This window comes from Lepus europaeus, chromosome 2 (genome assembly GCF_033115175.1).
Source record: "Lepus europaeus isolate LE1 chromosome 2, mLepTim1.pri, whole genome shotgun sequence".
Taxonomy (NCBI): Eukaryota; Metazoa; Chordata; class Mammalia; order Lagomorpha; family Leporidae; genus Lepus; species Lepus europaeus.
In genome coordinates this window covers 52,302,274-52,867,043 of record NC_084828.1, presented here as the reverse complement: position 1 = coordinate 52,867,043, position 564,770 = coordinate 52,302,274, and the positions used below count along the sequence as shown (strand labels likewise).

General features: G+C 39.2%; 15 protein-coding genes across 22 annotated transcripts; 2 read left to right on the top strand and 13 right to left on the bottom strand.

Annotated features, from left to right (window-relative positions):
* Window positions 1-16,839: 16,839 nt before the first annotated feature.
* On the bottom strand, window positions 16,840-17,766 carry LOC133747837 (olfactory receptor 5K1). Its single transcript, XM_062176254.1, has one exon. It carries the CDS (start codon window positions 17,764-17,766, stop codon window positions 16,840-16,842), a length of 927 nt encoding a protein of 308 aa, XP_062032238.1.
* An 8,978-nt stretch (window positions 17,767-26,744) lies between these two features.
* LOC133747831 (olfactory receptor 5K1-like) lies at window positions 26,745-27,671 on the bottom strand. Its single transcript, XM_062176243.1, has one exon. The coding sequence runs from the start codon at window positions 27,669-27,671 to the stop codon at window positions 26,745-26,747; it is 927 nt and encodes a 308-aa protein (XP_062032227.1).
* Window positions 27,672-59,197: 31,526 nt separating this feature from the next.
* On the bottom strand, window positions 59,198-60,169 carry LOC133750830 (olfactory receptor 5K3). Its single transcript, XM_062180522.1, has one exon. The coding sequence runs from the start codon at window positions 60,167-60,169 to the stop codon at window positions 59,198-59,200; it is 972 nt and encodes a 323-aa protein (XP_062036506.1).
* Window positions 60,170-82,768: 22,599 nt separating this feature from the next.
* LOC133747825 (olfactory receptor 5K4-like) lies at window positions 82,769-83,722 on the bottom strand. Its single transcript, XM_062176229.1, has one exon. It carries the CDS (start codon window positions 83,720-83,722, stop codon window positions 82,769-82,771), a length of 954 nt encoding a protein of 317 aa, XP_062032213.1.
* A 44,875-nt stretch (window positions 83,723-128,597) lies between these two features.
* Window positions 128,598-129,545, bottom strand: LOC133747820 (olfactory receptor 5H8-like). Its single transcript, XM_062176215.1, has one exon. It carries the CDS (start codon window positions 129,525-129,527, stop codon window positions 128,598-128,600), a length of 930 nt encoding a protein of 309 aa, XP_062032199.1. The 5' UTR covers window positions 129,528-129,545.
* A 31,535-nt stretch (window positions 129,546-161,080) lies between these two features.
* LOC133747817 (olfactory receptor 5H8-like) lies at window positions 161,081-162,028 on the bottom strand. Its single transcript, XM_062176200.1, has one exon. It carries the CDS (start codon window positions 162,008-162,010, stop codon window positions 161,081-161,083), a length of 930 nt encoding a protein of 309 aa, XP_062032184.1. The 5' UTR covers window positions 162,011-162,028.
* A 9,322-nt stretch (window positions 162,029-171,350) lies between these two features.
* Window positions 171,351-172,292, bottom strand: LOC133750822 (olfactory receptor 5H2-like). The gene has a single exon (XM_062180512.1). It carries the CDS (start codon window positions 172,281-172,283, stop codon window positions 171,351-171,353), a length of 933 nt encoding a protein of 310 aa, XP_062036496.1. The 5' UTR covers window positions 172,284-172,292.
* Window positions 172,293-182,876: 10,584 nt separating this feature from the next.
* On the bottom strand, window positions 182,877-183,806 carry LOC133747814 (olfactory receptor 5H8-like). The gene has a single exon (XM_062176186.1). It carries the CDS (start codon window positions 183,798-183,800, stop codon window positions 182,877-182,879), a length of 924 nt encoding a protein of 307 aa, XP_062032170.1. The 5' UTR covers window positions 183,801-183,806.
* A 26,851-nt stretch (window positions 183,807-210,657) lies between these two features.
* On the bottom strand, window positions 210,658-211,590 carry LOC133747811 (olfactory receptor 5AC1-like). Its single transcript, XM_062176169.1, has one exon. It carries the CDS (start codon window positions 211,579-211,581, stop codon window positions 210,658-210,660), a length of 924 nt encoding a protein of 307 aa, XP_062032153.1. The 5' UTR covers window positions 211,582-211,590.
* A 13,685-nt stretch (window positions 211,591-225,275) lies between these two features.
* Window positions 225,276-226,208, bottom strand: LOC133747807 (olfactory receptor 5AC1-like). Its single transcript, XM_062176154.1, has one exon. The coding sequence runs from the start codon at window positions 226,197-226,199 to the stop codon at window positions 225,276-225,278; it is 924 nt and encodes a 307-aa protein (XP_062032138.1). The 5' UTR covers window positions 226,200-226,208.
* A 22,725-nt stretch (window positions 226,209-248,933) lies between these two features.
* Window positions 248,934-249,857, bottom strand: LOC133747800 (olfactory receptor 5AC2-like). The gene has a single exon (XM_062176141.1). The coding sequence runs from the start codon at window positions 249,852-249,854 to the stop codon at window positions 248,934-248,936; it is 921 nt and encodes a 306-aa protein (XP_062032125.1). The 5' UTR covers window positions 249,855-249,857.
* Window positions 249,858-263,751: 13,894 nt separating this feature from the next.
* Window positions 263,752-264,672, bottom strand: LOC133747795 (olfactory receptor 5AC1-like). Its single transcript, XM_062176131.1, has one exon. It carries the CDS (start codon window positions 264,670-264,672, stop codon window positions 263,752-263,754), a length of 921 nt encoding a protein of 306 aa, XP_062032115.1.
* A 28,065-nt stretch (window positions 264,673-292,737) lies between these two features.
* GABRR3 (gamma-aminobutyric acid type A receptor subunit rho3) lies at window positions 292,738-365,330 on the top strand. The gene is given in 9 exon segments (XM_062176116.1): window positions 292,738-292,873; window positions 301,732-301,830; window positions 308,700-308,767; window positions 314,445-314,668; window positions 335,990-336,072; window positions 337,107-337,247; window positions 348,631-348,783; window positions 357,549-357,745; window positions 365,028-365,330. Coding segments are annotated over 9 exon segments (1,404 nt in total).
* A 20,273-nt stretch (window positions 365,331-385,603) lies between these two features.
* Window positions 385,604-413,399, top strand: RIOX2 (ribosomal oxygenase 2). 8 transcript variants are annotated; one of them, XM_062206732.1, is made up of 10 exons: window positions 385,604-385,658; window positions 391,545-392,014; window positions 398,320-398,439; window positions 399,505-399,633; window positions 403,304-403,407; window positions 406,578-406,680; window positions 406,860-407,031; window positions 410,461-410,558; window positions 412,518-412,607; window positions 412,859-413,399. In XM_062206732.1, exons 2-10 carry the CDS (start codon window positions 391,583-391,585, stop codon window positions 413,015-413,017), a joined length of 1,407 nt encoding a protein of 468 aa, XP_062062716.1. In that variant the 5' UTR covers window positions 385,604-385,658; window positions 391,545-391,582; the 3' UTR covers window positions 413,018-413,399. The 8 variants fall into 8 exon arrangements, with proteins under 8 accessions (XP_062062716.1, XP_062062723.1, XP_062062746.1 ...); XM_062206739.1 differs by lacking the exon at window positions 385,604-385,658 and adding an exon at window positions 386,102-386,482; XM_062206747.1 differs by lacking the exon at window positions 385,604-385,658 and adding an exon at window positions 390,555-390,757 and having other exon boundaries at window positions 406,863-407,031.
* Window positions 413,400-413,482: 83 nt separating this feature from the next.
* CRYBG3 (crystallin beta-gamma domain containing 3) lies at window positions 413,483-549,216 on the bottom strand. Its single transcript, XM_062206721.1, has 22 exons — window positions 549,046-549,216; window positions 517,320-517,386; window positions 500,717-501,147; window positions 485,896-492,025; window positions 484,305-484,349; window positions 482,972-483,087; window positions 481,884-482,031; window positions 475,664-475,800; window positions 473,658-473,772; window positions 470,046-470,081; window positions 465,280-465,410; window positions 461,772-461,898; window positions 453,895-454,037; window positions 453,680-453,806; window positions 452,814-452,846; window positions 447,248-447,357; window positions 443,090-443,216; window positions 426,570-426,709; window positions 423,059-423,182; window positions 416,948-417,106; window positions 415,781-415,940; window positions 413,483-414,989 (listed from the first exon to the last, which is right to left on the bottom strand). Exons 1-22 carry the CDS (start codon window positions 549,192-549,194, stop codon window positions 414,901-414,903), a joined length of 8,844 nt encoding a protein of 2,947 aa, XP_062062705.1. The 5' UTR covers window positions 549,195-549,216; the 3' UTR covers window positions 413,483-414,900.
* Between the last annotated feature and the right edge of the window lie 15,554 nt (window positions 549,217-564,770).

Here is a 564,770-nt window from a genome sequence, read left to right as displayed (position 1 = left end):
GCATAATCTTCCAGCCATCTTCATGAGTCAATCATCTTAGGGGTCCACCCTCGATGAACCTTCAGGTGACTCCAGTTGTTATCTTAACCTCATAAGAGTCCAATCAAGAATGAACCAGCTGAGCACTGTCAGTCTACAGAACTGTAAGAGATAATAATAAATTGTGGTTTTATGCAACTAAATTTTGGTATCATTTGCTCTGTAATTGTAGTATCTAGAATAATGCTCTTGTTTACCACAGACTTAGAAAAGTTTTTGTTTTAATTTTTCCCTCTTTTCTTGAATGGCTTTATCTGATCTGTATGGTGCCCTTTCACTCATTTTACCCAGATAACTTATTTTTTTCCATATCAAACATAAATATTTAATTCAGTGAAGTTTTCCCCAACTACCTACCTTAGGTTGATTCCTTGTATTTTTTACAGCATTGTGAAGTTCTTGATTGCATAGGGAATTCAATGTAGTGGACAGTAAAGCCCATATATTGAACTGATTCTAATTGTCACTGCTCCTTTAAACTCCATAGATCATTCCTTCCGTGCTTTAATCAAATTCAAGGTAGATACCTGAGTCAATTAATAATTAATGAAGTAGCCATTTTTGGGGGGGCCCTAAAAATCCAGTACAATATAACAATCACACTCCAGTGTAGCTGTTAAATGTAAAAACTATAATGCTGTTCCATTTGAAAACTCTCCCCTCTCGGCTTGTCTTTGGCTGGGAGGACCATAGTGGGGGAGGAGACTTGGTCAGCTGCTTCTCTTCTCAGTTACTTTGTCATACACTTAGAGTGATTGCTTCCGATCCCTCTGTTGTCAAACCAGGGGGAGAACAGCTTAGGGAAATGTATAGTCTAACGTAGCTGGTAGTGTTGTTATCTGACACTGGGTCTGTGAGGGCCCATGCACAATTGCTGGGTCCTTCTCGTTTTAATTTTTATTTATTTATTTATTTATTTTTTGACAGGCAGAGTTAGAGAGACAGAGAGAAAGGTCTTGCTTCCGTTGGTTCACCCTCCAAATGGCCGCTGCGGCCGGTGTGATGTGCCGCTCCAAAGCCAGGAGCCAGGTGCTTCTCCTGGTCTCCCATCGAATGCAGGGCCCAAGCACGTGGGCCATCCTCCACTGCCTTCCCGGGCCACAGCAGAGAGCTGGACTGCAATAGGGGCAACCAGGACAGAATCCGGCGCCCCAACCAGGACTAGAACCCAGGGTGCCAGTGCCGCAGGCAGAGGATTAACGAAGTGAGCTGCGGCACCAGCCCAGGTCCTTCTCTTTTAAGAGATACTTTAGGGGTATCTCAAAAAAAAAAAAAAAAAAAAAGACCCTCCAAAGTGAAATCAGTGTCTCTTTTTCAGCTGCCTGGTTAGCTTACTCCTGGCAGTCTGGTTGCTCTCTTCTGGGGCCACGGTGTCCTCTGGTTATTCAAGAGAACTCTTTTAATAGGGGTCTCCACTTGCCCCTTCTGTGAGGAAGACATTGAGATGTGCAGGATTAACAGATACCTGGACGGGAGGAATGCATCTTGAACAGGGCTTTCACTGCTTTGCTGTGTAAAGCCCATTTCACCAAGCCCTTTCACCATCAGACTCTTCAAAGCTTAGTTATCCGGTCTCCCACAGATTTCCAAAACTCCAGGGGATACAGGGCAAGCTCTCCAAGTAAAGCCTTTTTCTATCATTGTAGCAGAGTGAGGAGCAGGCAGGTAACCTCCTCATCACAATGAATGGGACTGGGAATCTCACCAGAGAATGTCTGTCTCTGAAATTTCCAAATTCTGATTAATCCCCAGTGTGTACAGATCCTTGATAGGGCTGATAGCCAAAAATAACTGGATGGGATTTTAGATCACCCTTTTTGCAAATCCTGCACGGTAACCTAATACCTCAGTGTGGAATATGAAATTTCTAATAAAGCTGAACAAAGGTAACAATATTAAGTTGTAATGGTTCTTGTGTAACATCTTCCTACCAGGACTACTGTGAAACTCATTCACAGCAGAAATCTTACCTGACTTTACTCAGTGCATAGTACCTGGCATATTTAAAAAATACTCAGTAGGTATTTAAAAATAAGAATTACTTATTTTTTTGAAAGGGTGACCCCAAATACCTGCAACAAACAGGGCTAAGCCTGCTGGGTCTTAGTCCACCCGTACAAGGATGGACTGGGTCCGAGGAAAGGTAAGTGTGCCGCTCGCCCGTTCCCCAGCCTCCCGATCCCCGATCCCGGAGACAATCAGACGCAGCGGGGAGCCAAGTCTAGCAAGGACTCATTTACTTCCTGAGAAACAGAACCTTTATAGCACAAAACTGCAGAGTCATTGGGGCAGGGCTAAGGACCAACCAATCACTTAAACGGTCATTTTACGGGGGGGATTTCTATAGGGCTAGCCATATGTCTATACACTTGTTACTAGTTTTGTTACCTCCCCTGATGTTGCGCAGCCGATTAGTTTTAGTGGTAAACAACTTTGGATTCCGCCCACCTTACTTCCTTTGGGCACCATCATGTAACTAATTTCCCCACATAAGCCAGGTTAGAGTCAGGTGCCAGGAACTCCATCTGGGTCTTCTGTGTGGGTGGTAGGGGCCTGAGCACTTGAGTCACCATCCACTGCCTCCTAGGTTCATTAGCAGGGAGCTGGACAATATTTCAGAGTAGTCAGGGCTCAAACCAGCACTCTGATATGGGATGTGGGTGTTCCAAGTGGCAGCTTAACCTGGTGTGCTACAATGCCTGCCCCATAAGTATTATTTATTAATTAATTGAGTTGAGAGAGAGAGAGAAAGAGAGAGAAGAGAGATTTATCTTCCACCTACTGGTTCACTCCCCAAATGCCTGCAACAGCCCGGGTTGGACCAGTAAAAAGTCAGAAGCTTGGAACTCCATCTGAGTCCCCCATGTGGATGCAGGGGCCCAAGAACGTGGGTCATCTTCTATTTTTCCAGGCCTATTAGCAAGGAGCTGGATTGGAAATAGAGAAGCCAGAACTTGAACCAGCCTCCATATGGGATGCTGGCATTACATATGTTTGCTTAATCTGCTGTACCACACTGCTAGCTTTCTCCTCCATAAGTATTTATTGAATGATGAATGAATGAGTGAGTGAATCAATCAGTCAAGTTAGATTATGTAACTGTGTGACTTTTTTGTCCTCTGTGAACTCATCATTTAACTCTTGTTGCCCATAATACTCATTTTTCAAACATGAGTTCATAGATATACATAGAATTATTAAATCTTGAGCTTCATTGTTTCTTGCCATCAGTTCTTAAAAAATTTTCAGGGCCGGTGCTGTGGTACAGCAGGTTAAACTACCATCTGCAGTGCCAGCATCCTATATATGTTCTGGCTCAAGTCCTGGCTATCCCACTTCTGATCCAGCTCATTGCTAATTAACCTGGGAAAGCAACAGAGAATGGCCCAAATACTTGTGCCCCTGTACCCATATGGGAGACCTGGAGGAACCTCTTGGCTCCTGTCTTCGGCCTGGCCCAGCCTTGGCCATTGTGGCCATTTGGGAAGTGAACCAGAAGATAGAAAGGTCTCTGTTTCTTTTCTCTCTCTGTAACTCTGCCTTTCAAATAAATAAGTAAAATAAATGTTTACATTTTTTTCCTTGATGTATATTTCCTCAGGAGGAGAGCAATAATACTTTTTAATCTCAAAAACTAATAGTCCCTAGGTTGGGCATTTGGCACTGTAGTTAAGAGACCACTTGGGATGCTTACCCCCAATATTGGAGTACCTGGGTGATAGTCCCAGCTCTGCCTCACATTCTAGCTTCCTGCTGATGTGTACTCTGGGAGGCAGTGGATGATGACTCAAATAGTTGAGTCCCTGCCACACAGGAGGAAGTCTCAGACTGAGTTCCCAGGTTGTGGCTTTGACCTGGCTCAGTCCAGGCTGTTGTGAACACTCAGGAAGTGAGGCAGAGGATGGACAATCTCTTTTGGTCTCTCTGCCTTTCATGCTAATCAATTAATTAATTAATTAAGAAGATTCTTCTAAAAGATTACTATTCCTAAGAAGAGGCTACATATTTAAATATGAAGTTAGTTAAATAGAAGAAAAACATAAGTGAGGATAAATATGGTAGAGAATGAAGTCCTATTTAGTATGTACCATAAAATGTACTATAAATATACTCTACCATTTTCTTAACTTTCTTAAGAGCCTATATTAAAGAACATACAATAAGCAGAAATTTGGCCTATGTAATTCTTTTTACTATTTCCACACTAAGAGGAACGTACTTTCCTGGTGATGACAGGAAGGAAGATGGCTTTATTGGAGAGGATGAGGGGGACAAAACAGAGAGCAGTGAGGAAATTATGCTGAAGATTGTAGTCTGCCTCGCTACAGGAATTCTCGTCTTGACACATTTCAGCCTTCCATTTGTGTGTGTGTGTGTGTGTGTGTGATAATGTTAAAACTAAGAGAACACTCAAAAGGATGAGTATTTTTGGTGTTAGTCACATTTGTAGTTCAGCCAACGTAAAACTGAGAAGAAAACTTGAGTTTCATGACTCCCCTCCCATCCACTTTTAGGACAGTCTCTTCCTGTGAACCTGGTGTCCTTAACCTGCCCTTTGCCTTCCAGGGACCTCATCTTTGGGGCGTGACCTGGACTTGATTTCTGAAACTTAACAGTTTCCTTGATTATGTCCTCATTCCTCTGTGCTGTTTCTAGTTGAAGAGTCAACAAAGTAGATTGAGGATGTGTGCTACCGAGGTAAGGGGTCACAGCTTCCAGAAAAGTTATTTACATTCTAACACTTGGATTTTCAAGGCCTTAGTCTTGATTTTTTTTTTGTCTGTTTGGTCTTTCTTCCTGCCTGCCTTTTTTCTTTCTTGTTATAGTTTTTGAGCACCTTAACTGGTGCCAAGTGTTATGGAGGACAAAACTGCACCACTGTCCTCAGGAGGAACATAGGCCACTGCTAAAAATAAAATAAATGCATATAAATAATTTTTAATATGGAATCATAACACATTTTATGTCTGAGCCAATGAATGATACCCCTAATCAATCAATTAATTATGCTCTTGCTCACTTAGCAGAAAAGAAAAAATCTATTCACCATGTTTGTCTCAATATTTTAATTGTGGAATATGTAGTTGCTATGCAGATGGAGAAGTATTTTGACTATGATATTGTGAGTGCCCTTACATCATTACTACACTGACATACCAATGGAGAAATTTGTACATTTTGCCTTCCAGGGATGAAGAAATGTAGCTTAAAGTAACTCACTTGATCTGTGTTTATATTTATTACAAACTCCCTCTAACTTTCCCTGTTTCCACACCATTTGGGTTGTATACCATTGAGCTTGGGCATCTGTATTCATATAGAATGCATGTCACAGCCAAAAGACTGCTCTTTATTTTTCCCACATTCATTCTCTGGCTTTATGAAGAACGAATTGTTTTTTAAACGTTATTTATTTATTTGAGATGCAGAGTTATAGACAGAGGGAGAGCCAGAGAGAAAGGTCTTCCATCTGCTGGTTCACTCCCCAAGTGGCTATAATGGTTGGATCTGGGCAAATCTGAAGCCAGGAGCCAAGATCCTCCTTCAGGTCTCCCTTTGCAGTTACAAGGGCCCAAGCACTTGGGCCATCTTCTGCTGCTCTCCCAGGCCATAGGAGAGAGCTGGATTGGAGGAGGAGCTGCTGAGACATGAAGTAGGGCCCAGATGGGATGCTGGTGCCACAGGTGGAGGCCTAACCTATTACACCACAGCACTAATTCCAGGCACATAAGTATCTATATGTAAAATCATTTTTCAAAAATTTCCAGTAGTTTTTTTCTCCCAGTAGAAATATCTTTATCTTTATCTTAATCATTTTCTCCCTTATTTTATGTGTGTTATTTTGTTCTTAACTTCTAAAGTTGCAGTGTACTAGGTATAGCTGCTGCCTGCAATGCCAGCATCCCATATAGGTGCTGGTTCAAGTCCCAGCTGCTGTGCTTCTTGTCCAGGACCCTGCTAATGTATATGGGAAAGCAGCAGAAGATGGCCTAAGTGCTTGGGCCCTGTACCCATGTGGGAGATCTAGATGAAGCTCCTGGCTCCTGGCTTTGGGTGGGTCCAGCTATAGCTGTTGCAGCCATTTGGGGAGTAGACCAGCAGATGGAAGACTTCTCTTTCTCTGTCTTTGCCTCTCTCACTCTGTAACTGTGCTTTTCAAATAAATAAAATAAATCTTTTTTAAAAACTTATTAAGGAAATATCAAACAAGACACATCTGTAAATACTATCAATACAGTATATGACTCATTTCACCAAAATTGTCATGCTAATTTAATAATACATCTTTCTCATATTAATATTTGGCTTTGTTTCCTTTAAGAAAGGGAGGTTCCTTTCTTGCTCACATCTTAAAGAGGGCTAACTAGTTTTTGTTCTAGGATTGATACTAATTCACCAATGAAAATAAAACACAAAATTATAATACATAGAGATGAAAATAATTTAAATAAAGTAAAATAGTGTGTTCATAGTTAATAAAAGGGTGACATATATTTGCTTAAAATGAATTACATAGATTATTGTTCTGTATTTTTTTTAAGATTTATTTATTTATTTAAAAGGCAGAGTTACAGAGAGGCAGAGGTAGAAAGGAAAGAGAGAGAGAGATGGAAAGTCTTCCATCCACTGGTTCACTGCCCAAATGGCAGCAATGGCTAGAGCTGCACTGATCTGAAGCTAGGAGCTGCCTCTGGGCCTCCTAAGTGGGTGCAGGGGCCCAAGGATTTGGGCCATCTACTGCTTTCTCAGGTCATAGCAGGGAGCTGGATTGGAGGTGGAACAGCTGGGACTTGAACTGGCACCCATATGGGATGCTGGCACTGCAGGCCAGGGCTTTACCCACTATGACACAGCAATGGCCCTGTTCTGTATTTCTATCAAGTTTATATCTATACCTTTAATAGTTAATGTCTATTATATGATATTTCCTTTTTAAAATGTGAATTAATATACTTTGTTTACTTATTGGTATTTCCATAACCAGCTGTCAGTGAATTAATAAATTATCTGTTCTTGATGTTTTTGATCATTTCTCTTCTTATTAATGTTTTTACTATAAAAGGTAAGTAGGAAAAATGAAAAAATTGTTCAAATCAATATTTTATAATTGACAATATCAATGTGGTAGATGGTTTTACTGTAAATTATTGAAATAATGAAGTATTTGTAATGCCAGCCTATGCATTCAGATGTTCAGAGGGACTAGGCAAATGGCATAAAAAGAAATAATGGTTGCCAAATCTCCTGATTTTTCAAGAAATGTGAAATTTTTTTTTTTAAATTCTCATTGGGTGTAGGCATTTGACACAGTGGTAGATTAGAGTCTTGGTTCTAGTTCTGATTCCTGCTTCCTGCTAATACATACCCTGGGAGGGACAGATGATGGCTCCAGTAGATGGGTCTCTGCCCACCTATGTGGGAGACCCAGAATGAGTTCTGGGTTCCTGGCTTTTGAGGAGAAAACCAGTGGATGGGAGATTAATCTCTCATCCTCTCTACCACCCTTTTATCAAGAACATTCTCTTGGGCCAGGCATAGCAGGTTAAGTTGCAACTTGCATTCTTTATAGGGACTGGTTCAAGTTCCAGCTGCTCCACTTCCAATCTAGCTTCCTCCTAATGCACCTGGGAAGGCAGCAGAGGATGGCCCAAGTACTTGGGTCCCTGCAACCATGTGGAGACCTGGAAAGAGCTCCTGGCTTCAGCTTGGCCAAGCCTTGACTATTATGGCCCTCTGGGGAGTGAAACAGTGGGTGGAAGGTTCTCTCTCTCTGTCTCTCTCTCTGTCTCTCTCCTTTCTTCACTATAAGTTGGCCTTTCAAATAAATAAAATAGAAATCTTAAGAAAATCTCTTGAATTTTAAATGCTAATTACAAAATCCACATTCTGCTTTATTATACAAGAAATTACAAAATGTTCCCTAAAGCTTACCCAGAAATATTTAGCCCATGTGGGTGACAACTTTTTAAGATAAAATGATTTTTTTTAAACCAGTGCACTGATCTGCACCACACGGACTAAACTAAATATTTCTGGGTAACCTCTAGGGGATATTTTGTTATTTCTTATGTGATAATTAGGATGTGGGTTTTATAGTTGACAGGCTGGCATACAGATCATGCAGAGTACTGTGGGATATGGAATAATTGCCTCAACCACACTGGAGTTCATTTTCTCACCTGCCACTTGCAATAAAAATTGTCCTTCTTGCATAAAATTTTGGAGAGAATTCAATGAGGTAGTTAAATTCATGTATTTCATAGATATAATTCTAAGAGGATAACCATACTTCCCTCCTTTTCTCCCTACTCCCTCCCTCAATCCTTTTTTCTTTCTATCTTGTAATTTTTACCTTTAGTTTACTTTATAATCACATGATTGATGCAGCACTAATCATATTCAACAAGTAGAAGGTAGAAAAACCACTGTTCCATAGGAATATAGACAAGGGCTATAAATAATCAAATCATAAGATGTCAGTTTCATTCTTCTTCTAATTTTTTGTACTCTATATTAGCTACTACAAATAAGAAAAAATACATTGTCTTTTTTAGAGTGGGTTTATTTCACGAAACATAAAGGTATATGATTGTTGCAGTTGATTTCTCAACAATGTTACAGTGGATTCGTTTCTGAGAGGAGGAACGTGGTGGGGGCAAGAGGTGTGGAGTCACCACACAGACCCCGGGAGTTGGGTGAAAGTGGGCTTGAGGCAAGCAGCCCGCAGACTCGTTTATTTCAGTTAGTACAACAGCTTATATAGCCAAGACCAGCCAATCCGGTCAAGGGGCGGTCTATGCCCCAACCAATCACAGCCTGTTGCCAGGCAGGCTCTGTTTGCCCTGTGGTTTCCAAAACCATCCAATCACAGCCTGTTGCCAGGCAGGGTCTGTTGCCAGGTGGGTTTCAAAGTCATTCCTGAGTAACTGACGCTCGCTTGCCAGTGGCCATCTTGGCATGGCCTTCTCATTCCACCACATATGATTACATCCATTTTGTTGTATAAGGATTTACACCTGCAGAAGTATTAAACAAGACACCTACCTTACACCTTACACAAAAATCAACTCAGAATGGATCCAGGATCCAAATTCTCAGCCTGATACTATCAAATTACTAGAGAAAAACATTGGGGAAACTCTTAAGACAGTGGCATAGGCAAAGACTTCTTGAATAAAATCCCAGAAGCACAGGCAATAAAAGCAAAGACAAATGGAATTACATCAAGCTAAGAAGCTTCTGCACAGCAAAGGAAATACTCAACAACATAAAGAGGCAACTGACATAATGAGAGAAAATATTTGCAAACTACGCATGGGATAAAGGATTAATATTCAGAATATATAAGGAGCTCAAGAAACTCAGTAGCAAGAAAACAAATCATCCAGTTAAGAAATGAGCAAGGGACATGATCAGGTATTTTTTCAAAGGATGTAATACAAATGAGCAACAGACATGAAAAAAATGCTTAGGATCACTAACCATCAGGGAAATGCAAATAAAATCACCATTTTTTTTGTTTACAATACCCATCTTACATTTATTCAGGGAACAATATTTTACAAAGAAAAAATGAGTTAAGCAGTGCAGTATTTCTCCTTTAAATCTAGCTCTTGGCCTACCCTAATGCTTGCCCTATCATTTTTCTCAACTTGTCTAGCATTTTGGCAGATTGTATTTACCAGAGATGACCAACGCAGTGTGCCTCATCCCATATTCTCTTATAGTGTGATGTTGACTCTCTTCATCAAAGAATCTCCTCCCCTTGAGTGTAGCTAAAATGTGAACAAATAAATAACAAATGAAGTGAGGTAGAAGTGATGCAATTTGACTTCCAAAACGATCATTAAGATGCCATGCAGTTTTGTCTTGTTCTCTCTTTATATACTCATTCTTGGAACCTGGTAGCCATGTTGTAAGTTAACCCAGTTATATTCATTTCTCAGATTGGCCATAATAATGTACAACTACATGGGATGACTTAACATCCAAGAAACTTATCATTTCATGGTTCTATAAGTTGGAAGTCTAAAAATGAGATGTTTGAAGGGCCATGCTCCCTTTGAACCTGTAGAGAGAGAATCCTTTACCTCTTCCTAGCTTGTAAAAATTGCTGTCAATTTTTGATGTTCCTTGGACATAGATGCATTAATCCGTCCTCCATCCTCACATAGTGTTCTTTTTATATCTTTCTGCATCATTTTCCTTCTGTGCCTATCCCTATGTTTAAATTCCCAATTCATCTTCCCCTTCATCCTTTCCCATCTTCTTTCTTTTTCCATTTACTGTGCACTTGGTAGGCACTTTTGATCTAGCAAGTATATGGCATTATGGGGAAATAGTTATGGATTATTTCTTTATGACTTTCTGCTCTTTATATTCACAATTATTTCTCCATAATTATTATTCGTGTGTTGGTATTCATTAATATAGTCTACTTTCTTTATTTTAATTTTTAATCTTTACATCAAGTTGAGAAGTTTCTATACAGCAAAAAAAAAAAAACAGTCAGGAAATGAAGAGGCAATGGACCGAATGGGAAAAATATATTTGCAAATTATGCAACTGATTAAAGTTTAATAACCAGAATCTACAAAGAGATCAAGAAACTCCACAAAAACAAAACAAACAACCCACTTAAGAGATGGGCCAAGCACCTAAAATACACATTTTTCAAAAGAGAAAATCCAAATGGCCAACAGACACATGAAAAAATGCTCAGGATCACTAGCCATCAGGGAAATGCAAATCAAAACCACAATGAAGTTTCACCTCACCCTGGTTGGAATGGCTCACATTCAGAAATCAACTAACAACAGATGCTGGCGAGGATGTGGGGGAAAAGGGACACTAACCCACTGTTGGTGGGAATGCAAACTGGTAAAGCCACTATGGAAGACAGTTTGGAGATTCCTCAGAAACCTCAATATAGCCCTACGATACAACCCATCCATTCCACTCCTTGGAATTTACCCAAGGAAATTAAATTAGCAAATAAAAGAGCACTGTGCACTGTGTTTATTGCAGCTCAATTCACAATAGCTAAGACCTGGAATCAACCTAAATGCCCATCAACAGAAGACTGGATAAAGAAATTATGGGATATGTACTCTATATGTAACTCTATACAAGAGTTAAAAAAAATGAAATCTGGTCATTTGCAACAAAATGGAGGAATCTGGAAAACATCATGCTGAGTGAAATAAACAAGTCCCAAAAGGACAAATATCATATGATCTCCCTGATCGGTGACAAGTAACTGAGCACCTAAAAGGAAACCTGTTGAAATGAAATGGACATTATGAGAAACAATGACTTGATCAGCCCTTGTCCTGATTGTTGAGGAACAACTTACTATTTTATTCCTTTTAGTATTTTTTTGTTCTACTTAATACCATTGGTTGAACTATTTAATTAACACACAATTATTCTTAGGCATTTAAAATTAACTGAAAAGTGATCTCTGTTAAATATAAGAGTGGGAATAAGAGGGAGGAGATGTACAGTTCGGCACATGCTCACTCGGACTTACCCTTAATGGTAAAGCTAGAAATATGCCAGGGGATTCCAATTCAATCCCATCAAGGTGGCGTGTACCAACGCCATCTTACTAGTTAAAGTGATCAGTTTAAGTTCATAATTGATCAAAAAGATAGGATTAAGTGTCAAAGGGATTACATAAATAAGACCAGTGTCTGCAAATAATAATTGATAGAATTAAAAAGGAGAGAATGATCCTACATGGGAAGCAGGATACACAGCAGACTCATAGAAGGGCAAATGCCTTAAACAGCACTCTGGCCTCAGAATCAGACCTTAAGGCATTTGGATCTGGCTGAAAAGCCCATGAGAGTTTTGCAGGCATGGAAAGCCAAGACACTCTGGCAAAAAAAAAATGACCTAAATGAAAGATCTCTGCAAGTGAGATCCTAGGGGAAAGAATGGGCCATCAAAGAAGGAGGTACCTTTCTCTGAAGGGAGGAGAGAACTTCCACTTTGACTATGGCCTTGTCAAAATAAGATCAGAGTTGGTGAACTCAGGAGGCTTCCATAGCCTTGGCAGCTCATGACAAGAGCCTCGGGTGATCACTGATATCATAAATAAATAAGAGTGTCAGTTGTTAAGTCAACAACGGCAGTCACTGTGCACCTACTCCCCATGTAGGATCTCTGTCCTTAATGTGTTGTACTGTGTGAATTAACAGTAAAACTACTACTCAAACAGTACTCTATACTTTGTGTTTCTGTGTGGGTGCAGTCTGTTAAAATCTTTTCCTAGTATATACTAAATTGTCCTTCTGTATATAAAGATAATTGAAAATGAATCTTGATGAAGAATGGTATGGGAGAGGGAGTGGGAGATGGGATGGTTGCAGGTGGGAGGGAGGTTATGGGGGAAAAACTATTATAATCCAAAAGTTGTACTTTGGAAATTTATATTTATTAAATAAAGTTGAAAAAAAAAGAAAATACATATTATGAAAAAAATAAAAAAAAATTAATCTTTTCCTCTTTACAAATCATTAGGTGAGCTATGTCTCTTTCACAAGTCATAGGGGAGCTTTTTCTCTTTTTTAAACCATAAAATTATCCAACTTTATTATTTTCTCTTTTCATTATATTTCAAGAATACAAATGTACAGAAAAGTATAAAGAGTTCGATGAGCATACATGGATTTAACAATTTTGCCATGTTCACTTCATATGTAAACATAAAATATACAATATTTTTTGAATGCAGAAGTGGATGTTAATATCACATAATGTGAAATTCATGACATTGATCATAAAATGAGGAAATGGAAGGAGTACAATTCAGTGAACATTTACAAATATTTATATTCCAAATAATATGGCAATCACACTTTAATTAATGAAAACTTTAAATCAATACAAATAGCTCATTATGACACAAGTGTTAAAACTTTGAGAGACATACCAGACTCTGGCATGTCCAGAAATGGAGTGAGGTCTTTGATTTCATCTCATGCAAGAACAATTTCATAGTACCAGTGTAGTCCATCTTGATAGATTAAAAATACAACTTAAGAATTAGAGCAAGCAGAATAATGAGTTTTAACAGTGACTATGACTCTAGAGATGAACAGGCTATAGCTATTACATTCTTCTTATGCTTCAGCACATCACTGAGGACCCCACATTTAAAATTATATAGCATGAGGTAGGCATTTGGCACAGTGGTTAAGTCTCATATTGACATGAGTCCCATCCCATGCTTTTGATCCAGGTTTCTAATAATGTGTACTCCAGGAGGCTGAAGTACATTGGGTGTCTGCCACCCACTTGAGTGACCTGTATTGAGCCTCGCTCAGATCATTTAGGGGAATGCATTAGCAAATGCAAGATCTCTTCTTTCTGTCTTCCTGCCTCCTGAATAAAGTGAAAATAAATAATTAAGTAAAATTATGTGGTGAGATAGGCCTGTTGATAAAGTCAACCTGTCCCAACAAGCAATACCAACTTCAGAACATTTCTTTTGTTGGGCTGGAAATGGGTGGGAATCAAAGACAAAAATAATCACAGGAAGAATGATTTTTGAAAGGGACATAATTGGTATGCCTAGTGATGAGTGCATAGAGTCAATATTTTCCAGTCTGTCAAACTCTCAATATCAAGGTAGTTGATAACTCAAGCTGATAGCAAGAAATAGCTTATTAGGACTTGGTAAAATCCCAATAGTTAAAATGTAAATATGAAGTGTTAGAAGCATCAAAAATATCTACAAATTAGCTCAAATGATATATTTTTTATATATGAAGAGTAACTGTGGAATTACTTGATATACCAAATGCACAGATCCTCATAGTTATCATAGAATTCAATATGTAAGTGCCGAAAGTGACACTGCTGTCTAAGGACGAACTGTCGTAACACAATATTTTTGAATGAACAAGTCACTTATAGAATTACTTTCCCTGTAAACATTGCTCAATGAATCATACTAGTGTCTATCTTCACCATTGTTTTATCATCTCACCCACTGATTTTCTGATATAGTAGCAGAAATTTGAAATTTAATGCAAAGTAATCTTGAGATGCAGAAATAAAACATACAGCCCCACTGACAAAAATGGCCTGGAAAGATAAATGATTAAAATGTGAAGAAAATGCAAATGAGATAAAATAGTATAATTTGTATAATAAGGGATTAAGTTGGTACCCTTGGTAAAACTTGTGGAGCCTTTGGATGTTTTTAAAAAAATTAATGAATCAGTTTCATTACTATTCCTTGATATTAAAGTTAATTAAAATTTTTATCAAGTTATATTTTATTTTTCTGAAAAATAATTGACTTGATTCATATATATTTTGAAAAATCTGTGGTTATTCTCTTAGAATGGTATCTATGAAATACATGAAATCTGTTCTCTTTATACTAATAAAAATAAAAATAACTAAAAATGTTATCTCAAAAACAAATTTGTAATCATAACTAATATTTGCTTAAATATTTGATAAAGCATTTATTTCTGTGTATTTTAGTTTTGCTTTTTCAAAAGAGTCCCAAACAAATCTCTGCTTTTCTCTAGTTTTGAAATATTGGTAAAGATTTTAAAAGTATTCATTTTTTTTTTTTTTGACAGGCAGAGTGGACAGTGAGAGAGAGACAGAGAGAAAGGTCTTCCTTTTTGCCGTTGGTTCACCCTCCAATGGCCACTGCGGTAGGCGCGCTGCGGCAGGCGCACAGCGCTGATCCGATGGCAGGAGCCAGGTACTTCTCCTGGTCTCCCATGGGGTGCAGGGCCCAAGCACTTGGGCCATCCTCCACTGCACTCCCTGGCCACAGCAGAGAGCTGGCCTGGAAGAGGGGCAACCAGGATAGAATCCGGCACCCCGACCGGGACTAGAACCCGGTGTGCCGGCGCCAGAAGGTGGAGGATTAACCTGTTAAGCCACGGCACCGGCCAAAAGTATTCATTTTATGAGTTTTTCCCCTCTATGACCAGCAATCCTTAGATAAAGCCTATCTGTAATGCTGTTTTGTCCAATGGCCATTGATACCATTTTAGATAGAAATAGATTTGGGAATCATTTATAACAATGTTAAAGTTTGGACCCATTTTATAAATAAATATTCAGTGAATTACAAATAAGTAACCTCAGAGTGGATAAGTTGTGTCACTGAGATGGAGGTCAGTGATTTAATTTCCTGAGGATTGTCCTAGGAATGGGGGTAGAATGACACTGAAACCCCAAAGAAGTTTGGGGATCTATGTTCCTGTAAAAGCATTCAGTGTCCTGCATTGTACCAGTAATCTATAGCAACGAAATTGCAAAAAGGAATTCTTCTAAATATACCCTGGACCCGAATGGAGGAGATAAAGTTGAATTTACGAAGAAATTAGCAAAGAAAGACTGAAAGAGATTGAGCCAGCAGGTAGCACAGCACAGAAACTAAATGTCGCTGTAGATAAAGTGATGGTGGCAAGAAGGGGTACCCAGAGGCTTAAATGGGTTCAGATATCCCAGACAACCACAGCTTGGACTGAGCTCATCTTTAGCATGACACCTGTACTCAAGAACATGATTTGGGGTAAAGGCTTGCACATTTATGGTGGAGATATGGTTGGCAAATCCTTAATTTGTGGAGTTTAGTTGGAAACAACAAGGAATATCTTGAAATGTGTGAGTGCATTTGAGCTAGGTTAGATTTTCTTGGAGCTTATAAGGAGAAAATGAGTGGTTATATTTTTTGCATTCATGAATTTGGGAGATGGAAATACTATGCCTGTTTTCCAACTGCTTTTTCATAAGAAGCCAGCTTTAGATGGCTGACTAGCCTGGGGCAATGTTGCAACCTGACAGTTGCCTTCTGGGAATTTGAAAGTGAACTCAGAGGATGAAGAGATCTGGTAGAATGGGTGAGTTTTTCTGTTATTTGATACAGCACCTCACTGACCCAGAAGCTAGTATGTAAGTCTTGGCAATGTTCTATAATCTAAGGAGATAAAAAAAAAAAAAAAAAAAAAACCTGGTGTTTTGGCTACTGATAGGCCCTAGAATCTAGAACAGCACTCCCACAAAGGAGAATCTCAATAATTATGAGAGTACTTCAAACATTTTATGAAAAAAGTGGAATTAAAAGTAAGTGTCTATGTTGGTGTAAAATAAATCCTTTAATAGATTTTTCATAATGCAGATTTTCCACATATTATGAAAACATTTTTGAACCCCAAATTATTTTTCTGAAAAAATAAATTCATACTTCTAACTCCATTTTCCTCAATTTTTTGCAGTACTTGATGCATACATCTTGGGTTAATAATTAGAAAGTGATCATTTTATGATACCACAGTAAGATCATTGGAACTCACATTCCACAACTTGATGTTTTTCAATGGTGAAGAGAAAATAAATAGATTTATTTTATATAAGCCCTGTATACTGTTCAACAATCATACTTTTTTTCACCTCCTAACTCATTAGTGTTCCCCCTTCCACCACTAGATACTAATAAAAATGTTAGATTTGTTGTTGTCTTGGGTACTAGTACTTATGGAAACTGACACAGTCCATAAATATGACAATATCATAAGTTATCTCTTAATTGGACTAAAGATTGGTTTTGATTATTATTATTTTGAGTTAATATTTACCAAAGTTTACTTATTGTGCATTTCTCCCTTTTATGAGCTGTGTAACTTGATTGCATTATAGTATGTTTAATTTTTTACTTGCCATTTGTGCATTTTTCCCATGTAATTTCACTGGAAAGTTATTGCTGTATTTAAATTATTAAGTTACAATAAATACCATTTGTTTCAAACTTTCTTGAGATTATTGTTTCTTCAGAACTTTTCTCAAGATACTTATTACTTCCTTATTTCTCAGGCTATAAATGAAAGGATTTAATACAGGAACTACTATTGTAAACAAAATGCCAGCTGGTATATCTTTATCTCCTTCTTCAAGTAAATTTGGTCTAATGTACATGAAGAAAATAGATCCATAGAATAATGAAACAGACAGAAAGTGGGATGCACAAGTAGAAAAGGCTTTGACCCTTCCCTCTTTGGATTTCATTTTAAAAATTGTGAAAAAAATGTGGAGATAAGATATTAAGACACTACCTATAGTGAAGACTTCAATGGAACCTGCAAAGATGAATAATACCAATTCATTGATATAAGGATCAACACAAGAGAGTCTGTATAAGGGAAGAATATCACAATAAAAATGATTAATGTGATTAGAGCCACAGAAAGCTAACCTAAAGAGAAGCCCTACATGAATCATAGAATGCAAGTTTCCAGCTATGAAGGCCCCGAAGATCATCTGAATGCAGAGCTTCTTTGACATCAAGGTGTGGTACTGAAGTGGACTACATATGGCCACATAGCGGTCATAGGCCATTGCTGCCAGCAGAAAGCAATCTGCAGTTTCAACAGTGCAAAGAATATAAAACTGAATAATGCATTCAAAGAGGGAAATCATTCTGTCCTTAGAAAAGAAATTCTCCAACATCTTAGGGGTAATAGCACAGGCACAACAAGAATCCACAAGAGCCAGGCTGCCCAGAAAGATGTACATTGGTGTATTAAGTTGACGCTGTGTAAAAATTAATGCCACCAAACCAAGATTCCCCACCATGGTGATCACATAGATGATAAAGAACACCATAAACAGCAGAGGTGTCAGCTCTGGGTGGTCTGTAAATCCAGTTAGTACAAACTTATTTTTCATGGTATGGTTTTCTTCAGCCATTCCTGACTTTCCTGAACAAAAATTGAGAAGAAATAATTTACAACATATCCTAAACAAATATTGACCTGTCCTTGATCTACAAGCAAGGCAGGGGAGCACTTTCCAGAATGTTTCCAGGTGTTACTTTGCTGCTTGCCTGCTTCTGGGACTGAATCAACCTCCTGAAGCTATTATCTTTTTGGCTATCAATTGAATCATTGTTTCCATCATATTTTGAAAAAAAGCATCAGATTAGGTACACAGAGATGAAACTGAAAGTTTTAAGAGAGATATTCATAGTCAAAAACATCTGAGTAGGGTGAAGTTGATTCATAATTTTAAGTGTCAAATTGGTGTCAGTTTTCTCAAGTTCATTGACTAAGCTGTGAATCCTAATATTTCAGTGACTATTTTTGCACATCAGCATTCATAGTAACATTCTGTGCACTAGCCAGAAGCTGAAAACACCTCAAATCATGCACTGAGGAATGAATAAATAGATATATACACACAATGGTATATTATTTAGCCTTCAGTAGGAGTGAAATTCTGACACAAGTTGGATGCAACTCAAGGACATTGTGCTAACTTAAATATGTTAGACACAAAAGGATAGACAGTGTCTGATGCAGCTTAAACTGGGTAGGTGGAGTGGTCAACTTCGCAGATGCAGAAGGTTAAATGGTACTTGTCAAAGGGAGGACAGGGGTGCAGCTGTTGTTTACTGGTACATATTTCAGGTTGAGAAGACGGCAAAGTTCTGGAGATGAATGATACTGATTGTTGCAGTATTTAATGTCACTGAAGTATGCACATAAGGATAAAATGTTAAATATCCCATATAATTTATTACAATAAAAATTTTAATGGTTTTATTTACATATTTCTAGCAATTTATCATATCCAATAATAGTGGAGCATATACTTAAAAAATAAGGAAGACCTTTCTCTCTCTTTCTCACTGTCTATAACTCTCTCTCTGTCTCTCTGTCACTGTCTAACTCTCCATTGCAAAAAAAAAAGTAGAATAAAATGAAATGTTAAACACAAATTGGGAGATTAGCTGCAATAAACGACATAATGTTCCTATAGTTTTATTCTATAAAAATACTTATACAAAAGAGTAGGAATAACCACTAAAGAATAAGCACAGGTCAAGAAGAGAAAAATCTTAAAAGAAAAAAATTTTTTAAGCAAATCAACAGTGTGTAACTTTATTATTAATAAAACAAATCTAAGTTGAAATAACTATGAGGCTATATTGGAAGATTAAAAAAATATGGTTATATGTAGTATTGTCCAGCATAGAGAGATGGAAACCTAATTGCATTCCTGGTTGATGTATAAAGTGGTACAATCATTGGAAAATACTTTCATAATAGATTAAGGAAATTCCTAAAGATTCACATGTTTTGATCAGTTCAGAAACAAAGAAACAGAACATTAAAAAAATTTACACATAGTGATGTTCATTGTAATGCCAAGAATAATAATGACAAATTCAAAACACCTTAATGGTAACCATTTACTCAAAATGACAGAAAATGTGAATCTTCCATATGATAGTTAATTGTGCAATCAGTAAAAAATGGTGTCTTCTTAGAACATTTCATGTAATGACAGACAAAAGTGTTACATTAAAAAGGAGAAAGTTTATATATTGTATACTTCTGACTTCTAAATTATTACCTACATATGAAAATAATAGAAATATAGCAAGAAAACACACTGAAATTTTAGGTTGATTTTTTTTCCGCTTTATATTTTCTTCTATTTTCTCTACCATAACTGTTACTCTTTTTTTAAAAAAATTTTTGCCAGGCAGAGTTAGACTAAGAGAGACTGAGAGAGAGTTATAGACAGAGAGAGACAGAGAGAAAGGTCTTCCTTCCGTTGGTTCCCTCCCCTAATGGCCGCTACAGCCAGCGCTGTGCTGATCTGAAGCCAGGAGCTGGATGCTTCCTCCTGGTCCCCCATGTGGGTGCAGGGACCCAAGCACTTGGGCCATCCTCCCGGGCCACAGCAGAGAGCTGGACTGGAAGAGGAGCAACCAGGACAGAATCCGGCGCCCCAACTGGGACTAGAACCCAGGGTGCTGGCGCCACAGGCGGAGGATTAGCCAAGTGAGCCATGGCGCCGGCCATAACTATTACTTTTTTAATCAGAAAGCTGTATATTTTGCTAAGCAAGTAAAATTACAAGACCTTAAACTTGCTATGTTTTATATGTTGATAACTCCACACTAGTATTGGGGATCCAGTGTTTCTTACACTTTCCAATTGTGTAGTGGATAATATCACAATGGATATATTGAGTAAATGCTGGCTCCATTAGCATGATGGTGGCATTGACAAGTATAAATATTAATAATTTGCTGACAATCTTGCATGGGTCTCAAGCCATTAAGGCACATACTCAGATGTTATGGTAATGTAATCTTTTTTTTTTTTTTTTTGACAGGCAGAGTGGACAGTGAGAGAGAGAGACAGAGAGAAAGGTCTTCCTTTTGCCGTTGATTCACCCTCCAATGGCCGCCATGGCCGCCACAGCTGGCACACTGCAGCCAGCGCACCGTGCTGACCCGAGGGCAGGAGCCAGGTACTTCTCCTGGTCTTCCATGGGGTGCAGGGCCCAAGCACTTGGGCCATCCTCCACTGCACTTCCAGGCCACAGCAGAGAGCTGGCCTGGAAGAGGGGCAACCGGGACAGAATCCAGCGCCCCGACTGGGACTAGAACCCGGTGTGCTGGTGCCACAGGTGGAGGATTAGCCTGTTGAGCCGCGGCACCGACCATAGTAATGTAATCTTAAGGTTACTTACCTCTACAGAAAGTACTATATCTTTAATTTCAATTTTTATTCTTTTACTTGTCAAGTATTTCCATGATTTTCTAAGGTTCAATGATGCCCATATTTATTAAAATTCAGGATAATTTTCAAATTTTCATTATTGACCCTTTAAGCCTATCCTTATAGACAAACTATTCCAAACTACTAGGGGAATGTTTTAATTTAATATACTTTGATTTACTTTGTTTACTTTGAGAATTATTTATTTATTTATTGAACTGATATTTATGGATGCCTGCTCTGTGCTACATACTTTCTTTAGAAGGTTAGCTGACTATCTTAGACATTTCCAGATTGGTGGTTTCTTAGATTTTCAATGACCATAGTTATACTCTAAATTTCAAGAACACAGCGAAACTGTTTGGATGAAATACAGAAAGAATTCCTTTTTGGCTCCTTGAAAATATTACTGACCTTTAAATTTCAGGTTGCTTAAGAATGATACTTCTAGGAGTAATATTTAAAAATTAACCCTTGAAATCTAAGTATATATTTATACATAATCTATATGAAATCTATATATCTACATATACTATATTATGTATTTTTGATTTTTCCATTAAATGTGTTACTATTATTTTCTTGAAGTCACATAATTACATTTCCTTTAGTTTTCCCAGTTGGTTGTAACTTATCAAGCAGAAATGAGATTTATACTGATATTTTGTTTCTCCACAAATCAAAATGGATAATAGGAAGTTCCCTAAAATTATACTTGGAGTTTAAAAACCTGGCTTCAAGTCATATTCTCTGTAATATGATTTGTTTAACATATAGAGAGTGAACAACATAAATGTTTTAAGCACCATTTCATTATAGAGGTTAATAGTCCATTTCATCTGAATGATAAGTTATATGACAAAGCATGTTATTTTAAAAGGTTTCATATATTTCACTAATACATTCTGTCATGACTACAAACATGCTTTCTTGTTCTTTTTTTTGTTTGTTTGTTTTTGGTAAATTTAGGCTCCAGTTGCATTCAGAAATGATACAAATAAATGACAATCATTTGTCTAGTGCTTACACAATAGACTTTTGATTCATGGGAAGACCTTAAAGATCTTGTAAAATTGAAAAACTGGAATTTTAATGGAAAAAAAACCCTAAAGAATGTAGAGAAACACATGTTTCTAGAGGTTAATATTTCTAGAAAAAAAAAAAAAGCTTAAATTCTTTCTCACCTGGATTGCTTGGTAAAAGTCAATTGCTGTATAAATGTTAGTCTTTTAATGTAGATCCAGTTCTAAACTCTTAAGCATTTATTAAAGTAAATGACAATATTTATGCCATTGGTAGAGAGTACTTCAAATTTTCAAAATAGTTCTAAAGGGATTTACTTGGCATTGACAATAGAGTATAGCCTAAGAGACTCAATCCTCTGAACATCACAAAAGCACTAAAGTAGATTTACTAAATGTATCCTTTGAGACCTAGAGAATAAGGCAAATGCCCATTTCTTAAACTTTTAAGGGTTTTGTTTTGATAATCATTCACTTGAGTTGATACCATTTATGCTTATCACCAGTCTGACATAAAATTCTAAGTGAGGAAAACAATTCCACCGGATATGTCAGCAAAGGCTCATGGAGGAAGTGAAAACTAGGCTAGGATTGATTGCTACAGAGGGGAAAAGGTATGATATGATCAGAGGTTGGAAAGGAGCACCTTTTCCATTTTTTAAATATTTATTTATGTATTTATTTGAGAGATATAGTTACAGAGAAAGGAGAGACATAGAAAAAAGAGAGGGAGAGAGAGAGAGAGATATCGATTGATCTTCCATATCCTGGTTCACTCCTCAGGAAGGAGCCAGGACTGAGTCTCCCACATGGGTGCAGGGGCCCAGGGACTTGGCTGTCTTTGCTACTTTCCCAGGTACGTTAGCAGGGAGTTGTATTGGAAGTGGAGCAGCTGGGACTCAAACTGCTGCTCGTATGGGATGATGGTGCTGCAGGCTGTGGCTTAACCTGCTGTGCCGCAGTGCCAGCCCCCCTTTCCACTATTGTCATTACACTGCACTAGTACATCAACTGAAATGTGTGGAATTTCACTAAATTACTTTTTTGAATCTATTGAGATAATCATATGACTTTTTTTATTTATCACTCTACTATTCTGATGTTCTACATTCGTTGAATTGTATATTTGAATCTTCCTTGCCTCCCAGGAATAAGTCCCACTTGATCATTGTGTATTTTCCTTTCCATGTGAGACTGAATTTAGTTTGCTAGTATTTTGTTGAGGATTTTTGCATCTATGTTCATTGAAGATACCCGTCTAATTTTCTTTTCTTTGTAGTGTCCTAGTGTGGCTGTGTTACTTGGCAATGCTGGCCATATAAAATATACTGGGAAGTATTCCTCTCACTTTAACTTTTTGTAAGAGAGTAGGATTATCATTCATTATTCTTTAAATATTTTATAGAATTCACTACTAAAGTCATCGGGTTCTTGGTTCTCCTCATCAGGAGTTTTTGGTTACTGGCTCAACATCTTCATTCATTATCAGTCTCTTCAGATTTTTTTATTCCCGCATGATTCAGTCTTGGTAGGTTGTATATTTCTAAGAATTTATAAATATCTTCTAGGTTATCCATTTTGGCATGTAATTTTTTTAAAGTCTCATGATTCTAGGTATTTCTGTGATACAGTTGTAGCATCTCTTCTTTCATCTAAGATTTTATTATTTTAGTCTTCTCTTGAATTCTTAGTTATTCTAGCTGAAGTTTTCTATCAGTATTAACCTTGAATGTAAAAGCATTGAATTCTCATGTCAAAAGATATTGGTTGGCCAAATGAATTTTTAAAAGATTTATTTATTTATTTGAGATGCAGTGTTACAGACAGAGAGAGGGAGAGACAGAGAGAGAAGAGAGGTCTTCCATCTGCTGGTTTGCTCCCCAGATATGCTAGAGCTGGGCCAATCTGAACACCAAGAGCCAGGAGCCTCTTCTGGGTCTGCCATGTAGGTACAAGGATCAAGCACTTGGGCCATATTCCACTGCTTTCCCAGGCCATTAGCAGGGAACGGGATAAAAAGTAGAGCAGCTGAGATTCCAACTGGTACCCATATGGGATGCCAGCACCACAGGCAGAGACTGAACTTACAGCGCTGGCACCTGGCCAAATGAATTGAAAAAAAAAAAAAAAAAAAAAAAAGAACAAGACCCAATTATGCTACCTATACTTCACAGATAAAGATACACATAGACTGAAAGTGAAAGGTTAGGAATAAAGCATGCAAATGGAAACCAAAACAAATGGAGTATCTATACTTATGTCAGGTAAAACAGACTTTAAATAAAAAATTGCAGGAACAGACGAGAAGGATATTGTATCTTGATTACAGAATCAACTATGCAAGAAGATAAAGCAGTTGTAAATATATACGCACCTATCATAAGACCAGATTTAAAAAGAATGTATTATTAGACCTAAAGAGAGGGATAGACTCCCCTGAACACAATTCTAATGCAATCTAATCTTGACAAATTAAAAATACAACTTGAGAGTTACATTAAAAGAATTAATGAAAGTCTTAACAATGAGTGTGACTCTAGAGGTTATGGGCTATAGTATTACATTCTGCTTCCTGCTCTTTCAGCAGCTTCACTCTGCTACCCTCTTCCCTGAATTCAAATTAGATATTGAGATAGGCCTGTTGATAGAGACCTGTTCCAACAAGTAAAGCCAACTTCAGAGCACTTTTCATGGGCTGGGAATGGGCAGGAATTGAAGACTAACATTACCCCAAGGACAATTATATGGAGAGTATTTTCTAGTTCACCAAACTCTGGATACTCAGGGAATTGACAATTCACCCTGAGAACAAGAAATAATGTATCAGAATTAGCATAATTAAAACATATGAAGTGTTACACACATAAAAATATCTACAAATCGGCTTAAATGTTAATCGTTTAATGTAAAATGAAGTAATAGTATGATATTGGCTAATATTCCAACACAGAGATTCTCATTAGTTCCTATAGCGTTCAATATGCAATCCTTAAAGTGACAATGTTGTCTGAGGAACTGAGAATTGTCATAAAAGGAGCCAGCAATATGGTGCAGAGGGTTAAGCGCTACTTGTAATGTAGGAATCCATATCAGAATGCTGCTTTGACTACGGGCTGTGCTGCTTCCAGTCCGGTTTCCTGTTAATGTGCCTGGGAAAGCAGCATATGACCTAGGTATTTGGACCTCTGCCACTCATATTGGAGAACAGGATGGCTTCAGCTTGGCCCAGACCTGGCCATTGTGGTCATTTGGAGAGTGAACCAGTAAATTCAAGATCTCTCTTTTCTCTCTCTTTCTCCCTCCCTCCCTCCCTCTCTCTCTCTTTCTCTGTCTCTTCTCTCTGTTGCTTTGTCTCTCAAACCAATAAATGCAAAAATGCTTGCCCTTCAATTTCCTGTGGACCTAGAGAAAAAGAGTTTAGGAGAATTTGCTCAGAAATAGAGGAGAAAGAGCAAGAGGCAGAGCCAGCAGATCTAAGCCTTGTAGGACTTGGACAAGAAGATTCTTTAACTGACAATCACTGTAGCATGGGAACTAAGTAAACAGGGATACAGATACATACAGTGATGGTGCCGTGAAGAGATTACCAGAAACTCAAATAGATTCAAACTTCTCAGAGGACTACAGCTTGGACTAAACTCATTTGCAACACGATATCTGTACTCAGTGTCATGCTATCAGGCAAAGACTTACACATTCACACAGAGTCACAGGAGGAGAGAAATGGAGTTGGGAAGATGCTGAATTAATGGGATTTAACTTGAAATAATCGAGGAAACCACTGAAAGTCTGAGCGTAATTAGAGTGAGTTAGGTTAGATTCTCTTCGAGGTTACAAAGAGAAAGTACCTGGTTATAGTTTTGCATTCATGAGTTGGAAATGTATCTGTGTTCATATTGCTTCTCCTAAGTAGGCTCAACATGTTGACTTTCTAGTGAAGTAAGTCTCGTGTGGCAGTCTAGGTTGGAGTACTGCTGCAACCTCACAGTTGCCTTCTGGGAATTTAGAGGTGACTTCAGAGCAAAGAGAGGAAGCAAAAGGGGGAGTTTTCCTGTTACTTGATATGCACTCTCCTTGATCTAAAAGTAGGTAATTAAAATCATGGCAATTTTCTCTTCTTTAAGAAGATGGCAAAACTGGTATTTTGGCTACTGATGTATACCAGCACCTAGAACAGTTCTTCCACATAGCAGGGGTGCAACAAATAAAGGTTAAGTGAATATTTGGTAAGTAATTCTTTTATAATGTCACATTAAGATCAGAGGTTTTAGTCACTGTTCACAAGTTTAGATCTTGCAATGGTGAAAAGGAAAAAAAAGAAATTATTTTAGATAAGGCGTATCTATAGTTCAACATTGCACTTTTTTCATGTCTCCATATTGTGACCCACATTAGAGTCCCTTTTTCACCTCTCAGGAAGAGCACAGAAGAGGTGTAGCCTAAGGCACTACCAACAATGACTCTTCAGATCCCACATGGGTGACATTGTCTGGAGCTTTATGCTATCATATCTTTATGTAGACATGGGAGTAGTTGAAACTCTGTAGGTAATTTCTTTGGAAAATGGACATTTTGTGTTTGTCATTTAACTCCATAACAATTTCAATTTGAAAATATAATACTCACTGTCATCTGACATTTTCATTCTTCACCACTCCCAACCATAATAATGTCCCTCAAAATTCTTGAGTTACAAATTTTTTATTTTGTTGCTTGTGGTTGTAAGTGGAGTCATTTGTTGGAGATTCACATGAACTTAACCCTTTTCAGCTGATGTGGAGTGCTAATATTCTAACCTGCTGAAGTAGACTGCTAATAAATATGGAGTGGTTCTATTGCTAATTTGGCTGTTGTCTTTTGGTTGCTAATTAGGTCTTATGCTGAAACAGTCCAATGAGTTCAAGATTCACTCCTGATTTTTGTTATTTTGAGTTATGATTTAGCACAGTTGACTCCTCTCAATATGCTCTCCCCCTTATATTATTATTGCCTAAATTGAATGTATTATAATTTATAAATATTTTGCATATAATTTTTGCATTTCCTGTTTGTAATTTCATGTGGAAGTTTTTGCTCCATTCAGATCATTAAGCTGCAGTAAATGTGGTTTGTTCAAAGTTTTTTGAGATTATTTTTTCTTTAAAATTTTTCTCAAGACACTTATTACTTCCTTATTTCTCAGGCTATAAATGAAAGGATTGAGTAAGGGAACAACTATTGTAAACAAAATGCCAGCTGGTATATCTTTATCTCCTTCTTCCAGCAAATTGGGTCGAACATACATGAAGAAAAGAGACCCATAGAATAACGAAACAGACAGAAAGTGGGATGCACAAGTGGAAAAGGCTTTGGCCCTTCCCTCTTTGGATTTCATTTTGAAAATTGTAAAAAGAATGTAGAGATAAGATATTAAGACACTACCTATGGTGAAGACTTGAATTGAACCTGAAAAGATGAACAGTACCAGTTCATTGACATAAGGATCAACACAGGAGAGTCTGTACAAGGGAAGAATATCACAGTAAAAGTGGTGAATGTGGTTTGATGCACAGAATGCTAACCTAAAGAGAAGCCCTACATGAATCATAGAATGCAAGTTTCCAGCTATGAAGGCCCCGATGATCATCTGAATGCAGAGCTTCTTTGACATCATGGTGTGGTACTGAAGTGGACTACATATGGCCACATAGCGGTCATAGGCCATTGCTGCCAGCAGAAAGCAATCTGCAGTTTCAACAGTGCAAAGAAAATAAAACTGCAGCATACATTCGTAGAGGGAAATCATTGTGTCTTTAGAAAGGAAGTTCTCTAACATCTTTGGAGTAATTGCAGAGGCACAGCAAGAATCCACAAGAGCCAAGTTTCCCAGAAACATGTACATTGGTGTATGAAGACAACGCTCTTTTGAAATTAGTATCATCAGACCAAGATTTCCCACGATGGTCACTAGATAAATGACAAAAAATATCACAAAAAACAGAGAGGTTAGCTCTGGTTGATCTGTAAATCCTGTGAGGATAAATTCGTTTTTCATGCTATGATTTTCTTCAGGCATTCTTGATTTCTCTGAAAAATAATTGTGGAGAAATAAAATATTAATTTATAACATGCCCAAATATAATTTCTCTCAGTTTGGCTCAAAGGAATAGAAATATCTTTCACAATGCTTCCACATGTAACCTGAACTTCAGTGCATTCTAAATTCTTGAGAATCATCATTTACCCTAAACTTTTACATTATTGGCTATTTATTGCACATTTTCCAACTTTTTTTTCATTATAAACATCATAACATATGCACATAAAGTCTTTTGAGGTCTTGAGAGAAATATTCAAGGCAAAATATTTCTCTATTTGGATTAGGTAAAGCTGAGTCATAGTTTAAATGTTAACAGTTGGTATCAGTTTTCCTAAACAATTTCAGTGGCTATATACATCATGATTAGTAATATTATTTATAAGACTATTTTCAGGAATAGACGTTTGGCTCAGCAGCTAAGACATCACTTGGGTTGCCCACATCCCATATCAGAGTCTTTGGTTCAAGTCTTGGATCTGCTTCCAAAACAACTTATTTCACATTCTAGGAGGCAGCACATGGTAATTCAAGTACTTGGGTCCCTGCCACCCATATGAGAGACCTGGATTGGGTCTGAGGTTTCTGACTTGGGCCTGGCCCAGTCATGAATGTTGCTGGCATTTGAGGAGTGAACTGGCAAATGGAAGCTCTCTCTCTCTCTCTCTCTCTCCAAGTAAAGTGAAAATAAATTTAAAAACCCACTATTTTCAAACATCAATATTCATACTGTCATTATTCACAGTACCCAAAAGGTGGAAACCACTCAATGTCTACAGACAGACGAATGGATAAATTTAGTGTGGTATATACATGTGAGTATAACATGAATGTTATTTAATGTTGAAAAGAATGAATCTGGAGGCCGGCGCTGTGGCGCAGCGGGTTAACACTCTGGCCTGAAGCGCCAAAATCCCATATGGGTGCTGGTTCTAGTCCCAGCTGCTCCTCTTCTGATCCAGCTCTTTGTTATGGCCTGGGATAGCCTAGAAGATGGCCCAAGTCCTTGGGCCCCTACACCCATGTGGGAGACCTGGAAGAAACTTCTGGCTCCTGGCTTCAGATCAGCGCAGCTGTGGCCATTGTGGCCATCTGGGGAGTGAACCAGCAGATGGAAGACCTCTCTCTCTGTCTCTATCTCTCTCTGTAACTCTGTCTTTCAAATAAATAAAATAAATCTTTAAAAAAAAGAAAAGAATGAATCTGACACCTTACAACATGGATGAACCTATATGCTAAGTGAAATAAGGCAGACATAAAGGGCACAAAAAATTTGAGGTATCCAGAGTATTCAAATTTATATAGAGAGATTATATTTATATGCATGAATTTAAAAAATCTTTTGCATAAAGTCATATTTTAATTCTCTTTTCCATGGACTCTTTGTGGTACTTTTATAGAATGGTGGATGTTAAGGAGAGGTGGGAATGAGGAGCTCTTGTTTAATGGGCACTAAGTTTCAGTTTGGGAAGATGGAAAAAGTCCTAGATATGAATATTCATGAATGTACTTAACGTTTTTGAAGTAATACTACAATATGGCTAATGTAATAATTTTTATGTTATTTATTACATGTTATATATGTTATATATTACAGCACAATAAAAATTTTAGCAGACTTTATTTCCATATTATGAGTAATTTATTATTTCTGATACCATTGTAGTATAGACTTAAAGTGCTTAAGGGAAAAGGGGAATATTTTTAAGATGTTTATATATCTGGGAGCTGGGGAGGGAAAGTGATACTAATGGAAGCAGAGGGCAAAGAGAGAGAAGGAGAAAGAAAAAATGCTCTACTAAAGACCTTCCAAGGGAACCAGCACTGTGGCGTAGTGGGTAAAGCTGCCGCCTGCAGTACCGGCATCCCAAATGGGTGCCAGTTTGAGTCCCAACTGCTCCACTTCTGATACAGCTCTCTGTTATGGCCTGGGAAAACAATGGAGAATGGCCCAAGTCCTTGGGCTCCTGTACCTGTGTGGGAGACCAAAAGGAAATTCCTGGCTCCTGGCTTTGGATTGGCACAGCTCCAGCCATTGCAGCCATCTCAGGATTGAACCAGCAGATGGAAGACCTCTCTCTTTCTACCTCTCTGTAATTCTGCCTTTCAAATAAATAAATAAATCTTTAAAAAAAAATTCCATATTATTTATAATATGAGTTATGCATGCAATGTAAAATTACTCATGTGGGCATATGTATAAAGAAATTCAATGCTATTAAAATGGAGAAAGATCAAGGGCATGACTAGAGCCTAGGGAGATTACTGACGCCATAAACAAGAGTGTCAGATTGCTAACTCAACAACAGGAGTCACTGTGTACTTATGTCTCATGTGGGATCTGTCCTTAATGTGTTGTCCAATGTGAAGTGATGCTATAACTAGTACTAAAACAGTATTTTTACATTTTGTGTGTCTGTGTGGGTGCAAACTGATGAAATCTTTCTTAGCATGTACTGAATCGATCTTCTGTATATAAAGATAATTGAAAATGAAAAAAAAAAAAAACCCTGGTGTTAAATTGGAAATTGCATACAAAATTAATCAATTTTTTAAAAATATCATGTAGGATCTCTGTCTTTAATGTGCTGTACACTGTTATTTAATGCAATAACTAGTACTCCAACAGTATTTTTTCACTTTTTGTTGCTATGTGGGGGCAAACTGTTGAAATCTTTACTTAATATATACTAAACTGATCTTCTGTATATAAAGAGAATTGAAAATGCATCTTGATGTGAATGGAAGGGGAGAGGGAGCGGGAAAGGGGAGGGTTGCGGTTGGGAGGGAAGTTATGGGGGGGGAGCCATTGTAATCCATAAGCTGTACATTGGAAATTTATATTAATTAAATAAAAGTTAAAAAAAATTGACAAATTAACATATATAAGTATATGTCAAAATCATAACTAAATGAGAAGGTTATTTGTGGTAAATACAAACTAGAAGGTTATTTGAGGTAAATAGAATGTTTCCCTAAATTTTTCTATGAAGACCTTATATAAACCAGTAGGAATAATTACTAGAAAGCAGACCAGAAAAACCCAAAAGAAATCCAATTTTTAACCAGTTTAAAGGGTTTGATTTTAAAAAAATATAATTATCTAATTGTATATAATACTAATTTCCAAGTAAATTCTTACATTTAAATATAAAAGAAATGTAGCATGGAAACAGCAAAATATCAATGCTAGCTTTCTCTGTGTATTGAAAATGATAGGTCATTTTTTCTTCTTTATATTTTCCTTTATTTCAGATTCTCTACAGTGATCATTACTTTTAGAAAAAAAGACTTTTTATTAAGTAAGTAAAATGACTTGCTGTTAGATTGCTCTATGCTTTATATATTGAAAGTCCACAATGATCATTGGAGACCCAATTTAAGTTTCTTGAACCTTACATTTCTATAGCAAATAATGTCACAATGATGTGCGAAGGAATGCCTGCTATATTCCTAAGGTAAATGTATCAAGAATTATAAATGATAATAATTTGTTGACATTATTATATACATTCTAAACCATTCGAGTATGTACTCACATTTTGTCATAACTCATTCTTAAAATGTATTCTTTTTTTTAACCTTTTTTTAGTAAATATAAATTTCCAAAGTACAGCTTATGGATTACAATGGCTCCCCCCCCCCATAACTTCCCTCCCATCCACAACCCTCCCAACTCCTAAGATCAGTGGCCTCTGTGGAAAGCAGTATCTCTTTGGGGTCAAATTTTACCTTTCTGTTTTTAAAAATTTTTGTGCTTACTTGAAAGAGAGAGAGAGAGAGCGAGAGAAGAGAGAGAGAGATCTTCCATCTGTTGGTTCACTCACTGGATGGTCCCAATGATCAAGGCTGAGACAAACTCAAGCTGGGAGTTTCATCTGGGTCTCTCACATGGTTGTCAGGGGTACAAGCATTTGGGTCATTTTCCATTGCTTTCCCAGGAGCATTAGCCCAGAGTTTGATTGGAAGTGGAGCAGCCAGGACACAAACTGGAGTCCATATGGAATTGCTGGTGTGGCAAGTGGTGGCTTATCCCATCATACCACAATGCTGGCCCCAACTTTCAATCTTTTGAAGGCCAGTGTTCCAATAATACCCATGTGTTCTATGGTGCTCATATTTATTAAAATTATAATTTTAAAACTTCCTGTATTTATTATTTGGATAGGCCCTTATAGATAAGAATTCTCAGCTATTGGAGAATGCTTCTTCTTCTTTTTTTTTTTTTTAAAGATTTATTTGAAAGACAGACATAGGGAGAAACAGAGAGAGAGAGAGATCTTTTCATCTGCTGATTCACTCCCAAGATGACCTCAATGGCCAGGGCTGGGCCAGGCCAAAGCCAGGAGCCAGGAGTTTCTTCCGGGTCTCCCATGTGGGTACAGGAATCCAAGCTCTTGGGTCCTCCTCTGCTGCTCTATCAGGAGCATCAGCAAGGAGCTAGATCAGAAGTGGAGTAGTTTGGACTCCAACTGGTGCCCATTTGGGATGCCAGCATCACAGGTGGCAGATTTAACTAGAACACCATCTAGGGGAATGTGTCATTTTAGTCTGTCATAGTTCAGTATAGTTATGGTGAGAATGATTTATCGTTGATACATATCTGTAGAATGTGTGCTTTGTGAAGTTTCTTTAGACAATCAGTTGACATTTCCAGATCGACAGTTTTCTGGATATTTATTGACCATACTATACTCCAAATTTCATAAACAGAGAAGTGGTTTAGAGACATAGATACAGGAAGATCTCTTCTCTTTTGGTTTCCTGAAAATATAATTAACTTTTATATCATGGATTACTTGGAGATGACAACTTTAAATACAGTATTTTTTAAATAACATTTGGGGGCTGGCATTTAACTTAGTGGTTAAGACACCCCGGTCCCACAGATGAGTGCTGTTACTCCTGATTCTGTTCTTTAGCTAATGCAGAGTCTGGGAGGCAGTGGTAATGTCTCAAGTAATTGGGTTCCTCCCAATTATTAGAGCCTTGTGTTGAGTTCCTGGCTCCAAGTTTTAACTCTTGTGGGCATTTGGGCTGTGAACCAGTAACTGAGACCTCGCTCTCTCTCTCTCTCTCTCACTCTCTCTCTCTTTCCCTCTCTCCCCCCACTCTCCCTGTCTTAAAGAAAGTAGAGAAGAAAGAAAAAAAGAAAATTTGAAATCTATGTGATTTGTGGTTTTAAAAAATTAAATTTCATATCCTTGCCAGCTTGAAGTTAATTCCCTTCAGTTTCCCAGATGATTATAAATGATCAAACAGCAATAAGATTTACACTGATATTTTGTTTCTTATTTCTCTAAAAATCTAAAGAAAAACTAGAGTGCTATATAAAATCACATCATGGGTTTAAAATATTGGCTTGAAATTATAGTCCTTGCCAATATAATTTGTCTAACACATAGGGAACGCCTAACATAAAAGTTTAAACAGAACTTCATAATAGAGGCTAACAATTTCATTTCATCATTATGTGGCAAACCATACTGTACAAAGAAATTTCAAAAGCTTCATTGATTTAGCCTGTTATGACTACAAAATAGTGTTTTTATTTTTTTTTGTAAACTTAGATTCCTCTTGTTCAGAAGTTATACAAATAAATGATAGTCATATGTCTAGTGCTCATTCAAGAAACTTTAAAGAGGAGAGACTTTAGAGATCTAAAAAAATTGAAAAAGTAGAATTGCAAGGAAAAAAAAATCCTAAATAACTTAGAGAAATAAATATTTTAGGAGATTAGCATTTTTAGTGAAAACAAATTCTAAATTTTTTCTCACCTGGATTTCTCTAGTAAGAGTTTTATAGAGGCCAGTTGATTCCTGGTGTTAATTTTAAAAGGAGATCCAGAAATCAGACCCTATCCTTTGACCATTTAACTGAATACTTCTACAGTTAGATCAGTGTTAATATTTATGTCACTGGTTGAAAATGGTTCATATACTCAAATCAATACTGAGGGGATTTACTTAGCATTGACATCAGAGCACAGCCTGGGGAACTGAATGCTATAAACACTGCAGACATACTAAATTGGAATAATGATGTATATCCTTTGAGACCTAGAGAGTAAGTAAAATTCACATTTTTAAAGAAAATTTAAAGGACATGTTTTGATTTTCATTCATATGAGTTTATACCATTTATCATTATCAGCAATATGAACACAAAATCCTCAATGGGAAGAAAAAAAATCCCACTGGATTGGAAGAAATCTGTAACTTCTGTCATACCATATACAACATTAAAGGGCTCTGAGTTAGGAAGTAACTTAGTGGGATCTTGGAGCTGAAAAGTCAATGTAAATTAGAGAGATAGTAGTGGTAAATGAAGTTGGAGCAAGAGCCAGTGTTCAGATACTGCAGGACCTTGCAGCCCAGGGTCAAGATTCCCAAGTATATCCTAAGAACAATGGGGAGGCATTCAACATCTCCATGCTCAATTCTTCAATACCATCTATGGTACTGCCATTATCCTCACCTCTGTGTATAATAACTGATAAATAACTTCATCAACAAAGGATACTTTTTTTTTTTTTTGACAGGCAGAGTGGACAGTGAGAGAGAGAGAGACAGAGAGAAAGGTCTTCTTTTTGCCGTTGGTTCACCCTCCAATGGCCGCTGGGGCCGGCGCACCGCGCTGATCCGAAGCCAGGAGCCAGGTGCTTCTCCTGGTCTCCCATGGGGTGCAGGGCCCAAGCGCTTGGGCCATCCTCCACTGCACTCCCAGGCCACAGAAGAGAGCTGGACTGGAAGAGGAGCAACCGGGACAGAATCTGGCACCCCGGCAGGGATTAGAACCCGGTGTGCCAGCGCCTCAGGCGGAGGATTAGCCTTTTGAGCCCCGGCGCCAGCGATACTTTTACAAACATTGTCAAATATTATGCTATAGCAGGAATTTCTTTGAAATTGTTGTAATTACTGCTATTGTTTAATGTTTTAGTGTCATCATTTATTTTAGATTATGCTGCTAAAATATCTGATAGTTACAGCATATTTTTAAAAAACATAAAAATATTCAGTCTTGTTTGATTCTCTGATTTCTAGATTTTTACAGCATTTCCTCCTGTGATGGCTCTATATCCATCTTTTTCACATCAATCTTACATATCCTTACAGAGATAACCTCTAATGTCACCCTATTATTTGTCAGATACAGTCTAAGCTCTTTAGATCAACTTTCAAAGTCTGCCACATTCTCTTAATTCCCTTCTCAGCTACACCTGCCTGTCTTCTCGAGGAGTTTCAAATCAAAAGCTTGACTTTTGTCATTGTTCATTTTGCTGCCTTATTGTCTTAAAAGAAAAATTGAACTTTAATATTTTTAATCAGAAGAGGCAATCTCCCTCCAACACTGTTCCTTGAGCTCCCCATTATTCTAAATATTTTATGTTTGTACCCCTGAAAGTCTCTACACATCTAGCTCTTTGCAGGAATGTTCTATAACAGATGAAGTTGTGAGCTACTGGACTAGGCCGTTGGCCTTGTGTGTGTGTGTGTGTGTGTGTGTTTACATTGCAGCCTTTATTTGGGAAGAGAATAATCACATGGTGCTGTTATTCATTCCTTCATTTATTCATCAAACACTTAAGAATCAACCTAAATTGCTGTTGGCCTTCTTATCTCTTCTTTTGATAGTGAACACTCTGCTTCTCATTTCTCTCCTTCTAGAATCTGCCTAAAGTCTAATTGATCATTAACCTTTTTCTTGACTCCATGCTAGTTTTAGGTCCAGTGATCACATACTTGCCCTCAGTGAGGGCCCACCCTGTTCGTCACATGCAGGCCGTTTCTGTACAACCTAAGGCTTTTTGTGCCTCCAACCCTACCTTTGTCTCTCTGATGTTGTTCTGTGGTCATGCTGCATTTCCAAGGATCTTAGAAAATGATCAAATTGAAATCACCAGAAATCTAACACTCTGGAATGATTATCAACCAATGAAATATGGGGGTTGGTGGATAGGTACCTTGACTTTCTCGGTTCTTGGTGAGTCAATTTTTGTATTTGTTTTATACTGTCTTTCAGATGTTCTGTGGTTTCTTGCAGATGTAGTCAATATTCATTATTAGAACATTTATGGACTTTTCTCTCATTCTGACTCTCTTCTCCATAACTCATTCTGCATTTTACAATTACCTCCCATATGACCTTCTTGCACCCATATCCTTGTCTTGGAGTTTGCTTTTGGAGAAATTCAGATGAAGACGGGATCTGACGATATGTTTAGTCCATTGTTCACATTTTCTTATTTAAATCTTACTGTATAAGTATTTGTTCATCACTATCATAAAATACTTGAGATAAGCTACTTCTGAGGAAAAGGATATTTATTCAGTTTACAGTTTTGGAGGTTTGAGTGTAATATTTGGTCACTCCATTAGGTTGTCCTAAGTGTGAATAGATACCAATGGTAGAAGCATGTGGTGAGCCATGAAGCAGTGAGAGAGAAAGAGAGAGAGAGAGAGAGAGAGAGAGAGAGAGAGAGAGAGAAACTGGCCCCACTCAGGTTTTACAATTCTTGTAAGAATTACCTTCTGGAGCCAGCACTGTGGCATAGCAGGTAAAGCTGCCACCTGCATGCCAGCTCCACATATAGGTGCTGGTTCAAAAACCAGCTGCTCCACTTCCAATCCAGCTTCCTGCTAATGCACTTGGGAAGGCAGCAGAGGATGGTCCAAGTATTTGGGCCCCTAAACACATGTGGGAGACCCAGAAGAAGCTCCTAGCTCCTGACTTTGGCCTGGTCCATGCCATTTGGGGAGTGAATTAGTGGATGGAAGATTCTCTCTCTCTCTCTCTCTCTCTCTCTCTCTCTGCTAGCAGCTCTGCCTCTCTGTAACTCTGCCTTTCAAATAAATAAATAAATCTTTAAAAAAAAAAACTAAAAAAAATTACCTTCTTAAGGCATAAGTCCCTAGTGATCCATGGACCTTCCACTAGGCTCACCTAATTCACACCCTAATTGAATTACGTGTCCCCATTGTTAGCATAATTAATTTATGACTTTGGAATTTACATGTCTGCATGAGTTCAGGAGCCAAATCATGATCAAACCACAGCACTCATCCAGCTGGCATACTATCTCCTTGAAGGTGAAACTTAGTGAGATTTTGTTGTCATTAAGTAACACTCGTGAAAGATCCAAGTTTTCCATAACAGCAGTCATTTTTACTGTTGTGAAGTGAGTCTGTAGTTGGAAGCTTGTATGACATTTGCAAGAGAAAGAGGACTAGGAAGATTTAGAGAAATTCAGATCAAAAAGCACATTTCACAGCCCTTCATGGGAGCAGCCACATACATATTTTTTTCTTTTTTTTTTCTTTTTTCTTTTTTTTTTTTTTTTTTTGACAGGCAGAGTGGATAGTGAGAGAGAGAGAGAGAGAGAGAGAAAGCTCTTCCTTTTTGCCGTTGGTTCACCCTCCAATGGCCGCTGCGGATGGCGCATCGTGCTGATCCGAAGCCAGGAGCCAGGTGCTTCTCCTGGTCTCCCATGCGGGTGCAGGGCCCAAGGACTTGAGCCATCCTCCACTGCCTTCCCGGGCCATAGCAGAGAGCTGGCCTGGAAGAGGGGCAACCGAGATAGAATCCGGTGCCCCATCCGGACTAGAACCCGGTGTGCCAGCGCCGCAAGGCGGAGGATTAGCCTGTTAAGCCACGGCGCCGGCCAAGCCACACACATATTAAGGCTGAAGAATGTAGAGGTCTTTTATGAAATAAACCTTTTTTATAGACTGTCTGGGGGCAGGGCTATAAGACAACTTGTCTGACATTGTATTGCTGTACATTTCTTAATTAAAAGGAATCATTTTAAGCTTTCTGGAGAGTTTTTTTAATTAGGAATCTTTGTTTCAAAGCATGAAATTGTGATCCTTAAAGAATGAACATCATCTTTTCCAGCTAATGATGCCTCTGTCCAAAGGGAGTCCTCAACGAAACTACTGTTCTGTGTCACACTAATGTGCCCCTGCCAGAAATCCCTACATATTCCCTAATAATGTCCATTGTGCATTGTTTGCAAACAAAATTATTTGCTGTTATGGAACTTGTCCAAATCCCAGTCTCTAAAGGTGAAACTTTTAATAAAATCTCCAGTGAGGACATTCAAGTTAACTAAGAAGTTCACTGGATATTATTTACTTTGGCAAATCTCCCTAGCTAACCAGGTAAGTTGAATCTACTGATACATAGATTTAATGATTCTCACTGAGTATAATTTCTTTTCCCAAAAGTAGTATTCAAAAGGATCTTCAATATTTTCTCATCTTGAGTAAAAAAAAATAGCAAAAAAACAAGGTCAAGGCACCCCACAGATTGTGTTGTTTAAAGTATTTTAGTGCTTTGTGGAAGAATTTACTTATATTTATATTGATATAAATGTTAATATCAGTACAGATGTCCCAGGACTTATAATGGTTTGGTTTGTAATCTTTCAGCTCTGCCTTGGAGTGAAGGCAGTACACATTCAGTAGAAATTGTACATAAATGTTTAAATTTTGATCTTTTTCCAGGCTGGTGATATTCAATGAGATACTGCCTCTCAAAGCTGGGCAGGGGCAGTGAGCCACAGCTCCCAGTCAGGCACTTGAAGATAAGGTGGAACAACTGAATGCCACTTGATGTGACACTGCAGGGTAAGACTGGTGTTAGAAGAAGTGTCCTGAGCACGTTCAAGGTAGGCTAGGCTAAGCCAGGCTGTTCTGTTGCTTAGGCATATTAAATACATTTATGACTTAACATCACTTTCAGCTTAACAGTGGTTTTGACTGTACATACCAACCTCATTGTTTTTAAGTTGAGAAACTTATTATATGAGGAAAGGTGTCAAGTAATTTTTATTTACAATTTTTTTTTGAACACAGTAGCCGTGATCAATAAGACTCAACTGGAATGATAACAAACTCAGGTCTGTGAACCAAGAGGGGCACAGGGTACGTGAGAGCTGGGGTGCCATCTTTATTTAATTTAATTTATTTTATTTATTTTATTTAATTTTATATTTTATTTATGTGAGAGGTAGAGTTATAGACACAGAGAGGGAGAGACAGAGAGATGGGTCTTCTGTCTGCAGGTTCACTCTCCAGATGGCCGCAATGGCTGGAACTGAGCTGATGCGAAGCCAGGAGCTGGGAGCTTCTTCCAGGTCTCCTATATGGGTGCAGGGACCCAAGCACTTGGGCCATCTTCTGCTGCTTTCCCAGGCCATAGCAGAGAGCTGGACCTAAAGAGGAGCAGCAGGAACATGAGCTGTTTCCCATATGGGATGCTGGTGCTGCAGGCAGAGGCTTAGCCTACTATGCCACCATGCTGACCCCTATTTATAATCTTGATGATAAAGATATGAGCCAAACCTGAAGGAAAAGAAAAAAAAAAAAGAATGGCCATTTGTACTTTTAGGGAGGTTGTAGTTTTTTCTTTCTTCTCCTCCTTCTCCTCCAACTCCTTCTCTTGTTAGTTTTCAGTTTGCTTCCAATTAGTGTGAATGGATTCTCCTTGACCACTCTAATTTTAGGGATCTCTCAGCCCCTCAACCCCTGGCCTCACAGCTACATCTTGATGATTTTTTAAAAAATATTTATTTATTTATTTGAAAGAGTTACAAACAGAGAGAAGGAGAGGCAGAGAGATAGAGAGAGAGAGAGAGAGAGAGAGAGAGAGAGAGATAGGTCTTCCATCCATTGATTCACTCCCCAATTTGCTGCAATGGCCAGAGCCATGCTGATCCGAAGCCAGAAGCCAGGAACTTCTTCCAGGTCTTCCATGTGGGTGCAGGGGCCCAAGGACTTGGGCCACCTTCTACTGCTTTCCCAGACCATAGCAGAGAACTGGATTGGAAGTGGAGCAGCCGGTACTTGAATCAGCGACCATATGAGATGCCAGCACTGTAGGAGGCGGCTTTAAAAATTGAAATGTAATATACATGGAATAGAATATACACATCTTCTGAGTATCAGTGACTTTTACTCATTGATTCATCTATGGGGTATAATTACCACTGAGATCATCCTTGTTGGGGATTCCTCTATAGCACGTTTCTTGCTGTTGTATCTCCCTCTCATTCTCACCTTTATTTTGCCCCATCTTCTAATCCCTGTGTCTTTTTTTTTTCTTTTTTTTTTAACTTTTATTTAATGAATATAAATTTCCAGTGTACAGCTTATGCATTACAATGGCTTCCCCCCCCAATAACTTCCCTCCCACCCGCAACCCTTCCCCCTCCCGCTCCCTCTCCCCTTCCATTTGCATCAAGATTCATTTTCAATTCTCTTTATATACAGAAGATCAATTTAGTATAAAGATTTCAACAGTTTGCACCCACATAGAAACACAAAGTGAAACATACTGTTTGAGTACTAGTTATAGCATTAAATCACAATGTACAGCACATTAAGGACAGAGATCCCACATGAGGAGCAAGTGCACAGTGGCTCCTGTTGTTGACCCAACAAATTGACACTCTAGTTTATGGTGCCAGTAACCATCCTAGGCTGTCGTCATGAGTTGCCAAGGCTATGGAAGCCTTCCAAGTTCACCGACTCTGATCATATTTAGACAAGGTCATAAAAGACAGAGTGAGGATAGTAACCAATGATCCTAAGAGTGGCATTTACCAGGTTTGAACAATTATACAGCATTAAGTGGGGAAGAGGACCATCAGTACACACATGTTGGGAGTAGAGCCATTGGTGGTAGAGTAGAGGTTATGATTACAAAGGAATGAGGCCCAAGTGCACTAGACAGGGCCTAGAACAAAGGACAGAGTCATTATTAGAGGAGCTAAGAAAGGTGCTGTCTAAGCTACAAGTAATTTTTCTGATTGAGAGGCAAATAGAACCTGATAGAAGGGGCTTGATAATAATCTGGTGGGCTTTAGGCCTTGTAAATTCAGAGGCCCAGACCTATCTATCTCTTCACATGGGGTATATCCTAAGGGAGGTGTGAACCTCCTAGGGGAAGGCACTCTGTTGACTTTCATTACTTGGCTGGCCTGGGAGGAGAGCTGGCCAGGTAAAGGCAGGTGGCATCTCTAACAAGAAATTTACAGTTCTGCCTGCAATGTTGCTGACCCTACTTGACCATCCCCTCAGCTGCAGTGGTCACTTTGGAAGTTGGGCTGAGTGAAGGGCTTTTCAGCTTAGAGCCAATAAGATCTGTGGCTCTGACCTGGGCATCCTTCGACTCCAGGGCAGGTCCATTACCAGTGATCCAACTCTTGGCAGAGCTGCCAGGGCTCTTCACAAGCTGACTTCTGCTGAAGCCCAGGCTTACCACATTGAAAGCCACTGCAGTGGACTGGCCTGTTGGGTCTCCTTGAGGGCAGATCACTGTACAGATCAGCCATTAATAGGCCTGCCACCCATTGCTTCTGATGCCGAGCTTTCTTTTCCTCCTGGTTTGTGTTAAAGCAGACCAGAGGATGCAAGTCAAGGGAGTGCCCGTTTCCCATCTCTAATCTTCGGTGGCCTGAACTACAAGTCTATAGTCACAGGCATGTTCTGTAGTAGTTTTTCTAAGGTAGACAATGCCCATGAGGAAAATTATATTCTCACTTTAAAACTTTCTTTCCCTTTGGTCTGAAAGGGAGGTTTTTTCTACTTACTGTATACTTCGCTGATGGCGTAGGGAATCTAGCTATGAGATTATTATTTGAGTTCTTATTTTGGCTCTGCTATTGCAGAAAAATGTTAGCCATCTCTTTTATAAGGTCTAAAGATTAAATTGTGCATCCTACAGATTCCTTCATAATAGAATTAGTTTCCTACCTTGAAGAGAATAGAGAAATGAAAGAACAAGTTGGGCTTAGAATAGAGAAATGAGGGAGCAAGTCCTAGATCGCTTGCTGACAATAGCAATATCACATGAATACTTAGCAAACCGTTTCAACCATTAGATAACAACTTAAGAAAACATTTACCAGAAGGTCCAATGCCTTCTATAAATTTTAAGAATCATGTATTTGAAAACACCTCTTAAATATCTAACATGGTGTAGTTTGTTTAGCCAGTAAACTTAAGCACAACCATCTAAAATGTTTTTAGTTTCTTTCTACCAACAAGTCTAAAACATATGATACACAGATTCAGGTCCCACAAATTAAAATGTATCTTTGATTGATTTTAGCAGCTTAAATTTATGGACAATCTTATCTATAAGCCATTTAAAATAAAACTCTTAATAAAATTTCCCCATGTGGACATACAATATGTACACACATATAATATAGCATAATAGACCAATATAGCAATTTTAATAATAGCTTTTAAAATCTTTAACTCTTTTTGTCGATTGCCAATTGATTTGAATTGCTTTTTCTTTTTAGTAACCTCAGTTAACCATACTTTCTCTCAGTTGGTACTGTTAATACATTATTGGCTTCATCTGTTTACAGAGCCATCCCAAAGTACTGAATACAATAAAAGTGGCTGGAAAAAGTCCATAGGAACCTATAGGAGGACAGCTAAACACAGAACCAACAACGCTTTAGTTTAATGAGCAGCAGATATTCAAATTTTTGAAAAAAGCACATATTTAAATAACCCATAGCTCTTAATAAAAATTCAGCTGTTTTTGAACAATTAGAATTTAACAGACATCAAGAGAACATAATAGATTACTTTAACACATTGCTTTAACAGAGCATCAGAGTTTATTTCTATGTCAAAGAGAAATTGAGCTTCCTGTGATCTTTTGCTGTGAGGTTTCCTTCCTTTACCTTCTTTCATATTGGTGACCATGTTTCTGTGTTTCTGTGTGTAACACATCTTTAAGCATCTTTTGCAGGGCAGGATGAGTGGCAACAAATTCTTTCAGTTTCTGTTTGCTGTGAAAAGTCTTAATTTCACCTTCATTCACAAATGAGAGCTTTGCAGGATATAGTATTCTGGGCTGGCAGTTTTTCTCTCTTAGTACCTGGGCTATGTCTCGCCATTCTCTCCTGGCTTGTAGGGTTTCTGATGAGAAGTCTGCTGTGAGTCTAATTGGAGATCCTCTAAGAGTGATCCGACGTTTCTCTCTTGCACCTTTTAGGATCTTTTCTTTATGTTTCACTGTGGTGAGTTTGATTACAACATGTCGTGGTGAGGATCTCTTTTGGTCATGTTTATTAGGGGTTCTATAAGCTTCCTGTACTAAGATGCCTCTGTCCTTTTCCAAACCTGGGAAATTTTCTGCTAGTATCTCACTGAAAATGCCTTCTAATCCTTTCTCCCTCTCCATGCCTTCAGGAACTCCTAGAACCCGAATGTTGGGTTTTTTAATAGTATCCTGTAGATTCCCGACAATATTTTTTAGATTTCTAATTTCTTCTTCTTTTCTTTGGTTTGCCTGTTTCCTTTCCTTTTCTCTGTCTTCTAAGTCTGATATTCTCTCTTCTGCTTCGCCCATTCTGTTTTTAAGGCTCTCTAATGTGTTTGTCATTTGATCTATTGAACTCTTCATTTCATTATGATTTCTCGTCACTATCAGAGTTTCTTGTTCCACTAGTTGTTTCATTTCATTTTGATTCCTCCTTAATATTTCACTTTCACGAGAGAGATTTTCTATCTTGTCCATGAAGGATTTCTGTAGTTCAAGAATTTGTTTTTGAGAACTTCTTAATATTCTTATCAATTTTTTGAGATCTGCTTCTTGCATTTCTTCGATCTCATCATCTTCATAATCTTGAATTGGGGTGTCTTTTTCATTTGGGGGCGTCATAGTTTCTTCCTTGTTCTTGTTAGCTTGGTTTTTGCGTCTGTTGTTTGGCATGTTGGAGATATTTGGTTTCTTCACTGTGGTGTTTTTTCTTGTTACACTATGGCTCTATATTAAGTGGACTGTCTGCTTTCAGTGGAGCCTTAGAGGCTTGAGATGAGTGTGGACTGAGAGCTGTGTTTGGTTCCTCAGGGTTGAGGGTGTGTCAAGGATGACACTCCCAGGTTAGGTGTGGTAAATCTCTCTTTCTTTTTTTGATTTAAAAGGGAAGTAATTCCGCACAGCTGAACGTAATTGGAGGTAGTTAGCAGGCAAATGATATACCCACAGGAGCCAGAGATCGGAAGCTCTTTCCCAAGGACCACACAGGGAATCTCTGCTGCCCTCAGTGTGGGCTCCAATTCTCCTGCAGTCTCCCACTGGGTTGCCAAGTTAGATGCTAATCTCCTGTTATTTCACCCCTCCCCACAGAGTCAGGTTTTTCTGCTAGGCTCAGGGCTGGTGCAGACCTGAGGTCGCCCTGCTTATGACGTATGTCCAAAATGGCGCCTGCTCTGTCTTGCTCGCCTGTGAGAGGTGAGCGGAGAGAGAGAAACTTGTGTCCGTATCAGTCACTTTTTTTATTTTTTTTCTCTCTCTTCTAGTTAGCCTGGTGAACTTTTCCCCACGGAGTTTCAAGCCTCGTTCCCTCTAGCCTCCTCTTTCCGCTTGCCTGCTGGTATCTCGGGCTATGGAGGTTCGGCTCACCTCGCGTTCCAGCGCTGGTGCGTTGAGTCTGCCGCTGGTGTCCCGAATTTGGGCTCCCACGCTCTCCACGCAGGTCCACTGTGAATCACTAGTTCCGGAAGAGTTTCCTCTGCTGTTTCATCCCCTACTCTTCCTTGACACTGCAGTATCTCCACTTATATTAAACTTTCTCTCCCCCCGGACTAAGTGTGCTTCCTGCCTATTCCGCCATCTTGCCGCCTCCCCCCTGTGTCTTTTTTTTTAATTGATGCCCACTTCTCCACCTTTTCCATATCCATTTCTACTTAGAACATCTGTCTCTTGTTCTATTCTCCCCGTTGTTCCCCTCCCTAGCCTCACTTGTGTAGGTGTATCATAGGTTTCTAGGTTCATTGTAGCTTGTTTTCAACCTTCTGACTCACCACACTAGTTCTGATGAATCTCTCAATGGGCCCTGGATCTAAGCACTTACAGAGAGCACAGATGGGATGGCTATGATTTGCCACTTCAGAGTCACAGTGGTTCTGAGAAAGTCTGGCTCCTCTTTTAACAAATGGGAAACATATTCACTGTATAACATGGATCCAACTTGACTTTCAAACTCAAGGATCAGGTGCTGAATCAAATCAGCCTAACTGGACACTGGTGAAAATCAATATTTAAAGGACTTTATGGATAGAAAAAAATCCAGTATCTATCACCTTCTTACATTTTTTCAAAATGGGAAGGCATTTATCAACCTATCGTAACCAGAAATATATTTAAAAATTCAAATTAAAATCTAGAAAATATCTTGTTGACTACCTAAAAGCTACTATTAGCATTTTAATATTACCTTTCCAGGATTATTTTTCACATTATTTTAAAAAAGTAGAATGGGGTTGGTGTCATGGTCCATATGGTTAAGCTTCCACCTGCGATGCTGGCATCCCATATGAGTACCGGTTTGAGCCTGGTCTGCTCCACATACGATCCAGCTCCCTGTTAATGTGCTTGGGAAAGCAGCAGAAGATGGCCCAAGTTTCTGTGCTCTGCCACCCATGTGGGAAATCCAGGTGGAGTGCAAGCTCCTGGCTTCAGCCTGGCCCAGCACTGGCAATTGCAGTCATTTGGGGAATGAACCAGTGGGTAGAAGATTCTCTCTCTCTCTTTCTCTCTGTTTGTCTCCCTCTCTCTCTGTAATTCTGCATTTCAAATAAATAAAATAAATCTTTTAATAAAAAGTAGAATATTGGGGTTTGGCAGAGTGATTGAGACACCAGCATGTCATATCACAGTGCCCAGTTTGTGTGCCAGCTGTGCTTCCAATTTCAGCTTCCTGTTAGCGCTCACCCTGGGAGGCAGCAGCTACTGGCTCAAGTAGCCAGATTCCCTGCCACCCACATGGGAAGCCTGAATTCTGTTTTGGGCTCCTGACTTTGGCCTGGCCCAGTCTCCTCAGTTACAAAATTTGGGGAGTGAACCAGCATTTGGAGGGCCTCTGTCTGTCTGTCTGTCTACCTTCCAAGTAAAAATAAGTGATTAAAGTTGACATTTAAAAAAGTAGAATGCTGGAGAGTGTTTTAACTACAATGTATTGCAGAAATCTGTCCATGTTAACAAAGAAAAATCTGTAACATAATTAGATATAATCAATTATGTACCTTTCTTTTAACTCATTCTCTTTTGATAGAAATCTGTTTTAAGTCCATTTTACCTTGTTATTAACAAGCTACTAGTTGATGTACATTAAAACACACTTGTTCTCTAGTCCAATAGAAAGGAATGCTTGGATTAAAGTGTATGAGCATTTTAAAGGCTTTGGTCTATTTTGACACAATTTTCTGGAAAGTACTTTGGCAATCTGAGGAAAATCCCTGCTCCGTTATGCAATATGCTTTTTAATATTTGACAAGCTGTTAGCTTTACTCCCTTCATAACTCCAACAAAATTTGCAGCCAAGCAAACCTCAAGCACTGTTACAGAAAACTAAAGCTGCAAAGGGGCCTGAATGTAATTGGTTGTGTATGTAGAACTGTTTATTGCCTGGATAGTGTTAAAAAAATGGCCCAAACAATCACCAACTGGTAAAGCCTAACAGGTAGATGCGATCAAAGAAAGCGATAAAAAAAGCTCAGCCAAAATGCTGGTCATCTGAGGTGAGTGTATGCATGCTGCAAACTAGGCTGCATCTCCTGAAGAACAATGTGAGGATCTTCCGCTGCAATCAAGATAAAGTTCACAAAAATAGTCCAGCCAGTCACCAAACAAATAAAAAACAACAGTAATCCCAAGGGTGTGAATTTAGACTTACTGTATCATCTTCAAATGCCCAGTTATCAGCAACAACAACAACAAAAAAGAAATAGGATAGGAAAAAAGATCATCCATACATGCACACTTAGGAAGGAGATATAAACTGCCTGTGGGAGCAACCAGATATTGGATTTCATAGAAAGAGACTTCAAAATAGCCTTCATCAATATGTTTACTGGATGAATGGAAATCAGGATTAAATAAGCAGATATAATGACAGCATTGTATTGAATAGAGATTATTGATAAATGATGAAAATATAAAAAATGAAAATTCTGAAGTAGAAAAGTACAATAAGTGACATAAAAATTGACTAAAGGAGCTCAAGAATAGATTTGAACTGCTAGAATGAAAAATCAACAAACTTGGAAAGTATTACTAGAGAGTATGCAATTCAAAAAATACCAAGAATAAATGAAGAAAAATGAACATATCATCAGATATTGGGAACACCAGTAAAAACATCACCACATGCATAATATAAGGACCAGGAGGAGAGGAAAGAGGCAAAGAAGCAGTGAAAAATGGGTTGAATAAATAAATGCAGGTAGAGAAGTGCTCAGTGGGAAATTTATAGTTGTAAACATCTATATTAGTTAAAAATGTAATCTGAAAAAGAGGAATTTCCCTTCCAAAGAGGAGCTTGTTAGCAGTGGTTCTGAAGAGGTTGCTGGCAGCAAGAGCAATTCGAAGAAAAAGAAAAAACTCCACAGAGCATCCCAGGAAGTTGAGTATGGAAATTCCCTAGGAGGGGCTACCCCAAGGCACCCGTTCCTGAGCTATGTTTTCACCTCAATAAAAACAAATTCACAAAATGCTGAAAAAATATATATAATCTGAAACAAATAGTCTGAACCTCTTATTTTAAGAAAAAATAGGGGTTGATGTTGTGGCATAGTGGATAAAGCTGAGCCTACAATGCCTGCATCCCGTATGGGTGCTTGTTTGAGTCCCAGCTGCTCCACTTCCAATCCAGCTCCCTGAAAATACACTCGGGAAAGCAAAGAAAAATAGCCCAAGTGCTTGGGCTCCTGGACCCACATAGGAGACCTGAATGAAGCTCCTGTATCCTGGCTTCAGATTGGCCCAGCCTGGGCCATGTGGCCTTTTGGGGAAAGAACTAGCAGATGGAAGATCTGTTTCTCCCTCTCTTTCTCTGTAGCTCTGCCTTTCAAATAAATAAAATAAATATTAAAAAAGAAAAGAATAAAAGCAAAATTAAGTCAAAGCAATATGGAAAAATAATAAATATTAAGGCAGAAACTAATGGAAATAGGAAAGTAGCAGAAAAAAATCTATGAAACAAAATATTGGCACTTTGAAAAGGTCAATAAAATTTGCAAACATTTAGTTGGGCTGACAAGAAAAAATAAGAGAAGACATCAATTGCTAAGTTGAAGAATGAAAGAAGGGACATTACTGTTGATCTTTCAGAAAGGAAAAAGAATATAAGAAATATCATGAACACTTGTATACCAACAAATTATATCATCTTTGAAATGAACAAATTCCTAAAAATATACAAACTTCCAAAATTGATTCCAGATGAAATAGAAACTATTAATGTACTCATAAGTAAACACATTGAATTTCTGGGAATGGGCATTTGGTCTACTGGTAAAGATGATATTTGGGATTCTCACATCCCATATCTCAGTGCCTGGGATTGAGTCCCACCTCCACTCCTCATTCAAGTTTCATACAAATTTGCCCCCTGAGAGGCACAGTTGATGGCTCAAATAGTTGGGTCCCTTCCATTCATGTGGTAGACCTGGACTGATTTTCTGGATCCTGGCCCTGCCCTTATTATAGCCCCAGCCGGTGCGAGAATTGAGGAATAAACCAGCACATGAGACCTCTCTCTCTCTCACTCCCCCTCTCCCTCCCTCATTCTCTATCTCTCCATTTCAAATAAAATAAATAATTTTTAAAAAATGTATTTATAATAAAATAACATTCAAGCAAAAATACTCAGTCCAACAAGGCATCATTGGTGAAATCTATCAAAGTTTTTAAAAGTGTTAAAATCAATTCTTTACAAACTCTTTCAAAAAGTTAATGAGGAAGGAACACTTTCCAACTCATCCCATGAAGCTAGTATTACCTGAATAGGAAAACATGACAAGTATGCCACCAAAGAAGATCAATTTGTGTTTAGAATATTGATGCTAAGTCTTCAAAAAATACTACTAAACTGAGTACAGCAATATATAAAATAATTACACACAACAACCAAGTGAGAAGTATTCTAGGAGTGCAATGCAAGGTTGATTTTACATTTAAAAGGCAATAAATACAGCACACCATATCAATAAAATAAAGGATCAATCCAAAAGTATTTGGCAAAATTCAACATAATCTTATAATAAAAACACTAAGCAACTAGAAATAAGAAAAAAAACTCTACATTACAAAGCATATTTATGAAACGTCCACATCTAACATTGTATCAAATAAAATACTGAAACCTCACTTCTAAGATCAATATTAGGATAAGAATGTCTGCACTTGCCACTTTGACTCACCATTGTACTGAAAGATATTATTAGAGCTATAGGCAATAATATGGAATGTATGGCATACAGAGTGAATAGGAAGAAGTAAATACACCTCTTTTTTGGAGTGGCAATAATCCGCTATATAGGAAATCCTAAGGAGGCTACTCAAAAATTATTAGAACTAATAAAATGTTGGACAAGGTTTTAGGAGACAAATTACATACAAATAAATAAATAATGTTTCATATATTTGCAAGGAGCAACCCGAAAATAAAATTAAGAAGAAACTCATTTTCCATAACCTTAAATTTGCTTTTACTGAAAACTACAATATATTGTTCAAAAAGATTAAAGATAATATAAATAAATGGAAATGTATCTCCTGTTCATGGATCAGGAGACAATATTGTTAAAATTTAAGCATGCCCCAAACTGGTTTACAGATTCAGGGTGATCCTGACTAAACTCCAAGTTTGCTTCTTTGTAGAAATTCACAAGCTGACCCTAAAATTCAAAAGGGTTTGGAAGAATACTTAATATGATGCATAAATTTGTGGATTTGTACTTCTTGATTTTAAGACCTTCTATAAAACTATAATAATCAGGAAAAGTGGTAGTTCCATAAGAATGGATATATAGATCAATAAAAAATAATTGAGAACTGGGAAAATAAACACTTCAAGTACTCAATTGAGTACTTGCCTCCGCTTAGTTGTTGCAGGCATTTGGGGAAAGAATCAATGAATGGAAGATCTGTGTTGGACTCTTTCTGTCTCTCTGCCTTTCAAATAAACAAAACTTTAAAAAAGTAAATTTAAAATAAATGTGGAATACTCAAAAGGATAGCTAAGATTCAATACTATTTAAAATACAAAAAATAGAGCTAGTGCTGTGGTGTAGCGTGTAAAGCGCCCCTTGCAGCCTGTAGAGCCCGCATCCCATATGGATGTAGGATTGAGTCCCAGCTGCTCCACTTCCAGTCCAGCTCTTTGCTATGGCCTGTGAAAGCAGTAAAAGATGACCCAAGTCCATGGGCCCCTGCACCCATGTGGGAGACCCAGAGGAAGCTCCATGCTCTTGGTTTTGGATTGGCGCGGGAGTGAACCTGGGGAGTGAACCAGCAGATGGAAAACCTCTTTCTCCTCTCTCTCTCTGCCCCTGACCTCTGCCTCTCCATAACTCTGTGTTTCCAATAAATAAATAAATCTTTTAAAAAATAAAATAACAAAACAAAAAGCTGATGAAGATGTAGAGCAAGAGAAACACATATATATCTTCAGTCTACAAGTTCAGAGGGCCTAAAAGCAATGACATTGTTGAAGATTAATGAACATATATACAAGCTGTTCTCTCAACATTTGTTTGGGGGGGGTATCTTTATCTCTGTCTTATATATGAAGTATAGCTTTGCTGGATACATTATTTTTGGCTGGCAATTATTTTTTCTTCAGTACATCTCATTTATTCTTCTGTTGTAAAGTTTCTGCCGAGATGTCTGCAGTCAGGTGAATTAGTACCCTTTATAGAGTATTTGCTCCTTTTCTCTTGCAGCTTTGAGAATCCCTTCTTTATCTTTAATTATGAAGAGCTTGATGATATATATCTTGGGGAGACATCATTGGGTTGAATCTAACTGGTGACCTCTGACATTTCTGTACCTGAATATTTCATTAGTTTTAGCAAATTTTCTGTCATTATCTCTTTGAATATGCTTTCTACCCCTTTGGCCTTTTCTTTTTTGTACCGCAATAACTTGGATATTTGCTCTTTTATCCTGTCCTACAGATACTATAAGCTTTCTGTATTCCTCTTGATTCTTTTTTCTTTTTTTCCTCTCTGTATATTACCAAAAGACTTCTGTTTGAGTTCGCTAATTATTTTTTCTTTTTAATCTATTCTGCTATTGATGTCCTGTATCACCTTCTTAATTTCACTAAACAAACTTTTCAGTTGAAGGATTTCTGCTTGATTTTGTTTACTTTCATTTCTCTATGAAGTCTCTATGTTCAAATATTAAATAATTTCTCTGTGTTCTGTTGAATTTTGTTGAGTTTTGAAGTCTTCACCTGAGCATTTGGAAATCTTGATGCCTAGATGTCTAGGTGTCTAGCATCTAATTTTACTTTTTAGGGTAGAATATGATTCCTTAGAAATTCTTGATGCTTGTTAGTATGTGACATTGCCTACACCCTGGAAGTTATTTACAGTATTTGGACTTAATTTGTGGCTGTCATAGACATTCCAGCCAATTTCTTTATTTTTCTCTGAGACTGTATAACTTCTCTTATTACAGTAATACTTTCATAAATAAATATTTGCCCCAGGCTCACTTTTGATATGTTTTTACTGATTCAGTTCTATAATACTACCAAAACTCAAATTTGATCCAAATCTGCACTTGTTGAATTGCTTCAGTATGAACAGGAAAAGTGCCTAAAAATGGGGTAGTTTGCCCCTACAAGTCTCTTCCTGAGTCTGCGGTAGGCTCAAATTCCCTGTCCTTTGTCCAATAAGGCCACTGTGATAGATCATACCTGGAACCCATAGCCCACAAAATCAGTGCAGCCTGGGAGGAGGACAAAATTTGTCCTGCTATGGTCTGTCTGTTGCTAAGAGGACTCATTGCCTGAGACTTCACCTACCAGCCACTGGTGATGCTGGCTTGGATATTAGATTGCTCACCCAGGACCACAGAACTATACTTGACACTGAAATTAGTCCAGTGGCTCTGTCAGCAGGCACGCGTCTTGGGGTAGGGACCTTCAGGATCTGCTCAAGTCTGGCACTGCGTCCCAAAACAGTCCTGTTGTGATGAGCTAGATTTAATTTAAAATTTTCAGGTTCTTGCCTTTACTTAGAGAAGAATTCTAAATACAGGCCCAAACACAGCATGCAGTGTGATAAACTTTACTTACAAACTGAGAAACATACACAGGCCCACGAGGGCTTTATTTAGAGAGAATGGTACCAAAGAAAGGGAATTCTCATACCTTGTTCTACTTGTCCTGAGTCTTCATGGAGGAGAGAGTGAGCTTCCATTCTTCGTAGCTTTTTATGTGCTTAGAAAAATGGAAATGTTTATGAGATACCATCTTATGTCCTAGGTAAGAGGAGGTACTTCCTAAGGAGGGGTCCCCTGATTGACAGGTAGATGAAACTGATAACACAAAGTGAAGGAAGTGCAGCTTCCAACTCATGAACTTAAAATTATCTAATCTTTACCACATCACTATGATTCCTCACTGTCTGCCCAAGGGTGTAGGAAGAGTGATTGATGATGCTCCTTACACAAAGGAAGGCACCCAGTTATGCCACACCTGGGTCTCACAGCCACCAGGCCCTGGGCAGTCATGAGGGTGCACACCACGCCCACATGAAGCTGGTGGTAATACATGCCAAAACCAGGCCGTATCACCAGAGTGTAGGTCTCTGCCTAATACTAGGGCAACTTCAGAGATTCCATTCATCATCAACTGCCTAGGGACAGAAACTATAGGATCTGCTCAGAACTGGGATTTACTAGTCCAACACTGATTCCCAAGAAATGGTCCTGTGTCTGCCCAAGTTTGGAGAACAATGCTAAAGACAGCCCCCTTGCTGTTCAGTCTGCTCCCAGACTGGTCACACTTGGATTCTGTTGTCACCAGGCCATAGGACAGCCTGGAAGTGCCCATCAGGCCTGTCAGATGGTGGCAGAGGCACACACCAAAATGAGTTTGACCCATTAGAATGCAGGTCTCAGCCTGTTTGGGAAGTCTGGAAGCTGTTTGTGCACTGGCCTAGAGGTACAAGACTGGGTTCTATCAGGGCATGGTCCTCAACTCCTCTCATGGCCTTTCTGCATGGTTAGAGTTTTGCTTTCTGCTAGAAATTAGGAGGCATGGCATAAATTGCTTGGCTGTGGAGACTCCCAAGACTCAGTCCACAACAGGCTTAGGGACAGGGGGCAGGAGGTTCAGTCTGACTGAATTTTTTTCAGAGTAGGCCTAGTGCTAGGATTCAGTTTCCTCTCCCTCTTCCTCTTTCTCCACACTGCACTCCTTGGAACTGGAGGAGGAGTGATGTGGCCAACTCTTCCCTTCTTGCTTTTTTCAATGTAACCTTATTATACCAAAACAAGGCTCTCAGGTCTCTCACCTGGTGTTTGTAGCTCTTGTGAAGGTGACTTGATTTGTTAATTGCTGTTCATGTCAGTGTCTCTGGTGGGGAGTGGTCATGGTCAGTGGAACAGCTTATCTAGCCACCACCTTGATTCCATCATCTCCACTAAAATAATTTATGTAAACACTTTGCCTTCAAGAAGTTGATGGACGGCCTTGACTAAACAAGTTCAGAGTCGGTGAACTCAAGGGCCTTCCATAGCCTAGACAGCTCATAGCAAGAGTCTCGAGTGATTGTTGACGTCATAAATAAGAGTGCCAACTGTTAAATCAACAACGGGAGTCACTGGGTACATGCTCCCCACGTAGGATCTCTGTCCTTAATGTGTTTTACTATGAAACTTAAAAACACTACTAGTGGAACAATACAAACTGCCTGACCAGTATTCCTCAAAATTTGCAAGGTCACCCACAAAAAGGAATGGCTAAGAAACTGTCACAGCTAAGAGCAGCCTAAAGAGACTTGAAGATTAATTATCAATATAATTTTGAATCCTAGATGATACTGGAACTAAAGAATAATTCTAGGTAAAAACTTTGGAAAGCTGAGTAAATCATAGGTTTAATTTATAATATAAATTATACATATTACAGATATTATGATGTTTGTATTATATGTATTGCAATTCTTTGTTTTAAAGATTTATTTATTTACTTGGAAGCCAGAGTTATAGAAAGAGGGTAGAGAGACAGAGAGAGAGCTCTTCATTCCTTCCAAATGGCCAGAATGGCCAGAGCTGGGCCAGTCTGAAGCCAGGATCCAGGAGCTTCTTCTAGGTCTCCCACATGGATGTAGGGGCCCAAGCACTTGGATCATCCTCCACTGCTTTCCTAGGCACATTAGCAGGGAGCTGGATCAGAAGTGGAGCAGCAGCTGGAACTTGAACCATTGCCCATAAGGGATCTTGAGACTACAGGTGGTAGCTTTACACAGTGCAGGCTCCATGACTCAATCTCTTAAGAACTTTCCTATCATGCTACTTTAGTCTATGAAAGATATAGTATTAATTAGTGGTTAAGAGAATGGGTTCTGGAGCCAGATAGCCTGGATTCAGTTACTGAGCACCACCATTGAATCTCTGTGGACAAATCGTGAAATATCTCTGTCCTTCAATTTTTAAAGTGAGGTTAGTGGGCATTAAAACATAGTAATGACAGTGAAAGACTTAACTGAAAAGTGCTGAAAAGTGAAATGGGTATCGCTAGAAAGTTAATTATAAGCTAAGACAATGCCTGAAAATTGAGTTTAAGTAGAGTATAAGAGACAAATATGAGAGATAAGAAAGAGACATGAATGTATTAGTGTGTTTCTGTATTAATGTTTATTCAGTTATAAATAAAACATCTTTGCCACATAAACTTAAAAGAAGATTTATTTGATCCTGTGACCAGGAGTGATATTTTATTCTGGTGATTTGGGATCTGTCTCTCTCACTTATGCCCTCATTTGAGTAAGGACCATATTCTCAAGCTGATTTCCCACTTGATGGAGAAATGGAAGTAAGCTGTGCTGGATTTCACATTCACACACCATGAGATTCAGAGAGGGAAAGACCTCTGTGTGTGAGGGAGACTCTTTAAAAATAAAAGAAACTTTGGCCGGCGCCGTGGCTCAACAGGCTAATCCTCTGCCTAGTGGAGCTGGCACACTGGGTTCTAGTCCCAGTCAGGGCACCGGATTCTGTCCCGGTTGCCCCTCTTCCAGGCCAGCTCTCTGCTGTGGCCCGGGAATGCAGTGGAGGATGGCCCAAGTGCTTGGGGCCTGCCGGCCGTGGCGGCCATTGGAGGGTGAACCAACGGCAAAGGAAGACCTTTCTCTCTGTCTCTCTCTCACTGTCCACTCTGCCTGTCAAAAATAAATAAATAGGCCGGCGCCGCGGCTCACTAGGCTAATCCTCCGCCTTGCGGCGCCAACACACCAGGTTCTAGTCCCGGTCGGGGCACCGATCCTGTCCCGGTTGCCCCTCTTCCAGGCCAGCTCTCTGCTGTGGCCAGGGAGTGCAGTGGAGGATGGCCCAAGTCCTTGGGCCCTGCACCCCATGGGAGACCAGGAGAAGCACCTGGCTCCTGCCTTCGGATCAGCGCGGTGCGCCGGCCGCAGCGCGCTACCGCAGCGGCCATTGGAGGGTGAACCAACGGCAAAAGGAAGACCTTTCTCTCTGTCTCTCTCTCACTGTCCACTCTGCCTGTCAATAAATAAATAAATAAAGGAAACTTTGTCATCACTGTTGATGTACAATTTAATACTTTATCCCTTCTAGTATTTTTGTTTGTTCTACTTATTACCATTGGTTGAGCTATGTAATTAACACACAATTATTCTTAGGTGTTTAAAGTTAACTGAAAGTGATCTCTGTTAAATATAAGAGTGGGAATAAGAGAGGGAGGGGATGTACAATTTGGGACATGCTCAAGCTGACTTGCCCCAAGTGGTGGAGTTAGAAATGTGCCAGGGGATTCCAATACAATCCCATCAAGGTGGCATGTACCAATGCCATCTCACTGGTCCAAGTGATCAATTTCAGGTCACAATAGACCATAATGACATGTCTAAGAGTCTAAGAGTCAAATGGATCACATAAACAAGACTAGTGTCTGCTAATACTAACTGATAGAATCAAAAAGGGAGAGAACTGGCCGACGCCATGGCTTAACAGGCTAATGCTCCGCCTTGCGGCACCAGCACACTGGGATCTAGTCCCGGTTGGGGCGCCGGATTCTATCCCGGTTGCCCCTCTTCCAGGCCAGCTCTCTGCTATGGCCCGGGAAGGCAGTGGAGGATGACCCAAGTCCTTGGGCCCTGCACCCGCATGGGAGACCAGGAGAAGCACCTGGCTCCTGGCTTCGGATCAGCGAGATGCGCCGGCTGCAGCTGCCATTGGAGGGTGAACCAATGGCAAAAAGGAAGACCTTTCTCTCTGTCTCTCTCTCTCTCACTATCCACTCTGCCTGTTAAAAAAAAGGGGGGGGGAGAACTATCCAACATGGGGAGCGGGATACACAGCAGACTCATAGAATGGCAGGTGTCCTAAACAGCACTCTGGCTCAGAATCAGCCCTTACGGCATTTGGATCTGGCTGAAGAGCCCATGAGAGTATTTTAGGCGTGGAAAGCCAAGACACTGTGGCAAAAAACAAACAAACAAAAAAACCTAAATGAAAGATCTCTGTGAGTGAGATCCCAGTGGAAAGAACGGGTCATCAAAGAAGGAGGTACCTTTCTCTGAAGGGAGGAGAGAACTTTCACTTTGACTATGGCCTTGTCGAAAAAAGATTGCAGTTTGTGAACTCAGGGGGCTTCCATGGCTTTGGCAACTCATGACTAGAGCCTGGGGAGATTACTGATGCCATAAACAAGAGTGTCAAATTGTTAAGTCAACAACAGGAGTCACTGTGCACTTACTCCCCATGTAGGATCTCTGTCCTTAATGTGTAGTTCAATGTGAATTAATGATATGACTAGTGCCTAAACAGTATTTGGCACTTTGTGTTTCTGTGTGGGTGCAAAGTGATGAAATCTTTACTTAATATATACTAAAGTGGTCTTCTGTATATAAAGATAATTGAAAATGAATCTTGGCCGGCGCCGTGGCTCAATAGGCTAATCCTTCGCCTAGCGGCACTGGCACACCGGGTTCTAGTCCCGGTCGGGACACCGGGTTCTAGTCCCAGTTGGGGCGCCGGATTCTGTCCCGGTTGCCCCTCTTCCAGGCCAGCTCTCTTCTGGGGCCTGGGAGTGCAGTGGAGGATGGCCCAAGTGCTTGGGCCCTGCACCCGCATGGGAGACCAGGAGTAGCACCTGGCTCCTGCCTTCGGATCAGCGCGGTACGCCGGCCGCAGTGCACCGGCCACGGCCATTGAAAGGTGAACCAACGGCAAAGGAAGACCTTTCTGTCTGTCTCTCTCGCTCTCTCACTGTCCACTCAGCCTGTCAAAAAAAGAAAAAAAAAAAAAGAAAATGAATCTTGATGTGAATAGAATGGGAGAAAGAGTGGGAGATGGGAGGGTTGCGGGTTGGAGGGAAGTTATGGGGGGGAAAAGCCATTGTAATCCATAAACTGTACTTTGGAAATTTATATCTACTAAAAGAAAGTTTATCTACTATAAAAGTTAAAAAAAATAAAGGAAACTAATTTCCCAGAAACTTCAAAAAAAATCACTTCTTTGTCTCATTGGCTGCAAATATGTCACACACTCTTCCCTGTACAGCTATCTGGGATACGGTGGTGCTAAGCATTGAGTGTGAGCAATGCAGAAATATTTAACAAAAATCATAGCACTTTTAGAAAAGGGAAAGATTAATGGATGTAATTCTGACAAGCAAAAATGTCCACTGAAATTAAGTACAACACCCATCTACCTTAGAGATTCTCAAACTTTTTGTCTTTTGGATTCTTGTATACTCATAAAGTATTTATACTCTTGTAAGATATTTATAACCACAAGCTATTTATATTTTTATAAGGTAGTTAGTACTTTAAGCAGATTTCATTTATATGTTATGTTTACCAGTACTTATATTCAAAATTTAAAACAAGAAGTTAAAATATATATTTATTAAACATTAAAAAAGAAAGTAATAAACTCATTACATAATTTATTAAAATATTGAAGGAAATACTTACTGAATGCCCAAATTGTCAGGCATTCTTTGAGTACTAGTAATATAAATGTAAATATGACTTGGTCAATAGAGGAAGTAGGTAGACCTTATGTTTATTATCTAACAGTTACAGTTTTCTCTTTGATTTTCTTTAAAATGCCATTCAAATGTGTGTACCTGCTCTTCTTTCTTTAATTGTTCTCAAGCTCCAACTATCATCACTTAGTATATATGAATGATTGAAGATAGTCTCATTTCTTCCAGTCTCTTTCCAGTCAAGTTTTTTCCAGATCAGTTTTTCTGAACAATACAGTCATATTTTTCTGCTCCCAAGAAGACTCCAGTATTTGATGCCTCTAAAGAAATTGAGATTCCTTAGTGTGGCATTTAAAGTTCTAAGGAACTTAATCTACTCCTTGCTTGCTCCCCACACTCACTAAGAGCTCTTTCTAACAGTTTGCTCCCTGTTGATTGTCCCACCGCTCACCTTTATCCTCTCTGTCTCCCACACTCATTTTCCTAAACTTGGGCTTTGGTCATGCTCATTTCTGTTTTTCTCCAACTGTTGATTTTTTCCATATTTTAATACACTGTTTATTTCTGATGGTAATTAATAACTAAACACCACAGGCATTAAGACTTCCATTTATTGAACTGCCAGGCGTGTGGACAAAAACAGCATTAATTCAAACTCTAGTTCTACTCAGCTTACCTGGATCATTTGAGCAAATGACTAGTATTTCTAAAGCATAGTGTTATACCAAAAAAAAAAAAAAAACCCAAAAACAAAAAACAAAGAAGTATACTTAACTAATTATAGTTAATATGCATGAAAATCTAGCTTAGTGCCTACCAGGCAGTATATTTTCAGTAAATAATTTTTATATCATATTTGTGTATTTAATTTATGAATAGATATTTTTGTTAAAATATTTACTATTTTCACCACTTTGCCAATTTATGCTTTAATGATGTGAATATATCAAAAATTTTTATACTCCTAATGATTAAGAAAGGTAATGCCAATGGAGACAAAAACACTTGATTTGTTAGATAGATACATTTTTAGGAATTTCCCTGTCCTCTATAGTGGACAAATAAGCAATCTAATGAAAAAATTAAAATATAAATCACCATTATACCTATACTCTATTTCATAGAACTCGGAATTTCATGAAAGAACTCAAGGAAAGTTGAGAATCAAGTTCAAACAGCTTACTTTTAACAGCTGATGTTGCTTAAAAAAAGACTAATATTTGAGGTCTTGGAATGTGCTGAGGATACAGGATTAAGCTTTGGGATTGCAGAAACTTGCTAATAATGTTAGACGGAGACTATCTTTATATATACTAATTTTAGTCCTAGAATTTGTTGAATTTGCTGCAAACTATAATTACATTCTGACACAATTTTTTACTGCATGAATAATTAGTTCACTCTTGTGTGTTTTCATAATTTAATGTTTTATGTGCAAAGTGGCCTTTTCCCACTTTGTTAGTATCCCTTGGTTTAGGAAAAAACCATTATCAAGCTGAAATCAGTTTTCCAGGGGAGGTGATATTTGTTTCAGATTGTTACAAAATTTTCTTTTCTTCATAATTCTTTTTAAAACATTTATTACTTCTTTATTTCTTAGACTATAAATAAAAGGATTTAATAAAGGAATTACTAGGGTATAAAAAATAGCAACAGGTATATCTTTATCCCCTTCATTAAGTGAACTTGGTCGAGCATACATGAAGAGAAGAGAACCATAGAATATAGACACAGAAAGAAAGTGGGATGCACAAGTAGATAAGGCTTTACCTCTTCCCTCTTTGGATTTCATTGTGAAGATTGTAAAAAGAATGCAGAAATAAGAGATTAGGACTATCGTAATAGTAAAGATTTGGATTGACCCTGCCAAGGTAAGTAATGTCAGTTCATTGATGTAAGGGTTAACACAGGAGAGTCGATATAATGGAAGGACATCACAAAAAAAATGATTGATTTGATGAGCCCCACAGAAGGTTAACCTCAGCAGGAATAATACTTCAATCATGGGATGCAGGTTTCCAGCTATGTAGGCTCCTGTGGTCATCTGAATGCACAGTCTCTTTGACATCCTGGTGTGGTACTGCAGGGGACTGCATATGGCCACATAGCGGTCATAGGCCATTGCTGCCAGCAGAAAGCAGTCCGTAGTTTCAGCAAGGCAGAGAAAATAAAACTGTGCCATGCACTCGTAGAGAGAAATCACTCTGTCCTCAGAAAAGAAGTTCTGTAACACCTTGGGTGTAATGGCACAGGAGCAGCAGGAATCCATCAGGGCCAGGTTGCCCAGAAAGATGTACATTGGGGTGTGAAGCCGACGTTCCATGTAAATCAAGGCCACCAAACCAAGGTTCCCCACCATGGTGATCAGATAGATGGCAAAGAACACCACAAACAGCAGGGTCTTCAGCTCTGGGCGGCCTGTGAATCCTGTGAGGATAAACTCAGCTGTCAAAGAGTGGTTGTCTTCTGTCATTGCCACTTTGTCTGTTGGTTTAGGAATTATGGAAACAAAGGTTCACACTGAGAGCATGTAATTTCCTCAACTTTCCCTTTTTACTGTCAGTAAGGAAACTTCTTCAGGCTTCCCCTGCTTTTTCTGGAATTTAGTCACATGTATTTTTAGGGAGCATTTTTTTCCTTCTGAAATGTCAGTGTCTATGACCACAGCTCTGACCCTCAGATTCACAGTATTGTTTTATTATTCCAAGGAAGATGCTTAAAATGGAAAAGGAGCACATTTATGCATTTATGCAAGCATAACATAAAAATTAGTATACTTATATTTGGTTAATTGCTCTCAAATACCATTGGTGTCAATTTTATATTAAAGAACCTTAAAATATTTTAAAAATCAATTTTCATACATATATATTTCTTTCTGAAAGTAAAATAATTTTATCAGAATGCTTATATAGTGTTTCTTTTAAATAACTTATGTTATTAGATCCTAAAAATTAATAGATTAATAGAGAAACATGTTTCATGTATTTCATAGATACAGCTTTAAGAAAATAATTGTTTATGGTTATTCATGTATATACTTTACTGACACAAATTTTGTATGTTTTCCAGTGGAGTGAATGTGTTAGAAAAGCATAAAAGTTAAATATGTATTTTGAGATTGCATAAAGATCAGTAATAACTACAGAAGGGACTAATTTTTAAACAAAATTATATTGGAAATTTAAATAAATAAACATATATCCATAAATTATCACGTCTTATTTCTTTTCCCAGTGTCATGGCATTTTCATGTACATTGATTCTGTCCATGCCATTAATCCAAATGATTTTTCCCCCAAATATCTAAGTCCTTTCTCCTTTTTGTAAGGCATTGTTCTCATTTTATGCTAATTAGATTTAACAAAATGCTCCACACTATACCCATCTCCATTTTCTGAACTGTAGAGTATGTCTTAAACATAACAATACAATCTAAGATTTGTTGGGTCTATATCTTGTTGCTTTTTTCCCTCATATGTATCTGCATAAATTTTTATTACAATGTGTTTCAAGTTAGTTGTGAGTTATACTTCTATGAAAAGGACTGTAGAGTGTTATGGGGTAAATGCAGTTTTGATGTTAAGCCCAGATCCACCCGGATGATCTGTGATTGGGGAAAATACTTTTAATATTTCAACTCTGATTTTAGCGACCTCTTTGGTCTCTGTCAACACTATTAACTTTGAAGAAATATCTACAAAGAAAAATTTAAAAGTCCTCTCTTTGAAAGCTTTTGTATATTCCTTTTAATTGCATTGACTCTTTTCTTCAAAATTGATTTCCCCAGAAAATCATATGTATAGGAGGGAAATTGATATATTGAGATCCGATGATTATTTACAGCCCTTGTCTGGACTGTTGAGGAACAGTAGTTTTTGTTTTTGTTTTCCTTCATACTATTTGCTGAACTCTTTACTAAGTGTAGGGTTAATCTTATGAGTACAAAGTAAACTGAAAATAGATCTTTTTAAAAATTAAGAGTGGGAATAGGAGAGGGAGAAGGAAGAAGAGTGGGAGTATAGGTAGGAGGGAAGAGAAGGTGGGAAGTATCACTGTGTTCCTGAGTCTGTATATATGAAACCCATGAAATTTGTATACCTTAGATAAAATAAAATGAAATAAATAAAATTTAAAAAAAGATTTTCTGAATTACACACCACACCACAATAGATTTAAAGCTAATAAATTAAAGGAAAGTCAACTTTATATTTTAATTTTCTAACACTTAGAAAAAGAGAAACCTCTATAAATATTAATAGAATTTGGTAATTCAAATTTAGTTGTGCTTTAAGAGGCTATCTCTCCTCATTACTCAGCAATCTATTCAGATATATTGACTAATAATTCCATTTTAAATTCAATGGTCAAAATAGGTATGTTATTCCATAATCAAACACCAAAAGAAAGGCACTGACTGAACATTTTATTATTTTTTTCTAAAATGCTAAATACAAGCCACATAATTAGTTCATCTAGAAATGACGTTAATTGTACATGCTCAAATTATTTAACAAAATTGCTTTGCAAGCTTACCTGTATGTTTGAAATATATCTTATAATCAGGAAGTCAGGTGACTTGCAGTACAGGGTTTGAACCTATTTCCCCATAATGTTCAATTTTGAGGAAGGCTAGAAAGATAAGAAAGAAACTGAATTTAGGAACAATGGAAAATATTAAGGAACTTAGAAGAATAAATATCTATCAATGTTAATATTAAAATAAAAATAGAATGCTTCTCTGGCCTAGATTTCACTGAAACTTTGTAATACCTCATGGTTTCCTTCATAGTATAGATCTCCTAGAATTTGGGAATATAAATGTTGGTATCTAAACATTTGGGATTGAAAGAATGAAAATTTAGGAGACCTCTAATAGGTCAATGTTAATAATTATGCCCATTATATTGCCAAAGTAAAGTTTTCCATCAAATCCTAAAGGGATTCCCATGCATTGACCTCAGTGTGTATCTATGGGGAGATTCCTATATAGACCCTTTGAAATTAATGAAGATGCCCTGTGAGACAATGAGCTTAAAACAAGTGACCTGTACTGAAGTCTGTTTTCATACTCTTCTATTTCAAAATTTTGGATGTAACATTTTTAAGTTAAATTATAATCAAAAGCTTAATGCTACACAAATAAAGAGTTCAACAAATATAGGCAAGGGCTATAAACAATATGAAAAGATGTTTATTTCACTCACATGCAATAAATTTTAAAATAGCCATGGATCACTCAAACTATAGTAGTATATCATTCTTACAATTTGCTTGACAAAGATTGAAATAAAGTTTGACAAAACACCATAATTGCTAGAAAATTGATACACACAGGCATTTCTTTTTCTTTTTTTTGTTTCTACTGTTTCTTCTAATTTTAGCTCCACATGTAAGGGAGAACATATGGTATTTGTCTTTGTGTGTCCAGCTTATTTCACTTAATATGATGTCCTCAAATTGCAATCATTTTGATACCAATAATTGATTTAATTATTTTATAGGTGAATAATATTCTATTGTGCATATATACCACATCTTCTTTATTCATTCACGTGATGTTGGACACCTTGGTTGATTCTATATTTGGGCCATTGTAAATAATATTGCCATAGACATGATAATGTAGGTATCTCTTTGAAATATTGTGTCCTGTCTTTTAGCTATATACTGATGAGTGGGATCGCTGGATCATATGGCAAGTCTATTTCTAGTTTTTCAGAAAAATCTTCATACTGTTTTTCATTGTGACTACACTAATTTCCATTCCTAGCAGAGTTCCCATTTCTCCACATCCTCACCAGCATTTGTTACACTCTGTCTTTTGGATAACAGGAATTCTGACAGGGATGTGGTGATATTCATTGTGGTTTTGATTTGCATTTCCCTGATGGTTGGTGATATTGAGCATTTTTTTTTTCACATACTTATTGGTCATCTGTATTTCCTCTTTTGAGAACTTTGCCCTTTTCTTAACCAGATTTATTGGTTTTTTGTTGTTGAGGTTTTTGAGTTGCTGGTATTTTCTGGATATTTTTACCTTATTGGATAGGTAGCTTCCAAATATTTTCCCCATTTTGTTGGATGTCTTTTCACTCTATTATTTCCTTTGCTGTGTAGAAGATTCTGAGTTTGATATAATCCCATTTGTCTCATTTGGTTTTGTTTCCTGTTCTCTGAGGGTCTTGTACAAGAAGCCATCACCTACAACAATATTTTGATGTGTTTCCTCTATATTTTATTCCAACAACTTCAGTTTCAGGTCTTGGATTTAGGTATTTGGCCCATCTTTATTTGATTTTTGTATATGGTGGCAAGTGAGGATCTATTTTCATTCTTCTATGTATATGTATCCAGTTTTGCTAGCCCAATTTAAGAGATTATCCGTTCTCCAATGTATGGTCTGTAAATCTGTTTGATGATCAGCTTGCTGAGTCATATACAACTGAACTAATTTTTACTATTGTGTTAACCACTCTATGCGTAAAATGTATCTAAGTAGAAAAGAGTTTCAGGTTGGCTTGACCCCATACTGGGTAAGTAAGATTATTATAGTTTATGAAATATAATCACTGTTTGGAGAGGAAAGTAGAAGGTGTGAAAAGTTCAGCCAGAGTCATTAACATCTTCACTCTGTGAGCTGAATTTGTCCTCAGGTCCTACCAATGACCCCAGTGTCAACTTGATATTATTTCCTCCCACATACTGAGATCGTTCTCCTGCTGTTTCTCTTTTTTAAAGGTTTATTTATTTGAAAATCAGAGTTACAGGGAGAGAGAGACAGAGACAGAGACAGAGACAGAAACAGAGACAGAGAAAGATCTCCCATCTGCTAGTTCACTCACCAGATGTCTATAACAGCCAGGACTGGGCTATACTGAAATCAGGTGCGTGGAGCTTCTTCTGGGTCTCCCATGTGGGTGGAAAGGGCCCAAACATTTGGGTCATCTTCTGTGCTTTTCCCAGGCAGTTAGCAGGAAGCTGGATTGGAAGTGGAGCATCTGGGACTCTAACAAGTGCCTATATGGGAACCAGCGCTGCAGGCGATGGCTTTACCCACCATGCCACACAACTAGCCTCTGTTCTTTCTTTTTCTACTGGATGCCTTTTACCTTTCGTTCTCTATGGTCTTTCCTTCTTCACACCACTCATCAATAAACTGTATGCTTATTTATCTGTACATATATAATTGATCATTCTTCCCCATCACCATCATAAGTGTATTGGCTTAGAAGGAAGAAGATGTCTTTGATATGCTCAATCCTGTATTCCCAATGCCTTGAATAGTGTCTGGCATTTTTAAATTGTCAGTAAATAGTTGATAAATGAATCAAAAATAAATGAGACTGCTTTGGTCAAGAATTCATAATAGTCCTTCATTCTTTTTAGACCAAATCAATTTTCCTTATTTTGGAATCCCAAATATTCCATAGTCTGCATGTTATCCCTTTGCTTCCTCTTCTCATCTCAGGGAACTTGGCCATGTGGATGGCTGCAAAGTTCCCTGTATATTTGCTTCAGTTAGTTTGATAGTAATGTTTCGCTCACCTGAACAGTGTTTCCCTCTTTTCCCATCTCAATCCTCTTCATCTGTGAGCTCCACTATGCTCTCCTCCTCAAGGACTGTTCCTAATCTATTAAACCAAGTTTATTTTTTCTCTTCCTGATTTACATGGTACTTGTGTGACTTTAGAACACCCTTGTCACTGAATGAGGTATGACTACCATGACCTTTGATTAAGTCTGGATGAAAGACTTCAAGTCAGGCCGGTGCCGCAGCTCACTAGGCTAATCCTCCGCCTGCGGCGCCAGCACCCCAGGTTCTAGTCCCTGTTGGGGCGCCGGATTCTGTCCCGATAGCTCCTCTTCCAGTCCAATTCTCTGCTGTGGCCTGGGAGTGCAGTGGAGGATGGCCCAGGTCCTTGGGTCCTGCACCTGCATGGGAGACCAAGAGAAAGCACCTGGCTCCTGGCTTCGGATCTGCGCAGCGCGCTGACCGTAGCGGCCCCTTGGGGGGTGAACCAAAGGAAAAAGGAAGACCTTTCTCTCTGTCTCTCTCTCTCTCACTGTCTCACTCTGCCTGTCAAAAAAAAAAAAAAAAAAAAGACTTTAAGTCAGAGATCTTTTGGGCACTTCACAGCAAACTGACGTAAATCCCCAATACATCTTTACCATCTTTATTGCTAAAATTTCATGTTTTTTCTTTTTTAGCCTTTACCAAGTACTTAAAATAAATAAGAAACAGGAAAATACAATAGGCAGAGTGACATAGGAAATGAGAAGGGTGAAATAAGCTTTTGGATTTTAGAAATGGTGCCTGACATGTAACTCATAATTCAGATAGGGAGAAAGACATGTACATGGTTAAATAGCATACCATTCAGGCCAGTCATGGTGTAAAAAAAAATTAAACAAGTTTTATAAAAATACAGAGAAGGAAATGAATGGTGACCTAGAGGTAGAGAGAAATATTTCTCAGTGGATGTGCCATTTGAGACAAATCTTGTAGTGTGAATAGGATTGTAACAGGCAGAGAGCATAGGGAAAAGAAGTAGCTAAGAGAATTTTATCACAGAAGTCTGAAATCATAAAAAGAGGAAGCCCTATTACAAAACTGCATAGTAGGGTAGAAGTTTGGTGCAACAGTTAAGATATGGGAATGCCTAGATTTAAGTCCAGAGTTCACCTCCAAACCCAGCTCCCTGTTAATGTATACCCTAGGAGTTTGCAGGAGAGGACTCAAGTAGTTGGGTCTCTGCCACCCACATGGGAAATAGAGATTGTGTTCCAGGCTCCTGACTTTGGCCTGGCGCACCCCTGGCTGTTGTGTATGGGCATTTGGGAAATAATTCAGCAGATAGAAGCTCTCTCTCTCTCTCTCTCTCTCTCTCTCTCTCTTCCTTTCCTTCAAAAAGAAACTGGTTATGGATAAATGGGTATTGGAGTGGAACAGGGGATTGAGGGAACTGTGGTTATCTTAGAATAGTACCTATGGATTGTATCAAATATTTTCTCTTTATATTAATTTTTTTAAATTGGTGAGTTAACTAGGGTGGCTGAAGCTTGCATGTACATTATATAAAGAGACACAAAAGTAATATAAGGGAAATAGAGTGCTATGGTGGAAATTGCTCTGTTTGTTTCCCTGCTGTTAATCATCTTTGGTCCCATTTCACTAAAATATCTCTTGTAAGGCCACAGCTAATTCTGCATGTAAACTCCAAAAAACACCAATTTTCTTCCTAACCAGCATGGAGTATTTCTTTTTTCTTCTTCTTCTTCTTCTTTTTTTTTTTTTTTTTTTTTTTTTTTTTTTACCATGGAGTATTTCATATACAAAGTCTCTTCTCCTTTGGGTTCTGTGATCTTAGTAGTTTTACCTTCTTTACCACTCTATCTGTCTGCTGCGTTTTGTTTCTGTCTTTACCCTCAGTGATGCTTGTATTTCCACAGGTTCTCTCCTCATCATATATCTTCTTTTATTCTAGAGTTTTCATCCCATGATTCAGTGTCACCCATCTGCACATGACTTTGGTAGAGTGGGGATTTCAACCAGTCTTGAGTACATTTTTCTTTCTTTCTTTCTTTCTTTTTTTTTTTTTTTGACAGGCAGAGTTAGATGGCATGAGAGAGAGAGAGAGACAGAGAGAAAGGTCTTCCTTTTTCCTTTGATTCACCCCCCAAGTGGCTGCTATGGCTGGCGTGTTGTGGCGGGCACGCTGCGCAGATCCGAAGCCAGGAGCCAGGTGCCTCTCCTGGTCTCCCATGCAGGTGCAGGGCCCAAGCACTTGGGCCATCCTCCACTGCACTCCCGGGCCACAGCAGAGAGCTGGACTGGAAGAGGAGCAACTGGGACAGAAACTGGCGCCCCAACTGGGACTACAGCCCGGGGATGCCGGCGCCACAGGCAGAGGATTAGCCTAGTGAGCTGTGGCGCCAGCCTTGTTGTACATTTATATGTATATATTTTAGAATATATAGATATTATATAGAAATAGCAATAAATTAGATAGAAATAACAATATACTAAGATGTTATGTACATTGCAAAACATAAAAATAGAAATGGAAAAGAACAATATGAAATGAAATTGTAAACAAAATTCTATATTGTATGTTACTGTTTCAAAATATTGTTACTATTATTTAAAATTATTAAATGAAATAATGATGTAATATTCAGAAATGATTTATGGATTAAAAAGAAATAAATGGAGTAAAGATATGAAGACCAATTTGAAGCAATTGATATCATTCAAGTGAAAGATGGAACTGGGTGAATATAATGTAAATGGAGGAATTTATTGATACATTAGGATCATCAGGGTCATAGCAGATGCATAATAAGAACTACAGAACAAGTCTCATTAATTCTCATGTTATTGTGATATTAATACAAAGTGAACAGATTCAATGTAGTTCATAAATAAAATTCTTCTTATAATTTTTTAAAAATTTTATTTAAGGCATAAAAATTTCATATATTTCATATATACAAATTTACAAACATATGATACTTCCCTTCCTACTATACCTCCCATCCATGGTCCCACCCTTCTTCCTTCTGCCTCTGCTATCCCCACTCTTAATTTTTACAAAGATCTATTTTCAGTTTGTTTATACTCGCAAGATTAACCCTACTCTTAGTAAAGAATTCAAATAATGTATGAAGAAAACAACACTGTTTCACAACAATAGAGACAAGGTCAGTAAACAATCATCAAATCTCAAAATGTCAATTTCATTCCAAATCATTACATTTTCCATACTCTTTTACTTACCACAGATCAAAGAAAACATATGGTATCTGTCTTTTTGGGACTGGCTTATTTCACAAAATATAAAGGTTTCCAGTTGCATCCATTTTGTTGCAAAAGATAGGATTTCTTTTTTTTTTTAACCACTGAATAATACTTCACAGTGTATATATGCCATAATTTCTTTATCCAATCATCAGTTTGTTGACGGATGTCTGAGTTGATTCCATATCTTAGCTATTGTGAGTTGAGCTACAGTGAACATGGGGGTAATTTCATTTTGTTGGGTAAATTTCCAGGAGTGGGATTGCCGGGTCATATGGTAAATCTATTTTCAGCTTTCTGCAGTATCTCCATACTGTCTTCCACAGTGGCTGCACCAGTTTACATTCTCAACAACAGTGGATTAGGATACCTTCCCCCTTGACATCCTTACCTGTATTTATTGTTTGTTGATTTCTGTATGAGAGGCATTCTAACTGGGGTGAGGTGAAACCTCATTGTGGTTTTGATCTGAATTTCCCTGATGTATAGTGATCCTGAGAATTTTTTTCATTTCTTTTGGCCATTTGAATTCTGTCTTTTGAAAAATGCCTGTTCAAGCCCTTTGCAGATTTATTTTTTAAAAATTTATTTATTTGAAAAGCAGAGTTACAGAGAGCTGGGGGATGAGGGGGAGAGAGAGAGAGAGAGAGAGAGAGAGAGAGAGATGTCTTCCAACTGCTGGTTCACTCTCCAAATAGCTACCACAATGGCTGGAGATGGGCAAATCTGAAGCCAGGAACCAAGAGCTTCTTGTAGGTCTCCCATGTGTGTGCAAGCACCCAAGGCCATCTTCTACTGTTTTCCAAGGTCATAGCAGAGAGCTGGGTTGGAAGTAGAGCAGTTGGTACTTGAACCAGCACTCATATGAGATACTGGCACAGCCGGTGGTGGCTTTAATCTGCTACACCACAGCTACAGCCCCCTTTACCAGTTTCTTAACTGCTTTGTTGTTGTTGAGTTACTTGAGCTTTTACAGACTCTGGATATTAACCCTTTATCACTTTCATAGTTCGTCAATATTTTCTCCCATTCTGTCAGTTGCCTCTTCACTATGCTGAGTGTTTTGCAGTGCAGAAGCTTCTCAGCTTGATATAATCCCATTTGTCAATTTGGCTCTGATTGCTTGTACTTGTGCTTCTGGTGTCTTTTCCAAAGAAGTCTTTGCCTAGCATGTTGCAGACTTTCCCCAATGTTCTCTGGCATTTTGATGGTATTGGGTTGTAAATTGAGGTTCTTGATCCATTTTGAGTGAATTGTTGTGTAAGGTGTAAGGTGGAGGTCTTGTTTCATATTTCTGCATGTGGAGAAGAGTAGGGGGAGGGAGGGAGGAAGGGAGAGAGAGAGAGAGAGTGAATGGAAAAGGGAGGGAAGAAGGGACAGAGGGAAAGAAGAAGGAAGAGAGGATGGAAGGAGAGAAACAGGTGAGCCAAGTAGGAAAAGAAGAAAGATATAAAAAACATACTCTACTATATAGAAAAAATCATTTAAAAACAGCCAAGACTTTTATCCTGAGATTTAATAAAACCTGAGCTTAATAAAAGCTCCTACAATTTCAAAGAGACTACAATGGAACAGCAATCAGAGTAATATGAAATGTCTCAAAGCAGCAAAATTTGTTAGAATGTAAAGGAAGATTGCCCTAAGTATTCAGAAAGAAAAAATTTCAAAATCTGGAAATCCAACAAAAACTAAATTATTAGTCATTTGGGAAGAAAGACTGCTGAAAATGCGTTCAAGTTTTTGTATCCAAATAATAGAATGAATCATGAAGAGGATGAGGGAGAGCTTAAAAACAGAGTACTTAACACAGGAGATCAACAAAGAGAAGTTTCTTCAGGAAAGCTTGGTTCTAGGCTTTGAAAGAAAGCTGTCCAGACTGGAGCAGGAAAACTGAGCTAACCAGGAAAGAGGTCTTCTGGGAGTGGGTAGGGGGCTTTGGGGGGTGAGTGGTGGAGGGAACCAATGATTTAATATAGTTGCATTTGTAAAAAAGATACTTGACAGGCACATAATAGATCTTGCTGGGAAAATAAAGTTTTTAGTAACTTTAAAAAAAAATCAAAGTCATATATTAAACGAAGTTTATGAATATTTGAGCAGGGTGTTTTGCACAGAAGTTTGGATGCCAGTTGGGATATCCACGTCCCATACTAGAGTGCCTGATTCAAGTCTAGTTCGACTTCTGTTCCAGCTTCCTGCTAATGTACACCCTAGGAGATAGCAGATGATGGATCAAGTATTTGGGTTCCTGTTACCTACATGAGAGATCTGGATTTAATTCCAGGCTTCTAAGTTTGGCATGGCCCAGCCCTGGTCCTGTGAACAATTGGAGAGTGAACCAGCAGATAGAAAATCATTCTCTGTCTATTTCTCTGCCTTTCAAACAAGATGAAAATAAAGAAATATAAGTTAATTAAAAATTAAGTGTTTTTCCCTAATAAAAACATCAAATTATCAAAAATCATATTATACTTTCAAGGTGTAATAATGAGGAGATGTTAAATTAATTAATATTACTTCTCTATAACAGGAAGTTGATTAGCTAAAAAATTAGAATATTGTTGCAATTGAAATGCACACAGTTTGTAGAATACATTATTCAGTATTTCTTTTTGAATTGATTTAGGACTTACAAAGGAATAAAGAAGCAAAGGTATAGAGACCAGTTTGAAGCTATTGATATCATTCAAGTGAGAGATGGAATTGGGTGTAGGTAGTGTAAATGGAGAGATTTGGCCCATTTAATGTATTCTCAGAAGTGGAGTTGACAGGTCTTGTGACCTTGGTTGTGATGGGAGAGATAGATAGAGGGTTACTCTTAATTTTTGCCTTGCACACCAAACTAGAGAATGGTACCATCACAATGGAGAAGACTGTGGGAGAATCAAGGAGGAAATCTAAAACTGTTTTCATCATGTTAAATTTGAAATGTTTTCTTTCTTTTTTTTTTTTTTGATAATGATCAACCATGAGTTTATTAAAAAATGCTCGTCAGTAAATTCACACAGTTCTTATAGTCATTTTAGATTGTAAGTACATTTTACAATGATTAGATGGTTTTTTTTATTAAACTTTTATTTAATGAATATAAATTTCCAAAGTATAGCTTATGGGTTACAATGGCTTCCCCCCTCCCATAGCTTCCCTCCCGCCTGCAACCCTCCCCTTTCCTGCTCTCTTTCCCCTTCCATTCATGTAAAGATTCATTTTCAATTCTCTTTGTATACAGAAGATCAGTTTAGTATATATTAGGTAAAGATTTCAACATTTTGCCCATATAGCAACATAAAGTGAAAAAACTACCATTGGATTACTAATTATAGCATTAATTAGCAATGTACAGCACATTAAAGACAGAGATCCTACATATTTTTTTTTCAAATTAATTAATTTTCTATGCCATTTCCATTTTAACACCAGGTTGTTGTTGTTTTTTTTTTTCATTTCCAATTCTCTTTATATATAGAAGATCACTTCAGTATATAATTAGAAAAGACCTCATCAGTCTGTGCCCACACAGAAACGCAAAGTATAAAAATACTGTTTCAGTACCAGTCATAGCATCACTTGGCTTTAGATGACACATTAGGGACAGATCCCACATGGGGTGTAAGTACACAGTGACTCCTGTTGCTGACTTAACAATTTGACACTCCTGTTCATGGCGTCAGTAATCTCCCTAGGCTCTAGTCATGAGTTGCCAGGGCTATGGAAGCCTTTAGAGTTTGCTGACTTTGATCTTATTCCGATAGGGTCATAGTCAAAGTGGAGGTTCTCTCCTCCCTTCGGAGAAGGGTACCTCCTTCTTTGATGGCCCCGTTCTTTCCACTGGGATCTCACTCACAGAGATCATTCATTTAGGTCTTTTTTTTTTTCCATGATATCTTGGCTTTCCATGCCTGCTATACTCTCATGGGCTCTTCAGCCAGATCTGAATGCCTTGAGGGCTGATTCTGAGGCCAGAGTGTTGTTTAGGACCTCTGCCATCCTATGAGTCTGCTGTGTATCCCACTTCCCATGTTGGATCTTTCTCTCCCTTTTTGATTCTATCAGTATTAGCAGATACTTGTCTTGTTTGTGTGATCTCTTTGACTCTTAGACCTATCAGAGCTATCAGTTGTGAGCTGAAATTGATCACTTGGACTAGTGCGATGGCATTGGTACATGTCATCTTGATGGAATTGTGTTGGAATCCCCTGGCACATTTCTAACTCCACCATTTGCGGCCAGTCCGATTGAGCATGTTCCAAATTGTTCATCTCCTCCCTCTCTTTTTCCACTCTTAGATTTAACAGGGATCACTTTTCAGTTAAAATTTAAACACCTAAGAATAATTGTGTGTTAATTACTGAGTTCAACCAATAGTACTAGAACAACAACAACAACAACAAATACTAAAAAGGATAAAGTATTACATTGTACATCTAAAGTCAGGACAGGAGCTGATCAGTTCATTGTTGCTTATAGTGTCCATTTCACTTAACAGGTTTCCCCTTTGGCGCTCAGTTGTCACCGATCAGGGAAAACAAATGATATTTTTCTCTTTGGGACTGGCTTAATTCACTCAGCATGATGTTTTCCAGATTGCTCCATCTTGTTGCAAATGACTGGGTTTCGTTGTTTCTTACTGCTGTATAGTATTCTATGGAGTACATGTCCCATAATTTCTTTATCCAGTCTACTGTTGATGGGCATTTGGGTTGGTTCCAGGTCTTAGCTATTGTGAATTGAGCTGCAATAAACATTAATGTGCAGATGGCTTTTTTATTTGCCAAATTAATTTCCTTTGGGTAAATTCCAAGGAGTGGGATGGCTGGGTTGTATGGTAGGGTTATGTTCAGGTTTCTGAGGAATCTCCAGACAGACTTCCATAGTGGCTTAACCAGTTTGCATTCCCACCAACAGTGGGTTAGTGTCCCTTTTTCCCCACATCCTCTCCAGCATCTGTTGTTGGTAGATTTCTGAATGTGAGCCATTCTCACCGGGGTGAGATGGAACCTCATTGTGGTTTTGATTTGCATTTCTCTGATTGCTAGTGAACTTGAACATTTTTTCATGTGTCTGTTGGCCATTTGGATTTCCTCTTTCGAAAAATGTCTATTGAGGTCCTTGGCCCATCTCTTAAGTGGGTTGTTTGTTTTGTTGTTGTGGATTTTCTTGATTTCTTTGTAGATTCTGGTTATCAATCCTTTATCTGTAGTATAGTTTGCAAATATTTTTTCCCATTCTGTTGGTTGCCTCTTCACTTTCCTGACTGTTTCTTTTGAAGTACAGAAACTTCTCAATTTGATGCAATCCCAAATGTTAATTTTGGTTTTGACTGCCTGTGCTGTTGGAGTATTTTCCAGGAAGTCTTTGCCTGTGCCTATATCTTGCAGGGTTTCTCCCATGCTCTCTAATAATTTGATGGTTTCGGGTCGTAGATTTAAGTCTTTAATCCATGTTGAGTGAATTTTTGTGTAAGGTGATAGGTATGGGTCTTGCTTCAAGCTTCTGCATGTGGAAATCCAATTTTCCCAGCACCATTTATTGAATAGACTGTCCTTATTCCAGGGATTGGATTTGGATCTTTGGTCAAATATAAGTTGGCTGTAGATGTTTGGATTGATTTCTGGTGTTTCTATTCTGTTCCATTGGTCTATCCATCTGTTTCTGTACCAGTACCATGCTGTTTTGATAACAACTGCCCTGTAGTATGTCCTAAAATCAGGTATTGTGATGCCTCCGGCTTTGTTTTTGTTGTACAGGATTGCTTTGGCTATTCGAGGTCTTCTGTGTCTCCATATGAATTTCAGCATCATTTTTTCTAGATCTGAGAAGAAGGTCTTCGGGATCTTGATGGGTATTGCATTGAATGTATAAATTGCTTTTGGGAGAATAGACATTTTGATGATATTGATTCTTCCAATCCATGAGCATGGAAGATTTCTCCATTTTTTGGTATCCTCTTCTATTTCTTTCTGTAAGGTTTTGTAGTTTTCATCGTAGAGATCTTTAACGTCTTTGGTTAAGTTTATTCCAAGGTATTTGATTGTTTTTGTAGCTATTGTGAATGGGATTGATTTTAGAAGTTCTTCCTCAGCCGTGGCATTGCCTGTGTATACAAAGGCTGTTGATTTTTGTGCATTGATTTTATATCCTGCTACTTTGCCAAACTCTTCGATGAGTTCCAGCAGTCTCTTAGTAGAGTTCTTTGGGTCCCCTAAATAAAGAATCATATCATCTGCAAAGAGGGATAGTTTGAGTTCGTCCTTCCCAATTTGTATCCCTTTAATTTCTTTTTCTTGCCTAATAGCTCTGGCCAGAACTTCCAGAACTATATTGAATAGCAGTGGTGAGAGTGGGCATCCCTGTCTGGTACCAGATTTCAGTGGAAATGCTTCCAACTTTTCCCCATTCAATAGGATGTTGGCCGTGGGTTTTTCATATATTGCTTTGATTGTATTGAGGAATGTTCCTTTCATACCCAGTTTGCTTAGAGTTTTCATCATGAAAGGGTGTTGTATTTTATCAAATGCTTTCTCTGCGTCTATTGAGAGAATCATATGGTTTTTCTTCTGCAGTCTGTTAATGTAGTGTATTACGTTGATTGTTTTGCGAACGTTGAACCATCCCTGCATACCGGGGATGAATCCCACTTGGTCTGGGTGGATGATCTTTCTGATGTGTTGTTGCATTCTATTGGCCAGAATTTTATTGAGTATTTTTGCATCTATGTTCATCAGGGATATTGGTCTGTAATTCTCTTTCAATGTTGCGTCTCTTTCTGGCTTAGGAATTAAGGTGATGGTGGCTTCATAGAAAGAATTTGGGAGGATTCCCTCTTTTTTGATTGCTCTGAATAGTTTGAGAGAATTGGAGTTAGTTCTTCTCTAAATGTCTGGTAGAACTCAGCAGTGAATCCATCTGGCCCTGGGCTTTTCTTTGTTGGGAGGGCCTTTATTACTGTTTCAATTTCTGTGTCAGTTATTGGTCTGTTTAGGTTTTCTATGTCTTCCTGGCTCAATTTAGGGAGGTTGTATGTGTCCAAGAATCTGTCCATTTCTGATAGATTTCCCTGTTTGCTGGCATACAAGTCCTTGTAGTAATTTCTGATGATTCTTTTTATTTCTGTGGCGTCTGTTGTTACGTTTCCCATTTCATCTCTGATCCTATTGATTTGGGTCTTTTCTCTTCTTTTTTTAGTTAGTTGGGCCAGTGGGGTGTCAATTTTGTTTATTTTTTCAAAAAACCAGCTCCTCGTTTGGCTGATTTTTTGTAATGTTTTTTTGGATTCAATCCTGTTGATTTCTTCTCTGATTTTAATTATTTCTCTTCTCCTATTGGGTTTGGGTTTGGTTTGCTGCAGATTTTCTAGATCCTTGAGATGACTTGAAAGCTCATCTATTTGGTGCCTTTCCAATTTCTTGATGCAGGCACCTATTGATATAAACTTTCCTCTTAACACTGCTTTTGTTGTATCCCATAGGTTTTGGTATGTTGTGCTGTTATCCTCATTTACTTCCAGAAAATTTTTGATTTCTCTTTTAATTTCTTCTATGACCCATTGTTCATTCAGGAGCATGTTGTTCCATCTCCATGTGTTTGCACGTGCTCTAGGGATTCCTGAGTTGCCAATTTCCAATTTCATTCCTTTGTGGTCTGAGAAGCTGCATGGTATGATTCTAATTCTTTTGAATTTGCTGAGACTTGCTTTATGGCCTAGTATGTGGTCAATCCTAGAGAGGGTTCCATGTACTGCTGAGAAGAATGTAAAGTCCTTAGATATAGGATGAAATATTCTGTAGATATCTGTTAGATCCATTTGGGCTATAGTGTCATTTAAATCTACTGTCTCCTTGTTGATCTTCTGTCCTGTTGATCTGTCTATCTCTGAGAGTGGAGTATTGAAGTCCCCCAGTACTATTGTATTGGGGTCTAAGTCTCCCTTTAAGTCCCTTAACAAGTCTTTTAAATAAGCTGGTGCCCTGTAATTAGGTGCATATACGTTGATAATCGTTATATCTTCCTGTTGAATGGATCCCTTAATCATTATATAGTGCCCCTCTTTGTCTCTCCTAACAGTTTTTGTGGTAAAGTTTATGTTGTCCGATATTAAGATGGCTACGCCTGCTCTCTTTTCATTTCTGTTGGCGTGGTATATCTTTTTCCAGCCTTTCACTCTCAGCTTGTATGGATCATGGTTGGATAGATGGGTTTCTTGTAAGCAGCAAAAGGATGGGTTTTGTTCCTTAACCCAATCAGCCAATCGGTGTCTTTTAACTGGACAGTTCAAGCCATTAACATTCAATGTGACTATTGAGAAGGAGTAACTTTGCCCTGCCATTTGCCAAAGATATTTTCTAATATATGGTTTGAGATTCCTGTGATCTTTTGCTGTGAGGTTTCCTTCCTTTACCTTCTTTCATATTGGTGACCGTGTTTCTGTGTTTCTGTATGTAACACATCTTTAAGCATCTTTTGCAGGGCTGGACGAGTGGCGACAAATTCTTTCAATTTCTGTTTGCTGTGAAAGGTCTTAATTTCACCTTCATTCACAAATGAGAGCTTTGCAGGATATAATATTCTGGGCTGGCAGTTTTTCTCTCTTAGTACCTGGGCTATATCTCGCCATTCTCTCCTGGCTTGTAGGGTTTCTGATGAGAAATCAGCTGTGAGTCTAACTGGAGATCCTCTGAGAGTAATCTGGCGTTTCTCTCTTGCACATTTTAGGATCTTTTCTTTGTGTTTCACTGTGGTGAGTTTGATTACGACGTGTCGTGGTGAGGATCTCTTTTGATCATGTTTATTAGGGGTTCTCTGAGCTTCCTGTACTAGGATGTCTCTGTCCTTCTCCAAACTTGGGAAATTTTCTGCTAGTATCTCACTAAAAAGGCCTTCTAATCCTTTCTCCCTTTCCATGCCTTCAGGAACTCCTAGAACCCGAATGTTGGGTTTTTTAATAGTATCCTGTAGATTCCTGACAGTATTTTTTAGATTTCTGATTTCTTCTTCTTTTCTTTGATTTGACTGTTTCCTTTCCTGTTCTCTGTCTTCTAATTCCGATATTCTCTCTTCTGCTTCACCCATTCTGTTTTTAAGGCTCTCTAATGTGTTTGCCATTTGATCTATTGAGTTCTTCATTTCATTGTGGTTTTTTGTCAGTATCGCAAATTCCTGTTCCACTAGTTTTTTCATTTCATTTTGATTCCTCCTTAATATTTCATTTTCATGGGAGAGATTTTCTATCTTGTCCATTAAGGATTTCTGTAGTTCAAGAATTTTTTTTGAGGACTTCTTAATGTTCTTATCTTTTTTTTGAAATCTGCTTCTTGCATTTCCTCTATTTCTTCATCTTCATAATCTTGCATTGGCGTGTCTTGTTCACTTGGGGGCGTCATAGTGCCTTCCTTGTTCTTGGTACCTCCGCTTCTATGTTTCTTGCTTGGCATGTTAGAGATAATTTGTGGTGTTTTTGTTTTTGTTTTTTTCTCTCGTTATACTATGCCTCTAAGTGAGCTGTCTGCTTTGTTGGAGCTTTAGGGGCTGTGATGGGTGTGGCCAGAGAGGTATGCTTGTTTCTTGAGGTTTAAGGCTGTGTAAAGAGCGACTCTCCCAGATTACTTGCTCCTTGCTGGCTCGCTCTCTCTCTCTCTCTTTTTTTTTTTTTTTTTTTTTTTGACTCAGTTGGGAGTGGAGTTGAGGGTAGTTGAAATCTGGCCTCTGTGAGTATTCGTCTGATCTACCCCTGGGACCATACACAGGGTTTATGCAGCCCTCAATGTGTTCTCCAGTTTCACTAAAGATACTGAGTTTGGCTGAGCTTTACATATGTAAAATTGCGGTGCTCTTTGTTTTGCTTGGTGAGTGAAGGGAGAGGCCTCTGTTCCCCCTCCCCCCAATGTCTCGGACTTCTCAGGTCTTTGTCTCACCCTCCTGGGTTCCCGCGCTGGCGAGATTCTGTGGCTCTGGCTCCTCTCCCGCCGCTGCCGCTCGGCTCGTCCCGGTTGGTTTTCCACGCGGTGGGTTCCCTGTAAGTCCTCTGTGTCTCATCCACAAGATCCGGAAGCGTTTCCTCTGCAGTTTTTTTCTTGAGTCTTTTCCTGAGGCTACAGTAATTCCACTTTTATGAAAGTTTATGTTCCCAAACTAAGGCACACATCCTCACTATCCGCCATCTTGGCTCCGCCCCAATCTGAAATGTTTTCAAGATGTTCAAATAGCTATGCAAACAGTAGGTAGTTGGATACATGAGTTTCAAGATTAGAGATGTCAGAGCTGGAAATATATATTCTGAGCCATATTGATTAAATTAAAAGCCATACAAATAGATGAGGTCACATAGGAGAAAGAACAGATACCATATATCTCAACTTATGCAACATAATAATAGCCTTTGGCTAGAAACACAAGAGTCTTCCTAAATCACATACTATTATGTTTTATTTTTCTGCCTTTTTAATTTTTATTTTTTAAAAATTTATTTTTTAAATTTATTTTTATGAATTACCTTTTCTATATCATCATGACTACTGATTTCACTAAATACACACTTAATATGTTAGAGGTTTTCTGCAAGAATCACGTGCTTCCAATTTTCCCTAATGGCCATAATGCTTGTTTGAACCCTGATTTTCTATTACAGTCTTAAAAGTTTTTGAGGCCAGCCCCGCGGCTCACTAGGCTAATCCTCCGCCTTGTGGCACCAGCACACCAGGTTCTAGTCCCGGTCGGGGCACTGATCCTGTCCCGGTTGCCCCTCTTCCAGGCCAGCTCTCTGCTGTGGCCCGGGAGTGCAGTGAAGGATGGCCCAAGTGCTTGGGCCCTGCACCCCATGGGAGACCAGGAGAAGCACCTGGCTCCTGCCATCGGATCAGCGCGGTGCGCCAGCTGCGGTGGTCATTGGAGGGTGAACCAATGGCAAAGGAAGACCTTTTTCTCTGTTTCTCTCTCTCACTGTCCACTCTGCCTGTCAAAAAAAAAAGTTTTTGAAATAGGAAGAATCATGCTAAACATTTTAATTCTAAAGTGAATACTTTAAGTAATTGGGATAATGTTTGCATCTTGAGAATAGAAATGTATGCTTATGAAATTAAGTTGAAAATTGGTTTTTATTCCCTCTGCTAATGAAATAAGAAAAGTTATATAAAATATTTAGAAAAGTTTTCTTTTTTCATTTTTTTCCTTATCTGCATTTTTTCCTTTTTTAACATAATGAGAATGGATTTTATGCATTTCATAGGTACAGTTCTAAGAAGATAACCATATACCCCTCCTTTCCTCCCTCCTTTCTTCAGTCCCCCTTCTTCCTTCCTTTCTGGTTTTTTTTTTTTTTTTTTTTTAGCTTCTTCAAAAACGTCATTTCAATCCACTCTATAATCACAGGTTTAATGCACCACTAACCCTAATATTAAATAAGCAAAAAGTAGAAAACCATAGTTTCACTGGAGTATGAACAACAATCAGAAGATGTCCATTCATTTGTATACTTTCTTTTTCTATTCTTTTTTTTTCTTTAACATTTATTTAATGAATATAAATTTCCAAAGTACAGCTTATGGGTTACAATGGCTTCCCCCTCCCAAAACTTCCCTCCCACCCACAACCCTCCCCTTTCCCGCTCCCTCTCCCCTTCCAATCACATCATGATTCATTTTCAATTCTCTTTATATACAGAAGATCAGTTTAGTATATATTAGGCAACGATTTCAACAGTTTGCCCCCATATAGCAACACAAAGTGAAAAAAAATACTGTTGGAGTACTAGTTATAGCATTAAATAAGAGTGTACAGCACATATCTTAACTACAACATATCAGAAAAAGCATATGATATTTGTCTTTTTGGGACTAGTTTATTTCAATAAGAATAATGGTTTCCACTTGCATCCATTTTGTTGCAAAAGACATGATTTCATTCTTAGGGCTGGTGTATATATACCACACTTCTTTAGCCGTCAATCAATGGACATCTGGGTTGATTCTGTATCTTAGCTATTGTGAATTGAGCTTTAGTAAACATGGGGGTACAAATAACTCTTTCATATGATGATTTCATTTTGCCAGGAGTGAGGTGGCAAGGTCATATTGTAGGTCTTTTTTTTTTCAAAGCCTTATAGTGAAAAGGACAGAAAGATATCTCTCAAGCTCTTGTTCAATTCCAAAATGCTCCGCAACAGCCTGACCTGGGTGTAGTGGAAGCCAAGAACCTGGAACTTAATTTGGTTTCCTACAAGTGTGGTAGGGAGCCAGTCACTTGAGCCATTATATCTTGTCTCCCAGGGTGCACATTATCAGAAAGCTGGAATGGGACTCACAGGCAGAACTCGAACCCAGGCACTCTGAAATGGGACTCAGGTGTCCCAGGTGAAGTCTTAATCACTATGCCAAATGCCCATCCCTGTTACACTTTTAAATTTCTCTCTTCTCTACTCTTCTATAGAGATTAAAACTGTCTTGTTTTTGCTATAGAAGTAGGCAAGAAATAGACCTCCCCATGCATATGATTATATCTGCATGCATGTAGAAAAAGTAAACACGAGAAATCAGTAAGGCAAAAGTAAATAAATAATTGCTTCTGGAACTATCAGTTAGCCATAAATCAAATTTTCATTCTCAATTCACAATATTCTAAAATGGGTCCCCATTGAGCACTATGTGTTGAAACTAAAGCTATGGAAAAGCAAAAAATACAAATTTTGTATACCAAAATCTCTGAATGTAGATGTAGGAGGGGACTTACAAATTTTAACATAAATTAAAAGGATAAAAATGGCAGAAGACCATAAAACAGCCCTTTCTCTTCTTGATTCTTTGTTCTTTTATATGGGAGTTTAGTTTTTGGTAGTCTGATTTTTTTCTTGATGATACATCTATTGATTCTTGACCTAAAATCAAAATTTTAAATATTGAAACTTTATAATGTATTTTAACATATAATATTTGTTTTATTGATTATTATTTTCACAAAATGATTCTAAAATTTAAGAAAAATTTTACAATAATTTTTCCAAGTTTCCAAAGAAATACTCATTTTTAAAGAAATTAAGTAAACAGGCCCAACAGGATGTTTCATTTTCAATTTATGACCTGTATAAAATAAACTGCAAGAGGTTAAAGAATCAAGCTGTAAAATTTAAACTATACCTACATAAAGGAAGAAGAAAATGAAGAAGAGTAAGCGATGAAGAAGAAATCAAGAGAAAAACATGTTGGCTAATAGTAGACTTCAGATTAAGAAAGAAATTCTAGACAAGAAAGTATGAAGCAGATCACATAAAAAATCTATAAATATGAGATATAAATTAAAATTCTTATATATTATAAATATCAGAAGCAACTATTAAGACTACTGAGATAAATTATTTGTCACAAGTAATCACAACATTTTCATTTGTTTTTTCCATAAATAGCCATTCAAATAAGTAAAGAGAGAAATATAAGACAGCAGAAAAATGAAAGACAATTCATAGAAATAAAAATAACAACCACATAACATACTGGTATGTCTAACTAGTACTCAAAGCCAAAAATGAGCAATGTTTCCATTAATATATTATAAAAATTTTAGGGAGTATTTAATATATAAGCTACCACTCTGTATTCCATAACTTGTAACATGGTTGATTCTTTCAAGAACAGAAAGAATTTTAGTGACACTTCGGTATGAAGTAGACTTTATCCAACTTAGTTTAACTCATTACTAATTATTCTACAAAGTGTGTGCATATGGTATTCCTTCTCATTCCCTTTTTTTTTTCTGTTATTGAAATCTTATCTGAATAAATATTATTTTAAATAAAAATATTTGCAATTAGCTTGCTTCTAGGTGCTCTTCCTCCAAACTAAACTAATGTGTATGTGTTTACCAGGTCAGTTTTCCAAAAGCAAATTATCATTTCGCTTTTCTTCCAGAAAATTTTAAATGTTTTAAAATCTGTACTTAGAGTCAGATACAATCTTTTCTATTAGCTAGATAGCACAAATCAAATAAAACTCTTCTAAATATTTAAACATTTAATTTTGATACTTTGTCAATTTACTGGGGTTTAAAGCCGTACTCTCTGACGCAATCCCATGAGAGTATAATGTCAATTACTATCAAATACCCCTGATTTACTCTGGTTGTGTAATTTGGATTAAGATTCACCAAACAATTTTGAAATGTCATTCATACATCTTTCAACAAATACAGCAAATGATTTAGATTGATATTTCATGTAAAACCACATTTTTCCATTTTCTGTGTTCCTTATTTATGAAATTAATTTAATAAATTCTTAAACTAAATAAATTAGTTTGCTCTAGAGGGTGAAATTTGTTTAAGAATGTTATAGGTCTTCATAATTCTTTTCAGAACATTTATCACCTCCTTATTTCTCAGGCTATAGATAAAGGGGTTTAATAATGGAATGACTACTGTGTAAAATATTGCCACTGGTATGTCTTTATTTCCTTCTTCAAATGGCCGAATATACATAAGAAGACAAATGTAGAATATCGAGACAGAAAGAAAGTGGGATGCACAAGTAGAAAGTGCTTTACCTCTCCCCTCCTTGGATTTCATTTGGAAAACAGTGAAAAGAATGCAGATATAAGAGATTAAAACAGTGGCAATGGTAAAGATCTGAATTGGCATTGAAAAAATATATATCATTAGTTCATTGATAAAAGGGTCAGTACAGGAGAGTCTATACAGTGGAAGAATATCACAAAAAAAGTGGTCAATTTGGTTAGATCTGCAGAAAGTCAGCCTTATTAAAAGCCCTACATGAATCATAGAATGCAGGGCACTAGCTATGAAGGTCCCTACAGTCATCTGAACACAGAGCTTCTTTGACATCCTGGTGTGGTACTGCAGGGGGCTGCATATGGCCACATAGCGGTCATAGGCCATTGCTGCCAGCAGAAAGCAATCTGCAGTTTCAGCAAGGCAGAGAAAATAAAACTGTGCCATGCACTCGTAGAGGGAAATCACTCTGTCCTCAGAAAAGAAGTTCTGTAACATCTTGGGTGTAATGGTACAGGAGCAGCAGGAATCCATCAGGGCCAGGCTGCCCAGAAAGATGTACATTGGGGTGTGAAGCCGACGTTCCATGTAAATCAAGGCCACCAAACCAAGGTTCCCCACCATGGTGATCAGATAGATGGCAAAGAACACCACAAACAGCAGGGTCTTCAGCTCTGGGCGGCCTGTGAATCCTGTGAGGACAAATTCAGCCAGCAGGGAATTATTTGCCTCAGTCATTCGTGGCTTCTCTGTTGAGACATAAATTGAGAAGAAATTGAATTGGACTTTTATAGTAATCTGTAAATTTTCCCCTCTAACTTTACCATGTACAAAATGGGGGAACTTCTCAAATCATCCTATGCTGTCTTCTGAAAACGAGCACTCTCACAGGAGGTCAAGTCATGTGAGAACAAATGTGTCTTGGATTGTGTTCACAAGGATTGTCTGGAGATGTCTCTGAGTTCCCAGGGTGGAAAAGCTTTTTTTCCTGCATGAATTATCCCCTGTAGAAATCCATGGTCAGTATGTATAATTTGGAAATTGTAATTTCCAAAATTAAAAGACATTTTGCTATGGTATCTCTTTTCCAGGAATTAAAAAAACCAAACACGTCCTAAATATTATTTTATATATAGGACCGATGTGATATTTAAAAATGAATTACTCTGTAGACATGTTCAATATCTAAATGTCTAATTCTTAAAATTGGACAGAATCACAGTAAATTTGAAAAATGCTTCTCTAGTAACCCTTCCCATATTAAGAACACCAAAGTTGATTTTAAAGAAAGGTCTGATTATCCATAAAAAAGGGCAAGAATGTAAAACATCTTCATATTTTCTTTATAAATTAATTTGTATATCATTTTATATTTATTTCAGCATATTCTGTATCTTGATCTTAATTGATACACAAATTTTCTTGGGACTTACTACTCTTAATTACCCTTCTTTCCCAATATTTTCTGTCTCCACCTTTAAGTGTCCTACATGCAGATCAAACATTATGAGTCTGGTGATAAAGTATCCACTTCCAATGTGCATATTCCTCGTGATAAATATGTGTATCATACTCTCTCAAACATCCACAGAACTGATGTTTTTATTTTTGATGAGTTCCATGGAGGTTCCCTATTTATTTGATTATTTAAATTGATAAACTTATTATTTAGTCTTACTCTGCTATTTGCTTGTTAGAGTTCAGTAATCATCAAAATATGTTACACATTTATTACAATATGGTAATTACAATAAGACTGAAGTGCAGATACAGCATGAGTTTTCAAGAAAGATGAAATTATCTTTTTTCCTTCTAGAAACTGGTGAGAATCCTTGACCTCAGCATACTTCAGCTAGACAATATTGAAGAACAGTGTAGAGTAGTTATTCAAAATGTGTTGTTTTAAAAACATAGTTTGATGAATTTTTCTCTGCTTTTTATTCTGGTCTACACTGAATTTAGTACATTGCTTTATTCTATTCACTCACATACTATGGTCAGATTTTCTGGAGCTTTACCACCAGAGGCTTATTATCAAATAATAAAATAAATTACCCTTTTGTCTATAATACATGTTAAAATCCTTCAGAATTAATTTTAAAGTATAGCATATAAAATATTGCCTTTCATCCTTACTTCAGTAACATCTAATGGTAAATCAACTGAAAATACGTATCATATGGGCTCTGGAAAAAATAGGTTTAGTTCTCAGTAATTATTATTTCATATAGAAGATCTTGAATCAGATTATATGAGTGAAAGCTTATTTTTCTCTTCTTCAGTGTGAAATGCAATCAGTAAACTGAGTCACTTTGCTATCGATTCTGGAATTGATTTACAGAGTGACTTACAGGCTTACCTGTATATGTGCTGATAAAATTATGGTACTTTACAACTCAGAGTAGCAAGAATGATCCACTTACTGCTCTCATTATGACTTTCTAGAATGTCTTCAATTTAGAGACAAAACAAGAAACTAATTAAGTGGATAAAATACAAAAATAATCAAGTATTTCAGATAAATATACATTTTTGCATTTAATAATATAAAATTAGAAATCAGTCCTCATATTTTGAGTCAACTGACAAAAATTTATAGTAGTAGAATGGTCTCCTGATGTTCTTGTTTTTTAAGCAAGTTATGTTTTTAAATCTTGGTATTTAAATCATTGGGGAACAAATTATGAAAGTCTAGGACATTGTCTCTACCAATAGGTCACTGACAATAATTATGTTACCTCACAGCAAGGTTAATATTTCTCATTGATTCTAAAGGGATTTCCTTGGCATTGGGCATCAGAGTATTTCTGCAGAGACTCCAAACCTAAGAGGCATATGGCTCCCAAAACACTAGGAAACAAAATACAGTCATTTAAAATGTATGTATTTTGAGATTCTTAGGTGAAAAACAAATGACCATCACTAAAGTTGGCTCAAAGATTATCTTGACTTTTTGTATAGTTTTCTCCCTCAAATACTGTCATCTTATTCACTTGAAAACTATAATGGAGAAAAAAAAGAGAGGAGCATGATAATAATCACTTCAAGTGGAAGTTAAAAGAAATGTGAGGTGAGATCTGAATTTCTGAAGAAAAAGTGGAAATGTGGTATGATCAACCAGGAATGCATTCCTATCTTTCATTTCCTGTAATGAATCTGACCAAATCCTATAGATGCATCCTCCAAAACAGCCCTGACATTATGTTCTTAATTTCACTTAATGTGTCACAAGATAACGTTTTTCTTAACTTTATTGAGGTTGGGTTGACATACAAAAGACTGTATATGTATAATATATCTATGTAATGGATTTGGATATAATTATGTATTTATAAAATTATCACAATTGTAATACCATAGTAATATAATAACTCTTTAATTGGTCTCTCCCTCTTCAACTTTTTATAAGTCTGGATATACTGTTACGCTTTGAAATATTTTTTGGCTCCAAATGGGGTCCTTGTCCTTTATTTATTTATTTATTTATTTTTTGACAGGCAGAGTGGACAGTGAGAGAGAGAGAGAGAGAAAGGTCTTCCTTTTGCCGTTGGTTCACCCTCCAATGGCCGCTGCGACCGGCGCGCTACGGCTGGCATACCGCGCAGGTCTGAAGGCAGAAGCCAGGTGCTTCTCCTGGTCTCCCTTGGGGTGCAGGGCCCAAGCACTTGGGCCATCCTCCACTGCACTCCCTGGCCACAGCAGAGAGCTGGCCTGGAAGAAGGGCAACCGGGACAGAATCCGGCACCCCGACCGGGACTAGAACCCGGTGTGCCGGCGCCGCAAGGCGGAGGATTAGCCTGTTGAGCCACGGCGCCGGCCCTTGTCCTTTATTTTTAACCAAAGGTTCCACAAATTAGGCTTTTATTAACTATGAATTTATTTTCTAGCATTCACCTTTAAGAATCCATCATCAAATTGGGCTTTTGGTATAATGGTTACAACTCCAAAAAATTATAAAGAAAAAGAGAACTCCATTTAAAAACAAAAAAACAAAAACAAAAACCCCACTTAGAAGGCTTGCATCCATTGGATTGCCTGGGTCCAGTCCATGCTCTTATCCCTATACCAGTTTTTTGTTAATGTGCACCCTAGGAGACAGCAGATTATGGCTCATGTAGTTGGGTCCCTGAGATTCCCATGGGAGCTTAGACTGAGTCCCGACTCTTGGCTTCAGGTGACCCAGACATGGCTGTTGCAGATATTTGGAGGGTGAGCTAGTGTATGGGGGGACTCTATCTCTCTGTCTCTCTGCTTTTCTAATAAAAAATGAGAAAAAAATAAAAAAAAATCTTCAAAAAAAAAAAAAAAAAAAAGAACCCACTACCAGAGAAACATTCATCACTTTATTTCTTTGGAACTAGAATTCAATTCTAACTTGGAAGATTTACTCAGGATTTACTCCTTATCCAACATGCCCTCGTTGACCTACTCTCTATCCAAATCCTCTTTGATTTTTACATGAGGTCTGATTGCCACCATGAAGATATTCCCAGGTTTCTCATCTGCAAACTGATTACTGTCTTATGATACAAAGAGCTCATAATCACGTGTACTGTCATCCAAATGTTCTTCATGTGCAATTTTTATTTATTCTCAGGTGGATTAATTTTCCTTTTGCTTTCCTCACTGCAAACTTCTCATAGTTCCATCAATGAATGATTGCTAAATTGACTGCAGAAATTTTAATTAAGTTAAATTCACCACTGCTGTAGTGATTATAACTAAACCACTGAGGCAGACATTGGTCAGAGAGGGGCCCATATTACAAGTGACATTGGGAAGGAACATGTATAGATAAAGAATCCTACCTAACTGGAGCTTCCAATATAAAGGGTAAAATTCATTTATTCAGCGATATAAAGGGCAGCTCAGGCTAAGTTAAGTATTAAAAATGGTCCATTTCCTCTCAACTCAGGATCATAATCTGATAGTATGTTGACAAAGTGGCAGAACAGGAGGCACAAGTACTCCTTTCCTGCACAGATACATTGACTCATCAATAATACACAGACTAACTCCTTTTGTAAGAAATTCAGAAACTAAATGAGAAGCTCCTCCATTCCAGACAAGCATAGCATCTGTCATACTGAAACCTGTAGGAAAATTCGAGACACCCTCCTCACATAATTTTACCAAGAGAGCCACAGGAAACTTTTCTCAAGTTTTCCCTGAGAAAAGAAGGTAAGACCTTCATATATTCAGTTTTATTGTTTTTCTTGGAGCTACCTAAGAAAATAAGAGTTGAAAGGATAATGAGATGGGCAGACTTTTAGCTAGAGTAGTCAAGAAAAAGAGAAGACTGAAATAAATGAAATCAGAAAGTAAAGGATGCTATAACTGATTGAAATCAGAAAGTAAAGAGATGCTATAACTATGCTGCAGAAATAATAAAGGAACGTAAGAGACCACTATAAGCAATTATATACCAACAAATTGTATAGCCTAAAAGGAATGCCTACATTCCCCAAAACATACAACCTAATAAGATTGAATCATTAAGAAACAGAAAATTTGAGTAGTTTTATAGCAGTAAGGAGATTGAGTCAGTAATCAAAAATCTCTCGACAAAGAAAAGCCCAAGACCATATGGCCTCACTAATGAATTCAACTAAACATTTAAAGAATAACTAATGCCAATCCTTCTTAATCTCTTCCAAAAAATGGAGGAAGAGGAAGCACTTCGAAATTCATTTTATGAGGCTAGCATTATCCTGATATGAAATCTAGACAAAACAATGCAAGCAAAGAAACTACAGATGTCATTCTAAATAACAACAGAGTGACTCTCAAAAACAGGGATTTTACTTGGGAATAAGCAGAAGATTACCATAGGGAAAATGCATGATATATGGATCATGACATATGTTCCTACTCAGGGAGGCGAAGGGACATAAAACTTTTTACACTTATCTTAGCCAAAAGGCCGAGAAGCAATGGGGACATAAAAGTTTTTAAAAGTAGAACAAGGGAGGCTGGCGCCGTGGCTCACTAGGCTAATCCTCTGCTTGCAGTTGCCGGCACCCCGGGTTCTAGTCCCAGTTGCTCCTCTTCCAGTCCAGCTCTCTGCTGTGGCCTGGGAAGGTAGTGGAGGATGGCCCAAGTGCTTGGGTGCCTGCACCCGCATGGGAGACCAGGAAGAAGCACCTGGCTCCTGGCTTTGGATTGGTGCAGCGCACAGGCCATAGCAGCCATTTGGGGGGTGAACCAACAGAAAAGGAAGACTTTTCTCTCTGTCTCTCTCGCTCTCTCTCAATGTCTAAATCTGCCTGTCAAAAATAAAAAGTAAAAGTAAAAGTAAAACAAGGGAGGTTACACAAGTTTTGCTGAAGCAATTATGCTTGAATACAAGGATCAATAACAATGGTGTTGTCAGTTCAAGATTCAGCCCATAGTAGCTAGGCAGATGTGGCCTTTGTGCAGAATTTGGGTGGCCCCTGGGCAAGGTTGTGGTTCTGACAGAGTGTCTTTTGATGGTTCTTGTCACCAAATATATTTGCTGAGATCTCTTCCTGCTTGAACTCATGGCTCTATTTTCTTTTGAGTCTGATGTAAATGACTCCATCTTGGCATCTGTAAATTTTACATAGACCAATATTTCTGATGAACACAAATGCAAAAATTCATGACAAAATGCTAGCAAACCAAGCTCAACAACATATTTGAAACATCATACTTCATGAACAAATGTGATTTTATTCCTGGGATGCAAAGAACTCTCAACATAAGAAAATCAGTTAATGTGATGAACAATGCTAATATAATGAGAAATACAACAATATAATGAGAAATACAACTCACATTATCACTGTATTAGATACAGGAAAGCATTAGAAAAAAAAAACTCTCAACAAACTTGGGATGGAAGGAAAGTATTTCAACATAATACTTATAAAGGAATATATAAAAAGCTTATAGGTATATAATTTTTATATAAATTTTAAATGGTGAAAACCTGAAAGCTTTTCCTCTAAGATAAGAAGAAAACAAGGATGCCCAGTCTTACTGCTTCTACTTAAAATAGTGCTGGAAGTCCTAGACTGAGAATTTTTTTTAAAGATTTATTTATGTATTTGAAAGGCAGAGTTACAGAGAAGCAGAGGCACAGAGACAGAGACAGAGAGAAAGAGAGAGAGAGAGAAAGTCTTCCATTCATTGGTTCACTCCCCAAATGGCCACAACAGCAGGAGCTGGCCGATCCAAAGCCAGGAGCCTCCTCCAGATCTCCCACATGCATGCAGCAGTCCAAGAACTTGGGCCATCTTTTACTGCCTTTCCAGGTCATAGCAGAGAGCTGGATCAGAAGTGGAGCAGCCAGGACTCGAACCAGCACCCACATGGGATGCCAGCACTACAGGCAGCAGCCCCACCTGCTATACCACAGCAACAACCCCAAGACTGAGAAATTTAACAAGAAAAAAAGACAACCAAATTATAAGTGAAGAACTAAAATAACCTCTGTTTGCAGATGAGATGATATATGGAAAACCTTCAAGGTGCCACCAAAACACTGTTGAGAACTAATAAATGAAATCAGTAAAATGACAGGGTACAAAATAACATATAAAAACATTGTGCCCTATACACTAGCAATAAACAATCCAGAAAGGAAATTAAGAAGATAATTTAATTTATAATATCATAAAACTAATAAGACAATTACAAATAAATACACCAACAAGATAAAGGCATATATGCAAAAAACTATAAAACATTGATGACAGAAGTAAAGACATAAACAAATGGATTCACATCTTGTGTTTATAGATTGAAAAACTCAATACAGTTAAGGTATCCATACTATCCAAGCTATCTGTAGATTCAATAAAATTCCTAAAACGTTCCCGATGGTATCTGTTATAGACCTAGAATAACTAATGTTCAAATTCATTTAAAAGAATAAATCATCAAGAATAATCAGGGAAATCTTGAGACACAAAGAACTGGATACATCATACTACGTAACTTGAAAATATATGCAAAGATACAGCAATTAAAACAATGTGGTTGTTATATTAGCAACAGGAGTCACTGTGGGCTAACTTCCCGTGAAGGACTTTTGTCTGCCAAGAGTCTTATTATGAGACTTAATAGTAAAACTTGTTCTCAAAGAATTTTAATGTATTAAGTGGAGGATATTTTTATGTCTCATAAATTATAGTTATGTCTAAGTGCTTGCAAAAGATGTATCGTTCTCAGACCAGCCTGTGGCACAGTGGGTTAAAGCTCTGGTGTTCAGTGCCAGCTTCCCTTTTGAGTGCTGGTTTGAGTCCCGGTGCTCCACTTCCAATCCAGCTCTCTGCTATGGCCTGAGAAAGCAGTAGAAGATGGCCCAATTTCTTGGGCCCCTGCACTCATGTGGGAGACCTGGAAAAAACTCCTGGATTGTGGCTTGGATCAGCCCAGCTCAGACACTTGCAGTCATTTGGGGAGTGAACCAATGTATAGAAGACCTCTCTCTCTACCTCTGCCTTTCAAATAAATAAATATTAAAAAGATGTATCATTCTTGGGTTCTTCTTTAAAGATAATTAATAATAATAATAATAATAATAATAATAATAAAAGTGAAATTACCTTTGAGATGTAATGACTTTGAACAGCCTTTGGTCTGTTAAAGAAGTTTTACCTCTGTTTTTTTATGGTTTTTTTTTTCTCTTTCTTTTTCTTTTTCTTCCTCATACTAAGTGTTGAACTCTTTACCTAGAATAGAGTTAATCCTCTGTGTATAAAGTTAAATGACAATAGATCTTAGTAAAAACAAGACTGGGAACAGGAGAGGGAAGAGGAAGAGGGATAGGAGTGTGGGTGGTGGGAAGAATTACTATGTTCCTAAAGTTGTATTTATGAAATGCATGCAAATAAATAAAAAATAAATAAAATAATGTGGCACTAGTATGAAGACAGATATATATAGCCACAGAACTGAAGACAGTTTTCAGAAACAACTTACACAGATACAGTCAACAGATCTTCAACAGGGTGCCAAGAATACACTGCAGACAAAGAATAATCTGTTCAACAGATGGTGTCATGAGAACTGGATGTCAACATGCAAAAGAATTGAATTGAATTCTTATTCATGCTATAAACAAAAATCAACTCAAAATGGGTAAAATATTTAAATGGAAAATGGAAAACACCAAGAAAAAAATATAGGAGAAAAGCTTTATGATGCTAGTCTTGACACTCATTTTTGTTATTGTTGTTAAGACACCAAATGTAATCAAAGCAAAAGCAAGCAACATTGCATCATACTAAAGCTTTCCACATAAAAGCAAACAGTTTAACAGAGTGAAAAAGTTGACCTATAGAACAGCATAAAATATCTGTACACTGCACATATGATAAGAGGTTAATGCCTGGAGCATAAAATGTACTCATTCCTTCAACTCAATAACAAAAAATTTCTAAATAGCCCAGTGAAGAAAGAGACAAAGAATTCTAATACACAGTTGTCCAGAAAGGACAAATCAGTGGCCAGTAGGTGTATGGAAAGATGTCCAATATCACCAGTCAAAAAGAAAGTGCCAATTGAAATCACAATGAGATGTTTTTCACATCTGTTAAGATGGTTATTAGATAACTAGATGATCAACAGATAGATAAAAATAAGTGTTGAGGAGGATGTAGACAAAGGGGACCTCTTGAACATCATTGGTGGCAATGTAAAATAATACAAGTATTATAGAAAATAGTGAGAAGTTTTCTCAAAATATTAAAACAAGGGGCCAGAATGCTTGCACAGTGAATTAAGCTACTGCTACTTGCACTGATGACATCCCATGTCAGAGCACTGATTTGAGCTCTGGTGCTTCACTTCTAATCCATCTCCCTGCTAATGTGCTTGAGAAAGTACTTATGGGTGCTGTTTTCCAGAGAGGTTTGGAACCAAGGGTCAAAGGAAGGGCAGGAACTACTATCAGAGCAATAGTTAAGTTTTATTAGTTTTACAAGGGCTTTTATACTCACACAATTACAGTGTGCTTCTTTATCCAGAGGGTTAGTACTAGGAAAACAAGATTAGTTCAAGGAAATACATTTTTTGTTAAAGGAGATATTTGTGTTTCATATAATCTAAATGAACAATTTGCATTCGAAAGGTGGCCAAAATATTGTCCTTCAAGGACAGATATAGCCTGCAGCTGCTTAAGGAGGTTGTGGTATCCAGCCAAGGATCCTTTTCAGATTAGCACTTGATGCATGGTGACTTTTGCTGCTGTTCCCTGAAGTGTCCTTCAGGCTTCTCAGATTCAACTCAGCCCGTTCTCCACACTTGTGTCCCTGCCTTACTGCGGATCTGGACTGAATTCCTGCTCCTAGCTTTAGTCTGACCCAGCCTAAGCTATAGCAGGCATCTGAGGAGAAAAGCAGCAGATGGAGCATTCTTTTTGTCTGTCTTTCTCTCCCCCGTCCCTCTGCCTTTCAGATTAATAAATAAAAATTTAAAAAATATGTATAGAGTGTAGATCATACATTGTCTTCTTACTAAAAGAGCAAAAAGAATGGGAAAGATTTATACAAACTCACTTAGAAAGATGTATGTGGGCACATCAAAATTTCATGAAAATGTTGAATTTTGAAATGCATGCATATACATATATTTCAATACATATATTTTCCATGAACTTTTTGAAAACTTGTATCTTATGCAGTACCATGTAAGTGAGGCAAACTGCCGAATAATATGATATTATATGATACATTTGGGCTTTAAAAATGTGTGTGTGTGTGTGTGTGTGTGATTGACATAAAACTACATGTGCACAAAGATCCCTCAAAGTAAGCTTTTAGTAATTGATGCTATGCAGCAAAATGGGAAATGAGGATCATGGAGGGAGCTTTATTTTTATACTTTACATCATTTATATTGTGAATGTTGTAGATATTTTTCAATAGTCTTTTCTTTAAAAATTTAATCACAATCTGATAATCAGACAGCTGCTGTGAAAAATTCCAGAAGAATCTCTTATTTCTTATAGTGGCAGGGTTAGTATTGCTACGAATCAAACACTAAATATGATGTATGCATTGCTTAGTCATAATATTAATCGAATTTATAGCCTTTTATAGTTTCTTATGTCAAAATTAGTGCTGTTATTGCAGAACATGGGATTCAGAAATTTGGAAAGGGGACATCCATTTGGACTCAGTTGTAATTCTCACCTTGAGTTGCCAAATCAATTAAAGTCTTGTTGCCAGCAAATGTGGCTTGCTCTTCTGTGTCTGAGGAGACTAATAATCATCCTTTGCTTGAAAACTCTATGTGAACTCAACCTGCAGAAGGCTATTTGGGACAAGATTCTTTTATCTCCTCATGATCTACCAAAAATAAGCAAACATTGCCATTCAATTCATAACTAGTGTCAGATCTCAACATATAATTGGGATACATATATACATCATGGTCCAAGAGTAAATAAATAGTTTAAGTATCAAAATAATCGCAAGACTTTGCAGTATTTATCAGCAGAAATCTAGAGAACATGAATTATGAATGTTAGACCAATGAAAGTAGATTATTATTCTAGGTGGATTATCAGAGAACTACTTGGTCTATATAACGTTTTTATAGTGCAAAGATTCTAGGTCTGGATTCAGAAATCCTGATTTGAGTTGCCACAGCAGAGAATAAATCCATGTCACACATTTTCTAGACATGATTCAATATGCAAATTGAAATTTAAGTGATTATGTTTCCCTTTGTGGAAAAACCCTGTAGCTGTGCCACAAGTATATACCATTAAGCATCTTACAAGTCTCTCCACGAGTGACCTGTGGTCACTTACTTGAGTGACTCTGAACTGAAGGAAGACAAGTAACAATGTTTCAGGGATTACTTGACAGTAGATCTGATGTGACATGATTGCTTAGAGATCAAAAATGCCAATGTGGCCCAACAATTAAAGATAATGTTTACAGTAGTTATGTCAAGGATGGTATCTTAGCACAAATCTGACTCATAGTGGCCCAGTTGGTCCATGTCATCACTCAGTGGGCACTTACGCAGTTCTTAAGTGTGGGTACTTACTCAGTTCTTAAATGTAATTTTAATAGATATACTTGACAAGACATTTTTTTCTATGACCTGTAGGAGGTAAGAATCATTATGGCAGGAAAGGCTAAGTCGAAATCTAGAATTTTTCCTTCCTATCAATGCGTCTGCCAGAAGTAATTCTAAATCTGTAGAGCAGTTGTAGAGATTAGTGCCACCATCAATGATTTTCATGAATCAAATATTATGACCTCGATCATATTCCACGTTTTTAATAATCTGTTTGGTCTGTACAGAAATGAAATGGATCTTGGTGAATGACTATAGACCATTGTAAACTTAACTATGTAGTGACTTTAGTTGCAGCTGTTCTAGATGTAGTAATATCAATGGATCAAATCTCTATTATACATGGTGCATGATATGAACCATTGACCCCACTTATGCCTTTTCTCCCTTCCTATAATCAGAGATTCACAGAGGCAGTTTCTTTTTACTTAGAAGGCCCAGCAGTATATCTTCACGTACTTTTCTCAGGACTATGTCAATTCTTGTTTGCCACAATATGGTCTGAAGAAACTTTTAACATTTTAACATTTTACAAATGTCATAGTGGTCTGTTACTTTTGTGATTTTATGCTAACTAGAACTATTAAGTAGGTAGTAGTGATAAAGGAGAATCATCCCCGTGGACAGACTTTGATTGGGATATTTGATTGCTCACTTTGGAGTTAAGGATTCTCAAAAGTATGGATATACAATAATTCATGGGTTAAGGTTGCCAAGTGATGGAATTGAAAAGTATTGAAAGGAATATTGGAGACAAGTAATTATAAGAGGATGTATGTGGATGAATCACTCAAAATGGATATAGACTATTCACATAAGGCAGGGGGAATTCTTAATAATATGACAGACAAAATGACAGGCCCTTTTCATGTTAGTTGTCTTTTTTCTCTAGCTACCTATGGTCTCATTAATATGGTCATGAACAAAGTGTCCGTTTTCCATTGAAAATATGGTAGTAGGGATCAAGCCTATATTGGCCAGAGTAATTGATCCTAATTTCTAGAAAAACGGGGCTGTTACTTTTAAATGGAGACAAAGATAGCTGTTGTTTTACAAAGGAGATTCTCTGCATCTGCTTGTGTTTTATCTATTCTTAAAGTAAATTTTAATGGAATACTGCAACTATCAAAACAAATGCATGCTTATTAAAGGTTCAGACATCCTGAAAAATATTCCAGGGGCTGGTGCTGTGGCACAGCATGTTAATGCCCTGGCCTGAAGCGCCAGCATCCCAAATGGGCACCGATTCTAGACCCAGCTGCTGCACTTCCAATCCAGCTCTCTGCTATGGCCTGGGAAAGCAGTAAAAGATGGCCCAAGTCCTTGGGCCCCTGCACCCGCGTGTGAGACCTGGAAGAAGCTCCTGGCTCCTGGCTTTAGATCGCCGCAGCTCCAGCCATTGTGGCCAATTGGGGAGTGAACCATCGGATGGAAGACCTCTCTCTCTCTCTCTCTCTCTCTCGCTCTCGCTCTCTCTGCCTCTCCTCTCTCTATGTAACTTTGACTCTCAAGTAAATAAATAAATCTTTAAAAAACAGAAAAAAATCCAGCTAGATAAAGTTCTGCTGATGGTAAGGAAGATATAGTATGTATTACTGAAATACAGAGCTCATAGATCTCTGTAGCTTCATGGCAAATTGCAGAAATGAAGACTTTGCAGATCATCTCTGCAATTATATAACTATGTGTTTATTTATATCTGCTGACCATTTCCTTCTGATTGATAGTTAATTTAAAACTTGTTGGAAGATAACTTTACAATTTTGTCTTTAGGCAAGAGACTATTTAATGAGACTGTGACTAAATTTGAGGAATAACTAAGCTAGCAATGGATATGTTGACTTCTGGGGTGAGACGTTTTGTTTTTGAGGAAAGGGTGAGAATATGTTCCATTATCTGAAGGATAGTCATATCTTGTCATTGGGAGCTGCAGAATTGTGTTATTGCTGAACAACAATGAGGTGCATATGGAAGATGAGTAACCAAAAGAAGGAACTAAGCCTCTCAATTCCACTCTCCCTTAATTTCTTGCTTTATGATGCTAGAACTGAATCCTGTGAGTATTTCCTATTCTGGGACACTGGTAAGCTTTATCAAAAGAAGCCGCTTTAGAGACACTCGAGTAGGAAGATTTCTTTTACTGGTTGCCATGAGCTTCCTTTTCTTCTCCTGGTGCAGACTTCCCAGTGGCAAGTGTGACATGGAATGTGGTCCTCACCAGCCAGCAATTTTTGCTGCTAACCTTGGTTTGTGGCTTCTGGCTCATAAGCCATGGTGCTTTGGTCTAATAGTACCTTGGAAACATGTTCCTCCTTGTTGATCACAGCCAAAAATTCCTTATTCACCAGCCTCAATCACTAACTGTGGACAAGCTATGACTTGTACAATCCATAAAACGTCTTCATCATCCAGTAGGAAGCAGATCTGTCCTCTCCAGAGAGGCTTGAATCTCAGTCTTCAGCAGAAGACGCCTTTCCAAGTTTGCTCCTTCCTTGGGAATGTCCCTCAGCCCTTTAGCCTTCTGTTGTTCTTTAGCTTTCTGTTCTATCTCTTCTTAACTCCAGCCTTCTGTGATCAGTATCTTTTTAAAATGAAATTTCTCTTTTCAAATTTTTGTGTGGTTCATATGCCCTGACGGGATTCTGATGAATACAGTAGTACTCCACTGTATGGCTGTATCACAATTTGTTTTTCCCCTTTCCACTTGAAGGATATTTGGATTGTTTTCAATTTTTGGTTGCTATGAACCTAGAATTCTATGTGGAAATGTTTCTATTTCCCTTAGGAACATACCTAAGAGCAGGGTTGTTGATTGGTGTCCTAAATGTATATTCAGTATACATTTTTTTAAAAATACCTAGCTTTACAAAGTGGTTATTCTATATTTACATTCTCAGACATATGTAAACTCTCAGTATCTTCATATTCATATCAACAATTGCCATCATCAAACTTTAATTTCAGCAATTCTAGTGAGTATATAATGAAATACAATGGTGGTTTTAATTTTTAATAGTACTTATGAACAAGGAGTTGAGAATCTACTCATGTGCTTATTGGTCTTTCATATATCTTTTGTGTGTGTGTATGTGTGTGAAGTGCTTGTTAAACTCTTTTGCCATGTGTTGTTGGCTATTTGTAAAGGTTTTCTATATAATCATATTACAAGTCTGTTGTCAGAAATACGTTTTTCAGCTTTTGAATAAGTATGAATTTCAGTAGAAATTATTCATTCTTCCACCTTTAAGTGTGATGTCAGCTGTATATTTTTATAGGTAAGCTTTGTCAGATTGAGAAAGCTCCCTTCTATTCATAGCTTGCCAAAATTTATTATCATAAATGTATGCTGAATTTTGTCACTTTTAATATTTCTTCTCAGATATTCATATTGTTTTTTGACTTTACGCTATTAGTTTGGTATATTATGTTAATTGACTAGATTTTTTTTCAAAATTTTTTGTCTATAATTGACACGTAATGTACATATGTGTGAAGTACAGTGGGAGCATTGATAGACTCATACTGTACAAACACTTAGGCTATATTTGTCCATTCTTTCATCACCTGTAGTATTTCTGTTGAGAATTCTGCTGTTAATATGTTGGGAGTTCATTTAAAGATTATCTGTTGTTTCTGTCATTCAAATTTTAGGATATTCTCTTTATGTTTTACTTTTGAAAGCTTGACCATAATGTGGCATGATAAAAATATTTTCTCATCATGCCTATTTGAGATTCTGTGTGCTTCCTGTATTTGGATGTCCATACCTTTGTCCAAATTAGGGAAGTTTTCTGCTATTCTTTCACTGAATAGATTTTCTAAGCCAGTTTTTAATGTCAGCTGTATGTATAATCAACAGACCCATAACTGAGACAGAAATTGAAGCAGTCATAAAGGCCCTCCCAACAAAGAAAAGCCCAGGACCAGATGGATTCACTGCTGAATTCTACCAGACATTTAAAGAAGAACTAACTCCAACTCTTCTCAAACTATTCAGAACAATCAAAAGAGAGGGAATCCTCCCAAGTTCTTTTTATGAAACCAGCATCACCTTAATTCCTAAGCCAGAAAAAGATGCAGCATTGAAAGAAAATTACAGACCAATATCCTTGATGAACATAGATGCAAAAATACTCAATAAAATTCTGGCCAATAGAATGCAACAGCACATCAGAAAGATCATCCACCCACATCAAGTGGGATCCCCTGGTATGCAGGGATGGTTCAATGTTTGCAAATCAATCAATGTGTTACACCACATTAACAGACTGCAGAAGAAAAACCATATGATTCTCTCAATAGACGCAGAGAAAGCATTTGATAAAATACAACACCCTTTCATGATGAAAACTCTAAGCAAGCTGGGTATAGAAGGAACATTCCTCACTACAATCAAAGCAATTTATGAAAAACCCACGGCCAACATCCTATTGAATGGGGAAAAGTTGGAAGCATTTCAACTGAGATCTGGTACCAGACAGGGATGCCCACTCTCACCACTGCTATTCAATATAGTTCTGGAAGTTTTAGCCAGAGCTATTAGGCAAGAAAAAGAGATTAAAGGGATACAAATTGGGAAGGAAGAAATCAAACTATCCCTCTTTGCAGATGATATGATTCTTTATTTAGGGGCTCCAAAGAACTCTACTAAGAGACTATTGGGGTCTGTTCTGTTATCCCACTGACAAGCCTGAGTGATGTTGATATATGAATTGACAAACAGAAAATTGTTCATCAATGCTGTCAGAATATAGTTGCCCCTTCAATTATGATAGCATTATGTTCTAAAGAATTCACTGTAAATTGAAAATATTGTAAGTCAGCAATACATTTAATATATCTAATCTACTTAATGTTACAGCTTAGTGTATAGTACTCTATAGAGTATCAGCTTTGCACATTAACCAACATTACGTGGGCAGGCTGAGGGTTGTGACTCACTGCTGCTGGCTGGCACTGCAGGAGAGTATTGTATTGCATATCACTAACCTAGGAAAAGGCAAGAAATTCAACATTTTGATTACAGTTTTAGATATATAATTTTTGTAGCATGCTAAAGCCAAAACATTGCAAGTCAAGGAATTGAAAGACAGAGACCATGCATGTATGGCCCAGGTCAAGCAGTTAAGTGCTGAAACCAAAGAATTCATTTTAAAATTTTATTTATCAAGCCTACTAACAGGAAGAGGCCAACTGCCTTGTGTGACTATTTGGAATTTTTTGCACTAGTGTACAGGAATGCTAGGATATGTGAGTTTCTTATTAGTTCAGTTAAAAAAGGGAGTCAAAAGAATCCAGCTTTAAACTAAGTCCCTAACAAAAACATGCTTTAAGGGCTTCAGAGAGATTTGTATCCCATGAACTGACATAATGGCCATTAGATCCTAACACAAAATGATCTTTAAAAAGAAAATATACTAAGACTGTCTCCGAAAAGGTTTTCCTTGATCTCCCACAGGTCCCAGTATTGAGTAGTGTGATTTTTATTCAAATGAATGATCTACCACTGCATTATACACCTTAAGTAGTGTGATTTTTGATTCGTAAGTCTAGAGAAGCTAGAAGTGTTTCAAGACATACTGTCTAGTCTGTTATTGTACCCTGGTGGAGCTAGCTTTCATCACCAAAGGAAATGAAATAATCTTAACTTCCCAAATGCCTAATATATAATAGGTAATGTCAGAGATACAATCCAGTAAAACGACTGAAAAAAAAGCAAAAATGTCATCTGCTGGTGAGCATTTGTATCCATGAGCAGTTTACAATCCAGCCTTTGGGACTGGCAACAGAACCTCTGAAACAGCTGCCAGCACTGACTTATCAATTGTGTGAACATTATAATTCTCTCCTGCTCATGCAAAACTAAGTTGTTAATGAAAGTTTCTAAATTGAGATGAGAAACATCATGCAGTTTAAGTCTATATTTTTTTCTCATGGGTAGTAAAATTGACATAAAACAAAATTTAAAAAGAATATAGAAAAAATATATATGAATGAAATGGACATCTTATAATTTGATTGTTGTTTTTTGCTCTTGTTTATACACCTTGGAGCCATGGTCCTTCTACTTTTTACCTGTTGAATATTATGGTTAGTGGTGCACTAAGCCTGTAATTACAAAGTAGATTGAAATTATGTATTGGCAATTTTTTTTTTAAAAAAGGAGATAAGAAAGGAGGGAGATGAGGGGAGGGAAATATGGTTATTTTTTTAGATTTGTGCCTATGAAGTATATGAAATCTGTTCTCTTAATATTAGTTAAAAATAAAAAATACAGATTCCTCAACACATTTCAAGAAGTTGCCAAAACCCAGATTTTAAGGAAAAATTGCAGGAAGATCTCATTTACAAACATACATACACACAAAAAAGTCCTTAACAAATTAGCAAACCAAACCCTGAATTATATAAAAACTATAATATGAACAAGGTGATTTTTCTTTATTAGAAAGAGTGATAGAGAAAGGGGCAGGGGAGAAAGAGAATGAGATCTTCTATCTGTTCACTCCTCAAATGGCTAAAATGGCCAGAGGCTAGGCCAGGGCAAAGCCAGAAGCCCATAGCTCTATCCAGATCTCCCACCTGGGTAGCAAGGGCCCAAGTAGCATGGGCACATTAGCAAGAAACTGAATCTGAAGTGGGGTAACCAGGACCCAAACTGGCACCCAGACTGATATTGGATGTCAGCCATTGCAGATGGCAGCTGAATTCACTGCACCAGAATGCTGCCTCCCTCCACCAAGCAATTTCTTTTAAGGCTTAAGGTTGTTTTAGTATACAAATATCTATTGTCATTTGCCTCATTAATAGATCACAAAATAATAAGACCAGTTTAACAGATGCACAAAGATTGGGCAAATTTAGAAATGTTTTGTGACAAAACTCTTAACAAAATTGGAATAGAAAATAAAACCATTAAGAAAATAAAGATAAAGCACAAAAACACTTATAGAGAATATCACCTGGTTAGAATAACTTTGAGTGTTTCCCTTTGAAATCAAGAGTGACAAATGGCACCAAATATTCTAGTCAATTAAATAATTTTGAAAGAATGAATAAATGATGTAGGAATCAAAAATGAAGAGAAAAGAAAGTCATTATTGACAGTGAAAGAGAAGATTCTGATAATAACTGAAAATAATTGCAAAGAAAGTTTACAGAGGAATCCCCAATATTGCAATAATATTTAAGATTATTATGCAGTTTTCCCTCTCTAATAATTCCTTAAGCAATGTTTTTTGTTTATGCACTTTAAAATTATATTTATATTTATAATTTGAATTTCATTATTTTTAATTTTTATTTATTTTATTTGAAAGGCAGGCAGACAGAGAGAGCTCTTCCCTCCTCTGATTGACTACTCAAATTCCTGCTATTGCCAGGGCTGGTTCAGGCAAAATCCAGCAACTTGGAACTGAATGGTGATAGGAACCCAAGTCCTCAAGTCAGCCCTTGTTCTCTCCCAGATGTGCTTTGGCAAGAAGCTCGAATTGGAAGTGGAGCCAAGACTCAAACCCAGGCACTTTGACATAGGAAGTAGGACTCCCAATTAGTGTCTTAATCACAGTGCCAAACATCTGTTCCATAATTTTCTTATATATATATTAAAAATAAATATCAAATTTCCCTTTTGAGATCAACCTGGAGATAGTACTATTATAGCCTGTCCATGATGTCTTAAATCTAGAACTCATTAATAATAAATCTATATAGTAAGTGAACAAAATGTCAATCAAGTGTAGAATAATGCCTCGACATTCAATAAAGCCACAAAAGAACCTGCTCATTCATATTTGGAAAATGACCAGAACATTCAAGACTTAAATGTAATTAAATGTCCAAGTACAACTGCTCCTATCATAATCTCTGACCTGGAATAGATGTACGCATTTGATTTCAAGAATATTTTCTGGCCAGCGCCGTGGCTTAACAGGCTAATCCTCTGCCATGCAGCGCCGGCACACCGGATTCTAGTCCCGGTTGGGGCACCGGATCCTATCCCGGTTGCCCCTCTTCCAGGCCAGCTCTCTGCTATGGCCCGGGAAGGCAGTGGAGGATGGCCCAAGTGCTTGGGCCCTGCACCCGCATGGGAGACCAGGAGAAGCACCTGGTTCCTGGCTTCAGATCAGCACCATGCGCTGGCAGTGGCGGCCATTGGAGGGTGAACCAACGGCAAAAAGGAAGACCTTTCTCTCTGTCTCTATCACTATCCACTCTGCCTGTAAAAAAAAAAAAATTTCTGTTATGTAGATATATTAGAACATTTTAATTAGTATTCCTAGGTTTTCTAGGTGTCAGATTATTTGGAAAATATTTTAAAATGATTTGATGTTGTACGGTTTCAAAATAAATTTCTCTCATCCCCAGTCCCAGTTACAAATGAGGAAACTGAGGCATAGAGAGTTTGTGACTTAGCCACAATTGTATGGGTAGTCAGTGCAACAGAGCCAAATCTGAACCCAGACAGTAAGCATTCACCAATCTATTTTGCCATCATTAATAACTGAGGATACTGCTGCCCTGGATCAAACCAAAATCCTTTCTTATATATAACTAGTTCAAGGAGATCAGGCATGGGCAACTCCTGATGCAGTTTTCTGTTAAAGTAATATGTGTTCAATTTTTAATTCAGATTAGAAAAATGATACCACTCCCTAATAGAACCTAGGAACCAGAATTACCAAATTTGAGAGCTCCTTGGGAAGGTACGTGATAGAGTATGGAGATAGATATATAATAACCAAATCAGAATGAACAGAGTGGAGTTAAAAACATTCAGAGAAGAGCCATTACCACTAGTATGTTGCTCTAGTGAGCCAATCTCAACTTGATAGAAGCTGAGAGTTTGAGGATGTACAGTTAGCTTGGCTTAGTGCCAGAGTAGAGAAGCAATCCTCTTGCTTCCATAACAAGGCTGGCTCTTGGGTCTAATCAATATCACATGCACGCTGTTCTTATTTGATGACAGCAAAGTTACTTTTCCTAAGAAATCTCTAGTGATTTTTCTAATAAAGTCCACTGAGCATTGCATACAAATGACATGCCTATTTACAATTGCAGAAGTTATCCAATTCCCAGTCTGTGAGCATCAAACTTCTAATAAAGTCTCAAGTGGAGACTTTCAGACTCACTATTATATTTGTAATAGTGTTAATTTCCTATGTATGTTCCTAGCAAATAAGTCAATAAACAATTACTCTAAGTTGATGAATTATTTTTCAATGACTACTGATAGTCTCAAAATGAAATACTTTGGTCATCTCAATTCCAAGAAATAAATGAAGATGCTCCTCCCCTTCATTTATAATAGCATGAAAAAAGAATCTCTGATATGCCTGTATATCAGATTTTTTGGATTTGTAGAAGCCACTGTTTTGTAGTTATAATACAAGGGAAAATCAGTATTAAATATTGGAGACTAGATACTAGAAAATTTTTTCTTTATATTTCTATTTTTAAAATTTTTCATTTAAAGAAATTTATTAATACATTGGATTCTTAGGGTCACAGAGAATGCATGGTAATTACTACTATATAACTCATCAATTCTCATACTAGTGTGATATTAATACAAAGAACAGATTCCATGTAGTTCCTACAATTCTGAGTATAATACTTCTCATCCTCTCTCCTTGCCCACTCCCTCCCTCCCTCCCTATCTCTCTCTCTTTCCTTTCTTTTCCTCCTTCCCCCTTTCCACCTTTTTTCCTTCCTTCCTTCCTTCCTTCCTTCCTTCCTTCCTTCCTTCCTTCCTTCCTCTTTCTTTCTTTAATTTCTTTCTTTTATTCCTTCCCTCCCTCCCGCCTTTCCTCCCTTCCTTCCTTCTTTTCTCTCTCTCTCTGCCTTTCTTTCCCTCCCTCCCTTCATTCCTTCCTTCCTTTTTTCTGATACAGGGTCTTTTTATTTTACATATGTCAAAAGCTCAATAGTCTACTAAATAAAGAGCTCAGCAAGTAAAAATTTAAAAAAAAAAAAACAAAAAGTTCAGTAGGAATATAGGCAAGGTCTATAAACAAAAATCAAGTGAAAAGATTTCCATTTAATTCACATACAGTAAATTTTAAAATACTCATAGATCTTCAAAACTATAGTCGTGTATTTCTCCTAACTAACCATTGGCTTGGCAAAGGTATAAGACAAAGTTTGAAAAAACTATATTTGCAGCAATGCTGATACACACACACACACACACACAGAGCACACTTTCTTTATCCATTCATCCCATTATGGACACTGGTTGATTGTGTATTTTGGTTGTTGCAGACAGTGCTGCTATAAGCATGGTGATGCAAATATCTGTTTTATTCAGTTTGTTCCTTTGTTTTGGGTATATACCCAGTAGTGGGATTGCCAGACCATACAACAAGTCTATTTCTAGATTTTATAGAGATCTGCATACTGTTTTCCACAGTGGCTGCATTAGTTTACATTCTCACCAACTAACAGTGTCTAAGAGTTCTCCCTTTTCCATATCCTTGCCAGCATTTGTTAGTTTCTGTCTTTTGGATAATAGCCATTCTGACAGGGGTGAGATGGTACCTCATTGTAGTTTTGACTTGTGTTTCCATGATGGCTAATGATGTTGAGCATTTTTCATGGATTTGCTGGCCATTTATATTTCTTCTTTTGATAACTGTAGAGGTCATTTACTCATTTCTTAACTGGATTGGTTGTTTTCTGTTAAGTTTTTTTGAGTTGCTGATTTACCAGGTAGTTTGCAAATACTTTTTCAAATTCTGTTGAATGTCTCTTCACTCTATTGTTTCCTTTGCTATGTGCAGAAGCTTCTGAGTTTGGTATAATCCTGTTTGTTGAGTTTTGCTTTTGTTGCCTGTGTTTGGGGGTCTTATGGAAGAAGTCATCACCTACAGCAATGTCTTAGTGTTTCCCTTATATTTTCTTCTAGTAACTTCATAGTCTCAGGTATTAAACTGAGTTGTTTTATCCATCTTGAGTAGATTTTTTATATGGGGAGATGTAGTGATAGTTTCATTCTGCTACATATAAAAATCCTGTTTTGCCAACATTGTTATTGAAGAGATTATCCCTTATCCAGTGTGTAGTCTGGGAAACTTTGTCAAGAATTGTTCTGCTGCATGTATGTGGAATAATTTCTGAGTTCTCTATTCTGTTTCATTGATCTATGTGTCAGTTTTTATGCCAGTACCATGCAATTCTAACAGCTTTGTAATATGTTTTTAAGTTGGTTATTATCATGCCTCCAGCTTGATTTTTTTTATTCAGTATCATTTTCAATATTCTGTATCTTTTTTTCTATATGAGTTTTAGTATTATTTTTTCTAACTTTTTAAATAATCTCATTGACATTTTGCTAGGGAATGCATTGAATCTATAAATTAATTTAACTAATATAAACATTTAAATGATATTAATCCTTCCAAACCAAGAGCAAAGAATATTTTTCCATTTCTTGTGTGTCCATCATGATTACTTTTCTTCTTTTTTAAGAAAGATTCATTTATTTATTTGAAACTCAGGTTTTTTTTTTGTTTGTTTTGTTTGTTTGTTTGTTTTTCAGAAAAAGAAGGAGAAAGAAAGAGGGGTAGGAGTGAGAGCTCTTCCATCCATGTGATCCATGATCACATTCACAAGTGGCTGCAATGGCCATGGCTGGTCCAGGCCAAAGCCAGGAGCAAGGGGCTTCATCTGGGTCTCCCACATGGGTTGCAGGAGCCTTGTGAATTGGGCCATCCTCTGCGGCTTTCCCCAGCAATTAGCATGGTGCTGGATTAGAAGTGGAGCAGCTAGAACATGAGCCAGCACTAATAATGGATGCTGGCATTGTGGATGGCAGCTTAAACCAGTATGCCACAATGCCAGACCCTTGATGATTTCTTTCATCAATGTTTTATAATTTTAATTATAGAGATATTTCACTTTGTTCAAATTTATTAAAAATATTCTATTTTTTTGTGTGTGGTATTGTGAATGGGATTTCTTTCTTGGCTTCTCTTTCCATGAATTCAAAATAAATGTATAGCAAAGCTACTGCTTTTTGTATGTTTATTTTGTAACCTATAACTTTACTAGATTGGTTTATCAGTTCTGACAGCATTTTGGTCGAGTGTTTAGGTTCTGTGTACAACATCATGTCATTGCAATCATGAATATTTTGACTCCTTCCTTTCCAATTTTGATTTCCTTTATTTTTTTCTCCTCCCTAGTTGCTCTTGCTAATCTAGTACTATATTGAATAAGAGTTATGAAAGTGAACATTCTTGCCTTGAGGATCCAAGGGAAAATGCTTTCAGCTTTTCCCCATTCAGTCTGATATTGGTTGTTGGTTTGCCTTATATACCCCTTATAATTTTGAGGTATGTTCCTTCTATATCTAATTTGTGGAGGGTTTTTTAATCATGAAAGGATGTCAAATCATCAAATGCTTTCTCCACATCTATTGGGGTGATCATATGGTTTTCATGTTTCATTCTGTCATTGTGACTTATGACATTTGTTGATTTGCAAATGTTTTAACACTCTTGCATTTCTGCGATAAATCCCAGTTGATTGTGATATGTGATCTTTTTGATGTAGTTTTGGATTTGGTTTGCTGATTTTTTGTTGAGAATTTTTGCACCTATGTTCATCATGGATATAGGACTATAGTTTTCTTTTTATGTTGTGTCTTTGGTTTTGGTATCAGAATGATGCTGGTTTCATAAAAAGAATTGAGAAGAGTTCAATCCTTTTCAATATTTTGGAATAGTTTGAAATGTATTGGAGTTAGTCTCTCTTTAAATTATCTGTAGAATTAAAATATATTCAGTAGTAAAGCCATCATATCTTCGACTTTTCCTGCATAGAAGATTTTTAATTACTTCCTCAATCTCATGGATACTTATTGGTCTGTTTAGATTTTCTATATGTTCTTGATTTAATCCTTGTAGGTTATATCTATCCAGGAATTTATCTACTTCTTACTGGTTTTCCAGTTTGCTAGCATATAGTTTATCATAGTAGTTTTCTTATAATCTTTTATATTTCAGTGGTATGGGTTGTAATATCTCCTTTTCATCTTTAACTTTACAGATTGAGTTGGTTCTGTTTTTTGTTAGTCTGGTTAAATATTTTTCTATTTTGTTTATATTATCAAAAAAACAGATTTTCATTTTGCTGATCTATTTTTTTTAGCTTCAGTTTCATTTATTTCTGCTCTGTTCCTTGTTATTTCTTGCCTCCAGTTGATTTTTGGGTTGGGTTTGTTCTTTTCTAAGATTTCAAGATACATCATTTGATGATTTATTTGAGATGCTGCTCTCTCTCTCTCTAATGTAAGTATTTAATGCTATATTCTTCCCTTTTAGTACTGCTTTTGCCATAGTCCACAGGTTTTGGTATGTTGTGTTTTCACTTTAATTTGTTTCAAGAAAGCTGTTGATTTTGTTCTAATTTCTTCAATAACCCATTTGGTCGTTCAGTGGCATGTTATTTAATTTCCATGCATTTGTGGATGTTATATTCTTCTTATTATTGATTTCTAGTTTTATTCCTTTGTGGTCTGATAAGATACACAGTATAAACTCAATCTTTGTAAATTTACTGAGGCTTGATTTATGGCCTTATGTACAGTCTATCCTAGGAAACCTTCTGTACTGATGAGAAGAATGTGTATTATGTAGTTATTGGGTGAAATGTACTGTATTTGCTTAATAGTATAGTTCAAATCCAGTGAATCTTTGTTGATTTTCTGTCTGGATAATCTGTCCTTTGAGGAGAGTGGGTGTTGAAGTCATTCACTATTATTGTACTGGCACACATTTTTTCCTTTAGATCTAATAGTATTTGCTTTATATGAGTGGGGGGTCATAATAGTATTTGCTTTATTTGAGTGGGTGGTCATTTTGGTTTCCATTTGCCTAGTATATCTTTTTCCAGATCTTCAATTTCATTCTATGTTTATCTTTATTTGTGAAGTGAGTTCCTTGTAGTCAGTATATACTAGAGGCTTTGTTTTTGATCCATTCAGCCAATCCATTTGGCTGAAGAATTTAATCCTTTTAAATTCAAAGTTAGGATTGACAGATAAGAACTAATACCTGTTGTTTGTTGATTCCTTACTGAGTGAATTCTGCAGTGTCACATACTTTCACTTTCTTCTAAAATAGGACCTTTTTAAGAAGAGACTATTGGAACTCAGTAGAAAGTTTGGTAAAGTTGCAGGATATAAAATCAACACACAAAAAAATAGCCTTTGTATACACAGACATGCAATGGTTGAAAAAGAATATCTAAGATCAGTCCCAATCACAGTAGCTACAAAAAATTTAAGTACCTAAGAATACATTTAACCAAGGAGGTGAAAGATCTCTATGATGAAAACTACAAACATTGAAGAATAGAAGAAAAAATAAAAAGGAAAAAATGTCCCATATTCATGGATTGGAAGAATTAATATCGTCAAAATATCTGTACTACCTAAAGTAATTAACAGATTCAATGTAACCCTAATCAAAATACCAATGATGTTCTTCTCAGATCTAGAAAAAATGATGCTTAAATTCACATGGAAACACAAGAGACTCTAAATAGATAAAGCAATTTTAAACAACAAAAACAAAGCTGGGGGCATCCCAATACCAGATGTCATGACATACTACAGTTATATAATGAATATAATAACCAGGCAGTTATAATTAAAACCGCCTGGTTCTGGCATAAAAATAGACATGCAAACCAATGGAATGGAACATAAACTCCAGAAATGAATCCATGCATCTACAAACAACCAATCTTTGACAAAGGAGCTAAAATCCATCCCTGAGGCAAGGACAGTCTTTCAACAGTGCTAGGAAAACTGGATCTCTATATGCAGAAGTATAAAACAAGACCTCTATGCTACACCCTACACAAAACCACTCGAAATAGATTAAGGATCTAAATATATGACCTGCTACCATCAAATTACTAGAGGAGAACATTGGGGGAAACTCTGCATGATACTAGCATAGGCTAAGACTTCTTGTAAAAGACTCCAGAAGCACAGGAAATCAAAGCCAAAATTGATGAATGAAATTACATCAAGCTGAGAAACTTCTGCCCTGCAAAAGAAAAACTCAGAAAAATGAAGAGGCAATTGACAGAATAGGAAAAAATATTAGCAAACTATGCAACTGATAAAGGACCAATACCCTGAATCTATAAAGAACTCAAGAAACTTAACAACAACAAAACAAAAAATCTAGTTAAGAAATGGGCAAAGGACTTGAACAGGTATTTTGCAGAAGAAGAAATTCAGATTGCCAACAAACACATGGATAAATGCACAGGATCACTAACCATCAGGGAAATGCAAATCAAAACCACAGTGAGGTTTCAACTCACCCCAGATAGAATGGATCTCATACATAAAGCAACAAACAACAAATGCTGGTGAGGTTGTAGGGAAAAAGGTACCTTAATCCACTGTTGATGGGAATGTAAACAAGTATATGAATTGTAGAAGATAGTATGGACATACCTCAGAAGCTGAAAATAGATCTACCATATGACCCAGCAATCCCAACTGGGAATTTATCCAAGAGAAATGAAATTGGTGTATGAAAGAGTGATCTGTACACCCATGTTTATCACAGCTCAATTCACAATAGGTAAGATATGGAATCAACCCAGATGTCCATCAGCTGAAGACTAGATAAAATTATGGGATATATATGTGTGTGTGTGTGTGTGTGTGTGTATATATAAAATATGGAGTATTATAACAAAAAGGATGCAACTGAAAATCATTATTCTTAGTGAAATAAGCCAGTCCCCAAAAGACAAATACCATATGATTTCCCTGATCTGTGGTAACTGACAAAGTATCAAAAATGTAATGTATAGTAGTGAAATTGACATTTTGAGCATCAATGATCATTTATAGCCCTTGTTTCCACTGTTGAGGAACCATGTTTTTTCTTATTATTGCATGTTGAACTCTTATTCAGTGTAGAGTTAATCTTACATGTATAAAGTAAACTGCAAATAGATCATTGTAAAAATTAAGAGAAGGAATAGTAGAGGAAGGAGGAGGAAGTGTGGAAGCATGGACAAGATGGAGGGTAGGACGGGAAAAATCACTATGTTTTTAAATCTTTATATATTTTTTTAATTTTTATTTTTGACAGGCAGAGTGGACAGTGAGAGAGAGAGAGAGACAGAGAGAAAGGTCTTCCTTTTGCCATTGGTTCACCCTCCAATGGCCGCCATGGCCGGTGCACCGCGCTGATCTGAAGGCAGGAGCCAGGTGCTTCTCCTGGTCTCCCATGGGGTGCAGGGCCCAAGCACTTGGGCCATCCTCCACTGCACTCCCGGGCCATAGCAGAGAGCTGGCCTGGAAGAGGGGCAACCAGGATAGAATCCGGCGCCCCAACCGGGACTAGAACCCGGTGTGTTGGCGCCGCAAGGCGGAGGATTAGCCTGTTGAGCCACGGTGCCGGCCTAAATCTTTATATTTGAAATAGATGAAATTTGCTTATCTTAAATAAAATTTTTTAAAAATGCAAAAGGAGAATTTTTTGTAAGGCTGGTCAGGTGATAGTGATTTCTCTGGTTTTGCTTATCTGGGAAATACCTTATTTCTCCTTCACTCCCTTTGCTGGATATAATATTGTTGTTTGGAAGGTTTTTTTTAAAAAAACTTGAACATATAGTGCCACTCTCTTCTGGCCTGTTTCTGATGAAAAGTGTGTTGTTAGTCTAATTTGTTTTCCTCTATATGCAGCATGATGCTTTTCTCCTACTGTAAGGATTCTTTCTTTGTCCTTAAAATTGACTATTTGACTAAAATATTCTTTGGAGAAGATTTTTTAAAGTTGAATCTACTTTGGGTCCTTTGAAGTTTTGGTTTCTGGATGTTCATGTTTCTTTCAAGACCTGAGAAATTTTCAACTATTATTTCATTTAGTAGGTTTTCAATGCCCTTTTCCTTTCTCTTCCTTCAGGAACCCTTATAATATGAATAGTTGCTTATTTAATAGCATCTCATATTTCACATAGGCTTTCTTCATTCTTTTTAATTCTTTTCTTTTTCTTTTTGTCAAATTGGCTTATTTCAAAACTTTTGTCCTCCAGAAATTTTTTTCTTTCACTTGGTCTTTTCTGCTGTTAAAGCTCTCAATCACTTTTTTTCACTAACTGAAGTTTATCTCCAAAATTTCTATTTGATTCTTCACAATGATTCTTATCTCATTAGTGAATTCTTCATTCATGTCACTCTGATCTCCTCACTTCTTTATACTGTTTATCTGTATTCTCCTGTATCACATTTAGCTTTCTTACAGTCATTATTTTGAATTTGATTTCTGGCAATCATAGATTATCCTTTATGTCAGGATCTAATTCTGGAGAATGATTGTGTTCTTTGGAGGTGTCATGCTACCCTGCTTCTTCATGTTTCCTGTGTTCCTATGTTGATGTCTGTGCAAGTGTTTTAATAGTCCGTCTTTAAGGAGTAGGTTTTGTTAGAAATTTATGGTTTATATGGAATGCAGGATACCACTTGGCTTGTTGCTTTGGCCTTGGTTCCAGGTGAGCCCAGATGTTTCTCCTCTAAGTGATTTCTTTTGCTTTAATCGATGTCAGCTGTATGTATAAGTGACACAGTGGTCTGGTGTGCTGCAGTTCATAGGGGTACAAGTGTGACTTCCTGGTGAATGTGGTCTTCATAGAGTGCACATCTTCAGTCTCTAGATAGTTCAATCTCTAGAGATCTTGTGTTAGCAAGCATGGTTCTGGAGCAGGCGAATGCAGGCAGGTTCTTCCCTAATTCCACCTGGTAGATTCAAGTATATTTGAGGAAGTTAGTAATGATTGTTACTTTCTTGGTGTTTAGGGTACAGTGATCTTCCAGGGTGGGAACCAGATATTGGGAATAGTGGTGGCCACCTGTCTGAAGCAGATAAATACAGATATGGCACTCCAGATGCTCCAAGTGGGTGAAAATACTTTAAATATTGCAAAACCAACATTAACAGTTACTGTTCTACAAGTTAAAGATGAAACTGCCCCTGGTTCTCACAAAGCTTGCAAAGGTATTGCTGGGATCTGTGCTTGGGGCTTCCAGCACTGTGAGCTAGGAGACAGTGAACACATGAAGACAAACTGGAAGGATCTAGAATTTTTAACATCATGAATAAAAAACTTAGTTTTATTTCAATTTTAATATATTAGAAAATTTTCACAACTAAAAGATAGTATGGAGTGACTGGAACAACTTTTCTTCTCTTTCCCAATTCCTAGCTTCATCTTTTCCTGAATTAAATATTTTTCTTAGATGTTTTACTTAGAACACCTATGCCTTTTCATCTTTTCAATCACAAGTATGGGAGTGGGTCTAGGAAGGTTCTTGTTTAATCCTGGTGTTCTCAAACCTTTCAGTCCTCATATAGAGGTCCATGCTGGACAGTTTTCCCCACAGCTCCACATTCTGGATTTGTCTTGAGCAAGATTAAATCATCCCCAAAGAGGTTGATCTTATTTAAGTGAGAGAATTTGGAAACTCATTTTTTTCCAAACAATTTATGAGGTGAGGAAAACTGCAGCTACCTTCTTGATTAAAAATTTACAAATCCACCTTGTTGATGAATATACTCAAGCTGCCTGCTTGACATCTTAATGCAAACGTCTAACAAGCATTCTCAATTTTTCATGAGGAAATCTAAGCTTCCCCATTACTGCCACCACCAATTATGTTTCTCATGTATCTTCCTCATTTTGGAAAATGGTGAGCCACTTTTCAAGTTACCCAGGGGGAAAAAACTCCTATCAATCATCAAATAAATGTCATTTTTATTACCAAAATGTTTTTAAAGTCCAACAAATTGTATCCTGTTAGTGCAAACAGCCATCTCTTCTTATCTTTCAATGCAAATTATCTGACAATTTTCTATGCTTCCACCCATTCATCTCAAACTGTTGCCTCAACAAAGCAGCCAGTCATTTTTGTCTCTGTCCTTAAAACACCACCATGAGTCTTTTTTGACTTGGTGTAAAAACCAGCCTTTACAATGGATAACAAAGCCTTGCATAACTGATTCCTCTATAACCTCTCTCCAATCCCTCTCTCCCATCCTCTCTCTCTCTCTCTCTCTTTCTCTCTCCCTTTACCACATGACCTCTTAATTAGTCCTTGAATGAACTAAGGCATATGCCTCCCATAAGAAAGACATCGGCAAGGCTTGCACTGTGGCGTAGTGGTAAAGCGGTCACTCACAGTGCCAGCATCCCATATGGGTACCAGTTCAAGTCCTAGCTGCTCCACTTCTGATCCATCTTTCTGCTATGGCCTGGGAAAGCAGTGGAAGATGGCCCAAGTACTTGAGCCCCTGCACCTACATGGGAGACCCAGAGGAAGCTCCTGGCTCCTAGCTTCAGATAGTACCAGCTCTGGCCATTGTGGCCAACTGGGGAGTGAACCAGCAGATGGAAGACCTCTCTCCTTCCTCTCTCTCTATCCCTGCCTCTCATTCTCTCTCTGTGTAACTCTTTCAAGTAAATAAATAAATCTTAAAAAAAAAAAGGACATTGACTGTTTCTGTTGCCTCAGTCATGTGAATTGTCATGTGACTCTTCCCCTTTAGATTATTATTCAAATGTAATCTTCTCAGGCAGTTTTTGCTAGCCATCTTATCTAAAATTTTATTCTCCTTCTACCTCCAACATTTTTTATCCCTCTTATCCAATACTTTTCCTCTGTTTAGGATTTATAATTATCTCTGCCATATATACATATAAATACATGTTTTTAAAGATTTTATTTATTTATTTGAAAGGTAGAGTTCAAGAGGAAGAAACAGAGAAAAAAGTCCTCCATCTGCTGGTTCACTCCTTAAGTGGTCACAATGGTCGGAGCTGGGCCAATCCAAAGCCAGGAGCCAGGAACCTCTTCTGAGTCTCCCATACAGGTGTAGGGGCCCAGGCACTTGGGCCCTCTTCTACTGCCCTCCGAGGCCACCAGCAGAGAGCTGCTTGGTCAGAAGAGGAGTAGTCAGGACCTGAGCCCACACCCATATGTTGTGCTGGTGCCCATATGGGATACCAGTGCTGGAGGCAGAGGCTTAGCCCACTATGCCAGGTCCCTAAATACATTTTTATTTGTATAATATTTATATATAAAATTGATATATAGTTGTATATATTAGTTGGGTACAATGTGATATTTCAGTATTCATATACAATGTGTGATACTCAAGGATAATAGAATATACATTACTTCAAACATGTATTATTTCTTTGTGGTGAAAAAATTAACTTTTCTTTCTAGGTATTTGAAATACACAATAAATTGTTAGCTATAGTCACCCTGCGGTACTATAGAACAATAGAATTTAATCCTCTTATTCCATAGTATTTTTTCCCTGTTCACCCATCCGTCTCTATCCTCACCCTGTCCCTAGACTGTCCAGCTTCCAGTAACCACTATTCTACTCTACAGATCTGTGAAATAAACATTTCCAACTGCCACATATGTGAGACCATGTGGCGCTTGTTTTTTCAGGGTCTTGTTTATTTCATTTAATGTTTCCCGCTGTCATCCATGTTGCTACAAATGATAAGATTTCATTTCTTCTAAATTTGAATAATACTCCACAGTGTGTATATTCTCCATTTTCTTCCTTCAGTCATCTGCTGACAGATATTTCCAAATGTTGACCAACGTGAATAGCATTGCAATGCATAAAGGAGTGCAGATAGCCCTCAGCATAGTGATTTCATATCCATTGGATATAATCCATTATCAAGATTAATGAATAACATGATAGTTCTATTTTACTTTTTTGAGGAAACTCCATACTCCTTTCTATAATGAAATTGTATTTATTAAAATTCCAAGAATAGTGTACAAAAGTTCCCGTTTTGGGGCCAGCATTGTGGTGCAGCAGGTAAAGCTTCTGCCTATGAAGCCAAAAGCAATTTACAGATTCAGTGCAACACCAATCAAAATACTGAAGACATTCTTTTCAGATCTAGAAAAAATGATGCTGAAATTCATATGGAAACACAGGATACCTTGATTGCTAAAGCAATCTTATACAACAAAAGCCAAGCCAGAGGCATCACAATGCCAGATTTCAGGACATACTACATGGCAGTTATAATCAAAACAGCATGGTACTGGTACAAAAACCATTTGATAGGCCAATGGAACAGAATAGAAACATCAGAAATCAATCCAATCATCTACAAGCAACTTATATTTGATTAAGGAGCTAAAACCAATTCATGGAGGAGGGACAGTCTATTAAACAAATGGAAAACTGGATTTCCACATGAAGAAGTATGAAGCAAGACCCCTACCTTACTCCTTACACAAGAATCCAGTCAGCATGGATTAAAGACCTAAATCTATGACCTGACACCATTAAATTATTAGAGAACATTAGAGAAACCTTGCAAAATATTGGCACAGGTAAAGACTTCTTGGAAGAGACCCAGAAGCACAGGCAGCCAAACCCAAAATTAACCACTGGGATTACATCAAATTGAGAAGTTTCTATACAGCAAAAGAAACAGGAAAGGAAGAGAAAACAGCAGAATGGGAGAAATTAATTGCCAACAATGCAATTGATAAAGGATTAATAACCAGAATCTACAAAGAGATCAAGATACTCCACAACAACAAAACAAAAAAACCCACTTAAGAAATGGGCCAAGTACTTAAACAGACATTTTTCAAAAGAGGATATCCAAATGGCTTATAGACACATGAAAAAATGTTCAGGATCACTAGCCATCAGGGAAATGCAAATCAAAACCACAATGAGGTTTAACTTCACCCCAGTTAGAATGGCTTTCACACAGCAATCAACAAACAACAAATGCTGGTGAGGATGTGGGGAAAAAGGTACACTAATCCATAGTTGGTGAGAATGCAAACTGGTAAAGCCACTATGGAAAACAGTTTGGAAATAGCTCAAAAATATGAATATAGCCCTACCATATGACCCAAACATCTCACTCCTTGGAATTTAATCAAGGGGAATTAAATTGGCAAATAAAAGACCTATCTACACCTCCATGTTTATTGCAGCTCAATTCACAATAGCTAAGATATGGAATCAACCTAAAACTCCCATCAACAGAATACTGGAAAAAGAAATTATAGAATATGTACTCCATGGAATACTACACAGTGATTAAAAAAAAAAAAGAAATCCAGTCATTTGCAACAAAATAGATGAATCTGTAAAACATCATACTGAGTGAAATAAGCCAGTCCCAAACAACAAATCTCATATGTTCTCCCTGATCTGTGACAACTGATAAGCACCTAAAAGGAAACCTGTAGAAGTGAAACTGACACTATGAGAAGCAATGACTTGATCAGCTCTTGTCCTGACTGTCAAGGAACAGCTTACTATTTTATTCTTTTTAGTATTTTCTTTTTCTCCTTAATACCATTTGTTGAGCTCTTTACTTAACACAGAATTATTCTTAGGTGTTTAAAACCAATTGAAAATTGATCCCTGTACAAAATAAAAGTGGGAATGAGAGGGAGGAGATGTACAGTTCGGCACACATTCCCATGGACTTGCAGCTAAGCATAAAGCTAAAAATTTGCCATGGGACTCCAAATCCCATTAAGTTAGCAGGCACTAATGCCAATGTACTAGTTTCCATAACCATTTTAAGTGCATAACTGATCAGAAAGATAGGAATAATTGTCAAAGTGGTCACAAAAATAAGACCAAGTGTCTGCTAATAACAATAGATAGAATTAAAAGGAGAGAATGATCCAACATGGGAAGCAGGCCATACATCAGATTCATAGAATGACAAATGTCCTAAACAGCACTCCGCCCTCAGAATCAGTCCTTAAGGCATTTAGAGCTGGCTAAAAAGCCCATTAGAGCATTTCAGGCATGGAAAACAAAGACACTGTGGCAAAAAATGGCCTACATGAAAGATCTCTGTGAATAAGATCCCAGTGGAAAGAAGGGGCCATCAAAAAAAGAAGGTACCTTTCTCTGAAGGGAGGAGAGAACTTCCACTTTGATTATGGCCCTGTTTAAATAATGTTGGAGTTTGTGGGCTTAAAAGGTTTCCATAGCCTTGGCAGCTCATGACAAGAGCCTAGGGTGATCACTGACATCAGTAAGAGTGTTAATTGTTAAATCAACAATAGGAGTCACTGTGCAGTTGCTCCACATGTAGGACCTGGGTTCCTAATGAGAATTAACAGTAAAACTAGTCTTCAAACAGTACTTTATACTTTGTGTGTCTGTGTGGTTGTAAACTGTTGAAATCTTTACATAGTATAGAGTTGACCTTCCATATATAAAGATAATTATAAATTAATCTGAATTAAGAATGAGTTGGGAGAGGGAGTAGGATGTGGGACTGGAGTGGGGGTGGGAGGGTGGGTATTGGGGGAAGAATCACTATATTCCAAAAGCTGTATCTATGACATTTATTAAATAAAAGCTTTCAAAAAAAAACCAAAAATGGATGAATTTGGAAAATATTATACTGAATGAAATAAGCCAGTCCCAAAGGGACAAATACCATATGTTCTCCCTGATCTATAAGATCGAACAGAGCACCTAAAATGACATCTGCAGAAGTGAAATTGAGACTTTGAGAAGGGATGATATGAGTTTTCCTTGTCTTGACTGTCAAGCAACAGTTTTTTTTTTCATTTTTTTCTTTTCATACTATTTGTTGAACTCATTACTTAGAGTTAATCATATGTACATAAAGTCAATTGAAGATGGATTTTATTAAGAAATGAAAGTGGGAATAAGAGAGGGAGGAGGCAGTTTGTAACTGTAAATCTCCATATTTCTGCATGCAATCCTAAGGACTAACTTTTCCCATCCAATTACTAACCAGGCCCGACCCTGCTTAGCTTCCGAGATCAGACAAGATCAGGCGCGTTCAGGGTGGTATGGCCGTAGACCTAAGGACTAACTTCTAAGGGTACAGTTTAAAAACTCTAAATCTCATTAAGTTGGGTGGTAAAAATGCCATTAAAAAAAGTGCTCATATTAAGTGTTAAAATGAACATATAGGCCGGTGCCATGGCTCACTAGGCTAATCCTCCACCTGTGGCGCCAGCACCCCTGGTTCTAGTCCCGGTTGGGGCACCAGATTCTGTTCTGGTTGCTCCTCTTCCAGTGCAGCTGTCTGCTGTGGCCCGGGAGTGCAGTGGAGGATGGCCCAAGTGCTTGGGCCCTGCACCCCATGGGAGACCAGGAGGAAGCACCTGGCTCCTGACTTCAGATTGGCGTAGTGCACCGGCCATAGCAGCCATTTGGGGGGTGAACCAACAGAAAAAGGAAGACCTTTCTCTCTGTCTCTCTCTCTCATTGTCTAATGCTGCCCGTCAAAAAAAAAAAAAGTGAACATATAAATAGGATTAAGTGTTAAAATGGCCATTTAAATAGGATCAAGTGTCAGGTAATTATAATAGAATTAAAAAGGAGAGAATGTTCCAACATGGGAAGCAGTCAACACAGCAGACACAGAGGATGACAATTGCTGTAAGTAACACTCTTACCTCTGAATCAGCACTTAAGGCTTCCTGGTCTGGCTGAAAAGCCCATGAGAGTATTTCATGCATGGAAAGCCAATACACTGGGGAAAAAATATTCTACGTAAAGGATCTCTGTGAATGAGATCTCAAAGTAAAGAAGTGGCCATCAAAGAAGGATGTACTTTTCTCTAAAAGGAGGAGAGAAATTCTAGTTTTCTTATGTCCTTGTCTAAATACTAATGAAGTTTGTGGATTCAAAAGCTTCCATAGCCTAGGCAGCTCATGGCAAGAGCCTTGAGTGGTCACTGACATCATATATGAGTGTTAATTGTTAAATTAACAACAGGAGTCACTTTGCACTAACTCCTCATGCAGGAACTCTGACCGTGATGAGTTGTATTATGAGAGTTAACTGTGATACTTGTTCTCAAATGTGCTTTTTTGTGTGAGTGTAAATTGTTGAAATTCTTACCTAGTATACAGTTGGTCTTCTGTGCACAAAGTTATATTGAAAATGAATCATAATGGAGAATGGTACTGGGAGGGAAAGAGGGAGGAGATGGAGGTGTGGGTGTGTGGGTGGCAAGGTGGGCATGATGGGAAGAATAACTATATTCCTAAAGTAGTACATATGAAATTCATATTCCTTAAAAATTAATTAATTAATTAAAAATGTCTGGTAGAATTTAGCAGTGAAACCATCTGGTCCTGGGCTTTTGCTTGTCGGAAGGGTCTTTTTATTAATGATTCAATTTCCATCTTGGTAATGGGTCTGTTTAAATTTTCTATGTCTTCATGGCTCAATTTAGTAAAGTTTTATGTGTCCTGGAATCTCTTTTTTTCTTCTAGATTTCCCAGTTTTTAGCATACAGCTCTTTGTGGTAATTTCTGATAATCTTTTTATTTCTGTGATGCCTCTGTTACATTTCCTTTTTCATCTCTAATTTAATTGTTTGAGTCTTCCCTCCCTTTTTTGGTTAGTTGGCCCAATGGTGTGTCAATTTGTTCATTTTTTTTCTAAAAACCAGCTTTTCTTTTTGCTGATCTTTGTATTTTTTTTGTTTCAATTTTGTTTATTTCTTCTCTAATTTTAATTATTTCTTTTCTCCTACTAGTTTTGTTCTGTTCCAAGGACCACACAAAGGATCTGTGCAGTCCTCAGAGCAAGTTCAGATTCCCCAGCAATGTCTCTCACCAGGTAACCAGGAACCCTCAAGCATGTGGAGTCTCCCACTGAGACTGCTCAAAGCCTCAGCCACATTGTGAGTCCTCCCACATACCTTTAGTTTTTTTCACAGTCCTGGTTCAGGAGCTTCACACAGTCACCAGCTCCTAACCTCCTATTATTTCTCCCCTCTAGAGTTTGCCAGTTGCAGACATGAGCTGGCACAGATGTTATGTATGTCCAAAAGGGTGCCCACTTTATTGGCTTGTTACAGTACACCTTTATAAAGTGATTGGAGAGAGAGAAATGTGCCTGTCCTATCCTTTTTTTTTTTTCTGCTCTGGTTTGGCTGGTACACTTTCTCACATAGGGCTCCAAGCCTGGTTCCCTCTAGGCTCTTCCTGCCACTTTTTCACCAGTGGCTTGGGCTGCTGTGGACTGGTCTCACCTCACTTTCCATAGCTTGTGTGTAGGTTCTCTGCTGTTGGAGTCCTGAGCCATGGGCACGCACAGCCTCTACGTTGGTCCACTGTGTCCCTCTAATTTCTGTAGAGTTTCCTCTGCTGTTTTTTACCTAACTTTTCCCTGAGACTACAGTATCTACACTTTTTTTAAACTTTCTTCTCCTGGGCTAGAACAGTAATCTCCCTCCCTAGTCTGCCATCTTGGAACTCCTCCATCCATTTTGTTGTAAATGACTGCATTTTTTTTTTTACTGCTGTGTAGTATTCCATAGTGTACATATCCCATAATTTCTTTTACAGTCTTTGGTTGACTGGATTTTAAAAAGGTTGGTTCTATGTCTTAGCTATTGTGGATAAGTTGCAATAAACATGGGGGTGCAGATAACTCTTTTATTTGCTAATTTTATTTCCCTGGGATAAATTTCCAGGAGTGGGGTTGCTGGGTCAAATGGTAAGTCTATATTCAGATTTATGAGGTATCTCCATACTGTCCTCCAAATTGGCTTTACCAGTCTACAGTCCCACCAACAATGGATTAGGGTACCTTTTTCCCCCACATCCTTGCCAGCATTTGTTGTTTGTTGATTACAGTTGGAAAGCCACTCTAACTGGGGTGAGGTGAAACCTCATTGTGGTTTTCAATTGCATTTCCCTGACAGCTAGTGATCCTGAACATTTTTTCATGTGTCTATAAGCCATTTGGATATCCTCTTTTGAGCAATGTCTGTTTAAGTCCTTGGCCCATCTCTTAACTAGGTTTTTTGTTTTATTGTGGAGTTTCTTGATCTCTTTATATATTCTAGTAAGTAATCCTTTATCAGTTGCAATGTTTGCAAATAATTTCTCCCATTCTGTCAGTTGCTGCTTCACTTTCCTGAGTGTTCCTTTTGCAGTGCAGAAATTTCTCAATTTGATGTAATCCCAGTGGTTAATTTTGGGTTTGACTGCCTGTGCCTCTGGGGTCTTTTTCAAGATCTCTTGGGCTATGCCCATGTCTTGCAGGGTTTCCCAAATGTCCTCTGATAATTTTATGGTACCAAGTCATAGATTTAGGTCTTTAATCGATTTTGAATGGATTTTTGTGTAAGGTGTATTGTAAGGGTCTTGCTTCATACTTCTGCATGTGGAAATCCAGTTTTTCCAGCACCATTTGTTGAATAGACTGTCCTTGCTCCAGGGATTGACTTTGGTTCCTTTGCCAAAAATAAGTTGGTTTTAGATGCTTGGATTGATTCCTGGTTTTTCTATTCTGTTCCATTGGTCTATCCCTCTGTTTTCATACCAGTACTAGGCTGTTTTGACTATAATTGCCTTATAGCATGTCTTGAAATCTGGTATGGTCAGGGCCAGCACTATGACATAGTGGGTAAAGCCACCGCCCGTAGTGTAGCATTCCATATGGGTGCCAGTTCGAGACCTGGTTACCACACTTCTGATCCAACTCTTCGTTATGGCCATGGAAAGAAGTGGAAGATGGCCCAGGTGCTTGGGCTCCAGCACCAATGTGGGAAACCAGGGAAGCTCCTGGATACTGGCTTCAGATCGGCAGCCAACTGGGGAGTGGACCAGCAGATAGAAGACCCCTCTCTCTCTCTGTGTAATTCTGACTTTCAAATAAATAAATCTTTTTTTTTTGTTTTTTTTTAACTTTTATTTAATGAATATAAATTTTCAGTATACAGCTTATGTATTACAATGGCTTCCCCCTCCCACAACTTCCCTCCCACCCGCAACCCTCCCCTCTCCCGCTCCCTCTCCCCTTCCATTCACATCAAGATTCATTTTCAATTCTCTTTATATACAGAAGAACAATTTAGTATAAAGATTTCAATAGTTTGCACCTACATAGAAACACAAAGTGAAACATACTGTTTGAGTACTAGTTATAGCATTAAATCAAAATGTACAGCACATTAAGGACAGAGATCCCACATTAGGAGCAAGTGCACAGTGACTCCTGTTGTTGACCCAACAAATTGACACTCTAGTTTATGGCGCCAGTAACCACCCTAGGCTCTCTTCATGAGTTGCCAAGGCTATGGAAGCCTTCCAAGTTTGCCGACTCTGATCATATTTAGACAAGGTCATAAAAGACAGAGTGAGAATAGTAACCAATGATCCTAAGAGTGGCATTTACCAGGTTTGAACAATTATACAGCATTAAGTGGGGAAGAGGACCATCAGTACACACAGGTTGGGAGTAGAGCCATTGGTGGTAGAGTAGAGGTTATGATTACAAAGGAATGAGGCCCAAGTATGCTAGACAGGGTCTAGAACAAAGGACAGAGTCATTATTAGAGGAGCTAAGAAAGGTGCTGTCTAAACTACAATTAAGTTTTCTGATTGAGAGGCAAATAGAACCTGACAGAAGGGGCTTGATAATAATCTGGTGGGCTTTAGGCCTTGTAAGTTAAGAGGCCCAGACTTATCTATCTCTTCACATGGGGTATATCCTAAGGGAGGTGTGAACCTCCTAGGGGAAGGCACTCTGTTGACCTTCATTACTTGGCTGGCCTGGAAGGAGAGCTGGCTAGGTAAAGGCAGGGGGCATCTCTAACAAGAAATTTACAGTTCTGCCTGCAATGTTGCTGACCCTACTTGACCATCCCCTCAGCTGCAGTGGTCACTTTGGAAGTTGGGCTGAGTGAAGGGCTTTTCAGCTTAGAGCCAATAAGATCTGTGGCTCTGACCTGGGCATTCTTTGACTCCAGGGCAGGTCCATTTCCAGTGATCCAACTCTTGGCAGAGCTGCCAGGGCTCTTCACAAGCTGACTTCTGCTGAAGCCCAGCCTTACCACATTGAAAGTCACTGCAGTGGACTGGCCTGTTGGGTCTCCTTGAGGGCAGATCACTGTACAGATCAGCCATTAATAGGCCTGCCACCCCTTGCTTCTGATGCCTAGCTTTCTTTTCCTCTTGGTTTTTGTTAAAGCAGACCAGAGGATGCAAGTCAAGGGAGTGCCCACGTCCCATCTCTAATCTTAGGTGGCCTGAACTACAAGTCTATAGTCACAGGCATGTTCTGTAGTAGTTTTTCTGAGGTAGACAATGCCCATGAGGAAAATTATATTCTCACTTAAAAACTTTCTTTCCCTTTGGTCTGAAAGGGAGGTTTTTTCTACTTACTGTATACTTAGCTGATGGTGAAGTAAATCTAGCTATGAGATTATTATTTAAGTTCTTATTTTGGCTATGCTATTACAGAAAAATGTTAGCCATCTCTTTTATAATCTAAAGATTAAATTGTGCGTCTTACAGATTCCTTCATAATAGAATTAGTTTCCTACCTTGAGGAGAATAGAGAAATGAAAGAACAAGTTGGGCTTAGAATAGAGAAATGAGGGAGCAAGTCCTAGATCGCTTGCTGACATTAGCAATATCACATGAATACTTAGCAAACAGTTTCAACCATTAGATAACAACTTAAGAAAACAGTTACCAGAAGGTCCAATGCCTTCTATAAATTTTAAGAATCATGTATTTGGAAACACCTCTTAAATATCTAACATGGTGTAGTTTGTTTAACCAGTAAACTTAAGCACAACCATATAAAATGTTTTTAGTTTCTTTCTACCAACAAGTTTAAAACATATGATACACAGATTCAGGTCACACAAATTAAAATGTATCTTTGATTGATTTTAGCAGCTTAAATTTATGGACAATCTTATCTATAAGCCAATTAAAATAAAACTCTTAATAAAATTTTTCCATGTGGACATACAATATGTACACACATATAACATACCTGACTCTGGGGGGAGGGGTGAAATAACAGGAGATTAGCATCTAACTTGGCAACCCAGTGGGAGACTGCAGGAGAATTGGAGCCCACACTGAGGGCAGCACAGATTCCCTGTGTGGTCCTTGGGAAAGAGCTTCCTATCTCTGACTCCTGTGGGTATATCATTCGCCTGCTAACTACCTCCAATTACATTCAGCTGTGCTGAATTATTCCCCTTTTGAATCAAAAAAAAAAAAGAAAGAAAGAAAGAGAGATTTACCACACCTAACCTGGGAGTGTCATCTTTGACACACCCTCAACCCTGAGGAACCAAACACAGCTCTCAGTCCACACTCATCTCAAGCCTCTAAGGCTCCACCGAAAGCAGACAGTCCACTTAATATAGAGCCATAGTGTAACAAGAAAAAACACCACAGTGAAGAAACCAAATATCTCCAACATGCCAAACAACAAACGCAAAAACCGAGGTAACAAGAACAAGGAAGACACTATGATGCCCCTAAATGAAAAAGACACCCCAATTCAAGATTATGAAGATGATGAGATAGAAGAAATGCAAGAAACAGATCTCAAAAAATTGATAAGAACATTAAGCAGTTCTCAAAAACAAATTCTTGAACTACAGAAATCCTTAATGGACAAGATAGAAAATCTCTCTCATGAAAATGAAATATTAAGGAGGAATCAAAATGAAATGAAACAACTAGTAGAACAAGAAACTGTGATAGTGACGAGAAATCATAATGAAATGAAGAATTCAATAGATCAAATGACAAACACATTAGAGAGCCTTAAAAACAGAATGGGCGAAGCAGAAGAGAGAATATCAGAATTAGAAGACAGAGAACTGGAAAGGAAACAGGCAAGCCAAAGAAAAAAGAGGAAATTAGAAATCTAAAAAATATTGTCGGGAATCTACAGGATACTATTAAAAAACCTAACATTCGGGTTCTAGGAGTTCCTGAAGGCATGGAGATGGAGAAAGGATTAGAAGGCATTTTCAGTGAGATACTAGCAGAAAATTTCCCAGGTTTGGAGAAGGACAGAGGCATCCTAGTACAGGAAGCTTATAGAACGCCTAATAAACATGACCAAAAGAGATCCTCACCACGACATGTTGTAATCAAACTCACCACAGTGAAACATAAAGAAAAGATTCTAAAATGTGCAAGAGAGAAACGTCAGATTACTCTCAGAGGATCTCCAATTAGACTCACAGCAGACTTCTCATCAGAAACCCTACAAGCTAGAAGGGAATGGCGAGACATAGCCCAGGTACTAAGAGAGAAAAACTGCCAGCCCAGAATATTATATCCTGCAAAGCTCTCATTTGTGAATGAAGGTGAAATTAAGACTTTTCATAGCAAAAAGAAATTGAAAGAATTTGTTGCTACTCGTCCTGCCCTGCAAAAGATGCTTAAAGATATGTTACACACAGAAACACAGAAACATGGTCATCAATATGAAAGAAGGTAAAGGAAGGAAACCTCACAGCAAAAGATCACAGGAAGCTCAATTTCTCTTTGACATAGAAATAAACTCTGATGCTCTGTTAAAGCAATGTGTTAAAGTAATCTATTATGTTCTCTTGATGTCTGTTAAATTCTAATTGTTCAAAAACAGCTGAATTTTTAGTAAGAGCTATGGGTTATTTAAATATGTGCTTATTTTCAAAGAGTTGAATAATCACCTTGTAACAATGATCAAATTTGATCTATGTTATGTCATGATTTTAAGGAATCTTATTTCAACCAGATATTTTGGATTTTGAGCCTTCTTGGCATTCTTGACAGGCATTCAAAAAATCAAAGTTTCAAACAATCTGGTCTCTAAAATTTCCAGTAAATCCTGGACTTTGGTTTTTCCAGTTTGGGCCCAACTGAAAAAATCGAAGGACCTATGTCTCTCATCTTATAGAGACACCAACTAATCAGGCTATTTGGATTATATTAGAAGTACTGTCAAGATGTGACGTGGTACCAAATTTTAAGTTTCTATTATGGAAAATGCTATTAATACAAATGTTTGAGAATTAAAAAGTCTAATGATCTTATGTTACTAGACATGATAGTTATCTTAATGAGAAAGCCCCAGAGGCCTAAAGGGTTAAATACTTGTAAAATCCTACAGGTGCTTTCAAAAATACTGTGAAGTAAGCAAGTGCCTCTTGTTGGTTGATGAGTTTATAATTTTAAACATGGCGACTTAAAGTCTTTTGTCATCCACAGTTATATATGATTTGCTGCTCATAAAACTAAAGCGTTGTTGATTCTGTGTTTAGCTGTCCTCCTATAGGTTCCTATGGACTTTTTCCAGTCACTTCTATTGTATTCAGTACTTTGGGATGGCTCTGTAAACAGATGAAGCCAATAATGTATTAACAGTACCAACTGGGAGAAAGTATGGTTAACTGAGGTTACTAAAAACCAAAAGCAATTCAAATCAATTGGCAATCTACAAAAAGAGTTAAAGATTTTAAAAGCTATTATTAAAATTGCTATATTGGTCTATTATGCTATGTTATATGTGTGTACATATTGTATGTCCACATGGGAAAATTTTATCAAATAAATAAATCTTAAAAAAAATACATAGATGAGGAATTGTAGAGTGGGGTTCTGAGTGTATCAGTAGGAATGAGCATGGAATTTGGGTTGAATGAGGACAGGCAGAAATGACCTGAAACTGATCACTCCTTTTATTTAAAAAGTATCAACTACAAAGAAAGTTGGCAGTCAGGAACTTTGCAGGCACATAATTTCCAAATTCTTGCCACCTCCATTTTTGAACACCATTCACTTAGCAGTATGATATATCATTTCAACATTATTTGAAATTTTGTAATTTGAATTTAAAATCCTGCATTGTCAAAGACACATTCCAGGAACTTTTAAATTAGTACTTATTTCTTTATCTTAGTTTCTTTTCTTTTTTTTTTTTTTTAATTCTGAGAAGATCGAAACTGTTTCCTTCCTATTCAGCCACATCTATTTTCTTTTATATACTCATCCTGCCAGAATTTGTGAAGCTTTTCAAATTGCTGAAGAACGTGGACACCCAGCTAAAAGGCTTGTTGAAGACATGATAGATAGAAATAAGCAGCTGGCCTTTCCTTAGTCACAGAGACGCACTAAGAGCATCTTCTGTAGTTTATTCATGCTGTCATTAGTTTAATCCTTCTCATTTCCCTTTTTATTTACTCCTTTGCATCATGTGTGAATTGAATCTTTACAAGAAGAGAAATCCACCATTTCCCAAATAGAGAGGAGGAGAAACCTATTGATGGCTAGCCAAATGAAATTTGGCCAAATTCAAATAGGAACCTACCACCATCATGGAATAAGTGTGTTATGAAGTTACACCCAGTACATGTATATTAGTATCAAAGAAACCATATTCCAGTCCTTACTATGAGATTTACACTCTTGTAGCATTTACAACTTTGTAAAACCATACTGAAGAATATTTAAGCCTGTAAAATGCTTTTGTATTCTCTTATTCTAGTAGTCCATGAACACTTGGCTAAATTTCATCACATACACAACATATAAAATATTTTAAGGGGCTTATTAAGTCCTAATGACTTACATCATTAAAAAAACTATGGTGATTACAATTGCAAAATACTTTAACATGTACCAGAATAAACCCAAATCTAACCTGAATAATTCTAATAAAAACAGGAACACAGTGTAATGTGAAATCTAAAAATTCCCCTTTAACATTTTTGTTAATGAATGTATAACATTCTTATTTCTCAGACTGTAGATAATTGGATTTAATAAAGGAATTATGATTGTATAAAACAGAGAGTCCACCATATTTTGATCATCTGCTTGTTGAGATGCAGGGAGAACATACATGAAGAGAAGAGAGCCATAGTATAACAAGACAGACAACAAATGGGCTCCACAAGTGGAGAAGGCTTTTCTTATTCCTTTTTCAGATTTCTTTTTTAAGACTGTAAAGAGAATAAATGTGTAAGATACCAGAACTGTCACAATGGTAAATGCTTGAATTGAGCCAGACAAAATAAAAAGCATCAGAATATTAATAGAAGGATCAGTACAGGACATCTTTAACAAGGGTATAATGTCACAATAAAAGTGATGTATTACATTGGAATGACAGAAGGTTAATTGGAGTAAAAATCCTTCATGAATTAAGGCATGAACAAAGCCACCCACAAATGACAAGACTAAGAGCCGGATACATAGTCCATTTGTCATAATCACTGGATAAAGTAAAGGTTTACATATAGCTACATAGCGATCATAAGCCATTGTTGCCAACAGAAAGCATTCTGTGGTTGCACTTACTGCAAAGGAAAAAAATTGTATCATACATTCTGAGAGAGATATCATCTTATTTCTGGCTAACAAGTTGACCAGCATCTTTGGAGTCACTGTGGATGACAAGCAAGCATCCACAAAGGCTAAACTCCCAAGGAACAAGTACATGGGGATGTGAAGGTGAGGGTCACTCCAGATAAGAGCAATGAGTCCCAGATTCCCCATGATGGTGAGGAGATATATTAGCAAGAACCCTAAGAACAGTGGAATTTTCCACTGTGATTGATTTGTAAGTCCTGTAAGAACAAACTCTGTCAGCACAGTTGTATTTTCCATTTTCATGTCCTCACTGGATGTCCCCTGAAATGAAATGCAGCAAATGTCACAAGATTAAGCCGGCGCCGTGGCTCCACAGGCTAATCCTCCGCCTAGTGGCACCAGCACACTGGGTTCTAGTCCTGGTTGGGGCGCCGGATTCTGTCCCGGTTGCCCCTCTTCCAGGCCAGCTCTCTGCTGTGGCCAGGGAGTGCAGTGGAGGATGGCCCAAGTGCTTGGGCCCTGCACCCCACCAGGAGAAGCACCTGGCTCCTGCCTTCGGATCAGCGCGGTGCGCCGGCTGCAGCATGCCGGCTGCAGCGTGCTGGCCGCGGCGGCCATTGGAGGGTGAACAAACGGCAAACGAAGACCTTTCTCTCTGTCTCTCTCTCACTGTCCACTCTGCCTGTCAAAAAAAAAAAAAAAAAAAAGGAGCGAATTGGAAACACTTTGTACCACAGTGAAAAAAATGAAATTCAGCAATCCAAGAACCCTTTTGTTTTCTGCTGTAGACTAACATAAAATGATTTTTCTGTAGGACTTATTAATAGGAAAGTTTTCAAAAGTAAGCAGAGTAGAAAGCGGTGGGAGGAGAAAAGGGACAGGCTTTGTGAAAAGGAAAATTTGGGTGGTGTAAAGAAAACAAAAGGAAGGGAAATAGGCAAAGAACTTAGCATCTATGGTGAGTGCAGGAAAGACAAGTCAAATAAGGGAGGGAGAAGTGTCAGGGAAAGGCTGAAGGAGAATTCAAAGGAAAGGCTCAGAGGCTTAGGGGTAAACCCTGGAGCACCTCATAGGATGTGAATTGCAGGAATCTTTTCATTATTGTTACTTACAATTCAAAGTCTTATTTTCCTGTATGATTTGTATGTGGAAGAAAAATCTGATTCTAAATTTTACTTACAATCTTTGTATAATTTGTAAATATACTGTCTCAAAGTTCTTTACATATGTACAAGTTTCTTAATATTTGTTTTTATAGGGAATAAAACTGACTTACTTTAGATATTCGGTTGAGAGCACTTTCTTCTACAATTCATTTTAGCAGAATAATGTTCAGACAAGAGTGAAATCTGAAGCAGGCTATTTAAATAACCAAAACTAATAATTCCAGTGATTAAATGTATTTTGCTTTGGAATGGGGTCTTTTCATTCAATCTCAAATCATGAAATAATTGAAAATCTTGAGCATTTTCAAATCTATAAATACTTAAAAATGTAGTAGAGGAACATTTTCTGTGTATTTCTGTATATACACAAGCATATACATATATGTATATGACATATATGTGTATGTATATACATACAAATATTAATATTCATATATACATATATTCATAGTTAAATTATTTTCAGAGGCTGCTCAAAGGATAGAGGAGCTAATAGTTAAATGATATCTCAAAAGTTTTAATCAGAATATGAATTTAATTAAATAACATGAGTTTTATCACAATCGACATAGAGATATAAGAATCATTATATGACTGAATCTTTTCAACTCAGTCTAAATTAATGTTTTGGTTCACAAATTGTAGCTTGTAAAGTATTTTGATAAACAAGTTTAAATAACACATTGTTAAAAAATCAAATCAGTCTCACAGATAGCTATTCTGCTTGCTTATGTAGACTTTAGTCATGAAAATCTACATACAATTCAATAATAGATATCCACTGCTACCTTCCTCCTTCAGCATCTTGTAAACCCAATCCCAAATTATTACAAATCAAGCAAAATTTTCAATGTTCTTTTGAGAATAGTGAATATAATAGAAATTATTTCTCTTACCCATATTTTGAAAGAAGTTGTGAAGAATCTTTTAAAGTATTCTATTTATAAAGTAGAAAAAAACACAATTTTACTACAAGAATGACAATAATATAGGTAGCAATTGCTGGCACACTGATTCATTTTGGATGCTTCATTTCCCAAGCTGAGGACGTGTATGTGCATACATTTACCTTGCACATCAGAGTCAACCACTTGTACAACTGTGGGCTTTTGCTAAAGGAGAAAGGAATAAAGAACTGAAATCCCCCTAAGACAGCTCAAGGATTTCCTTTAGGACAAAGTGGAGCAGTTCTACTGGGCATTGCAGTTTTGGATGTGTGTCAGAAGTTCAAATTATCCCACAGGGCACTGCAATCTTTAGAATCATATCTCAAGTCACTGAAGATGTTCTATTTTAACAATTAAAGTTACACTTTAGGCTTCTATTTTCCACCACAGATGACATGTTTAGTAACAAAATCTGATCAAGTTTTAAGTACTCTGTATGCCCTTGTCTGAGCTTATCAAACCATAATTTCAGCAATACCAATAACCTCCTTTAGGAGTCAACACTAATTTGGCTCCTCATACAACCTGCAGCTCAAATTCAGATATATACTTAACTCCCTCACTAAAAGCTCAGATCTGAAGAGAATTTTACTAGGCAAAGGTCAACGGGAGGAGCAAGGGAAAAGCAAAGACTAAGGGCTTTGAGGAGGTGGTGTATAGCTGTGTTTCCCAAAGATCAATAACTATGAGTTTCTTTCAGATGTTGTAAAAACACAGATTCTGTTTCAGCAGTTCTGGTGTAGGGCTGAGAAGTCATCATTTCTAACAGGGTGATGCCTATGGACATTTGCCACCCACAGAGCCTTCATCATTAGAGAGCCAGGATTGTCAGAAAGAACTTTGATCTTTGGAGCAAACCAAAATGTAAATATGTCTGGCCTGCAAATAGAGAAGCAAAGAGGTGCCAGATATGGTAGAGGGTGCAGCAGAGGCAAGATTATACAGAACTCAGAAGATACATCAGGAATATTTGTCTTTATGATACCTTAAAGGAAAAGGTTTGAGGGATATTTTAAAATATTTTATTTATTTATTTTAAACTCAGAGTTACAGGGAGAGACAGAGATGGAGAGAGAGAGAAACAGAAGATCTTCCATCCACTGGTCCACTTCCCAGATGGCTGCAACATCTGCTGGTGCAGGCTAAAGCCAGTACACAGGAGCTTCTTCCAGGTCTCCCACATAAGTGCAGGACCCAAACTCTTGGGCCATCCTCCGCTGCTTTCTCAGGAGCATTAGCAGGAAGCTAGGTTGGAAGTGGAGTAGCCCAGACTTGAACAGGTGCTTGTATGGGTTGCTGGCATTTCAGGTAGTGGCTTAACCCGCTATAGCACAATGCCTGCCCTGAGGGACTTTTTAATACTTTTTAATAGAGCTATAATGTATTCACATTTTCCCTTTGAACATTAAAATTAGAACTTGTCAAAGAACATTTAAAATATTTATTTGTAGCAATTAGAGTGGATGCCTCAACTTTATTTCTTAAAATTTAACCTCCTCTGACATGTTAGGGGAACAGTAAAGGTTATTGCAGCGTCTTAGTCCACCCAAACGAGGATGGACTGGGTCCAAAGAAAGGTAAGTGCGCTGCTCGCCCGTTCCCCAGCTTCCCGATCCGGGAGACAGTCAGACGCAGCGGGGAGTCAAGTCAAGCAAGCAACAACTCGGTTTATTGCATGTATAGCAAAGCCTTTTAAAGCACAAGACCACATGATTACTAGGGTAGGGCTTAAGGACCAACCAATTACTTAAAAGGTCATTTTACAGGGCGACTTTTTACAGGACCAGCCATATGTCTGTACACTCATTATCAGTTGTCACCTCCCCTGATGCTGCGTGGCCAATCAGCGTTGGTGGTAAACGACTTTGGGTACTGCCCACCTTACTTCCTTTGAGTGCCATCTTTGAATTGCCACGTGTGCCTAATTTCCCCACAGTTATGGTTTTGGATGATTTATATACCAATTATCTGCTTCCTTTAGAATTTTGCTTATGAAAAATAACTGTACATTGATAAAATGGCATATACAAATGAAGTCATTGTGGTACTCTGAAGAAAAGGGAAAAATAATATGATGTTCAGAGGTAACTGAACCAAAATTTGACTTAAATTGTCACTAAATTTTGTACAATTACCTTCTACCACTGCCAGTTGCCATTTTTTTATATAATTCTGCACTACTTCTGTTAAATTACATTCATTTTTTTTTTTTTTTGGACAGGCAGAGTGGACAGTAGAGGGAGATAGAGAGAAAGGTCTTCCTTTTTGCCATTGGTTCACCCTCCAATGGCCGCCGCGGTTGGCGCGCTGCGGCCGGCGCACCACGCTGTTCCGATGGCAGGAGCCAGGTGCTTCTCCTGGTCTCCCATGGGGTGCAGGGCCCAAGGACTTGGGCCATCCTCCACTGCACTCCCTGGCCACAGCAGAGAGCTGGCCTGGAAGAGGGGCAACCGGGACAGGATCGGTGCCCCGACCGGGACTAGAACCCGGTGTGCCGGCGCCGCAAGGCAGAGGATTAGCCTGTTAAGCCACGGCACCGGCCTAAATTACATTCATTTTAAAAGGTGGGCCATGGAATCTCATTGAATTTTTCATTTACATTTCTTTGATGGTTACTAAAGCTCAAGATGTCTTTGTATCCTTATTTGACATATGTATGTCATCTTTGGTGAAGTGTCCAAGTCTTTGCCAATTTTTAATTGGATTAATAGATTTTTAAATCCATGTTGAGAGCTAGACATATATCTAGAAAACATGTCTTTTATCATATGTATAATTTATAAATACCTTCAAACTTGATCATTTTTCCCTTCCACAGGATATCACACTGCACTGTTACACTGATGAATTTATGTTGACTGACATGGTGAGCAAGAGGCAGCAATTACTCTTGACTTATTGGTAAGACGTTTGCATGTCAGAGAGTTGGAAATAAATTTTACAAAAATTCATGGGCTTTCTAGTTTTTGTGCAATTTCTAGTGGTTCAGTGATGTGGTGTGTGTTGAACTGTCCATTTTAAGGTTATAAATAAGTTATTTTATGCAGTCCCTCCTGCAAATTAGAAAGAGGTACAAAGTCACATTAGCTGTTTGCATTTCATAAACAATATTTTCCACATTAGGGAGGCACAACTCGGGTCCATCTAACAAGTGACCCAGAAGTTGTAAGTTCTGAGTGAGGATCAAAATAAGAGAAATCTCTGCAGCTGTGCAAACTTCCTAGAGGAAAAGAAGGAGGGTGTCAAGAAGCAGCTGGTATCTCTTCCCTGAAATGTCTCACTTAGAAAGTACCTCTTCATACTTTGTATTTTCACAGCAAGCATACATTGTGTGTACAATATTTCTTTAGGTAAGATGTTCCAAAGCTTGATCCAGCTTGCCATATTTTTTTTCCTAACAAACAGAAGCCCACCCATTAATATTACTGAAATGTGGTAATAGAATTTTGAATAATTATGATCACAGTTATCATGGTTTCCAAGGAGAAATATTGAAAAACTCAATATTTCACCCTCTGCCAGAGCAATCATTTAATTTTTCATTTAATTACCAATCCCGAGAAAAGAAAAAAACAGAGGGTAGAGGTGCCGGCACTGTGGCACAGTAGGTTAATCCTCCACCTGCAGTGCCAGCATCCCATATGGGCACCGGTTCTAGTCCTGGCTACTCCTCTTCTGATCCACCTCTCTGCTATGGCTGGGAAAGCAGTAGAAGATGGCCTAAGTGCTTGGGACCCTGCACTCGGGTTAGAGACCTGGAAGAAGTTCCTGTCTCCTGGCTTTGGATTGGCCCAGCTCTGGCCATTGCAGCCATTTGGAGAGTAAATCAGCAGATCGAAGACTTTCCTCTCCATCTTGCCTGCTCACTGTCCGTATCTCTACCTCTCAAATAAATAAATAACACTTAAAAAAAAAGAGGGTAGAAGCCTTTAGGATATTTTCAAACTGCTATTTCACTAGAGAAAGAAGAATGTAGAGGCACTGCTTTTTGACTTGACTCTATCATGGTATTATAAAAGCTGCTTCACTATTTATTTTTAAACATCACTAACATTGTTGAATCAGGGACTGTAATGATAGAGCCAATTGATCAATTGATCTGTTTTCACAAGGTCTCCAGGTGATTCTGACTCACTTCAAAGTTTGGAAAATACTGTTTAAAAGATTCAAACAAGGGCTTACATCGGAGAGGTTTTCATTTTACCTAATAGACACAGTCAATAATTTTTTCTGTAGCAAGACAGTAGAAATTTACTGTGAGAGTTTGTAACATGTATGAGGAACATGTATAACAAAGAGTATATAAACTGGGAACAGACAAATGGAAGCAGATTACTACAAAGTTCTTTTATTATACATGAAGAGATATACTACTAATTGAAGGTAGACCATGCATCAACATGAACACTATGAACCCTAAGAGAACATCTAAAAAGTTACCACTAATAAACCAACAAAGGATATCTCAGGCCACACAAAGAGAGCAAGTGGCTAAATCTGAAATGAAGGCTGTCTTTTAATTATTTCTATTTCTATTATTTCTAATCATATAAATTATTCCAGCAGAAGGAAGGCTTGACTTCCATACCATTAAGACTAATCCACAATCTGGAATTTGAGAAATATGTTCTAGTTTTCAGCAGCATTTGTTTTGTGTATAAAATCTGATTATGTTATTTCATTGAGCACAATATATGATAATTTTAACAACAATCTCATGCAGAGCTAGAGGCATTTTAAGGTGATGAGAAAAAAAATGTATATACATGTATATAAAGAGACAAGAAACATAAATTCTTTTAAATCTCCAAGTAAAATAATGGATACACCTTCATCATAAAGAGTATTTTAATCTGTTATTAGTATTTCCCTGGAGAGGGGTTTCACTCCAACAAGAACAGTATTTCAGACAACTAGATGACCGACTTATACAATATAATCCTTTTCAAGTAAGTATCCACCAAATTGTGTATTTGTATTTTCACAATTCCTTTTTAAGAGGATCAGCAAAAGGTGGGTTTTGTGCATGTATATATTTTATCTCTTTTATGATGTCAAAATGAATGCTAAAAATGATTTGCTAAAAGCATTACATCTAAAATAGAAGCGATAATGGGATTATATCAATGGACTTAGGATTTTAGTGAATTTCTGGGAGGCATAAAATAGTGGTAACTTCAATGAAAGGCATAATAGACCAGAGGAATCTGTAGACTAGACTTGCACAAAGGAGAACAGCAGGGAGAGTCAGGGCTTCTGAGAGGCCCAGCTTACCTGCCCCAAACTCACCCAACTTGAAGTAAGACTTAACAGGTGGCATTCCCTTTCCAAATTACCATGGCTTAATATTTGTCTTCTCATACTAGAAAAATAGCAACTGGAAAAAACCCTCTAAAAATTGGCAAAAGAAATAGATTTTGATTCTTTATATGAATATTATTTGTTTAGTCTTTGGGTCATAACTGAAAATAAAGCAAAATTCTAGATAATTGACAGGATATCTTCAGTACAATGGGAATATTATACAGCAATAGAAGCTAATAAACTATGGACATATGAGATACTATGTATTCTCTGAGGAGGAAGAGTGAAAGCAGCTGAACTTTGAAACGCTCTATTTTCTGGGCCTTAAGGGACATTATTCAGGCAGATAGAGTACAGATAATCTTTTCTAGTTTGTGAATGGGACTCTGCCGACAGTAATGTTATTTGTTTCAAACACTTCTATGTTTTATATCATTTAACCCTGAAGATTGAATAACTTCCAGTATTTTGTCAGTCTATACAAAGAATGAATCCTAGTGAAAAGAACAATAAAAATGCACTTTAAGTTATGATCTTTTCCATTGTCACCAAGGATATTTAAAGTGAGCTGGTGTGTAGTAGCTTTCCCAGGCCCATTAATCTCCGGGTTCATTTCCAGATTGAAAAAGAGGGATACACTCTTATTGTGTGCCATGTATTGTGCTGTCAGGTTCTATGTAATCCACAAATACTCATAAGTTCTTATATAAGTTCTCATGTGTATGAACCATGAGGCTACCCATTGTAAAATAAAGAAATAGCATGGCTGTAAAAGTTTTGTATTTACTTATTTTATTTTCATTTTATTTGAAATGGAGGGAGGTAGACAGGGAGAAAAAAGGGAGGTAAAGAGAGAGAAAAAGAGATTTTCACCTGTAGGTTCACTCCCCAAATGCCACAACAGATGGATCTAGTCCAGGTCAAAGAAAGGGCCCCAGAATTTTTTTTTTTTTTTTTTTTTGACAGGCAGAGTGGACAGGGAGAGAGAGAGACAGAGAGAAAGGCCTTCCTTTGCCGTTGGTTCACCCTCCAGTGGCCGCCGCGGTAGACGCGCTGCGGCCGGTGCACCACGCTGATCCGATGGCAGGAGCCAGGTGCTTCTCCTGGTCTCCCATGGGGTGCAGGGCCCAAGCACTTGGGCCATCCTCCAATGCACTCCCTGGCCACAGCAGAGAGCTGGCCTGGAAGAGAGACAACCGGGACAGGATTGGTGCCCCGACTGGGACTAGAACCCGTGTGTGCTGGCGCCGCAAGGCAGAGGATTAGCCTAGTGAGCCGCGGCGCCGGCCAGGGCCCCAGAATTTAATCTGACACTGTCTTGTGGGTGGCAGGGACCCAAGACCTTGAGCCTTCTTCTGCTGCCTCCTGGGGTGTGCATTAGCAGAAAACTAGAATCAGGAGCAAATCCAGGAACCAAACCCAGCATCCCAAGAGGTGTCTTAATCACTGCCCCAAATACCTGCTCCTTCCATGAACTTTCTGAAAACCTCATGTGTTTGCTCTACCAGTTAGTTTTGTACTTTGATATGTTTTGATGGTGGTATCTTTTTTCTTTTGCTTCCAGGTGTAGGACTCCCTTAAATATCTTTTGTGAGGGTAGTTTAGTGGGGATAAATTCCTTCATTTTACTTCATTTTCCCTTCAAATCTGAAGGACTTCTTGACTGGCAATTTTCATCAGTGAGGACTTTGGATATATCAACTGATTTCCTCCCAGCCTGAGGGTTTCTACTGAGAAATTCATGATAGTCTAACAAGAATTCCTTTATATATGACTTGACATTGTAAATTTCTATATTTTTAACATTGATTATAATTGCCTAGAAGAGGACCTGTTTGGGTTGGATCCATTTGGAGTGTTTTGATCTTCTGATATCTGGATGTGCTTTATTCTTTCAAAACTGATGAAGTATTCAGTAATTATTCTCTTTTCCTATTTGTGCCTCTTTCCATTACTTCCATAATGTGAATATTTGTTGACTTTGTGTGACACAAATCTTATATGCTGTCTTCAATAATTTTCTATTTCTCTCCCCTCTAGTTGAGTAATTACAAAGACTGAACTTCTAGTAAAGTTTTTTCTTCTGCTTAATTCTGTCTGCCAGTGAATTTGTCTGATATATTTTTTATTTCATTCATTAAATTCTCAGTTCCAACACTTCTGCTTTTTAAAATTTTGGGTAAATTTCTCATTCAGATTATGTTTTTCTGTTTTTTTTTTTTTTTGAATTATCTCTTGAGGCCCACTGAATTTCTTTCAGAGCATTGTTTTGAATTCCTTTTCAGGCAATTTGTAAATTTGAATTTCTTTGAGGTCAGTTACAGAAAACTACTGTGTTCATTTGGTGGGATCATCTTTCCTATGTTCCTGCATTGATTTATGGTGGAAAAATTATTTCTTCCAGTGATAGAAAAAGACAGTCATCTGAAGATGAGTTTGCTAGTTGGGAGGGGTTTGGTGGTCTAGTTGATAGTAGATACAGTTGTATAGCCTTGATATACTGTGGTGGAATGAGAAGACCATGCCAAGATGGCCACTGGCAAGTGAGCATCAGTTACTCAGGAATGGCTTTGAATCCCATCTGGCAACAGAGCCTGCCTGGCAACAGGCTGTGATTGGATGGCTTTGGAAACTGCCTGACAACAGGCTGTGATTTATTGGGGCATAGACCACCCCTTGACCAGATTGGCTGGTCTTGGCTATATAAGCTGTTGTACTAACTGAAATAAACGAGTCTGCAGGCTGCTTGTCTCAAGCCCGCTTTCACCCGACTCCCCGGGTCTGTGTGGTGGTCTGTGCGGTGACTCCGCGCCTCTTGCCCCCACCACGCTCCTCCTCAGAAACGAATCCACTGCAACATTGTTGAGAAATCAACTGCAACGATATACCTTCTTCATGCTCTAGGGATAAGACTCTGTGATGTGGTAATGTTGGACCATGAATGGTGGAACATGGACTATTTTAGACTCTCTAAGACAAAGTGCAGTTGGGGCAAGGATCCCTGAATGGCAGCCCAGGGATGACTTCACCACCTAAAGAGACAGATGTCTTTGCAGCTAAGTCCCTGGAAGGTATGGCACTAGAATTGTTTGGCCTGTAGACAGAATGTCAGCTGAGCCAATGCTCTGTTTCCCTGAGATGTAGGGTACCATGTCAGCTCATTCCTGGGATGTTTGACTACTCAGCTCTGCTGAGACCCTGATCCCCTGGAAGACACTGTGTCAATTCATCTCAGACTTGAGTGCTATGACTTTTCTGGATGGCTAAGGCACTGTTACCCTGGAGGCAGTGTGAAGTTTTAGCTCAGGCACTGAGAGGCAGAGGAGGGTACATGGAGCAGCTCCAAAACACACCATTTCCCTGGGGATGGGGTAGAAAGCTTAAGCCTTATAGGGAAGGGCACAGCTGCAACTGAGGACTGTGAAGGCGCAGCTTTGCCAGTGCACCATTTTCCCCAGGGGGTCTTTTACTCCTTCATCTCAGTCCCCAAATGGATAGAGATAGCATTGTCTGAGAGTGGTAGTTGAAAGAGTTCCACAAAAATATCTTTCTCTGGGACTTGGTGCATAGCTTCAACCTATAATGAAACATTGCAACAAATGTCAAGGTTATGTGATTCAGCTCTGCTAATATGTCATTTCTCTTGGAGTAGTTTATATTTTTAGCATGGACTCAGAAGGTATAGTTCCCAGTGGTGACTGAGACTGCTGGGTGGAATCACACGACCCAGGGCAGCTAGATTTTCAAGTTAACCACCAGCATATTTCCCTGGAGGCGTATGGCTACAACATGGTGAATAACCCATGCAATATTTGAACACACTATACATATGTTTTATTCATCATTTTTACTCCCCTCATCACAGTATAAATTATATGTTTACAGTGATTTCTCTCATTTTTTACTATTACTGCATTTGCACAGCCAACAACAGTGCCTGATACATAGTGAGTGAAACATGACAAAGAATAAATGACCTTAACTCCATGTCCCAGGGTCACAGTGGGGAGGTACTAACCTGAACTAAACCAATTTTTTTAGTAACTGATAATAGTAACAAATGAGTATAACATTGGGGAGGAAAAACTGAAATCCAGTTCTGAAATATTAAGAATGAGACTCAGTCACTCCTTTTCCAAACCACAAATGCTATTGAAAGGACACTGTATGACTTTATTCTATATTCTCTGAGTGGATCAATAAATCAATATTAAATTTTTAGGGCTTTCTCACTTATATTTTTTATACTCCATGGAGGATCAAATAGCCATCACATAATGAAGTCCAGCAAATAATCTTTCAATAAACTATCTATAAATGTCTGATCAATTCAAATATGTAAGATTTCTTCATTCTTTATACTTTTATATTTATTTATTTTGAAAAAATTTATTAATATAAAGAAAACAGATTTCATTCATCCCATAGGTACAGTTTCAAGAACACACTCCCCTCACTCCACCAATCCTCATCCCACTTTCCACTCTCTTCATCAATTTTTGCAAAGACAAAATTTTAATCCATTCTATATTCACATGCTTAATTTTCCACTGATGGTAATATTCAACAAGTAAAAATTAGAACAATTTTATGGCTTTTATGATTTTATGGCTTATGGTTTTATGGCTCATTTGGGAAAATGTTCTAAGTATACAAAATATAAAGAAAAACTAAAAATAATCACCCATACTTTTATCACTCAGAGACAATGGCTGCTAATCCATTAGTATCTTTCCTTTAAATCTTTCCTTCTATATCTATTTTAAAATATGTTTCTTGTTAAATAATATAAATTTATTTTTAGCTGACAAATGATGTGTTAATTACTTATAAACACTAGATAATCTATATACTTAAAATATATTCTCCCAACAATTTATAAATTTTCAAGTATTCTGAATAATTTTAATGTACTAAATGAACACATATGTAACACTTTGAAAAAACATCTAACAAAAATATATGTGTATATATTTCATTGCAGTTTGCCTAGTTTTAATTGTGGTTCTTAAGTGTTCTACTTACATTATAGCAGTATTTTTTGTATTTTGTCTATATAGCTTGTGTCAGATATAGTGTTGTAAATATTCCTTCCCAATTTGTAGTCATTTTCTTAATTATGTCTTTTGATGAATATAAATTTTCCTTTGGTCTAATTGCTTTCTTTCTCATCTCTCTCTGTCTATCTCTCTCTGGTTCTCTGTCTCTTTCTCAGCAATTTTATCTAATAAGTAAAGATGATCCCCTCTTTATATCTAGAAGCTTTGTGGTTTTGGCCTATAAGTTTAGATTCACTATTCACCTTGAAATAATTATTGCTTCTGATGAAAACTGTGGTTTCCATGTGAGTATGCAATTATTGGAAGACTTTCTTTTCTTCATCAGTTTGTTTTCAAGTCCATGTTGAAAGTCAATTTCTTCAAAATTTTACTCTGACAGTTTCTACTTCATAAGTATCCTTGTATATCCTTAATCTCATACCATATTGTATTAATTTTGATAGCTGTATGGTTGGTGATAAAATAAAGCATAAGTCCTCCAATCTTTTTAAAATTGTTTTAGATATTCTAGGTGTTTTTGCAATTCCTTTGAATTTTAGAATCATCTAATTTCTTATTTCACTAAGTGTAATGGTTTAAAATAATTATCTAAGTAGTTCAGATTTTTGACATAAAGTTGTTTATATTTTCCAACTCTCTTAATACTGCAAAGCCTATAGTTGCCATTTTTCATTTTTTATGTTCATAATTTGTGTTCACTCACTATGGGTATGTTTATTTTTAAATTCTTACTAAGGCATCCTTTTCGTTGATCTTTTAATGAGCTACTTTTAAGATTTCTCAGTTTTCTCTACTATTTTTATCACTTGTATGTTTTTAAATTTCTGCTCTGACTTTTTTTCTCAACTTTTATTTAGTAAATATAAATTTCCAAAGTACAACTTTTGGATTATAGTGGCATTTCCCCCCAAAACCTCCCTCCCACCTGCAACCATCCCATCTCCCACTCCCTCTCCCATCCCATTCTTTATCAAGATTCATTTTCAATTATCTTCGTATACAGAAGATCAACTTAGAATATACTAAGTAAAGATTTCAACAGACTGCACCCACACAGACACACGAAGTATATAGTACTGTTTGAGTAGTAGTTTTACCGTTAATTCACATAGTACAACACATTAAGGACAGAGATCCTACATGGGGAGTAGGTGCACAGTGACTCCCGTTGTTGACTTAACAATTGACTTTTCTTTATGACATCAGTAGTCACCTGTGGCTCTTGTCATGAGCTGCCAAGGCTATGGAAGCCTCTTGAGTTCGCCAACTCCAATCTTATTTAGACAAGGCCATAGTCAAAGTCTGCTCTGACTCTTAAAAATATTTGCCTTTCATTTACTTTCATTTCCTATAGGCTTATTTCACTCGTCTTATCTAACTTTTTAAGGTGAAGGTCTTGACAATTGGTTTTAGACCTGTCTTCTTTTCTATTATAAACACTTAAAATGAGTTTCTTGTGAGAAATTACACTTGTGACTTGGTTTTTATTCAATCCTACCATCTCAGACATTTCGAAGTCTCTTTAACATTAGCCCTTGGTTAATTTTATTTATCAATATGACCAGGCCGTAGGATGTCATATATCTGTATAACAGTTTTTCTGGGTATAAAAGTGTTTCCAGAAAAGATTAGTATTTATTTGAATTGAAGAACTGAGCAAATTACTTGACTCTCTTAAGTGTGGTAGACAGTGTTTAATCCACTAAGTTCCTGAACAAAAATGGAAAGAAGATTCTATTTGCTCTCTGCCTGACTGGGTGACCTAGGACATTAATAATCTCCTGCCTAGGCTCTCTGAACTCTCAAGCCTATATATATCAATATACTCCATTGGTTCTGCAGCACTCAAGCCTTTGAATTAAACAACGACCTGTTTTCTGGGTACTCCAGCATCTGATTCCAGACGGTGGGACATTCAGCCTCAATCATGTGAATTAATTTTTTTTTAATTTTTTAATTTTTTTTTGACAGGCAGAGTGGATAGTGAGAGAGAGAGGGACAGAGAGAAAGGTCTTCCTTTTTTTTTGCCGCTGATTCACCCTCCAATGGCTGCTGTGGCCGGTGCATCTCGCTGATCTGAAGCCAGGAGCCAGGTGCTTCTCCTGGTCTTCCACGCGGTTGCAGGGCCCAAGGACTTGGGCCATCCTCCACTGCCTTCCCGGGCCATAGCAGAGAGCTGGCCTGGAAAAGGGGCAACCGGGATAGAATCCGGCGCCCCAACCGGGGCTGCATAAACTCTTTGTGTGGTCCCAGGGGTAGACCAAATGAATACCCACAGAGGCCAGATTTCAACTACCCTTAATTCCACTCAGCTGTGCAGAATTACTTCCCAACTGAGTCAAAAAAACAACAACAACAACAACAACAACAACAAAAAAAAAAAACAGAGAGTGAGCAAGGGAGAGAACAATCTGGGTGAGTCACCTTTGGCACACCCTTAAACCTGAAGAATCAAACAGAGCTCTCTGGCCACATCCATCACAGCCTCTAAGGATCCATCAAAGCAGAGAGCCTACTTAATCTAGAGGCATAGTATAATAAAAAAAAACACCACAGCAAAAAAAAAAGACACCATAAATTTTCTCCAACATGCCAAACAACAAACACAGAAACCGAGGTAACAAGAGCAAGAAAGACACTATGATGCCCCCAAATGAAAAAGACACCCCAATTCAAGAATATGAAGATGAACAGATAGAGGAAACACAAGAAGCAGATCTCAAAAAGTTGATGAGAACATTAAGAAGTTCTCAAAAACAAATTCTTGAACTACAGAAATCCTTCATGGACAAGATAGAAAATCTCTCTCATGAAATGAAATATTGAGGAGGAATCAAAATGAAATGAAACAACTAGTAGAACATGAAACTGTGATAGTGACGAGAAACCATAATGAAATGAAGAACTCAGTAGATCAAATGACAAACACATTAGAGAGCCTAAAAAACAGAATGGGTGAAGCAGAAGAGAGAATATCGGACTTAGAAGACAGAGAACAGGAAAGGAAACAGGCAAACCAAAGAAAAGAAGAGGAAATTAGAAATCTAAAAAATAATGTTGGAAATCTACAGGATACTATTTAAAAACCTAACATTCGGGTTCTAGGAGTTCCTGAAGGCATGGAGAGGGAGAAAGGATTAGAAGGCCTTTTTAGTGAGATACTAGCAGAAAATTGCCCAGGTTTGGAGGACAGAGACATCCTAGTACAGGAAGCTCATAGAACCCCTAATAAACATGACCAAAAGAGATCCTCACCACGATACATCATAATCAAACTCACCACAATGAAACATAAAGGAAAGATCCTAAAATGTGCAAGAGAGAAATGTTATATATATATATATAAAATATGTACACACGTTGTGTAATGTTTAAATCAGGGTAAACATACCTATCTCCTCAAATATGTCATTTTTTTAAAGGTTTATTTTATTTATTTTAAAGACAGAGTTACAGAGAGAGGTAGAGACACAGAAAGAGAGAGGTCTTACACTCCCCAGATGATCACAATGGCTAGAGCTGCACCAATTAAAAACCAGGAGTCAGGAGCTTCTTCTGGGTCTCCCACATGGGTGCAGGGGCCCAAGGACTTGGGCCATCTTCTACTGCTTTCCCAGGCCATAGCAGAGAGCAGATCGGAAGAGGAGCAGCTGGAACTAAAACCAGTGCTTCAGACCAGGGCTTTAACCCACTGCACCACAGCACTGTCCCCCATATGTCATTTATTTATGGTTAAAAAAATTCAAATGTTCTCCTAACAGCACATTATTTTTTATAGGTATATATACAACTCTTTTAACTCTTTTTATTTTGAAGTTTTATTTATTTATTTTTATTTGAAAGGCAGAGAGGCAGAGGCAGAGCAATAGAAATAAACTCTGAATCTCAAAATGCCCATTTCACACCAATACATTACATTTTATGTACAAGGAAAACCTATGATGTCTGTCTTTTGGGGATTGGTTTATTTCATTAAGTATCATGGTTTCCAGTTTTATCCATTTTGTTGCAAATGACATGATTTTGATTTTTGTTTACTGCTGAATAGTACTCCATAGTTTATATACACCATAATTTCTTTATCCAGACATCAGTTGATGGACATCTGGGTTGATTCCATATCTTAGCCATTGTGAATTGAGCTGCGGTGAACATGGGGGTACAGATGACTTTCAGATCTGATTTCTTTTGGTTTGGGTAAATTTCCAGGAGTAGGATGGCTGGATCATATGGTAGGTCTATATTCAAATTTCTGAGGTATCTCCATACTGTCTTCCACAGTGGCTGCACCAGTTTATATTCCCACCAACAGTAGATTAGGTTACCTTTTCCCCTACATGCTCACCAGTATTTGTTGCTGGTTGATTTCTGTATGAGGGCCAACAATCCAGTTAAGAAATGGGCAAAGGACTTGAACAGGCATTTTTCAAGAGAGCAAATTCAAATAGCCAAGAGTCACTAGAAAAAATGCTCGGGATCAGTAGCCATCAGGGAAATGCAAATCAAAACCACATGGGATTCCATCTCACCCCAGTTAGAATAGTTCTCCTACAGAAATTAGCAGAGTTGCTAGTAGTGGAAGAAATAGACACCAGTTGATTATGTTACTGATAGAGTGTCTTGATCATAGCAATGAATTAACTGGTGAACATCTAGATGATTCAATGAATTATCAGTACAATAAGAGTAATATACAGCATCAAAATATACTAGAGACATGTGAAATGACATGTATTCTTTGCATAGAAGAAGTAACAGTAGCTGGACTGTGATCTATTCACTTCATATCCTGGGACTTAGTATGTATCACTCAGGGGAACCAAAATGAGAGCTGATGGCCTGCACTAATCATGGGACTGGAACCTCCAGAAATATACAATAATGATGTTTGTTTCAAACATTTTATATGTTTTTGTCCTGTAAACCAAATATCCAATTAAGTAGCTTCACTCTGATATTTTGTGGTAATTTATATAGAAACAATCATAGTACAAATATGAGCAAGAGTGCTTCACATTAGATATATGGTACTTCCTACTATTATTACAGAAATGTAAGATGAGTTGATATACAGCAGCCAATGTCATGTTGGATTCATTTTGGGATTTAGAAAGAGTGAAACACTCACTGTATGTATTCATGTAGTCAGACTCATTGCAATTTCACAAATGTCTTACAAGTACATTTTTAGAGCCCAATGTTTATATACCACTCTGCTATATACTTCTATTCTCTATCTCTATCTATCATCTATCTAAATCTATCTATCTATCTATCTATCTATCTATCTATCTATCTATCTACCTACCTATCTATCTATCAAAACAAAGAAAAACAGAATAGAATAATAGAATTTTGGTGGCAATGGCAACCAAAACAGAAGTTTGAGGACTCAAGCATGTACATTCTTCGCCCACAACAATAGCATTGTCAGTGTGAACTGAGCATCTGATTCCTACAGCAGGAACAGGAATCCAGTGAACTAGTATTGGCACATGATTTTGGTTATTGAGGCGTTGACTTGCTACCTCTACCTTCCCTTCCTGCTCAATTTTCAAGCCTATTCTGCTAATCTTTCTATTATTTTGTGATTTGAGCCAATTTGTATTCAACAAACTCTTCTCTTGTGACAAGCCAGGGACCTGGATTGAATAAGAGAGCCAAAGCTGGTAAAATTAAAATATAGAGGAGAGTTATCCTAGGCCAGTAAGATGGGTAGTGTGTACATACATAGAAGGAAGATATTTAAGAACAAGTAAAGTATAGACCAAAGACCAAGATAATATGCTATTAGGACAAGGAAATAGCAAAGATCCTGGAATGCAGAGACTAAGAAATTTTTGGTGACTTTAGTAAGAGCATATTTTGCTATGTGATGGAAGTAAGATCAGAGAATAATTCAAGTGAATGGAAAATCAGTAGCATGATAATGCTACTTTAATTTTTCTTTACAATAGTAACAATAATTAAAGAGAACATTCCAAGTAATGCAAAGAACACTTGACATTTGTATACTGCATGTAGATAAATGTAATATATTTTTCCTGTAAACCATTTTAATAAAAGTTTCCAAAGAGAAAAAAAAAGAGAAGATAAATAGAGTAGAGAATGGAGACAAGAGTATTGGAAAGGGAAATTTGAGTGAATATAGAACCAGGAAGTAAAAATAGAGAAAACAAAGGTATGTGACTAGCAGAAAAGTCAGAATGAAAAAGGATGTATCAAAGAAAAATCAAATACCAAATAAAGAGAAAGGTACAACGATTTTGATGTAAATGTTTGTCTTACCTCTATAATTCATTAAAGTTTTTAACTATGGGAATCTTATTTAAATATATTTTCCCGTGAAATGTTTATGAAAGAGATGTGATTTAAATTTTGTTTCATTTTTTTAATTACCCATGCATATACTATCATTGGCTTAACATTCTTTCCATATTTAGCAATTATTTTTATAAATGGAACAACATGAAAACTCAATTAATAATTAATAATCCTAAAAATGTCATGGTATATACTGGTAATTCGCCAAGAGATTAAATTTTAATACTCTGACCACCACCAACAAAGAAAGTTAACTAAAAGAAATGCTAAATATGATGATTGCTTGATTATGTTAATCATTTTTCTTTGTACCTGTTTATCAAGACATCATGTGGATCACTTCATGGAAAAAAAGGTTGCTTTTTCTTTGCTTTTATAGTGACTGGAATTAACTTTCTCTAGCAATCCTTCATTTAACAAGAGAGTACTTGGTTATTTACCAGATTTTGTAGAAGAATAACATTTGAACAAATAGACAAGAAACTGAAAAAGGCAATACAAATAACCAATGCCAATATTTCCATTTTTTTTTTAAATTTGGAATGGGATTCTCTCCAGGTACTTTGAAATCACTGAATATGTAAGATTATAAATTTGAGTTTATTTGTGGGTTCTTAGATCATAAGTGTTAGAAAGAGCAGGGAAAAGATATTTTTAGCATATTTCTGCTGTATACGTGAAGTATTTGGACAAGTATTTTCAGAAAAGGCTGAAGAGTTAATATTTGGTTGACAGTTTAAGAGTTTCAATCAGAATGCTAACAAAGAAGATTGGATCTTTTATCAGATTCAACAGAAAGATTTCCTATATAAGAATCATTATGGCCGGTGCCACGGCTCAATAGGCTAATCCTCCACCTGCGGTGCCCCGGTTGGGGCGCTGGATTCTGTCCCGGTTGCCCCTCTTCCAGTCCAGCTCTCTGCTGTGGCCCAGGAGTGCAGTGGAGGATGGCCCAGATCCTTGGGCCCTGTACCCACACGGGAGACCAGGAGGAAGCACCTGGTTCCTGGCTTCGGATCGGCATAGAGTGCCGGCTGTAGTGGCCACTTAGGCGGTGAACCAATAGAAAAAGGAAGACCTTTCTCTCTCTCTCTCTCTCTCTCTCTCTCTCTCTCTCTTTCTCTCTCTCTCTCACTGTCTAACTCCGCCTGTCAAAAAAAAAAAAGAAAAAAAAAGAAAAAAAGAAGAGAATCATTATGATTTGAATCTTTAAACCTAGTTTCCTGTTGCTCACAGCTCTAAATTACTAAATCTTATAAAGTCATTGTTTTTAGGCTAACAAGCCAATAAAACATTACTAAAGGGACAAATCAATCTTACAACTATTTTGTTTACCCAAATTTTTAGCCACACAATAAAATATGGATAATGTACTAATTGATTTCCACTTCATACTTGGTTATTATGTCATCTAAATTACTATAAATTCAAATATATTTTCATCTTACTATACAAATGAAAATATATAAATAATTTCTGTCTTACCCATTTACTGAAAGAAGATGTGGATTTCCTTTAAAACTAACAGACTTCCTAAAACAGAAAAAAATAAAATAGCAAAGGATTGACATAGTAAATGTGGCAATTCTTTGTCTACTGATTCATTTCAGGGGTTTAGTTTCCCAATCTCAGAAAAAATGTTGTTTATATTAGTTCGCAAAAACAAGAGTCAACCAGTTATGTAAGCATGTGCTTTTCCCAGAAGTAGAAGGACTTGAAATCTGAAGTTCTCCTGAAGAGTACCCAAGGATTTATTCCCTGTAGGACAAACTGAAGATGTACTACTGGACACTGAGAATTTGGACAGGAATGAGAAGTCCAGATTTTCCCATAGGTCATTACAGATTTGGTAATCATAAACATTAACTTATTCTAGACAGTTCTAGCCTTAACAATTATAATTACAGTATACTCCACTATAAAATTTCATGTTTTAAGGGATTTAACTAATATAATCTTAGCTGACAAAATACGACTTTAATCAAGCCAGTGTCCAAATTCCCAAAGCAATTCTTATCCTCATGGAAACTGCAGCTCAAATCCTGATATCCACCAATTTAAGCTGAAATCTGAGGAGAAATTTCAACTGAAAAACATCAGAAGGAGGAGTAAGCAAAGAAGAACAAGACTGCTTCACATTGGGTGTGTGATACTGTGCTAGAGCTCAGGTGTCACCCTGGACTCATTTCAGGATTTAAAAAGAGTGAGACATTCCTGTAGTCTATGTATTTTTGTTGCCAGATTCATGTCAATTTAATAAGTGTTGAACAAAATTTTTTAGAGTCCCATAATTGACTTTGCTACACATTGCAAAGCATAGAAAAATATTAGAACTTCAAAATAGTAATCTAATTGAGCTTTTCAAAAGAAAATAAGTATTCCACAATTCTGAATATATCTAATAGCAATAAATAAACTGCAAGAGAAATAGAAAAAGGTACTGAGCAGAAGGGAAGCTGGAAAGTTGAGTGTTCCAGATATAAAGAGAACAAAGATACTGAAGAACAGAGTGAGACACAGAGACAAAGTTCAAAATAAATGTTCTAGTATACAATGAGAGCACATAGACCATGAAGTATTGAAATTAAGATATTTGAAATAGATTTTCTTATTTTTATATTTAAACATTTTATTTTAACTTTATTTATTTTGATTTTGCATTTGAAAGGCAAGAGACAGGGTCAGGGAGGGAGATCTTCCATCTGCTAGATCACACCCCAGATGGCTGCAACATCCAGGGCTGGGCCACACCAAAGTCAGAAACTCAGAATTCAATAGGAGAATCCAAGATGGCTGAATAGGGAAAAGACATGCTGATTTTTGACCACAGAAAGTTGCCAGAAGAAGAGGGGAGGAACCATGTTCCCAGCAGACAGTTGGAGAGAAGCTGGCACTGGAGGGTCTACCAAAAGAAGAGAGATTCCTGGAGCAGTGAAGACAGTACAGTCATGTTGGCTGGTGGAGATGCCATCAGCTCAGGTCAAAATGAGAGGAACCTACAGCAGCCCACGCACCACAGTTGATGTTGTCTAATAGAGAACCTAATAGTTCCCACAGACTTTGAGTCCAGCATGAAGCACTGCCTTGGGACAGGGTGACACCTAACCCCAGGAAGGGAGAGCATATTGCTTTTCTCCTCTCACCCTGGAAAGGATCCTGGCAGCCAGCAGGGAGCAAACACCATCTTAATAAGTCACATGGAGGCTGCTGCAAATGATGTGTCACTTGAGGATTTTGTTGGAGGGATAAATCCATGATTCTCACTAATTTTGAGTGCATCCTGGAGAGCTGATGGGGAAGGGGAACTCACTTAGGTCCCTGAAGCAAGGGCATGTTGCTCATCTCCCCTTACTGCACAAAGGTGCCAGACTCAGCAGGCCAAGGTGGAGCATTGACTGACCTCTGCCAAGCAGGCAGCTGGCTCCAGGATTGGGATGGCTCTTTCCAGATGGGGGAGGTTCACAGGGCAGAGAGTTTATCCTTTGCAACCTGTGAGTGTGGGATCCCTGTGCCCTGTGACTGGGGGAAACCTGCACCTGTGAAATAGGGTGTGAGGTGTGCCAAGATCTTTGGACAATCACGGAGTTCGGCTGAAAATGCTTATAGTTCTCAGAGTTATGGGGAAGACCATTGTAGAGGGTTCTATGCTCAGATGGAGAAGTGCATAGATACTTTGTATGGTTCATGTGCCTGACTGGGTGGGATGTACAGGCACTATGGAATCACCCTGAACAGTTGGATTATCATGTCATGTAGGGGCTGAGGCTGTGAACACTCCATCCCACATGATCATATCCTCCCCTGTGCTGATAACAGATATAATCTACTGTGGCCATCTTGGTTGTCACTCTAGACTCTTGCCTCATTTTCAAGCACTGGCCAGAGCTCCCTGCCCCCACCCAGAACACACATCTGTATATTCACTGAAGCAACAGGCATTCCACTAAGCCATATTTCAAAGAATATAGCCCTCAGAAAAGAAAACCCACAATTGTTTCCACAGATGCCTAAAAATAAATGTCAAAATATAAGAAACATGAACAAGGAAGACAATATGATTTCCCAAAAGGAACACAACATCATTTGAATATAAGAAGGTGAAGATGAAGAGATTGATTACACACTTGAAAAGGAATTCTAAAGAATGATCATAAGAATACTTAAAAACACAGGCATGCAAATAGAGTTAAAGAAATCCATATTTGACGTGGATGATGAATTCTCTTTGGAGGTAGAGATATTCAAAATGAATAATTCAATTTGTCAAACAAGAAATACAGTGGAAACCCTTAACAACAGACTCATTGAGGCAGAAGAAAAAATATCTGAGCTAGAAGACAAATCTTTGAAAATATGTGAAACTAAAAATGAAAAAAAAACTAGAATAAACAAAAATAGTGGTCAAGATCTATGGGATATCATGGAATGAAAAAACATGCATGTTGTAGGAGCTCCTGAAGGTATAGAAAGATAGAAATGATAGAAGGCCTATTCAGCAAAATTATGGCAAATATATCTCTAATTTGGAGAAAGATATGCATATTCAATTATAAGAAGCACATAGAAATCAAAATTGACATGATCAGATAAGATGGTCACCATGACACATTATAGTCAACCTTTCAAATGTCAAATGTAAAAAGATCCTAAAATATGCAAGAGAGAAATGCCAGGTTACAGATAAACAATTTCAATTTAGATTGGCAGTTGATTTCTCACCAGAAACCTTACATGCTAGGAGAGAATGTAGAGAAATAGTCCAAGTCCTAAAAGAAAAAAAAATTGTTAGCACAAAATACTCTACCCAGGACATAAATAGGCATTCTTGAAAAGAAGAAATGACTATAAAGTAACAGAAAGTAGATCATTGTAAATACTGAGAGAAGGAAAGAGAGGATGGAGGAGGAGTGGTGGGAGCCTATGTGGAAGGGAGGTTAGGGTGGGAAATACCACTCTGTTCCTAAATCTGCATATATGAAATACATGAAATTTGTATATCTTTAAAAAAAGTTAAAAAAATGGGAAACAAACACATCAGGATCACTAGCCATCAATTAGCCTACAATGGAGTTATTTGTAGCTCATGTTTTGTTTTTTTGTTTGTTTGTTTGTTTGTTTTTTACATATTTTACAACATAACCCATCTCAGGGGTTTCTTGGGGAGATTTTTTACTTCTTTTTCTTATTTTTTATTTACATAAAGGTAACCCATTTTATGTACTTCATATATACAGTTTTAAGAGCACAATAATAATTCCCACCCTACCACCATTCCTCCCTCACTCCCACCCTCCCTTATCCTTCTTTTCTTCTTTTATTTTATTTTTTACAAAAGCACACTTTCAGTTCCTTGTGACTTTTTTTATATTCAAGTTCCTTACTCCTTTTTTGAAATTTTTATAAGGTGAACAAATTTCATCTATTTCATATATAGATTTAAGAACATAATGATACTTCCCAAGCTAACTTCCCTTCCACCCAACCCCTGCCCTACCTCCTCCTTCCTTTCTTATTCCTTCTTTTAATTATTTTAATTCCATCTTTTAAAAGTATAATGACATACTTTTAGTTTATTTTATAATCATAAGATTAACCCTATACTAAGTAAAGAATTCAACAAAGAGAAAGAAAAAAAATAAAATTGTTCCTCAAAAGTAGAGACAAGGGCTGCAAACAATCATTGAATCTCAAAATGTCAATTTCACTCATATTTTACATTTTTGTACTATATTAATTACTACAGATGAGGGAAAACATATGATATTTGTCTTTTTGAGATTGACTTATTTCACTAAGAATAATGGTTTCCAGTTGCATCCATTTTGATGTGAAAGATAGGATTTCATTTTTTATGGCTGAGTAGTACTCCATAGTGTGTATATAACATATTTTCTTTATCCAACCATCAGTTAATGCACATCTGGGTTGATTCCATATCTTAGCCATTGTGAATTGAGCTGTAATAAAATGAAGGTACATATAAATCTTTCATATGATGATTTCATTTCCCTTAGGCAAATTCCCAGGAGTGGGATTGCTGGGTCTTATGGTCTATCTACTTCAGATCTCTGAGAAATATCCATACAACCTCCCATGGTTATGGGTTTGTTGTATATTGCCTTGATTATGTTGAGGAATTTTCCTTCTATACCCAATTTCCTTAAGGTTTTCATCATGAAAAGATGTATTTTATCAAATGCTTCCTCTGCATTTATTGAGATAATCCTATGGCTTTATTCCTTAATTTGTTTTTTTTGTTTGTTTGTTTGTTTGTTTGGACAGGCAGAGTTAGACAGTGAGAGAGAGAGGGAGAGAGAGAGAAAGGTCTTCCTTTTTCTATTGGTTCACCGCCTAAGTGGCCACTACAGCCAGCGCGTTGCAGCTGGCGCTCTGTGCCGATCCGAAGCTAGGAGCCAGGTGCTTCCTACTGGTCTCCCATGTGGGTGCAGGGCCCAAGGACGTGGGCCATCCTCCACTGCACTCCCGGGCCACAGCAGAGAGCTGGACTGGAAGAGGAGCAACCGGGACAGAATCTGGCGCCCCGACCGGGACTAGAACCCGGGGTGCGGCATGTATCACATTCATTGGCTTGCATATGTAGAATCATCCCTGCAATACCAGGATAAATCCCACGTGGCCCTGCTGAATGATCTTTCTGATGTGCTGCTGGTTTCAAATGGCTAGTATTTTGTTGAGGGTTTTTGCATCTATATTTATCAGTGATATTGGTCAGTAGTTCTCTTCCTTTGCGGTGTATTTTTCTGGTTTTGAAATTAAGGAGATACTGGCCTTATAAAAGGAGTTTGGGGAGATTCACTCCCTTTCAATTATTTGGAATAATTTTAGCAGAATTGAAATTAGTTCTTCTTTAAAACTCTGGTAGTATAAGCAGTGAAGCTATCTGGTCCTGGACTTTTTGTTTGGTGGTGGGGGGTGCCTTTATTAGTGATTCAATCTCTATCTTAGTTTGTGGTCTGTTTAAGTTTTTTATGTATTCGTGACTCAATTTTGGTAGATTGTATATGTCTAGGAATCTATCCATTTTTAGTTTTTCCAATATGTTGGCATACAGTTTTTGTAGTAATTCCTGATTATTCTTTTTCTTTCTATTGTGTCCATTATTATATGTCCTTTTTCATCTCTGACTTTATTGATTTGGGTCTTCTCCCTCTTTGGGGGAAGTAACTTGGACAATGGTATATCAGTTTTGTTTAATTTTTCATAAAGCAGCTCTTCATTACACTGATCTTTTGCATTTTTTTGTTTTAATTTTATTTCTTCTATAATTTTAATTATTTCTCCCCCCCCTACTAATTGTGGTTTGATGTGTTGTTTGTTTTCTATGTATTTGAGATGCTTTGACAACTTATTCGATGCCTTTTCAATTTCTTGATGTAGGCACTAATTGTTATAAGCATCCCTCTTAACACTGCTTTTTCTGTATTCCATAAATTTTTATATGTTGTATTGTCACCTTCATTCATTTCCTGGAATTTTTTTTATTTCCCTTTGCATTTCTTCTATGACCCATTGTTCATTCAGGAGTGTGTTCTTTGGTCTCCCTGTATTTCCATATTTTCTGGAGATTCCTAATATTAATTTCCAGCATCATTCCTTTGTGTTCAGAAAAGATACATAGTATGATTTCAGTTTCTTTGAATTTGCTGAGACTTGCTTTATGGCCTCACATATGTTCTATCTTAGACAAAGTTCCATGCACTGATGAAAAGAATGTAAATTCTTCAACTGTGGAATAAAATGTTCTGTAGCCTTCATATAGCTCCATTGGTCCACAGTGTCAATAAACTCTGCTGTTCATTTGTTGTTGATTTTCTGTCTAGTTATCTGTTCCTTGAAGAAAGTGGGGTGTTGAAGTCCCCCATTATTATTGTATTTGTGTCTATGTCTCCCATTAACATCTGTTTTGAATTGCCAGTCGCCCTGGTATTTGGTTCATATATATTTACTGTAGTCACATCTTAATATTAAATTGATCCCTAAATCATTACATAATGCCCTTGTTGTCTTGTCTCTTTAAACAATTTTTGTATTAAAGTCTATTTTGCCTGATAATAGGATGGATACTCCTGCTCTTTTTTGCTTTACATTAGTATGGAAAACCTTTTCTCATCATTTCTCTTCCAGTCTGTATGTATCTTTGTTAGTGAGTTGTGTTTGTTGCAGGGAGCAAATAGACAAGTATTGTTTTTTAATCCACTCAGAAAATCTGTATCTATTAAGTGGAGAATTTAGGCCATTTACATTCAAGGTAACTATTGACAAGTAACAACTTGGTCCTTCATTTTCCCATAAATATTCCTATTGTTTTCTTTGACTTTCCTTTGTACTTTTACTAGGTTTTCTGCCTTCACATTATTTTGTAATGATGACTATCTTTCTGTCTTTCTGTGTTTATGTATTTTAGCACATCCTTAAGCATTTTTGGTAAGGCTGGATGAGTGATGACACTCAATTTCTCTTTATTATGGAAGGTCTTTATTTCACCTTCATTCATAAATGAGAGCTCTCTGTCTTTAATGTGCTGTACACTCTTATTTAATGCTATAACTAGTACTCCAACAGTATTTTTTTTTCACTTTGTGTTGCTATATGGGGGCAAACTGTTGAAATCGTTACCTAATATATACTAAACTGATCTTTTGTATATAAAGAGAATTGAAAATGAATCATGATGTGATTGGAAGGGGAGAGGGAGCGGGAAAGGGGAGGGTTGTGGATGGGAGGGAAGTTTTTGGAGGGGGAAGCCACTGTAACCCATAAGCTGTACTTTGGAAATTTATATTCATTAAATAAAAGTTTAATTTTAAAAAAATAAATAAATGAGAGCTCTGCAGAGTACAGTATTCTGGGTTGATAGTTTTTTAAGACTTGGACTATCTCCCTTCTCTCCTAGCTTGTAGGATTAATATGAGAAATCAGTTTTCAGTCTAATTGGTGATTCTTTGAAGGTAATCTGGTGTATCTCTTGTGTGCATTTTAGAATCTGTTCTTTATGTTTTACTATTGAAAGTTTGGCTACAATGTGTCTTGGTGAAGATCTTTTCTGGTCATGTCTATTAGGAGTTCTATGTGCTTCTTGTACTTCAATTTCCCTTTCTTTCTCCAAATTAGGGAAATTTTCTGTTATTATTTGACTGAATAGACCTTCCAATATATTGTCTCCCTCCTCCTGCTCCTCCTCCTCCTCCTCCTCCTCCTCCTTCTTTTTCTTCTGTCTGACTGAGGTATTTCCAAAGGTTTGTCTTCTAGCTTGCATAGTCTTCTGCTTCACCAAATCTGTTGTTAAAGCTTTCCAGTGTGTTTTTTATTTGACATATCAAGCAGTACATGTTTAATATATCAGTTTGTCTTCACAACCTCTATATCATGGGAAAATTTTTCATCAATGTCATGCACGGATTTCTTTCATGAATGAATTTGCTTCTTATTGCTTTTGAGTAATCCTATGATTATTCTGATTATTCCTGTGAATTCCTTTTCAGGATTTTCATTAATCTCTGTCCTCACATTCTAATATTGAAGTGTTGTTGTGTTTCTTTGACAAAGTCATATTGTCTTCCTTATAGTTTCTTGTTTGTGTTTATTTTTAGGCATTTGTGGAGACATTTGTTGGTTTTCTCCACTGATGGGTTTTATCTTTGAATTATGCCTCATACTCAGAGGCATATGCTGGGTGGGGCCTTGGAGCTCTGGACCGTGTTCAAGGGTGGGGTGAGAATCCAGGGTGACATCCAAGTTGGATGTTGTAGAATTTCTCTATTGTCAGGAGGGAGGAGGGTATGATCATTCCTGTTGGCATAATCAGAACCTCACCTCCTCTCTTCCAAGCTGATCAATGACTGGGGTTAGCCTGCAGTGGACAGAACCCTTACCCACACACACTGCACAAAGGACCTATACAGTTCTCAGTGTGAACACTGAACTGTCTTCAATGACCAACCCTAGATCTCAAAGGCAGTGTGGTCTGCAAAGTTATCTCTCATGCAGTATCACCAGTGACCGGTTGTTCAGTCTACTTTCACCTTTGCTGTCAAAGGTTGCTGTCTCCTCTTGGCCCTGGTTGTGGGAGTCATATGTGGTGTTCTCCCTGCTGTGTGTCCACTCTTCCCATGCTGCTCCATGGATTCCATCTTCTTTCTATAGAATTTCCATGACAAACTTCCTTCCAACTCTCCCCTGGGAATACACTTGATCTGCTTTTCTTATGCTGTCTTTCTCTGGTCAAAGTCAGTATATCTTTTCCTTATTCAGCCTTCTTGGACTCTCCCTCTGTACCCCCATGTTTATAGCAGTTCAAGTCACAATAACTTGGATATGAAAGAAACTCATATGTCCATCAATTGATGACTTGACCAAGAAAATTTGGTGTATATGTGTGAGTGTGTGTGTGATGGTATACTACTCAGCCATTAAAAATACTGTCTTTTGGCACAAGATGCAGTTTGAGATCATTTTGCTTAGTGAAATAAACTGCCCCCCCAAAAAAACAAATATTATTATATGTTTTCTCTGATTTATGGTAATATATTGAGTACAAAAATTGATTTTGATTATTGTTTTTAACCCTTGTCCATACTTCTAAAGAACAGTTGTTTTTACACTTACCACTGTTGAATTCTTCATTTTTTAAGATTAACTATATTAGAGCTGGTACTGCAGTGCTGGCATCACATATGGGCATCAGTTCACATCCCAGGTGCTAAACTTCTGATCCTGTTCCCTGCTAATGTGCTTGGGAAAGCAGTGGAGGATGAACGAAGTGCTTGGTCCCCTGTACTTATGTGGGAAACCCAGAAGAGGCTCCTGGATTTAGACTCGCCCAACTCCAGCCATTTGGACCATTTGGGAGTGAACCAGTAGATGGAAGATCTCTTTGTCTCTCTCATTGTGTAATTCTGCCTTTCAAATGAATAAATAATAGTTTTTAAAAAGTCCTTTTATGATTCTGTATTCTTTGGTGTGTGTCTTTGTGTGTGTGTGTGTGTGTAATTCAACAAATAAGTGAGTACATTTATATATATATGTATATATTTATGCATATTTATACAAAGAAAATGACAAAAGCTAACCATAAAATTGATTCAGCTATTCAAGAGAGCATCTCATATTTTCAAGTTTATTCTTTATCGTTAAACACAAACTCAGTCAATTTTCACATTTTTTCCAAAAAAAATTTAAAATACCTTCTTATAAGCAAAAAAACATAATTAAGATGACTAACTGTAAGTTTTTAAAACTGATAGGTCAGTAGTTGAGGACCCAATGTATTTGTAGAAAAATACCCGGATTTCAAGGCCGGCGCTGTGGCTTAACAGGCTAATCCTCCGCCTTGCGGCGCCGGCACACCGGGTTCTAGTCCCGGTCGGGGCACCGATCCTGTCCCGGTTGCCCCTCTTCCAGGCCAGCTCTCTGCTGTGGCCCGGGAGTGCAGTGGAGGATGGCCCAAGTGCTTGGGCCCTGCACCTGCATGGGAGACCAGGAGAAGCACCTGGCTCCTGGCTTCGGATCAGCGCGGTGCGCCGGCCGCAGCGGCCATTGGAGGGTGAACCAACGGCAAAGGAAGACCTTTCTCTCTGTCTCTCTCTCTCTCTCACTATCCACTCTGCTTGTCAAAAATAAATAAATAAATAAAAATTAGAAAAAAAAAAAGAAAAATACCCGGATTTCAGTGATGAGGGGTGAATAGCACAGGCAAATGAAAATGGAATGCTCATATTTTAAAAATATAGAAAGGGAGAAAAATGATGGACCTTTCAGGCACAAAACATCCAAATTCTTGCTCATTTTAATGGTTTTCCCAGTCCCACTAGCCACTTTGAAATCATATCATGTACACATTATTTGAACTTTGTGAATATTCATTTAAAAGCCCTCATGTGAAAAACATATCTAAATAATCTTTATTATTACTAATTTACTTTTCTTTTTTACAACATTCTTAGTTTAATACTAGGAAGCTAAAATATACTTCCTTCCTATGCTGCCAATTTTTTTCTAGAGCTACTCTTACCAAATTCTTTAATCTTTCAGCTTTCAGAATTCATTAGGCTTTTCAGTTGACCTGAACAAACACAGCTAGACGGGGCACTTGAAGGCAACAAAGAGAAAGAGAGTCTGCTCATCTCTCTTTGCTCAAAGAAGTACTCTGAGGTTGGAATGCCTTCCCTCTGTTTAGCTGTGTCTTCTCCATTTCAAATTGCTTCTCATTGTATTCCTGATTGCATGCTGACTTCTGCTTATTTCCCATGTGAGTGTCCTATGTGAGTTGAATTGCTCCAAGAAGTGAAATTCACCCAAATAAAGTGAAATGAAAGATGTTTTCATGGCCAATATAATTTTCTGGAATTTTCCTACTCACCAAACTACCATAACTATGTGGAAAATATGATGTAAGTCTTCAGTAATTATACATCACTATTAGCTGAATGGATTACCATATTCAAGTTTAGTGGGTTTTTTGAGAGAAACAGTACTATTTTAGCATGATATGTATTTATAATGCAACAACTTATAAGCCTCTGAATGTTTAAATGTGTTTCAATTTCAATTTTTTGTTTTTTACATAGAAACTTGATTAAAATTCCTTGTATGTCTTAATAATTGACATAAATATTTTAGAATTAATTATTTACTAACAATTTAATAACATTCCACAATCATTATTATTTTTGTTTTAATAAAAAGGTAAAAAATATTTTTTAAGATTTATTTTTATTTATTTGAAAGACAGAGTTACAGAGAGAGGTAGAGACAGAGAGAGGTCTTCCATCTAATGGTTCACTCCCCAAATGGCCACAACGACCGGAGTTGTGCCAATCCGAAGCCAGGAGCCAGGAGCTTCTTCCGGGTTTCCCACATGGATGCAGGGGCCCAAGGACTTGGGCCATCTCCTACTGCTTTCCCAGGCCATAGCAGAAAGCTGGATCAGAAGAGGAACAGCCAGGACTAGAACTGGCCCATATGGGATGCCAGCACTTCAGGCCAGGGCTTTAACCTGCTACGCCACAGTGCCGGTCCCTATATTTGTATGAGATCTATACATTTCTCTTTAAACTTTTGGAAAGTGAGTCTATGACTTTCTTATTTCTCAGACTGTAGATAATTGGATTTAGCACTGGAATTATGACAGTGTAAAACAGAGAGAAGATCATATCCTGATCATTTGTTTCTGAAGATGTCGGGCGAACATACATGAAGAGAAGCGGGCCATAATATAAACAGACAGACAAGAGGTGGGATCCACAGGTGGAGAAAGCTTTCCTTAAGCCCTTTTCAGATTTCTTTCTTAAGATTGCAAAGAGAATAAATGTATAAGAGACAAGAACTGTTACAATGGTGAATACCTGAATTGAACCAGAGAAAATAAAAAGCATTAGAATATTAATAGAAGGATCAGTACAAGAAATCTTTAACAATGGTATAATATCACAATAAAAGTGATATACTATGTTGGAATGACAGAAGGTTAATCTCAATAGAAAACTTTCATGAATTAAGGCATGAATAAAGCCACCCCCAAATGACAAGACTAACAGCCGAATGCATAGTCCATTGTCCATAATCATTGGATAAAGTAATGGTTTGCATATGGCTACATAGCGATCATAAGCCATTGTTGCCAACAGAAAACATTCTGTGGTTGCACTAACTGCAAAAGAAAAAAATTGTATCATGCATTCTGAGAGAGATATCATCTTACTCTTGGATAACAAGTTGACCAGCATCTTTGGAGTCACTGTGGATGATAACCAAGTATCCACCAAGGCTAAACTCCCAAGAAACAAATACATGGGAATATGAAGGTGAGGGTCACTCCAAATGAGAGCAATGAGTCCCAGGTTTCCCATGATGGTGAGGAGATAGATCAGCAAGAACCCCAGGAAGACAGGGATTTTCCACTGTGACGGAAAGGTAAGTCCCGTGAGAACAAACTCTGCCAGCAAGGTTGAATTTTTCTTTTCCATGCCCTCACTGGATGTCCCCTGAAATGAAAGGCAGTGAGTGTAAAATGATATTCAATAAGTATTTGCAAAGAGAAAAATCAGAGTAGTAGAGTTGAAATAGAATTATACTCTTATTGGTATACTCTCTAGTTTTATTTATTACCACTATAAAAGAAAAAAAAATATTTTGAGATGCCTGAAAATGGAAAAGTGTTTCAGTTTCTTCTGTATTTAAAATATACAGAATTAACATATTTAGAAAAAAAGTAAGAGCTTTGAATCTTGTCTCAAATTTGTAAAAAAAATTATTGATTGCCTTTGGAATTTTTCTGCCTGAGAGCTTGCTCAGGGTCAAAAGAAAATAATTCAGAGGCCTGAATTATAAAATGAATTAAATATCATGTGAAGGAAATTGAACTTTATTACTTACGCTATAGGCTTATACTAGTAGGTTTTAAATGGAATGTGATATGAAAAAGCAATCTTGAAATTAATTTTTGAGTGCACAAAATGACATGCAGAGGTGAAACTGAAGTTAGGGTATTAATTGGGAAGGAATTACTGTTGTCCAGACTTTACTGAATCACATTAATCATCCCAATGGCCTAGGGAAAATTCTGGACAAAATATAGATTGTGAGATATTAAGATAAAAATAGAGTCAATGAGATTTTGTAATCTGCATTTTTGAAATGGCCCTTGATGATCCAAGTGCCAAGTGTAGTGCCAAGTTCATGTGTCATATGATATCCAGTGTGATGAGGTTGGCAAAGAGATTAAGAATTCAGAATGTGTAGTCACTAAGATTCACTTGTATATCAGATATTTAAAAATATTTGGTCAGTGAAAAACAGAATGTTCCCCAAGTCATAAAAAAAATGAGACTGAGAAATTAGATTCATTGTCAAATTTGTAGGAAGAGTAATCTCTCAACTGCTAGGTGCGATTATATTGAGAAGAGCAGGTCTGCTATATGCTGATCAAAATAATGACACAGGTGTCACTGGAGTAGTTGGAGGTGTAGTTATGAATGACTACCCAGTGGAAAGTGCACACAAAGAACAGAAGTGAGATGAATCTAGAAGAAGTTACATTGAAGAGATTATCGCGTGGGTAAGTATTATTTATGAGGTGGCCACATTTGATCCCCTTTCTGAAACAGTCTTTTTAGTGGACCAAGACTTCCATCTACTCTGGAAGCCAAAGAGATAGAAATACTTGCACATCTTCCTTGCTCCTACAGTGAGTGGTCTTGATTGAGGTTTGGGAAGTCAACCTCTCCCCTGCATTCTCCCTGAATGATTTTATATTTGATTATATATATGTTGAAAGAGAGAGAGAGAGAGAGAGGCAAAACCAAAACAGAATAATAGAATTTTGGTAGAAATGGCAACTAAGGCAGAAGTTTGAGATGTCAGGCATGTGCACTCCTCTTCCACAATAGCGTTGAGTGTGAACTGGGCATCTGAGTCAAACAGCAGTGACAGCTGTCTTTGGTGAACTACTATTGGGATATGATAATGAAAATTCACTGTCTTATCTTCCTGCCCAAATTTCAAGCTGATTTGTATAATCTCAATAATATTTTGTGATTCTAGACTGGAAATATGGTTAATATGGACATACATAACAGAAAGATATTTAAGAACAAATATAGGACCAAAGTATAGGACCAAAGACCAAGATAATACTCTAGTAAGACAAGAAATGAATAGAGACCTTTCAGTGTGGAAATTAAGACATTCTAGTGATGTTAGTAAGAGCGTTATTTTCTTAAGTTTAGAATTAGGGTCAGAGGATAATTAATAGTGGATATAAAATCATTAGCACACTAAACCCACTTTACATTTTCTTTAAAATAATTAAAGAGATCATTCCAAATAATGCAAAGAACTCTTGACATTTGTATACTACATGTAGATAAATGTATATATTTTTCATTTTAATAAAAGTTTCCGAAGAGAAATGAAGACTAGATAAAATGGAGAGGAGAATAGAGACAAAACAAGTGGAAAGGGAAATTTGAGTGAATGTAGAAGCAGGAAGTAAAAATAGAGAAAACATAGATGAGTGGCTAGCAAAAAAGTCAAAGAGGGAAAAGGATATATCAGAGAATGATCCAATACTAAATAAAGGGAAAGGCTCAGAGATTTTAATGTAAATGTTTGCCTTACCCCTGGAATTCATTAAAGTTGTCAACTATGGCACTCATTTAGAATAGTTTTTCCCATGGACTCTTTATAAAAGAGATGTGATTTAAATTTGTTTCATTTTTTTGCATTAATCATACATAAACATACATACATACGTACATAATCATACATATACATACTAGCATTAGCTGAGCACTTTTTTTTTTTTTGACAGGTAAAGTTGCAGGACAGTGAGAGAGAGAAACAGAGAGAAAGATCTTCCTTCTGTTGGTTCACTCCCCAAATGGCTGCTACAACTGGTGTTGTGCCTATCCAAAGCCAGGAGCCAGGTGCCTCTTCCTGGTCTCCCATGCTGGTGCAGGGGCCCAAGCACTTGGGCCATCCTCCACTGCCCTTCCGGGCTACAGCAGAGAGCGGGACTGGAAGAGGAGCAACTGGGACTAGAACTCGGCACCCATATGGGGTGCCGGCGCCGCAGACAGAGGATTAACCAAGTAAGCCACGGCACTGGCCCCATGAACATTATAATATTATAATTAATATTAGTATATTATATTATACTAATATTGATATTATATATTAGTATATAGTTAGTATATTGTAGTATATTTTTGATATTATATTATATGTTAGTATGTAATTAGTATATTATAGTATAATATTATATTAATATAATATTAATAATAATATTATGCTACATACTGGTAATTTGCCAAGAGATTAAATTTAGGTACTTTCACCGCCAACAACAGAGAAAGGTAACTATAAGAAATGCTGGATATGCTAATTTGCTTGATTTTATCAGTCATTTTACTTTGTACCTTTTTATCAAGACATCATGTGGGTCACCTCAAGCCAGAAGGTAAGAGTTGCTTTTTCTTTGCTATTACAGTGATTGGAATTTACTTTGTTTAGCAATCCTCTCATTTATCTTGAGAATACTTGGTTCTTCAGAGTTTTTGGCAGAATAATATTGAACAAAAGACAGGAAACTTAAAAAGGCAATATAAATAATCAATGCCAATATTTCCATTTTACATGCATTTTTTATTTGGAATGGGATTCCCTCCAGGTAATTCCAAATCATTAAGTGTGTAAAAATTATAAAATTAAGTTTGTTTGTGGGTTCTTAGGTCATTAAATGTTGGAAAGAGCGGTGAATGGATATTTTTCACATATTTCTGCAGTATACATAAAGTATTTGGACAAGTAAGAAGAGGGTGAGGAGATAATATTTGATTGACAGTTTAAGAGTTTTAATCGGAATGCTAACAAAGCAGAATATAACTTTTATAACAATCAACAGAAAGATTTCTTGTTTAAGAATCATTATGTTTTGAATCTTGAAACCTAGTTTTGCATTGCTCGCAGCTCTAAATCACTAAATCTTACACAGTCATTGTTTTTAGTAAAACATGCAAATAAAACATTGTTAAAGGGAATAAATCAATCTTACAATTATTTGTTTACCCAAATTTTAGACACACAGTAAAATATGAAGATAAAGCGCTGTTTTCCACTTCTCACTTGGCTGTTATGTTATCTAAATTGCTATAAACTCAAAGTATTTTCATCTTTTATATACAAGTGAAAATATGTAAATCATTTCTGTCTTACCCAGTTACTGAAAAAAAATGTGTAGTCCTTTAAAAATAGCAGACTTCCTAAAACAGAAAAAAATAAAATAAGAAAGAATTGACAACAATAAAAGTGGCAATTCTTTTCCTATTGATTCTTTTCAGGGGTTTAGTTTCCCAATCTCCAAAAAAATGTTGTTTATATTAATATAATTTGTGTGCACACAAGAGTCAACCGGTTGTGTAAGCATGCGCTTTTCTCAGAAGTGGAAGGACTAGAGATCTGAAGTTCTCTTAAGAGTACCAGAGGACTTATCCCCTGTAGGACAAACTGAAGTCTTGCTACTGGGTACTGTGAATTTGGACAGAAATAAGTCCAGATTTTCCCACAGGACATTACAGACTTGGTAATCAAAAACATTAACTCGTTCTAGACAGTTCTAGCCTTAACAATTATAATAGCTCTGTAATCTACTACTACTCCATCATAGATGATGCCTCTGGCATGTTTTGTTTATGTAAACTTCAGTTTATATATAAAATTTTATGTTTCATGGGCTTCAATTAATGTAGTCTTGTCTGAGAAAAACTCAACTTTAGTTAAGCCAATGCCTAAATTTTCAAAGCAAAATTCTTATCCTTATGCAAATGGCAGTTCAAAACCAGACACATACCAATTTAAGTTGAAATCTGAGGAGAAATTTTACCTGGAAAATATTAGAAGGAGGACTAAAGTAAAGAAGAATGAGAATGTTTCTCACTGAGTGTGTGATACAGTGCCAGAGGTCATTATCACCCTGGATTCATTTCAGGATTTAAAAACAATGAGACACTCCTGTAGTCTACATATTTTTGCTTTCAGATGCATTTCAATTTCACAAGTGTTTTACAATTTCTTAAAATTTCCATAATCTACTCTGCTACACCCTGCAAGGCATTGAAAAAAAGAAATAAGACTTTTAAATTGTAATCTAAAATAGTTTTTCAAAAGAAAATCATGCTATTCAAGTCTGAAGGTACCTAAGATCAATAAATAAACTGTGAGAGAATGATTAGAAAAACATATTGAGCCAGAGAGAAATGGGAAAGTAGAGTGTTGAGTGGAAAGATAGTGACCATGAAGGACAAAGTGAGGCACAGAGCCAAACATGGAAATAAATGTTCTAGCAAACAGTGAGAGAATTCAGCCCATGGAGTGTTGAAATCATGAGGTTTGAAGTAGATTTACTTGCTTATTTTTTATTTTTATTTTTTAACTGCAGAGTGGATAGTGAGAGAGAGACAGAGAAAAAGGTCTTCCTTTTTGCCGTTGGTTCACCCTCCAATGGCTGCTGCGGTCGGCGCATCTTGCTGATCCGAAGACAGGAGCCAGGTGCTTCTCCTGGTCTCCCATGCAGGTGAGGGCCCAAGGACTTGGGGTATCCTCCACTGCCTTCCCGGGCCATAGCAGAGAGCTGGCCTGGAAGAGGGGCAACTGGGATAGAATCCAGCGCCCCAACTGGGACTAGAACCCAGTGTGCCAGCACCGCAAGGTGGAGGATTAGCCTGTTAAGCCACGGCGCCGGCCTTACTTGCTTATTTTTAAATTTAAACGTTTTATTTTAGTTTTTATTTATTTATTTTCATTTTGTATTTGAAAGGCAGAGGAACAAAGCAGGGTAAGGAAATCTTTCATCTGCTGGTTTACATCCCAGAAGTCTACAACAACTAGGGCTGGGCCAGGCCAAAGTCAGAAACTCAAAACTCAATAGGAGAATCCAAGATGGCTAAATAGGGAAAAGCTGTGCTGGATCTGACCATAGAAATATACCAGAAGATCAGAGGAAGAACTGCGTTCCCAGGGGATAGCAGCCTGCACACCATAGGTGATGTTCTCTAACACTGTCTGATCAAGAACCTCACGGGCCCCACTGACCTGAACCTGAAGTACTGTCAGGGGGCTGAGTGTCCATAACCCTGTGAAGGAAGACCACATGCCTTTCCTCCCCTACCACCATGAAGGTGCCTGGAGACTGGTAGGGAGAAATAGCCATCTTAGTAAGTTGCATGGAGACCCTGAAGCCCATGTGTCACTGGTGGGTTTTGTCAGAGGGACAAATCCATGGACCGCACTATCTTTGAGTCCATCCTGGAGAACTGGAGGTGGTGGGTTACCCATTTAGTTCCATGAAGCAAGGGCACATTGCTCCCCTCTCCTCATTACACAAAGATGCAATACACAGTTTGCCAAGGCAGAGAGTTGGAAATAAGTTTAACAAAAATGTATGGGCTTTCTAGCTTAGTGCATTTCTAAGGGTTCAATGATGTGGTGTGTGTTGAATTATCCATTTTAAAGTTATGGATAAGTTATCCTATGTAGTCCCTCCCGCAGACTAGAAAGAGGTACAAAGCAAGTTAGCTGTTTGCATTGCATAAATAATAATTTCCTCATAAGGGGGCATAACTCTTGTCCATTTAACAAGTGATCCAGAAAGATGTTAGTTCTGAGTGAAGATCAAAATAAGAGAAGTCTCTGCAGCAGGTCTAGGTGGCTGTGCAAACTACCTAGAGGAAAAGAAGGGTGTGTCAAGAAGCAGCTGGAACACAGTTCCCTGAGATTTATCACTTACAAAGTTCCTCCCCAGACGATGAACACATTACAGCAATAGGATATAGCAACACATCACTTGGACTTGATTCTGTATCATGATATAATATACAGGATACAAAAAATGTAATGTGTGTGAGCAAAATTAACATTTTGAGATTTTAATACTGTTTATAGCCTGTGCCAATACTCTTGAGGAACAGTGTTTTTTTAACTTACTATTTGTTACATTCTTTATTTAGCAGAGGATTAAGATTGTGATTATAAAATAAACTGAAAATGTCACTGTAAAAATTTAAAGGAAAAATGAGAAAGGAAAAAGGGGAGGGTGGGAATGTGGTCAGGAAGGAGGGTAGGGTCAGAAGTTTCATTATGTTCTTAAATCTGTACATATATACAATACACAAAATTTGTTCACCTTATATAAATAAATTTTTAGTTTGCTTCACTGATTATTTTTAAAAAGTGTTTCGATAGGTGTACTCCCAAGCCAGTATCACGGAAAGGATGGAGCAGACTGATCTGTGTTTCCACAGCTCTCCAGGCAATTATGGCTTCCATTAAAGTCTGAAACATACTATTTAAAAGAACCAAACCAAAGCCTAAATCAGAGACATTGTCATATTTATCTAATATACATATTCTGCTATAGCTATTCCCCACAACTTGAAATTTGATAAAAATCTTTCTGGTTTTCTATATCATTTGTATTTTTACTTAAATCCTCATTTTTTTTTTGTTTCTTTGAACACAGCATAGGGTAATTTTGCCAGTAATCCCATGCAGAACAGGAAGCATTGTGTGAAGGAAAAAATAATGTACATACATGTATATAAAGAGAGAGGAACTACAAATTCTTTTAAATATACAAGTAAAGTTATGGAAATGCCTTCATGATAAAGAGTTTTTTACTGTTATTTTAAGTATTTCCGTGGGGGGTGGCTGTAATCCAACATGAACCATATTTCCGACAACCAGATGACCTGTGTATGTGATATAATCCCTTTCATGTAAATATCTAACAAATAATACGCATATATTTTCATAGTTCTTTAAAAGGATCAGTAGAATATGGGCTTTCACAGATGAATACTTAATCACTTTCACAATGTCTGAATGAATGGTAAAATGATTGCACAAAGGATTATATATACATATATATAATAAAAATGACAATGGGATCATATCAATGGACTGGTGATTTTAGTGAACTTCTGGAAGATGTAAGGTAGTGGGAGCTTGAATGAAGGATAAACCAAACAAGAGCAATCTGTAGACTAGATTTGCAAGGAGAGGGCTGGAGAAGAAGTCATAATTTCTGACAGTCCCGCTTACTTTCTTTAACCTCACCCAACTTGAAGTAAGACGTTACCAGTTATACTCACCTTTCTATAGGACCATGGTGTAATATGTCTTCTCTTACAAGGGAAATAACAACGGGGGAAGCAGACCTTTACATTATCAGAAGAAATAGATGCCCATTGTTTACATAAATATTACTGGTCTAATGTTTAGATGGGAACAGTGAACAAACAAAGCAAAAATCTGGATAATTGACAAGAAACCGTTAGAACAATGAAAATATTACATAGCAGTTGAAACTAACGGACTGTGGACACATCTAGTACTATGTATTCTCAGGGAAGGAATAGTGAAAGCAGCTGAACTTTGAAACAATCTCTTTCCTGGGACTTAGAGTATATCCTTCAGTTAACAGGAGTGCAGACATTTGGTCTGGATTTTGAATGGACCTCTGCAAGCACAGAATAATGATATTTGTTATAAACACAAATATTTTATACCCTTTAACTATTAAGATTAAATAATTTCTTCTAATTTTTTCGCAGTCCTTACAAAGAGTTAATCCTAATTTAAAGAAGAGCAATAATAATGCACCTTAGGCTATGATACTTTCCATTGTTATCAATGAAACTTAAGGTGAGCTGATGTGCAGTAGCCTTTCCAGATCCATTAATCTACTTTATTAATCTTTTTTAAAAAGATTTATTTTATTTATTTGAAAGACAGAGTTACAGAGAGTGGTAGATACAGAGAGAGAGGTCTTTCTTCCGTTGGTTCACTCCCCAGATGGCTGCAACGGCCGGACCTGTGGCGATCCAAAGCCAGGAGCCAGGTGCTTCCTCCTGGTCTCGCACATGGGTGCAGGGGCCCAAGCACTTGGGCCATCCTCTACTGCTTTCCCAGGCCATAGCAGAGAGCTGGGTTCGAAGAGGGGCAGCCGGGACTAGAACCTGCGCCCGTATAGGATGCCAGTGCCACAGGTGGAGGATTAACCTACTACAACACAGAGCCAGCCCCCACACTAATTTAATTCTTCAGTCTTATCTGTTAGGTTTTCTTCAAGTGAGTGTAGTTCCCACATTCCCTAATATCGTATAAATACAGCAGGAAAAACCTTTGAAGGCATCATAAACAAAAATGGAAACTTTCCTCTTCTCATTACTCATAAACTGAGCTAAGGGTGTCCTCTTAACAATTTGGCCCTGCTTTCACTGTCTCATTTTTTCTATGATTGCATTTACATTTCTGTTTATTTCTCTAAATGGTTTGGGAGTAGAATTCCTATAAGAGAATAAAAAAATTTCCAACAAGTCAGGATAAAAAATATTTAAAGGGCTAGTAGATTTCTCAGGGTCTCCATTTGCTCAACCACACATGAATGCCACCAAAATGGACTAAGTGTGATATGAGGCTCCATCCCCTCCAACCCCATAAGCTGTTTTCTATATTCTAATCATATTTTTACAAGAAATAGGCAATTTTAGCATTTAATGTATTAGTATAGCCATACTAGGGACCATATAAAATAGTAAATGTTTTCCTATTATGTAATTATTCTAGGACTACCTAAACACTTCATTAAAATTCCTTGTTTTTTTTCAAATTAAAAATACCAATATTTTAAATAGTTCATTTATTATAATAATTAAGCTATTAAACTTTGAGAGTAATTGTAATTATAAAAACTTTGAATTCTTACCCAAAGCCATAAAGAAAGTCCTGTGACAATACTAAAAAGAGATACTAGTGTATGTATCTATGTAATATTTGTGACAGTGAGGCTATGACTTTCTTATTTCTCAGACTGTAGATAATGGGATTTAACACAGGAATTATGATTGTATAAAATAAAGAGTCCATCATATCTTGATCATCTGTTTGTTGAGATGCAGGGCACACATACATGAAGAGAAGAGGGCCAAAATACAGAGAAACAGACAAGAGGTGGGCTCCACAGGTGGAGAAGGCTTTCCTCATGCTCTTTTCAGACTTCTTTTTTAGGACTGTAGAGAGAATAAATGTATAAGAGACAAGAACTGTCACAATGGTGAACACTTGAATTGAACCAGACAAAATGAAAACCATTAGAAAATTAATAGAAGGATCAGTACAGGAAATCTTAAATAAAGGAATAATGTCACAGTAAAAGTGATGTAATATGTTGGAATGACAGAAGGTCAATCGGAATAAAAACCCTTCATGAATTAAAGCATGAACAAAACCACTTACAAATGACAAGGCTATTAGCCGAATGCACAGTCTATTTGTCATAATCACTGGATAAAGCAATGGTTTGCATATGGCTACAAAGCGATCATAAGCCATTGTTGCCAGCAGGAAACATTCAGTAGTTCCACCAAATGCAAAGGAAAGAAATTGTATCATACATTCAGAGAGAGATATCATCTTATTCTTGGCTAACAAGTTGACCAGCATCTTTGGAGTCACTGTAGATGAAATCCAAGCATCAACAAAGGCTAAACTCCCAAGGAACAAGTACATAGGGATGTGAAGGTGAGAGTCACTCCAAATGAGGGCAATAAGTCCCAGGTTCCCAAAAATAGTCAGGAGATATATCAACAAGAACCCCAGGAACAGGGGGATTTGCCACTGAGGTTGATAGGTAAGTCCTGTGAGAATAAATTCTGTCAGCAAAGTTGCATTTTTCTTGTCCATGTCCTCACTGGTTATCTCCTGAAATAAAATGAAAATGAAAAAGTATTTACTAGTATTTATAGCAATTATACTGGAGAAGGGCTTGACAGAAAACCATATTTTTATCACAGTATATTTTTAATTTTATTTAGTGTTACTGGAAATTGTTTTGGGGAATCAAAAACTTCAAGTGAATGCAATTGTTTCAACTACTAAAACCTTTTTTTAAAATTTTCTCCAGGTGATTGAAATACATGTAAAGTGCCTAGTCTATGTATAACATGATGCTAGGAGTGATGAGGAGGATGAAAAAACAGATTCTGCAGAATGTAGTCACTAGGATTCAGTCACAAGCTCGATGTGAAATAGTAGTAAACATGAGAGCAGTCATTTGCTTATTAGGTAGATGGTCATATAAGATTGAAATCAAGAACTCAGATCCATTGACAAGTTTATAGCATGAGCATCTTTAATATTCCGACACTTGATACTATAATACTACCAGCTGCTCCACTTCCAACCCATTACCCTGCTAATGGCCTGGAAAAGCAGCAGAAGATGGCCCAAGTGCTTGGGCCTTTGCACCCACATGGGAGAACCAGAGGAGGCTCCTGGCTCCTGGCTTTGGATTGGCCAATTTCCAGCTATTGTGCCCCTTTGGTGAGTGAATCAGCGGATAGAAGATCCCCCTCCCTGGCTCTCCTTCTCTCTATTACTCTTCCTCTCAAATAAAAATAAATAAATATTTTTTAAAAAGTATTAGGTGGCCGGCCGGCGCCGTGGCTCAACAGGCTAATCCTCCGCCTTGCGGCGCCGGCACACCGGGTTCTAGTCCCGGTCGGGGCACCGATCCTGTCCCGGTTGCCCCTCTTCCAGGCCAGCTCTCTGCTGTGGCCAGGGAGTGCAGTGGAGGATGGCCCAAGTGTTTGGGCTCTGCACCCCATGGGAGACCAGGATAAGCACCTGGCTCCTGCCATCAGAACAGCGCGGTGCGCCGGCCGCAGCGCGCTACCGCGGCGGCCATTGGAGGGTGAACCAACGGCAAAAGGAAGACCTTTCTCTCTGTCTCTCTCTCACTGTCCACTCTGCCTGTCAAAAATTTAAAAAAAAAAAAAAAAAAAGAAAAAAAAAAAAGTATTAGGTGGCCAATATCTGATCCACTTTCTATAATATGAATTTTGGAAGCAGAAAGAGGATTTGAGCTAGATTTATCCAATCAAACCTACCCAACCTATTTTGGGATAAAAAGAGTTGTAGATAAACATTCATGGACAAAAAAATCTTTTTAGTTGCCAAGGTTATCAAGAGAAACATTAAGATTGCAGCACATTTCCTGCATATGCAACAGGCTATTGCCAGTGTGAGTTGTGTCACCTGGATTCAACAGCAATCATGCCTTTGTTGAGCTACTGTTGGGACATAACACTGCATGTTGACTGGCTTTCTTGCTTCTTTCTTTTATCATCAATTTTTTAAAAGATTTAATTAATTTATTTGAAACGCAGAGTTACAGAGAGAGAATCTTCCATCAGCTGCTTTAATCCCCAGATAGCCACAATGGCCAGGGCTGGGCTGACCCAAAACCAGGAACCAGGATCTTCATCTGGGTCTCCCTTGAAGATGCAGAGGCCACAAGGACCTGGCCATCTTCTGCTGCCTTTCCAGGTGGATTAACAAGGAGCTGGATCTGAAGTGCAGCAGCCAGGACTCAAACCAGCAGCCATACAAGATGCAGGGATTGAAGGAGGAGGCTTAATCTGTTAAACCACAAAGCTGTCCCTTGTTCCCACCATTGTTGCTAGATGATTTACCCAACTCCCCTTTCTATGTTATAGTCAATTTCTATTCAACAAATTCATTTTCTGTTGAAATCCAAAGCCATGAATGTCCAAAAGAGATAAAGGAAATACAAGAAATGGGTGCTGAGCAGAGTGAACAAATAAAAAAGGAAAATAGTAAGTTGAATGTTTTGAATATGAAAAGACAAATTATTAAGAATTACAAAGTGATGTTCAATGCCAACTGTCAAAATAAATGCTCTCGGAGCAGAAAGAGTAAAGAGAGATCACTCAATGCAATAAGGAAGAAAATTTTAGTGGTTTTAGAAAGCGCTTTCCATTATGTAACCGAATTAAGGTCAGAAAATAGCAAGAAGTGAGGGAACATGCCACAGCAATGAGAGAAATGTTACAGTCCTCCCTGAAGTGTGGAGAGAAGCTGCCATTTGTCTACAGCACACAGACTAACTTATTTTTTTTCTCCTATGGAACATTTTAAGCAAAATTTTCAAAAAGAAGGACAGTCATGTGAAAGATGGGGAATAGAAGATATCCAAAGGAGAAAAGAGACAGAATTGGCAACGCAAATTTGGGTAGGTGAAAATAAAACAAGAGGGAAAAGAAAAGTAGACAGAATAACACAGCGATGTCATCTTTGTTTCATCTCAATTATAACTTAATTCTCTAGATCTCTGGCTGCTTTCTTTTTTTTCTGTGAGCATTTTCTCTTCTCCACTAAGTTTTGTTTTTCTCCATTTTTTAGCAGAATAAAATGAGCCAAAGACTGGATTCGAATATGAACAACAAATGTCAACAATGCCACATGTTAAGTGGGCTTTTATATGGAATGAGCATCCTTTCATAAAATTCAAAATCACAAGATAATTGAAAGTTTGATTTGTGAATGGGTATTTTTTTAAATCATAAATGTTGGACAGGTTAAGGGAAGGGCATTTTCTACATATTTCCAAAATACACATGCATGCATATATACATAATTAACATTACTGTAGGTATTATATAATGAAATGTATACTTACATAAAAATTTAAATGCATATATATTTATGGGTCACATATATATATATATAATGTGTTTTTGCATTATATATTACAAACATCATATATATTATTCAAAAAATTTATTATCAGATGTAGGGAGCACATAAAGGAGTTAATATATTTTTAAATTTTTATTTACTTTTATTTGAAAAGCAGAGTGACAGGAAAAGTCAGAAACAGAGAAGGGGAGAGAGAAAGAGTCAGAGAGAGATCCTCCAGACATCTGCTGGTTGACTCCCCAGACAACCATAATAGCCCTCAGTCTGGGCCTCCCACATGGTGGGCAGGGCCCAAGCACGCAAAGTCCATCATCCTCCATTCCCCAGGATGTGCACCAGCAAAAAGTTGGATCAGAAGCTGAGTAGCCAGGGCCCAAAGTAGGCACTTTGATATGTGAAGCAGACATCCCAAGCAGAGACTCAAATGCTATGCCACAATACTCACCTCCAAGGAGTTAATATTTATTTGATAGACCGTACAAGTTTTAATGAGAAAATGTGATTATATAAATTGACCTTATATCAGATTCATCAGAAATAATTCTTATATAGTAGTGTTATAAATTGAACCTTTAAACTCAGTTTTAAAGCATTTAGCATTCTAGTTCATTGGGATATGGGGAGTCATTATGGTTAGCAAGATAATAAATCAGTGTTACAGGAAATAATTCATCCTAATGAGATTTTGTTATCCAGATTTAAGTCATTAATATAAAAATATAAAAAGGTTATTAACTCTTTATTTCTCATTCCTGGCATATTATCAACCTAACCTAAAAATATAAACTGAACAATAATTTTGACTTCTTTTATAAAGAATAATGAATATTATAGAAATAACTTCTCTTACCAATATCTTCTAAGAAATTATGGTGATACTTTAAAAGTAATAGGCTTTCTAAGGCAGGAAAATCATACACCAGCACAGGAATGTCAATAAGATAAGTAGCAATTCATTGCACATAGTTCATTTTGGAGGCTTCATTTTCTATGATCTGGAAAATGTCATTTATATTAATTTGCTTTCAACACAAGCATCAACAAATTGTACATCTCTGTGTTTTTTCCAGGAAAGGAAGGTGTGGATAAATGAAATTCCCCAAGGAGTGCCTGAGGATTCCCCATAGGACTAAGTGAAGATCTTCAACTGGGCATTGTTTATTTGGATGCGTATGAGAAATCCAGATCATCCCACAGGGTATTATAGACTTGGAATCATAAATATCAAATCACTGCAGATAATTCTAGACTTAACCATTGAAATTACACTTGATGTCAATATTTTCCATTACAGGTGACACTTTTGATGGTTCTATGCAAACTTCAATTTATAAGCTTTTTTTATATATAAAATCTGATGCTCTAAGTGTTTGAGCTAGTTAAAATATAATTTTAAGAAGAACAAAAATGGGACAAACATCGTGGTTCAACAGGTTAGGTCACTGCTTGTGATGCTGACATCCTATGTTGAGTGCCAGTTCAAGTCCAGAAAACTCTACTTCCTATTCAGCTCTCTACTAATGCACCTGGGAAGCAGTGGGTGATGCTTCAAAAGCTTGAGTTCTTGCCACCCAGGTAGGAGATCTGGATGGAGTTCCTGGCTCCTGGTTTCAGTGTAGTTCAGCTATAATTCTTGAGGGCATTCTGTCTCTGTGACACTGCCTTTCAAATAAATCTTTAAAAAAAAGTCCAAAGATGCAGGTTCCCTTTAGGACCAATCTCAAGTAAAGTTCTTATCTTCATGCGCTCTTCAGACTCCCAGATGAACAATTTTATTAGGCCAAGGTCATAAGAAGGAAAAGAGTCAAAACAAATCCAAAGGACCTTTTGGGGAAGTGGACTGGATTTGTGTTTTATAAACAGACTCTACTGTCTATAAATTTTCTGTCCATCTTGTATAATGCAGATTCCATTTCAATAAGAAATGGAGCTCAAGAATCTTCATTTCTAACAAGTTGCTATCCACTGGAGGTCTATATTATCAGAGAGGCTTGATCACTACAGAAATTAAAAACTTGCAATGAGGTTGGCCTGCAAAGACAAAAGCAAGGAGCCAGATGGGGCCAGTAAGGTCAACATGGATTGAAACGCAAGGGGCTTTGGAGGCTAGCTTAAGAACTTTGTTCTTAACCCCATCTTTTTTTTTAAGGATTTATTTCTTTATTTCAAAGTCAGAGTTATACAGAGGAGAGGCAGAGAGAGAGAGAAAGAGAGAGGTCTTTGATCTGCTCATTCACTCCCCAATTGACCACAATGGCTGGGGCTGTGCTGATCCGAAGCCAGGAGCCAAGAGCTTTCTCCAGGTCTCCCACTTGGGTGCAGGGGCCCAAGGACTTGAGCCATCTTCTACTGCTTTCTCAGGCCATAGCAAAGAGCTGAATTGAAAGTAGAGCAGCCAGGACTCAAACCAGTGCCCATATGTGATGCCAGCACTGAAGGCAGTGGCTTTACCCGCTATGCCACAGTGGGTGGCATAAGAAAGAAGATTGAAGGATATTAGAGTTGGTATAACATATTCAGGGTTTCTTTTTGAGTATGGACAGAAAAAAAGTTGTCAATGAACATTCAGTCAGAAAGATAAAACAGTTTATCTGTGACATTGAGATGTGATATTTGAATCATTACATGTAATTATCTCCACAGATAAAATATATCTTTAAAAACAAATTTTAACCTGACTTAGCTCATGAGTAGAAAATGAGGGGGGAATAAGTGACACATTTTTTTGTAGATCCAACAATAAAATACCTAATTCCATAGACTTTTCTAAAGAAAATATAACTAGAGTAGCCACTATGAAAACTCTGCATAAGGCTGCACAAAGAAATATGATGTAAAGAGGTAGCCATTAACTTGACTACAACTTGACTTAAACTGACTATTCCCTTAAATATGTGTAATCTTTTTCTAACTCACTTTGTTGCCTATCTCTGTACAAATGGTTTGCATTGCTTCATCCAGTGTGCATTGCTTTCAATTCAGAAACCTTGTATGTCATAAAAATTTCTAAGGTTGCAATGGTGTGGCCATGATAAGATATGCCTGCTAATAGGAAGAATAAATTGTAAATTTGCATTTTCCTGATGGCTGGCTAATGATGTTGAGCAGCTTTTCATAAATTTTGAATTTCTTCTTTTAAGGAATGTGTATTTGGGGCCAACACTGTGGCGCAGTAGGTTAATCCTCCACCTGCGGCGCTGGCATCCCATATGGGTACTGGTTCTAGTCTTGGCTGCTCCTCTTTTTATCCAGCTCTCTGCTGTGGCCTGGGAAAATAGTGGAAGATAGCCCAAGTGCTTGGGCCCCTGCACGCATGTTGGAGACCCAGAAGAAGCTTCTGGCTCCTGGCTTCAGATTGGCACAGTCTGGCCGCTGTAGCCATTTGGGGAGTGAAGCAGCAGATGGAAGAACTTTTTCTCTGTCTCTTCTTCTCACTATCTGTAATTCTACCTCTTAAGTAAATAAATATTTTTTTAAAAAAAGGAAATATATATTTGTATCATTTTTCTGATTTGTAAAATTAGGTTATTTTTATAGGATATTTTTTAGTTCCTTGTATATACCTGGACATTGATTCCTTATTATTAATGGTTCCCATTTTTCCCCTTCACCACATTGATTGTTTTGTTTTCTAGGCAGGAGCTTCTTAATTTGATATTAACTCATTTATTTATTTTTTTCTTTGACTGGCTGTTTTTTAGGGATCTTATCTAGAAATCATTGCTTCTTTCAGTGTTTTAAAGTGCCCCTGCTAGTTTCGTGCCTTATGTTTAGATCTTGGAGTTTATTTTTGTATGGGGTGGTGAGCACCAAGTTTTAATGTTTTGCATCCATTTTCCCCAGCACCACTTATTGAAAAAGCTATCCTTATGCTGGCACATGTTTTTAAACTTCTGGCAAGAATCAGTTGGCCGTACATGTGTGGTGCATGGAATCATTACTGGTATCTCTAAGCTGTTTCATTAGTGTATGTGTCTGTTAGTTTTTAAGATTATTTATTTATTTATTTGAGAGACAGAGTTACAGAGAGAGAGATCTATCTGCTGGTTCACTACCCAAATGGCTACAATGGCTGGGGCTGGGCTGATCGGAAGCCAGGAGCCAGGAGCTTCTTCCAGGTCTCCCATACGTGTGCAGGGGCCCAAAGACTTGAGCCATCTTCCACTGCCTTCCCCCCATATTGAAGACATGTGGAGAGTATAAGGCAGGCATTTTAACCAAGACACTGGTTAAGACTCCACTGATTAAGATCCCCTGGATTCATCTCGCTGCTCTACCCCTGAATTCCAGCATACTGCTCATACATGCCCTGGATCTGTATTCCTGGCAAAGAAACTAGCGTTTCAGTAGCAGCACTGTCTTGGGTAGCAGGGGGAAGGGGCAGAGGGTGGGCTCCAAGTCCAAGGGACAAATTTCCCTGCTTATAGGGTTCTGTAGGCACGATCCTCTCATTGTGTTGATCCACCACTCCCTTGTATTACAGGACACTACATGGGTTAGGACCCTGGGGTCACAATAGTACTACTGAGTCTAGATTTGTGAGGCTGCCGTCTGGGACCACATTGGTGGGGATATTCAGGAGCTTCTGCCTCCTAGGGCAGTGTGAATTACAACAGTGACTCCTCTCTCAAGATGATGCTACACTGCCTTAGCCTGTGCTCCAGGACCTTGAGAGAAAACAATGAGAGTTCTTTTTCTGAAGTAAAGTCATGATGAATATTCCAGGCACTTCCCTTCGCAGAATCAGAGCCTGTGACCCTGGTGGATCCCTACAGCTAGGGGTGGCATTGTCATGCCATGGAGATGGTGTCTGCTGAGGCTCACCTGTTCATCCTTCTCCCAGTAATGTAGACTCCTGTCCTTCCTACACCCTGTGGGCGAGAGGGGCTGGGGTCACTGTTGAAAACTGGCTTCCTTCCCCTCTCTATGCGGCCATCCCAAGTCTTTGTGTCCTGCAAGATTCTCATAAACCCCTCGCTGAGTTCCTGTGTTCTCCCTCAGGTTCTCAGATCATAATGCAGCTATCCATTCACTGTTTTTAGTCTCTGTGGAGGAGGAGGCAAACACTAGTGCTTCTATTCAGCCATCCTGGATCCTCTCCAGTTATAGGATTTTTATGACATCTCTTTTTGACTTTTTTGTAGGATACCAATTTGCTATTGAAGGCATTCCTAGAGAAAAGAGCATTAGGAAAAAAAAAGAGAGAAAGGGCATGGTGGTAAGAAAGTAAAGCTCAGATACTCAGCACTGTACTTTCTTATATTCAATAGATTTGAAATTAGAGAATCATGAAAAATGAACAGTAAAAAAGTGATTTAACAGTAAGTAGAATGAAATAGAGCACTCCAAGTATTGTGGAGAATAATTGATATTTACATACTACACACAGACAAATGTAAATTTTTTCCTATTGGTCTTTTTTTAAAAAAAATATATTATTTATTTGAAAGTCAGAGTAGAGAAGAAGAGGCAGAGAGAGAGAGAGAGAGAGAGAGAGAGAGAGAGAGAGAGGTCTTGCATCCACTGGTTCATTCCCCAGATGGCCACAATGGCCGGAGGTGTGCTGATCTGAAGCCTGGAGCCAGGAGCTTCCTCCAGGTCTCCCAAGCAGGTGCAGGGGCCAAAGGACTTGGGCCATCTTCCACTGCTTTATCAAGCCATAGCAGAGAGCTGGGTCTTGAACCAGCACCCACATGGGATGCCAGCACTGCAGGCAGAGACTTTACTCACCTATGCCGTAACGCTGGCCTCCACTATTGGTCTGTCTTCTCTTAGTCACCCACTGGAAACAATAGCATCACATCCTAACAATTGAATTTTACTGATCTGAATGTAAAGTCCCTCATTGTCAATGACACTTTAAACAACCATTAAATAAAACATATTCTTTTTTAAAAGATTTAGTTAATTATTCAAAAATCAAAGTTGCAGAGAAAGAGGGAGAGACAGAGGAGACAGAGACAAAGAGATCTTCCATTTGCTGGTGTGCTCCCCAGGTAGCCACAATAGCCAGGGCTGAGCTAGGTCAAGGCCAGAAGCTAGGAGATTATTCCATGTCTCTCACTTGGATACAGGGGCCCAAGTACTTGGGCCATCTTCTACTGCTTTTCTCAGGCCATTAGCAGGGAGCTGGATGGGAAGTGAAACAGCTAGTATTCAAATTGACACCCATATGGGATGCTGGCATTGCAGGTGGCAATTTTGCCTAATATACCAAAACACTGGCCCCAATAAGTTCTTATATCTTAATAACTTCATTTAATTTACTTATTCCATGAATATTGACAGCATTTTCTATTTTGCCATTATTTTTTTAACTGTTGATAATGACACCAACTTAATTCTGGAAGATAATCCACTTTCTGAATTGTTGGTTACTCAGTGTCAAACAACATGCAGACACAGTTGGAAAGATTCTTAGAGGGCATCATAGGTGGTGAGCAATAACTCACCTCTTCTTACTCATGTAAGCACACTGACATAAGAATATTCTATTTTAGCTTAACCTTGTCCTAAATAATTAAGTTCCTTTCTTATTTTATTCTTCCTGCATTCCCACGTTTGTTTTTTTCTCTGAATGATATTGTATCAACAAGAGGTGAAATTCACTATTTCCAAATAAAGTGAAATGAAAGATCTTTTGACAGCTCACAAATTCCCAGGATTTCCCTCTATTCAACCAAACACAAATCTCTTACTACTATGGAGTAAATGTTATATGACTCTTCAGGCCACACAAATGTATTAGCATCAAAGACATCATACTTAGGTACTTATCAGAGGAAAGACACTATTGTAAATTTGTGTAATTATAAAGCAGCGTTGAAGAACATATAAGCCTATACAATGTTCTAATTTGTTTTCTACTTTAGTATTCCACTATTACATGAACATTTAACTAATTAAAATTGCTGGTATATTAGTTCATAACAAATACAAATATATAAAGGAGTTTATTTTTAAAGAAAGCTCTTATTTAATAAATATAAATTTCAAAAGTACAACTTTTGGATTATGGCAGTTCTTCCCCCCCATACCCACTCTACCACCCACAAATCATCCCACCTCCTACTCCCTCTCCCATCCCATTCTTCATTAAAATTCATTTTTAATTATCTTTATATACAGAAGATCAACTCTATACAAAGTAAAGATTTCAACAGCTTGCACCCACACAGACACACAAAGTATAAAGTACTGTTTGAAGACTAATTTTACCATTGATTCTCATAGTATAACACATTAAGGACTGAGGTCCTACATGAGGAACAAGTGAACAGTGACTCCTGTTGTTGGTTTAACAATTGATGATCTTATTTATGACATCAGTGATCACCCGAGGCTCCTGTCATGAGCAGCCAAGGCTAGGGAAGCCTTTTGAATCCACATCTCCAATATTGCTTAGTCTAGGCCATAATCATAGTAGAAGTTCTCTCCTCCCTTCATAGAAAGGTACCTCCTCCTTTGATGGCCGCTTCCACTGGGATCTCACTCACAGAGATCTTTATGTAGGTCATTTTTTGCCAGAGTGTCTTGGCTTTCCATGCCTGAAATGCTCTTGTGGGCTTTTGAGCCAGATCTGAATGCCTCAAGAGCTGATTATGAGGCCAGAGTGCTGTTTAGGGCATTTGTCATTAAGTACTAAAAGCACAAGTTATTAAAATGTACACCAAGTGAAATTGCAAAAGCTTTCAGTATGTATTAAAATGTGTCCACATATATCCTGTATAATTTTGGAAATCTTAAATAAAATCAGGATAGACGTTAGCAAGATATCTAAACATTTCCTTTTAACACTTTTGTCAGTGAGTCTATAACTTGCTTATTTCTCAAACTATAGATAATTGGATTTAACACAGGAATTATTACAGTGTAAAATAGAGAGTCTATCATATCTTGGCCATCTGCTTGTGGAGAAGCAGGGTGCACGTACATGAAGAGAAGAGGGCCATAGTATAAAGAGACAGACAAAAGATGGGCTCCACAGGTGGAGAACGCCTTCCTCATGCCTTTTTCAGACTTCTTTTTTAAGATTGTAAAGAGAATGAATGTATAAGAGACAAGAACAGTCACAATGGTGAATAGCTGAATTGAACCAGAGAAAATAAAAACTATTAGAAAATTAATAGAAGGATCAGTACAGGAAATCTTAAACAAAGGTATAACATCACAGTAAAAGTGATGTATTACATTGGAATGACAGAAAGTTAATCGAAATAAAAATCCTTCATGAATTAAGGCATGAACAAAACCACCCATAAATGACAAGACTAAGAGCCGGAGGCATAATCTATTCGTCATAATCACTGGATAAAGTAAAGGTTTGCATATAGCTACAAAACGATCATAAGCCATTGACGCCAAGAGAAAACATTCTGTGGTTGCACTTGTTACAAAGGAAAAGCATTGTGTCATGCATTCATAGAGAGATGTCATCTTGCTCTTGGCAAAGAAATTGACCAACATCTTTGGAACTACTGTGGTTGATAACCATGCGTCAATAAAAGCCAAACTCCCCAGAAATAAATACATGGGGATGTGGAGGTGAGGGTCATTCCAGATGAGTGCAATCAGACCTAGGTTCCCCACAATGGTGAGGAGATATATCAGCAAGAACACCAGGAACAGGGGGATTTTCCATTGTGGTTGGTAGGTAAGTCCTGTGAGAACAAACTCTGTCAGCAAGGTTACATTTTCCATATCCTCACTGGATGTTCCCTAAAATGAAATGCAAGAAATATAAAATGGTTATTCACCAAAATGTTATAAGGTTAATACTGGGGGGGTTGAAATAAAATCACACACTTATTATAATTATTTATATTATATTATATTATTATATTATGTCCACAATAATAGAGAGAAACTACTTGAGAAAATGGAAAAAATGAAATTACTTCAATGCAGAGTGTGTAGTAATTTGCAGGTTTAGAAAAAAGGGGAGGCATTCTATACATGCTAGTCACTTGTGTGACTACATGTGACATAAAATTAGTAATGAGGATGACAAGCTGAATCCAAAAGAATTAAGAATGTGTTATCATTAGAACTCAGTGACACATTAAACTGGAAGAGGCTATCAGTGAAGGTGAAAACCATCAGTTAGTGACTGCATTGATTATCATTTAAAAATTGAGAATGAGAATTTATAAGCATTGGCAAATTGCAGAATGATCATGAACTGGACACCTAGGTGACATATAATTGTGAATATGGACTTATTAGAACTTAATAGAAGTACTAAGGACTTGAGATGCATGGTCGTTCGCAGCATAGTTATGGATGGATGGCCTATGCACCAGGGAGTACACAAAGTGAAGAGACAACAGGTAAGGGAAAAACCTGAGAGAGTTATATTAAACAGGTAAGTCACTTACTGATCCCCTTGTTATGTGAGTTTGGGTGGTAGGCAGGGACTATCACCTACTCTAGGAGCCACACGTACTAGGAATAGAATTTCCCTCATCTTTCTTTCTCCTAGTGAGGAGAATTGACCTAGGCCTTGCCAGTAACATTCACTCACCCTAAGATATTTGGAATTTAGAGAGTAGAAGACAAAGGTGCACAGACAAAAGAGAATTTTGGTAGCAAAGACAGCAATATCAAAATACTAGCAGATGCATCCTGCATCAACAGTATCATTGTGGTTGTGTGCTGTGGCATCCCAAGTACAGATGCAGGAATGGCAGCACTCATTTAATCAAGGTTCTGGCATAGTTGTGGCAGGTGAATAACAGCCATATTTACTTCCATTCTTGGATATTTTCCCAGTTGTTCCTCCAATCTCTCTACTATTTCTATGTTTGAATCAATTTATATTCAGTAAACTCATTTCCTCTTGCAACCAAGGTTCCTGCCTGACATCATACAGTCAAGAAAGAGAGTAGAATAGGATACCAAGTAGAGTGAACCAGAAGTAGGAGAAAAACAGAAAAAGTGAATGTTGTGTTCATAAAGAGAGGAAAAATATCAGGAAAGATATCAGGATAGTGCCAAATGCCAACATAAATTCCTCAATAGCACAAGGGATTAAAAGAGATTAGTGAAGAAATTAAGAACATTTTAATGGCTCTGTATGGGTAGTTTCTGTTTTGTCATAGGGTTGAAGCCAGGTAATAAGTGAATGGGAAACATGTGGCCCAACTGTTAGGGAAATGAAAGAGTGTACCCCTAAGAATTTGAATAATATCCGGCATTTGTCTACTAAAATAGACAAATGTAAAATGTTTATCTATGTACATTTTTCTTAATTTTTTTTAAAAAAGAGTGAGAGGAAGGGAGAGAAGAGAGGAGCAGGAAGAGGGAAAAGGGAAGGAGAGGAGAAAAGAGAGAGAGGAGAGGAGCAGAGGGAGGGGAGTCTTGATTTTACTTTTGCCAAGTGAAAGAAGAGAGGAAGTGCTAGAAAAAGGCTAAAGACAAAATAAGGGGACATAGAGGCATTGACAAAAATGTTTGTCTTAACCTTGGTTATCATTAAAAGATGTCAACCACGGAAATAGTTTCTCATTCCATTATTTAGACCTCAAAATGTATTTTCCTATGGAATTTGAATATAAAATGAAGATCTGATTTTAAATTTTGCTTTCTAAATTTTGTTTTTCATTAATATATACCAGAATTGCCTGAAAATTCTTTGCATGTTTAAAGGGCTTTAATTTGTTATTACTGTGATAAGAAGTGTCTTTCTCTAGACATTCTGCACATTGAATTTGAGGTCCATTTTTCCTTCAAAGCCTTTTTTAACAGAATAAAATTGTTCTAATGGCTACCTGACACAGGCTGCTAACAGAATCAGTGCCACCTGCTGAGTGTATTTTTATTTGGAATGGTGGGCTTCTTTTGACTTAATCCCAAACCACTGAATTATTGAAAATTACCTAATTCAATTTGCAGGAAAACCTATGAAATTGTAAATGCTGGAATGAGAGTAAATGTGTAGTCCAACATCTTTGCACATAATACTTCTATATAAATATGTATTTGTAAATTTCTTTATAAATATGTTTGAGTATATACAATACTCAGCAATTGCCAGAAGTGGATGAAAGGATGAAATAATAAAGCAGTCAACATTTATGTGACACTATCAAGATTTAATCAAAATATATTACTGATTAAACAGAATGAGTCACTTTATCAGAATTATCAAAATAACTTCCAATATAAGAGAAATTTAGCTTGAATCTTTAAACTTAGCTTCAATTTGCTAACCTACTTTTCTGCATATTCTATTGTAAAGTATTATTAGGGGTAAGTGAACAAGATAGCAAAATATCACTAAGAAGAACAAATCCATCTTACCACAATTTTGCTTACCCAGAATTTAGTCATGCAAGTAAAAATACTGGCAATTTACTAATTGTTTTCCATTTTTCACTTGGGTATTTTTGGCTTTTTGTAAACCTGTTCTGAAATTATCATAAATTAATTCATATTTTAAATATTTATACAAAATAAGTGAAAATATAGAAATTATTTCTCTCTTACCCATACCTTTTAAAAAATTGTATAAATTCTTGTTAGATTTCATAAAATAGAGAAAAACAATTACAGCGTAAGAATGAAAATAACATAGGTAGCAATTCTTTGTATGTTTTGTATGTATGTATTTTCAAAATGAAGCAAGATGTTGCTTATATAAATTTATTTTGCATCCAAGTACCAATCCAGTTGTGTGCTTTTGCCAAGTGAGGAAGGAGTGGAGAACTGAACCTCCCTTAAGAGAGTCCAAGGAGTCCCTGTAGGGCAGAATAAAGCTGTTCTTCTGGGCGTCATGGAATTGGGCATGAGTGAAGAGTCCAGGTTGTCCCACAGGTCATTACAGACTTTGAAAACATAAAGGTCAATTCAGTTTTAGGTGTTCCAGTTTGAACAGTTGAAAATACACTTTAAGTACTATTTGCCAACACAAATGAGACTTCTGGCATTTTTAAGCAAACTTCAGTTTACGAATCACAATTACTGCACTGAGTCCTTTAACTAGTCTGGTCTCCTCTGAATGACCAGAGCATATTGTTAGTGAGGCCAAACTCCTAGATTCCCTTCAGGAATCAAGCTCTAATCAATTTGTCCCCCTCAGGCAAGCTGCAGCTCAAATTCCAGACATATAACTAGCTCAACTATTCTAAGCTGAAATCTGACAGACAGTCTTTCTAGGTGAAGGTCAAGGGGGAAGAGCAAGGGAGAAACAAAGACTAAGCATTAAAGTAGGAGGTGTGCTGGATCTGTGCCTTCCAAACTTCAATGCCTATGAGTTTCCCAGCAGTAGTTCAGGAGAATGGCGCAAGAATCTTCTTCCCTTTGTATAGGTAGATTTTAATCACTTTAGTCTTTTCAGATTTGGTTCACAGTCCTTAATTTTTTGACAGATTCATTGCTTTATTGAACATCTAACAATTACATTTAAAAAAAGATTAAGAATAAAAGGGCTATTCTTTTTGGAATAAATAAGTATAGTCTATATTACAGGTCAAGTTCATTCAAAGTTTGATTATAGTCTCACTGGAGAAAGTTTTACCACCCTACACTTCAAAGTAACTTTTTGACTTCATTGTGAAAAATATTGAAAGTAAGCTATAGGAAAACTCCAGAAAGATGACATCAATTCTTTTACACAGTCTTTTACTGCATAGTTGCTGTCAATTGGGGAGTGAACCAGCAGATGGGAGATCTCTCTCTCTCTCTCCTACTCCCTCTCTGTAACTCTGCTTTTCAAATAAACAAATGAGGAATCTTCCTTTCTAATAAGGTAATAGCCGTGAGTATTCAGCATCCACAGGGACTATGTCATTGGATGGCCTAGAATATCAGAGAGCCTTGACCATTAGAGAAGCAAAAAATTATAAATGTTGCCAGCTAGCAAAGAGAGAAAGGAGCAGCCAACTGCGACCACACAGGTATGGATAGTTGTGAACACAGAGGTCTTTAAGACTAGTTTGGGACTTTTTTTTTTCACTGCAATATAAAGGAAATTGACTGAAGGGTTTTTTTTTTAAGATTTATTTATTTATTTGAAAGACATAATGACAGAGAGAGGGGAGCGACACAGGGAGAAAGAGATCTTTCATCTACTGATTCAGTTTCCATATGGCTGCAACAGCCAGGGCTGGGTTAGCCTGAAGCCAAGAGCTTAGAACTCCATCCACATGGATGGCAAGAACCCAAGTACTCAGACTATTATCGACTACCTGAAGGTTTGTTTTTGTTTTTTTGCTTGCTTTATACAAGGTGGTGACACGTTCAGAGTTTTCCTTTCAGTATTAACAGAGGAGCATGCAATATACTTACATTCAGAAAAATAGAATTTCATTTACTTCTTTGTGACATTTAGGCTTTGTGTCTGAATAGTGTTATGTATCTCCACAATAAAGGTTTTTTTTTTCCTTTAACATTCACTTGGATTATAACTTACAGAATGATGGGAAACAAAGGCCATATTTTTGGTGGACTCAATCAGTTATCTTGCATGCTCAGAATTTTGCTAGTAAAAACAAAATATGTAGAGAAAAAAATCACAAATAAAATGAGAGTAACAACAAAAACTCTGCAGAAGGGTAGAGCTGCCATTATGATGAACAAGGGTCACCAATAATATGGCCAACACTTGATTTCCATTGACTTTTGTAGTTATGATTTTTCTTGCATATATTTGAGCATGAAGACATACAATGCTGCATCCAGTATGGGTGGTCTTTTCAATTTATTGGTTTTAATAAGTAAATTGTGGAATCTCATTGTGGTTTTAGTTAGCATTTTCCTGGTGACTAATTTAATACAGCATGTTTTTATACTTTTGTTGGTCTAAAGCATTCCTTCTCTGGTGAAGTGTTTGTTTAAGTATAATGCTCATTAAATAATTGAACTACTAGTTTTTTTATTAATTATGTCAGTTCTCCATATATCCTAGATACAAGTCTGTTTTCAAATTTATACTTTGTAAATATTTTCTGAATAATTTTGATCACCTCTTACTTCTACAAGATATCACATTACAATAGTTCAAGACACAAATTACATTATGCTGAGCAGATATAGTGAGCAAAAAAGAGCAACAATTCTAGACTTAGAGGTAAAGGTTTGCATACTGCATGATTGGAAATAAATCTTAAAATATTGAGTATTTTTTAAATCTCCATGAGTTTTCCAGGTATCCATGATGTGGGGCATGTTGAGTAATCAGCCATCAGCAGTTCTCAGGTGAAGGGTAAATTGCTGTGCCTGTACCCTACTACAACCAAAAATGAGGCAAAACACCTACTGGGCCTCTTTGTATTGTGGAAACAACATAACTCATTGGGTGAGTTTTTCTGACCCATTTACCATGTGATTTTTGTGTGGAATTCCAGCAAGAGAAGACTGTGTTCCAGGTATAGTCTATTGTGCAAGATTCTCTGCCACTGAGCCATGTGATCCAGCAGATTCATTGGTGTCTGTGGTGGCAATGACAGGTAGGGATGTTGTTAAGAGCCTGTAATGGACCTCTACAGTGCAGAACCATGGAATTTTGGAGGAGAGTTGCCACCCTATTCAGACAAACACTTTTCTTTTGAATAATACCTCTTCATCTGCTACCAGGATTTAGTGGAGTAAATACTAAGCTTTAGCCCACAAGTTACTATGTGACCTAAGCTACTCATCATTGTTTGGGTATTAACTGAGTACCTAAACCATTAACTTGGGTATACAAAAAGCACTCTGTTATAAAATATAGGTTATATATGTGATCACAGCTATGAAAGTCCTGACCATAGAAGGAAGGTCAATGACTAGCAGGCCAAAAGTCCATGGTCCTACCCACATTTTTTCCTCTATCTTGTGCCATTGGCCTCATGAGGAGTTTGTATGATCACCTGGCAGAGAGGAAGAAAAGACTCAGGCCAAGTTTCAAAATTGTTCTGCATGATAGCACTTTGGGGATTCACCTAAAAGTGTATAGTTGCAACACTACAGCTCACTTATGAGATACTCTTAAAGGACAATGTTGAGAAAAAATCTTTCCAGTGGACAAAAAGTGGATCAGTACAATTACTTGTTTACTTTTCTTGAAGGAAAATTGACCAACCACATTGCAATTGTATATTGACTCATGGGCTGTGATCAAAGTTTTGGTTGAAAGTCCAGGGACTTGGAATGAGTATGATTGAAATTACTTACAAGGAAAGTTGGGGAAAATTACATAGATTGCAATGTATAAACAAAAACCTGGAAATATTTGTGTTTCTTTTTAATGTTCACCAAACTGTGATTTCAGCAGTGAATGATTTTAATAATCAAGTGAATAGGATGACCCTATCTGTCAATACCATACCACCTCTTTTTCTAGGTACCTTGTGTTCATTCAGTGGATGCAAGAACAAAGTGACCATGTTGAGAGTGATTTCAGTTAAGCTCAACAAAAGGAATTTCCACTCACCATGGGTGTTCAGGCCACGGTCACTGCAGATTTCATTGCTGAGTCCTCAGCATGCCTCCATTCCCCTAGTGGTCAGCTAGCCACTAGGGAGAAGGCCTATTACTTTGAGTGTTTTGATCATGGACAGGACAGTATTTTGTTCTGGTTACAGATTTATTATACCTGCATGAGTGAATTGGACAGAACTGCCATTTGTGGTCTTACAGATTCCTTACTCACAGTATTTATATAGCATTGGTTCTAATCACAAACTCACTTTGCAACAAAAGCAATAGGACAAAAGACCTACGATAATGGAATTACCTGGTCCTACTATGTTCTCCATATTCTGAAGCAGAGCTTCATATTTAACTTAGTCATAGCGTCAGCTGGGTAGCAATACCTGAAAATGCTGTGGGAAGGTTTTCCAGAAAGTTGCATACTCTATGAATATGTAGTGATTGCTATGCTTTGAATGTGTCATTGGAGTTCATGTGTTGATATTTTAATCCTGAATACAATGGTGTTGAGTAATAGGAACCTTAAAGCAGTGAATGGATTAATGTCATTATTAGGGTAGATTCATTATTTCAAGAGTAAGCTTGGAACAAAAGTGAGTTCGATGTTCTCTTGCTCCCTTTCATGCAATTTTTTCCCCATGTGATGACCTCTACCATGTTATAAAGCATCAAGAAGGTCCTCTCCAGATGCAGCCCCACAATGCTGGACTTCCCACCTCTAAAATCAGGAGCCAAGTAAGTTTCTGTTATTTGTAAAATACTCAGAGTCCAGGAGTCAAGGAGTGGAAAAAAGAAAAGTGTTAGGTAGCGAGGTAGACATTAGCCCATGTATGTGGAAAAGGCTACCAGACAAAAATGAGAATTTTTGTGCAGTTGAAATAAGGGAAAATGTAGAAGCAAACTTTGGAAGCAGACCAGCATTTGCACATCAAAACTCTTGCCTTTTTTTTCATAACCTTGCTAGATGTGTCCTGGCCTTCTCTCAGCGGCAGCTTAGAGGAATCCTCTCTACCCTGCACCATGGGCTGTTAGGTCCAATAACACTGTGCTTAGAGCTTCTTGGGAGGAATTTCATGAATTCCTTTCCTATAAATCCTGTCAATATCCCAGACGGGGTGGTATGCCCATACCCATAGCAACTTCAATTTAAAGCAAACTTAGCTCTTAGTTCTTTACAGAGATGCTCCCCCAACTCTGTCTGATGTATTCTCTTCATTAAATTTTGCTACTTTGCTTAATGAAGCTTTCTGCCTCATTTCTGATATTATTTTCTTGTATTAACTTAAGGACCTCTGATACAGTCTTCTGTGGTCACAAATTTTGATGAGCCAGCCAGGAGAGAATGAGAATAAGGGTAAGTCTTGAAAACTTTGTCATGAGAAATGCTCCATGTCTAGTCTACTTCTACTCTCTCTCCTGCCTTGTCTAGTGGCAGCAAAAGTCCCTTTGCCAATATTTTATGGAGAAAGAGGTTTGTTTAATTTCTTTTAACATAGCCACCTTTGCCTTTCCCTCCCTTTCATGCAAAATCTCTTTGCTGTACACATACAGGCATGGGAAAAGTAATTTAATGCCATTATGGTACTTGCTGCTAGAAGACTCCTGTGATAGGATAAACTGGGAGTGTTTATGTAACTGACTTAGGAAACAAGAATTTTGTGTGATCACCTTAACTCTGATTAGATCGGCTCAGAGATTTGATTAAAGTACTCAGATTAAATGGATTACTACTCTTACAATGATCTAGGATCTTATTTTGGTCAAATGTTTTAATCTTGTGATAATTTATCAGACTTATAGTTTCAAACTGAGTCATCTGAACTTGAGACTTTATTTTATTTATTAAAGTATGTTCCAAGGGCAGAATGGGCTAGCATGGAGAGCATGCAGCACATTTTCATCCTGATTTTGGACTTTCCTCTGTAAAGTTTACACTGATCTGTAATGTGGCTGTGATGCTCATGATTGGCATTAGTGATTGCCATCTAGGAGTTCCAAAATTGGGTTCTCTGTACATGTCCCTATATTCTAGAACTTTCTAGTTTGGATGAGTTGCTATTTTATCAGGATATTTTAACCACAACTTAAACTCCAGAGTTAGTGGTCTTATATGAATCCCAGCAAAGAGCAGGGTTTCTGGTCGCTCCTCTGGATGAGGGTTTTATGGTCCCTCTCCAGTTATCTAGGAGATATATATATATATATATATTTATATATATATATATACATATACATATACAGAGAGAGATTTATATGATACATATATAGTAGAAAGTGTTTTATATATATATATATATATATATATATATATATATATATATGGTAGAAACATTTTTATCAAAAAGGTCATGGAAATGGGTTTCATAAAATCTTGGCACCAAAATAAACATCTAATTTCATTTTTTCATGTATTTCTGAAGTTACCTTGTATAGTCTTTGTTTCTGTTTTTTTTCTAAGAAACCTAACATAAAAGTACTCATTAAATTTAGCTAACTTTTTTCTTCTGATTAAAAATAGAAAGGAGTAATCATGACTTCCCACTGTTTCCCTTGAGTAAGTCTTGCTTAGAAATTTCTTCCTGAGAAGAGGTAACTTAGTATGAATTACCTTCATGTTAGCACTTATGTATTGTTAATATTGTATCATTGCAATTAAGTTATGTGGTATCTAGAGGAGTAAACATCATTCAAGGACAAACCTTCTCTTCTAGGGAAGGAATTAGTGCGTTTTCAATTGTACACAGGATAGCTGTACCATGTCAGGCAGAACCATGATCTTTTATTGCTTTTATTTGGACATTAAATGTCACTGAAGTACAAGGGTAGGTGCCAAATTGACAAGGGGTGGACTTGTGATAGTTAATTTTAGGCGTCTGTTCTGCAGGGTTAAGGGATACACAGCCAGTAAGATATTATTTCTGGGTAAGTCTGGGTGGGTGTTACCAGAAGAGATTAGCATTTGAATCAGTGGATGACTCAAATCAAGGAAGTTTTGAATCAAAGAAGATCCACTCTCATCAATGTGGGTGGGTACCATCTAATTGATTGAGGGCTTAGATAGATCAAAAAGGCAAAGAAAGGTGAATTTTCTCATACTTCTGTCTGTGCACTCATCTTATACTCTTGAACATCATAACTCTTTGTTGTCTGGTTTTGGGACTCTAGGGTTCACTTCAGTACCCTCCCTTGCCCCACCTCCGCATTCTCAGAATTTAAGCTTTGCAGAGAATTATACCATTGATTCTCTCAGCTTTCAGACTTGAATTGAGCTATGCTATCAGCTTCCCTGATTCTCCAGCTTACAGGCAGTATATTGTGATACTATTCAAACTTCACAATTGCATGAGCCAATTCCCATAATAAAACCTTTCTCAACCATCACTGCCAGTGCAGTTTGCAGCCCTGCCTGAGCCAGGAGGAAATTGGTACTCACCCACAAACACACACACACACACACACAAACACACACATCACACCACATCATATCACATCCTCTCCTTACCTTCATCCTCAGACATTTTCTAATAATACATTAAAACAAGGTGGATTGTAATAAACTTCTAGGCATGCAGAGATGTGCCTCATTGAGGCCATTAAAAGGCCTGTTGGAAACTGGCAATGAAGTGGCACTGCGATAAACATCCTGAGACTAAAGAAGGAACCTGGACACCTAGCACTGGTATCCTATAACTAGTTGAGAACACACGGGTGCCATTTTGGACGTACATAACAGCTGCACCAGCTTGTGTCACCACACTAAGCAAATAGCCAAGAGGCAGCACCTGAGTCTAGATGGGAGAATTGACAGGAGAATGGGTGCTTGTGACTGTAGGAGCCTTGTATACTGGGACTGGGAAGACACTGGGTGTATTCACTAGCACAGGGTATAGCTGGGTTTTTAGGTAGTCACTGTGGGTGGCTCTTTGATTCTCTGTGAAGGTCATTGTTGTGGAATCCATTCTCAAACTGAGGACTGCACAGGTCCTTTCTGTGGTTCTTGTGGCAACGTGGGTGAATACTGCACTCACTGGGGCCAGCACCCAGACATTGGTCTACTTGGATAAGAAGGTGAGGGTGAAACTATGCCAACAGAGCTATAAAAACCTCACATCTGATAAAAAATAAATAAATAAATAAGTAAAAGGAGATTTACCATGTCCAATTTGGGTGTCATCTTGGACACCCCCCAACCCTGGAACATTGAACAGAGCCCTCTGACCACACCCAGTACATGCCTCTGGGTAGTCACTGAAAGAGCAGACACTCCACTAAGTCACACAGGCAGGCATAGTCCAAAGATAAAAGCCATCACAGGGGAAAAAAAATAACAGATAACTCCACAAATGCCTAAAAATAAATTCAGCCATTCAAGAAATAAGAATAAAGAAGACAACATGACACCCCCAAAAGAATACAACAACATTTCAATGCTAGAATATGAAAATTAAGAAATTGAAGAAGTGCCAGAAACGGAATTCAAAAAATTGATCATAGGATTATTTAGAAGCAATCAAAAGCAAATTCACAAACTAAAGAAATCCATACATGACATTAATGAAAACACTTACCATGAAATTGAGATTTTAAAGAGAAATCAAAATGAAATATTGGAAATGAAGAATTCAATAGAACAAATAAAAATTGTGATGGAAAGCCTTAACAACAGACTCAGTGAGGCAGAGGAAAGAATATTGAAGTTAGAAGACAAAACTCTGGAAATTTTTGTTAGGCCAGAAAAAAGGAAAAGAAATGAGAAAAAAGAAAAACAGTGTTGGAGATTTACGGGATACTAGGAAATGACCCAACATGAGTTTTAGGAATTCCTGAAGGCATGGAAAGAGAGAGAATATGTTAGAAGGCCTTGTTAGTGAAATAATTACAGAAAACTTCCCAAATTTGGAAAAAGAAAGGGATGTCCAAGTACAGGAACCACATAGAATTCCTGATAGACAAGACAAGAAAAGATCTTCACCATGACACATTGTAGTCAAACTTTCCACAGTAAAACATTAAAAAAAAAAATCTAAAATGTGCATGAGAGAAACTCCTGATTACTTTCAGAGGATCTCCAATTAGACTGACAGCTGACTTCTCATCAGAAACCTTACTGGCTAGGAGAGAATGGAAAGACATGCTACAAGTCTTAAGAGGAAAAATTGTCAATCCAGAATACTGTATCCTGCAGAGCTCTCATTTACGATTGGAGGTGAAATAAAGACCTTCCATAATAAACAGAAATTTAAAGACTTTGTCACCACTTATCCAGCCTTATAAAAGATGTTTAAGAATGCACTACACATAGAAACATGGTCATCACTATTAAAGAAGGTGAAGGCAGAAAATCTCCACTAAATTACAAAGGAAATCCAAAGTAAAAGATAGGAATATTTATGGAAAAATGACAATGCCAAGTCATTACTTATCAATAGTCACCTTGAATGTAAATTGCCTCAACTCTCCAGTTAAAAGATACAGACTGGTTGAAAGGAAAAAAAAAAAAAAGACCAATGTATTTGCTGCCTACAAGAAATACAACTCATCAACAAAGATACACACAGACTGAAAGTGAAAGGACAGAAAAAGTTATTCCATGATAACAGAAACCAAAAAAGAGCTAGTGTTGTCACCCTACTATGAGACAAAATAGACTTTAACAAAAAACCATTAAAAGGACAAAAAAGGCACTATGTAATGATGAAGGAACAATTCAAAAGGAAGATGTGACTATAATAAACATATATGCACCCAGTTACAGGGCACACAGCTATCTAAATGAAATGTTAATGGATGTAAAGAGAGACATAGACTCCAGTATTGGAAACTTGAAGTCACTTTGGTATAGAAGTAACATTCCTTGACACAATCAAAGTATTTTATGAAAAATCCATAGCCAGCATCCTATTGAATGGGGAAAACTGGGAAACATTCCCATTGAGATCTGGAACAAGACAAAGATTCTAACTCTCGTCATTGCTATTATAGACCTGAAAGTTTTAGCCAAGGCATAAGGTAAGAAAAAGAAATCACAGGGGTATAAATTGGGAAAGAGGAAGTCCAACCCTACTTGCAGATGACATGATTTTATATATAATATAAGAGATCCAAAAGACTACCATGAAAGACTATTGGAACTCATACAAGAGGTTGTAAAGTGGCAGGATATAAAATCAACACACAATAATCAATAGTCTTTGTATACACAGACAGTGCCATATCTGAAAAAGAACTTCTAAGGTCAATCTCATTTACAATAGCTACCAAAAAAATGAAATACCTTGAAATAAATTTAATGATGAATGTCAAAAATCTCTACTATGAAAATTATAAAGCATTAAAGAAATAGAAGACACAAAAAAATAGAAAAACCTTCCATGTTCATGGATTGGTAGAATCAATATCATCAAAATACCCATACTACCAAAAGCAATTTACAAATTCACTGTGATACCAATCAAAATAACAAAGACATTCTTTTCAAGTATAAGAAATTGTGCTGAAATTCATATGGAAACACAGGAGACACTGAATAGCAAAAGCAATCTTATAAAACAAAAGCAAAACTGGAGATATCACAATACCAGACTTCAAGACACACTACAGGGGCCAGTGCCATGGTGCACTAGGTTAATCTTCCACCTGCAGTGCTGGTATCCCATATGGATGCCGGTTCTAGTCCTGGTTGCTCCTCTTCCAGTCCAACTCTCTGCTGTGGCCTGGGAAAGCAGTAGAAGATGGCCAAAGTGCTTGGGTCTTTGCACCACATGGGAGACCAGGAATGAGCACCTAGCTCCTGGCTTCAGATAGACACAGCTCCAGCTGTGGCGGCCATTTGGGGAGTGAATCAATGGAAAGAAGACCTTTCTCACTGTCTCTCCCTCTCACTGTTTGTAACTCTACCTATCAAATAAATAAATAAAATCTTTAAAAAAAAAAGACATGCTACAGGACAGTTATCATCAAATAGCTGGATACTGTCACAATAACAATAGACATGTAGACCAGTGGAAGAGAATAGAAATGCCAAAAATCAATCCGCATATCTACAACCAACTTATCTTTGACAAAGGAGCTAAAATTAATCCCTGGAGTGAGAACAATTTTTTTCAACAATTGGTGCAAATAAAACTGGATCTTCACATGCAGATATAAAGCAAGACCCCTACTTTATACCTTACACAAAAATCCACTCAAAATGGATTAAAGAGCTAAATCTATGACCTGATACCATCAAATCATTAGAGAACATTGGAGAAACCTTGAAAGACATTGGCATAGGCAAAGAGTTCTTGGAAAAGACCCCAGAGGCACAGGCAATCAAATTGAGAAGCTTCTGCACTACGAAAGAAACACTCAGAAAGGGAAGAGACAACTGACAGAATGGGAGAGACAATTTGCAAACTATGCAACTGATAATGGAATAATAACTAGAATATATAAAGTTTTAAGAAACTCAACAAACACGAAACAAACAATCCAGTGAAGAAATGGGCAAAGGACTTGAGCAGGCATTTTTCTATTTTTTTTTTATTTTCTTATTTTTTTGACAGGCAGAGTTAGACAATGAGAGAGAAAGACATAGAGAAAGGTCTTCCTCCCATTTGTTCACCCCCAAAAAGGCTGCTATGGCTGGCGTACTGCGCCAATCTGAAGCAAGAAGCCAGGTGCTTCCTCCTGGTGTCCCTTGCAGGTTCTGGGCCCAAGCACTTGGGCCATCCTCCACTGTACTCCCGGGCCACAGCAGAGAGCTGGACTGGAAGAAGAGCAGCCGGGACAGAATCTGGCACCCCAACCAGGACTAGAACCCAGGGTGCCAGCACCGCAGCTGGAGGATCAGCCAAGTGTGCCACGGCACCAGCCCAGGCATTTTGCAAAAGAGGAAATCTAAATGGCCAGAAACATGAAAAATGATAAGGATCACTAACCATCAGGAAAATTCAAATCAATACCACAATGAGGTTTCCCCTCGCCCCCATTAGAGTGCTTAGGACCAGAAATTAAAAAACAACCAATGCTGGTGAGAATGTGGGGGAAAAGGTACCCTAATCCACTGTTGGTGGGAATGTAAGCTGGTAAAGCCACTATGCAAGACAGCACAGTGATAACTCAGAAATCAGAATATAAACCCACAATATAACTCAGCCATTCCACTCCTGGAAATTTACCCAAGGGAAATGAAATCAGCATATGAAGGAGTTGCCTGTACCCCCATGTTTATTACAGCTCAACTCACAATAGCTAACATATGGAATCATGCCAAATATCTGTCAACTGAAGACTGAATAAACAAATTATGGGATATGTACACCATAGAATACTACATAGTACTAAACAAAATGAAATCTTGTCATTTGCAACAAAATAGATGCAACTGGAAAACATCATACTTTGTGAAATAAGCCAGTCTGAAAAGGACAAATACCATATGTTCTCTCTGATCTATGGTAACTAAAAGAGCACTTAAAAAGTAATCTATAGAAGTGAAATTGAGACTTTGAAAAGCCCATGTCTCAACTACTGAGGAACAGTTTTTTCCATACTATTTGTTGAACTCTTTACTTAAGTATAGAGTTATTTGATGTCCATAAAGTTAATTTAAAATAGATCATAGTAAAAAATAAGAATGGGAATAGGAGAGAGAGAATGAAGAAGGGTGGGAGTGTGGGTGGGAAAGTGGGAAGACTCACTATGTTCCTAAAGTTGTATTTATGAAATGCATGAAGCTTGTATTCCTTAAATAAAAGTTTACTCGAGTAAAAACAGTATTATATTGGGGGTTGGCACTGTGGCGCAGTAGGTTAATCCTCCACCTTTAGTGCTGACATCCCATATGGGCACCAGTTCTAGTCTTGGCTGCCCCTCTTCCAATCCGGCTCTCTGCTATGGCCTGGGAAGGCAGTAAAGGATGACCCAAGTCCTTGGGCTCCTGCACCCAAGTGGGAGACCAGGAAGAAGCACCTGGCTCCTGGCTTCGATCAGCACAGCTCCTGTCATTAGGGCCATCTGGGGAGTAAACCAATGGAAGGAAGACCTATCTCTCTGTCTTTCCCTCACAATCTGTAACTCTGCCTCTCAAATAAATCAATAAAATCTTTTAAAAAACAGTATTGTATTGGCGTAAATTAAACAGTATAGAGAGCCTAGAAATAAACATATGCACCTGCAGTCAACTGATCTTCAACAGAGGTATTAAGAATATACAAAGAGATAGTCTTTTCAAAAAATTGTACCAGAAAATTGGATACCCACATGCCAAATATTGAAAGTAGCCTCTATCTCTCATCATATACAAAAATCATTTTGAAATAGATTAAAGACATAAGTATAAAAGCTGAAAATATGAAATTTCCAGAGAAAACATGGCAGAAATATTTCACAACATTATGATGAGTAAGGGCTATTTGGTTAAAAACCCAAAGGCAGATGAAAAGGATGGAAAAATAGAAAAACAGAATTTCATTTAAGTTAAAAGCTTCTGCACAATAATTGAAATAATAAACATATTAAAGAGACAATTTATAGAGTGGGAGAAAATATCTGTAAGTTATTCATCTGCAAAGGATTTTAGTCAAAATACCTAAGGAAATCACACAATCCAATAGCAAAAAAAAAAAAAAAAGAAAAAAGAAATCCAATTAAGAAATGGATAATAGACCTAAGTAGACATTTTTTAAAATAAGCACACAATGACTAACAGTTATATGAAAAAATGTTTACCGGTAATCATTAGAGAAAAGCAAATCAAAACCACAATGAGACAACACTTCACTGCAGGGGGGATGGCTGTGATAACAAAGACAAAAGACAACAAGTGCTGGTGAGGATATGGAGAAAAGGAAATCTGCACACTATTGGTGGGAATGTACATTAGTATAGTCATACTGGAAAGCACTCTGAAGATTTCTTGAAAAATAAAAAAAAAAACTGCCACATGATTCAGCAACTGTACTACTGCATAAATGTCCAAAGGAAATGAAATTAGTCTCTAAAAAGAAATACCTGCACTCTATAGTTTATTGAAGCACTATTCACAATACTAAAGAAATGTAGGGTTGGTGCCGTGGCTCACTTGGTTAATCCTCCACCTGCAGCGCCGGCATCTCATATGGGCACGGGGTTCTAGTCCTGGTTGCTCCTCTTTCAGTCCAGCTCTCTGCTGTGGCCCGGGAGGGCAGTGGAGGATGACCCAGGTGTTTGGGCCCCTGCACCCGCATGGGAGACCAGGAAGAAGCACCTGGCTCCTGGCTTCGGATTGGTGCAGCGCCATTTGGGGGGTGAACCAATGGAAGGAAGACCTTTCTCTCTCTGTCTCTCTCTCACTGTCTAACTCTATCTGTCAAATTAAAAAAAAAGAAATGTAAACAGTATTAAGTGCCCATCAACTGAAGAATGGATACAGAAAATATAATACCATGCTATGTTTTGAACCAGATTTGGTTCATAAATTTAGACAGGCATTTAAACCTAAAACTTTCAAGTTAATGGTACTAAGCACACAAAAACTTAACCCAATTATGGTATTTAAAAAATAGACCTCATGGGAAGTCCTTATCTCATTGGGGCCATGCCCTTACAAGGAAAATCACATAGGAAATTTGGTTAAAAAGCTTGAGTAGGATCCAAGCTTTTTGTTTCCTGGATCACCATGCTGGTGATCCTGCCCTATGGATTTCAGATTTCCCAGTCCCAAAAATCACATATGTCAATTACCTAAAATAGTTCTCTCTATCATATCTCTTCAGAACTCTGACTGATACATATTATCAGCTTTTTCAGAGTACCAGTTTAATTTGATGAGAGAAGAGATAGTCTTTTCAGCAAATAGTAGAAAAGCCGATATCTATGTTCAAAAAACTGAATATCAATTCCCAACTCACCTCACACACAAAAAGTCAGTTGAAATACTTGTTAGAGCTAAATGTTAAAACAAAAGCTCTAAAATGTCTATAAGAAAACATAGTCAAGGAATTCAGTGGGAGGAGCCCAGATGGCGGATAGTGAGGACGTGCACCAATAGTCTGGGAAAATATAGTTTAATAAAAGTGGAATTACTGTAGCCTCAGGAAAAGACTCAAGAAAAAAACTCAACAGGAAACGCTTCCGGATCTAGTGGATGTGACACAGAGGACCTACAGGGAGCCCAGCGCGTGGAAGCCCAGCCACAGGAGCCGAGCTGCAGAATCTCGCTGGCGCGGGAACAGGAGGTAAGACAAAAACCTCAGAAACCTGAGACATTGGGGGGAAAGGCAGAGGCTTTAGGCCCCACTGGGCAAAGATCACCAGGCTAACTGGAGGAGAGAAAAAAAAAAAAAACGAATAAATCAGGGGAACCAGCACGGACACTAGCCTCTCTCTCCACTCACCTTACAAAGCCAAGCAAAAAAGAGCAGGAGCCATTTTACATATGTAAAGCAGCAACCACGAGTAGCCAGGCAGAAAAACTTGACTCTGGTCAGTAGAAGTAACAGGAGGTTAGAATCTAGTGAAAACAGGTAAAGCTAATGATCTGCCACTGTGAAAATCTGAGGGGGGACGAGCGAACCCACCGAGTACACAAACTCAGTAACCTTGGGACTGCGGCGAAACTTGAGAACACATTGAGGCTGCATAAACTCTTTGTGTGGTCCCAAGGGTAGATCAAACAAATACTCACAGAGGCCAGATTTCAACTACCCTCAATTCCACTCAGCTGTGCAGAATTACTTCCCAACTGAGTCAAAGAGAGAGAGAGAGAGAGAGAGAGAGAGAGAGAGAGAGAGAGATTAAGCAAGGAGCAAGGAAGAGAACAATCCGGGTGAGTCACTTTTTGCACAGCCTTAAACCTGAAGAATCAAGCAGAGCTCTCTGGCCACACCCATCACAGCCTCTAAGGATCCATCAAAGCAGACAGCCCACTTAGAGGCATAGTATAACGAGAAAAAATCACCACAGAAAAAAAAAAAAAAAACATAAATTATCTCCAACATGCCAAACAACAAACGTAGAAACCGAGGTAACAAGAGCAAGGAAGACACTATGATGCCACCAAATGAACAAGACACGCCAATGCAAGATTATGAAGATGAAGAGATAGAGGAAATACAAAAAGTGGATCTCAAAAAATTGATAAGAATATTAAGAAGTTCTCAAAAACAAATTCATGAACTACAGAAATCCTTAATGGACAAGATAGAAAATCTCTCTCATGAAATGAAATATTAAGGAGGAATCAAAATGAAATGAAACAACTAGTAGAACAAGAAACTGTGATAGTGACAAGAAACCATAATGAAATGAAGAACTCAATAGATCAAATGACAAACACATTAGAGAGCCTTAAAAGCAGAATGGGTGAAGCAGAAGAGAGAATATTGGACTTAGAAGACAGAGAACAGGAAAGTATACAGTCAAACCAAAGAAAAGAAGAGGCAATTAGAAATCTAAAAAATACTGACAGGAATCTACAGGATACTGTTAAAAAACCCAACATTCGGGTCCTAGGAGTTCCTGAAGGCATGGAGAGGGAGAAAGGATTAGAAGGCATTTTCAGTGAGATACTAGCAGAAAATTTCCCAGGTTTGGAGCAGGACAGAGGCATCCTAGTACAGGAAGCTTATAGAACCCCTAATAAACATGACCAAAAGAGATCCTCACCATGACAAGTCGTAATTAAACTCACCACAATGAAACATAAAGGAAAGATCCTAAAATGTGCAAGAGAGAAATGCCAGATTACTCTCAGAGGATCTCCAATTAGACTCACAGCTGACTTCTCATCAGAAACCCTACAAGCTAGGAGAGAATGGTGAGATATAGCCCAGGTACTAAGAGAGAAAAACTGCCAGCCCAGAATATTATATCCTGCAAAGCTCTCATTTGTGAATGAAGGTGAAATAAAGACCTTTCACAGCAAACAGAAATTGAAAGAATTTGTTGCCACTTGTCCAGCCCTGCAAAAGATGCTTAAAGATGTGTTACATACAGAAACACAGAAACACGGTCACCAATATGAAAGAAGGTAAAGGAAGGAAACCTCACAGCAAAAGATCACAGGAGTCTCAAACCATATATTAGAAAATATCTTTGGCAAATGACAGGGCAAAGTTACTCCTTCTCAATAGTCACACTGAACGTTAATGACCTGAACTGTCCAGTTAAAAGACACCGATTGGCTGACTGGGTTAAGGAATAAAACCCATCTTTTTGCTGCTTACAAGAAACTCATCTTTCCAATAATGATCCATACAGGCTGAAAGTGAAAGGCTGGAAAAAGATATACCATGCCAACAGAAATGAAAAAAGAGTGGGCGTAGCCATCTTAATATCAGACAACATAAACTTTACCACAAAAACTGTTAAGAGAGACAAAGAGGGACACTATATAATGATTAAGGGATCCATTCAACAGGAAGATATAACGATTATAAATGTATATGCACCTAATTACAGGGCACCAGTTTATTTAAAAGACTTGTTAAGTGACTTAAAGGGAGACTTAGACACCAATACAATAGTTCTGGGGGACTTCAATACTCCATTCTCAGAAATAGACAGATCAACAGGACAGAAGATCAACAAGGAGACAGTAGATTTAAATGATACTATAGACCAAATTGATCTAACAGATATCTACAGAACTTTTCATCCTACATCTAAGGACTTTACATTCTTCTCAGCAGTACATGGAACCTTCTCTAGGATTGACCACATACTAGGCCATAAAGCAAGTCTCAGCAAATTCATAAGAATTAGAATCATACCATGCAGCTTCTCAGACCACAAAGGAATGAAATTGGAAATTAGCAACTCAGGAATCCCTAGAGCACGTGCAAACACATGGAGATTGAACAACATGCTCCTGAATGAACAATGGGTCATAGAAGAAATTAAAAGAGAAATCAAAAAAATTCTGGAAGTAAATGAGGATAACAGCACAACATACCAAAACCTATGGGATACAACAAAAGCAGTGTTAAGAGGAAAGTTTATATCAATAGGTGCCTGCATCAAGAAATTGGAAAGGCACCAAATAGATGAGCTTTCAAGTCATCTCAAGGATCTAGAAAATCTGCAGCAAACCAAACCCAAACCGAGTAGGAGAAGAGAAATAATTAAAATCAAAGAAGAAATCAACAGGATTGAATCCAAAAAAATTACAAAAAATCAGCCAAACGAGGAGCTGGTTTTTTGAAAAAATTAACAAAATTGACACCCCATTGGCCCAACTAACTAAAAAAAGAAAAGAAAAGACCCAAATCAATAGGATCAGAGATGAAAATGGAAATGACACTACAGAAATAAAAAGAATCAACAGAAATTACTACAAGGACTTGTATGCCAGCAAACAGGGAGACCTATCAGAAATGGACAGATTCTTGGACACATACAACCTCCCTAAATTGAGCCAGGAAGACATAGAAAACCTAAACAGACCCATAACTGACACAGAAATTGAAACAGTAATAAAGGCCCTCCCAACAGAGAAAACCCCAGGACCAGATGGATTCACTGCTGAGTTCTACCAGACATTTAGAGAAGAACTAACTCCAATTCTTCTCAAACTATTCAGAACAACCAAAAAAGAGGAAATCCTCCCAAATTCTCTCTATGAAGCCAGCATCACCTTAATTTCTGAGCTGGAGAAAGATGCAGCATTGAAAGAAAATTACAGATCAAAATCCCTGATGAACATAGACGCAAAAATCTTCAATAATATTCTAGCCAATAGAATGCAACAACACATCAGAAAGATCATCCACCCAGACCAAGCGGGATTTATCCCTGGTATGCAGGGATGGTTCAATGTTCACAAAACAATCAACGTAATACACCACATGAACAGACTGCAGAAGAAAAACCATATGATTATCTGAATAGATGTAGAGAAAACATTTGATAAAATACAACACCCTTTCATGATGAAAACTCTAAGCAAATTGGGTATGGAAGGAACATTCCTCAATACAATCAAAGCAATATATGAAAAACCCATGGCCAACATCCTATTGAATGGGGAAATGTTGGAAGCATTTCCGCTGAGATCTGGTACCAGACAGGGATGCCCACTCTCACCACTGCTATTCAACATAGTTCTGGAAGTTTTAGCCAGAGCTATTAGGCAAGAAAAAGAAATTAAAGGGATACAAATTGGGAAGGAAAAGTCTTTGCAGATGACATGATTCTTTATTTAGGGGATCCAAAGAACTCTACTAAGAGACTATAGGAATTCCTAGAAGAGTTTGGCAAAGTAGCAGGATATAAAATCAATGCACAAAAATCAACAGCCTTTGTATACACAGGCAATGCCACGGCTGAGGAAGAACTTCTAATTCATTCACAATAGCTACAAAAACAATCAAATACCTTGGAATAAACTTAACCAAGGACGTTAAAGATCTCTACGATGAAAACTACAAAACCTTAGAGAAAGAAATAGAAGAGGATACCAAAAAAATGGAAAAATCTTCCATGCTCATGGATTGGAAGAATCAATATCATCAGAATGTCCATTCTCCCAAAAACAATATACAGATTCAATGCAATACCAGTCAAGATACCAAAGACATTCTTCTCAGATCTGGAAAAAATGATGCTGAAATTCATATGGAGACACAGAAGACCTCAAATAGCTAAAGCAATCATGTACAACAAAAACAAAGCCGGAAGCATCACAATACCAGATCTCAGGACATACTGCAGGGCAGTAGTTATCAAAACAGCATGGTACTGGTACAGAAACAGATGGATAGACCAATGGAACAGAATAGAAACACCAGAAATCAATCGAAACATCTACAGCCAAATTATATTTGATCAAGGATCCAAAACCAATTCCTGGATCAGGGACAGACAGTGTATTCAATAAATGGTGCTGGGAAAATTGGATTTCCACGTGCAGAATCTTGAAGCAAGACCGCTACCTTCCACCTTACACAAAAATCCACTCAACATGGATTAAAGACCTAAATCTATGACCTGACACCATCAAATTATTAGAGAGCATTGGAGAAACCCTGCAAGATATAGGAACAGGCAAAGACTTCCTGGAAAAGACCCCGGAAGCACAGGCAGTCAAAGCCAAAATTAACATTTGGAATTGCATCAAAATTGTACCAATATGTTTTCAATCACTAGTTTATTTGCATTTCACTTGAAATATACATATATGTATAAACATACATATTTGCATTGAAAATTCATTAACAATTGTTTGACCTCAGCTTTGTATATATAAATGAGTATCTTAGCTCTATCCAGGCTCCTTGCATTCTGCCTGGTCAAGTTGATTTCTACTAATACTTGTAGGAATACAAATGTAAACAAATGCTGATGTCTGAAATTCCATTTTTAAACTAAAATGTTCCTAAATTTATGAATTATTGAATATCACACTACAGGCAATATCCCTGATAGGCTGTGATTTTTGTGCTTTTTTTTTTTTTTGACAGGCAGAGTGGACAGGGAGAGAGAGAGACAGAGAGAAAGGTCTTCCTTTGCTGTTGGTTCACCCTCCAATGGCCGCCGCGGCTGGCGTGCTGCGACCAGCACACCGCGGTGATCTGATGGCAGGAGCCAGGTTATTATCCTGGTTTCCCATGGGGTGCAGGACTCAAGCACTTGGGCCATCCTCCACTGCACTCCCTGGCCACAGCAGAGAGCTGGCCTGGAAAAGGGGCAACCGGGAGATTTTTGTGCATTGATTTCAGTATGTTAGTTTGTGTAGATAGAGATACAAGCTGTGATTACTTTTGCTATTTCACTCTTCAATTCATGTCAGAGTTTCCTTTTTATTCTGAGATCCAGCAATGTTTTTTTTTTTTTTAGAATTTTTAATATTTTTCTGGCTTTTGTCCCTAAATAATGCATTACTGTGTGGGAACATCCTCTACCAGGAAGAACAGCTTTACTTTCATGCATCTACCAGAGTTACTGTGCATGGCAGAGACCCACAAAGCCTTATCAACATGCAGATCCAGAGGGCTAGGCTAGGATTCATTGATGTAAGCTACTAACCACAAATGGTAACCTCTATTAGAGGTATTTGTCAGTAAATATTGCTCAATGTTTCCTGGTAAAATTTCCAACTACTACCTATAATTTTGAAAGTCCCTAGAAAATATCTAATTTGCAAATCCTCAATTCTCTAATACAAACAGAATCTAGTTTTTAAAATAATCCACTTTTGGGTAATGTTACCAAATTTTCACTGGAACCACATCCAAGGAAACACAAAAGAAGGTGGATTCCTTCCCACAGAGTCCATGGACTCTCCTGACCACCAGTGAACTGGCACAGTCATGGCCAAATTAAGGGGAAAAAAGAAACAAATTTAAAATGTATCTGTTTCCATTATAAAGTAACATTTTTATTGAGAGTGTAGAAATTTGAATAGGAAAAACTAAAAATTTTCTTTCATCCCTGTTAACATTTTGGTATATTTTACAAACGGTCAATAAATATATGAAAAAATGCTCAATATCACTAGCCATCAGGGAAATGCAATTCAAAACCACAATGAGGTATCACCATACCCCTATCAGAATGGGTAAAATCCAAAACACAGAGAGTAACAAATGCTGATGAGGATGTGGACAAAGCGGAACACTTATACACTGTTGATAGAAATGTAAATTATTACAGCCAATGTGGAAAACAGTGTGGGGATTTCTTAAAAAAATAGAAATGAGGCCGGCGCCATGGCTTAACAGGCTAATCCTCCGCCTAGCGGCGCTGGCACACCGGGTTCTAGTCCCAGTCGGGGCGCTAGATTCTGTCCCGGTTGCCCCTCTTCCAGGCCAGCTCTCTGCTATGGCCCGGGAAGGCAGGGGACGATGGCCCAAGTCCTTGGGCCCTGCACCCGCATGGAAGACCAGGAGAAGTACCTGGCTCCTGGCTTTGGACCAGAGCGATGCACCGGCCGCAGCGGCCATTGGAGGGTGAACCAACGACAAAAAGGAAGACCTTTCTCTCTGTCTCTCTCTCTCTCACTATCCACTCTGCCTGTCAAAAAAAAAAAAAATAGAAATGGATTTGCCATAAGATTCAGCAATCCCACTACTGGGTACACACCCAAAAGACATGAACACATGGTATCAAAGAAATAACTGCACCACCATGTTTATAGTTCACAATAGCCAAAATTTAGAGTCAATCAAGGTGTCCATCATCAGATGACTGGATAAAGAAAATCTGACATATATATACACAATGAAATATTATTCAGTTATAGAAAAGAATGAAATTTTACCATTTACAGGAAAGTGGACACAACTGGAATACAGCATGTTGAGTGAAATAAGCTGGACCCAGAAAGACAAAAATACTGCATGCTTTCCCTTATCCATGGAGCTAAAATGTGTTGCTCAACATGAATTAATGCTACAACTAGTACTCAAACAGCATTTTACACTTTATATTCTGTGTGGGTGCAAACTGTTGAAATCTTTACTTAATATATACTAAATTGATCTTCCATATATAAAGATAATTGAAAATGAATCTTGATGTGAATGGAATGGGAGAGGGAGAGGGATAGGAGAGGGTTGCGGGTGGGAGGGAAGTTATGGGGGGTAAAAAGCCATTGTGATCCATAAGCTGTACTTTGGTAATTTATATTTGCTACATAAAAGCTTAAAAAAATCAATCGAAAAAGAAGGAAAGAAAAAAGAAAGAAATGTCTGTGGGCATCAGTACTGCTACAAATACAGTTTGGTAAAACTTTGTTTTATACTTTTATCAAACCAATGGTAAAGGATGTTATACTACTGTAGTTTTAAAGATCTCTGGCTACTTTAAAACTTACTGTTGGGGCCGGCGCTGTGGCACAGTGGGTTAAGGCCCTGGCCTGATGCGCCAGCATCCCATATGGGTGCCTGTTCTAGTCCCGGCTGCTCCTCTTCCAATCCAGGTCTCTGCTATGGCCTGAGAAAGCAGTAGAAGATGGCCCAAGTCCTTGGGAGACCCAGAAGAAGCTCCTGGCTCCTGGCTTCAGATTAACGCAGCCCCAGCCATTGAGGCCAATTGGAGAGTTCGAACCATCGAATGGAAGACCTCTCTCTCTCTCTCTCTGTAACTCTGTCTTTCAAATAAATAAAATAAGTCTTAAAAAAAATACTGTATATGGTTAAAATGGAATTTTTCCATTCAATTACTGTTTATAGCTTGTTGTCTATACTCTCACTAAACTAGGGCCTCATTGGTTTTTCTTGTTAAACTTGTTCAGTGACGTATTTACCCTTTTCACTGTAATGTAAATTTAAAATATGTTATCTCAAAAACTAAAAAAATTAGAAAGGGAGAGGAAAGGAGGGTAGAAAGAAGAAAGGGGAGGGAAGGAGGGAGAGAGAAGGGAATATAATTATTTTCTTAGAATTCTATTTACAAATCACATGGAATCTGTGAAAATTAATTAAATATTAAAACAAAAATCATAAATAGTAAATTATCTAGTTTGTTTAGTTAATTATTTAGTTAATTATTATTTATTTAATATTAAATATTTAATTAATAATTCTTAATTATTTAGTTAATTATTTCAGTTTAATTATTTTAGTATATTTCCTACTAGTTCATCTTATATATGAATTTTTTCAAATCATAACAAATTATTGATTAATAAAGTTTTGTTAGCATTACAAACTCTTGATAAAAGCATGAATATGTTGACCAATTTGTTAACTCCATGTTACAGTAATGACTCCATGTGTTCCCACACTGTTTTGTCTTCCTGGCATGGAACAAGATTACATTTAACAGCCTCCCTTACAGTTGGGTTGGGTCAGCCTATGTGACTGGGTCACAGCTGATGGAATGTTTCCAGACTGATGCAAGTCTCTTTTTTGGACTTATCCTTAACAATGTCCAGCGTGATACTTCAGCCTTTCTTTCTCTTCTCCCAAAATCAACGAATCAAAATATCACAACTACTGGTCATCACAGAAGTGCTTGGAGTTTGATATACTGGTTGGAGAAAAGCTGATAGAGCTCTTTAACTCATAATGTATTATGTCATTTGTTGGGTTAAGTCATAGAAATTTGGGACTTATTTGTTACCACAACATAATTTAGCATATCTGTTACAAATATTCAAATGATTATTTTGGTAATTATTTAAAATATTTTAGCCATTAAACCTTATAATATATAAAAAAGAAAGCTATGTCACCTCTATTTATTTCTTCATTATTCTTCTCAAGGCCCCTTTAACCTCTTTGTTCCTCAGGCTATAAATAAAAGGATTCAGCAGGGGAATTATGATTGTGTAGAATAAAGAATACAGTTTGTTCTGCTCTTCAGTGGGTGCAGATCCAGGATGCACATACATGAGGAAGAGAGTGCCATAAAACAAAGAGACAGAGAGCAGGTGGGCACTGCATGTGGAGAAGGCTTTGCTTCTGCCCTTCTCAGACTTCTTCTTCAAGATGGAAAACACAATATAGGAGTAGGAGATGAGAATAGTCATAAAAGTAAAGACTTGTATAATGGCTGAAAAGATTACAACCAGGAGTATATTAACTGTAGGGTCACTGCAAGAAATGTTGAACAGCTGTAAAATTTCACAGTAGAAATATTGTATGACATTGTATCTGCAGAAACTTAATCTAACTAGCAAGCCCACATGAATTGCTGAGTGCAGAAAACCGATTATAAAAGACCCACTTATCAGCCAAGCACAGACTCTGTTGGACATCACCACAGCATAAAGCAAAGGGTTACATATCGCTACATAGCGGTCATAGGCCATCACAACCAAGAGGAAACATTCTGTTGTTGCAAAGGAGCCAAAAAAATAAAACTGAGCAATACAGTCAAAAAAGGATATGGCATGATTCTTTGATAAAAAGTTGATAAGCATCTTGGGAGTCACAGAGGAAGAAGTGGATGCATCTGCAAAGGCTAAGCTGCCAAGGAATGAGTACATGGGGGTGTGAAGGTGGGGATCCTTACAGATGAGAGCAATCAGTCCAAGGTTGCCCACCATGGTGGTGAGGTAGATCGCCAGAAACACCAAGAACAGGGACAGCTGCAGCTCTGGACGATCTGTAAGTCCTGTGAGGACGAACTCCGTCACCAGAGTCTGGTTTTCCTCTGCCATGTCTGACCTGGCCAATCACTAAAATGGAAGAAAGAGTGTGGTAACAGTCACTAAAGAAACATAGAAATAGTGACAGTTTCATGTGACTAACATATTCCTAAAAGTGCTTCTCATTTTATTAGTAGCTTTAAATTTTTAATTTTATTTGGTTTTTTTAACCAACATTCAAAATTCTCTGAAATAAAAAAGTAGGATCTCTGTCTTTAATGTGCTGTTCATTGCTATTTAATGCTATAATTAGTAATCCAATGGTAGTTTTTTCACTTTATGTTGCTATATGGGCAAAATGTTGAAATCTTTACCTAATATATACTAAACTGATCTTCTGTATACAAAGAGAAATGAAAATGAATCTTTACATGAATGGAAGGGGAAAGGGAGCGGGAAAGGGGAGGGTTGCGGGCAGGAGGGAAGTTATGGCAGGGGGGAAGCCATTGTAACCCATAAGCTATACTTTGGAAATTTATATTCATTAAATAAAAGTTTAATAAAAAATAAATAAATAAATAAAAATTTGCATTTTTGAAAAATCTACAAAAAAAAAGCTTTGAAATGATAAATAACCTTAAGTAAAACATAAATTTGATGCCATATCTTTTTTAATTTAACAGATTTTTGTAGCTGCATACACTCAAAATTAATATAAAAATTTCCATTATCCCACAAAGAACTATAAATAGTAATAGTCAAAGCATTTTCATATTGGAATGTGATAAAGCCTTAAATCAAAATTCTAATGTATTGGCATTAGAATAGACAGGAAGATCATGCAGCAAAATAGAGAGCCCAGAAAGAGATTCTAATACATACAGGGATGTGTTAGAAGACAATTAAATTTTCTCCATTCAATAGAAAAAGATGATTGATTTAATGGATTGTGCTCATGGTAGTTTTGGCAATTTGGAAGTGAAGAAGATTAGAAACCTTATTGTTCAAGGTGAAACAGACTAGATATATCTATTATAAAATTGTTGGATAAAACACAGTATATTCAGATTATAGAATAAAATTCAGTCATGAAAACAAAAAAGCTAAATGAATTGAATTGGAAATTATCAAGCTATAAATTTATCTTAATAGAGTAAAATACAGGAAAGGGTAAATAATATATGCACATTATTATAAAAACAAGCAGGGTTTTAAAAATATTTATTTACTTATTCAACTGAAAGTCAGAGTTACAGAGAAAGAGTGAAATAACTTCCATTTGCTGGTTTAATCCCCAAGTGGCCACAATGGCCAGGGTTGAGCCAGGCTGAACCCAGAAGCCAGGAGCTTCATCCGGATCTCTCACATGGGTGTCAGGAGCCCAAGACTTGAGCCATATTCCACTGCATCTCCCAGATCCTTTGCAGGGAGCTGGTTCAGCAGTGGCACCCACATGGGATGCCAGTGTTACAGGTAGTAGCTTTACCCACTGCACCACAAGGCCTGCCCCAAGAAGTATATTTTTAAATCTCTCTTTTATATAGAAAAAATTGTGGGTAATAGTGTAGGAATAAAAGAAATGAGGGGAAGGGCAAGAGGTGCAATCCAAAAAAGGATTCCACAAGGTGGGTGGGCATCTAGCCAAGCAGTTAAAATGTCTGCAGGGCCAGCATTGCGGCACTGCGGGTCAAGCTGCTTCCTGCCATGCCAGCATCCCATATGGTGCAGGTTCCAGTCCTAGCTACTCTACTACTGATCAGCTCCCTGCTGATGCACTTGGGAAAGCAGCAGTAAATGGCCTCAATTCTTGAGCCCTTGACACTCATGAGGGAGACCTGAATGGGTTTAGGTTCCTGAACTAGGACTGCACCAGCTCCAGGCTTTGTGGCCATTTGGAAAGTGACCTGGTATATGGAAGATCTTTCTGTGTCTCATTCTCTCTGTGTAACTCTGCTTTTCAAATAAAAAATAAATAAATAAATACCTTTAAAAAATGATGTCTGTAGCCCACACCCAAGTAAGAGGGTTTGTTTCCCAGCTCCAGACCATGGCTATAGCTTCCTTCTAATGCAGACCCTGGAAGACAGCTCAGATAGCTCAAGAAACTGGGTTCTTGCTACCCATGTAGGAGACCTGGACTGAGTTCCTGGGTCCTGGCTTCAGATCATCAGGCACATGGGTATTTGGGGAATGAACCACCATATGGGAGCTCTCTTTCTCTGTCTCTAAAATGAGTGAATGAATGAATGAATAAACAAATAAATAGCTTTGGAAATAATTCCACAAGAAAAGTACTATGTCATGACACCTTTTACACAAAATAGTGTAGTACATTTATATGTATGGTATATATATATATATATATATATATATATGTAAATTAATAAAAGGATGTGTAAAGGAAAATAGTAGAGAAAATAAACCTTATTGTTACCTTTCTAGGAAATATTTTGACAGCAAATTTTCACTATAAGCTTAGTAAACCTGTAAACTTTTGTACCTACATACTTACATGCAGAGATAGCACAAGAAAATTATAAAGTTCAAATGAATATGATCAAAATGAAAGTCCTGAACACCGAGAGTAGATATGACTCATTTTTTAGAACTCCAAAGTTATCTATAATTGTACAAGATACAGATTTAATACAGTGACATGATTTTTAGAGGCTTGGTAATTTCTGTAATGTTCTTCCTAAATTTATTCCTGTATTTTTGTCATTATTATTGTTACAACATTTAGTGCTTTCATGAAATAAAAAAATTGAGTTCTTTTCCGTGATTTTTTATGTCTATGGAAGAACTCCAAAAAATGTTCTGGAGTTTACATATCCCTCTAGATTATCTTGAAAAGAAAAATAAATATTTTGAGGTATCAAACACATTTTAATTTTAAGATAATACTTCTCAATATTTAAGCAACATGAAAACTTTTTTACTATGATAAAATATTAGAAAATCTTGGTTCAGCTAATTTAAGTAAAAAAAGCTAACGTTCTAAGAAATAATCATAAAGAACAATTATGAAATGTAATTCTATCCACACTAAAAAATTAATTTTAAAATTCTTACCTTTAATTATATACCCAGACAGAGCACTGTGTGCCCTAGCATACAAAATAGGTCCAAAATATTAATTAAAAATTAAGAACCATAATATATTTTTCTTTGAATAAAATGATGCAACTTTCTCTATAAACCCTATCATCAAATTATTAATATTCCTAATTTTAGTTCCTGCAATGTGTAATTTAGTCAAGAATCAGTAAGCTTTGTGAACGATTTCATGAAATTAATAAATTATTATTACATTAAGTCATACAAACTGTAAGCCAGAAATTCCTATTCTGAGGAACTACAAATGAGATTTGAATAGTAAAACTCATGTGTCAATTTTTTAAAACTGTAAGCATTAGAAAATTAGCACTGAATGTGTTGAAGTTTTCTTATCATTATGATTTAAATGTTTCATTTTCACTCTTCTATTAATAAATGTGTATTTTAAATGTTTCCAATAATTGTATTACCTGTTCAGTAAAAATCCTAATGGAAATATACATGTTCAGAAAGACATTCATTTTTGTCTGTCCAGATTTTCGTTGGTGATTTTAAAAGCTATTATCGATCATTTTCTTGTATAGATATTTTGTTATCCTACAGAAAGATTGTAAAACTATAATAACAAAGTTTACAAAAATCTCTGTACTCTTACCCAGTTCTGCAAGACATTGAGAAACTTAAGATATGCTTATTTTCTGAAAGTAAAATAAAAGGTAGAGAAATGAACCAGTATTATTTCAGTTCTTGAAAACTCCAAAATGGAGCAAGACAATATTTCTTTCCTCTATTTTCAAACCAATCCTTTAAAAATTTTTAAATTCCCTTAATATTTCCAGTGGATTCCCAGTGGGATTAAGTAAAAGTTGTTCTACTGGGCATTGTTAGCTCATCATTAAATTATCCCTACATAACTAGTTATAACAATTAAAAGTGACATAGAACTCCTGTGTTTTCAGATTTCATTATAAGAACATGTTTAAAACATGTCACAGAACAGTGTAAAATAAGCTTGTTTTCCTTGCTTTGTATCTCTTAACAATGCCACAGATCAACGACCTTATAAACTTTGATTTCCATTTAGAAATCCCACAGGAACATGAAAGTTAATGTATCCAAATGTGAGATTAAGATTTTCCACTACTCCACTCACAAATTGAGTATTCTTCCAATGCTCTTAGTCTTGGGGAATAGGGTTAACAAAAAAAGATGTTATGCAAGCCATAAATCAGAGACATAACCTGAACATTAACTTCATCCTTAACTCTGTTGTTACAATAGCTGTCAAATCCCCTAGGTTTCTTCTGTTAGAGATGTTTAAACTGCAGCCATTAATTTTACCTCTGAAGTTTACCTCAAGGGATGGGCATTTGGTATGGTAGTTAGGTTGCAACTTAGAACACAAATACCCCATACTGCAGAACCTAGCTTGAATCGCAGCTACTCCCCTTCCAATCTAGTTTCTTGCTAATGCTCACACGGGGAGGCAGCAGATGATGACTCAAACAGTTGGATCTTTGCCACCCACAGGAGAGACCTAAATTTAGTACCAGGCTCCTGGCTTCGACCTGACACAGCCATGATGTGGTGGGCATTTGGGGAGTGAGCCAGTGGATGGAAGAAACTTTCTCTCTCTTTCTCTCTCTCTATGTGTGTGTGTGTGTCTGTCTATCTGTCTTTGTCTTTGAAATAAATTATGAAAATAGATAACACTTTAAAATTCAAGATATATTCATATATTGCCTATACTTATTAGCCAACCTCTTGACTACACAGTCTACACCTGCCAACACAGTCTTTCAATTCATTTTCCAAGCTGACCAAATTGTACACCATTTCACTATCACCCTATAAACATTCTCTCAAATTAAAATTTATAAATAAATTATCCTTACATATAGAATAGTAACTAAAATTCTTAAGGCTGAATATCCATTTACCTGTACTGAAGCTAGACCCCTGGTTAACTACATACCATTGAGGGGCATTGGAGCACTGTGTATGTATACTAATTAATGTAACACTTACTGTATTTGCATATAATCATCAATATCTTAATGGATTCCTACAATAGAATTTAGTTCTTCTTCATGTAATGTGTAATGCTCAGGCCTTTAATTGAAAGATTTTTCTAGTCAGTCATTCAGAGTCCTAGAATCCTCCTAGTCTTTAACTCAAGCATTTTTCACAAATGGCCTCCTTCATTGTCTATGTTCTCAAACCAGAAGGGGAAAGTTCATAAAGGATTCAGAGAATGAAGTGCTTATGAGTCAGAAGCCTAGGTGCCAGCGCCGTGGCTCAGTAGGCTAATCCTCTGCCTGCGGTGCCGGCACTCTGGGTTCTAGTCCCGGTCGGGGCGCCGGATTCTGTCCCGGTTGCTCCTCTTCCAGGCCAGCTCTCTGCTATGGCTCGGGAGTGCAGTGGAGGATGGCCCAAGTGCTTGTGTCCTGCACCCGCATGGGAGACCAGGAGAAGCACCTGGCTCTTGCCTTCGGATCAGTGTGATGCGCCGGCAGCAGCGCCCCAACCGCGGTGGCCATTGGAGGGTGAACCAACGGCAAAGGAAGACCTTTCTCTCTGTCTCTCTCTCTTACTATCCACTCTGCCTGTCAAAAAAAAAAAAAAAAAAAAAGCAGCAGCCTAGGTGATATCTATTACACACAGACCTAAACTTAAGCAGACAATTCAGTTAGTTGTAGACAGAGTCTGTGTATAAGGGAAAATCTGGTAATTGTTCAACAGTTCCTTCCACTGTACTTCCTGTGATTGTCATGTACCACTTTTACTCTTCTTTCCACACAAAAAACATGGTCAGCCTTTCGGTAGGAGCTATGTCCAGTTTCCATCTAGACCATATCTCAACAAAAACCTGGAGTTCTGAAGAGATTATTCTTTCCAACAAATATGATTGCAGTTGTTCTTTCTCTAGATACTAAGATTTCTTAACGCACATCATTTTTGTCTCATGTTATACTTGCACATTCCTGATGTACAGTTTTTGTAACATTTATCTGTCATCCTACATGCAAATGAACCTTAAAAAGTGTCCAAATTTATAAATGGTGAAATTAACTGATATCATCAATATGATGGGCCAGGCTATTGTTCTGCAAAATAACCAGGGAATAAAGTTCAATCAGATACAGATAGAGTTGTCATAGTCCTGGGGCAAGACCATCAGTGTACCTTGTGGCTAATTCCTGATGCCTAGAAAGTGCTTTTAATTTGCACTCATGGACCAAACTGAAAACAATACATTTTTCACATTAATAGCCATATATCTCAACCAGATATTACATTGAAGTGTTCATGTAAGGATAACACATCTGAAAATCAACAGTATTGGCATTGCAATATCATTAAGTGTGTGGTTTTCTTCCATTATCAGTCATGGCCATATGGTTTTTGTATGGACTAGAACATTAAAATAAATATAGTTGGTACCAGTGCTGTGGTGTAGCAGGCAAAGCCACCACCTACAGTGCCGGCATCCCATTTGGGCACCGGTTCGAGTACTGGCAGCTCCACTTCTAATCCAGCTCTCTGCTATGATCTGGGAAAGCAGTAGAAGATAGCCCAAATCATTGGGCCCCTACACCTACTTGGGAGACCTGAAAGAAGCTCCTGGCTCCTGGCTTCAGACTGGTGCATCTCCAGCCATTGTGGCCATCTGGGGAGTGAATCAGTAGTGTGAAACTGCTGAAGCAAAGATAGAAACCTTTATATATAATGTTGAAAGGAAATGGCAGTATTATTAAAGGGTTTGTGCCAAAGCCTTAGTGATAGTTAAAGATTTTCTAATTTAGAGATGTCAATACAAGGAATCAAAACTCTGAAAAACACTTGGAATTCACAATTATGCATAGAGTAGGGGTAATGTTGCATGGATTTCTCTTAAAATGTGTTATTCTGTGAAGAACCAAGGCTGATGTTTCCATGTGCAAAGATAGTCTTTTATTTTTATTTTGGCTTTGAGTGTTGTTTTTGTTTATTTTTTTTTTGTCTTTGTAGCTGAATTTTGATAATTAGTAATCCCAATACACAATGGTGATTCCCATTTGGGGAAAATTCCTAAGATAAGATGATATTACATTGTTATTAGAGCTCTGGTCCTCTTAGGTATGTAGTTAAATATTACCATTCTCATGTGGGTGATTTTCAGTCACCTTGTGCTTAAGAAGTGAGAAGCAAGCAGAGTTTCCCATTGCTGAAGTTAGATAAAACCAATAATTTTTTGTAAGACTTGGGGTTGGGGAATATGCAGTTCAGGAAAATTTATCAGGACTACAATGCTGGTGATGTGTAGGGAGAATTTGTATGGTGATTTTAAAGTCTCATCTCATAAGTTTCACTACACAATTGTGGAATGACGAATACCAGAGAGCACATCAGTCAATTACTAAAAATATAAAGGGGATCTTTTTCTAGGTGAGTATGGAAAAAATAAAATTGGCCCATTAATTACATCCTGAGTGTATCCATATTGTATTGGATTAATGTCAAGCTGTCTTGTTAACAGTATAAAACTGTAAGACTTTATCAGATTATTTTATTAATATAGGTATATATTCATTATTCTGTCTGATTAATCACAGATATCATTTTGTGCAATGTGCATTAATGCATTGAATCATTATAAATTGAGATTATTTTTAAAAAGCATTTTAACTATGATTTGAATGGTCTGGTGATGTCATCTTTGGAGATCTCTCTGTTTCCTGAGGTCATCTTCTTTTTGGGAAAACTTCCCAAAGACATCCTTTGTTTTAAGTCAAATGTGGGTTCACAAGTCCAAGAGTTAGAGGGAGTTTTTTTAGTTGAGAGGTATGGGTGCAACATTCAATACTCTATAATTTAATTGATATATGAAAATTTCATAGAACCCAATAGGGTCCCTTCCATTGAAGTTCAAGTATAGTTTTACATTCATGTCTTTTCCATAATTCTTTGTCAGGAGGAAAATCTCTGAAGGGTTCCTTATCCATTGGAAATAGATTTTGGAATCACATCAGAATTAAAAAGATCTAGGTGAACATAGGGCTCTATCACTAAGAGCATAGGTCACCCAGTAGCAATTATATAGAGAGCTGATTTATTTCTTCCAAGAGATCCAGAAATTTTTGAGATAAGAACCACAGGCAATACCTTAGGCCAGAGTAATCCTCTAGTTTCAGTTAATTTGAGCTTCATTTTTAAAAGATTTATTTATTTATTTGAAAGTCAGAGTTATAGAGAGAGGAGGGGAGGCAGAGAGAGAGAGAGAGAGAGAGAGAGAGAGAGAGAATCTTCCATCCGCTGCTTTACTCCCTAAATGGATGCAATGTCCAGAGTTGGGCCAAGCTGAAGCCAGGAGCCAGGAACTTCTTCCAGGTTTCCCACATGGGTTCAAGGGCCCAAGTACTTGGATCATCATCTACTGCTTTTCTGGGTGCATGAGCAAGGAATTGGATCAGAAGAGGAGCAGCTGGGATGTGAACTGACGACCATAGGGAATGCTGATGTCGCTGGTGGTAGCTTAACTCACTACACTACAATGCCATCTCCTTGTACTTCATTTTATTTTATTTTATTTTTTTATTTTTTACAGGCAGAGTGGACAGTGAGATAGAGAGAGATACAGAGAGAAAGGTCTTCCTTTTGCCGTTGATTCACCCTCCAATGGCTGCCACGGCCGGCACACCGCGCTGATCCGAAGCCAGGAGCCAGGTGCTTCTCCTGGTCTCCCATGGAGTGCAGGGCCCGAGCACTTGGGCCATCCTCCACTGCACTCCCTGGCCACAGCAGAGAGCTGGCCTGGAAGAGGGCCAGAATCCAGGGACAGAATCCAGCGCACCGACCAGGACTAGAACCCAGTGTGCCGGCGCCACAAGGCGGAAGATTAGCCTGTTGAGCCACGGCGCCGGCCTTCTCCTTGTACTTCATTTTAAAATGCTTTTGGTGCTCTCACCTTTGCTGAAGTTTGAGGTCTATTAGGAAATGACAACATCACAACTGTTAAATGGCCTTGTTCAGTTTTGTTTGACATTATCTAGTAAAACGTCCCTCTATAACTAGAAATTTTGTTGGGATACAAGAAAAGGTGGTAAATGATTTCTAACAGTTCTCTTTCAATAGTATTTGCATCAATCATTCAGAAGTTAAAGTTTCTGGGACCAGCATGGTGCACCTGGTTAAGCCAACACCTGAAATGCTGGCATTCCATATGAGTGCCAGTTTGAGTCCTGGCTGCACTGGGAATTTGTGGACATTTGAGGCATATGCCAATGGACGATGATCTCTCTCTCTCTCTCTCTCTCTCTATCTATCTATCTTCCTTGCCCCCCACTTTTCAAAAAACAAACAAATGAAAAAAGCTCCTATTCCTCCAGGAAACAAGGTCTTAACCATTAATTACAGATACACTATGGAGGTCAGTAAATGAACAAAACTCATTTTCAGGTGGTTAAATTAACTTGATCATGGAAGAGTTTGATTTCACATTAGTGGATTTTTGGCATTATGGATATGACAAGTCAAGAACTGATTATATCTTTGTGTATTCATCTATAATTTTCATGGCTGTTTGTGTCATCTTATCGACACCACTGTAAGCTGCTGAAGACTTTTGGAAAAGAAAGTTTGAAAGGATGGCAAACCAAGTAGCGTCTGGGATTTTCATGAGACTCTTTTATAATAAGTTTGCATCCTTTATTATGCTAATGTTGTCCTCCTATTATTGTTCTCATTTGTAACATATTAAGCAGATTTGCATGAGTTATGTTGTTTGAATCAAGCTTATGAATCTCCCTCAAGTTACAGATTTTGGTACATTGAATACTTTTTTTTTTTTTTTGACATGCAGAGTTAGACAGTGAGAGAGAGAGACAGAGAAAAAGGTCTTCCTTCCGTTGGTTCACCCCCCAAATGGCCGCCACAACTGGTGCGTTGCAGCTGGCACACTGCGCTGATCCGAAGCCAGGAACCAGGTGCTTCCTCCTGGTTTCTCATGTGGGTGCAGTGCCCAAGGACCCAGGCCATCCTCCACTGCACTCCCAGGCCACAGAAGAGAGCTGGACTGGAAGAGGAGCAACCGGGACAGAATCTGGGACCCCAACCAGGACTAGAGCCCAGGGTGCCAGCGCTGCAGGCGGAGCATTAGCCTAGTGAGCTGTGGCGCTGGCCGAATACTTCTTGAATTTCAATCTTAAAATGAAAATTTTCTCATTTATTTCCTTGATACTCAGCTTCTGCTTTATAGTTCTAGGCTTTAATATTATTATTATATCATGTATGCAGTAATATTTCAGAAAGACCAACAATGTGATTTCCATTTTTTGACAGCATGCTCTTATATGTTAAACATCTCTGTTTCCAAAACAAGTCAAAATCTTGGAATACTGAAAGCATATCTGAGATTACTATAAGTATTTAGAGTCTTGTCTTTGGATGAATCATGGCTCAATTGAGAGCAAATAATTCTGCAGGCTGGGCTGAAATAAACTGAGGAAGTACTCCTCTTTATGATAACTCACATTGAGTTGTAGCATCATATCCCAATAAGTATTTCCCTTTAGAATTTTTAGCATAGGCCAATCAATCGGGAGTATCATTTCTGTATTACTCAATAGTCTGACTTTTAAATCAAATACCAGAGTAAACAGGGGACCAATCTGGCACAACTGTGAGTCTATTCTTCATGAGGTATGAGTAAAAGGGCAGCAGAGTTCAGAGATTTACCAAGAAGATGCAGATTTGAGGGTAATAGAAACAGAATTTTCTGTTAGTCTATAAGATGAAAAATGTTGGCTGCATTCAAAATCTAGTAAACTTTATACAGTATAAAGGACAGAAAGACATAAATTATTTTCTTGAACAAATTATAAAAAAACTTCTATGGGGCTGGCGCTGTAACACAGTGTGTTAAAGCAATGGCCTGAAGCGCCCACATCCCACATGGGTGCTAGAACCCATATGGGTTCTAGTCCCGGCTGCTCCTCTTCCAATCCAGCTCTCTGCAGTGGTTTAGGAAAGCAGTAGAAGATGCCCAAGTCCTTGGGCCCCTGCACCCACTTGGGAGACCTGGAAGAAGCTCCTGGCTCCCAGCTTAGGATCGGCGCAGCTCCAGCCATCGCGGCCATCTGGGGAGTGAACTGGCAGATGGAAGACCTCTCTCTCTGTCTCTACCTCTCTCTGTAACTCTGTCTTTCAAATAAATAAAGTAAATCTTTTTTAAAAAGCTTCTATAATTTTCTTGGCTGCAGTGACTGCTTTTAACTAATTTGGATATGCCCTGGCTACTGTTTGCAATTGGAGTCTATGATAAGACATATTCCAAGGTATTTAATTTTTGTAGCTATTGTGAGTGGGATTGATCTTAGAAGTTCTTTCTCAGCCATGGCATTGTCTGTGTATAAAAAGGCTATTGATTTTTATGTGTTAATTTTATATCCTGACACTTTACCAAACTCTAATAAGAATTTCTTTAGCACTACTTTAAAGAAAATTAGGGGCCGGTGCTGTGGCATAGTAGGTTAAGTATCTGCATGTGGTGCTGGCTTTCAATATGGGCACCAGTTTGATTCCTGGCTGCTGAAAACTGGACAAGGACACAGTAAAAGGGAGAACCATAGATTAATCTTCTTTATGAGCATATATGCAAAAAATGTCAACAAATCGGCAAACTAAATGCAACAACATGACAAAAAAAATCACTCAACATAACAAAATGAGACTTATCCCAGAGATGGCCAGGATGGTGCAACACACATATATTTGTGAAAGTAATACGGATGCTATTTTTATGTGTTAATGAAAGCAATGCTTATTGTGCTTCTGCTTGATGAAATGTCCGGTACATATCTGTTAGGTTCATTTGGTGAATTAAACGAGTGCTGGTTTGAGTCCCTAATGCACTGCTTCCAATCCAGCTTCCTGCTGATGTGCTTGAGTGATCCCACCCATGTGGGAGTCCATGCTGGAGTTCCAAGCTCCTGATTTCAGCTGAGGCCAGCCTCCGTTCTTGCGGCCATTAGGGGAATAAACCAGAGGACGGAGGGTCTTTGTCTGTCCCTCTCTCTCAGCCATGCTGCTTTTCAAATAAATATATAAATCTTTTAATAATAGCAACAGTAATAATATATCGCATAAATTGAATATAGAAATAAATAATTATAGTTATAAATGGTAGCATATATTTAAAAATTACTTATAAAAGACTAATAGTGAGTTATTGGAAACACATTTTACTAAAAAAAGAAAGTAAAATTGTTTAGGAAACCAAAATTTATTTACGGGGTTGACAAAATAGTCTCAAAGACCATGTAACATTGTGGAAACTTAACTGCAAGGACAGATAGCTTTAAGAGATAATAAATTTAATTGTGTGGGATGTTTCAAATAAATTTTGCTATTGGGAACTTACTGGATTTAATCTTAGGACCATATAAACAAGTTAACTTTTTCCAATAATGTGCATATGAAAAATATTTAATTGATAAAGAATACTTGTTATATATGTAAATTTTTAGATAAAACTTTCAATGTATTTCCTGGAGCTATTGAATTGACAAAACTTAATATGTTTTATAACACTGAGCAACAGTACAATTTTCATTCTTCAAAAACTTGAACTTAATTCTAATTTGATATAATTATTTTTCCTAAGTAAATATGCTGGGAAGAAACCCAGATTACTTGAGGAATATGATTTTTTTCTTGAAAAGGGCTGCATCATTTAACTATCTAAAATAAAAAATTGTGCCAGTACATTCTCAATCACTAATTTATTTGCATTTCACTTACAAATATGTACATACATTTATATGTACTTGTTTATATTGAGAATTCATTGGTACAAGTTTTTGACCTCAGCTTTATATACTAAACCAGTTTTCCTTATCTCTATCCAATCTTGTTGCATTCTGCCTGGTCATGTAGCTTTCTACAAAAACTGATAGGAATACAAATGTAAACACAATGCTGATGTCTGAAATTGCATTTTATTAAACTATAATATAAATTTATTAATGATTAGATGTCATACTACATGCAATATCCCCAATAGAAATAGTATGTTAGTTTGTGTAGATAGAGACAGAAGATGTGATTACTTTTCACATTTCACTCTTTAATTAACACCAGAGTTTCATTTTTCTTCCTAAGATTCAACACATTTTTTCAGAATTTTAAATTTTTTTCTAACTTTCATTTGTAAATAGTAGATTACTGCTTGGGAACATTCTCCACCTAGTAGAGCTTTATCATCATCTACCAGAATCACTGTGCATGGCAGAGAACCACCAGTCCTTATCAACTTGCAGGTCCATAGGGTTGGGCTAAGGTTCACTGATGTAAGTAACTAACCGCATATGGCAACCTCAATTAGAGGCATTTATCAGTAAATATTGATCAATATTACCTGGTAAAATTTGCAATTACTACCTGTAATTTTGGAAGTCTCGAGCAAATAACCAATTTGCAAAAGCTAAGTGGTCTGGTAGAAAAAGATCCTAGTTTTTTGAATAACCCAATTATGAGTAATGTTACCAAATGTTCACTGGACCCACATGCAAGGAAACATAATAAAGCTAGATTCTTTCAGGCAGAATACACGAATCCCCCTGACCACCTGTAATACGGTGAAATGGGAGAGTCATCATCAATGTATAACACTTAAAGATTTTTTTCAACAAAAGGTGAAGAAGAAATATTGAAAGTTGTCTCTTATCTGTTTATTTCTTCATTATTCTTTTCAAGGCCCCTTTAACCTCTTTGTTCCTCAGGCTATAAATAAAAGGATTCAGCAGGGGAATTATGATTGTGTAGAATAAAGAATACAGTTTGTTCTGCTCTTCAGTGGGTGCAGATCCAGGATGCACATACATGAGGAAGAGAGTGCCATAAAACAAAGAGACAGAGAGCAGGTGGGCACTGCATGTGGAGAAGGCTTTGCTTTTGCCCTTCTCAGACTTCTTCTTCAAGATGGAAAACACAACATAGGAGTAGGAGATGAGAATAGTCATAAAAGTAAAGACTTGTATAATGGCTGAAAAGATTACAACCAGGAGTATATTGACTGTAGGGTCACTGCAAGAAATGTTGAACAGCTGTAAAATTTCACAGTAGAAATATTGTATGACATTGTATCTGCAGAAACTTAATCTAACTAGCAAAGCTACATGAATTGCTGTATGTAGAAAACTAATTATAAATGACCCACTTATCAACCAAGCACAGACTCTGTTGGACATCACCACAGCATAAAGCAAAGGGTTACATATCGCTACATAGCGGTCATAGGCCATCACAACCAAGAGGAAACATTCTGTTGTTGCAAAGGAGCCAAAAAAATAAAACTGAGCAATACAGTCAAAAAAGGATATGGCATGATTCTTTGATAAAAAGTTGATAAGCATCTTGGGAGTCACAGAGGAAGAAGTGGATGCATCTGCAAAGGCTAAGCTGCCAAGGAATGAGTACATGGGGGTGTGAAGGTGGGGATCCTTACAGATGAGAGCAATCAGTCCAAGGTTGCCCACCATGGTGGTGAGGTAGATCGCCAGAAACACCAAGAACAGGGACAGCTGCAGCTCTGGACGATCTGTAAGTCCTGTGAGGACGAACTCCGTCACCAGAGTCTGGTTTTCCTCTGCCATGTCTGACCTGGCCAATCACTAAAAGAATAATGAGGAAACAGTTACCAAAAAGAAAAAAAAAAAACAACATAGAAATGGTGAACCTTTTGTGTAACCAGCAAGTTCTTAAGAGGAGCTTCTCATTTGACCACTTTAGCCTACAGTCAAGATTATCTGGAATAAAAAGCATTGAAATAATTCACATTCAGAGACATGCAAATTTTATGCCATTGCATTTTAATTTAACAAAATATTCTCTATCTGCATATATTCATCTTAAAATTTCTTTGAAAAAAGTTTCCATTTTCCACGAGTGAAATATAAACAGTAAGAGCACTCAACAATACTTTAATATATTGAAGTGTGATATAAAGCTACAAATCAAAATATTAATGTGTTAGCATAAGAATAGAGAGAAGATCAATGCACTAGAATAGAAATAGATTCTAATATATGCAGGGATGTGTCAGAAGACGCAGTTTTTCCATCCAGTAAGAAAGGGATGATTGATTTAATGGATTGCGCTGGCACTCTTGTTGATTTGTCTGGATTTAAACAAGATTAGTAACCTACTTAACATCATAAATATTTCCCACGAAATTTAGAATTCCCACTAATGTAATAGGGATTAGAGAAATCCTTACCCAAAAGAACAAATGCAGTATAAAACATAGCTACTATAAAATTTTATGTATCAAAGGGTGCATAATGTATTAGGAAATCTACTGTACCATATATATGAAAAATATAGATTTATATTTGTGGTATGTAATAGCTATTAAAAATAGTTGAAGAAAAAAGCAATCTAAAAGGAGAAATACAAAAGGATCCAAATAGGCAAGTACAACTTGTGGATTATAGAGGCTTTTTCCCCCAAACTTCCCTCCCACCCACAACCAACCCCTCTCCTACTTCCTCTCCCATCCCATTCTTCATCAAGATTCATTTTCAACTATCTATATACAGAAGATCAACTTAGTATATACTAAGATTTCAACAGACTGCACCCACACAGATATACAAAGTGTAAAGTACTGTGTAAGTACTAGTTATACCGTTAATTCACATAGTACAAGACATTAAGGACAGAGATCCTACATGAGGAGTAAGTGCATAGTGACTCCTGTTGTTGATTTAACAATTGACACTCTTGTTTATGGCGTCAGTAATCACCCTAGGCTCTTGTCATGAGTTGCCAAGGCTATGGAAGCCTCTTGATTTCGCCAACTCCGATCTTATTTAGACAAGGCCATAGTCAAAGTGGAAGTTCTCTCCTCCCTTCAGAGAACGGTACCTCCTTCTTTGATGGCCCGTTCTTTCAGCTGGGATCTCATTCACAGAGATCTTTCATTTAGGTCATTTTTTTAGGCATGTTTTAATATAAAAAGTCAAATGATCAATAAACAAAATCAAAAAGATGCCCACATTTCTGTCACTCATACGCACATACATACACACACAGAGAAAGATAATTCTCTTTTCACATATTAGATTAGCAGAAATTAAAATGAATTTTAAAACAATGATGGACTTAGGTACCAAATGGAGTACTCTCATATATTACTTGTGGAAATATTAATTGTAGCAGCCTCCTTGAAAAGCAATTTTATACAACCTAATTAAATATTTTTAATAAAATGCAGTATATTCATTGATTATATATATACATTCTTGAAATAAAAGGACTATTATACAATGATAAGTATACAAAGAATATCCAATGCATTTTTGTTCAAGATTACAAAGACCAGAAACATCTACTGTAAAATTGTTGGACAAAGTACAGAGAATTCATATTATGTAATAAAATTCAGGCATAAAAAACAAAAAAAAAAGTTATACTCATTGAATTGTAAATTACCATGTTATGTATTTAACTGAAAAAAAGTTATACTCATTGAATTGTAAGTTATCATGTTATGTATTTAACTGAAAAGAGTAAAATGCAGGGCAAGGTAAATAATATATTTTCAATATGGTAAAATAAGCAATGCATTTTTAAATCTCTGTTTTACATGGGAAAATGTCTGTAAAATTCCAATGTACAGTTCAGAGGCAATCAATCCATGTAAATGTTTATACCTAAAGAGCTAAATGCAGAAATAGTACAAAAATTTATCATATTCCATTGGATATGATCAAAAGACTAGATTTGAACTGAGTAGATGTAATCCTTTTAAGACCTCCAAACTTATCTGTAATTGTACAAGATAAGGATTTAACAAAATAACAGGATTTTTAGAAGTCTTTTGAGTAATTTCAGTGATTTTCTTACTAAATTTATTCCCGAGTCCTTTAGTTGTTGTCAATGACATTAATATAACATTTAGTGTTCACATGTAGTAAAAAAATTGGGTTCTTTTCCATGATTTGTAAGTAGTCTCTTTAAGAACTCCAGAAAGAGTTCTAGTATAGATGGATCCTTCTACATTAACTTGAAAGAAAAATAAATACATTGAAGGCATGAAATACATAGTTACACATAATTTTAAAGTCATAATTTTCAATTTTAGGGAATAAAAAAATTTTATTATAAAACTGTGAGAAAAATTGGGTTTGTCTAATTTAAATATATAAACAAGGATTACTGTTCTAATAAAGATTACCATAAGAAACAATTATGAAATGAAAGTCTGTCTTCACTGAAAATGACTAAATAATTAATGGAATTACTGATATTCCTAGTTTTATTAATCAGTTGAAGTTACCTGCATTATTTAGTCCATATTCTCATGATTCCATGAAATTAGTAAGTTCTTATTACATTTAGTCATATGAATTGTAAGCTAGAATTCCTCAATCTGAAAAAATATAAATGAACGAAATATGATCAACATGATTCATATGTTAATTTAATAAAATGGTACACATTAATAAATTAATACTGAATATGTTGAAGTTTTCTTCTTATTATGACTTAAATTTTCCATCAGTCAAAGTTTACTTTAAGGTTCCTAATAATTGTGTTCCCTGAAAGGTAAAAATCCTGATGGAAATAAATACATTCAGATGGGACCTTTACTTTTTGCAGATTTTTCTGCTGATTTAAGAAATTTGTACTATCTAGGATTCTCTTGCTTAGATGTCTTGTTATCCTACAGACAGATTGCACAGCTATAATGACAAAGTTTATGAAAATCTCTGAATTCTCACCCAGTTCCTGAAAAGCTGGAGAAGTGTTTGTTTTCTGGAAGTAACATAAAGGATACAGAAATGAACCAGTATTATTTGTACAACAATTCTCAAAAGCCCCAAACTGGAATGATAGATCTCTCTCCTATTTTCAAACCAATTAAAAAAAAAATTCAAAGTCCCCTAATGTTCCCAAGAGATTCCCAGTGGGATGAAATAAAGGTTGTTCTACTGGGCATTGTGAACTAATCATTTAAGTCATCCCTACATAACTAGTTATAGCAATCACAAGTTTTTTTTTTTTGTTTTTTTTTTTAACTTTTATTTAATGAATATAAATTTCCAGTGTACAGCTTATGGATTACAATGGCTTCCCCCTCCCATAACTTCCCTCCCACCCACAACCCTCCCCTCTCCCACTCCCTCTCCCCTTCCATTTGCATCAAGATTCATTTTCAATTCTCTTTATATACAGAAGATCAATTTAGTATAAAGATTTCAACAGTTTGCACCCACATAGAAACACAAAGTGAAACATACTGTTTGAGTACTAGTTATAGCATTAAATCACAATGTACAGCACATTAAGGACAGAGATCCCACATGAGGAGCAAGTGCACAGTGGCTCTTGTTGTTGACCCAACAAATTGACACTCTAGTTTATGGTGCCAGTAACCATCCTAGGCTGTCGTCATGAGTTGCCAAGGCTATGGAAGCCTTCCAAGTTTGCCGACTCTGATCATATTTAGACAAGGTCATAAAAGACAGAGTGAGGATAGTAACCAATGATCCTAAGAGTGGCATTTACCAGGTTTGAACAATTATACAGCATTAAGTGGGGAAGAGGACCATCAGTACACACAGGTTGGGAGTAGAGCCATTGGTGGTAGAGTAGAGGTTATGATTACAAAGGAATGAGGCCCAAGTGGACTAGACAGGGCCTAGAACAAAGGACAGAGTCATTATTAGAGGAGCTAAGAAAGGTGCTGTCTAAGCTACAAGTAATTTTTCTGATTGAGAGGCAAATAGAACCTGACAGAAGGGGCTTGATAATAATCTGGTGGGCTTTAGGCCTTGTAAATTCAGAGGCCCAGACCTATCTATCTCTTCACATGGGGTATATCCTAAGGGAGGTGTGAACCTCCTAGGGGAAGGCACTCTGTTGACTTTCATGACTTGGCTGGCCTGGGAGGAGAGCTGGCCAGGTAAAGGCAGGTGGCATCTCTAACAAGAAATTTACAGTTCTGCCTGCAATGTTGCTGACCCTACTTGACCATCCCCTCAGCTGCAGTGGTCACTTTGGAAGTTGGGCTGAGTGAAGGGCTTTTCAGCTTAGAGCCAATAAGATCTGTGGCTCTGACCTGGGCATCCTTCGACTCCAGGGCAGCTCCATTTCCAGTGATCCAACTCTTGGCAGAGCTGCCAGGGCTCTTCACAAGCTGACTTCTGCTGAAGCCCAGGCTTACCACATGGAAAGCCACTGCAGTGGACGGGCCGGTTGGGTCTCCTTGAGGGCAGATCACTGTACAGATCAGCCATTAATAGGCCTGCCACCCATTGCTTCTGATGCCGAGCTTTCTTTTCCTCCTGGTTTGTGTTAAAGCAGACCAGAGGATGCAAGTCAAGGGAGTGCCCGTGTCCCATCTCTAATCTTCGGTGGCCTGAACTACAAGTCTATAGTCACAGGCATGTTCTGTAGTAGTTTTTCTAAGGTAGACAATGCCCATGAGGAAAATTATATTCTCACTTTAAAACTTTCTTTCCCTTTGGTCTGAAAGGGAGGTTTTTTCTACTTACTGTATACTTCGCTGATGGTGAAGTGAATCTAGCTATGAGATTATTATTTAAGTTCTTATTTTGGCTATGCTATTGCAGAAAAATGTTAGCCATCTCTTTTATAAGGTCTAAAGATTAAATTGTGCATCCTACAGATTCCTTCATAATAGAATTAGTTTCCTACCTTGAAGAGAATAGAGAAATGAAAGAACAAGTTGGGCTTAGAATAGAGAAATGAGGGAGCAAGTCCTAGATCGCTTGCTGACAATAGCAATATCACATGAATACTTAGCAAACCGTTTCAACCATTAGATAACAACTTAAGAAAACATTTACCAGAAGGTCCAATGCCTTCTATAAATTTTAAGAATCATGTATTTGAAAACACCTCTTAAATATCTAACATGGTGTAGTTTGTTTAGCCAGTAAACTTAAGCACAACCATCTAAAATGTTTTTAGTTTCTTTCTACCAACAAGTCTAAAACATATGATACACAGATTCAGGTCCCACAAATTAAAATGTATCTTCGATTGATTTTAGCAGCTTAAATTTATGGACAATCTTATCTATAAGCCATTTAAAATAAAACTCTTAATAAAATTTCCCCATGTGGACATACAATATGTACACACATATAATATAGCATAATAGACCAATATAGCAATTTTAATAATAGCTTTTAAAATCTTTAACTCTTTTTGTAGATTGCCAATTGATTTGAATTGCTTTTTCTTTTTAGTAACCTCAGTTAACCATACTTTCTCTCAGTTGGTACTGTTAATACATTATTGGCTTCATCTGTTTACAGAGCCATCCCAAAGTACTGAATACAATAAAAGTGGCTGGAAAAAGTCCATAGGAACCTATAGGAGGACAGCTAAACACAGAACCAACAACGCTTTAGTTTTATGAGCAGCACATCATATATAACTGTGGATGACAGAAGACTTTAAGTCGCCATGTTTAAAATTATAAACTCATCAACCAACAAGAGGCACTTGCTTACTTCACAGTATTTTTGAAAGCACCTGTAGGATTTTACAAGTATTTAACCCTTTAGGCCTCTGGGGCTTTCTTATTAAGATAACTATCATGTCTAGTAACACAAGATCATTAGACTTTTTAATTCTCAAACATTTATATTAATAGCAATCACAAGTTTTATAAAAGCCCTGTGACCTCACTGTAAGGGTTAGTGTATAAGGCATCACAGAACATAGTTTAGAATAAGCTTGTTTTCCTGTATATCTCTTAATGATGCCACAGGTCAACTCTAAAAAACTTTATTTTCATTTAGAATCACATTGGCACATAAACATTAATATGTCCAAAATTGAGATCAAGATTTTCTGCTATCGGGGCCAGCACTGTGGCACACTGGATTAATGCCCTGGCCTGAATCGCCGGCAACCCATATGGGCACCGGTTTGAGACCCAGCTACTCCACTTCCATTCCAGCTCTGTGCTATGGCCTGGTATAGCAGTGGAAGATGGCCTAAGTCCTTGGGTCCCTGCACCTGCGTGGGAGACCTGGAAGAAGCTCCTGTCTCCTGGCTTCGGATCGGCACAGCTCTGGCCGTTGCGGCCAATTGGGGAGTGAACTATCAGTTGGAAGGCCTCTCTCTCTCTCTCTCTCTCTCTCTCTCCTCTTTCTATTCAACTCTGACTCTCAATTAAATAAATAAATCTTTAAAAAAAAAAAAGATTTTCTACTATGCCACGCCAAACCAAGTATTCTTCTAGGGCTTCCTGTCTTAGGGAATGTGGTTACCAAAAGAACTTCACCCTTTATTCTGTTAATTAATTAATTAGTTAATTCTGTTATTGTAACCATTGCCAAGTCCTCTAGATTTTATCTGATAGAGATGTCTTAACTGCAACCATTGCTTTCTACCTCTATAATAAGCCATACTTCTACTTTTTATTTCTTATTTTTGAATAAAGATATTTAATATCTGATAATTTCATTCATTGACCAAGAATATTAAAGATTGAGATTAAAAAAGAAGTCTTAATGTGGGATAATTTTATAAAAGCCATCTAAACTCAATAAAGGTTTTTTGTATATATTTCCTTATAGGTCACTGGGTCCTATTTTAGGTTAGTTTATAAAATGGAGAAGACAATATAGAAAAAATTGAAATCCAGGATCCAGCATTGTGGCATGCTAGTTAAAGCCAACCCCTGTGATGTGGGCATCCCATGTAGGTGTCAAGCCATGTTTTGGTTGCTCCACTTCTCATCCAACTACCTTAAAATGGCCTGACAAAAGCAAAGGAAGGCAGCCCAAATGTTTGGGCCCCTGCTGCCCACATGGAAGACCTGAATGAAGTTCTTGGCTCCTGGCTTCAATCTGGCCCAGCATTGGCTATTGCGGCCATCTGAGAATGAACCAGCAGAAGGAAGACCTCTCTCTCTCTGTGTAACTCTTTCAAAAAAATAATTTAAAAAAATAAAAATTAGATATCTACAACCTATAATATCCTGTAAGTCTCAGGATTCTCTAAATTGTCTTTTAGTTACTGGTTTAGGATAATGTTGACAAGCGCTTATTCTTTTTGGAGATAAAAATATTTCATGTGCAAAAACAATGATTAAGACTATGCATTACTACATGTAGGACTTAAAGTTTCTCTTCTGAGGCAAGATAATTATGTCAAATGCATCTATTCAACTTCTGGAGTTCTCTTGAAGAACAAAGAAGCATGTCATGTATATAATATACCAGAGTTAATTATTGGGAAATTGAAGGCCATTTAAATCCTGATATAACACTTGTAAAAAGTATGAAGGAGTAAATCACCAAGATATTGCAACCCAAGCATATTGGTGATTTTTTTCTCAGTATTGACAAATATTGGTTCACCTTCTTCAAAGTAATGCTTAAGAAAATGGAACTTAAGATCACTACCATGGACTATTTGGATTTAGTTGTGTTCATCAATAGGATGTCTGGATTAGGTACTACAGGAAATCTAGAAATAATAATTTTACTTATGACTCTAAGACCAACAGAGTCCCATCCTCATTCTTTGATATTTTATATTTTCAACACATAGGCTAGAAGCATTGAAATGACTTATACAACAAATAATAAAATATTTTAATTAAATGTTCTCATGGGGCTGGCGCTGTGGCACACTAGGTTAATTCTCTGCCTGTGGCACCAGCATCCCAAATGGGTGCCGGTTCTAGTCCCGGTTGCTCCTCTTCCAGTCCCGTGCTCAGCTGTGGCCTGGGATAGCGGTGGAGGGTGGCCCAAGTGCTTGGGCCCCTGCACCCACATGGGAGACCAGGGAGAAACTCCTGGCTCCTGGCTTCAGATTGGTGCAGCTCCAGCCATTGTGGCCATTTGAAGAGTGAACTAATGGAAGGAAGACCTTTCTCTCTATCTCTCTCTCCCTCACTGTCTGTAACTCTACCTGTCAAATAAATAAATAAAAAATCTAAAAATAAATAAATAAATATTCTCTTACGTGAATGAGCTCTAATATTGCTTCAGACTTTAAGAGGTACTGAGGCAACATAGGAAGTAATTTTGAAAATTCAATCTGAATTTTTATTGGTTCTAAACTTTTGATTTTTCCCATACCTGTGGAAAAAGATCATGGAATTTTCAGAGTTTTCAAGGAGGTCCATTATATCTATATTTTTATGGAATTAGGGAATTAAATAAAATCCATGGAACAATCCATTGGGGCATGGAGAACACACAGTGTCTCAATCTCTGAGGAATCTGAGATTCTTAAGAAAATTTTAATTTAATCTTCATTTTAGTTCAGAGAGCTGATTACTTCTAAGGAGGTTCATAGTGGTAGTATGACATAAATAGAAAAGAATGATCTCCACAGGAATGGTAAAGAGTAACTGCATGTGTTTCAACAAAAGGGACTATTTAAATTTGATTGTAGATAACCACATCTGAGACATATTTCATACTGCAAGGATTTTTTTGATACATCAAGGTGAGGTTCCAAGTAAAGAGAATGCCTCTGGAATCTTCCAATACAATATAATTTCTCCATTAATTACTAATTTGGTTGCTCCTTGTTGACTTAAATAAAACATTTTAAATGGTTTAACAAGAAATTTCATGGCCAGTATTGTAGCAAAGCAAATTAAGCCACCACCTGCAACCTCAGCATCCCATATGAGTTCCACTTCTGAACCAGCTCCCTGCTAATGGGCCTGAGCAAAGAGCAGATGGTCAGAGTGCTTGGGCACCTGGAACCCATGTGGGAGACCAAGTAGGAGTTCCAGGCGCCTGACTTCAGCATGGCCCAGCACTAGCAACTGCGGCCTTTTAGGAAGGTGAAGGTGCAGGCTCCAAAATTTATCAGGACCAAATCCACAGGCAACAAAGCATTCTCAACACAGAACAATCAGAAAGTTATTTATAATTTCTGTTTCCATTTATTTAATAAATATAAATTTCCAAAGTACAGCTTTTGGATTACAGTGGCTTCCCCCCCCCCCATAACTTCCCTCTCATCTCCCACTCCCTCTCCCAACACATTCACATCAAGATACATTTTCAATTATCCTTATATACAGAAGATTATTTTACTATATACTAAGTAAAGATTTCAACAGTTTGCACCCACACAGAAACACAAAGTGTAAAGTACTATTTGAGTACTAGTTATAGCATTAATTCACATTGTACAACACATTAAGGACAGAGATCCTACATGGAGAGAAAGTGCACAGTGACTCCTGTTGTTGACTTAACAAATTGACACTCTTGTATATGGCATCAGTAATCACCCTAGGCTCTTGTCATGAGTTGCCAAGGCTATGGAAGCTTCTTGAGTTTGCCAACTCCGATCTTTAGACAAGGTCATGGTCAAAGTGGAAATTCTCTCCTCCCTTCAGAGGAAGGTACCTCCTTCTTTGATGGCCCATTCTTTCCACTGGGATCTCACTCACAGAGATCTTTCATTTAGGTTTTTTATTTATTTATTTATTTATTTTGCCAGAGTGTCTTGGCTTTCCATGCCTACAATACTCTCATGGGCTCTTCAGCCAGATCCGAATGCCTTAAGGGCTGATTCTGAGGCCAGAGTGCTATTTAGGACATCTGCCATTCTATGAGTCTGCTGTGTATCCTGCTTCCCATGTTGGATCATTGTCTCCTTTTCAATTTTATCAGTTAGTATTAGCAGACTCTAGTCTTGTTTATGTGATCCCTTTGACTCTTAATTCTATCATTATGATCAATTGTGAACTAAAACTGATCACTATGACCAGTGAGATGGCATTGTTACATGCCACCTTGATGGGATTGAATTGGTATCTCCTAGCACATTTCTAACTCTACCGTTTGGGACAAGTCAGATCGAGCATGTCCCAAATTGTACATCTCCCCCCGCTCTTATTCCCACTCTTACATTTAACAGGGATCACTTTTCAGTTAAATTTAAACACCTAAGAATAATTGTGTGTTAATTAAAGAGTTCAACCAATAGTATTAAGTAGAACAAAAAAAATACTAAAAGGTATAAAGTATTAAGTTGTTCCTCAACAGTCAGGACAAGGGCTGATCAAGTCACTGTTTCTCATAGTGTCCATTTCACTTCAACAGGTTTCCTTTTCGGTGCTCGGTTAGTTGTCACCGGTCAGGGAGAACATTTAATATTTGTCCCTTTGGGACTGGCTTATTTCACTCAGCATGATGTTTTCCAGATTCCTCCCTTTTGTTGCAGATGACCAGATTTCATTGTTTTTTACTGCTGTATAGTATCCCATAATTTCTTTATCCAGCCTGCTGTTGATGGGCATTTAGGTTGATTTATTTATCTGAGAGGTAGAATTACAGTCAGTGAGAAGGAGAGACAGAGAGAAAGGTCTTCCATCCACTGGTTCACTCCACAAATGGCCACAATGGCTGGAGCTGGGCAGATACGAAGCCAGGAGCCAGGAGCTTCTTCTGGGTCTCCCACACAGGTGCAGGGGCCATACACTTGGACCATCTTCTACTGATTCCCAGGCCATAGCAGAGAGCTGGATAGGAAGAGAAGCAGCTGGGACTAGAACTGGCATCCATATGGGATGCTGGCACTGCAGGTGAAGGATTAACCTACTGTGCCATAGTGCTGGTCCTTAGATACTTTATACTAGGTGAAATCCATCCTGACATTTAGTTTCCCTGTAACTCCCAGTAATCTTTGGGGAATGAAGCAAGAGAAACATGGATCTCCAATACTTTAGTAGAAAAGGATGACTTCCCAAACCTTGGACCAATATATACAAGCAAACAGAATAACATTTTTTGTGCGTCATCAATGGGAAGTTTAAATGCAAAGACAGGAGATCATGGGTCTAGAAAGACACATTCAAAAACATAGCAAATAATAAAAAGCAATGAAGGCAATGGACTCTGTACAAAGGTTTCAGAGCTCTATAGAGCAAAACTGTACAAATGGGACTATATCAAACTCAGCAGCTTCTGCACAGCAAAGGAAATATCAATAGAGCGAAGAGACATCGAACAGAATGGGAATAAATATTTACAAGCTACATATCTGACTAAGGATTAATATCCAAAATATATCAACAACTTAAAAAACTCAAAAACAAAAACTACAATCCCTATTAAGAAATGGGCAAAGGATCTCAATAGACAGTTCTCAAAAGAAAAAATACAGATTGGAAACAAATATATGAAAAAAAGTTCAACATCACTAGCCACTGCATTGCAAATCAAAACCACAGTGAGGTATCACAACACCCCTATCAGAATGGCTAAAATCCAAAACACAGAGAGTTACAAATGCTGATAAGGATGTGTAAAAAGGGCAGTACATACACATTGTTGGTGGGAATGTAAATTAGGTTAGCTAATGTGGAAAACAGTATGGAGACCCTGGCAGCTCTGCCAAAAGTTGGATCACTGGAAATGGACCTGCCCTGGAGTCGAAGGATGCCCAGGTCAGAGCCACAGATCTTATTGGCTCTAAGCTGAAAAGCCCTTCACTCAGCCCAACTTCCAAAGTGACCACTGCAGCTGAGGGGATGGTCAAGTAGGGTCAGCAACATTGCAGGCAGAACTGTAAATTTCTTGTTAGAGATGCCACCTGCCTTTACCTGGCCAGCTCTCCTCCCAGGCCAGCCAAGTAATGAAAGTCAACAGAGTGCCTTCCCCTAGGAGGTTCACACCTCCCTTAGGATATACCCCATGTGAAGAGATAGATAGGTCTGGGCCTCTGAATTTACAAGGCCTAAAGCCCACCAGATTATTATCAAGCCCCTTCTGTCAGGTTCTATTTGCCTCTCAATCAGAAAAATTACTTGTAGCTTAGACAGCACCTTTCTTAGCTCCTCTAATAATGACTCTGTCCTTTGTTCTAGGCCCTGTCTAGTCCACTTGGGCCTCATTCCTTTGTAATCATAACCTCTACTCTACCACCAATGGCTCTACTCCCAACCTGTGTGTACTGATGGTCCTCTTCCCCACTTAATGCTGTATAATTGTTCAAACCTGGTAAATGCCACTCTTAGGATCATTGGTTACTATCCTCACTCTGTCTTTTATGACCTTGTCTAAATATGATCAGAGTCGGCAAACTTGGAAGGCTTCCATAGCCTTGGCAACTCATGACGACAGCCTAGGATGGTTACTGGCGCCATAAACTAGAGTGTCAATTTGTTGGGTCAACAACAAGAGCCACTGTGCACTTGCTCCTCATGTGGGATCTCTGTCCTTAATGTGCTGTACATTGTGATTTAATGCTATAACTAGTACTCAAACAGTATGTTTCACTTTGTGTTTCTATGTGGGTGCAAACTGTTGAAATCTTTATACTAAATTGATCTTCTGTATATAAAGAGAATTGAAAATGAATCTTGATGCAAATGGAAGGGGAGAGGGAGCGGGAGAGGGGAGGGTTGCGGGTGGGAGGGAAGTTGTGGGAGGGGGAAGCCATTGTAATCCATAAGGTGTACACTGGAAATTTATATTCATTAAATAAAAGTTAAAAAAAAAAGCTAGAAATAGACTTGCCATATAATCCCACAGTTCCAATACTAGGTGTATATCCAAAGGACATGAAAACATTGTACCAAAGATATGCCTGCATCACCATGTTTATAGCAGTGTTGTTCACAATAGCTAAAATTGGGAAACAACCAGTGTTCATCATTAGAAGACTGGATTAAAAGTATGTGATATATATACACAATGTAATATTATTTAGCTATAAAAAAGAATGAAACTCTACAATTTGCAGCAAATCGGATGCAACTGGATGGCATGATGTTGAGTGAAATAAGCTAGACATAAAAAGACAAATACCCCATGTTCTCCCTTATATGTGAGACCTAAAATTAAAAGTAAAAGAATTGTAAAAAAGGTAAAAAATAAAATAAAAGAAATGTCTGTGTATTAGCAATGAGATGGTTTCTGAAGTTAATAATAAGAATTTGACAGTACTTGTGTTGCAGATTGAAAACTAGTCATTTCCAAATATATTTTGGGATTCAGTGGATGACTGCCGTTGATTCATTACAACTGGGTGACATATCCTAGCATTGATGATACACATGTGGAAGAAGCAATTAGTTACTCAGATGTCAAGATCCCAACCTGAATCAAGTTTTATAAGGATTGAAAGACTTCTGCATGTGAGTTGATCAATAATCTGTTTATTTGAACCTTGAATTGAAGCTGCTTCTTATCAGCCTAGCCCTCATTTAGAGTAGATGAGACTTGGGGACTGATGGAATTTTTTTAATTAATAATGCCCCATTACTCCTCATATAAAAACTGGAAAGTTATTTTGTGAAGCAGTTATCTAATTTTTTATCATCAAACGTTTATAAGTTTCCCCTGAGTATTTCAAATCTCAGATGATTGCCATTCTCAAGACACCTTATTAAGTGTTCTAGGTTTTGTGTGAGTGTGTGTGTGTGTGTGTGTGATAAAAATAAACATGATCACTCTCAAGGCTGAAATAACAGCTTGGACACAAGAAATACCTTAGTCACAATACTCAGCTTTATCTAGAAAGCTTTATTTGTAAACCTATAAGTCCTAAATAGGTTTACATTGAATGGACAACTCCCTTTGCACAAACTTCTCTGCATATAAAGAACTATCTATGGACCATTCTCTTCTCACCGACTTTTCCACATTGGATATTGAGCCAAGGCTACTTCTTCAGACAGGAGCTAACTGCTCCGAAGGCTTTTTCTAATATTCTCTAATGCTTAAGAATTCAGTTTTATAGTATGCCAAGTAGTAAACAGAAGATTTTGTTTATCATATATTTGTTCCCAATTTACATTGACTTCCCTTATTGATATACTTCAAGAACTAATTTGTACACTACATACTGTGTCAACAACTAAACAGGCAACTGTAAAAACTGATATTGTTTGTTTTATAAAGCACAGTAATGTGATGCTTAAAGATAGAGACACATTCTAAGAGAATGTATCATTAACCAAATTCATAGTTGTGTAAACATCATGCACTGTACTTAAACAAACTACAAAAAAAATTAAAGACTTTGCAATAAATTTAAACAAGTCAATCAAAGATCTGTACAAAGAAAGTTACAACACAAAAAGAAAAAAATAGAAGACAAAAAATGGAAAACTATTCCATTATGGTGGACTGGAAGAATTATCTGTACCCCTTGTTTACTGCAGTTCAATTCACAATAATTAAGATATGGAATCAACCTGGATGTCCATCGACCAAGCACTGGGTAAAGAAATTACAGTGTATATACACTACAGAGTAATACTCAATGATTAAAAAAAAAAATCCTCTCTTTTGCAACAAAATGGATGCAACTGGAATCCATTTCACTTAGTGAAATAAGCCAGCCCCAAAAAGACAGATACCATATGTTTTCCTGCTCTATGGTAACTAATAGATTACTTAAAATGTAATCTTTTGGAGTGAAATTAACATTTTGAGATTTGATGATTGTTATTAGCCCTTGTCTCTACTGTTGTGGAACAATGTTTTTTTTTTTTTTCTTCATACTATTTGTTTAAATCTTTACTTAGTATAAGGTTAATCTTAGGAGCATAAAACAAACTGAAAATAGATCTTAGCAATAGTTAGAAGTGGGAATTGGAGAGGGAAGATGAAGTAGGATGGGAGCATGACAGGAGGGAGGGTAGACTAGGAAGTATCATTATGTTCCTTAATCTGTATATATGAAATACATGAAATTTATATAACAAATAAATTTTGTAAAAAAATTTTAAGAAGCTATAATATTCAAAACATCAAGACACTAGCATAATAATCGCATAAAAGTAGAGAAGAGTATACATGCAATAAAATAGAGTGCTCAACAAATAAGATTCAAATATACACAAGAATGTAGCATAAACAAAAACAGTATTTCATTTTTTAAAGATTTATTTATTATTTGAAAGGCAGAATTACAGAGAGAAAGGGAGGAGGAGAGAAAGTGAGAGAAAAGAGAGAGAGAGAGAGATCATCCATCTGCTGGTTCACTCCCAAAATGGGCACAACAGCCCAGGCTGGGCTAGGCCAAGGCCAGGAGACTGGAGCTTCTTCCAGGTCTCCCACATAGGTGCAGCATGCCCCAGGACTTGGGACACCTTCCACTGCTTTCCCAGGAGCATTAGCAAGGAGCCGAATCAGAAGTGGAACAGCCAGGTCTCGAACCAGCACCAATATGGCATGCTGACGTCACAGGTGGCAGATTTACCCACTATGCCTCAATGCCAGTCCACAAACATACTATTTCAATCCATTGATTTACTGGACTATTCTGTCATCTTTTGCTAATTGTGTGAAAGTCTGTAATGTTAGGCAGCTACTTACATCTGTAGATATTTCTTAAGTAATTTAGGAGACAATAATGTGACGAGATTTGGTAGATCATTACTCAAAAGAAGACAGCCAGTATAAGAACATATTGACTGTACTTGTATAATTTTAATGTAAACAAAAAGAGTATCTAAAAAAGTCAAGGTATATATAAATAATTTAGGAGCTTTTTATTTACCTTATATATGAAGGATATAGGTTTAGATCTAAAATGTAAAAGTAATTGTTAAAAATACATCCTATGATTTGATTGTAGTTTTTAGCCCTTGTTTATACACTTGTGGAAATGTAATCCTTCTAGGTTTTTACTTGTAAATATTATAGTTAGTGGTGCATTAAGCCAAATTATAGAGTGGATTGAAGTTATGTTTTCTGCAAAAATTAAAAAAAAGAAAGGAAGGGAGGGGATTGAGTGTGGGAGGAGGGGAAGTATGGTTATCCACATCAATAGCCACATATTCCATGTAGTTGTTATATTACATTCTAGCAAATGTAGCACAACTGCCAATAGATACCTAGATTTTACAAAGTGTGTAATTGTCTACCCTTATCAGTAATGACCTATAAGGGTTGTTGTGGAGAACAGCATGAATAGAATTGTTAGGAAACTGAAGGGTTTCTTTAAGTGTTTGAACTGTATAAGGGAGCCTTGGTAAATCAGTGAGAGGATTCCATACAAGAGTATTCAAGAACAAATACTTGTTGTTCTTCTTCACAGCAATGCTAAAGAATGTAGAATACAAGCTCAGAACTGTAATCCATTTGGATTCAATTGATACATTCATTAAAAGGGTGTTTGAGTTAAGCACTACTGGAATAAAAATTGTATTTATGACTAAAATCTTATACAAATATCTGCAATCATCTTAAGAGGTAAGATAAGAGTATTGAAGGATTGGTCCAAGGAATACTAAATAACAGGGTATAACATAAGAAATAAATATCTGGGTTCAGTGAGAAATAAATAAGAGCAGATTAAAAATTTTTGAAAATTCAAGTGATTAAGACACACAGTGTAAGTAATTTCCTCAATGATACCACAAGGGCAACACATGGCAAGAGTGAGAGACCAAACTTCAAGTCCACCTCTGTCTAATATCCAGAGCAGTACAGGGAAGACCAGTGTTTCCTTGCTACACTCTTAAACAAGGTTCACTTCCCTTACTCTTCAGAAAAACTGTCTACATCTCTCTCCAACTCTAGATTTGAGCCTGGCAGGCAAACATAGAACAGTCATCTGTCTGCTTCCCTTTTTTGTCTATCTCCTTATCCTTTTCCCCCCCTCAATACTTGGATGAGAAAAAACAAATTTATTTTTACTTTTTTATTTAATATCCTCCTTGTACCACAAAGAAGCAATTTCTCAGCCTAATAGGCATAGTCTATTTACAGGATAGAGAAGTGTGTGATAATAAGCCTACCAAGCTTAGTTTCTTAATTCATTAAGGAATAGGTAAAGAGATTTAATAAATAATCTCAGCCGGCGCCGTGGCTCAACAGGCTAATCCTCTGCCTAGTGGCGCCAGCACACCAGGTTCTAGTCCCAGTCAGGGCACCGGATTCTGTCCCGTTGCCCCTCTTCCAGTCCAGCTATCTGCTGTGGCCAGGGAGTGCAGTGGAGGATGGCCCAAGTGCTTGGGCCCTGCACCCCATGGGAGACCAGAAGCACCTGGCTCCTGCCTTCGGATCAGCGCGGTGAGCTGGCCACAGCGGCCATTGGAGGGTGAACCAATGGCAAAAAGGAAAACCCTTCTCTCTGTCTCTCTCTCTCACTGTCCACTCTGCCTGTCAAAAAAAATAAAATAAAATAAAAAATAAAAATAATCTCTAAAGAAAAAAATCCTGTGCTTAAAAGCAGAAAGTAATTACCATTGTCCTCTTGAGTTGTTCGTATAACAAATGCAAACACACCCCCAGAGGCATACAAAAGTTACGCTCGCTAAAGAGTCAGCTCTATAGTAAGACAGACAACTGAGAAAAAGTTAATTAATAATTTCCATCGTTTTAACCTCATTACACTGGTTCTTTGGTCAATTTGAGTCCTCTGAAATTATTTTTCTATTTTTTTTGAAAGGGGGGCAGGAAGAACTGAGTTCCAATAGTAATGTTTCTGAATCTAATTGTGTCTACTTTACAGACTGAAGTAAAACAGATATAGGACAGAAGCCTTTCCTCCTGTTAGGAATGGGCCTCCATCCACGGTACAGTTCACAGCTCACAGCTCTCCCAGAGACCACAGCTACCTGTCCTTCCTTGTTTAAGTATAACCAAGAGCGGGTCTTAATAGAGTATGAGTAGTGGTCTTTCTAAAGCTGTCAGCTAGTGTAAGCTCTCAGTCCAATCCCATTTGTTCTCTTTTGTCTCTTTCTCCTCAAGTCTATTCCCATTCTTAAGTTGCAGCCCTATCTCTCCCTAACTCTCTGGCCTGAGTGAAAACAGGCTCTGGATGGGCTGATTCTTGCAAGATTTGTGTGTCTACACTCTCTCATCTTCCAAGATCTCTCACATTGACCTTGGTTCGCTTCCATGTGATAAGCTTCAGCTTCTCTCTCAGACTTGAGAAGAGGCTCTGAATATTTTCTCCCACATCTCATCTCTATTATCTACCCCAGGCCATCTTGTATGAACTGGGTTATCATTCTGACTTGAGCTACTATCACTGAAAAGGGACTTTCAAAAATTCAGAGCCCAAGAAAATGAGTTAATCAGTTGTCTCTCATTTTACTGATTTTTCTAGCCTTTCTCCTATGGGATTAAAATCTAGCTTGGAGTGGTCCTGAAAGTAATTCTACTCAATGATTTTTGATAAGGAGTCCAAGAAACAGGAATAGCAAGATCCAACACACTTCAACTAGCAGTAAAGAATTTTATTTTAAACTTTGTCTATATTTCTGAGAAGGCCAATGAGAACTTAGGAGGTGAATGTGGACATACTCTGCTGGGACCAGAATGAAGATCCCTGATCTGACACTATCCTACTAACAGCTCTTGAATTTTCTGGATTAGGCATGCTGCTAACGTCTACAATGAAGTCTGTGCCTGTTGGATCTTGTGATCTGATCTCTTGAGTAGGATAAGGCCTGGCTGCCCTCCAAAGTTGCTTTGCCTCTCTTCATTCTGTTTGGTGTGGTCACCCCTCAAGGTCTCTATCACATATTCCACCTTCGTGTCTCAGCCCATCCCCTCCAGGAGTGGGTCTCCTGGCTGCTGTCAGACATAAAACAATTTCAAGTTGCTGCCCATACACTGTGGTAATGAGAGCCCTCAAGGCTAAATTTTAAGGGTCTCCTACCTACATATTCTACAGGACCAAGCTTACATTGATGAACCCAGTAAGGAAGAAGGAGAGCCAGAAGTTATTCCTTCCAAATGCAATACATTGGAATCTAGATAAAAATCTCTATTTTCTAAGGCTACCTATGATGAAATAATGCTGCCCCATCCACACACACCCAGATGCCCATGACCTAATCTCCAGAACCTAAGAATATGTTAGGTTGCCTGGAAAGGGGGAATTAATGTTTCAGATATGATTAAAGTTGCAAATAAACTGATTTTGAATAGAAAGATCACCCTGGATTATGTTACCACAAGGGGCCATAGCGTAGAAAGAGGTAGAGGGGGCAGAATCAAAGGAAGTTGTGACAAAGACAGTTGTGACAGAGCAATGCAACAGAGCTGGCTTTGAAGCAGAAGGAGCTCATGAGCCCAGAAATTCAGGCAGCCTCTGGAAGCTGGAAAAGGAGAGGAAACAGATGCTCTCCTACAGCCTCCAGAAAGGGATGCAGGCCACATCCACCTTGGTTCCAATTCCACTAAGATCCATATCAGACTCTGCCCTCCAGAACTGTTAGAGAATAAATTTTGTTGTTGAAGCCACTATGTGTATGGTGGTTTGTATCAAAAGCAATGAAAAACACTCTGTTATTCACTTAATTTGCCTCCCACATCTCAATTCCTATCTTCTTAGGGGGAGGAATTAAAACTCACAAATCTAATGGTTCCAGACCCCAGCCATATTCCATCTTTCCCATACAATCTGCCCAGACTAGAAGAGATCACTTTTCCTATTTTACTACATCACCAAATACTGCATCTAACAGATCAGCAAGTTTAAGACCTCCAATTGCAGGTGGAAAGACAGGAAAATCAGTTCCCCAAGTCTAGTGTGTGTTTGTGTGTGTGTGTTCTTAAGGTTATATATAATTTGCTGATAAGTCAATTAGCAGATTTGCTCACCTCAGGGAACAGAAAAAGAAAAATTTTCATTGTCTGTTATTTGCAAAAAAAAAAAAAAATGCTGTCCCGTGGACTATGGAACCACCAGTGATTACATTTCTCTGGGAAGATTGTGAAGGTGAAAATCCTGTGATGGTGAGTCTGGCAGAAAGAAGATACAGAATGTACTTCTCCACTGTCTGGGTCACACTGCAAATCAGTGGGGATTTTTCTTTAAATAAAGATGATATAGAAGTATGGAAAGTCTAGATACTAATTACTGACCTTTAGCAATCACATGGCTAAGGCAAATCAGTCTTTACAGCACATTAAAAATAATGAGAAGGCTGTGCTACTGGACATGCTGGGAAAAGATGTAGTCAGGAGTTTTCATAAAGATTCTGCCATCACACTGAAGAATTTGCTTAAAATGGAGCCCACCAAGCAGGACTCAAGTACCAAAAAACTATGCTATGAGCCAGTTTATCCCATCTTGAGCTGTAGATTTTACATCTCAATATTAAAAAGAGAGAGAGAGAGGTAGGCAGGAGATGGGAGAAATGCAGCATGTATTGGAGGAAAAATGATTTCCCTTATTTACATAGTAACAAGGCAATGTGGAATCAGGAAGCCAAAGTATATAAACTCCCAAACTGGTGAGACAGAAAAAAATACAAAGTTTGAATAAGGAAAAAAATCAACATAAATTATTTACTAAGCATTGATCAAACATGTCTGCTACTTTACATAGTTGTCAATTCTGGAGAAAAATATAGTCAGTTTATATTTGTGTGTCAGGAACAAGGTACTCAGCAATGTTATTGAATAAATTCAAGGGTACAATTTTGAAATATCTCAGAACTTTTCCAATAATATTGCAGAAAAATATTTTATTATCTTTCAAGAATTCAAGCCGGCGCCGTGGCTCAACAGGCTAATCCTCCACCTTGCAGCGCCGGCACACCGAGTTCTAGTCCTGGTAGGGGCGCCAGATTCTGTCCCAGTTGCCCCTCTTCCAGTCCAGCTATCTGCTGTGGCCAGGGAGTGCAGTGGAGGATGGCCCAAGTGCTTGGGCCCTGAACCCCATGGGAGACCAGGAGAAGCACCTGGCTCCTGCCATCGGATCAGCACAGTGCGCTGGCCGCAGCGCGCCGGCCGCGGTGGCCATTGGAGGGTGAACCAACGGCTAAGGAAGACCTTTCTCTCTGTCTCTCTCTCTCTCTCACTGTCCACTCTGCCTGTCAAAAAAAAAAAATTCAATAAAATTTACTTTCAAAATTACTTTTGAAATTTACAGGATACTTACTTTAAACATTTTAAAAGACAGGCATTATCATATTGGATCTAATAATATTATCTTACTTGATGTATTGTTAGAATAATTATCCAGATATACCAGAAGGTGTGAAAAACACCATGCTCAGGAAATATTTAGGAGGCCATGAATATATTTTAAATATAGTGTTCACACACGGAGTCTCCTTTCAAAAGAATACAAATTCAACAGGATTTTAAAATAAGTATATCTGACTGTTACTGGGAATGTAAATTAGTGCAGCCACTGTAGAAAACAGCGTGGAAATTTTTTAAAAAACTAGAAATAAACTTGCCATATGATCCAGCAATACCACTACTGGGTATTTACCCAAAAGACATAAGCACATTGTATCAAAGAGATACCTGCACCACCATGTTTATAGCAGCACTGTTCACAATAATCAAAATTTGGAATCAACCATGGTGTACATCATCAGATGAATGGATAAAGAAAATATGGTAAATATGCACAATGCAATGTTATTCAGCTGTAAAAAAAAAAAAGAATGAAATTCTACTATTTTCAGCAAAATGAATGCAACTGGAAGACATCATGTTGAGTGAAATAAGCCAGACACAGAAAGACAAATACTGCTTGCTCTCCTTTATATGTGGGCGATAGAAAGAAAGCGCGCGCGAGAGAGAGAGAGAGAGAGAAAGGAAAGAAGGAAAGAAGGAAAGAAGGGAGGAAGGGAGGAAGGGAGGAAGGAAGGAAGGAAGGAAGGAAGGTGTATCAGTATTGCAGCAAGTATAGTCAAATAGAGTTTTGTGAAACTTTGTTTTATACCATTGCCAAACCAATGGTTAAGAAAGCTGTACTACCATAGTTTCAATGATCCATGATTACTTTAAAATGTACTATATATGGACAAAATTGTCATTTTTCCTTTCAATTATTATTTATGGCCATTGTCTATATTCTCACTAAACTAGGTCTTTTTGCTTTATACTTGTTAAACTTCTTATTCAGTGAGGTATTAAGCCTTTTTGCTGTAATGTAAATTTAAAATATTTTATTTCAAAAACAAAAAAAAGTCAGAAAAGGAGGGGGATGGGAGAGAGAAAGGGGGATAGAGACAGAGAGGAAGAGAATATCATGATATTCTTAGAAACTGTATCTACAAACTATATTGAGTCTGTTAAAAATAATTAAAATTTCAAAATAAATAATAAAAATAAGGAAAAATAAAATAGTGGATCTGTAAATGCTAGAGTTCGTTTGTGTTAACAAAGACTCAGCAGTTTTGTTATTTCACCTGCAGTTTATCCTTGAGTGTAGATTGAAAACAACAGGTAATTGGAGCCTGTCCTTACAGTGCTCATTGATTATTTTGATGATCATAACTTATAACCTAAACAACCATATCCATACTAAGTGTTTTTTATTCATTCATTTTAGAACATCTGTAGGGCCTTACCATGTGCAAAACAAAGGACATGGTTATTTGAACAAGGGGTGAAATGGAAAAATAATAAAAGTTTCCAAGAACGTATTTATTTATTTATCACTTTTTTCAGCGCACCCAAAACTTCTTTGTTTCTTAGGCTGTAAATAAAAGGGTTTAGCAGGGGAATTATAATTGTGTAGAACAGTGAATACATTTTATCCTGATGTTTCTCTGGGCCAGATCCAGGACGGACGTACATGATGAAGAGAGTGCCATAGAACAAAGAGACAGAGAGCAGGTGGGCACTGCACGTGGAGAAGGCTTTGCTTCTGCCCGTCCCAGACTTCTTCTTCAGGATGGCAAAGAGGACACAGACATAAGAGACCACGATGGTCGAAAAAGTGATAGCTTGTATGAAAGCAGCAAAGATGAAAACTACTAATGCATTGATAGATGGATCAGTGCAAGAAAGTGTATACAGTGGCAAGATTTCACAGTAAAAATGATCTATTACATTGAACCGACAGAAAGTTAATCTAAACAATAATCCTACATGAATTATAGGATGCAGAAAACCAATTGCATATGACATACTTATCAATGAAGCACAGAGTCTGTTGGACATCACCACTAGATAAAGCAAAGGATTACATATAGCAACATAGCGGTCATAGGCCATCACCACCAGAAGAAAACATTCTGTGGTTGCACTGGAACCAAAAAAATAATATTGAGCCATGCATTCAAAGAGTGATATCATTTGGCCATTGTCTAAGATATCGACAAGCAGCCTCGGGGTCACAGAGGATGAGGTACAAGCATCTGCAAAGGCTAAGCTGCCGAGGAAGAAGTACATGGGAGTGTGAAGATGAGGGTCCTTCCAGATGAGAAAGACCAGTCCGAGGTTGCCCACCATGGTGGTGACATAAATCAACAAGAATACCAGGAACAGGGGGACTTGCAGCTCTGTGCTGTCTGTTAGTCCTTTGAGAATAAACTCAGTCACCAACGTCTGATTAATCTCCATCGCATCCACTCAGATTGATCACTGCAATGAGAGAGTAAGTAAAGAAAAACAAAACTATCAATATTCATATAAAATACAATGTCGCAATCCCGTGTTTCAGAAGCTCCTTGATCGTCTAGTAGTCTTTTTTTTTCAAGAAAACATCTGAATATATGAAGCATTTTATAAATAATTTTGACATATGAAATTTTTTTAAATATGTAATTCTCTGAAAGGAAGTAGGGAGGCTATAGTAATCAATCTACTGGGCCCAATAACTTATCAGCCAGAAACAGTATAAATTAAATATATGACTGATTATTTTATACATAGGTCACAATGAAAAATACAAAATATATTTTACAACAAAATCTACTAAAGCAACTCTGATTCAAGCTCAAAAGAGTCTTCTTAGTTTTTCTGCAACTCGTTCATATCTCTTATCTGAACAGAAAATGGACTCTGTGATATTAGTGATATATATTATTCTTTCTTCCAAAGACATTAATGGGACAAGCAATAACACAATAAGCCAAAATTCTATTTCTTCTGTTTTCTATCTAGAGAAACCATTGTATTACTTCATTATACCATCATCAAGCACACCAAATTTGTAATAGACTTTTAGATATATTCCTCAATAAAGTCATATATAAACAAAATCATTAGTTGACTTAGTTAACAAATATTTATTTAGCACCTCCCAAGTTAGAATGTCATCATTCTTACCTCAGTCATACATAGAACTTACAACTTGGGTGATACTGCCATGATGCTAAAATAACCTCCATTTAATAGAGGGAAACTCACATATACACATACGTTAGTAGCTTGTTTCATATATGAGATAGATCCAAGAATTATCACTCATCATGCCAATGTAGAATATTATCCAGTTAACTATCTTTTAATATTTCTAAGGTACAGAATTCTAAGAGATTGCTGTGATTTTTCTATCCCCACTCCATTTGAGTGAGATTATGAAGGTCAAAGTGGGAAGCCTCACTTCAAAAGATGTCACAATGAAAAAACGTGCAGCATTTTTGAAAATCTGGTTTAAGTTTAAATGGTAAAAATTAAAAATTTTGTTTGAATAGCAAATCAAAGAGGAGAAAAGTTGAACCACACACACTAATAAGCAATGACTTACATAGAGATAGGCAAAGCATAAAACAAAACAAAATAAAAATATGTTTTGAGTATTAAAAGCCTAGGAAGTAAGTGAAAAGGTTAGCCCTCTGGAAACCATGGGAAAAAGGAGAGAGAATTTAAGTCAACATGAACACAATACCTTCCTTTAATGATAAATCATACATAATTCTAGGTACAAAATATATTTTGTGAATTTAAATTCCTCCCTTGGAGATCTAAAACAGGAGCTACTCACTTAGAAATAGCTGATATAAGTATTTAACCATTCAAGAATATATTTACAAATCCTGGATTCACAACTCCTTGGTTTTAATGATAAGTTCAGCCAAAGGTTGTCATGCTAACCCTTATTTTTACTTCTATAATCAAATCACCACTTCTGTATAGATGTATCTAGATTATTCACTCCTCAAGACTGTGCCGGACCATAACTAAATTTCTTAAAGTATCTGCTAAGCCCCCCAAAAAAGAGAATATGAAAAACTGAAGAAGATTGGGCTAAAAAAATGCACCTCTGAAAAGAATAATCTTGGACCAGTAATATCATATTAAAGAACTAGATACTTTAGAAACAAAATTATCTAGGGTTCTTCCCCTTAGATAAAGAGGCTATTCTGTGGAAGACAGTTATTCTCAGAAACAGTTGTTAAACAGAAAAAGAGTAAGTTAATTGAGGTTTTTATCAGACATGCAAATGAACTACCACAGAAGTAATGTTTTCAGTAATCATGAAGCTCACTATTGTCCAATCACCTGAAGCACAGAATATCCTTATTTATCATACCAAGAACAACATGATGATGAAACATGGCTTAATCAACACCTTCTCTGTGCCTTTCTAAGAAGTACTATCTAAAACAAAAAACAAATGAGGAAGAAAGTATAGACTCTCCTAAAAACTCTGTATCTCTACTTCTTTACTGGAAAAATCATCCTAATTCTGGGAGGTTTCCCGACTTCAGGTCAAAATAAATTTTACTGTTTAAAGACTACAAAAGGCACTAACAAAATACAAATAGAGTTCGTAATTCATTACCCTGCCAAAGAAAATGTTAACCAAAAATGTAGCATTTCAGGAGCTTTAAATCTCATATATATATCTCAAAATTAAGTGATTATTTCTAAGCCATGACACCAACCATATTTAAAGTTCTCATTTTTAAAGCTTTAGATTTTCCAAGATGCACCTCTAAACAAAGTGAGAATGTGAATTCTCTCTGCACTTGCTAGGCAACATAGTATAGTGGTTAAGCCTATAAACTATAATTGATCTCTTTAGTCCAAATCTTCCTTCTACAAATATATAGTGTTGCATCCATAAAGGCTCAGAGGGATTGGACAAAATTTTTTAATCCATCTTTCCAATTCAAAATTGCTTTCTATTCTGTTTGGTAGATAAATCACCGGAAAAAAAAATCACATATTTTGAGAGTTCATGAGAACCATGATACTGAAATAACTTTTTATTTTAAAAAAGATAACAATTGGGTTTATACTCTCACCTAGTTCCTATAAGATGCACTGATGCCATAAGCTAAAACAACTCCTAAGGTATAAGAATTATATGTCAAAATCATGTTCTGCCCATGTTAACTTTTTTTAAGAAACACAGTTCAAAGGAAATAATATTTATTTCTTCCCATCTTCATCGTGCTTGGGAAGTTAAAATTCCCTCAATACCACCAAAATATTCCCTACAGGATAAAGTCATCTACTGGGCATTGTAGACTAATCAACAAATCACTTTTAACAAACCTATAGTAATTATTCTTTTCATAGCTTTTTTTCTTTCTTCTGAAAACAAAGGTATTATAAACATATTATTTTTTAAAGGAAAGCATGTATTGCATTGAGATTTCTGCTGCTAGTACCAACCATGTAAATCTGACTCTGAGTAATTGGAAGCATAACTTACTCCATAGGGAAAATATTTTTAATGACTCTATAAACTGTGTGTGAATATGTTTAGTCTTTTGGACAATTATTCAATATTCCAATAATATCTTGTTTCTGTAAACCTACATCATGAGAATTTCACTTCTACCATTGATGTAATAGTTTCTATAGATCAATTCTCTCACTGAGAAAAATTCTGATTGAACCATGATATTGCCATTATGCAACTAGTTTGACATAGAAAACAGCAAATTTTACGTAGTTCACTCTAACCAAATATTTAGAAAAAAATTTAGGAAAACAAAAATAGAGAAAAGTACAAAGAAAATAAATTGTTATAACCTCCTTCATCGTTGATGACTATGTTAACATTTGGTACATGTTTCTTCCACCCTTTGACCATGTATGAATTTATATTCATGTACATTTGTATATACAAGTACTTTTAAAAACAATATTATGTACCTGCTACCCATAATTTTTCATAAACTGACTTTAACAATATAACTTACATTTGTGGTATTTTTCTTACTACAGAATATTCCATAAATGTCTATAATAGTAAGTTCCTGGAACTGAAGATAATATTTCCAAATGTGTTTACATTGTTAAAGATCTTTTTACAAATCTGTAATCTACAAGGGAATTGCTCCATTTTATACCACAAAATTTGAAACACTTTATTTCCTAAAGTTTATATTATCAGAAATTGCATCATTTATTTTATGCTACAAAATGTTAACTCTCTCACTTCCTAAAGTTTACATTAGCAAAATACACACACATGAACATGTGTATAATTTTATGTTTCATTAAAATTTCTGACATATATATGGGGAAAATGTAAAACTTTACAAAGAAGTATATTTTATAGAATTTCTTATTATAATTTGACAAATCATAATTATACACATTAGGCAATAAAAAGTGATGTTATGTGTGTACAATACACTATTGCCAACTTAGTCACCACGCAATGTAAGAGATCTCACAAAATTTATTCCTCCTATCTGAATCTTTGCACACTTTGATCAACATCTTTCCATTCCCCCTAATACCAAGACTCTGCTAACTTTTTTTTTTTTTTTTTTTGCTCTCTGCTCCTACAAATTCAATTTTTCCAGTTCCACAGTATTTATCATTCTGTGCCTGGGTTATTGCAGTTAGTATAATGTCTTCAGGTCCATCCATGCTGTAGCAAATGACAGAATTCTCTTCCTTTTCCTAGTATTTTTTCATGAATATATGACATATTTTTATCTATTCACGAGCTCTTAGGTTGCTTCCATAACTTGACTGTTGTGAGTAGTGCTGCAACAGGAGTGCAGATATGTCTTTATGGCATTAATTTCAAATCCTTTGGATATATAGAGAGAATTTGGGTAACTAGATCATATGGTAATTCTCTTTTAAGTTTTTTGAGGAACCCCAAACTATTTTTCATAATGAAGGTACTAATTTAGATGTCTACTAACAGTACCAGGACTCCCATTCTCCACATCCTCATCAACACTTGTTACCCTTGTCTTTTGTGTGTAATAACTATTCTAACATATGTGAGATATCTCGTCATGCTTTCAATTTGTATTCCCATAATAATTGCTAATATTGAGCATTTTTTCATATATGTATTAGCCACTAGTATGTCTTCCTCTGAGTAATTTCTACTTAGGTCCTTTACTCATTTTGTAATGAGTTTATTTGTTATCTTGATATTAACTTGAGTTCCTGTACATATTTGGACACTAAAACCTTATCAGATGCACAGCTTGCAAATACTTTCTTCCAATCTATAGGTTATTTCTTCACTCAGTTGTTTCCTTTACTGTTCAGAAGGTTTTTCATTTGTCTAATTTTTGTTTTGTTTGTGCTTTAGGAATCTCATCTGAAAAATCATGGTCCAGACCAATGTCATAAATTTTCTTATGTTTCCTTCTAGAAGTCCCACAGGATTTAGTCTTAGATTTCAGTCATTAATTATTTTAGTGCATTTTTGTATATGGTGAGATACAATGAAATTTTATCCTTCTGTATATGGATTAAAATTTTTCCTAATACCTTTTATTGAAGAGACTTTCCTTTTACCACTACATATTCTTGGAAACTTTTCAAAAAGTATTGACCATAAATGTGAAAAATCATTTATCAACTGCCTACCACTTTCTATATTATTATTTCTATATTATTATTTCTATATTGTATTATGCTTCATGAAAAGCCATAATTACCTAAAAAAATAAAATCTCTCTCTACTAAGGGTATTAATTTCCCAAATTAAAATATAAATTATACTTAAAACAAAATCATAGGAAGATATTTAGACTATAAAATTTTATTTAAAAATCAGTGTAGACTAATGGAACAGAATAGAAGCAGTAGAAATCAATCCACACATTTAGAACCAACTATTCTTAAACACAGAAGCTAAAATCAATCCCTGGAGTAAGTTCAGCCTCTTCAACAAATGGTGCTAGAAGAATTGGATCTCCAAGTGCAAAAGTATGAAAGATACCTACCTTACACCTTATACAAAAAATCAACTCAAAATGGATCAAGGATCTAAATCTATGACCTGTTACCACCAAATTGCTAGAGGAGGACATTGGGGAAACTCTGCAAGGTATAGGCAAAGATTTCTTGGAAAAGACTCTAGAAGCACAGGCAATCAAAGCCAAAATTGACAAGTGGGATTACATCAAATTGAGAAGATTCTGTACTGCAAAGGAAATACTCGGCAAAGTGAAGAGGCAACCAACAGAATGGGAGAAAATATTCACAATATTCTCATATGCCCATTTCCAACTATTATTTTTACAACTTTTTATTTTCTTCTGAAAACAAAGGCACTAAATGTTAATTATAGGATGAATTGATAGTACACAAAAATACAAAAAAAATAAATTGTGATGATCTCTCCAACCACTGGTAAAAATAGTTCACTTTGGGGCATATATTTCTCCCACATTTTACCCATATGGAATCTGTATTTTATATATTTTATATACTTTTTAAAACAAAATTATGGTAGTTCTAGATACAGTTTTTCATAAACTATTTATAAGTTAATAATATTTTTGTTAGTTTTAAAAAGTGTATGTATAAAGAAGAGAAAGAGAGCTGATATTCCTCTCTCTATATATATATATATATACACATATATATTTATATATGTTTATGTGAATCAATGTTTTAAGAAATATATCCAATATATCTTTTGCCAAAATTAAAAAAATTACTGAGAGTTAAAAAAAAGTAGTGTAATGTATGAAAATTCATAATTTTAGCTAAGTAGAAAGTTTGACCTAGTAGTATGAATTTTCACAAATTAATTTATAAAATTGATGCAACTTCAAACAAACTCATTGGAGTATACTTGCCTTAAAAATTCGAATTTATCTGGAAGATTAAATTGGTAAAACAATAAAAATAATTCTAAAAACAATAATGGAAGATATTCCAAGCTAGAATATATCATGAAGTTAGCAGTATCAATAAAACTATGTTTCATGTCATGATGAAGATGTGAAATTATAAAACCCATTAGAAATAAAATAAATTATATTCATGATAAACAGAAAAATTATTAAATTATAGGACTTATAAATGGAGCTTTGAATTTAAACAGACTGCTGGAGAATCTTCAAGATGGCAGAATAGGGAAAAGACATATGGCTTTAGGCTGGGGTGAAATGTAGAAAAAAATTGGAGGAAATATATTCTCAGGGGAGAGTTGGAGGGAAATCTGCATGGAAATTCTACTGAAGGAAGAGGGATACCGTGGATCAGCATGGAAGGTGCTGATGCACAGAAACACATGGACCCCAGAGCTGAGAGCCTGAAGAAGTGCCAGCCTTGCAGAGCAAGGTTAGAGCCGACTGCAGCAGCTGGTGCCACTGGTGATACAGCCAGAAGAAGAACCTGGAATTAGTTCAGCCTGGAGCCCTAAGGGGGACAGCAAATCTGCCTAACCCAGTGAAAAAAAGCACACATTTCTCTCTCCCCACCCCCCAACAATGGTACCCAGCAACCAGCTAGGAGTGGGCACCATCTTGACACAAGTAGCAACAGTGGCAGCTCAGCTGTGTGCACCCAGCAGCAGTAGGGAGAAGGCACCATTTTGAAACAAGCAACAGCTGTGGCAGCTCTTGAGCACAGGTGCAATCTAAGGATTTCACCCAAGGGAAAAATGCACATCCCCACCGACTTTGAGTCTGGATGGGAGGATTGACAGGGGGATGGACATCCACATAGGACTGTGAGGAGCCCATAGCCTCTCAACTTATCACAGGCTCCAGGGATCAAAACGTCAAGATAGAACACACACAGGTTCTGGGAATATCTCTATCTCTCCATAGGCCAGATAGGCTAGCTGGGCAGAGTGGAGTCTCTGCATCCTGTGGCTACCGAGCCTTGTGTGCTGAGACTGCAACTCTATGACTGCATGATAGAGTACAGGGTATAGCTGGGTATCTGGGTAATCACTGTAATGGTGTCAAAGGCTCAGAGCTCCCTGCTTGCCTAGGATGGGTCATTGTAGCAGGATCTATAGTCACATAAGGATTGCACAGATACTTTGTGTAGTTCGTGTGGCAGCACAGGTGAGTATTGCAACCACTGTCGGCTAACCCCAGACATTCTTCACATTGGAAGAGAGGAGATGAGGGTATAATTATGCCAACATAGGTGATCACACCCTCCTTCCTGCTGAAAAGAGGAGATCTACAAGGCCCAACTTTGGTGTCACCCTAAATACTCAGCCCACCCTGAAGCACTGACTAGAACTCTCTGGCCACACCCAGCTTGCACCTCTAAGTATTCTCTGAAATGTCAGACATTCCACTAAGCCACGGAAGCATAATTCAAAGACAAAATCCATTGGAGGAGAAAACCAACAACTAATTACACAAAGGCCTAAAAATATACACAGAAACTCAAGAAAAAAAAAAAATAAGGAAGAAGGCCGGCACCACGGCTCACTAGGCTAATCCTCCGCATTGCGGCGCCAGCACACCAGGTTCTAGTCCCGGTCGGGGCACCGATCCTGTCCCAGTTGCCCCTCTTCCAGGCCAGCTCTCTGCTGTGGCCAGGGAGTGCAGTGGAGGATGGCCCAAGTCCTTGGGCCCTGCACCCCATGGGAGACCAGGAGAAGCACCTGGCTCCTGCCATCGGATCTGCGCGGTGCGCCGGCCACAGCGCGCCTACCACGGCGGCCATTGGAGGGTGAACCAACGGCAAAAGGAAGACCTTTCTCTCTGTCTCTCTCTCACTGTCCACTCTGCCTGTCATAAATAAATAAATAAATAAATAAGGAAGAAAACATGACTCATCCAAACAAAAGAACACAGCAACACTGCAATAATATAATGTGAAATAGAGAGATTGATGAAATGCCTGAATACAAATTCCAAAGATTAATCACGGAATCCCTGAGAAGCAATGAGAAGCAAATTCACATGTTAAAGAAATCTATACCTGACATGGATGAAAAATACTCCTATGAGATTAAAATTTTGAAGATAAATCAAAATAAAATATTAGAAATGAAGATAGGCTGGCGCCACAGCTCAATAGGCTAATCCTCTGCCTGCGGTGCCAGCACACCGGGTTCTGGTCCCGGTCGCGGCGCCGGATTCTGTCCCGGTTGCCCCTCTTCCAGGCCAGCTCTCTGCTGCGGCCCGGGAGTGCAGTGAAAAATGGCCCAAGTGCTTGGGCCCTGCACCCGCATGGGAGACCAGGAGAAGCACCTGGCTCCTGCCTTTGGATCAGCACGATGTGCCGGCCGCAGCACGCCGGCCACACTGGCCATTGGAGGGTGAACCAACGGCAAAGGAAGACCTTTCTCTCTGTCTCTCTCTCTCTCTCTCTCTCACACTGTCTACTCTGCCTGTCAAAGAAAAGAAAAAAGAAAAAAAAAGAAATGAAGATAAAAAAAGTCAATCTGCCCAATAAAAAATACTGTGGAAAGCCTTAAAAACAGACCTGGGGAGGCAGAAGAAAGAATGTTCAAACTAGAAGATAAATCTTTAGAAATTTCTCAGACCAAAAAATAAAGAAGAAATTAGAAAAATTATAAATAGTGTTGGAGATTTATGGGATACTCTCAAAGAACTCAACATATGGGTCTTGGTGGGAAGAGAGAAATGGATTAGAAGACCTATTGAGTGAAATAATTATAGAAAATATCCTTAATTTGAAGAAAGAAAGAGACATTCAGTTGCATGTGGCACATAGAGCTCCTATCTCTGTCTCTATCTGTACCTCTACTTCTATCTCTATCATCAATCATCTCCCTCTCAAAGAAAAAAAAATTAAGAATTCTCAAATGGATTTTTAAAATAGCCAAATGGATAAGCTGCCTACAGTAAATTCACATCACTTGTGAAGATACTAACAGACTAAAAATGAAAGCATGGGAAAATATATTAAATGCTCCATGCAAAATGTAAACTAAAAGGTAGCAGAAATAATTGTAATTATATCAGTCAAAACAGACTTTAAGACAAAAAAAAGACAAAGATGATCACTGTATAACAATCAAGAAATAAATTCAACAAGAAGATTTAAATATGGTATATGTATATGCATCCAATGCCAGAGCACCAATTTTATAAAGCAACCATTAATAGATCTAAGGGGATATGTAAGCACCAACATAACAATAGTAGGGGGAAATGCCTGTGCATCAGTTTTGCTGCAAATGCAGTGCTTTGTCAAACTTTGTTTTAAATATTTGTCAAGCAAATTAATAGAAATTGCACACTACTATAGTTTTAATAATCTTGTGACTATTTTAATTTTACTTTCTATGGGTAAAGCTGAACTCTTTCCCTCTGATTATTGTGTAGTTCTTGTCAACTTTCCTGCTAGACTAGAGTCTTTTTACTTTTTATTTGTTTTACTCTTAAGTGAAGAAAATACAATGTAAATTTAAAATATGCTATCTCAAGAAAATAATAAGTAAAATATTTTTTAAATGATAGCAGTCTTTGACATCTCACTTTCTTCAATGAATAGATCATCCAGACAACAAAATCAACAAATAAACATCAGAGTTAAACACTAAATGGATCAAACAGACATTTACAGAACATTCTACCCAAAATAAGCAGAATACACATTCCTTTCATCAACACAGGAATTTTCTCTAGGATAGACCATATATCAGACCACAAAACAAGTTCGAACAAATTTTACAAAGTAAAAATTATAGCATGTATCTTTTCAAACAACAATGGAATAAAACTATAAATCAACAAGAGAGGAATGTCTAGAAATTATACAAATAGAGAGAGCCTGAATTACGTGCTTCTGAATGAACAATAGGTCATTGAAGAGTTTGAAGGAATATTTAAAAATTTCTTGAAACTTATCAAAGCAGAAACAAAATTTACCAGAACTTATGGAATACAGCAAAAATAGTACTATGAAGGAAGTTTATAGCAATAAGCACCTACATCAAAAATATAAAAAATATCCAATAAATAATGAAAAAGTACATCACTACAATGAAACAAAAGCATAGTTAGTAGAAGAAAATAAATGAAGATCATCACAGATATAAATGAAATAGAAACTGAACAAATACAAAAGAAAAATGAGGTTTGTTTTTGAAAAGACTTGAAAAACCAACAAGCTTGCATCAAGACTAACCAGGAAAAAAGGAAAGAATACTCAAAGTCAGAAATGAAAAATGAATATTACCATTGATACTACAGAAATGCAAAGGATCATTGGAGACTATTATGAAAAGCCATGTACCAACAAGTTGGAATATCTACAGACTGAAAGTAAAAGGATGAAAAAACGTATTTCTTGCAAAGTGAAAATCAAAAGAGGAAAGAAAAAAAAAAGAAGGAGTAGCTATACTTATATTGAACAAAATAGACTTTTAAAACAAACTATAAAAAGAGACAAAATGAAATGAATAAAAAACATTTTTTCAGAGTATATTATGTAAAATTTTTAAGTAGTCCAGTACTGACAGGTAGTCAAAGCCCCTCAGAAAATTGTATTGGTAGATAATAATGTCCCCTGCTCCTCAAAGAACGTAAACTCTGATGGCCTCATTTATAATAGCCTTATTCAGAACAACCAACTGTGTGCAATAATCCTAGGTGCTTCCCTGTAAGAACTGTTGGGATCTGCCACCTGCAGGCACTTGAAAGGCTTACCTGTCATAGAAACATATCGACATTTTTCACTACAATATCAGAGAGTAGTGCTATTCTCATAAATCCACAGGCTGATATGGCAGTGATGAGGAGCAGCTGCCAAACCTCAGCTTCGAAAGTCTCCTGCTTGTACACTCTGTGGGACCAAGTTCAATTCAAGGTAGTCAGTAAAGGCAGGAACAGAGGAAACAGATTCTGCTTCGAGCCTACAAACTTGCCCAACAACTTATTTCATCCCCATAAAACCCACATCAGGTTCTGCACTCCAGAACAGCAATGGAATAAATTTGTGTTGTTTTGACTCACTAAGTGTGTGATCATTTGTCACAACAGTGAAAGTCAACACTGTGTCATAGTCACTGAATTTGCATCTCATTTTTCCAAATCCTCATCCTCCTAGGGCTGGCTTTAGCTCAACAGTTCCTTCGTCTACTGAACCAAATCCTCATCTTCTACAGAGGGAGAAATTAAAACCCTCATGTGTGAGCATTCCCAGCCACTGGCATCTCCTGTCTACCTAGATCACAAGATATGAACTTGTCCCATGATTCCTAAATCAACAAATTCAGCTTCTAAAACAGTAGAGAGTGTAAAGCTCCCTGGTCATAGAAAGATCAAGGAGTCTGTCTCCAAACCCAGTTAAAGATGTACCACAGATGGACAGAAATAAATTTAGAAAGCCTATTTCTAAGACTTTCTTCCTAAAAATTCAAGTAGTAGCTTTTGCCCATAGGAGGAAACAGGACAAAGAAGCACACTGAAACAGGAAATTGTCTTAATTATTTAATATTTCCAGAAATACTGCCCCATTGACCACAGAGCTGCCTGTGAGTAGTCTCCTTCTAGAGAATAGTGTGAGGGACATTCCTGCTCTACATGAGTCTGCTTAAAAAAAAGCTTATAGAATGTGATTCTCTTACATCGACTCTAAGTCACCAGAAATCCAGAGGGGTTTTCATTGGGAGAATAATAGTCTGAGGTAACAAAATAAATCAGCATACAAGGATGCTTCAAATGTTCAAGAAAATGAATTAAAATTTATTTTGATGCACACAGATTTTTAAAACCATATATTCTCATATTGATATATGGCCATCATGTAACCAAGCCAAATCAATCTGTATGGTGCATGTTTTAAATAAAACAAGAAAGCTTTGACAATGCACTTGACAGAACAGAGAGAGATATGAATTCTACATAGGATCTGTAATCACAGATGGTGAACTGCTTAGAATGGAGTCCACAGAGCTGAAGGCAGGAGCTCAGACGTTGGGAGAACTGGATTCTGAGGAAACTGAACCCCAAGAAAACTGTACTTGGAGTCAGTCTGTCCCAACTTGCGCTATGTATCATAGGACTCAACAAATTTTTACTTCCTCAAATTAAAAAAAGATACTGAGGAGAGGAGGAATTTGTCATGCTTGGGGTGAATCTTTTCCCTTATTTTACATACTCATAATCATAAGGTCATAGGTAATAACGGTTGGAGACCACAAAGTAGAAACCTTCAAGAGGCCTAGAGAGAAAACAAGCACAGCTTTGGGAAGGAAAAAAAAATCAACCTCAATTTTTTAATTGACAACTTATTAGGCATAACTGCTATTTTACATAGTCATCAATAATAGAAAAACAGTATTCATTTGTTATATGTGTGTTGAAAATTGGATATTGTGCTAGTGTACTCAACAAATTAAAAGTTAGATGTTTTGAAACACTCAGAACTTTTGTAATTGTATTTAAGAATATTTCTGTGTTATTTTAAGTATTTAAGTCTTTAATTTTTCTGTATTTAAACAAATGAAATAAGAGTAGAAGTTACTTTCCAATGTTATTTTAAACTGCATAGAATGTTAAATGTCTCAAGAGGGTATTATTGTTATAGTTACTCTAACATTTAATTTATGTATCATTTGGATATTTACAAATGTCTACAAAAAAAGAATGTTTAAAAAATACTGTGGTCAATAATTATATGGAAGGGTATGAATACATTTAAAAGAAAAGATTTACACACATTGAGTCTTATTTTAAAAGAATTTAAGCTCAGAAGACTTCACACACACGGAATCACAGTATTCATGCTACAAAGAAAACAAACTGATTATTTCAATTGCTTGATTCTTTTTTAAAAGATTTACTTTATTTATTTATTTATTTATTTATTTATTTGAAAGAGAGAGAGAGAGAAAGAGAAAGAGAGAGAGTTCTAGTTCACTGCCCAAATGGCCACAGCAGCTGGAGCTGAGCAGAATCAAAACCAGGAGCCAAGAGCTTCTTCCGGGTCTCCTGCATGGGTGCAGGGGCCCAAGCACTTGGGTCATCCTCCCCCACTTTTCCAGGTACCTTAGCAGGAAGCTGAATCAGAAGTGCAGCATACAGGACTTGAACCAGCACGCATATAGGATGCTATACTTCAGGCCAGGGCTTTAGCCCACTGCACCGTAGCACTGGATCCAATTTTAGTTTTATTCTTGAGTGTGGATTTGAAATAACAAGTAATTGGAGTCTGTTCTTAAATTTCTCTAATTACTCTGATGACCATAATAATTTATAACTACATAGGCATATCCAGCTTACAATTCTTTAATTTATCCACTTAACAGCATAGATTAAGTCCCAAGTGAAAGAAAAAGATAATGTTATGATTTATCTAACAGGAAGTAAAATGGAAGGAATAATGAAAGTTTCCTGAAAAGTATTCATTTATTTATCATTTTTCTCAATGCACCTAAAACTTCCTTGTTTCTAAGACTGTAAATAAAAGGGTTTAGCAGAGGAATTATAATTGTGTAGAACAGTGAATACATTTTATCCTGATATTTATCTGAACCAGAACCAGGGCGAACATACATGAAGAATAGTGTGCCATAGAACAAGAAAACAGAGAGCAGGTGGGCACTGCATGTGGAGAAGGCTTTGCTTCTGCCCGTCCCAGACTTCTTCCGCAGGATGGCAAAGAGAACACGGGTATAAGAGACTATGATACTCAGGAAAGAAAGTTCTTGTATGAGAGTGGCCAAAATAAAAAGTACTAATTCATTAAGTGATGTGTCAGTGCAAGAAATTGTGTACAGAGGCATGATTTCACAGTAGAAATGATGTATCCTATTGGACTTGCAGAAGGTTAATCTAAATAATAATCCTATATGGATTGTGGAATGTAGAAAACCAATAACATAGGAGACACTTATGAGGCAAGTGCAGAGTCTGCTGGACATCACCACTGGATAAAGTAAGGGATTACATATGGCCACATAGCGGTCATAGGCCATCATGACCAGGAGAAAACATTCCGTGGTCGCACTAGAAGCAAAACTGTAAAATTGGGTGATGCACTCAACCAAGGATATCATATGATTCTTAGATAAAAAATTCATAAGCATCTTGGGAGTCACAGAGGATGAAGTGCTAGCATCTGCAAAGGCTAAGGCACCGAGGAAGAAGTACATTGGGGTGTGAAGATGTGGGTTCTTCCAAATGAGAAAAATCAGTCCAAGGTTGCCCACCATGGTGATGATGTAAATTACCAAGAACAGCAGGAACAGGGGCACCTGCAGCTCTGGACGATCTGTTAGTCCTGTGAGGACAAATTCAGTCAACTGCGTCTTGTTTGTCTCCATATCTCCACTTGGGCAGATACTGCAATGAGAGAGTAAATAAATATTAACCAAGGATCACGTACAATGATATTGAAATGCAAATTGCATTCCTCTGTTTTTAAATGGCTTTTATCCAAAAATATTAAGATAGTGTGCTTATCCACTTTAAGTATTTCATACATAATTTTGAGAAGTAAGGTGTTTTAAAGATATGTAGTTTCTTGAAGATTTATAGAGGAGGCTATAGGTACTAACTGACTTAGTTGAATAATTTAACATTCATAAATGCCTAAAATTCAGCATATGAAGAGTGAGCTGTTATGTAGAATCAAGAGTAAGATACAAATAGTATAAATATTTTATGCTAAAAGTATACATAGTATGTCTTATTCTAAAATCTCTGAAATTGAGATTATGGTTTATGGTTCAAATTCAAAACACTTTTATCCCTTTCCAGGCACTTTTTCACATCTTCTGTTGAACAAAAATAGATAGGATTTAGTTTTTGTTTTAATGATATCTGTCATTCTTTCCTCCAAAGCATTTATGGTTTGAGTAGTAAGACGGCAACTTAAAATATGATTTCTCCTGTTTTCTTCCGTTTACCTTTATGTTGCTTGATTAGGTATTCCTCCTCACCAAAAGTTCCAACTGACTCTTTGTTTATACTCTCAAAATCTGCCAAATTCATATTTACTTTTTAAATTTTTTCTCCAAAAGCCTCTCAGATTTGGACATATCATTCATTCATTTGGTCAACAAATGTTTTTAGCAGCTCTTCAGTTGGTGCAGTGTCATTCCTAGCTCAGTCATAAATAGACCAGACACTCTGATGCTAAGTCTGTGGTGCTAAAATAACTACTTTTTTAAGAACAAATAAAAAAATAAAGATACTACCCAGCTTATTTAAAGATGTGGGATACAACTAATCGCTATTATGAAGCTCCCCAATGTAGACAGCTATCATCCAGTTAACTAAGAATATCTCTTAATATCTCAGAGACACATAATTCTAGAACAATTGTAAAGATTGTTCCTTTCCTGATTCTTTATCTGACAAGTGGCACAATCACAATCAGAGTGGACTGAAACATTACAAGACACCACAAAGGAGAGAATATCCAGTGTTCTGAAATCTGAATTCTATCTAAATGGAAAAAAACATTATGCATTTTCTTTAAATAGTAAATCAAATAAGGAGCAACAAACCAAATTAATAGGCAGTGACTAACATGAAGACAGGCAAAGAAGAAAAATGTCCCAAGCTAAAAAATGTACTCATGAAATGTAAGCCTGGGAAATAAGTTAGGTTAAGACTCCCTGAAAAGGCCGGCGCCGCGGCTCACTAGGCTAATCCTCTGCATTGCGGCGCCGGCACACCGGGTTCTAGTCCCGGTCGGCGCACTGGATTCTGTCCCGGTTGCCCCTCTTCCAGGCCAGCTCTCTACTGTGGCCAGGGAGTGCAGTGGAGGATGGTCCAAGTACTTGGGTCCTGCACCCCATGGGAGACCAGAATAAGCACCTGGCTCCTGCCATCGGATCGGCGCGGTGCGCCGGCCGCAGCGCACCAGCCGCGGCGGCCATTGGAGGGTGAACCAAGGGCAAAGGAAGACCTTTCTCTCTGTCTCTCTCTCTCACTGTCCACTCTGCCTGTCAAAAATTAAAAAAAAAAAAAAAAAAAAAAAAAGACTCCCTTAAAATCAAGTGGAGGGGGTTGGGGGAAGAAACTAAGTAAGCATCACCACAGTGCATTTTTGTTATAGCAAATCACACCAATCTTGACATAAAATGGGTTTCACGAATTCAAATCTCGGCCTGATGCTGTAAAGCAGGAGTTGCCCACTTAGAAATAGCTACCATAAGTTTATAACTGTTCAAGGAAATATCTGCAAATCTTAGATTCACAATCCCAAGACTTCAATAATAAATTCAGCTGGTGGGTGTCATACCAAGACACAGCAAATTCCATAACCTGGCACCACCACTGTACAGACATAGTTTTCAGAAGTCTTAACTCTCTAGAACTGTGCTGGCTTAAAACCAACTTTCTCAAAGCATGTACTCTGCAACTCAAAGATAAGACATAAGGTAAAAAAGTGAAGATCTGTAAGACTGGTGGAAATCCAGTTCTGAAAAGAATAAACATTAAACAATGAGAATATAGTAAAGAGTATCAATATATTCTTCAAAATGTACTATATTTTATATAAGGATGTATCTAGGGTATTGGGGTTCTCTTCCTCCTTAAATAAGGAGACCACTCTGGGGAAACGTTCTTTTCTATCATTATTGTAATCAGCTTGAGGTTTTTTGTTAGCCATTCAAATGCCATGACAGGCTGGTAATGTTTTCAGTAATGTTTTCATTGCACTGAGTAGTGCAATGCTGTGAAACAGTCCTGTAATATCCTTATTTAACTGGAATCCCATGGAGGATACAATGATGAAAGTTGGCTCTCTGCTGATATGACCGACTCTTCTTTTCTGCATAATTCCAGGAAGTATTGTCTAAAAGAAGAACCAAATAAAGAGGAAAGAAAAGATCCCCACAAGAAGTCCCCTATCTATAGGATCCTCAATTATTGCAAAATCTTTCTGATTCTGGGGATTTTCTCAAGATAAAGTCAAAATGAATTTTACTGTTTAAAGACACTAAGAAAACACAAACAGATTCAGATTGGGTCTATAACTCATTATCCTGACAAAGAAAATTTTAACCTACATGTAGCAAAATTTCAGAAGTTTTGAGTCTCGTTTTCTCCCCTGAATTACTAAGTGATTATGCCTAAGCTACAACATGAACCTTCTGTAAGGGTCCACTTGAAATGCCTTGGATTTTCCAAGGTACATTTCCACCCACAGTCTGAGACTGACTCCTCTCTGTGTTTAATAGGCAGCAAAGCATAGAGTTATGCCTACGGACTCTGTAACCCAATCCCACAAGTTCAAATCTTCATTCCACAAATATGAGGAGACATCAAAAAGTTTGTGGAAAAACAACTTTATTTTGGTGCAAAAAATCTGAAATTCATGCACACTTTTTTCATCATACATGCACCTATGAACTTTTTGAAGACCCTTTGTTAATCTGTGTATTCTAGAGTTTTTCAGTGCAGGGCGGTTTTCTGTTTCATTTGGTAAGAAATTATCTGAAAAGCTTTTTATGTAAAAATGACAATAGAACAAAGGATTATATTCTCACCCAATTTCTATATGAAGATGTAGATAAACATTTTCATGAAGAACTCCCGAGTTACAAGAACAAAGATGCCAAAAACAATTGTTTCTCCCATGTTAATTTTCCTTAAAAAATGTTGTTGGTAGGATATTTATTTCTTCTCACATTCAGATCTGTTTTTGATAATCATGTTGAAATTCCCTCATTGCCACCAAAAAACTCCCTGCAGGATTAGGTCATCTACTGGGCATTGTAAGCTAATCAACAAATGACTTCTGGCGCATACATTTCCAACTATTGTTTTTAGAGCTTCTTCTCTTTCTTGTGAAACAAAAGCATTACAACATAATTGTCGGAAAATTTGATAATACAGAAAAGTACAAAGAAAAGGAACTGCTATAATCTAACTGTTAATAAAAACGTTCACATTTAATGTGTAATTCTCCCACCTTTTACTCATGCTTGTAGATGTTTTCGTGTATATTTGTACCTTCTAAAACAAAATTATAGTGCTACTGCTTATCATTTTTCAAAAGCTATTTTAACAACATGTCATTTATTTGAAAAATATATATTGTTCTATCTATATGAATTTTCACAAAAACCTGTAATTATAAAGTTGTAGAAGTGAAGCAAATTTGTCCAAGCATGTACACACTCTTAAGGAATTTTTTATATGTCTAGTAGGCCTTTTGGGTGTATTGTACCAATTATACTGCATGTTTTGAAGCAATCTATAATCCAAATTTTATGCTAGCAAGAAGAACTAACAATATGTGTGTCTCTTTATGTGCATAGAGAGATCAATAAATCAGTAGAGATGTATGTAGCTCTCTCTGTATATACATACACAATATATGTGTCTATGAGAGATCTTTAAAAAGTTCATTGAAATGAATATTATGAAAAAACTATACATGGATTTCAAGTTTTTCACCAGAATAAACATATTTTAATTCCACGTATATGTGCATGTATATATACTTAACAAGATACATAACTATTACAGTTTTTGCAAAAAGTTAAATTTCTTAGAAGTATAAAAAGTGGTGTAATGTATGAAAATTTGTAATTTTACCTAACTAAATGCTTGATCTGGTGACATGTTAATTTTTGGAACCTGGTATATAATTTGATGCATTTTCAAATAAAATCCCAAAGAGAAAATTTGGATAGGAAATTCAAATTTATATGGAAGAGCAATTGGGTCTAAAAAAAAAAAAGCCAGTGTAACTTTTCAAAAAGAATAAAAATGAGAAATACTCATTGTTAGTTCTGTTATTCATGAAGAAATTTGCTAAATTCTTTTTTTAAAAGATTAATTTATTATACTTGAAAGAGTTACACAGAGAGAGAAGAAGAGGCAGACAGAGAGAGAGAGAGAGAATAAGAGAGAGAGAGAGGTCTTCCATCCGCTGGTTCACTCCCCAACTGGCAGCAAAGGCTGGGGCGACACCAATCCGAAGCCAGGATCCAGGAACTTCTTCCAGGTCTCCCACATGGGTGCAGGGGCCCAAGGGCTTGGGCCATCTTCTACTGCTTTCCCAGGCCATAGCAGAGAGCTGGATTGGAAGTGGAGCAGCCAGGGCTCGGACCGGCACCCATAAGGAATGCCGGCACTGCAGGCGGTGGCTTTACCTGCTACACCACTGTGCCGGCCCTGAAACAAATATTCTGGAAGCAATACATATAACCCATAGCTACAGTATGTTTGAAAAGAGAGTCATTTGATATTTTAATGAAAAGTATGGACATCATTTTATAACTAAACAATTCAAAGACATTTTCTCCTAACTACAAAACTACCATTTTGACATTGACAGAATTAACACTCTTCTCTCAGTCCCATATTATAATTAGTAAATATTGCTCCAATTGCAAGTCAAGGCTTTGACATGGTGGTTAAGATGCTGCTAAGGATGCACGCATCCATGTTGGGATGCCGAGGTTCAAGTCCCAGTCACCACCTGATTCCAGGTCTTAATGTGCACCCTGAAGTCTTATGTTAATAACCCTTCCTAGGAAGTAGATGCATAATTTGATTATCATGAAGCCAATAAGAAATTATTAAATTAAGTCAATGGAGTAAAGTAAAATCTATGGTTGAATTCTGTAGCTATATAAGCAGAGAAAGAGACCACAAGTAATCAGAGGGAAAAAAATGCTCCCAGGACATGATAAAGTTTAGCGGGCCCTTGCCAAAACCTATTGAACTTTGAACATCCAGAATCATGAGCCAAAATAAACCTCTTCTCTTTATAAAGAAGCCTGCCTCGCCGGCGCCGCGGCTCACTAGGCTAATCCTCCGCCTAGCGGCGCCAGCACACCAGGTTCTAGTCCAGGTTGGGGCGCTGGGTTCTGTCCCGGTTGCCCCTCTTCCAGGCCAGCTCTCTGCTGTGGCTAGGGAGTGCAGTGGAGGATGGCTCAAGTGCTTGGGCCCTGCACCCCATGGGGGACCAGGAGAAGCACCTGGCTCCTCCCATCGGATCAGTGCGGTGCACTGGCCGTAGCGCGCCGGCTGCGGCAGCCATTGGAGGGTGAACCAATAGCAAAGGAAGACCTTTCTCTCTGTCTCTCTCACTGTCCACTCTGCCCGTCAAAAAAAAAAAAAAAAGAAGCCTGCCTCAGGAATTCTTTCAGTAATGAAAACTTGACTTAATAATAAAGAAATTAAGGTACTATCCACTTAAATTGTCATTAAAGACTCTTTTTTCTTTCTTTGCATTATCAGATTGCCAAAGATTATTATGCTCTGTCTTAGCCTCAAATGACTCTTCAGAAAAAAATTCTTCTTAATTTATATCTATTTACTGTACTACTCCAGGCTGCCTTGCTTATAACTGAAAGTACTATCACTTCCTTTCTACTCTTCCAAAGCTGCTGACAGGATAAAACAAGATACTTCAGATAAACATGCTTTAAAAGCCTTGAAGCAGTATTTAAGTATTAAGTACACTTGCTTATTAAGAAGAAACCATACTTTGAAACCTAAAGTGATGGTGACAAATACATGAACAATTTCAGTGCTTTGGCTCTCCAAATGTGGTCCAAAGCCAACCTACATCATAATCACCTAGGTTGCTAATCAGTATTCTGCTGAATCCAATGCAGGCTGATGCAAACTGAAGTCAGAGAATAATAATCTCTGGTGAACAGGCTTTATACAACTGACTTCTAATCTGCGGAAATTACAAGTAGTAAATGTCACATACACTCTATTCAATCCTCATAATTTAGTGAGTGCCTTCGTGGACATCTTATAAGAGTTTAACTGATACTGGAGTTATTATACTATAATATAAATAAAAATGGGTAACTGTCAAGATAAATAAAATATTTGCTGTAAAATGGGACTCCAAGAAAGCCAGAGAAATATTTATAAATATTTTTATAAAGATTAATTTATTTATTTGAAAAGCAGAGTTATAGAGAAAGGAGAGAGAGAGAGACAGTGAGAGATCTTCCATCCACTGGTTCCCTCTCCAAATGGCCACTACAGTTAGAGCTGGGCCGATCCGAAGCCAGGAGCCAGGAGCTTCTTCCAGGTCTCCCATGTAGGTGCAGGGGCCCAAGGACTTGGGCCATCTTCCACTGCTTTCCCAGGCACATTAGCAGGGAGCTGGACTGGAAGTGGAGCAGCCGGTGGTGCCAGCACTGCAGATGGAGGCTTAACTCACTGCACCACAGTGCCGGCCCCCAGAGAAATATTTAATAGGAAAGAATTATAGTTTGCTTTTTGCACATTGGTAAACATGCATCCAGCCTCCCCATACTGATTGTTTAATGGTAATTTGAAAGACATTGATGTTTTCTGCAAGTTGCATATATATGCATTTGTATTCAGACTCCAGGGCTATATTAACTACCAGTTCCATAGTCCTATTGACATGTAACACCAATAGAAAAATTGAGTTACCAGTGGCTTCTACTTTCATTTTCAGTTAAGTAATTTTCTACCTGGTCCGTTTGTTGGAATTACCTGAGGAGTCAAAACATATACAAAACGTGAGGCACATCTCCAGGAATTTGAGTGGTATGTTATGCTGCCAATGAATCTTTGTTTTTAAGCCACCCTAAGTGATTCCAAGTTGCCACTATGGTTGAATTCCACTGCCAAACACAAAAAAATGCACACTATACAACATGCACAATATTTACATCATTAGTCCTTAGCTCTATCAAAAAAAATATGGAGAAATGAAGAAGAAAGATTTAAGAAGCAGAGCAAGAAGATGATATAGCAATCTTCTCCCCTCAGAGACACCAATTTGGACATTACGTACAAAACCACATTCAGAAGAGCTAAGGAAGCCAGGAGAGGTATCACAGTGCATGGACTTAGTATCATACACTGCCATATCACATCTCCCCAAACCCCAAGCAGTACCTCATGGAAAGAGGTACTGTGTGGGAAGGAGAGGAAATTAAGTCCACAACTAAAGCTTGAAACCCAACACCAGTCTTCTGTGATAAAATGGAATTGATCTGGTTTTCAGAACAATACCCACAGACTGAAACTTTGGACCCTCCATAACCAGATGGCCATGAGAATGCCCCCAGGACCACTCTAACAACCTAGGCAGTTAGCAGATTAAGAATCCAGCCCTGGGGTCATATGGCATAAAAGTTAGCACGGGGCTTTGCCTTGGAGCTCAGTACTGAGACGTAGCACCATATAAATCCAAAAGGCCAGTACTTGCTGATGGGTGCTCTAGAAGTACCTGCACCCAAGTGAGACAGACATGGTTTGGCCTACATCACTGCCAACTGTACAGAGGCCTAGCACATATCCATGAGACAGTACAGACCCCTACAATTGTGAGACACAAAATGCAGCCAAGCTTCATGTCAAGCCCAGGTGGCTAAGGGACTGTAACCATGCTGTTCCCAACCTTTGGTAGTAAGGAGCAAGACTGCAATGGCTTGGGAATAAGACATAAAAGTCAGCACAAGACTATGTTTTGAAACTTAGTGCTGTGCTGGCAAACCCAAACACTATGTAAATTCTAATGGCTCCTGTCCACAGGTCAGTGCCTGTGGAAAGAGGCCCTAGGCCCACCACATGGCCCTACATGATATCAACCAGCATCACCAGTGGCTGGTTTTGGTGATTTTCAAATAGGAATCCCCTTCAGCATGAGGTATCCCATAATAGAACAAGCCTGGGTCCTACTCATGTGCTGTGCCAAACTTACCTGGCCGTAGGCTCTACATATGATCCAGTGTTATAGCATTGATGGCCACATTAATGCCCTCCCAACATCAGGGAGTAAGTAACTGTTCACTTGGGGAAAGACAACAGAGGTGGACACCAAGACATTGCATAGAAGACTGGGGAGGGGCTGGCGCTGTGGCGCAGCAGGTTAACGCCCTGGCCTGAAGCGCCAGCATCCCTCCCATATGGGCACCGGTTCTAGTTCCAGCTGCTCCTCTTCCAATCTAACTCTCTGCTATGGCCTGGGAAAGCAGTAGAAGATGGCTCAAGTCCTTGGGCCCCTGCACCCCCGTGGGAGACCCGGAAGAAGCTCCTGGCTCCTGGCTTCAGATGGGCGCAGCTCCGGCCGTTGCGGCCATCTGGGGAGTGAACCATCGGACGGAAGACCTCTCTCTCTCTCTCTCTCTCTACCTCTCCTCTCTCTGTGTAACTCTGACTTTCAAATAAATAAATAAATCTTAAAAAAAAAAAAAAAAAGACTGGGGATAGTCCCGCCATGGTGTGCTCCAGAGCCAACCAGAATTCCTCAGTGCCTCACCACAGACCAATGACTGTGGACAAGGCACCTTGCCCTAACTCAGTGAGGGAAGAGGTTTGTAGACATGGATCAGCCATTTTAGACACTTTCCTGATTCATTCCAAATGACTTACCAACTGCATATTTGAGACAACTTTGTGCTTGGGGCACCCTCTGGTGCTGAGACAACAAAAATACAAAAAGCTTATTCACATCAAACTTGGACATAGGGAACAATTTATTGCTGAAATACCTGAGGTCTCACCATTAAGTGCTGAAATAGCTGACATCTCTTATCTTCAGAGAAAATAACCAGACTGTTTAGAATTTCTTAAAAGACAGGCACAAAGATATGAGATTTTAAAATTCCAAGATAACACAAAAGATCAAAGTTTTGTCTCTATTAGACCTGTCTCACAAAAAAAAAAAAAAAAAAAAAAGCTAAAGGGAATTCTTTACATTGAAAGAAAGATATGCTAATTAGTAGAAAGAAAATATCAGACGATACAAATGCCATTGGTAAAAGTCACAGTACCTGTGCTCTGGCGTAGTAGGTTAAGCCTCTGCCTGTGGTGCTGGCATCCCATATGGGTGCCAGTTTGTATACCAGCTGCTCCTCTTCCAATCCAGCTCTCTGCTTATGACCTAGGAAAGCAGTGGAAGGTGGCCCAAGTGCTTGGGACTCTGCACTTGCATGGGAGATCCAGAGGAAGCTCCTGGATTCTGGCTTCGGATTAGCCAGGCTCCAACTGTTGAGGCCATTTGAGGAGTGAACCAGCAGATGGAAGACCTTTCTGTCTCTCTCTGTCTGTAACTCTACCTCTCAAATAAATTAATTAAATTTATTTATTTTAAAAATAGTCACTCGTCAGAAGAAGCCAGAATTCCTTCATATTATAAACATAATATATAAACCACTGACACTTCTAGTATGAAGAATTAAAAATTAGAATTAGTGATAATTTCATTAATATGTTAAGACATAGGAAATATAGGAAGTTGTAAAATGAGACATCAAATATTCAAATTATGGGGAGGTGTGTGGTGCAAGCGTTAGGTTTTTAATTGGTTTTTTTCTCTTTTTTGCTTCTTTGTCTATCTTTGCAATAAATATAAAATTGCCATCATTTCAAAATAGCTTATTACAAGCAAAATATGTTTTATATGCCTCATAGTAACCACACAGGAAAATGTATAAATAGCAAAAATGATAAATAAGAAATTAAAGCACAGTGCCAGAGTAAATCCATTAACCACAATAGGAGTTCATAAAGAGAGGACAGTTAATAAAAGAACAACCATAACACTATAAAACAACTATCGAAATGCAAATAGTAAGTTTTTGTCTATTGATATTAATAGTAAATGTAAATGAGTTAAATTCTTCAGTTAAAATACATAATGACTGAACAGATGAAAAAATAAGACCTAACTATATGTTGCTTAAAGAAATTCACTTCTAAGAACACACACTGGCTGAACATGAATGGATGGAATAAGATGCTATGAAAATGAAATACAAATGAAAGTATTAACCATACATATATCAGATAAAATATATTAAATTAAAAATAGTAAGAAGCAGCATGGAAGGTCACTATATAATGGCTTATATAATGGCAAAGGGGCCAATTCAACAAGGAGAAATAATGCTTGTTATATTCAGAACACTAAATAAATACAGTGAATATTAATATAATTTCAATAAACCTAAAGAGAAAGATATAATCATAGCAGGGGACTATAACTTTGCTGTTTCAGCAATGGACAAATTATCTAGACAGAAAATCAACAAAGAAACAGTAGAGGTAAAATACACTGTAGAGTAATCAGATTATATGGATATTGACAGAATATTCCATTCAACAGCTGCAGAATTCTTCTTTTTTAAAAAATATTTATTCGTTTATTTGAACAATTTAGTTACAGAGAAAGAGAGACAGAGAGAGGTCTTCCATCTGCTGGTTCTCTTCCCAAATGGCCACAATGGCCAGAGTTGGGCCGATCCGAAGTCAGGAGTCAGGAACTTCGTCTGGGTCTCCCACATAGGTACAGGGGCCCAAGCACTTGGCCATCTTCCAATGCTTTCCCAGGCCATTAGCAGAGTGCTAGATCAGAAGTGGAACAGCTAGGACACAAACTGGCACCCATATGGGATGCCAGCACTGCAGGTGGAGGCCTAACATGCTAAACCATAGTGCCAGTCCCCAAAGTTCTTCTTAACATGATATAGAACATTATCTTGAATTATTCATGTGGTAGATCACAAAACTGCAATCAACAGGTTTTTTTTCATTGAAATCACTCCTCCCTGACAACAGTGCAGTAAAACTAGAAATCAATAACAACAAAAAAAAAAAATTTGGAAACAATGCAAATTCATGAAAATTAAATAATTTATTTCTGAACAACAAATGGTCAAAGGAATAAATTGAGAAGGAAATTTAGAAATTCCTGAAACAAATTAAAATGGAAACACAAGATACCAAAACCTGTTGGATACAGCAAAAGCAAAAACAAAGAAGGAAGTCTGTAGCCATCAGTGCTTGCATTTAAAAACCAATCAAGAAGAAATATCCCAAGCAACCTACCACCACTGCACCTCAAGGAACTAGAAAAACAAGAGCAAACGAAAAATAATTAAAAGGAAAGAAATAAAAAAGATCAGAGAAGAAATAAATATAAAGTAAAAATCATGCAAAGATCAAAATGAAGTGTGGATTTTTTTAAAGATTAGCAAAATGACAAATCTTTAGCCAGACTAACAGAAAAATAGAGAAGACTCAAATATATAAAATCAGAGGTGGAAAGAGGCATTACACCTGATGCTACAGAAATATAGATTTCATAAGAAAGTGTTATGAACAAGTATACATGAATAACTTTGATAGGTAAGAAGAAAGGAACATATACCTGGCCATATACATGTTACCAAGATTGTCTCTTGAAGAAACAAAACAACTGGACAAACCAATAAGTGATATGATTGAATCAGTCCCCCAGCAAAGCCCAAAACCAGATGGCTTCTTTGCTGAATCCCATCAAACATTTTAAAAAATGATGCATTGATTCTCTTTAAATTATTCCAAATAATACAAAAAGAAGAAAATTCTAGTAAACTCATTCTGCAAAGGAAGCATCATCTTGACATGAGAATCAGACAAGGATACAACAACAAAAAATACAAGCCTATATCCTTGATGAATATAGATGTAAAAATCCTCATCAAAATAGTTGCAAACTGCATCCAATAACACAGTAAAAAGATTATTTGTAAGGATCAGTTGGGATTTATCCCAGGGATGCAAGAATAGCTTGACACATACAAATCAATAAATATGGTACACTATGTCAAAAGAAACAAGAACAAAAAAATCATGTGACTATCTCAATAGACACAGAAAAGGCTTTTGATAAAAGTCAACATCTCTTCATGAGAAAAACTCTGAACAAACTAGGTAATAAAGACTGTGTATTATAAGCCAACAACTAACATCATACTGAATAGAGGAGAGATGAAGTGTTTCTTTTTTTTTTTTTTTTTGATTATTTATTTATTTGAAAGACAGAGTTGCAGAGAGAGAGAGAGAAAAAGAGAGAGAGAGAAAGATACCTTCTTTCCACTGGTTAACTGCCCAGATGGCCACAACAGCCAAGGCTAGGGCAGATTGAAGCCAGGAGTCAGGAATTTTATGCAGGTCTCCCACGTAGGTGTGAGGGCTCAAGCTTTTGGGCCTTCCTCCACTGCTTTCCCAGGCCATTAGCAGGAAGCTGGATTGGAAGTGGATTGCTTTGGATTTGAACTAGTGCACATATGGGATGCCAGCATCACAGCCAGCAGCTTAACCCACTATACCACAACAGTAGCCTTTGGATGTCCACTTTTATACTGGAAATCTGAGCCACAGTAACTAACCAAGAGAAAAAAATAAAAGGCATCAAGTTGGAAAGGAGACAGTGAAATTGTCACTGTTTGCAGATGACATGGTTTTATGTGGAAAACCACAAGACCCTCTCATAAATGTTATACTAATAATCAAATTAATCAGTTTCAGAATACAAAATCAACATGTGAATTAAATAACATTGCTATGCACCAAAAGCTAATTACCTAAAAAATAAATGAAAAAGATAAACACACTTTCAATAGCTATTAAAACAATAAAAAATCTAGGAACAAATTTAAAGAAATGAAAGATCTCTCAATGAAGCTATAAAACATTGTTGAAAAAAAAAACTGAGAAATGAAAGGATATCCATGTTCATGTGTAAAGTTAATATGGCTAAAATGTCCACACAATCAAAAGTGATCTACAGATTCAATGCAATCCCTATCAAAATATTAATGATATTCTGTTTTTTAAAGGTAGAGTAATATGGAGAGAGAGAAGAAGAGACAGAGAGAGAGGGACCTTCCAACTGCTGGTTCACTCCCTAAATGGCACAACAACTAGGCAGGGCCAGGCCAAAGCCAGGAGCCAGGAAATTCTTTCAAATTCTCCTTCATAGGTGCAGGGGCCAAAGGACTTGGGTCATCCTCTGCTGCTTTCCCAAGAGCATGAACAGGGAGCTGGATCAGAAATGGAGCAGCTAGGACTGAAACCAGCACCCATATGGGTTGCCGGTGCCACTGGCTGAGGATTTAACCCACTGTGCCACAGCACCATCCCCCTTAATGATATTCTTAAAAGAACTAGACACAAAATCCTAAAATTCTCATGGAACTGCTGCAGGGGTCTACAGACATTATATTTTGCTCCACTGGGTTCATGTCTCACATCTACAGAGAATGAGAAGCACAGACAAGCAAGAGTATGTGAAGCCTAAGTAGTTTATTGAAAGAAAGCAGACTGTTAAGTGCCTTCCACTGGCAGGAGGAAGGAAGATGGACCTTCTTTTTTCAGACTGAAGCCATCTAGTAAGTTTGAGACTATAACCTCTGTATAGTGCCCTTGGGGCTCTCCAGAAGAGTATTCTGATCTGACGTCCTGTCGTGGTAAAGGGGCCTCTACTGCTTCAAAGAAGGGAGTTTCCTCAGCTGCTGACCTGCCGGACAAATCTGTCAGTCAGTTTCACTCAGCTGGTTCCTCAGCCCCCTTATGGTGTCCTTTACAGAGTATAACTGTCACTCCCCAGGAGGGGAACACCAAGGACAACAATTGATCTATTTCCTGATGGTATTTGTTGGGGGGGACACATTTGCAGTAAGGAAGTGCCTTCCCTTCCAAGTCGCCACAAGAGCATGGAGAACTGGGTGGGCATATTTAGAATTAGTATAAATATTTACCATTTTATCTTTCCGCAGATCAAGGGCTCTTTTCAGAGCTACGAGCTCTGCCAATTGAGCATGAATGCTGGGAGAAAGATGAAAGCTCTCATGTCTCATTGACAGTGACTATGGTATATCCATCCCAGCAAGTCCCTTTTACACCTCTCATCTGTAATAAGAACTCAGTCCATGCCCCCTACAGGGGTCTCCTTGAGGTCCTCTCTGGCTACACAAGACTGTGGAGATACCTGTTCACAGTCATGTTCTGAGCACCCTATCTCCTCTGGTGAAAAAGTAGTAGGACTACGAGAGGAGCAAACCTTGAGCTGGATTGTAGGGCCCTCCTTGGTAGTTCCTGCTATTTTCAAAGGTCTCTTAACTAGAGACTTCCTTTTGAGGCCAGCAACCCTGTAACTTTTTGTGCAGTATACAGTATAATATCTTGTCCCACAGTTAGTTTGGTGCTCCAGAGATTGGAGGATGATTGTTGCCACCACTCAGAGGCAGGCTGGCTTTGGCCAACAGATCAAGTTCTCTGCTAAGATACCCTGCGGCCTGCTGAGCTGGTCCCTTAAGCTGAGTCAACACCTAAAGCCACTGTTTTTCTCTTTTTTTATGTGTAAATTTAAGACTTTGCTCATTTATATGGTTAAAGTCAGGGCCTTGAGTAAGTTCTGTTAAAGTAAGATAAAGATCGATTGGGTCTCTGGGCCCCAGGTCAAACCATGGATTCCAGCCATCTGGGTATCTTTTTTCAGTTCATATAAAAGATGGGATATTTCCCTATATCTGTGGATCCAGAATCAACAGAATTGTGTGAGTCCTAGGAGGTCTTTAAACTGTTTAAGGGCTTTAGGAAGTGGAAAGGTATCTATGGGCTTAAATATGTCTTCTCCTGGTGCCCAAGTTCCTTTAGATAAGGTTAAGCATGGATATTTTATGGAAGGTTGGCAGAGGTGAGCTTTAGATTCCAAGACTTTACAACCTCTTGTTTCTAGAAAGTTGAAAAGTGCCTTTTGGTAATGTTCCTCTGTCTTAGCACAAGGAGAATATCATCCACATTCTGTAGAGCAGTGGGCTGTGGATAAGAAAACTCTGATAGGTCCTTGGACAAATCCTGCCCAAACAAATGGGGACTCTCTGGGAACCCTTGTGACAACACAATCCAAATTAATTGAGTGAACTGCATTGAGGGTTCTTTAAAAGCAAAGGAATATGGGATATTGGGGTGTAAGAAAATACAAAAAAAAAAGGTACCCTTTAATTTTAAAATTGTAAGCCATTTAGTCCCTTCTGGAATTTGGGACAGCAAGGTATAATGGTTAGAGACCATTGGGTTAATGGGATCACATATCAGTAACAAGATGGAGACCATATACTAACCTCCGTACTCCATTCTCTACTCTCCATTTGGTTTTTCGACTCACAGGACTGGAGTGTACAGGGACTATTGCAGGGTTTTAAAGGTCTCTGAACTTTAAGTTGTCTACTATGGTTTTTAACCCTTGTAGGTCTCTGGCTTTAAGAAATGTTTTTTTGATGGAAAAAAGAAGAAGGATCCTTAAGATGAATCAGTACGAATTAGGCAGATATTACTCAGCCAATCTTTCCCTGGGTTTTTTCAAACCTCTGGATTAATACCTGCCTCAACTAAGGGAAGGTGTAAGGATTGTCTTGAAGCCCTGAGGATGGTGAATCCACTGAGCTAAGAGATCTCTCCCTTTAAGGGGTGTTGGACTATGTGGTGTGATCAGGAAGCCCAAGTGTAAAAAACTAATTATCCCAGTTACAGCCTAAGTGAACTAGCTAGCTAGAGACTTTCCTGGAACCCCTCTCATAGTTATATTAAGGGGAGAAGGGAGACCTAGACTCAAAAGAAGGGCATAAACATGGCTCCATTATCTGGGAAGAAGTCAACTTCCCTCTCTTCAATGGTTAGGACCACCTGAGGCTCCTGAGTGCTGATGGTTTGGATGATAGGAGTGTGTAGGAGAATCCCAGGGCCACCTCAGTCCTACTGGGTCACACAAAGAAGGGAGAGAGACTCCAGAGGCCTTGGTCTCCAGGGGCAGTCAATCCTTCAACAAATCCCAAAGCAAATAGGAAAGGGCTGGGGCAGGGGAGGCAGTTGTCTGGCAGTGGAAACGTGGCCATTCCTTCTTGAAGTGACCCACCTGATCACAGCCATCACACTTTGGAGACTCCTGAGGACATTCTGATTGGTGTGGCAATCAGACTGTTACCAGCAGTGCAACCTTTTTCTTATCCTTTCTCTCTTGTTGTTAGATCTCCTGGTCCTGATTCTAAAAGACCAAATTGGTGATTTTTAGGAGGTTTTCTAAAGCACTTTCAGATCTATGAGCCAGTTTTTGAAACTTTCTCATAATAACTGAAGCTGATTGAGTAATTAATTATCCCTCAAGATTGCCTGTCCTTCTATTAAATTAGGTGATTTGGAAGTGTGCTTAACTAAGACCTCCCTCAATTTTTCTAGGAAGGCAGAGGCATCCTCCTCTGGACCTTGGTCTGTGATGGACAGCTTGGAGTGCTTTAGGGGCTTGGCTCTGGTCCTCCTCAACCCATCCAGGACAAAAGCTAAGAAATGTTTTCATTTGTATTCATCTGCAGAGTCATCTGATGTCCATTTAGAGTGAGGTTTGTCCTAAGGAACAGCCTGTTTTTCTGTAGACTATAACTGCGTGTGGCATCCCTGATCAGGCAAGGATGTAAATGTCATGTAAAGCTCACCCGTGAGTGTTTCTGTAGCTTGGAGAGCACCTTGTTTCTCAGTCCCTATTATGGCCAGTTTAGGAGTAACATTACATCTTTCCAGGTGAGATCATAGACCTGGGAAAAGCTCCAGAAGTCCCCAATATATCTGTCATAGTCATCTGAAAATCTTCCCAGGTCACCCTTTATCTGTCTGATATCCTTCAGGGAAAAGAAGATCTAGACTTGAATTGAGCAGCCAAAACTTTCAGGAACCTCCTGAAAAGCTAAAAAACAGGAGTTGGCCATCAGGTATCTTTCTTGTTAACAAGTAGTTCCACCTAGGGGTCATAAGGGAATAGGAGCAGTAGGATTGGTGTGGTCTGTAGAGGAGGTTCCACAGTGGCAGAGGGAAAGGGGTAGCTGAAATCTTAAGGGTAACGACTGCTAAAAGTGCCAGGTATGCCTTAAAGATTTGACAAAGGTATGGTTTATCATGCAGGGCAAAAATATGCTTGGACATAATGGAGCTCAGAAAATTTCCCTGCTTTGTAACCGAGGAGATCTAGGTGGAAGATGGTGTTACAGTTAGTACTTACTTCCAGGGGCCAAGTCTGTCCATCCTCCAGCTTATATCCTGGCCATGCCATGATGCAGAAAAAGACCAGGCATTCTTTCTTCAAGTTTTGAGGGTCAGAAGAACCCTAGTGCCTGATATACTTCAAAGGGGTGCATGCTGAAAATGGCTTATTATCCATCTGAAATCAATCGGCATGTGGTATCCCTAATTTTCTGCCTCTTGAGATACCTGTCATGTTCCTGGACTATGGAAGCATAGCGTCTTGAAGCCCACAGCAGAGAGAAGCTGGAAAACAGGGAGTAAATGCTCTTACCTCTGCCTCCATCATTGCCCTTGCTTCCCTGGGACCCTTGATCCTGTAGATCATGGGTTCAGGTACAACCTATCACTCACCTTCAAAGAGAGTTAAGCCAATAGGAACAATCACCCTTACCTAGGTCTAACTTCGACCCTCCCTTAAATCTCCCTGTCTTTCTTCTAGACCTTGCTGAAGGCATCCTGTCCACATCCAGCCAGCATTTGCTTGTATTTGAAAGCAGGCTTCCTGGAGTAGCCAGTAGATGATACTTCTCAGGACTATATTTTGTAGATTATGCTTAAATCTCGTATACCATGTAGCTTGACCTAATTGCTCTATGAGTCTAGACTCCTGAGCCCAAATTTCTTGTCCTTTGATAGTCTGGACCTCCCTTTTTGATTCATTAGCTTGCCCGTGCTTTGTCAGTCTTTCTTTAAAGAATTTGGCCTGCTCACCAAGCCTACTGGCTTGGGAAGGACAAAAGCACAATTTACCTTTTTTTTTTTTTCTTTATCCAGCCATGGCCAGGCAACCAGAATGATGTTCACTCCTCTCACGTATTGGGTAATTCTCAGTTCCTGACACTGGTGAGCTGCTCAGGGTTAGACACATCATGGGTGCATTGGCCCAACACATATCCTGATAGTGACATCTCCCCTGTCATGAGTTTTAACCTTTGGTGCTAGTATGTACTAGGCAACAGAGGGTTGTGAGTAAGGATGGGAATGCTGGTGGGAAGGAAGCCAACTACTTGTCTTAACACCAACAGGACACTGGTGAGAGGCCAAGGGCAGGGGAGATGGCATACATTCCCACTACCCTCCCATCATGACATGACCAACGTAACATGCAGAGCAAGCTATCTGATATAAAGCTGTGGGGACTGGTCCACTCTGGAACCATGTCTTATTGACCACAAGTTGTAAAACAGGAGACCTTTATATAAACACAACATAATTTTAGAATAATTTTAAATTAACACAGTTATTACTTCTTCCAACTGATAGCCTTATCTTTTGATAATTTCAAAGATCTATCTGGAAACCTCAAGATCAAATGACTCAATTTAGAGCTTAAAATTTAGATTTGTCAGATGTTTAAGCCACTTGTTCAAAGTAATAATAATCCATTCAACCTTAGCATTTTAACCAAAGCTGTTGGCCAAAGATAATCAGTTACAGCAAACACTCAAACAATTAAAAATAGGTAGATAATGCTAACTCCTTTAACATTCAGTTCTCCCAAGCAATAGAGAAACAGATAATCCTGTAGTGAAGAGCTGAAGAGAGTAAGTCATCAACAAAATGCAAACTTGCAGAGAAGGGGAAAAAAATCTATCGGGTTGAAAAGGGTTATTGGGTTAAGGCCTCTCCTTATAGCTTAGGTAAGGAAATCTGTCTGTCCCCCTTTCTTTTTGACATTTGAGACTGAGTAAGAAGAAGTAGAAAGAAAAGAGAAATAGTGAGCAGTGCAGATTTTAGCCCAATACCTTAATGGGTGGACAGTCTGGATCCAATCAGGGAACCTTCAGGCAACATCAGAAAGTCATCCTGGCCAGGAACCTTAATTACTCCAAGACCTTACTTAAATCTCATGCATTGGCTGAATTTCCATGAGAGGAAACTGAGGCAGAACAGGACCAACATTCCCAGCATCAAAAGGCAGAGGAAGATAAGTCAAGTCTATCCCAGCAAGCCTGCCCTCTTACTCTTTAAGACCAGTAGCTACACTAATTGCTTTTGACTGATAGAGTCTTGGTGTTTCTAACTGACAGTGTACTGTGGTGGAGTACTGTGGTGGAGAACAAGGATCTCAAGAAACAAAGCAGGGGTGGTGCTGTGGTGTAGTAGACTAAGCCTCCACTTGCAATGCTGGCATCCCAAATGGGCACTGGCTCATGTCGCAGCTGCTCCTCTTCCAATCCAGCTCTCTGCTAATGGCCTGGGAAAGCAATGGAAGATGGGCCAAGTTCATGTTCCCTGCACCCACATGGGAGACCTGGAAGAAGCTCCCAGGCTCCTGGTTTCAGATGGGCCCAGTTCTGGCAATTGCAGCCATTTGGGGAGTGAACCAACTGAAGGAATCTCTTGTCTCCCTGTCTCTCCCTCTCTGTGTCTGTAAATTTGCCTCTCAAATAAAGAAACCTTAAATGAAAAGACAAATAAAGCAACAAAGACAATCTACTTTATTCACCCTTCCAACAATCCTATGAACTCCTAATAAATGTTATAAGAGTCTTCAGTTATTACAATTCTTTTTTTCCATTGGGTTCATGTCTCATGTCCATGAAGAATGAAGAGCATGGACAAGGAGGAGTTTGTAATGATTTCTATCAGGGCTGGTGTTGTGGTGTAGCAGGTAAAGCCAATGCCTGTGATGCTGGCATCCCATATGGGTGCTGATTGGTGTTCCAGCTGCTCCACCTTCACTCCAGCTCCCTGATAATGGCCTGGGAAGAGTAGTGGGGGATGTTCCAAGTGCTTGGGTCCCTGCACCCACGTAGGAGACCTACAAGAAGCTCCTGGCTCCTGGCTTTGGCTTGGCCCAGCCCTGGCCATTACGACTATCTGGAGAATGAACCAGCAGATAGAAGCTCTGTCACTCCATCTCTGTGTGTGTATGTGTGTGTAACTCACTTTCAAATAAATAAATAAATATTTTAAAAATTATTTCTGGCTCTTTGTTGTTCTATCTCATGTATCATTTTTCAGATTTTACTGAGTTGTCTATGTGGATTCTCTTGTACTTTGCTGATCTTCTTTAAAATGATATATTGGGTGCTGGTATTTTGACACAATGGATAAAGTGCCACCTGAGATGCCAGCATCCCTTATGGGCACCAGCTCAAGTCCAGGCTGCTCCACTTTCATTAGAGATCTCTGCTAATAGCCTAGAGAAAATAACAGAAGATGGCCCAAATGTTTGGGACACTGCTACACACAAGGGAGACCCTCCTGCACCGTAACACCTGCTACAATCATGATAATCTTGATTACAGTTATGATGTAAGAAATCCAAATTCCATTAATAAAGATTAGTGCAATTGACAGATAATATTCATTGTGTTAATTATTGTATTTTCAAATGTAGCAAAGATTGTGCTAACTATGTAATGTCATCAAATCTGACTATAATTCTAATAAACAGATCCTAGTAATAAAAATAGGAGGTCATTGGGAACTGGTGCTATGGCACAATGGGTTAAAGCCCTGACCTGAAACACCAGCATACCATATGGGCACTGCTTCTAGTCCCAGATGCTCCTCTTCCAATCCAGCTTTCTGCTATGGCCTGGGAAAGCAATAGAAAATGGCCCAAGTGCTTGGGCCCCTGCAGTCGCATGGGAGACCTACAAGAAGCTCCTGGCTCCTGACATCGGATCAGCTCAGTTCCAGCTGTTGAGGCCATCTGACCGCTCTCTCTCTCTCTCTGTTTCTCTACCTCTCTCTGTAGTTCTGTCTTTCAAATAAATAAAAATAAATCTTTTTTAAAAAACATGAGATCATTGTCAATTTTCACACAATGAGTAGGTGAAAGAATTGGGAATTGCTCCCAGAAAACCTCATACCAAAGATCATAATCTTAAGCAGGGCTCTCAATAGTCACTTCTACCAATCTATATTCTGTAATGAGTACAAAAGAAGAAATTAAAGTCCACAGAGTCAGAGAAATTTCCTAACAATCATATAGTAAGTCCTACTGCCTAGTCCTAAATCCAAGACTCATGATACCTTATCTAGTGTCCTTTCAAAATATTATTCATACCAGGCACTTTATTTTGATAGAATTTTTTTTTGCCAGAATGTTTCCCTCGATCTCTTAGTGTTGTCAGAGATAAAATGTTGTTCTTAGTTCTAGACAGGAAATGAAACCTTCAAAATATGCTTCATGTTTAATTAGAGAAACCAATAAACATGAGTCCACCATCGATCCTGGTTAATAACTTTATTTTCCTCAGTAATGGGATTTAGTATTGGGGAATTCCATAATCATGTTACATTATGTAATTAATCCTTTCATTTCACTTTGCATATGTTTGCAAGTGCAAATCATTGAGCATTCTGTATGCAGCTTTTTTTCTTTCATAAGGGAGAAATTTAGATAATAGCATGGTCTGGCTGGGAATCTGCATCCTATACTTCCATCTAGTGGTGATATTGCACTATCACACGGTGATAGGAATTGCTCCACTTCAGTGCCACCTACATTCCTCCAAAGCATAGCAAGATTCTTCCATGTCCCCACTTGCATCACAGCTCATTCTGCATCCCGAGAATGATGTGAAAAAGAAATGAACTAAGGGTAATAGAATGGAAAGGTGCTATGCTGGAGCTCTGATAATTCAGGGAAATGGGGGAGAAAACAGTTTCTGTGTAAAGGCAATTTTTCTGTAGAAATAGCAAAATGCCCCCTACTGCCTGTTCTCAAAAGTAAATTCGCTGTGGCATAGCAGGTAAAGCCAATACCTGCAGTGCCAGCATCCCCTATGGGTGCCAGTTCAAGTTCCAGCTGCTCCACTTCCCATCCAGTTCTCTGCTATGGCCTGGGAAAGCAGTGGAGAATGGGCCAAGTCCTTGGGCCCCTTGCACCCTCTTGGGAGACCCGGAAGAAGCTCCTGGCTTTGGATCAGTGCAGATCCAGCTGTTGCAGCCAACTGGGAAGTGAACTAGCAAAGGAAGACCTCTCCCCCCCCCCCCCCCCCCGCCTCTCTGTAACTCTACCTTACAAATAAATAAGTAAATCTTTAAAAAAAAAAAAATTATTGATCACGCCCATGGTCAGACTTCCATATCCACGTCCACAGATTCAACCAATAGTACATTGAAATAGTTGGGTGTCAGGAATTTTGTCTAGTAATTAAGACAATTATTGAGGCCCGCACTGTGACTTAGCTGGTAAAAGCCACTGCCTGCAGTGCCGGCATCCCATACGGGTGCCAGTTCGAATCTCGGCTGCTCCACTTTCAATCCAGCTTTCTGCTGTGGCCTGGGAAAGTAGTAGAAGATGGCCCAAGTCCTTGGGCCCCTGCACCCACGTGGGAGACCCGGAAGAAGCTCCTGGCTCCTAGCTTAGGATCGAATCAGCTCCGGACATTGTAGCCAATTGGAGAGTGAACCATTGGATGGAAGACCTCTCTCTCTCTCTCTCTCTCTCTGCATCTGACTCTTTGTAGCTCTGCCTTTCAAATAAATAAAATAAATCTTTTTTTAAAAAAATATGCCAATTTGGACACTCATATCTCATATCAAAGTGCCTGAGTTTCTGTCTCAACTGCCCTCCAGATTCCAGCCTACTGGTGCACACCCTCAGAGGTAGCATGTGATGGCTCCAGTAGTTGGGTCACTGCCACCCATGTGGAAGACCTGGATTGAGTTCCTAGTTTCTGGCTTCAACTTTCCAGGCTCCCAGATATTGTGAGCATTTGGAAAGTAAACAGCAGATGGAGTTTCTTTCTCTCTCTTTTCCTCTCTCTCATAAATTTTTAACTTTTTTTGAATAAAATATTTAAAACATTTTTCTCACATTATACCCTAAGTAATGCAGTATAACAACTTTTTAATATAGTATTTATATTGCATTAGTGTTACAAGTAATCTGCATATGGGAGGAAGTGTAAGTTACAGAGAACTATATTTATCATATGCAAATATTACACTATTTTATATAAAGGAATTGAGCATCATGAGATTTAGTGTCTTGAGGGTCCAGGAACCAATCCCCTATGGATACTGAGAGAAGCCACAGAAAAGCGGGGCAGGGTAGTCTAAGTGATCTGCACTGGGCCTTCCCTATCAGCAATCTGTGACTCTACACTTTCCAGCTCAAGATCTTTTCCCTCCTTGACATCCTGTAAGCACATTGGGAAATTTCTGGAGCCTTAAAATTTATGATTGTTTTTGTTAGATGTACTTGATCCAATCTAAATAAGACCTTGGCTTTCTTTTTGTTTTCTCTTTGTAGGCAAAATAATAGCTACATGTTTCAAGGTTAATACTGGAGACATAGTCATGCTATCCAAGTTTTCTCTTTGGCTCACTGCCAATGGAATAGAAATTGGCTGACTTCATCAGAGGGAAGAATGAACAGGAGACAGTTTATACAAGGCAGAGTTTAAACCATTACAAAATTCTCCAGTGACCCTGTGATTCATTTTGTTTCCTGGTAGTTACCACTTTCTAATTTTGACAGATGTTGTTTTCCCCTTTTTTTCTTAAGAAGCTTACTGGGCTTGCAAAGGAGAACACTAAAGAGATAAGGCTAAGGAGACAAATCAGCAGCAACAGAGACAGATGTCTTATTGTAATTGAACTGAAACCATAAGACCTCCCTGGGCCAGCTCTTTCTATTTTTTTTTAAGATTTATTTATTTTATTTGAAAGGCAGAGTTACAGAGAGAGGCAGAGACAGAGAGCTCTTTCATCCACTGGTTCAATCTCCAAATGGCCGCAATGGCCAGAGCTGGGTCAGGAACCAGGAACTTATTCTGGGTCGGGCCAGCTCTTTCCAGCCTAAGCTGGAAATTTTATGTAAACCACAATTTTATGTAAACCACTTTCTCCTTAATGTTCATCACCTACCCCTCCTCCTAAATAAAAAAACCTGTTCTTATTACACACTTCATGTTGATACTGACATGAGCAGTTAGTCTACGAACGATCAGTAGAGGTCAGATGGGTTCTCACCATTGACTCGTTCGTACATCGTAGAAGGATGTACACAGGGCATGCTAATATGATTTAAAGGACAGTGAGGAGGCACTGAGTTCAGTAAGGTGATAACTTCTACTTTACTGCTTCAGGTCAAAGTATTGCTTAAAGAAGTTCTCTTTCAATGCTTTGTTCATTTCTTATTAGCTATCAATAGTTCAATGTGAACTTAAAAGTTAAACAGGCAGGGCCAGCTCTGTGGCACAGTGGGTTAAGCTGCCATTTGTAGCACTGGCATCCCATATAGGCGCTGATTCAAATCCCAGCTGCTCCGCTTCCAATCCAGCTCCTCGCTAATGCACCTAAGAAAGCAGCAGAAGATGGCCCAAGTACTTGGGCCCCTGCCACCCACGTGGGAGACCTGAATGAAATTCCCTAATTTTGGCTTCAGCCTGGTCCAGTCCTGGGCATTCCAGCCATTTGGGAAGTGAACCAGAAGACAGAAGATCCCTCTCTGTCTCTTTCCCTCTCTTTCTGTAATTCTGTAATTTAACTAAATAAATAAATCTTAAAAAAAAAAAAGTTAAAGGGCCAGCTCTGTGGTATAGTAGGTTGATCCTCCGCCCTTGGTGCTGACATCCCATATGGGCACGCTGGTTCAGGTTCCAGCTCCTCCACTTCTGGTCCAGCTCCCTTCTATGTGCTGGGAAGTAGCCAAAGATGGCCCAACGGCTGGGGTCCCTGCACCCATGTGGGAGACACAGAGGAAGCTCCTGGCTCCTGGCTTCAGATTGTCCCAACTTTGGCCTTTGCACTATTTGGGGAGTGAGCCAGTGGATAGAAGACTTCTCTCTCTATCTCTCTCTTTCTCTGGAAATCTTTTTAAAAAGTTAAACAGTGATCAAAGCTACTATAAAGATAAGACACAAAAAAGGAAGATGTGTAAAATATGAACTGACCTATAAACCAGTTTCCCAAACTGGGTGTTATGGAAGATTATATATTTTGAAGAGTATTTATGAGTATTGTAGTTTCTTTTAAAGGGAAGAATATGAAGTCAAAAATTTGAGAAACATAGAATTCAATGAATGAAACTTGATTTTTTATTAAAGCCTTTTTTAATATTTTATTTATTTACTTGAGAGGTAGAGTTACAGACAGTGAGAGGGATAAACAGAGAGAAAGGTCTTCCATTTGTTGCTTCACTCTTCAATGGCCACAATGGTTGCAGCTGTGCCAATCCAAAGCCAGGAGCCAGGTGCCTCCTCCTGGTCTCCCACGGGGGTGCAGGAGCCCAAGGACTTGGGCCTTCTTCCACTGCTTTCCCAGGCCACAGCAGAGAGCTGGATTGGAAGAAGAGCAGCCAGGACTAGAACCGGCACCTATATGGGATGCCGGCACTGCAGGCAGAGGATTAACCTACTGCGCCACAGCGCCGGCCCCTATTAAAGCCTGTAATTTGTTACTATTCATTCATCATTCAACAAATATTTATTAAACAATAACTATATGCCAAAAAATGATTATAAGTTCTTGAGATACCCTCAGGGAATTAAACCAACAAAGATCACTTTTTTTTGTAGAGCAGAAATATACAGGCTATGAACAATAGACATAATATGTAAATTACATAAAAATGCTAAATGGGATGAATATAAGGTAGATTAGTAATACAGGTTGTTGGGAGAAAAGGAGCCCCTTTTTTTAAATGGTGATCCAGGGATGCTTCATTGAATAAATGATATTTGAACAAAGATATAAAACTTTTAATTTCATAATATAGATGTCTGGATGTGTCCGGTTGTCAGTAAGTTGACAGCCAGTGCAAAGGCCCAGTGGTAGCATGTCTGATGTGTTTGAAAATGGCAGAGACCAGTGCTCCTGTAACAGATGAGTTGGTGAGGGGTGGGGGATGGGGAACAGAAGCCTAAGAAGTCGGGAAGGCGGATTATGTGGTGTCTTCTTGGTTGTTGTGAATACTTTTTAAATTGAGGAAAATGAGTAGCAATTGCAGAATTTTGAGTAGAGGGGTAACTAGAGCTGACACATTTGTAAAGGATCACTGGTTACTATGTTAAGAATTAACTGAAATAGGGCAAGGGGAGAGGCATGGAAACCAGTTAGAAAACCACTGGAACAATTCAAGCAAAAGATAATGATGACTATCGACTGACTCACAGTGGATTGGGTAAGAAGTGAGAGACAAATACATTAATCAAGACTGGACAACGTATATGTAGGTTGAAAAGTGGTAAGTGGATCAATGGGGAAATATGATTGACTTTTGGACATATTGCACACTAAGCAGGCCATTGAATGTGAGTTGAAATTTTGTGAGAAAAGCCTGAATTAATGATATAAGTTTGGGTGTGTTTGATTTCAGATTTATGATTTTTAGTGGATTTTTTCCATTTTTATTTTTAATTGATGCAATAATAATTGTCTATATTTTGGAGTGCATCTTGTGTAATAATTCAGTCAAGCTATCCACCTCACATACTTATTTGCAGTGATTCCAAATCTATTCTTTTTTAAGCAATTTTTAAATATGCAATATGTTATTATAACTATTGATTATCAAATGCTTATCTCTAAAGTGCATTTTCAAAAAGAAAGGCATGCATGAGAAACATAGGAAAAAGTTTAACACATGCACAAGGAGAAGACAGAGCCCAAATCAAAATATATTAATGTAATAAAGCAATAACACAGGATACAAGGCATTGAGGGCACAATTCAATTTAAGGACATTTAAGAATTTCCTTCACAATGCTGGAAGAAAGAATGAAATGCTTGGGAGAAAACTGACATTTTTCTTCATTCTTGGTTAACAGGTGAGCTGATGGAACGCTTCTCACTTCATGATAAACCAGTTGGAGAAATTTAACTTCATTGACATATCTGTTCTTTGATACTTTGCATATAGAGGGGAATATTTCCAGGGACTACCTTTAGGAGACTGTGTGGCCATAATTTAATAATGCCAACTTGTACTTTGTGTGCTACTTAGGACTAAATTATTTTTATTTATCAGGTTGATTATTAAATTAAACCACTTTTGTTATTAACAGAGTAAACAGTCATCTTAAAATATGATTACTTACCCAACAAAAATAATCACTTGATTTTTTATTTGTGTTACAGCAGTCTGCTTGTATCTGGGGAGGAAAGGATTCCTCTCTGGATTAAAAGGGGCCACGGAATAAACGAACAGGGTTTCACATGTGTAATTAAGATTAAATTAATCATCTTTTTCTCATTAAGCATATTATTTTGCAGAGTCATTAAATATATTCAAATCATATTGCATTGGATTAAGAGGATTAATGGACAGCCTCACTTCTTTGTCTGCCGAGGATTGCCGCGGGGAGTTTATTGAGTAGGGGATCAAGCAGCCCAGTTAGAACCTTCCCTGGAAAGAGGGACTGAAGGATGGAAACGGAAAATGAAAAAAATCTGCTCTAATTTCCTTAAATTGCTGATGATCCAGACACATATTTTCCAGTAGGTAATGTGAATCGATTTAATCTACTACAACAAAAGACAGCATTGAAGGCGATGTTTCGTTTCCTTAATACTTTTTGCCTAGCACATCCTTTTTGAGAGAGACAAGAAGAAGAAATCTTGGTAACAGCATCGGTCGCAACCACCTGCATTCCCTTCTTTTGGAAGAGATGCTCCTGGCTTTCCAGTTGGTCTCCTTCGCCTACATCTGGATTACATTGATGCCAAATGCTTCTGCTGCTCCGGACGCCCAGAAGCCGCACCAGCAGTGCTCCCCTTCCGTGGAGCAAGCCCGGTAAGAAACGCGTAGCAGAGCCCATCCGATGATGGTCCAGTTTTGCTCACCAACTGCCTCAGACCTACTAGGAATGCAGAAACATGTCGCTAATGGTAGCACATCTTTGTGGCCATGTCTGTCTCTAGAGACGGCACTCACTCATCAGAGTAAATCCCCACCCGGTGACTTGTGTAGCAGCAGCCTCCCGTGCCTCAGCTGGCATTTGCTGTGCTCATTTGTGGTCATTTTTATAAAAAGCAGCTTAAAAGTTCTTGGGGCTCCTCCCTCAGGGAATGTATTTCCTCAATGAGTAATACATTATTGCTAATAATGGTGCTTACTGAATGCTTCTTTAAAATATTTTTGAGTACAAGGTAATCTAAGCACCAGCTTCTTTTAATGTTAAAGATTGTAGGGTATATATGGTTTTATATGTTAATGAGCTAGTATTGAAAGTCAGGAAAGCTATTTTTGAAGAATAATTTTGATACATTAGCAATATTGTTTTGATTATCAACCTATCACTGCTATTATCTGCCACTGAAAATTAAGAACATGTCTAGACGTGATACTGAAGGAGAGCGTTATATAATAGAATGACAATTACATCCCAGCTTGCCTGGGACTTCATAGGTCTTTGCAGTCAAAGTTTCAGGAATCCCCTCACCACTAGGCAAGCTAGAAAGATTGGTCGTCCTATCACCCATATACCTTGAACAACCACACCATGTTTTACAAAAGCCATCCCCTTTCAGCAAGCACCAGAAGGAGAAATTGAGAGGTGAAGATCAGTAGCATCATCGAGTCAACCCTGGCAGTCAATGGGGTGACAGATGAGTGGCCAGATTGCCTTCACATCTTGAATATTTATTGGACATTCACCACAAGATCAGGGAAGAGTTTATAAAATTTTAATACATACCTTCTGAGGACTCAGGCTTAATGACCAAAAACAAAGGGATGGGGTAGGAGAAAGTAGAATCCTGATTCCTGCCCTGCAATTAAAAATCAAGGACTACCTCCTGTACTTTCCTCCCATGCTTCTGTTTCCAGACCCATGGAAATGTGAAATCTTGGTCAGTTTAACACTTTCTGAGTCTTCTTCAAGGCAACCAGCTGTGGAAATATTTGGGAGATGTAGGGTAATACCGCTAGACTTGATATTATTTTCAGATTCCCTTTTACATTCATGTAGTATATTTTATCTAATTTTAAAGTAATGGAGGTGGCTCAAAATAGCGCTTCACATTCAGACAGTGGGAGATTTGGCCAGTCTGTTTTGTGAATGTGTAGGTGAGTTGAAGAAAGATTCTCACAGGACCTAATCCATCACATGAGCTCGTGATTGGTACCAGAGCTGCTGCAGAAAAATCTTCCATTTGTACTTTCCTGGTGTCATTTAAGGAACAAGAGAAGAACATTGGTTCTTTGTGGTGGGACAGAAATTTGTGCTTGTAAGTTAAATGCTGTATATTTTTTTAGATCCTATTTAAAGAAAAAGTTTTAGGGACTACACAGTTTTAGGGACTACACAGCCCAGACTTCCCCCAGAGGGAACCGCTCAGTTTCTGCTACATGGGGCCAAGCAAGTTTGTTTTCACTTCTCTGTTCACTGAGGTGCCCCTTAGAGCCACATGCAAGCAAATAATTCATTAAAATTTGTATCTACTGCTTTTGTTTTTCAAAGAGAAATCCTCTGGGGTCCTGGGGATTGAGTAAACGGTCACGCTGGTTCAGAAGTAACCACTTAAATTGGCACCCAGGCACTTTCCTGGGGTGAATACAATAATCCAGCCAGCCAATTTCCGTGCTGTCACTCAACACGCTCTGATGCAGATTTTAAAGCATGGAGCAAAATACAGAATTGACTGTACACGGTAGTTTTTAGAGTTAGGAGCCCAGAATTCTTCATATCTTAATATGTAAGTGAATACTCTATCGTTCTTTGCCCCACACCCAACCTGATTATGAATAAGTACTGAATCAATTGATAAATAATCTACATTTTTATAATACAAGAGAACTAATGGAGTGAACACAAAAGGAAGATACAGCCTTTCTTAAATGATGAAGTAGATTTATGTTAAAAATTACTTTGACCTCATATGAATTCTTGTGAGGCAACTTTCACAGAATCAGGCTTTTAAGTGCTTTCTAGTATTTTCATTTGTAGTATGACCTCACATTTTATCTAAAGAGTCCGCTTTTTAAATCAAAGTTTAAAAAATAAAACTTTTATTCAATGATTCCCTGGTTTCCTGAAAACAAAACAGAGCAATGTGTGAGTAAAGTAAGTTATGGCAGATGCAAAAGACCCTCTTTCCTAGGGAAAAAGTTTGTCTGCCCAGACGTGCAAAGAGGAACTGGCATACAGACTCACTGGAAGGATACTGTGGGAACGATGCACCAACTCTGGCCTAAGGAGTGGCCAGCAGAGAGCAGGAGTCGGCTCAGATGGGCTTGCAAGACCAATCACTACATTTTCAGGACATTTATAGGCCATTAAAAATGAATGCCATTAAAAGATAAATTATAAACCTACAATTAAATAAACTACTTTTAAAGTAAAAACAATCAATACCTAAAACTCACTTCCTAATTATTTACTACATGTTACTATAGTCCGCCACTCTTGATGTTATTCGGGTCCACTGGAGCTGAATGGGAATGCTCCAATACACTATAATATACCACACTATCCTGGGAGTACTTACCTCTCTGTCAGGCACATCTGTAGCCTGAAATTGGCCATGGGGGGAGTATTTACATCATGGAACTAAACAAATGCTACCAATACTTTCCCTGGGCAGCCACTTGTTATACCTTTCCCAGTACATCCTGAACATACCATAAACGCCAGGAGGACCCTAGGAATCGCAAACTCAGCGCTGCTTCAAGGGAGGCAGAAGAGATGGCAGGCGCTACAGCCACAGGGCTATGTGCTCCCCTGGGGGGAAGTGAGCAGTCAGGCCAATGCTTCTGTTACAACAGGGGTACTGGAGCCCCGTGTTGCCAGATCTTCTGATTTCCAAAAAAGAAAACAGGCAATTCACGTTTTCATGCTAAATTCTCTAATGTAACACACCAGGTGAGCTAGCCCCAGAATGTCTGCACCCCAGTTCCTAATCTGGTTAAATTTCTTCATTTCACCCATGAGGAAACGGGCCTCGTCCCCGGGCTTGTGCTCTAACAAGGGAGTGGAACTTTCTACCTGGCTCTTCACAGACAGAGTCACCTGCAGAGCTTTGTCTGGCAAAGGCTGGCTGGCTATATCAGGGGGATACCGCCAGAGGGCCGGAGTTCAGGACTGGTTCAGCCAAAGTCACAAAGCAAACTCCAGGAACGCAGCACATACTCTCCCAGATGTCTCAGAAGCATTGGTACCTGCAAGTAAACATTGGATCCAAATTAGGCCACTTTTCTTAGTGATCAAAAATTGAACCAATTGATTTTCCCATTAGTTTATTCTTTGGATTTGAATCTATGTGATCTAATAGAATATTCTTGCCTTGTTTTATATTTTTTGAAGAAAAATAATGTCTATAAAATATTTTTAAATTTTTGCCGACATTATTTGGAACTGGAAGCTAAGCCTGAGTGTGCACTGACTCACAATAGAGCTTAAATGAGAAAAATGCCAATGTTAGCGACAGAGTGTGCTTCTAGAATGATAAGGAGAATTCAGTGATAAGGTGGAGAGCTGTGACCGGGCCCTTATTCGGGAAAGATTCCAGATGGCAAGTCCAATTTGGCCTAGATAATTTACATTCATTATGCAAATAACACAGGAGCAATAATGGATTTTTACATGGAAAAAAATACCAAAAATCTCAATTCCATGTTCACTGCTAAGCCTTTTTCAGACACCTATCTGATTATTTTTCATATTTAAAATGAGAGTATAGAAAGTATTTTGTGTTTTCTTTAGCATTTTCCACATTTCTTGATAGATATCATAATGGCATTTTAATCACTACATAGTATTAATCTGAAATAAAGAATGAGAATTGCCTGCTTTGTGGTGAACATTTATTTCTAACTTTGCAGTTCTAAATAATACCAATAAGTATTTTGACACTTTTTTCACTTACCAATAAAAATAATTTTCCCAGAATTGCATTACTCAAAGCACATAAAAAGAACTTCTCAGTCCCTGCGATTTCTAATTTCTAAAGTGGTTTAGCAATATTTATATTACCACTTGCAAAGCACAACGTTTCATCAGAGATCCTCAGCAGCATGGGACACTAGCATTATTTTTTGTCTTTTAGTTATTTATTAATAAGTACAAAGGAGTATAGTTTTAATTGGTATCTCACTGTTAACCATCTCAATTAAACGTGTTCATGTTTATTTGTTAATTATATCCACCCTTGCGTTAATAGTCTGTTCATGTCAGGCCTAGTTTTTCTCAGGTCCTGATTCTAGTTGATTAATCAAATATTTGACCTCCAAGGCCTTAGGAAAACAGTTTTACAAAGCATCCAGCTGAGTGTGACACAAGTAAAATGAGTTTTTTTTTTTTTCACTCTACATGTCAAACTCCAGTGCCTTAGAATGCAATACATACACTAACTTTGCCTCAAACATCTCTGGTTCATTTTAATTCTTCGCTTAATGTGTCCTCAAGACTTTCTTAGTCTCCCTGAGACCAGCCTTTCCTTCCCTCTGACTCCCATTTTCCTAGTCACAGCATTAGACTTCCTGGCACCGAGAAAAGGCACAAGCAAAGGCATCTGTTTCCTTTATGTGATCCAGGAAGGAAAGGGTCCTAATTCAAAGAGGAAAACCAGAACTGCTATTGAGACTGGCACCTACTGTTTCTCCACGTTCCTACTGCCCCCTGGAAAACACAGTCAAGAACACCACCGGAAAATCCTCCTGCAGACTGCGACTTCTTTGCTTGACAATTCAGGACAGAAACATCTAGAAAATTCTCTGCTCAGACAGAAGTTATCCAAAACCTTTTTTCTTAGTTACCAGTGAAAATGAAGCCACGTTTCCTGGGGGGGGGGGGGGGGGGGGGGCAAAAGACACGTTAGTCTGAAATGACACTTATGTGGAGTAAGACTAGAGAGCTCTATGCTAAATACGACGCTCCTCTCTTAGGAACCCCCTTGTGAAGAGGATTTGCTTCTATCTCCCTTGTCTGCTTTGTTTCAGTCTTAATTTAATTAACTTTTCCAGGCATGTCTCTTTCTATTTTATAAGCCATAGATGCCTTCAAGCCAGGGCACCTATATTTCTAAGATATAGCAGACCCCTAAGGGCACATAATAAAACCACCTATTTCTGTGTTTTTAACTTCCTTACGACCTCTTTCTTAAAATTGATGCCCATGGAAACTCACCTACCGTGGCCTTCACTCCTTCCCTTTGCTGATTTCTCTGTCCCACTTGGTAAAATAAAAGTGGACCTCTCTCTTTTTCTGACTCTTACTGTGTGTAACATACTGGAGTCTGATTACTTCCTGGGTACTAAGAGACCTTCATAAATGTTGTTGAGGGAGTAGATTACTCCAGTCTAAATAGCACAGCCTTTTCCAAACTGACTGATCTCCTATTTTCTTTACTTTCAACAAAATTAAAGGAAGAACCTAATTAATATCAGGTTATAAATCACTAATAATAACTGTTGATGATAGACCATATAGGGTAAATGTTGAAAAATAAGTAAGAAGAAATTTAAAGAATTCAGTAACATTGCTAAAATAATACTAAAAAAATTTTGTCAAGTGTCATGTACTTATACATATATGAACAAAATTCTTTGATATTGGCATCTATTAAAAAAATAAAATAGGAATAGAGCTTTTAATAAATCCAGATTCATTATAGTAATGAGTAAATACACATTTACTGATAAATAAGTAGGAAAATGCACAGTCATTTCTTTAAGGAATACATTTTCAGTAAAGTTCAACACTTATATGAGTTGTGTTTTGCCTCATTTGTAATGGTCATAGAAAATAAAAAAGTTAGTTTCACTGTACACACATTTTTGTTACAAAGAGGCATACAAGGTGATAAAATTCAAAGAAAACACAGAATAATTTAAAACTTCCGATTTTTGAAAAGAGCTTATTCATATATTTTTAACACATAATATAAGTATATTTATTGGATACATTTAAAGGATTATAGGTTTTATTTTAAGGCACCAATACTTAAATATTTTTAAAGTTTATGAAGGAGGGAGGCTTTAGCCTAGTGGTTAACATAGCAGCTGGGATATCTTCGTCTGATATAGGAGGGCCTGGGTGTGAGTCCTGGCTCTGCTCCCAACTCTAGCTTCCTGCTAATGTAGACTTGGGGAGGCAGTAAGTGATGACCAAGTAGTTGGGTCTGCCACTCATACTGGAGCCATAGGAACTCTCATTTGAATCCTTCGCTCCCTGCTTTGAACTGGCCTTGCTGAGACATTGAGAAGTGAGCCAGCAGAAGGGAGCACTCAGTCCCTCCTCTCTCTCTTCTCAAATAAAGAAAATAAATGCTTTAAAAGTTATAAAATGTATGATGAAAATTATAGGTGTCTATTTAAATAAGTGTGTGAAGCAGAAGATTGCTTCTCAAAAAAGTTTTAGAGGACATAAAATCAACAAATTCAGGGAAATAGATGACACACAAAAAGGCAAAAATAGACAAATGTGGACCATCTCACTGTGTATCAGAAAAGCCCTCAGGTAAGAACAGGTGCATGTGCCTTTGCGTGCTGCCAAGAGCATTTCTTAACAGGCTCTGTGATCAGAGTTCTCGGGAGTCTTAATTAAGATTTATGTTACCCAATCTCTCCAAAGACACTTAAGTGACATGCCACTTAGTTGTATTTTATAAAATATTACCAAAGCAATTCACAAATTTTCATGAGTTTCCAGCTAAAATTAGATTTCCATTTTCTTAACACAACAACAACTAGCTAGCTTTTATTACATGCCTACTATTTTCTATGCCAGTTGTTCTTCTGAGAAATTCTTACAAATGCAAATTCTCATACCCCAAACTTATTGAATCAGAAACTCTGGGCACAGGGCCCAGGAAACCAGATGATTGGGATGCATGCCAAGGAAGACGATGTTTACAAGACATCTGGCTTGGTGCTTTGAACGTAGTAGGCCTTTAATTTAAAAAAAAAAAAAAAAAAGAACTAGCTGCTATCATTTTTAATAAATAGTTCATTCTAGCTCCTTAGAGATTTTTTTTCTACTTACATTCTAGCTGTTAGCAAAAATAAGCCTGTGTGTTCAATTATTCATATTCATATTCAGTGACCTAACATGTTTAAAATCAAATTCATTGCCTTCTACCCAAAGTAGAGTTCTCCCGACCTCCCTAATTCTATCATTGGCAAAAATGCATCTATAAACCACTGAAGGCTTCAGTCATAAGCTTCCCTGTTAGAAGACCACAGTGGGTGATCTTAGGCCCTGATAATCCTGGACATTTCTCTTCTACCAGCTACTTCAGGTCTGCAATTCTTCCCATCAAAGTCATTTTATTGAGTTAAAAGATCTCATCTCAGGTATTCACATCAACATCTAGACTTTTATTAGTACAACAGCATGTCAGGTAGTCGGAGTGACTAGAATTCACCTAGTAGAGCCCTGAGGGCCTTATATTATTACAGCTGCTGACCATGGTGATGGTGATGGTGACAGGCACATTTTTCTGGAAGGAGGAGCTGAGCACAATCTTCAGCAGGAGTAGGCTCTTGCATGTCCCTCACAAAAGTGTTGTGTTCTCACAGATATTCTGCTGCCACAGTTTCAATATCCCTGGGATGTGTCACAGGGCAGAAAATGGGTAGGGAGGTCCAGCACCTTGCCCGAGTTCAAGGTCCAGATAGGGCTTTATTCGCACCACAGGACACTTTGAGAGAAAGGGCCACTCCCCACAATGCCTTTGCCCTGAAGAACTGTGGGTGAGCACAGAGCTCACCTACTTCACAGACTGACCCGGCATCCCCTAAGTTCCAGAAACTCCAGCAGAGATCCTGCCTGCAGTCTCAGGCTGCTCTCATGCTTCCTGCACATTTTGGCTTTGCCAAACATTACTTTCATCAGTTGACAATCATGCACTATTAACTTTTTTCCACTGTCTTGGTGCAGAGATTACTCAGCTTCAAGGACCCAAGAATCACATCAGTAACTTGGTGAAATGTAGATTCCTAAACCCTGCTTCCTTGGGTGTTAATTTTTTTTTAAGATTTATTTTTATTTATTTGAAAGACAGAGTTACAGAGAGAGGTAGAGACACAGAGAGAGGTCTTCCATCCACTGGTTCACTCCCCAATTGGCCACAATTACCGGAGCTGCGCCGATCCGAAGCCAGGAGCCAGGAGCTTCTTCCAGGTCTCTCATGTGGGTGCAGGGGCCCAAGGACTTCGGCCATCTTTTACTGCTTTCCCAGGCCATAGCAGAGAGCTGGATCAGAAGTGGAGCAGCCGGGACTAGAACCAACACCCATATGGGATGCCAGTGCTTCAGGCCAGGGCTTTAACCCGCTGTGCCACAGCGCTGACCTGGGTGTTAATTTAGTTGCTCTGGGATGGGAGCCTATGAATCTGAATTCTGATTAGCTCCACTGAGGTAATTGGGATAGTCCAAGTGTAAAAACTGTGTTTGGAGAAACACTGCCTTCCATGCATTAAATCCAGACTCAATTTTTCATTTAAGGTGCTCCAAAATTTGGTTTGCCTTAGCTGTTCTATGTTTATTTAATAAGGAGCAAATGTTGGCAGGCCTTTGGCTTAATGTGAACAGAGAAAATGAGCTTTTCTGTGTTTCTTTCAGAAAATGCAGTGTTGAGCACAGATGACTAGCCTAAACCAAAATATCTAGAAGCATGCGTAGCTCAAAAGTATTTTTTCCCTTTGGGGGGCAGCAGACAAGACAAGTGGAAAGGTGACAGTACCAAAGTGTGGCGCCCAAAACACAAGCAACTTCTCCATATAGAGGAGCATGATTTTGCAATGAGACCTGGATTTGGAGGTGAGTATTCTATCTGCAAACCTCATTTCTAAACCTATTTGACTGTCAAAATGGAGTTGAATATTTGAAACAATTAAGATGAAAGCACAAGATGATCATTTTAAAAAAAATTTAGAAGGATCTTCTCTTAAGAACACTTGATCAATTATCCATTTTTAAATTGACCAGAAAAACTCATTTTTCTACTATATACACTGTTGTAAATAGTATGTGGCCAAAAAAATAGTAAATGGATACGTCTTCCTATATACCAAACTATTGTTTTCAACTAAATCTGGAAGTTGGATTATATGCTGTTATTCATAAAATCGGATTGAATATTACTTGGCACTGCAATGCTTGGCTTTCCTGGAAGAACTGATGTGTCAAAGCCATGGTTCCCTATGAACTACTTCTGCTGCATTTTGTTTTGTTTTCATCTCTTTATCACTTTCAGCAATTAACATTGACCCAAGTCTTTAGTGCACTATCTCATTCCATCTCCATAAGGATCCCATGCTACAAGCACTATCATATCCCTCTGTACCCCAGTGTGGAAACTAGGGCTTAGCGAGTTTAAGATGCTTCCAGACCATGACAATGCTAAGTGGTGGAACCAAGATGCAAGAGCAGGGAAGTAGGATGGAAGAAGGTTTTGCCAGAGGTGCACAGATGGGACAAAGCCTTTTTTCCCCTCCCATGGTTTAGCATAGTTGCATTGCTGAGAGTGCCAAGTCTCCTAGCAAGGCACAGCTGCGGTGAAACCAACCCGCTAAACAGAGCTCTCCAGCTTACTACACAACCCACTCTGATTCTTCTTTGATTGATCCAAAGCTTCTCATTTCCATAAATCCTGAACTGAGAACTTTTCAGAGACATGCAGATGAGGGAAGTATGGAAGAGGGTGTGACGCGGGATCCTCCACAGTAGAACAGGTACTGCTTACCTCTGATAAGTAACAGGGCCTCAAGAGCTCAGGGTTGGGTGGGAAAGAGCTCAGGGTTGGGTGTTGAGGTTATAACTAAGGCAAGTACCACAGGCATGTGGATTCCTTCCACAGAGAATGAATTTGTTGACAGATAAAATAAAAATGTGTGTAAGGTAGTTGTTGTATTTTCTTTTTTAATTTATTTTTTATTTATTTGAAAGAGCTACAGAGAGAGGAAGAAAGAGATCTTTCATCTGCTGGTTCACTCCCCAAATGGCCTCACTGACCAGGACTGAGCCAGGCTTACCCCAGGAGCCAGGAGCTTCTTCCGGGTCTCCTCCATGGGTGCTGGGGCCCAAACACTCACTCAGGCCATCCTCTGCTGCTTTCCCAGGCGCATTAGCAGGGATCTGGATAGGTAGTGGAACAGCCAGGACTCGAACCTGCACCCGCACAGAATGCTGCCATTGCAGGCAGAGGCTTAAACTGCTCTGCCACAATGGCGACCCCAGTTGTTAGGTTGAGGGTAGGTTTATTAGAATTTGCTTAATTTCCTGGAAGGCACTGGGTTACAATTCTAAGGGTCTGATCTTGATGAGTGACCAGCTGTAGCCAGCCTTAGAACCACCTGGAGGCTCTGATTGCAGATCACCGGGCCCCACCCCCGCGAGGTCTGGGTGGGGCCAACAATTTGCATGTCTCACAAATTCCTAGGGGAGACTGAATCCCTGCACTATATTACCAGCATCAGATTAAACCGTGGTGAGTTTGATTTTTTTTCCCAGAACATTTCTCACACTAATTAGATCTTAAATTAGGATTTTGGAAGCCTTGAAATGAGGCAGGTTTGGAAATAGGTCAGTTTTCATCTCCTCTGAGACTATTTACTTAGCTCTGTTGTATCTTCCTTTTTCTGCTAAACACACTCGAGCCCTTAACGAACTTTCAGAAAGGCCTGTTTCTCCTCTGAGAAGTTTGGATTGCCTCCTCTACCGTCGTCAGGCAGGTATTTTGTGCTTTGGTCTCTATGATTCTATAAAAAGTTTGTAAGATCCCACCATTTAGTGATCATCTTCAGAGGAAATTGCCAAGTGATTGATCTTTTCAGACACTAGAGGGCGCCAGTCCCACGAGAATGGCGAATCTGGCGGCTCCAGAGCTGCGGTTGGAAGCTCAGCTGGAGGTGTGCTGTTCAACACCAATTCCAAAAGCCCCCTTAGTTCTTCTCAGGTTAGGTTCCTCAATTAAGTAAATTCCTATCCTAGAGGTAAGGGCTTTTGTGGGGATTGCTTTAGGCCGTTGAAAGCTAGAAAGACTGAGAGAAGAATGAACGTCCTTGGATGTGCCAGCAGCCTGGAGATGCCTTGTTACTAGAAGGGTCTGGAGGCCCACCTGCAGGATCAGCAGGGAGTTAGAAATGCCAGCACCCAGCACCGCCCCCCCCCCACCGCCCCCTGCACGCACCAAACTTTCGAATCAAATCTGCGATTTAACAAGATTCCTAGGTAGTAGGCACACAGGTAACCATTAAGAGCCCACACTTTTCTTGTATCTTAAAATATTTATACCTTCATTCCTCATCCTCTAAATCATCCCATTCCCAGAGTAACAGAAAGTTGGCCACGCATTTTCACTTTGCTTGATCTGTTAGATATGCACATTAGGATTTTCCAAGTGAAAATTCATTTTTCTGTGTATTTTATTGATTTATTTAAGAGAAAGATCTTCCACCCACTGGCTAACTCTCCAAATGCCCACAACAGCTAATGCTGGGCCAGGCAGAAGCCAAAAGTCAGGAACTCCATCTGGATCTCCATTCTGGCTGGCACGGGCCCAAGCTGTTGGGCCATCACCACCTGTTTCCCAGGGTGGTGGAACTGGGGACAGAGCCGGGACTCAAACCCAGGCAGTCTGGCATGGGACGCAGGCATCCCAAGCCATGTCCTAATCACTAGGCCTAAACCCTGCCTCTGTGAAAAATGCATTTTTGAATTTATTTTTCCTGAGGCTATCTTGTGGGGTTATTAAAAATACAATTGAAATGTGCTACTTAGTGGCAGATGGCAAATCATCTCACAATTAAGAAATGTTTCTGACAGTCATACACTGAGGCTAAATCGTGACCAAATGGCCTACGTGTTCAGGCAGAAAAAGCCACAAATTCAGTCAAAAGTGTCAGTCCGATCACCCTGTGAAATGTAGTTCTTAGCCTTTTGCCTGTCCTGGTCAGAACAGCTTCTCCTACAGCGACCCATTTCTCTGCTCCCTCATGGCGGCCATCCTTGGGGAAATCAGGCTGCAGGATGCGAAAGATGAGCCTTAATTTATCTTCTCTTTCTTGTGTCCAGAACACAAACACATGCACATACTTCTTTCCTCTTGAGCGAAATGTAACTTCAGCACTTCTCCTGCCTTAATGTGTTTTCCTAATTAGCTTTAACATTAAAACCAGCTGCTACTGCAGTGTTTTTTACTTTTATAAAGCATTAGAAGATTAATTGACTCATTATGTGGAAACAGGAGGATATAAATTTCGGGGAGCTTTTTGTTTAACTTGGGTTATAAATTGCAGCTCATTTTCTTTATTTATGTTTCTCCTACCCAGTACATCTCCCATCACTGAGAGCTTTGTTTTAGTCTTAGAGATGATCATTTCTTTGTTTCTTCAAAGTGAAATCAATTCAGCATCTAGATATGGCTGCTTCGTGAAGACAAAGGCTAGAGTTACAACAGCTGTTAGAACAGGCTCTGCTGGTCCAATAAGAGGCCTATCTTGGGAATCAAAAGACCTGGCTGTAACCCTATCATTAGCTAGCTTTGGGTTTTGGGCAAGTGTCGCAACCTCTCTGAATTTGAGTTTCTTCATTTGTCAAGTAGAGCGGAAATCAGTTCTACCCAGCTAAGTGGCTGTAATGATCACAGGAAATAATATATAATGTATTTTAAGTGTACTAAACAAATAAATTATATAACTTGAATTTAACCCTCCATATTCTAGCCTCCATACAAACCAGATGCATCTTTATGCAATAAGGATTATAAAAAGGCAAGATCATAAAACAGAAGCCATAATTCATCTTTACTGGTTAATACCCAGTTACTGATTCTGAAAAATTAGTAATATAATCATGAAGGTTAATGTTGATATCATTTTTTACTCCATGTTAAATGCTTTATATCTCTAATGGCTGAGTTTTTATTCAATTATTTGTGCTGTTACTACTGATCCAGTAGATAAGGATAAGTTGGTTGTTAAAACATTTGAGTGGGGTTAGGCTAAGGACTGGACTATTCAGAGCCCCACAGCAGCCCTGTCATGTAGGTACCATATGTTTATTTCCTAGGTTTTACAGATTAGCAAACTGAGGTGTGAGGAGTTAAGAGATCTGCAGAAGTTTGGCTGTGTCTCAGGTTTTACGTGGCTACAAATCCCATGATGTTTAGCCCTTCTGTGTGATAGCCGCGTTTCCTGTGACTCTGCTCCTTGTCTGTGCAAGGACTGCTCTTGGGAACTTTTGCCCATCTTCAATATCCTAGGATTCTGTGTCTTGCCTTTTCTTGCCCCTTACCCTCTACTCTGAACTCAGGAATACCACAGGTTCTTAGCACAAGGAGTAAGGCCCACTGGATCATGGAGCTCAAAGGAAACAGAATAGGACCAGACAATACCCCCGGATATTTTCCTTGGAAACAGAGAGCACATCCCAATGAGCACAGGATAACCGAGGAGGATGGAAAGAAGATGGCCAAGATATTCCCAGGAACTCATTCCTAAAGGACCCTGGCCAGCCTCTCATGCCGGCCTCCAAGCAACCTGGGGCTCCAGCGCCTCGCCCACGGCAGTGTGCAGAGGTCCTGTGTGGCAGCGTCAGGAGCCTGTCGGCAGGCTTGCAAACACAGCCAGCAGCAGCCAGGAGCTACTTTCAAATCACGCGATCCTACATCCAAGTTGTCCTCTGGTTTTGTCGGAAATAAATGATGGAAAGCACTGTATCTTATTTTTCCCCCGAGTGAAGGGTGGACTGATTGTCTAAATGTTTGAGTGTGGAATTGAAATAGTGGCTTATTTTCCTAAAAGCAGGTTCGCATTTTTGCTTAATTATAGTAGCAGTGAGATTTATTTTGTGCCACTTGTTAAGCACTAATTAAGTTCGGTAACTATGTCACATCTGGTCCTCAATTGTGTCTCCAAGTTGGGCATTCACTCAGATTTTATAGGTAAGAATACTAAGCTTAGAGATGTTATTTACACTAATCAAGTAATAGTCATGGAACTGGGTGTTCAGATTCTGATCTATGTAACTCCAAATTTTGTCTAAGACATGTGCCACTTCTCTAAAACCTTTCCGAATCTTTTGTTATGTTGGAGTATTGGAGTTAATGGAAGGATTTACTCACCAGGAAGTGCCAGGTAGGACCATGAACAAGATATTTTCATGAAACGTTATTTTGGTAACCCTAGTAATGTAAGGGGGAAAAATAAATAAAATTAAAATCAGTAATAACAGCACAATAAACTTAATTGTTCCCAAGTTACCGTTAAACAATGTGATAGAATTGTCATTGTTAGTGTTATAGGATGTGATGGGTCCAATATTGGCAGGAAGAAGTTGGTGGGTAAGAGGCAAATAAAGTATTCTTAGACCTAAAGCTATATTTGAGTGACAGGCCAGTGCCTGGCCAGCTGAAACCTTTCCAAATAAGGAATGCATTGAAGGTAAGTACTTAAGGAATAAAAATGGGAATCTGACATTGAGAAAATGAAGGTAACATTGGCAATTAATGAGAGAGTCACAGGAGAGACAGGGACTGGCAATACAATTCACACTGCATTGTGCATTTAAAAAGCTGTTGAATTGTATGCACATTTATATCACATGTCGCACATTCAACTGTTACTTGGCCCAGAAAGGAAGCTGTTCAGGCCTGAGCCTGCTACCTCCCAGAACCATGGCTAAAACAGGCAGCTGGGATCCATTCAGGCAACAGTCATATTTTTTCAACAACAGTTGACTCTGTAGACAATGAAGTTTAATTGAGAAAGGCTCTTTATGGGAACAAACATGTGAAGACTATGTATAAGTATATAAATTATTTTAACATATACTCATGTAGGTATCAAATTTAATACACAAAACTAAATGACGAAGTTACTAACATCAGTTTCCCTTCACACAGGAAGTGGTGAAACCTTTGTCAGGAGTCACTAGGAAAAACTGTAGCTTAGTCTACTCTGGGTTCTCTTGTGTTGTTGTTTGGGTTTTCTGGGCCCATGAACTTGATTCAGAGAGACCCAGTTCAGACAAGTCTTAGCGGCTTTCTGGCTGCAATTGCTCCAGTGCCAACTTTCAGTCCATTCTCATCAAATGTGTTTCTAAGGATGTTTGCTTCTCTCCAAATGCAGCCCGTGGTAGCTGACAATCAGCAAAGGGACACTTTTGGCTCTGGCATCTGTGGGCAGCACCCACTGCATTATCATGTGCATTCCTCCAGTCTGTCAACCACTACATAAAGGGAAGGTTGATTGTTTTTGGCCAGAGAGAAAATGTTTTGACACAGCCCAGGGTCAAGGCCTCTGTGACACTCCCCGACTCTAAGAGAGACCATTAGAGTGAGAAGTATAAATCTGCATGCTCCAGACACCGTTCCTTTTTATGTCATGACTAGCTAAAAAATAGACATAAAAAAATAGAAATAAACTGGAACATCATTTCTATCCTCTAGAAGGAAAATGTTGAAATGTTCCCAAGCAAATGACCTATGATCACTGGAATAACATTTATTACACATATGCCTTTATTCTGATTGAATGTACATTAACTGATTCAATACATAATGGAAGAATGTGCCATTAAACTTGAAAAATAATTATTTGCAACCTATGACTGTTGATCTTTCTCTACTTTGAATGTTTCTCAAATGATGTGCTGCATTTCTCAACGAATTACCTATTCTTCTAAAGGTTCGCCAGTGCCAGTAGGTATAGATGTCCAGGTTGAAAGCATTGACAGCATTTCAGAGGTTAACATGGTAAGTTTCCCCAAGAGATACTGGTCTTTTTCTGAAAGGGTAGAAACTGAATAGTGTCAAAATCACGGGTGTTTTAATAAATCGTTTTAATTATGTATATTATTTATCTTTCCTACTTTGCTTAATAACAGCACTGTGGTTGTTTTTTTCTATCCTGCTCTCTGCCCTTGGATTTCTTTCCTATTCATCTCTTTGTCCCACTAATGGTTTTACAGGGGTGGGCAATCAAGAACATTATGATAAAGTTATCTGTGTAACATGAACTGAGAATCACTGTAAAGATGATTATAATGCATTAGAGTAGGAAATCCCCCCTATGAATCCTGATAAAATAATAGGCCCTTGTAGCAGGCTTTATTAGCTGCTTCCACATGTTTCAGTTGACATTAATTTTGTTTAGCTGTAGACAATTAGTGACAGAGAACAAAGGATTTTTTTAAATGCATGAGAATAAAACTTTAAGAAACTTTTGTCTATTCCCTTATATTTTAAATATTTAATTAATTAATTAATTAATTTGAAAGGCCTAGTTACAAAGAGGCAGAGGAGAGACAAAGACAGAGATGTCTTCCATCTGCTGGTTCACTCCCCAGATGGCTGCAGCAGTCAGCTGGGCCAACCCCAAAGCCAGGGCCATCACCTGCTGCCTCATGGGGTACACAGTTGCCAGAAGCTGAAATCAGAAGTGGAGAACGGGCTCAAATTCAGGCACTTCACATGGGACTCAAGCTTCCAAGTAGTGTTCTAAACTCTGTGCTGAACACTCGCCCCCTTTTGTTTCCTGTCAATATTATACCATGCCCAAGTGTTAGTGGCAAGGGTCTTATCAGGTACCCACTCCTTAGATGCAGATTGTGGATATGTTTTGGTTTGGTTTTCCTTTGGGTTTCAGTTTTGTATTCAGCTGAATTTTAGTTTTGTTCACCACCACTACCACCACCCAAAGTACTAAGCAGTCTAATTTTTGAATCCTCTCGAGAGGGCCTGTGCCTTGTTGAGTTTGCCCTGAAGCCATGCCTTACTGTTCTCTTTGAAGCCTGCTGCTTTGTTGAAATTACTCACCTGGTCCTTGGCGCCTGTACGATTGCAGCCCTAAGCAGATGCTCATTGTCCTTCATTCTTGACTTAAAATAAAGCAACCTGGGTTTTTGTTTTGTTTTGGTGTTTAATAAAGCCCAGAAGTACCACTACCAAAAATGGGGAAAAGTTAAACTGCTTTGTTTTTTTTTTTGTTTTGTTTTGTTTTGTTTTTTGTTTTGTTTTGTTTTGTTTTTTGTTTTTTTAACAGACAGAGTTAGACAGTGAGAGAGAGAGAGACAAAGAGAAAGGTCTTTCTTCCATTGGTTCAACCCCAAATGGCCGCTAAGGCCGGCGCGCTACACCAATTTGAAGCCAGGAGCCAGGTGCTTCCTCCTGGTCTCCCATGCAGGTACAGGGCCCAAGCACTTGGGCCATCCTCCACTGCCTTCCTGGGCCACAGCAGAGAGCTGGACTGGAAGAGGAGCAACTGGGACAGAACCGGTGCCCCAACCGGGACTAGAACCCAAAGTACCGGTGCTGCAGGCAGAAGATTAGCCTAGTGAGCCACGGCACTGGCCACTACTTTCTTTTCAAACTCCATTTCCATCTTGAAAACTTAGTTAGTTGTTTTTCCAATCTATTCATTTAATAGGCGTTTTTATTTCTGTCAACATCTGGGCTTCGTTCACTTTTCTGGAATCTTTTACATGTGTGTCCTTATAAAATGTTCAAAAATTGCTTTTAGATACTTTTTGGAATGACAATATTTCTGATAATTGTAGCATATACAGTGACTTATAGAATAAAGTGCTGAAATTTAGATCTTTTATCTTTATAATGTGCAAATATCAAAATTAAAGATAAAATATGAAAAGAGAATTAGAGAAAACAAGCAAAGCAAGGGTCTCTAAGGGAGCAGGACCTAGAAAATATAAATTAATAAGATCAAATAGCATTTCCTATATATATTTAAGGATATCATTATTGATAGGGATTCCTCTAAAACATTACCTGAATGACAAGTTCAGGACACAAAAATTTCAGAGATTTTTGTCTAAACAAAAATCTTCTGTGACCCACTATACCTCATTTCAGTCTGTAAACTCAGCTAGCGATCCTGCTAGTCCTCATCATTGCCTAATTCAATATTTATTTCAGTTCAATACAAGCCTTAAATTAAACTTCCTTTGTTTTGCCATCCTGCTCTCAGAGAAGAGTGTCAATAGGACTCTACTCAGAAGGCCTGATCTAGAATATTTTGACCCTTTCTTAACCAAAGGCAATTTGTACTGATACTCTCTAGCCATTCCTACTACATGAACAGCTCTTACCTCCCATTTTCTGGCATAATATCCAAGTTATTTCTGAATGACGCAGTCTGCACCTAAAATTCTCAATGTCTCTACCCTTCAGTACCCAATACTGCTCATCTTTTTTTTTTAAAAAAAAATTATTGATTTATGGCCGGCGCCGCAGCTCACTAGGTTAATCCCCCGCCTTGCAGCACTGGCACATCGGGTTCTAGTCCCGGTCAGGGCGCTGGATTCTGTCCCGTTGCCCCTCTTCCAGGCCAGCTCTCTGCTATAGCCTGGGAGTGCAGTGGAGGATGGCCCAAGTTCTTGGGCCCTGCACCCCATGGGAGACCAGGAGAAGCACCTGGCTCCTGCCATTGGATCAGCGTGGTGCACTGGCTGCAGCGCGCCAGCTGCGGCGGCCATTGGAGGGTGAACCAACGGCAAAGGAAGACCTTTCTCTCTGTCTCTCTCTCTCACTGTCTACTCTGCCTGTCAAAAAAAAATTATTGATTTATATATTTGAAAGTCAGTTATGGGCCAGCGCCGTGGCACACTAGGTTAATCCTCCGCCTGCAGTGCTGACATCCCATATGGGTGCCAAGGTTCTAGTCCCGGCTGCTCCTCTTCCAGTCCAGCTCTCTGCTGTGGCCCGGGAGTGCAGTGGAGGATGGCTCAAGTGCTTGGGCCCCTGCACCTGCATGGAGGACCAGGAGGAAGCACCTGGATCCTGGCTTCGGGTCGGCGTGGCTCTGGCCGTTGCAGCCATTTGGGGGGTGAATCATCACATGGAAGATCTTTCTCTCTGTCTCTCTTTCTCACTGTTTGTAACTCTACCTATCAAATAAATAAATAAATAATCTTAAAAAGAAAAAAAGAAGAAAGTTAGTTACAGAAAGAGAGAGAGAGAGAGATCTCCCATCCCCAGATGTCCACAACAGCCAGCGCTGTATCAGCCTGAAGCCAGGAGCCAGGAGCTTCCTCCAGGTCTCCCACTATGGGTGGCAGGGGCCCAAAGACTTGAGCCATCTTCCGCTGCTGTCCCAGGCACATTTTCAGGGGGCTGGATTGGAAGAGGAGCAGCACCCATATGGGATGCTGGCATCGCAGGCAGCGGCTTTACCTGCTGTGCCACAGTGCTGTTCCCTGGACTTCATCCTTCCCTGAATGCGGTTAGCTTTCCTATTTGCTATCAGTTCAAGCTGTGATGGGTTCACCATGCTCAGTCTGAAAGTGCTTTCTAATCATCGGTGCCCTCCCCTCAGTGTCGACTTGTTTGCTTTCCATTATTATCTTCTGACCCTCCCTGAATTCACTTTCAGTCCCTTTTGTTTTGCTCTGCTCCCAGCATGCTGTTCAGCCAGCTCCTCCTGGTAATAGTATCAGCTGGTGGTGACATTGCTCTATCACTGATATACAGCCATGTCTGCTATTTGACTTCATAAATTCAGTACCTGCCCAGTGGCCTTCAGATCAGATTGAGCGTCTAATTGTAAATACATGCTTGTTAAGGCAATCTGTGCTTAACCCACACAGTTCCCTATAGAGTAATGTTATGACAATAAATGAATCATTCTATTTATTTGCCCTTACCCTAATCCAAAATTATACATGTCTAATGCTCTCAGATTAAGCCAGAGCAATAATACAATGTACCTTTATTCTGAACCTAGGAAAAACAAACTAGCTCACAATTATAATGACTTATTTATAGCTTGCTGAGATATATCCTTTGCATAATAAATTCTAAAGTTCTCTTATATTCATTAGCTCAAGGATTAGTGTTGGGAAGTAACAGATGGTGAGAAGTAAACAATTATGAAAGGTGAAACATAGTATCATTGTCCACACCCAGTAACTTGGTTGAAGCCAGGAGAGTTTCTGTTAAAACTGGCAAAATATTAAATGTAACCTCTAAGAACCAAACGAAACTCAAGTCATTGACTAGGTTGTTAATTTGTTGCTAATATATTTTTTTCCTCTCATCTGTACATTCTTACAACTGCAGTGCACCCTGCACTGAATCAGAATCTCTGGGAATTAGCTTCTGGGGAATATGCCATTTTAACAAACTTCGCAGGTGATTCTTTCACACACTAAACTTTGAGAGGCACCATTTCATGATATTCTGTCTCTCAAGAGGAAGATCACTGTCTTTGTCCCAGGACCGCTGATAACTTGCTTTCTACCAAAAGCTCTAATAATTGGTATATTCAGATTTTTATGGCACTGTAGTTTACTCCATTTAGGGGATCATCTTTAAAAAAATAATACAAGGTTATGAATATAAAATCTATTTTTAAAGTGAATATATTTAGATTTATAAAAGAAATCCCAATAAAAAAGCAATCAGAGTGGTGTTTCAGGTCCATTTCTTTGGAGAGCACTAGGTAATTTACCCACAAGCTTATATAGTCATGCTCCCTGTTATAACCTGACTACCCTTCCCCAGCCTGAATGCTCAATAACTCCTAGAAATTCTCAACACTCACCAGAGTCCATGTAAAGGAGAAGCTCAAAACTTCAACTCATTAGCTTTACACTAAACATACTTGAAAATATAATAATATAATCCCTAACTCTTTTTTTAAATTTTGTTTAAGTTATGCAAGTTTCATGCATTTCATCTATACGGATTTAGGGACATACTGATACCACCCTACCTTCCCTGCCACCCATGCTCCAACCTTTCTTCCTCCTCCCTCTCCTATTCCCTACTCTTAATTTTCACACAGGTCTATTTTCAGTTTACTTAATACACTCATAAGGTTAACCCTATACTAACTAAAGAGTTCAACAAATATTTTGAAGGAAAAAAAAACTCTGTTCCTCAAAAGAAGAGGCATGGGTTGTAAACAATTATTGAATCTTAAAATGTCCATTTCACTCTAATATATTACATTTTAGGTACTCAGTTACCCCAGATCAGGGAAAATATATGATATCTATCTTTTTGGGACTGGCTTATTTCACTAAGTATAATGGTTTCTAGTTTTATTCATTTTGTTAGAAAAGACAGGATTTTATTTTTTTGCAGCTGAGTAGTACTCCCATAGTGTACATATACCATAATTTCATTATCCAATCAACAGCTGATGAACACCTGGGTTAACTCCATATCTTAGCTATGGTGAATTGAGCTGCAATGAACATGGAGGTTAAGATAATTCTTTCATATGGGATGGCTGGATTATATGGTAGGTCTGTATTCAGATTTCTGAGGTATCTCTATACTGTCTTCCACAGAAGCCACCAACTCTTAAGTCGTTGACACCAATGTCCATCAGTTCTAGCACTAAAGGTATTGCAGTGGTCATCCTGAACCTCCCACTGGTTTTGACTGGTCTCTTTTTCCTTCTGCCTAGGACTTCACAATGACTTTTTATCTCAGGCATTACTGGAAAGATGAGAGACTCTCCTTTCCAAGCAGAACAAACAAAAGCATGACTTTTGATCATAGATTGATCAAAAAGATTTGGGTGCCTGATGTCTTTTTTGTCCATTCTAAAAGATCCTTTATCCATGACACAACTGTGGAGAACATCATGCTGCGAGTACACCCGGATGGAAATGTCCTCTTCAGTCTCAGGTAAGGAGGGCTTGCTGTCTCCTCTGGCTTCCTTGCACAGCAGTCGTCTGCCCTCAAAGCTGACTCCACTGCCCTGCAGTCTGGTTCATGATGCTGGAAACTGAGGCACAAGCAAAGATGGGGTTTTTCCTGCCTTCTAAGTTTAGATTTCTTTTTTAAATAGTTTCCTCTTCTAACTATAACTGAGGCATGTGTTGACCGGACAAATGAAATTCTTATAAGTCTGACACACAGTTTATAGATACTTTTCTTTCTTGCCCACTTCCCTCTTGCATCCAATCAAGCAATCTTGGGAGTGTTGGGTTTGTTAGATAATTTTCTTTGCTATCTCCTTCAATTTTCATGGAAAGTTGTAGTCATCATCCAAGTTACTGCTATTTAATCACTTTTTTTCTTTTATAAATTTAAAGCATTTTTTCCAACAAATGTTGCTCTAACAGCGCCGTAATTTTATATTTTATTTTTAATTGATACATAGTAATTATGCAAGTTTATGAGGTAGAGCGTGACATTTCAAGTCATACATATAACGTATAATGATCACATAAAGGTAACTGTATATCACCTCAGACATTTATCATTTCTGTAGGCTAGAAACATTTAAAATCCCTTTTTTTCCTAATATCTATTTTGAAAATACTCCACTAGTTGTCATCAACCATAGTTATCCTATTGTGACATGGAACATGAGAAGTTATTTCTCCTATCCACCTACACACCTACACCTGTTAACCAGCCTCTCTCCACCCCTCTCCCCCACACCCTTCCCAGGCTCTAGTAACTACTGTTCTATTCTCCATTTCTTTGATATCAACTTTTTAATATGCATGTGTAAGAAAGGACATGCAGTATTTGTCTTATTTACTTTACTTAACATTAGGTCCTCTAGTTTCATTCATTGTACAGCAAACAACAGACTTTCATTCATTCTTTTTATGGTTAAACACTATTCCGTGTATGTATGGAACACATTTTCTTTATCCATTCATCCATGGATGGACATCTTGGTTGGCTCCATGTCATGGGTATTGCAAATAGTGCTGTAATAAACTAATGAGTACAAATGTTTCTTCCATATAGTGATTTAACTTCCTTTGGATATATACCCAGTAGTGAGAATACAGGATCCTATAGTAGTTGCATTTCTAGTATTTTTAAATATATTTTTTGTTAGATTTATGTATTTATTTGAAAGTCAGAGTTACACAGAGAGGAGAGGCAGAGGCAGAGGGAGAGAGAGAGAGAGAGAGAGAGAGAGAGAGAGAGATATCTTTCAGAGGTTCACTCCCTAGTTGGCCACAATGGCTGGAGTTGCACCAATCTGAAGCCAAGAGCCAGGAGCTTCTTCCAGGTCTCCCAAGTGAGTGCAGGGGCTGAAGGACTTGGGCTATCCTCCACTGCTTTCCCAGGCCACAGCAGAGAGCTGGATTGGAAGTGCAGCAGCCGGGTCTTGAACCAGTGCCCATATGGGATGCCGGCGCTTCAGGCCAGGGCATTAATCAGCTGCACCATAGCAGCGGCCCCTTAAATATATTTTTTAAAAGATTTATTTTGCCGGCGCCGTGGCTCAACAGGCTAATCCTCCGCCTAGCGACGCCGGCACACCAGGTTCTAGTCCTGGTCGGGGCGCCTGATTCTGTCCCGTTGCCCCTCTTCCAGGCCAGCTCTTTGCTATGGCCCGGGAGTGCAGTGGAGGATGACCCATGTGCTTGGGCCCTGCACCCCATGGGAGACCAGGAGAAGCACCTGGCTCCTGCCTTGGGATCAGCACGGTGCGCCAGCCACGGCGGCCATTGGAGGGTGAACCAACGGCAAAGGAAGGCCTTTCTCTCTGTCTCTCTCTCTCACTATCCACTCTGCCTGTCAAAAATTTTAAAAAAAATTAAAAAAAAAAGATTTATTTTATTCATTTGAATGGACGAGATAGAGAGAGAGAGAGAGAGAGAGAGAAAGGGAGAGATGGAGATATCTTTCATTCACTAGTTCACTCCTCAGTTAGCCACAATGAAGGAGGTAGACCAGGCCAAAGTCAGGAGCCAGGAGACCCACCCAGGACTCCCACATGAGTGCAGGGGCCCAGGGTCTTGAATCATCTGCTGCTGCTTTCCCAGATGAGTTAGCAGGAAGCTAGATTGCAAGTGGAGCTACCAGGACTTGAATCGGCACCTATGTGGAATGCCAGCATTGCAGGCATCAGCTTAAACCATTAAGCCACAGGGCTGCCCCATCTAGTTTTTTGAGTAACTTCCATACTATTCTCCATAATGGCTCTAGTAATTTGCATTCCCACAAACAAACAGCATATGTGATTTCCCCATTTCATCCTTACCAGCATTTTTACCCTATATCTTTTTTTTTTTTTTTTAACAGGCAGAGTGGACAGTGAGAGAGAGAGAGAGACAGAGAGAAAGGTCTTCCTTTACCGTTGGTTCACCCTCCAATGGCTGCTGCGGCCAGCACACTGCGGCTGGCGCATCGCGCTAATCTGAAAACAGGAGCCAGGTGCTTCTCCTGGTCTCCCACACGGGTGCAGGGCCCAAAGACTTGGGCCATCCTCCAATGCACTCCCGGGCCACAGCAGAGAGCTGGCCTGGAAGAGGGGCAACCGGGACAGAATCTGGAGCCCCGACCAGAACTAGAACCCGGTGTGCCGGCACCACGAGGCAGAGGATTAGCCTATTGAGCCATGGCGCCGGCCACCCTATATCTTTTTGAAAATAATAATTTGAACTAGGCTCATTGTGGTTTGATTTGCACTTCCCTGATAATTAGTGATACTAAGTATTTTTTCATATACTTGGTGACCATTTGTATGTCCTCTTTTGAGAGTTGTCTATTCAAGTCATTGACCCATTTTTAATTTTTTTTTTTATTTGAAAGGCAGAGAGACAGAAAGATTTCTAACCACTGCTTAACTCACCAAATGCCTACCACAAACAAGAGCCTAGAACTCAATCTGGGTCTCCCATGTGGGTAGCAGGAACACAAGTACCTAGGCCATCACCAGCTGCCTCTTGTGTATTAGCTGGAAGCTGAAATCAGAAGTAAAACCGGTACTTGATCCCAGGCACTCAAATATGGGCTGCAGGCCTCCCAAAGAGCATCCTAATCACTGTGACAAATGCCCACCCCCATTCACCCATTTGTAAGTCAGATTCTTTGATGTTCACTTTGTTGAGTTGTCTTAGTTGCTCATATATTCTGGAAATTATTACCTTGTCAGAATAATACTCTGCAAATATTTTCTCTGCTTCTGAATGTTGTATATTCATTTTGTTGATTGTTTCCTAGGCTGTACAGGTTTCTAATGATTATATGTGATGATTATATCATCACATCTGTCAATTTTTTGTTGGATTGCCTATGCCATGGGGGTCAGATCAAAAAAAAATCTCTGCCCAGCCAATGTCTTGAAGCATTTCTTCTATGTTTTCTTCTAGTACTTCCATAATTGTTTGACTACATTTAACACTCAGATCCATTTTTAGCTGATTTTTGTATAGAATGAGAGTTAGATGTCTGGTTTCAATCTTCTGCATATAGATATCTAGTTTTCCCGCACACCATTCACTAAAGAGATTTTTCTTGTTCTTTCTTTTAACTAGAAACTTTTTATTTGATCAGTATTTTCATAGGAATTGCATTAAATCTATATTACCTGTGATAGTATCTTTGGGTATTATGGACATTTAAAACATTATTTCTTCTAGCCCATGAACATGGCTGCCTTTCAATTTGTGTGTGTCATTTTCAATTTCTTTCATCAATGTTTTATCATTTTATTATAGATATCATTCATTTGGTTATATGTATTCTTATTTATCTAATTTAGTTTAAGGCTACTGTGAACAGTATTGCTTTCATGATTTCTTTCTCAAGAATTTCATTACTCATCTATAAAAAAAAAAAACCACTGGTTTTTATGTTGATTTTGTGTCTTGCAAGCTTACTGAATTTATTTATCAATTATGGTTTTTGGTGCAGCCTGCACTGTGTGTGTGTGTGTGTGTGTGACCTACAAACAGATAATTTGACCTCCTACTTTCCTATTCGGTTGAATTTTATTTCTGTTCCCTTATTGCTCTGGCTAAGACTTCAAATATTATACTGAATAAGAGTGATAAAAGGTAATATCGTTGCCTTTTTCCTGATCTTAAAGGAAATTAAGCTTTTTGCTATTCAGTAAGATATAGTATGTAAGTTTGTCACATATATCCTTTATTGTTTTAAGGTACATTTATTTCTATGCCTAATACTTTCAGCATTTTTAAACATTGACAGACGTTGAATTTTATTGAATTCTTTTTTTCTACATCTATTGAGATAATTGAATGATTTTCCCCCTCATTTTATTGATTCTATACGTTTATTGATTTGTGTGTGCTAGCCCTTCCTTTCATCTCTGGGATAAATCCCACTTGATTATGGTATTTTTTGTGGTTTTTATTATTATTTAATAACTAACAATGTGGAACATCTTTTCATGTGTTTACTGGCCATTTGCATTTCTTCTTTGGAGAAGTATCTACTCAAATCTTCCACACATTTTAAATTGCATTATATCTTTATGAATATGAACATTGTTGAGTTATAAGTATTTTTATGTATTCTCCACAGTAGTTCCTTATCAGATATATAATTTGATATTAACTTCTTCCATTCTTAAGGTAAAGGTGTTGTTTTTCACGATTAGATCATATTTAGATTAAGTATCACATTAACTATTGGTTTCTCATAGATGCCCTTTAGCAGATTGAAGAAGTTCCATTCTATTCCTGTTTATTTAGTGTTAATATTATAAAATATTGTTGGATTTTGTAAAATACTTTTTCTGTGTTATTGAAATTATTCTGTGATTTTTGTCCTTTTTTTTTTTACCTAGAAACCTTTTATTTACCTATGAACCTCATGCATTTCATATATAAAAATTTAGGAACACAGTGATTCTTCCCACACTATCCTGCCTCCCACCCATATTTCCATCCTTTTTCCACCTCACTATTCCCATTCTTATTTTTAACTAAGATCTATTTTCAATTAACTTTATACACATGAGATTAACGCTACACTAAGAGTTCAACAAACAATATGAAAATGAAAATTGTTCCTCAACAGTCAAGACAAAGGCTGTTGAAAGTCACTGCATCACAAAGTGTCAATTTCACTCCTATAGATTACTTTTTATGTACTCTATTAGTTACCACAGATCAGGGAGACATGTGGTATTTGTCTTTTGGGGACTGGCTTATTTCACTAAATATAATGTTTTCCAGTTACAACCATTTTGTTGAAAATAACAGGATTTCATTTTTATTGCAGTGTATTATCCCATGGTGTACATATACCATAATTTCTTTATCTAGTCTACAGTTGACAGACATCTGGGTTGATTCCATATCTTAGCTATTGTGGATTAAGCTGCAATAAACATGAAGTACAGATAACTCTTTCATATGCTGATTTCTTTTTCTTTGGGTAGATTCCTCCCCACATTCTGGCTTGGGCAGTGGAGCCTCCCCTAGGTTTCCTGTCTTGGAGGAAGAACATTATGGATTCATTGCTCAATATTATCAGGCCAGATACCCCATTTGGTGTAGCAGAGAGGTGACTTCCCTGGGGAGCTTTCCTTTGGGGGAAGGACTGAGGCCACTTAGGGAGTTATCACGGATTTTCATTGTGAAACACTGGGATTCTTCTGAGGCCGTTACATGCCTCTCCTCAAGTGGCTCTCTCACACACATAAGCTAATTTCTAACTAACGGTTCCATTGTAGTCAAGAAGATGCATGGTATGATTTCAATTTGCTGAGACTTGCTTTATGGCCTAGCATGAGATCTATCCTAGAGAAAGTTCTATGCACTGGTGAGAAGAATTATCTTCTGCAACTGTAGGATAAAAGTTCTGTAGATATCCTTTAGGTCCATTTTGTCTATAGTGTTGATTAACTCTGTTGTTTCCTTGCTATTTTTCTGTCTGGTTTATCTGTCCATTGCTGAAAGTGGGGTATTGAAGTCCTTCATTACTATTGTATTGGAGTCTATATCTCCCTTCAGTCCCATTAAAATTTCTTTTAAATAGCCTGGTGCCCTGTAATTGGGTGCATGTACATTTATTGTAGTCACGTCTTCCTGTTGAATTGATCCTTTAATCATTACATAGTGCCTTCTTTGTTTCTTTAACAGTTTTTTGTGTTGAAGCCTATTTTATCTGATATTAGGATGGCTACACCAACTCTTTTTTGGTTTCTGTTAGCATGAAATATCTTTTTCCATCCTTTCACTTTCTCTTTTTTTCTAGATTTATTTTATTTATTTGAAAGACAGAGTTACAGAGAGAGGTAGAGACAGAGAGAGATGTCTTCCATCCAATGGTTCACTCCCCAGATGACCGCAATAGCCAGAACTGCACCGATCTGAAGCCAGGAGCTGGGAGCTTCTTCCTGGTCTCCCAAGTGTGTGCAGGGGCCCAAGGACTCAGGCCGTCTTCTACTGCTTTCCCAGGCCAAAGCAGAGAGCTGGATTGGAAGTGGAGCAGCCGAGACTAGAACTGACGCCCATAGGGAATGCCGACACTTCAGGCCAGGGCTTTAACCTGCTGCACCACAGCGCCAGCCCCCATCCTTTCACTTTCAGTCTGCATGTATCTTTGTTGGTGAGATATATTTTTTGTAGGCAGCAAATAGATGTTGTTTTTTAATCCATTTAGCCAGTCTGTGTCTTTTAACTGGAGAGTTGAGGCCATTTACTTTCAAGGTGACTATTGATAAGTATCAACTTGGCCCTGCCACTTTCCAATAAATACTCCTATTGTTTACTTTGGATTTCCTTTGTACTTTTACTGGGAGATTTTCTGCCTTTACCTTCTTTCATAGTTTCATGTTTGTGTTTCTGTGTGTAGCACATCCTTAACCATCTTTTGGAAGGCTAGACCAGTGGTGATAAATTGTTTCAATTTCTGTTTGTTATGGAAGGTCTTTATTTCACCTTCATTCACAAATGAAAGCTTTGAAGGGTACAGAATTCTGGGTTGATAGTTTTTTTTTTTCTCTTAAGATTTGGAATCTATCTGGCCATTCTCTTCTAGCTTGTAGGGTTTCTGATGAGAAGTCAGCTGTGAGTCTAATTGGAGATCCTCTGAAAGTAATCTGGCATTTCTCTTGTGCATAATTTAGAATCTTTTCTTTCTGTTTTACTTGGGAGAATTTGACTACAATGTGTTGTGGTGAAGATCTTTTTTGTTCATGTCTGTTATGAGTTCTGTGGGTTTCCTATACTTAGACGTCCCTTTCTTTCTCCAAATTAAGGAAGTTTTCTGTAATTCTTTCTCTAAAAAGGCCTTCTAATCTATTTTCTCTTTACATGCCTTTAAGAACTCCTAAAATCTCCAACACTGTGTTTTAGTTTTCTAATTTCCTTTTTTTTTTTTTTTTGTCTGAGTGTAAAATAAAATTTCCAGAGATCTGTCTTCTAGCCTGGATATTCTTTCTTCTGCCTCACTGAGTCTGTTGTTAAGGCTTCCCACTACATTTCTTATTTGATCTATTGAATTCGTCATTTCCGACATTTCACTTGATTTCTCTTTAAAAATCTCAATTTCATGGGGAAATTTTTCATTCTTGTTATGTATGGAGTTATTTAATTTGTGGATTTGTTTCTAATTATTTCTAAGTGACTCTACAATCAATTTTTTTTTAATTTCATTTCTGGCATTTCTTCAATCTCTTCACCTTCACATTCTAATATTGATATGTTGTGTTTGGGGGGCACTGTGTTTCTTTCTTATTCTTGTTTCTTGAATTTCTGCATTTATTTTTAGGTATTTGTGGAGATACTTGTTCTGTTTTGCTTTTTTTTTTTTCCTCTGATGCCTTTTGTCTTTGGACTGTGCCTCTGAGGCTTAGTGAAGTATCTGCTCTTTCAGAGAATACCCACAGGTATATGCTGGGTGTGGCCAGGGAGCTCTGTTCAATGCTCCAAGGTGAGGGGAATATCCAAGGTGACACTGAAGTTGGGCATGGTAGATCTCTTTTTTTTTTCCAGAGGGGAATGTTTGATCACCTCTGTTGGCATAGTCTCATCCTCACCTCCTCTCCTCCAGGGAGACCACTGTCTTGGCATTAACCCCAGTGAGTACAGTATTCATCCACACTTCCATAAGGACCACGCAAAGTATCCATGCAGTCTTCAGTGTGAGCACAGATCCAGTAGCAATGACCCACCCCAGTAAATCAAGGAGTGCCAAGCTTGTGGATTCACCCACAATGAGTGCCCAGAGACCTAGCCCACACCCTGTGCCCTCCCATGCAGCCACAGTGTTTCCCCAGTCCCTGCACACAAGCCTCCCACAATCACAGCATTGCAATGGTTCACTCTGACCTATCAATCTGTCCCATCCACAGAGAAGAGGAGACCTTCCCATAGCCAGCCACCTGTTGGAACTCTGCCCAGGCAGCCCCAGAGCATGGGATGTGCTGGGAGGCTAGAGGCACCTCACAGTCCTACATGGTGCCTAGACCCTGTCAATCCTTCCAGCCAGACTCAGATGTCTTGGCTGATTGCTGGACATACAGACATAGCTGGCACAGATGTTATATATGTCCAAAATGGCACCCACCCTCTCTCTGCTAGTTGTAAGGCACCATTGTCAGAGGGTTGGGGAAAAAGAAACATGCCCCTTTTTTTCCTCTAGGTTGGCAGGTACACTGACCCCCACAGGGCTCCAAGCCGGACTCACACCAGGCTCTCCCCACAGCTTTATCACCAGTGGCTTGGGCTGCTGCACTCTGGTCTTATTCAGAGAGCTGGTCTTACTCTCCAGAGCTGGTGCTGAGTATCTTGGCTGCTGGAGTCCTGTGTTGTGTCCATGCTCGTGCTGCACATCCACACCCTCCACGTAGATCCAAAGCATCCCTCCAACTTCCATGGAGTTTCCACTGTAGTTTTACCACTAACTCTTCCTTGAGATTTCACTCTCACCACTCTTTTTTTTTTTAACCTATCTTCCCCCAGACTACAGCAGTAAGCTCCCTCCCTACTCTGCCCTGTCCTTAATTATATAAATGTGCTGTTGGATTTGATTTACTAATATTTTCTTGAGGGTTTTTGTATATATGTGCATCAAGGATGTTGGCCTGTTGTTTTCTTTTTTTGCTGTGTCCTTGTCTGGTTTTGGTATTAAAATACTGCTGAGCCCCTGGAGTGAGTTTCGAAGGATTCTTTTCTTTTGGGACTTTGGATGCTTTAAGGAAAATTGGTGTCAATTCTTCTGTAAAGGTTTGGTAAAAATTTATCAGTGAGAACATCTGGTCACATGATTTTCTTTTTTTAAGAGACTATATTATTGATTAAATTCTTTCTTTTTGTTCTGTTCAGGTTTTCTGTCCTCATAGTTCAATTTTGGTAGGTTATTTGGGTCCAGAAATCTTATCACTTGTTCTAGGATTTACAGTTTGTTAGCATAAAGATATTAATAATAGTCCCTAATTATTCCTTGTATTTCTATAATATTAGTTCCTTTTTTAAAAAAATATTTACTCATTTATTTGAAAGTCAGAGTTACAGAGAGAGGCAGCGAGAGAGGTCTTCCATCCACTGGTTCCCTCCCCAACTGGCCACAATGGCCAGAGCTGAGCTGATCCAAAGCCAGGAGCCAGGAGCTTCTTCCAGGTCTCCCAGGCGGGTGCAGGGGCCCAAGGACTTGAGCCATATTCTGCTTTCCTGGGCCACAGCAGAGAGCTGGATTGGAAGTGGGGCAGGTGGGACATGAACTGGTGACCATGTGGGATGCCCGCACTGCAGGCGGCAGTTTTACCTGCTACACCACAGTGCTAGATCCTATAGTATTAGTTCTAATATCTCCTTTTTCCACTTCTGATTTTATTTTCTTGGGTTTTCTCTTTTTTCCTATTAGTCTAGCTAAAGGTTTGTCAATTTCATTTATATTTTCAAATAGCAGCTCTTCATTTCACTGATCCATATTATTTTTTTTTTCTTTACTGGAAGGAATTATATAAAATTCCTTTTTTTTAAACTTTCATTTAGTAGATATAAATTTCCGAAGTACAGTTTATGGATTACAATGGCTTTTCCCCCCCACAACTTCCCACCCACCCACAACCCTCCCATCTCCCACTCCCTCTCCCATTCCATTCACATCAAGATTCATTTTCAATTATCTTTATATACAGAAGATCAATTTAGTATATATTAAGTAAAGATTTCATCAGTTTGCCCCCACATGGAACACAAATTGCCAGATACTGTTTTGAGCACTAGTAATATCATTAATTCACATTGAACTACACATTAAGGACAGAGATCCTACATGGGGAGTAAGTGCACAGTGACTCCTGTTGTTGACTTAACAATTTGACACTCTTGTTTAAGGCATCAGCAAACTCCCCAGGCTCTAGTCATGAGTTGCCAAGACTATGTAAGCCCCCTGAGCTCGCCGACTTTGATCTTATTTCGACAAGGCCATAGTCAAAGTGGAAGTTCTCTCCTCCCTTCAGAGAATGGTACCTCCTTCTTTGATGCCCCGTTCTTTCCACTGGGATCTCACTCACAGAGATCTTTCATTTAGGTCTTTTTTTTTTTCCAGAGTGTCTTGGCTTTCCATTCCTAAACTACTCTCATGGGCTCTTCAGCCATATCCGAATGCCTTAAGGGCCGATTCCGAGGCCAGAGTACTGTTTAGGACAACTGCCATTCTATGAGTCTGCTGTGTATTCCGCTTCCATGTTGGATTGTTCTCTCCCTTTTTGATTCTATCAGTTAGTATTAGCAGACACTAGTCTTGTTTATGTGATCCCTTTGACTCTTAGACCTATCATTATGATCTATTGTGACCTGAAATTGATCACTTGAACTAGTGAGGTGGCATTGCTACATACAACCTTGATGGCATTGTATTGGAATCCCCTGGCACATTTCTAACTCCACCACTTGAGGCAAGTCAGCTTAAGCATGTCCAAAATTGTACATCTCCTCCCTCTCATATTCCCACTCTTATATTTAACAGAGATCACTTTTCAGTTAACTTTAAACACCTAAGAATAATTGTGTGTTAATTACTTAGCTCAACCAATGGGGTTAAGTAGAACAAACAAAAATACTAAAAGGGATATAATATTAAATTGTACATCAACAGTGATGATAAGGGCTGATCAAGTCATTGTTTCCAAAAGTGTCCATTTCACTTCATTAGGTTTCCTTTTTGATGCTCAGTTAGTTGTCACCAATCAGAGCAAACATATGATATTTGTCCCTATGGGACTGGTTTATTTCACTCAGCATGATGTTTTCCAGATTCCTCCATTTTGCTGCAAATGACCAGATTTCATTGTTTTTTACTGCTATACAGTATTCTATAGAGTACATGTCCCATAATTTCTTTATTCAGTCTACTGTTGATGTGCATTTGGGTTGATTCCAGGTCTTAGCTATTGTGAATTGAGCTGCAATAAACATTAATGTTCAGACAGCTTTTGTGTTTGCCAATTTAATTTCCTTTGGGTAAATTCCAAGGAGTGGGATGGTTGGGTTCAATGGTAGGGTTATATTCAGATTTCTGAAGAATCTCGACACTGACTTCCATAGTGGCTTTAACAGTTTGTATTCCCACCATCAGTGGGTTAGTATCCCTTTTTCCCCACATCCTCACCAGCATCTGTTGTTGGTAGATTTCTGTATATGGGCCATTCTCACTGGGGTGAGGTGAGACCTCATTGTGGTTTTGATTTGCATTTCCCTGATTGCTAGTGATCCTGAACATTTTTTCATGTGTCTGTTGGCCATTTGGATTTCCTCTTTTGAAAAATATCTATTGAGGTTCTTGGCCCATCTCTTAAGTGGGTTGTTTGTTTTGATGTTGTGAAGTTTCTTGATTTCTTTGTAGATTCTGGTTATTAACCCTTTATCTGTTGCATAGTTTGCAAATATTTTTTCCCAATCTGTCAGTTGCCTCTTCACTTTCCTGACTGTTTCTTTTGAAGTACAGAAACTTCTCAATTTGATACAATCCCAAATGTTAATTTTGGCTTTGACTGCCTGTGCTTCTGGGGTCTTTTCCAAGCATTCTTTGTATCTTGCAGGGTTTCTCCAATGTTCTCTAATAATTTGATGGTGTTGGATTGTAGATTTAGGTCTTTAATGTGTAAGGTGAAAGGTAGGGGTCTTGCTTCATGCTTCTGCACTTGGAAATCCAATTTTCCCAGCACCATTTATTGAATAGACTGTCCTTAGTCCAGGGATTGGTTTTGGATCCTTGATCAAATATAAGTTGGCTGTAGATGTTTGGATTGACTTCTAGTGTTTCTATTCTGTTCCATTGGTCTATCCCTCTGTTTTTGTACCAGTACCATGCTGTTTTGATAACAACTGCCCTGTAGTATGTCCTGAAATCTGGTATTGTGATACCTCTGGCTTTGTTTTTGTTGTACAAGATTGCTTTGGCTATTCGAGGTCTCCTGTTTCTCTATATAATTTCAGCATCATTTTTTCCAGATCTGAGAAGAATGTCTTCGGTATCTTGATTGGTATGGCATTGAATGTATAAATTGCTTTTGGGAGAATGGACATTTTGATGATATTGATTCTTCCAATCCATGAGCATGGAAGATTTCTCCATTTTTTGGTATCCTCTTCTATTTCTTTCTTTAAGATTTTGTAATTCTCATCGTAGAGATCTTTAATGTCATTGGTTAAGTTTATTCCAAGGTATTTGATTGTTTTTGTAGCTATTGTGAATGGGATTGATCTTAGAAGTTCATTCTCAGCCATGGCATTGCCTGTGTATACAAAGGCTATTGATTTTTGTGCATTGATTTTATATCCTGCTACTTTGTCAAACTCTTTGATGAGTTCCAATAGTCTCTTAGTAGAGTTCTTTGGATCCCCTAAATAAAGAACCATATCATCTGCAAAGAGGGATAGTTTGTGTTCTTCCTTCCCAATTTGTATCCCTTTAATTTCTTTTTCTTGCCTAATAGCTCTGGTTAAAACTTCCAGAACTGTGTAGAATAGCAGTGGTGAGAGTGGATACCCCTGTCTGGTACCAGATCTCAGTGGAAATGCTTCCCATTCAATAGGATGCTGGCCATGGGTTTTTCATAAATTGCTTTGATTATATTGAGGAATCTTCCTTCTATACCCAGTTTGCTTAGGTTTTTAATCATGACAGGGTGTTGTATTTTATCAAATGCTTTCTCTGCATCTATTGAGATAATCATATGGTTTTTCTTCTGCAGTCTGTTCATGTGGTGTATCATGTTGATTGTTTTGCGAACACTGAACCATCCCTGCATACCAGGGATAAATCCCACTTGGTCTGGGTGGATGATCTTTTTGATGTGTTGTTGCATTCTATTGGCCAGTATTTTATTGAATATTTTTGCATCTATGTTCGTTAGGGATATTGGTCTGTAATATTCTTTCAATGCTGCATCTTTCTCCAGCTTAGGAATTAAGATGATGGTGACTTCATAGAAAGAATTTGGGAGGATTCCCTCTTTTTTGATTGTTCTAAATAATTTGAGAAGAATTGGAGTTAGTTCTTCTTTAAATGTCTGGTAGAATTCAGCAGTGAATCCATCTGGTCCTGGGCTTTTCTTTGTTGGGAGGGCCTTTATTACTGTTTCAATTTCTGTCTCAGTTATGGGTCTGTTTAGGTTTTCTATGTCTTCCTAGTTCAATTTAGGTAGGTTGTGTGTGTCCAGGAATCTATCCATTTCTAATAGATTTCCCTGTTTGCTGGCATACAAGTCCTTGTAGTAATTTCTGATGATTCTTTTTATTTCTGTGGTGTCTGTTGTTACGTTTCCCTTTTCATCTCTGATTTTATTGATTTGGGTCTTTTCTCTTCTTTTTTTAGTTAGTTGGGCCAATGGGGTGTCAATTGTGTTTATTTTTTCAAAAAACCTGCTCCTCATTTGGCTGATTTTTTGTAATTTTTTTTTTGGATTCAATCCTGTTGATTTCTTCTCTGATTTTAATTATTTCTCTTCTCCTACTAGATTTGGATCTGGTTTGCTGCAGTTTTTCTAGATCCTTGAGATGCATTGAAAGCTCATTTATTTGGTGCCTTTCCAATTTCTTGATGTAGGCACCTATTGCTGTAAATTTTCCTCTTAACACTGCTTTTGCTGTATCCCATAAGTTTTGATATGTTGTGCTGTTGTTCTCATTTACTTCCAGAAAGTTTTTAATTTCTCTCTTGATTTCTTCTATGATCCAGTGTTCATTCAGGAGCACATTGTTCAATCTCCATGTGTTTTCATATGTTCTTGGGATTCCTGAGTTGCTAATTTCCAATTTCATTCCACTATGGTCTGAGAAGCTGCATGGTATGATTCTAATTCTTTTGAATTTGCTGAGACTTGCTCTATGGCCTAGTATGTGGTCAATCCTAGAGAAGGTTCCATGTACTGCTGAGAAGAATGTAAATTCTTTATGTGTAGGATTAAAAGTTCTGTAGATATCTGTTAGATCAATTTGGTCTATAGTGTCATTTAAATCTACTGTTTCCTTGTTGATCTTCTGTCCTGTTGATCTGTCTTTTTCTGACAATGGTGTGTTGAAGTCCCCTAATACTATTGTGTTGGAATCTAAGTCTCCCTTTAAGTCCCTTAACATATCTTTTAAATAAACTGGTGCCCTGTAATTAGGTGCATATACATTGATAATCATTATATCTTCCTGTTGAATTGATCCCTTAATCATTATATAGTGCCCCTCTTTGTCTCTCTTAACAGTTTTTGCATTAAAGTTTATGTTGTCTGATATTAATATGACTATGCCCGCTCTTTTTTCATTTTTGTTGGCATGGTATATCTTTATCCAGCTTTTAACTTTCAGTCTGCATGTATCTTTGTTGGAAAGATGTGTTTCTTGTAAGCAGCAAATAGATGGGTTTTGTTCTTTAATCCATTCAGCCAATCTGTGCCTTTTAACTGGAGAGTTAAGACCATTAATGTTCAATGTGACTATTGATAAGTAGTAAATTTGCCCTGCCATTTTCCCAAAGATATTTTCTAATATATGCTTTGAACTTCCTGTGATCTTTTGCTGTGAGGTTTCTTTCCTTTACCTTCTTTCATATTGATGACCGTGTTTCTGTGTTTCTGTGTGTAACACATCTTTAAGCATCTTTTGCAGGGCTGGATGAGTGGTGTCAAATTCTTTCAATTTCTGTTTGCTATGAAACGTCTGCATTTCACCTTCATTCACAAAGGAGAGCTTTGCAGGATATAATATTCTGGGCTGGCAGTTTTTCTCTCTTAGTACCTGGGCTATGTCTCGCCATTCCCTTCTAGCTTGTAGGGTTTCTGATGAGAAGTCTGCTGTGAGTCTAATTGGAGCTCCTCTGAGAGTAATCTGACGTTTCTCTCTTGCACATTTTAGGATCTTTTCTTTCTGTTTCACTGTGATGAGTTTAATTACAATGTGTCATGGTGAGGATCTCTTTTGGTCATGGTTACTAGGGGTTCTATGAGCTTCCTGTACTAGGATGTCTCTGTCCTTCTCCAAACCTGGGAAATTCTCTGCTAGTATCTCACTAAAAAGGCCTTCTAATCCTTTCTCTCTCTCCATGCCTTCAGGAACTCCCAGAACTCGAATGTTGATTTTTTAATAGTATCCTGTAGATTCCCGACAATATTTTTTAGATTTCTAATTTCTTCTTCTTTTCTTTGGTTTGACTGTATACTTTCCTGTGCTCTGTCTTCTAAGTCCAATATTCTCTCTTCTGTCTCACTGACTCTGTTTTTAAGGCTCTCTAATATGTTTGTCATTTGATCTATTGAGTTCTTCATTTCAGTTTGATTTTTCTTCACTATCATACTTTCCTGTTCTACTAGTTTCTGCCTTTCATTTTGATTCCTCCTTAAGATTTCATTTTCACAAGAGAGATTTTCTATCCTGTCCAGTAAGGATTTCTGTAGTTCAAGAATTTGTTTTTGAAAACTTCTAAATGTTCTTATCATAAATTTTTTGAAATCGTATCTTGCATTTCTTCTATCTCATCATCATCCTCATAACCTTGGCTTGGGGTGTCTTGTTCATTTGGGGGCATCATAATGTCTTCCTTGATCTTGTTCCCTCGGTTTCTGTGTTTGTTGCTTGGCATTGTGGAGATATTCTTTGAATTCTTCCCTTGCTGTTGTGTTTTTTTCTTGTTATACTGTGACTGTGTTAAGTGGACTTTCTGCTTTTGGAGGAGCCTAAGAGGCTTGAGGCTTGAGATGGATGTGGCCAGAGAGCTTTGCTTGGTTCTTCAGGGTTAAGGGTGTGCCAAAGGTGACACACTCAGGTTAGGCATGGTAAATCTCTCTCTCTCTTTCCCTCTCTCTCTCTCTCTTTATTTATTTATTTACTTATTTATTTATTTATATTTGTTGGATTCAGGAGGGAAGTAATACCACACAGCTGAGCGGAATTGAAGGTAGTCAGCTTCCGATCTCTGCCTTCTGTGGGTATATCATTCGTCTGGTTTTTCCCCAGGACCACACAAAGAATATGTGCTGCCCTCAGTATGGGCTCAAATTCTCATACAGTCTCCCACCAGGTTGCCATGTTACTGAATTGTAGCGTCTCTGGAGAGTACTCACCTGAACTCCGTGAGTTCTCTCGCCTACCATCTCTTTTTTCACCACCTCAGTTCATTAGCTACACCCTTTCACTAAGTCCTAACCTCCTGTTATTTCACCCCCCCTCCAAGTCAGTTTTTTCTGTTTGACTGGGGGGCGGGCACAGCTCTCAGGTTGTGCACAGCCCTGAGGTGGCTCGCACACCTTTTATGTAAGTCCAAAATGGCTCCTGCTCTTTGTCTCCTGCTTGTCTTTGTGAGGTGAGCAGAGAGAAACCGTACTGGTCCTTTTTTTTTTTTTCCTCTCTCCAGTAGTTAGTCTGGTGAACTTTCCCCAGTGGGGCTTCAAGCCAGTTTCCCTGCTGATGTCTCAGGTTACAGAGCTCACCTCCCCTTCCAGCGCAGATGCGTAGACTCCACTGTTTGGCTTCCATGGGCGTCCTTGCTCTTCCCACAGGTCGTCCGTGTCACATACACTAGATCCGGAAGAGTTTCCTCTGCAATTTTTTCCCCGAGCCTTTCCTGAGATTACCATAATTCCATTTTTATTAACCTATCTTTTCCTGGACTATCAGTGTGCGTCCTCTCTATTCCACCATCTTGGCTCCACCCCCGATCCATATTGTTTTAAATTTCTGTTTCACTTATTTATACTTTGAGATGTTTTTTTTCTTTCCTTATGCAAATTTTAAGTTTGGCTTGTTCTTGCTTTTCTAGCTCCTTAAGTTGAATCTTTAGGTTGTTTATTTGAAAGCTTTCTGTTTCTTTGATGTAGGCACTTTCTACTATAAACTTCCTTTGTAGTACACCTTTTGCTATATCCAACTGTTTGTGTTTGTTATATTTTCATTTTTATTTATTTCAATTCATCAGTTATTCAAGAGACTTTAAAATCCTAATTCTTTGTACAATTTTTCATGTTCTTTTTGACTTCCAGTTTTTTGTTTGTTTGTTTTTTGTTTGTTTTTGACAGTGAGAGAGAGAGAGACAGAGAGAAAGGTCTTCCTTTTGCCGTTGGTTCACCCTCCAATGGCTGCCGCGGCCGGCACGCTGCGGCTGGTGCACCACGCTGATCCGAAGCCAGGAGCCAGGTGCTTCTCCTGGTCTCCCATGGGGTGCAGGGCCCAAACACTTGGGCCATCCTCCACTGCACTCCCTGGCCACAGCAGAGAGCTGGCCTGGAAGAGGAGCAACCGGGACAGAATCCGGCGCCCCGACCGGGACTAGAACCCGGTGTGCCGACGCCGCAAGGCGGAGGATTAGCCTGTTGAGCCACGGCGCCGGCCTTGACTTCTAGTTTTGACTTCTAGTGTTTAGAGAAGAAACATGCTATGATTCCCTTTTTAAAAAAAATTTATTGAGACTTGTTTTATATCCTAATATGTGATGTAGAGAATGTTCCATGTGCTGACAAAAGAAATGTGTATTCTGAAGCTGTTAGATGAAATGTTTTATTAGTGTATATTTGTTCCATAGCATAGTTTAATGTTTCTTTGTTAATCTTTTGTCTAGATGATCACAATTGTGAAAAATATATATTGCCATTATTTTGTTAAATGTTTAGGCTATTTATATAGCATCTGTTTCTTTATTCCTCTCTTGTGATTTGATGGCTTTCTATATTGAGAGTCCAATCATCTTCTCCTTCTGTATTGTGTTTCTGTTTTACTATTGAGTTTTATACTTTTGCATGTGTCCATGATAGTAGTTACCATCTTTTGGCTTCTAGCATAGGACTCCCTTAAGCATTTCTTGTAGGGCCAGTCTGATAGTGTGTGAATTCTTTATGACTGACTTAAAATGACTTTATTTCTCCTTTGTTGGATATAGTTCTCTTGATTGGCAATTTCTTTCCTTAAAGGCTTTGAATAGATCACCCCATTCTTTTCATGCCTGAAAGGATTCTGTTGAGAAATATACTGTTATTCTAATGAGGATTTCCTCTTATGTGACTTGGTACTTTTGTCTTACTGTCCTGATATTCTTTATCTTATATTTTTGACAGTATAATTATATTATGCCTCACAGAGGATCCTTTTTGATCAAATCTATTAGGGGTCTTTTGAGCTTCCTGAACATGGGTGTATCTTTTCCAAAACTTAAAAATTTGAGGAATTCAGAAAAGCTTCCTATGCCTTTTATCTTTTCTTCTGTCATTTTATTCCCTATACTGCAAATGTTTGCTTGCTTAATGGTGTCCCATTAATCTCAAAGGCTTTATTTTTAAATTTTTTTCTTTTTCTTTATTTTTAATCTGGCTAGTTTAAAAAGCCTGTCTTCCAACTCAAAAATTCTTCCTTTTGCCTGCTCAGCACCACTGTTGAGTCAGTAACTATGTTTTTTAGTTTACTGATTGAGTTATTTTGATAATTTATTGTTTTTATGATTATTTCTGCTGAATCTCTCATATCGTGGATTATCTTTCTTATTTAATTAAATTGTCTATTTATATTCTCCTGTATCTCATGGTTTCCTTGAAATCATTCTGTTGAATTTTTTGTCAGGCAATTGCTTAATTTCCTTTTCCTTGATGTCAGCTGCCGTAAGTTATTGTGTTACTTTGAAGGCATTGTGTTCCTTGGTCCATGCGTCTTTTGACCATACATTGGTAGTATGCATCTGGCAGGTCAATTGCTTCTACTAATCTTGTAGGGTGACTTTAGAAGTATAAGACTTTCTCCTGATGATATGTCCTAAAAGTGTTAGTTGCATAGGTTGCATTGGAGTTGTTTCTAAGTGGATACTTTAGTGTGGTACCCTGCTTCATTTATAATCAGCCTTTTTTATATCTGCTACCTAATCCCCTTGGTCATCAGTTTCTTCTTGGATACTGTGAAAGAGGTGGATTGAAAGACATCAAATGCGAGCCATTGCTGAGGCATAGTAGATTAAGCCTCTACCTGTGGTGCCAGCATCCCATATGGGTGCCAGTTCAAGTCCCAGATGCTCCACTTCTAATACAGACCCTACTAATGGCCTGAGAAAGCAGAGGAAGATGGCCCAAATGCATGGACCCCTGAATCCATGTGGGAGACCTGGAAGAAGCCCATGGTTCCTGGCTTTGGATCAGCCCAGCTCTGGCTACCGTGCTCTTTTAGGGAATTAACCAGCAGATAGAAAAACTCTCTCTCTGCCTGTAACTCTGCCTTTCAAGTAAATAAGTAAATATTTAAAAAAAACCCCTCAAATGTAGTTTGCCACTTTAAAGTACTAGGAATACACCAGAATGAATATTGCTTTGTGATGCAAAATCATCCAGATACCTCCCTGGTTGAGCATTTTGCTGTTTTACTGTTGATGGCAGAATTTAGCCCATAGAAGATAAAGCAGTCCAGGGCCAGTGTTGTGATGCAGATGGTTAAGCCATGGCCAGCAATGCCAGCATCCCATATGAGTGCCAGTTTGAGTCCCAGCTACATCACTCCAAGGACTGTGCCTGAAAAAGCAGTGGAAATATGACCCAAATGTTTGGGCTGCTGCCACTCACACGGGAAACCTGGATGGAGTTCCAGGCCGCTGGCTTCAGCCTGGTCCAATCCTGGTCATTGTGGCCAATTTGGGAGTGGACCAGTGGATTGAAGACCTCTCCCCTCCCCCCTGCCCCTTGGTTCTCCCCCTCTCTGTGTAACTCTGGTTTTCAAAGAGGGAGAAGCAGCAGCAGCTAAAGTGGTCCTACTCCTCTAACTCAGGGGCGCCATGGGTGTGAGCATCTGTTGCCTTTATCTTTTGCAGACATGCTCAGGGATATGTTGTTCATCTGCGATCTGCTTTTTTGGGCACTAATGTATCTACTTTGAGGCAAGATCACAGTGCAACAACCTCTGCCTGAAGCCAGGAAAATTGAGGCAGTTATAAAATTTGAAAAAGGAACCCTCAGCAGCATGCAAGCCTTTTGACTTAATAGAACCTGAATTATGCATTATGCACACAGATCTATAACTAAAAATGCTCCAGGCTTTTCCCTTACTATGGGAAAGAGAATTTCTTTGCGTAAATTTGCTTTGTAAAATTTGCCTATAGATTTTTACTACACTTTTCTAACACTTAGAGACTACTTAAGTTTGGATCTTTAAAACAGCAGAAAATATTTTAATCTATTTAAAATCCTCTCACTTTGAACTGTACTTTTCTGAAGCCATCAGAGCCAGAAAATACAGAGGGGGTGACCAGGAAATAGTGAGATAAGAAACAGTTGTAAGAACTGGAATTCATTTGTTAACTCAGTGTCTTTTTAAAGGCTGAGTTACAGAGAAAGAGAGACAGAGAGATCTTCCATCCTCTTCCATCCTCTGATTCACTCCTCAAATGGCCACAGTGGCCAGAGCTGGGCCAGACTAAAGCCAGAAGTCAGGAGCTTCTTCCAGGTCTCCCATGTGGATGGCAGGGGCCCAAGCATTTGGGCAATCTTCCTCTGCTTTCCCAGGTACTCTAGCAGGGAGCTGGATCAGAATTGGAGCAGCCAAGGCTCAAACTAACACCTGTATGCACTGCAGGCGGCAGCTTTACCCTCTATGCTACAGTGCCAGCTCCTAACACTGTGTCTTAAGCAAATCATCCACCCTCTGGCTTTGCTTCCTTGCATGTTATTTGGACTGAAGATAGTCAGTCTTACAATGCCAGTCTTGCATTATTCTTGAGTGGCACACACATAGGCAAATTATGAGAAAGCTTCAATGTCACATGTTTATTTGGCCATATCATTAAATGACCTGCATTTTCTTTTTCTCATTTCTTTCAAAGGATAACAGTTTCAGCCATGTGCTTTATGGATTTCACCAGGTTTCCTCTTGACACTCAAAACTGTTCTCTTGAACTGGAAAGCTGTAAGTTTTACTTCTTGATGGAGTGAGTACACATCATCTGAACATACCATCACATATTTGTATGCAAATACTCACAGGCATGATTTTTAGCAAGTATTTTAAAAACCTTGACATAATTGTCTAAAAGAGTTATAAGTTTTTGTCTTTTTGGGTTTTTCCCCCTAAGGCTGACTATAGTATCTGTCTCAGAAGAGAAGCTGTAAAGAAAACAGTGGTTTTATAATTACATAGTCTGCAGTTTCCACAATGATTATAAAGGAATAGCTCCCTAAAAAGGTATATTCATACTAATGCTATTGCATGGAATAACAGGTTCACCACATTTAAAAGCTCTTGAATTCATGTTCCTGAATGAGTCATAATTCTGAATTGAGTGCATTTGGACTCCCCTGGGGAAACCTACCTCTAGACATAACCGTATAATCAAGGCACTGTCACAGGATATCTGAGCCAGATCCCTGTCAATTACTTTGATATATTACTATTTTTGAGATGACATCTTAACAGCATATTCATAATGTGTCTAAAGTGATGAGAATTCAGTGGATACCTACTACACAGATACTTCTCTCCAAATCCATTAGAAACTTTCTGTATCACAATTTGATTTTAGGAAATAAGTCTTTACAGTCCAGGCCCTTTTTTTCTTTTAAATTTTATCCAATAGTGCTGAAGATCCAAGGTGGACTGTCATTCTGAAATAGAATCTGTGAATACGAGGCAATGTCATGACATCACTCTGAGTCCTGGCTTAATGTTATAAAGGGATGAGCACAGATAAGGGAGGTAGCTGTTTGGACAGTTTCAACTCACCGTGTGGGCACAAAAGAAGCCTCTACACTAAACAAGTCAATATTGTGGTTTTTTTTTTTTTTTTGAAGATGTGAGTGTGATCAGTTTACTGGCAAACGTATTTTTCAGTACCTAATATAGTCATGTCATTTGACATGCTTGAGACAGAGAACTGTATATAATGTGGTTGTGGACCTCAAGGAGCATATTCCTATTACCAGAATGTCATTGTTTTGTTTTAGATGCCTATAGTGAGGAGGATCTAATGCTGTACTGGAAACATGGAAACAAGTCCTTAAATACTGAAGAGCACATTTCCCTTTCTCAGTTCTTCGTCGAGGAGTTCAGTGCATCCAGTGGATTAGCTTTCTATAGCAGCACAGGTACAGTGTTTTATATGGATGACTCACTGGCATTTATTGATATCCTGTTGTTTGCAAAGCACCATAACATATGAAGACACCTGAATCCAAATAAATGTTGGATTTGGCCAATAGCATCATCCCTGTCCTTTCACAGACAACTGCCTCTTCATGTCCAAAGTATCATTTCTTCCCCCTTTGTGCAACCACCTCTAACTAGCTGCATTGCTTCCGCTCTTGGCCCTTCCAGACCACTCTCAATACAGCCAAGTGATCTTTAGAAACATAAAGATCACAACTGTTTCCTGACGAAAAGTCCCCCTATCTAGTGTTTACCATTGCACTTAAAACCAGATTCAGTGTTCTCAACACATCTATCTCCCGCCCAATGCTCTGACCTTACCAACTATCCCTGCCCCTCCACCTTATCTTACCTAGCCATTTTGGTCATCCATCGTGTTCTATCTGTAGGGCTTCTGCTTGGATCTTCTTTTCCCTCTATCTGGAATGCATGACCAGCTCCTGCACTTTGCTCAGAGCTTTGAGCAAATATATTCTCATCCCACCCTGTCTAAAATTAGCCTCCTTTCTTGGCATTCCCTGCCTCTATTTGTCTTCACAGAACTTAGCACTACCTGAAATATGTACTCACTTGACTTCTCTACTGCCTGAGTGCCTCACTAGAAAGAGGGCAGAGAATCCATCTGCCTTGTTCTCCATTTCTGCCCTCAGCTCCTAGAAGGTACCGCACATGCTAAGTTCTCAATAAAAACCAGCTGAATCAATCAAACACTGTATACTCTTCACTGTGATAGATATGTGTTTGATTTGGCAATATTTACCCAAGGCATTTGCTAACGTTACACTTGACCTTTATTAACTTAAGGTAGAAGCAGCCCTCTCTGATCACCTCTACCGCACTCCATCTCCTTCCATCAATACCCTGATTGTTGTTTGTATTCTTGGTCACTTTTAAACAGGGTCTATACAAAATACCATTTCAGATTCAATGAAACCAGATTCAGGCCAGAAATTGTGCCAATAGCTGCCCCTGAGGGTCAGAGCTGTCCTGGCTAGGGTCCTTTACTTACTCTGTTTTGCAGTGGTACACTTTCCCCTCAAAGGTACTTGACTCTCTTCTTAGACATTGAAGAGGAGTTATGAAGTTACATCTAAAAAGCCTGTATCATTAATAGGGAAACCAAAATTTACATCATGGATGAACTAAGCTACTTTCCAGGACGAATAGCCATTTAGCCGTTTACTTCCAGAAGAAATGCTCTGTTACACCCCATTATTTGTCTACATTGTTTGAGAGTCAGCAAATGGTATTATTAATTTTAATGAGGTTTATTACTGTTGCTGATTATAGAAGTAACACACATTTATTTGTTTTGATATCTGATGTATCTCTGGCTCATAGTACTTGCTCAAAGGCTAATTATTGAATGAATCAATAGATGTAGATAATTTGAAAAACACTCAGAAAAGTTCAAAGATTAAAGCTTTTGTAACTCCATAAGGATAAACTTTAGTTAATAATTCTTTTGATATATTTTCTTATCTTTTTTGTATTTGTCATTCTCTATATAAACAAATACATAGATATTTGTATCAGTATTTTTAATGTTCTTAGTATTAAGTTAATGTTTTGATAAAGGAATGCATGCAATTAGTGATATGCATATAAAATGTTATTTATAGGATTTTTACCTTATTATTATTATGACAAAATAACTTTGGCACATTACAAATTGTGAATTTTATAATATTCAATGATAATATAAAGTAATTACATGTGAAGCATAGAAATCCAAGAGTTTCCTATGCAGAATATAAACAATAATACAATGGCATGTCCATTAACATACATCCAGCTACCTTCTTAGAAGAAGTTAAATTTCACTTCCAAATTCTAACTTCACCACTAAGTCATTCTGTTGATTCCCTGTCTCTTTGCTTGTGCTTCTCAGTCTTTTTGACCCTACAAGGCAGTTCTGGTCATGTTTTATTGTCTGTATAAAGCCAGAAAGAATACTTGCATTGAGAAAATTACTGCTCATAAAGACGCTTTGAAATAAACTACGAGTCCTCAATATTCAGGTGTAATTATATCCTTAAATAGCATTTTGATTCCTAAGATAAATGAGACAACATAAAATTAGGTTCTAGGTGTTTTTTGTGGCATGAAATGGAGAGTTATACACAATAATTTTTTTAAATTGCATACCTTTATTAAAATACCATATACAGGAGGCATTCATGTGATACAGTTGGTAAGGCTGCTGCGTGGGATACCTGCATCCACTGTCAGAGTGATAATTTGATTCCCGTCTACTCCACTTCCCATCTGGCTCCTTGCTAATGCACCTGGAAAGCAGCAGATGATGTCTCAGGTGCCTGTATTTCTTCCACCCACATGGGAGACCTGGATGGGGTTTCTGGCTCCGAGCTTCAGCCTAACCCATCCCCAGTTGCTAGGGGACTGGACCAGTATATTGAAGATCTCTCTCTCTCTCCCTCTCGCTCTCTTTCTACCTTTCAAATAAATAATAATTTTTTTCAAATAAGAAATACTATACATTGTATTCCATAAATATGTACAGTGATTAAGTGTTAAACAAAATTTTTTTAAAGTTTCAAGGAGATGAAAATGCTGACTAACCCAATTTGATCAATACACATTGATTACATGTTCTTATTGAATATACTGTATCCCTAAAGATTGTACAATTAAAGTAATGATATTAGAGGAATCCTTAAATTCCAAAAAAAATTTAAAGCAAATTGCAGAAGAATTATACATATATAATATACATATCATAATTCCTCATTTGTTATTAAAGAAAGAATTTATACTCTGGTTTCTCTTCAGATCATATAAATCTTTTGCCTTTTTAAAGAAAGAATTTGTATATAATATGTATGTATATATGAAAGTACTCATGGAAAAATGTAATTAAAATGTTTATTGTGGTTCAAATTTTTTTTCAAAATCTAGACTTAGTTTTGTCATAATACACATTTCCATGAATTTTAGGAAGATCCTGCATGTGTATAATCTCAAATTTTTGAATCCAGAATTTATTTTCATTTGAAAAGCAGAAAGACAAATAGAAATCTCTATCAACGGTTTCAGTCTCCAAAATCCTGTAACAGCTAGGCTGGACCAGGTTGAAGCCAAGAGCCAGCAACTCAATCTGGATTTCCCACATGGGTTGCAGGGACCTAAAACTTGAATCATCAACTGCTACCTCCCAAGATGTGCATTAGCAGGAAGCTGGGTTGGAAGCAGAGGAGCCAGAACTCAAATCAGATACATGGATGTGGAATGTGGGTATCTGAAGCAAATACCCGCCCTCATCAAAATTTTTTGCACCAAAAGAAACACTTCAATTTATTTTTTTCAAAAATGTTTTGAAGTTTCCTGATGTACATATGCATAAACATATGCATGCATATGTATGTGTTGCATGAGCACAATCTAGAAAGAGTAACAAGAATAATTCTGAGATATAAGTACACATTGAAGAAATTTTACATTTTGTTTCAACATTTTTGTCTTTTTGAATTTGTGACAATGTACCCAATTTTTAATAAAACAAGAATGTGTTCTTTTTAAATTTTTTATTAATATATAGAGAACCAATTTTACACAATCCATAGGTAGACTGCCAAGAACACAACCACACTTCCCTCATTCCCCTTTTCTTCTCCCAATGTTTTTTCCTCCCTCCTCTTCTTCATCAATCATGGAAAGATATGATTTTAATCTACTATATATTCACATCTTTTATAAATCACTAATCATAATATTCGACAAGTAAAAAGTAGGAATACCACAGTTCCATAAAAGTATAGACAAGAGCTAAAAATGACAATCATATCCCAAAGTGACTATTTTATTCCTACATATATTTTTGTAGTCTATGTTAACTGCCATATATCAAAGAAAATATATGATATTTGTCTTTTTGAGGCTGGCTTACTTCATAAAGCATAATGGTTTCCAGTTGCATCCATTTTGTAGCAAAAGATAGGATTTCATTCTTTTTTATAGCAGAGTATATTTTTTAATTCAGTCATCAGTTAATGGACATCCATCTGTATTCATATCCTATCTTAGCTATTGTAAATTTAGCTATAATAAACATAGGGATACAAATAACTTTCATAAGGTGATTTCATTTCATTTGGGTAAATTCTCAGATTTATTTTCAGATCTCTGAGGAATTGCCATACTATCTTCCATAATGACTGTACTAGTTTACATTCTCACCAACAGTGGATTAAGGTACCTTTTTCCCACATACTTGCCAGCATTTGTTGTTTGTTGAATTTGGTGGTGATAGCCATTCTAGCTGGGGTAAGGTAACACCTCATTTTGTTTTTCATTTGCATTTCCCTGATGGCTAGTGATCCTGAGCACTTTCTCATGTGTCCGTTGGCTATTGTATTTCATCCTTTGAAAACTGTCTTCTCAAGTGTCCTTTGCCCATTTCTTACCGGATTGTTTGTTTTGTTGTTGTTGCATTTCCTGAGCTTTTTATAGATCCTGGATATTAATCCATTATTAGTTTCATAGTTTACAAATATTTTCTCCTATTCTATCGGTTGCTTCTTCACCTTGCTGAGTGTTTCCTTTGCAGTGCAGATTCCTTTCAGCGTGAGATAATCCCATTTGTCTATTTTTGTTTTGATTGCCTATGCTTTTGGGATCTTTCCCAAGAAGTTTTTGCCTGTGACAATGTCTTGCAGAATTTTCCCAAAGTTTTCCTCTAGTAATTTGATGGCATCAGGTCATAGACTTAGATCCTTGTTCCATTTTTGAGTTGAATTTTATACAAGGTATAAGATCTTGTTTTGTACTTCTACATACATAGATCCAGCTTTCCTGTACCATTGCTAAAGAAAATGCCCTTTCTCCAGGGATTGATTTCAGCTTGTTTTTCAAAATTAGTTGGTTGTAGATGTGGGGATTAATGTCTGGGGTTTCTATTCTGTTCCATTGATCTACATGTCTGTTTTTGTACCCATACCAGGCTGTTTCAATTGTAACTGCCCTGTAGATTGTCTTGAAGTTTGGTAGTCTGATGCTTCATGCCTTTGTTTTTGTTGTTTAAGATTGCTTTAGCTATTTGGAGTCTCTTGCATTTCCATATGAATTTTAGCATCATCTTTTCTAGATATTAGAAGAATGTCATTGATATTTTAATGGGTATCATATTGAATTTGTAAATTGCTTTTAATATTAGGAACATTATGATTGTTTTTCAGCCTTTTGGCTAAGATAAAGTGTAGGAACATTATGATGATATTAATTCTTCCAATCCCTGAGCATGGAATATTTTACTTTTTTTTTTTTTTGGTGTGTCTTCTTCTATTTCTTTAATGTTTTATAATTTTAATCATAGAGATTTTTCACATCCTTGATTAAATATAAATTTTTATAGCTATTGTGAATGGGACTGATCTTACAAGTTCTTTCTCAGCCATAGAATGGTCTGTATATACAATGGCTGTTAATTTTTGTAGGTTTATTTTGTATCCCACAACTTTACCAAACTCTTGTATCATTTCCAATAATCTCTTAGTGAAATCCTTTGGTTTCCCCTATAAATTGGATGCTGTCATCTACAAACAGAAATAATTTGGGTAATTTGACTTCCTACTTCTTTTCAATTTGCATCCATTGGATTTCTTTTTCTTGCCTAATGGCTCTGGCTAAAACTTCCAGAAATATATTGAATAGCAGTGGTGAAAGTGGGCATCCTTGTCTGGTTCCCCATTCAATATAATGCTGCCTGTGAATTTGTCATACATTGCCTGGATCGTATTGAGGAATGTTCCTTCTATACCCAATTTGCCTAAGGTTTTTATCATGAAATGATGTTTTTATCAAATGCTTTCTCTGCATCCACTGAGATAATCAGATGGTTTTTGTTCTTCAGTTAGTTAATGTGATCTATCACATTTCTTGATTTGCGAATGTTGAAACATACCTGCATATCAGTAATAAACCCCATTTTGGTCCAGGTAAATGATCTTTCTGATGTGTTGTTGGATTCAATTGGCTAATATATTGTTGAGTATTTTTGTGTCTACGTTCAACAGGATATTGGTCTATAGTTCTCTTTCTAATTTGTATCTTTTTCTGGTTTTGGAGTTAAGATGCTGCTAACCTCGTAGAAGGGGTTTTGGAGATTTCCCTCCTTTTTAATGTTTTGAATAGTTTGAGAAGAATTGGAATTAATTCTTTAAATGTTTGGTAGAACTCAGCAGTGAAGCCATCTGATTCTGGGCTTTTCTTTGTTGGGAGGGTCTTTATTACTGTTTCAATCTCCATCTTAGTTATTGGTCTGTTTACGTTTACTATGTCTTCATGACTCAATTTTGATAGGTTGTATGTGTTCAGGAAGCCATCCATTTCTTCTATATTTTCCAATTTTATGCAAATGGCTGTTTGTAGTAGTTCCTGATGATTCTTTTTATTTCCATAGTATACGTTGTTACATCTCTTTTTTCATCTCTCATTTTATTGATTTGGATTTCTGCCTTCTTTTTTGTTAGTTGGGCCAGTAGTGTATCAATTTTGTTTATTTTTTCAAAAGACCAGCTCTTCATTTCAATGATCTTTGGTATTGTTTTTTGGTTTCAATTTTGTTTCTTTCTTCTCTAATTTTAATTATTTCTTTCCTCCTACTAATTTTTGTTCTTATTTTTCTAGGTCATTGAGATGCATTGATAGCTCATTTATTTGGAGCCTTTCCAACTTCTTGATGTGGTCACTAATTGTTGTAAACTTCCCTCTTAATACTGCTTTTGCTATGTCCCTTAAGTTTTGATATGTAGTGTTGTCATTTTCATTCATTTTCAGGCATTTATATTATTTCTCTTTTGATTTTTTATGACCCACTGTTCATTCAGGAGCATGTTGTTTAGTCTGCATATGTTTGCATATTTTCTGGAGTTTCTTAAGTTGTTAATTTCCAGCTTCATTCTATTTTGGTCAGAAAAAATACATGATATGATTTCAATTTTTTTATTTTGTTGAGAATTGGTTTATGTCCTAATATATGGTCTATCCTAGAGAAAGTTTCTTGCACTGATGAAAAAAAAAAGTGTATTCTGCAACTTTAGATGAAATGTTCTGTAGATATCAGTAAGGTACATTTGGTCAATAGTACAGATTATCTCTGTTGTTTCTTTGTTGATTTTCTGTCTGTCTGATCTGTCCATTGATGAAAGTGTGGTGTTTACGTCCCCCATTATTATTGTATTGGAGTTTGTGTCTCCCTTTAGATTCATTATCATTTGTTTTAAATAGCCGGTAACTCTCCCATTGGGTGCATATACATTCACTATGGTCACATCTTCCAGTTGAGTTGATCTCTTAATTATTACATAATGCCCTTCTTTGTCTTTGAACAATTTTGTGTTAAAATTATTTTATCTGATATTAGTATGGCTTCATTTGCTCATTTTTGCTTTCCATTAGCATGGAATATCTATTTCATTCTTTCACTTTCAGTATGTATGTGTCTTCATTGCTGAGGTGTGTTTCTCATCAGCATCAAGTAGATGTGTCTTGTTTTTTATTCCATTTAGCCAGTATATACCTTCTAATTTGAGAATTTGGGCCATTTACATTCAAAGTTATTATTGACAAGTAGCAATTTGGTTCTACCATTTTTCCATAAATATTGTATGCTTTGGACTTCTTTTGACTTTTAATAGTAAATTTTCTGCCTTCACATTCTTTCATAACTATGACTATCATTTTCTGCATAGCACATCCAAACAATCATTTGTAAGGATGGACAAGTAGTAGCAAATTTCTTTGATTTCTGTTTGTTTGGGAAGGTCTTTATTTCACCCTCATTTATAAATAAGAGCTTTGCTGTTACACTATTCTGGATTGACAGGTTGATTTTTTTTTTTTTTTTGACAGGCAGTGGACAGTGAGAGAGAGAGAGAGACAGAGAGAAAGGTCTTCCTTTTCCGTTGGTTCACACACACACCCCCAATGGCCGCTGCGGCCAGCCGACATGCTGCGCCAATCTGAAGCCAGGAGCCAGGTGTTTCTCCTGGTCACCCGCATGAACCCAGGGTGCCAGCACTGCAGGCGAAGGATTAGCCTATTGAGCCACTGCACCGGCCAACAGTCTTTGTTTTAGGACTTGGACTATGTTTCTGAATGCTCTTCTAGCCTACAGGGTTTCCAACAAAAAATCAGTGTTAGTCTAATTGGGGGTCCTCTGAAAGTCATCTTGTCTTCCTTGCTCTTGTTTGTTGTATTTCTGTGTTTACTTTTAGGCATTTGTGGAAACACTTGTTGGTTTTCTCCTCTGATGGCTTCTTTCTTTGAAATGTGCCTCTGTGGCTTAGTGGAATGTCTTGTCCTTCAGTATATATACATAGGTGTGTGCTCACTTCACCCCCCAGGTTTTGATTTGCATTTCCCTGATTGCTAGTGATCTTGAACATTTTTTCATGTGCCTGTTGGACATTTGGATTTCCTCTTTTGAAAAATGTCTATGAGGTCCTTGGCCCATCTCTTAAGTGGGTTGTTTGTTTTGATGTTTTGGAGTTTCTTGATTTCTTTGTAGATTCAGGTTATCAACCCTTTATCTGTTGCATAGTTTGCAAATATTTTTTCCCATTCTGTCAGTTGTCTCTTCACTTTCCTGACTGTTTCTTTTGGAGTCTTATGGTGATTAGGTCATACATTTATGAGAAAAGTCCCCTTATGAAGGGCAAGACTTGAATGGTTTGAACTTTTCACAAGTACCAGGGAGTGTACTCTCGGGTATTTTATTAGCTTGAGCAGATGTGGATGGGGAAGCAGAAGTTGGCGAAACATCAAAACTAGAGACAGATTCTTGGTTATGCTACCAAAAATGAGGATTCTGCCCCTTTCCAAGGCAGTATTTCCTTCCCTGGTAGGTAAAGGGACTCTTGGTCTGAAGCTTCAATCACAACACCACTTCTACTCTTCCCCTCCCAAGAAGACCACAAGGCTGAGCAATGTTTCTCCTTTCTGGTTCCCTCCTCGCCCTCCCCCCAGAAAAGATAATTATTCTTCATCAAATCATGAGTAAATAAAGTAAGCAGTTACCTAAACTTATTTCCAGACTTAATAATTAACAGAAAGCTATATATATAATAGTAGTGTCTTTCTTTATGAATACCTTTCCTAGGTTTTCCTTATTTCTTTTAACCTCATAATAATTAGATGAAGCCATAAGAGCAGATATGCTGTTATCATACTCTAGTGATAATCAGAACTCCAACTGTACTCAATAATAAAGTGGGACTTAGACATGCTTAAGACAGAACAATGAGTAGCTTTAAACATAATGGCTACTTTACATTTAGAATGAATATACTATGTGGTATATCTTTTATTGCTCCTGGTAATGAGATTGGCATTTCTGAAGCATATATCAACTAACAGCGAGGGAGAACCTCAGAACCAGGTAAGAAGTGAAGAATGATGAGCACTCTATGGATAATAGGATATCGGGAGCAGAGTCCAGCAGTTCAGTGTGGGTCAGTGAGGTGTATGTCACAGGTCAAATGCTAAAATATTTACTTGATGGTCCACTGGGTTTTCCTGCTTGGATTTTCTTTTTTTTTTTTTTTTTTGACAGGCAGAGTGGACAGAGAGAGAGAGAGAGAGAGAGAGGTCTTCCTTTTGCCGTTGGTTCACCCTCCAATGGCCACCACGGTAGGCACGCTGCAGCCGGCACACCACGCTGATCCGATGGCAGGAGCCAGGTGCTTCTCCTGGTCTCCCATGCGGGTGCAGGGCCCAAGCACTTGGGCCATCCTCCACTGCACTCCCTGGCCACAGCAGAGAGCTGGCCTGGAAGAGAGGCAACCGGGACAGGATCGGTGCCCCGACCGGGACTAGAACCCGGTGTGCCGGCCCCTAGTGAGCCGCGGCGCCGGCTCCTGCTTGGATTTTCTAAGAATTACTACCAGAATTAGTAAAAAGTTCTTTCACTTTGGAATATTTTTGTTTTATAGTTCTTAAGCTATCATCCCTGTGTTTTGAATTATTTTGTCTTACATAACCTGCACTTATCATATAAAAATTAACGTTATTACTTATCCACAAAAGCTGTGGATTCATACTTGTCCATTTGATCAATATTAGTTTGGTAAAATTTATTAAGATTGGCATTGCAGTTATTGTTAAATAGAGCAAAGTAATATAAATTAGAAATTTTTTGAGAAAGAAAACTGAAAAACAAGGCTAATGTATTATATGTAACCTTGTATGTGGTAATCACAGAATGGCATTCAGAGAAGTCCTATAGATGATTCTTTTTTTTTTTTTCTTTTGACAGGCAGAGTGGATAGTGAGAGAGAGAGAGAGACAGAGAGAAAGGTCTTCCTTTTTGCCGTTGGTTCACCATCCAATGGCCGCCGTGGCCGGCGCATCGCGCTGATCCGAAGCCAGAAGCCAGGTGCTTCTCCTGGTCTCCCATGCGGGTGCAGGGCCCAAGGACTTGGGCCATCCTCCACTGCACTCCCGGGCCACAGCAGAGAGCTGGCCTGGAAGAGGGGCAACCGGGATAGAATCTGGCGCCCCATCCAGGACTAGAACCCGGTGTGCCAGCGCCGCAAGGTGGAGGATTAGCCTGTTAAGCCACGGCGCCGGCCATATAGATGATTCTAAATCTTGGCTTTAAGCTTCCTTTAAAGGCAGTCAATGTGGAAAGAGAAATCGGAACAAAACATGTTTGTGGGTGTGACCACCACTGGGGCTTTCAATCAGCATGAATAATCAATATTAAAAGCATGGGTCTATTTAATTCCAACAAGATACAAAGAAGCATCATCATTTGGTTATGTTTTTATAGATTTTTCATAGACAAATTATGATATCCAAGATATTTTAAAATAAAAAATATTTATGAGCACCCTTTCAGCTCTCCTGAATCCTTCACTGTCTAAACCCCTGGATGGAATCCTATAACCTAGTACTTCATGTGAATCTTTTCTTTCAGAGGAAATGTTTCTCTCCATTTCTTAGAGCTAATAAAAGGTTTATTGGCTGTTGCATGCAGTTATCAGTCATGTATTGAAGAGTTTGTCTCTTGCAGAAATACTGCAATATATTGTGGAGAAAGGTCTTTAAAGGCAACTGTCTGAACTGCAGCTGTGGAAGTTCAGGGGGACTTTGAGTCAAACCATTAAGCAGATTGCAGTGCAGGTAGTTGAACAGATATTGATGGAGTGACAACCCCAGGGGCCAGCTAGCAATGGATAAACAGAGGTATGTATGTCAAGTTCTGTGTCCCCTAAGAGTTAGGAGTCCAGGAAGCAGGTCATTTCAAGTGTGGGGGGAAGTGTGAGGAAATCTGTTCTAATGAATACTCTGGCTTTTCCCCAGGTTGGTACTATCGGCTTTTCATCAACTTTGTGCTCAGGAGACATATCTTCTTCTTCGTACTGCAAACCTATTTCCCAGCCATGCTGATGGTGATGCTTTCATGGGTTTCATTTTGGATTGACCGAAGAGCTGTTCCTGCAAGAGTTTCCCTGGGTAAATCTTAACACACCTTGGCAAAACGTTCATATGGGAGAAAGTTCAAGGGAGGTAAATGGAATGGTGATGGTGATACTTGGGAAGAGAAAAAGAGTGGTGAGTTAGTAGGGATAGTGAGCTGTGCATTCAGATTAAAGTTTTCTCTTGGCACTTTCAGAAGCAAATTATAGTTGGGCTCTTTCCTCGGAAATGCAGACTTTAGGGATGAAGACTGTGCTGACCAACCTGGTAGGAAGGATGATAAGTAAGGAAAGGATGACATGATGAAGCACAAACACCTAAGTTTAAAAAGTTACCTCTTTTCCCTTTCCAGGAAACTCACCCCCCACTCACTGCCCAAATACCCAGGTCCATTTTGCTTTTCATGACATACCCTTACATCACAGAAGGAAGAACTCCAAACTAATTCACATTATATTGCTGGTAAATTGCCTTGGGGTGGAGCAGAGGTGAGGGTGAGGGGATGTTATGTGAATTCAGAAACATGAGTGCTGATTGATTATAAATATAGGGCACAAAGCCCAAAATCAGAATCAGCCACAGTGAAAGTTTAGGTTCTACAGCACTTTGGTTGGCAGGAGATTTCAGGGGGAGAGACATTGCTGGCCTCATTAAGTCACCACACAGGGGTGATTATCTACTCCATCTAGCCTGTTATATGCCACTGTCACACACACTGATTTACAGGAACTATTTCAGACCCACTTAGCACTTATTGAGTCCTCACAGAGTGGAAGGTGCCAAGCTAAGCACTTAGATGACACATTCCTTAATGAGAACCTGAGAGCTGATCCAACTTGCCTCCTTGGCTGCTTCAGGGCAGAGCTCCCTCATTTCATCTGGTTTTGTTCTTTCACCTGTAATGCTCTGTCTAGAGAGAAGATTGTTATAAGTGGTTCACAATCATTGTAATTATCACACAATTCACTCCAAAAGGGTGGTTTCTAAATTAATGTTCACAGATTATGTGCATACTTCAAAAGATCATTCAAAAGGCAGAAATTATTAATATTAATAATTTGTTCACATCCTTCCCCTGTTAAAAGTTTCTGTCTTCAAGCATTTGAAGTTGGAATATTTCAAGGAAAAAAGTACCACCTGAATGAATAATTAAATTATTTTGATTGTTTCTTTTTGAGCGTTTGTGCCCTGACCTCACTACTGCAATGGGCAGCATAGACTGAAAGAGCAGACTGAAGGCACACTTACAGCCCCTGAGACCAGCTGAGAAAGGCAATCGGTGTTTAAAAGTTGATGAGTGGCCAGCGCCATGGCTCAACAGGCTAATCCTCCACCTAGTGGCGCCGGAACACCGGGCTCTAGTCCTGGTCAGGGCACCGGATTCTGTCCCGGTTGCCCCTCTTCCAGGCCAGCTCTCTGCTATGGCCCCGGGAGTGCAGTGGAGGATGGCCCAAGTGCTTGGGCCCTGCACCCCATGGGAGACCAGGATAAGCACCTGCCTTCGGATCAGTGTGGTGCGCCGGCCGCGGCGGCCATTGGAGGGTGAACCAACGGCAAAGGAAGACCTTTCTCTCTGTCTCTCTCTCTCTCACTGTCCACTCTACCTGTCAAAAAAAAGAAAAAGTTGATGAGCATGATTTTTTGGTCAAATTCTTGAAGCTGTCTGCCCCGTTCTTGTGTTGTGAGGATGACAGCAGTAAGAGCTAGTCCCATGACAGTCTTCAGGAAATGGAGAATACTGAAACACTGCCTGTGTCACTCCCCCTGAAATTCTGTGCTGCTTTTATCCACATGGAGCCCCTAGGAGAAATTGCTATGAAGGTGTAAGTAAAATGTATGTGGATCAGAAGTATCCTTCACCCTCTTTTCTTCCTTAAGTAAATAGAGCTGCAGTATTGCCACAACACTACCATACTCCCAGATCTTGGCTTCTTACCACCCTCAAGTCTTTTTCCAAGACACTTTGCTCTCTGTTCTACTCACTCCGGTGCTATGCTATGGGAGCCTCTGGAAGGTTCCTCAGGCAATCTCATTGCCTATCCCACTTGCTTTTGCTCAGTGTTCCTACACTACTTTCTCCCAGGCATTTGCCATTATTAGGCATCCTCTCCAAATCTGGGGCCAAGTGGAATGGTCAAGAGACCAGCCTCATCTTCCTTACTAACAAAAGAAAATTACTGATATCATACTACTGTATAAGGTCACTATAAGAGTTAAATGGGAGAGTAGGCAAGAAGCTAGTCTTATTTTAGGTGTAAGCCCATCTGCTGGTAAGGCCAAGATTAGAACAGCTCACAGGAGAATCATGATTTTGAATCACCCAGATAAAGGAGGATCACCTTACCTAGCTACTAAAATAAACGAAGCAAAAGATTTGTCAGAAGCAACCACCAAGCATTGATTTATGCTGAAGAATTATACTGAAGGAAACAAAAGAGAACACTGAAAGGAAAAAAGATGTGCAAATTAGTCTAAAATATGTATGTTGACCACAGACTTTTCTTTTGGCATTAAGCTCTATAGCAATAAAATAGTAATAGCCTTGTTATGTCAGTCCTAAAAAAAATGAATTAAATGGGAGAATTCATGTAAACTGTCTATCTTGATGCCAAGACCACAGTGTTTGACATAACCAACCATGCAGGGACAGTAGGCTAAGCTACCACTTGGGACATTGGCATTCCATTTTGGAGAACTACTCTGCACTTCCCAACCAATCTTACTAATATTTCTGTGAGGCAGCAGATAATGGTGCAAGTACTTGGGTTCCTGCCACCCTTATAGAAGACCCAGATGAAACTCCTGGTGTTGGTCTGCACCAGCCCTGGCTGTTGTAGGCAATTGGAGAGTTTACCAGCAGATGGAAAATCTCTCTCTCTCTCTCTTTCTCTCTCTCGCTCTCAACACTCTGCCTTTCAAACAAATATTTTTAGAAACCTTTTATTTAATGAGTATGAATTTCATAAGTACAACTTTAGAAATATAGAGATTCTTCCCACAATACCACCCTCCCACCACCACCACTGCCACCCCACCTCCTCCATCTCTCATTCTCAGTCCCATTCTCCATTAAGATTTGTTTTCAATTAACTTTATACACAGAAGACCAACTCTATACTAAGTAAAGATTTCAACAATTTGCACACATTCACACAAAATATAAAAACTGTTTGAGAACAAGTTTTACTATCAACTCTCATAATACACCTCATTGAGGACAGAGATCCTGCATGGGAAGTTAAGTACACAGTGACTCCCATTGTTAATTTAACAATTAGCACTCTTATGTTTGACATCAGTGATCACCCAAGGATCTTCCCATGAACTGCCAAGGCTGTGGAAACTTGTTGAATCCACAATCTCTGTCAGTATTTAGACAAGGCCATAAGCAAAATGGAAGTTCTCTCCTCCCTTCAGAGAAAAACACATCCTTCTTTGATGGCCCCTTCTTTCCATTACTCTGAAATGTGGTTCTCATTTCCGGGTGGGAGGGGTGTAGCGAGAGGCCCCCACAATTGATGGGAGTGTGCATGGGGTGCAAAGGCAGCAGTCCCCTGCTTATGTTCAAAAATGTAAACAAACAAAATGATTTCTCCCAGCCAGCTGCAGGTCAGGTTAGGAGGAGGGAGGGGATGTGGATGGGCAGAGGGGTGCTTGACCTCTCTGTTTGTCCCTCCATACCTTCTCTTTTTTTCCTGTGTGGAACTTCAAATGCAGTTTACCAAGCTCCTCTTCCCACTGCTGTCTGCAGCTCAGTGGACCTGCGATTTCCTATCTAACATATTGTGCTGGGGGCTGGCACCAGCCTCCCTATTTTGTGGCTCTGCCTCTTCCTTTTCTTATTTGCTTCTTCAGCATGTACCTGCCAAGACTCTGGGCTTCTGTTCATGAATTTCCCATGGCTCTATCTCCAGCATGTATCCTCTCTCATTTTTAACTATTTTTTGGATCTTCCTGTTGCTATACCACCATCTTAGGACCCCTCACCATAAATAATTTTTATTGCTTTATAACCACCCATGCAAGTAATACACAAATTCTCTTTACTCTTAACTAGCCTAGTTTTTCTCCTTCATTAAGCTTTCCTTTCTCTTCCCTGCTCTTTACTTCTTCCTTCCACTCCTTAAATGTGGCTCATTCTTTTTCAAGGATTTTCTCACTTTTGATTTTCTTATCAAATGCAACAAGACTCTATATTCCAAGTACTCACCCTATGGAAGTAAACCCCAAATCTGTGTCCTTATCACAAACTTTATTATTGACCAACACTGTTAGTCATTTTACTTGAAATTTTAGGCTAACTTTTCTGCTTTGAGAAAATGTCTAATACTCAGATCTGATCAACTGTAATATGTCTTGAGTTGTTCTTAAAAAAAAAAAACTATTAATTTTCATTTGATTTGCAAGACAGAGAGAAAGATCTTCCATCCACTGGTTTGCTGCCCAAATGCCTGCAGTTGGGACTTAGCCAAGCAGAAGCCAGGAGCTGGGAACTCAATCTGAGTTTCCCACATGGGTGACAGGGGCAGAAGTACTTGAGTCATTAGCTTTTGCTTGCTCTCAGTACTCTCAGCTTGGAATCCAGGGGTCCCCTGAGGATTGCCAGATGAACTATAGGACCCTCTGTTAAATCTGAATTTTAGATAAGTACTAAATAATGTTTTGGTATAAATATATTCCAAATATTACGTGGACGTAGTCATACTAAGAGTATTCATTGTTCATATACAAATTGAATATCCTGCATTTTGACTTGCTAAATCTGAAACCCTGTCCTGTCCATGTATACTTACACTAAGCTTTAGCCAGTTTGGATATTGATTAATCTCAGAAAGGTCCCCATGCTTAACTACTTATCTGGCCTCTGTATGTTTGTCTTGGCTCTCACCTGGCCTAGAATACCCACCCTACTTGTCTTTCTCTCCATCACCACAGCCGTCAGAGAGAGCTCCAAGCACACATGAACACTCCCAACTTTGAACCACTTTGTATGTCTAAGATATCTTATTTCTTTTATTTTGTAGTTGGCTATAGAGCAAGGGTAGCCTATGTTGGCAGCTCCTGAGAAACAAAGATCATTATTGCCATCCCTTTTATCCTCGTTGTTCTTGAAGTGACTGGCATGGTGCCCTACACATCTTTCATGCTCCATGCATTGGCACTACATTGCCAGTGTTTTAGCCCACTACATTTTCAATAACTGTTTTCAGTTACTAACTGGAAACAATAGAGGATGATTCAGTTAGCTGGTAAGATACTCTCACATCTGTCATATTTCAGGTAAAGAACAATAGAGGCTGAATAGCATAGAATTGTTCATTGTAATGAGGCAATTCTCATAGGAGATAATAACTATCATGATTTGGAATATAAATGCAATGGGTCAAAAATATTACTTCTTTCCATTTGATTTAGTGAGGACAGAGCATGAGACAACTACAAAATTTTTAAAGGATGCCCTCTCATTTCTATTTCCCTCTCTTTTTCCAGCATCCACCATTCTTGTCTGGGCATTATGCATGGGTGTGCCATTCCCTGTACATTGTACTAATTAATGAAGTCATTTACTAGAAAACAGATGTGACAGAGGAAGGCAATCAATTTTCAAACATGTAGTGTCTCATAGAGAAAAATGTCTCCTAACAGAGGATATGCCTGGAAAAGTGACTACTTAAGGAACTGAAGAGTAATTCATTTAACCATCACAGAGCTTATCAGAACTTCTAATCATAGTGGATGCTGGCACCACCTTTGTGGGAAAATTGCTGTTAGTTTCTGGCCATAGTGCAATGTTGAAGTATCCAGCCCATCTTCTTTTCTCTTGTGTCTCTTAATATATTTTTCTGCCCAGGCATACAGGGAAAATATTTTGATTCCTTTGATGGCAAATTTAGATAACCCCTCCCTTCAAAAGAACTTCCTATGCTACAACTTCTAAGAGGGTGAACAGGTTCATAATAAGTGTTGCTTGTCTGCCCTAGTGCTATCAAACAGGCTAACAAAACTCTCTAAGAAGTATAGCCAAAAATGGCCAATGAAAGGAGGGTATTGTGGTGCAGAGGGTTAAGCTGCAGCCTGGGACCCCACATCCCATATTGGAGTACCAGTTTGTGTCCCAGCTACTCTGCTTTTGATTCAGCTTCCCACTAATGCATATCCTGGGAGGCAGCAGGTGAAGGTCTTGATGAGCCAAGTACTTGGGTCCCTGCCACCCGTGCAAAAGAACCAGATGGGGTTCAGGGCTCCTGGTTTCTGCCTGTCTGAACCCCAGCTGTTGTGGACATTTGGGGAGTGAACTAGCAGATGGAATATCTCACTCTTCTCTCTGTCTTTCAAATAGATAACTCTTTCTTTAATTAAAAAAAATCTTAAATGGCCGTTGGAACACAGATGACTAATTCTCCCCAGACTGTCCTTAACTGACCCCATGTGTGTCCTTAAAATCTAATATGGTGAAGTTGCAAGGGCTCAGGGGAGTTGAGTCAAATGGACCCGTCTGAACATTTTCTCATAACAGTTTCCTAACTATGCATAGCAATATCAATAGGTGGGAAGATAATTTTCTAATCCCAACACATGCCCTCTCTTTGATTAAATGGTCACTTCATATAATTCAAAAACCGTTTATTGGGATGTTAACTTTAATGGGTTTGGAAGGAGTGCTATTTGTCAAGATTAATGTATTTCCGAGGGGTGGCTCAAGACATAATAAATGTGTTTAATGAAGCTGTAATACTCCTGACTTCAAGTCCCCTTGCCTCAGGAATTTATATATCAGTTTTCTCATCATTCACTCCCTACTACTCAACAATCCCTCTGGACTCCCCTCTAATTCTTTTTTATTATTATTATCATCATCGTTCGTCTTAAACAAGGGAAATCTAGAATACTGGTTTTAAAATAAATAAAGCTCCAGTAAATTAGTTGGACTAAGTGCCATTTTAAAGAAAATGACTGATCATTGCTGTCTGGCAGATATAGATAATGCAATTCCTTTTTATTAGCCCGATAGCCATCAATTTCAAATACATGATGAGACCTGTCTGGCAAGCACACTTGAGTGTTTGTTTTAAACCCTTACTTTGTCCACTAAGCCCATGTTACTGTCTACTGAAACAAATATCAAGTTCTGCTTTCCATATCTTAGAAAGCCTGTAAGAGAAGATATTTTTGAATTTTTGAATTAGTGATGTAAGCTACTAATTAGGAGTACTACCTCAGGATTTCTTCAGTTTACATGAGTGAAATCTTGAAGGGAATAGACTTTTGGCCTATTGAAAATCACTAAATACCTTCCTTATGCTTCTTGACATGATTCCACATCAATATATATAGCATCTCATCTCAGATATCATCTATATAGAAAAATTAGTTTAGCATCTTTAAAACAAAAGGAAATTCCTTTTACAGGTCCAGAATGAGAAATGGCAGGTTTTCCAGTAAAAATCCCAGGTTCTCTACTCAGAAGGAAAGGGTTGAATCCTGCCCTGACAAAATTTGGGCTAATTACTTAGCAACCCTTAACTCATATTTCTTTTCTTCAATGTGTGGATCATAGTATTTATAGGTAAATATTTGTGGAGGATAAATAGTTGATAAAAGCAAGCAAGTTTTTTATTTAATAATCTCGACTTCATTGTCCATGTAATGTTAATGAAAACTCCACATCTCTATGTAGCAAGTACATTTTAAAGATGTATTTTTATTTATTTGAGAGGCAGAGTTACAGAGAGGGAGAAACAGAGAGAGAGGTCTTATGTCTGCTGGTTCACTCCCCAAATGGCTACACAGCTGGAGCTAGGCTGATCCAAAGCCAGGAGACTCTTCCTGATCTCCCAGTGGATGCAGGGATCCAAGTACTTGGGCCATCTTCCGCTGCTTTCCCAGGCCATTAGCAGGAAGCTGGATCAGAAGTGGAGCAGCCAGGACTCAAACCGCGGCACCCATATGGAATGCTGGTGCTTCAGGCAGAGACTTAACCTGCTGCTCCACAGTGCCGGCCCCAGCAAGTACATTTTAGAACCAGGAGATGAAAATGGCACCCACTGATCTGATGTTTCATCCTTGTGGGTGGAAAACCTGAAATTCAATGGGGCATGAACAGAAGTGGCATATTAAGAGCTAGAACAGAAGTTTTGTTTCTTATTCTAGAGTTCAAATCAGTGGCAAAGTGAGATGCCAGGTGCTTCCAAGGTGAATGTCAAATTGCCAAATTGTAATGATGTTGATCACACAAACTAAAAACTTTCTTTGAAATCCAATGGCCCTACAGAGTTGTCATTGTGTTTGATATGGGACTCCCTTGGATGAGAACCTCACAGAATTATTGTAGAAAGGATGGAAATGTGCTGGTGAAAACTGTCCACATGCTGTGTCTGTACATTTAAGAGTAAATCAAAATGCTCTTCCTGCTGTTTGGGACTCTGTCTGTTGACATTAAAATGTCCTCACAACTTATAAAAATCATTAAAGATTCCATTTGCACCTCCCTAGTGGGAAGTTAAGAAATAAAACCATGCCAGCCAGCGTGCATTTCAAATATTTACAGTTCTATACTCTCTCTCCAGGCAGTACTCCTGCAGGATCCCTCTGAGAAATTAGTGCAGACACAGAATGGTCTTCCCCCAGCCAGTGTTTTATTAAGGAAATCTCATCTTGTTCCATGTCCCCCAGAAGCACCATCTCGTCGCCTCTGATGCTCCTGCTAGAGAACAAGCACAGGAACCAAAAAGAAGGGGAAGATGGCAGGAAGGGAAGAAAAAGGGTGCCGTTGCTCAGTTTGTCCCTGTTCTCAAATGCAGGAATCACCACGGTGCTGACCATGTCCACGATCGTCACCGGCGTGAGTGCCTCCATGCCCCAGGTGTCCTACATCAAGGCTGTGGACGTGTACTTGTGGGTCAGCTCTCTCTTTGTGTTCCTGTCAGTCGTCGAGTATGCAGCCGTGAACTACCTCACCACAGTTGAGGAGCGGAAGCTATTCAAGAAGAAAGGAAAGGTACAGTCTTGCTTTGACTATCAGATCCCTTTGAAAGTGCACAAAAGACTGCCCTCATTTATAACCTGTCCTGACAGCGTTATAAGCCCTCGTACAAAGGTAATTCAGAAAATTCATGGAAAATAGAATTAAAAGGTAAACTTGATTTGCTGCAAAACATTTTGAAAGTCATAATAGTTTTTCATAGTATGCACTTTCCATGAACATTTTAAAGACTGGTTTTATTAAGTCCATGTGCCTTAGCAAGATGCAAGTTTACAGCATGGTGACAATTTAACATTGAATTTTAATCTCTGCTCTTTGTGAGCTGGTTTCTTGGCATGCTCATTCACTTTTGCCAGGACTAAAGAATTTCTTCTACTAAGTTCCCTTCCCCTGACTGGACCTCTTGTGTAGAAGGAGTTGATGTACAAGGCACAGTCTTTCAAGTGGGTGATGATGATGATAGTTAACATGTAATGAGTGTTCATTATATATTGGCATTACACCACCACCTAAGAATATTATGTCATTTAATTCTCACAGTAAACCTGACAGGTCAGTATTTTATCACCCTCATTTCACAAAAGTGACGTCAGTGCAGATGGGTCATAACTTGGCAAAAGTCAAACAGCAAAAGAGGTATCAGGGTTTGCTTCTGGATCTCCTTGACTCTGAAGGCTGTGCTGTCAACCAATAAATGATATGTTGCTCACCACTAAGAGCCAGGTTTTTTTTTTCTTCTTATCACTTGGAAGAATGGCAGAACATACAGGGAGGTACTTCTTCCCACAATATCCTGGAAACAAGGTGCCATCTGTGCGCACATGCTTTCTGTGACATTGCTTAATAACTGTGGATGGATTACTCTGTATCCACTTCATTTTACAAAGGATTTGGGCACCAGTTTCTGGTTCTTAAAAGAAATGACATAAGATATACTCCAGACACCTGACCAACAAGATTCAGTTGTTTGTTTTCCAGCCTAAAGAATATATGTATGTAATATACATGTAATTTTAATGAAATGTATTCACAGTGGTTTAAGAAATTCTTATGTGAACACTTATATACACCCAAATATTATTTAATATTTTATACTTCTAGAAAAAGCGTTTTAGAGTGTGTTTATGTCATTTTCCCAAGCTAAACCTTCATATGAGTTCTCCATTGTAGATTTTTCAGAGATTACTATCTCTAAAGACCAGAACCTCAGTGAAGTGATTTTCCTACAGATTCACAGCCAACACAGCTGCAATTGCAACTCAGAGCTCCTGGAATGCTAACTTCATGCTCTCATTTTCTATCCTTGGGGCCAAAGCTCCAATAAGAGCTGATTTTGTCTTACTGCTTATGCTTCCATTTCTTTTGTTGACAGCATATGGCTTTGAGTACATGTCCTATACACACCCACAGAGAGTGTGTGCAGGTTAGGAGAACTAGGGGCTTAAGCCCAGCATGCAGCAACTAGGGGCTTTAGCCCAGCATATCACCTAGGCTCCGGTTAGAATACAGTTTCAGTAGGTTTGTTGGGGGCAGAGGCAGGTGGTAGAGGGGTGGGAGACAGAACATGAGAGCCTGCATTTCTATCCAACTCCAGGTGATAATGTCAGTGCTGCTGGTTCATTACCCAACTGCAAACAGCAATGATTTCAATCATCATGGAGTGAAAGATGGCAGGGAAAAAAACGTGTAAATACGGAGAGAAATTTTTTCTGGTTTTGTTATGTTTTTACATAAGGTATAGCTAGCCTAGGATAGAGGCACTGAAGCAATTTTGACCACCTTTACCTAGTCCTTGGACTCCAGAACATCTTTGTCTGCTGCCCCTACCCGGCATACAATGCCTGTGTTCATATTAGCTGATTTCTGTTTCACAATCTTCTTGTGGGCCACTATGAAGACATTCTTTTGAGTTGGCAAGCATTCTCTGTATAACATTCTTTTTGAATTTTTAGTTGTGGTGAAATACATATAATTTGGGGCCAATGCTGTGGTACGTGGGTTAAACTACTGCCTGCAGTGTCGACATCCCATATAGGCACTGGTTCAATTCCTGGCTGCTCAATTTCTAATCCAGCTCCTTGCTAATGTGCCTGGGAAAGCAAAAGAAGATAACCCAAGTGCTTGGGTTCCTGCACCCATGTGAGAGACCTGCATGAAACTCCTGGCTCCTGGCTTTGGCCAGGTCCCACCCCGGCTGTTGCAGCCATTTGGGGAGTGAATCAGTGGATGGAAGATATTCTCTCTCTCTCTCTCTCTCTCTCTGTCTCTCTTTCTCTCTAACTGCCTTTCAAATAAAAGTTGTTTTTTGATCTGGAACAGTCATCAAAACCAAGTTATATTAAAAATGAAACATGAAAAAAATACCTCTGCTTACAGCCTGGGAAGGTAGTAGAAGGTGGCCCAAGTGCTTGGGCCACTGCACCCACATGGGACATGGGAGACACAGAGGAAGCTCCTGGCTCCTAGCTTTGGCCTGGCCTAGTCCCAGCTTTTGCAGCCTTTTGGGAGTGAACCAAAGGATGGAAGATCTTTCAGTCTCTGTCTCTCCCTCTCTCTGTAACTCTACCTTTTGAATAAAATAAATAAATTTTAAAAAAACAGACATAGCTTAGAATTTACCATCTTAACCCTTTTTACATGTATAGCTCAGAGTGTTAAGCACATTTGCACTATTGTGTACCCAATCTCTAGAACTTTTTCTGCTTGAACAACTGAAGTTCTACCCATTAAACAGCAATACTCCACTTCATCCTCACCTCAGCCTCATGGAAACCTTCATTCTAAGCATCCCCCTTTAAAGCAAAATTATCTCCAAGAAATGTTTTACTTGTCATTTATATATGTGAAGGACAAAATGAAGAAGTGATTTTAAAGTCAGAAGTGGTGCTGAACCAAACTTCAGCACTTTGTAGCTTTGTATTCCAACCAGGTCTTCTAAACTTCATTATGTGTTTGCATAACAGTGTCGTTTCTGTCCTGTTTTATCAAATGGTGTTGTTGTGAAGATCAAATGTTATAATGACTGGATCTGGAATCTTTACTTAGCAAATGTAGATTCTGCCTGTGAGCGGAATGCAGAGCTCACCCTCTGGAGCTACATGCATTTGCATAAGGCCAGTGGAAAGAGGTCGTCTGAAATGAAAGGGTATGATGCTCCAGTGAGGGGAGGGCAGAAGGAGGCCTCTGTGCTTGGGGTTAGTGAGTAACACCCATCTCCTTTATGCCTAAGAAACAAGTTGTAGAGAACCAGAGAGACAGACACCACAATGTCTCCTTTCTTATTTTTTTTAAAGTCTGGTACAGATTTATTTAGTGAACCAAAAATGTTATATTTGATTAATTTAGCAGTTTAAATTTATGAGCAATCTTCTATCAATAAGTCAATTAAAACAGCTCTTAATAAATTTTCCCACACAATATGTATACACGTATAACAACATACAAGATAGAACAATAAAGCATTTTCTGTAACAGCTTCTTAAAATTTTTAACTGTTTTTTTTTAATTACCATCAATCAATTAGAATTATTTCCTGCTCTTAGAAAATTGAATTAACCATACTTTTTCTCAGTTGGAACCTGAGATATTGGCTTTATCTGCTTACAGAACTGTCTCAAAGTACTGAATACAATGGCGGTCAAGGGAAAAGAAGTCCTTTGGAGCCTAAAAGAAGACGTAGTTAAACACAAAACCAACAATGTTTTAACTTCCATGAACAGTAAATCTGATTTTTAGTGTTTAAAGAATACAAAACTCTGGATGACAAAAGACTTTAAGTAGCTGTGTTTAAGATTATAAATTCATTAACCGACAAGAAGAGGCACTTGCTTACTCCACACAATATTTTTGAAAGCACCTGTAAGATTTTATAACATATTTATCCCTTGTAGACCTCGGCCTTTCTCATTAAGATAACCATCATGTCTGATAACAACATAACAAGATCATTAGACTTTTGTAACTTCTGGACATTTGTTTCAGTAGCACCACTTCATATCTTGACAGTGCCTTTAATATAATCCAAATAGCTTTATTAGTTAGTGTCTCTACAGGAAGAGAGATATATCCTTTGCTGTTTCCAAGGAGCCCAGCAGCATTTCGGCTGTTGAGGTCTGGTGTTCAGCCAAGAGGCCTTCTGGAAGCACTGGAGTATGGCCCCAGCCAGAATCCGTCAGTTGTCTCCAGGCCTTCTCCCAGTCCCACATGAAGGGCTGATCCATGCAAAATGAAGAGGAGGTGATTCACAGCCCAACGCCCACACAGTCTTGTCAGGGACTGGGGTCCAGGGAAGAGATTTTCAGAACACACTGGGGAGTGCCCTGGCCAGAGTTCTCCGATCATCTCAAGGTCCTTTCCCAGTCGCTTACAAGAGAGAGGGGTTAGAATAGAGTCTCAGCTCCAGGGGATTGCTCTAGCCTAATCAGCAAGCCTGGCCCCAGTGGCTTAAGGCCTGCAGCCACACTAGTTGCTTTTAACTGGTTGACAGGGACCCGGTGTTTTTGAGAAAATGAGAGAGTTACTATGGAAGAGAGTAAAATTCTGAAAAACAGAAGCAAGAGCAGTCCACATGCTCACCCATCCAGCAGGATGATGCGATGCTGGGTGGAATTGAACTCCAGCAGGATCCAAGTCACATTGGAGTTGCTGAGTCATGGCACAAAATGTTATGGGTGAAATGGCAGCAGAGAAAAGATTACCTTGGTTCTTTGTCTCACACAGAAGAAGAATTTCCTGGCAGACAAGGCAGAGAGAAAAGCAAAATGTATTAAAAAGCAAGATTTGTTTAAATCCTGGTGGAGTGGTTGGGGCGGGGGGTGGGGTGGGGGGGTGGCTTCCAAGAGAGGCAAATAGCTTATCACTGACTTCGAAGTGCTTCCTCTCTTGGTCATGGCAAATCTACACAATTCAGGGTTGTGCCTCTAGGATACTCTCCATTTACCTGATTTCAGACAACAAACCCACACACCAATGCAGATCCCAAAGTGAGGACTGGAAAGAGCCTGAGCCACACATGTTAGTAGCTCCTCCCAAACCCTAACTTGGAGTGATTGAAGGATGGAGAGAAAATCCTGGAGTATTAGGCACATGAGGCTCCTCCCTTTGAAAACATGAAGTCAGGAAAAGCTTCTTTCCTATCCTACTACTGTCACTCAGCATCATCTACCACCACTATCAACAACTTTCATCTCTGCTGCCACCCACCGTCACCACCACCACCACACCTCTACCACATCCACAACCTCTACCATTACCACCATCAATGCCTTCACCTCCCATAACCACCAGTACCCACTACATCCACTTCTCACCACCACCCACTGTGTCTACAACCTCTTCCCCTTCCAACATCAACACCTCCACCTCCTACAACCACCACTTCCCACTACTTCCACTTCCCACCACCACCTGTCACTACACCTCCAACACATCTACAACCTCTACCACCATCAATGCCTCCACCTCCTACAACCACCACTACCCACTGCCACCACCACTACCACCTGCCACCATCACCACCCAGTATTTTCACCCACTACTACAGCCACCCACTACCACCACCACCCACTTTGATCACATACACAGATTCCCAGCTACTACCCTATCCTGATACTGAAGTCTGGGAGAACAACAAGGGCCATGGAAAAATTATCCCTAGTGTTGACTGTGGCCCAGAAAAGAGAAAGGGACTGTGGCCCAGAAAAGAGAAAGGGACTTCTTTTATCCAAATGTTTTCCTGACTCCAGGGCCTAAAACAATCACATCTACAGTTTAGATGGAATATGACTCAGCTATATGCTTCTTTGTGGGATGAAGTGAAAATTTAAAAACCAATCCTAAAACTGTTTCCCAAAAAAAAGAACACAACGTAAAACTTGGAGTAAATAGCAGCCTATTGATACACTGCACACTGTAAGATTTAATCATATGGATAGATAGTTCTAGATTATCCTAATGGAAGAAAATGCACCCTTGTTCTTCAAAGAAGATGGTCTTCTTCAACACACTAAAGGAATTAAAAAAAAAAATAAAAAGTAAATGGCTCACTCATTGTTCTATATAGCTAAGAAAACCTGCAGACTGTGAAGTTTTTCTATCTCCATATCCACAATTCAATCAAGTACTAATATCATTAGCTATTCGAGGTTTCCAGTCTTGATATCATTGTTTACTTTGTTCATTTTCATTTTATTATAGATAATTTCTACAATTAAAAAAAGTGATAACACATCTTAAATGTGGATTTCTGGTTACTTCATGTCTCTTGAAGTCAGTAAAATATTAGGTTTTTTAAATCCCTGTGAACCAAAAACACACTTTGACAGAATTTACCCTATGGCCTGCATTTTGAATTCTGAATAATTTCATCTAGTAGTAGCCTCTCCATATTTGTTCATCTTTTACTTTCCCTGTAGTTCAAGAAGTGATTGTTTTATAAAAAGCAATTAGTAGGTAGCAGCTGCTTCCTAGACACCAGTGTATACTAGTGAGAACTGCTTTCTCCCTCAGCAGAAAATCTTCAAGAAAAATTTTAGTTTAGATTCAATCAGGCACAGGAGCCAGAAAGCATTGATAATTTACTCCTTCAGAAAAATAAGCCTATTTCATGTTGTTTAATTGGACTATGTTAGCATCATTTGTAGGTGCTTTTACACATAAATAGAAAAACTGGGCCAATTTGCATTTAAAAAGAGCAGCTAAAATTATTCCCTCATCCCTCCTCAATTTAAGCATAAGTGGAACACCAGATGATATTGTTCTGTTTTTGGACAAAATCACACTGACTAGGCATACTTCTGTATTCTTCATGTGGAGAAAAAAATAAGCTGAAAAACAAATCCAGTTGGCTTATATTGATGTTCTAATAAATCATATTCAATTTCCACTCACAAACTATGGCAAACCATTCATATTATTCAGAAACCAAGAGAAAATATGCATTTTGTATAACAGTCTATTGGGTCAGAATGAAATTAGAAAACATTGAGACTGTAATTGTGTAACATTCACTTGCATGATGTTCAAATATCTTATGGAAATAAATAAAAACAAAAAAATGAAATATAAACTCCTTACTAAATTCCTGTTTAAAGCAGGATCTGTAAAAGGTTGTTTTACATTTATTATTCTAATAACTTTTAGTCAGACAGCAAACCCAAAACTAGAATACTATTTAAAACAAACAAAACATTTTTAGTAACTATTTAAATTATGTATCTAAAAGATGATTTACATGTTTGCTATAATTTCTATTCATAAAACTGTATTCATGACCTACTTAAAAAAGTATTTTTGACAGATTTCTGGAATGTACAACATTGATGCAGTTCAAGCAATGGCCTTTGATGGTTGTTACCATGACAGCGAGACTGACATGGACCAGACTTCCTTTTCTCTACACTCAGAAGAGGACTCCATGAGGGGAAGATGCACAGGCAGCCCCAGCACAGATTCATCTCACATAAAGAGAAGGAAATCCCTGGGAGGACACGTTGGTAAAATCATTCTGGAAAACAATCATGTTATTGACACCTATTGTAGGATTTTATTTCCTATTGTGTATATTCTATTTAATTTGTTTTACTGGGGTATCTATATGTAAAGAGAAATTTTCAATGTATAAAACTTGTATTGGAGTTGGTTTATGTTTAAAATGAAAACCTCCTAAATGCAGGTTGGAGTATACTAGATTGAACTGAGAGAGAACCAGTCAGGTCTCCTGACCTAAGAAAGGTTTGAAAGCTGAGTGATTTTAGGGGGTTAAGATTTTGAGAGAGACTTTGACTCCATAAATAAGAGTCATAGGCATGTGTATTATGGCAAAAAAAAAAAAATTTCCATAGAGAGGGTTTTTTTAAACTACTTCATCTGAATCCTTCTCTCTTAATAAAAAACATTCTTTAACTGGACTAAAGCTGGACTTTGCAATAATGCAAGGATATTTTATTTCTTAGTGTCAGCAAAGTGCCAGATTATATTACACCACTGAATCGTCTTAGGGAAGAACTCTACATCAAGGTGTTATCTTTCACACTCACAGAGGCAAGAGTCCTAGGAAGAACTTCCCCCGTTTCCAATAAAGTCTTTGATCTTATTCAATTAATTTTCAAGTATTATTGGATTCAAGGGGGAAAATGATCTAATCTTCACTCAGTCTTCATTCTTAAAGTTAAATTAATATTTTAGTTATCTTATACTTTGTAGATATGATATAGCTTTCATAGCTTTTTGGAGGTATTTAATTAATTACTTTATTTAACAAATGTTTTTGACCACCTACTTAGGTACTTATGAGGTGTTATGTACTGAAGTGCGAATATGAAATAACACTCCTGTGTTGCTGACTGCATAGCTTAGCGAAAGTGGTGCATTGGTAACTAGAATGAACACACTGATGTTAAAACAGTGGTGTGTGCACTGTGCCATGGCTGATCTGAAAGAGGGATACCAATAGAGGGAGGAGAATATCTATGAAGGCAAGTGGACTCTCAATTTATAAATACCTTTGAGAGATTTCCAGCTATCTGGGTGAAAAAAAAATGAATTGAATTTATATATCCCAAAGTAATCTGTAGTAACTTTGGCTGAACCAATAAATTAGGTCAAGTGGGTATTAAATAAATGTATGTTAGGCAAGAAAACCTTCCAGTGATCAGCATTCCTTTTGCAGGTCATCAGTGTGCATGCTTTTGTGTGGAGTATTTTGTGAAAAAGATTCTATTTTGAGAAAAACCCTTGTCAGGAAGCATGAAATAGTCCCCTTCCCGTTTTAATTGCTGGGACTGAACTAAAAGGAATAAAGTAAATGATGTATTACTTTTGATATATTTCTTTTTGTTTCACTATAAACCTCAACAATTAGAATTATTTTATACCAGATGAAGAGACAAATAATTTCCTTCTTGTTTACCAATACCATCAGTTTTGCTTTTCTGTTGTCAGCCAAAAGGTTCTAAAAAATCACCTTTCTCTTTGGTTCAAAAGATTAAAAGGAAAATTATTTCTCTATTTTGACTTTCCTTATGACCATACTAGTTCTGAAATATTTTGTTCTATTTCCTTAATAAAACTTCTCCAGTTTTTTTTTTTTTGAAAACTTTGCAAGTAATATATTTTTCCAGGATAGTGTCCAAAACTGATCTAATATAATTTATTTGAATGCTTCTTCATTTAATTGTAGTTAGGTAGTAAATACATTTTAGGAACTATTTATTTAATGGTTTTTAAGCTTGATTTAATAGGGAAAGTATTTGCTAGGATAATATTTTCAAAATGCAGCATAGATTAATACCCTACATGGTTGAGAATTTGTAGTTATTATTTAGTAGAGTACTATGGTTGGATTACATTTCTGATGTTGAAAAACTCTATATAAAATTGATGTGTAAATAAAATTTAAAAAAAGAAACTACCTACAAATGAACAGAGTGAATTTACCCTGTTCATTTCTGATTCTCTGCTTCTACAGACAAAGCAATTTTTCATATACTTTGAACTGCAAGATTGAAGATATTAATGCTTTCCCTGGGCATATTCATTTAGAGTTTTAAATGAAATACATCAAGGCATACATCTGGTAACTGAGGTTAGAAGAATGGGTCTCTTCCACAACACCACACACACACACACACACACACACCCCTCATGAGGAGCATTCACGCACAACTGTTGGCCCATCAAATGTGATTTTTGCTAATGTTGAGAAACACAGGCATTGCGCTCATCAGTAATAAACGTCTAACCCCGAGAAGTAAAATCTGTTTACTGCCTCAAGGGAATTAGGAGAGCATTCAGAATGAGCTCCTAGGATTTTAGCCAGTTTTCTTCTCAAATCCATGGCTTGTGAAGACAGAGCTGTTCCTGTTATCTTCATTTCTACAAGCATGCTGTAAGATTTCTGCTTCAGTTCTAATTTCAAGGAGAGTGAAACCACAGTTACCTGGACAATATCTGAATGGCAAACAGCATACAATAGCCGACTCATTTTGATTTTCACTTCATTTCCTCATGACAATCCTGAACAGACTGTACATGATTGTTCACTGATGGATAAGCCTGGATAAAAGGCAAGGATTTCACAAAATAAGCTGCTTTCTAAGATTAAAAAAAAAAGCCAACCAACTCTGTAAACTGTGTAAATACAGAAATGTGCTATTTTATAGAGGCTACTCTGGAAAATCTATGAAAAGCTATGTTTCAACTTAGATTTATTGCTTTTGTTCTGAGTAGAAAATAAATAGCATCATTAATAAAAATTATAAATACCATTGATGGAATGGGTGTTATGGCACAGCAGGCCTACAACACCAGGGTCACATATTGGAGCACTGGTTTGAGTCCTGGCTGTCCACTTGCCATCCAACTCCCTACTAATACATCTGTGAAGGCAGCAGAAGATGGCCCAAGTACTTGAATCCCTGCCACCAACATGGAAGACCTGGATGAATTTCCAGGCTCCTGGCTTTGGACTGGCCCAGACCCAGCCATTGCAACCATTTGGGGAGTGAACCAGCAGATGAGATTTCTCTCTCTCTCTCTCTCTCTCTCTCCCTCCCATTCAAATAAATAAATCTTTTATAAAAAAATTTAAAATCCCATTAAACAGTTAACATTTTAGTATATTCTTAAAGGCCTTCTATGTGTAACATGTTTTATTCTAATGAGACTATTCTGTGTACACTTAATTTATTAAGTATTTATGTTGTTCCAAACACCATGCTGTGAACTGGGGATATAGTAGTGAACCATGAATATGTTTCCTGCTCCTACTGAATTACATTCTATTCAGAAAGTAATCTAAATTATGCTATGTGTTGCTTGATATTTTTCTCTGAATTATAAACAACTATTTTTATTTTAAGATGTACTTATTTATTTGAAAGGCTGAGTTACAGAGAGAGAGGAAGATCTTCCTTCAGCTTGTTCACTCCCCTAAGTGGCTGCCACACCTAACACTGCACCAGACAGAAGCCAGGAGCCTTGAACTCCATCTGGATCTCACACATGGGTGCAGGGGTCCAAGCACTTGAACCATTATCCACTGCTTTCCCAGGCACATTAGCAGGGAGCTGGATCAGAAGTGGGGCAGCCAGGGTCAAACCAGTGCCCATATGGGATACCAGTGTTGCAGGTGATGGCTGTACCCACTGCACTACAATGCCAGCCTCCATTAATAATTCTTTTTACCCTTTTTCCTGAAAACTAAGTTTTATATGATGTGAGTAAACTACTGAATGGGAACACCATCGTTTACTTAATCCAGCTCCATCTGTGAGACGTTAACATTCTTTCATGTGTGTGGTACTATACTGAGTGGCAATTAGTGATATAAAAATACTTAGAAGTTAAAGTATTTTAGAGGTTCTGGTGCTGTGGCACAGCGGTTTAATGCCCTGGCCTGAAGCGCCCGCATCCCATATGGGCGCTGGTTTGAGACCTGGTTACTCCATTTCCTGTCCAGCACTCTGCTATGGCCTGGGAAAGCAGTGGAGGATGGCCCAAGTCCTTGGGCCCTGTACCCATGTGGAAGACCCAGAGGAAGCTGCTGGCTCCTGGCTTTGGCCGTTGCGGCCATCTAGGGAGTGAACCATCAGATGGAAGACCTCTCTCTCTGCCTCTCCTCTCTCTCTCGGTAACTCTTTCAAATAAATAAATCTTTAAAAAAATTAAGTATTTTAGAAACAATTGACACTTCCAGACATACTCAAATACCCTTTTTGCCACTGGAACCTGCTATGTCAGTCAATTGCCTGTCTACCCAGGAGCATATAGAGTATAGAATACTGTAACCAAAGAAACCTTTTGATCTTAGATCTTTCTCCAGTTCCCCAAACAAAGTAGAGCATTCATTATATAATAACTTGTGGGGAAATTAGTTACACGAGGCAATTCAAAGATGGCGCCCAGAGGAAATAAGATGGGTGGAATCCAAAGTTGTTTACCACCAAAGCTAATTGGCTGCATAACATCAAGGGAAGTGACAACAACTGATAGCAAGTGTATAAACATATGGCTAGTCCTATAGAAATCGCCCAGTAAAATGATCTTTTAAGTGATTGGTTGGTCCTTATGCCCTGCCCCAATGACTCTGCAGTTTTGTGCTTTAAAAGGCTCTGTTATGCACGAAATAAACAAGTCCCTGCTAGACCTGGCTCCCCGCTGCGTCTGATTGTCTCCGGGATCGGGAGTCTCGGGAACAGGCGGGCAAGCATCATACGTACCTTTCCTCAGACCCAGTCCATCTGTACAGGAGGACTAAGACCCTGCAGTTACTGAACTTGCATCTTTGTAGTGCACATTTCATCACTGTACAAAGCACTTAAATTAAAGCAGACCTATTCACTGAAACCCTGCTTTCCCTTCATTGACTGCTGTTTCCACTACCAGCCTGTACCATCTTTGTAAGTAGGGGAGTAACTAGGATTACACATAGCTGCATATGAGTTGCCACAAAATCACAAGTGGGTTAGTATTCATAAATAATATTTATTGTTATTTATTATGTCATCATCTATTTAAATCACTGGTGCACACCCTATGTATACTTTTTTTTTTTATTAAAAGTTATTTTTTTACTAGAGGGAGCATGCTCCCATCTGTTGGTTCACTCCCCAAATGCCCAGGAGTTGGTAACTCAATCCAGGTTCCCCATATGAGTGACAGGTACCAATTACCTGCTCTCTCCTAGGGTACACATTAGCAGGAAGCTGGAATCAGGAACATAGCTAAGACTTGAACCCAGTCATTCTGATATGGGGTGCAAGTGTCTCAAGCAGCATTTTTTTCTTTGAAAAAAAATGTTTCTTTAATGTTTTGTTTGAGAGGGACAAAAATCTTCCATCTGCTGGTTCACATCCTAAATGCCTGCAACAGGCAGGGCTGAGTCAGGCCAAAATCAAGCTCCTGAAACTCCATCCAAGTCTCTCACATGGGTGGCAAGAGCCCAAGCACTAGAACCATCACCTGCTGCCTTCCAGGACACTTTAGTAGGAAGCTGGCTCCAGACTGGGGAACCCGGGACGTGAACAAAGTACACCAATATAGAGAAGCAAGCATCCCCAGCAGCAGCTTTAACCCGCTGTGACACAATGTCCATCCCTCTCTATATATAATTTTCAGCAAGAAGATTAATGAGGGAAGGAAATAAACTGAATTCTATAATCATTACTAAAGTCAAAATCCCAGTTAGCTCAAATAATACCCTCAAAGAAGCCAGAGAAAGCAGGAAGGAAATTGCTATGTCAACTACAATTCTGTCCCTGGAGCTGCTGTTATTTCCTGGCAGGGCCTAAGCAAAGCAGTCAAGGCTACACTCCCAACTACGTTGTTTATGGAATGGAGCCACCTACTTTTTCTCTATAAACACTGCTTTAAAACACTCCATCGTGCTATAAAGTTCTGCTAAATTTCAAAGTCATATCACTTTCCAACAGCAATTTGACTCTAGCATTTAACCAAGAACTCAAACATTTTTTCTTTTCTCTTAAAAAAAAGTGTGAAAGATAAAATACTGGATATCTAAGGAGATTACTTTATTCAGGCTATTGCAATAGGAAGCACATTCGTTATCGAAGAAATGTCTCAAAGAAACGGAAGGGGCTAAGAATTTCAAAGAGGCAGGAAAATAAGAGTTGTATTCGCTGAGGAATGGTAGAGGTACATCTTGGAATATTTGAGGGCTGAAAAGTCATTTCTCAGAATACAAAATTGTGGAAGGATTTCTTGATCTTCACTACTTTCTAAGAACACAGGAACTCAAAGTTCAACATTATGAGAACATTGTCAATTGTTCTTCCATTTCAACCCAGTGCTGAATCATAATACTTTTTGGTCAAAAATGAGGCTAAAAGTAGGAGATTTCACAATGTTAGAGAAAAAACTCTGTGCTTTTCAAAATATTGACACCTAACTTATTATAGGAAACACTGAGTGGTGCCTCATTATCAGTTAGGTCATTTGAAGGTTATGATAGTACTTTTAATCCTAAGGACAATGCAATTCATTACAGAAGTTATGTTCTGTAAGAATGCCCCAAAAGATTTGTACAAAATTGGGCTGTTGACCACTCCTTGTCTTAGGCAATCCATAGCAGATGAAGTTATAATATCATTATCATCTCTTTTCAAATTTCCCATTATTAAAAGCCATATTTTTAAAGGTTTGACATATAAGACTTAAAAATGTCCCTTAAAAATGCCAAATAGGTTCCAATATTTCTAAAATTAGCTAACTTCACAAGGCACCCTAAAAAAGGAAGGAAGTTCTTCCAGCCTCATTCATTTTCTTCTTTTACTTCATCAAATAATCTTAATGCAGGTGCTTTGAAGGGTTTTACACTTTGACACTTCGAATAAATGCTATAAAAACAAACCCATGTGTTAAATAAATTTTTAGAGCAACCACGCCACCTCAGAATAACTTAAAATATGTTTTGTTAATTGGGTTATGTCTTTGGTGAAGTCATATTTAGATTAAATCATGGATCAGTAGAAAGGAGCCTCAGGATCTGCTAAATAGCTCCTAAATGAAAATGAACCTGGGTAGACAGAAGGAAGATGAGGGTTTCCTGAAAATAAGCTCTATTAATTAGATGTGATTCATAAAGAAAATATGAATTAGAAGTAGGAAATAAAAATAAGGCAAAGGAAAGACAAGAGTAGAGCTGAAAATGTAGTTGGTTTGCAAAATGATCTCCTTGAAACCCCATAATGTACCTCCTGGGGGAAGATTTAGATTTGACCATAGAATAAATTAGATTTGATTATGTTTGATAATGTCCTGGGTTATAGTAATGTACTCAGATGATTACAGCTCATTTGTGTAAAAGATTGTGTACCTCTGAGCAATCAATTGTATGTTGGTCACCAAGTAATCGATACAATGTGTCATCATGGCTGAAATAATCAGCCCATTTCAAATTTTTAGTTGTTTGCATTATTTGATACTGTCATGAAATCATTTAGCTCTTTTATAATTACTCAAAGTATTTGCATTATTTGATTCTGTCACGGTATCATTTAGCGCTTTTATGCAGTGAGTCATATTGATGGAATTTCTGGTGAGCACACTGGTTAATGTGGGTAAGTTTATTATATTGCTGACCCATATTAAAAATGGAATAATCCGAACTTCTTGGGAATACAGACAGAAAATGGCTTTATTTTTCATGAATCACTTCAAATACAATCTAGTCTCTATTCCTCCTTCACCTCTAGCAGAAAACTTTGATCCCATAGCTTTTAGGATACTCTGAATTATTAATTAATCAATTAATAAATGACCACCTACATTTTTAAACTTTTATTTAATAAATATAAATTTCCAAGGTACATCTTTTGTATTATAGCGGCTTTTCCCCCCATAACCTCCCTCCCACCTGCAACCATCCCATCTCCCACTCCCTCTCCCATCCCATGCTTCACCAAGATTCATTTTCAATGATCTTTATATACAGAAGATCAACGTAGTTTATACTAAGTAAAGATTTCAACAGTTTGCATCCACACAGAAACACAAAGTATAAAGTACTGTTTGAACACTAGTTATACTGGTAATTCACATAGTACAACACATGAAGGACAGAGATCCTACATGGGGAGTAAGTGCACAGTGACTCCTGTTGTTGATTTAACAATTGACACTCTTGTTTATGGCATCAGTAATCACCCTAGGCTCTTGTCATGAGTTGCCAAGGCTATGGAAGCCTTTTGAGTTCACCAACTCCGATCTTATTTAGACACGGCAATAGTCAAAGTGGAAATTCTCTCCTCCCTTCAGAGAAAGGTACTTCCTTCTTTGATGGCCTGTTCTTTCCACTGGGATCTCACTCGCAGAGATCTTTCATTCAGATCATTTTTTTTTCTTTTTTTGCCATAGTGTCTTGGCTTCCCATGCCTGAAATACTCTCATGGGCTTTTTAGCCATATCTGCATGCCTTAAGGGTGATTCTGATGCCAGAGTGCTGTTTAGGACATCTGCCATTCTATGAGTCTGCTGTGTATTCCGCTTCCCATGATGGATCGTTCTCTTCCTTTTTGATTCTATCAGTTAGTATTAGCAGACACTAGTCTGTTTATGTGATCCCTTTGACACTTAGACCTATCATTATGATCAATTGTGAACTGAAATTGATCACTCGGACTAGTGAGATGTCATTGGTACATGCCACCTTGATGGGATTGAATTGGAATCCCCTGGCACATTTCTAACTCTACCACTAGGGGTAAGTCCAAGTGAGCATGTCCCAAATTGTACATCTCCTCCCTCTCTCATTCCCACTCATATTTAACAGGGATCACTTTTCAGTTAAATTTAAACACCTAAGAATAATTGTGTGTTAATTAAAGAGTTCAACCAATGGTATTAAGTAGAACAAAAAATACTAAAAGGAATAAAGTAGTAAGTTGTTCCTTGACAGTCAGGACAAGGGCTGATCAAGCCATTGTTTCTCATAGTGTCCATTTCTTTTTTTTTTTTTTTTTTTTTCTTTTGCCCTGAGAATCACTCCTGAGGTAGAACTAGGCATTTGATACTCTCAGGGACAAATGAGAAAGGAGATGGGAAAATGCCAGAATTAGGAATATTTTTCTCATGGCTGCAGATTTAAACACTAGAAAGGAGTAGGAAGCCCACATGGTAGGTGCGTGTGGGTGTATTTATGTGTCTCCAGCCATCTTCCCCTCTTATCTCTTCTGAGCGCAGGGCTGTCATCTGGGAGCTGAGGAAGGAGCAGTTGGGCGATGACGCCACCTGGGAAAAGCAGAAGAAGCTGCAGAGATAATGAGCTAAGGGAGCAATCCATTCCCCACCACGCGGTGAGGCGATGAGCATGCGCGCTCAGCACTGCTGGCGGACTTCGCTGCGCACAGAGGCCGGCTCCAATGACGTGGACCTGCTCGCAAAGCTCCCTGTGTGTTAGCACAAGTATTTGTTGATCCAAACAAGCATAGGAAGGGTGTTCCTCCCACCCCAGCTGTTGGCTTTTAAGCAAAGCAAGATGATTCTCATAGTGTCCATTTCACTTCAACAGGTTTCCTTTTAGGTGCTCAGTTAGTTGTCACTGAACAGGGAGAACATATGATCTTTGTCCCTTTGGGACTGGCTTATTTCACTCAGCATGATATTTACAACCACCTACAATTGTACATACATAGATACAAAGTATTGTTAATAAAGATTTGCTTTGCAGAATAAAGCCTAGTCTGATTCAAATTTGGTTTTGGTGCCCTCCAGTCAGCTTCAATCCTGGTCTGAGGCCACTGCCAATGGAAAAAAGGCAGAATATGCTCCTTTTTATTTATTTATTATTTATTTGAAGGTCAGAGTTACACAGAAAGAGGAGAGGCAGAGAGAGAAAGAGAGGGAGGTCTTCCATCTGCTGGTTCACTCCTCAAATGGCCGCAACTGCCTGAGCTGAGTCGATCCAAAGCCAAGAACCAGGAGCCTCTTCCAGGTCTCCCATGCAGGCGCAGGAGCCCTAGGAATTGGGCCATCTTCTACTGCTTTCCCAGGCCATAGCAGAGAGCTGGATCAGAAGTGCAGTAGCCAGGACTGCAGGCAGCAGCTTTACCTGCTATGCCACAATACTGACACGGAATATGCTCTTTAATGCATACCTTCCACCAGGTTCAGAGAAGAGAATGAATGGAGAGGATAAGAGAAAGATTTGCAAAAATCCTTTTAATTTAAATATGTGTTTAGCTCTCTTAGTTTGCTGAGGTGCTCTGAATAGTAGGCAGGCCCAACTTCATATATGGCAATGCAGGCTTCCTTTGGTATTTAATGCCCTGAAGTTGACATCTTGAAATTATAAATAAAATAAAAATATAAATCTTCGATTTTTTTTGTGATTGAATGAAGGAACTATGGGATTTCTACCAGGCCTGTCATGTACAGTTCTGCTCTCTTCCCTGTATGGGATGGTTTTGGATATTTCTTGCTTTATTGCTGCTCTCTCCTGCCCCACCTTTAGATACCCTCCTCCCCTGGCAGCTGTCCAGACATAGACACAAGGAAGGTTGGAATGGAACACGCATTCCCCAGCATTTGGTGCCTCAGTTTCCTCACTTACAAAACAGAGATACTGGTACCTTTCTAATAGGCTTTTGTGTGGATTAATACATTTGAGTAGAAAGTTTTGTTTTTTAAAGGGTCCAGAAAATTAAGTGCCCAATAAGTATTAAATATTATTGTCTCCAGTTGTGGGGATTCAACTGTGATTTCAAGTCAAGATTTAATGTGGTTTACTTTTTTTTTAAGATTTATTTATTTACTTGAGAAGCAGAGGTACAGAGAGGCAGAGGCAGAGAGAGAGGTCGTCCATCGGCTGGTTCACTCCCCAAATGGCTGCAACAGCCAGAGCTGTGCCGATCCAAAACCAGGAGCCAGGAGCTTCCTCCAGGTCTCCCACGTGGTTGCAGGATCCCAAACATTTGGGCTGTCTTCTACAGCTTTCCCAGGTCCTAGCAGGGAGCTAGATCAGAAGTAGAGCAGCCGGGACTTGAATCAGCGCCCATATTAGCTGCTATGCCACAGTGCTGGCCCTCATGGTTTACTCCTAACACGCGTATTTCCTTAAAGTTCGTGCACCTATTTTTAAAAATAACATTAGTCTATTCTTTTTCAATGTTATTTTCTTTTTCTATATTCAGAAATAGTGTAAAAAGGCATATTTTTTCTCTTCTTGAAAGTTTTTAAAAATTCACTAATAGACCCATGAATTCCTGCTACTACCACCTGGGAGATCAATCAGTTGGTCCTTAGTCATTGTGATGAATTTGAAAAAGAAAATAAGTAATACACCATCAGGATGCTCGTTTCTGTTACCCATCTATACATTTTGTTGGTCCTCTGGGAAACACTTTCAGTAGGAGGCTTGCTTACCTTTTAACAATGCAACCCAAACAGCACGAACATAAAGCACCTCTGCAAGAGTGTATCTTATTGTTATGAAACTCATGGACAAGTCTGTTTCAGGGCTATGGTAATGTATTAAGTAATAAAACATCTCTGTAAGGAGAAAGTCATTGGGAAAGCCTGAGCTTTATAAAGATACTACAAAAGGTTCACCACAAAATAGAATTAAAAGATGAGTTTATTTCAGTGGAAAAAAAAATTGTCCAATCCACAGTCTTTTCATAGTATACATTTTGCATGATCTTTTTGAAGACTTCCTTGTAGACAAGGATTTCAAATTTATTTTTTGCACCAAAAGGCACTATGTTTTAATTTCATTTTCTACACACTTTTAAAAGTATTCTAGGATTTTCACCTGCAAGTGCTGGGATGTTGGGGAAAAGAGGTCTGTGGTATCTTTCAGTAAAAACAATCATGCAGTCTGACAAATTTTCTTTTATGCATGGAGTCTAAAAGAAATTAGCTAGTAAGCAAGAAAAGAAACTGGGGATGCTAACCCAATTCCATTTTGTACACATTGAGTAAATACTCTGCAAAACTCTTTCCTAGTTTTCAGAATTGAAGAAAGCACATTTCCTATTCTCACACAGTTTGCAAGCCATGGTTACATAAAATATGTAAAATATAATTCTATACTGTGATGACATACTTGATTCAAGTTATTATTAAGTTCTCTGAGATATATCCTAACTATAATCTTGGAAGACTTACTTTGGCCAAGGTCATTCTTAAACAAATTTGGTGTTTCTAATGTTATAAAAACCCAAGGTAAGTCCATGGTAACACGACTACATCAATTTCAGAGTGCCTTAGTGACTTTCATAAATAAAGTGAAATGTGTGTAAAAGGCTCAACCGCATTATTCATTCTACAGAACCATGTCCAAGATGCTGTATGGAATTGAACAATAATTCCCCTCAAGTGAATAGCATTTTACAGCTTTAACCATCTTACTTACTCTATCTCACCTGAGGTTCATGGCCACTTTGTGGGTTAGGCAAACCTAACTACTTTTACAGATGCAGAAAAAGAGGCCCAGAGAAACTAATAATTGTAAGGCAGCATGGGGTGCTATACTGAATGTTCGTATCCTCCCAAAATTCATATGTTGAAACTGAATCACCAGTGTCAATAATAGTGGGGCGCAGGGAGATGGGACTTGGAGAGGAAGTTAGATCACAAAGCTGGAGCCTTCGTGAATGGGATTAGGGCTTTTATAACAGAGGCCCCAGACAGCTGCCTTGCCCCATTTAAACAGTGTCATCTATGAACCAGACAGGGGACTGTCAGCCGACACAGTGAAGATCAGAATCCGCCAGAGCCTTAATCTTGGCCTTCCTAGTATATATTGTTAAAGCAGCCCAAATGAGAACAATAGGCTTTTGATTTTTGTGCCAGTTCTATCCAGTGATTATGTAATTTCAAAGAAGTGTCTTAACCACACTATGCCTCGGTTTACTGATATTATTAAAAAGGGCAATTAATAATGGTGGCACAAATATTGGAATCATATATAAAAAAGAAATTTCTTAGATCTTTTCTAGATAAAAGCAACTACAAACACAAGAAGTGACATACACATAGGGTGAAACAATCAGTGTGCTTCCTGGAGTTGTGCAACACAGTATCACCATAAAATAAGATTTAAACACAAAAATATAAATGTTAATCATTTTTCAAGATTATCAGCCTTTATAGAGTGAATGATTCCAGAATGATTTTTTTCCAATGCCTTGAGGAAATTAGTACACAGACCCTTAGGCTTATGGAATTTGAAAGGCAATGGGGGGCTAGCGTGCTGTGGCTTAGGGGGTAAAGTGCCACCTGCAGTGCCAGCATCCTGTATGGGTGCCGGTTCAAGTCCTGGCTTTTCCACTTCTGATCCAGCTCTCTGCTCTGGCCTGGGAAAACAGTGGAGGATGGCCCAAGTCCTTGGACACCTGCACCCACGTGGGAGACCCGGAAGAGGCTCCTGACTCCTAGCTTCGAATCAGCTCAGCTCAGGCCCTTGTGGCCAACTGGGGAGTGAACCAGCGGATGGAAGACCTCTCTCTCTCTCTCTCTCTGCCTCTCCTTCTCTCTCTGTGTGTAACTCTGACTTTCAAATAAATAATTAAATCTTTTTTTTTAAAAAAAAAGGTAATAGGGGCATCACAATATGTCTGGTGCAATCTCACTTTGTAAGTGAGGAAACAGCATTAGCAAAGAGAAAATTGCCCAAGTTTATATGTGTTCCCAATGTCAGTTTATTTCTAGTAACTAAAAAAAGTGCATCCACACACTATAATTCTCAGATTCTTTGTACCCAGCATCATCTGATGGGATGTGGGGATAGAATGGGTCGCACATTTGCAGCCTACCATGCTGAAAGAAAGAAAGAAGGAAAGACAAAGAGAGAAAGAGAGAGAGAGAGAGAGAAAGAAAGAGAGAGAGAGAGAAAGAAAGGAAGGAAGGAAGGAAGGAAGGAAGGAAGGAAGGAAGGAAGGAAGGAAGAAGAAAGAAAAAGAAAGAAAAGAGGTTTTCAACAAAGCAACCCAGAGTATGAGCATAAAATACCTCTGCAGGTTTGTAACTTCTCTAACAATCAGGGATAAGTCTATTTCAGTGTTTATATCCGAGACAAGGTATAGAAGGAATTCTCTTCTCACACCTGTCTTGTTCCACATCCAGAGGAGGATCTCCAGTCTATTGATCTAGAAAGCTAGGGCGGTGGGATGTGGGAGTGAGGAGAAGGCTTTTGCAGGCTGCTCTGGACAGATCTGGGGAAGATGAGTCATCTGGGACATTATTTTCAAGAGAAAATGAGTTACAGACACACAGTAACTGACTTTTTAATGACCCTTTGGATAACCTGAGGAGTGAATAAGAGTCTGCTTCCTGTCCTCTGGAAGAAAAAAAAGTATAATTATGACCTCTATGAACAGGTACATACAGATTGTTGACTTTTTTTTTTTAAATCAACTTGTAAACTTGTATTGCAAGTTAAAAATGAAGTTGTTGACAATCTCAACTTGAGCAGATATGAAACAGCTTAAAACTTTTAAAGGATGTGTTGTGAAAAACCAGGCTCTGGGGCTGGCGTCGTGGCTCACTTGGTTAAGCCTCTGCCTGTGGCGCCAGCATTCCATATGGGTGCCGGATTCTAGTCCCAGTTGCTCCTCTTCCAGTCCAGCTCTCTGCTGTGGCCAAGGAAGGCAGTGGAGGATGGTTCAAGTCCTTGCGCTCCTGCACCCAAGTGGGAGACCAGGAGAAGCACCTGGCTCCTGACTTCAGGTCGGCACAGCGCCGGCCGTAGCGGCCATTTGGGGAGTGAACCAAGAGAAGGAAGACCTTTCTCTCTGTCTCTATCTCACTGTCTATAACTCTACCTGTAAAATAAATTTTAAAAAAAAGAAAAGAAAAACCAGGCTTTTAAAAACAATCTTGTCATTACCAAAAAGAAATGTACTTAGCTAAAAATAAAAACCCCATGCTCCATAGATAGTACAGATAGTTCTAGTGATCTGGTCAATGGGCCAAAAGCAAGCACTTAAGAGTGTCAGCTGTGATCTTTGGTTTATTTCTTATTGCTGGAATTTCTTTTTTTTTTTTTTTTGGAATTTCATATTCATCTCTTCCTGTTGGAGGATTAAGCCTGATGACAATAGGGATGGTTGCTGACATTTACTCAGCCTTGCTCTGTTCAGTTTCAGGCGGGATGAATTCTCAGCTACTTTTGTTTCTTTGCCATCTTTTTTTTTGTATTTATTTACTTGAGAGGCAGAGTTACAGACAGCCAGAGGGAGAGACAGAGGGAGAGGTCTTCCACCCACTGGTTCACTTCCCAAATGGCCACAATGGCAGGAGCTGGGCCAAAGCCAGGAGCCAGGAGCTTCTTCTGGGTCACCCACGTGGGTGCAGGGGTCCAGGGATGTGGGCCATTTTCTAATGCTTTTCCAGGCCATAGCAAAGGCTGGATCAGAAGAGGAGCAGCTGGGACAGGAACCAGTGCCCAAATGGTATGCCAGCACAGCAGGTGGATGCTTAACCTTCTATGCCACAGCAAAGGCCCCTGTTTGCCATCTTGAGGTTTAGGGTTTTCTGTGTGTTTCTGTGTAACCCTAACCCAATCCTAACCCTGATGCACATTCAGCCTCACCTGTCTACCATATTCTGCTTGTCCTGGCTCTCAGAACCGCATTATATCTCCCTACTCAGGAAAGCTGAAACACTGCGGTTGTCACCCATGGGTGTCCCTGCAGGTTGGAGGGTGGGAAGCTTCTGCCATAGAACCACATGGTTGGGCCTGACCTTCCTCTGCTCCCTCCCTCTTTTCCCCACTCTCACTATTTTGGGAATTCAGCAGGTCATTGCAATGATTACGGTATGCTGTGCTGTGCATTTACTGCCTGGAACTGGGATCTCACCAGGTCCTGCAGCATTTGCTGCCTCTACACCCCTTTCTCCATCAACAACATCCAGCCCCATAGTCTCTCCATCCCCTACACCACAAGGGGACTTCCTGGGGTTACTCTTCTCCAGGACAGTCTGGTGTACAAATATGTCTTCCTTGGTGTCAATCCTGTGGAGGAAACTATATCTGCTCTTTACATTGAACCATTTTACTATTCAAAAATCTTTGTTGCAATGGCTTGTTTATCCCTGTGACAGGTGCCATGACTCCCTGTGTTGCTCATGGTGCAGGGCTTGTGTGGCGGTGCTGAGGTTGCTGTGGGCAGGTGGCTGCTGGGTCTACACCTTGCTGCTCTAGGTTGCAGTGATGAAGGCTGGGGCAGCTCTTCCAGCAGCAGCTCCTCCTGGAGGCGTGATGGTAACTAGGCCAGCAGCTATGGAGCTGCTCCGGGTCTTCTGGAGTCTCTCTCAGCTCCCGCACCCATCAAATATAGGAAGAACTTTTAAACTCAATAGACCAAAAGCAAAAGTAACAAAACAAAACAAAAACAAACCTGGAAACAGTGCTTGCAATGCATTAGGAATATTATAGCTCCCAGGAGCATCTTGGTCAAAATAAATGGATCATTGGCTATGCCCATCCCATTCCTCCCCTATACTCTCAATCTCTCCCTCTTCCTGTTTTTTCACTGAGATGGCAAGACACAGAAGAGGAAATGATCATCATGGGCTTTTCTGTTTGCCATACTAAATATCCTGGATTATAATGAAAATGTCAGAACCTATTGAAAGACTAATTTTGCATTCAAGGAACTCTTATTCAAGATATACGGTTTTCCCCAGCAGAGATGGCATCAATGTGGAATGTTTTGTTAGACATCCTAGGACTAGTGTATCTTCTGGAAAATGGTTGTTTGTGTTGAGATTGGGTTTTTTTTAAAGACTTATTTATTTGATAGGCAGAGTAACAGAGACAGAGAGATCCTCCATATGCCCTCCCAGGTGTTTTAGCTGGATCAGAAGCAGAACCTGCTGGGATATGGGATACCTGTGTCACGGGCAGCAGCTTAACCTGTTGCACCAGGCTACTCCCAGGACTTCTTTATTTTAAATCTTGGACACAAAGTACTTTTTTTTTTTTTAATAGGTAATGGGCATATCCCTGTAACACCAGTATTGTTCTGTGTTGTTTTTAAGATTTATCATTTGAAAGGGAGAGTGTAGAGGGAGAGATAAAGAGATCTTCCATCCCTGATTCACTCCCCAAATGGCCACAACGGCCAGCACTGGGCTAGGCTGAAGCCAGGATCCTGAAACTCTATCTGGGTCTCCCATGTGGGTAGCAGGGACTCAAGTAGTTGGGCCATCTTCCCTTGCTTTCTGACACCCATTAGCAGGGAGCTGGATTGGAAGCAGAGCAGCTGGGATTCACCCAGTGCCATGATACAGGATGCTAGTGTTGCAAACAGGGGCTTAACCCACTACACCATGCCGGTCCATTCTGTATTATCTTGAGTAGATGTTTTGAAGTCAAAATAGAAGCAAAGTATATTATCAACATCAGGTCAAGTAGTTTAGAGTGTGCGTATGTAGTGTATTCTCTAAAACCTAAATTGGATGTGAACCCTGGGTTGCTTTGCCGAGAATGCAACTGGAGACTTGCTGGTGATCATGGAAGGCAGTAACATCGAAAAGGGACCATGGTTAGCTGACTTGTTTGGCTCCAGTAGTGCTTCTACAATTTCTAGCTGTGTGACCTTGAGCAAGTTACCTAACCTCCCACGATTTCGTTTCCTCAGCTGTAAAATGGAAGTAATTACAAGGCTATGATGAGAATGAAGTGAGAAGTCTGTGAAACACCTTGCAGATAATAATTCAAGGCTTGTATTCTTAGTAGTTTAGAACAAAGATTAGAGAAAGGTGTACTATGTTCCCACTGGTTCAGGTGTACTAGAGCATCAGAAATTGCCAGCATTGTAATGTAGCGAGTTAAGTTACCACCTGTGATACTGGCTTCCCATGAGCTCTGATTCCAGTCCTGGCTGCTCCACTTCCAATGCAGCTCCCTATTAATGTGTGTGGGAAAGCAGCGAAGATGGCCAAGTGTGTGGGCTCCTGCCACACACATGGGAGACCTAGATAGAGTTCCCAACTCCTACTTTTGGCTTGGCATAGCCCAGGCCATTGCGGCCATCTGGGGAGTAAGCCAATGGATGGAAGATATTTCTGTGTGTGTGTGTGTGTCTGTCTGTCTCTGCCTCTGTCTCTCTCTCTATATATATATATATACATATATAAGCCTTTAAAGTAAATAAATAAATCTTAAAGAAAAAATAAACAGCCACTGGTCTCAGTCATCTTGACAGAATAAAATAACAACCTCCTGTCAATCTTCCTTGACTGTTTCCAAAGCAAAGTCACAGGCCAGACACAGACATGCCACTGATCACCCTGTCTAAGCATTTGTGCTTCTCTACCCAGACGTTCCAGATAGTAAGTCAACAGGAGAGTGTTGCTAAATATATTTATAAGAGGGCATTGATCCAGACTCAGCCCCTGCACTGGGTCCAACAGACCAAACCAATGAAGAGTTTATTCCCAGCAACTGAGCTTTCACTGGTTGCAAAAGGCCTTATAGCCAACTAACTGACATAGCTGTAAACAATTAATTTGTTAAACTGTAGCTAGTGAAGCTATAACCAGTTGACTAAGCTGTAGCCAATTGAATTGTTTTCTATAACTTCATTTTTCTATAAATGCTGTCAGATCATTTTGTTATTTGGAGTTCTCAGGACCTGCTCTAGGGGGCCGCCTGATTCCTGAATCATTTGCTTTACCCAAGTAAACTCTACTAAGTTTAATTGATTTAAGAAAATTTTAACAGGGTGGTAGGCCAAAGTTACTTAAATAATTGCATTTGTTCTTTGTTTCTATAGCCATGATCACAAAGAATTTTCTATATGAACCAGAAATAATTTTTTCTCCACAGCAAGAACAAATTAAAGTACAGTTGACTTGGTACAAAGCAGCATAGCAGTCATAGAGTCCTTGAGAAAGCGATGAGAGTTAAAAAACGGGCTAAGGATAGGAACAGGCATTTTTCATAGGATGAAATACAAAGGCCAACAGACACATGAAAAGGTGTTCAAGATAAGACCAGCCATCAGGGAAATGCAAATAAAAACCACAATAAGGTTTTACCTTACCCCAGTTAGAAAGGCTACCATCCAAAAATTAAAAAAAAACAACAAATACTGGTGAGGATGTGGGGAAAAAGGTACCTTAATCCACTGTTGGTGGGAATGTAAATTAGCACAACCATTATGAAAGACAGTATGGAGATTCCTTAGAAATCTGCAAATAGTTCTACCATATGATTCAGCCATTCCACTCCTGCGAATTTACCCAAAGGAAACGAATCTGAAAAAGTTATCTGTACCCCCACGTTTATAGCAGTTTAACTCACTATAGCTAAGTCCTGCAATCAACCCAGATGACTGAGAAAGTGTGGTATGTACACAGGATAGAATGCTATTGGGCCATTAAGAAAGAATGAAATCCTATCTTTGCAACAAAATGGATACAATTGGAGACCATTATGCTTAGTGAAATCAGCCAGTCCCAAAAAGATAAATATCATGTTTTCCTTGATTTATGGTAATTAATATACAGAGTACAAAACAAGTGAAATTGACATTTTGAGATCTGATTATTTATTGTCCTTGTCTATACTCTTGAGGAATAGTGGTTTTTCTACTTACTATTTGTTGAATTCTTTATTTACTGGAAGGTTAAGGCTGTGCTGATAAAATAAGTTGAATGTTTGTCATTGTAAAAGTTAAAAGAAAATTAAGGAGGGTGGAGGAGAGGGAGGGTAGGGTGCTCTACATATAAAATTTGTTCCCTTTTTATAAATTTTAAAAATTATTTTTAACAAACCAATTCCAAAAAGACAGATATGTTTTCCCTTATCTGGGGTAAGTAATAGAGTACCTAAAATGTAATGTATTGGAATTAAATGGACATTTTGAGATGTGATGATTGTTCACAGCCATTGTCTCCACTATTGAAGAACAATGATTTTTCTTCATACTATTTGTTGAACTCTTAGTGTAGGATTAACCTTACATGTGTGAACTGGAGAAAGATCTTTGTAAAAATTAGGAGTAGGAATAGGAGAGGGAGGAGGAGGAAGGGTGGCAGCATGGCCGGGAGGGAGGGGTAGAAGAATGACTGTGTTCCTAAATCTGTATATATGAAATGCATGAACTGTATACCTTAAATACAATTGGAGAGACTGAACCCTCAGCTCCCAAAACTTGAGCAGTTAGCGTTCCTTCTAAGGGCCTCAGTTTCTCCTTTACAAAAGGAACCGGGAATGGGAAGCCATATCATTCCCAATCAAAACAAAACTCATTTCCTTTGATGTATAAATACCGCAGAGCCCCTGGGTTGCCCGGGCGCCAGGGGCGGGGTCCCAGCTGGGACACGCCCAGAAGCCGAAGACGCGCGAGGCCGGGGGCGGGGCGCGGGGCTGGAGCACCGCCCCCGAGCGTGCGCACGCCGCCCCGCCCCGCCCCGCCGCCGTGCCGTCCCGGTCCGCTCGCGCTGTAGGCCGTGCGGGGTGAGTGGGGGTTTTCTCCTCGGCGGGCTCCCGGCCCTACAGCAGCCCGGGGTGGTTTGTAACCCCGCGGGCCGCGCGCCTCCAGCTCCTGGCGCAGGCGGGGTCTGGATGGGAGCCGCGGTGGGGCGCAGGCCTGGCCGGCGTTGTGGTTGCGGGGCCGGGGACGCACGTGCCGGACCGTGAGGAAACGCCGGGTCTGGGGCGAACCGATTCGCGAACGCGTCGGGCTCGGAGAGGATCACACAGGCCAGGCCCTTGGTGCCAAGCCTGGGACGGGCAGTTTGGGGGCTTGGACGGGGGCGCGGTCCACACGTGGGCCGCGCCGCCCGGCCTCAGGCCAGGCCCCAGAGCCACGCGGTGCGGCCGGCCGTGGAACCTGAAATTCCGGCATCCGGGCGGGGCGAGCCGAGGGTCTCCTGTCACTCCTGGCCTTTACACCGCAGCCCATCTTCCGGTTCTTGTTGTTACAAATCATCCTAGAGCGGCTACAGGAAGGGTCGTAGGAGCAGGTGTCCCTGCTTTCGTCCTGGGGGTGCCGAGGACCCGATTTTCCCACTGCCCCGCGTGACTCGGCTCCCGTCACCGGGTGGAGGCGCATGGCTTACTCAGCTCCTCCCGCCATCACGTGGATGGTATTGCTTGCCCGGGGTCCTCATCCCTGGTAACCTCGCGGTCATCAAAATACCTAAGTGAGGTACCGCTCATTTTCTCTCTCAAATTAAGGACCAAAAGGATGACAGCCAGTTAGCTGTAGGCAACAGAACGTGTCTGCAATAATTTAAAAAAAAATTTTTTTTTCCTGTGGGCCTAAAAGACTTGCTTCGGTAAGCCTGGGTAGCCTTGTAAAAGCAGTAGATAATTTCTGTCAGATGTGTGGTGTTTGTGTTTAGCAGGGGTCCACTGGCGGTCACTGTTGGTGGATTTTCTGCTTTATCTGGAGAACTTGGATATGCCCTTGCGGGTTTCTGTGTGCCGGCCTGCGAAAGTGGAGACCCGTAGGCTTTACCTGGGAGCCAGAAGTTTGTTAAGCAGTCTTGCTGGTAACGCTGCAGACTGCGCTCAAACCCTGCTCAGGTGTAAACATTCCTACCTCTTCCCCTGGTGTGTAATAGCCACTGATGTCAGTTACCTGTTAGCTCTTAAGATAGGCGTATACTTCAAAAAGTTTGGGGGGGAAATTAAGTTAAAAGGTGAGTTTATTTTTGGTTCCCCAAAAAGTGAAATCTATAGTTGTTTTCCTGATAGGCATTTTCTCTGAACCGTCTTAGGATCCCCAAAGACAGCAGCCATCAGAAGACCCACTGCAGGAAGCATCTATTTTCCTTGTGTGGGTCTTTGAGATTTTTAAAAAATTTTTTTAGATTTTATCTATTTGAGAGGTAGAGTTACAGACAGTGAGAGGGAGAGAGAAAGGTCTTCCTTCCATTGGTTCACTCCCCAGATGGCCGCAACAGCCAAAGCCAGGAGCTTCTCCCGGGTCTCCCATGCAGGTGCAGGGGTCCAAGGACTTGGACCGTCCTCCACTGTTTTCCCAGGCCACAACAGAGCTGGATGAGAAGAGGGGCAGCCAGGACTAGAACCTGTGCCCATATGGGATACAGGCACCACAGGCAAGGATTAACCTGCTGTGCCAAGGAACTGGCCCTTGAGTTTTTTGTCTACAATTGTATACGGACAGAAAATGGTAAAATGAGAAATTCAGCAAATATTTCTCCCAAGTTTCATGCTTGCTGAGTTCTAGGAGTGTGCAGATAGCTGTCCCTTCAAGAAGCTGGTGTGACTCCCTGGTCATTACTGTATAAAAGGAATTTAGGACACCTTAAAACTATGAAGATGGTGTTTGTTGACTATGATGTGGGCATCAGTATTGATTCTTGGTAGAGTTTTCCAAAAGTGGGGCAGTTACCAAGGTATAACTGATGCTTTTGACTTACTCTTTTTACATTTTAATGCTGATAGTCAACTCATTGGAAACAACTACTTTTTTTTTTTTTTTTTGAGGGTTCCCACATTCTCAAAGAGAGCCCTGCTTTTTCTTTTCTTTCTTTCTTTTTTTTTTTTTTTTTTAATTTATTTGACAACTAAAGATATATAGAGAGAGACAGAAAGGTCTTCCTTCCGTTGATTCACCCCCCACATGGCTGCTCCGGCCAGGAGCCAGGTGCTTCTTCCTGGTCTCCCATGCTGGTGCAGGGCCCAAGCACTTGGGCCATCCTTTACTGCCTTCCCGGGCTACAGCAGAGTGTTGGACTGGAAGAGGAGCAACTGGGACTAGAACCTGGCGCCATATGGGATTCTGGCGCTGCAGGGGGAAGATTAACCAAGTGAGCCATGGTGCCAGCCCCAGAAACAACTACTTTTCAAAAGCTTTTCTTCCTATGGTTTCATAGAAATATTTGAATTTCTATGTGGGTGGTCTGAGATTTATAGGCAGGATTGTGTTGGCCCTATAATGTAGACAAAGCATTCTTTTATTTCATGGAGTCTTACACATGCATTTTTATTTTTTACTATTTCTGTAACTGTGATTTGTCTTAGCACTTTTGTAAGTTTAATGTGATAGGGTGTGTCATGTCTTCTCCATCCTCCAAAACATGTCAAAGGAATTTTCATCTTATATTGTGAGTAGTGTGAGAATCACAGGAATAGTATGTTTTTCCAGTAATCTCTAAACTGGGTTCTAATTAACTGAGCCTCAAATCATTTCAGCGTGAACCTAGAGAAACAATAAATGGTGTCACTTTTGGCAGTATAAGGAATGAATTTTGTATTCTAACCAAAGCATTTGTTATGCAGTATTGGGGTGTATTGTGTTAGTCATGGTAGATGGGAAAGTTTCCTTAAGAAATTTTATTTTGGCTTAAGTGTTTGGTACACTTTAACATACTTTCTGGAGATGTGCTTGTCCTCCATTGGTATATTATACTGAGAGAAAACAAGCCTTTCAATTGCATTTTTACGCTTCTTACAACTCTTAAATTTTAAACTGACCAGTTGTGAGGACAAGAGATGTATGGCTGAATGTAAAATTACTTTATAGGTTACTACTAGTGAAACAAATGTAATAAGTCAATCTAACAACGTGTTTTAAAAACTAAATGAGTGATGTGTTGGGATCCCCAAGACTGTCTTGATTCATCCCCAATTTGTTAGGAGGACTGCTGATTTACAGCAAGAGGATACCAAGTGCGATTCCCAGGGAAGAGGCACATGGTAGAAGTCCTGGGGAGACTGGATGCAAGGCTGCAAGAGTCTTCTCCAGGTCGAGTCACTGGGGATGTAGTTAATTGCTGCAGCAAGGAGTTGTGTCCACACCTGTGAGATGTTGCCCACCTGGAAGCTCATTAGAGACTCAGTGCCCAGGGATTGTACTGAGGCTGGTTAGGCAGGCAGCCTCTATCTGGCACAAACCAAAATTCTGCACTCCAGAAGGAAAGCAGATAGATGTTCAGGACAGATTGCATAGTTTAGGCACAGGGAGCTATGGTTAATGGTGGTAGAACCCTCCTGAAATCCAAGTTCGCAGTAGTCAGCCCAAGCTGGCTTTACTGGTTACCTGCTATGGTAACTCTTTTCTGTAACAAAGTACAGAATGTGAATGTGTTTTTGTATTTCTGCTTCACTTTAGAGTTCCAGGTACTAACAAAGCTTTGCCTCCGTGAAGCTCTGACCCTTGGTTTGGGAATTCAAGCTGGTCTGTTGGCTTAAAAGGAATAGGAAATATCAGAACATGAGCACATATCCCAAAACAAAGGTTCCCCCATCCCCACCGCAAGCATAAGCCCTTGCACTTGTCCTGTAGGCTTTTAGTGTTTATATTAATTTTTCTACTGTAGTCTTGTGGGTCTTTTGAAGAACAGTAATTTGTGAGAACATAATGTAGAAGCTAAAAAGAGACTGTTAAAGAGTTTATTTTGATTATTCTATTTCCCAATTCCTTCAATTTCTATCTGGTTGCATCCTAAAAGTTGTTTTATAATTAATTGTTGCAGTATGTAGCACATTATTTCAATGTGTTCCAGGTCGTAACAGAAACCCTACTCAGTCCGAAAGCTCAGTCCACCACCTAGGAGAAAATAGTAAAAAATGACATTCTTGCCATTCTGATAACAAAGTAGAAACCATAACATTTTAAATAAGTCATTAGGCTTTGGAAAAATTTGCTTAAGTACAGTGATTCTTAACCTTTCTTGGGGTCAGGGACTCCTTTAATGTGGTAGAAGCAGTCCTCCGGGAGGGCAAGGCAGGGAGGGAGTACAAATTGAGCATCCCTAAACTGAAAATCTTGAATGCTCCAAAATTTGCAACTTTTCGAGCGCCAACATGACAAGTGGAAAATCCCACCCCTTACTTTGTGTTACAGTCAAAACACAGGCACACTGAAAATAATGTGTAAAATTACCTCCAAGCAGTGCATATAAGATGTGTCTGAAACATAAGTGGATGTTTAATTTAGACTGGAGATACATCCTGCATTTGTCTCATGTCATATTTCAAAATGTGAAGCACTTCTGGTCCCAAGTAGAAGGGATACTCAATCTGAATAGCATTTTGCGGGGGTGGGTATTTGGCACAATGAATAATAAGTTGCTTGGGATGCCTGTATCCCATATTGTAGTACCTGAGAACAAATTGTGGCTCCAGTTCCATCTTCCGGCTAATGTGCACCCTGTGAGGCATCAGGTGATAGCCCAAGAACCTGGGTGCCTGCCACCCATGAGGGAGACATGGATGGAGTTCCAGGCTCCTGGCTTCAGGCTGATGTAACCTCGACTGTTGCAGGTATCTGGAGAGTAAACCAATAGATGGGAGATAACCTCTCACTCTCTCCCTGCCTTTCAAGTAAGTTGTATTTTGTAGTTTCAAGAAAGTTAAGTAATTTGAGTTGCAGTTTTTTTTACCCAGATGAGGCAAGCCTCCATTGTGAGTGTGGGCTGGGAGCAGTTCTGAAAGAGGCCTTGGAAGTGTTGCTCCTGCTGCTCCTCAGAAATGTGCTGTGGACCAGGAACATCACCATCATGTGGGAGCTTGCTAGAATTCAGACTCAGGCCCTGCCTTGGATCTAGTGAATCATAACCTGACTGGAACAAGATGCCCAGGTGATCGGTGTGCACATTCGAATTGGAAAAGCACTTGTGTCTGAGATTGCATCTTATGTCTTATTTCAGTTAAAAAGTCACTGCCTTTTAAAGGTTTGGCCTTTGATTTTCAGCCCTTAGTAAGTTTTTACTTATTTTTTAAAGGTGGAGGTGGGGCGGGGGTGGGGGTGTTCTGATAATGTGGCAATTTTCATGAATAGTTCCAGTTTGGAAGTGAGGAGGCTCAGGTGGTTGGTTGGTGAAGATTTGGAGCAGGCAGCTTCTCCCTCCAGCCACCAGGTGACACCACAGGCCCAGTGCTCATTGGCTTTCTCCTGAACAGCTGCTGGGGATGATGCTGGAGGGAGGAGAACCTGTCAGTGAGCAACTATTGGTCATTTTCCAGTCAAATGTGTGTAACTTAGAGTGCATCTAATTAGATTTCAGATCTGATATTGACTATAGCCAAAGTCAAGATTTTTGACTTTGTGATGTCAATAGCTATAGACTAAACCTGACTAGACATTGCTGCAACAGTTTAATTTGGGATAATTATACCTCCTTGTAAATAATGACTTAGTGCTTGTGTACAAGAGAAAGATGTTTTCCTTTAGGTGAATATGTAATCTGAGTGGCGCTTGAGACTGAATCATATCTTGGAAGAAAGGGCATTGGCTTAAGGCTGTCTCACATCCTGGAGGAAGTAACAAAGTTGTCCTGGTCATGTGCGTTGTGTGTATATGATCGACTAACACCGGTACTGGCACTTCTTGTAAACCTAACCGTATGTATTTTGTTCCTTTGGTAGGTTTTCATTTCCTCTTTGCCTTGTCTGAAGATACAGCGATGCCAAAGAAAGCAAGGCCTGCAGGAAATGAGAAGGAAGAGGGGCCTGTTCCCTGTAAACAGGTGAAGGTGGAGGTGGCTGATGGCCTTTCCACTTTGAATTTTGACAGCCCCCATGATCTGTTTGAAAGTCTAATCTCACCGGTCAAGACAGACACTTTTTTTAAGGAATTCTGGGAGCAGAAGCCCCTTCTCATCCAGAGAGATGACCCTGCACTGGCCACCTATTACCAGTCCCTGTTCAGGCTCACAGATCTGAAGAGTCTGTGCAGCCGGGGTGTGTACTATGGGAGAGATGTGAATGTCTGCCGGTGTGTCAATGGGAAGAAGAAGGTCTTAAATAAAGATGGCAAAGCTCACTTTCTTCAACTGAGGAAAGATTTTGATCAGAAAAGGGCTACCATTCAGTTTCATCAGCCTCAGAGATTTAAGGTAATGGGCTTCCCCCCTCACAGAATTCCCGTGTATATTAAAGGCTAACATTTGGCCTCAGATCTTCTAAGGGTGAATATGTGGGATGATGATGATGATGATGATGAAGCTGCCTGCCAGTCTGCAAATGCTACAGAGGTGCTGCTTCTCTCTTTTTTTAAAAGATTTATTTATTTATTTATTTATTTATTTGAGAGGCAGAGGTATAGAGAAAGATCTTCAATCCGCTGGTTCACTCCCCAGATGGCTGCAATGGCTGGAGCTGTGCCTATCCAAAGCCAGAAGCCAGGAGCCAGGAGCTTCCTCCAGGTCTCCCACATGGGTATAAGGGCCCAGGGACTTGGACCATCTTCCACTGCTTTCCCAGGCCATAGCAGAGAGCTGGATTGAAAGTGGTGCAGCTGGGACTCGAACAGACACCAATATGGGATACCAGCACTGCAGGCAGTGGCTGTACCCGCATGCCACAGTGCAGGCCTCTCCTGTTTCTCTTTAAGCACATTCTGACACAGGAGATTCCCGAATACTTCTTGGTTAGAACCTCCAGGAACTCAGTTGGACCTTGTTAGAGGTCATTGAGCTCCAGAAGCTACATTGTATTGCAAGTTTATAAAGTTATTAAAGTAGCCTTATACCTCTAGGAGCATGATTTGAGGGCTGGTTTATGGTTATTTATAAGGTAGGCACTACTGTTTGGTTTGTCCTGTTGTAATTTAAGGCATGTTAGCATCAAGGTGATTGTGTTCCTGAAGTTGCCTCGTTTCACTGCCTACATCTGGGTATGTAAGTGGATGCTTCAGATCACATACGAGGTTTGGGTTCAGTAAAGGGACTTAACCCTTATAAAGCCAAACCAGTCATAATGAGGGGCACAATTCTGGAACTGCTCCTGGTGAGGCAGTCATAAGTGGAAGACAGCTTTGGTTTTTGAGTTCAGATTCTTAAAACATTTTAACAAATATTTAGGACATTGGTTTGAGTAGCAGATAGAGAAAGAGATGTCTTCATTCCTCTGGTTCATTCCCCAAATGCCTGAAACAGCCAGATCAAAGTTAGGAGCCAGGAACGTAAACTGAGTCTCCCACATGGTTGTCTGGGACCCAAGTACTTGAGCTGTCACCTGCTGTCTTCCAGAGTGTGTATTAACAGGAAAATGGAATTAGGAGCAGAGCTGGGATTTCTGACCCAGACATTCTGATAAGGGATATAGGTGTTTCAAGCAGTGTATTAACTGCTATGCTAGACTTCCAACACAATAATAAATTTTTAATTTAAAAATTTATTAAGTTTTGGTTTATGGGGCTGACGCTGTGGCACAGCGGATTAACGCCCTGGCCTGAAGCGCTGGCATCCCATATGGGCGCTGGTTCTGGTCCCAGCTGCTCCTCTTCCGATCCAGCTCTCTGCTGTGGCCTAGGGAAGCAGTAGAGGTTGGCCCAAGTCCTTGAGCCCCTGCACCCACATGGGAGACCGGGAGGAGGCTCCTGGCTCCTGGCTTCGGATCAGCACAGCTCCAGCAGTTGCGGCCATTTGGGGAGTGAATCAGCGAATGGACGATCTCTCTCTCTGTGTAACTCTGACTTTCAAATAAATACATCTTTCAAAAAAAAAAAAAGTATTGGTTTATTCTGTATCAATGATTGACATTTGGGAAATAATTCATCTCCTCTGCTCAGTTTCTCTATTTGTGAAATGCAGATTTAGCATGAGCTAGTCTGCTTTTCTAGAGATTTGAAATCGTTACATGACAGATGGCCCAGAACAGTTGAGGACCTGTTCTGAGTTTTGGGTAAAGCTTTATCTCCACTCAGAAACCCACCTCCATGACTCATGGCTGAATCAGAATGGCAGCATTATTGGAGAAAGGGGCTAGTGAGGGTCCATGTTGAGAAGAATGAATTCTGGCACAAGGGGTCCTCACATTGTTCATGGGAAATTGCAGATTATGAAACAGCTATTTGTGGATTTCAAAAGTTTTTCACCAAAATAAAGTTATTTTTTAATTCCATTTTCCCATAAGCTTTTTGAAGTCCCTTCATATTGCTGGCCCCTGAGTCTGTGTCAGTTCCCAGTTGTGTTGCCGTGGTTCAACTCAAGAGCTGCTTGTTAGAGCCTCTTAGGGCTTGTGGTGGATGCCTCTACTTTTCTCATCTGGATGAGTAAAATATGCTAAGATCTTTCAAGACAAATCCTGATTCCAGTTACTCCATCTGAAGCAATCATAAGTTAAAATGTCCTGAAAATGCTAACATTTTGGCTATGGCACCCAAAAGGATTTAGAAATTATTTGCCAGACTAAGTCATGATTTGAATTCAGAAAACACACATCATGGATAAGATGATTCTGAGATAGACCTGAACTCTTTACCTGACTAGAAGTAGAACGATATTTTTTTAATGTTTATTTTTATTTTCATCTACCTGAAAGGCAGACACACACACACACACACACACAGATCCTCTGTCTTCTGCCTCACTCCTCAAATGGGTACAACAGCTGGGCCAGGCTGAAGCCAGGTGTCAGGAACTTCATCCAGGTCTCTTACAGTGGGGCTGGGGCCCAAGCACTTGAGCCATTATCTTCTGCCTCCCAGATGAATTATCAGGAAGCTGGATTGGAAGTGGAGGCGCTGGGACTTGAACCAGGCACTTCTAGCATGGATTGCAGCCATTTAACTTGTGGTTTAACCTGCTATGCCGCAATGCTCACTTTCCAGTACACTTTTAAGATGTTTTTAGAAACCTAAGATCTGTGACAATACAGGGTTTCAGTGAAGTTGATGTAATTTATTCATAAACTGGTGGAAACTAATTGGTGCTCACGTGGCGTCCTCTCTGGCTGCCACTTTTGTGAGGTTGTGTGGGGTTTTTTTTTTTCCCAACTTATTAATTCTTTGAAGGCAGGGCAACAGAAGGAGAGAGAAAAGAGAGCTCTATCACTGAATGCCCAAATGGCTGCAGCAACCAGAGCTGGGCCAGGCCATAGCCAGCAGTCTGGAACTCCATTCATGCCTCCCACATGGGTGGCAGAGCTTTAAGTGCTTGAGCCATCATCCACTGCCTCTCAGGATGCATTAGTAGGATGCTAGATCAGAAGTGGAGTGCTGGGCCTCGAACTGGCACTCTGATACAGAATGTGGGCATTCCAAATGGTGACTTAACCAGCTGCACCACAGCACTGGCCCCCAGCTTCTATGACTTTAGAATCCTCTGCCCCAGTGCTTTTCTCTGCTTGTGCATTTAAGCCCTGCATATTGCTCCTCCTAGATTCCAGGTAGCCAGGAACCCATTTCCTTTGCTCTGTTGACTCTGCTCTTTGGTCAGCTTTATCGGACAAGGAAGGATGAGCTTCCTCAGCCCAAATTCAGCCCCCAGACTGGACTGGGACACATCTTGTTATGGTCCCTCATGGACCATTCGCCCTTGGGAGACCTGTGAGCTGTAGGAACTCAGCCTGCCATGCTAGACCCTGGGTTCTAAATTCTGTAGCATGAGGAGAGTTAGTGCTCCTTGTGTGTGGGAATGGGTATATTTGCATCAGAATAAGAAAACCTAAAGACAGTTCCTTAATGTCCAGGTTAAGACTGGTAGAGCAGTTAGTCCTTTGTTTAGGGGGTTTTAGGCTGTGTATACCTCGTTAATGTAGTTAGTCTGAAATGAGCAAGGAAGTAACCAGAGAGCCATAAAAAATTCCCCATATGTTTTGGAGAATCCATAAAGAGGTCTGGGTGAGGGGAATAGTGATACTATTTTCATTTTTTATAGCACGCTATAGTTCACTACGCACTTTCATATGTGTTAAGTGTGGGACCTTCCACGTTTCACATTTAAAATAGGGCTGCAATTGTGGTCTACATCTCATGTGGAAAAACGCGTTCACAGATGGGATTTTTGCATAGCTTTTAAGCTGGTAAGGGTAACTGAGTCCAGATTTGAGGCATTTTACTGCTATACTTTGAAAGATGTTCTTTGAAGTGTAGAAGAACATTTTGTGTGTTTGCCTTTGACTAAGCATTTGGCCTTCTGGCCTTAGCCATAGCATTCAGTTTTGATTCTGTGGGGTGGGAAGTGGAGAGGTGATTGTACACAGCCAGGAGATAGACTTCCACTTGCCTGCATTGACTGCTCCGAGTTCTCCCTATCTCTGGACATAGCTGGTACTCACACAGTAAAGGAGAAGACAGATCTCAGGAGCCCTGGGCTTAGTTTGGGGAAGCAGCGGCATTTGTACACCGCTTTGCAGTTCTAAGAGGACTGGATTCAAGGCAGGTGGTTTCATGCTGCTCCCCACAGTCTGAGGATGGGAGAGGTAATATTTTCAGCTTATAACTAAGGAAACGGAAGTCACTTCTCTTGTTACTTCAGCTTGGCTCCTGTGGATTAACTCTAAACCTCTTTGTAGTAGCCTCATTTGGCAGATTCAGAAGCTGAAGTTCCAGGAGAAACTGGAGAATTGTACAATTGATAGTGCTTTTGGAAACTTTTTAGAAGAAAAGAGACACATTCATCAGTTATGTATCCTGCTGCTTCAGTTGGGAGCCAAAAGGTCAGCCGTACAGTCCTGAAGGACCCTTCAGACCATCAGAAAGAGAGCGAGCCCTGGTTTTTGGTGGTTCCAAGGACTGTATAAATATAATTACAGAGCCAGGTCCCACTGGCCTCTGCCTGAAATAAGTTAGGCTCCTTGGGAGCTCTGATAAGTCTTTGGAGCTACTTGGATACCATTAAATTATTTTTCCTGTGTTAAGCAGAAACTCTAAGATCTATAAATATGGAAGCCCACTGGACTATATAAAGATGTCTCATGAAAGTTTGTTCATACTGACCAAATACTTTCTCACCTGGTATTTTTAGTATTAAAGATCCCCTTTTAGTCCTTTGGTAGAATTGACCCCAAGCCATGGTCAATGGTTTGCTTGGAAAATATTTTTTATGATGATGTCATGTCTTCTGTGCCAGGCACTGTGCATCCACATAGATAGAAGTTTGTTCTCTTTAGTGTCCTTTGTGATTTGTCTTTTCTTAAATTTTCTTAAAGATGTGAACCCTGGAGCCAGGCAGCCTGGGTTTGAATCTGGTTACATCATGTCTTTTTACTTAGAAGCAGTGCCTGGCACATAGGAAGTGCTAGTGTCTGCATAGCCTGCTTGCTACCTCCCTTCCTCTCATCTACCTTGGAAAAACCAGATCTCTTTTTCTCTCATAGGACTGTGCAGCTCCTCTCTAGTCCCTGCAGTCTGACGGGAGCCCTGGAAAGCTGATGTGACTATGATGAGAGGCAACATTACTTGGCTCTGTTCTTCCCTCTCTGTAGAGGTTCTCTGTCTTCCTTCAGCCTATACCCTCTTTCTGGGTTATCAATTTATGTTCCCATTGCTTTTTTAAAAATTTTTTTTAAGATTTATTTTATTTATTTGAAAGAGTTATAGGGAGAAGTAGAGACAGAGCGGGAGAGGTCTTTCATCCACTGGTTCACTCCCCAGATGGCCACAATGGCTGGAGCTGCACTGATCTGAAGCCAGGAGCCAGGAGCTTCTTCCAGGTCTCCCACGTAGGTGCAGGGGCCCAAGGACCAGGGCCATCTTCTCTTGCTTTCCCAGGCCATAGCAGAGAGCTGGATCAGAAGTGGAGCTGCCGGGACTGCAGGTGTTCGCTTTACCTGCTACGCCACAGCGCCAGCCCCTTGCAGTCTTTACTTTCTGCCAGAACTTCATGCTTAGCACCCCAGAACTTTTTTTTCCCCTCCTGAAAATTTGCTTTTTAGCAAGTCTTTTTAGCGGAACCCAGAAGCTAATAGCCCAAGCCAAAATCTTAGGAATATGTTCTTATTCCTCCTATTTCTGGACCCCTTCTTTCATCCAGAGTGTTCTTGCAGTGCTGCTTCTGGATGCATCCTGACTTTTCTAATTCTATCTATCCCTCTCCCACTCTCAGTAGCTCCCAGACTTGTCACTCCTGCTTTTCTACAACCCATTCTCCCTACAGTGGCCACAGCAAGATTTTAAAACTGGGTCAGCCATTCTGCTTAAAATCCTTCCTGACCTCCTGTTGCCTGCCCTGCCAGTCTCATTTTTATGTTCACGTCTTTCCCATGGGGCTTTTCCACTAGAATGGAAGATTCTTGAGGGCAGAGGTATGGGGCTTGTGCTCTGCTTAATTCTGAGTATTTGGCCTACAGTAGCTGTGCACTAAAGATTCCCTAAGTGATCAAGAAAGTGTCTTTTCTCTTATTTCTAATGTGTTTTTCACTTTTCTCCCTTGTCCTTTTTTTTTTTTTTTTTTTTCTTTTTTTCCCCTTTCTTCAGGATGAGCTTTGGAGGATCCAGGAGAAGTTGGAATGTTACTTTGGCTCCTTGGTTGGCTCAAATGTGTATATAACCCCTGCAGGATCTCAGGGCCTCCCACCCCACTATGATGATGTCGAGGTAAGAGAGGAAGAAAGGCGCCTGGTGTGAGACAGGAGTGGCTGTGAGTCCAGAGCAATGGAGTTGTCAGGGTTGGTTCCTGTTCTCTTAGGTAGGGCCTGGGTCCGCTCTTTATGCTGTCTCCTCTAACTGTTGGGCCAAAGTAAATCCCACCAAACTGGTTTCCTGCTGCTTCTCAAGGGAGAGATTGTTTCCATCCTCACAAATATAGGAACCACACATTTCTTTGAAATAAGTATCCATTGGCTTCATGTATAGGAAAGTGAGATTGGCTTCTTTAATTTCACGAACTCTGGTCCTTAATAAGGTTAGGTCACAAATTATCCTTCCATCTGCTTTCATTTTGTTCTTCAGTAGCTGCCAAAAATATGCATTTTGTTCCATTTGTGAAAATCTTGGAGCAGTTTGAATGAAGGTCCTGGTTTCATTTAAGCACTGGCACCAAGACAAGTGTTGCTTTCGCTCATGTGGCATCCAGAAAAAGTTAACTCTTCAGCTTAGGTATTTCATAGCTTACTTTTGTACTAACACAAGGTGTGAACATAGAGTTACTAGTAAAAAGTTCCTTTTTTCCCCTTTGAGAGCTATTTGATAACAAGATGTTTTCCCAAAAAAAGTTTTTATAAAATATTTCTATTAGAGCAGTAAAATATACTTTGGCAGAATAAAGAATAAGAAACTTGAAGTTTTCCTGTCTGCCAAAGCCCTTCCAACGTTCAGGATTTTAGCCATTCAGTAATGTCTGAAGCTCAGCTTTCCTGTCAGATTATGAGCTTTCAGCTGTCTGATAGAGGATTTACAGGAATGAGATAGTGGGATATAAAGAACTAGGGAATGCGCTAAGAAACTGCAAGAAGGAAGATCCAGTATCAGTATTCATGATTACCTATTTTAAAAATGGAAACTAGTGTGGCAACTTAATTGTTACATTGGCCTGTATGCCTGATCTTTCATTTGTATTTTTTATCTGAAACTTGCTCTTACAGGGCTAGTATTCTGCAAGCACTTAGCTCATCAGTTGTCAGAAAGCTCTCTGATACTCCCAGGACTTTCGGCTTTTTATAGGTTTTTATCCTGCAACTGGAAGGAGAGAAACACTGGCGTCTGTACCACCCGACAGTGCCTCTCGCTCGGGAGTACAGCGTGGAGGCCGAGGATAGGATTGGAAGGCCGACGCATGAGTTCACTTTGAAGGTATGGGCTGGCTGTTGTGAGCTGGGTTTTCTTCAGCTTCAGGTTCATGGTTTAGAGTTTGTGTAAGATCTCCATGGGAGTGAACCTGTGGGTCTTGGGGCAGGAGGCTCTTCATTGCAATTAGCCAGTACCATCATGTTAAGCTTCTGAAGGAGCCTTGGTGGTTTGTGCTTAGCACAGTGAGCTGAGATGTATTTTGTTCATTTTTCCAAGTAACTTGTCCCCATGCATGATCCAAAATCAACAGGGATGAATTGAATTTCAGTGACCCACTGACTTCTTTAGGGTAAAAGTGGAAGGTTTGTTGTGGGGCAGCTTCTCGACATGTAAGACAGCAGACAGCATGGGTCTGTAAGTTGCTTAAGCAGAGCACAGCTAGGACTCCCTTAGTTTTTCTCTTGCTACAATTCCCATATGACCCATTTTCCTCCCGATTATGTAGCAGTTGTCTGTGCCCCTGCAGGTAGTCATCAGAAGAGAAGTAATTATGAAAGCATCTCCTCCAGGGAGCCAGGTGCCTTGATTCTGTGTAGGTTCCTTGGCTTTTTGCTGCTGAAAAAATCTGTCTTTGAGTAGTTGGCCTGCATGGGAACATAGCCGTTCCCAGCAGGAGAGAGTGTTAAGAAAAAACTGAATGGGAGAGGAATAGCTCCATAATTAATCTTTATTCCCTTTCTTTAAAAATATGATGTTTAATTTCCTGTAGTGGCAAGAAAACAGTAGTTGACTCAAATCATTCCAAAGATTCTACCAGTCTGATGTGTTTGCATATGTTATTGTTTTTCTGTTTCTTGCATCTTGAAGTAATAGTGTCTATATCTTAATATCTCATCTTTCTTGATTTTAAAGTCTGCTTGCCTGCCAATAACTGGGAGAAACAGTCTCCCTTCTTCAGGTAGTGCCTGTATCACAGGGGACTTCCACTAACAGATGACCAGTAAATGTAACTACCTTGGTTGTTTTATGCTCTTGGTCAGCAGTGACCCAACCACTGTCAGTGGGCCAGAACTTGGCCTGCTGCTTGCTTTTGTAAATCAGGTGCATGGAGCACAGTCCTGCCTATTCCCCAGTGTGCACTCTGTGCATTCCTGCCGCCCAGCAGAGTCAGTGAGCTGCCCCAAGGCCTCAGGGTCCACAAACCAAAAACAGTTACTCTATATCTGGCCCTTCACAGAGAGAGTGTACTGACCTCTGCTCTTGGTGAAGCATATTTCCATAGACGACTTGGTATACTCTGTAAGCTAAAGGCTGAGACAAGATGTCTGTGGTCTCCAGAGCTGAGCTTCTTGGGCTGATGACTTGGCTACTTGCCCTGCCTGAGAAGCTGGGGGTTTATCGTGGTCCTCAAGTGTCATGGGTGTGGATGCTTTGTGCTGTTGCCTTGACTTGGAGGAGAGGAAGCAGATGCCCATTAGACACTCAGGTACTACACAGTGCTTGGGAGAGGAGCCCTGAGTCTCCTGGAAGGAGAAAGCGTGGTGCAGTGCTATGTTTTCCAAGTGTGTATGTGCACACGCATGTGCGGTCTCCATTGGTGGACCTTTACAGATGAGGTCATGTACAAGTGCCCCATATATGCCGTAGGAAATTGAGTCCCTCTGGTGGAGGCACGAGTACCCTCATGTGGGGCCCACAGTGAGGGTCTGGAAGCCTTTTCACCCTTTTTCCGCCAATCCAGTGTAGCCTGTGCCACATGTCTACCAAACCCAGGTTCTCAGGGTAAAGACCTCTCTGTAATGGAAATGCCACACTATTCTTGCATTCTGACACAGCTGGGTTTGAATTCAGCTGGTGTCACTTACTAGCTGCCATATCCTAAAGTGGGATATTATCAGAGCCTCAGTTTCCTGTTTATTAAATTACAGATTGTAAAAGTATTACTTTGATTTTACAATCAAATTCTTTGTATTAGTGTGATGTGTTGCATGAGTTAAAACGACAGAAATTTATTGTCTTATGATTCTGGAAGTAAGAAGTCCAAAATGGATCTGATTGGAGTTGGCAGCACTGTGTTCCTTCTGGAGGCCCTGGGAGGAAGATGGATTCGTTTCCCTTTCCAGCAAGGGACAGGGGCATTGGTCAGTGCTTGTGGAGTGAACCAAGTGTATATCTGAGGGCATTGGTCAGTGTCATTTAGTAAATGATAGTCACGAGGGTACTCAAGAAGTTCTTGGAGAAATGGAATTAAAGCAAGTTTAATGGCAAGCATTTGGCATAGTTGTTGAGATACCAGTTGGGATGTCTACATAACTATACTGGAGCATCTGGGCTTCAGAACCAGATCCTGATTCCAGCTTCCTTCCAGTGCAGACACCCAGTGGCACTAGTGATGATGCACATGATTGGGTTCTTGCCATTCACATGGAAGACCAGGATTGAATTCCCAACTTTGGCCCTCAACTGTTGAGGTCATCTGGAGAGTGAAACATCAGATGGGAGCATGTGTTCACTCTCTGTATTTCTCTCTTTACCTCCCAATAAATAATTTTGATGTTTCTTTTGGTGCAAAAACATTTTGATAGCCATTTATACCTGGAGTCTTCATAAAGTCCATGGAAGATGTGAATTACTAAACTGTGTTTGGATTTCAAAGTTTTTGCACTGTAATAAACTTCTAATTCCATTTTCCTACAAACTTATTAAAGCACCCTGTATTGCCCCCTGTCTTGAGGAAAATCTTAGTTATTTTAAGATGATATTTCTTGATTTCTCTTTCCAGGACTGATGGTCTTAACTAGTGAGCTGCAGATGGGAGAGGGGCAGCTCAAGAGTCCCTCCTCTCCTGAGGCACTTGTTACATAGAACCCACAGGTTTCGGTGGGAACAGGGAAGAGGAAGCACAGGGCAGGAGTAACTTGGGGGCACAATTTCAATCCACCTGCTTGGAAGAGAAAAGACATAGGCACTCAGGTGCCTCAGAAAATGACCCATCTTTAGTTTCATATTATCTTTTATGTTCAAATAAGAGTTGTACAGTTTTTATCCATTCATCTAAACATTTATTGGTCTAGGCTGTGTGCAAGGTGCTAGGTTAGGCTCTGGGAATGTAAAATATATGAGAAACAGACCCTGCTTGGAAGAGCTAGAAAATGAAGAGGAGGTTAGGAAATGGTGGGTAAAATAATAAACAACCACACAACCATCGTTGCCCCAAGAGCTTTGGAAACGGCATCATCTTTAATCGTCACAATAGGCCTGTAAGGTTTGGGGCCATTCTCTCCATTTTATAGGTGAAGAAACTGAGGCTTTGTGCCATGAAGTACATGTTCTAGATCATTGGCCAGTAAGAGGCCGTGACTGTGAAGCTCTGAAACTCTGTTAACCACTGCAGAATTTGAGAGGCAGGAAGCAGGTTTCCCACGCACAGGATGCCATATGCCTTGAGTCAGGGCTGGGTAGTTTCAAGTTTTTCTGGTCTTGGCTTGAGAAGAGGGGTGGTGACTTCAGGTACTGTGAAAGCCTCTGCTAGATTGTGGTTCACGCTGATAAGCTGGAGGACAGAGTAGAGCTAGGCTAGCTGGATACCACGTGAACTCAGCATGCAGACTGCCCTGTGAAGCTGATGTTTCTAGAATAGGGAACTGAAGCTCAAAGCTGAAATGTTTCTTTGTACAACAAAGAGGACTGTGAAGGTGGGCTTACTAACCTCTTCTCCCCTTTTCTCCTTCAGCCAGGAGATTTGTTGTACTTTCCCAGAGGGACCATTCATCAAGCGGACACTCCTCCAGGGCTGGCCCATTCTACTCACGTGACCATCAGCACCTACCAGAACAAGTAACCACTGCCTCCCTGTGCAGCATCCTAGGATAGCTCTGAGTTAAGGCTCACAGCAGCCACATTCACAAGGGACACAAGGGAGCTGGTCAGCAGCTTGCTTCCAGACCCCAGGGCTTCTGTCTCCCATGCTGACTTCCAGATTCCTTTGATGACCCAGGTGCTGAGTGGCCCGCTTGGACTTCTTCCTGGGCAAGTCATGACTCTCACTGTAGTAAGGATCCTGGGAGTTGCCCAAATAGAGTCCCATGGTTTGGAAAAAAAAAAACAAAAAAAAACCAAAAACTATAGCTGTGGGTACGTGGGTGTGTCAGTGATGCAAAGCTGGCCTTGCAGTCTCTCCCTCTCCCCCCCCCCCATTTATTTATTATTGTGATTACATCACATAACCTACCCATTTTTAACCCTCTTTCAATGTACAGTTTGTTGGCATGAGTTCTATTCATGCTGCATGATGCATGAAGCCACCATCACTGCTGTTTGCTTCCAGATGTCTTCAGCACCCCTGGTAGAGGCAGTCGAAATCTCTTCTTCTCTACTTTTTATAGTCCTTGAAATTAAAGTAGGAAAGGCAGTGTGAACAATGGGAACAAGAAGCACGTGCATGTGCTGGAAACGATTCCCGTTAAAGTTATGTTCTTTTTCAACAAGTGCCTTGTCACATGGCAAGTATGGGGCGGTGGCTTTGTATGAGTTATTTCCAAAAATAATAGCCCCAAATCACATTTTAGAAAATAGCAGTCATTAGTTAATTTATTCAGACACACATTAGACTCTGTGGTAGTTGCTGGGGCTCTGGGGAAACCAGTGCTTTAGAAGTCGTGAGAGGATGGGAAACGGACATGTCAACAGTTACCAAACAGTGGGATAAATTTTGTGGGAGGCCTGCAAGGAGCTTCTTGGAACATAGAGGAATGCACTTAAGTTAGCTAAGCTGGGCATCAGGAAAGGTTTCAGAAATGACTTGACACCAAAACCGAGTGAGTCTTAAAGGACAAATCAGCAGGGGTGGGTCAGAAGGTCAGTGCAGGAAAGGACATTCCTGGCCCAAGGGGCAGCAGGTTCCTTCCTGCCTTCAAAGCCCTAACTTGAAAAACAGGTTAGTGAGCATACCTCTGCTTGCTCATGTGACTTTTCAGTATGAAATTCACGCCAGTGCCTAGGAAACTTAATGGAGGAACTAGTTGAGCCTGGTCCGAGGTCAGTGCTGTCTTTGCCCACAGGTAGAAGGCCATGCTTGTGTTATTAGACTTCTCTTTTGAAAAATACCCTTGTCACTGTGGCTAGTTTGGTTCCCTGCAAAGTTGAGGAACAGAAAGACACTGAAGCCAGCTTAGGAAGAGCAAGAACAAACAAGGGAGTGAGTCCTGGGAACTGTAGAAGGGCTAGGTGACAGAGGAGCTGGAGCCCAAAGTTCACTCTGGACCTTGGCAGCCTCACAGTTGGTCCTATGAATGACCTTGCATCTTCCAATGTCCGTCATTAGTGCTGCCAGCCACCCCTCGTGCTCTGTGTGTCTCATCTGTCTATCACCAACTGGTTTTCTAATGCATCCTCCCTTACTTCCTGAGCTTCTGTTTACTCACTTCTAGGCTCATTGTAAGCCAGCATCTGTTACTTCTTAACCCTCCTTCTGTCTCACTCAATCCATTGGCATTTGCTTCTGCTGATAAGTACCTGCCTCTCTCTCTCCTTCCCAGCCCCTGAGTCCCACCCATCCTTCCCTAGTCACCTGAGGCTGGGGAAGGTCTTTCTGTGTTAACAAGTTGCTGACCAGGGCCTTGGATGAGCACTGTGAAGGAAGGATGTGTGTCTTGGTGGTGCTGGAGCAAGAATGGGAAAAATCTACCTCGAGGACCAGTGCCTCCCAGAGAGGCTGCTGTGCCCTGAGCCTGGTGGTGCTCCCTCAGCTACTGTGGTTAGATCAGGATTTGGGGCTTCTCCCTAACCCCTGTTAAGTTTGTGTGGTTGAAGCGTTGGGAGCTAATTGTATGGGACAGAAGGCAGTTATTTTGACCGTTTTAACAAAGTAAGCCTCTTAAGTATTATTTTTAAATTTTGGAAGGTCCTAAGATCTGTCTCTGAGAAGAGCACAGAGCATTCACTGTTCAACTGCTGTTAAATTCCCTATGCCACCCCATCCCGTGCTGTTGTGGCATGCCTTCCCTCTGTAACCCTGCAAAGGAAGCATGTAACTGTGTTCCTGAGATCTGCATGTGTCTTCCAGGTTGAAGTTCGAAAAAAGAAGGAAGTTCAATGAAGCATTATGTGACAAAGTAGTGAGGCCAGGTAGAGGATGTCCTGGGGAATGTGGCTCTCAGGTGACACTTGTCTTCCTTTGCCACTTTTCTGGGAAGGAAGTATACAAGTGTTAATTTTGCTTACTGAGTGAGAAGCAGAAGTCACACTGTGAATTTCCATTTTGCACATAGCTGCCAATTTGAGATCCACTGGTGACACAGGAAAATTCTGAATGGCTAAGAAATATTTCAGGAGAGTATGTGTCCTAGATTAGCACACATTCTGGCATGAGCCAGTTCTAACTCAGCCCAGAAAGAGCAAAGGTAATTGAACACTGGCATTTAGCCCCACATGTTAGTTTTGGCCATTGGCTTCTACATTCTACCCCAGTATAACCAGAGATATGTTTTTCTGACGTTATCGATGGTGGTGGATATTTTACTGATGGATGGGTTCCCTCCTTTATTAGCAACAGAGGAAAACATTTAACTGTTCAGTTACACAGTTCAGAGGTCTCATTCTTACTTTAGATGTGTTTATATTAGATATTTTTGCACATCAGTTTTTTTTGTTGTTTTTTATAATGTTAAAATTTCCTATGAAGCTTTCCAAATACACATTAGTTAACAAAATTTGGTCCTTTAAGCTTCCCATCTTAGGACTATGTAAGGTTAATTTTCTAATGCCTTTAACAGAAATCATGGATGAAGCCCAGCTTCCCACCTTTAACTTTACAAATGAGTCTCTGGGAATGGGGAGGAAGGGAAGTTGATGGAGGCCTTAGGATTTTATACTGAGTAATATGAAATTAACTGAAGTCAAAATTCCTGGGCAGGGATATCGGAAACCAGTGTGTAGCTTCTGTGTTTATTAATGATGAGTAGTTTATATATGTATATTCACTGTTTTTTTTTTCATGCGTAATCTAGTTCATGGGGAGATTTTCTTTTGGACACCATTTCGGGGCTTGTGTTTGATGCTGCAAAGGAAGATGTGGCATTGCGGGCTGGCATACCGCGGCAACTTCTCCTGGTAAGGAGGAAAAAAAGGCCAGTGGCAATGAAGCCCTACCTCGTCAGGACCCTACAACCCTTCTTCCCAGATGAGCCACACTTGTCTCTTGTGTTGGCCTCCTGAGCCCTTTGATTTGCATAATGAATGCAGTGCTGTGTGTTACTGTGACCTGTATGCACAGTTCTTTGTGTTTCTAGCAGGCAGAAAGCACAACTGTTGCAACCAGAAGATTAAGTGGTTTCCTAAGGATGCTTGCAGAGCGACTGGAAGGCACCAAAGAACTGTTTTCATCAGACATGAAGAAGGATTTTATTATGCACAGGCTACCCCCGTACCATGTAGGAGATGGAACAGAGCTGACAATACCAGGTGCAACTTGCTGTTTCCCTTCTAGGTAGTTAGGGGCAAATGTGGGATATTCGAGGCCTTCCTGGGTGGGCTCCTTTTTTGAGCAGATCAAAGTTTGAAGTATTTTAGTATTAATATGGACCTACATGTGTTCTTAGCCTGTGTGGTTGGACTAGATGTGTTGCTTCAGCCTGTCGCATCTTGAATCTCCTAAGTCATTTGCAAAGAACCTATATCACAGCATGATGAGATATAAGATTCCTGTCTTTGGGGGTGAGAAATATTATGTGTACTTATGAGTACTCTGGTGTTCATCTTTAGGAAGCTTTATAATTTGAACATTGAAGTAATCTTGTATTTAAGGCAGGAATGGATAAAATGTTGCCATCAGCAGATGAAATACAAGAATGCCCAAGGTATCACTGATCTTCAAGTCAGTGGCTAATTTTGACAGGTTTAGGCTGTCATAATGACGTAAAATGACATCATTCACTCTTGGATGGACGATGTCAGTGCCCTGTAGCAAAGACCACCAAGAATACATTCCTGAACTCAAGAGTTGCATTTACTAACTTGTTGCAGTAGAAAAGACTGCACACCATTGGGAACTGTGGGGCAGTGTGGTAAAAGTGCATTAGAAAGGATTTATGCGAGTTGAGCTTGATTAGGTAGTTTTGGAGAGAGTTCAGAAGCTTGGCTCTGGATCCATGCTATCAGAAAATAAAAGGAATTCTATGATTGTAGGCAGGAGGAATGTCTGAAGCTAAAGTTACGGAAGCAGCACTCATTCATGTTAGCCAGGGAAGGGGATGTGTGGTTATTGTGGACAGTGTTTTAGTCCATGTTCTGTTGCCATTACAGATTATCTGAGGTTGGGTGATGTGTAAAGGAAAGAGGCTTATTTTGGCGTACAGTTCTGGAGGTGAGGGAAGTCAAGCTAGCATCTACTCAGCTTCTGGTGAGGGCCATATGCTGTGTCATATCATGGTGAAGTGCAGAGGGGGGAAGAGTGTGCATGTGAAAGGAGCACAGTGACGGGCTGGGAATACAAAAGCCAATCATTCCCTCTTAATGATCTAATCACCCTACGGAAAGCCAAGCCTCAGTATGCGTTTTGGTGGGGGCAAACCATATTTAAATCGTAGTATGTGCTGTTCTTGTTTTAGCTGGAATTGAAATGTGTTTATGGTGGTGTTTTTTGTCTTGGTCTGTCATGGTCATAGAGTTGTCTGATGTTGGTATTTGGTGTACTTGTCTGTGTTTAGCACAAGAACAGTTAAGACCGGGCTGTGACTGCCAGGCCAGCTCTTGGGTTGTCTTTTTTCCTTCTCAGGAGGGCTGAGTGAGAAGAGTAATTTTAAGTTTTCTTATCAGGAGAGAATCTGAAATAGACAATCAATAAGGTCGTTTTTTTAAGATTTATTTTATTGAAAAGGCAGAGTAACAGAGAAGGAGAGACAGAGATCTTCCATCCTATAATGTAGTCCCAAATAGCCCACAAGGCTGAAGCCAGTAGCCTAGAATTCTGTCTAGGTCTCTCTCATGGGTGGCTGGGACCCAGGCAAGTGGGCAATCTTCTGCTGCTTTCCTAGGCACATTAGCTGAGAGCAGGATTGGCAGCAAACAACCAAGACTAGTTCCAATATAGGATGTAGGCATTGCAAGCAAAAGCTTAACCTGATGTGCCACAATACCAGCCTCTATATGGTCACTTATAAAATTGATTCTGTATATATTCTTACTAGTTTTTAGGAAGATTTTTATTTCAACTTTACTTTCATTTGGTTTGAACCTTTCAAACCGAAAAAGGTATTCCATCTACTGTTTTACTCCCCAAATGGCTGCAATAGCTGTGATAAGGACATGCTGAAGTCAGGAACCCAGAATCAATCCCATGTGGACAACAGGAACTCAAGTACTTGGGCCATCACTGCTGCCTCCCAAGGTGTGCATTAGCAGGAACCTGGAATCAGAAATGGAGCTGGAACTTAACCCAGGCAGGCATACCAAGATGTGTCTTGGTGTTTTAGGTTCTGTGCCAAATGCTCATTCCTGGAAGTTTTAATTGAATGTATTCAAAATAGCAAATGTTTCACCAGCAGTGTTTGCCAAGTACCAGCTTATGCCCCAGACCGTATTTATCTGACGCTTTCCTTGTCTTAACTATTATATGAGGGACTTCAAAAAGTTTACAAGTAGGGTGGGCACTTGGCATAATGGCAAGCCTGTGTCCATATTCAGGGGCCTAAGTTCAAGTCCCGGCTCTGTTCTCAATTCCAGGTTCCTGCTGAGAGGCAGTAGATGGTAGCTCATGGTTGGGTCCCTGCCATCCACTGGAAGATCTGGATCGAGTTCTTGGCGCATGGCTTTGGCCTAAGCCAGCTTCCACTGTTGCATCTTAGAAGTGAACCAGTGGATGGGAGATACTATTCTCTGCCTTTCAAATCAGTAAATGTTTTTTAAACTTTGCAGAAACATGGAATAAAAATGTTTTGGTGCAAAACTTCTTAAAACCCATCCATGGTTTTCTTCACAATCCACATTTTCTTTTAAGATTTATTTTATTTATTTGAAAGACTTATAGAGAGAGGTCTTCCATCTGCTGGTTCACTCCCCAGATGGCTGCAACGGTCGGAGCTGCCAGGAGCTTCTTCCGGGTCTCCCACATGGGTACAGGAGCCCAAGAACTTGGGCCATCTTCCATTGCTATCCCAGACCATAGGAGAGAGCTGGATCAGAAGGGGAACAGCTGGGACTAGAACCGCTGTCCAAATGGCATGCTGGTGCTTCAGGCCAGGGCTTTAACCCACTGCGCCACAGTGCCAGCCCCAACAATACACATTTTCCATGAACTTTTTAGAAGACCCTGTATATTCAGTAAAGTTATGATCCTTCTAGCCTTTTTCTCCATGCTCATGACCCTGTACAGCTAATCTGTTTTCAGTGGTTGCTTTTTCTCTGTTAAATCCCATTTAGAAAAGAGTAGATTGTCTTATCTGTGAGCTTATTAGATGATGGGACCTACATATGCTGAATAATTTACCATGGTCACACAACTGGTAGTTGGTAGGGTGGTACAGTCAATTCAGGTGGCCCTTCCATAGTGTACAAGTGGAATAAAAAATGTGCAGAAACTGAAAGAGTGTTCTGTGCAAAGGTACCATGGCCTGCTTTTTGTGATCACTATCTGGCTTCAGTGGTCTTAATAAGTACACTAAGTAGGTGTCATAAATAATTATTTATGCAAATTGTTTGTCTGCCTTCACTCTAGGATATAACCTGTATTTTTTAATACACCAAATTGGGCTATGTGAATACTTGTGTTGGAGAGGGCGCTGTTTGGATTCACTGGCAAATTTGCAGTCAACTTGTTGTTTCTTGAATAGTGGCCCTTTCTAGCATGTTTGAAGCTGCTGGTTTCCTTTTCTGAAGGCTGGCTTTCTCCTTGAGGTTTTATAGGTGGAGAGTTACCACGACTGGACAGCACAGTGAGACTGCAGTTTAGAGACCACATCATCCTCACAGTAGGGCCAGATCAGGACCAATCCGTGAGTATTCACAGAGGAAGTTTCCCCTCAGGGAATTTGCATCACAAGCCATGGGTTATCGGATTAGCCAAAGATTCCTGCTCTTCTCCTTCAGGAATCCATCTGTGTTCATAGGTTAATGCCATCATGTCACACCAAAAAATACCCAAATCTCACTGTTGATTCCGACTTTTCCTGCTTGTTGGCCATTTGAAGCCTTCTCACCCCCACCGAACCCTCCTTCATTCTCCTTTTGTGATTAATGCCTGTCCTTTGCTTCCCATCCTGCTACAGGCCCTGCTGTTTCTAGAACAATGCAGACCCTGTTCATGAGTCCTCTGCACAGATCAAATATATGTGGTGAACAAAAATCTATATTCTATGACCTTACCACTTGGCCCAGCAGTTCCAAAAACTGATGGGCTATTATGGAATCAACTGTGAAGTTTTAAAATTATAAATTCCAGGGATTCCTCTGATCTGGGTTAGTCTCTACATTTTAGTAAAAGTTCTTGAGTACAATCCCGTGGGTTTTTGGAATTATCTCATGGGCCACACCTGGTGCTAAGACCTCACAAATACACACTCCCATGTTTGATTATCTGAATAACAAGGATTTTTTTTTTTAATAAGTTAGTCTGAGACTTATCTAAGGGGTAACAAAGAATGACTAAAGCTTTAAGTGGAACTGCAGGCCAGGAGAGTGGGTATGGAAAGGGAAGTTAAAGAAAATGCTCAAATTAGGCCGGCGCCGCGGCTCACTAGGCTAATCCTCCGCCTTGCGGCGCCGGCACACCGGGTTCTAGTCCCGGTCGGGGCACCGATCCTGTCCCGGTTGCCCCTCTTCCAGGCCAGCTCTCTGCTGTGGCCAGGGAGTGCAGTGGAGGATGGCCCAAGTGCTTGGGCCCTGCACCCCATGGGAGACCAGGAGAAGCACCTGGCTCCTGCCATCGGATCAGCGCGGTGCGCCGGCCGCAGTGCGCTACCGCGGCGGCCATTGGAGGGTGAACCAACGGCAAAAGGAAGACCTTTCTCTCTGTCTCTCTCTCACTGTCCACTCTGCCTGTCAAAAAAAAAAAAAAGTGAAAAAAAAAAAAAAAAAAAGAAAATGCTCAAATTGTACTAGGGATATCAAGATCATTTTGATGCAGAAGGACAGGTATGATGAAAAGAAGTTGAGTGTTTCATGAGTAAATTGTTACTTTTCCAATTAAATCTAGTTCCTGAAGATGCTTTAACGGATAGACGTGGGGCACCCATTAATTGCTATATAGAAGTAGCAGTCATTGTGTTTTAAGATACTTCAAAAAGTTCATAGGAAAATGGAATTGGGTATATTTTGGTATGAAAAATTTTGAGATCTACACATAGAAAATGTACATCATAGCCGGCGCCGCGGCTCACTAGGCTAATCCTCCGCCTTGCGGCGCCGGCACACCGGGTTCTAGTCCCGGTCGGGGCACCGATCCTGTCCCGGTTGCCCCTCTTCCAGGCCAGCTCTCTGCTGTGGCCAGGGAGTGCAGTGGAGGATGGCCCAAGTGCTTGGGCCCTGCACCCCATGGGAGACCAGGAGAAGCACCTGGTTCCTGCCATCGGATCAGTGCGGTGCGCCGGCCGCAGCGGCCATTGGAGGGTGAACCAACGGCAAAAAGGAAGACCTTTCTCTCTGTCTCTCTCTCTCTCTCTGTCCACTCTGCCTGTCAAAAAAAAAATAAAAATAAAAATAAAATAAAAAAAAAAAGAAAGAAAATGTACATCATGAAAAAAACTGAGATTTTCCAAAGTTTGTTTGATGTTTGGGCTTGAAAAATTTTTTGCTCTGAAATAAACATTTTAATTCTCATAAAATTTTCAAAAAAAAAGTATCCTCATTTATACGCAGAACTTAACTTTTTGCCCAAAAGATTGTTTACAGTATTCAATCTTGCTGGTGACGTTTTGGAAAACTCTCCTAGTACTCTTTTTTTTTTTTTTTTAAAGGATGAAGCTCAAGAAAAGATGATTTACATCTATCATTCCTTAAAGAATAAGAGACACACACACATGATGGGAAGTGAAGAGGAAATAGAGGTTTGTTACAGCTAAACACAAGTGGCTTTGCTGTGTGCTCTGGGTGGTGGCTGATGAGTAGACTTACTATAAAGGAGAATGGTTCTTATAAAATTTGCAAACTCCCATATGAAAGCTTAGATTTCATAATTAGTTTGTGAAAATAGCTTTACCTGAAACAAATTTCATAACTAGGAAAGGTATCAATTGATTGAGAATTGGGGAAGTTTAAATGGCAGTGCCACTTAATTCCCTAATTGCTCCTTTTGCAGTCTCATGGACTTCGCTTTCCTTTGTCACATATGGAGGCACTGAAGCAAATCTGGAACAGTTCAGCTATTTCAGTCAAGGACCTGAAACTTACTACAGAAGAGGAAAAGGAAAGCCTGGTCTTATCCCTGTGGACCGAATGTTTAATCCAAGTAGTCTAGCGCCTTTATAGAATCCAATTCTGTTTAAGTCTTTACTTTTCCTTTAGAATGTACATATAATGATTTTGTAGCTAAATAGAAGGAATGGTCATGAGGGCACTTGGTTGGAAAAAACTGAGATCTATAATTATTCATAGGATACATTTTCCATGAACTTTTTGAAGAGTCGAAACCATGAATTCAACTTTCCTTACCTGTGTTTCTATGAACTTGAGACCCACCTATTACAGGTGGCTACATGTGCTAACAGGGGCACAGGAAAGAAAGAAGAGCAAATTACTCAATATTCCTCAAAGTGAAAAAACCATACTTTTAACAAGTTTATTTAATCCAGTGTGGTACAAAAGGCACAACTCCAATAAATGTATCATTTAGAATTAAACGTCCTTGTCTTTGTTCTTTGGAAGAAACAACTTCTTTAAAGAGCCTCCTTAGCTCTAGGAAAATTTTAAACAATTAACACAGAAGAAAGATTTATAACTTGGTTTTTTACAGTGAAATTATCATACCTTTGTCTATATACATGTTCCCCAGTTAAAGTTATCTCTGTAAGCTAAGATTTATTAAATAATACTGCCACACCATTGAGAGACACTCAACATCTGTGGGAAAGGGACTTTTACAGATGCTGCTTAACAGATGACAAGAGAAAAGCCTGAGATTTAAGGGAAAAACCCAGTATTTACATGGAAAGACCAAGTCTATAAAAATACTCAAAATAATGGGTCTCTAAAGTGCATATAAGTTGATATTTTAGAAAAAACCATCACAGACTTTATTCTTTCTATATAAAAATAGAGCATTTTTCTGCTTTTTGTCAAAAGGTAGGACAGAATGAACTGCTGGCTCAATGTAAGTTTAACTCAGGAAGGAAGAATGCATGGGAATTGTGATGGTACAAGTGGTGGTGATTAATGGAAACCAAGTCAAAGATGATTTCTTACCTGATTTTGCTTAAATGAAAGGTATTTCAAACGGGATTGTAAAACTAAGTTTTCTGTCCTTTAGTTAAGAAACCAACTCCACCTTTGCTTAAAAATTACTCAAATACTACTTTGTTTTAATTTGAACATTTGAAATTTCCCTTTACTTCAGGCAAAGAAAATTGTTGACTGGCACTTCTGCTTGAGGGCAATCAGGCAAAATCTAGGGCTCAGACTCAGTAATAGGGCGGTAACCACTGTTAGAGTGCAAGGTTGGCCATAGGTTCTCTGTACTTTTTTAGCTAGAAGGGCTAAGGAAACAATGACCACAGAAAACACTCCAATACATGGGCCTTTTTCCTAACAAAACTGAGGTCCCTCCCCTAGTTGCAGTTACAAGTATAAATATTCATGAGGTGCTTCAATCAGAAAAGCCTCATAGAAACTTCAGGGTTTAATGCAGCAGCTTAACAGGAAGGCTTAGTAAATAAATCTGCAGATAGTGCTAAAATTACTCATCTTTTTGCAAAAGTATGACTCACAGGAATTAGTTTCCCTGTGCCTTATACTCATACAAGCATGTAGTAGGATGTTAATAACTAGCCCAGGTGACAGACCCAGTATCCTGTAATCGGCTAGCAGGGATTCATGTTTGGTGGATTGAGGGGAAAACAGAGATTTCAGGAACTTTGCTCACCACAACTGTAGATCAGTCAGGAAGAGAGAACTTTTCCCAGAAATAGTAGCATTTCCTTCACAGGAACACTGAGTAACTGGCAAGGATATTTTGAGCTTTTCCATGGTTAAGAGCAACAGTCTTGGATGGAACCTGGAGAGAGTTCATTCTGCTCAGTGATCCCAACAGGAATGTGCTGACAGCAGCTTCCTTCACACATGCACAAGGCAAAGGATGTGCGGTTCCTTCTTCCTTTGCGCTCTTTCTAGGGATGGTGTTGATTCTCACAATATTTCAATGTCCCATTGCTGCGTTGTTTCTCCCTCCAGGGGCTGGTTTACAATGACATGAGTCTTGTCACAATAATTTCCTACTACAATAGAAATTCCAAGAGAAAAGATTATTTGTTCATGCAGCTGCTGAGCAAGTTCACAATTTTCACAAGCTTTTGCTCAGCCCACTGTGTAGATTAATTGGTCCTTTACAAAAAAGCAGTCTGAGATGGGAAACTGAGTTTGAACAGGCTTAGCCATTATTCACCTACTGGACCTTATGACTCAAATTGAAAAATTAAAAGGTATAATACATGATCATATAAGCATTGATCCCTAACAATGTGATTCTTTGGAACAAAGTGCTCTGACAGAACTCTGGCTGAATGTCAGGTACTGTGATTTTTTTCCCTACACCAACAGTGACTGTGACTAAACCAATTAAAGCAATAGCCATGGATAGTATTGGCCTTGTCTTTGTTGCATTCACAAGCAAGTTTAATTGATACCTGCCATAAATTTTAACTGAGGGCTTTTGATAGCCATGAGAGTTCACAGCAAAAAGTTTAGATGTTTCTCAGAAACAGAGGACGTTTATTCTATGGCTTACGATGCTTCAGGTGTCAAGTTTTCTCAGAGCCCATGTAGCAAAGGAAAACTTTACAACTGCACCAATGAACAAAAACCTATACCTAAGGTTTTTTTTTTCTTTTTTGCTTGATCCAAATAGCTGTTTGCAGAACTGCATATCCTAACCATTTCCAAGCATACTATAAAATGACTGATTTTTCTTCTCTAATACATGAGAAGGTCTTTTACCGAGGAGGAGGAGGTTTGGAACTTAAACTGATATTCAGGAAATAAACAGCACTGGGTGTTATCCATGACCCACCTTTGACATCAAGGACAAGCTGATCACTGAGGTAAGAGCTGATGGTTCCATCTTTATTTAGTCTCCACTTCTGCCTCAACTGCCCATGTTCAGTCCATAGGGCTACCCTAGCTCCAGGTGTGTCCCGGCCACCAATCACGTCGAGACATGTATCACTGGCCTGAAAGGGTTCAGAAATAAACTGTCAGTACCTTGTTTGCTAGAACAAATTGGATTGGGTCCCTTTTCTTTCAGGTGAACAGATCACAGACATTAAGTGGCTGTGTCTCACCCCAAAAATACCATATATAATAAATTCAGCCAACCACCTTTTGAGTCTTCCTTATGGTTCAGGGGAGGTGAAACAAAAGTAACCCTGAAATAGAAGTACTTGTTTTTATAAGGATGGCTGCATCTGACAGTAGTTACTCAATAAAGGCTTGCTGAATTGAAATTAAATGTTAAATCCCTATTTAAAATGTATTACATTGAGCTTGGTTTTCTTATAAAAACACAGGGTGATGTGCTAAAGAAATCCAGACAATAATTTCTTCTAAAGTTTTGCTTTTCATATTTGAAGCATGAGAAGTAGATAATCCATGGGTCATAAACAATAAAACGCAGTTTTTGTTTTTAAACTAGTGCTCTATGGCATCAAACAGAGGAGTCATAGAATTTAATTTCTGCTTTTCAAAACTCCTTCCAATAACAGCTTCTTTCTTCTACCTCATTGTGTATTTTGCAAATGGAAAGGTTTCAACATGTTTATAATCACTTAGTTGATTTTATTTGAGCCATCAAATAAGGGAATGTCTCACCAAGCATACTGTGCAATCAGATCCAAAGTCTTAACATAATTGGTTTTAAAATAATTTTGGTGCAGTAAATGATACCTGCCATAAATTTCAACCGAAGGCTTTTGATAGCCATGACAGTTCACAGCAAAAAGTATAGATGTTTCTCAGAAACAGAGGACATTTATTCTATGTTTTCACTAATGCTGAATTTTCTAGGTCAAAAACCACTCGATTCAATTTTATTATACATACCAGTTTTGTTATAATTATACAACGAACTGTTTTTAGGAAGCTTCATTATTTTACCAGGCTGGTTGACTTGGCAAGATTCTAGTTTCCAAAAGGAAATCAAGGACCAAAAAATGGGGTACTCATCCGAGGGGTTGTTTACCTTGGACTTAAAGAGTCCTCGACAGTAGTGCCAGATCTGAGTGTTCTTTCCACTGTAGGGGGATATGCACACGGATGTTGCCCTCGGGTCAGTTATATTTCCAGTGACTGTCAGATACTCATCCTGGGCTCGGTTCTTTATTCTGATGTATACAGCAGGCTGTGTTGGAAGAAACAGCCATTTAGAAATAACTTTTTGAATCTGCAAATCAGTCTTTACAAAGAAGGAAAGCTGAGAGGTTACCAGCTTATTTGTATCTCATTCACTGTTATTCCCTGTCACAAATACATAATTTTACTGATAAATTCTTGAGACTATTGAGCAAAACACTTAAATTGTACAATCTCTATTACACTTTCTGAAAAGTCCCCATTGAAAGTATTTTTGGTCAAAAGCAATAATGGCAGACGGCCAGCTGATGAGAACTTAAGGACTTGATGAGTGCCTCAGGTGTCCCAGCCTGGCACAGGACGGTAGGGGTGTGGAATAAATATCTGCAAAGGTCTTAGAGTTCAAGAAAGAAAAGTACAGTAATCAGGCATACTGTCTTGAGCTACGTTAATTGTCACAATACTGCTGTGGAGGATCCTGAAAAACCGAGACAGCTGAGAGATTCAGTAGCAATGACAACTTTTTTAAGATTTGTTCATTTATTTGAAAGGCAGAGTTTACATAGAGAGAAGGAGACAGAGAGTGAGAGAGATCTTCCATCCTCTGGTTCACTCCCCAGATGACCACAACTGCCAGAGATGGACCAGTCCAAGACCAGGAACCTCTTTGGTCTCCCACATTGGTGCAGAGGCCTAAGGACTTGGGCCATCTTCTGCTGCTTTCCCAGGTCATCAGCAGGGAGCTGGATCAGAACTGGAGCAGCCAGGACTCAAAACAGGTGCCCATATGGGATTCCGGTGTCAAAGGCAGTGGCTTTAGCCACAATGCCAGGCCCCCAGAGACAACCCTTGTTTACATAAATCCTTCATGTTTCTTTTAAGGACAAGACTGTTTAATCATGCCAATTTTAAAAAATTGGGTAACCAAGGACGTTGTCCCTTATCCTAGAGTATGTTCAGGAACTTTTAAAATATTTCATCTGGAACTTGTGTCTAAGGATAATAAGCTAATAATTATGACTACTTTAGTATATGTAAATCAGTAAGATAAATGCTTTCTGTGCCGCTGTTATTTGTCAGAATAAACAACCAGAACAACCCTTTTAGTATAACAGGCTGGTGTTGTGGCATAGAGAATAAAGTTGCTACCCGTGATACCACATGGCATCCCATAAGGGCACCAGTTCGAGTCCCAGCTGCTCCACTTCCCACCCAGTTTCCTGCTAATAACCTGGGAAAAGCACCTGAAGATGGCTCAAGTGCTTGGGCCTCTGCTACCCACATGGGAGACCTGGAGAAAGCTCCTGGCTTCAGCTTTGCCAGCTGTTGTCACCATCTGGGGAGTGAAACAGCAGATAGAAGAACTCTCTATTCTAACTCTTGACTTTCAAGTAAAATACATAAATCTTAAAAAAAATATGTAATTATGACCCTAGTTTTACAAATAAGGCTAACAACGAATGGAGGAAGCCACATCTGCCTATAATAAAACCCTTCCTCTTAACCAGAATGTTCCAAGGCCTATGCTAGAATAAGAAACTAATCTCAAAGATGGCAGTATAAGACAGTTAAAGAGCAGGACATATAACTAAAGTTCCAACAGAACCCATTTTCTAGCCCATGACACAGGCCTCCAGCCCTAATAAAGCAAAACACAGGACACCCAATATCCCTACCTTTGGTTGGGTACTGGGCTCCCAATGAGAACCTGGGCTAAATAAAAACAAAGGGTCTGTTACTAAGACTTTGACTCAGAAAAGGAAGTGCTTAGGTAAATTCAACCTGGCATTACAGTTAGATCACCAATGAATAGTCTGCTTTTGCATTTTAGATCAACACGAGGTCTGATGAATTTTGGTAAACTGCTGGCTTGTTTAGCTTTCCTAAGGACTAAATATTCTGAGCACCTAAGCAAAAAGAGCAAACTGGTCATTGAAAGCAGGTGAACAAGATTTAGCAGAATGTTTTAAATACTTCTAAACACCTTCCATATTCATAATGTACTTAAATTTCTGTAACTCGACTTGGTCTTATAACCATTATTAATTCTTGAAGCTTAAGTATGTCTTTATTATAGTTTCACTACTTGGTACATGTAAGAAAACAGGTATGCCCTTCACAGATGACAGGATTCCAATTACTTTAGGACCAAACATCAGAGTTGTAATCAATTAACTCAAGCAAGGTGCTAATTAATTACCCTTGTTACACATTGGTAGTCTGACTCCCTTGTTGTTATATGGGAAAACACTGATAGGTGGTGTAAGTACCTTGGTGACTTCCAAATCCCCAACCTGAAAGAGGATCACATTTTAATCATCTCTGAATTTCTAAATAATATGAGCTAAAGCAATACCAGTACCCTAAATGTGATCTACCAGCTACCATTTTAGAAAGCCAAAATTCCTTTGCTGAGTTTCAAAGCTGTGGCCTAAATAGTCAACAGTGAAATCTACTGACAAATTTTACACTTAAATGTTTAATCAGAGTAGGAATCATATGGTTCCTAAATTAAGGCACACTGTCATCATACTTTTAGGGGCAGGTACTGTGGCACAGTGCACTGGGACACCTACATCCCATGTTGAAGTGCCAGCTTAAGTCTTGGCTATTCATTTCCTGTCCAGTTTGCTATGCACCTGGGAAGGCAGCATATGACATCCCAACTAGTGTCCCTGCAACCCACATAGGAAACCCAGATGGAATTCCTGGCTCTGGCCTGGCCCAGCCCAGGCTTACTTGTAGACATTTGGGGAATGAACCTGTAAATGGAATAATCTCTTTTACTCTGTCTCTATCTCTGCTTTTCAAATAAATCAGTCTTGAAGGATCATTTTCATTGTCAAAAAACTTCCATGTAAAATTAGAGGCTACATAAGTTATCCTTTGTCTGAGGATCCTGACCAGTGGGAAGGAACATCCTTCCCTAGGGAAGGAAACACCATTCAAAATTGAGGAAAATACTGTCAGTGTTAAGCTTGGCTACGAAGTTTTTAACAGAATAGGATTTGCATTATTATGTAGTTAGTAAGAAATAAACGGAATTCCTGTTTTTACACCTTTTCGTGTGGCTTTCCAGTAGAATTATCCATCATTCCAGATGATTGATTACAAAGGAGGAAAAAGCAAAATGCAGAGGTCATGTGATCCCATGCCCAAGAAAGACACTAAAGATTTAGTAACCCTCAGAAGAGTGCCTCTGGTTCTCCCAAGTGGCACTGTAAATAACACTTTCAAAATAAATGTTATCACCACAGGAAAATGAGTCAGTTGTTAGAGCAGAAACTGGACATCCACTATCTTACTTAAGCCTCACAATGAGACAGACACAGTGTGATCATGGTTTTACCAAAGAGAAATCCAAGGTGCCAAGAAATGAAGTGATTCACCAAGGTCACACTGCTTACAAGCAGCACAGCCAGCATAGGCCAAGAGTTGTGGCAATGAGCTAGGTCGTGTGCGTGTGTGTGCGTGTGTTTGTATGACAGGGATGAGAAGACCAGTTAGGTTAACAGTTTCTGGCTACTGTTTAACGTTTGTCAGCACCTCTGAGCCTCAGCACCTACATCCCCTGGGCTACACTTAGCTCAGCGCCTGGGATATACTGTGGTACTCTCAAGGCTGACCTTATTTTGGAGGGAAGAAGAGTGTGGGTGCTTTATTTACAAAGATTTTTAGAAACTAACACATTCAGGTTCAAACACTCACTTAGATACAACTTCCTCAAATGTGCTTTACCTCCGAGCCTTATTTTTCAACTAGAAAATGGGGATAATTCCTACTTCAAAGGACTACAGTCCAAATCCAGTGAGAAAGTGTTTCTAAAAGGAGGTAGAAACAGCAAATCCACTGGACCTCACACCCAAGGACCTCACTTGAGCTTTGAACTCTTCCCCCCGCCAAACACAATGAGACTTCCCCTCTCTGAACCAAGCCCTGCCTGTGGTTTTTGATGTTTACATATCACTTTTTTTTTTTTTATGTTACTACTTTGGACATGCTTTACACTTTATTTTCATTTTACTTGCAAGACAGAGGATCTTCCATCCTCTGGTTTACTCCTTCAGTGTCTGTAACAGCTAGTGCTGGGCCAGGCTGAAGCCCAGAGCCCAGATCTCAATATGGGTCTCCCATGTTGGTGGCAGGGACCCAAGTCCTTGAGCCATCAACTTCTGCCTCCCAGGGTGTGCATTAGCAGGAAGCTGGATTAGTAAGCAGAGCCAGGACTCCAACCCAGTCAAGCTGATAAAAGATGGCAGGTATCCCAAGCAACGTCTTAATTATTGTGCCAAACACTCACTGAATTGGATGTGTTTCACCCAATAAAAATTTAAGCTCAGTAAGGCAGAAATCAGAATCAGCCCTTAAGGCATGAGGATCTGGCTAAAAAGCCCATGAGAGTATTGTAGGCATGGAAAGCCAAGCCACTCTGGCAAAAAAAAAAAAAAAAAAAAAAAAAAAAAAAAAAAAAAAAAAAAAAAAACCCTAAATGAAAGATCTCTGTGAGTGAGATCCCAGCAGAAAGAACAGGCCATCAAAGAAGGAGGTACCTTTGTCTGAAGGGAGGAGAGAACTTCCACTTTGACTATGACCTTGTCTAAATAAGATCTGAGTTGGTGAACTCAAAAGGCTTCCTTCCATAGCCTTGGCAGCTCATGACAAGAGCCTAGGGTGATTACTGACGCCATAAACAAGAGTGTCAATTGTTCAATCAACAACAGGAGTCACTGTGCACTTACTCCCCATGTAGGATCTCTGTCCTTCATGTGTTGTACTATGTGAATTAACAGTATAACTAGTATTCAAACAGTACTTTATACTTTGTGTTTCTGTGTGGATGCAAACTGTTGAAATCTTTATAAGCTACGTTGATCTTCTGTATATAAAGATCATTGAAAATGAATCTTGGTGAAGCATGGGATGGGAGAGGGAGTGGGAGATGGGAGGGTTGTGGGTGGGAAGGAAGTTATGGGGGGAAAAAGCCACTGTAATCCAAAAGCTGTACTCTGCATATTTATATTAAATAAAAGTTTAAAAAAAGATGAATGAAAAAAAGGGTAGAAATTATGTACATCATCATATGCTTTGTATAATATCAAATACTTAATCATCCAGTTATACATTCATTTCTTCATTCAGTAAATAATCCCTGAATATCTACAATGTGTGAGACATCGTGTCAGGCACTCAGTGTGCAGCAATAAGCAAAATATATGTATGGTCTTTACCTTCATGAGGTTTTCAGTACAGTGAGCCAGGTGTCTTTTTATGGGTATCTCATAGAAAAAGAACCATGTCTTTCAGGAATAATTTAGACAGGGCAAGGGAGGCATCCATGAGGAGGCTTGCATTGAATTCAGAGATGAGGAAGAGCTCACAGGCCAACAGTGAGGGAAGTATGTTCTAGGCAGCAGGCACAGCCCATGGTAAGAGCCTGAGTGGGAAAGCTACATGTGCTGCATGTGGCACGTCTATGTGGGTGGGAGAGGGCTGTGAGAGATGAGGCTGGAGAAGCAGCAGGAAGGCAGATCCCACAGGCCACACTGACAAGGGTAGAGTGTATCCTAAGTGCTGTGGGAAGCTGGAACAGAAGACTGACAAGCAGTAGGTGTGCAGTACATACTATTTTAATTAAATTGCCAGAATCCATCCTGAGTATTACGTAAGTAGGGAAAAAAAATTCCAAATACTTAAAAAGTAAAAATGGAGTAGTATCAAAGTTCATTCCTGTCTCAATTGTTTGCTAGAGCTTACGATCCCTTATTTTTCAAAAGGAAGGGAACATGGCCAGTAATACTTGGGACTCAAACCTAAAATCCAGTGTTGATTTAGATGCAGTTTTATGAACTGGTGAAAATCTACAAGACTCCTCCAACACAATATGTTCTTCCTGCTATATAAATGGCAAACTAAGTTAAAGGTTACCATTTCAGACGCTGTGGTTTATGACATTTCTACCAGAAAATTCAGGTATTTTGGATCTTAGAAGTCTTTTCGTTACCTGTTTCATAGGACGCAGGGAACCAATTGTTTTCCATCCACTGTACACTGTCCAGTTTGGGATCTCATTAGACTCAAGTAGTATTTGTCTCCCTAAGAAATTGGATCCTTCATAAGCTATCCACCTGTAAGAGAGCAGGAAAAAAAAAAAGTGAGGTACTTCAAAACACAAAAGCATTCTCTTATCAAAGATACCTGCTATCACACTTTTAGCGTTTGCTCTTTGAAACTTAGACATTTGCAGATTTAAAAAAAAAAATTGCACTTTTTTTTCTTAACAGAGAGCAGAGAAATGTAGGAGAAAAATCACTGGACTGGAGTTAGAAGATCTGGGTTCCAATTTGACTGCTGATTCCCTTACTTCCAAAGTGAATGCAAGGCTCCCTCCAGCTCTTGAAATTGCATGTTCCTTTGATAACACTTTTTTAAAAAAATATATTTATTTTATTTATTTATTTGAAAGAGTTACGCAGAGAGAGGTCTTCCGTCTGCTGGTTCACTCCCCAATTGGCCTTTTTTCAAAGCATTTTAACATTCAAAGATAAACTAACTTCTCACTACTACCCAACAGAAAACCATTCTCCCACCCTTAGGAGCATCATCACACGTCCCTGACGACCTCACAATGAATCTCCAGTGACCCCACCAGACGTTTCTTCTACAACTCCCTCAACATCCCCACGGCCCTGTGGACTTACAGAGATCCACAGATGTCTCCCTCTCCCTGTCACTCTAAGGCCCAGCCTCTTTGCAAATCCTCCCGGATACTCTTGGCTTCCACTCTGCCTGTGTTAAAGTGTGTAAAGGTGTGCAGGGCCTTCAGGTCAGGATCTGGCATTTCAAGGCTGACTTAGTGTAAGCAGTCAAGCCCATTGCTTCACAGATTGGTTACGGCTGCTTCTGCACCCTCACAGCAGGCTGAGTAGTTTTGACAGCGAGGGATAACCCTGGACTGAAAGGACTGCCTGGCCCTTGACAGAAAAAAGCAGACTGCTCTCTGCCTTAGGCAATTTCAAGCTGGATGGCTGAGGAAAATAAACTTGGGTCACCAAGAGGACCTGGAGTTTTCCGCGAGATTGAAGGTCACTGCAGGCAGCACTTGAAGAAAGAAGTAGCTGCCTTGCTTGCCTCGGAGAAGCACCTGGAATTGCAGCAGAGGTTGCCCTGCCTTGACCCAAGGAATGGATAACCCTGGAGTTGAGCTGCCTGCACTCAGAGGGGCTGGTTCTCAGGAACAGGCTGGCCCAGGGCTGACGACACAGCTACAAAGGTTTGCTGTGGTGCTGCTAGGACAGTGGTTTCAGACCTTCGCTTTTCCACATGAAAACTCAAAGGGCAGCATTCCTTAGGGACACGCATCTCACTTAATGCAGGAAGAGACATCAACTTCTTCATAAAGTTGAGGGGAGAAAGGAGAGATTCCAAGTTTGGGATATGAAAACTCTGGATAAAGATTATGTACCTAAGTTGACAATTATTAGGGAAAATCCACCCTGCTATCCACAACCGAGATCAGGCATGGTCAAATTCTGGCCAGAAGGCCTTCCCTGGACCCCTTTTTTGCAAACTTAAAGCTGAACCATCAGAATGGTGCAGGGGTTGTCAGCAGGGCCACAGAGAGGCTCAGCTGCTTCCCTAGCGTCACAGGTTCTTCAAATGGGTAGGGAAGTTGCATTTAGAAAATTTAAGCAAGATTTTAAGTAACTGCATCGATACTGATTTAAATGAATTCCCTAGTTGGAAAAGCTGTGTGGGATGGTGCACTAAAGCAGGCCCTCATTACCATCACAGATCAAAGATGTGACATAACAAGGGGATTAAAAAGAACACAACTTGTCCCTGGAGGTAGCCGGCTGTGCAGTAAGCAGGATCCTGCCAGCCGTTTGTATAGCCCAGGAACATCTTCCGAGTCTCTACTGTCCCTTCATCTGCATGTCAGTCTCTATAGAGATTCCGGACCAGAAGGTAGATAATAAGCCAAAGAGGAGAGGTAAAGTGGCACCAGTTTTTGAGAACAGAGTGAAGTAGAAGGTGAGAAATTTTTGGAGGTGAGTCAAGTGTTAGTTTCACTCAAGAATATAAAGACAAGAAATGTATAAAAGTGCTGTGAAAGTCCTGTATTATGGGGATGTAAAATTTAGATCAAATGGACTTCGTTAATTGGGAAATAATACACCAGAACCTTAGCTTAGCTAGAGTAAATCAATTTATTTTAATAAACACCAAGCCATATGAAATGCTTTGCAGAAGGAAATTTAAACTCTTATGTGAATAATATAAAAGCCAGGTATTGTAATAGTTGACTTCATTTTCAATTATTGGCCTTATCTCTCATTAGCCCCCAAATATTTAAACAAGCTGAGTTAATGATCACGTAATTCATAAGCCATCCTAAATAAAAGCAGCCGTTTTTATACTAACCACTGAGACCTATGTGCTTTTTAAGTTGGCTTTTGGTACCAAAAATACCAGCAGTGCAGGAGGAAGGGCTAGCTTATCTGCCACACTCTTCAGAAATGGCCAGAGAGGCAGATTTCCCAGAAAGTAAACCGCTTCAATTTCTTGGCTGCTCACTGGCAGGCCTCTCACCATGTTTGTTCTAAATATGCAAGTTTATACCCACTTTAGGTAATCATTGTTTAAATTTTTTTTTTCCTTGGCTGGTGCCATGGCTCACTTGGCTAATCCTCTGCCTGCGGTGCCAGCACCCCAGGTTCTAGTCCCAGTTGGGGCACCGGATTCTGTCCCGGTTGCTCCTCTTCCAATCCAGCTCTCTCTCTACTGTGGCCCAGGAGTGCAGTGGGGGATGGCCCTGCACCCACATGGGAGAGCAGGAGGAAGCAGGAAGCACCTGGCTCCTGGCTTCGGGTTGGCACAGCGCGCCAGCCGTAGCAGCCATTTGGGGAGTGAACCAACGGAAGGAGGACCTTTCTCTCTGTCTCTCTCTGTCTAAATCTGCCTGTCAAAAAAAAAAAATTTTTTTTTCTTAAAGGTAACTTCCCAAATTTTAAAAGGCAGGCTTCACACAACCTGACTGATAATCTGAATGTATGAGCAACACTGGCCGGCAGGCCAGGTCCACAGGTGTACTCCAGAATGAAAATGAGTGCCATGCAGGGAAGCACTCCAGGAGAAGCAAGCTGTCAAATCAAAATACACAGCACTCTTCGTCTGCCCTGCAGTCACTTGCCTTAGCAGACGATCGTCTTAACTAATTATACTTGCTGCATTAAGGGACTTTCTCCTGGAAGGAAAGTGGTACCCAGCAAGGTCCTGGGGTCAACCGACTGTGACAGGGTGGTAGCCCTCTTCTCCAAAGGGCTCTTCCCCCAGGCCACTGCTACTACACACCTACCAGGTGGCTGGCAGTCTTCTCCAACTGACACAGAATCTACTGTTAGTCCACTGACAGAGAAAAGGCTATGAATACCAACAGATCCCAACAACAGCAACTGTGCAACTCTGTCCTAAAACAGTGACCAAAGCAGACTAAACTCTTCTCCCGTACTTACAGTCCGCTTTTTACCCAAACAGACTGGGTGTAGAAATGCAAGTCTTTGTTCAGGACAGAATTCACAGCCTCTTCAAGATGTAGCTCTCTTCCCTCACAATGTTCCAGTGCAAAGAGGCTGATGGAGGGCTCTTCAAAAACCTAACAGCACAGGAAAGAGAAAGCACCATCACATGGGGTAGGCCTAGTGCACTGACAATCCTGTATGGACGCAGGGGACCCTGGCTACATCACATTCACAAGTGCCCAGGATACAGTACTATATGCCCTTTAAAGATACTATATAGTCAGAACTGTGCCCACAAGATTGGATTCTGTTAGCAGTTTTTATTTGTATTAAAAATGAAGCTATCAGAAAAGCAGTCAGTCTTCCTATAAAAACAGACAACTTGTTGGGGTTGGCATTGTGGCACAGGGTGTTAAGCTGGCACCTGTAACACTAGCATCCCATACGGGTGCAGGTTTGAGTTCCAACTGCTTCACTTCCTATCCATCCTTGTCTTTGGGCCATTACTTACTAGTAGCTAAAGGAAAAATGCACAGATATTGTAATGTAATCCACGGTAGAAAAGGATATGCCCTGTAACAGTACACAGCAGAAGGCAAAATTATTTTTAGCAGAAGGGAGCAGTAATTAAGGGCACTTCACGGCCGTGGCAGCATGCGAGTTCATTCTCAGAGGATGCACTGCAGGGGCTGGAAGGTACTCTGTGCAAAGCAAGGGAGACACAAACACATGGGGCACATGAGTGGAGAGCCAAGTAGACCCTTCTAGCCAGAACAGAGTCCAACGGGAGACAACACCGACTACTCCCACGGCTTGTGTCTGTGGATCCAGTTGCCTGCCTCCCCTCCAGCACTGACAGGACAGGGGAAGGTGCCCATGGGGAGTCCCTGAAGGTTTTTGAACTAAGGAGTAAGACTGGGCTGAAGTATCTAACTTGCTAAAGAGAATCAGAGTACTAAGAGCTGGGATTGTGGATGGTCAAAGAACAGTAAATAGACAAAACGCAACTGGTTCTTGCCAATAACTTTCAAATATACCCACACACAGGAGCAAAACAACTCATGGAAGTTATTCTTCAAGGCAGCTTGGAGATAGCAAAGAGAATGATTCAAATGCCTATCAAGAGGGAGCTGGCATCCCATCTGGGTGATGGTTCCTGTTCTGGGTGCTTCTCTTCTGATACAGCTCTCTGATGATAGCCTGGGAAAGCAGTGAAACATGGCCCAGGTGCTTGGGGCCCTGCACTGGGAGACCTGGAAGAAGCTCCTGGCTTTGGATTGGCTCAGCTCCAGCCTTGTGGCCATATGGAGAGTGAACCAATGGACGGAAGACCTTTCTCTCTCGCTCCGACTCTACCTCTCAAATAAATAAATAAATGAAATCTTTTAAAGGGGGGGGAGGGGAGCTGACTAAGCTACAGTACATTGGTAGAGAATACCACAAAGCTATAAAAAAGTGATAAAAAAGTTATGAAAAATTGCTAAGATCATATTTTGTGGAAAATGCATATTATGAGAACTATGCATGGATTCAAAAACTGTTAAAACAAAATCAACTTATGTTGTTTCTTTTTTTAAAATGTTGCAAATATACTTTTTTTAAAAAATATTTATTTGAAAGAGTTACAAAGAGGCAGAGACAGAGAGACATCTTCAGTCTGCTGGTTCACTCTCCAAATGGCAGTGACGGCCAGAGCTGGGCTGGCCTAAAGCCAGGAGCAAGGAGCTTCTTCTGGCTCTCCAATGTGGGTGCAGGGTCCAAGCACTTGGGCCATCTTTCACTGCTTTCCCAGGCACATTAGCAAGGAGCTGGATCAGAAGTGGAGCAGCTGCGACTGGAATTGACCATATGGGATGCCAGCACTGCAGGCAGTGGCCTCACCCACTAGGCCACAGTGCAGGCCCCACACTGTGGACTGTAAATAAAGAAGAAATAAGACTACTGGGAAAGTTTTCCTCACAGCATCAAATCCTTCCTATGAGGAGGAAGAGGGTGGCTGAGAAGAGGCCGTTTGTGTTTGGCAATCCAGAGCCCTCTGGCTGTTTGCAGTGACAGGGCGGAAGTGAGCAATGGTGAGAAACTGCATCGAGGTACAGGGAGCATTTTCTCAAAAGAGGAATTGGGTGAAGCGAAGGAGGGAAATGGGGCAGTGGCCTGTCGGCATGCTGGTGGGTCCGGTGGGAAGCTGAAAGGTACAGACACCACAAGGCAGGAGGGGTGATGCCAGGGAAGGAGGTGTCTGTGGTTGTTTCCTTCGGCTGGAACTCAGCTACGAGGGAAAGGAGCACTCTGGAAAATATGAACTGATTGTCTTTGAAAGGGAAGACAGACAAGGGATGCTGAGAAACTTCCATGTAAGATGCGGGAACGTGAGACACGGCTGCTCAGGGGAGGTCCTGACCGACCGTTCAATGGGACTTTTCTGCTGTGACAAAATGCCGTGCATCTAAACTTTCCAGCGCGGTAGCCAGGAGCACTTGAAAGGCAGCTGGCATGAACAAGGGACTACATTCCTTTTGTTTAAATAGTGCAGGAGGAGGAACTCCGGGATTCTGGAAAAGAATGAAACAATCACTGTGTGCAGGGAGGCGGCAGCAGAGAGGGAAAAGGCTGCCAGGGGCAGTGACTTTCCCTCAGGAAACACCACTGACTGCAGGACCAGAAATTCATCTCCAGTCACGGCGTTAGGAAGTGACCACGGGCAAGATTACGTGCCTCTTAAAGCTGCCTAAAATTCGAAAACTGGAAGCATTCCAAGAGTTTACACAATGAACTGAGAGTGAGTGAAAATGAGCCAGTAGTCAAGATCCACTGCTAAGCCCCTGATTTCATTGTTGGGATTTTTTTTAACCTCTTCACCCTCAAAGCTACTGGCTGAGTTACAGCTGATGAAGAGGGCTGACAGGCGTGGAGCCTGGGATTAGCAGCCCAGTGAAGAGCCTGGTGTGCTAACAGCAACCATTGCCTCCATGAAGGGCACTTGAAGGCCACATGTTGCAATTGTTTTATGTCCCAGAGCAGGGAAAATGACAAGCCTATTATGAGCATGGAATTTAAATGCTAAGCATTACTCAAGGAAAATGGCACCTCTACACCCTTTCCTTCTTTTTTGAGAATGCCCACAAAGGCTTTTAAAAAATGTCATTGCAACGCCATTGAATTCACGCCCTTCACCTAGTAATTCTACATCTAGAAATTTATCGTACAGAAAGATGAAGTTTGATGAAGGGGACCAACAAAAAACGTTCAAACGTCTATATATTTTAAGAAATACTGATGCTGACAGAATGAGGAAAAAGTTACTCTAACTCTGTTTGTGTAATTAAAATTTTTTTTTCATCTGAGAATAGCTATTACTTCTAAACTCAAAGTCACTCCCCTTCAAAAGTTTTGATATATACTCTAACTTGATTTGTTTCTATTTTAAACAGTTTTAATTCATAAATATACTTCGATTATAAACGCACTTAGAGGTTGGCAGGAAGGTCAGCACAGTATTGATCTGAGCAGGATGGTGAGGGGTGGTCAGGAGCTAATCATTCAGAAGAACTACTTTAAAATCCTATGTTTTCTGAACCTTTTCACAATCATGAAAGTGGGAAGAGCTATCAACCAGTAAAGATGATGACAGAGTAATCTGAAACTTGCAAGAACCATTTCAACCAAGAGAATTTGATGACAGTTTGAGCCCTAGTAATGTCCATGTTAACTGAGAAGACAGCCAAGCATCTGGGACTAAAGCTCTTCTTAGGTGTCCTCAGCGAGAGGGCATTGCTGCTCGGCCATGCAAAGTGGATACGATTTCCAGAGGAGAATGTGGTATTGAAAGAGGAAGAATACTTGAAAAAAAATTGTATACATTAACATCCATTAAAGGAAAAATACCCTTTGTTCCTCTTCATCCTACCAACTCAAATAGTATTTTAAGTGATAATAACAGTAATAACTAACATAGAGAGTACTTACTATGTGCCAGGCATTATTGCTCAAAGTGATACGGGTACGTACACACACACACACGCACTCCATTGAAACCCAGAGTGTTCTACAAACAAAAATGTTTGGGGCCAGAATTGTGGCACAGCAGGCAAAGCCACAGCCTGTGATGCTGGTGTCCTATCTCGGCAGAGTGCCAGTTCCAGTCCTGGCCCCTCCAATTCTACTACAGCTTCCCGCTAATGCCTGGGGGAAGGCAACAGAAGACGGCCCATGTTCTTGGGTCCCTGCCGCCCATGTGTGAAATCTGGATGGCTTTCAGCCAGGGTCTGGACCAGCCAGGACCTGGACCTTCAGCCCAGGCCATTGCAGCCATTTGGGGAATGAACTAGCACATTTAAGAACACTTTCTGTTTTAAAACATAAAAGTAAAAACAATTTTAAAAATTCATTTGGCACCAAAACTCAATCTCAATAATGGCTATTTATAATGTTTATCCAATTTGTACAGCTATGCATAGATTTCACTATACAAACAGAAGTGTGCCTAATTATGGACTGCTGCCCAGAATCATGCTGGGGGTTTTACCTTATAGGCTACATATGAACCCAATTACTATTTAAAGTTTGGAAAGTTGCATATTCCTAAATACATTCAGATTAGGGTTGCAGAATTGCACTCACTCATCTAGTCCTTATAACCTAGTTTTGACATGGGTACTATTAGGGTCTCCATTTTGCAGATGAAAAATCAACATACAGGCTACACAGTCAGTGGATTATCTAACATTTGAATCTAGACAGTTGGCCCTAGAGACTGTTCATAATAACCTTTATGTTACTGTTCTAGCACGTTCCAAGTACCAATAATTGTATAATGTGGAATAGTTGTGATTGGCAGGCGTGGTATTACACTTGACTTCATCTTGCTCACCTGGTAAGCAAGACCTCTGTTATCTATTCTTACCTACCCATAGCATAGTTAACCCATACCTATAGCATAGTTAACCCATACCTATAGCATAGTTAACAAACACGTCTGCCATTGGAATCTGAAGCACTGAGACCCTACTTCAAGCTGCTAGAATGACTACATTTATATCGACAAATCTTCAATATAATTGGATAAAAAATTTCTTAAACGTTTATTTATTTGAGAGGCAGAGTTACAAAGGGGGGTGGGGAGGAAAAGAGGGAGGGAGGGAGGAAATGAGTGTTTTCCTTCCGCAGGTTCACTGCTTAAATGGGTGCAATGACCAGAGCTGAGTCAATCTGAAGCTGGGATCCAGGAACTTTTTCTGGGTCTCCCACGTGGATGCAGGGGCCCAAGCACCTGTGCCATCTTCTACTGCTTTCTCAGGCCATGCACAAACTGGTGCCCATAGGGGATGCCAGTGCCTTAGCAGAGGCTCAGCCCACTCTGCCTGCAGTGCTGGCCCCTGGATAAAATTTTAAAATCTAAGTAAGTACTAATTTTTGACATAAAAAAAAAATTAAGACTGGGGCTAGTGCTGTAGCATAGTTAGTGAAGATACTACCTGCAGTGCTGGCATACCATATGGACACCAGTTTGCATCCCAGCTGCTCCATTTGTGATCCAGCTCCCTGCTAATGACCTAGAAAAAAGTAGCGGAATATGGCCTAAGTGCCTGGGCCCTGCTACCCATGTGAGAGACCTGGAAGAAATTCCTGGCTCCTGTTCTGGCTGTTGCAGCCATGTGGGGAGTGACCCAGTGGATGTAAGATTCTCTCCCCCTCTCTCTGTAACTCTTTCAAATAAAGTCTTTTTTTCAAAAAGCCCTATGACCTGCACTTTGGCAGTGTGCATTTCTTCAGGTTTCAAATCACCACTGACAAGGAAAAAGTGTTGATAGTACCTCAGGGTCATACTAATAGGTTAGGCTGCAAATATAACATTATTTCTGAAATATTCTGTCATCAGCCACTGAGAATAGCCACATCTGTACAGGCAAAAAACTGTACATCACCTCAACCTTTGCCAAATGAATCAAGACTTAAAAAGTAAATGCAGTGGACAGAATGAAAGGAAAGTAACCACAATGGATGCCTCAAACACTGTTTAGTTCCAAAGAAATGCCAGATTGCTGGCAAAAAGCTTTTCCAAATAATAAAAATTTAATTGAAGGCTTATAAATCTCTAAAATGTTTAATCTGGAATATTCTAGGTTTGGTTTATTAAACAAACTCATAAATGCCTGCAGCCTATGAAGGTTTAGTGCTGCACAGCAAATAGGAATTAACTATTGTCCAAGAGTTGTTATAACTCTACTGAGTACTTACCATGTAATAAAAGCTTCTGTACCTGCTCATTCAATCCTCACATATTATCAGATGAGAAGGCTGAGGCTTAGAGTGGTCAAAAACCATGCCCATGAGTTGGGACTTGAACCAAGTTCTGTCAGACACCCAAATCTAACTCTTCCCAAGTAAACTATAAGCTTTCTCATAGAACCTCTTTCATTTGTATTAAAAACATCAATTTCACTATAGAGCTAACTTTCTTGCTGGCCTTTGCTTTTACTTAAAAAAAAAAAAAACTAAAATACATATCAAAGAGAATAAATAACATAGTAGATAGCCATATGCTCAATACCCAGAAGTATTACATTTTAAATTTACAGTGCTTGTTATCAATTTTTTCTAAATAAATGAAACATAGCAAGTACAACTAAATGTAATCCCTCCAACAGGGCTAACCACTGTGCTAAAGTTGGGACTCCTTCCAGCTCATATTTTTAGATTTCCATTAATGGTGTGCATCCCTCGCATTTTAAAATGTGTGGAAATGTATCTTACTGTGACATCTTCAGCAACCTGCTTTTCTTGCCAGTTATGTTTGTTCATGCACAGGGTTTTCCGTTTATTAGGACTACTGTGCTGCATTCCTAATTGTGAGTGTGTTGTAGTTTCACCCACCAATGCTGCAACATTTTAATTTTCTTAAAATTAAATGTTTTAATTTAATTGATGTTTCTTACATTAGCTGTACATGAATATTTCCACTTCCCTGTAATTAAGCTAAACCTTAGTACTGTCACATTTTTAACTGTATGGAAAGGAAGGTAATGTCACCTCATTATTGGTACAGTTTGTATTTTTTTTTATCATTAGTGAGGTTTAATACCCTTTTTATGTCCTTAGCGAGACTTCCATCTCCTATGAACTATTTTAATCCTCTGCCAGTGTTTGAAAAGAACTTTTCTCAACTCCTGAGTTTGTCTTATATTCTGTGCATGAAGCCTCTGCAGTTTATATGAGCTGCAGAGTTTTCCAGTCTGTGATTTGCTATTGGAGGCTGACTAATTAGTGCTCTTGCTCCAAAATTTTCAGCCTCTTGAAATCTGTGAATGCAGTTGTGTTCATTGACATGGTAAAAGGAGACCTGACAGATGTGATGAAGAATTAAGGATCATTCTCAGGGCGGGTGTTTGGCACACTGCTTAAGCTGCCACTTGGGACTCCCGGCAACCTCTCTCTGAGGCAGGTTCAAGTCCAAGCTTTCCCCTCCATTCCAGCCTCCCGCACGTGCATACTCCAGGAGGCGGCAGTTGATGGCCCAAGTGCTTGGGTCCCTGCCCCCAGGTAGGAGACATGGATGGAGTTCCCAGCTCTTGGCTTTTATAAGCAGTTGAGGAGTGAAAGAGCAGATGGGAGTTCTCTGCCTTTTAAATAAAATAAATACATTTAAAAAAGAGCTAAGCGTCCTGAGATGGGGGATTAGTCTCTTTATCCAAGTGAACCCCATGTAGCTAAAAGGGGCCCTGCAAGATGGTGGCAGGAGGGTCAGTGATAGAGAAAGGACAGAGAGCAGAGGTTGGAGTGAAGCACTTTTAATATTGAGAGGACAGGAGTGAAGGAACACTGGCAGCTTCTAGACCCCGGAAAAGGTTCCAGATAGAACTCAGTCACGGCAGCAGCTTAATTTTACCCTTCTGAGTCCCATTTCTCCAGCACTATTACACAGCAAACTCCTGTAGCTCTAAGCTATAAAATTTGTCATTTGTTCCAGCAGAGCCATGGTTTGAATGTTCCTACCTAAACTCATGGTGAAACTTAATCCCAAAAGTTAGGTATCGAGAGTGCAAACTTTTTTTTTAATGGACTGTTGGCTCTAATTAGCTAGCTTTTGTTTGAGATTTATTTATTTGAAAGGCAGAGTTACAGACACAGACACAAACACACACACAAGGGCAAGTGGTGCAGGGGAGAGATCTTCCATCTGCTGGTTTAGATTCCTAAATGGCAACATTGGAAGCTAGAAGCCTGGAATTCCACTGGGGGCTCCCATATGGGTATCAGGGGCCCCAGCACTTGGCCATCTTCCACTGCTTTCCCAGGTGCATCAGCAGAGAGCTGTTTTGGAAATGGAGCTGCTAGGACTTGAACTGGCTCTCAAATTTGATGTGGGCATAACCCGCAGTGCCACAACATCAATCCTAAGAGACTATGATATTAGGAAGTACAATTTTGGGGTCATAGGTGGGGCCCTAATCCAAGGGGCTGTGGCTTTACAGGAAGAGGAGGAGAGACCTGAGGTAGGACACTCAGGCTGTCTTGCCGTGTGCTGCCTTGCACAACCTCGGGACTCTGCAGAATTCACCAATTAGAAGGGCCTCACTTAGAGGACAGCCCCAGATCTTGAACTTCCCAGGCTTCAGAGCTGAAACTCCGAGAACTTCATTCTTCCAAGCAAGTTTCACACTTCAGAGCTGAGCTAAATAATGAATAAACCTCTTTATAAAAGACCCGGGTTGGGGTTGGCATTGTGGTATAGTGGGTAAAGCCACTGCCTGAATACCTGCATCCCATATGGGATCCAGTTTGTGTCCTGGCTGCTCCGCATCTGATCCAGCTCCCTGCAAATGTGCCTGGGAAGGCAGAGAAAGCTGGCCCATCATACAACTACTATTGTATGATGCAGTATAGAGAGAAAGAGAGAAAGATAAGTGACCTTACCTATTGTTCTTAGAAATTATCTTGGTGTTATGGCTGCTTGTGATACAGAATTGAATTCTGGCTGCTCTGCTTAGAATACAGCTCCTTGCTAATGCACCTGGGAACGTAGTGGATGATAGTCCAAGTCCATGGGCTTGTGGAAGACCCAATTGGAATTCTGGGCTCCTGGTTTCCAGCTGGCCTAACCCTGGCCATTGCAGCCATTTGGGGAGTGAACCAGCAGATGGAATCTCTCTCTCTCTCTCTCTCTCTCTCTCTCACACACACACACACACACACACTCACTCCCTTTCTGTCATGCTGATTTTCAAATAAATCTTTGAACAACAACAAATTGCTAGGAAAAAAATTAAGAAGAAAGGAACATTCTCAGAACCAGAGTGAGAAGTTTGATGGGCACCAACACAAATGATAAATATTTAAGGAAATGGAAAATGCTATCCCAATGTGATCGTTACACTTTATATATGTGTATCACATTACCACACTGTACCTCATAAATATGTACAATTAAAAAAGAAATAAGTAAATTTTAAAAATTTATCTTGACTATTCTGGACTTTTTAAAATATACAACTTAATTTTAGGATGTCTGTCATTTTTTACCCTTAACCCCAACACAGGCGAAAAACTTGTAAACAAGGGGGCAGCATTTGGCCTATCATTTAAAATAAAGCACAGCTTGTGATGCCAACATCCCTTATGGAAGGTTTGAGTCCTGGCTCCACTCCAGATTCCAGCTTCCTGGTATTGTGTACCCTGGAAAGAAACAGTGATGGCTCAAGTGCTTGGGTCACCACCACCCATATGAGAGACCTGGATTGAATTGAAAGCTCCTGGCATAGGCCTGCCCCAGCCTTGGCTGTTGTGGCATTCGGGGAATGAACCAACAGGAGATATTTTTCTTGCTTGCTCGCTTGCTCTCACTCGCTCTTTCTCTCTCGCTCTCTGTCTCTGTCTTTGAACTAAATAAAACTTTTAAAATAAGAACAATTTTCTTTGAATCATATCAATTGGGGGAACACTGTATTCTTATATTTTTTTCATTCAGACAAAATTATCTCTTCATCTTTTAAGTCCCTGAATAAAACTATAATTTTCTTTAGAAGGACTCACTCCCTTGAGTTAGCATTATTCCTATGGTTTAATTGTTTACTTATCTTGTATCCAGTATCTTTTAACCCTCATAATTCATCTGTTGATACACTCGACAATTTTGTTTCTTCCAATAACCTTTTGTTGTTGCTTTGACCCTGTTAAGCTGGCTGGGACTCCAGAATCCTAGTGAACAGAAGTGGTGATGGTAGAGGCCTTTTGTCTTCTACTCAAAGGGAAATATTTCAAATGTCTCACTAGAAAGCATGATGTTTACTGTGGCATTTGTTGGCCTTCATTTTCAAAACGTACACAAGAGTTAATACGGATTAGGCCACAAAGTGTAACAATAACCAAACCCTTCTACTTTGTAAACTCACTGCTTCCTTTCATTCTGTAGCTGGATTTACTGCCTCCCTGTATCCGAAGCTGTGCCTCTAATTCAGTTCCCTTGCACGGAATGAATCACTCTCTGCCAATTCCTATTCCACTTCTTCAGAACATTTATGTCATCACTGATACAATTTCACTTGAAGCTTTTCTACATCCTTGTTACAGTGTTTCTTTGGCTCTGCCAGTTTATAACTGCCAGGACTGGATTATTACTTCAAAGAAGCCAAACCTCCATGCCAAACCACCATGGAGACACATCAGAGCAGCAATGTGCAGACTGCTGCTCCCATTGAAATGCCATAGAAGCAGGTTACCCCACACGTTACTTGGCCAACACTTAAACACCTTACAGAGTGTTCTGAAACTCGCAGTTCCCACCTTCTTAGGTCTATCAACAGTTGCTCATGTATCCTGACTTCATCTGTATGTGTCCTTTTTTCTTTTAATATACAGTCTGACTTTAGAGTTTTTTTTCAGTAGCCAGCAGCCGCAAATTACCTTTTTTTTTAAACTTGGGTCTCCCCTTACCATCTCCCAACGCCTACAACTACAATCAAAACATTGTAGTGGGTAAGACACACAACTCACCATAAGTCCAAGCTTCTAACCTCTCATACAGAATGAACTGAAGTAGAACAAGGAACTTTATATAAGTATTGTCTATTTTAAGGCCCAAATAAGTTAATTTAGTCTACTTACTACACTATGGATTGCTGATATCTTTATGGCACTGCGCTAAGCAGAGTGGACAGAGTGACAATTCAAGGCCACAATATACCTACAGCTTTGCTCTCAGTGACTTCATAGGCTCAGTACTTCTGAGGTAGAAAGAGAAAACATCTTGACGTGTGAAGAATATTTGGAGCAGATAAAAATCACTTTAAGATATAAGGATCGCTGAACACTTCCTACAGTTGGAGCCCTTTAATTCAGACATTAAAGTATTTGGTTGGAGGAAAGCAAAGACGCATTCTGTGCTTCCACTTAAGCAACACAAATGGAGAAGGCTGAGGAAAACGGGGGCAGGATGTAGCTTTGTGAATGGGATACATGAAGATTTAACAATTATAATGAAAAAGTACACTGAACTTTGACTTAGAGTCTGGAATTCATCAGATTACACCCTCCAAGTTGCAAGGTGAGAGGTGAAAGGAAGAGTAGTTAAGTGGCCATCCCAACAGCTTAAGACAGAATGAAGCTCTGGTCTTGATCATGGTAGTGGGAAGGAAAAGATGGGAAACTTTTTAGACCTATCAAAGGAGCAGAATAGCCAATACCTAGCTACTGACTGGATGTTGGAAATCAGGAAATAGGGAGAATCAAAAATGAAGACTGACTTTATGGCCATGTGATGGGGGTAACCATGGTGTTTTTTGAAAGCAAATGAGGGAGAAAGGAACAAGACTAAGAAGGTTGCAGATGAAGATCCACCTGGAATCTGGGGCATGGAGCTCAAGGATTAACAGACTATGGCTTCCTCTAAAGATCTGGGCATCATGTACACCAACAGAGGTGAGAACTGAAGTTATGACTACAGAAATTTCCAAGTACAAAAGAGAAAAGACCAGAAGCAGATCTATGAGCAACATCTACACTTTAATGACAAGGAGGAAGATGCGATTTGGATTTGACAACACGAGTTCACTATGTCATCTCATTCTTTTCAAAATTCATATTCAGTATATAACACAATATTTGGTATACAGCAGATACTCAATACCTGAGGTTGAGCAAATAAATATAAAATGCATATTCAGCACTGTTGTCATTGTGGAGCACTGCTGGTATTTATCATAAACAATCCAACTACCTTAAATCTTTTTCAACCAAAGAAAGAGTAACTTTAAACTTTCTTCCCCTAAATTGTGAATCTGTCATGTTTTTTCATTGATAGAACCCTACGCTCATGTACCAGTCATCATCTCTGGCACTTTGTCATCATATTGCTCTTTCACACCAGTATAATTATTTCTAAATATAGAAGTCTTTGGTTTCTGGTTTCAGACTAAAGGAAAAAAAAAAAAAAAAAAAAAAAAACAGGCTCCATCAAGCCTAATATTCAATCCCTCTATCGTAAAAGGTCATCTTATAATCACCGCTTAACACTTACCAAACCAAAATTGGTGAAAATCTTCAAGAGAAACAAATCAATAACAACTCACTCCACTGTGGACCAAAATAGATATTTCGGTGTATTATCAAACACAGAAATACAATTACATATCCTGTGAAGAGTCTGACGAAAAGCTGGGACTTCATTCATTTTCCCAAGGCCACTTAACTTGGTATTACTTTTCTCAAATGTTTACACAGAATCATCGTGGCATAATTAAATTTTACAATATTAAATTAATCAATGATTTTGGAATTCTGAATGAATTTTTAAAGGGAACTGGGGACCATATGCAGAGACAGACCCTTCTGCTTATCTACCATACATTTCATTTGACAGCCAATGAATCACCTCCACTAAAAAGTAGTACCAATGATTTTTTAAAATTGAGTTAGCTCTGGTACAGCGGCAGAGAGAATAAACACAAAATGCTTTAAAAACCCAGAATCTGGTAACAGAGAACACCTCCTTCAGTTTATATATTTAAAGTAGAGTAGATTACTGTTCGGATATATTTACTCCAGCCGCTTCAGCCCTGCCCCAGGGATGCTGAACTTAGTTTTATGACATGTTTTTGGCAACAGCATGAAGTCTCAGATGTGACTCTGTGGTCAGCGTCTCTTTCCCTCTTTCGTTCTATCATGAAAATAGGTTTGTCCCCAACTAGGTGTTCCCACTAGGCCTTGTCTCAAAACAAAGTATAGACTGAAAGTGTCCCTAAAAACCAACTGAAGCCTGGGATGGACGTAAACAACTTTCCTAAAACCGCTGAAACAAAAGACAAAGAGAAAAAACCCTCTTGTTATCCATCACTGAGATTGTGGGAACTAATTTTTTTCCCCCTAGGATATATTTATTTATTGAAAGGGAGAGATACAGAGCGAGTGGAAAAAAGGAGCGATGGAAAGAAGGAGGGAGAGAGGAAGATCTTCTATCCACTCGTTCACTCCCCAGATGGCCACAGCAGCCAGGGCTGGGCCAGTCTGAAGCCAGAAGCTTCATCTGGGTCTCCCACATGGGGAGCAGGGGCCCAAGAACTTGGGCCATCTTCTGCTGATTTCCTAGGTGCTTTAGAGCAGCTGGGACACAAACTGGTGCCCATCTTGGATGCTGGCACCACAGGGCATGGCTTACCGTGTATGCCACCATACCAGCCCTCAGATTCAGGGAACTATTGTGAAAGGTAGTAGATGATCTTCTTCCCTCAGCTTATGCGAATTCTAAAGCTGGATTCTTTTTCAGGTCCAATTAGAAATATGAATACTTATTTGCAAAAGAAATGAAGGCTGTCAAAGATCTGAAAATTCATTCTCTAACAGTTTATTACAGATGAGTTAGCTGAGGCCCAGAAAAATTAAGGGATTTTTCTAAGGTCACATTAGTTAGAACTGCAAACTATGCCCCTTTCATTCTAAAATAATTGCCGCACTGCAAATTATGCATACATGCTCCTCTAGACTGTAACCCATGACTTCACCAATGCAAGTTCGCCTGGAGCAAACTGTCATTTGCAAAACATACCGATCTTATTTGAAGATGAAGCCTTAACATTCCTCACTATTACACCATTATGATACTGAAGCACGAAGTCACGGCATGTCTGGGAACCCCAGCTGCAGGCCACAACCTCAGAATTTTATGGTTATAACTAGCAAAAGCAAAAGCAAAGGATTAGCCAAGCATATATAAAGTTAACTCAGCTGGGCAAAAACATTTCTAAGAATGAATCCAGAAACCGAGGCATAGGCAGTGGTGCTAACAAGTTTATAGGGAAAAAAAAAAAAAGTCTATCAATCCCTAAGAAAGAATACAGTGTGTATGTGGAGGGCAGAGTGGGGGTGGGGGTGGGGGATGCAAAAGGAACCAGAGAAGCAGAAGGGCTGGAGTGTGTCCAGCCCTGTATAAGGAGATGTGAGCAGTTAGGATCCAGGGGAGTGGAAGGAGACTCTTCAGTGGAGAACATTAGCCTAACGTAAACTCAACAAGACATTTACCGTATTCTGCCCAAATCTTCCACTCAGCATTGTGATACCTAACTCAGCTGCCGGTGTTCTCCCAGAGAAGCAGAAAAATGCCTGTGACAATGCGCAAGCCCTCCAATCACTAGACTCCATTTAGTACAGATTACTAAATTGACCTTCAGGTTTACCTTATCAGTCTCCCTAGCTTTGATCAGCTCAGGGCCTCAGGGTCTCTAGGTGAAGCATGGCCGATGTCACCAAGGTAACACTACTTGTTGAGCCACCTGTATGGTCTATCTGTGAGTCTTTGCTGGGAGACAGCATTTCATCCTAACTCCATTTCAACACCAACCTGATGCCCTAAGATGTCTTCCTTCATCAAAGACCTTTCAACAATTTAAAATATACCAGGAAAAGGAACCTGAAACGTAATATGATGCCCTTCCAAAACTGAAGACACACTTCCACAGGTTCTGGAGTGAAGTGTACAGATTCCGAGCGCTTCCCAACAGGCACTTTCACCTACACTGCCTGGCTATGCATCTAGGGACATGCAAATGCACATGACAACATAGAGAAAAGTATTTCTCTCTGTGTATTTTCATTCCAGATTTTAATTACTCATTTTATATTTCCTGAATGTGTAAAATTGTGACTTCAAAGAAAAATAGTAATACTCATTAATTTTGACCCCATTTCTATAATGTCCTCCCTAGATATTAAGTTGGTTTAGTTTCCTGAATTAAGAGTTCTGGAAAAATCCTTTCAAGATGGTATTTTCATAACTTAGAACGCTTCTGCTGTTAGTATAAAATCAGTACCTGTCCATTGATTTGACCGGTAAAAACTAAGAAAGTTGCTTTCCCAGTAAATGTAGATTCTTTCCTATTTTTTTTTAGAGTTATCAAAATCTGTTGAAACTGACAAGATCACAGTCTTTTTTCTAACCAGTTTTCCTGTGACAGATAAGAAGCATCACCAGCTACTTATTCTTTCCAAGTTGGCATCTACAGGGCCACTTAGAGACCAGGGACTATTAATATTCTTGTTCCTGCGCCAAGACTCTATTTTTAGCCTGATGCCCAGAATACTCTATCCAGGAATGCCTTGTGAAATAAGATGACACTGCCTAGGCTGAGATCAAAGATCTTGAGTGTGGTCATTAGCCCTGGAGTCAGTTCTAGGCAAAAGATCTGAGTCACTCCTTCCCTCCATCTATTGCACGCTTTGGCCAGACATGTCCTCAGAGAATCATCCTAACTAAGCATCTCAAATATCCCTGATTCTCACCACCTCCCTTGACCAGAGGCCTGGAACTAATTCCCTAGAACGGTGACCCTGTTTTCCTGAGACTTGAAATTCTGAACAACTTTGTTGGGAAGAACAACCACTTACTCCGTAAATGTGGGGTTCCACAGTGACCCAGACAATTCTGCACACACCAGAAAGAAAAGCCCTGGTGCCCCAAAGGCTTGAAATCACTATCAGTGGTGATCCATGCCTTAAAGTAACATGCAGCAAATCACATGTGACTTACCTAACAGAATTAAGGCGGTCAGGTTACCGTTTTTGATAGCTAAGCAGTTATAATAATAATATCCATGGTGCTAATAGCTAACATTGATAGGGTACTCATCAAGTGCAGGGTATTTTACATGCATTATTTCATTTAATATTAGAGGGGCCTCACTATTATTTGCTGTAGATTAGGAAACCAAGTCATTTTGCCAATGTCACCCAAACTAGTTAAAGTATCAAACTCCAAGCATTTAAGTCCAGGCCTATGTTGCCTTAGTTCTTGAGTTATACAAACTTGCTTCAAAATAAATAAATAAATAAATAAAAATAAAAATATTGCATTCTGGTTAGATTCATGAGTGAACCTTAATTTTACAACTGGCAAGATTATTCACATTTTTTACATTTCAATAATCTGATACTTTCCTTCGTATCGTTTCTTCCAGCTTCGTATTTTCATCCAGTGGTAAAACTGGACAAGGAAAAGGGTCTCATAAATATGTATTCAGCAAAGTACTTACATAGTCGATGGGCTTGAGGGCTTTGACTCTTGATGTTGGGCAGCCACAGGAGGTGAGGTCGGCATACAGGCCTTCTTCCAACACACACTGATGATCACAAACATCCTCCTGGTAATACAGGAGCCAGCTGCAAAACAAACAATGTGACATTCAGTCACTTGCAGACAGTTGGCAGTACAGTCTCAGCAATCCTGTGGAACAAGGTCATGGTGTAGCCAGCACAATTTAAAAAATAAGAAAACAGCTATCACTAACCAACAGCCACTACATGCTTGACCTTAGACTAGTAACTTTACATATATTATTTCACTGTGTCCTCAGTAATGTTACAGGTTAGAACATGTCCTTACTTTTATGGCAACAAAACAGAAGGTTAGATATCTGTCCACGGTTCCCCTATATATTAAGTGAAAGAGATGAAATTTGAAGAAGACATGGATTCTAGCTAAAGATATTCTTTCATTTAGCGACTCCAAAAAATGGTGATTAATGAATACTTGAATGAATTAGAAGTTCTTTTTCAGGAAAGCCAAAAGTTTTTGTATCTCATTTCATCATGAGTTTGTGTTCAGCCATGGTGGGTACAGAAGTCACACCCCTAAAACCACACAGTTACATAAAATCTGTCATCTATTCAACTGATAGCTAATGGAAATTGCTGCAACCTTCAACAGTGATTTATCTTCAATATAGTATTCATCAAAAGCTCAGTTAAGGCATTCCTTTTGAAAAGAAGGAGCCTAAGGGGGAAATTAATTTGCTATTTTAATTTTGGTGTGTTTTAAGTTCTAGCCCTTCAGAACACAGGTACTATATTCTAGCTAGACCTGGTTAACTCTGGATAGCCATAGGAATGTTTGGTGACGTTATAAGGTACTATCACGTTTTCTAGGTAATAAGCACTTTGCAGCCAACACTTATCAAAAGTTTTCAATGTGCCAGGCACCAAGCCAAGCCTTTATAAAAAAATTCTTTGAGGCAGGTATTATTGTCATCCCCCCTTTATAGATGAGGAAGCAGAGGTTCAGAGTTGACCCAGTTTACCTAAGGTTACGCAGCCACAAGTAATCACATCTAGAGCTCTCAAGCACTTCAGGTATTTACACAAATGCCATGATTCTTTTTTTTGACAGGCAGAGTGGACAGTGAGAGAGACAGAGAGATAGGTCTTCCTTTGCCGTTGGTTCACCCTCCAATGGCCACTGCGGCCGGCGCGCTGTAGCGCCCAAGCACTTGGGCCATCCTCCACTGCACTCCCGGGCCATAGCAGAGAGCTGGCCTGGAAGAGGGGCAACCAGGACAGAATCCGGCCCCCAACTGGGACTAGAACCCGGTGTGCCGGCGCCGCAAGGCGGAGGATTAGCCAATTGAGCCGCGGCATCAGCCATGATTCTTATAGTCTTTATTAAACTGTCACTGTACAATTTGTACATGAAGAAACATGTGTGACTAATTTGTTTTGAACTTCATGTCAGAAAAATTGGTTCTCCAGGAAAACGTCAATGCTTTTTTTCAAAAAATGAAAATATATTTTGCAAGTCATTTTCTTTTTTCTTAGTGGAGCAGAAACTCAGAGCCAAATAATAGTGATAAAATTATTTCAATTCTTTGGTACATATTTCTTATTAAAGAGTTGCAGGTAATCTATTTAACTTATGTTTCCCTATATAATATGTGTTAATATTGTAAAGCTCTCATATCCTTTGTGTAATAACAAATACAAAGAGGATCAAAGCAGAACAGCGATAGAAAATATGAGAGGGAAAAGACTGCTTGAATTATGGCTGATCAAGAGGATTACTGAGGGGATGGGGATGGACTAAGTCTTAAAGGATCTATGTAGATAAGCAATATAACAAACTTACATACCTGCAGGATCTTAAGCAGGTCATGCAAATGAGTAGCAGACTGGGAGAAAAAAAAAATTGGGTATGATGGTGGTTGTGGCACACTGGGCGCACACTCACCGTCTACTCAATACCAGCAAGTATTGTCAAAGTCAAAAGCTTTCCTGAAACCTTCAAAAATCTGATTCTGATTGTTTAAGGAGACAGTCAGAAACAGATTCTTCCGTAATTTATCCTACACTTAAGTAGTGATATAAAAAAATTCATTTAATGTAGTATACAGGCCAAACAAATAGCATCTGTTGGCTAGGGTTAGCAGAGATCTAAAAATCTGTTACAGACCAGGATTAGCAAACTACAGCTGGTGGGCCAAACTGGCCCTGTTGCCTGTTTCCATACAGCCCAAAGCCAAGAGACGCTTTTACATTTTTAAATGGTTTTCAAAAATTAAAAGGTTATTTCATGACATGTAAATATTAGGTGCAATTTAAATTCCAATGTGCATAATTACACTGGGACATAGTCATGCCTGTTCATCTGTGTATTGTCTATGACTGCTTTGTGCAATCTAATGGCAGTGCTGAGTAGCTAGGACAGAGCCTCTAGAGTCCACAAGGTCCAAAATAGTTACCATTTGGCCCTTAAGAAAGAAAACCAATTTGTAGGCTCTTGGGGTAGATGATAAGGAGGGAAACAAATGGCTAAATAAACTTGTTGGAAGAGGGGGAAACAAGGCACAGGATAAAGACAGAGAATGAACAAGGAATACGAGAACTAGCTGATGGCAAAGGATGAGTGGAAGTTTGAGCTTGGTCTGCTGGTACTAGAGAAAGGCCATGGAAATTAAAGCCGATTAGTAAAAGTATTAAACTGGATTTTACAAAGGCTTGGGCTATGATCACTCTGTAGTAAACACTGGAAATAAGACACTGTAGTAAGGAGTAATTGGGAGATTCAAGTAGGAGACCCTCTCTACTGACCCAGGAAGAGCAAGGAGGAACGCTGACAAAGCCAAGATTTTTCAAAGAAAAAGGGAGATTTTGCTGGGTTATTAGATATATACTATCTAGAAACCATAGAGAATCACATACAGTTTTCTGCACATGTGAGAAAGATACAGTATGTTGTTATAGTTAGGAAAATATAGTATTTTTTTTGACAGGCAGAGTTAGACAATGAGAGAGACAGAGAGAAAGGTCTTCCTTCCGTTGGTTCACCCCCCAAATGGCCGCTACAGCCGGTGCGCTGCGTGATCCGAAGCCAGGAGCCAGGTGCTTCCTCCTGGTCTCCCATGCGGGTGCAGAGCCCAAGGACTTGGGCCATCCTCCACTGCCTTCGTGGGGCCACAGCAGAGAGCTAGACTGGAAGAGGAGCAACCAGGACAGAATCCGGAGCCCCCACTAGGACTAGAACCTGGGGTGCTGGCGCCGCAGGCGAAGCATTAGCCTAGTGAGCTGCGGCACTGGCCAAAATATAGTGTTTAAAGTTGAAAAAAAAAAAAAAAAAAACAGAACACCAAAGCAATCCTGGGTTTGGCACTTGGTTTGTGAACTTGCGAAAAACTAACTCTGAATCTCATTTCCTCATCTGTGAAATGGGAATAATGAGTACTTTAAGTAAACATGAAAAAAAATTTTTTTTTTAAATCTGAAGTAGAGGCTGGCATTGTGGCATAATGAATTAAGGCACAATGATGCCGGCATCCTATATGGGTGCCGGTTGAGTCCCAGCAGCTCTACTTCGGATCCAGCTCCCTGATAATGCACCTGAGAAACCACTGGAAATTGGTTCAAATCCTTGGGCCCCTGCAACCACACGGGAGACTCAGAAGAAGCTCCTGGCTTCAGCCAGGCCCGGCCCCGGTTGTTGTGGCCATTTGGGGAGTGAACCAGTGAATACAAGATCTCTTTCTACCCCTCCCTCCCTCTCTCTCTCTCTCTCTCTAACTTGGCCTTTCAAATAAATAAAATAAACCTTTGAAAAAATTTACAAGTAATGTTTCTTACAAGGACAAAAAGAATAGTTACTCTTTACGGCATTCTACACCATGCTATACCCATAAAACACATTCAAAATATTTAGAAAGCAATTAAAGGTAACAATGAGAAACAAAGCCATCAGAAGGTGCCCATTGCATTTTTCTATATTCCACTATGAGTCAAATTTATAGGCAAGTTAGCAGTTGAGCAATGGTTACTTTTTTTTTTAAACTCACTTTGCATGCAGAACAGAAAACAAGGCAAACCTCTGTAACTTTAAAAGAAATTTAGTTACTAAGTAACAGTAGAAAACACTCAATAAACATACATACCAACCCCGAAGAACTTTAAAAGAACGTGGTGTGAATGAAGTCAAATGAAAAATTTCATTTGTATAATCTATACATTCACCTTGGAACCCAGGTTTACTGAATGCTTTGAGCTGCAAGAACAACACAATAATAATTAAACACATCAATTTTTTACATCATCATAGGCAAGTAAAAACCTTTACTTTCATGTACTTTTAAAAATTTTACAAAATATTAAACTGGTGTTTTATCTATGTTGAGGATGATTATCTATGTTGAGGATGGTGATCTTAAAGTCACACTGCTCTTCCTACATTTTTCTCAGCAAAGGAGGTCACCATTTGTTTACCACTTTCATCCAACTCGTGTACCATACTGTGGGCACAGTGCCCACAAAACAATGCTACCTACCTACAGAATCAAGGACCACTAAATGTGATCCTTGTCCACTGTGTCAAATACTTTTATCCACTCTGGGGAGATGAGATGCATACAAGAAGAAACAATTTAGCGCTAAATAACGAGGCGGTTTGGATTACTCTGGGGACCAGCTGGTATGTTGTGTTTCTCCCAGGTTTTCCTGACTCCCAGTTAGGAGGAGAGGAGGGACCATGCATGCCTACGAGAGCAGAAGCGGATGACAGAGGAAATAATAATGATGGGATCAGTGTAAGATTTATGGTGAAGACAGAAACATGTCTCTGGCGGGTCTTTCGGCTTACAGGCTTCGGTTTTCTGATAAGGATACCTTAAATGCACAGCTAATAGTTCTAAATAGCTATGATTCTACTTTGGTCCCTTTTATCAAGAAAAATCCAGGAAATCTCAACCACAAGTCCCTTTAGACCAGAAAAACAATAATTTACAACTCTCGTGGCCTTGGATCTATAAAATAGGAAAGAAACAATTAATGAACCGAATAAGTGTTTCATAATACACTGGAGACTTGGAATACTATGGGCCTGGGGTCCAGCCTGCACTGGCAGGCCTGACTGTAGCTGAGAATGCTTCGTAATGAATGGTCTGCAGCTTTGTCCTCTCTCCTGCTTGCGCTGTCATGAAGAACAACGCTTCTTTGAGCAGTGGATGTTCACCTCCTTCAGTTTCCCAAGGGTCCTCTTAGTGAAATTGTTTCTTGACTATCTCATTCTGCTCTGACTCTGCTTGGTCTGATGTCAAAGATCAGCCGAAACCAAAGAGGTGAAAGAACCAATTCCCCCCTGAGCAGCCATGGCTTGTGTAACATGACTTCTATTGTGAAATCACGCCGTAGTTGGCCCATTAAAGCACCAAGGGACTCCTTGCCTTAAGGAGATGTGATCCAGCAAGTTCCTGTCCCAGTCCTTCTGCTGGATACAGAGGACAGCAGCAGGAAGTCCAAAGTTAAGACAGAATTACATTTTTAACTAAAAGTTTGTAAAACAGGAAACTATAAAGTAAATCACTTTTAACTTCCAAAAATGCAGCAAAATCTCTTGCTTGCAAATGTTATCTTAATTCACAGTAATAATTGGAACAGCCATAGGAGAATGGCGACCACAGCTGCCTTTGTACGACTTGTACTCACAGCTACTTGAATTATTTAATTTTATATTGCTGAGTGTAAGATTTATACTTCAACTCTGTACCATGAAGCTATAAAACACCCATTTTTGGACTATTGACAATGCAGGTTTATCATTATCTCAGACAAGTATACATACTAGCCATCTCTAACTTTTAGTCTGTCTTCATATCCAAAAATAATTAAAATTCACACAAGTATAAACAAAAAAATGTGTCATAATGTAACTTTTTGATTTGCTGGGTTAAAATGGTTTTTGCCCAAACTTTAAAAACCTGAATTTAATACTTATCTGAGTTTTAATTCTACCTAACCCCAAAGTGAGATGCAGTGTATAGTTCACTCAAAATCAGAACCCACAAAAGTAACACCTCATTTTGACTTCCTTGTAAATGCTTCAGTCTAGAACAATTTTCATAATAATGTTCTGTGGGTGGTTCACACAGAAACCAACCTTATTCTTACTAATTATAGCAATTAAATTATGGTTTCAACTATAGATAAAATTAAATGACAGTGCCTTAGTAAAATTAAGTTTTCAAAAAAAACCTAACTGGGTAAATCACTATGTTGATTTCCCTTCTGGATCAATGGAGAAAAACAATGTACAAATCAACTCAGGTTGCTGAGAGCCTAGGCAACGATCAGATGCATAAGGCATGAATACTTTTCAAACCACGTTCACCCCTGTGCCATGTGGCAGTGTGACTTAATCCCTACACATCCCCCATGTGGAAGTGTATAGAAGCAGGCAGAGGTACCCCACTGGTGTGCAAAGTAACTTTTCACTTGTATTAGAACTACCCTGTGAGGCAGAAATCACCACTTTATAATGATGTTGTATAAATGCCTTTCACTATGTAATTCTCACTTATCAGAAACATAAATAAAATGTGGCAATAGGTCTCTCATCCAATATAAGAAACTGAAAACTTCCAAAGTTAATTACTGACCAAACACAGAAGCCAGGCTCAAAAACTTATTCCAGCATCTTTTAATATAATTTTATTTACTCCAATACTAAAATAATTCCTATGAGAAACTTTCTTTCCCCTTCTGCAGCTCTTTAGACTTCCCTCATATAAACATGAGAGTTGTTAGACAAAGAAAAGCCTTGTTTCCATTCCTTATGACATCACACCTTCCGCACAATGTAGTATTATGCACTTCTCACAGCAATTACACATCCTACAATAACTTTATTTCCCTGATCAAAGAAGGCTTTCTTTATTTAAACAGTTCTTCCTATTTCCAGACCTTAGATTCTATAAGCTGATCACAGTATCTCCCCGACACACAAATACATGAAAGTGTTTTCTTTCTATTCCTCTTGCATCTTACTAATCGTTGTCTAAAAGTCACTTTACTATCCCCACGCATGACAGTAACCACACAACTGTCATCACTGTAAAATTCAGGGTGACTAAGTTATTCAATTTAAGAAAAGATCCCGATGTTTTCCTTGGCTGGAAACATCTATAAAATGGAACAGGGTCTGAGTATTTAAAGAAATCTAAAATTTGGAAATTTGCTAATTTACTTGAAAAAATTCTAGGAATGCCAGGTACTTGGTTGGGTCAAAGGTGGGAACTGCTTAGAATTTTCCAGAGAATGGTGCCTGACTCACACCTTCCCTGGAAACGAAATTCAACCTCTGCACGATTTAGTCCAATAAGATTTCAGGACTCATTAAGAAAGAGATGATGACAATGTGAAGACAATGCACCTTCTGCTTGGTTTCTGTTTTGCTTAAGGAGAAAAATAAAAAAAAAATAAATAAATAAGCTGCCACCTGCTAATGATGAAATCTATAATGACCCAGTCTGTCTTGAGCTGAGAATCCGTGACATCTTTAGCCTTTTAGAAAAACAATTGCCTCAATAAAAGGCAGTGTTCCTTCAGAATCCCAAAGAAGACCCAGCTCTTCAAGATGTTTACAACTAACCAGCAACATTTTCATTACCATAATCTTCACAATGGAGATTAATCTCTGTGCACACATTTTCTCTGGCCTATTCCCTCTTAAGTTGCTTGAGGAATTCTCCTTAAAATCATCGTAATAAAAACTTCCTCTCTCAGTTGAACACCTTATCTCACACAGAAGGGGAACACGAGTACCCTCAAGGGAGCAGAGCATCTGTAGGCCTGGCCGTCACAGCTCCCTGAGAAGGAGAAAATACTCCCTAGTTACTGGATGGAATGCCAGGCCATCCGCCAGGACACCTCTGCTTACATCTAACTGCATATAGACAAGGAAAATGCCCCAACATGAGGCCACTGAAAACAGGAGCTTTATTCTGGGTGAACTAAAAGGGCGTGGTATGTTTGTTATCCAATCTCTGTTTATCATAAACCTGTCTGAAACGTGCGGTTCACAAGGCAGGAATTGAGGCAAACCCAGAAAAGTGAAGTAGGGGCCATGGCACTGGGCGTCTGCTGCTGCTTCCTGTCCCTCCAAGTTGGACTGGAAATACTATAAAGAAAACCCTCCCACAATCTGGCCCAAAAAAGGAAATCCATTAAAAAAGAAACAAACAAACAAAGAAACCTGGGAGGGAGGGAGGGAGGCAGAGAAGCAGAGCTTACAAGAATGGGACTTTTCATCTGTCCTTAAAGCACAATCTGCAGCTTGAAATTATTCCTGTTTAACTCTTTTATCTATTCCTGTTATTTTGAATCATGTGAAAAAGCACTTTAAAAATCCACAGTGGGGAGTTTCCACAAGTCCAAAATAAAGATCTGGCAGGAAACAGCTCTAAACACAACAAGTCAATTATATTCAGAAGGGAAATGTTCCCAACAGGCCTGAGCTAATCATAAAATAAAACCTCAAAGCCCTGTGAATGGAAGCCTAGTTAAACTCAGTGCATCTGAGATACATAAACACTGACATGAATACGAAAAACACACACTTTCAGAGAAAAAGATAGTGCTATGAAAAGGTAGCAAATGCCAAATATTTACAATTAATCACTACATCTGGCTTTTTAACAGTAACTTATGAATGTGTTATTCAAAATGAAATAGAGAAGGCAATGGCTGTCATTGCCTTTTCCTTCCATGGTTGTACTGCTCATATGTCTGTCTTTGAAAAACCCTGAAAATCTGGTTTTATCTACTTTGCTACCTCTAACTGTGATACGGCATTTACTTAAATTCTGAATCTCAGTTTTGTTATTGATAGATGGGATTATTAATGACCTCAGAGTCATTGGTAGCATAAAACAGGCACAACTTCTAGCCCTCAATGGAGAAACAAACATTAGGCTCCAGAGTATTGCCTACTCCCCTTCAAACCATGAACACACTGCGAGTGAAAAGGTAGGGTTTCCACTTCACCAAGTGCTTGTTTTGATACAGGTATTAGAAATCACATGCAGGATAGACAGGTGAAGACACTGCTCTATTCTATTTACAGTCAACTGTGCTATGCCAAAAGGGACTGGCACTGCGGCATAGAGGGTAAAGCTGCCGCCTGCAGTGCTGGCATCCCGTATGGGCACCAGTTCAAGACCTGGCTGCTCTACTTCTGATCCAGCTCTCTGCTATGGCCTGGGAAAGCAGTAGAAGATGACCCAAGTCCTGGGTCCCCTGCACCCACGTGGGAGACCCGGTTCCTGGCTTCAGATCAGATCAGCTCAGCTCCGGCCGTTGTGGCCATCTGAAGAGGGAACCAGTGGATGCAAGACCTCTTTCTCTCTCTACTTCTGTCTCTTTGTAACTCTACCTTTCAAATAAATAAATAAACTTAAAATAAATAATCAATCTGAAAGAAAGAGAAAAAAAGAAAGGCAGGCAGGCAGGCAGGCACAGGTTCAAAATGATCCAAAAGTGGTCAGAGCTGCAGCTCTGTCACGCAACACAAAAGGAACTGTGTGACAGCCACAAAGATGGACACTCTCCTGCTTAAGGTACCAATACACACAAAAGTTATCTGAGGGAAAGGAAAAGATTTGAGAAAGGGAATGAACACTTTCAGTAAACTGTGTAACAATGGTAAGTGAAGAATATTTTTCAACATACCAAATGTGAAGGCTCATTTATCCCAAGTGGTTCCTGAAAAACATATTCAAACATGTTAAACAATGCAATCATATAATCTGAGGTGTCTTTTCGAATGTTTTGAAAATATCTTTTGAAAAACAAATTTTGAATGCTCTGAGCAAACTACTAGATTCCTAGAACTGGCTATGACCTTCAAATAACATACGGGATTCTCTTATAATAATTTTAGCACTTATGACTAATTTATTTTGAATAATAGCTAGGGAAAATAAATGAGCCCCAATGCCCCTTTGAAAGACAAAGTTCGAATTTGTGATCATTATCTCATGGGTACTCTTATTCTTCTGTGTTACCCAAATACTATACAACTTCCTAACTTTCCACACAAGGAGATTACTCTGGCCTTGTGGAATGCCCTTTCTGCCTGAAAAATATTGCTTTTATCCCTTAAAACATCACTCAGTGCACCCTGATCCTCCCCAACTCCCCAGGCCTGCTCCTCTCCCTGACTCCTCAGCACTGCCTAGACACACCGTCTTTACTTGTCTACAGATCTGCTTCCCCTTTGAGACTAAGACCCGTCAGGGAAGTCTTGTTTATCTTTTATCTTCAGTGATCAGCAGAATATCTGACACAGCAGAGGCGCTAGATAAAAGCTGTTGCGTGAACTGTTCAAGTTACAGTGTTGTCTCATTCATGTACTACTATCCTACTATCCACACTACCTCTCTATGGAGTGTACACAAATGCGTATTATGTCTCATTGTCTGGATTTATACATATACACATAATTCATCATTTTCACTTTCAAAATGTCTATTCCCATACTCACTTAATATACCATTACATGCCACTGATGAGGGTTGGCTTCATATTTCACTCACCAGCTGGATAGGTCGTATTGACATAATTATATTATTGGATCCTCCCCAGTCAAAAAAGCATTTATATTTCCCTTTCTCTAGAATGTACTGTTCTCCACAGAAGAACTTCTGCTGGTAGGCAACCCATCTAGTGAGGGAAGGGAAAAAAGAACAATCAAGCAAATGATACTTTTAAACACCAGTCTCTCAAGGTTCTTAACATAGGGGAAACTTACACTCCACTTTTAACATGAATAGATCTTGTTTCACTGCCAAAGCCAATTTCTTCTAAGTCAGGAATTTCCCGATTTGTAATATCAATAAACTTCCCACTTTCAAGGTCAGATTCAAACAGTGTGATAGAAGATTCTATAAAATTCTAAAAAAAATAGGAAGAGGAAAGTTTGAGAGAACAAGCATTTTGTTTTATGCACTGCTATGTCTGAGCACAAGGCACACACTACTGGGATCATTTTTGCACAAATAATGCCAGGAAGAATCTTAAATTGTACAGGAAACAATTTTATAGTCACTACTCCTAAACAGTTTAAAGAAAAAAAATAAGCCTGGGTTTACTTTAAACAGGAAAATTTTTTCTATATAGATGAAAACTGGTCAAAAATTGGTAAATTGCTGGGACTTACTGGCTATCCTGTGTAATACTACTTATAAAGGAGACTAAATTCTCATGAAACAAAACTAAACAATGTACTTTAGGTAATGTGGGAGATGACTGATGAGCTGAAATGTAATATAAAAAACAGGTAACATCCACTTAAAAATTATTTGGGGCAGATGTTGCAGGTACAGGGGGTTAAGCTGTTGAGTGGAACCTTACATCCGATATCAAAGCACCTGGTTCCAATCTTAGCTACTCTGCTTCTAACCCAGTTTCCTGATAATGCATCCTGGAAGGCAGCAGATATTGGCTCTGGTGTTTAGGCCCCTACGACCCCTGTGGGAGCCCCAGTAAGAGTTCCATGCTCCTGGCTTCATCCTAGCCCAGCCCTGGCTATTGTAGGAATTTGGGTAGTGAACCAGGAAATAGAATCTCTCAGTCACTCTTCAAGTAACTGAAAATAAATAAGTAAATACTTAAAATTTTTTATTAAAAAATCAAAATGAGACTACATTATTAGAAAAAGGTTGGTAGGCTAGGTAACTTATTTAAAACAAAGACATCGTAGAAAACTCTCAAGACCCAAATAGATAAACCAGCTAAAGACAGGCAATTCATAAAAAACATACATACAAGTGTCCAATTTCACTAGTAAATTAAATCTGAATTAAAGTAATTAGACAAAATTTCTACTCTTTAAAACTAAATTAAGAAGGATTAAAAATCCAGTTTCTGGGGCAGCACTTGAGGTAGCAGTTAAGGTGTAGATCTGGGGGCAGACACTGTGGCACAGTGGGCTGCTCCACTTCTGTTTCCAGCTCCCTGCTAATGCACCTGGGAAAGCAGCAGAGGAAGGCCCAAGTGCTTGGACCCCTGCATTCATGTGGGAGACTTGGAAAAGCTCCAGGCTTCTGGCTTCACTCTGACCTAGCCAAGGTCATTGCAATCCTTTTGGGGAGTGAACCAGTGGATGGAAGATCTCTTTCTCTGTCTCTCTTTTTTTCTCTGTAATTCTGCCTTTCAAACAAATAAATATTAACTTGAAAAAAAAATGCAGATTTGGATGCCCAAGTCCTGTGTTGTAGTACCTGGATTCAATTCCCAGATCAAGCCTCTGATTCCAGTTTCCTGCTAATGCATTTCCTGAGTCGGCAATGAAGCTCAAGTGATCGCGTTCCTGTCACTCACATAGGAGACCTGGCTCCCACATTTAGCCCCATCCACAGCCCTTGTGGACATTTGGAGAGTAAACCAGAGGATGAGGGCTCTGTCTTCTTTCCCTCTCTAATAAATTATGAAAAAATAAATAAAAATCCAGTTTGATCAGAGAACATTGTTCGTGGAATACAAATTAAATAACTATTTGAGGCCGGCGCCGTGGCTCAACAGGCTAATCCTCCGCCTTGCGGCGCCGGCACACCGGGTTCTAGTCCCGGTCGGGGCACCGATCCTGTCCCGGTTGCCCCTCTTCCAGGCCAGCTCTCTGCTGTGGCCAGGGAGTGCAGTGGAGGATGGCCCAAGTCCTTGGGCCCTGCACCCCATGGGAGACCAGGAGAAGCACCTGGCTCCTGCCATCGGATCGGTGCGGTGCGCCAGCCGCAGCGCGCCTACTGCGGCGGCCATTGGAGGGTGAACCAATGGCAAAAGGAAGACCTTTCTCTCTGTCTCTCTCTCACTGTCCACTCTGCCTGTCAAATAAATAAATAAATAAATAAATAACTATTTGAGAAAGTAATTTAGCAATATATGAAAAACAGAACGGTTCATTCTCTTTGACCTTAAAATTCCTATTTAAGAAAAGATTCCTAAAGAAACTAAATGATGAACTATTTATATACAAAGATGCATATTCAGAATAGTGAAAAGCTATTTTACACACATGTACACATATACATTTTATAATGCCACTTTCCAGATGAACAAAGTTTTTAAAGATTTATTTATTTATTTGAAAGTCAGAGTTACGCAGAGAGAGAGGGGGGTCTTCCATCCACTGGTTCACTCTCCAGATGGCCACAATGGCCGGAGCTGAGCTGATCTGAAGCCAGGAGCTTCCTCTGGGTCTTCCCACATGGGTGCAGGGGCCCAAGGACCTGGGCCATCTTATACTGCTTTCCCAGGCCACAGCAGAGAACTGGATCAGAAGTGGAGCAGCCAGGACTTGAACCGGCGCCCATATGGGATGCCGGCACTGCAGGCAGCTGCTTTACCTGCTACCCCACAGTGCCAGTCCCCTGAAGAAAGTTTTAATAGCCTGTAAGTCCCCTAAAAGTCCCAAGAATAAGCATTCCAACTAGAGTATTGAGATATTTAAAATCTGAGTGCCATACTGGCAAACCTGGTTATATACTCACAAGCCTCCATCACCCAAGGCACCTATACATGCCTCTTCTCCTTCCAATCATGCTAGAGTGTTAACTAGCTCACTGACTGTGAGGATTTGTTGTGGGGGCCCTGTCTGGTCCTGCTCTGGAACCATAAGCCAGGGGTGGGTGGTTCTTTAAACTCCCTCTTAAAGACAGGAACCTCTCCTCCACCACTCTGGTGACTCTGGAATTCTCCATCTTTATGTCTACTTTTCCTGCCCCTACTACCACCTGCTTTCTAGTCCCTGCTGCGGTAGCAGGAGTAAGGGAGCAACTCACATGTTCTGGGTCATGTGAGCCTAGTCACACGGCAGCACCCCCACAGGTGGGGGTGGGGGGTGTCACACAAATAATAGTATAAAACATGCAAAGAAGATAAATTCATAAAATAAAAAACTTCTAACCGCCTGCTCCGGAAGTGACCAGAACAAGCCTCGGGAGTCACAAAGAGGTTAGTAAGGTATGGCCATCCTTACTTTCCTAGGCGCAGTAACGCTGCAAGTCCCACAGATTTAAGTAGAGTTCTAATGCTGAAGAAGAATGAAAAATAGTGGGAAAAAAAACTTTAAAAATTACATTCAATCTTATATTTTAAGGCACTCTGATAGCTTAGCACACTCTTGAGTGTAGCACACCCTGCTGTTAGAGTAGTTGCTTCAGGCCCAAAGACAAGTCTTAAGGATCAGTAATTGGATAACTTTTAAATTTCCTAATATCCCTGTTCTCAGGCCCCTGAGCTCTTGCACTACAACTCCCGGTACACAGTGTGATACAGGCCCCAGTGGAGAGCTGGTGCTCCCAGGAGCAGGACAATGCAAGGTCTAGACTGCATACCATCTAGTTGTAGAGCCCTAAAGAGAGACCCAAGACTGAAAATCATAATAAAAGCAAATCCAAATCCAAATGTTAAGCTAGTATAAAATTGACAAAGAACAAGCACACCAGGCAAATTTTATTGAGGACGCCAAGGAATAAAAATTCCTTAATCCCCAGAGCCCAAATATTGCTGTATTCCTTTTGGTCCTCTCTCTCTCCTTTTTTAAAGTCTCAAGTCAACAGCTCTGAATGACTCATGTGGAAATAGGAACGCATTTCTGGTTGTCCTCTCCAAAGTACTCCAGGACAGATCACTTCATCCCTAAGGAAGATGTCCGGTATTTGACCTTAGTATATCCACAGTGTTCCATACACTGAAGCCAGGACGTGTGGAATCTGCATTACATTATGCAGTTTTTCTATCTGTCCTCTTGTTTATTTCACATTACACTTCAACTGAGACTGTGGCTGTGGTGCTTCACTCTTTCCCAGGTTCGACACATCTGGGCTATCTCAGAGCTTTCTCATGTCAGCTCTACCTACTAACTTCTGCAGGTGTATCAAAGGCACAGGACTACATGCTCTATCTGGGTAATGTGTAATTTTACAAAATGTAACATGATAAGCAAATTTCAAAGTATTTTCATAATATATGTGAGGGATCCTCAAAAAGTTAGTGGAAAAAGCATTCTGTGAAAAAACCACATGTGCATTTAAAAAAAATTTGGCATCAAAATAAATTTATCTTTTTTAAAAAATATTTGGAAAGCAGAGTTCGAGAGAAAGAGAGCGAGGGAGAGAGACAGAGAGAGAGAGGACTTTCATCTGCTGATTCAATCACCAAATGGCCACAACCAGAGCTAGGCCAGACCGAAGCCAGGAGCTTCTTCCAGGTCTCCCACGTGGGTGAAGGGGCCCAAGCACTTAGGCCATCTTCTGCAGCTTTCCAAGGCACATTAGCAGGGAGCTGGATCAGAAGTGGAGTAGCCAAGACTTGAACTGGTCCCCATATGGGATGTTGATGTAACTCACTACACCACAATGCCAGCCCCCCAAAATTTATCTTTTAATTCCATTTTTTCAAAAACTTTTTTTTTTAAAGAAAGACAGCTTTTTCAAGTTTTATTTTATTTACTTGAAAGGCAGAGTTAGAGTGAGAGAGAGGGAGAGACAGAGAGAGAGGTCTTCCACTCTCTGGTTCATTCCCTAAATGGCTGCAACAGCCAGGAATGGACCATCCAGGTCTTCTAGGTGGGTGGTAGGGGCCCAAGTTTATGGACCATGTTCAATTGCTTTTTCAGGTCCATCAGCAGGGAGCTGGATCAGAAGTAGAGTAACAGCGACTTGAACCGGGACTCATATGGGATACCCGCACACAGACAGCAGCTTAAACTGGTACGCTACGGACCAGCACTGTGGCTCAGTGGGTTAACGCCTCAGCCTGCAGCACTGGCATACCATATGGGCGCCGGTTCTGGTTCTGGTTGCTCATATTCTGATCCAGCTCTCTGCTATGGCCTGGAAAAGCAGTAGAAAATGGCACAAGTTCTTGGGCCCCTGCACCCGCATAGGGGACCTGGAGGAAGCCCCTAGTTCCTGGTTTTGGATCGGCGCAGCTCCAGTCATTGTAGCTGTCTGGGGAGTGAACCAGCGACCCCTCTCTGTATCTCTGTCTTTAAAATAAAAAAAAATAAAAAAAAAAAACCTGCTATGCTACAATGCCAGCTGCCCCCACAAACTTTTGAATTACCTTCATACATGTATTAATTTTATGTTGTATAAATATAGACCATTTTTACTATATATTTTAGTGTATATTTAAATTATAAATAATCTGAAAATCAGATACTTATCTTTTAATATGTGTGGCCCTACATTAATAGGTGTAAATGAGATGTTAATAAGCCTTTGACCAAATGAAATTCAGTTTTCCATTGTTAAGGTGCTTTTTAAGTCTAATAAGCATTTGGATCAAGAAAATGGATAAAATGCCATGGGCTCCAGGGTAGATTTTCCCTTAGATCCCAGTTCTACACTTTGGCACAGTACCTAACCTTTAGTTCCTCAGCTTCTGTAAGAGAATATCTCACAAAGTTCATGGAGTAGCAAGTATTTGGTCTCGTCGATGTCCTCATGCCATGTTGAGCAGCTCAGATTTTATTTTTCTTGACAGTGAGCCACTGATAGACTTTCAGTGGTTTAGAAAGGCCTTTGTGGTAACTACATCCATAGTTTGCATGGATTGAGGAAGATAAAGCTGGAGGTGAAAGGTTCAGAAAGTGACAGGACTCCAGGTAGAAACTTACGAAGGCAAGTCTTTGGACTTGCAGTTAAGACATTATTTGGGAAGCAAGCACCTCTTTTTAAGAGTACCTGGGTTCCTGTGCCAGGTCTGGCTCCCAATGCTGCCTTCCTGCTAATACAGAGGCTGGGAGGCAGAAGGTAAAGGCTAAAGTGGCTGGGTCCCCTCCATCACATGGGAGACTTAGACTGAATTCTGGGCTTCCAGCTTCAACCTGGCCCAGCCCTGGTATCTTCAGAACTCTCTAACATCTGTGCCTTTATAAGTTTCCATCTGGAGTGCTATAGCTTTCTGAATCTTTCACCTCCAGCTTCATCTTCCCCATGAAAAAGTGTAATACAGGCTGGCGCATTGGCTCACTTGGCTAATCCTCTGCCTGTGGCGCCAGCACCCTGGGTTCTAGTCCCGGTTGGGGCACCGGGTACTAGTCCCGGTTGCTCCTCTTCCAGTCCAGCTCTCTGCTGAGGCCTGGGAAGGCAGTGGAGGATGGCCCAAGTGCTTGGGTCCCTGCATCCGCATGGGAGACCGGGAGGAAGTACCCAGCTCCTGGCTTTGGACTGGCACAGCGCACTGGCCGTAGCGGCCATTAGGGGAGTGAACCAACGGAAGGAAGACTTTTCTCTCTGTCTCTGTCTATAACTCTCTTTCTAACTCTGCCTGGCAGAAAAAAAAAAAAAAAAAGGGTGTAATGTAGTGTAGTCACCAAAAACCATAGTCTCCCTAAACCATTGATCTAATATGTTCACTAGGTCTAACGCCTATCGGTGGCTCATTGTCAACACAAGGAAAAAAAGTCTGAACTCCTCAACATGGCAGAGGACATTCACTATGTGTGACTCTAGACTCACTTCCTGAAGGTCTCTCCAATTTCCTTATTCAACCCCAGTTCACCAAACACACCACAATTTCACTTACATATGAGTTTCTCAACTTCAGCACTATTAACATTTCGAGTTCTGTAACTATTGTTGGGGGTTGTCCTTTCCATGGTAGGAGTTAACAGCATCTCTGTCCTCTGTCCACTAGGTCAACCCCAACCCCAAATAACAATCTAAACCTTCCCCGGACACAGCCAAATGCCCCTGAAGTCCTAAAATCAACCCCAGCTGAGAACCGCTGGCTTACAGCCTTGACATCACACATCAACGTGTACTAATCTCTTACTAAAAAGCACCTACTTTCCCCTCTCACTAGAAATTTTCCACTTGGTTAACTTTTTTTTTTTTTTGACAAGCAGAGTGGACAGTGAGAGAGAGGGAGACAGAGAGAAAGGTCTTCCTTTACCGTTGGTTCACCCTCCAATGGCTGCTGCAGCCAGCACACCGCGCTGATCCGAAGCCAGGAGCCAGGTGCTCCTCCTGGTCTCCCATGGGATACAGGGCCCAAGGACTTGGGCCATCCTCCACTGCCTTCCCAGGCCACAGCAGAGAGCTGGACTGGAAGAGGAGCAACCAGGACAGAATCCGACGCCCCGACCGGAACTAGAACCCAGTGTGCCGGCGCCACAGGCGGAGGATTAGCCTAGTGAGTCACGGCGCCGACTTCACTTGGTTAACTCTTACAACTTCAGGTCAGCTATCGTCTCCTCCAGGGAACTCTCTCTACTCCCAGTGGGGTAACTGACGAGCTGGCCTTTTTTCTGGGTACTTCAAGCACTGTGCACTTAATTTAGTCATGGTAAAACACCTCAAGCTTTACAAAAGTGCTATGTTCTCTACCAGACTGCCTGCTCTGGGCTGTTGGGACTGAATACCTGGCCGTTATATTTTCAGCATCTGATGCTATATGCAGCAGGTGCTCAAAAAATGATGGAATTAATGAAGGGAAAGGTTTATATAAATATTCTATAATAATTATGACAGTTAAGAAAAATGGTCAATATAATCCTTGAAGTCTGACGCTTTCAAACATTAGAAATTTTTTATAGTCTCATGTTCTATCAGTAATCATGCCCAACTTTCATGAAAAGATAAAACAGGTGGAGAATGTAAAGTAAGGAAGCTAACTTACAGCTTGTAAGTACCGAAAAGACAAGATGGGAGCACTTAATGCCCCATAGGCGTTACTGTCTTCAAAGTCTCCTTCCTCAAGCAGGAACTGCTGGCCTTTGAAATGTTCCTTCTCATAGGCAACCCACCTAGAAATACATAGGGTATGCAATGTAATAAGCTATAGTCAACATCAAAAAAACTAATCAAGAAAGCAAAAGAAAAAAATCATGATAAAGCACAGATTTGTTCATCTCCATTTTTAAAAAAAAAAAACTATTTGCTTATATTTTTATATACAAAGACAAATGGCCTGTGCTTCACAGAGCAATCACTTTTATAGTCCACAGGCTTTTCCCAACAAATCCTAACTATAGGACTGCAACAGAGCAATGTTCTTTAAATGTTTGTGGCATGTCTTGATCCATCCCAATGTACTCAAAGAACAGTTTGCTAAGTAAAGAAAAAGAAAATAGAAAGTATATATTGACAATAAGAAAAGTTACATACCACACTGAGATTCAAAGGTAATTATTCTTATTTTACTGATTAAGCTTTCTGCCATCACAAAATGACTACTGTATTAAAAATGATTTTGGGTTTAAATCAAGCAAACTTCTCACCAATTCCAGATTAAAAAACAGTAAAACAGAGGTCAGTAAACAGCAGCTGGGAAATGAGACAGAGCTGGTATTAGCCCTGGTGACCTAATTGGTGCCCTAAATGTATACAAAGATGTCTATAAATACTTATGGGTGGAAATGCTGGTCCCACCATTCTATCAGTGGCTATTATGGAAACAGGAAGCACTGTGGCAGAGTATTTTCCAGCAACACAGTTCCTTGCTTTTTTTTTTTTTTTTTTTTTTTAAGATTTATTTCAGAGGTAGAGTTACAGAGACAGAGAGAGAGGTCCTCCATCTGCCAGTTCACTCCCCAAATGGGTACAATGCCTAGAGCTTAGCTGATCCAAAGCCAGGAGCTTATTCCGGGTCTCCCACACAGGTGCAGGGGCCCAAGCACTTGGGCCATCTTCCATTGCTTTCTCAGGCCATAAGCAGAGAGCTGGATCAGAAGAGGAGCAGCCAGGACACAAACCAGTGCCACATGGGAGACTTTCATATGGGAGTGAAACAGTGGATAGAAGACCCCTCTGTCTCTAACTCTGCCTCTCAAATAAATAAATCTTTAAAAAGGAAAAAAAAAAAAAAAAGTAGAGCAGCTGGAATACAAATTGGAGCCCATATGGGATTCTGGCTTTATATGTGTCAGCTTTATCGGCTATGCCACAACAGCCTAGAAACTTACCTTTTTTATGAATGGATAGTTTCTAATGAAACGTGGACATAGATGTTTCATAAAACATGCTGACTTGCTTAAATATGCCTCAATTGTACTGTTTAGTGAGAGCGGGACTCCCACCAACTAGGCAGATTCCAAAAATGCCTGTTCTGAGCTCAAGGGTTGGGGACTTCAGAACTCTGGAGCTTGACAAAAAAGAAGCCTAGGAGGGCTACCTACTATTGTTTTTACTTTCTCTACCCCAACTAGAGTTGCAAATGTATTTTAAAAAACAGTGCAAAGAGTTGTTTTCATGGAGCACAAATAATAATGTTCAATAACCATTAGTTCCCTCTTGCTTTCTGTGTGTAAGCATATGTATGATTTGGTCAGGGGTAAAGGTTCACCCGAGTTGGAATAACCTTATAAACATGAAAACATCTTAGTTCATGTGTAGTATATAAAGATACCAACACTGTTTATTTATTAAACTATTTGTGAAAACAAAATTCACAAGAAAACTTACAAAATTCTAAGCTTACTTTTATAAAGTAATGCAATTACTCAAAACATGCTTTAATTATACGTGGATGGAAAAAGGAATAAAAGGTATAAAAGACCTTTATGTTAAAGGACAGATTATGAGTAGTAAATCTATTACATAATGAGAGTTCAAAACCTTCTGAAGATTTTCTTAACAGACTAAGTTTTGTTTAAGATTCACTTTATTTATCAACCTTAGATAATTAAATGTACATGTTATCTGAGGAAAATTTAAAAAAACAGTTGCACTTTCCTCAGATTCCACAGCAATGAGGAACAGATAACCAGTAAACAAAGCAAAAAATAGAAGTGGTAAAAAAGTAATAAAGTCAGTTGTTCATTTTTGAGAAGGGACATTTAAATTTTTCTCCTGTAGTTGTCATATAAAACAAAAATGTGTGTACTGTGTTACAGTCAAGACTTATTTTCTTTAGATTTCTATAAAATAGTTGCAAGAATCTTAAGAGAAAAGCAATGTGCACCACACTGAATTTTAGCTGATAATTTTTTGTGAAGTAGACCAGTTTTAAATTGATCTGGTTAATAGGAAAAACATTTTTATCCCAAAGGGTGAGGGAAATGCAAAAATATTTCCTAACAGGGTTAATAACAATCATGTGTGTTCACAAACCAAAGAATGTAACAAATAAACCCAACACAACAAAAATGTGTTCATCCAAACCATATTTGTTCATCTAGCCCCTGGAAAGTTTTTCTAAAATTCAAGGACAAGGAATTAAATTATTACCAGTGTATTAGATCAGTTACTGATATGATGTACCTATGTATTACAGTGGTATATATTATACATCAGCCTCCTACCTTTAGGCTGGCTTGACTGTCAAGTCACTTACTGTCAGACATTGCCAAGTCTAAGTTCTATATATAGACACTTCAGTGACCTTAGGCAAATCACTTACATCCCATGAATACAATGATTTTAGTGCTGCCTTTGGTAGAGTAGTATAAACAAGTTGTAATATGTTACAGCAAACATCATGAGATACTGATGCTTAAATTAAAATGACCCTACTTCCAAGACAACCAGTGTATCAACAATGAGACAACAAATGTTGTAGGCAGATTCCAGCACTGGGTTGACAATGCCAAATAAGCTATGAGGAAAGTTACTTCTTCACAGCTTTATCTGCTAGGACACGAATACAAAGACACATCCCAGCTGAGCTACACGTTGCGTGGGATTTCTGCCCCAGGTACTGCTGAGACTGAAGTGTATCAGTGACGAATGTACCCTGGGTTCTTAGAGGGATTCTTCAATAGCTGTTCATGGGAAAACAGCAACCAGTGTCAAAGTTCCCCTTGAATGAGGAAGGGCCTACTAGCAAAGTCCTTGGTACCTGAATCATCTAAGATCAGCAGAATAGAGAATAACAACTGTACTCTTACTCATTCTCACAACCTGTGAAAAACTAATTTTATTCTGCAATTCTTTGTTTCCACACTGTGTTTAGAAATACTAAGTGTTGAAGCTTTAGAAACTTTTATATTTAATCTATCTTAAAATCTTTGATACCAACAAGAGTTCACAGAAAGCCATCAGTAACTAATGTATTTTTAACTCACCATATTACAGAAAGGATATATATTTTTACACCAATACAGGTTGTTTTTGCTCTGCCTAGTGTATTTTCATGCCAATCTTCAAAAACAGGCTACTAAATAAAAAATTAAAAATATGACACTCACACTCCACCAATGACACGAATTGATCCAATTCCATGAAAGTCATCATTTTTTAAAAAATTAGGGACAGAATCTATATGTTCACTAAACTCTTTGTATTTCCCATGGAAGTGAGGTTTTTCATACATAATAACCTGAAAAATATAAAAAAATTAACATGTTCATATTTTAGGACACATATTACTTCAGTAACAGTAAAGACCACAACATATATACTTAGTGTCTGATATTCACAAGGAATATGAGTCCTTGTCATCATAAAGGTAAAATATCTTAATTTTAATGCTTCTCTCATATGAACACTCTAGTATAATTATATTGCTCTGGTCACCCAAATTCTAGGACCATTTCAGAGAGTAAACTCGTTTATAACTGATTCTTGGATGTTGGAATTTATTTGAACAAGAAAGTTGTCAACTGCAACAAGAGATGGAAATGAAAATGTATTTTAAAAAATAACATCAACATAAAAACAGCCCAAGTGGGGTATGGTGTATGTTATACCCTTCCCTGTGGAGGAGAGCAGAGAGAGAGGCAGCTGGAAGACCTTCAGGCTGCCCACAGAGCTCAAGTCTCAGCCTCACAGCACGCCCCTTGAAAACACCAGCTGAAAGGTTTTTCAAACCTGAAAGTTCACAGAGGTGGACTTAGAAGGCTTCACAACCATGGAATGGCTATGACCTGACAAGATCCCCACGGTAGACAGCAGTGTCCACCTAGTGCTGCCTCCACACTCCAGCCACTGACCACGAGAGCCACCCCCTGAAGACTGCAAGAGGCCAGTGTGACCCTGAGGGACGATGAGGATGGCAAAAACGACATGGCTTCTTGTCTTTCCCCTGTCTGGGAGTCAGGGACAATCAATGGAACTTGGCTTAAGATCAACGTTCTGGGCCAGTCACGGAAACACTTATTGCAGAACTGCAGTTTTCATTTTTTTTTTTTTTAAGAAAGAAAGCTTTTTTTTTTTTTTTTTTTTTTTGGACAGGTAGAGTTATAGACAGTGAGACAGAGAGAAGGGTCTTCCTTCTGTTGGTTCACCCCTCAAATGGCCACTACAGCTGGCAATGCACCAATCCAGGAGCCAGGTGCTTCCTCCTGGTCTCCCATGTGGGTGCAGGAGCCCAAGCACCTGGGCCATTCTCCACTGCCCTCCCGGGCCATAGCAGAGAGGTGGACTGGAAGAGGAGCAACCAGGACTAGAACCTGGTGCCCATATGGGATGCTGGCACTGCAGGCGAAGGATTAACCAAGTGAGCCACGGTGCCAGCCCTGCAGTTTTCATGTTTAACAATTTTTTTTTTTGTTTTTAAATCACTGGCTTCTACAAAAATCTCTCCCGATAGATCATCAGAATCTGTACAGCAGCCAGGTTTTCAGCAAGAACGGCCTATGAATGGCGGGAACCCATCCTCCCACAGGGCAGAGGAGACTGCTAGGTCTTGAGATGAGGCTCCTGACACAGACCCTTACTCTGGGTGAGGGCTACTGTTTTAAGATTTATTTATTTATTTTGAAAGAGTTGGGGAGGGGAGGAGGAGGGAGGGAAGGGAAAGGAGAGAGAGGATAGGGATAGATAGAGCGAGAGAGACATCTTCCATCCCCTGGTTCACTCCCCAGGTGGCTACAATGGCCAGGATCCTCATTCATGTCTCCCACGTGGGTATAGGGGCTGAAGCACTTGGGCCAATCTCCACTGCTTCCCCAGGCCTTCAGCAGGGAGCTGGATGCCAAGTGGAGCAGCTGGGATACTAACTGGTGCCCACATGCGATGCCAGGTAGCATCACAGGCTGCTTGCTTAACCCGCTAGGCCACAATACCAGCCCCAGGACTGCTGCTAAAGACACAATGGCACATTCACACCAAGCAGTAGTGACCCAGGCCGTGCAGGAGCTGGTCCTCCAGGGTTCTCCTCTTCATCCTGAATTTCTGAAACCCTGTCTGTTGATTTAAGGATCTCAGCAACAAGATACAACGTTTTTGCCCGCCCCTACCTCCACACCAGTTGCTTGATGGATGCCAGTGGGCCCTGGCCGGCAGCAGAGGCCCTGAGGGGCCTGGCCGCCACCACTCCTCCAAGCCTTCCTGGCTTATTTGTAAAGTCTATCCTGCTGTTTAGAGTGTAATACAGATTTGCCTTATATTTACTGAATTTTCCCTAAAAGAAAACCTCCTGCAGTTCCAGGGGATAATGACAAATCATCCACCGTTTCGAGGAAGCATAATACGGTTTCTTACAACTACTAACTGCTTCTGTAGTTACTGCTATTCTCTAAGAAACAGAGGTGGAAATCCTTGAATTTAAACATAAAACATCCCAGAGATAAGAAACGGTTGGAAAATTACAAATTTTAAAAAATGGATATTTGATCAAAAGGGGGCTGTTTGTAACAACTTTGGCAGAACACAAGTTGCTAACATTCCACTTACTTATTTATTTATTTTTAACAGGCAGAGTTAGACAGTGAGAGAGAGAGAGAGACAGAGAGAAAGGTCTTCCTTTTTCTTTGATTCACCCCTCAAATGGATGCTATGGCTGGCGCACTGCGCCGATCCAAAGCCAGGAGCCAGGTGCTTCCTCCTGGTCTCCCATGCAGGTGCAGGGCCCAAGCACTTGGGCCATCCTCCACAGCCTTCACGGGCCACAGCAGAGAGCTGCACTGGAAGAGGAGCAACCAGGACAGAATCTGGCACCCCAACCGGGACTAGAACCCGGGGTGCCAGTGCCACAGGTGGAGGATTAGCCAAGTGAGCCGCGGTGCCAGCCAACATTCCACTTATTTTAAACTTGGATTAGTGCAGAATTTCTCTTCTATTACACTGCTGTCCTTTACTTCTGAAGTACCATCTGCCTTCAGTATGTGGAAGTGCTAGTGATAATAGCATCACTCTATCCACATTCTATCACTTGGCCCTATTATGCTAATGCTGTAATCTGTGCACAACTGGCAATCTGGGGCCCTGGTGAATAGGACCCCCTGCTAATAAACACACTTAACTAACAAGTTATATATTCGCATTTCTAAAAACTGATACCTTTATAAAGACTGAAAAAAATGCATCATACCAATCCTGCTATTTTCTACATATTATATTTTCACTGCATTTAAAATGATCAAAGTTTGATTTGGGCTCAGTACATGTTATATACAATGAATTAAAAGCAGTTCTTTCATGAGGAAGCCATAAAATAATACCCAAAGTTTGAAGATTGGGATGAACTATGATACCCAATGGATTCATATACATGTACAATTCGTCAGACTGCGAACAGCCAAGAAGAAAGCATGGTGCTCTCCAAAGCTCCGATTCATCAGACTGGTGGACTGATGGGTCATTCTGAGAGTGCCACAGCTAATTCTGCATCTATCACAGCAGTAGTCTGCCACTCTGGCTGCATGTCAGAATCCCTTTGGGAGCTCTGAAGCCATTCTGACCACAGCCGCAGTGAAAACAGTAACTCAGGGCTGGCACCACGGCTCAATAGGCTAATCCTCCACCTTGCGGCACCGGCACACTGGGTTCTAGTCCCAGTCGGGGCACTGGATTCTGTCCCGGTTGCCCCTCTTCCAGTCCAGCTCTCTGCTGTGGCCAGGGAGTGCAGTGGAGGATGGCCCAAGTGTTTGGGCCCTGCACCCCACGGGAGACCAGGAGAAGCACCTGGCTCCTGCCTTCGGATCAGCGCTGTGCGCCGGCCGCGGCGGCCATTGAAGGGTGAACCAACGGCAATGGAAGACCTTTCTCTCTGTCTCTCACACTGTCCACTCTGCCTGTCAAAAAAAAAAAAAAAAAAAAAAGGAAAGAAAGAAAGAAAAGAAAACAGTAACTCAGACAGTGGAACCCCAGAACCCAGGCGTAAGTACTTTTTAAAACTGATACGTTTGATTACAAAAAACCTATAGTCTAGGGATGTTAGATAAAAGTGTACTTCAAAAGTTCAAGGAAAATGAGCATTATCTGTTAATACCATTTTCCAAACTTTCTGATTTATGCCCATACACTCAAATGCATGTGACCCTATCTATGTGACTGACAGAATGATAGCTCCATAAATTAAGAAGCCCCAAAAAGGGAGGGTTGGAGGAGCTACGTCTTGTTTTGAGGAAGAAAAGGACAGGTGCATCCCTGCCTGCATATCTGCCTGTGGGGGGTGCTGCCAAAGGAGGCCTGTTTTCATCTTTGCTCATCTTACTGGTTTTCTTCCTCTCTCTCTTCACACACATTCTATAATTCTCTTTCCTTCTGTGTCTCCCTACATGTACCCGATCAGTGTGACTGATCCAAATGGGCACCACTGCCACCCCCGTGTTCATTATTACATCCATTACATTTTATTACATCCATCTGGCAAGAGCCTGCTGTCACCTCCTTCTGATCTCTCTTGATCTCTTTCTTGAGCATAACTGCTACAAGTCTGTAAGATTCACCCACTCGAGTATCTAAATGCTATCTTAAGCCCTGACCCCAAATAAACCAAATCAAATCAAAACAAAACAAAACCTATCAACTGTCCACACTGCAGTAGATACTTGGGGGTTTGACTGGGTTGCTGGCACAGACCTCCATCATTTCAAGTTGACCCCACTCCCCATGCCTACCCACATGCAGGCCCCCTGCAAACATCCTGTGCAGCCACTTCCCTCACCCCAACATCCATTAGCTGGTTATTATCACATAGTCAAGCAGCTGCTTTATTCAAATAGTACACAATAGTTAATGATTAATACTCACACATTTTAACTCACTACAAAAGCCATTCAAGACTTACCTTTAAGTTCATAGGCATTTCCACTTTCAGTCCACCCTAAAGATGACAAGATATTTTCATATTAGATATATAAATATTTGAAAGTAAGTAACATAGGTAGGTTATATTAAAATCTGACTAGTGAAGATTAAATACCAAATTTAAATTGTGGCAAATTTTAAATTCTAACAGAACTACAACTCAAAACTAAGTCAGGCTGTTCTACCTTGGTGTATATGGGGCAAGCCATCCTAAAAGGATAACTTGAAGATCAGAGCTACTACAAGGAAGGAAATCAGGCTTCAGGCCTTGAGCACAGGTGACCAATTAATGTAGCCCTGCTGCACAGTGTCTGAAGAACCGAAGTGCGAGTTGATTTAGAAATCTCTACCAACAAGTTTAAAACATATGATACACAGATTCAGGTCATATAAATTAAAATGTATCTTTGATTGATTTTAGCAGCTTAAATTTATGGACAATCTTATCTAAAAGCCATTTAAAATAAAACTCTTAATAAAATTTCCCCATGTGGACATACAATATGTACGCACATATAACATAGCATAATAGGCCAATATCAAAATCCAAAATATCTGGTTGAAATAAGATTCCTTAAAATCATGACATAACATAGACCAAATCTGATCATTGTTACAAGGTGATTATTCAAGTCTTTGAAAATAAGCACATAGTTAAATAACCCATAGCTCTTCATCTCCTCCCTCTCTTTTTCCACTCTTAGATTTAACAGGGATCACTTTTCAGTTAAAATTTAAACACCTAAGAATAATTGTGTGTTAATTACTGAGTTCAACCAATAGTACTAGAACCACAACAACAACAACAAATACTAAAAAGGATAAAGTATTACATTGTACATCTAAAGTCAGGACAGGAGCTGATCAGTTCATTGTTGCTTATAGTGTCCATTTCACTTAACAGGTTTCCCCTTTGGCGCTCAGTTGTCACCGATCAGGGAAAACAAATGATATTTGTCTCTTTGGGACTGGCTTAATTCACTCAGCATGATGTTTTCCAGATTGCTCCATCTTGTTGCAAATGACTGGGTTTTGTTGTTTCTTAATGCTGTATAGTATTCTATGGAGTACATGTCCCATAATTTCTTTATCCAGTCTACTGTTGATGGGCATTTGGGTTGGTTCCAGGTCTTAGCTATTGTGAATTGAGCTGCAATAAACATTAATGTGCAGATGGCTTTTTTATTTGCCAAATTAATTTCCTTTGGGTAAATTCCAAGGAGTGGGATGGCTGGGTTGTATGGTAGGGTTATGTTCAGGTTTCTGAGGAATCTCCAGACAGACTTCCATAGTGGCTTAACCAGTTTGCATTCCCACCAACAGTGGGTTAGTGTCCCTTTTTCCCCACATCCTCTCCAGCATCTGTTGTTGGTCGATTTCTGAATGTGAGCCATTCTCACCGGGGTGAGATGGAACCTCATTGTGGTTTTGATTTGCATTTCTCTGATTGCTAGTGATCTTGAACATTTTTTCATGTGTCTGTTGGCCATTTGGATTTCCTCTTTCGAAAAATGTCTATTGAGGTCCTTGGCCCATCTCTTAAGTGGGTTGTTTGTTTTGTTGTTGTGGATTTTCTTGATTTCTTTGTAGATTCTGGTTATCAATCCTTTATCTGTAGTATAGTTTGCGAATATTTTTTCCCATTCTGTTGGTTGCCTCTTCACTTTCCTGACTGTTTCTTTTGAAGTACAGAAACTTCTTAATTTGATGCAGTCCCAAATGTTAATTTTGGTTTTGACTGCCTGTGCTGTTGGAGTATTTTCCAGGAAGTCTTTGCCTGTGCCTATATCTTGCAGGGTTTCTCCAATGCTCTCTAATAATTTGATGGTTTCGGGTCGTAGATTTAAGTCTTTAATCCATGTTGAGTGAATTTTTGTGTAAGGTGATAGGTATGGGTCTTGCTTCAAGCTTCTGCACGTGGAAATCCAATTTTCCCAGCACCATTTATTGAATAGACTGTCCTTATTCCAGGGATTAGATTTGGATCTTTGGTCAAATATAAGTTGGCTGATATACCCCATGTGAAGAGATAGATAGGTCTGGGCCTCTTAACTTACAAGGCCTAAAGCCCAACAGATTATTATCAAGCCCCTTCTATCAGGTTCTATTTGCCTCTCAATCAGAAAAATTACTTGTAGCTTAGACAGCACCTTTCTTAGCTCCTCTAATAATGACTCTATCCTTTGTTCTAGACCCTGTCTAGTCCACTTGGGCCTCATTCCTTTGTAATCATAACCTCTACTCTACCACCAATGGCTCTACTCCCAACCTGTGTGTACTGATGGTCCTCTTCCCCACTTAATGCTGTATAATTGTTCAGACCTGGTTAAGGCCACTCTTAGGATCATTGGTTACTATCCTCAACCTGTCTTTTATGACCTTGTCTAAATATGATCAGAGTCGGGGAACTTGGAAGGCTTCCATAGCCTTGGCAACTCATGACGACAGCCTAGGGTGGTTACTGGCGCCATAAACGAGAGTGTCAATTTGTTGGGTCAACAACAGGAGCCACTGTGCGCTTGCTCCTGATGTGGGATCTCTGTCCTTAATGTACTGTACATTTTGATTTAATGCTATAACTAGTACTCAAACAGTATGTTTCACTTTGTGTTTCTATGTGGGTGCAAACTTTTGAAGTATTTATACTAAATTGATCTTCTGTATATAAATAGAATTGAAAATGAATCTTGATGTGAATTGAAAGGGAGAGGGAGCGGGAGAGGGGAGGGTTGCGGGTGGGAGGGAAATTATGGGAAGGGGAAGCCATTGTAATCCATAAGCTGTATACTGGAAATTTATATTCATTAAATAAAAGTTTAAAAAAAAAAAAAAAGAAATCTCATGGGGCACAGTACTCTTCTGAGTCATTCCAGTGGTCTTTCCTACAGTTACCTGGGCCTTCTAAATTAGAGCACTGAGCTAACCCCACTTCTCCTTTCCACACTTTTTAATCACACTTGATGTCTTTGTGATCTCATAGTTGTACTGAATTAAAAAAAGAAATCGATTCCTTACCAAAAACCCTGAATTCTATTAATTTTCTTCTTTCAAATGCCATTCAACAGGACCATGTTTCTTAAAACTTCTTAGTTTTTCCTACTTTCTATTTCTTTAAAGGCACAGGACAATCAAAAGTGGTTTTGACAGAGTCAACATTTAGTTGAATAGTTCCCCACTAAAAATGCTTGCAACAACAATAAAACTACTGCAGGCACTTTTTATCTTTAGGGAAGTAAATATTGATGGGACTGTCCACTTATTAAGGCTGAGCCTGTCATTCATTACTGTAGTGGAAGAGTATAACTGACTACATTTCATTTTCTAATAGGCATCAACAAAACAAATTTAGAAAACTTCATGAAATATTCAGAATTTTCAAAATAATGCTTGTAAGGAAACTTCCATGTACGGTAATTAATTTGGCCAAGTAAATTCAGAAATGTATCACATGTATTCTCTGCAATATAAAGAAACAAAATTATATAGTTTACCAATTCAGATTGCTCACATATTCATGTCTGGAGATGGGGATGAATGAGCAATTGTCACAGTGATTTAATTGTGGAGTCATGAGTTTTTTTAATCTGCTTACCATTTGAAGAGGTTGCAGTGATTTCATTTCTGTGGCAGAAATCTCAAAGAGCCCATGGTCTTCCTCCAGAACTGTAGCCTGCCCCTTGAAATTAACATCTGGGTAGGCAAGCCAACTAAATATGAAAAAGATGGTTGTTTAAAAATATAATAACATTTTAGTCCACCTCTGTAAGCAAAAGACACTTAGATTCTCTATCACAGATTGACACTAGTACAACACAAAGTGAATAGCCAGACAGCACACCAAAACAACACTGAACATGTTCTTAGGTATTTACATTGATACCCTGTCTATCCATAATAAGTCTAATACTTTTGCCAAGTGCCAGGCATTACTTTTCCTAATTTTTCTAACATCTAAAACACGTGGTATCTTTCATTCAAGCAGGATGTAACTGGCAACTCAAAACCATTCTAACACATTCCACTATTTTTTAAACTGGGGCAATTAGAGTGGGGATCCACTAGGCATTTTACATTTTGACCCAGATTTTTAGAATTGATGTCAGTTCTACTGGTTGCTTCAGGAACAATATTTTAAATAAGATTCCCAAAAGAACCATCTATCTTCTAGCCAAGCTGGATAATTACAGACATTTCCCATGGATGGGGCAATTACCAGGTCTACCCAAGAGTTCTAATTCACAGCTGGAGGAGACACAGAAACATGCTCCCCCACCCCATCATTGGAGCAGATAAAAACAGTGCAAGGGAGAAGTCCGCGCTGAGCCAGGCATCCACAGGCATTTCTGATATGAGACAATCTGGGGTTGAACTTAAAACAATGGTCCTACAGACGCCTTTGGAACCAGAGAAGCCTAGTATCAAATCTGTGCTTAACAGCAGGTACTCTCATCATTATTATCAAGATTACAGCATCCGCTGGCGCCGCGGCTCACTAGGCTAATCCTCCGCCTGCAGCGCCGGCACACTGGGTTCTAGTCCTGGTTGGGGCACCGGATTCTGTACCAGTTGCTCCTCTTCCAGTCCAGCTCTCTGCTGTGGCCTAAGAAGGCAGTGGAGGATGGCCCAAGTGCTTGGACCCTGCACCTGCATGGAAGACCAGGAGAAGCACCTGGCTCCTGGCTTCGGATCAGCGCAGTGCACCGGCCGTAGCAGCAATTTAGGGGGTGAACCAACAGAAAAGGAAGACCTTTCTCTCTGTCTATCTCTGTCTAACTCTGCCTATTAAAAAAAAAAAGATTACAGCATCACCTGCTTATTAAAACAGAGGAATAATAACCAAAATAAAAGTGACATATGGCTAGCACAGCAGAGGAATTCAGTAATTATTAGCACTTAGGCATCCTGGAAGGAGTTCAGGGTCCAGGATTCCAGGTCAGGTGTGGTTTTTGTTTCTTAATTCCAAAGTTCTAGGAGTGAAAAGACAGTGGATCCATCTATCAAGAATGCCATTTGAGGCCAGCGCCGCGGCTCAATAGGCTAATCCTCTGCCTTGCGGCGCCGGCACACCGGGTTCTAGCCCCAGTTGGGGCACCGGATTCTGTCCCGGTTGCCCCTCTTCCAGGCCAGCTCTCTGCTGTGGCCAGGGAGTGCAGTGGAGGATGGCCCAAGTCCTTGGGCCCTGCACCCCATGGGAGACCAGGAGAAGCACCTGGCTCCTGCCATCAGATCAATGCGGTGCGCCAGCCGCAGCACGCTGGCCACCATGGCCATTGGAGGGTGAACCAACGGTACAGGAAGACCTTTCTCTCTCTCTCTCTCTCTCTCTCACTGTCCACTCTGTCTGTTTAAAAAAAAAAAAGAATGCCATCTGAGAATTTTATAGCTACTCCTGTAAGTCATGTATCAAAGCCTTAATTGGATCCATAGACAGACAGAATCTGTTTTAATTCCTACAGTTGTCTTTCTTGGATATCCAGGCTTATAAACAAAATTAATTAACTAAAACTTCAGAAATATGCATGTTCCCTATTGATTTATGAAAATAAAGCTACCGTTGTTGGTCATCAATCACCACAGCAAAGCAAAACTGATACATACACTCCTGACTTCACAGTGAAGGACACAGACTTGGGGATATTCAGTTCTTCCAAATTGGGCACAGCTCGCTGGATGAAGACAGGACAACATGCTGGGTCAGACTGTGGGCAAAGTTCTATCTCTGGAATGCTGCAATCCTGAAAAAAAAAACACACACACACAAGTAATCTGGCTTTTAAGTTCTCAGGAGACACACAGTCCAGTATCTCAATGCCCTGGACACCCAGTCACAATTATTCTCCTTGTTCAGTTAACTTTCTTATCAAAAAAAAAAAAAAAAAAAGTTGGGGAAAGGCATTGTTTCAATCTTTTATCTATTTTAAAATATTATTTAAAAATTTTTTTTATTTTATTTATTTTAAAATAAGCTTTTAAGATAATACACTAATAACATGAAAATTATAAACGTTATGGATGGGAAAATTATTCTACAGATTTTTTTTTTACAGTTTTTTAAGAACTTACACCATGAAGCAGTATTCAGAGTTAACAAACTATTTGAGTGCCAAATGTCTGTAAATCTTCCTTCTTCGAAGCATAACACAGCCAAAAAGGAGGAAGGGAGTTAAATAAAAGCTGATCTCATGGGGAACATTAAAAAATAAATAATGGAGAGGCACTACCCCTTCAGTGTGTTTATTTAATTTACATTGACAAAAGAAGTAGGAATCAGAGGTGAGGGTCAAGGAAATCCGTTTTCCTACTTGTGGAACTCTATTTTCTTCAGTGCAAGTTGTTTTGAAGAAAGGCATTGTGAAATATGACCCTGAACTCCATAACAGGTCTTTAAAAATTATGGACCCACTGTCACCATGTCCTGTCAAGCTTCACCTTATGATTTCACTTGTATGTCACTCACTTCTTGCCACTATCATGGCCATGGTGAGGCCCAGACCATGGACCAAGTCACAGCCACAAGTCAAGCACTAGTTACTCTTTCTACAGCTAAACCAGTTAGAATTTTCCCATGACACTCCTGGCTTCAAGACCCATCTGCACCACATTCACATGTCTGCCTTATAACGCAGCACCATGCTGGTGAGCTACTTGAAGTCCCCACATCTCTACAGCCAGGCCAGACTTCAAGCGGTCTCCACCTCTACTTTGGACTTGCAGCTTTGCTGATGTTTCTCCAACCTCAACAAGTGGGATAATTTTCTATATTCTTTATCACTCGAAAATATCTTATAGTAGCCAGGTTCTAGCTTTAGAAAGATTCTATCCTTTCTTAGATATCAAAAGGATCAAAGCCACAAATTTTTCTCCTTCTTTGAAATTACAGATATGCTTCTGTCTGAAAACACAATCTATGTTAGCACTCAGAAGTATCTAACTGCACAACTCAACTTTTAATAGCATAATGCTCACCTACCTATAACACTGTGAAATTCAAATTAATAAGCCTTAATAAAATAGGTAAATGCAATGACAATCAGAGATGGCACTTTTTAGAGATTGAACAATATCATTTTTTCAGTTTTAAAATTTTAAAAACATAATCTGATCTTTCAGCCTTTTCTTAAACTAAGTTCTCAAGCACTGTTATCAATATGTAAAAGTTTATGTCTCATTTCCAGAGAATTAGTTCTAAAATGCAATGTACTACGATGTGTAACCTAGAATTTCCTTTTACAGTTTCATTTCAGAACTATCCAGACTGTCCAGAACAGTCACCAGTAAATCTTCAAGGCTCTTTAGTATGCTATTTATAATAGAGTTCTAGTGACATGATTTCCACTAACACCCTATGAATGTTCCCCTAGGGACCTGAGGTAGAGAGTAACAGAATACATAACCAAGTGTCTCACACAAACAAGTTTCCTCTGCATTGTGTTATACAAACAATGTTTGGGTGGTGTACTTTCAAAGAGAAAAAGCTTAGAGGCATTCAAGACTCAACAACACAGAAGGAAAAAGCCTAACAACAAAACCACGATGACAGTGTGGAAAAATGAAAATAGACAAAGATAAGAAGGCACAGGTTCTCAGATATCTATCTTTACTAGAAGTCCAATTGTTGGTCAAGTAGACTGAAAAATATTTCACGGGTAAGTTTTGTTCTTTTCATGGGAGAATCTTTGGGAGGACTTGGACAATTCTCCATGGACCAAGGTAGTCAACATGAGCAACTAACGGACACCTTGCAGTAACCTCGCAAAAGTGAGCAGTTCACTCTAAGACTTCTTAAGTTCACCTATGACTCCTCTCCAGACCTTTCTAGTCATGTTGTACTTTACAAACAAATCTTTCTGAAACTTGCAGGCTTATACTATAAAGATAATTCAAAAACACTTATGAAAAATGGAACTAAAAGTTAATTTTGGGGTCCAGCACTGTGTTGTAGCAGGTAAAGCTGCTGCCTGCAGTGCCGGCATCCCATATGGGTACCGGTTTGAGACCTGGCTGCTCCACTTCCGATCCAGCTTTCTGCTATGGCCTGGGAAAGCAGTAGAGGTTGGCCCAAGTGCTTGGGCCCCTGCATCCACATAGGAAGACCCAGAGGAAGCTCCTGGCTCCTGGCTTCAGATCTGTGCAGCTCTGGCTATTGCGGCCAATTGGGGAGTGAACCAATGGATAGAAGACCTCTCTCTCTCTGCCTCTCCTCCTCTCTCTGAGTAACTCTTTCAAATAAATAATCTTTTTTTAAAAAGTTGATTTTGTACAAAATTTATGAAATCCATGAATCGCTGTTTTATAATACAAATTTTCATGAGCTTTTTGAGGACTCTTGGTATGCATGGATTATAAAATCTTTTGGCACAGAAGTAATCTTAACTTCATTTTCCACAATTTTTTTTTTGAAGTATCCCACATTAAAGTATTAGCAGAAATATGGGAGGGGAAACAGGGTAGAAATAAATTACACTTAACAAAAACAGAAAGAAAAAAAATTTTTTTTCCACTTTACATAAGACACCTCCAGGCTGTGATCTAACAACATATCTCTCTCTTGGTTCATTAGTAAAGGCTGAAAAAAAAATGTTATGTCCTTAAAAAAAATGCTAAGTATACAGGAAACACAGTAATTTGCCATACTCATTTATTCTAATTTGAGAAAAAATTAATGGCACTGCCAACCCCACCCCCAATTAATTTCACTGGAAGCAAAGATGACACCTAAGTAGAATCTGTAATTGTTGATGATTGATGGTAACTGTAATACCCTTCACAGCAAAGCAAAGCTGCTGTGAAAATATTATCCTTAAAGGACATTAAAGTTTTATTTATTTATTTTTACTTGAGAGGTAGAGAAAGAGGGAGAAGGAAGGGAACTCCCATCGGCTGGTTCACTCCACAAATGTCTACAGTGACTGGGGCCTGGGAACTCAAACCAGGTCTCCCACTTAAGTTGCAGGGCTCCAACAATTACAGCCACCACCTCCTGCCACCGAGGGTCTGCATTATTACTAGGTAGCTAGAATCAGAAGTGTGACCCAGATCCTTCAATATGGCGCATGGGTGTCTTACCACTAAGCCAAATGTCTATTCCTGATATTAAAGTTTTGACTACCCAAATGTGTGCAACTATAATTAAGTTGATGAAACAAGATAAAGTTGACAAAGGCCTCTGCATTTGTCATGGCAACAACGGCCATGAAAATGAAACTATCAATAGGCAAAAGTTTGAAAAGGTTGGAAAAAGGAAGCCATTTGATGCTTGATCATTACTATTTAGAACAATGCTAATGACTTTTCCATTCAATGCTCAATAGCTATATTTTCCTTCCTCACTAAAAATTGCTACCTGTTTAATACATGTGGGCATTAACACTTCAAGCAAAAAAAAAAAAAGGCTCTTAAAACAAGGGAAGTTTAAAAAATGCAAGCATGACTTATTCTTTATTATATTCTAAGCAAATAATGGACATGCAAATATCCATTCAAATACCCATGCTCACCAGACTGAATTTGTTTCATTGTTGTTTGATTTTTAGGGGGTTGAGGAAGTGGTTGTTTGCTGTATATTATTTATTCCTCCTCAGCCTCCACCAGTGGGCTTGGCATGGTGCCTAATATTCACAAGAAAGGCACAAAACCCCAAGTTACATAAATCTTAGAAAAGTCCACCTACAAACTAACTACTCATCTCAAGGCATTTCTAGTGTGTTATTTAGGGGAACATGCAAATGTTATTTGCAGAATGGCACAGGTCACAATTCAGTCTTTCAATAAAAATGGCCACTTTAGAAATCTGAAATCTCCTTGTAGTGCCACCAAGGTCATCTCTGTATTTGACAGAATTGGCTCGCTCAGGAGCTCCCTCACATGTCCCATACTGCCAAATTCCAGTTCACCCTTTCAGAATACCAATCAAGTACATCTTCCCAAGAGGCGAAGTGCCCCTTGTGTGCTCCTGCACAGAGCACTTTTCACATCATATGGCCATTGACTCAGCTGTTTCTTATGTTAAGTAGCAATAAGGGGCCACATCTCACCTGCATTTTCTATTCCCACTGCCCACCACAGTACGGAGTCCAGAAGCAAATGCAAACATTTGGTAAATATGTTTGTTTATAGTTTTTGCAAGAAGTATTGACTCACAAAATACATGCAGAGGTCTCTTTATAACTTGAATTTTCTTGTATTCTCTTTTTATGTAGGATATTTCTAACTATCTAGAATTTTAATAGCATTGATCCTAATCATAATAGGGTTTGCCTCAATTCACAGATTCTAAGTACATAGATTTCAATAACGTGAAAAAAATCCATTAACTATCACATGTGTACCTATACTCCCACATGAAATAAATCTTAATAATGAGACAATTCTGTCCTTATCTGAGATCTGTCCTAATCACTCTCACCCCTCTTCTAAATCATCACAGAACTTCTTACAAAATATTTTATTATTATAAATCTTCCTCATCTTAGCATTGCATAGTATTTGCTAAACAGAAAATAAAGATAACATCTTCCTCTTTCCAATTCAAAAAAATTTTTGCACCACATTAAATTTATCTTTTTTTTTATTTTTTTATTTTTTTCTTTTTTTTTTCTTTTTTTTTTTTTGACAGGCAGACTGGACAGTGAGAGACAGAGAGAAAGGTCTTCCTTTTGCCGTTGGTTCACCCTCCAATGGCCGCCGCGGTAGCGCGCTGCGGCTGGCGCACCGCGCTGTTCCGATGGCAGGAGCCAGGTGCTTATCCTGGTCTCCCCTGGGGTACAGAGCCCAAACACTTGGGCCATCCTCCACTGCACTCCCTGGCCACAGCAGAGAGCTGGCCTGGAAGAGGGGCAACCGGGACAGGATCGGTGCCCCGACCGGGACTAGAACCCGGTGTGCTGGCGCCGCAAGGTGGAGGATTAGCCTGTTGAGCCACGGCGCCGGCCAAATTTATCTTTTAATTCCATTTTCTATGACCCTTAAGAAGATTCCTAGTATAGGGTGTGGTAGTGTCTAGGGTTTTGGAAATCTTCTGAGTCTTGGAATGTATTTCCCTGAAGATAAGGAGAAACTACTGACAATCTACACTAGAGGAAGATAATTTGGAAATATTGGCTCTTTTCTAAACATATAGATAGCATTTTCTCAATTGTGTGTGTGTATGTGTGTGCATATATATCGATCTATCTATCTACCTATCTACATATATAGATATAGACATAGATATATAGATATATATGGGCCAGTGCTGTCTGTCTATATAGATAGAAAGATATGTAGATGTGAGCTGGTGCTGTGGCATAGCAAGTAAAACCGCCATCTACAGTGCTGGCATCCCATATGGGTGCCAGTTCGAGACCCCGCTGCTCCACTTCCTATCCAGCTCTCTGCTATGGCCTGGGAAAGAAGCAGAAGGTGGCCCAAGTCTTTGGGCCCCTGCACCGGTGAGGGAGACCCAGAGGCGGCTCCTGCTCCTGGCTTCAAATTGGCCCAGTTCAAGCTATTGTAGCCATTTGAAGAGTGAACCAGTGGATGAAAGAGCTCGCTCTCTCTCTCTCTGCTTCTGCCTCTGCCTCTCTGAAACTCCACCTTTCAAATAAATAAATCTTTTATATATATACATATATATATATAAAATTTGATAGGCCAGTTTACAGTAAATATTTTAAAGTATTATTTACTCCAACATTTTATATATATAAATTCAAAAGATTATCAAAACATTAATGAACAAAGTCAATAAAATAGTAGCAAGCATTTCTAAGCATTGCTAGGCCATAGCACAACATGACAAAACCAAATAACAACTCTGGAGAAATCTATAGTTTGTTACCTTTAAGACACGTTTGATAGAACCCAATACAAAGTTTCTTTGTGGGTGTTTTCTGTTCTGAAGAATCCAGTCATGATTTAATACCTTTTCACCTTCTTCTAACACACATTTCTGACCTTGGAAATGTGGCTTCTCATACAAAATCCAGCTAGACAAATAAAAATGCAGTGATCAGTTATAATTTTTTAAGAAATGAAACATAAAATAGAAAGTCATGGACCATTTCATATACTTAAATGTTTTAAGCTAAGCTATCTTCCACTATTAGCATACGATCCTAATTTTCAAACAATGACATAGGCTAAGTTAAGTAACGAAAATAGCCTAAGAATAAAAATACACACAACTGGGAAATAAAAATACTTTTACAATGTTAAGTTTATGTCTCTATGTATGTATTTATTTGATAGATTTATATACAAAGCTATACATCTGTATTAAAAATAATAGTTTAATCATTCCAAATTAAACTTCTACCATAATGTTCCTGTTGCTGGATGATACAGAACACATGTCCTGGTTTATGATATGTTGACAACACCACAGCCTACTGCTTACTACATGAAACTGACTGGGTTGGTAACCCAAACACTAGACAAAGAAACTCTGCCTCCAGCATGCCCATGAGACATGGTCCATAGTAACTAATGAGATTCTCCCTCCTGTTTAGACCATACAAAGAATCCTTCATTTCTTGAGCACGTCTGCTATACACATGACTTGAACTGTGTGGGCCCCACATTCCTTAGCATCCCACAGATTCTGAACTCATTTTCAAAGCTATGCTTCGTTCATCTGAAGCATTTAGTATTCAACTCAACTTGCAGATCCTACACTGCTAACAGTGCAGTTATAAGACAGCAGTGATTATACCGATTGTGTGTGTTAGGTCTTGTGGCTGACAGTTTTAAGCACTGAAAACAGCCTATATTTTCTGCCCTAGTAAGAGAACATGTTATAATGCTCTATTTCAAAAATCTCAAAAAACCAGAGGAAACTTGTTTATACTTTAATAAAAAATGCAAACAGCATAAACAGTAAGAAGACACAATTTCAGAAAACTTGTAAAATTCGGAGAGATTACTTACCAGCCTCTTACAACTTTTATCAGTACTCCATTTGGAAAGGACCATGATGTAGCATCAGGAATATTACAGTAGACCTCTTGTTTATATCTACTTCCATGGAGATCATAGATAACCATCTAGAGCACGCAGGAAGGAACCACAAAAACTCATTTTAAAAATGCATTTACCGGGGCTGGTACTGTGGTGTAGTGGGTAAAGCTGCAGCCTGAAGTGCTGGTATCCCATATGTGTGCCAGTTTGAGTTCTAGCTGCTCCATTTCTGATCCAGAACCCTGCTGTGGCCTGGAAAAGCAGTAGAATATGGCCCAATTCCTTGGGACCCTGCATCTGCATGGGAGATCTGAAGGAAGCTCCTGGATCCTTGCTTCAGATTGGCCCAGCAGCTCCGGTCTCCTGGGGAGTGAACCAGCAGATGGAAAACCTCTCTCTCTCTCTCTCTCTCTCTCTCTCTCTCTCTCTCTCTCTCTCTCTCTCACTCTGCCTTTTGAACAAATAATCTGTTTAAAAATACACATCTATGGTTGTAAAATGTCCTAAAATATAGAAAATATTCTAAACACATTAAGAGCAAATAGAGGTTGAGCATCCCTAATCTAAAAACTGAACCAGAATCTTAGACCTTTTGACACAAAAATTGAAAAATTGTTAAGTTATTTATTTGGAAGTCAGAAGTTAGAGAGACAGATTTTCCATCTGCTGGTTCACTCTCCAAATGGCCACAACAGCTAGGGCTGAGCCAGACTGAACCAGGAGCCAACAGTTTCTTCTGGGTCTCCCACATGGGTGCAGGGTCCCCAGCACTTGGGTCATCTTCCACTGCTTTCCCGGGCCATTAGTGGGGAGCTGGATCGGAGGTGGAGCAGCCAGGGCTCAAACAGAGCCCAAATGCGATGCCAGCATCTCAGCCAGCAGCTTTGCACACTATGCCACAATGTCGGCCTCAAAAGTTGAAAATTTCACACCTGGCCTCCTGATAGGTCACAGTCTAAACAGACATCAAAAGCATTGCATAAAATGACCTTCAGACTACATATATATTAGGTGTATGTGAAACACAAGTGAATTTTGTGTTTAAGCATGGGTCCCTTCTCCGGATAATCTCATTATAAATTTGGAAATACTTCAAAATCTGAAAGAAAAAAAAAGTAAGAATTTGGAACACTTCTGCTCCCGAGTATTCAACTCATTTTATTTAGTAGTCAACTCATTTTATTTTAGATGCTAAGTCCTTGAGTAAAATTATCATCTTGTAAGTTAGTTAAAACTAACTAATCTGAAAAGTAATCGTATTTGTCACCTTGTATCTTCGTTTGCCTAAGAAAGTCAGGCTTACCTTCCCAGGTCTTGGGTTACATCTCAGAATTTGTTTGTCAACATTCTGAAATATAAACATGGAAGAAATGGGTCTTCACAGTGGAAATTCACACAGTTCACATTCTTAGTAGTCTTAAATCCAATTTACCACATATTTACTTAGGGGATGTACTGAGCAAAGTCTTTCCTTAGAAATGTGGGAGAAAAAAGTAAATATATTGGAAAGTAATGTGTGCCTCTGCCCTCAGAAAGTGTATAGTTCAGAAGGGGGAAGTGGATGATTACATGGGAACTACTCTTCTAAGCTGAAACTAAGTTAGATACACAGGTTAGATACAAAGAAAACACCAGGTTATGCAAACAGAACCACCATGGAGGCGAGGAGATAGTGCAAGGAAGTTTCGAAGAGGCTTCCAGGCAGAAGTAATATTGAGAGGATCCTGAAAAGCCAGGGTTCCTTTAAAAACATTTTTTTTAAAAATTTACACTAATTGTACATATTTATAGGCTACAGTGTGACATTTTAATACATGCATACAACTTGTACTGACCAAAACATAATAATCAACATTTTCTCTTCTATGACATACTTCAAGATTGGAGGCTTGGAGCATCTTTCTTCTGTTTGTTCATATAATATATACTAAGCTATTATGAACTATGGTTACCCAACTATGATGTGTAACACTAGAAACTTATTCCACCTATCTAATTCTGATTTGGTACCCATCAATGAGTGAAAAAAATGTGGGTGGTTGGGGTGGGGATTGCAGAAAAAAGAATTACAGGAAAATAATAATTTTGAGAAAAAGCGCAGTGGTAGAAAATGGAGTGTTTATCCAGAGCTTTGGGGAGACAAAGCTAGACAAAACAGATTTAGGAACTTCAAAATACACAGTGAAGAGGTTCAGCTTGATTTGGTAGGTAACGGGGAACCATGAAAGAAACACTTTGTAAAATCCCATCATTTCTCACAAGGCACTGGTTAGTATTCAAATATTACTATTTGCTACTTGGGCCATTCAAGGTCAAGAAAGTTCCCTGAGTTGGGGAATTTCAGAAAGGCAAGTGTCCCATGTTCAAAGAATACCCCACATCAGACACTGAAATATTTCTAAGTCAAAGAAAAATGTAATTGAATTTCAAAATATGTTTTCAGTATTTTTCAGCTCTTAGGCTTTTTACTGCCCTGCTCTGTATGAATAACAACATAAATAACTACAGCAAGAAGCTTTCAAACAAATCCTTATAAATTCTACCCAACAGAAATATTTTCTTGAGACACATAAACTAATGGAAAGTGATAATTTCTCCACAGACAGCACCTTGAGAAATTCAGAATGCTGTTAATTTAATTTGAAAATACATTGTCAAAGAACTGTAAAGTAACTTGCTTCCCTTTTATACCTTTTAAATTCTAAGCAATTTTGTTTTCTCAATTTAATAGTCCAACTAAAAATATAGGAATTATGATATACTCCAAAGAATAAATCATGGTTATTTTTTAAAAACAAAATTTGACACAATTTAAAAATTACTGATTTCTTAATAAGCTTTTAGATAATTTCACAACCCAAAGCTTTACTTAGTTAAAAATCAAAATAACTTACCTCTACGTATGGGTTCAATCTGCCTGAGGGGTCTTGAACACAGAAATATTTTGACACTGGTTCCTGAAATATCCCACCAAATCTGGCTCCTTTTTCTGAGGAGTGAGTTCTGGAAGCTTGCAAATACTGATGATAAGCACTCTTTAAAGAAGAGTGTAGCTTAGAAGTAAGGTCAGATTTTTGTAGAAATGAAGTCTTTTCTGGCCACAAACCAATTTGCAGATTGGAGGTAGTAGGTTCATTCGACAACACATATGAATTCTTAGAAATTGTGGTGCTTTCCTGATCATCATCAGGGCAGAATGTGATGGAAGGATCTGGTAACTCCAAGGTAATGTGCTCCCTCCTTGGAGCTCTCAGACTTCCTGTATGCAATGTTTCCTCCTCCTCCTCCTCCTCCTCCACCTCCACCCCCTCCTCCTCCTCCTTCTCCACTGGCTGTCGGTCATCTTCATCAAAATTCATCTTCAAACGCTCTGACACTGACTGCAGAAGTGATAATACAGACGAGGACTGGTTTGCACTCTCTCTTGATTTTGTGGAGCCATGGTGACCAGGTGAGACCTCACTAGACAAGATTTCCTCCTGGGAGCTGTCATCCTCGTAAATGGGTGACAGAGCTAAAGGGTAAATTTTGTATCTTTTGGCCTCCACTGCTAAGAACACTTCTGAATTATCACTATCAAATGTCTCACTCGATTTAGTATCTTTCTCAAAATGATGGACAAGGTCAGTTCTGCTCTCGGACCTTTCGCATGCCAATATGGGTACACTGTCAGGTGACACATCAGGAAACAAGACAGACTGTGTTCTTACTTCTGCACAAGCATACCTGTCCTCGTCTTGAAGGGGCTCATCATATAATATAGTAAAGGAAGAATTTTCTTGCTCATCCTGAGAAACAAAGGCTAAATTCGATTCTTCTTTGTCATTGCTGTAATCCACATCTCCCCTGTTGTCATAAATTACAGTAACAGACATTCTTTGGTCTAGCCTCACTATGTTATCTTCAGGTTGAAAACTTGGCACAGCTAAGGCAGGATAGCCCTCATAATCCCTACTTAGTGTAGGTGATTCATAGCCCCTGAAATGTGAAGCAACTCTATTGTCATGTACTATGAAACCTTCCTTTACTTCAGCGGGCTCTTCTTCCACTTCTCCAACACTCTCTTCAGCATATATTTGGGTTTTTTTTTCAATTTCAAATATAGGAGGCATGGCTTCCATTTGTGGAACTGTCAATTCCAGCCCTGTTCCAAATGTTCTCTCAGTATCTACAACTGTGGAAAACACTTCATGTTCCCCAGTGCTTCCACCAGAATCTTCTGGGGACAGTCTTTCCATCTCCATCATGGAGGGCACGGATGTAACTGTTCTAGGAGTCTCCTCAGCGCCCCTTCTGCATGCCGTTTCCATTTCTAGGCCAGCAGGTGTTGCCTCCTTGTGTGCCTCTCTCACTTCTAACACAAAAGGTACCATTTCAGCATTCCTACTCTTCTCTGCAGCTTCCTTTTGGTAAATGGTTTCCATTTCCAAAATAGGTTGCTCCATCTTTCCAGTAATCCCTTCGGCGTCTTTGTGGTAAATATTCATGACTTCTAACATGACGGGTCTCGTCTCAGTTTTATCACTACTTCTTTCCACATCCTTTGCATGGATACTTTCCATTTCCAATCCAACAGATCTCACTTCAGTTCTTGCCAATTCCCCTTCCTCATCCTTTTGACAAATGCCTCCCATTTCTAACACGACAGGTGCCACTTCGGCCTTCTCGGTAGTCCCTACAATGTCTTTTTGGCAGTTGTTTTCCACTTCTAGCATAACAGACGTCACCACAGTCTTGCCTACATCTCCTTCAGCACGCTTCTGGCAAATGCTTTCCATTTCTAGTGTAACAGGTGTCACCTCAGCCTTTGCAATGTCCCCTTCAGCATCCTTTTGGTGGACATTTTTCACTTCTGACAGAACATGCATCGCCTCTGTTTTGCCAATATCCCCTTCAGGATCCCCCATCCTACAGGCTTTTTCCATTCCTAAAGAGACAGGTACTGCCTCTGTTTTGTCAATATACCTTTCAGCATCCATCTGGTAGACTTCTCCCATTTTAAAAACACCACCTCTGGGTTCAATTTTTGTGACTGTCAAGTCAATGTCTGTTTTACATTCTCTTCCCATTTCTAACATAGGAGGAACGGCCCCATATTTCATAATATCCAATTCGGCATCATTTTTGTTAGTTTTTCCTATTTCGAACATGGAAGGTACAAGCTTGAGATTTCCTATAGTGACTTCATTATCCTTTTTGTGTACTTTCCCTATTTCTGACATTACAAGGGGTGTGCCTTTACTATGTCCTGGCAAGGTTTTTTCAGATAAACACACAAGACTATCAGATAAACTGCCTTTTGAGGTACCAGGTGTGTGGATGTCATCATTTACCAATGGGGGCCACTCGAAATTTAATACAAGAGTTCTTCTATCTTCTGTCCCAGTTTTACGATCATCCCCACACTCTATTTCTGCTATCTTACAGTCCTCATTGAGAAGCAAATCTGTTTTTTCCCTATCACCTAACCTTTTATGAGGCATGTCCTCAGGTAGTAAAACCGTATCCGATCTCTGCAAGTTTATACTGTCAGACTGTCCAGTTCCATCTCCAGAAAACGGAGGTTCTTGGTAGGGAACAATTTCTCTTCCTTTAATTGACTCTGTGCCACTAACTAAATTACTCACAGAAAAGAACCTACTTAATAATTTATTGTCACTAATTTCATGTGTGCTTTGATTTACTGCCTGTCCTGATACTGAGGACTCCCTAACTGTATCATGTGGCTTAACACTTCCACTGTTCAGAATTTTTGAAGCATCAGCCTGAAGTTCAGAACCCCAGGTAGACTCAGTATCCTCAAAAGCATCATTTGTCAAAGTTTTGTGGACTGAACAAATAACCTCATTGACTAATTCCCTAGCTTTATCTTCTAACAAACAAGACACATCCATTCTATCTGAACCAAGAAGGAGACTCCCCTCACCAGCTGTAGGTGAGACACAGGCTGCCTCTTCTTCCTTGACGTCCGACATGATTTCCATGTCCTGTTCGTCCAAACGCTCTGTCGGGTGCACCCTTGCTAGCGTCCCTGCTGAGGGGTTTTTCTCAGGGATGTCTTCTCTCAGGGTGCCTGTATTCATTACGTCCTGTATGGCTATATGCTCTTGGTAGGATCTGGATTTTAGTTCCTCCCTGACAGGACTAAAAATCTCACCAATCAATGTATCCGCCTTTTTGAGTAAACCACTCTTGAGGCCCAGAAGTCGGTCATGTGCTCTTCTCCTTGCTTCTATGTGCTCAGCAGAGGCTTCAGAACACTGCTGGCTTGAGCTGTTAACTGACGCTGGAGCCCCAGCAACTGCTTCAGGCTCTGCTTCCATGGGACCCTCCAACTGGGCCGTAGTTGAGAAATCAAGAGCTGCTCTCCCAGTACAAACCCCCAGATGTTCCTGAAATGGAGTCCCCACTGCCTCTGCTGGGACAGGTGTTTCAAATTCCAGATAAGGGCTGTTAGGGTACAGCAGGTCAGTTAAGGGAGCACTTTCACATGGAAGGGCTCTGGTAACTTTCCCAGAATCAAAATGATCTTGAGGCTTATGCGACCTTATAACCTCACTAACTCCATCAGGGTGACTAGAGGAAGACGACACACTATGGATAGCTCCAGTTAGAAAATGAGTGTTCTCTTTCTTTTCTGACCTCAGGACAGAAGGTGCATTAGGAAGACTTGAATCTTCACATGCAAAAATGTTTTTTTCCAAACTGACATCAGAACCTAGAAAAGGCAAATTTACTTTTGTGCTATCAGTTTCTTGGAATTTGGGGGAAACATTTGAGCTGAGTTCTGCTATTTCTGAGGGACCAGAAGTCTTTTTATTCCCACGGATACCCAAAGAATGACGACTCGCACAAGTGTCTGCTTCATGATTCTGTGCCACTGGCCCAGTCACTTGCTCCTGTCGTACAGGAGGATAAGCCAAGGGGTCTGCCTCTGTGTCTTGTACACTTTGACGTTTGGGAGCAGAAGGAGAATCCTCAGCTTGACCATTAGGGACAGCATCTGAGCATTTCTCTTTAATCTTAGGATCCACTGATCGAAGATTTTTGCCCTCTTCAACCTCTGGAGCAGTTAATTCTGATAAAATAGGCTCTGCTGTCGGATATGTAACTTCAAATGGAAAAGAAGAAAGTTCATCCTGAGAAACGTTTCTGGGCTCTACTTGGGAAACAGGTATCTCAGACAAGGCTACAGTTTTCCATCTTCCAGAATCTGACTCAAGAGGAACACTGTTCTGTTCATGACCTTCAGCTTTCGATAAAACTACGGAAATATTACCATTTTTGGTTTCCAAGGAATTAGAGGTCTCCATTATGCTTTTATTTGCTTTAGTGTTTGAAGGCATTGGTTCTGCTTTCTCAGGGCCTTTAGATGAGAAGGAAATGAGGTCCTCAGAGAGGCTCCGAGACTCGGGGCTCAATGAATTCTCCTTAAATAAGCGAGTGTCACTGGCTTCGAGACCCAGAGGAAGCTTGCTTGTTTCACTCTCATGAAGAACTTCCCTGGATTCCAGAACTGCAGGCGCATGGTCAAGGTGAACAGAACTTTTCCTGTCCGCAACCTCCACAAGATTTGCCACATTTTCTTCCTGATGCTTACTGGGCCGACAGGAAATACCAACAATGTCGACACCTCCAGTTTCAGTGTGCACAGAGTTCTCATTCTTCAAAGCAGGAACGGCCAACACGTTCAGCACATCAGCTTCAGAAACAAAGGTAGGGGGTGACGTGTTGACATTTACTTTTTCACAGTCGAGGATAACAGATGTTTTAGCATCAGGTGATACTTTTGTTTGTTGAGGACTCTCAGAGCCAAGAGGAGATTCTGAAATGTGATTTTTATTAAGTTCTAAATCCAATTCAGGTGTTACTTCATTTTCAAAGTATGCTACCACTGCTGATTCGCTGATGTGTTTTACAGGGGCAGGATCCTTTTGGTTTATTCTCGTGTGAGTAGTTCTGTCCTGAGGCCTAATGTCAGGCTTTTTGGCTTCTGTTGCAAACAACAGGGCAGGATCCTCAGGCAATGACTTAATTTCATCTTCTGGAGCTTTTACGTGACTTGGAGTTGTGGGTTCACCAGTCGAAGCACTTTGCATTTCTTGGCTGATTTGTGTAACAGTCAGATTGTTCTGTGAGTCTTGGGAAGATAACCTCTCCCCACCATCGACAAGCTCTGTGTCTGCCACAGCATGTCTCTGAGGAGCAATGGTGCCGGTGTGACTGGCAGCCTGCTCTGATGAGTTGTCTACGGCTTGCTTGTCAGAACACTTACTCTCTGGCAGCTGCAGGTCTTCTCGCCTCACTGATTTGCTTGGACTTGGCAAATCGGAACTTCCCTGTTTGCCAGTGTCACCCCCATCAGATCTGCTACAAGGGAAACCAGAAGCAGTAGGTATCGGAGGCCCAACAGGCTCCTCTCTCCTCACTGATGTCCCTTCACTCATCACAGAGCTGTTTTCCTTTACAGTATTTTCTGTTGTAGTCTTCCTTTGAACAGCTGGACTGCAAGTGACTCTGCTATTTTTACTTCCTGTCAACAGTGTCGCACTTTCTCTGTCAGTCTGAGAAACCGGTAAACAGCTTAAGTGTTGCTTGGGGTCAGATTCCCCAACAGCAAAGCTGGAGTCAGTCACAGCAGAAGGGGATGGCTGACTTCGCTCGGGTCCCCCGGGATCATTTTTATTTAAAACATCCTCAGAAGAAACAGTATTCTGAAGTCCTAGGTTGTTTGTCAGATGGTTTTCTGTGTTGACACTTATTTTGCTACAAGCAGAGTCTCCCAAATATCCTTTTGTAGAAATGTCTGTTGCAGCTGAAGACAGTGATGGCTCCATCCCATCCTCCACCTCACTGCAAGGACCAATGTGTGTGTGTGAACTAGAGTCAGAGCTTACACTTTCTCTGTCCAGTGGATTCACAGTTTCCAACAAGGTCTGTTGCTTTAACAATTTCCTAATGTGTCTAGGGCCTCTATAGGTCGCATATGTTACTGAAGGCCTCTCTGGTTTACCATCAATTTGTCTGTAGAAAGAAATAGCATGGGAGTATCAGGAAATCGAATTAATAACTTAACAGTAATCTCAGCAAATATGTACTGGTTTGGGGAGAAAATGCTAGAATGCTTTAAATAAACTTATCTTTATTAAAAAACAAAACAAAACAAAAAAAACCTGGGGCAAGTATTGTGATATAACAGGTTAAACCACTGTCTACAATGCTGACATTCAATATGATAACTTGTTTGAGCCCCAGCTGCTCCATTTCTGATCCAGCTCCCTGCCAACAGACCTGGCAAAACAGAGGAAGATGGCCCACGTGAGTGGGTCCCTGCTTCCCACGCGGAGACCTGGATGGAATTTCAGGCTTCTGGATTCAGCCTGGCCTACCCCAGCTCTTGCGGCCATTTGGGGAGTGAACCAGTAGGTGGAAGATCTGTCCCCTCCCCTGTGTCTCCCTCCCTCCAACTCCACTGCTGAAGTAAATAAATCTTTAAAAATATATGTAAAAATAACAAAAACCTGACACACAGCATGTGAACATCAAGGCAGTAGGAAGTCTGAGGTCCTTAAGACTATCCCTTCTTACCTATTTACCTATGTATCTCTGCAGGTGATTAATGGAGAACACAGGGGCTGAGAAGCTCAAGGCTTAGGCTCTAAGTTCTGATCTCAAAGAAGCATCTAACCCTAGGGAATCACACTGTCCCTGGATCTCATACTGGTACAAATCAATGGATCACTGGGATTCCCCTGTTGCCTCAGCGCATCATACTGAGAGTCCACTTTTACTCTTAGATGTGAATTTGAACATCAACTTTTGGCCTGTAAGTTAGAAGTGCTAAAGAAAGAAAAAGGCATGGCAAGAAGTCTAACCCACAGTAAGCATTCAGTACACACAAGGGTACTTTAAAATATCAATGCAAAAAAGAAAGCAAGATGTAAGTTTATTTTGGTACAGTTTTTGAAATCCACGTTTTTTTCATAATATGCATTTTCCATGAACTTTTTAACTTAATATTTATTGTTGTTGAGACACCAATCAATCTTGGCACAAAGTTCCTACAGTCCTCACAACCAACTTTGCTGAACAACCGACATCTGGGAGTTCTCGAGCCATGCCACATGCACTTCACACATACCACCCTTCTGTCCTTTAACTCCAGTGTGAAATTAATTTGGGAGTAAAATTCTAATGTCCTCCAGACTCATCTCAAATTATCTCTACTACACACTTAATCCCTTACTACAAAGATGGGCAGTTAGTCTCTCACCTGCAGGTACACACAGAATAGCAGTTGCCACATTAAATTATAAAGATCTATGCACCTATTTATTTTCCCTACTAGCTCATGGCAACTTGTGGAAAAACACTGTATCTTAATTATCTTAGCCTTTTTTTTTTAAAAAAAAAGATTTAATTAATTTATTTGAAAGAGCAACAGAGGGAAGCAGGGAAAGAGAAAGAGAGATAGTGCTACCTTCCATTGATTGGTTCACTCCTCAAATGGCTATAATAGCCAGGGCTGGGCCAGGTAAAAGCCAGGAGCCAGAAATTCCGTCAGGGTCTCCACATAGGTGACAGAAGCCCAAGCATGCAAGCCATCATCTACTGCTTTCTCAGGCACATTAGCATGAAGCTGGATTGAAGTATAGCAGCAGGGACTTGAACCAGCATTCCAATATAGTATGCCAGTGCCACAAGCTTAACTCACAGCATCACAACACTGGCCCCTATCATGTATGAATTTTTAACTGCTCCACGCACTATTTGGAAAATGGAATCTGTTTAATATTTAATGCTAAATAATCTATTTTAAGTGAATGTCTTAATTTTTAGGGAATAGCAAAGTGCTTTGATTGTTGCTTACTCCAGAGTCAAAGGGACAGAGAGAGAGCTCCATTCCCTGGTTAGCTTCCCAAGTGCCTACAACAGCCAGGGCTTGAGCCGGGACCTGGGATTGTAATCCCGGTCTCCTTCATGGTTGGCATGAGCCCACTTATTCCAGCCATCATTGCTGCCTCCTAGGCTCTGCACTGGTGAGAAGTTACAGTCAGAAGCTGGAGCCAGGAATCTAACCCAGACACACTGATGTGGGAAAAGAGTCTTAGCTGCTGAGCTAAATACTCCTTTAAGTGTTCTAAATTCTGAATTCTAGTTAGATTTTAGTTTCCCAACTATAAAAATGGAAGACAGAAAAAGCCTGATGTGTTCTACTTTTTGTTTTCAGATTAAATGTATCATTACTATAGATATAGTAAACATTATATTACTATTGAATCTGCATGTATAACTAGGAACACAATTGTCAGTATTCCAATATCTTAAAAAATATATTTTAACCCCCAACTTAAAGCAATAACATTAACAACACTAAATTTGCATACATGACAAAAACAAAGTAAAAATTTCCTTTGGCATAGGAAAACTTGATCTGGGGCATTGTAGCGTAATGGGTTAGGCCGCTGCCTGTAACCATACTAGCTTGAGTCCCAACTGCTCTGCTTCCAGTCCTGGGAAAGATGATCGAAGTCCTTGGGCCCCTGCTACCCATGTAGGAGATGTAGATGAAGTTCCCAGCTCCTGGCTTTGGCCTGGCCTAGCCCCAGCCATTGTGATCATCTGGGGATTGACCAGCAATGGAAGACCTATTCCACCCCTCCCCCCCCCCCACCACCACCACCACCACACACACACACCTTTCCTTCTGTAACTCTTCCTGGTAATTCATACCCTTGGCGACAGCAATGATGGTTCAAGGGGTTAGGCCCCTTCCACTCATTGGAAAAATGAAATGAGTTTCCAGCTTCTTTAGCCACTAACCTTTCCTGAGGCCACAGTGGGCCTTTGAGGAGTTAACCCACAGATGCAGGTTCCCTGTTGTCTGCCTGTCTATATGTCTGTTTCTCAAATAAACAATTAATATAAATTTTTTAAATTTACTAAATATTGGGGCCGGCACTGTGGCATAGCAGGTAAAGCCGCCTCCTGCAGTGCCAGCATCCCAGATGGGTGCCAGTTCCAGTCCCAGCTGATCTACTTCCGATCCAGCTCTCTGCTATGGCCTGGGAAAGCAGTAGAAGAGGGCCCAAGTCCTTGCACCCCTGCACCCGTGTGGGAAACCTGGAAGAAGTTCTTGGCTCCTGCCTTTGGATCGGCACAGCTCTGGTCACTGCAGCCAATTGGGAAGTGAACCAGCGGATGGAAGACCTCTCTCTCTCTCTGCCTCTCCTTCTCTAGTAACTCTGACTTTCAAATAAAAAATTCTTTAAAAAATTATTTAAATATAATTCCTTTAATGAATATATATTATTTTAAAACAATTATATTATTTTTAAAGATTTATTTATTTGAAAGGCAGAAATATGGAGAGGAGGAGAAAGGAAGGTTTTTTTTTTTTTTTTAAACAACTATATTATGTTTAGAGCACTGAAAATCGAGTTGCAGGCTTAACTTCATATATTATAATTAATCCCTTCAGGTACTGATGAGCTGCACTCCTGACACTCTTTAAAAGGCTGGCCATGTCAATATTGTCAAATTTCTACCTCATTCTTTCATAGGTTGTAAATGAGTCACCACAATATTATTATATTAAGAACATAAAACTGTTCAATGTTTAGAATTTTCAAGACAGTAATTTTAAAAGCAAACTGAATTTGGAAAATTAAAGGGATGGCAATGGTGGAACAACGGGTTAAGCTGCCACTCTGGGTGCCTGTATTCCATTACAGAGTGTCTGGGTTCTAACCCCAGCACCAATTCCCATCCATTTTCCTCCTAATTTGCATTCTGGTAGGCAGCAGATGATGGCTCAAGTACTTGAGTCCTGCTACCCATGTGGAAAACCAAGATGGAGTTCCTGGCTCCTGGCTTAGCAGTAGCTGTTGCACGCATTTGCAGAATGAACCAGTATATGGAAGATCTCTCTGTTATTCTGCCTTTTAAGTGAATAAACTTCTTAAAAAGATGGAAAATAAGAAAAGTGCATTTTCCACAAACTGAAGAGAAAAAAGGGATTATAGATTTCATGTTTATGTAATTGTCATAGGAGCCACAAATTATCCTATATACCAAAAGAATGTAATCCAATTTTAAGAAAAAAAATAAAATTCTTAAAAATTTCAAATATTTAACAAATAGGCAAATATACTGAAAATCTTAAAGAGTTTTTATTAATTGCTGCAAATGGCATAACTATTCATCATGTAAGGTTCATCAAGCCTGTGGATAGCGCATTTGGCTATACTCTACTGTGGATAAATTTGATAAGCCTGATAGTATGACAAAGGTCAGACAAAGATGCGTGTCATTCTTCAAAGAAAATTATCTAATAGCAGCCTGAAAATAATAACTAGCCTCATAACAAAAATAACCCATTCACTTGTAGGAAAATATAACCTATTCTTTCAGTGGTTATGATTTATTTGCTTTCAAATTACATGGTTAAGCATATCTTCTCCCATAATAGGAATGGCTTTTGACATTTATATGCAAATAAAATCAGCAAGTTTTTAAAAAATCACAAGAGTTTTGACAGAAGAGACTCATTATGATAGATATGAAACTGTAAAATACGTAAGGACTGTAATAACATAGATGTTTAAAATTTTCTTAATCCAAAAATGGCTTTTATATAAATTACACCATAAGCATGAGTTAACAAACTACAAAATGTTACCAAATGGATTTTCTAAAAGGTTTATGGACATTAAAACTCAATTCAACTACACAACAATTACAAACTTTTTTTATTTTTAATTAAGATGAAATCATTTACAACACCATTTAGTGAAGAGTTTTTAAAACTCACTTTGAATAAATTTTTAAAACTGTATTAATGATAATCACAAAATATGTTTGACAGTATACTAATGAATAGTTATAAAAAAACTATTTTATTAATTTGTTTAAATTAAGCCATTTTAATAAGCCCTGATTATTAAAACCTATAAAGGAAAAAAGGGGCATTTTTCCATGAGAAAGGAAAACCACCAGTTAATCTGCCTGTGACAGATTTGATCAGTTTATACTGTACACATACACTGAAATACTGCACTATAGCCAATAAAGATGTACAAATATTACAGGCAAAACAAAAGCAAACACATAAAAATAAAATTGAAATTTTATAAGTGAAACAAATCAATAATTTTGGAAGTATAGGCTCTTAAATCTAAATAACATTTTATATTTGAAATAATCTCATAATCAAAATAAAAAAAGTATGTCCTTACTTTTAGCTCACTCATATCACAGAATGAAAACCTAATACTTAATACTTAAAATTTAGACTCTCAAATTAGTAAATAATTCTCTCTATATAATACTTTTTTTTTTTTTTTTTTTTACAGAGTTATAGAAAGTGAGAGACAGAGAGACAGAGAGAAAGGTCTTCCTTCCACCCATTCACTCCCCAAATGGCCGCTACGGCTGGTGCTGCGCAGATCCGAAGCCAGGAGCCAGGTGTCTCCTCCTGGTCTCCCATGCGGGTGCAGAGCCCAAGGACTTGGGCCATCCTCCACTGCCTTCGTGTGGCCACAGCAGAGAGCTGGACTGGAAGAGGAGCAACCGGGACTAGAACCCGGGGCCCAAATGGGATTCTGGCGCCACAGGCAGAGGATTAAGCAAGTGAGCCATAGCGCCGGCCCTCTCTATATATAATATTTAAATAACATCTAAAACCATATGTGAGCAGTTCCTAATCATACAATCAAAACGAACTATTGTGAAAATGGTATTCAACCTTTAAATTATAATTCTTCAATAAACTGACAATGAAAACAGGAAGTTACTAAAACTGCAAATAAACTTGATAAACTGGGATTTCTGCAGCTAGGTTCAGAGGAAGCCTGTGTATCCTTCACACCAGGATCTGGTGGAGGTGGTTTTGGAGAACTGCCTCAAGCCATTCTATTAATAAAGAAGAGGTTTACTACTCAGAAGAAACAGACAAAGTGTCCTCCGTCATCTTCTGTTGTCCAGTACCAAAGACATAAACCTGATCAAAGTAATCCCAACCCAAAGAGAAAAAGCACAGACTTTCCATTTCATCCAGTTCTCACATAACAGCCTCAACATCCCTATTATTTCAAATTACGTTAAAACTCTGGATCTCAAACAAATGCATGCAAAAAGCCACCTGGACATGTGCTAGAAGGTCACTGGGCCGACTCCCAGAGATTCTGATCTGTGGGTTTGAATCAGATAATGTGCCCCTCTAAATGCTGCTGCTGCTGCCCCAGAACCAACTTCCAACAGCACAGCAGCGCTGCTTTAGTGAACTCTGTATCATGGGTATACCACAGTTTAGCTTCTTTTCTGCTGCTGGACACTTGTTTCCAACTGTATCTTACTATAAGTACCATTTCAATAACCCCCTTTATATCATCTGAAATAATCTACCAGCTTCCTCTGGTCCTTAATAGATTTTGCCAACTAAATTGCTATAACACACTGCCCAGCTACACCCCCACTCCCAGCAGGTGTTGAGAGCCAGCCTTGTGAACCTCAGCTTGTGCAGAGCATCGATTCTTCCTCTTATCAACTTAGTAGGAGGAAAAAGTTCTCATTTCTGTTTGCATTTCTTTGATTGCCCATGAAAATAAACTTTGTTCCACTTACTTATTATTTACTTATATTTCTCCTGAGTAATTTGTTGACACTGTTTGACTTACCCTTTTATTTCTACTGGTGAGTTTCTACACTGTGTATCAGTTAATGTATTCTCTGTCATATTTTCTGCAATATGATTTTCTCGTTTGCCACTTAACTCTACCATGTTTGTATTCTTTGACATAAGAGCGTTTGAAAGGGAGTAACCCAATCTATTGATCTTCTCTTTCTGGTATCTTCCATTGCTATTATGCTGAGAAAACTGTTCCTAACCAAAATAAATTAACTTGCATACAGCAGCTTTTTTCTTTTCATCATTTGTTCCTCTATCTTATTTAAATATAAAAAATTAGAGAAGCAGTGGTTTCTCTCCCAATTGTGAACCAACTTTCCATAAGAATATATAATGTCCTCAACCAAGGGTTAAAATCACAAATATAGGGGCCATCGCTGTGGCAAAGTGGGTTAAATCCCCAGCCTGCAGTACCAATATCCCATATGGACACCGGTTCAAGTCCCAGCCACTCCATTTCTGATCCAGCTCTCTGCTATGGCCTGGGGAAGGAGCAGAGGGCCCAGGCCCTTGAGCCCCTGCACCCACGTGGGAGACCTAGAAGAAGCTCCTGGCTTCAGATGGGCCCAGCTCTAGCTGTTCCAACTACTTGGGGAGTGAACCAGAGGATGGAAGACCTCTCTAACTCTTTCAAATAAATAAAATAAACCTTAAAAAAAAAATCACAAAGATATGAGGATCTATTTCTAGATGTCTATTCTACTGCAATGAAATGTGTAGCAAATCTGACATCAGTTGTGAAGTTGTTTCAATTAATGTACCTTTATCAGTACATCTATAACATCTGCTAGATGATAAACTCTACCTAGACCTCTGTTCTCACAACTGTATGATGGGTCTGTGACTATTTCATAAGTCTGTCTTATGAGAAATTAACTGACAACACACACATATGAACATACTTCAAAACCACACACACAAAAAAATGTGAGTTATTATCTGTATATGACCATAGTATTAGTGATGATACTTTCAAATGATAAAATTTTAGGTAGAGGTTATATTAGCACCACACTCTAACCAACTGAGCTAACCAGCCAGCTATGTAAAGGTTATATTAAAATCAACAGAAACACATCTTAATTACTTGTGAATGAACACTGTTATGTTACTGAAGATGTCTACTGGACTCCTTGTGGTTACAAACATTTCTTGGGTAGAAAAATATTCCTTCAAGCTCATTTTAGTAAAGGGCAAAACAAGTTGATACCTGTTTGATCATCAAAGAAAACAAGGTGATGAAACACTCGTGAAGTCATGTCAAATTTTGGCATCTTAGAGCTACATAAAATCCTCTGCATTCATATAGTCACTTTCAAGAATACACCCAATTTATTTTTTAGCCCCTTTAACAGGATTCCACAAAGAAAACAGATGACAGAATGGGAACAGTACATTAAGACCATTTTGTCTCCAAAGATGCACAAACCCTTCACAATGCCTGCCTGAATACAGAGGAACTCACACAACAGAAAACACTCCCATTCAAGTCTTAAGTTAGAAATAATTTTGGGAAGCCAGCATTGTGGCAGAGCAGGCTAAGCTACTGCCTGCAAAGCTGGCTTTGCATATCAGAGGCACCAGTCTGAATGGGTCCCTGCCAGCCATGTGGAGACCAGGGTGAGGTTCATGGCTCCTGGCTTTGGCCTGGCCCTGACCTTTTCTATTGCAGCCATTTGGGGAATGTACCAGCAGTTGGAAGCTCTCCAGCTCTGTCTCTTCTTCTGTGTTACTCTGCCTTTCAAATACATAATCAATCTTTAAAAAAGAAATCATTTTTATACTATGACAAACATAATACCTGAAAGGTATTAGTACCACCCACACAATAGCGCAAAGGACCGTAGATTACCTGTATGATACACAAAATAAGACCATTTTCAACCTAGTAGTAAAGACATTACAGAACACCTTTCCTGATTTCTCCAATTAATAGGATTAGAAATTAGTTGAAAAACTCAATTTTGAGGCTCAAGTACATTTGTAACTTATTTTGGTAAATCACTGGTATTATATTTGTAACTTACTTTGGTAAATCGCTGGTTTCCTGTTCACTGTCACGTGTGGTATCCAAAGAAAATGCATCTGAGAGTTCACTGGAGTTGGATTCTTGTTCTTCTGTTGGAAGTGCCTGGGACCCAGGGGAGCCACTGACATTCTCCAGCTCCCTTTTGACCCCTTCCTCACACTGGTCACTGGGAGTTTGTAAATCTTTCTCAGTTTTATCATGGTCATCTTTGAAAGAAGGCTGCTTGGCTTCACTAAGAGTCGACTTTCCTGAGATATTGAATAAGTTACCAAGAAACTGAAAGAAACTTTCTTTTGGCTGTCTGTCACCTTCTCCAGTTTTGGTATCTGAAGCGGAACTGGAAAGGTCGTTTGGCTTTCTGGAATCTTCCTGTGTTGAAAGAGTAATCGGCTTCTCCGCATGGTTCCTTTTGTCCTCACTTTGGGAAATCTTTGGAAAGAAAATACAGAATAACAAAAAATCATCACCTGAAAAATAAGACATGACACACTCTGTGCTAGACACCGGGACACATTTAAGAATCACATTTACGGCTTCTGCTTCTTTGAGCAGCTTCTATATAATCTACCGGGAGCACAGTTAGCAAGACTTTACTGAAGCTGTAGAGTACAGGCTGCAGAGATGTGTGCAGCACATGTGGGGACCAGACGGGGTAACCAGTCCAGAGTTGACAGAGGTGAGGACAGAAGATACAGCCAGAGGGATGCTTCCTACAAGAAGCGCACCTTCTGAAGGGAACCTCAAAAGTACCAGTGTGATTCTTGCATGTGTGTGTGTATTTAGCGAGGCAACAGCTTTTAAGGGAGATTCCTATGACTAGATATTCAGGTACAAAAATGAAGAGTGGGAGGTCAGTACACAGAGATAAGGGACATATCGTGGCAAATCTTGTGTGTCTTTCAGTTGCCCTTTGTTATAACAGAGCTAATGGAGAACACCCTTGGTACCTTACATAACTAGCACCTAAGTAGACCTTATCATTTCAGCAGTGTGCTAACCCCTGACACTGTCATATAATGCAAAACTGTTCCTCAAGAAGACAAGATAGCAACAAGTGCTTCAATTCAGAGAAAAAGCCCACTGTTACCCCTTGCTGGTGAAACATCAAATCCTGACAATGCATCCAAGCAAATCGTGGACAGAGCTGAACATTCCTGCAGACATTCAACTGTTTCAGTGTGCAGGTGCATTTTACCCACGCATAATTAAGTTGCTGGTAAAACAAACTCACATTCACGTGCCCTTCGTGAAAGGAAAAAATTGAGCTGCAGCAAGGAGCAGGTTGGCATTCCACCTCACACTCTCCTGGATTTCAAAAAGCTTCCGGCTTATGGGCCAACCCATTTTGCCTTCCAAACATGCTCACTCACATACTTGTGAATGGAATGCATGTTTAACAGTATCTGTCACCTGTCATGCTCACTAATCCTTATAAAATAAAAGCTCAAGTGAGTCAGGAAAAGATCAGAAAGCAAGCGAAAATCACCGTAGGGCATTGTAGGTTCACAGGACAAAGTTTTGTAAGACACGGATCTTCAAGAAGCAAGAGTGCCATTAATTACCACGTCATTTGTTCACCTTACTCCATGTTTTCCTCCCAGTTCAAAACAAGTTAAAGGAGCATTCCACTAACCACTAATACAATTTAGCATATGAATGACTGAGAAGCATGTAGGACCTATGAGCTCAGTAAACCAATTTCAAGTAATCAGTATTTTAAGTTCCTAAGGTGTCAGAGGGTATTTTTGAGTAAACATTGTGCATTTTTCTATGCCTTCCTATAACTTGTGAGTACATTAAGAATCACACTGGCCTTCTAGAGTCCCCACAAGCCTCATCTTTTACGGGTTTCTACTGGAATATGATCCCTCTTGGCTGCACCTCAGCCAGCCAACATTTGGCTCCTTGGAAGAGAGACCACTCCTCACAGCAGCAGCATTAACAGTCTATCAACAGATTATATGCTAGAAAGTTTCTTAAAAATGCTTATGTATATGAAAGATACACACACATATATATTATGTATATCTCTTTAAGTATTCTACTTAATTTGTTGTAATTTCCAGCTACAATATTTCTCCCTGGGTCAAAAGGAACATTGTGACATGAATAAAACAATGTTACCGGTAACTAGTCTCATCCTGCTTAGTCACTTCATCCAAGTGAACTATACAGACTGCTCATTAGAATATCAAAAGTATTATTAAAATGCTTTAGAGATTTACAAAAGAGTTTTATAAGCTTGGGGCAATGATCTAAAAAAGGAAAATTAAGAAGGAGATTACAGTTTTTGACATTATTAAACTAAGACAAGTAATTTGTCAAAAATACTATTGATTTCAGTAAATTCTGATTTTTACTTGACATTTCCTTTCAAAACATAACAGATTCTTTCCAAATAGTCGGTATGTTTTGTAACCTAAAGGAAGTTGTCACATTTAAACTTTTTAGTTACATATCATTAAAAAAAAATGTTTCTCCTTACTCTTTAACTTTTAGCTTCTTCACTATTCTAAAATTTATATTGTAAATTCACCAAAGAGCATTTTTTTTGTTTTTTCCTTAAGTGCCTCAGTTACTTAACTTTTCCCTCATAAATCTTTTGAAAAGCTTCAATTGGTAATTAACAAGAACATACCCTTAGCAACAAAAACGTTTCTAAATTTAGAAACAAAAACCTGTAGAAAAGAACATGGCCATTTAAAGTAAACACCTACAATAAATTCCAGTTTCAGAGTTAACATTTTAAGTCTGATCTAAAGCAGCTGTTCCTGGTCCTCAGCTTACTCCAAAACGAAGTTCAGCCTGCCACAGGCCCTCCTTAGGTGGGGTCCCTATCCACCAGCCAACAGGCCTCTCTGCCATTGTTCCAGTGAGTGAACAGAATGAAAGCACTCAGGATTCAAGCAAACACTAACAACAGAGCAATTCCAAAATTATCAAAGATGTGGTTTTCTGCACACAACATATGCATGCTACTGATGAAACATGTGCATCTAGGAATTTTTAATTTCCACCTTCACACTAAATAAGTTATAAAGCAGTTCCCTCACTCAAACTTATCCTTCCATTTACTCCCCTTTGCTATGTATCCCATACAGGAAAATCTGGGGAATCATTAGGTGCACTGAAGAATGAAACTTGGTCCCAGCCTCCCAGGAGTTTGCAGTCCAGCAAAATACTCATCTTAAAAGTAGCTATATATGAGGCCAGTGCTGTGGTGCAGTGGGCTAACACCCTGGCCTGAAGCACATCATGTGGGCACTGGTTCAAGATCCAGCTGCTCCACTTCTGGTCCAGTTCTCTGCTATGGCTTGGGAAAGCACTGGAGGATGGCCCAAGTCCTCGGGCCCCTGCACTCATGTGGGAGACCTGGAAGAAGCTCCTGGCTCCTGGCTTCAGATCAGCGCAGTTCCGGCCATTGCAGCCAATTGGTGAGTGAACCAGCGGATGGAAGACCTCTCTCTTTCTCTGCCTCTCCTCTCTCTGTAACTCTGACTTTCAAATAAATAGATTAATCTTAAAAAAAGAAAAGTAGATATATATGCAATGCAGGACATAATTAACTTGACTGGGATGGGGAGAAATCATTACATGAAGCAGGTAAAAATTTATGCTTGCTCCTTAAGGGTGAAGAGAGCATCCTAGACACCAGGTATCACATGCACAAAGACAGTGAACTTTGCAGTATGTCTACTAAGGGAGGGGTGTGGCTGAAGAAGGCTAGAGCCAAGACAGGTGAGAATTAGGGCCTGTGAAAGAAAAGAGGGAGGGAACAAAATATTTAGCTATCAACCACGTTGAATTTTGGTACCCTGGTGGTGTACAAGTCAAGATGCCTGATAAGCAACCAAATGCACAGCTTAAGAATGCAATTTGGCCACACACAGTGTGTTCAAGTGACAAGGAGATCAATGAGAGAGCCCTAAGGAAAACAAGATTTAAAAGCAGGTGCAAACAAGAGAAGAAGTCAGCAGCAACAGAGATGCAGGGGGCCCAAAGCAGACCAGGTAATTTCTTCCAGAATCCTGGTCTCCACAGGTAAAAACCTAAGAAAGCTTCCAAAATGGAGCAAAGAATGCCACATGCCACTGCCAGATCAAGAAAGACAGGAACCTTCCTCCTCACTGATCTTCAAACACATCAGGCACAGCCCTACCTCGGGAATTGTTCCTTTACTCTTCTCTCTGCTTAGAAAGGTCTTCCCCCACAGCTCCTTGTAGGGGACTCAACCTGCCTCTCCTTCCTTAAAAGCCAGCTCCTCATTTAAAGACTCCCCTCTCAGTAACTTAGGAAACCCCTGCACTTTGAAACTGCTCACTATCCTTCTGTTTTATTTACCTCCATGTACTTGCCAGTAAATGCATACACACTAAACACACAGACACACACACATCCATGAATATTTAATATCTGTTTCTTCTTCTAAAAAGTAAAATCCAACTGGAGTAGGAAGTTTTGCTGTTTTATTCATTGCAGTATCCCTAGCACACAGAAATGTGTCAGAAAATCAGTGGTGCTCAAGTATTTGTTGGAATAAATAAAGGAATGAGGACTATGGAAAATCTCTAGGAATGCAAATGAAATAGTCCTACCAGCCCAGGAATTCCTGAGTCCAGCCCCAGAGTCAAGCTGTGAAGCAGTGAGTAGGGTACAAGGAAATAGAAAACAGTCACAGAATAGCAGGGAACCCTTGAGAGATTTTGAATTATAAAGAAGGAAAGACAAAGGTGACATTTAAAGTTCCAAGAGGAAGCAGTGGCTTTTTGCTCCTGTTTTGTGGAACAGCGCTATACTTGCTGGAAAAGGAGTGACTTCTGCAGGAGAAAGATGGATGACAGCTCCAGAAGACAAGACTGAAGACAATGAGATGAAGAGGCCAAAACAGTCTCTCATACCCATAATAAAGGGGAGGCATTAGCCTTGGGAGGAGGAGGGACACTTTCTCTCCCAAGTCAAGGAGGAAGGAGAGTCGCTAAAGCCTCAGCACTTGGTGGAGAAGACAATGAGCAAGGTCTAACACAGGACTCTGATCTCAGCAGACAGAGAGAAGAGAAAATGAGCTGAATGGGGGCTGTCAGGGTGGAGCTCAGACTGGGGCTCCCAAAATAAAGACTTGAAGAACGTTTCTGGGGAAGGCAACCCCAAGTCAGCAACACACTAAAACTAGGCGTGCCAAATAGCAGTCCACGTAAACCTTTAAGTATTTACCCATTCGCTAGATGAAGAACACACTATTGTAGGTGTTTGGATAACAGTGAAGGAATACTTCTAAACCCCGGCTCTTGTAGGACCTACATTATATGATGTAAGAATTTTTGTAGATCTAATCAGCATTGTTTTGTCACCTCTTCCACCAGCCTGTAGCAGGTGGTGGGTGCTATGCCAATGCAGTGACTGGCACAGTGAGCATGGTCAACAGAACGTCACCCAGTGAACACTCTGTGAGCAACAGGGAAGCACCAGGCAACTCTACCTTTACTGTCTCTAGCAAGGGGGTCTTCCTTTCTACCCCAGGCCTTCAGAGCACCGTGACACCCTCCTTCCCATACTTCAGCACACTCAGCTCTAATGAGCTCCACTTCCCCTCCACCTGCCCCTGTGGCTAGCCCTGGCCCTTGTCTTTACTTCTCACTTGTTCACCTCTAACTCTGAATTTCAGGCATTTGCCAGTGTTCACACTCTCACCTCTTGTCCTCTGGTCCCTACTGTGTCCCTTTGAGTCCCCACAAATGTTCACGTCTTCTCTATCCAGCTTTCCAACATGACCAAGAATTTTCAAGCTGCTTTCTCTTGTTCTTTGGTCACCCCTGCCCAGACAATGTCCAGTGTGCCTTTCCCACACAGGTGAAGGGCTTTTGCTTCAAAAAGCAGCAGGTGTACACACAGCTATAAGATTTAGGCTGCCAACAATGCACAATAACTTCATCTGGAAATCAGCCTGCAACTGCCCCGATTTTCCACAGCTGCTATCTCCAACCTTTCCCACATCCCTAAAGCCACCTCCTGCACTGTGGCACCTCCTTACTCAGCACAGGGCTCTGCCCTCTTTCACTGAGAAGCCCCCTCACTGTCCTGACTCCGCCTCTCCTCTGCCTGCAGCACAACACAGCCCTCTGGCCTGCTTCCTTCACTTGCCCCCCCCCCCTCCCCCAGCACAAGAGGAAGGATCCCATCCACCAAGGCTAACTCCCCTCCCAGGACACCAGTTCATAACCCCTGGTGTTTCCTCAGGAACCGCATTTGCTTGTTTGCCCTAGTGTAGGCCAATCCCACTCACAGTGTGTGTCTAAAGACTTCTCTCCTCACTACCAACCTCCTTAAAGGGGACGTACTAACTTGTATCATCTTTTTTCTTTTTCTTTCCCATCACTCCTCAAGTCCATGCAACTCAGCTTCCTCCTTAAGCATGCTCTAATGACAATCTCTCAGACACGGTCCTACTTACAAATTCAGGGTGAACTTTTTCTCTGTGCTGATATTATCTGACATGTCTGCAGAGAGTGGCAGTGACTTCCTAAATCATCATTCCTTTGGCTTCTATAACATTAGTCTGAGACTTCCCTCCCGTGAATTTTCTTCAAGTTCACCTCTTTGTAACCATCCATTACATAACACGTTCCTCTGATTACTAGCCTGGGCCTGCTTTACCTTCAGGTTCTTGTGAGATTTCATCTCTCACAAATTCAATTAACCAGATGGTTCCCAGATCAGCTCAGGCTCCTAAGCTTTGGGCCTGTATATTTCCCTACCAACCAGACATTAGTTTCCACTTGGATACTTTATTGGAATCTCAAACCTAACACATCCAAAGCAGAACCTGAACATGCTGTGTCTCTATTCTTACGTTTAATTATTTTTTTTTTTTAATAAACTACAACATCTCCACTTATTCTGGTCAGACAAAAAACCAGGACACCATGACCCCTTCCCCAAAATACTGTCAATGGTAGCCTAGTTTCCTTGCTTCTACTCATGTTTTCCCCAAGTCTATTCCCTAGAAAAAGGCCAGAGCTGTTTACGAAGTCAAACCTGATCATTGTTAAAGCCCTCAATTGACTGTTGCCCTCAAGATAAAATCCAGTCTCCCTAGCACCGCATTCAAGGTCTTGGTGGATTAAGACCTTGTGGCCTTTTCTAATTTCATTTCTTGCCACTCACAAGGCCTGCAACACCTAATGGAATCATGTGCATTCTCATTCATTGTCTCCCTGTCTCTCACTACAGTGTCTCTTGTACATTGCTGTTGCTACTACTAGAACCATTTTTCCTTTGTACTCTTTGCCTGGAAAGTTATCACTACAACTAAAGTTTCCCAGAATGAAAATTGCATATATCATCTTCCAGCGATATCCCTGACATCTTAAGTCTTCCCCATCACTATTAAGTGAAGGCAAACAACTTCATACCCTGTCATCATGAGAGAGACTATTACCTAAATTATTAAGTTACTATAATATGGCATTCAGAAACTAAAATCCTGCTTCCTAGAGAGTTCTAATTTGCATTCCATCAAGACATCTGGCTGCCACATATTATTTGGCACATTTGTCTTAGTTGAAATCATCTCAGTTTCTGGGAAAATACTTTATTATCTTGACTTACAGTTTAAGTGATACAAAAATTTCAACCCAAAATTATATTGATGTTTATCATAATGGATTTGGATTGTAATGGGTTATCTGATTAAACTCCACATTGACTACTGATAAATTTCTGTCAACAATATTTCTCAATAAGTGGATATTATAATGTTAAGATGTAAAGATAAACCATACTCTTGCAAGGAGACTTCAAAAAGTTCATGGAAGATGGAATAAGAAGAGAACTTTATTTTAATACAGAAAAGGTAAAATTCTTACTTTTTCATAATATACAACTTTTTTTACAAATCTTTGAAGACCACTTATGTTTTTGGAGCAATTTGGCTTAAAAGACAACAGTGTATCTTTATCAGTTATTTTTTCAATAAAAAACAAGAATAGGCAAGGTGAATTGGTCAGACAGCAGTATTTCAAAAAGTTTATGGGGAAATGGGATAAACAGTAAGTTTATTTTAGTGAAAGATTTTAAATTCATGCATACTTTTTGTTAGTACGTAAACTTTTGGAGGACGCCTTATAAAGTATTTTACCCTGCCTAAGGTGGTTATGGGTTAATAAATATGTTATTTGTAATTTTTATCTCATGATACACTAGTCTTGTGATCAATTCTGAGACATTATAATTAATTTGTTACTAAAATTAGTTAAAAGCTGAAATTTCCACTTTCCAAAGTGCTCCAGAATGGAATCGGTTATATCCATGGTATTACTTTCTCTGTTTTTCATCTCATATAGTTTTTGATAAAGGAATTGAATTGTATTATTATTTAGTACACCAAATAAGTGTCCTTAACCATAGGTAACTCAAGACAGTCAGTCATCCGGGTTAAAATTGCTGATCTCGGCAGGCGCCGTGGCTTAACAGGCTAATCCTCCGCCTTGCGGCACCGGCACACAGGGTTCTAGTCCCGGCTGGGGCACCGGGTTCTATCCTGGTTGCCCCTCTTCCAGGACAGCTCTCTGCTATGGCCCGGGAAGGCAGTGGAGGATGGCCCAAGTCCTTGGGCCCTGCACCCGCATGGGAGACCAGGAGAAGCACCTGGCTCCTGGCTTCAGATCAGCGCGATGCGCCGGCCGCAGCGGCCATTGGAGGGTGAACCAACGGCAAAAAGGAAAACCTTTCTCTCTGTCCCTCTCTCTCACTATCCACTCTGCCTGTCAAAAAAAAAAAAAATTGCTGATCTAAATAAGAAAATTCTGTTTTATCAGTTATATGACGGTCATAGATATGGACTGGAAGGGAGGGTTGTTGATAGGTTTAGGGGCAATGGGCCAGAAGACAAAATGGTAGAACCATTCCTAGTGGTCAAGAATGGGTATGGATGATTTGGTGGTACCTTTTACTGGGATAGGGAATACAGAAACAGAGGGGAGTTAGGATGTATCAAATCTTATAGCCAATAACATCTGGGAGGAAAGGTCCATCAAAGAATCACCTCTATCACGCTGAAGCTGAGGAATACACATTGAGCTGGAGGAACAAATGTGCACTCTGTCATATGTAAGATCTTTTAGATGAGAAAACAAAGAAAAAAGAAGACATAACATGGGGAAAAGTCATTTCTTCCAATTATAGTGTAAGGACTTCCTCTGTAAAGCACCTGGCCAGAATAAAATGCTTTTGATTCTTGCATAGCTTTTTGGAGGCCCACCTAATGTGCTAAAAATCAGTATCTGACACCTGTGGATGCAAATTTTCTAACAATCTAGAATATCTACAAAACCCTGCATACTCAGCTTTCATTTTCACAAGTTCTCCATTATCCCACAATGTAGGACCATTCCAGGTCGACAGCAGGTTGAAGCTGCTGCAAGTCAATCCAGATACCTTACAACACATTCACTATCCAAGGACTCCAAGATCTCAAGGCCCCAGACTGGCACCAGCTATACTGACAGGTCTGGTCATCTGGACAACATAGTGACACACAGTGCAATCTCTATTTCATGATAGCGTCCACTCACTATAGAAAAGCAGGGGTTTTCACTTCTGGCTGTAGCTCATTATTGCATGCCTTCTTGTATGCCTTTTCTTCAAATGCTATTCAATATTACTCTTTCCAATAGCTGGTTTCTATGCTAATGACCCAGAATAAATCACCAAAGATTTATTTACCTCGAAGATTTATTTCTAAGTTTTAGTGAGACTTTATAAGGAAAGAAGACAGCTATTTGACTAAGTATCTACTTTGTATATGAAGTAGGGAATGTGCAGCACATTACATGTCACCTCTGCTAATTCTGAAAAGCTTCTATGAGGAGCCAGTATTGTGGCACAGCAGATTAAAGTGCTACTTGCTACAAGGGCATCCCATACCAGATTGCCAGTTCAAGTACTGGCTGGTTGTGATCCAGTTCCCCACTAATGTGCCTGGGAAAGCAGAGGAAGACGGCCCAAGCACTTGAACCCCTGTAACAAATGTGAGAGGCCCAGACGGAGTTCCAGGCTCCTGACTTGGGACATTTGTTGAGTGAATCAACAAATGAAGATCTCGACCTCACCCCTACCTCTCTCTTTCTGTCACTCTGCTTTTCAAATAAATAAATAAAAATCTTAAATAAATAAAGACTTCAGTTAAACAAAGATTGAACACTCCCACTACCCATTAGTAAATCAAGGTTCAGGGAGGTAAATTGTTCAGTGTCACAAAGCTACCACATTCGGATCTCTGGGTTTATTCCCAGATATGTCTGGTTCCAAAGGGTGTGTTTGGTGTTTTGTCACCACAAATGTAATTTTTTTTTTCCTTTTTGACAGGCAGAGTGGATAGAGAGAGAGAGAGACAGAGAGAAAGGTCTTCCTTTTTGCCGTTGGTTCACCCTCCAATGGCCACTGCAGCCGGCGCATCGCGCTGATCCGAAGCCAGGAGCCAGGTGCTTCTTCTGGTCTCCCATGCGGGTGCAGGGCCCAAGCACTCGGGCCATCCTCCACTGCACTCCCTGGCCACAGCAGAGAGCTGTCCTGGAAGAGGGGCAACCGGGACAGAATCCAGCGCCCCGACCGGGACTAGAACCCGGTGTGCCAGCGCTGCAAGGCGGAGGATTAGCCTAGTGAGCCGCGGCACCGGCTACCCCTAAGTTTTAAAAAGAGCAGTTTGAAAATCTCTATGTTAAACTTATAAGAGTGCCACCACTATCTGCATCACTGAGAAAAAAAGATACCAAGCATTTATTAAGGCCGTAATTTATTTAAAAACTAGTTCAATAATTAATTTTCCTCCAAGTAAGAAAACACTTAATGCATTTAAATTTCACTATTTCACCTCTGGCTAAGAAACAGTTGGAAAGAACTAATGGAAATAAGAGTTACATAAAAATCAGAACATGAACTGAAGCATAAATTTAATATATTAGGGGACTGGCATTGTACCATAGCGGGTAAAGCTGCCACCTGTGACACTGGCATCCTATATGGGTGCCAGTTTGTGTCTTGGCTGCTCCACTCTGATCCAGCTCCCTGCTAATGTGCCTGGGAATGCAGTGGAGGATGGCCCAAGTGCTTGGGCCCCTGCTACCCAGATGGGAGACCTGGAAGAAGCTCCTGGCTCCTGGCTCTGGACTGGCCCAGTTCTGGTCTATGAGGCCATTTGGGGACTAAACCAGAGGTTGGAAGAGCTTTCTCTGTGTCTATCTCTCCCACTCTAAAACTCTGCCTTTCAAATGAATAGAATGAATCTTAAAAAAATAAAAAGGTGATCTTGTAGAAATTAGGTGTTATAATGGTGTTTAAAAATGTAGTATATTAACCTTCTACAAAGTTTCATCTTCTCAACATAGGCATTCACGTAAAGAACAATTAGTGAGGGAGGAGATGAACAATTTGGAACATGCTCAATCGGACTGGCCGCAAATGGTGGAGTTAGAAATGTGCCAGGGGATTCCAACACAATCCCATCAAGATGGCATGTACCAATGCCATTGCACTAGTCCAAGTGATCAATTTCAGCTCACAATTGATAGCTCTGATAGGTCTAAGAGTCAAAGAGATCACACAAACAAGACAAGTATCTGCTAATACTAACTGATAGAATCAAAAAGGGAGAGAAAGATCCAACATGGGAAGTGGGATACACAGCAGACTCATAGGATGGCAGATGTCCTAAACAACACTCTGGCCTCAGAATCAGCCCTCAAGGCATTCAGATCTGGCTGAAGAGCCCATGAGAGTATAGCAGGCATGGAAAGCCAAGATATCATGAAAAAAAAAAAAAAAGACCTAAATGAATGATCTCTGTGAGTGAGATCCCAGTGGAAAGAACGGGGCCATCAAAGAAGGAGGTACCCTTCTCCGAAGGGAGGAGAGAACTTCCACTTTGACTATGACCCTATCGGAATAAGATCAAAGTCAGCGAACTCTAAAGGCTTCCATAGCCCTGGCAACTCATGACTAGAGCCTAGGGAGATTACTGACGCCATGAACAGGAGTGTCAAATTGTTAAATCAGCAACAGGAGTCACTGTGTACTTACACCCCATGTGGGATCTGTCCCTAATGTGTCGTCTAAAGCGAAGTGATGCTATAACTAGTACTGAAACAGTATTTTTATACTTTGCGTTTCTGTGTGGGCACAAACTGATGAGGTCTTTACTAATTATATACTGAAGTGATCTTCTGTATATAAAGAGAATTGGAAATGAAAAAAAAAACAACCTGGTGTTAAAATGGAAATGGCATAGAAAATTAATTAATTTGAAAAAAAAATTATGTAGGATCTCTGTCTTTAATGTGCTGTACATTGCTATTTAATGCTATAATTAGTAATCCAATGGTAGTTTTTTCACTTTATGTTGCTATATGGGCAAAATGTTGAAATCTTTACCTAATATATACTAAACTGATCTTCTGTATACAAAGAGAATTGAAAATGAATCTTTACATGAATGGAAGGGGAAAGGGAGCGGGAAAGGGGAGGGTTGCGGGCGGGAGGGAAGTTATGGGAGGGGGGAAGCCATTGTAACCCATAAGCTATACTTTGGAAATTTATATTCATTAAATAAAAGTTTAATAAAAAAAAAAACTAAAAAAAAAAAAAAAAGAACAATTAGTGACCACTTTCCTTCAGTGAGATATTCTTGAGCTACTGTTCTTCCATTTCTTCCAATTTATAAACAGTGGCAACCAAAAATAATTTTTTTAATGTAGTTCTTTACAGTAAGTAATTTACTTAGATGAAAAATAAGTGTTATGGGGCTAGCACCATGGTATAGTGGGTTAAGTTGGCACCTGCAGCACCCATATCCCACATGGATGTTGGTTCGAGTCCCAGCTGCTCATTTCCAATCCAATTCCCTGCTAACGCACCTGGGAAAGCAACAGAAGATGGCCCAACTGCTTGAAGCCCTGCCATCCATGTGGGAGACCAGGATGACTCCCTTGACTACTGGCTCCAGTCTAGCTCAGCTCCGGCCATTTTGGGAGTGAATGAGAAGATGAAAGACTTTCTCTGTCTCTCCCTCTCTTTCAAATAAATAAATAAATCTTTATAAAGAAGAAAAGATTCCAGAGCCTTCTCCAAAGTTGTACAATTAATTATGGGCACCAATTCTAAAATGAGCTCAGTTTTAGATTTTATATAAAGCAGATGCCAAGCTGTGGAGAACAAGTGAAATAATCATCAATTCTGGGGACTCTGAGCTGGGGAATTTATAACCTATGTTCCAGATTTAATCATTTTATTTAGCTCATAATTCATTTTTGAGAAGACTTAATTCTTTTTATGCTATAGGACTTTGGGTTTTAATAGGATTTCTTCTTGATAAATGCACTTTATGAATGCAGCTTATAACTTCAGTGCACAAAGGAGAAGAATTACGGTTACAGAACTGCCTCAGAATTCCTTTGCTTCCTCTCACTAGCAGAGTGAGTTTTGTCAAGTGAATTATCTCAGAAATCCAGTTTCGTCAACTATAAAAAGGGATAAAGATTCTGATTAACATTGTAGATTGATCAGGGGAAGAAGCAGAAGCAACAGAGGACAGTGCCATAGCAGCGAAAGATGATGCAAAGATAGACCAAAGGAAATTTGTGAGGAGAGCAGGACTTGGGAAGTCAAGTGTTTCAGTTCATTAAGAACTAAGAAAAGGCCATGGGATGTGGCGCGAGGTCACTGGTGACTTTAGGCAGATTGCTTTCATCCATTCTCTAACTACTTATTGGCACGTGTTTCTGGCACAGTACCAGGTTTTCCACGGGCGAGAAAAGACGGAGAGAAGTCAGATTAGAAAGCATTAAGAATTGAAGAGTGATTAAGCCAGAGTTTCACATGAAAGTTTTAGATAAATGGTAGGAATGAGGTCCAGAATAAATACAGACTAAAAGAAAACCAAACCCACAAAATGGAAAAAGGTTTTAATTTTATAAATTTAGAGAGAAACACAGAGAGACCTGAGGCAAATGGAAAGAAACCAGTGAAGACAGAGGGATGGAAGCAGTAGGCAAGGTGCAAGCGAAGGTTAGCCTTGGAAGGCAGGACTCTGCCTCTGAAACGAGCAGAAGGCAGCAAGGTACAACAATGTGTTTCCCTCTCTTTTGAACGCAGCAAGAACCAAACTCTACAAAACAAAGGTAGATTATGGACATAAGAACCTGATTAATATTAAAGAAATATACATCCCAGTAGAAGAATAGATACAAGTGTCAAAAGTACCTTATATGTTCACAAGACAGCAAAGTTTATATAGAGTATAATTGGTATTTTAAGCATCAAAAATTTAATGATGTCTGAAGACATCATATTCTCTAAATGTTTAAAAAAACAATACATTTTTGTTGCTTAAAACTATCTTATAACCAACAATCTTAGGCATTCTGTTTGGGAATCTCAAAGTCAAACACAAAATGCTGACATACATAAACATGTTCATTAAACAAATCTGCTATGATTTGGATTCAAGAGAAAAATGCTGCATATTCTCCCCTTCCTATCACAGGAGGCACTGTAAAATTCAAGTTAGCAAATGGAAGCATGGTAAGATGCCAAACTGCAGGGGAATTCCATGTTCAGAATACTCTTAATTACACAGAAAACAAATGACAAGCTTCATGCCACTTGCTAAATGAAAAATCTTCAATTGAGAGCTGGGTCTGTGTGGCTAAACTGAAAAAAAAAAAAAATCTCACTAGTTTTTCCAGGTTTGAAAAAACAAGAAATGTGGGCCAAAATGCTCAAGGTACTCCAGAGAGAATGCCATGATGGATGCCTTTCTATTCTGAGCTAGCCAGAGCACCTATGTATAAGGAACCGTATGGGCCCCAAATCAGAAAAGAAACAGTTCCAGAACTGTGAGTGGTATTTATTTAGGGACCCAGAGATGAAAACAAAATTATTCTGGGCAGTTAAACTAAGATACTAAGAATGGATAGAAAAGAGAGTTAGCATGGAAGCACAATTGCTGTATTTACCACCACACATACTTACTGAATCCGTAAAGCTGTGATGTTCTAATGTGAATCTCTGTAGGTGGCAAAACAGGACTATTGGAAATACAAGGTTGAATGTGTCCAAGTTTGAAGCCTGCACTTTTTTTTTTTTTTTTTTAAGTGAAAGTGCAGCTGAAATAGCAGACCTACAGGTAGGGCTGAATGGGAAACCGAGAAGAGAAAGCAGGAAGGTTTGGTGAAGCTCCAGAGTGGGTACAGGGTCAATGACAGATTGAGAGATGGAATGACAGGGGCTGATAACCAAAGAAACTTCAAAGTATGAGATCCCAGGAGTAACAGCCTTGACAGCAAGGAAACTGCGAGGGCAAAATGTCACATAAGGCGTTAGATGGAAAATCCTGACTAGGGCAACTCAAGGCACATAAAAAGTGAAGAAGAGGAAGAAAACCATGGAGACCATGCAACAGCAAAGCAGCAGGTTGGCTACCAACTGGCTGCAGAAGCCAAGAAGGTACAGGATGTCATAAAACCAGGACACAGGAACAACACTCACAAGGCAGTAATGAAAGGGAACAAGGTGATCCCAGTATTTTTCTTTCAATAGAGTAGATATTGCTATTTTTTTTTACTATGATTGAGAAGGCAGGAATAAAAAATTAAAGCAACTTTATCTTTGCCATTTTTAATGTAGTTTGACCTTATAAAGGGATCATGAATAATGAAGAATTTGATGACTTCTGGAGCCTTCTGCTGACCAAAGTAATTTACTTAGAAATCCCTGAAAAGTATAAACTTCTCCTTGACTGACTGCCATAAATTGCATAAAAAGAAAGCATGTGCAAACCAAAAGCCACCATTGTATACCAAAAGGTGATCACACACCTGGACATTGGAAATATTTAATTTTTAGGAAAAGTACTATAAATAAGTCAGAATTGTTCAATGATTTTCAAGAATTTTCAACCACTCATAGATCAGTGGGTAGGTGTGTAGCTTATACCCTTTTCATGCTTGTCTTGTAGAACCAAAGCAGGTCAGTTTATATGTAGGTGCTTTAAAAAAGTTCATGGCAGAAATAATTAAAAGATGTTCATTTTGATTCCAAAGAAACTGAAATCAATGCATACAACAGGTGTTTTTAAAAGTTCAAGAAAAATGGGTACAGTGAAAAACCTATGCCTGAATTTTGGCTTGCAGACGAGCTGCCAAAATACTTCCATCACATGGCAATGACCTGTATGGATATGTTATTAACTTCTACCTACAAAAGCATTTTTAGATGTCTGTACCATTTCAGAATACTAAGAAATCTAATATCATCTGAAGGAAGAGAGACCATAGCAAGGTCATGAGATTTGATTTACAGATAGGCAAACGAAGGAAACTTAGCGCCTCAGGTGGTTAACGGCAGAGCAAGCAAACCCTCCTTAGTGCTCCTCTGGCTGGACCCCCATGCCCTGCCCCCACCTCAGGACTTCCAGTGTGAACACAGCTGGGATCGATTTCCACATAAAGTAACACAGAGCATTCTTTTTAAAATCTACAATAACAATCACAAAGGACAACTGAGCAGTAAGTTGAAATAATGTCTTGAAATAATTTAATTTCAAACTATACCTTTACTGCTTCTGATGAAAGTACGTTTTCCTTTTTCTGACTTGCGCTCCTGGGCTCATTTTCAACACTGAAAAATACAAACCACAGTTTCATTTGAAATCAAAAGAGAATTAGTAAACTTGTACAATTTCTGTATTTTAAGCCAAAAAAAGAACAGTCCCTTATCCACAATGTTCAAAGATTCATACACAAATGTTATATAAGCACTATATAAATTTGAATCTCTTAACTTGAAATACACTCAAAAATGCTCATGCAGGATTCAGAAATTTTTGTGAGTTGACTGTGCTTCTGTTCTTTAGCTCTTCCTATTCTGACAATCGCTATCCCAGCAAAGAAGCACATAAACAAAGTAGCACACATGTATACCTATCATAACCTTAAAAAGTGCTGGCATGCTGGCATCTTGTGTCTGTACAGATTCTCCAGTATCTGATCTTGTTCAAAGCCCATGTCCAGTGTTGTCTCTATTTGGCAAATCATATACATATAGGTTCATCAGACTCAAAAACAGATGCAGGCATGTCTAGATCCAAATGAATCCCTGACGACATTTAAGAACCTGATTTTCTAGAGAGTCATTTTCAATTGTCTTTGGTCTCAAATATCCCACAAATACCCTATGTCGTAATAAATAACTCTGCCTACCACACACATGTATGAAGGGTACTTCAAAATGTTCATGGAAAATGTGTATTATGAAAATATAAATTTCAAATTTTTGTACCAACATACTTTAATTCTACTTTCCATGATCTTTTTGAAGTATCTCATAATTTTAAATATATTTATATAATCTGTGTTCATACACTATCTTATTTTTATCCTTTCCAAATCCTACACAAACCAGTTATTTCCAGCTTAAATGTTATCATGAATGTCTACCAATTGCCAAGGATTGTGATCAGCCTTAAGGATGTAAAGTAAGTTGAAATCAGGGTCTTTGCAAAACTCAGTCTAGCTGGAGAGACTCGAACAGAAACCTCAACAACAGTTTTGGTAAGAGCTGTAACTGCTGAATGTACAAAATGCTATGAAGCACAGAGGAAAGAAGGAATAACGGATTCATCCTGCTCAGTAAACAAGCCCGTAGAAGAGGTACAAAGGCAGGGACTAATAGGGAACGCGGCATTTTGGAAAACCACGTTCTGATTGTTTGTTTTTAATACAGGAGCACAGTACTTGGAGCAGGCAGAGGTAATCCTGCAGGTGATGAGAATATGACCAGAGTTCAGAGTATGAAGAACTGGCCCAACTTGTTACAGATTTTTATCTTTGCCCTACATGCAGAGGGAAACCAATACACAGCTGTTAGGGGACAAGGGGAAGCAGGAGGACAACTGAGAGACATGGAGTCTTGTTAATTTACAGTAGAGGGACTGGAAAGAAGGTGTTACCAGTAACTCATATTAAAAAAGGGCTTTGGGGCTGATGATATGGTATAGTGGGTAAAGCTACTGCCTGCAGCAGTGGCATCCCAAACGGGCGCCAGTTCAAACCCTGGCTGCTCCACTTCCAATCCAGCTCCCTGCTAATGCACCTGGGAAAGCAGCAGCAGATGTCCCTTGTGCTCAGGGCCCTGCACCCATGCGGGAGGCCCAGGAGAAGAACCTGGCTCCAGGCTTTGGTCTGGCCCAACCCTGGCCATTGGGGCCATTTGGGGAGTGAACCAGTGGATGGAAGACCTGTGTCTCTGCCCCTCTCCCTCTTTCTCTCTATCTCTGTAACTCTGCCTCTCAAGTAAAAACAAATAATAATAAAAATTAAAGGACCATCCCAAAGCAGATGAGATAGAGGGAAAGGACACAATTTATGCTATTTCAGAGTGCCTATCAGTGCTATTTTGCTGACTATCCAAGGAATAAATTAACAGCAATGGTCAAAAGATGGGAAAACAAGATAAGAGATTATGGACACCTGGTAAATTCAAGTTCATTAAGTCCTAGACTCTAGAAACACACAGACCAAGGAGACACAGTCCTGCTCTTAAACCTTCTAAATGTTGATCAGAAAAGCAAATATATAAAAAAGATAACACATACATTATGTGTTAAACACATATGATAACACATACATTATGTGTTAAACACATATGAAATTCTGCAAAAGATCAAGGGACAAAAGTAGAGAATATTGCACAATAAAGAATTATAGCCTATTTAAATAAATAAATGTATAAAATAAGAATGTCTCAATGGAAACTGGTATAAGGATGAGAGGGTTCTTATCTCTTTTTTTTTCTATTTCACTAGCTTCTCTTTTGCCACATGGTTGTTTATAAGTTGTTCGGGATCCTTTTTTTTTTTTTTTTTAAGTATATGTGATTTGATACTGGTCTGCTTAAGCACAAATTAAAGAAAACCCACAGGTAAATACATGTACAAGAAGCATGTTACAAGGATTTGAGATATAATTGAGAATACCGACCTTGATGAATTTATAAATTCATTTCTGACCACAGTCTATTTTAACCTATTACACCACAATGCCAGCCCCTAACTATAGTCTACTTTAAATGACCAACCTTAAAAACAAATTAAACATAGAACTTATTTAGTTTCATAGTTCTTCCTTCAAGATTCCTGACATTCTACTCATTTAGAGTTTTTACATGACTCTCTGTAAACATACTGCCTTAACAAGACTGTAAAGGCACATGGCAAGAAAAAACAAAACAACTTAATACCAAAACTCTGCAAGAAACACGAATCTGAGTTCATGGGATTAAGACAGAAAACCGTTTCAAGAAACTATAATTACTTCCAAGGGCATACTACAAACACAAAAATTCCTGATAAGCAGCAATAAATCAGCACATAAATCTTTGGAAAACAACTAAACAACTTAAAGTTTAAAGCACCCCAAGAAATATTACTCGACAATTCTTAAAACTCTGAGGCATAGTCTAAGTTCCACAACCCTTACTGCTAAACAAAAATATTAACATGTGTTCAGTCTTAAAACAACTGACACATTCAAAATTTGGTTTAGTGCTTTTTCAAAAAAAAATCATTGCTTTAACAATTTTTTGCTAGATTGAGTCCCTTTTAATCTCTTATTTCATTAGGACTGCTCTGTTTCGAGCCATTGTTCGCATAGCTTTCAAAGTGTTCTTCAACCTGATCATGATATTCACTTGTTAGAAATTCCTTCACACAACTAACAGTTAGTGAATAAAATGAAGAGTCCTTAAGACAGATGTAGAAAATTATTCATGACCTGGCTGCAGACACACCAGCCACACAGAACTGCTTCACACTGCTACAGTATGGCAAGTTCACAGCTCCTCAAAGCACCTTCTCTTGCCTACAGTATCCTTCCCTACCCTGCGCAATTCTTAATCCTTTACGGTTTACTTCTAGCTTTGCCTCTTTTTGTGTGCTCCCACTAAAGCCAGTGATACCACTTATGCATTTACCTCCCTTTATTTTAATGGCCAGTTGTCCACTTGCCCTGCTAGATATGAACTAAATTAAGAAAATGCAAGGCAGGTGTTGTGGCACAACAAGTTAAGCTGCCACTCTGGGATCCCGCATCCCATATGGGAGTGCCTGGTTTGAATCCTGACTATTCTACTTTCAACCCAGTTTCCTGCTGGTATATACCAAGGAGGCAGCAGATCATGGCTTAAGTGCTTGGATCCCTGCTTACCTGTGTGGGAGACCCAGATGGAGCTTCAGGCTCCTGGTTTCATCTCTGGATATTGCCAGCACTTGGGAGTGAACCAACAGATGAAGAGATTCATTCTCTCTCCCTCCCTCCCTTTCAAATAAATGAAATATAAACATCACAAGAAAAAAAAAAAGATATCACTCATGTCTGTATCCCAGACCCTAGCACTGCTCCAGGCGTTGTGAAGGCACTCACATACTATTTGTTAAGTGAATAATACTATAGTAAACTCTAACATTTTATCCATTTGTACATGGTTTACCTTAATCTGAAAACACTGGTCTCCTGGGAATAATGTGATAAGACATACTATTATTCCTTAACTGGAGAGTATATGGGTCTCTTAAAAGAACATACCAGCCATTTCTATTCTGCATCATCTTTCTTGAAACAAACAGAAAGAGGAGTGGGGCTGGTAGAAAAACATGACTTGACAACGTCATTTTCAGCTGATTTAAAAATAAAACAAATAGCCCTGCACCCCATGGGAGACCAGGAGAAGCACCTGGCTCCTGCCATCGGATCAGCGCGGTGCGCCGGCCGCAGCGCGCTACCGCGGCGGCCATTGGAGGGTGAACCAACGGCAAAAGGAAGACCTTTCTCTCTCTCTCTTACTGTCCACTCTGCCTGTCAAAAATAAAAAAAATAAAAAATAAAAAAAAATAAAACAAATAATATCAGAACACAGCATCTAAGGACACTTAGAGCACTGAATATTCTGTATAGTGAAAAAATAACAGAAAAGATTCACAAGGTTTTAAGTGGTACTTTCAGACTCTTAAAACCCTGAAGGAAAGAAAAATGCACTCAAATCCACATGATCTCAAACTTTAGGAAAGACAACAGTCCACTTCTATTGTTTGCTCACAATTTAACCCCCTTGGGGACCCAGGGATATTTCAATAGCAGTATTTTTAGAAAGTACACACTTTACTCTCTGCAGGCGGTGAGAGACAAGAGTCATAGTCACACGTAGGCACAAATAAAACCACCCTGCATTTCTAGATAGCTTCATCTTAACTTAGCTAACAGTAACCCGGAAAGTTGGTCTTCAAAAAAGCCCAAACATGAAGGTCAATGTAACACAAAATCTCCTGATTTTTAAAGTAACCTTATTTACATCAAAACTGAAATCCAGGCATTCAATGTATAGTCTTTAAACTTTATTTTGTGCCAGACGTAATATAAAACCTGTGACACAAAAAACAGAGCACATCAACATTCTAAAGTTCAAATAATTTAGAGATCCTAACCCATTACACAGATATTCTTATTATATATACTCTTATTTTTATTATATTCTAACAATATTCTCTAATACATAAGAACCAGAAAACCTGGCCCAAGAACTCACTCTCCTACCCAACACTTGGGTGTGCCTAGCATTGTTCTCAACGCTAGGAGTTAAGCAGTGAACAACTCAAGCAAATTCTTTACCTTCATTTTTCAGTTCCTCGATCTAAAAAGGTATTTCAAAGTTTGTGGAAGGGTGGGTGGTACAGAGTGGTTAAGTTGCTGCTAGAGGTGCCTGCATCCGATATGAAAAGTGTCTGGGTTTCAGAACACACTCTGCTTCTGACCCAGCTTCTTGCTAACTCACGCCCTGGTGGCAGCAGATAATGGCTAAGGAATTTGAGTCCTTGCCACCCACATAGGACATTCCAGTGGAGTTCCAGGCTCCTGGCTTTGGCTTGGTCAAGTCCCAGCTGTTGAGGACATTTGGGGAGGGAACCAGGGAATGGAATATTTTAGTGTGTTTCTGTTTCCCTCTGTTGTGCTGCCTTTCAAGTAAATAAAAATAAAACTTTTAGAAGTTCATAGAGGAGCCAGTGTCTTGGTACAATGGAAAAGCCACTACCTGTGACACCAGCATCCTATTTGGGCATTGGTTCAAGTCCCAGCTGCCCCACTTCTGATCCAACTCCCTGCTAATGTGCCTGGGAAAGCAGCAAAGGATGGCCCAACACAAGTGCTTGGGCCCCTGCACTCATGTGGGAGAGCTGGGAAAAGCTCCTGGCTTCAGTCTGGCCCAGCCCTGGCCATTGTAGCCATCTGGGGAGCAAGCCAGCGGACAGAGCATCTCGATCTCTCTCTAACTCTGCCTTTCCAATAATTAAAATAAATCTTTTTTAAAAGTTTATGGGAAACAGAATTGAAATATAAGCTTATTTTGCTGGGCGACCTCAGGTCTGCACCGGCCCTGAGCCGAGCAGAAAAACCTGACTCTGGGGGGAGGGGTGAAATAACAGGAGATTAGCATCTAACTTGGCAACCCAGTGGGAGACTGCAGGAGAATTGGAGCCCACACTGAGGGCAGCAGAGATTCCCTGTGTGGTCCTTGGGAAAGAGCTTCCGATCTCTGGCTCCTGTGGGTATATCATTTGCCTGCTAACTACCTCCAATTACATGCAGCTGTGCGGAATTACTTCCCTTTTGAATCAAAAAAGAGAGAGATTTACCACACCTAACCTGGGAGTGTCATCTTTGACACACCCTCAGCCCTGAGGAACCAAACACAGCTCTCAGTCCACATTCATCTCAAGCCTCTAAGGCACCACTGAAAGCAGACAGTCCACTTAATATAGAGCCATAGTGTAACAAGAAAAAACACCACAGTGAAGAAACCAAATATCTCCAACATGCCAAACAACAAACGCAAAAACCAAGCTAACAAGAATAAAGAAGACACTATGACACCCCCAAATGAAAAAGACACCCCAATTCAAGATTATGAAGATGAGGAGATTGAAGAAATGCAAGAAGCAGATCTCAAAAGATTGCTAAGAACATTAAGAAGTTCTCAAAAACAAATTCTTGAACTACAGAAATCCTTCATGGACAAGATAGAAAATCTCTCTCGTGAAAATGAAATATTAAGGAGGAATCAAAATGAATTGAAACAACTAGTGGAACAAGAAATGGTGATAGTGATGAGAAATCATAATGAAATGAAGAATTCAATAGATCAAATGACAAACACATTAGAGAGTCTTAAAAACAGAATGGACGAAGCAGAAGAGAGAATATCAGACTTAGAAGACAGAGAACAGGAAAGGAAACAATCAAATCAAAGAAAAGAAGAAGAAATCAGAAATCTAAAAAATACTGTCAGGAATCTACAGGATACTCTTAAAAAACCCAACATTCAGGTTCTAGGAGTACCTGAAGGCATGGAGAGAGAGAAAGGATTAGAAGGCCTTTTTAGTGAGATACTAGCAGAAAATTTCCCAGGTTTGGAGAAAGACAGAGACATCCTAATACAGGAAGCTCATAGAACCCCTAATAAACATGACCAAAAGAGATCCTCACCACGACACGTTGTAATCAAACTCACCACAGTGAAACACAAAGAAAAGATCCTAAAATGTGCAAGAGAGAAACGCCAGATTACTCTCAGAGGATCTCCAATTAGACTCACAGCTGACTTCTCTTCAGAAACCCTGCAAGCTAGGAGAGAATGGCGAGACATAGCCCAGGTGCTAAGAGAGAAAAACTGCCAGCCCAGAATATTATATCCTGCAAAGCTCTCATTTATGAATGAAGGTGAAATAAAGACCTTTCAAAGCAAACAGAAACTGAAAGAATTTGTCGCCACTCGTCCAGCCCTGCAAAAGATGCTTAAAGATGTGTTACATACAGAAACACAGAAACACGGTCACCAATATGAAAGAAGGTAAAGGTAGGAAACCTCACACCAAAAGATCACAGGAATCTCAAACCATATATTAGAAAGTATCTTTGGCTAATGGCAGGGCAAAGTTACTCCTACTCAATAGTCACATTGAATGTTAATGGCTTGAACTGTCCAGTTAAAAGACACCAATTGGCTGATTGGGTTAAGGAACAAAACCCATCCTTTTGCTGCTTACAAGAAACCCATCTATCCAACAATGATCTACACAGGCTGAGAGTGAAAGGCTGGAAAAAGATATACCACGCCAACAGAAATGAAAAGAGAGCGGGCGTAGCCATATTAATATCGGACAACATAAACTTTACCACAAAAACTATTAAGAAAGATAAAGAGGGGCACTATTTAATGATTAAGGGATCAATTCAACAGGAAGATATAACGATTATCAATGTATATGCACCTAATTACAGGGCACCAGCTTATTTAAAAGACTTGTTAAGGGACTTAAAGGGAGACTTAGACCCCAATACAGTAGTACTGGGGGATTTCAATACTCCACTCTCAGAGATAGACAGATCAACAGGAAAGAAGATCAACAAGGAGACAGTAGATTTAAATGACACTATAGCCCAAATGGATCTAACAGATATCTACAGAACTTTTCATCCTACATCGAAGGACTATACATTCTTCTCAGCAGTACATGGAACCCTCTCTAGGATTGACCACATACTAGGCCATAAAGCAAGTCTCAGCAAATTCAAAAGAATTAGAATCATACCATGCAGCTTCTCAGACCACAAAGGAATGAAATTGGAAATTGGCAACTCAGGAATCCCTAGAGCACGTGCAAACACATGGAGATTGAACAACATGCTCCTGAATGAACAATGGGTCATAGAAGAAATTAAAAGAGAAATCAAAAATTTTCTGGAAGTAAATGAGGATAACAGCACAACATACCAAAACCTATGGGATACAACAAAAGCAGTGTTAAGAGGAAAGTTTATATCAATAGGTGCCTACATCAAGAAATTGGAAAGGCACCAAATAGATGAGCTTTCAAGTCATCTCAAGGATCTAGAAAATCTGCAGCAAACCAAACCCAAACCCAGTAGGAGAAGAGAAATAATTAAAATCAGAGAAGAAATCAACAGGATTGAATCCAAAAAAACATTACAAAAAATCAGCCAAACGAGGAGCTGATTTTTTGAAAAAATAAACAAAATTGACACCCCATTGGCCCAACAAACTAAAAAAAGAAGAGAAAAGACCCAAATCAATAGGATCAGAGATGAAATGGGAAACGTAACAACAGACGCCACAGAAATAAAAAGAATCATCAGAAATTACTACAAGGACTTGTATGCCAGCAAACAGGGAAATCTATCAGAAATGGACAGATTCTTGGACACATACAACCTCCCTAAATTGAGCCAGGAAGACATAGAAAACCTAAACAGACCAATAACTGACACAGAAATTGAAACAGTAATAAAGGCCCTCCCAACAAAGAAAAGCCCAGGGCCAGATGGATTCACTGCTGAGTTCTACCAGACATTTAGAGAAGAACTAACTCCAATTCTTCTCAAACTATTCAGAGCAATCGAAAAAGAGGGAATCCTCCCAAATTCTTTCTATGAAGCCAGCATCACCTTAATTCCTAAGCCAGAAAGAGACGCAACATTGAAAGAGAATTACAGACCAATATCCCTGATGAACATAGATGCAAAAATCCTCAATAAAATTCTGGCCAATAGATTGCAACAACACATCAGAAAGATCATCCACCCAGACCAAGTGGGATTCATCCCCGGTATGCAGGGATGGTTCAACATTCGCAAAACAATCAACGTAATACACTACATTAACAGACTGCAGAAGAAAAACTATATGATTCTCTCAATAGACGCAGAGAAAGCATTTGATAAAATACAACACCCTTTCATGATGAAAACTCTAAGCAAACTGGGTATGGAAGGAACATTCCTTAATACAATCAAAGCAATATATGAAAAACCCACGGCCAACATCCTATTGAATGGGGAAAAGTTGGAAGCATTTCCACTGAGATCTGGTACCAGACAGGGATGCCCTCTCTCACCACTGCTATTCGATATAGTTCTGGAAATTTTGGCTAGAGCTATTAGGCAAGAAAAAGAAATTAAAGGGATACAAATCGGGAAGGACGAACTCAAACTATCCCTCTTTGCAGATGATATGATTCTTTATTTAGGGGACCCAAAGAACTCTACTAAGAGACTGCTGGAACTCATCGAAGAGTTTGACAAAGTAGCAGGATATAAAATCAATGCACAAAAATCAACAGCCTTTGTATACACAGGCAATGCCACAGCTGAGGAAGAACTTCTAAAATCAATGCCATTCACAATAGCTACAAAAACAATCAAATACCTTGGAATAAACTTAACCAAAGACGTTAAAGATCTCTACGATGAAAACTACAAAACCTTACAGAAAGAAATAGAAGAGGATACCAAAAAATGGAGAAATCTTCCATGCTCATGGATTGGAAGAATCAATATCATCAAAATGTCTATTCTCCCAAAAGCAATTTATACATTCAATGCAATACCCATCAAGATCCCGAAGACCTTCTTCTCAGATCTGGAAAAAATGATGCTGAAATTCATATGGAGACACAGAAGACCTCGAATAGCCAAAGCAATCCTGTACAACAAAAACAAAGCCGGAGGCATCACAATACCTGATTTTAGGACATACTACAGGGCAGTTGTTATCAAAACAGCATGGTACTGGTACAGAAACAGATGGATAGACCAATGGAACAGAATAGAAACACCAGAAATCAATCCAAACATCTACAGCCAACTTATATTTGACCAAAGATCCAAATCTAATCCCTGGAATAAGGACAGTCTATTCAATAAATGGTGCTGGGAAAATTGGATTTCCACGTGCAGAAGCTTGAAGCAAGACCCATACCTATCACCTTACACAAAAATTCACTCAACATGGATTAAAGACTTAAGTCTACGACCCGAAACCATCAAATTATTAGAGAGCATTGGAGAAACCCTGCAAGATATAGGCACAGGCAAAGACTTCCTGGAAAATACTCCAACAGCACAGGCAGTCAAAACCAAAATTAACATTTGGGATTGCATCAAATTGAGAAGTTTCTGTACTTCAAAAGAAACAGTCAGGAAAGTGAAGAGGCAACCAACAGAATGGGAAAAAATATTCGCAAACTATACTACAGATAAAGGATTGATAACCAGAATCTACAAAGAAATCAAGAAAATCCACAACAACAAAACAAACAACCCACTTAAGAGATGGGCCAAGGACCTCAATAGACATTTTTCGAAAGAGGAAATCCAAATGGCCAACAGACACATGAAAAAATGTTCAAAATCACTAGCAATCAGAGAAATGCAAATCAAAACCACAATGAGGTTCCATCTCACCCCGGTGAGAATGGCTCACATTCAGAAATCGACCAACAACAGATGCTGGAGAGGATGTGGGGAAAAAGGGACACTAACCCACTGTTGGTGGGAATGCAAACTGGTTAAGCCACTATGGAAGTCAGTCTGGAGATTCCTCAGAAACCTGAACATAACCCTACCATACAACCCAGCCATTCCACTCCTTGGAATTTACCCAAAGGAAATTAATTTGGCAAATAAAAAAGCCATCTGCACATTAATGTTTATTGCAGCTCAATTCACAATAGCTAAGACCTGGAACCAACCCAAATGCCCATCAACAGTAGACTGGATAAAGAAATTATGGGACATGTACTCCATAGAATACTATACAGCAGTAAGAAACAACGAAACCCAGTCATTTGCAACAAGATGGAGCAATCTGGAAAACATCATGCTGAGTGAATTAAGCCAGTCCCAAAGAGAAAAATATCATTTGTTTTCCCTGATCGGTGACAACTGAGCGCCAAAGGGGAAACCTGTTAAGTGAAATGGACACTATAAGCAACAATGAACTGATCAGCTCCTGTCCTGACTTTAGATGTACAATGTAATACTTTATCCTTTTTAGTATTTGTTGTTGTTGTTGTGGTTCTAGTACTATTGGTTGAACTCAGTAATTAACACACAATTATTCTTAGGTGTTTAAATTTTAACTGAAAAGTGATCCCTGTTAAATCTAAGAGTGGAAAAAGAGAGGGAGGAGACGAACAATTTGGAACATGCTCAATCGGACTGGCCGCAAATGGTGGAGTTAGAAATGTGCCAGGGGATTCCAACACAATCCCATCAAGATGGCATGTACCAATGCCATTGCACTAGTCCAAGTGATCAATTTCAGCTCACAATTGATAGTTCTGATAGGTCTAAGAGTCAAAGAGATCACACAAACAAGACAAGTATCTGCTAATACTAACTGATAGAATCAAAAAGGGAGAGAAAGATCCAACATGGGAAGTGGGATACACAGCAGACTCATAGGATGGCAGATGTCCTAAACAACACTCCGGCCTCAGAATCAGCCCTCAAGGCATTCAGATCTGGCTGAAGAGCCCATGAGAGTATAGCAGGCATGGAAAGCCAAGATATCATGGAAAAAAAAAAAGACCTAAATGAATGATCTCTGTGAGTGAGATCCCAGTGGAAAGAACGGGGCCATCAAAGAAGGAGGTACCCTTCTCCGAAGGGAGGAGAGAACTTCCACTTTGACTATGACCCTATCGGAATAAGATCAAAGTCAGCGAACTCTAAAGGCTTCCATAGCCCTGGCAACTCATGACTAGAGCCTAGGGAGATTACTGACGCCATGAACAGGAGTGTCAAATTGTTAAATCAGCAACAGGAGTCACTGTGTACTTACACCCCATGTGGGATCTGTCCCTAATGTGTCGTCTAAAGCGAAGTGATGCTATAACTAGTACTGAAACAGTATTTTTATACTTTGCGTTTCTGTGTGGGCACAAACTGATGAGGTCTTTACTAATTATATACTGAAGTGATCTTCTGTATATAAAGAGAATTGGAAATGAAAAAAAAAACAACCTGGTGTTAAAATGGAAATGGCATAGAAAATTAATTAATTTGAAAAAAAAATTATGTAGGATCTCTGTCTTTAATGTGCTGTACATTGCTATTTAATGCTATAATTAGTAATCCAATGGTAGTTTTTTCACTTTGTGTTGCTATATGGGCAAAATGTTGAAATCTTTACCTAATATATACTAAACTGATCTTCTGTATACAAAGAGAATTGAAAATGAATCTTTACATGAATGGAAGGGGAAAGGGAGCGGGAAGGGGGAGGATTGCAGGCGGGGGGGAAGTTATGGGAGGGGGGAAGCCATTGTAACCCATGGGCTATACTTTGGAAATTTATATTCATTAAATAAAAGTTAAAAAAAAAATAATAAATGAAAAAAACAAAAAAAAAGTTAATTAAATAAAAAATTAAGTTTATTTTATTGCAAAATCAAGCTCTATGTTGTTTTTTAATAATTTGAATTTCATGAACTTTTCAAAAAATCTCTCATATGCAATTTTTATGTATCTGTTAACATTAATAATAAAAAAGGAAATTTATACTATGACAAAAAAAAAAAAAGAAATATAAGCTTATTTTGGTGCGAAATGTTTTTTAAATCCATGCATGGTTTTTTCATAACACACATTTTCCGTGGACTTTCTGAAGACCCCTTCTGTAGGCTTCAGAATTAGCTGAACAACTTTGTTTCTAAAACAGATTTCTGATGCTGAATATCAAGAATCCAACTGCAGTGGAGTCCTAGGAATCCACACTTTAAGCAACCACCCCCTTTACCCTGAGTTGTTTGGATGCAGGTCACCCTCTGACCATATTCTTGATACACAATGATCTGAGTGCCTCTCTGTACTCACTCCCACAGGCAGATTGAGCCAGACAGCACAGATCCCCTCCTCTCTGTCCATACCAGACTGAAGCCTGAGGGATGCTGCCGGGCAGTGCCTCATGTGCTAAGAATTCCACTCCCCAGGGCAGAGCATAACCCACTGGGAGAGAGGTGAAGGCACAGAGCGAGGGCAAAGCTCTCTCCTGTAACACGCCTTTTGGGTTCCTGCTCTTCCTCCGATGCTTTTTATCTCACCCATAACAGTGGCTGCCTGAGCAAACGCTACGTCCATAACCGCCTTCCAAAGAAAACCTTACCCTCTTCTGTCTGGAGGCTGAAGTCGATGATTTCTTTCCATTTCCGGAGGGGAGGTAATTATGAGCAGGCTTAAACGTCAGACCACTTAACAGAAGGTAGTCCCAATTTGGGAGCGCCCTTACCGGACCCTTGCCCAGGGACATGCTGCCATTCCCAGGGCCCCTGGAGAACCTGCCTCTCCTTCCTCCTGGTCCCACTCAGTCCAAATTCTCTTCCCATTGTAGATTTTTCACATCCACTGCACAAGGCAGAGGACACAGCACTGATGTGGAGAACAGGGAAAGGGAATCAGAGCAACTGTATCACCTTCTATTTCCCACTGGAATAACACTGTGCTGGCTCCAGGAGCCTGACCTGCTAAGCTGCAGCCCCTCTGCACCACAGCGTCACTGCTCCTCTCTCCTTGGGGCACACCACATTGCAGCTCACCTCAGAGCCCACCTGACCCAACTGCGGTGAGTGAGGAAAGTCCACCACCAAGCAGGATCTGGCCTCACCCGAAATGCGATCCAGTCACAGTTCAGTCCACCAGGTGTCTTTCCCTTGAACTAGGTGGAAAAATAACGTGGACCAAGAATCAGTCTTGTACTGGGGCACTCCTTTTCCCACGCTCATTAGTAGAAAAATGCCTTGCAGAAATCCAAAATCGGCATTAACTACATGTCTGTTTCAGGGATAAAAGGCACTTCAGTCAAGACTGAACTTTCCTGGATCTGGGTTTACAAGTATGTGAAAAGAAAGGGTTAGGTTAGCTAATAAGAGATCTCTGCCATGCAGAAATACACGTACAATCCCACGCAATGGGAGGGCGAGTGGGAAAAGCAGCAGGCAGACTAACCGAGGCTTTGTGGCAAAAGAAGAGAAGCAAAATGAAGAGGAAACCAGCTCAGAACCAAATCTGTATCAGGACAGAAGCAAAGAGGCAGAAATGCCTGCTGGGCCTTACATTTCCTGTTTACCGAGACTATTCCAGGCGTGGTGGTGTCTATTCCCTTACACTCTAGCATTTTTTTTTTTTTTTTTTTGGACAGGCAGAGTGGATAGTGAGAGAGAGAGAAAGGTCTTCCTTTTTGCCGTTGGTTCACCCTCCAATGGCCGCTGCGGCCGGCGCGTCGCACTGATCCGAAGCCAGGAGCCAGGTGCTTCTCCTGGTCTCCCATGGGGTGCAGGGCCCAAGCACTTGGGCCATCCTCCACTGCCTTCCCGGGCCATAGCAGAGAGCTGGCCTGGAAGAGGGGCAACCGGGATAGAATCCGGCGCCACAACCAGGACTAGAACCCTGTGTGCCGGCGCCGCAAGGCGGAGGATTAGCCTGTTAAGCCACGGCGCCGGCCCACTCTAGCATATTCTACCACACAGGTCCTTAAATGCCATCTGGACTTTATCCCCAGACCCTTCCAAAGGGTCTGCTTCTGCTGCAGGGGCATCTACATTTCCCAGAGGGCTTTCTTAGAAACTGGTCCATGACACGCTCTGCAGTTCTGTCTGCTGCACACTATCCTGCAGGCACATTATGGATTACACTGACTCTGTACTGGCCTGGAGCCTTATCCAGCGGGGCCAATTCTGCTTCTATGGGGGCGGGGCGGAACAGTTCCACACCAATGGCTTACAAATAACCATCTGGAAAACTATCCATTCATAAACGGTGACTGCCAGCAGTGGAGTGGTACTTATTTTTTTAATGACGATTAACAGAATATAAAACAGGTGGTTACAGCACTATTTCTGGGCTTCAAATTAAAAGGTAACTAAAAGCTGCAATTTTAAGGCAGTCAAACAGCATGTATTTTAGCTCAAACATCTGGTACGTGAATGATTTCAAAACTCTTTGGAGAGAAATTGAGAGAAGGGAGAGAGGTAATGAATGGGACCATGAGGCCCCACTACTTGGCACCCAGGCTCAACAGATGCTCCTGTTCTCCATGATGGAGGCCCTCTTCCGTAACTCGTGGATCTTCTGTGAAGTTGCTTTATTTCCCATCTCCCAGTGCATGCTTTGAAATGAGACCCATAATTACAGTCCAATCACAGACCAGAGTGTGTGTCTGATGTGGACTTGAGCGGCTTGGCAGGTGTGTGTCATCAGGGACTGCTCTGTTCTTCCCAGGGACCTCTCCCCACTTCAAACCCTTCTGTTTTGGAACACTGGGTACCCACCTCATAAGAATCAACACCCTAAATCCCTTGCTGTGATGTGAACACAGGAGTTTTCTAAAACATTGTGCGCAGCCATTCATCACTCAGCAAACTCTCCTGAGAAAGGGGCTTCGGTTCACGAACAGGCAAGACCCAGAGCCTTCCTAAAGCCTAACCACAGCCAACCCCACCTAAAACTAAGAAATTTCTCCTCAGAAAACTGGTCCAGACAAAGGCAGAAAACACAAGGGAACCCCAGAAATTCGTGAAAAATACACATTCTTAAAATTCCACTTTTCATTAACTTTTTGAAGGTCAAATATCCATTAATACATATATAAACACAGACACAAAGCTATGCCAATATGACACTTTTTTTTCCTCAAAGAAACCATTTATGTAATGAGTAATTCATAAGTACAACTTTAGGAATATAGTGATTCTTTGCACCACACACACCCATCCACCCCCAATCCCACCCCACCTTCTCCTCCCGCTCCCATTCTCCATTAAGATTCATTTTCAATTCACTTTATACACAGAAGACCAACTCTATACTAAATAAAGATTTCAACAATTTGCATGTACACACACACAAAACTGCCTGAGAACAAGTTTTACTGTTAATTCTCATAATACAACTCACTGAGGACAAAAGTCCTGCATGGGAAGTAAGTGCACAGTGACTCCTGTCATTAATTTAACAATTAACATTCTTATGTATCATATCAGTGATCACCCGAGGCTCTTGACATGAGCTGCCAAGGATATGGAAGCGTTTTAAATCCACAAGCTCCACCAGTATTTAGACAAGGCCATAAGCAAAGTGGAAGTTCTCTCCTCCCTTCAAAGAAAAGTGCACCTTCCTTTGATGGCCACTTCTTTCCACTGGGGTCTCACTTACAGAGATCCTTCATGTAGAATATATTTTGTCACAGTGTCTTTGTTTTCCATGCCTGAAATATTCTCATGGGCTTTTCTGCCAGACCAGAATGTCTTTAAGGGCTGATTCTGAGGTCAGAGTGCAATTTAATGCAATTGTCATTCTATCAGTCTACAGTGTGGACTCCTTCTCATGTTGGAACATTCTTTCCTTTTTAATTCTATCTATTGTTATTACCAGACACTTGATTTTATATGACCCCTTTAACACTTAACTCTATCTATATGACCACTTTAACACATAAGATAGCATTTTTAATCACCCAGTTTAATGGTATTTGGAGTTCCATTTCAAGTTTTTCAACTGTACCCTTAGAAGTCAGTCCATAGGAATGTATGCAGAACTATACAGCTTTACAGTTAGAAACTTCTTCCTCCCTCACTTATTCACACTATTTTTTACTGAGACCTATTTTCAATTGACTTTTTACAAATATGACTAACTATGTTAAGAAGTCAACACATAGTGTGAAGAAAAAAAAAACTGTTCCTCAGCAGTCAGGACAAGGGTTGTTCAAGTCATTGCTTCTCAAAGTGTCAATTTCACTTCTACAGATTTTCTTTTAGGTGCTCTATTATCACAAATCAGGGAGAACATATGGTATTTGTCCCTTTGAGAATGGCTAAGTATGATGTTTTCTAGATTTCACCCATTTTGTTGCAAATAACCAATTTTTTTACCTCTGTGTAGTATTCCAGAGTACATATCCCATAATTTCTTAATCCACTCTTCAGCTGATGGGCATTTAGGTTGATTCCATGTCTTAACTATTATGAACTGAGCTCCAATAAACATGGAGGTGCAGATAACTCTTGTTTTCTGATTTCATTTACCTAGGGTAAATTCCCAGGAGTGGGATGGTTGCATCATATGGCAGGTCTATATTTAGATTTCTTAGGTATTTCCCAACTGCCTTCCATAGTGGTATTACCAGTTTGCATTCCCATCAACAGTGGATTAGGATACCTTTTCCCCCACTTTCTTACCAGTATTTGTTGTTTGTTGATTTCTGTATGAAAGCCATTCTAACTGGAATGAGGTGAAACCTCTTTATGGCTTTGATTTGCATTTCCCTGATGGCTAGTGATCCTGAACATTTTTTCATTTGTCTGTTGGCCATTTGGAATTCCTCTTTTGTTTAACTCCTTTGCCCATTTCTTAACTGGGTTGTTTGTTCTGTTGTGGAGTTTCTTGATCTCTTTGTAGATTCTGGTTATTAATCCTTTATCAGTTGCATAGTTTGCAAATAATTTCTCCCATTCTGTCAGTTGCCTCTTCACTTTCCTGTTTCTTTTGTAGTACATAACAGTAACTTCTCAATCTGATGTAATCCCATTTGTTAATTTTAGCTTTGATTGCCTGTGCCTCCAGGGTCTTTTCCAAGAAGTCTTTGCCTGTGCCAATGTCTTGATCTCTAGTAATCTAAAGGTGTCAGGTCATAAATTTAGGCTTCAATCCATTTTGAAAGGATTTTTGTGTAAGGTATAAGGTAGAGGTCCTGCTTCATACCTCTGCATATGGAAATCCAGTTTTCCCAGCACCATGTATTGAAGAGACTGTCCTTGCTACAGGGATTGCTTTTAGCTCCTTAGTCAAATTTAAGTTGCTTGTAGATGCCTGGATTAATTTCTGGCATTCTATTCTGTTCCATTGGTCTATCCATCTGTCTTTGTACCAGTACCAGGCTGTTTTGATTATAACTGCCTTGTAGTATGTCTTGAAATCTGGTATTGAGATGCCTCTGGCTTAGTTTTTGTTGCATAAGATAGCTTTAGCTATTCAAGGTCTCCTGTGTTTCCAAATGAATTTCAGCATCATTTTTTTCTAGATCTGAGATGAATGTCTTTGGTATTTTGATTGGTATTGCACTGAATCTATGAATTGCTTTCAGAAGAAATGGACATTTTGATAATGATTCTTCCAATCCATGAACATGAAAGGGTTTTCCATTTTTTTGTGTTTTCTTCTATTTCTTTCTTTGATGTTTTGTAATTCTCATCATAGAGCTCTTTGACATTTTTGGTTCAATTTATTCAAAGGTATTTTTTTTTTTGTAACTATTGTGAATGAAACTTGTTAGAATTTCTTTCTCAGCAGTGGCATTGTTTGGGTATACAAAGGCTGTTGATTTTTCTGTATTAATTTTATATCCTGCTACTTTACCAAATGTTTCTATGAGTTCCAATAGTCTCTTAGTGGAGTCTTTTGGATCCCCTATATATAGAATAATGTCAACTGCAAATAGGGATTGCTTGACTTCCTCTTTCCCAATTTGAATCCCTTTGATTTCTTTTTCTTGCCTAATGGCTCTGGCTAAAAGTTCTAGGACTATACTGAATAGCAGTGATGAGTGGGGCATCCTTGTCTGGTTCTGGATCTCAGTGAGAATGCATCTAACTTTTCCCCATTCAATAGGAAACTGGCAGTGGGTTTGTCATAAATTACCTTGGTAGTGTTGAGGAATGTTCCTTCTAAATCCAATTTGCTTAGAATTTTATGATGAAATGGTGTTGTATTTCATTAAATGCTTTCTCTGCATCTATTCAGATAATCATATGGTTTTTATTCTTCAGTTTGTTAATGTGATGTATCACATTGATTGATTTGCAAATACTGAATCATCCTTGCATACCAGGGATAAATCCCACTTGGTCCAGGTGAATGACCTTTCTGATGTGTTGTTGGATTCGATTGGTGAGAATTTTGTTGAATGTTTTTGTGTCTATGTTCATCAGGGAAATTAGTCTTTAGTTCTCTTTCTCTGTTGCATCTTTTCTGGATTTAGGAATTAAATTGGCTTCTTAGAATTTGGGAGGATTCCTTCCCTTTCAATTGTCTTGAATAACTTGAGATTATAGTTAGTTCTTCTTTAAATGTCTGATAGAATTTAGCAGTGATGTCATCTGGTCCTGGGCTTTTCTTTGTTGGTAGAGTCTTTATTACTGATTCAATTTCTATCTTGGTAATGGTTCTGCTTAGATTTTCTGTGTCTTCATGGCTCAATTTAGGTAGGTTGTATGTGTCCAGAAATCTATCCATTTCTTTTAGGTTTCCCAGTTTTTGGCATACACCTCTTGTAGTAATTTCTGATGATTCTTTTTATTTCTGTGTTATATTTCCTTTTTCATCTCTAATTTCATTAAATTTGAGTCCTCTCATTTTTTTCTAGTTAGTTGGGACAATTAGGGTCTCAATTTTGTTTTTCAAAAAAACAGCTCTTTGTCTTGCTGATCTTTTGTATTGTTTTCTTTCAATTTTGTTTTCTTCTCTAATTTTAATTATTTTTCTCCTACTAGTTTTGGGTTTGGTTTGCTGTTGTTTTTCAAGATCCTTGAGATGCACTGATAGCTCATTTATTTGGTGTCTTTCCAATTTCTTGATGTAGGCACTGATTGCTATAAACTTTCCTCTTAACACTGCTTTGGCTGTATCCCATAAGTTTTGATATGTTGTACTGTCATCTTTGTTTCCAGAAACTTTGATTTCTCTTTTGATTTCCTTCTATGACTCACTGTTCATTTGGGAGCATGTTGTTCAGTCTCCATGTGTCTCTGTATGTTCCAGAGATTCCTGGGTTAATGATTTCCAGATCATTGCATTGTGTTCCCAAGAATATGTATGGTAGGATTTCAATTTTTTTGAATTTCCTGAGACTTGTTTTATGGCTTAGCCTGTGGTCATTCCCAGAGAAAGTTCCATGCACTGCTGAGAAGAATGTGTATTCTACAACTGTAGGATGAGAAATGAAGTTCTGTAGATATCTGTTAGGTCCATTTGGTTTACAGTGTTATAAGTACTGCTTCCTTGCTGAATTTGGTTAATCTGTCCATTGCTGAAAGTGGGGTATTGAAGTCTACCATTACTATTGTATTTGAGTTTATCTCTTTAGATCCATTAAAATTTCTTTTAAATAGCCAGGTGCCATGTAATTAGATGCATATATGTTTATAATAGTTATATCTCCCTGTTGAATTGATCCCTTAATCTTTACATAGAGCCCTTCTTTGCCACTTCTAAACAGTTTTTGTGTTAAAAGTCTATTTTGCCTGACATTAGGATGGCTACACCAGCTGTTTTTTGGTTTCTGTTAACATGGATATTTTTTTCCATTCTTTCACTTTCAGTCTGCATTCATCTTTGTTAGTGAGATGTTTTTCTTGTAGGCAGCAAATACTTGGGTTTTATTTTTTAATCCATTCATGCAGTCTGTGTCTTTTAACAGGAGATTTTCTTCTTCATGGATTTGCTTCTGATTACTTCTAAGTAATCCTATGATCAATTTTTTTAATTTCATTTATGGCATTCCTGAAATCTCACTGTCTTCACAATCTAGTACTGAAGTGTTGTGTTCTTTTGGGGGTGTTATGCCGTCTTCCTTATTCTTGTTTCTTGAATTAGCATGTTTGTTATTCAGCATTTGTGGATTTCTTCTTTGGTTTTTCACTGTAGCAGCTTTTATCTTTGGACTAAGTCTGTGTGGATTAGTGCAGTGGCTGCTTTCAGGGAATACCTAGAGGTGTGTGATGGTTGTGGCCAGGGAGCTCTGTTTGGTTCTCCAGGGTGAAGGGTGAGTCTGAGGTGACACACCCAGGTTTGGTGTGGTAGTTTTTTTTCTTCTAATTTAGGCGAGTTTTGTTCTTTTCTGTCTGCATAGACTCAGCTGAGCTGCTCTACTCGAATGAGACCAGTAGCTGGGCACTAGCCCCAGTGGGTATATTACTCATCCCCTCTGCCACGAGGACCACACAAAGGATACATGCAGTCCTCAGTGTAAGCTCAGATTCCTGAGCAATGTCCCTCTCCAGGTAACCAAGGAGCCCCGATTGTGTGGAGTCTCCCACAGTGACTGCCCAAAGTCCGAGACACACCCTGAGTACTCCCCCACAGCCTCAGTGTTCTCACAGTCCTGAGCACTTAGCCCCATGTCTGTTCTCCCCACCAGACTCAGTCGTCTCAGCTTGGCTGGTTGCTGGTTCTGGACACAAGCTGGCGCAACTGTTACATATGTCCAAAATGGCACCTGCTTTCTGTCAGCTTGTTTCCGGACACCATTGCAGGGTGATCAGGGAGAGAGCAAATGTGCCCCCACTTTGTTTTTTTCTGCTCTGGTTTGACAAGCACACTATCCCCCAGTGGGCTCCAAGCCAGTTTCCCTCTAGGCTCTTTCTGCAGTTTTTTCACCAGTGTCTTGGGCTGCTGCAGTCTGGTCTCACCTCATTCTCCAACGCTGGTCTGAGGCTCTCGGCTGCTGGGATCCTGAGTTGTGCATGTACACATAGCTCCACTGTGTCCTTCCAATTTGTGTAGTTTCCTCTGCTGTTTTCTCCCTAACTCTTCCCTGAGACGGAACTCTTTCTACTTTAAGACTATCTTCTCCTAGACTAGAGCAACAAGCTCCCTCCCTACTCCGCCACCTTAATCCAATCTACCATGTCACACTTTCAAAAGCAAATCTCACCACTGTAACCCCTTCTGTGGCCTACCGATCTACCTCATCTGGCCTGTAGCACTCTGCCCCATTCACTGAGACCCATTCTTCCTTCCAATCTCTTATCTCCACCCACTTTGGCATCTGAACCACAATCTCTGGCCCCAGGACTCTGGAACTGGATGTCCCCTCTGCCTGGAAAGTTCTTTCTTGGTTCCATTAATGTCCCACTGCCAGCTGTCATCCAAGTTTTCCCATGTTACTCAACAGTGAGGCTTTTCACGACCACACGGTCCACACCTTACTTTAGACTCAACACTTCCATCATGCCCCATCTTCTCAACCTACTCTATTTTTACTTCACAGCACGTTACATAGTAATTTATATAATTGATTTACTACTCTCCCTCATTAGAATACAACACCTAAGGAAGAGGAGACACATTTAGCAATGCAAACAAGATTCTGATAAATGATGACACAAGTATGATTTTATAAGGATTACATTTTGTTATTTGTACACTTGTATGTATATATCATTGTAGGAAATGTTAAAGCATGATCATTAAGTGAAAAAAATAAAAGTTTCAAATGCTGAAGAGAATTTTTACTTGTAGAAATGTTTAGGCAAGTGGACTCACACATAGGGAACAATCTGGAAAAATGGTACTTGTCTCTGAGCAGAATTATGTACATGCTTTCTTTCTGATTTTCTTATAACTTCATACCTGCTTTTTGAAAGTGTATATTTCTATCATAAAGACAAAAAGAGTACTGTAGTGGATTTTTTAAAAAGGTAGCAACTAGTCAGCAATTAAAATAATGAATTTACAAGAGACAAATAACAAACTAATACTACAGCTGTTGCATAATGCTAATGTTTTACAAGCATAATATATCTAACATTGCCAAATATGATCCTTATCTATCTACCTGGAATTATGAAATAATCAATCAAAATTTTGACAGCTCACCTTTTCAGCTTTGACCAATAAATACTACAATGCCACCCTTTCAGTTAGATTATGCTCCCTGATGCTTTAACAAGACAATAAAAGGCAAAGTTTACATTTCATCCAACCTGTTCCTAATTGTTAGGATATAAAATACAAAATCTCATTGTTTGTCATAAGAAGGATGGCAGATATAAACAAGTTATGATTAGTCGCTGAGGAGGTAAATAAGTTTTAATACAAAAAGAAGTAATTTCTATTTTTTAAGATTTTTATTTGAGGGGCCAGTGCTGTGGCGCACTAGGTTAATCCTCCACCTGCAGCACTGGCATCCCATATGGGCGCTGGTTCTAGTCCCAGTTGCTCCTCCTCCAGTCCAGCTCTCTGCAGTGGCCTAGGATAGCAGTAGAAGATGGCCCAACTGCTTGGGCCTCTGTACCCGTATGGGAGACTGGGAAGAAGCACCTGGCTCCTGGCTTCGGCTTGGCACAGTTCTGGTCGTTGAGGCCATTTGGGGAATGAACCAGAGGAAGGAAGACCTTTCTCTCTGTCTCTCTCTCTCTCTGTAACTCTACTTGTCAAATAAATAAAATCTTTTAAAAAAAAGATTTTTATTCATTTGAAAGGCAGAGTTGGGGATGGGGGATATGGAGACAGAGAGAATTTCCATCCACTGGTTCACTCCCCAAATGTCAGCAATAGCAGCGGCAGTGCCAGGAGCTCTATCCTGGTCCCTCCATTGGTACAGGGACAGAAGCACTTGGGCCATCTTCTGCTCCTTTCCCAGGTGCACAGCAGGGAGGTGGATGGGAAGTGGAATAGCCAGGACTCAAGTCAGCATTCACATAGGATGCAGGTTCTAAGGTGGCAGCTTAACCTGCTGTGCCACAGCATCAGCCCCTAAAGAATTCATTTCTAACAGGTACTTTCTAGAAATTACACGGTGTGAGAACGCCCGAATACCAGCAGCATGTCATTTCTGTCACTGCTACTCTGCTGCACATCATAAGGAACTCACGATAAGTTAAGGGGCCAGTGTTGTGTCACAGTGGGTTAAACTGCTGCCTGCAATGCCAGCATCCCATAAGAGCACTGGTTCTGGTCCTGGCTGCTTCCCTTATGATCCAGCTCCCCGCTGATGTGCCAAGGAAAGCAGTGAAAGATGGCCCAACTGCTTTGGCCACTGCCACCCATGTGGGAGACTCAGAACAAGTTCCAGGCTCCTGGCTTCAGTCTGGACAGACTGGCCACTGCAGCCATTTGAGGAGTGAAAGAGCAGATGGTAGATCTTTTTCTCTCCCTCCCTCCCCTCCCTCTCCCTCTCTCCCCCTCCCTCTCTCTCTAACTCTGCCTTTCAAATAAGTAAATGAATCTTAAAGAAAAAAAGATCCTTGGAGCTGGCTCTGTGACGGCCCTGTGATGTAGTGGGTAAAACCACTGCCTGCACTGCTGGCATCCCATGTGGGTGCTGGTTCGAGTCCCTGTTGCTCTATTTCCGATCTAGCTCTCTGCTATGGCCTGGGAATGCAGAAAATGGCCCACGTTCTTGGGCCCCTGCACCTGCGTGGGAGACCCGGAAGAAGCTCCTGGCTTCAGATCGGTGTAGGTCCGGCCATTGCAGCCAACTGGGGAGTGAACCAGTGGATGGAAGACCTCTCCCTCCCTCTCCCACCCACTCCCTCCCTCTCTCTGCGAACTCTTCCAAAATAAAATCTTTAAAGAAAAAAAAATCCTTAAAAAGCATATCATGCTAGTACAATCCAAACTGTATCTTATAAATAGGTTGCAAGCAACCTTTGCATTCTGGCTATCACAATAAATTTTTGATCCAGCCCCCTACTTGAAACTAGGACACAAAACATAATATCTGCCTTTACAAGTGTGTTGGAGACTTCTGTTTTGTCATTTCTTAGCAGTTATTTCCCAACGGCCTCTGCTGAGAGCTTTCGTTATAGTGTTCAATTTATACTCAAAGAATAAAAAGTCTGGCAGCACTTATATCTACACAGATTTTCTAGCTACTTGTGGCAAAACAGGGTAGAGGAACACATAAGTTTAACTCTATTCCACCAAAAAGTCCCAGTACAAGGACAGCAGAGAAACAACACGCTGCTAGGCATCAGGAGGAAGGGCAACAGCATTCAGGAGATAACAGATTTTTAAAGGAGAAAAGGCAGAAGAAGAACTTAAATGGACAAAACTGCAGTGTAAATGGACACTGAAGAGAAAAAAAAAATCATTTCAGTTTATGCTGACCCAACTCTAGAAAAATCCTGAAAGACTTGGAGGCCTAAGTTACGGGGTGCAGCACTTGGCTAGAAATGGGGACTCTCCGAAAATCTGCTAACCTTCACTCCCACTCAAACCACAAAGGACAGACATCTGGCAGGAGATTGCGAAATGTTCAGAACGGTAGGCCCCAGGCCTGGAACATGAAGAACGGTGGAAACATACGAAGCACCGGGCACATCCAGGGAGTCTAAACAAACCTCTGCATCCTACATGAGAAAACACAACAAGTCTCTCAAGTGAAAGAACCCTCCAATGGCTCGGCCAAATCAATGAAAAAGAGACTATTTAAGGTTTTGTGGCGCCTGGATGAAAGAGATTCCAAAATTCGCAACATTCACAAAAAGAGAAATACACGAGTCACATAAGCAGGTCCAGAAATCACATTCTCAACAGCACCAGAATTAAAGTGGTAAGAGAGAAATGTCTCCAAAATTCTGAGAATGAGTAATTCCTGCCCTTTCAGTTTATACCCAACCATCACTTAAGTTAGAAAGTTATTTCGGAAGTGCAAAGACTGAAGAAATATTCTCTCACACACACACTCTTTCTTGTTGGCTAATACTCCAACAAAACATGGGAGACAACAAGAAAGATGAACACATGAGGTCCACACATAGGGACTCTGATAGAGAGTCAGAGGTCACTGCAGCAAGCTCAGGATACAGAACAGGGGAAGGCTCAGCACCAGGAAAGGCTCAAAGGAGCCATCTGAGAGATACGATTCAACCACATGAGGGGAAACGCACTGAGAGGAATTTTACAACTGCGTGTAAGCATCCTAGAACACACAGCAGTAAGAAAAACAAGGTAATTTATTCCAGGAAAAATGAAGTATCCAGATGTCCTAAACAGCACTCTGGCCTCAGAATCAGCCCTTAAGGCACTCAGATCTGGCTGAAGAGCCCATGAGAGTATTTTAGGCATGGAAAGCCAAGACACTCTGGAAAAAAAAAAAAATGACCTAAATGAAAGATCTCTGCGAGTGAGATCCCAGTGGAAAGAACAGGGTCATCAAAGAAGGAGGTACCTTTCTCTGAAGGGAGGAGAGGACTTCCACTTTGACTATGACTCTGTCTGAATAAGGTTGAAGTTGGCGAACTCAAAAGGCTTCCATAGCCTTGGCAACTCATGACTAGAGCCTAGGGAGATTACTGATGCCATAAACAAGAGTGTCAAATTGTTAAGTCAACAACAGGAGTCACTGTATACTTACTTCTCATATGGGATCTGTCCTTAATGTGTTGTCCAATGTGAAGTAATGCTATAACTAATGCTGAAACAGTATTTTACACTTTGTGTTTCTGTGTATGTACAAACTGATAAACCTTTACTTAGTATATACTGAATCGATCTTCTGTATATAAAGATAATTGAAAATAAATCTTGATGTGAATGGAATGGGAGAGGGAGCGGGAGATGGGAGGGGTGTTGAGTGGGAGGGAAGTTATGGGGGGAGAAAGCCATTGTAATCCATAAACTACTTTGGAAATTTATATTTACTAAATAAGTTAAAAAAAATTAAAATGAATAAAAAAAAGAAAAAGAAAAATGAAGTATCCTACAAAGAAACGTAATCATAGTACAGGAGTTGCTTAAGCAGAAAGTAATATTTACCTAGTCATAAATAAACCTGAGGACTGACTTTTGATTTAATCCCCAAATCAGAACTGTTTCAGCCAGCTGAATGAAAGGTGGTGAAGGAGTATGAGACAGCAAAGCCTTCACCTTCCATAACCAGAAGTCAATACACACAACTGTTCAAGTTTATAAACCACGAAAAGCCCAGCAAAACATTAGACACATGTGTAACACTTAAAAAACAAAAAAGCTTAAATCCAATAAAAAGCAGTTTCCTCTAAGCAGAGAATTTCAAAAGAATGGGATCACACCTGCTAAACACTCCTGCAATCGCCTACCTGTCACCTAGGTAGTTTAAGAAACGAAGAAAGATTTGTGCAATATCTGCTTTCCCTGCACAGCTGTGGGAGTGTGCTAAGGCCAAGACTGTTGCACCTGCCAAGCTGGATCAGAAGTGGAGCAGGCAGGACTCGAACCAGCACCCATATGGGATGCCGGTGCTGCAAGTGGCGGCTTTACCCACTACACCACAGCGCCAGGTCCCACACCTTCCTCTTTGTACCCCCATTTCTCAGAACCATACTAGACACACACCACACAGATTGACTGACTTACATCCTCACATGTGCTTTATTTTTATTATTATTTTTTTTGACAGGCAGAGTGGACAGTGAGAAAGACAGACAGAGAAAGGTCTTCCTTTTGGCGTTGGTTCACCCTCCAATGGCCGCTGCGGCCAGTGCACCATGCTGATCCAAAGCCAGGAGCCAGGTGCTTCTCCTGGTCTTCCATGGGGTGCAGGGCCCAAGCACCTGGGCCATCCTCCACTGCACTCCCGGGCCACAGCAGAGAGCTGGACTGGAAGAGGGGCAACCGGGATAGAATCCGGCACCCCGACCAGGACTAGAACCTGGGGTGCTGGCGCCGCAGGCGGAGGATTAGCCTATTGAGCCGTGGTGCCTGCCCCTCACATGTGCTTTTGAAGGAGCACAGCACAGAGGGTGGTGGAGGCAGTGGTGTGGAAACAAGAACCAGAGCTGCAGGTAGAGACTTGAGTACAACTCTCATCCCTGCAACTTACCCCCTCTCATGATTTGAGGTTGATCACTTCCCAGTGGGAGTGGTGCCACTGTTACTTGCCTGCCTGGATGGAGGTGTTTTGAATTAGGCCAAAGACCAGAGGATGGCACTAACAATTAGTGGAGAGAGTCATGGATGCCAAACATCATGCTAAGGACAGGAGAGCCTAGTTAAAAGGACAGAACCGTTCCACCCAAAATGCCTCTTGCCTCTACCACTAAGCACACTCTCACTCTGAGTTTCCTTAATTTTCAGATGATGATAATAAGTGTGCAAACCTTTTAGTCTGAGTGTAAGGGCTAAATGAGATGGTTGCAAGTACCCAGCCAAGGAGTAAGTACATAATCAGTTCTTGATAAATGCTGTGCTCACCTAACTATCTCCCTCCTGAGTTGCAAGCATTGCAGGCAGCTCATTTTAAACAGGTCAGTTAAGCACGATACAGCAAACAAAGTTGAGTAACCATTTTCTCAAAGCAGGTAAAAGGTGGCAGGTATCCCTCCCAGTTTCACATTGCAGCAATATCTGCTTAAGAGGCTTTTACAGAAATTCTCCTAAGCCTTAAATCAAGAGCTAAACACTGTTTAGACAGAGATTTTTACAACCCAGATCCATTCTAATTTTCCTACTGCCTCTTTCACACTGTCCCACTAGTAAACATAGCTCTTAACAAATCACAAACTCATGCAGGCCTCTGCTTAGACTAGAATACCTGTTCCCTGTATATATGGTCCTGGATAAGGTTCTTTATTTATTATTTTTGCCTATAGAAATATTAACAGTTCCTTCAAGGCCCAGTTAAAATCACCTCTACCATGAAGCCCTCCCTGGTCTCCCCTATCACCTCTAAAGAGTCCATTTTGTGTGCTCATAAGCTGAGCTTAACTCTACAGCTGGGATTCTCCAAGTTAGGATCCACAGAACTCTGGGAGTTCTCTAGCTTCCTAAGAAAACTTCAATTGTAATTTTCATTTGCTTACACATATATCTTTTAATTATATAAACATAATCGTGTACATTTTAGATTTTACATGTATGTATATATTATATATATGTAAAATCTAAAAAATATATAAGCACTTCCTGGATCTGTGAACTAAGACAGGATGAGTGAGCAATGTGAGTGCCCACACCTGAGTCTGAATACATCGGCGTGCTGATGCTAACAGGCCTTCCTTAATTGCTGATGATGAATGAGAGCAGAGCAGCAGGAAACTCAACACATAAATGATGTGTTCTCACCAAGTGAAGCTCACATAACTCGTAACACACTTTAAAAGCAAAGATTTTCCTGTGGCTCGAACAGGGAAATGCAGAAAGACCTGTCTCAGGACATCATGCAAGCCCCCAGAAGACTGCTTGACTCTGTGTTTATCCCAATTTGTAGCATTCATTTTGTGTATAGTCAAAACAGGATAATGTTGTAAATCTTTCATTGACCTTGTAATTATGTATTTTATGTTTTGTTCTAAGAAGCTGTTAAAAGAATCTGTTCTTCAGGAGTATATGTATCTTTTTGTATTTGCACATGTGTAAGTTACATAAGAAACTACATGAAAGTCAACAGAGGAAGTACAGAAAAGGAGACTGTAACAACACAACCTTGGGAGAATTTCAAGCACACTGACAAACCAGAGGGAGGGCATCTGTCCTTATTGCTTGTTAAGAGACCTCAGAGTTGCAGCCACAGCATAAGAACTGACACATGTCCACTGACTGAAAAGCAGATGTGACTTTGGGCAAGTTTCTTTAACCCTGTTTTTCTGCAATAAAATCAGGATACCAATAAGACAGGTTTGCAAAAGATCATATTCAGTATGATGTTTCTAAAAGTTCTTTGAGGATGGGAAAGTGCTAAACAAGTGACCAGTGCTAGCGTTATTCTTTTCAAACGCTCTGTTTCTCCAGGCTTATGGAGAAAGCCTTTTCTCAATGATCCACTTGGCCACCTGGAGCCCACTATGTTGAAGAGACTCCTCTGCATCTGAAACCACTCCTACAGAAGATAAAGCCTGCTCCGTTTTTATTGCCCCAAACAGAAACAGTCAAAATACCCTTTGATTCTGAAATAAGATCAAGGTGACAAACTGTAACTCTGTTTCCAATCTTGTTAATACCAGGATTGTTGTGTTACTGGGACATTTGGTACTACAGGGCTTTTCCATTTGTTTCATTAAACTTTCAATAAAGGCTTTGTGTTTGTTTATGCCCTTGAAAAGAAAGATTTAAGCTCATTTAAAACAGTCAAAAACCCGCACAAGGGATTATCTGCTATCCTCTTAACATCTGGCAAGTTCTAAAGTAGATGAGGACAAAAGTAGTGTTCCTATGAGCACAATTAAAATTTTCATTGTCAAAGAGCCACACAGCCTGTGTCTATCTGGAAATGATAACAGCCAGAGAAGTGGTAGACAAGGAACTAGCTGCTGGAGTGGTCACAGCTCTGGCCAGAAAAGAAATTAGCATGCAGAAGCAGCATAACAGGTCAAAATAAAGCCTGGAGGCAGACGGGATTACATGAACCTGAAACTGGCCTTACTCCTTTCTTGAACTGGCTCGCAAGTTCCCAAGTTTGGCACTCTAGTTAGGATTTCTGCTAAAGCCTTCTTCCACACTGTCCTAGACGGTCAGTGCCACCACAGGCTGTCTGCCCACACCAGCAAAGCTCTCTGACATCCTGCGCCAGACCTGTCAGACCTCCAGTCTATTTTTAACCACGGTGTAACTTTGAATTGTAAACTCTCCAAGTCAGGGCGGCCTCGGGGACAACGTCCCAGAACAGCCCAGTCAATCACAGTAGGAGCTTTCTCCGAAAGGTGTCTTATGAACACAGGTTCTTAATGGAGATGTTTCCCAACACACGACTAAAATCAAATCACAGAAGCCCAACGCAACTGGCTCAGCCACAGTTCCCTGTTCGCTATCCACTTCGCTTTGGGAGCAACCGCGAAGTCTTTCGGGTGTGAAGTAAACATTTCTGGAAGGCGTTCTGCCAACGGCCAGGGTAACCCTCTGCTTGTGCCATTTGGGGGAGCGAGGAGGGAGTGTCCTGTGCCTCCGTGCCCATCTAAAGTTTAAAGCAGTGAGGGGCGTTCCGTTTAAGCCCTCTTCCTGCTCCCGGGGCGGGTGGAAAGACGCAGGAAGGGGTATTTTAAGAAAGACACTTCTAAAAACGAGATGTTTTTCGGCAGGCAGGGGAAATAGAGAGGATGACTTAGGACAGGTCTGAGTGACAGAAAACAACACAGCCTAACCCAGGATTGGGACGTTGAGGCAGATGCTTCCGAAAGGACCGGCAAAGGGAGGGGTCATTAAAATGTCCACTCAATGGCAGACCAAGCTAATGAGAAGTTTTACGTGTTTTTTTTTTTTTAAACGAAGTTTTGGGAACTTGTGCTCACTCTTTAAAAAAAAATTGAGAAACATGTAAATAAGATGATAAAACCGCAGACGAGGGAGTGACGCCAGCGCTGTATTTACCCGCTCCACCTCGGCCCCACCGAGCCACGCGAGGGGCGCGCGGTCGGGCCCGGGCTCCACGGTGCTTCCCACTACCGCCCGCGGACGCGCGGGGATCGCCCTGGCCGCACCACTGGGGGAAGAGGCGCGCGCGCCGAGCCCGTGCGGGGTTCACGTTCCGAGGACGCGGCGGGCAGGGAGAGCGCACTCCGCCCGCCGGGAGCTGAGCGCACGCAGGAGAGGGGAGCGCGCGGCACCGGGAACTGGGAACGCGGGAGGAAACTTCAGCCATGGAGGAAGGAGAACAGAAAGTGGCGAGCGAAGCGCTGCGTGGCCCCGCGGTCAGGCCGGGAGCCCCGGTCCCGCGAGTCCGCCCCCCGACGCCCCCTACCTGGCAGTGCCCCGGCCCGGAGCCGGCGGCTGGTTCGTTCCCGGCTTCTCCTCCTCTTCCTCTTCCTTGTCCCGGGAAGAGCTTCGGGGAGCGAAGAACCGAGAGAAGCTGTGCCAGGGGGCGCTGCCCCTCCTCCGGCCGCCGGACATCTCCCCGGGGCGGCGAGCGGCCGGCCCGGGACCGTCTGCGGGGACCGGGCGCCTCGGGACCCGGCGAGGCCAAGACCCAGCGCGGCTCAGTCCATGCCGAGCGCGAGAGGCGCGGGCGCGACGCGCTCCCCGCGCGGCTGCCGCTGCCGCTGCTCGCGCCGCGCCGGCTGCTCCTCCTCCCGCCCTCGCCCCGCGCGGCCCGCCCCCAGGAGGAGCCAGCGGCCGCGGCGCCGCCCGGAGCCCGCGGCGCCGCCCGGAGCCCGCGCCGCCGCCGCCCCGCCGAGAGTGCGGGCCCGGGGGGCCCCGCGCAGCCCGGGAACGCCGGGCTTCCCGCCCCAAAGCCGTCCAGGCTCTAGCCGACCTGGCTTTGCTTTCATTTGGCTACAGATGTGTTTCCTATCCCGAGTGAGGGCGCGGAAAGAGTTCCCAGACTTTGCCAGGTTCGAGGTCTACGAACTAAGGTGAAGACACCTGGTAAACGGCAGGCGTCCTGAGCCGCCCGGGAGCCCACTGCGGCCCCGGAGACCGCTGAAAGCGCCCGTGCGCAGGACGCGGGCTGCCCGGCGCCGAATCCCGCAGGTGAAGGGGCGGTGCCCGCCCGAGCTGCCCGCTTGCCGCTGGTCCCGCGGGCTTGACCTGCAGTGATTTTTCTCGAACCCGCATGCACCTGAAAGTTCTCACCTTCCAGGTGGCCTTCTACCCCGCGAACCCTTTTTTACACACTCGACGCGGATCAAAAGCAGGTGCGATTCAGCCTTATAAAGACAGAGGCGAGTGTGCGGCTGTCGGCACACAGACGTCACTGAGCTCTGGAAAGGACAAGGCCCTTAAGACTCCCTTTAAAGTCAACGTCAAGTAGGGTAGCGTGGCTTGCCTACGTTTTTTATGGCCTGGCAGTGGCGAGGGCGGACAGCACGGAGAGGCCCGTTCAGCCCAGGTGTTTCCATTTCGTTTGTTTAAAGCGAACTGTATTCGTGTGCGAGTCAAGGAAATGATACGGCGTTTGTTCACTATACCTTTTACACAAGGAAATGAGATAAAAGTGTAATGTCCATCGCAGCTTTCCCCGGAGTGGGGGATGGGGGGACGTGGATAATCCCGCTCTGGCCTGGAGACCCTGCAGGAGAGGGTTGCTTATGAGTAGATGCGCCCCGGGTCCTCGCCGCACCTGCTGGTGGCACTGGGCCCGCCTGCCGCCCCCAGCCGCCTCCTGGAAGTGCCTCAGCTCCTCCTCACTACAGTGTGCATTGCTGTGGCTGGAATGAACCCACCAAACTGCCGGATTATCCGCCAAGATTAATTTTTTATTCTTTATCTTTGCAAATCTTTCCTGCTTCTCTGTGAGTCTGAGAAAACAGGAAAATGCTAAGCTAATACGTTAGAAGTTCCTCATTCTAGCTTTACTATTTCCGGGTGGAATCTCCACTACAGTCCACTTATTAGAAAGCCAAAGAACTTAAAAGTGAAGAGAGCAGAAACAAACCTTTCCCTTCAACTAGAAGGCCTGGACGCTAATTATCCCCCTGAAGGGCTGATTGATAAATGACTACCAGATGAGTCCCCCACGTGGCCTGTGACCAGAGCAGGCCCCATTACCCCAATGCCTACCTACAAGGTACATTGTTCAGGAAGTCCTTCTGGGGGTAAAAGCGGGTTGGGAGACAGCAATATTTGTTAGTGGATGATGGTTTTAATGATATTTCTCTTAAAAATAGCTCTCAAGAAAAAAATGTCCTGCCAGACCACATGTTTCTCCAATAACCTCGGTGAGGAGGCATTACCATATGTAAATTCCTTAAGTTTTCTACAGTGCTGTAGGAAAAAAAAGTGCTAATGTAAATCCAGGTAGAATTCCTTCTGATAATGAACAACTCGAAGAGGTGTAAGATAACGTGTTTTTTATTTCTTTTTTAAAAAGATTTATTTACCCAAAAGGCAGAGTTAGAGAGAGATCTCACATCCACTGGTTCATTGCAATAAATGGCTGAAACAGACTGAGCAGGGCTGATCCAAAGCCAGGAGCCAGGAGCCTCCTCCAGGTCACCCATGTGGGTGCAGGGGCCCAAGCACTTGGGCCATCTTCTGCTGCCCTCCCAGGAGCATCAGAAGGGAGCTGGATCAGAAGTGGAGAAGCTGGGACTCAAACCAGCACCCATAAGGGATGCCAGCACTGCAGGCAGAGGCTTCACTCACTACAGCACAGCACAGGCCCTGATAATATAAATGTTTTTAGAGGCCACTAAAATGAGAAGTTGGACTAGTACAGACCCATGATACATTTTTTTCTCAAGAGCAACTACTTCAGGAAGAAAACAGCCAACATCTAACAAGGCTCTGAGTTCCACTCTGGCAGAGCAATGCACTTGAGTGAATTTTTAATATACATTGTGCCATGCTCTATCAAGGCAAACTAGTTTAAGTCCATTCTTAAAAGACCCCTGAATTCTCATTTATTTGCTTTTCCAGTATTTGTCAGTTATGTAGATGTCCTACCTCCTTATATTCTGAACTCGTAACAAATTTCTGAAAACTAAATTCCAAGATTGTATAAGGAAATCAATAAAAATGTCAAATTTTATAGTTGTGTGAATCTTAGAGATGCTGATATTGCAAAATTGACTTCATTCTTTCAGCTATCCCCTGGATACTTAGTGCATGCATCCACAGAAGCACATTTGTTGTGAAGCTGATGAAGCTCAGGTTTCTGGGTACCTCCCTGGCACCATTTCTTCCAAAGACAGCTGAGCAATGTGGTCACATGGTCAGCTGTCTTTATAAAATTTACCAAAGTAAATATTTTAACTTGATTATGTTGATTGAGACCATGACATCTTCTTTGCCTTTGGATCTTCCCTCTGTCAGACTCTTCCAAGAGTAAGGTGGTGTCAGAGTTATTGTGAGAATGTTGGAATATGTTGGGAAATTTAAGCTGAGACTACAGTTAATTTGGATTCAGTGGGGGTACATTTAGGTGGCTCTTGGCCTCCCCAAAATATAGTTAAGTTGGTTAAATTTCAATGTGTCCATTGTGCAACTCACCAAGCATTAGAACCAAAATGAAGGGTTATTGGTTCTATCAAGACATGAACATTGGGGCCGACGCTGTGGCGTAGTGGATAAAGCCACTGCCTGTGGTGCCGGCATCCCATGTGGGTGCCGGTTCAAAACCCAGCTGCTCTACTTTCAATCCAGCTCTCTGCTATGGCCTTGAAAGCAGTAGAAGATGGCCCAAGGCCTTGGGCCCTTGCACCCACGTAGGAGCCCAGAGGAAGCTCCTGGCTCCTGGCTTCAGATCAGCACCTCTCCGGCCATTGCAGCCAATGGGGGAGTGAACCAGCAGATGGAAGACCTCTCTATCTCTCTTTGCCTCTCCTTCTCTCTGTGTGTAACTCTTTCAAATAAATATATCTTTAAAAAAATGACATGAACATTCATCCTGTGGCCCAGCACTAAAAATATGTGGGATGTAGAAGGCAAACAAGATTTGAAATGTAAAGCAGAGGCAGGTGTCACATGGAAGATTACTCCAGGCACAAAAAGACCAAGTCAAGAGGAAAAATTACTTCTAACTGATGTAAATTCTCTCATATGTTCAATAATGCAGTACATATATTTTTAATTGAAATATATTAATTAAGGGGTCGGTGCTGTGGCGTAGCGGGTAAAAGCTGCTGCCTGCAGTGCTGGTATCCCATATGGGCGTTGGTTCATGTCTAGGCTGCTCCACTTCCTATCCAGCTTTTTGCTATGGCCTGGGAAAGCAGTAGAAGATGGCCCAACTTCTTGGGCCCCTGCACCTATGTGGGAGACCTGGAAGAAGCTCCTGGCTCCTGGCTTTGGATCAGCACATCTCCAGCCATTGCAGCCAACTGGGGAGTGAACCAGTGGATGGAAGACCTCTCTGACTCTCTCTCTCTCTGCCTCTCCTTCTCTCTGTGTAGCTCTGACTTTTAAATAAATAAACAAATATATATATATACATATATAAATTGGATTATTTATGGGGTACAGTGTGATAATGATGCATGTATACAAATGAGTAATGATGGAATCAGGTTACAGGGAAAGGTAAAGCCTATAAAAGCAATGTATTTTTCTAACTTTCTGGCATACCTCTACAATGATACCCCTTTCTCATATTTTTGGTGGCATACTATGTGATAGTATTTTATATGCTAAAGATTACATTTCACTAGTTTTAAATTGATGACAACTAATGTATTGCATTCTATATTAGTATTCATTTTTGTATCTAACTTTTAATTCTTAAATTGCTTTTCTTTAAAGAAAACCTCCTAAACAGCAGAAACTTCAGATCTCACAAAACTTGGATGTATTTTTGAGTGTTTGCTATGTGTCACATACCTGCTCATTCTTAGAAACAGGGATGGATAAGGACAAGTGCTTTCCTTCAATGAATGTGTGTGATGAGGGAAACACATGAGCAAAGAGGGTAAGTTAGGAAATATTTCTATGGGCAAATACAGGATGGATCCCTAGCTTAGGGGATTCCTGGAATGCTCACTAGAGGAAGTAACTGTCTATGCTCCCCTCCACTTCCTGTGACCACTTGGCTTCTACAAAAAGACTACACTAGTTTACATGATTCGTGAGAAAACTTGAAGTTCATCACAGTGTTACTGAACTGCTGTTCGCAAAGTGTAAGTATGATACTCCTCTAAAGTATGAGACTAGACAAAGTGCAATTTCTTGCAGCATTGAAACTGAGATGCAAAAGTAGTTTGGAAATGCTAAGTTTTTTGTTCTGAAAACTCCACCAGAGGGATAAACTTCTGTGTATGTCGTAGAACACAGTATTGCCTGAGTGGCAGGTGGCCCAGGAATATGAAGACAGCTGTCAACATCAACGAAAGCACCAGCCCATGAAAAAGCAAGCAGATGGATTGGGGCACTTCGCTAGCTGCCTCCTAGAATAATAGCTGTGCCTGGCCAAATGAGGCAATGTCATGCTGCCCAGGGCATCAAAAAGCTATTACTGGATCTAAGAGTGCAATTAGGAGATGGGGAAAGGGAACATCCTCCCCTTCGCTTCATTTGTATATTCAAGATTCACCACAGCAAATAAGAGAGAGGGGAATGAGAGGAGCATTTCTTATTCCGTTACATTCTGATTGTCACGGTTTGTAACACAGAGAAGTGCCTCAGTCTTGCGGTTTCAATGAGAGCAGATGGTGACATTTTTAAGTAATTGGTTATTCAGACTGGTATGGGGTGCATGATGTTTTATGGTATTGTTTGATTTTTATTTGCTGATCATGTGGAGACTGAGATCTTTAAAACACACATCCTTTAATGCTTAAATTAAGTAATATGTGTCAGACTTAAATTATATTTGGTCTTTTCTTCTTTTGATGTTATCAAAGGAAGAGCAATGAACCCTTGAAAAAACATATAACAATAACATTAAAAATTAAATATATAGTTTTCAAACAGTGTAAATTATGCTAATATTGAAACATTGTACTTTAAAAGTATGTAAATGGAAAGAAAATGTCTTTAAGGAACATAGATCATAAAATTTATTCCCAAATAGGTGTCACACCAATTGTTTGGTGTGTTTTTTTTGTCTGAGTTGAATCCTATTGAAAACAGAAAGGTATATTAGGATATTAACTTTTATTAATGCGGTTTTATAACTGTGACACACATAATGGGTCAGATTAGATATTAGATAAGAAACTCTGCCCATACATTCTCTTTTCCCAAAATACTTACTTACCTGGTGTATGAGGCATGCACTGTATTATGCATTTCTGATATGCAATTTTGTTTTTTAAAAGATTTACTTATTTAAAAGAGTAACAGAGAGGACACAGAGAGAGAGAGACAGACAGACACAGAGAGAGAGATCTTCCCTCCACTTGCTCACTCCACTGATGGCACAATGGCCAGGTCTGGGTCAGGTCTGGGCCAGGCCAAGCCAGGAGCCAGGAGCTTCATCCTGGTCTCCCACCTGGGTAGGGGCCCAAACACTTGGGTCATCTTCCACTGCTTTTCTCAGGCAATAAACAGGGAGCTGGATTGGAAGTGGAACAGCAGCGATACAAACCAGCGCCCAAATAGGATGCTGGCATCACAGGCTCAGCTTTACTAACTATGCCACAACACTGGCCCCTCTGATATGCAATTTTAATACATCTATTCTGTAAAGAACAATTATTTATACACTTCTGGACTGCACTATATTAGTGATATTAGTGTTAGTGTAAATATGTTAGGTTTCCATGAAACGAAATAAGTAAAAATTGGTTAGTGAATTGACTTCCTTTTTTTCTTATTTTGAGGTTTTATAACATGCTTGTAGTGTCCCAGAAGCCTGAGCTCTCTTACGATGGACACTTTGTTCCCATTTTGATTTGTTGCAAATGGTTTAAAAACAAAGCATAGAGACAGCTGCTATTGTGAGCAAATGTTTTGATTAGGGAGAGAAAGCAGCTGGAAATGCTACATGTTGTCACATAAAATGAACCGCAGTTTTCACATGGGGATTTTACCTAATCTAAAATTGAGATTAACATTATTTCCCTCACATGAGTTTTCTCTGCATGAACTAGAATAGAAATCTACTCCTGTTGTAATTGAGAATGGTGAAGCGATGTATATAGTACTGAATACAAACTTGACATAGTTATCTATGAAAATATAGCATACTCCATTCTCCAATGATTTCACTAAGAAACTTTCAGAAAATTTCATTTCAAAATATTGCTAACTTTAGTAACAAAAATCCAAAACTAAGTGTTCCTGTAGAGGAGAAAATTTTTGATTTTTTAAGAAATGTGGCAATGACCCCGCTTTGATTTTGAAATATCTGTAAAAATTCATCTACTATAATTTAACTGGTTTTGCAAAAATGAAAGACATCAAACATTTTCATCAATCTCTTCTATCAACTGAATTCCTTCCTCACCTCCTCACTCAACTCTTCATTGGTAAAGTGAAAAAGAAGTTCCCTGTGAAGAGAGATGAAACAGAAGACAAGAAATTAGGCTGTACTCTTAGGCTTCCCTCTTACTATGCTCTCTGGAAATGGCTTTATGCTGTTACACTTCATGCACGAGGCAGGGGATACTGCAGTGTTCTATATGTGTGTGCTATTGCCTCGATGAAAAGATGTAATAAGTATTATTGAATGTACCAATACATATTTTCACAGTTATTTCTCACTTTGAAAATTACTGGACAGGCTATGAAGTACTTGACTGACTGAGGACAGTAATTCCCGTCCAAGTCCCTGTTATGATGGGATTTGATTATACTTCAGAAGCATTTTGTTTAGCAAGACAATAAACAGAAGAAATCCTTCCCTAAATGTTTCCATACAAGTATTTTGATTCAAATATCAAGATAAAAATAATCTTCACAATGTATTCCATATAAAAACCATTTTTAAGGTTTAATTCATTTCCATGTTCCGTTTTACCTTTTTTCTTCCAGCTGCTCAAATAAGCACTTAGAGATAGTCAGTTTCCCTATGAGTCATTTGGTTTACTTCTCATATAGGTAACCGTATTGAACCACTGCTTTGAGTTATCAAATTTAAAAGACAATTGAATAAACTGGCTTTATAAACCTTACAGCTGACATTAATTTTAAACAACTCAAAAAATGAGAATGATGAGTCCACTTGCATCTGGTTGAACAGCAACTGCATTTCAAAGGATCAGTCGTGAACATCATCAAATGATGGCGCTTACCACATCACAGTATGCAAGCCATGCCTATAAAAGCACCAGCTACATGCAGCCTGAGGGGAACAGAAATAAACTTCTTTAGATTCTGCCTTTTTTAAATTTTTATTTTAGAGCTTCCACTAATTAAGAATATTCTATAGTACCTTTGGTCTTTAAGCAAAATACAATCAATTTTAGAACACAACGTATGTAGCTTTAAAGAAAATTTAACATACAGCTACTGACACAACTGTTTCTTAGTTCAGCAGCATAGAGAACTAAAATATAAATTTTTAAAAACTGCATACTCACCGACCAGTCATTCATTCCATGTTTCTGAAAAATAAAACAAATAATGAAGCTTATGAAATAAAAATCTAGATAGAAGCTAAAGATCATGGATCTAGTATTCATTTCTCTAGTATCAGCTGTGTCAAACTTGATTAGGAAAGTTCATGGGAGGAGTATATATTAAAAACAAAACAATGACAACAAAACCAACATCATGCCCTATAAGGTTATTTTATAGCCATCTACCCCTTCCTGTATTGAATACTTCCAGGTCTTGTGTTTCCTGATTGGAATAAGCACTGTTATTTACCCTCAAGAAGCTTAAGTCTCAGAGAATGAAATATACAACTCAGCAACAGTTAGAAAGATACAAGCCAGTGTTGGGAAATATGCAGAGTGGGAAATAAGCTCCAGCACATGGGGTGGGGGAGGAGAAAGTGTCTAACTGTATGAGATGAATTAGAAGCATGAATTAGAAAATTAGAAAGTCCTGCAAGAAGAACCCAGTTAAAACACCAATTGAAACAGATTTATATCGGGCATATCACATCAGTCAAAAAGCAGTATCAAGGACCAATTAGTAGTGTATACAATACTAAGCCAACAATAGAGATGTGACTAGTATTTGCTTACTGTCTGATTCAGTAAGGAAATATGGCAATAAATGAGTGCTACTACACTGTGAATCATTGAATACTATATGTAACATAAAGACACACAAGGGCTTTGGTATGTTAGCATGAAACTACCTTTAATTGAACTCTGCTACAATCTCTTGACCTTCTTAAAAATAATTGCATAATTAAAAAGTAAATGACAATGGTAAGGTATGAGAAATATGCAGGAGGGAAAACTGCACTGATCCTAACGTGACCTACATAATTCAAGTTTACGGTAGCCAATTATCACCTTTGACAGGTTAGTCCTGTAAATCAGGCTAGAGAAGTCTTACTACTGACCAAGTGTCTAATTTAGGACTAAAATCAAGTGCATACAAGAATCAAATATTTTTGACAGCTGTTTGGCATGCCTTTCTCCCAGTTAATTCCTGGAATTCAACCTCAAAGTTGTCAGGTTGATACTACTACTATTGTGAAACCCAGAAAGGCACCTGGTCCATCTTTATGATTAGTGGTTATAGCACTTTTTCCTAAAATTTGGCAGCAACACTGTATTTGTTCATATCTATTAATTTCAAAAATTGTGTATTTCATATAATAAAATTCATTAACATTTTCCACATTGAGTGTAATTATCAACATGTTCAGGCAGTTGATTTTTATGAGTGATACTATTTCAGACTTTTGCAAATAAATTACTGTATTATATTCTAGTTCCGCAATATGTAAAATGCCATTTACTTTTTATTAGTTTCACATAAAGTTATTTTTCTAAGAATTTTTATTTTGAAATAATTTCAAATGAATTGAAAATTACAATAGAATAAATGCTCTCTTTTATTCCCTGAATCACTTAAAAGCATATTGACAAAATGATGTCCCATCACACATTAATACTTTGATGGGTAACTTTTTATTTATTTATTTGAGAGGCAGAGTTCCAGACACACAGAGAGAGAGAGAGAGAGAGAGAGAGAGAGAGAGAGAGACAGAGAGGTCTTCTAACTGCCGGTTCATTCCCCAAATGGCCACAATGGCTGGAGCTGGGCAGATCTGAAGCCAGGAGCTTCTTCCTGGTCTCCTATGTGGGTGCAGGGAGTCAAGCATTTGGACCATCTTCCACTGCCATCCATAGGCCATAAGCAGAGCTTGATCAGAAAAGGAGCAGCTGGGTCATGGAACTGGCACCCATATGGCATGCCAGTACTGCAGGCAGGGGCTTAACCTACTGCCACAGCATCAGCCTGATGGATAACTCTTACAGAAAAGACCATTCTCCTAAAATCCTAAATAAGCAACACAACTCTCAAAATCAAGAAATTAATATAGGGATATCCTACCTTCTTATCCTTAGACTCCATTCAAGTTTTGAAAATTGTCTGAATTATTTCCTATGGCTAGCTTCATGCTATGCATTTTTTGCAAAAAGTCACAAAAGTAATGCTGTATGTTCTTCATAATGTGTCAGCACATGATTCTGACTTGTCTCATAGCATTAATTTGGAACACTTAATTAATTGAACTGGCATATGAAAGTTTTCTGCAGTGTAAAGTTACTTTTATTCCTTTTTGTTAATACATATCTTGTGGAAAAGTAGTTTGAAGGTATGTAAACATTCCATTTCTTGACAACATTCTATCATTATTTTTAGCAATCACTGATTGTTTAGACAGAATTTAATATAATGGTTATGAAATGGTGATTTTTTTATTCTATCACTTTTTCTTTTTCTTTTCTTTCTTTCTTTTTCTTTCTTTTTTTTTTTTTTTTTTCAGGTAGAGTGGACAGTGAGAAAGAGAGACAGAGGGAAGGGTCTTCCTTTTCCATTGGTTCACCCCCCAATGGCCACTGCGGCCTGTGTACCGCGCTGATCTGAAGCCAGGAGTCAGGTGCTTCTCCTGGTCTTCCATGGGGGTGCAGGGCCCAAGCACTTGGGCCATCCTCCACTGCACTCCCTGGCCACAGCAGAGAGCTGGACTGGAAGAGGAGCAACTGGGACAGAATCCAGTGCCCCGACTGGGACTAGAACCCGGGGTGCTGACGCCGCAGGCGGAGGATTAGCCTATTGAGCCGCGGTGCCGGCCTATCACTTTTTCTACAATTACTTATACCTATTCTATTTCCATACATATAGATGTTATCTCCTCATTTCTGCATATATTTGTATGCACAAAATATTTATTTAATTCAATGATTTATTAGCCATTATTATCCTCATTTACTTAATGTTCAAACTGTGCCAGGTTAGCCAGTTAAATCCCCTTCAAGGTGTTGTATGCTTTTTTTTTATATCCATATAATTCTTTACATGTTTGGAATGAGGTCTGTCATTTATTTCTATGTTTTCTGTTTGTTCCCTCCATTTTTCATTACTATGCTTCTCTTTTTCTGCCTTCATTGGACCATTTGAACATATTTTATTGTTTCATTTTGTTTTTTTATGAAATTAAAAAAGTTTATTTATTTGAAAGGCAGATTGACACAGACACAGATGAGGGGGTTGAGCAAGAGAGAGAGAGAGAGATATTTTCAATCCATGGTTTACTCCTCAAATGCTGGCAACAGCCAGAGCTGTGCTTAGTGGCTTTAGATATTACAGTAAACATATATTTCACAGTCTACTTACAAAAATGTATTTTGAAGTACAGAAAGCACCATATGTGACCCTGTATTCTCTCCCTTTATTTTGTGGTTGTGTATGTTATGTTTACATACACTGAAACCCTATCATAATGTTTTTAACTGTGAAACATTTTTTCAGAATACGGTGTTCTTTAAGTTTCCTTCTGGAATCATTTCCCTTCTGTTTGAAGAACTTCCTTTAGAAACTGTTTTGGAGCAGGTTTGGTGGCGATAAACAGTCTTGATTTTCTTGTTCTGAGGGTGTCATTTCACAATTATCCTGAAGGATATTTTTTCTGGCTATTGAATTCTGTACTTTTTTAAGCACCTTAAAAATGGTATACCATTTCCTTCTGATCTCAAGGATTTCTGATGATAAATCAAGTTACTTTAATTGTTGTTTTAATTAAATTTTTACTTGCTTTCATTTTTGAAAGGCAGAGATATCTTCCATTTGCTCCTCAAATGCTTGCAAAAGCCGGAGGTAGTCAAAGCTGAGGCCAGGATCTAGGAACTCAATCTGCTTCTCTCATGTGGGTGGCAGGGATTCAATTACTTGAGCCATCAACTGCAAGTTACTTAATCTCTTACTTCCCAGTGAGTGCATTAGCAGGAAGCTGGATTGGAAGTGGAGCAGGTACTTGAGCCAGGCACTCTGACAGAGTTCGGACATCACAAGCAGCTTCTTTATCACTGTGTTAAATGCCCATCCCATTGTTTTTGTATAAGTAATGTGACATTTTCTCTGGTGCTTCCACCTTCTGAAAGCTGTAAGCTATGCCCGTCACCAAATTTGAAACCTTTTAGTCATTATTACTTCAAATAATTTTTTACTTTTTTTTTTTTTTTGAAAGGCAGAGTTATAGAGACAGAGAGACAGAGATCTTCCATCTGCTAGTGTACTTCCCAAAGGGCTGCAACAGCAGGAGCTGGGGTGATCTGAAACTAGGATCCAGGAGCTTCTTCCAGGTCTCCCATGTGGGTACAGAGGCCCAAGTACTTGGGTCATCTTCCGCTGCATTCCCAGTTGCATTAGCAGGAAGCTGGATTGGAAGTGGAGCAACTGGGACTTGAACCAGTGCCCATATGGGATGCTGGCTCCGCAGGTGGTAACTTTACCTCTGCAGCACAGCACGGGCCCCTCAAATACTTTTTTTTTTTTTTTTGACAGGCAGAGTGGACAGTGAGAAAGAGAGACAGAGGGAAAGGTCTTCCTTTTCCGTTGGTTCACCCCGCAATGGCCGCTGTGGCCGGCACACCACGCTGATCCAAAACCAGGAGTCAGGTACTTCTCCTGGTCTCCCATGGGGGTGCAGGGCCGAAACACTTGGGCCATCCTCCACTGCCTTCCCGGGCCACAGCAGAGAGCTGGACTGGAAGAGGGGCAACCGGGACAGAATCCAGTGCCCTGACCGGGACTAGAACCTGGTGTGCCTGCGCTGCAGGCAGAGGATTAGCCTATTGAGCTATGGCGGTGCCCCCTCAAATACTTTTTTGTTTTTGTTTTTTTTTTTTTGACAGGCAGAGTGGACAGTGAGAGAGAGAGAGAGAGACAGAGAAAAAGGTCTTCCTTTTTGCCATTGGTTCACCCTCCAATGGCTGCCATGGTTGGCGTGCTGCGGCCGGCACCCCACGCTGATCCGAAGCCAGGAGCCAGGTGCCTATCCTGGTCTCCCATGGAGTGCAGGGCCCAAACACTTGGGCCATCCTCCACTGCACTCCCTGTCCACAGCAGAGAGCTGGACTGGAAGAGGGGCAACCGGGACAGAATCCGATGCCCCGACCGGGACTAGAACCCGGTGTGCCGGCGCTGCAAGGCGGAAGATTAGCCTGTTGAGCTGTGGCACCAGCTTTTTTTTTTCAAATACTTTTTAAAGATTGTACTTTTCTGCTGTCTTCTGGCTCTCTGATTACATGAAGTTTTTAATGTCTCATGGTTCATTATTTTATTCTATCTTGTTGTCCCGTTATTCAGATTAATGATTTCCATGAATCTGTTCTCAAATTTCCTGAAGTCTTTCATCTGCTATTTCTGTGTTTCTATTGAATCCATTCAGTGAAACTTTATTCCAGCTATATTTTTTCAGTTCTAATTTTTTCATTCACTTCTTTGTTGTATCTTCTAATTCTATGCTGAGATTGAGTGTTCATTAAAAAAAAAAAAAGATTTGAAAGGTAAAGTGGTGTGGGTGGGGGAAGAAGGGAAAAGAGAGAGAGAGACTTGTGTGTGTATGAGAGAGAAACAGTGAGAGTGAGAGAGTGAGGGAGAGCAAGAGCTAGAGAAAGAAATATCTTCCATCTGCTGGTTCACTCCCCAAAGGGCAACAACAGCTAGGGCTGGGCAGACCAAAGACAGGAGCTAGGAATTCCATCACATACTTGAGCCATCATCTACCATTTCCCAGGCACATTAGCAGGGAGCTGGATCTGAAGCAGTAGTAGCCAGGACTCAACTGGCACTTTGATAAGGGATACAGACATCTCAAGCAGCATCATAACCTACTAGACCACAATGCCTGTCCTTGAGTGCTTACTCTTAGAGCATTTTTGTAAACGCAGTTTTTAAGTCTTTGTCCAGTAACTCCAATCTGTGTTACCTCAGCATTGGCATGTTTGCCTTTTCTCTTTCCATTATAAGTCTTCTTTCCTTTTCCTTTCTTGTTTCTGTGTATTTATTAATTTTGGGTTTATATCCTGCATATTTGGAATATAATGAGAGCCGAGTCCTGTTTTAATTGTAAAGAGAGGATTTTAGTGAGCAATCAACCTGTTTAGATTCAGGCTAAAGCTTCCAACTGGCTTTATGGAGGTTGGAGTTCCAATGGCAAGTTGTTTTCAAAACTTTGCATTTTTACTTAGATCTATCCCACATTTTTGCCACCCAGTAGCCAATCTTTGGACTTGTGTCACAATCTATCCTGTAGTTCAGTTTTCAGTCAGTTTGAGACTCTTGTTGAAGGGTAAGCTTAGGAGTTCATAAAACACCTTTATGGGGTTGATTTCCCAATCTCCTCCTCCCAATCTCACCAGTACTTCTTAGTTCGGAGGCTACCCTTTCTGCTCTTCCAGCAAGAAAGTGGGGATTTATGAACCTCCTCCCCTTTGCTGCGTACTTCCTGTGAATGCACTCCTGTCTGGGGCCAAGCAGTGGGCCGACAAAACAAAAGCATAACCAAAAGACATAACCATGTCTGTAATTAAGAAAACATTCTGGAGCTGGCGCTGTGGTTCACTTGGTTAATCCTCCGTCTGTGCTGCCGGCATCCCATATGGGTGCTGGTTCTAGTCCCAGCTGCTCCTCTTCCAGTCCAGCTCTCTGCTGTGGCCCAGGAAGGCAGTGGAGGTTGGCCCAAGTGCTTGGGCCCCTGAACCCGCATGGGAGACTGGGAAGAAGCACCTGGCTCCTGGCTTCGGATTGGCTTAGTTCTGGCCGTATCAGCCATTTGGGGGGGGGGGGGTGTGAGCCAATGTAAGGAAGACCTTTCTCTCCGTCTCTCTCTCTCTCTGTAACTCTACCTATCAAATAAATAAAAAAGAAAACATTCTTAGCTATAGTTGTTACTTGTAGTCACAGACCTTAAAAATCCACAAATTAAGTAGGCTTATGTTTCTATATTGTATTATGCATTTCAAGACTATCAATACTAATCAATCATTTCCTCAGAATATTGGTAAAGACCCATGGGAAAATCAGGAAGCCCACGCCAGGTCCTTGGGCACAATCTGGATGTTTGATTATATTTTAAAAACTTAACATGTCTGATGCTTCAGAATCTCCCCCTTCTCTTGCCACATGTCTGAAGAAAAGGAAGGAAAAAGACTTCAGAAGACTTATACTTATCAATCTATCTTGGGAAAAGATTAAAAGAATTCAAAGAGCATTAATTTTCAGCCATTTGCCTCTATTTTCATATTTAATATAATTATTTAAGAAATAAGTACTTTCAAATTGTCCTGTTTCAATTTATAAAAATCTTCAGCTTTATTGAAAAGTTATGTAGAGGTTAAGAATATTGTCTGGACCCAGATCTTTTAGACTCAAAATCTGAGTTATTCCATTTATTTGCATTATAACCTTAGGCAAATTACTTAACCTCTTTTGCCTCACTTACATCATCTATAACAGGCGCTGACAAACATTTTATGTAAAAGGCCCTGAAAGTAAATATTTTATGCTTTATGGGCCACATATGGTTTTTATTTATTTTTTTTTTTACTAACAACCATTTGGAAATGCAAAATCACTATTAGCTCACGGGTTGTACAAAAAGTTTCTTAGTAGTTTGCTGACCCTTCATATAGACAAAAAAAGCATTTATTTCCTAGGGTTATGATGATTGAATTATTG

What these genes read in the sequence shown, in the direction of transcription:
- LOC133747837 (XM_062176254.1), bottom strand. Translation starts at nt 17,766, where the DNA reads ATGGCTGAAGAAAACCATACCATGAAAAATAAGTTTGTACTAACTGGA.
- LOC133747831 (XM_062176243.1), bottom strand. Translation starts at nt 27,671, where the DNA reads ATGCCTGAAGAAAATCATAGCATGAAAAACGAATTTATCCTCACAGGA.
- LOC133750830 (XM_062180522.1), bottom strand. Translation starts at nt 60,169, where the DNA reads ATGACAGAAGACAACCACTCTTTGACAGCTGAGTTTATCCTCACAGGA.
- LOC133747825 (XM_062176229.1), bottom strand. Translation starts at nt 83,722, where the DNA reads ATGACTGAGGCAAATAATTCCCTGCTGGCTGAATTTGTCCTCACAGGA.
- LOC133747820 (XM_062176215.1), bottom strand. Translation starts at nt 129,527, where the DNA reads ATGAAAATGGAAAATACAACTGTGCTGACAGAGTTTGTTCTTACAGGA.
- LOC133747817 (XM_062176200.1), bottom strand. Translation starts at nt 162,010, where the DNA reads ATGGAAAAGAAAAATTCAACCTTGCTGGCAGAGTTTGTTCTCACGGGA.
- LOC133750822 (XM_062180512.1), bottom strand. Translation starts at nt 172,283, where the DNA reads ATGGACAAGAAAAATGCAACTTTGCTGACAGAATTTATTCTCACAGGA.
- LOC133747814 (XM_062176186.1), bottom strand. Translation starts at nt 183,800, where the DNA reads ATGGAAAATGTAACCTTGCTGACAGAGTTTGTTCTCACAGGACTTACC.
- LOC133747811 (XM_062176169.1), bottom strand. Translation starts at nt 211,581, where the DNA reads ATGGCAGAGGAAAACCAGACTCTGGTGACGGAGTTCGTCCTCACAGGA.
- LOC133747807 (XM_062176154.1), bottom strand. Translation starts at nt 226,199, where the DNA reads ATGGCAGAGGAAAACCAGACTCTGGTGACGGAGTTCGTCCTCACAGGA.
- LOC133747800 (XM_062176141.1), bottom strand. Translation starts at nt 249,854, where the DNA reads ATGGAGATTAATCAGACGTTGGTGACTGAGTTTATTCTCAAAGGACTA.
- LOC133747795 (XM_062176131.1), bottom strand. Translation starts at nt 264,672, where the DNA reads ATGGAGACAAACAAGACGCAGTTGACTGAATTTGTCCTCACAGGACTA.
- RIOX2 (XM_062206732.1), top strand. Translation starts at nt 391,583, where the DNA reads ATGCCAAAGAAAGCAAGGCCTGCAGGAAATGAGAAGGAAGAGGGGCCT. An exon ending in CCCACTATGATGATGTCGAG is followed by an intron (nt 398,440 to 399,504) that starts GTAAGAGAGGAA and finishes GGCTTTTTATAG; the next exon opens with GTTTTTATCCTGCAACTGGA. An exon ending in TACCGCGGCAACTTCTCCTG is followed by an intron (nt 406,681 to 406,859) that starts GTAAGGAGGAAA and finishes TTGTGTTTCTAG; the next exon opens with CAGGCAGAAAGCACAACTGT.
- CRYBG3 (XM_062206721.1), bottom strand. Translation starts at nt 549,194, where the DNA reads ATGTCCGGCGGCCGGAGGAGGGGCAGCGCCCCCTGGCACAGCTTCTCT. An exon ending in ATAAAAGTTGTAAGAGGCTG is followed by an intron (nt 482,032 to 482,971) that starts GTAAGTAATCTC and finishes TTATTTGTCTAG; the next exon opens with CTGGATTTTGTATGAGAAGC. An exon ending in GTTTGGGTAAAAAGCGGACT is followed by an intron (nt 423,183 to 426,569) that starts GTAAGTACGGGA and finishes GCTCTCTTACAG; the next exon opens with GTGGATAGCTTATGAAGGAT.